The sequence below is a fragment of the Rhipicephalus microplus genome, chromosome 5 (assembly GCF_043290135.1).
Source record: "Rhipicephalus microplus isolate Deutch F79 chromosome 5, USDA_Rmic, whole genome shotgun sequence".
NCBI classification, from domain to species: domain Eukaryota; kingdom Metazoa; phylum Arthropoda; class Arachnida; order Ixodida; family Ixodidae; genus Rhipicephalus; species Rhipicephalus microplus.
Window position 1 is genome coordinate 149,171,467 of NC_134704.1, and position 576,716 is coordinate 149,748,182.

General features: G+C 46.3%; 3 protein-coding genes across 14 annotated transcripts; 2 read left to right on the forward strand and 1 right to left on the reverse strand.

Annotated features, from left to right (window-relative positions):
- The first annotated feature begins 29,064 nt into the window (after positions 1 to 29,064).
- LOC119174185 (uncharacterized) lies at positions 29,065 to 56,861 on the forward strand. Of its 6 annotated transcripts, none has more exons than XM_075896038.1 (5): positions 29,065 to 29,750; positions 30,713 to 30,910; positions 46,719 to 46,773; positions 50,968 to 51,105; positions 55,980 to 56,861. In XM_075896038.1, exons 1-4 carry the CDS (start codon positions 29,262 to 29,264, stop codon positions 51,078 to 51,080), a joined length of 855 nt encoding a protein of 284 aa, XP_075752153.1. In that variant the 5' UTR covers positions 29,065 to 29,261; the 3' UTR covers positions 51,081 to 51,105; positions 55,980 to 56,861. The 6 variants fall into 6 exon arrangements, with proteins under 6 accessions (XP_075752153.1, XP_075752151.1, XP_037280906.2 ...); XM_075896036.1 differs by having other exon boundaries at positions 46,719 to 46,862; positions 55,980 to 56,858; XM_037425009.2 differs by lacking the exon at positions 55,980 to 56,861 and adding an exon at positions 53,337 to 53,612 and having other exon boundaries at positions 46,719 to 46,862.
- A 52,727-nt stretch (positions 56,862 to 109,588) lies between these two features.
- LOC119174183 (protein MMS22-like) lies at positions 109,589 to 281,893 on the reverse strand. Its single transcript, XM_037425006.2, has 34 exons — positions 281,867 to 281,893; positions 280,984 to 281,243; positions 280,592 to 280,686; positions 267,318 to 267,489; positions 253,961 to 254,013; positions 234,972 to 235,044; positions 233,093 to 233,252; positions 231,530 to 231,632; positions 231,342 to 231,454; positions 227,261 to 227,377; positions 225,288 to 225,363; positions 217,479 to 217,597; positions 212,724 to 212,780; positions 212,222 to 212,332; positions 209,869 to 209,921; positions 203,719 to 203,784; positions 203,106 to 203,210; positions 195,957 to 196,068; positions 191,604 to 191,773; positions 188,631 to 188,764; positions 182,246 to 182,336; positions 175,284 to 175,360; positions 173,279 to 173,411; positions 165,113 to 165,196; positions 158,578 to 158,736; positions 157,931 to 158,261; positions 136,525 to 136,644; positions 134,341 to 134,439; positions 133,445 to 133,489; positions 130,314 to 130,448; positions 123,278 to 123,339; positions 115,691 to 115,809; positions 112,979 to 113,069; positions 109,589 to 110,069 (listed from the first exon to the last, which is right to left on the reverse strand). The coding sequence occupies exons 1-33, from the start codon at positions 281,891 to 281,893 to the stop codon at positions 113,050 to 113,052; spliced, it is 3,651 nt and encodes a 1,216-aa protein (XP_037280903.2). The 3' UTR covers positions 109,589 to 110,069; positions 112,979 to 113,049.
- Positions 281,159 to 458,258, forward strand: LOC119174182 (uncharacterized). Of its 7 annotated transcripts, XM_037425003.2 has the most exons (22): positions 281,159 to 281,540; positions 311,545 to 311,641; positions 313,718 to 313,889; positions 314,648 to 314,714; positions 320,570 to 320,596; positions 320,684 to 320,712; positions 326,631 to 326,941; positions 340,083 to 340,234; positions 353,669 to 353,912; positions 364,173 to 364,349; positions 376,922 to 377,076; positions 389,221 to 389,262; positions 393,169 to 393,375; positions 396,501 to 396,541; positions 397,237 to 397,353; positions 405,085 to 405,207; positions 409,538 to 409,770; positions 410,659 to 410,770; positions 414,418 to 414,495; positions 418,264 to 418,414; positions 432,109 to 432,264; positions 454,969 to 458,258. In XM_037425003.2, exons 3-22 carry the CDS (start codon positions 313,789 to 313,791, stop codon positions 455,095 to 455,097), a joined length of 2,652 nt encoding a protein of 883 aa, XP_037280900.2. In that variant the 5' UTR covers positions 281,159 to 281,540; positions 311,545 to 311,641; positions 313,718 to 313,788; the 3' UTR covers positions 455,098 to 458,258. The 7 variants fall into 7 exon arrangements, with proteins under 7 accessions (XP_037280900.2, XP_037280898.2, XP_075752157.1 ...); XM_037425001.2 differs by having other exon boundaries at positions 320,570 to 320,712; XM_075896042.1 differs by having other exon boundaries at positions 320,570 to 320,712; positions 414,421 to 414,495.
- The last annotated feature ends 118,458 nt before the right edge of the window (positions 458,259 to 576,716 follow it).

A 576,716-nucleotide genomic window follows, 5' to 3' on the forward strand; every position in this document is an offset into this window, starting at 1 on the left:
ACCGCGATATTTCTGTAATTTTATTTGCATCATTCTCGATTTTTCGGTCACGCGTAAGATGATTTTTTCGCTCACAACCAATTACACCGACACCTGAATTTCTGCGAAACGGGCTCTTTAACGCCATCGCGTTAAAAGTTGGGTGGTACAACGTGGCAGCAGAAAGCACAAGACCGGGTTGATTGGCGGATCATGGGAGAAGCCTTAGTGGGCGTAGTCAGGATGATGATGATGATGGTGATGATTCTAGTTGGAGATAGCCAGACACTAAGCAACAAGTTACAAAACAATCACTGTATATTCACACTGCAGAATGAGTGGTGATGAGTGGGGCGAAGCATCCATCCATCCGTCCACGCCACGCGTCTATACGTGCGTACGTCCGTCCCTGCGTTTGTCTGTCCATCTATGCACCCATCCGGCTGTGCGTCTGTCCGTCTGCTTGTATGTATGTCCATCTGTCCATTCGCCTAGTGTGCACTCCAAGTGCCACCATCTCGCATCATTTCATCATATATTCATCCTGTAGAAGTACGGCCATCCAGAGGACATTTCAAGGACTAAACGAGAGGTGGCTACCTACTAGTACTACGACTACTACTACTACTACAACAACTAGTTCTACTACTACTACTACTACTACTACTACTACTACTACTACTACTACTACTACTACTACTATACATACGTCGCGGACGCACGACCAATAGCTTAAAAGGACACTAAAGGCCACTATTAAGTCGACGTTGATTGTCTAAATAGCGGTCCACAACCTCGTAGTGTTACTTTTGTGCCAAGGAAGGGCCTATCATGAAATAAAATCGCATTTTAGTGGTCCGCATCAGGTAAGCGCACTGCAAATTGCCCGCCTCAAGAAGCGCACCTACCAGACGAACTCACTTCACTGTTGCCGTGCACAACGTTGCCCGGCTTTACAGCGCAAGTAGCAGCAGACCGAAAGCAGAGGGAGCCGCAGCAGCAACAACGGCCATTGATCAATTTCCCGCCATTGGCTCCGAAATTAGATGTTTTTTTGGTTCAACTGGGCCCCGCTAGATAGCACTACCCGTCTAATGTAACCAACGTCTAGTAACGTTGAATGTAACTACGCCAAAAAATGAATTTTTGAGGAACTTGCGCCATTCCCCATAGTAACGTCCGGTGGTTCTTTTTACATAAATCAAACAGAAACGAACAAGCAGGATTTTATTGCGTTTCTTGATACCCGAAAGCTTCTTTATTTAGTGCAGCTAGATTGAATACTAGTGATTATTTGTAGGTGGTCCGTCTGATGTCATCGAGGTTATTTTGAGAATGTCCTACTGCGGCACATATGTTCTAGTGCATTGACCATAATTTCTCGGTAAGTAAGGCGATGTTGTTGATAATATTGCCATTTTAGATGTTGTCATATTTGAGCTTTCACTCTGACGCAAATTGTTATTTGACTTCAGTGTCCATTTAAGGAGCTTTACCCCAAAAAGTCGTAAACACTTCTTGACAGGGGTCATTTAAGCCAGCTGCTTAATTAGGGCGCTGAAAATAAAAACTCCTCTTACGGTGCATGGTTGTTAGTGTTGCCCGTCTATTTTACTACCAAGAAGATCAAATGCAACGCGAATTTTTAAAGCAATATTGGACAGGCACCGTAAACATAGACATTGCGCTTCATTTCTCCATATGCGCTGGGCAGTGTTGGCTGAGATGACAACCCATACTAGACCACAGAACAATATTTATTTTAAAAAAATAAACTGTTTATAACATTATGGTTGACATTGTAATTCTAAAATCACATCCAATTTACTGCGCACGGTAACCGTTATCGGACGTGTGTACAGGAACAAACATTATTGAAGTGTATTCAGTATATGAGGGGCAGCGAATCTCACTTTCCATATGTATCTTCCGCTGGACGTCCGGGCCGTAGAGCGGCGCGAGCCACGAAGGATGACATTCCTGTGGCTTTTCAGATGCTCGGGTATCGCCTCCTCGTGGTCGCCCTCTTCATCGTACTCATCCACCCAGCGAGTGGGCTCGTCGGTCGTCCGTTCGCGCTTCGCATCATTTCTGCGACGCTTATCGAATGCTATGTGCGGCACTTCCGTGAGTGATGTGCCATACGACAACGCGTCGCCTTTTTCTAAAAAACCAAAGCCCACGTGGCTTGAAGTCTCGTTTTCTGCACCCCTTTCGGTGAAGATCGAGTCATTCAGACTCAGTACACCTTTTTTATAACCTCTTTGCTCCGTTTCTAACGCATCGGTTGACAAGTGAACAGCTGTGTGAGTGCTGTTATCGCCGGCTTTGTTGAAATCACTCGTGGGCGCGTGACTTAATCTGCCAGATTCGACAGCCGACGCGCTTCTTGTGGTCTCATGGAAGATGTGTTCTGTCCAGTCAGTCGACTCGGCGTTTTCTGTAAAGTGCCGGCCAGTACGAAAGCTAGTCACGTTCCATCCGAGAAACGTCTGCCAGGTCCAAGGACTGAAACCAACGTTAGCGGAAGCTGAACTCTCGGTAAGCGGAGTCTCTTCACTGTAGCGCCCCGATGCGCACGATGTACTGGCACGGGTCACGGAGAACTGCGTAGCTGCCCTATCAGGGCTGGACCTTTCTGTTGTCGAGTCCTGCAGTTTGTTAGTTGGCGACAACCTAAGTGTCGTGCTGGCCATATTGCCATTGGTATTTTCTGGCTTAAGAATAGTTTGCATTGACGATGCGTCGGCAACCAGCGTCGTGAAGACGCCAGTAGACGCTTTTGTCCCGACGCTGTTTCTAGGATACGCAGAATGCGTGGTAGAACTGCTAGCGTAGTCGAAGTCCCAGTACGACGTTGCACGTGGCCTAAAGTACTTGGGGGATGTTATGGTGAATCGCCGAGCGACACGGCCGAAGTCACGGCGCGAATTTATTCGTGTTCTAATCGACGTTTGAGACGTTGTTGCGAGTCGTCGGGCTATGCCACCCAAATCCCAGTGGGGAGTCGCTTGCGACTGAAGCTTCTTGCCGACATCATCTGTCGTCGCAACGGTAGCAGTGCTCGCCAACCGAAGGTCTGCGCGTTCCCGTCGAGCCAGCAGCGGCGGCACGCTGGGGTTCATCACTCTGGTGAAGAGGGCCAGGTCGACGACGTCACCGTCGACCGTCTCCGAGTTCAGGGCCCCGTTGCTAACATCTCGAACGTAGGAGAAGTACCAGAAGGTGTAACCGGGAACCATGACGACACCCAGCCAGAACACGGCGACGCACAGGCACATGCTCAGCGACTGCGAATAACACAGCAAGAACAAAATGAAGTACGTACGCCGCAGGATCGGTGGGAATGCGAGAGAAACGCTCGCCCAAATTAAACTGTACTTTTTGCAAGCTGAATACCTTCGTATTGTTTATGGAGCATGTGCTAGCCTGCCACAGCAACTTGTCCCGAATACTAGTAGATTTCATTAACACCGCGTCAGTGATTCAGGTTCGGTTGCGCCGGCATGATTTTGCTCAGCCATGAAGTCACATAGAGTAGTGGCTCTGATATTAACATCAGCAATTCGCAAGTAACGCTATGATGCCGGTACATCAGAAATGAAGTGCGATCAAAATAGCCTACGACATATTTCAGCAGAAACGCAGGGCCGTGTCATTCGGTTAGCCCCTAATTCACTTGCAATAGAAGTTCTGATTTTAGTACCATCGAAACACTACAGATGCTATGAAGACTGACTACACTATACTCAGTTTCCTTTAAGACAAACTTCTAAAAATTAAACAAAATAAACAAACACAGCAATACTTCTGCTGCTTTAATGCCCATTCGAAGGTGCGATGAAAATTATTGAAGCTAACTGGGAGCGGGAGTATAGGAGCCAGGCCCATTCAAACTATTAAAGCTACCAAATTTTTCGGTGCCCTCTAGAAAGCAGTGAAAGAACAAATACATTGAAGTTGGTTGTTTTTCCACTATTCCCTATGAAGCACTAGATGTTTTCGCAAACGGACAGCCAACGAAGAAACCAAGCAGGGGTGCCATAGAGATCATTGTCGTAAACAATCTATCCTGAAAACATTGACCCACAGTATATGGTGAAACAATGCTGCGTGGCCGCGTAATCAAGACATTGTATTAAACTTGGTGCATATTAATTTTCCCAGGTCTTGTAGTGCTTGAAGGAAAATTGTAAAAAGAACAAAGTTCTTAACGAGAGGTGGGACGCTGGTAATAGTGTGCTAAAACTGTTCCCTCGCCTCTATTTGGCTTGCTTTTTATTATTATATATATTTTATTGAAGCACTGGTAATGCAGGAAATGTCAAAGTTTAAGAGAGCGCAGCTTTATGCATGTATGAAAAGGCTGCGAGTTGTGCATCATCACACCTGTGCAGTCGCAATGTCGCCGGGTCGTTCGATGATCTTCTTGCACTGGGCGGAGATGTCCCCTTGTGCTGATTGTGACCTGCGACTGTCGTATCGACGACAGTGGCCCGGACTCGAGGAATCAGCGAAGCTTTCTTCTACATCCAGGTTGCGCCCTCTCTGCTGGTCCTCCTCATCTCGACCCAAACGAGGACGCCAAAGCGGGCGCGCAGAGTTCGGCGACACAACAGGCTTCTCATACAAGAAGTATATCATTGCAGACATATATTACTATGGCGCTACTACCTAGACCGATATTATGTAATTTTAATGAGCACACCAGAATTTGACCACCAGCCTACTTCAAGTTTAGCGCTGGCTCAAATGTTATGAAACCGCCATAAAAAATGAAATCAAAAATTTTCTTTTGGGCCACCCAATAAACTGACACATACCCACAACAGAACAATCTTTCACAACAGTGTACCCAGGTGTACCATGAACACACAGAACAGAACTCTATAGCACCGCTAAAGGGGCATTAAAGTGAAACATTCACTTGGTTTAGATTCATAAACTGTACGATATTCTACTCTCATAACCCTAATGTTTTAAGTTAAATCTTCATAATTTCAGTATCGCAAGAAACAAATCAAGGTTTAAGTTTCATCTGTCAATTTCAAGCCGAAATACCTCCACATGACGTCCCTGATTTCAATATGTATTTAGAGGTGAAACACTTTAGGATCTCGGCGTGCATAGCCAAGTGCTTCTGTAGTGACATTTTTTTTTTTTTGCTTGCGCACAAGAGAGGGCGCAACCATCTCAGCGCCCACCATATGACGAGAGAGAGCTAATGGCGCGCGTTGACAATGGAAACGCTTTCTACGATGACTGCTGACTGACCTTGTGACGGGCGCTCTGTAGGATCGCCTGAGCTTATCAAAAATCGGGTGAGCTCTGGCAACACCCCATACTGAAGACCCAACAGTGCGAAAACGTCAAATCCACCCCTTAGGGCGCGGTATTTGATTGGTTACGAGGGAAACCGGCATCGCGTCAACGACGGTCGACAAAGTTGGGTGGTGTTTTCAAAGTAGAGGCATCTGCTTTCATTTGTTTGTCGCTCGACCAAGCGCAGAAGCGCACTGATGCAATAAATCTGTCAGAAACTTTTCGTGCAGATATCTTTAGAGGCTGCGGCGGCTGCATTTCCGATGGAGGCGGAAATGTTGTAGGCCCGTGTGCTCAGATTTGGGTGCACGTTAAAGAACCCCAGGTGGTCAAAATTTCCGGAGCCCTCCACTGCGGCGTCTCTCATAATCATATGATGGTTTTGGGACGTTAAACCCCACATATCAATCAATATCTTCAGAGGCACGGGGTGTTTGAATTTATTTAGAAGCTTCTATTGCCTGTACTAAGTCTGTTTTATAATAATATGCACGGTGGCCTCTGAGATTAGTCCATGGCGAGCGTCTTACAACATCGCGACGGCAGCCGAACTCGAGGCCACGTGTTAATCATCATGCTTGGCCTGCACAATATAGCGTGATGATGATGATGATGATGATGATGATGATGATGATGATGATGATGATGATGATGATGATGATGATGATGATGATGATGATGATTGGATTATTGGATTATTGGCACCTACCCCTCTAGGGGATCGGCCATGAGTCGGGCGGATCATACATACTGGATGTATGACTAATATTTAGTAAAAGCTAAAACAAATTTGAGATGATTTTTAATGTAACGTAATTATGACTTGTAATTTTAAGTTGCTCAATTTTGTGTAATCTCCCAGAGACTGCAGATCTTTTGACTAGGAAGGCTGAATAAAGAATCGTTAGTAGTTGATACTCCTACCAAATCTATTCGAGAAGCATGTGAACTTTTTGACTGCTTTGAAAATATTCCTGTCCGAGTGTCCCAACGTAGAGGCCCCAAATGATAACAGAATGGCCGACGTAACCGGTAATCACATTGCCGCAATATAATTTCGATACTAAGTTTTCTGTGTAAGGAAAAACGTCGGCAGCTCAACAAGAAGGGTTTGATAGTTTCGATTTTGTTGCAATATGAGCAAAAAGGGGAGATCGCCAAACCCGCTCTGTGCATCTAAAAACTTAGATTTGGAATTCTACAACGCATTCCGGTTATTACAACTTCAGCCCGTCTTTCCGCACACTATTTCCTGCTCCAAGGGAACTGCAGGTGCAGAAAGTCCGGTGATGAGTCGAGACTTGAAGTAAACACAGATAATGCATACTTTCTGAAACTTGCCGCAGCAACAAGCGCCGTAATAGGAAGAGAGAGAACTGGACCTGTTAGAGAAGCTTTCGCCAGAGAGTCCGCAACTTCATTGAGTACAATTCCTTTGTGCCCCGTCACCCATATTAATCGCATGTTTCGCAGATGATGAGGAACAAGTAATCGCAATAATCTTGGAATATTTGAATCTGTTGAAGCAGTTAATGCCAAACACAACAATAAATCTCTTCGTCGTCTTCATCTTTTACTAGCATCTGAGCCAGTGCACCTGGATAATTGGCTAGTAAGGCCAGGACATGCCATGGCCAAGATAATTACCCCAAGTTGTAGTAAGACCGAGGTAATTACACCACATTATATTACGACGATGCTAATGAAGCCATGTAATGCTTTATTAGCATCAGACCGGGCTAACTAAAGCCTGCTAATGGTTGATTTGTGGGTTTTAACGTCCCAAAACCATCATATGATTATGAGAGACGCCGCAGTGGAGGGCTCCGGAAATTTTGACCACCTGGGGTTCTTTAACGTGCACCCAAATCTGAGCACACGGGCCTACAACATTTCCGCCTCCATCGGAAATGCAGCCGCCGAAACCGGGATTTGAGCCCGTGACCTGCGGGTCAGCAGCCGAGTACCTTAGCCACTAGACCACCGCAGCGGGGCAATCAATCATGCAGCTTTATCGCGCAGACTATGCACACACGCACGCAGGAGTCGAAGTTATCTCATCACGTGGCTGACATGTATCGCGTTCAGCTTCACCGCGCTCACGACGTATTCCTTCACAGCCGCATTGTCGCCATCATGCGAGCGACCCTGGTGACAACTTCTCGTTGCATTCATCTGCAATATTTGATAGAATAGAAACGAGCAGCATAGGAGTGCTGCCTGTGCACCCTTGCTGCCTTTGAGAGGGAAGAGGTTGATGCTGCAAGCGGAACGAAAGAACTTGCCCAAAAGAGGACAAACGCCCACGAACACGCCTGTGGGTGGTGCATGTTGAAATGGGAAAAAAATAACGCGACAATCGCGCTGACTTCGCTTCACTGTTAAAACGTTTAAGTTCCCTGAAAAAAAAACTAGTTTTTTTTCAAGGACTTTAAAAATGTTGACTGAGTGGCGGTGCTGACGCGTTCGCCCACGGGGTTTCTTTGATAACAACAGCAAATGTCCCACATCGTTCCCAGCGTCATGCACGTTCTTGTAGCCATTTCTATCAACACTGTTATCACGCGCACCGCACTGTCTTCATGCCATGGCCACCGTGGAGAGAGCTCGGGGCGAACTCGTCTGCCCGAGAAGCTCGGGTCATCCTGCGTAGCACCCCAGCTCGCATGGACGAGAACGCGCCCTCGACTGCGATAGACAACGCTGACGCGGGCAGCGTATGCTTACGCTGCTATCAAGCAGCGTATGCTTGATTGAAAAGGCTGACTGCTCGCGCTGTGTAACCGTTATTATTATTTTTATTATTTCATCATACTGCGGGCCGAGTGCCGGCCCAAAGCAGGAGGGGCATACATATCACCGACATCAACGTGAACAAGCGTATCCAGAATTTACACACTCAAAAAAAGGTTGAATAGACAGACGAACAATTGCATGAGCAAGCGGCACTACAATAACGCATTCATAGGTAAGGTTACAAAGTGGACGCAAATGAAAAGGCGCATAAAACAACCAACACATCAGACAATAAAAAAAAAACACTGGAATCATATATTCACTAACAAATATTCCTCTAGACATTGATGAAAATCGTGTGCTTGAACGACGAACTCTGGTAGACTATTCCATTCCGATATAGTTCTCGGAAAAAAACTATTATATAAAGCAACAGTACGAGCAAATATAGGCTTCAATGCATGGGTCGACGTGTGACGCGTTCTTCTTGATGTCAACTGCCCTAGAAATGACGGTGGCGTTATATTCATCCTTTTGCACAGAATGCTCTGCAGGAAAAATAAACGGGCTATCTTCCTACGTGTTTCCAGGGGCGTAATCTGATTATTCTGCATTAGCTCTGAGATAGCCTCGTGTCTCCTATACTTTCCAAAAATAAAGCGAACTGCTTTCCTTTGAATTCTCTCGAGCTGGTGAATGTCTTTTTTTGAATATGGGTCCCAAAGCGCACATGCGTATTCCAGTTTTGGCCTTACTAACGCTAAATACGCCAAAAGCTTGATATTAGAAGGCGTGTCCTTAATTTTGCGTCTAAGAACGCATAGTTTACGAAACGCCGAGGAGCTAATATCTGTTATATGAGCCGTCCACGTTAAATCGTTGGTCAGTGTGACGCCTAAATACCGGTATTGCGTAACCTGCGGAATCACTGACTGATTTAGGCGGTATTCGAATACGCTTGGTTGCTGTTTTCTTGAGATGCGGAGTAGCACTGACTTTGAAGCATTTAATGGCATTTTAGAGTCCCCACACCACTGATCTATTTTCAACAGTGATTCCTGGAGAACTTCGTGATCGTTAATTGAATTTATTTCTTTGAATATAATGCAGTCATCTGCAAATAACCTTATGCTAACTGATTCCGGTAATATTTCTGTTATATCGTTTATGAAAATAATAAATAGCAACGGACCGAGCACACTGCCCTGTGGTACTCCAGACAGAACTGCCAAAGTAGGTGATAAACAGCCATTTATGTCTACAAATTGTGATCTTTTTCGCAGATATGCAGTAATCCAATTAACAAGGTATTGAGGAAGCCCAAGAACACTTAGTTTGTGAAGCAACTTCGCATGTGAAACTTTATCGAATGCCTTACAGAAATCTAGTAGGAGCACATCTACCTGTCCAGATCTGTCTAGTATTGCTGCGAATTCGTGGATTGTAGTTACGAGCTGAGTAACAGTCGACATTCCTCGCCTAAAACCGTGCTGATGCTGAGACAGAATGTTATTCATTGTTAAAAAATCAAGAATTTCACCGGCTACAATGTGCTCAAGAAACTTGCATGATGTACATGTGACAGACACTGGTCGATAGTTTCCTACAATGCATTTGTCACCTTTTTTGTGGATAGGCACTACTCTGGCATTGTGCCAATCCTCTGGTACATCCCCAGACTGTAATGACACTTGGAATATTCTCGTCATGTATTCTGCTATTTGATCAGCATAACGGTTTAGAAATACATTAGAAAGACCATCTGGTCCAGCACTTTTTCTAATTTTTAGATTACGTAGCATTTTCAGAACACCCTCCACCGATACCACGGGAACATCTCCGATAGAAGAATTGGACACAGATGTCGCTGTAGTGTCGCTATCGTTAATAAATACGCTCTGAAAATATTCGTTAAAGCACTTGGCTATTACCGCCTCATCCGTCACTAGTTCTCCATCAAGTTTAACTTTTTTTATGCAATCTTTACGGTTGGAAAGAAAACGACAGAACTTCTGTGGATCGTTCTTAATGTACTCTGGGAGTGTGGTCTTGAAATACTTTCCCTTTGCTAGGGCAATCTTAGCGGTTAAGGAATGTTTAAGCTCTCGAAATGTTTGTGTTCCGGTCTTATGCTGCTTACAGAGTCTTTTTAATTTTCGTTTGATCTGAATGATCTCGCGGCTGATCCAAGGGTTGCGACGCCCTTTTCTGACTCTTTTCATGGGTACAAAGTGTTCCGTACAATGATTTACAACTTCCTTAAACCTCTTCCACAAAAAATGAACATCTTCAAAATCATGGTATACTAATTTTCTTTCCATATAATCAATAATACTTTCATCATCAGCACGTACATAGTCACGTATGTACGCTAATGAGGCAATTCTAGCACTAGCAGCATGTGGAGCACTCCAGGAAAATAACAGTAACCTATGGTCTGAAATGCCGGGCTCTATGGTAAGTGTTCCGTTTGAAAACTTTTGACTAATAAAGAAAAGATCTAGTACTGCGTTTTCTCGAGTTGGTTCCTGTACAACTTGGTCGAGGTTCATTGCTAAAAGTATATCTAATACAACATTGCAGGTTGCATATTTTTCCGATCTAAATTGCTTCCAATCTATGTCGGGCAGATTAAAATCACCAGTAATAATAACATTACGATTTCGATGCGGCAACAGGAAATCATACAATTTTTCAAGATACGAATCAGCGGCATCAGGTGGCCGATAAACTGCGCAAAGCAGGAATGTGAAACCCAATATTTTTACATTTAAAAATAAACTTTCATGGTTTGGAATCTGGTCCATGAAAGTAACAGCTATATTTTCTTTCGCTACAACCGCAACACCACCACCTCTTGAAACTCGATCTCGTCTGTACAACTTGTAACCTGGTGGTACAATTTCGTCACTACTTATTTTGTCTGAAAGCCACGTTTCAGAGATTACAACAAGTTGTGCATTGTAACTAAGCAGCAGCAATTCTAGTTCATCTATTTTATTTACAATACTTCTTGCATTCAGAGAGAGGATGCGCAGTTGCTGTGGCACCTGGCATAGCTATCTGTCATCCTGTACATCAGCCATTTGCTTTAACAAAACACGTCCGTTTGAGGCATCGCTCCAGACATAGATTGAATTATCAATACGCAGCCTGTCGTTCACTAAGGAAACCTTCTTTCCGTTCTCTTTATCTGTTTTAGCACTTTGCCACAAGTTCTTTCGTTTCCTTCGCGTTTCAACAGAGAAGTCGTTTTGAAGGAATATACGACTTCCTTTCAACTTCCCTGATTTACGTAAGACTTCTTGTTTTTCCAAGTAATTTTGAAAGTACAAGATGACTGGACGGTTTGATGACGCCTTTCCTAGTCTATGTATTCGCGCGACAGACGAACAGCAAACCCCAAGCTTGTCTTCAATTATTTCCTTAATAACTTTCTGCCTGAGCGTCTCGGGTGTTTCGTCTTTGGTTTCTTTAATTCAAAACACTACAAGATTAGATCTTCTACTCCGGTCTTCCAGTTCCACCAACTTTTTTTGGTGCGCTCTCATAGTTTCTTGAATTTCCCCTAGGTTTACATTTGAGCTGGCCATAGCATTAGTCTTCTTTGTTACTTCCTTAATTTCTTTTTCCACTTGCGACATTCTGTCCGTCAGGGACTCTATGTTTTTATCAGTTTCATCTAGTCTTTTTATGACGTCAGCCAAGTCGTTTCGTATAGCCTTCTGTCCGTCTATAAGCGTTTGAAGCATCTTAGCGACATCAGGACCAGGGTTTTCTTCAACGTCCCCGCAGAGCAAAAGTTTACAGACATGAAAACACTGCAATAAAATTCTCAGAAGTCTATGTGGGCACGGCACAATCAAAATGCATCGATCGTCACTCTTGTATGAACAGTAATAACTAACCTGAAAGCACAATAAAGAACGCATGTTCAGAGCTCTGCCGACTGCGGTTTCGCCGGGCCCACTGAAGTTTTCGGTCATCAGCGTCGGGTATATAAGCTAAGTATATAAGAAGTTAAACAGCCACTGGATCATAACCTGCAATGCAGTGCCAGTGTGAGATTTCTTCTACGCGTAGTTGAACAACAATGTTTCGCAGCGTTCGCATTAACTAAAAGCGGACTTAGGGTCCCTGTGTTCAATCGGACTCTTCTGTCTCACATTGCCCATTAGCAGTGATTGAAATGTTCCAGTGGTAAACATCGCTCCGTCATTGCGTGCGTTGGGCCTCCCCAGGTTTCAGATTCGTGAAGATGATGTTTTGTTTTGTTTTCACCGAAAGCTGTTATGAGATCGCAACAAGGGCAGATTCTGGTGTGATATATGTTCGCTGCCACTGTTGCTGTCCGTAACTACAATGGCGCAAAATAAAAAAAACTGAATAAAAATGCCCAGACAGCACAGGAATTGAGCCTTTGCCCTCTGGGGGCCAGCCCAGTACTCTGCCACTGAGCCGCCGCCACCGCCGCTGCCGCTGTTGTCCGTATATCCACTATCGTACGAAATCAGACAGAAAATGAGTACATGAAGAGATCAAGGAGACAGGGAGATTCGAACCTGGGTCCCCTGTGTGCCAGCCTAGTATTCTACCACTGATCTGCGCCGGTGCTTGCAACTCCGTTGCAAACTGACCCCGTGCAGGCTTCATGTGGGTAAGGAATTGCGTTAACTGTGTAAGATAGCATTTAAGAACAGTGTAGTAACAACCAGGCTTCAAACAATGCGAATTGCGCAATGAGTTGGTCGTTGAATGTTCCAGTCCATTACAAAATCCTCGCGGGTATTTTTTCATCGTAGTCAGGAGCATCATCAACAAAGTGCACATACAGTTTTACAAGCACGTAGCGGGTACCACGATTTTTCCAACGAATCACAAATAATGGCATAGTTAACGCTTCCTCACTACACAATAAACATGACTATTTGTGGCGTATACTGGGTACCATTGAAGCCTTTCCTCAAGAGTGTTGCAAGAAAGGCAATTCTTCCAGCTTTTTCTCTGTGCCACCCCCCCCCTACCCGTGGTGGTCTACTGCCTAAGGTACTCGGCTGTTGACCCGCAGGTCACGGGTTTGAATCCCGGCTGCGGCACCTGCTTTTTCGATGGAGGTGAAAATGCTGTAGGACCATGTAATAAGATTTTGGGTTCACGTTAAAAAGCCCAGGTGGTCGAAATTTCCGGAGCCCTCCACTACGGTTTTGGGACGTTAAAGCCCACAGATATATCAAGCTTTCTCTGTGGCTGTACTGCGTATCCCGCGTATAGGCCATGGCCGTCTTTTTATATTTTTGAGGCATTGGCTCGATGAAACATTTTGAAACTTCGTATGATAGGTCCATGCCCTCCAGAGATAAACTGCATTTCATTTTAACCGATTAGTAACTACATAGGACCTAGCAGACACTGTAAAAATCTACGATAACATGGTGTTTGGTGCGGGAATCTCAAAATGGCGTCTCCACCCGCATTTTCTTTTCGCAAATTTGTGCGCTTACCAAGCGCTGTCTTGCGGTAAGGGTGACCTTTTCGGGAATGTAGAATTGTATTTTACTAGTATGCGAAAAATTCGTTTTTTTTTCTTTAGTGTCCCTTCAAAGACATGTGGAACATCTGAGTGACTGATTTACTCATTTCATGGCGAGAGAAGCACTGGTCTCGATGTTGGAGTGGCGACCTCTCGCGTTTGACGTCAATTTGAGGATTCCACTTTAAACCACACTGCAGTCGCCACAGCTTCTGTACGCAGATCGTCTGCTCCAGACGGAAACGTTGCCGAACCAACAGCCTTGCGAGGGTCAAGGAACGCCTTCAACGACTGTTTTCGAGTGCGATTATAAATTTGTTTTAGTTGTGGTCCAATTGACAGGGCCAGAAAATGCCCCGGATGGACGACGAGTGCGCCGAAGCCACCGACCGCATTGCGGATAAGAAAGGGAAACCATGTGTGTATGTGTTCCCGCTCAATATCACACTTTCTGCCGTACGATGTAATTTGTTCAGGTGTTGTTGTTTTTCGATGTTTCAGTAATAGTGCCTTTCTTCAGCATCCACTGGTATGTAGATAAAGCTGGTGAAACATCGCGGTGTCTCACCGAAGGCGAGATGGTGTACGACGCAGGCCACGTTGTTGAATGTGTGGTCGAGACTGTCGATGGAGACCACATCACCATCGTGGCTCTTGTCCTGCAAACTAGTCCTGCAAACAAATTGACTTGCGAACCCGCCACGCAACGTCTTCATCGTGGTCGAGTGCGGCGAAGTGGCGAATGCTCTCTGCTCGTGCAAATCAGGATGAGGCAATGTCTACGTGTATAATGTAACATGTGTGAAGCAGGGTGAGGCAATGTCTTTGTGTATACCCTAACATCGAAATATGTTCACTACTGGTCTGCAGTTGCTGTCGAGCTCATACCACGTTTTGCAATGTGTTAATGCTTCTAAATTAGGAACGTAGTTACAATTCCTGACCAGTATGAATATTTAATATTGCTACCATTCTTAATTTAATAATGAAATATTTAAATGCAGTGCCAGAAATTTCTAATATTACTGTTAATATAAAAATACCATATATATTTTATAGCTTTAATATGTCTATTGTCATTACAACATAAAACTGCAGGTTGGAGAGGTAGAGTACAAATTTATATTTTATGCATGAGCCTGGGAAGGCAAATAAAATTTCAATATAATGTAGTTTTCATAATCTATATGTGCCTTTTAACATTTAACATTACGCAGCAGTCCCCGCGGAGACAAGCGATAGATAGATATCTGGGGTTTAACGTCCCAAAACCACCATACAATTATGAGAGACGCCATAGTGAAGGGCTCCGGAAATTTCGACCAACTGGGGTTCTTTAACGTGCACCCCAATCTGAGTACACGGGCCTACAACATTTCCGCCTCCATCGGAAATGCAGCCGCCGATGCCGGGATTCGATCCCGCGACCTGCGGGTCAGCAGCCGAGTACCTTAGCCAATAGACCACCGCGGCGGGGCATCCGCGGAGACAAGTGGTCCAACGCCATTCTATGAAGCGCTGTGCTTTCAAAATGAGTTAAAAGTGGAGACCCACGATTGTTCGAACGGTGTCGGTAGCCACCGCACACCATATGACCGATTAAACTGCTCCTTTGTCGAACTTTATCACGCCCGGTGGTTTCTACGGCGCCAGGCCTCCAAACGAAAGCGCGCGAATTCTCAAATTTACGTCATACAGATGGATGGCCGGATGGATGGATGGATGGATGGATGGATGGATGGATGGATGGATGGATGGATGGATGGATGGATGGATGGATGGATGGATGGATGGATGGATGGATGGATGGATGGATGGACGGACGGACGGACGGACGGACGGGCGGATGAATGGATGGATGGATGGATGGATGGATGGATGGATGGATGGATGGATGGATGGATGGATGGATGGATGGATGGATGGATGGATGGATGGATGGATGGATGCTATGGGCGTCCCCTTTATAACGGGGCGTTGACATATGTGCCACCAGTCTCGCAAGAAAAAAAACTGAAAAGAAAACTTTCTTTTTATGTTGGCCTATGCCTTATCTACTTCGATTAAGTCTATCTTATGATAACAAAGAAATACAAGCGCTGTTCGTCGCGCCGCCATCAGTCGCCCACCAGGTCAATTTGCCTCACGAGACAAAATGCTGCGAAATCCGAAGAGAACTGGCGACAGTTCATGAGACCTGTCAATATCGAGACATCAACACAATGGTAAAAGTATCATGTGACGTCGTGATGACGTCATCCGTGATCTGGTTTCAAATAAACATGAAGCTAATCGAGCGTATCAGAGATCAACGTATACACTGAAACGAATCGAATGAATCTCGCAAAGTTTATATCAACAAAGAGTGAATTACTAAGACTTGAGTGCATACAAACAACGAGTCAATTACGTCTTAGCTGTATTAATCTTCAAGTGGACCAAGAATCCTTCAATTATATATAAAGTTTTTCGCAGATGGTAAGGTTTCGCAAGATCCGTGAACAAGGGTTGTGTGCTCCAGCCTACGTTCTGACAAACGGACTTGTCTTCTTCTGTGCTAGGAGGAGGGAGTAAGTCTCCTTGATTTTCCTTGTGTATGTACCACATGTAGTGGATTCAAGAGCCCCCTTAGAAAAAATTTTAGATCGCAGAACATCCGCTTTCGTCTGTGATCTAATAACCGTTCGCGAACGGACAGTGGAAACTCTCTCTCTCTGGATTGTAGCTCGACAATAGCGTCCTCTAAACGAAGCCAGTGACCGACACCCGCGTAATGCGCCATTTTGCTAAAGCTCCCCAGAAGCATCAACGTTTGTACTGCCTCCGTCCAACCTTCGTCAGGTCCATGCACGAGTCGGACTGGCATCGCCTACATGTAAATCGAGCACTGTTTCATATGCACGGTGGACTGAGACAGATTTGTACTCCTGATAAAAGCGCAATAACATAACCGTCAGATACTGATACACATTTTAGAAAAGAAGTGAGCTCCTTCACTTACGTCCGATTTCGTGAGACGCATGTCTTTTCCTTTTCTTCTTCGCAGAGATGGTGCTTGAGCGTGATCAATGTTTGTTTGTTTGTGGCCCGTCGGCTCTGGCACATACTCAGTCTGGGGAATTTACCGAAGAAGCTTTTAGCCTATGGATGTTAACTTCACTATTTTTTATCAATTGATTACCATGAAATGAACAAAGAAAAAGGAAAAAATACAAATATAAGAAGAAAGTGAGATAAAATATTATTAAAATGGAATAAGTGCTAGTACGTACCATAACGAAAGTCTGCAATTCTCAGCTAACCAGACAGCCGAGCTTACCTGACCAGATCAAATTTGAATGTATCCCTTATTTTATACACATTAACAATTACATTTCTAGTATTTGCGAGTATATATTAAAATATACATAGTGTTGAAATACATTTAGCTGTGACAATGTCCCAAAAACGGAGGCACCATAACTTTCTGCGTTTAAACTTAAAGCTACCGGGAAAAATGTAATAACTAGAATATTTTCCTAGTTATTGAATACTTGTGACATGACATAAAATGATGTTCAATAGGTTCTGTTTAATGGAAGAATGGGCACAGGGGTGTTATCGCCAGACCAGATCAGCTCTGTATATAAATAAGGAGTTTTCAAATAGGGTCCCCAAAAGTTTGGGGCCCCAAAGCTTTTTTATGTGGTTCTTAAAGAGAAAAGAAAAGAAATGTGAGCCCCGTAGCTGTCTGCATCAGGTGCGGCACCTCAACAGTAGCTTAAATACAAGGAATGGGGGTGAGGAGGGATTAGAAGGATAGGAATAAAAGATATATAGAGAGAGAGCAAGGAGAGAGTGAGGCGCAGGGACAGCGAGCGAGGGTAGTAAATAGGAGATAGTAAAGATAGAAATGGTCGCAGGAGTCCGAGGACGGGGCACCATTCGACGAGAGCTCTTGCGGGCGTCAGGAGATGGTGTAGGGCGAGTCCAGTTGGTCAGCTAGAGCTGCGCTGACGTCGGAGATCGCGAGGGCACAACCGGTCGGCACGAAAGCCAGAGAGCGAGTGGCCCCAAAGCCCTTTGCGTATGCACAAGCAGGATCGCGAAGAGTTTTCGAGGGTCTGTGGCGCTTTGCATACTCACACCATTCTTGGTCATGTCACTTCAGTGGATGCCATAACGTTTGTCTGACGCAAAGCTTTTGGGGCAGGCTTTCGGGCTACAGCTAAATTCGAGAAATAGCGTCCCCATCCAAATCCGAACGCGTATGGGTATTGCGCATGCGCAATGGCCTTGACGTTATTTCTTTGGGGCCCCAAACTTTTGCGGCCCCTATTCGAAAACTTACTACTGGCGGCCGATAATGACAGGCGAGGAGAAAATGGTGCTGAGAGGAGGAGTTCGCACAACCTTTGAAAAAACAATAATAGTTATCCCTTAAGTACTAATCGACGGCCAATTTCAAGAAACTCCTTGGGCAACGCGGAAGGTATCAAGCGGTGAGGCACGGTCACACCACTGAACAGTTCCAGTACACTCTAGCCGATCTGGGGGCGCGCGCCTCTAGACCAGCCGTGGCAAGCCCTGACGCATTGGTAAGACCACGACACTCCTCAATTATTCGAAAAGTGAGAACATTTTTTTTTGCTCTTATCGAATCATACCTATATATAGGCACCTCTAGGAAAACGTTTCCAAGGACACTTGACAGGTTTGTTGGCTGTGTCCCTTAAGATAACACAACTTCCAGTAAATTCATTATATATATATATATATATATATATTGCTGCGACAGGTTCGCCACATTCAAGTAGCCCACCACAATCATCGTCACCAGCACCAGCAAGACCCGGCTCGGCTGGCATGCGCCACGCGTTCGGACGTTCAACAACGAGGAAGAGGAAGTTAGTCAGATCTGTGCCACTCGGCTACTCGAACTTGACGACCATAGTTTTTAGAATCGTGGGCACAAGTTCGCCCTAATAAAGTCGCTTGTTTTTTTAACCTGTCGGCGTCAGCATCGCTACATTTCTGGTGGAGGTGCTGGGTATGAATCGAAGCCCCACGAGCTCAAGACAGCGTAGCCCCGACGACCAGCGTATCAACCCCGTGGAAGTGACTCCTGTACACCAGAGGGCAAGTCGCCGTCTTCGAGGTGACTCACCTGAGTTCGGTCCTCTTCACTTCATACCAAGGGGAATTCAAACGATGGATGCCACCACTATGACTAGCCAGGTAACACCGGCACAAGTGTTCATTAGCCAACCGCACCAGCCGCCAGTTTTCCACGGCGACTCGTACGAGGATGTTGAAGATTGGTTGGACCTGTTCGAGAGAGTAGCGAGCTTGAATGGATGGGACGAAAGAGAGAAGCTCCGTCGCGTATACTTCGCCCTGGAAGACTTCGCGAAGACATGGTTTGAGAACCATGAAACCTCGTTGTCTACCTGGGAGGTATTTCGACGACAAGCGGTGGCTACGTTCGCGAACATAGACAGGAAAGAAAAGGCGGAGGCAGCTCTTCAATCGAGAAACCAGCTAACAAACGAGAGTGCTGCTATGTACATTGATGACATGGTCCGCCTGTTCAAGCGTGCGGATTACAACATGGCTGAGGATAAGAAGGTGCGCCATCTAATGCGCGGAGTGAAGCAAGAGCTGTTCGCCGTTCTCGTCCGCAACCCTCCGAGCACGGTTGCTGAGTTTTACTCGGAAGCGACGGCCATCGAAAAAACACTGGAACAGCGGGCTCGGCAGTACAACCGGAATCTTAACTGCGCATCTGCACAGGTATTTCCCGGAGGCGTGCGAAACGACGTTGAAGCCCTGCGAGAGCTAATTAGATCAGTTATCAGAGAAGAACTGAGCAGACTGCATATGCCCCAGACTTCAACTGCACTATCTGTTACGGACGTTGTTCGTGACGAACTGAGGCAGGTGATACGAGAGCCAGAGCGTGAGCTGCAGCCGGTTCGACCTATCCGAACATACTCTGAGGTTGTCAGACAACCCACGGTACACAGCAATGCAGCAGTTGCGATGGCAACGACTCCTCTCCCACCTGCGGCACGCAGCGCACCTCGTCCACGGGAACCGACAGCTACCTATCTGCCCCCAGGAGCACGTAGCACACATCACTATGTGGAGCGTAGGCCCAGGAAAAGTGACGTCTGGCGTGATCACGAGCGCAGGCCTCTGTGTTTTCATTGTGGGGAAGCGGGTCATCTGTACAGATTCTGTCCTTACCGACAGGCTGGATTAAGAGGCTTCCCGTCATATGCACCGTGCCCGCGAAACGGCGAACGACCAGCGGAGATTGAGGAGTACTTGTCGACGCGCCAGAACTCGCCAACTCTACGCCAACACCGGTCACGGTCACCATCGCCTATGCGCTACCGGTCATCCAGCCCACGTACACCTTCAAGGCTGCCTGGTCATCGCTCTCCAAGTCCACACCCGGAAAACTGAAGCAAGCGACCTGTGGAGGTGAGGCCGCTGATAACGTCAGTTACAAAGATCCTCCAATTTGGTTTGAGGGTGATGACGGTGTATTTCCGGTAGATGGGTGCAGCAACGAAAACGTTACTTCAGATTTGCGGTTGAGAATGGAAGGATGGGAGCTGAATGCCTTAGTCGACACCGGTGCTGATTATTCAGTGATAAGTCACAAGATGGTGAAAAAGCTAAACAAAGTTGTGACACAGTGGAGTGGATCGCAGATACGCACGGCAGGCGGTCACATTATTACGCCCCTTGGCAGATGCACTGCAAGACTTGAAATACGGGGCTTTATTTACGTGGCCGATTTCATTGTGCTGCCAGAATGTTCAAGAGAACTTATTATAGGAATGGATTTTTTGCGAGCTAATGGCGCCGTAATTAACCTGCGTAGGTCCAGCGTGTCGTTTTCGACTGAACGAGCTATACCTGTGGAGGAATCTGAGGAACGACGCCTAACTGCTCTACGCGTTGTTCATGATGACGTAACTGTGCCGCCACGCTGCAGTATAATGGTGCTCGTAGAAAATGATGCATTGTACAACCGCGAAGGCATAGCGGATACAAATGTAGGACTGTTTTTGAACAAAGGTGTCTGCGTAGCTAGGGGTCTTGTTCACTTGACGAATGGCCGTGCAGATGTCTTACTCACAAATTTCTCCAATGAGCTTCAACACATCGCTCAAGGCACGGCTATCGCCTATTTACACGACTTCTGTATGGCGACCGAACTATGCAGCTTAACGACATCAACCACTCGACCAGTGGCCTGCAACATCGACACATCCGTGACCGTCAATCAGAGCCTTCCGGACAGTCAGAAGAAACAGATTTACGCCTTGGTAAAAGAATTCTCTGATTGCTTTTCAAGTACCTCGAAGGTCCAGCGCACGTCAATCACGAAACACAGAATTATAACGCAAGACGACACGAGGCCTATATGCCAGCATCCATATCGGGTGTCACAGAAAGAACGGGAAATTATCAAGAAGCAAGTGGAGGAGATGCTTTCTGATGATGTCATCCAGCCTTCGAATAGTCCATGGGCGTCTCCCGTAGTGCTCGTTAAGAAGAAAGACAACACACTTAGATTCTGCGTCGACTACAGAAAACTGAACAGTGTAACTAAACGAGATGTCTACCCCTTGCCACGTATCGACGATACACTAGATCGGTTGCGATCCGCAAAGTTTTTCTCCTCCTTAGATCTGAAAAGCGGATATTGGCAAATAGAGGTCGACGAGCGGGACCGTGAAAAAACGGCATTCGTAACACCAGATGGCCTCTACGAATTCAAAGCGCTTCCATTCGGCCTCTGTTCCGCACCAGCGACGTTCCAGCGAATGATGGACACTGTCCTCGCCGGACTGAAATGGCAGTCATGCCTAGTGTATTTGGATGACGTGGTGGTATTCTCTGCAACGTTCGACAAACATCTAGAGCGACTACGCACAGTATTGGAAGCCATCCGGTCAGCGAAATTGACGATCAAACCCGAAAAATGCCACTTCGGCTTCGAAGAGCTGCGATTCCTTGGACATGTCATTAGTTCCGAGGGTGTTCGTCCCGATCCCGAAAAGACAGCCGCTGTTCAGAGGTTCCCTACACCCAGAGACAAAAAGTCAGTGCGTCGATTTTGGGGTTTATGTGCCTATTATAGACGATTTGTGGAAAACTTCTCAAAGATTGCGGAACCTCTTACAAAACTGACAAAAGACGACGTGCCCTTCACGTGGGAAAGCGAACAACAGAAAGCTTTTGACGAATTAAGGAAACGACTACAGGGTTCACCAATACTTGCCCATTTTGATGAGACAGCCGACACAGAAGTCCATACCGATGCCAGCAATGTCGGCCTCGGCGCCATCCTTGTCCAGTGGCAAAATGGTCAAGAGAAAGTGTTAGCCTATGCCAGCCGCAAACTATCAAAAGCTGAGGCAAACTACTCTGCAACTGAAAAAGAGTGCCTCGCAGTCATCTGGGCCATAAACAAGTTTCGACCCTACCTTTATGGTAGACCGTTCAGAGCTGTCAGTGACCACCATGCTCTATGCTGGCTGGCAAATCTCAAGGACCCGTCAGGTCGACTAGCAAGATGGAGCCTTAGGCTGCAGGAGTATGATATTACGGTCGTGTACAAATCGGGAAGGAAACACAGCGATGCCGACTGCCTGTCACGCTCTCCTGTCGATCCAAGTGTACCTGAAGAGGAAGACTTCCCGTTTCTAGGCGTTGTCGACACATCCAAAATCGCTCAACTACAACGAGATGACCCGGATTTGCTGGCACTTATACAACACCTGCAGGGTCTCGACGTTCAAGTCCCTCGCATATTCTCCAGAGGGCTCTCCGCGTTCTGCCTTCGAGGAAGTGTCCTTTACAGGAGGAACTTCGAACCTAATGGTGAAACGTTTTTACTAGTCGTGCCCACAGCCATGCGAGAGGAAATTCTGCACGCATGCCACGACGAGCCAACATCTGGACACATGGGTGTGAGCCGAACATTCGCCAGGATTCGCCTGAAATACTATTGGCCTAAGTTGCTCGCATCAGTGCAGCGCTACGTGAAAACTTGTCGTCAATGTCAACGGCGCAAAACTCCACCCGTAAAACCAGCCAGCCTTCTCCAGCCAATAGACCCTCCAGATGCCCCATTCCAACAAGTCGGCATGGACTTCCTAGGACCTTTGCCGACATCGCGTGCAGGCAAGAAATGGATAGTCGTAGCCACAGACTATCTCACCCGTTATGCTGAAACTGACTCTCTATACAGTGCGACAGCTGCCGAAGTCGCCAAGTTCTTTGTGAACAACATAGTGCTCAGACATGGTGCGCCAATCGTCGTTATTACGGATCGGGGCACCGCATTTACTGCAGACCTAATGCAATGCCTGATGCGCATGACAAATACCGATCACAGAAGAACAACGGCGTATCACCCTCAGTCAAATGGCTTAACCGAACGCCTCAACAGAACTCTGACCGACATGCTATCAATGTATGTTGATGTTGAACATAAACAGTGGGACGAAATATTACCCTACGTAACATTCGCATATAATACAGCCGTTCAAGAAACAACCCACGTTGCCCCTTTCGAACTAGTATTCGGCCGAAGAGTGACCACCCCGCTGGATGCCATGTTACCACTACAGGACGAAAGCAGCTATCCACCTGACTTAGATGACTTCTTGCAAAGAGCCGAAGAAGCACGGCAAATGGCAAGATACCGAATACGCCACCAACAGCACGTCGATTCTAGTCGCTACAACAAGCGACGCAGTGACACACTTTATCATCCCGGTGACAAAGTGTGGATATGGATACCAGTGCGCCGCCGCGGACTCTCTGAAAAGCTTCTTTGCCGATACTTAGGCCCTTATGAAGTACTCAACCGTATCAGCAACGTCACTTATGAAGTTAGATCCGCTGGACACGTGAGTTCAAGACGCCGCAATCCCACGGAAGTGGTCCACGTAGTCCGCATGAAGCCCTATCATGACAGATCGTCGAAAAACGAGTGAGAGTGCGCGTGTATCTTTTCACTGTCTTAAGCATCGGGACGATGCGTCTGAGGAGGGGGGCAATGCTGCGACAGGTTCGCCACATTCAAGTAGCCCGCCACAATCATCGTCACCAGCACCAGCAAGACCCGGCTCGGCTGGCATGCGCCACGCGTTCGGACGTTCAACAACGAGGAAGAGGAAGTTAGTCAGATCTGTGCCACTCGGCTACTCGAACTTGACGACCATAGTTTTTAGAATCGTGGGCACAAGTTCGCCCTAATAAAGTCGCTTGTTTTTTGAACCTGTCGGCGTCAGCATCGCTACAATATATATATATATATATATATATATATATATGAAAAAAAAAAGAAGACACACGTCGAAAAACGGAAAGGTTTCTTTACGTTTCGGCCGTGGGACCGGCCTTCGTCAGAATAACCAATTATAATAATTTCTCTGCAATTATATATATATATATTAATATATATATATATATATATATATATATATATATATATATATATATGTGTATATGTATATATATAATATCAATCAAGTGAGTTCAAGTTCACGTGGTTCGGCGGCTGGCCCGTGGCATCGGACCGTACACACAAATAGAGATAAATACGACCCGCTCCAGCTTTAGAAAAACTTTAGCCACGATAGAAAGCTAAATGTGCCCCCTCCCCCACAACTCTCTTGCAGGAAATTGTATGACCAGTCACACTCAAAATAAATGAATGAATATTCTTCAAGAAATGAACAACAAAGGATAAACAAGAGAGTAAAAAGTAATTAAAATAAAAACTAATAATACTAACACGTGCCGGTTGACGCGCGTAGCACCAAATTTGTTTATTTTCACGCGCTAGATTGACCACCCTATGTGTGCGAATTTACGTATGTATAAATAAATTTATTGATTAGTTCACTTTCTGTGTTCTACGAGACTTCGCGGAGGCACGTCAGTCGCCCACGGCTCTCGTTGATTCCGCGGGTAAGTGATCTGAATTTTTTATGAAGTACTACTTACGCTGTTTGTGCCCCCGTGTGGTCTGGAAGCCGAAATTTAGGAGTATGACACTCACGCGTTCGAAAGAGTGGCCAAGGAGGTTGATATGTTTGGAGAGTGGCAAGTTAGGGAGGTTCTTTACGTGTGCCCTGTGGTTATTGAAGCGCAAACAGAACGTGGTTTCCGTCTGTCCAATATGTTCCTGTTTGCACACCTTAAGGCGAATTTCGTATACCACATTGGCTGAGTCACAATTAGGGTCATCTTTAATTTTGTACACAAAGTGTTCTTATATATTGCTACGTGCCAGGGCATGGAGATAAACAAACAAAGCATCTAGACTAGCGCCAGCCACAGAGATTAGCTCGCGCCATTCTATATGCCTTGTCGTCTTCATCTCCATGCCCTGGCACGTAGCAATATATATATATATATATATATATATATATATATATATATATATATATATATGTGTGTGTGTGTGTGTGTGTGTGTGTGTGTGTGTGTGTGTGTGTGTGTGTGTCACAAAATGAGCGCTCAAAAGGGGCGCGCCGCCAAATTCTTGCGATAACGCGCGGGAGAAACGCCGCGAGGTCAACGGAAAAAAAAGAGAAAACAAGCATCCAAGGACTCCCCGGGCACGCGACCCTCCCCTCTCGGAAGCGTAGGTTCGCCGACGAACCTCCTCACCCCACAACGGCGGCCGAGCAAGCACTCGAATGTTCTAGATGGAAAGGGGCGGGGTGATGCCGGGTTAAGTCATCCGTCGCGGACAGCATTCGAACCGTCTCGCCCTCTCCCCAGCCTTCGCTGCGTATCGCGCCGATGAAATGACGAGAACTTTCTGGAATCTCGCGCGGAAGGTATTTAATCGAGCAGCCGAGATGGGAAAGCAGGAGAAGACGGAAGTTAGCGCCAGAGCGCGTAGGGATTCCGCCGTGTAGTCGGCGAAGGTTTTGTTCATCGAGACAAAGCAGGAGAAGAAGATGATTTCCACCTGAGGGGTGACGACTCGAGCTACAGGCAAGAGTGTGTGTTTACCGCTATCGAGCGAAGACGCGTGGCAACAGCTGCGTGTGTGAAGCCGACGTGGTTGCGGCGAAGAAGTTTGAAGCTTGGAGAGTGGCCAATTGAAGACGCGAGGTTTTCTGGAAGAGAAACTTCGGGGGCCAATTGAAGACGCGAGGTTTCCTGGAAGAGAAACTTCGGGGTCAGCGGAACGACAACAACGCTGGACTTTGAGTGAGTGATCCTCGGAAGAGTATCATCCAGACTTTTGTTCCAAGAACTTTGGACTGAACAGGTTTTCTATTTCTTTAGTCTTTAAGTGTCTTGGTTGTTCAATGCATGCGACTGCATTGTAGTGCGTATTGTTGTCTGTGTTCGTTGTTTCGAGTGTGGCTGATTGTACTGTATAGTACGTTGTTTGATTGGTGACATATTGTATTCAACTATTGTGGAGTGTGCATACTTGTGTATTGTTTTTATCTGCCATTATTGAGAATATAATTTTGTTTGTTTATCAACTCTCGGCTCTGACTTGTTCTTTGGACCGCAGCCGGCGTCCGCTGGCGCGCCAAATAGGACCACTTCTAAATTGTCCACGCTTTCGTGGTGTGGTTCGGGGGGCCGATACTTCGGCCCTTGGAATTAGCCCGGCGATCGCCTCCCTAATTAACGGGACCTTGTGACAATATATATATATATATATATATATAGGCAGGCATGGTGGTTGAGTGGCCGTAGCGTTGCATATAGTCCAGTAGATCCTCCGTGAGCGGTCACAACGTGGTTTATTTCGACGTTTCGGCCTAGAGTCTGGCCTTCGTCAGGATTAAAGGTACAGTTTGTTGGTGCTCAGCTTTATACAATCGCAAATCAGAGGGAAAGGAAAGAGGAAAAAGACAGAAAAAAAGAAAAAAAGAATATAAGGTGGACTCCCCTCGGACGCCCCCTTCCACTCTTCCTTCCACTTCCCCCTTCATCTCTCTCCCCTTCCTCCCCATCACCTTTCTGATGTCAGTGGTCTGCGTATGCTTCCTTTCACTAACGCATTCTTCCCGACCAGACGGCGCCTCCTGGCACTGGCGGTTCGGTGTGGGGCAAAAAAGAGCTTTTTTAGGAAGTTCTAAGCCTTTAACTACTCGGAGCCCCGTCTACATTTCGTCGTAGAAATAGGGGTACCGCGTATTGGGGCAGAGACTGGTAAGCGGGCATTTTAGGAAGTTTTAAGCCTTTAACTACTCGGAGTCCCGCCAACATTTCGTCGTAGAAAGAGGGATGCCGCGTATTGCGGCAGAGGCTGGTAAGCGGGCGCAATGCGAATTCCTTGCCCGCTTCTGAATTACGCGTGAAGTGGGGGCCTCCCGGCTGTGCACAGGGTTGCTGTTGGGCATGTCATGCATGACACAATTGATTGGGTAGCAAAATAAAACAGAAAACAGACGACAGCTGCACTTAGGAAGAGTAGTTACACTTGGAATTGTTTTGAGTTGTCCAGTGCCCTTCGTAGCTGCAGTGCCGTGAACTCAGTTACTATTTTCATTATTGCCATTATTTTTTTCTAATGCTTTAATTGCTGCAAGTGTTCCAGGATTCTCATTTATTCCTCTATCGAGGGTGTTAAATCGGTGGATAAGGTATGACTCTCGTTGTTCACGTTCTCGATTTGATTTAAATCCCGTCTCTAAGAGCGTTACTGATAGTTTGCCGAATGCATGGTCGGGAAGATTAAGATGTTTTGATAGAGGTAGACTTGGGGCTGATTTCGCATGGGCTCTGTGATTATTGAAGCGAATCCTAAATGGTGTTTCTGTTTGTCCGATGTACTGCATACCACACACGTTCCATTCGAGTAGGTATACCACATTAGAGGAATCGCATGTTAGGTTTCCTCGTATGTTAATCGAAAACTTGGATTGTGTGCTGGTTGCTTTGTGTGTTTCTCGCATCATTTTACATACAAGACATCGTGGCTTTAAACAAGGTCGGCATGAATTATTGGGGGGTGATGTGTTAATTTGAGAGTGGACAAGTGTGTCTTTGAGGTTACGTTGTCGTCGGTAAACGACGCCTGGAGCGGATGGAAATGCGCGTTTCAGACGTTCACTTTGTTTCAGAATGTTGTAATGTCGTTTAAGGATTTTTTTTTTTACATTGGGGAAGTTTGTGCTGTAAGTCAAGCAGAGGTTTGTTCGTTGTGGGTCTTCTTGCCGTGGTCGCTTCATAAGTAAGTCTTCACGCTTTAGTTTTCTCGCTTTTTGAACAGCGTCATTAATTACATGTGGGGGGTATTTTTGTTTCTCGAGCATAAGTTTTAGCCTCTGTGAGCTCGTGCCAAAGTTAGCGTCTCTAGAGCAGATTCGCTTAAACCAGTGAGCCTGGCTGTATGGAATACTGTTTTTACAGTGGCGTGGGTGATCGCTTTGGTAATGGAGGTATTGTTGTCGATCCGTTGGTTTGCGATATAGGGTTGTAGAGAGCTTCTCTTCTTCTATCGTTATGGTAACATCAAGAAAATTTACGGTTACTTGCGAGTATGTGTGTGTGAAGTCTATGTTCGGATGTACAGCATTGTAAGTGTCGATAAAGCTGAGAAGTTTGTCCTCGCCGTGGGTCCAAATAAGAAAGATGTCGTCTATGTATCTTCTGTATAACATTTGTTTCAAGGAACTTTGTGCAAGAAATTCAGATTATAGCTTTCCCATAAATATGTTGGCATAATTAGGTGCCATTTTGGTGCCCATAGCGGTCCCGCTAATTTGTCGAAAATACTCTTGGTTAAACTCGAATGAATTTAATTCGAGGAGCATCCTCGTCAAAGTTGCGATGGCAGAGAAATCTGGGGTGTTAGATTGTCTATGGTTTGTGTACATGTTTTGTAATGCAGCTATGCCGTCATCGTGAGGACTATTTGTATACAATGAAGAGACATCAAGAGTAACCAAGTACGAGTTTTTCGGCACACACAGACCTGCAATGTCTCGAAGAAAATGTGTGGTGTCTTTTATGTACGGCGCGAGGGTGCATGGATTGTGGCTTATTAGTTTGTCCACGTTTGGCCCTCTAGCCACCATACCACTGATATCAGAAAGGTGAAGGGGAGAAAGGGGAGAGAGATGAAGATATATATATATATATATATATATATATATATATATATATATATATATATATATATATATATATATATATATATATATATATATATATATATATATATATATATATATATATCCCCTCCCGAAACTGTTGGGAAATAAATATATTTATCCTTGTTGACAACGCTCCCGTTGTGCCATATCCCATATATATATATATATATATATATATATATATATATATATATATATATATATATATATATATATATATATATATATATATATATATATATATATATATATATATATATATATATATATATATATATATATATATATATATATATATACTACTTTTGTCGTCAAAGTATTTTTGCTTTCTTAGATGCGGCAACACTGCTTTCCACAGAAGTGAGCTTTGCAGAGAAGTCGGCTTGCGCCGACCGGCGTTGTCAGGCGCATAATCTGACAAAAAGTGTGCTGGTCGTTGATAGCGCTGTATTTTCATATTCATAGGATTCATAGCGTAACACAATAACGATCGTGGCCCAAGCGTCTAGAGCAAGTTAAATTGACTCCGCTTCAGTGTTGTCATGGCGCCCCCTCGCAAGGTAAGAACCGCTGCGGAAGAAGCGGATCGTAAAGCTGCGCGAGCGGCTGCGGCCAGGCAACGTCGGGCACAGCAGAGCGACGAGCAGAGAGCAGCACAAACCGCAGCTCGCCGTCGACGCCGGGAGGACTGTTGGGTTCGCTTGCGGGAAAACTACGCCAAAAGACGTCGCCGCGAAGATCCTGAGGTGCGTGCTGCCGAAAACGAGGCGCGGCATCTTCGCCGCGTAGATCCTCTTGTGCGTGCTGCCGAAAACGAGGCTCGACGACTCCGCCGTGCGGATCCTTGGGTCCGCGCAGCTGAGAACGAGGCCCGAGAACTTCGCCGCGAAGACCCTCGAGTGCGCGCAGCCGAGAATGAGGCCCGTCAACTCCGCCGTGTGGATCCTTGGGTGCGTGCAGCCGAAAACGAGGCTCGACGCCTTCGTCGCATGGAACGTGAGGCCAGGGCGTTCCGACAAGTGGACCCTCAGGTGCGTGCACCTCTGTCGCAACAAGAGCTTCGTCGCGCAGACTATTGTCGAACAGGCTGGTCAATTTCGCCGCGTAGAACCAAAGTATGGTCATCCTGACGACTTCGCTGGTGAAATTGTATATGTGCGAGAAATTAAAATTTTGGCAGTGAGACTCAGCCGAGAAAACCCACAGGTGCGCGCTGCTGAGATTATTTTCCGACAATCCTGAATTACGAGCACGTCAGGCATACTTTCGGGCAGCTCTGCCAATTCATGCAGGAATGACCAGCTTCCATATATGCTGGTGCTAATGCAAAGTTTCTACAAATGTTCCTAGACTATGGGTTTGGTGCTGTGTTCGACCTCGTGTGTTTTTATATTGATCTGAAAGCTTGTGTGAAAGGTGCGCGGGCCTCTCGAAAGAACGCAAGAACAATCAGTTGCACATGCTGCACTCTTGTTTTGCTGCCAAAGCAGCGGCATTTCAAAGGTGTCTGGTGTTTTCTATGCCAAGATGTCGATAGTGTTCAACACCCAATATGCAACAGAAGGCATGTGCAATGTGTGAACCATTCTTGCCGAGGACACTGTTCCTGGCTGCTGAACTTTCTAAAAGGGCGGCAAAATGATCGGGAAGATAGCAAAAGTGACGCTGCCCAAAATAGGCAGCTCAACAGTACAAGTTGTGTGCATTTCAAAGCCCTACATGATCATCCTCAACGTAGATATGGTAGAGGGGCTGACCTTTGACTAATAAAATGGTTGGAAAGCTCGCCCACTTCTGTGATTTGCACGTAAATTTAAATACATGAGTGTTCTTGTGTTTCACCCTATTGAAATGCAGCTGTCGTGACAGAATCAGACCTGTACTTTGAGCTTAACAGTTTCAAGCTTAACGTGATCTGCTGAGTTACCATCATGGCAGGTGCATTGTTTGAAGTCTACTAAATACTTTTTCATTACTATCTCTTCCTGTGCAGACATCATCAGCGAATCTGGCCGACATAATCAGCTTGCAGTTGTTCAATTTGATATCCTCGGCCAGGCTTGTTCACCGTGCAGCGGCTGGATCATCAATGTCTGGCGGCGACGTGACCCAGCAGCTTGAGCCTGGAGTCTTCACTGAGCATGAGGGCGATCCCATGGTCTCTATTTCAGCTCCCTCCACCAGCCACAAGGTTAGTGATTGATTGCCATCAGCTAAGTGATTTTATTAATTACCTGTGCACAAATTCTGAGTGGCTGTTTCTCTGCAGCTTTCTTAAAATAATGGCAAAAAAAAAACAAAATGAACTTATAATGCTAATAGGATGCATTTAAAACATTAATTTATTAATATCACTGAAACATCTTAATTCTCAGAAGGGAAAACGTAAGTCAAATATCATGCATTCTGCACTTCCCCCAAACTGTGCCTTCAATATTTCATTGTGGCGCATATTTCGAATTAACTCCTACTACCACTACTGGGTATTCTTGTCTTCGGGACACTTGTGGACAGCAAGAGTTATCAGAAGTCACAGTAGTATTGTTCACTTTACTACATAGCAGCTACAGTACTTAAATCGCTGTGCTGAACCTAACGCAGTAACTATGCCATATTTTTATCACGTGAAACACGAAATGCTAACTTTCAGCCATGTGGAGGGTATTTAAAGAATGCAAAGTAAGGTGTATCGATTGAATTGTTGTTTTATGTGTTGTTTTTTAGCGCTTCCTAAGTGCTTGCAAGTATACTCATCACCAGAATTTGTAGCCGTGTCGTGAAATATTTCCCAGGGGTCGTGACACATTTTCCAAAAATTTTCAACTATGTGTGTATTTGGAATCCTGGTCGTTCATCATATACTAAACCTCCGCTTGTTTCATTGTTGAGTTCATTCATTACTATAAAGGCACAATATCAGTTTTCCTGCCCACGTTCGCATGAGCTGTATAGCTCAAGTCTTATAAGTTAGCCAATTGAAAGTCTCTGTTGTCGACAAAACATGGGTGACATTGCGATGCCTGCTGTGTCATAGTAGGCTAAGGTTCACAGCATCGTAGCATTTCGACTGCGGTTCCATGAAGATGTCACGCACACTGACCGTGTCGACCATCTGACGCTGATGCACACACATGTGATGTGATTGCTATACAAAAAACAAAATGACCCTTCACTGCATGTGCCCATGTGTATCACCCTGAACTAAAAGAGCACAGATGTGCGCTTTTATCAGTGCGAGATCAGTCAGAAAATGCTAGAAACTGGTGCAGACACCCTCAGTTTAGATACCTATCATATTCCTTCATTGGGGTTAGAAGAAGTCAGCTTTTGGACTTCAAGCACCATTGAATAGCTTGAACAGTACATATAGCATATTACAAACAAAAGCCATCATTTTTCTCATTGCCCAACCATCTTACACAATATTTTTATGAATTTTTACTAGGCATAGGCGAATATCATACTTTTGATTCCAAGGGAAGGGGAAGCAACTTAGAAACCATCTGGTGTCAAGAGCATTTCTCTGACCTCTTCTGTCAAGGTAATAATGCTCTCGTAAGCAGGCGGTTTATGAATAGACGGTGCTGACAAGACATGCACTTCCTTTGTGGGTATACTTTTGCTAACGGGTGTACATTTAACCTTGAAGTGTGGTTTCATTTCAGTCCAAATTTCCCCCAATAAGTGGTTTTACAGCCAGCAGCCCCACTCTATAGTGAAACCGCCTTTTGGGGAGGGGACGGGAGTTGTATACTGTTATGGCAGGTCACCACCTCCGAAAACGCAGTTTTTGAAAAAAAAATGGGTGGAGGGGATTTGACATTTTTGAGTTCCCTGTTCATTCAAGAATACTTAGAGAGAAAGATATGTAGTTATCTTGAGTCGCTCAAAAATTATCACCATTTTTTTAACCCTTGATGGATGCATCTGAAACAGAAACTGAATGTTTCCGCTTCCACAACACCTATCATCTCGTCATAAATATTTTTCACATGCATATTATGTAGTGCTAGGTTATCTAAATACGTTTTTGAGTTGCGGAACATTACATTCTCATTTTATTTTAAATTTCCACTACTTGGCACAAGGCAACTTGCGTGTATTTTCATTCAGCAGTCAGTGTTGTTTTCTATGCCATTTCGAGTTCTTGGGTTTAGTTCTGGCTTTTTAAGAAGATTATTATAGTTCATGAAACATGGCAAAGTATATGTCAAAAAACAAGCAGAAACGCAAGTTGCCAATTCAATATGCCAAGCGTGGACCCACTGTAAAACATGGGGATAAGAGTGGCCTATAGACAGAAAATGAGCTAAGCAAAAAATACTTCTTTTGCCTCACTTAAGAAAATCTCGTATCACTCCAAAAGAGGCCCCAAGATATAAGCCTGGTGAAGTTCAGGCGTGTTGGATGTTTTTTTTCTTACATGGACATTTGGTTCAAATCTTTTAAGCCATTGTTCTCAAAACATGATTTTTCGCATCCTAGTGTTGCGCGAACGATAGCTCTGCTTCTAACTAATATTTTCACATAAAGTTTTGTGCGTTATTTATTTATATGAGGAGCTGTGCATTCAAGCAGCATTATTGATAAGAAGCGGTAACTTTTTGTGATATCGCCAACTGCGTGCAAAACAAGCTTGCCAAATATCAGCTTTTTCACTCCTGTGATAACAGACCTAGGCTTGAAGGTATGATAGTCATGGATTTTAGATGCACAGATGCATGTGGTCTTCACTACAGAGCTGCCATGTCACATTTGAGTCGCACCAAAAGTTTTCAGTTATCACTGTTGGCTCAGCATGCATATTTTGGCGCTTCTTGATTTTTATAAATTTCATTTTTTTACGTTTTTAGCAATTTCATCATCTCAATTTTAACATTTTCCTAAGCCCCACTAGCAAAAAGCATAATTAAAACTTTTGAACTAAAACTAAAATTTTTTTCTCGAGGGTGTTGACCTACCTTAAAGTTATGCCTGTTCACTCATTTCGAAATATTTAAATGTGTCTCAAAGCAAATTCAAATACTGCAATATTTATTCGGTTGGCCTAAATACTCTAATATTCACTCATGCCTAGCTGAAAGCATCACTGTTCTGTGAAAAAATAGCTGGTAAGCCTAAAACTATGCTAAAACTATGCAAAGATTTAAATAAGTCACTGTAATTTTGCTCTGCAATACTGCAAATGAAACTAAATGCAAGTATTGCATCAAAGCCAACTCATTGTTATGCTGAACTGAAGCTTTTTTCTCTGTTCTCTGCGAGAAAAAAATTACGGTGGATACTTAGAATTTGCTTATCGTTTGAACCTGAAGGCCAAGTTGAACCTTTTAACGCAAGAGCGTTAAAGAGCTCGTTTTGTATAAATTCCAGCCTCGGTGCCAGTGTTGGCATTGCCGTCATTTCTTTCTGAGCGAAAAATCATTATTTTGTGCGTGATCGATAAATCGAGAAAGATGCAAATAAAATAAATAATAAAAATTTCCTGGTTTGAGTGAGGACGAACCCAGGCCGTTTGTGTGGCCTGGGTTCGGTCTTCTGCTACACAGCCATTAGTCTGCTTTATTTCTATGGTATTTATTTAGATGTGCGTTAGAACAAACATAAAATGACACTAATACTATGCAACATGAGTACAATCACACAGCGACAAAAAGCGCTCTAGTGTTACTGAGAAAACACTCTGCGATTAACGAAGTTCAGTGGAGCAGTGAGAGTTCTTCAAATCACATTATACAAAAAACGTGGTGAGGCCAAGCACTTCACCAAGATGGGGTAGCAGTCCAGTGTAAATTCCATTTCATCATAAATGTCTTTTATGCGAACAGCCATTCTAATAATATGTGTGCTAGAAGGAATGGTGGGTCTGCTTGGAAATGCAGTTAAAATAACTTCCTCTGCATGAAAGTGCTTGAAAATAACGTTCATGCTTTACACATGCATCCTGTATACAGGCTTTGCAAAACAACATGTAATATTACAGTAATAATGTGTAGTACAAGCGTCCATTTCCATCGGGCATCAGGACATGTGATTATTACAGGGACTTCGTCGTTTAAAGCTCGCCACTTATTACAGAAGGCACCCATGTTACTGTGCATGTTCTCTTAAGATCACAGTGGGTGCATAGCACGTTTGAAAAGATTTCACGGGAATAATTGCTTGTGGTTTAAAGCATGCTACCCATTACACAGAATGTAGCCATATGCACAAGCTTCACTGACACAAGCCACTTTCAACTTTATTGACTACATTTTAGTAATCCACAATTGAAACTTCTCAAGTTACATTCCATTGAAAAGTAGGCACTGAGTGTGTAAAGTATGCAACAAGGTATCGATATCGTGTTCAACTTTTAAAGGCGGACCTGGAGGGTCCCCCAATTTTCGTTGTCATTGGACTCTGTTGAACTTTCTGCTAATCTGCTGTTGCAACAGTGGCCGATTATGTCTGTCCTCTAATTGAGAGATAGTTGGGAGGTTTGGGACAAACGGAGAAGTGGGACAGCACATCCACCTCACCTACTTCAAAAAGTTAACTAACAAATCATAAGCTGGTGCTTTTATATCAATTGCATGGCTGTAATGGTGGGTGTCTTCAATGAATAAAACTTTCTGTGACTGCAAATTGCCATTCTTACATGTCAAAAGTAAGTCTCTGTTATCTCCATGCTTACTATCTTTCATTTAAACCACGGGTCCACGACTTTTCGAGTCTCAGGGCTACATCGCATGGAGCCGACACAGTGGCAGGCCATACATCACATTTCGTAGAGGTGTGGGGGGCTCTGCTGATGAACAGAAAAAGTTCCACAAATTAAAAGTAATGTACGAACCTGGCTTACAATTTGTTTGTTTTCAGTACGCAATATTTCAAAGTTCCAATCAAACCAATGTCACAAACGTGTAGATCATTTTAAGTTAAAACTGCGATCTCTGCCTTCAGATACGAAGTCATACGAGAAGAAAAGGTGGCATAATACTGCCTCATGGGCTGCTGGTTGCCAGCTCCTGATTTAAACCACTTTAGAGAGGCTAATCACCACTTGTTCGCCAAGAATACACAACAGCGTCATACTTTTTCAAATAAAAAGTTTTGGTCGAATGACTAAATACTAGATATTGAACATTTACTTTGGGCAATATATATCTTGGAAGGAACAGAACAGGGGAGCGAAGGGTGTAGCGGTACACTGTCCTATTCCTCCTCAAAATAAGACTGGTGCAGTGACTGGCAAATCAGCATCACTGTTGATCTACCTTTAACCAGAAAGCTGATAATTTTCATTATTCAGCATTTCAAAGTGGCACTAAAGTCAAATAACAATTTACGACAGAATGAAATCTCAATGTATGACAACATGTAAAACGACAGCATTATCAACAATAGTGCCCTGCTTACCTAGAAATTATGGTAAATTCAAAAGAACACATTCGCCGCAGTAGGACATTCTCAAAGTGATCCCGGTGACATCAGACGGACCGCCTACAATTAATCACTAGTGATTGATATATCGGCACTAAATAAGAACTTTCTGTGCATCAAGAGATGCACTAAAATTCTGCTTATTCCTTTCTGTTTTATTGATGGAAAAAAGAACTGCCGGACGTTACTGTGGGGTATGGCGCGAGTGGTTCAAAAATGCAATTTTCGCGTAGTTACACTGGACAGGTGGTGTCATCTAGCAGGGCGGAGTTGAACCAAAAAGCGTCTGCAATCTCGGAGCCAATGGCAGGAAATTGATCAATGGCCATTGTTGCTGCTGTGGCTTCCGCTGCTTTCGGTCTGCTGCTACTAGCGCAGCAAAGCCAGGCAACGTTGTGCACGGCAACAGTGGCGGTACGGGAAGGTACGAGAAGCCGTCCAAGAGACCGAAAGTGCCAGCTGGCGGAGGATGGCAGCAGGAAAGCCCGCTTCGAGTTTCTACAGTAAGGCAAAACAAGCGATCGAGAAAGAACCATAGTACCAAAACTCAAAGGGAAGCGATCTGCTATGCGAAGCTGGGTGCGACATGTTCCGAACCCGGCTGCTGCGGCGACATACACACCCAACCTCGCCATAACATGCCCCCTTTGCACCCTGGAGGAAAAAAGCATCGAGCACATCGTGCTCTGCTGCCCAGCATTGAAAGAACAGGTCTCCGCCACTTCATCATCTGCGGCTGCTACGCCACCGGAACAACATCAGAAATTGCTGCAATGGCACTGGGTTTCAGGGAGTCACAAGAGCAACCGCAGTGGGAAGCAGTGGAGGCAATGAAGCGCCGATTAAAACACTGGTGGTGTGCGAACTATCTGTAGGATAGAACAGGTCCAGCAGCAAATACATCAAATCAATAATTAGAGACTTCTTGTGCCAAATCCAGATTTCCCGTTTGGTCGCCCGTTACAAAGAGCAGGGCAACAAATATCATCATCATAGACGTGAATTGGTCCGGTCGGTCCGCTTATTAAGGAGGGTAACAATCAACGTGGACTTAATAGTTGCCTTTAGTGTCCCTTTAAGCATACAAACATTCAGTGCCGTGAAGATTGCATAACTGACAGGCTAGCTAGACTATAGTTCATTTCAAGAAAGGTAAACGAAGGGTGTTTAATACACAATGTTTCTGTTTAAAACTCGTCCATTACACATTTGTGAGCTCTGCAGGATAAGCTCTGCAGTATGTAGGCTACAACAGGAGTGCTGCTGAGTTATTAGATGAGGCTGAACTAGCCTTATAACTATGTAGAGAAAAAAACATAAGTGCACTTGTGTATGTGTGAACACTTTGATTTGGGGGTTGTGACTTCATTTTAGTTTTCAAAAAGATACCTAACGTTTACGAGAAAGATCATCTTGACAAGCCTCACACATAAAAGAGCAGTGGCGTAGCCAGGTGTAAAGATTGAAACGGAGAGGGCTAAACACCCCCCTCTCAGAAATCTTCGCTTTGCAGGTGTTATGTATACGTAAACACATACATACAAATGCATGCTCAAATAAGGTGCCTTGATATTGTTGTGCGACCAAAAGAAAGGCATGAAGGACATAGTGGAAGCTCTTAGCACTATAAGAGTTCTAATTTGGCCGAGCAGTGATGAAGTCCAAGGATTTCGGGACAAAGACAGCACCTTATTCCAGTCTAATTTAGTCCTCGGTGTGGCCATCACAGTAGATGATGAAATTCTCTTGAATGAGTATTTGGTGATGGTAAGCAAGATGCATTACAGTCTTACGAGAATTCAGGTGCAATTGCGAGCAGACCAAATTGCGACAGCCTGAAACTGAAAGTACCCAGCATTACGTAAAGTCAGGAAGTTAGCAGAAAAAACTGCTTTATGGGCTTTATAGGTCACTGTTCTGAGCTGTCGCTTCGATCAACTAAAGTTTTGAAAGCCAAAACGAACGTTAATAGACCTTGAAATGTCTCCACAGATATCTCAACATTTTCTGTCAATAAAGCAGCTTCAGCATCAACTGCTTCTTCAGGTGGAATTGTTTCAAGTGACATTGGAATCCCATCTGCCTCATCACTTTACACAGTGTAAAAAGGAAGAAAGAAATACAGGACAAAAGTCTACATATTCTTTGGGGAAGCATATGATTAAACAAAAACTTTCACAGGTTAGCCAAACATGATCTTAAGGAACAATTAATGAAAACAAAGTAACACACTTTAGAGTATCGCTGCTACCCCTCCAGAAATGAAACAGCATTTGCTAATACACCCAAGCACTTCGGGGAGGAAGGCAAACTCTCTTTTATTGATTGTTGCAATGAAATGACAGGTTTCGAAAATGACAGGCATGACATTTAATAAATCGATTGGCCTAATGAATCTTTAAGGAATCTATTCAAGTAACAAAAAGCGATGTTATTGTCAATTCTATCAAAAAAATGTGGCTGATACCTGTTTCTAGAAATGGGCAAAATGCGAAAGTGAAACTTGTCTTCACAGAAGTAATTGAGCGTTTATTGTGCATTGTTTCACCACAATGCCGAAGGAATGAATGCTACACCAACAAATTGCAAAGTCATACGAAGAACGGCAGGCAGCAGTTCAAAACTTGTAGTGTGCACCTCAAACAGAAAGAGTGCACGAAACAAGCATACTCAGGATGAGCGCGGACTGTCAAAGCTCGACACTTGAAGCGCGCTGTTCAAACAAAAAAAAAAACGCACGGAACAAACTCACCAGTGTACACACACAGCACAAGTGCCAACAACTGTCACAATTCTTATTTGTTCGTGTGTGAACAGCGTGCTCCTTTCGAAAGTGCGGCCGCGGGAGCGAGCAAAGTGACCTTTGTGCTCTCCTGAAAGACGAGTTTGGTGAGCGCACGCGCAGGGGACACTACGCTTCGTGTAGACAGCACTTTCCGAAACCCGGGAGCGGATGACCTTCAGAGCAGGTCCAAAGCGCACACCTCGTGCCATCTCGCTACTGATGATGAAAACGCGCTTAAGCCACGAAGGTCTGACGACTGCCAAAGGGTATATGGTGTCTATAATTGATTGCCGTTACCGCTCTTGACTGCATGGGCAACGTGGCGCAGTGGTTAGCGCTGTGCGCTGGGTTCAGGAGGCCGCTGGTTTGAGGACCCGTGTCATGCCTTTTTTTTTTCATGCAATCTGTTAGTAGATATTTTACAATGTCATATCCGTGACAGAAATACGCCAGTAGAGCTGTGTTGGACCTTGGCATAAAACACTTTAGTGCTAGAAAATTTCACGCTCATTACGTAAGTAGAGTCAGTAACAGTCGTAACATTGTGAGTTTGTAGTTCTTGTGGAATAAAGACTCTTTACTTTCCTGCTAAAAAAATATGGGACTTGAACATTGATGGACACGTTGTCAAGTATTTGGCGGAGGAACAGAGTTTTTGCAATCCTCTGAAATACTGTTTGAAGTTTGATACTGAATAATCAGCCTATAATGGCCGCTGAAGAGGTTTTTATCATTGTGTTACATACGTCCCACTCCTGCCAAGTGATGTCCCAGTTCACTCCCAGAGGCGGGTGGAATGGGACAGATTTTACGTATCACAAGTTGTTCTTTTACAGCTGAAGCAAGAGTGGTAGGAACCAGTGCACCTGAGAAGTTTCGCCACTTGTTTAGACTTGTTTTATAATCCATGAAAAACGTTCTACATTCAAATTATATAGAACGAAAAATATAATTCCGAAAAATGGCCCTATCTTTCCACCCTCTCCTGTGCCTTCTCAGATTGCCTGTGTCATATTAAGGCCACAGGTTGCTCTCATTAGACTGCTTCCACTGTAGAGTATCGCGACTCTGGGTCCTGCGGGTCTCAGTTTTGGTAGCAGGTCCCCGTCGTAGGAACCATCATCGAACAAGTCAGATGAGGCACTTGTACTAACGACAGCAATTTATTTACATGGCTGAGGAGCTCAGAAATGAGCTCGGGGAGCTCAAGCTTGAGGGCTCCGGCTGAAGGTCTTGCTGCGGATGATGCTCGCTGAAGGAATGCTGAAAACACACACGTTCCCCACTTTTAAAAGCAGCATAGTCAACCCTGGTTGCATCGTCCACTCTATCAGCTAACGCAATGCTCAATGACTGGTCCGGCGACTCATGAAGGCGGAATCATCTTTCCGCATGCAGAGGGAGATAAGGAAAGTCCACAAAAAGGGCTCACACCACCACAACCACCACCACGCGTTTCACACCACCACTACACTTCGATGCCCGCCTTCTTGATCATGTGCACGTCTGAGGAATTTGGCTTTTCCTTGAAAATTCCTGCCCAGCCCGATGACGTGGCGCTTCTGCCCCCAGCCAAACTGCCGGCGCTGAGCAGCAGGCGATGAGGAGAATTGGGACAATAGAGTGGCAAGCAAAGGCATCCCGGTCTGTGGGCCACGGCGAGCCGGCGCGTTCCGGCCGATGTGCGAACAAAGGCAGAGCCCAAGCTTTGACTGGCGGTGAAGCCTGCCTTCTGTTGCACTGTGGATGAATGTCTCATGGGTTGGTCTTTGCTCAAGATGGAGGGGCCGTCAGTCACAAAACGAGCACTAAAAAGAGCGCGCCGCCAAATTCTTGTGACAACGGGCGGCAGAAACGCCGCGAGGTAAAAAGAAAAAAAAAAAAAGAAAGCAAACGTCCAAGGCTCCCCGGGCGCGCGCTCTCCCCGCAGAAGCACGGCTTCGCAGACGATCCTCCTCACCCCACATCGGCGGCCCAGCAAGGCCGCGATTTTTCTAGAACGAAGGAGGCGGGGTCAGACCGAGTGAATCATCCTCCGGAGAGGGCAGTCGAACCGTCTCGTGCCTCTCCCCAGCCTTCGCTGCGTATCGCGCCGACGAAATGACGAGAAACATCTGGAAAGTCGCGCGCAAGGTATTTAACCGAGCAGCCCGTAGTGACAGAACAGGAGAAGACGGAAGGTTAGCGCCGGAGCGCGTAGGAATTCCGCCGTGTAGTCGGCGAAGGTTCTGCCCGTGGTGACAGAACAGGAGGAGACGGAAGTGAGCGCCAGAGTGCGTAGAGAGTCCGCCGTGTAGTCGGCGAAGTTTTTGGTCCGTAGGGACGGCTCGAGCTACAGGCAAGAGCGTGGGTTTACCGCTATCGAGCGAAGACGCGGGCAACAGCTGCGTGTGTGAAGCCGACGGATTTCCGGCGAAGAAGTTTGAAGCTTGGAGAGTGGCCTTTGAGGACGCGAGGTTTCCTGGAAGAGAAGCTTCGAGAACCACGGAACGACAACAACGCGGGACTTTGAGTGAGTGATTCTCGGAAGAGTATCATTCAGACTTTTGTTCCAAGGACTTTGGACTGAATAGGTTTTATATCTCTTTAGTCTTTAAGTGTCTTGGTTGTTCAGTGCATGCGACTGCATTGTAGTGCGTATTGTTGTCTGTGTCCGTTGTTTCAAGTGTGGTTGATTGTACTGTGTAGTACATTGTCTGTTTGGTGACGTATTGTATGTAACTATTGCGGAGTGTGCATACGTGAGTATTGTTTTTGATCTGCCGTTAATAAGAATATAATTTTGTTTGTTTATCAACTCTCGGCTCTGTCTTGTTCTTTGGACCACAGCCGGCGTCCGCTGGCGCACCAATAAGGACCACTTCTAGATTGTCCACGCTTTCGTGGTGCGGTTCGGGGGGGCCGATACTTCGGCTCTTGGAATTAGCCCGGCGATCGCCTCCCTAATAAACGGGACAGGTGTGACAATTAATCTGGCGTCCGCGACAGGACAATTAATCTGGCGTCCGCGATACAGGACCTTTTGGTGCACAGTGTGTCCAAAGTAGTGGGAAAGAGCCTCGAGTTGTTGATAGTGCTATCGGAACGATTTTGTGTGTTGTTCAGTGTTCTCGTTAACGAGTGCAGGGGAGTGTTCCGATAGACTGATTTAGGCAGATACTTTTTGCACGCGGCAAGGTTTTAGTTGCGAGTTGCGAGACACAATGGATCTCGAAAAGTTAGTTGCTCTTGGTGAAAAGATGGGTCTTTCTGGCGTCGAACTACGGAAGTGGGTCACCCAGAAGGAAAAAGAAGAAAAAGAGAGGGCCAAGGAAGAAAAGGCAGCTGAGTTGGAGAGAGAAAGGCTGGCCGCTGAAAGGGCGAGAGAAGAAAGAGAGGCAAAGGAGCGACAGCTGAAAGAAGAAAGAGAGCAACAATTGAAGTTGGAATTGGAGAGAGAAAAGTTGGCAGCTGAAAGGGCGAGAGAAGAAAGAGAGGCAAGGGAGCGACAGCTGAAAGAAGAAAGAGAGCTGCAATTGAAGCTGGAGCTGGAGAAAGAAAGACTGGCAGCTGAGAGGGCGAAAGAAGAAAGAGAGGAAAGGGAACGGCAGCGTCAGCACGAGATGGAACTCGAGCGGCTCCGTTTGCAACAGCGAAGCGAAACTCCCGTCCAAGCTAGAGTTGAAAGCAGCGAACGGGAAGATCATGGTTTCCGCTTGAACCCAAGCAAGCTACTCGTAGCGTTTGATGAAAGGAAGGACGACCTAGACGCGTACCTCCACCGATTTGAGACGATTGCGAAGAGCCAGAATTGGCCGGAACATCAATGGGCAACTGCTTTGAGTACTTGCTTGAGTGGTGAAGCGCTCAGTGTGTACGGTAGGCTGACGCCGACCGATGCAGCCAACTATGCAAAGGTGAAAGCTGCTTTGTTGAAGCGATTTAGATTCACTGTGGAAGGATTCCGGGACAGATTTCGGACAGGAAAGCCAGCTGATGGTGAGACAGCTACGCAGTATGCTGCCCGACTTTGCCACTATTTCGACAGATGGATTGAACTTTCAGGGACAGCACAGGAGTACGATGAGCTTAGAGAGCTGCTAATTAAAGAACAATTTCTGACTAGTTGCCACCCAAGCCTGTCGCTGTATTTGAAAGAGAGGAAGGCGGAGTCATTTGAAGGAATGCTTGAATTGGCTGATCAATTCTTAGAAGCACAAGGAGGAACTAATTTGGCCAAGGTCAAGAAGGATTGTCCCGATGATTCGAGGAAATTGGCTCCTGAAGAAAAGAAGCGTGCACCAGAGAGCATGCAGCGATGTTTTCTGTGTAACCGAGTGGGTCATCGCGCGAAAAACTGTCGAACGATCTTTACGAGCCCTACGGTTGTAAAATGTTTCAAGTGTGGTCAGACTGGGCACAAAGCAGACGCTTGTCGAAACGGAGCGAGTCAAACTCACCAGGTATCCTGTGTGCAAGCGGCACCGAAATCTGATAATAATGCTGTCACTGATGGATTCGTAGAGTTGAAGAATGGGGAGAAAATTCCTATTGTGGGTGCTGTAATGTCAAAACAGCCAACCGGTGTTACGAAAGGAATGCCAACGCTGCCTGGAAAAGTTGCGGGCAAAAAGATTACGGTGTTAAGATATACCGGCAGTTCCACTGTTATCGTGCGGAGAAATTTGGTACGGGAAAGTGAGTTGACAGGCAGAACGAAACCGGTTTGCCTAATTGACCGTACAGTTCGGCTGCTTCCCGAAGCAGAAATTGAGGTTGAAACCCCGTACTTCAGCGGGAAGGTTACTGCTTTATGCATGACGACCCCCCTGTATGACCTTGTCATCGGAAACATCGACGGGGCGCGAGGGCCAAGTGATCCAGAATGTTTGGGAGAAGACCCGAAGATAGAGCCCTCGCCAACACAGCGGCCGCAAGATACAATGGAGGAGCATCCCGTGACGGATCTCACTAGAGCCCAAGGGGAAGCTGCGGCGCAAGAGACAGCGAATGAGAAGACGATCGTGTCGAATAAGTTCACGGGCCGAGCAACCGGACTTACGTCGGCACGACCTCAACCGACTGACAGTGTAAAGGAGACGGAGTTGGCCAGCCGGGCAAAATGTAGAGGCATGATCAAGCGGGTAAATAAACAGACAGGACCCGTCGAATGTAATGACGCGTTAACGGTGTCGGAAGAGACAGCGATGGCTGAGACGACGCCTCAGATATCGTCGTTGGAAAGGGCTCGCCGAAAAAGAACGTGGAAGCACAAGAAGAGATCGAGCGAACACCGCAAAAAGGGGCGCAAGCGCTGCTCGAAGTACGTAGGATAAGTGCTGAGGTCAAAGCAGAATGTGTTTGGCAGTGTTGAGTGCCATATGTTGTGTTAATGTTGTGGTATCCTGTGTCACAAGTGTCGAAGTGTTGTGCTGTGATGTGATGTATAGTATTGTACCATTGTTGTAATGAGAGAACTTTGTACATTTGTATTGTTGGGAATGTGTGGTGGAGTGTTGTACTCATGTGCTTGTGGTTGTGTTTTCACGTGTTGTGTAATTGAATTACTATGTACAATTGTATTAAGTGATCTATTGTGAATGTGACGTGTCATGAGCGACGGACTAGGTTACAGTCTGTGAGAGTGCGTGGTGACTTTTCGCGCTCGTTTGTGTGGTTTTGAATATTATGAGATAATATTCTTAAAGTGGGGGGCAGTGTCACAAAACGAGCGCTAAAAAGAGCGCGCCGCCAAATTCTTGCGACAACGGGCGGGACAAACGCCGCGAGGACAAAAAAAAAAAAAGAAAGCAAACGTCCAAGGCTCCCCGGGCGCGCGCTCTCCCCGCAGAAGCACGGCTTCGCAGACGATCCTCCTCACCCCACATCGGCGGCCCAGCAAGGCCGCGATTTTTCTAGAACGAAGGAGGCGGGGTCAGACCGAGTGAATCATCCTCCGGAGAGGGCAGTCGAACCGTCTCGTGCCTCTCCCCAGCCTTCGCTGCGTATCGCGCCGACGAAATGACGAGAAACATCTGGAAAGTCGCGCGCAAGGTATTTAACCGAGCAGCCCGTAGTGACAGAACAGGAGAAGACGGAAGGTTAGCGCCGGAGCGCGTAGGAATTCCGCCGTGTAGTCGGCGAAGGTTCTGCCCGTGGTGACAGAACAGGAGGAGACGGAAGTGAGCGCCAGAGTGCGTAGAGAGTCCGCCGTGTAGTCGGCGAAGTTTTTGGTCCGTAGGGACGGCTCGAGCTACAGGCAAGAGCGTGGGTTTACCGCTATCGAGCGAAGACGCGGGCAACAGCTGCGTGTGTGAAGCCGACGGATTTCCGGCGAAGAAGTTTGAAGCTTGGAGAGTGGCCATTTGAGGACGCGAGGTTTCCTGGAAGAGAAACTTCGAGAACCACGGAACGACAACAACGCGGGACTTTGAGTGAGTGATTCTCGGAAGAGTATCATTCAGACTTTTGTTCCAAGGACTTTGGACTGAATAGGTTTTATATCTCTTTAGTCTTTAAGTGTCTTGGTTGTTCAGTGCATGCGACTGCATTGTAGTGCGTATTGTTGTCTGTGTCCGTTGTTTCAAGTGTGGTTGATTGTACTGTGTAGTACATTGTCTGTTTGGTGACGTATTGTATGTAACTATTGCGGAGTGTGCATACGTGAGTATTGTTTTTGATCTGCCGTTAATAAGAATATAATTTTGTTTGTTTATCAACTCTCGGCTCTGTCTTGTTCTTTGGACCACAGCCGGCGTCCGCTGGCGCACCAATAAGGACCACTTCTAGATTGTCCACGCTTTCGTGGTGCGGTTCGGGGGGGCCGATACTTCGGCTCTTGGAATTAGCCCGGCGATCGCCTCCCTAATAAACGGGACAGGTGTGACACCGTCGCATTTTTCTTCCAAAAATGCAGCTGTGCGTGCTTCTCCCCACGCAACTTTCTTCCCCAGACACGAGCACGAGGTCATTCATAACAAGAGGTTCCTTCATACAAACTATAGGGGGCTCTGGCACTAGTGTTTATGGGAGCTGCAACACATGGCACTTCAGCCAACATGGGAATGGTGGGTCGTACATGGATCTGTCTAATCTTCAATCTTGAGGCTCTGTTTGTCTTCTTCGGGCCTGAACTCGTTTTGCCGCAAGACAAAGCTCAGCATAAGTTAAGCAGTTACGCTTCACCACTGTGACCTGCTTAGGCTTATCAATTCTAATCGGCTCATAAAGTCTACAACAGTCTATACTTTTACTCGAAACAAAACCATAACTCAACACTGAACAAAGCCACAAGTGGGTTCGAAGATTAGGCAATTCTGTGTACTACCCTTAATTCCCATGCAGGATGAGCGATCACAGTGCCCGTATTCCCTCTAGGTAATTGTAGGGAACTCTATGGCTGCTGCATCTCTCGACGGTCATGTGGAAAGGTAGAACTTTGAACTTTTATAGCATTTTCTATTGTCGCATACGTCCTCGGTCTTCCCCTTCTGCGACCAGAGCCTGGCAGCATGGTATTCACTTGTTCTGAATTTTTTTTCCACTCTCATGCACACACAAATACAAAGTGGGTGGGCGCAGGTTGCTCACCCACGTGATATATGTTGTGCCTCACATTAGCTTAAAATAGTGATGTGAGGCTTATATTCTAAAATGCTTTTCTTGTGTTTTTGTGTGACAATCTCAAAGAATGCGATCAGATTTTCTGAAGTTTTTCTTGTATTGCTTAAACATAATTCAGGAACTAAAGGAAGGCAAGCTAGTGAATGAAAGTATTGCCAAAGCTAAAGGCTGCCTTAATTTTCTTCAGGAAGAGCCATGCGAGCCAAGGGACCCCTGTGCCGGCTGCCATACAAAGACTGGACGTGAGTACCACAGAAAACTGATGTGGAATATCAGCGCACAAGATGCTGTAATTGCCCGCAACATCATCACCGTGCAGACAAAACCAAAGGTTAGTTTTTTCAGTGTGCGGGGCTGCCTCATGGCATAAATACTAATGAGAGAAATTAATTCCGTTGTTTTTTATACCCATTCAAGGGGAAAAGGTTTATGATAGCTATAAGTGGGCCCCATTATGTAGAATCTCTTCATGCCACATCGAAACAAGTATTTCTTTGCACTGCATTATAAACAAAAGCAGCAGTGCATCGACATTTTTTTTTTCACATTTTCTCATCATAGCTGAACTTACTAAATGTGCAGGATCTAAGAATGAAGAAAATGAATTACATGCACGGTGATGGACATGTAATGCACCTTATCTACACTCCAGAACTATATCCACGCACTGGCGAGGAAGGCTTGTCGCATATTGGAAGTAGTTGCCCTTCTATGCGTATTTCGTTGCGAAGGAGGGTTGGCTTCCTACTTCATGTCATTCCGAAACATTGCTAATAGCTCGTGCGCCAATTATTACGGGTGCCAAAGGACTATATTTCAATGGAGTGCTATACATATACACTCAAGCCTCATTATAAAAAAGTCACGTCTGCCATGAAAATGCCTCGTTATATTCTAAAAAATTTGTTATAAACAATTATTTATAATGCTTGAACTACGGCAAAGCTATTGGTCGATTACTTCGTTGTAACAGATAATTCGTTATATTCTAATTTGTTAAGCAAGATTCGAGTGTATAATAGGTGTCTAATTCAAGCTTTAAAAGTTTATTTTTAATTCAGCACTGGAAGGTAGGCAAAATATATCTTTGGAGATAACTTATGTATCCAGGTATAAACAAAGTGAGATAGTAATTATAGATGTCAGCATCCCAATAAACTTAAATTGAATAATGAACTTTTTTAGTTAGTGCTGCAAGCTCTGTCGGCTGTACTGAAAAGTTGGAGACAGTCTTGTTTCTACACAGTCCCACTTGGAAGAATGCTTCTAGCTTGTCGGTGCTCTGAGATATTCTGCTGTAACGATTATTTGTGGTTTTTATGATTAACATGCTTAATGCTAAACATATTTAATCAGCAATGAGTTGAAGACAAAAGCAAAGATGATATTGCCTTTGTTTTTGCTACCGGCTGGCAATAGCAAGCAAATACTGCTCGTGACATCAGAAAAGAACACTGCGCCAATCCGCGCTGCCTTGCATGCGTGATCATGCAAACCAGAATTAAGCATTGCAAATCAGTTCTGTGGAAACTAGCAAGGTGGCGGAAGGGTGAAAAAAAAACAAAAGGAAAGAGGACAGCCACTCGTCTATGAATTCGCCTTCGCACTGTCAGCTGCTAACTTCCTGGTTAACACAATTGACAGAGCGACTGCCCCAAAAAGGCGTTGATCACGGGTTCTAACCCCAGACCAGGCCGAATTTTTCGGCAACTAAGAGGCTCTTTCTGAAAAATTCATACGGATTTCCTTGTGGCTTCGTGCTACAAATGGGTGGTTCTCTTTTTTGCCTTTCTAAACCAGAACTAAACTTTACACCGGGATATCTCGAAGCACTGACATGCAGAAGAATTATTATTCCAAATAGAACTGCGTAGACGCATGCCTCTTTCCAACTTTTCAATACAAACATGCACACTTGCTGTAGTCGCTGAGAATTTCATGACTAAATATTTGGTTATTAGATGGTTGACAGTGATAACTGGTCTCACTTTGCCATTTGCCCATTGGACTTGATTAGCTTTTTCCATTAGTTTAACACTTAATTGTTTTGATTTCCATAATTGCTGCCATAATAACTGTTAGTGTGCATCTAAGATACCTTCTTCAAGAGTAAACAGAACGCCACAGGTAGCATGCAAATGCCTCTCTTCTGTAACTTTTTCAGTAATATTGAAAAGATTTCTTGGAACACCGTATATATTCAGGGAAGCAGTGACACCACGCTCTCTGGTAAAATCACGCACTTCTGTGTATGTGCATGCGCATTCTAGGTTTTGCTACTCGCGGCGAAATGAGAGGAACTGTTGGGAACGTTACGTAGCTAACTCCGTCTCTGGCACTAATTGCGCTTGCACCGCAATCTTTTGTGCGGTGCCCATCGTGGCACACAGTGTAGTGCAGCCACCTTATCCGTATTACTCGTAGGCATGCGCAGGGTGAGCCTTCTTCATGGGGGCGCGAAGGTTCATCACATTGCCCCCCGTCTTATTATTTCAATGTATGGGGCTGACTTTGCACCCCCTCCCCTTTTAGGTTACTTTGTGAGTGCCCGCCCCTGTCCCCACCCCACCCCCTTGCCTATGGTGTTAACTCTTAGAGAGCCGAAATGGGCCGAAATCTCGCCGCCTGCCCCGGCTCATGCCCAATGCTTGCCGGAGGCGGGCCAGCCCAGCTCAATGATGTATAGAAGACAGTCCGCCCAGGCCTGGCCTGATGCAATGAAGCATGCGACAACAGAAAAATTATAATGTATTTATTAAGAAAACAAAGCGTGCCGTCCTTCCCTTTAGCTTCTTTCTTTTTGAATTGTTGATAAAAGTCAAGACTGCCTGAGTGCAATACCATTCGCAAATTATTGTGCAGAAACAAAAGCTTGTTCATAGATTCGAGCTTCAATTCTGTTAGTCGTTCCTGCATGAGGTATTAAATTAGTTCCTGCATTATGTATGTAAACAAAGTAACTAAGTATGTGCCTCATGTTCACGATATGAACATAAGGCACGTGCCTCATGTTCATATTGTGGTCATGGTATTTCACACCCCTAATATTATTAACACATTGTACATGACTCAGAATAAGTGTCCTCCTCTCCCCATTTTTTCTTTTGTTTTGAATGTGTATACACTGAAAGACAAGATATTTATGAAACGTTCGCCAGTTGTTTGAGTTCTAGTGTATATATGTGCTGTTACCTCGGCACTTAGTGTTAAAAGCTGTGAATTTCAGCTAATTAATTAATTCATATAAGCCCAAACTGAAAAAAAATGACAAAACAAATATTTTTTTCACGAAAAAGCATACTTCTACTCTATCAAAAAAAGCATACAAATGAACAAGGACAATTTATTTATTTACAGTACCTTACAGAGCCCTCGAGGGGCATTGTGTAAGGGGGGCGGTACAGATAATATGCTAGCAAAATATATATACATAATATCTACACATACATAGGCAAATAATGAATATAATGGAAAATGCAGTTCAACTTATGAACATGTAAGCAAAATACATACTAGAAAAGTGAGTTACAGTATGTGAAGGTGAAATACAAAAAAAACTATTATGACAGTAACTACAACCTAGCAATAGTGCAAAAGCATCGGCAACAGTCCTGTAAACACTCATGGTTACGAAGATGCGATAGAGCAGTTTTTGGTGCATAAGTATTTTTTAAGAGTATGATAGAACTTTGTGTGGTCTTGTTCTGACGCAAGATCATCTGGCAAATCATTCCACAAACGAATAGCTCGTGGAAGAGCTGACTGGTTGAAAGCGTTAGTATTGTCGTACATGCGTGATAATTCTGGCACATCTATATTTTTGTCTTGATTCGGGCTTTTCACCAGGCTTGAGCTCGGCCTGATAAAAACAAAAAAGCCCAGGCCCGGCCCAGGCTCTAGCTGAAAAAATATCGAGCTGCCCAGTCTGCAGGCCGGGCTTGGGCTTTTGGGCTATCTGGAGCTTGTGCACACCTCTACTACCTCCAACAGTGGCCATGGGTGTGCTTCGTTTTTACTGATTAGAAATGGCATACGCCCTAGTAGACGCTGTTGCCACAGCGGTTTGTGTGAGAGTTTTAACGTGGCATTGCCCCCACCGTTTTTTTTTTTGCACACCCTCTTTCTTTTTACAGAGCATATTCTTGTGGAAAGTGCGGTCGTTTTCATGACATTAAAGAATAATTTAATACAACAAAAATCGTTTCTCTCTTTAGTGCCTCTCGAAAGAGACAGGTCGTGTTCATATCTAGAAAAGTATGCTTCATTTTGTCAATGTAATACACAGCCTTTCAACTTCCAGCAATGTCTTGTGGGCCATGGCACATTCTGGCTGGTTGCTTAAAGTGTCCTACACGCCCAGGCACAACTCCTCACAGCCGCTTAGTCAGCAAACGAGTATTGTGAAGAGGTGCTCGTCTTTCTTGTGGGCTATGCAGTGCGAGAGGAGCGTCTTCAGGATACCTCTGATGAGACGTCCACTCGGGACGGACAATCAACATGCGAGGATAGCCACGAAGGGCACCCAAACGGCCATGAACATGACGCATAGCGTTTTAACACAGACAAAGCCAAAGGTCGGTACACGGGACTCCCATATTTTACGAAGTATGCCTCTGTGTTTTTTCTTATTTGTTCTTTTTTGCTTTATATCCCCTTCGGGTGCTAATTGAAATTCATGTTCTGGGAATGTGCAAAATTAGCATGGCATGTTTCTAAGGCACTCCGTATTACATTCCAAGAAAAGAAATGAAATGTATTGTTTTGTGCAAGTTTCAGTAATTGATGGTAATTAACATATAATTAAGTTGATAATTATTATTTAATCAGTCAGCATAAACATTTGCGCAAAAAGAATTAAGTAATAGACCCAAGTTGGAATACATTTTGTTGCTTCATTGCTTTCATTTCAAGCAAAGAACAAAAATGCTCTTGACGTGGTTCTTGGAACACTGCACGTCAACTGTTCGTAGAACTTTGTAGTGTTGCCAGCAAAGTGATCCTCTGCAGCGTTTCGCAGAATAAAGAAGCTAAACGACCAGTATTGGTTCACTTCGAAAGATCGCACGAATGCTCACACTGCATTTCAAGTCAATTTAATAAACACATGGTACGTGGTGCGCCTCTAAATTTGATGTGTGCAATTGTATACGCTGCCGCTGAAGGGGATATATTCAAAAAGATCATGCGAGATTGCACGGTTTTAACTGTTGTAGTGAAATTCCAGTCATTGAGTAGAATGCTCCGAGGCATACATTATGTGTGATAATAAATTTAAATGATTTATCTGGAAATTAATAAAATTCCACAAATCAATTATTTCATAGCAGTTCATGAATTTCAGTCAGATTGCAAGGCACGTTAACTTGGACCAAACTCTTATGATGGCACCGATTTCGAGTATACCCACGATAACATTATGCTAGTATTTCAATTAGTACCATTTAAATGTAATGCTAGCGCATTTTATTGCTTCCTTTTGAATTATTAAATTTCAATACTAGTGTAGGGAGTCGGTACGCCTTGTGTACTCCTATGTTGCAACTTGTGAATTGCAATGTGCGTAAAAAAATTAATTTAAACATATAACCTAATAAAAATCAAACAGGTGTTAACTATGCATTCCTACTTTGGCAAGTAAGGTTCATCTAAGCTGAAGAACTGCAGTTTTGCTATCTTCCATAGGCATTTTATGCAAAATCTTTGTAGGCTTATAAAAACAAATACCGTTATAATGCGAATAATAGATTTCATTTCATGTTAAGCTGACTTTTTCTCTGCCATTTATATAGTGCTCAATTTTTTTTTTATCTTGGATTCTGCAGTGAACTCTGGCATGTTTCCTGTGTGCGTTTTTCCCAAAGGTTTTCTCTGTACATCATAATTTCTATTTTCAAAATTGTATCAAGGAAAACAAGGTTTATAACTGCTATTGCAAGAAAATACTTGATTGCAAGTATGTTTCTCATCAGAATGAATTAAATTTTATTTTTGGTTTGATCTGAGCTTCTGTTTAAAAGTGCTACTTTAGTCGAGACTTGATGAACACATTTGGCAAGCATTCTCAAATCATGAATAGTAGTCGACCACTGACCCTCAAGAGGAAAGTATATAACAGCTGCATCTTCCCGGTACTTACATACAGAGCAGAAACCTGGAGGCTTAGAATGAGAGTTACGCTTAAATTGAGGACGACATAGTGAGCGATGGCAAGGAAAATGATAGGCGTAACCTTAACAGACAAGAGCGCAGTGGACCTGGGATTAAGGATATCATAGTTGAAATCAAGAAGAAATGGACATGGACCTGGCATGTAGGCAGAATAACCACTGGTCATTGAGGGTAACTGACTGGACTCCCAGAGAAGGCAAACGCACGAAGGGTAGACAGAACGTTGAGTTGGGATTAAAATGAGATTAAAAAGTTTGCAGGTGTAACGTGGCAGCAGTAGGCACCAGACCGGCTTTTTTGGCAGATCATGGGAGAGGCCTTTGCCCTGAAGTGGGCATAATTAAGCTGATGATGAATGGGGGAGCATAAAGAGAGGGTTAGTAGGTGTAAAGCACTGCTTGCAACGACTCAACTACAGCTTTAATTTTATGCATGTCTTAACTACAACACTCAGTTTAAGCATGGTAAAATCATTTTTGTATCAATTATTGCAGCAGATATTGTTTTTATTAATGATGCTACAACTTGCAATTTAAAACACAGGCTCTGCACTGCCATTTGTACAAGAGGAGCCACATCACGCCATTTCTGTATTGATGCACTCAGTTGTGTTTTCTGTGCAACTCTCTTGCTTTAGAAGTTACGAAGCCGAGGCACAAATATGAGTTCTAGGAAGCTGTCTTGAGAAGGCGAGCCAAGAAAGAGCAGAAAGGAATTGTCTACCCGATTCTGAGGTGATGAGACCTCGTATCAACCAGTTTGAATCAAGCCACCATCAAGCAGGGGCCTGCCGATGTCGTACACAATGTACTATCTACATGGTGTGAGCTATCATCTGGTGATGCACAACACTGCCATCAATAAGTTCGTGCACCGAGAGTGCATCGAAAGCAGTAAAGGAATACTGAACTGATTTTGTCTCTTTAATTAAATACATCTTCAAAGCCTCTAAGCCTTACAATAATTGCTGGCAAGTGTCAAGAGCATACTTACTTGATCTACTACATGTACTAATAGCGCAATGAGAGCGGTCAACATGAGTGAATGGCTGTTCACTTTAAGCCAAAGCAGCCACCTACTTTTTTCTCGACCTCTACTAATGCCACCAGAGCGTGGCAATAGTATGTTTTTTCATGAATGTGGAAGTTGATGCACCACAACCAGTAATGTTATGAGCATGCAATTTGAGGGAGAGGAGAATCTTTAAATTTTATTGTGACATCAATAAAGAGCACGTGTTGCATGAAATGTAGTGTTGGTGTTGGCAGCTTTGGTTGTGAGTGAAAAATCATGATGGGTGCAAAAAATGCCAGACCTGCACAGATCATGCAGTATAGTCACTGTGAAAGATAAAGCAACCATTCTAGAGCACATTCTAGACTCTCTTGGAGCAACTAATACAACTCTTGCAAGGTACCCTCTACCCCATAAATCATCGTAAATTTCATGAAGTTGGGAAGGGTCCACTATACTATCATTCTTTAATCTGCAGGGAAGTAGCCATTACATATCTGTAAGTCATGTGCCCATTGATACTGTTGCTGACGACAAAAAGTTATGACTGAGCACTTTTTAGTGGGATTGAGCACTTTTTACACAACACCCTCATTGCAGAATGTGCATTATGTGATGCCTGGTTGTTATTTTATTGTACGCTATATTAGTATATATATGTTAAGGCGATTCCTTGCCCAACATGACACATGTACAGGCTCTTTCTGCAAAAGATTTTTGAGCACCGGCGTGGCTTTGTGGTAGAATACGCACCTGCCACACACAGGACGTGGGTGCAAATCCTATTCAATCCTGGATATACCTTTCTCATTTTGGTCATTTTGTGCAATAGCATTTATGAGCGCTGGTGGCGCACAACTATACACAACTATGGCACCAAAAACGCCTGTTGTTATCTTGCAATAACTTCAACTGTGATAACAAAAACTGGGGCCTCATCCTAGCTATCCTGAGAGGCAGTCAGGTATTCTACCATAGAGGACAGGGAGTGAGTGCCTCAACTCTATATATCAAGGGTCATGCCTTAATTTTTGTGGGCCTATTTATGCCTGCAAATGTCACAATGACTGACTCAGTGAGAACTTTTAGGTTTTCAGAGACTCATGAGCAGCAGTACACTGATATGTGTACTGCTCTGCTCTGAAACCCTCTGAAGCGCACACACTCGAGTCAATTCCGCGTACTAAGCCTTTAACGCACGCGAGATGGGCAGGAATAAATGGGCTCTACCTTTGCCTCACCGGATGTGAGGCAAAGGCAGAGCAATTTAACAGGTCGGGTACACGGGCCTGGTTTGGAGAGCAACATAGAATTTCGCCTTTGCCGAACGGTCGGACATTAGTCTCGGACGCTGGCAGTGAGAGGTTGCTTTCCGCAGTTCCTCCTGAATTACCTTTGGGTTATTCACGCGGATTGATCCCCATTGGTCAGCACTAGCGCAACTGAAACACTGGGGAGACCGCTGCGCAAAGGGGCCTCTATAGGCATGCAATTAGTTGGAAGAGAGGCCGTCCAGAGGGAAGACCTCTGGCAGAAGAAAGAGACCTGGTGTACTCAAAGTACGAGCAGATCAAGAAGTTGTGAAAAATCAAACAAAATCACGAAGGCACTGCCGCCCGCCCTGAGACTGAAACCCCGCAAAGAGATTGCGTTAAGCCACCAGTGCGAGACCCGTGGGATCTTCGCCTATGACGATCTTCTTGCTTGCAGGAGATCGAGCTTAGCGATCTCTATTGCCTTTCTCTACCGTCGTCCACCTTCGTCGTGCTTCACGCACACTTTATTAAGGTACCAAGAGTTATCCTCCAAAAAGAAATGGTCATTAGTAAAATTACAATGCAGAGGAGTTCGTTCACGAAGGCACCAATCTGCATTTTCAGGTAAGTTGTATCTCGCTACTGAGCCAAGGAATTGTATAATTTATCTTGAATATGATGTCTCTATTCATTTACAAAAGCAATTATTAAGCTTGAAAATAATGGGCTGTAGGTAATTCATATTCATTCAAAAAGCTTAGTCTCCTTCGCAGGACTCTTACTTGGCTTCATTGAATAAAAACAGCAAGGTGCTGTGTCGCTCTCAATAGAGAAGTTTAGCATTTTCGGCTGATTTCTGGTGTGGGAGCATACCATATCTGGTTGCTTATTTTGATTGGGGTCATTTTCGACACCACGCTGGCACAAAATATATGCTCTCCTTGGCTTTTTAAACTAGCGAGGTTTTTTTTTGCTTTTTGTGCCTAACTGACTATTTTATTAACTCTCAGGCCCGCCATGGTGGATCAGTGGTTACAGCTCTCGGCTGCTCATCCGAAGTTCTCGAAGTTCTAACCCGGGCGCGGTGGTCGCATCTTTGAGAAGGTGAAATGCTACAAGTCTGTGTACTGTGCGATATCAGTGCACGTTAAAGCTCACCAAAGTGGCAAAATATCCAAAGCCTTTCGGCGTCCCTCATAACCATTTCGAGGTTTTGGGACATCAAATCCCACATATATTGTTAAACTGTCGGGACATATTTTTTTCTTGTTCAAGTAGTTGCACATGCTAATATGCATTGGTTATTGCTTGAGTGGTTCCTACCACCATTACAGTTTATTACTTAGGAAATAAAATAAAATAAACACATGCTACACTGCTCTGAAGAAAACTAGTATGATTTAGCATGATTTAACGACAATTAGTCTATAACTGTAGACTCAGAAGCCCTCTTGATATAAGCACGCGTAAATGATAAAGCCAGCACGTGCAACTAGGACCGCAAAGTAAGGGCGCTCGGGGGAACGTCAACCCCCCTCCTTTCCGCGGGGCAAAGTACGCATAGGAAATGAGAGCGCGCGCCACCGCGTCATGACGATCTGGCGACGTGCGCTCAATGCGCCATCTCGCTGGTAGTGCTGAAAACACTATAGTTCCCCCGAGATGATCATCGGCAGAGGTTGGTGGTAGATATAAATAGCTTGCCATTTGAAGGCTTAACGAGGTGCTCCTTCGTGGCTCAGTGGCTAACACCTTGCACGCACAATTCGGAGATCTAACGGTTGATTCCGCACGCCGGAGTCTTTTCAGGGATTATTTTTCTTGCGTTTATACACACACATATGTAATATCTATGTGTATACACGCACACACACACATTATATATATATATATATATATATATATATATATATATATATATATACCAAAAACAAAAGTGATGCTGGGTCCGGGAAAGATTATTCGTATACGAGAGAAGACGCACGTACGAAGTTATTTTATTGACGTTTCAGCCGTGGGTGCGGCCTTCATCAGAATACAGTTTATGGCACGAGTGCTGTTTATATACATGTGCATATAGTAAGATACAAATATGAAAACTGGCATGAAAGGCGATATATGGGCATATATATATATGCAAGTCACACAATATGAAGGGCACCTAATCTACGAGTAAAAAGATATTGCTTCCATGCGCGAGCACGTTGTTTACAAATAAAAGATAAAACGCATAAAAGATAAAGCACATAACATGAAGAGTAGTCCGACCGGTAAAAGCAAGAGAAAAAAGAAAAAAACTATAAAATACTAATAAAAATGACAAAGACGTTACAAAACTGCTACGTAATCAACGGATACAGACAATGTAGTGCGACTTGCTGAGCAAGGTTGAAAAAAGATGGACAGGGTGATACAGGTTACGCAGATAGGCAACTAAGTTTTCCTACGTTTTCATTCAGACCACATGCGACGGTGTTGAACTTATAGATGAGGAATGATTCACGGGCTTCTCTATCATAATTTGTGCGGAAACCAGATTCTAGTAATGTGACCTGTAGGTTTTCAAAAGAGTGGCCAGGGAGGTGCACGTGTCTTGAAATGGGCAAGTGGGGCAAGGTGTTAGCATGAGATTTATGGTTGTTAAAACGCAGTCTAAAAGGCCCTTCTGTTTGGCCAATGTATTGTATTTCACATAGTGCACATTCTATCATGTATATCACGTTCTTAGAATCGCAGTCAAGCTTGCCTTTGATTTTTAAAGAAAAGTTGAAACCAGTACTGGTGACCTGTTGGCATGTGCGCATGTAAGGGAATACTTTGCATCGCGGTTTTTGGCAAGGATGGCACCCGATCGTGTCAGGACTGTCTGCTTTCGACGATGATGACGATGAGAGTATGTCTCGAATAGTTTTAGCTTTGCGATACACTGCTTTAGGTGGTTCGGTGAAAATGTTTCTTAAGCATTCACTTTGCATTAGAATATTGTGGTGCTTTCTCAGCACATTCGAAACACGCGGAACTGACACAGAATGGGTAAGGACTAAGTTTGTCTGCGGTGAGGGAGTCGAGTTTTTAGCAGCGCACAACAGTGTTCTACGATTATGCATGTCGGCACGTTTTATTACGTCGTCAATTAATTGCGGCGGATATTTTTGTTTGACTAGAGCATCCTTTAGTGTTCTGCAATTTTTTTGAAACTCTGATTGCTCTGAGCAGATTCTTTTAAAGCGTAAGGCCTGACTGTAAGGGATGCTAGTTTTGCAATGTTTCATGTGGCTACTGTCAAAGTGCAAATACTGTTGCCGGTCTGTAGGCTTCCTGTATAGAGCAGTGGATAGCTTATTATTTACAATCGAAATGCTTACATCAAGAAAACTAAGCGTTGATGTGGAATAGGTATCAGAAAATGATATTGATGGATGGGCATCATTAAAGTCAGATATGAAGGAAAGCAACTCCTGTTCACCATGCGGCCAAATAATGAAAATGTCATCAATGTAACGTTTATAATAAAAAGGTTTCAGCGCGCGGGTTTGCAAAAATTCACTTTCAAGCTGGCCCATGAATATATTGGAGTAGTTGGGTCCAATACGTGTACCCATTGACGTGCCGCTAACTTGGACATAGTGTTGCCCTTCAAATTGAAAGTTATTTAGCTCTAAAATGAGCCTGAGCAATACTGCTAATGTGTTGCTGTCGATAAATCTACCCGGTGATGCTGCTTCATAGGACCTGGCGATTGCCGCTATTCCGTCAACATGCGGAATGTTGGTGTATAAAGACGCTACGTCTAGCGTGACCAAAAAGGAACCTTGAGGAACAATCAGATCAATTATACCAGAAACAAAGTCGGTAGTGTCCCTTACGTAAGACGGAAGCGATGCTGGGATACTACTGATCAGAGAATCGACATAGCTGAACAATTTTTCTGTGACAGTACCTATACCTGAAATAATGGGACGGCCGGGGTTGTTTATTTATATATATCTACAAATATCTGAAGGAATTGACTGGTCAGTAATGTTTATGATTGGGCACTGGTGTATATCGTTGTGCGAGGCTTGCTGATGCGCTTTTTACTTTGCTCTATACAAGTTGGCGTTTGCTCTATAACATGTCACAATGAGCTCGACAAGTATTGAAGTAATTGAAGTTTCAGCCTAGAAGAAAATGTTTAGCATGTGTGATATATTCATTAAAGCTGGAATTAAATGTATGGGCATATCAAGTAGTCATGCATTATATGAGAGGCGCTATAGCTTGTTTTTTAAAGAATCCAAATATGAAGCGTAATGTGTGTTTACATTTTATTCAAGACACCTTGTTGCTGTCGAAAACACATGCCTGCATTTTTTGTTGGTGTACGTAAAAAATGACACCACAAACATCGCTTTTATTTTAACTCATCTGAAGGTTTCACAATTTATTTGCTACAACCCATTCACTTCTACATTCCTGTTGCTCACCTCACGATCTTTTCCCATTGGCAATATGGTTCATTACATACCCCGACAGCGGCTCAGTGTTACATGGACTAACGTGATGTCATAACCAGGTTTTCATTTCAGAATATTAGGTTTCTCCACCCACTTGAATGTTCTGTGGATGATGTGTGACAAATTTTTGGTGCTTCAGCTTTCTTCTCCCTTGTTTAAGTAATTGTTAGCAGGAAATCTTCTGTTTGGCTATGTTCACAGTAGTCCAGTGAAAGGCATGTATGAATGAAATGCATTTTTCTTTTTGGACGCCAATGAAACCATGAATCTCGTTCACTGACGCATATTTGTGCTTACTCTAAGGTAAACCTTCTTTCTCATCACTCAATATCTCAGTCTCTTCTGGTCAGCCTGAATTCCTCCATTTCATATTCTGCTAGCTGACGCAGAGTGCCAAATGCAGTAAAGCATGGGCAGCATCTAAGGCATTCCCTCTATGATCAGTTGAGCTGTGCACAACGTCTCCTTCTGAGACACATTTGCAACTATCAGTCACTTTGGGGCATAATTATATCAGTAAATTCAAATCATTTGTCACTTCTGCAATTCATGAATTTTAAGGTTCTTGCAAAAAAACCTTGCTGAAAATGCAAATGTGTTGAAGTGTGTAAGGCTTCAGAAGAGACAAGAACACTTCTGTTCGCTTTAACTCTGGCTACATAAACAGAAACAGCCACAACGTAATGTAATACGCTGTGCAAGACCATTCTATTGGCACAAGGCATGGCCTTGGCTTTAACTAGCTGTCCTCGAGACAACTTGTGATACAATTTGTGATGTCTTCTTTTTTGGCTGCCAAGTTAACCAGTATAGACAATTTTGCAAAATCTGCCACATTATCCTGAATTCTGACTGATGTGAAAGTGCTTGAGCTTCAGCACTTTATTTTTTTGTACGCATGTCCTTCTATTCTAAATTTGCATGTAATGTGTGCCTTCACATTATGCGTACACATGGTCATGGCAACGATTGACAACACTGAAGTGAGCTCCAGAATTTGCGTGGGCTGCCACAGGGGTGTAGGCAGATTTTTTTTTTTTTTTTTTTTTGGCGTAGAATTGGAGGAGGGACACCACTATGATCTTAAGTGGGGCCCGGTTCGTGGATGTAATCGAACGTCATTTAGCACTCTGTATACTACGGGGGGAAAATATTCGAAAAAGGGAGGAGGGTGTGAGCCCGGTTTGCCAACCCCTGGCTTTGCCACTGGGCTGCATCAACGTTGTATGCCTTGCCCTACTAAGCATAAGATGTGTATACAAAGCCTCTTTCCACTGACTACAGGGTGAACATGATGTGATGTGTGGAGTTCAGATGGGGCATTTTGTTGTATCATCCTAAAATAAAATATCAGTCATGCTGTACTAGCCCATCGAGCCGTTTCATTCTGTCACCTGTGGTATTAATGTAAATGTAGTGGGTAGATCACTAATTATTTTCTGCTGATAACATGAGTCTCTTTCATATTGCTCTTGTAATACTGAATCATCATCAGCAAATTGCAAGCCATTCTTGAGTTAGTATGAAGAGACATTTTGTCTGTCTGTGACAGTCTGTTGCCATAGAGCAGAACAGGAATGGCTCAACATACTCATGAACACCCCAAGAAGATGATTACTTACAGTGTTATTACTTTTGTAATATGTGAAATACTCTATCTGTAGCTGTTGTTTCACTAGAAAATTTTGCTTCAGAAAAACCATGTTACTGAAAAAAAAGTCTGTTGTAATTTGCAGTAAATTTATACCTTGCTCTCTTCCCTTGTCTTGAACCAGACTATCACAGCACCCTTATACAAATTCAATTTTGATTTTAATTATTGCTTTTGAATGTCACCACTGTGAGAACAAATAACATTAGATAAAAATCCACTTGTGGTATTTCTTCTTCTCACAGTGGTGATGCATAGTGCCAAATTTCATTCATGCATTTATTGAGTATAAAGCATTACAAGTGCAGAGGGGACACCAAAACCTACAAAACAAGGTCCTGGTGGCTGACCATCTGCCACTACATTTTATTTTAAAAATGTATAGCATAGTGATAAAGTGTCAAAAGGTCAGCACTTGCTAAAAAAATATAAAATGAAATGACATGCGCTGCTTACCAGTATCTGTCTTTTATTCTAAGCTAAACCAAGATAACACACTGATTAAATTTTAAAATGGGTTCAGTGGTGTCATAGAAAAAAAGGTCTACCTTCTAGCACACGTGCATTTCTTCTAGCAAGCTGCTTAAATGGACAATGAGATGAAAGCTTGCAACAAATGACATAAGATAGAACATTGAGCCACATGTGCTATCGTACTAATTGTAAACTACTGCAAGGTATGAGCAATCAATTCATTAATTTTGTCTGAATAACTTTTGCATCCTCTTAAAGACGATAACGGTTGCATTACACAAGGTAGTTTATTAGCAGCTTGCACAGGATATAGCATAGGGTACACAGGAAAACATGTCACGTTGTTCTTGGGTTGTAGTACAGGCTCACAGTTCTTGGGCACCCCTTTATAACAGTGCAGAATAAGTTGCATGCAAATGTGATACCGTGAGCATGTTTCACAGTAAGCTATTCATATAAACAAGTATAATGGAAGCAGCCCCATCTGCACTTTAAAAACAATTTAAGACTCTGGGTTGTTATAAAGCCACAGCAGCCAAGCCATTGTGCTAAAGGTCAATTGATCGTGCATTCACATACTCAATGCAAATCCACACATCACAAGTAATGCTTCATTCCTTCCCATATTGCCTATGCTACAGACCACAAACAAGGTAAAGGATATGTTTGAAACACCTAAAAAATGATTCAGTTTGAATGTGTGAGATCATGTATGCTCACATTTGTATGTACATAGTGATTATATTGCCCCCCTCCCCTCTCCTGATTTCCTCAAAATAAAATCTGAGCTAAGTCCAAACACGAGCTTTTAAGCACTAAGCCTGACAAATCATGGGAATTGTAACTTATTGCACTGAAAGCAACCTTAAGTGGGCCGTCGAGGATGGCACTGTGCACGTCATGCTTATACTAGTCGGCATACATGTTGTAAGATGCCGTATTCGCAACATATTTGCTCGTTCATTATTTGTAGTAACACCATGGTGTCACATCAAACCCCCAATAAAAAAAACTGTACCCAAAGAATAATATTTAGTAAGAATCAATCCAAATCAGTTTTCTCAAAACCCACCTGAACCCAAGCCAAAAAATATATGTTGCCAATTTAGAGCAAAACTTTCAAATGTAGGACATCATACCGAACCAGCGATACTACAACTGAACAAATAACTGAAATTATGTTTTTGGAAGCGTGTCTGTAACCACATTGCCAATTACTATACGAGTTATTGGTTTGAAACAATAAAGTGGTTCAATGCAAGTGTAAATGGCATATGTTGCCACTTACATGGTGAGTTCAACTTTAACGATTCTCGAGCAGTGACATTTTCGTATGGAAAACTGGCTTCCAGGAAATTGCTGACGGGATCACTAATGGCAAACAGTTGCCTACCATTCAGTAAGTACACCTCTAGGGGCAGTGCCAGCAGTGGGGGGGAGGTTGTGGGGGGCTGAAGCCCCCTGAAAATTTCCACCTGCTCCCCCCCCCCCCTGCCACCACAAAAGCAAACATAGTGAAACACAGCACAAAAGTTCTCAGCGTCCCTGCCCCTTGAAGGAACTCGCGTATCACGGGTGACCCCCTATAGTGAAGAAATCCTTGCACCACCCCTGTATGCCTTTATTTTCTGCTACCTGTCATTTTGTTGTCGCATTGGTAGAGCAACCGCCCCAGAAAGGCGTTGGTCTCTAGTTCGATCCCCGGACCGGGATAAATTTTTCGGCAACTAGCTTTTCCTTGTGAGAAATCCGTACAGATTTCCTTGTGGCCTCGTGCCACAAACGGGTGGTTGTCTAGTTTCCCATTCTGAACCATTCTGCACCCTTGCAGGTTTCCACAGAACTTACTTGCATTACTTTGTTGTCTCATGTTACACAAAGCAATTTATTATTTCACAAACATTAACAAGCTTGTGTTCCTTCAGAATCATGCATTATATCGTACCCTCTAAAGGGACCATGTGTTTCAAATGATGCATGCTTCTTTTCTTTCTTGTTTTTCAGTAATGTGACAAAATCAAAGCATTTCAATCTAAATAATTTCTGGCAACACACGTGACATATTCAAGTGCGAGTATTCATTGGCCCAAAATAAAGAATCTCTTTTGCATGCTTGCGGTGTGGATATTATTATGATGATAAGAATAGAAGCGTCTTTCATGCTTCCTGAGGAGCAAAAAAAGATGTGCATTCATGCGAAACGGTTTGCTTTTGTGTGCGACCAACACAAGTAGTGTTGACCAACAACTTACGCAAAGTGAAATCTCACATTGCATTTCTACATTAGGACAAAACTATTTACTTTTTTATGGGTGCTCGTATGCTAGTCATAATATCTGCTGAAGTCACTGTAGTGCTCAGATTCTAGTGTTAAGGCCCATGTGCTTACTGAAACTCATAATGATTCCTTCAAAAAACTGTGCTGGTGGCTACATATGCTTTGGTATCACATTATGTAGGCTGCATTTTCACTGGAAGGAGAAAACCACCGTGCTATGCAAATGAAATATAAGGTATGCCAGTAATTGTCATCTGCTTTCGTTTTTAATTTTTATGTTTGCCAGCACTTGTTTGCTAGTGCCAACCTTGCTAATTCTTTTTGCATATACCTCCGGATTATGCAAGGAAGATGATGCCACGTGAAACTCGGCTTGTAAAATATTTTTGCAGGACATCTCCAACTCAGTGTGCACTCAAGGAACAGTGCATCATGGATGCGCACACTTGTTTGAAACAGACTGAGTGTGAACTTTGTTTCGTACAAGCACATGCATCGATGATGCACTGTACTTTTTCTTTTTATCAACTTCAGTGCGACTGACTTAATGCTGCCGCCATGTCACATCTGGTGTACGCTGCTGTTGCCAGCAGAAAATAGACTTTCTTGTATTGCTTTCCAATCAAATTCTGCGGTCAAGATTTTTAACACTCCTAATCATCGCTTCCAAAGAATTTCACTCAGTGAACGCCTGAAACAGTTGTAATGAAATTCGGTAGAGTTTCATTTCTGGAATGTGCCTTTCTAAACTGAGCATTTGTTTAGACTGGCACAATATAATGACGTGAGCATGTCTTCACCAGTAAGACAATGAGGATGGTATGTGCCCATAGAGTATCCCTTCCGAGGCATTTGTATGTAAATGCAAATGCCCCTAGAGAAAGAAGATGCATCCTGACAATGTAAGGGGACAAGAGGACAGTTAGGTTGTCATGAAGTTAGAGGCTTTGGACATGCAGTGTCACATTTACGACATCTTCCATCAACTGACGGTTTCCAAGACCTGGTTGACTGGAGACGTCTCTCGTTGATGTGGTAGGGAATGCAGTATCTGGTGAGGAGTTTAAAAAGCAGGCCAGTGGTTCATCAGCCAGACTAAAAGTCTGTCCAGTGTGTGTAGGGCACTTTGCTGTCACGACGAAGGATCATTTGTAGTTGTTAATGAGCAGGCCAACTGACAGCCTTCCTTAGTGTAATAAGAGGCTACAGACAGCACTGTGCACTCTCAGTCAAGGCTGTTAGCCAGGAATGTTTAAAGTGCACAGTCAATCACTATTTGAAGGTTATTACGCGAGCCACAACCAAGATATACAGTATTTCGATGTCCCAGAATACACTTTCGAGAAGAAGGTGGTATCACGCAAGCTTAACACACTCTTTCTGCTGTTCCTTAAGCAGCGATCACTCCCACCTGGAGAAGCTGTTTAAATGAAGCAGTGCCTAGCACCAGCTGTAACATATTTCCCTAAGTAATTCTGTAATCAGCTGCGGAGATAGAAGCCCACGAAGAATCACGCAACACCCTTCCCATCCGCTCATATCCAACATCTTGACCGTGCTGGATCGCAAATACACCATGTGTACCAACAGTACATTTCCCGGCTTCCTGTGTCGACACATTGGCCACTGAACCAAAACTACCCACCATGGCTGCTTGAGCTACTAACTATTCAAACGTCAATAGAAGGACTACGCAGCAAACATGAAGTGCCAATCGTTGCAGCACAGCAGTCGGCATCACATCATCTGTTTGACAGGTGCCAATGATACACTCACGTGTACACTGATGGCTTCGTCACCGAAGAGACAGCGACATCAGCATTCATAATTCCGGAATTGCGCGAAGAATATGCATGTCGGTTGGGCCACCTCTCCTATTCAACAATGTCGGAGCTCATAGCGATTTTGCTAGCCGTAAGCTTTATTAAACTGTCAACGACACCAAGAAAATGGGTGGTAACTACAGACTCTCTGGCAACACTGGCATGTGTGGAAAATGCCACTTCAAAACACATTGATGTGCGTATAGTATACGCTATTCTAAAGGAGCTCTCAGAAGCTACGAAGTCGAATCATCGAGTGGCATTTCAGTGGGTTCCCAGTCACTGCGCAATTAAAGGAAATGGAATGGTGGATGAGTTGGCGAAAACCGCTCATAATTCTACGCAAACGTGCCTCATTCCGGTATCTCAATATGATGTAAATAGAATTTTGAGAACAACAAAACATGAAGTATGCCTGTCTACCTGGTTCACAGACAAAACAAAGCAATCGATCATATATTCTGTTGATCCTAATCTTGAATACCAATTAGACCGTGACCTCCCAAGACGTATCAACACACTCATTCATCGCCTACGACTCGGAACTGCTTACACAAAGCACTTCCTACTTCGTATTCAGCGTGCAACATCGTCAGCATGTTCATGCGGCCACGACAACGAGGATATTTGTCACCTCTTGCTCGACTGTCCGAAACACAACACACCAAAGGCGACTAGAACAGGAACTGCATAAGTTAGATCCCAAGTGGCCATTTGCGCTGAATAAAATACAAGGTCCATGGCCATCCAAAACAAATGGCAAAGCAATGAAGGTGCTGCAACAGTTCTTCGAAGAAACGAAGATTTGTGACGACCACTGAGCGGACAAAAGTTAAATGTGATCGTGGCGTCTACGTGTTTGTTCTGCCCATAGGAAAACTTTTGCTCTCACCCATGTAGGACTGTATATATGTATATATGCTATTGGTTTTTTATATTTTTATTTGTACCAATCAAGTGGAAAGGGGTAGCCGTTGTTAAGTAACGGTGACAAAAACTCCTCCGTTTATTTTCTATTTCAATAAAAGAAAAGAATACATTTGGATTGCGACGAAAGAGGGGCTCAAAACTGAGAGAAATTAAGTGTGTACATTTCGCCGTACGGGTGATTGTTGTAGCATGCAACAGGCAACGAAGGAGGAAAGAATGCACAATTTTGATTTGCATTGTTTATGCCACTAGGCCCCTGGGATGTTAGGCAAGTCAACAGTCGCATGGCAACTTTCATATCTCGTGCAACTGTACAAGTATGTTGATAGGCAAACGTGAAGAATACAGAAAATCCTGTTTAGTGGGAAAAAAAAAGTAGATCCCTGCAGTTGGTCTGGGCCAGATGTCGACCCAGTGTGAACTCATTCCGGTACAGCCAAGTCACAATTTTGCCCTATCGTGCGCAAGGCAGATACCCAGACCCAGTGCCCCAAGCTCGACAAGTGCTGCCTCAACCTCAATCTATGTGTATTATTGTTGCTGAAGCTTGGGTTCGACAAGCATTAACAAATCAGACCCACAAATGACATTTGTTTATTAACAAAACACATCACTTCAAGAAAAGAAGGGTACTCCAGCACAAGTGTCAATGAGTTGCTACACTAAAATGAGTGTACCACTAGCTTCACAGTTACTGCAATCAGAAACAGTTGATGTGAGTGAAATAAGAATGTAGAAGAGGCTGAAAAGCATGAGCTACCATCACAGACAAGTGAAGGATTCAGCAAGCATTAGAAAGGGTCAGTGAATGTCCCCGTTCAACCAAAGAAAACAGTAGCATGGGTCGAAGACAATAATTAGGAGAATTTATGACAGCTCGTATGAAGTTCAGTTGGAAGACAGCATCCTGAGAAGGAACCGAGTACTCAACAGGGCAAGCCCTTCCTCAGACAAAGACATTGTAAAGTCAGTGAGCCAGACACAGATCAACCAAGCAGACTGGAATTTCTGCCAGACCTTGAAGAACGATACAGCCTCCAAAGAGGCTCCAGGATTTCACAGTTGTTAGAAGGATTGACTTCAGAAAGGAATGAATTTAACAAAAAAGATCCACAAACGCAGGGGCGTATCGACTCTTTCGCGAGTGGGGGGAGCGGGCAGACCCAACCACACACACGCATGCGCACACACACACTCATGGTGTAGGGACCACTTATAAACGGCCATGAAAAAAGTAAGAGAATAAACTATTTTCACTACGGCAGCATATTGTTTGCCTTTGCTTCTTTGGCATTTAAAATTGTCTGTGTGCCATAAAATCGCCTGCCTCTTACATCAGGAATCTGTGAAATTTTGCGGTGTTCATTACAGCGCATGCACATTAAACAGGGCATTCACACACTGAACAATACTTAAAAATCTTTGGGGTAGTCGGAGAGCATATTCTTTTAAATAATATTCAAGTAAAGTAGCCGCCGGTCACATTATCAACGGTTACTTATAGCAGCTTCCAAGATGAAATAACATGAGCTTAATAAAATATTTTCACTTGCAGCATCAAGGCATTTAGTAGTTTGTGCGCGTACACATCTCTGTGAGCTTGTCCTTGCTGAGAGAGAGAGAAGAAGAGAGAGAAATAAACAGTGCTGCACGTGTGTGCTTCTTTGCTATCCAAGTTGTATTTTGAGCTGCAAAATACGATTCGAGTTGAATGAAAACCTACTAGCCTGACTCTCAATTAAGCCTCCATAGTGCTAAAAGCCATTTTCTTTCACCTTCTCCTTGGTCCGGTGGCTCAAGTTAAAGGACAAGCTTAAAAGCTGAGATTCCCATTGTGCTCGAGTCCACTACTTTGTTCGTCGCCACTTCGCAAGCTGCCATCATTGCTCCAAGTTACCATAAGCAAGGCTGATCAGGTTTATCGGAGACTAAAGCGGAGACCCCGTTTTGGCCTTCCAGATGACACTAGAACATTAAAAAAGATTTGTAACATAAATCAGCTCACAGTAGCTTCGACAAAGCAGCATTGATATCTATTTTCGATCAAAGAAAATAATTTACTGAAGCAGTAGATCGTTTGACCAGTCCATAAAAAGTTTGCTCGTTCACATCCGTAACTGTTCAGCGCTGGCCTGCTCTGCAATGCTACAGCACAAGGCACCAAAGCGCCGCTTAGGCGGCTCGCACCGCAAGAGCCTACAAGGAAAATCGTCACAACTACAATGTTGGAGAAATTTCACTATATTGTAATATTCCCTCGTATTAACATAATTCAGTGAATACTGTGGTGAAGGAAAACTTCACCTCAATTGTTGCTTTCTCCGGCGTGCAGCCAACAGTCACCATTGTCGAAAGTGGGGGGGCTCGCACCCCCCTTGCCCTCCACGGCTGGTACGCGAATGCACAGATGACACAAAACATTGTTTGCAGCATCCTACACAAGCCACATGCTTCTTTGGAACTCTCCACTTCCTCCTTCTCTGAGAAGGCACTGTGTTCAGGGTAGTTGGTATTGATCCATAACGTTTGTAAGCACTAAATGCACGTATGTAAGACGAGCCAACCGCTTGTCCTGTGTCCTTCACTTGTCACGTACGTGCATTTAGCGCTTACAAAAGTTACAGACCCCTCTTCTTTGTTCATTTACACCTCGTCCTCCTTTTCGAGCTCATGAAGTATCAAGTGTCTGCCCCTCCAACTATACACAGGCCGCTCCCCCATCTGAATCTCCATTATGCATTTCTGCCTCTATGTAGCCCTACCTATTATTGTACTCCAACGCTTATTCAACTTGGCGAACTTTCATTGAAAAGACCCTGAAACGGCTTTTTGAAGTTTTGTCAGCGTTTAGGTTAGAGCATCATAAAACCATTCGCACCATAAATTGAGTGACACGCAGTGTACCAAGGCCGCTACAGACAATTATATCATGCTCTCCTTCTCACCTATGTCTTACTGCCGCAACTCACGAGGCACGCTGGCGATCGCAGAGCTCTCATGAGTGCGCTCGCCTTTTTGAGCTTTTACCAGTCTAGACGTTCGAGATGGCACACCGACAGGTTGCATGCAGTCTCGGAGGCCATCACGCAGTGCGCCTGGCAGCACGCACGCCATCTGGCAACAGAAACAAAGACCACAAAGTAAGTGGTTGATATCTGCTCTGACAGGTGCTGCCACCCTACCAGTTGATCTTACTTCTGCACATTCTACAGCCCATGACAGCCAGTCAGATAAGCAGCCATGTTGACGTGGCTGCTGACGTGCTCTGGGAGGAGCATGTTCCTCTATGAATGGGCAGTTTAAAAGGCATTCGACCGAGTTGCAACGATCTGCACCGATTTCCAGCGATTGGTAGCTTTCAAGCGTAGTGATAAATTACACAGTTTACGCAGAGTGTTCAAATCGGTCTCTAAATAACCCTTGAGACTTAATCTACCAGCCCAATGTGTTTGTGCAAAATCACCGAAACCGTTCCAGGTTCCTATTAACAAAAGCCCAGTGTTTTATCAGCCACTAATATGTCATAGCAAGACAAACCATTACAAAGTGCCCAGCTCTAATTCATCGTGATCAACTACCACAGCAATTAAAAAATTCACAGCTACACAGGAGCATGTTTTGCTTAACAGACACATAGTAGGTACTTTGTGGTCGCAATCGCTATTGGCACCCTGGGAAAGTTTTCAACGGCCAATATTCTACAATGTGCACAAATTTTCCATCCTTCACAGCATGGTTCACGTGTTCATAAAGAAATGAAGAATGGCAAGCAAATGTGAATACAGTGAAATGGGTGCTGCTAATCCTATCACACTGCACTAGAGTATTCTCATTGTTCTTGATAGCAAGGCTATGAATGGCTTGCACTGCTGGCCCTAAAACAGCCATGTTGCAGTACCGACACAGTGGGATGCGAACTCTGCTGTTACGTCAGTGCTATCAGTACATTACGTCCTGGTTACTTTGTTATTCATGCACACAGACACAACAACATTCCAGCGACGTCGTCTCGCCAAAACAGGTTAGTCTCTACGTGAAACAGGTTAATCTCTACGTGAACAGGTTAATCTCTACGTGAAGTTACCTAAGCCGCAATGTTGGAATCATGTCTCACATCTTTTAATCATGTCTTACATTCATAATGCATGCTACCAATATACAATAAAACGTTCATACATTTCTGAAAAAAAATGTGCACAATAAATGCAGGATCTGAGAATACTTATGATCTAAATTGGTTTAATTTATTTTCACGGTTGCAAGCGTAGCAGCCAGGAAATCATTGTCCTGTCGCAGTGGTCTAGTGGCTAAGGTACTCGGCTGCTGACCCGTAGGTCGGGGGATCGAATCCGGGCTTCGGCAGCTGGAGGTGAAAATGCTGTGGAGGTAAAAATGCTGCAGGCCCGTGTGCTCAAATTTGCGTGCACGTTAAAGAACCACAGGTGGTCAAAATTTCCAGAACCCTCCACTACGGCGTATTTCATAATCATATCGTGGTTTTGGGATGTTAAACCACACATATCAATCAGCTGGGAAATCGTATTAAGCAGGAATGTATCAGTGAGGTTCTACTGTATAGGTCCACACAACTCCACGAGCTTACATATTGAACGGAAAATTATGGTTGTGAACTGTCTCTAGATTCAAATTTTGAATTAAGGGACTGTATGCGTCCAGACTGAGTTTAATTGGCAGCTGATACACTAGGTAAACTGACTGACGTCAATGCAACCATGAGAGTAATAAGTATGGCTGTACTGCGATTCTGCAAACACATACCTAATTTACAGAAAGCTCCTAGTGGGTATGCACCACAGAAATGGGGCAAACATTACAGCTCACTACTGGTGCATAAAAAATTTGATGGAAAAAAGGTGAATGAAAAAATTAAAGAGCAAAAGAATAAATGCATACATAATTACATAACCGACATGTTGCACTTCTAGGCCACATAAACTGAGGTGGAAGTGCTTTAAAAAGCATATGCTAAAATTTTAAACATACTAATAGATGTATAAATATAAAAAGTAAGCATATAAAATCCTTGTGTGACACAGCTTGGCTGGTCACCCACCTTCACAGAGTGGAATAGCTCCAGCTTTTTCCAGAAATCTCTCAACACCTGCCCCACAAAAACATGCACATATAGCTGGGTTTAATTAATATAGCCTGCTTGGAAGATTATGCTGATTTCATTCACCCAAAAAGCCTCAACAACTGCCAATGACAGGTGATCAGTGTACAGGATTGCCAAAAAGTTCCTTCAGCTAATTTGTACTAATTGAGAAATATCTAATACCGACAAGAATGATGAGTTATCATCGTATCTATGTAATTCATTGATAAAATATTTTAGCTGATTGAGAGAGACGGCATCCTTCTTTGGAGACAAAGCGTACGTTTTTCAGTTTCTGCGCACTATTGGGAAGGAACAGACATCCAACACTGAGCTAACGATAATAAGCATTTTTTTTATTTGAAGTTTTCTTGACCTGATATGTGCTTGAAATATTTTGCTACACACTTGATGATAACAGAGGCATGTTTCAAGACAGATGTGGACATTTCGGCAGAATATTGAAGATATTGTTTAACTATTCTTGAAATGCTTGATGCAAGCAGATAACCATCGCATAATATATCAGTTTTCATGGTGTTCAAGTAATGTAGCATGACTGCCTGCAATCTTGACAAAGCTTACGTTGGTCACAATGATAAAATCAGCTGTTCATTTTCTTTTTCCATCTCGCTGCAGCGCCTTTCTTACGGCTTGCGCTTCGGGTCTACTTCCCACCTTTAACCACCTCGAGTTCATGGTATATACTAGTTCACTGTATACATGGCACTGCGGCCCAACGCTCGCTAAACATTTCTAAAACCAAGGAGGTTACGCTCAGCGAGTAAAACGTAGCAACCTTTTCCTGTCAGATAGTGCTCAATGTACATGCCAATGGCTGCTAATGGGGATCGCAACGTGCGCGTTAACTAAAAGCCGAATGCTGCTGTCTCTCATTCCCTCTTAGCAGCAATTGGAATGTACATTGAGCACTATTTTTTATTGTTCAACAGCGCACAGAAGAAATCTCTCACCGGCACCACCTTGGAGGTCAAAATGTTATACTTGTTACATACTACAACAGCTACGAGGGACGAACGGGTGCCGCTATAAGAAGCTTCACGTCGGCTGCTGACTCCGGTTTGCAAGTGCTAAGGACGTCCCTGATCGTTCTACGTCAGGGGCGTTCGTCAGTACGAGTCATGGTGCCCGTCGCGTCTTGGACGCCTTCGAAGGCGCTTGTCTTCGACGTTGTTGTTCCTGAAAAATTGAATTGCTGCACAAACTTGAAGGAAAACAAGGGAGACAGGAAAGAGCGCAGACTACCAACTGTTTATTGTCGTTTCTTGAAGCCAATGTATACGCATGCTACGCTGCGCTTCCACGATGCGCACAAAACCAAAGATGCCGCAAACAAAGCCGACCCAAAACAAATCAAATCAAAATTGACTGCCACCACAATGACAAAAGTGATAAAATGGCAAAATACAAAAGTGATACCCACCACAATTTAAACTGCACATTCCCAAGGTGTGCGCTCATATTTTTTTAAAATTTATCTTTTATTATTTATTGCACCAAGCATCAACAAAGGCGTGAAAAAATGAAAACGTACTCTAGAGACTTTTGTTTAGAAAACACTAAATATAGCGCTTAGCACCAAATACAACAATAAAATAACAATTTTATATTCACTCCAAACATTCCAATTGAGCAACGCAAAGAAGCAGTACGTCGAGAGAGTCAAAAACTATAATAACATAAAAATTTACTAAACATTACGTAGCGTCACATGGGAAATAAAACAAGAACACTAATGAACAAAACAAAAGAAGAGAAATGGAAGAGAACGCAATGCAAGGCGTTAGCCACAACATTACACATGACCATGTAGGAAGACCATTTCCCTGTCTGAAAGTGAAATTGAAGGCATGCTTATGCACTTGTCATTATATTGACTGATAAAGTACGCTTCGATAATCTCCCTTTCGGTCTTTTCACATGCCTTAGCCATGACTGACGCATTCTCAAACGGGGGGGGGGGGTGCAACCGCATGTTCTACAATGGAAATCTACATGACCACCATTTTTTTTCCTTTTACGGCCAGACTGTGCTCACCCAAGCGTTCGTTGAGGCAACGCCCAGTCTGCCCTATTTACACCCTCCCACATGACAAAGGGATCAGATATACAACAGCAAATACACACCTAATGAACACGTTCGCATGCTTTTTTGTGCATTTTGCCTTCTTCTGTTTAGTCATTAACGAACAGATCTGACCTAACTTTGTAGGCGCTGAAAACAGTACATCAACACCGCACCTATTAGCCACCTTTTTTACATTGTGGGAAACACTATGTAAGTAAGGCATAACATAAATAGGCCTCCTCTCCCTTCCTTCGACGCTTGAACCCCCGCCCTTGTATTTTTTAGAAGGCTTTCGCAAGCGCTAGCTAAAAACTGTGCCGGGTATCCAGCCGCGCCCAGACGAGTTACCTGATTCTCGAAGCTTTCAAACATCAGATGAGGGCAAGACTTGTCGAGGGCTGCCGCACAAGCTGACATCACAATGCCCCTCTTAATCAACTTCGAGTGCGCGCTATCAAAAGGCAACAATTAAGCCTTTTTTCGATCACGGATTGTATTTGAAGCAGATGTGCTCCTTGGCAAACCTCAGCCATAGGTCCAGAAACTGGACTCAAACGAATCTCTCGTCCAAGCGTTATCGCCATATGGCAAGGTGCTCACTGTCACCAGTGGTCAGATGAGCGGGCGACGCGGTGTACTCACTGGAACGCGGTATGTTCGAATGGAGATGAACGCCACTAATCCTGTGCCGAACTACCTGCGCATCTCCGGTCACCGTGCTACGTTTGACTACCGTGGTCTCCAGCGTGTATGTCGACGATGCGGCTCAGGGGACCATCTACGAGCCCAGTGCACAACACCGTATTGTGGTCGCTGCGGTGTGCACGGTCACGTTAGTGATGGATGTGACCGCCCGTGTCGACGCTGCGGGGACGGCCACCCAACTGTGGTTTGCCCTGTCCGCCGCTCTTACTCAGACGCTGCCGCTGGTGCCTTTCCACCACTGACACCGGCGGAACCAACTACCGACTCGGGGGGCGCAGAGGAGGTCACCGACGCTGTGCTGGCCTCACCCCTACAAGTTTCTTCAAAGGAAGCGCACAACGAAAGCGCGATTGTCGATGCGACGCTTGGCGCGTCGGCCTCCCCACTGTTTCAGGAACCGTGCGCTTCGAAAGACGCAACGCACTACCCTGCAAAGGGGTCGGCTTCTCTTCTCTGATGCCACTTGATGTTCAGTTCGCAAATGACCCCAGTTCTCAGGCTGCTGCTGTTGGAGTTGACCATACGACCCCTGTTACTTCGGAAAACAGTGGCGAAAATACCACAGCCTCTTCTGTTGCGGCCGCTCCGACCATTTCGGCATCGCGTCGTACACGTAAAAACTCGCCCACACAAAGGGTGCCTACACCGGCCTGCCGAGACGTGGACAGTGCTGCCAGCATCAAGGATGTCGATCCAAGCTTGCCAGCGGCTCAGTCCCTACCTCCACAGGAAACGTCTTCGGAAGCGGCTTCAGCCTGGGACTGGATAGTAGCATCGGACTGTCCAGCCTTGCCGATTTTAACGTCGACATGGGAGCTCCACGTGAAACAAAGCGAGGGCACATTTCCAGCTGTTGCTCCGATGAACGCAGTGATGGCCATGGTAAATCCCAACGGCCCAAAAAACCTCCGGCAAGACTATACTCAAGCTCGCCGCCAAGACGGATAACGCGGTTCGGCTGGTTCGGCGGGTGGCCAACCGCTACCATGGCCTCAACGAAGACAACCTAATCCGCCTGGTCAATGCCTTTGTGCTCTGCCACTTTTCATATGTCGCGGCCATGCACAATTGGCAGCTTGCCGAGCGTGACAAGATCAACGTCTTGTTCAGAAAGATTACCAAGCGGGCCATCGGTATCCCGATCAGGACGTGCACCGAGCGCCTGCTCCAGCTCGGAGTACACAACACGTTGGAGGAGATTGCCGAAGCGCAAGAGCGGGCCCAGCTCGCGCGCCTTTTGAACTCCCAGACCGGCAGACATATACTCCGAGAGCTCGGTCACTCTCCGGCTGAAGTGGACGAGAAGATGAGACAGGTGCCCCGTGAGATTCGCGACCTCATCATTGTGGCACCGATACCGAGGAATGTCCATCCCGAGCACAATCGTGGTAGGCGACGGGCTAGAGCTGCCACTCTTCTCAAGCAGATTCACAGTGAGGAGCATGGCGTCAGCTTTGTCGACGCGGCAGTGTACCGTGGGAGCCGCGCCTTCTCCGCAGTCGTCGTCGACTCCAAACAGCAAATCACCAACTGTGCATCGGTTCACACTGACGATCCGACGATTGCCGAGCTAGTGGCCATCGCTCTGGCCATCCTGGAAGGGGAAAGGGAGGTCATCTATAGTGACTCTAGGTCAGCTATACGCGCTTTCGAGCGCGGTGTAATCTCCAAGAAAGCCCTGCGCGTGCTCCAGAGTGATGGCCACGACGGCATCAAGCACCACGTACTGATCTGGTTTCCTGCACACGTTGGACAGGTCCAAGGCGCTCCCCACAACCTCAACGAGTCTGCCCACGAGGCCGCGCGCGCGCTAACCGACCGCGCCGGTTCCGGGCAACGATTCGGGGCCAACGTGGTTGCGGAAAACAGGGACGCGCCTGCCACGCACAACGAAATAACAAAACATTTTTACCTCGCATGGAGACTATATCCACTCCCTCATCCAAATCTTAATAGGCCACAGGCCCCTTACGCTCAGACTACTGCAGACCGACACGTATCCTAATTTGAGATACCTTCACGCTATTTATCCTGACGTGTTCCCCAATGACGCTTGCCCCGCATGTGGGGATGTATCCACGCTGGCGCACATGCTCTGGGAGTGCAAGGCAATGTACACTAACCCCAACACTACATCAGTCAGGTGGGAGGCGGCCCTACGCAGCTCCCTCCTGGCCGACCAACTTTGGGCCGTCCAGCAGGCCCGCGGAGCGGCCGATAGGCTTGGCCTAACGGTCCCGACGTGGGAGTCGCCCGCTGCGCGCTAACGCGCGCCTTGAAGGACCTTAATAAAGTTTCGCAACCAACCAAAAAACCTCGACCCTCTTCTGGAGGGTCGAACACTGCGTTGTAATTTGATTGAGCAAGTGTCCCCTGGACACTTTCCGGGACACCGTCTAGAACTATGCGTCCAGGTTAGTCTTTACTTTTTATTATGGCTACTACACTGCATATTATTTCATTGAACGTTCAGGGTTTTCGCAGTCCGGCAAAGCAGGCTGAAGTGATTAGTGTCGCCCGCGCTGCAAAGTGTGATGTTTTGTGCCTCCAGGAAACAAATTTCTTCTCGCTATCCGACGTGCTTGCTTTTAACCATTCGGCCCTGGCGGTGTCAATTGACACCACCGCACAAATTTTCCCCTAGTATCTCGGAACGTAACCAATACTGCTCATTCTTGGGGGCATAGTTCTTCAATGATCCCCACTACAATTGACACCAATATTGCGGCATGTTTGTGGAGGTAGCAGCCACAAAGAAGAAGAAGCATGACCGAGGTCTTCCGTGAAGCCGAGGCGCGTAAGTTGAGGCGGGTAAGCGCCATTTTCGGGACGACGTACCGAAGCTGTTTCAGTGAGTATTAGGCTGAAAAGTAAGTCGTTGGTTTTCATTTTGTGTGCACCATTGATTGGCAGAAAAAAATAAGTCACTTTTTACAATTTCCAATCACAGAGTCCTAATTACCTAATTTGATGCCACCTTAATTAATCCAAAAATACTTGTACCAGTGGCTCAATTTTTTGTTTGTGGTCTTCTGAGGTCCTAACTACTAGAAAAACGCGCACAGAAAGTGTATCTGACCAAAATAAAAAATCCAGGGCTGAAAGGGTTTTAAACGAAAGTTCAACCTAGATTGTTATTTCTCTTTCGCTACATCTCGTTTTACGGGAGTTGGAATTATTATTTTTAATCGATCTCTATTACGGGATCATCATGCTTTTTACGACGGCGTGGGCAGGGTTTTGGCTTTAGACTGTAGCTACCTTTATTTCAAATTAAGGATACTGTGGGTGTATGGGCCAGCGCAAGCTGGACAGTCTAATGACTTTTTTAGAGACCTGGATGTTGTTGTTTTTTCGAAGGTCGTGATGTCATTCTGATTGACGACTTCAACTGCGTTCTAAATACGCGAACCAATGTACAAGGTCCTGGCTGGGGCCGGTCTGCTTGCAATTCACGCGAGCTGCGACGCCTTGTCCAACACTTTTCATTACAGGACGCGCACAATGTAGTGCACAGAAATATCTTTGTTTGGACATGGCGACGCGGACGATCCTCCAGCAGGCTCGACCGGGCTTATATTTCACGAGCGTTAATTAGAGGCGTTTGTCTCCGATTTATGCGTTCCGTCCTTCCCACCTTCTCCTGTGTACGTATCTGATCATCGGCCTATTGTCTTGAAGCTCGAAGTTCCATTTTCTTCTTCGGAAAAGCCATGGCGTCTTGATGTTTGCGTCCTGCTGGACGCGCGCTGAAGATCAGATATATCACGCGCAATACGTGTGTCGCTCACGGCGCCTGGTCCCGAAGATTGGGATGCGCTTAAAACAGTGGCGCCTGCGCTGCGCACTAGAGGGGCGTTCGCTTCGTCGACGTGTTTCTGGAGAGCTTGCTGATACTGCGATAAAGTTACGCATTGCTTTGCGCGCCGAGACGCCTTCTCCTCTGATGCGAGCGTGGCAGCATGAACTGCGTCAACGCTTTCAGTGCTTGACTGCTGCTTCGTCCCTGGCGGCAGCAGCATGGCACTGTAGACACAACCCATGTGCACATCCCGAGGTGCTGCGCTACGCGAGACATTCATTTTTTGGGCAATCAGAGCCATCTCTCTCTATGACAGCACAAATACCACCTGCGCAGCCGCTTCCTAAGCGTGATCGATCTGTTTTCTTGGCGCAATTTGAAGCAATATCGAGTTCGGCCATGCGGACTAACTGTGATGAAACACCGCCGATGCTTAGAAGTTTGCCCCGTATTCCTCAAGAAGCTGCGGGTTGCCTGCACATCCCTCCGTCGGCTGAAGAGGTAAAGGCGGCACTGAAATCTATGAAACGTGGAACGGCCCCAGGGCCAGACGGTTTTCCTGTTGAGTTTTACTTGAATTTTGGGATGAGATTGGTGCTACCTTTACCGCGGTTATCCGGCGATGCTACGAGGACGGTGTCTTTCCATCAAGTTTTCGAGATGAACGCATTGTGCTTATTGCAAAGGGTGATGCTTCCTCTGTTAATCCTGAAGATTGGAGACTTATCACGCTCCTCAACGATGACTATAAGATATTCGCGGCGGTAGCAGTTCAACGTTTGAGGAGTCTGTTGAACACCCTGGTAGGTCATCACCAGACTTCATCAGTGCTTGGACGAGAAATACACAGCTTGTCATTTACCACACGGGATATCATAGCCTATACTCTGTGTTGTGTCGTGGTACCACCTGTGGATGGATGGATGGATGGATATGGCTCTGCCCTTCAGATCGGGCGGTGGCTAGCGCCACCAAGCCGTAATGCTTAATGAACCAAAAACTAGATTTATTTTTTTTTCTTTAAAAAGTGAGTTTGAGGATTCGTACCTTGCAGTGAAGGGTTTAATTTTCACTCGTGCCTTGACTTTAGCCACCAATCAGATAACCTCCTTCAAGTTAAGTCTACCCGCTTAAAGTCTATTTTGCCCTCTCGGTCCCTAAACCCCAGTGCTTTGAAAAACTCAGCGCCATCATCCTGAACTATAGGGTGAAGCCCTTTACAGAACATTATGAAGTGTTAGGCAGTTTCTTCTTCCTCTCCACACGCACTGCATACTGTGTCTACCCCTTCGTATATGGCCCGATATTTCTTGGTCCGCAGTACTCCCGTCCTGGCCTCAAACAGTAGAGAACTACCCCGAGTATTATCATAGATCCTTTCCTTGGCAATTTCCTGCTTAAAGGTTCCATAAATCTCTAGTGCGGACTTCTTAATCATGCCCATTCTCCGCAAGTCAGTCTCCGTTTCCTTCACTTTTTCTTAACCGATAGTTCTTTTTGGTTTGGCCACCTGCTGTTTTCTAAGTATTTACCAGTCAATTTCCTGGTTCGCTTCCTCCAATTTGTAACGACATTCTTCATGTACAAGTAGCTGAATACCTTCCTAGCCCAACGCTCCTCCCCCATTTCTCTCAATCGCTTCTCAAATTTTATCTTGCTGCTAGCTTCCCTGCCTTCAAATGATGTCCATCCCATATCACCTTGTACTCCCTGATTTGGTGTATTCCTGTGAGCTCCTAAAGCAAGCCTACCTATTCCACGTTGCTTAATTTCTAATCTTGCTTGAACTTCTGATCTCATGCACAAGAACGCATTGCCGAACGTCAGCCCAGGAACCATGACCCCTTTCCATATTCCTCTCACAACATCATACCTATTGTAATTCCACAGTGCCCTATTTTTCATCACTGCTGCATTCCTGTTACCGTTAGTCGTCACGTATATTTCGTGTTCCCTCAGGTACTCGGTCCCATTGCTTATCCATACGCCCAGATATTTGTATTTATCTGTTATCTCTAGCGTGACCTCCTGTATTCTCAGCTCACTACCTTTGTTATCATTGAAAATTATGACTGCTGATTTTTCCTTACTGAATCTGAAATCTAACCTATCTCCCTCATTACCGCAGATGTCCATCAATCTCTGCAAATCTTCCTTAATGTTGGCCATTAGCACTATATCATCTGCGTACATTAATGCTGGTAGTGCCTGATAAATGAGTTTTCCTTGTTTGACTAAAGAGAGGTTGAAGCCCAGTCCACTTCCCTCTAATTTGGACTCTAATCCTTGTAGGTACATCATGAATAATAAGGGTGACAGGGGACACCCCTGCCTAAGCCCCCGTTTTACCTCTGCAGGCTTGGATACCTGTTTTTTTTTCACTTTATAACTACCTTGTTACCTTTATAGATATCCTTTAAAAGATTAGTGACTACATGTTCCACGCCTAGTGCGTCCAGTATTCCCCACAATTCCTCTTGAACCACGCTATCGTAAGCTCCCTTGATATCCAAAAATGCTAGCCACAGGGGCATGTGTTCCTTTTCTGCTATTTCTATGCACTGCGTCAGTGAGAACAGATTGTCTTCCAGCCCCCTGTGTTTCCGAAGCCCATTCTGCAGTTCCCCCAGCACCCCCTCATCCTCTATCCATGCCTGCAGTCTTTCCTTTATAATCTGCATCGCCAGCCTGTAGACCACTGATGTAACTGTTATGGGACAGTAGTTGTTTATGTCAGCTTTGTCCCCCTTTCCTTTATAGATCATGCTCATCCTGCTAAGTTTCCATCTATCGGGAACTTCACCATCGATTATTAGTTTGCTCACTGCCTCTCTCAAAGCATGCTTAGACTTCGGACCTAATGTCTTTATCAGCATAATTGGAATGCCATCTGGACCTGTTGATGTACTACTCGGAACCCTTTTCTCAGCCCTTTCCCACTCACGTTGTGAAAATGGAGCCATTGCACCACTTGGTTCGTCCTTGTCTATTGTGGTGCATAAAGCACTTCTTTGTTGAAATTTTTCTGTCACCCTTGTTCTTATATATTCAATAGCTTCATCCCCCTCTAGCCGAGCACCTTGGGCTGTAGTTATAAACCTCTGCTCTAGGCTCGTCTCATTTCTTAGGGAGTTTAGATGATTCCAAAATTTCGCAGCTGCCTTTATATCTTTTTTATGTACTTCTACCAGCCACTGAGCTCCTGTTCTTCTAATCTTTTCATTGATCAGAAGGGATGCATCCCTTCTACAGCTTAGAAAGGTTTCCCATTTTCTTTCAACATCATCTGTCGGTTAACCCCGCTGCTTAGCATGTCTGTGTTCCCTAGAGGCTTCCTGACGTTTTGCTATGGCTCTCTTAACTTCCTCATCCCACCAACTTTTGGGTTTGTGTCTTCTTCTCCGGGGTGACTTGTCACGCGTCTTAGCAAGCTCTAGCTCAAACAGTCTAATTAGATTCGTGTATGTCCACACTGTCTTAATATCCTCCGTGATTACTTTCTCAATTTGTTTAGTGGCTATTTCAATTTGCCTTTCTGAATAAACATTTTGCTGTAGTTGCTCATCTTGTATCCTTCCCACTTTCACTGCTCTTCCAAAACTTAGCTCGATACGTTGTGATCACTACCCAGACTTCTGGAGCCACCTTCATCTATGTGCATTCCCCTGAGCTTATCATACATCCTATGTGACATCAGTGCATAATCTATCGTCGACTGCAGCCTTCCTACCTCTCATGTTAATTGCCCTTCACACTTCTCGGTACTGTTGCAAATGATCAAATCAAGCCTTTCACACATATCCATGATCATTTTGCCTGTCGGGTCGGTATACCCATCTATATCTTCTATGTGTGCATTCATGTTTCCTAGTATAATTATCTCGCACTCTCTTTTTAACTCCTGAATGTCCTTTGATATACACTCTACCATTGCCTGGTTTTCCTCTCTGGCCTTTGCTCCCGTCCACAAGTACACGAAACCAAGGAGTGTCATTTGACCTGCCACTTTTTCCTTTTAGCCATAAATGTTCCATGCACTCCTGCTTGACCCTTTGCCAGTCTGTACTTTTATGAATGAATGCACCAATACCACCCCCCTTTCTGCTGCCTTCTGTTCTATTACAATATTCCCACGCGTAGTCCAGATTGTTCGGAGGTTGTTCCATGTCCCTGAGATGTGTGTGTTTCTACAAAACCGTATACCATCGGCCTCTCTTCCTTTCTTCCCTCAGCTGTTCTTCTATCTCTTCCCACTTCAGCCTGTTCCTACCACCCTGCATGTTAATATACCCTATGTCTGAATTGGCTCGGCGCTCGTGGCTACGTCTATTTATGCCCCGGACTCTACCTATCTTAGATACTGGTGCCACTTTGGAATTGTATCTGTCCATACCACCTGTCGAAGAGTCTCCCTGGCTGTTTTCCTCGTTACTAGCTATCCTGCACCCCGAAGGGCTCGCTTGCCCCCCAAAAAAGCTACTGCGCGTCCTGCAAGCCGCCAGCCCACCTCATGACCTAGCCGTCCATCGAAGTGAATTTTGTCTCGTTAAAAACCACCCCACCTATGCACCTCTCTGTTCATTTCCACCACCTCAAAGCCTTTCTCTCGACTCATCCGCCATATCTCTTGGTTTGCGTTGACAACCGCTCTTTTCAGGTGGCTATCACGCACCGGTACCTCCGGTATCGTGCATATCACTACCTGTACCTGAGGAGAAGTGGCGCGCATGTCATCGACGCCTTTCGCCAGTGTGGTTGCTAGTCCTGCTGTATCTTCATTTAAGACATCGTTTAAACCGCCTGAAATTATCACGAGGTTTTGTCTATCAGCTGTAGTTTTGAGTTTTGCGCTCGCTTGCCTCATGACTGCTTCAAGCTTGCGTACTGGGAACACCCCTACTGCAACCCTCTTGTCACCTCTTACCCTCTCTTTGATGGCGTCTGTGCATCGATTTGAATTCGAGTCCCCGGCGATTATCACATGCTGTGACTTTTCAGCTGGAGCGTTCTGCACCTGGGGGCTACTTGAACCTGTGACGCCGGCTGCTTTGTCACCTCCCAGCCCCACCACTACCTCGCTGAAGCTGGGCCTTGCGACAATTGAACCGGCTAAACCTGTTTTTTCCAAGCTTGCTTGCTCTTCCTTCTCCACCTTTCTGGTTGCCGGTTCCCTGCTGTTCTCTCCGTAGGCCGCTTCTTTGTTCAGCTTCGCTAGTGCTTCCTCGGCGGACTTCAGACTTTCTCCCATTGCCCTCGTTTTCTCGTGCTCTGTCGCCAACGCAGTCTCGAGCTCGGCGATTCTCATCAGCAGTTCACTCTGGGCAACCATCATTTTCTCCATTTTTTCCTCGACCTGACATTGCCTACACTTCGCGTCAGCCTCTTCTCCATCCTCTTCTACACTTGGGTCCACTTTCAAAACCACTCCACATCCTGAACACTTTACAGTCTTTTTAACCTTTTCTTTTTGACACCAATTGTCCCTATACTCGATAATTACTAAACTCGAGCCCTGCACTACGAAAAAAAAAGTCTAAGCTCTACTACAAAAATTTGGGTGTTCAATGTACGCGCACCTCCCCCACGGTGTGGCAAAAGGGAAAAAAACAACAACAAATTTCAAACACACACACCCGCTCTAACTAATAAATACTTGGTGACTGGCCCCCGAAAAAGCCGTACCATAAAATAAGTGCTACGAAGATTTCAACTGCTGCCTTATAATTATAAAGACAAGCTCAAAACATGCAAAAACACTTATCTGCGCAGTCGATCCGGAGCGCTCAAAAAACAGTGGCGCGCGCACTGAGTGCGCCCTAGTGTGTATTCTGTTCAACAGATGTCGTTTGTAACGGCACATACGTGATTGCATGCAGCCAATCGCGTGTGTCCGCGTGTCCGTTGTATGTCGTTCAATAAACGGCCGCTGGCCGGCTCAGTCTTTGCAATCCTGCGAGCGAATTTCGCAGGATTTCAAGCTGGACGGTTGTGCCCTCGCGATCTCCGACGCCAGCGTAGCTCCCACCGACGGGTTCGCCCTCCGCGGTCTCCTGACGCCGTGCAGCTCTCGCATTGTGGCGCCCCGCCCTTGGACTGCTTCGACCGTATCCCCACTTTCCTATCTCCTTCTTTTTCCGTCGCTTGCCTTTCTACTTCTTCGTCTATTTTCCTTCTATTCTTTTTATCCCTCCTTCCCCCCGCCCCTATAAGGGACTGCGCCATGTCGCCTGAAGGCAGACAGAAATTAGGTGCCTTTTTCCTTTTCCTTCTAACCACTACCCCCCCCCCCGCCCACCAGTCTTTGTTGGGTTCCCGCGGGCTCCGTCAACTGAGTTCTACTGCGCGTGTCGGGGGCGCGTGCCGGCGCACGTTGCGTCTCGCGTTCAGTCATCGGGCCCTCACCGACACAACGAAATGGCGACGAAGATTGGATGTTCTTCGCCTCAGTTCCTACCACGACAGAAAGAACCCGTGTCTGACGCGTCTGGCGTCCGCGAGGCCTAGCGCTCTTTGTGTGCAGACTCTGGCAAGCTCAGTCAACCTGCAGAACATGTTGACTCCAGTCAACATGTTGACTCCAGACTCCAGTCAACCTGCAGAACATGTTGAAGCCATTGGGTAAGGCGCCCAATATGGCGGCGCGAAGAGAAAGAATGGCCGCACCAGTTGGTGTCACAGAACGAGCGCTAAGAAATGGGCGCGCCGCCAAATTCTTGCGATAACGCGCGGGAGACACGCCGGGAGGTCAAAAGAAAAAAAAAGAAGAAAACAAACATCTAAAGGCTCCCCGGGCGCGCGACGCTCTCCCCTCGGAAGCGTGGCTTCGCCGATGAACCTCCTCACCCCACAGCGGCGGCCGGGCAAGCACTGGAAAGTTCTAGATGGAAAGGGGCGTGTTCTGCCGGGTTGAGTCATCGGTCGGGGACGGCCCTCGTACAGTCTCGCGCCTCTCCCCAGCCTTCGCTGCGTATCGCGCCGACGAAATGACGAGAACCTTCTGGAATCTCGCGCGGAAGGTATTTAATCGAGCAGCCGAGACGAGAGAGCAGGAGAAGACGGAAGTTAGCGCCAGAGCGCGTAGGAATTCCGCCGTGTAGTCGGCGAAGGTTTTGTCTGTAGTGACAAAGCAGGAGAAGAAGAGGATTTCCACCGGAGGGGTGAAGGCTCGAGCTACAGGCAAGAGCGTGAGTTTACGGCTATCGAGCGAAGACGCGTGGCATCAGCTGCGTGTGTGAAGCCGACGTGTTTCCGGCGAAGAAGTTTGAAGCTTGGAGAGTGGCCAATTGAAGACGCGAGGTTTCCTGGAAGAGAAACTTCGGGGCAGCGGAACGGCAACAACGCTGGACTTTGAGTGAGTGATTCTCGGAAGAGTATCATTCAGACTTTTGTTCCAAGGACTTTGGACTGAATAGGTTTTCTATCTCTTTAGTCTTTAAGTGTCTTGGTTGTTCAATGCATGCGACTGCATTGTAGTGTGTACTGTTGTCTGTGTCTGTTGTTCGAGTGTGGCTAATTGTACTGTGTAGTACGTTGTTTGATCGGTGACATATTGTACTCAGCTATTGTGGAGTGAGCATATTTGTGTGTTGTTTTTCTGATCTGCCATTATTGAGAATATAATTTTGTTGGTTTATCAACTCTCGGCTCTGACTTATTCTTTGGGCCACAGCCGGCGTCTGCTGGCGCGCCAAAAAGGACCACTTCTAAATTGTCCACGCTTTCGTGGTGCGGTTCGGGGGGCCGATACTTCGGCCCTTGGAATTAGCCCGGCGATCGCCTCCCTAATTAACGGGACCTGTGTGACAATTAATCTGGCGTCCGCGACAGGACCTTTTGGTGCACAGTGTGTCCAAAGTAGTGAGAAAGAGCCTCGAGTCGTTGATAGTGCTATCGGAACGATTTTGTGTGTTGCTCAGTGTTCTCGTTAACGAGTGCAGGAGAGTGTTCCGATAGACTGATTTAGGCAGATACTTTTTGCACGTGGCAAAGTTTTATTTGCGAGACACCATGGATCTCGAAAAGTTAGTTGCTCTTGGTGAGAAGATGGGACTTTCTGGCGCCGAACTACGGAAATGGGTAAGCCAGAAGGAGAAAGAGGCGGTGGAGAGAGAGAGGTTGGCAGCTGAGAGGGCCAAGGAAGAAAAGGCAGCTGAGTTGGAGAGAGAAAAGCTGGCAGCTGAAAGGGCAAAAGAAGAAAGAGAGGCAAGGGAGCGACAGCTGAAAGAAGAAAGAGAGCAGCATTTGAAGTTGGAGCTGGAGAGAGAAAAGCTGGCCGCTGAGAGGGCAAGAGAAGAAATAGAGGCAAAGGAGCGACAGCTGAAAGAAGAAAGAGAGCAGCAGTTGAAGTTGGAGCTGGAGAGAGAAAAGCTGGCCGCTGAGAGGGCGAGAGAAGAAAGAGAGGCAAAGGAGCGGCAGCTGAAAGAAGAAAGAGAGGAAAGGGAACGGCAGCGGCAGCACGAGATGGAACTCGAGCGGCTCCGTTTGCAACAGCGAAGTGAAACTCCCGTCCAAGCTAGAGTTGAAAGCAGCGAACGGGAAGATCATGGCTTCCGCTTGAACCCAAGCAAGCTGCTCGTAGCGTTTGATGAAAGGAAGGACGACCTTGACGCGTACCTTCACCAATTTGAGACGATTGCGAGGAGCCAGAATTGGCCGGAACACCAATGGGCAACTGCTTTGAGTGCTTGCTTGAGTGGTGAAGCGCTCAGTGTGTACGGTAGGCTGACGCCGACCGATGCAGCCAACTATGGTGAAAGCTGCTTTGCTGAAGCGATTTAGATTTACTGTAGAAGGATTCCGGGACAGATTTCGGACAGGAAAGCCAGCTGATGGTGAGACGGCTACGCAGTATGCCGCCCGACTTTGCCATTATTTCGACAGATGGATTGAACTTTCAGGGACAGCGCAGGAGTACGATGAACTTAGAGAGCTCCTAATTAGAGAGCAGTTTCTTACTAGTTGCCACCCAAGCCTGTCGCTGTACTTGAAAGAGAGGAAAGCTGAGTCACTTGAAGGAATGCTTGAATTGGCTGATCAATTCTTGGAAGCGCAAGGTGGAACTAATTTGGCCAAGGTCAAGAAGGAGTGTCCCGATGATTCGAAGAAATTGGCTCCCGAAGAAAAGAAGCGTGCACCAGAGAGCATTCCGCGATGTTTTCTGTGTAACCGAGTGGGTCATCGCGCGAAAAACTGTCGAACGATCTTTACGAGTCCTACGGCAGTAAAATGTTTTAAGTGTGGTCAGACTGGGCACAAAGCAGACGCATGTCGAAACGGAGCGAGTCAAACTCACCAGGTATCCTGTGTGCTAGCAGCACCGAAATCCGAGGATAATGCCGTCACCGACGGATTTGTAGAGTTGAAAAATGGGGAGAAAATTCCTATTGTGGGTGCTGTAATGTCAAAACAGCCAACCGGTGTTGCGAAAGGAATGCCAACGCTGCCTGGAAAAGTTGCGGGCAAAAAGATTACGGTGTTGAGAGATACCGGCAGCTCCACTGTTATCGTGCGGAGAAACTTGGTACGGGAAAGTGAGTTAACGGGCAAAACGAAACCGGTTTGCCTAATTGACCGTACGGTTCGGATGCTTCCCGAAGCAGAGATTGAGGTTGAAACCCCATACTTCAGCGGGAAGGTTACCGCTCTATGTATGACGACCCCCCTTTACGACCTTGTCATCGGAAACATCGACGGGGCGCGAGGACCGAATGATCCGGAATGTCTGGGAGAAGACCCTAAGATAGAGCCCTCGCCAACCCAGCGACCGCGAGATACAATGGAGGAGCAGCCCGTGACGGATCTCACTAGAGCCCAAGGGGGGAAGCCGCGGTGCAAGGGACCATGAATGATAAGATGATCGTGTTGAATGAGTTCACGTGCTGGGCAGCTGGACGTACGTCGGCACGACCCCAACCGACCGACAGTGTAATGGTGACGGAGTTGGCCAGCCAAGCCCAATGCCGTGACATGAACGAGCTGGTAAATAAACAGACAGGACCCGTTGAACGTTATGACCCGTTAACGGTGTCGGAAGTGACAATGATGGCTGAGACGCCACCTCAGATATCGTCGTTGGAAAGGGCTCGCCGAAAGGGAACGTGGAAACACAAGAAGAGATCGAGCGAGCACCGCAAGAAAGGGCGCAAGCGCCGCTCAAAATACACAGGATAGGTGCTCAGGTCGAATCAGAATGTGTTTGGCAGTGCTGAGTGCCATATGTTGTGTTAATGTTGTGTTATCCTGTGTCACAAGTGTCGAAGTGTCTGTGCTGTGATGTGATGTATAGTGTTGTATAATTGTTGTAAAGACAGACTTTGTACGTTGTATTGTTTGGAATGTGTGATGAAGTGTTGTAGTCATGTACCTGTGGCCATATTTCATGTGTTGTGGAATTGAACTACAATGTACGGTTGTATTGAGCGATCTATTGTGAATGTGAAGTGTCGTGAGCGACGGTTTGTGTTACAGTCTTTCAGAGTGTGTGGTGACTGTTCGCGCTCGTTTGTGTGGTTTTGAATATTATGAGATAATGTTCTGAAAGTGGGGGGCAGTGTCACAGAACGAGCGCTAAGAAATGGGCGCGCCGCCAAATTCTTGCGATAACGCGCGGAAGAGACGCCGGGAGGTCAAAAGAAAAAAAAAGAAGAAAACAAACATCTAAAGGCTCCCCGGGCGCGCGACGCTCTCCCCTCGGAAGCGTGGCTTCGCCGATGAACCTCCTCACCCCACAGCGGCGGCCGGGCAAGCACTGGAAAGTTCTAGAAGGAAAGGGGCGTGTTCTGCTGGGTTGAGTCATCGGTCGGGGACGGCCCTCGTACAGTCTCGCGCCTCTCCCCAGCCTTCGCTGCGTATCGCGCCGGCGAAATGACGAGAACCTTCTGGAATCTCGCGCGGAAGGTATTTAATCGAGCAGCCGAGACGAGAGAGCAGGAGAAGATGGAAGTTAGCGCCAGAGCGCGTAGGGATTCCGCCGTGTAGTCGGCGAAGGTTTTGTCCGTAGCGACAAAGCAGGAGAAGAAGAGGATTTCCACCGGAGGGGTGAAGGCTCGAGCTACAGGCAAGAGCGTGAGTTTACCGCTATCGAGCGAAGACGCGTGGCATCAGCTGCGTGTGTGAAGCCGACGTGTTTCTGGCGAAGAAGTTTGAAGCTTGGAGAGTGGCCAATTGTAGACGCGAGGTTTCCTAGAAGAGAAACTTCGGGGCAGCGGAACGGCAACAACGCTGGACTTTGAGTGAGTGATTCTCGGAAGAGTATCATTCAGACTTTTGTTCCAAGGACTTTGGACTGAATAGGTTTTCTATCTCTTTAGTCTTTAAGTGTCTTGGTTGTTCAATGCATGCGACTGCATTGTAGTGTGTACTGTTGTCTGTGTCCGTTGTTCGAGTGTGGCTAATTGTACTGTGTAGTACGTTGTTTGATCGGTGACATATTGTACTCAGCTATTGTGGAGTGAGCATATTTGTGTGTTGTTTTTCTGATCTGCCATTATTGAGAATATAATTTTGTTGGTTTATCAACTCTCGGCTCTGACTTATTCTTTGGGCCACAGCCGGCGTCCGCTGGCGCGCCAAAAAGGACCACTTCTAAATTGTCCACGCTTTCGTGGTGCGGTTCGGGGGGCCGATACTTCGGCCCTTGGAATTAGCCCGGCGATCGCCTCCCTAATTAACGGGACCTGTGTGACAGTTGGGGAGGCCGTGTCCGGGAGGGCAAGATGGCGACTTTCAGCCGCAGTCGTCGTCGGGGTACCGTGCTCCAGTCCCAAATGAGAAGTCTCAAGGCGACTTTCAACCTCAATTGTGCGACCACTGCGGAAGCAGACGGCACCACTCAATTTTTCGAAATTGTCCAGCCCGGAGTCCACGTTGCGATACGTGCAACGCTTGGGGACATTTCGCGTCGATGTGCCGCAAGACTGCCCCTGTACAGCGCGTCTCTTCGAGGGGAGCTGTCGACGTCGTACCGGAGCAGCAGGCCTCCACTCAGTTGAACTCAACTTCAACCTCATCAGTGCTATCTTCGGATCGTCCTTTGTTTTCCGTGCTCACAGTTAGCACCTCACCCAGAAAAGACTTAGTCGTCCACGCTGTAGTCGATGGTGTTACCCTGCGGCTACTGGTGGATACAGGAGCATCTGTATCGTTGATGACTGCAGAAGACTTCCAGCGTCATTTCAGCAAACAGTACAGCCTGTCCAAAGCTGTAGTCGACTTAAGAAACTTCTCCAAGCAGCGCGTCGGGATCCTTGGCTCCTTCCAAGCTCCAGTCAGTGTTGCAGCGGTCTTGCTCCGTGGTCTTATACGTCACCGATAAGGGCACATCGCTTTTGGGCCTTGACGCCATTCAGCGACTGGGCATCCAGATTGATGGCGTGTCGTTGACGTGTCGACTCGCATCATGTGAAGTGCGGTGTCCCTCCAACGTGCCTTCGGGCTTCGAGCAGCTCTTCAGCGACGAGTTGGGTCTCGTCAAGGGTTTCATTCATCGCATTCAACGGCGGCCAGTTGTGACTCCGGTTGCATCCAAGCTGAGACATCTCCCTCTGGCATTTCGCGATCAGGTGGCGACCGAGTTGCGACGACTCGAGGACTTGGATGTCATCGAACGCGTCGACGCTTCCGAGTGGGTCTCGCCGCTCGTCGTCGTCCGCAAGAAAAATGGAAGCACCCGGCTGTATGTAGATCTCAGGGAACCGAATAAGGCAATTATCATCGATGGGTATCCTTTGCCGCACGCTGAAGAGTTGTTGCAGATGTTTCATGGAGCCACTTGTTTTTCTAAGCTAGACTTAGCGTCAGCTTATCACGAGCTGTTATTAGAGGAGAGCAGTAGGGACTTAACGACGTTCATCACGCATGATGGCTTGTTCAGGTTTCAGCGTGTCTGTTTCGGTCTGGCGTCCGCGCCTGCAGTTTTTCAAAAAATGATGCCCCAGATTTTAAAAGATTGCAAGAATGTAATTTGCTATCTGGATTATGTCCTTGTGTGGGTTAAGACTCAGTCTGAGCATGACGCGAGCCTAATTGAAGTCTTGACTTGCATAGCATACAGTGGCATGAAGTTGAATGATAAATGTCTTTTTTCCGTGAAAGAACTTAGCTTCTTGGGACACCGGATTTCAGCTGATGGCATTTCGCCGTCAGAAAGTAAAGTAAACGCTATAGTAAATGCCCCAGCTCCTACAGACATTAAGTCTTTACAGTCATTTTTAGGTCTGGCAGGATACTATGCCAAGGCCATTGATCACTATGCAGACCTAGTTGAACCGCTTCGTCTCATGCTCAGGCAGGGCCAAAAGTTATGCTGGTCGGAGGATGCCCAACGCAGTTTTAACCAGTTGAAAACGCGCCTGACTAGTTCGCTTGTCATTAAGGTGTTTAATCCTGAGCTACCTGTTGTGGTTACAACCGATGCATCTGACGTGGGCATCGGGGCTGTGTTACATCAGCTGTATGGTCCTAAGCTTGAAACAGTAGCCTTTGCGTCGAGAACCTTGTCAGATACTGAAAGAAAGTACTCTGTGGGTGAACGCGAAGCGCTAGCCTGTCTATTCGCGCGTGAAAGGTGGCATATTTACCTCTGGGGTAGACGTTTCACTTTTAGAACCGACCATCAGGCTGTAGTTGCTTTGTTAGCCGCAGGTGATGCAGGCCGACGGCCTTTAAGGATTTCGCGGTGGTGAGCTAGACTTTTGTATTACAACTTTGACACAGAATATTGCAAGGACTCAGAAAATGTGGTCGCTGATGACCTGTCTAGGCTGCCAATTCAGACCTGTCCAGAACTTAGCAAAGATGAAGAAATAGTGTCTCTATAGTGACATCTGTAGTTGACAAAGAAACCGTCCAACTTGCAACGAATGCGGATGTGACGTTGCAAAGAGTCTGTGAATGTGTATCCAAGGGCTGGCCTTTTAAGAAGCACATAAACAATGAGTTAATGGCTTCCTTTCACGTTAGGAATGAACTCTCTTGTGTTGACGGATTACTCATGCGTGGTGACCGTGTAGTCATTCCTAGTGTTCTGGTACCTACTTTCCTCCAATTAGCACATGAAAATCAAGGGAGAGTACGTACTAAGCAACTTCTGCGTGAAAGGTATTGGTGGCCCAAATTGATCGTTCTGTAGAAGAACATGTCAAGCATTGTCACATCTGTCAGCTGACAGACAAGACGGCCAAGCCGCGTGTAGCACCGTTGCAGACCGTTGAATGGCCTGAAGGGCCGTGGCAAAAGTTGGGTATGGGCATTGTCGGCCCGTTAAATGTATCTTTTCCCAGGTATCTTGTTACCTTAGTCGACTACTATTTAAAATGGCCTGAGGTTCTTGGCACGAATTCTATCTCCACAGAGGATGTCATTAAGCTGTTGGAATCGTCGTTTAGCCGGGAGGGGCTACCAGAGTTCTTAGTAAATGACAATGGTCCACAATTTGTCTCTACAATTTCAGGAATATCTAAACGAACAGGGCATCCGTCATATATCTTCGTCCAACTATTACCTCCAGGCCAACGGTCAAATAGAACGCCTTAACAGGGTTCTTAAGGAACATTTGCAGGTAGCCAGACTTGAAGGTAAAGATGCCTCGAGGAGCATCACACAATTTTTGAGTTCGTATAAGGTCACACCACATGCGGTGACTGGCCTGTCTCCAGCTTTTTTGCTGCATGGTCGACAACCTCGTTCCAAAGTAGACATTAGCAACTTTAGGATTCGTCCTAAAGTATCGTAGTCGCCCAATGAGTTGCCTCATGTCCGGAATCAAGTTGCAGCGAAACAGAATAAGAGCAAAGGGTATTTTGACAAAAGGAAAGGTGAACAGCAAACCCGCATAAAGGTCGGCGATTTGGTTAAAGTAAGACTCCATGGGAAAGGCTTTTTCAAGTAGAGTAGGCCTCTCACAGTGAAGGCTCAGGTTGCACCGTCCACTTCTCTCCTCAGTGATGGAAAAGTGTGGAATGCATCCAAGTTAACAGTAATTCCTAGGGATTCTTTCCAGAATACCGCCCTTTCTACTACACCCAAAGAACTTATTTACTCTTATTCCAGTTTAGATCTTTGTGGCAGTCAGTCCCCTGGTGCGCCTACGTTGCAGGGCTCCACCCCCAGTTTTCAGCCAGACTCTGTTTCGTCAGAGATCTCTTATAGTGAAGGGTCTGAATCAGTTATTCTCCAAGGAACGTTGGGAAGTCAGCAGGACCCGGTGCGGGTACCTTTTTTAAGTAATCCACTAAATCTCAACCCTGGGGAGGGGGAAAGTGAAGGGACTACAAGGTTTCCAAAAACGACCGAACCTGGTCGCACTTCAATAAGTTCTACTGAGACTTCTATGCGTCCGCGCCGTCAGACAAAACGACCTGACTGGCTCAAAGATTTTGTCACTTAAGGTCAAAAGAGTTCTTCCTATAATGCCGTGGCTGGTGGGCCCAGCCACGACATCGCAGACTTTCAGTTGTGTTTTTTTTTTGCAGTGTATTTCGTTTCACAAGATGTGTGACGTATCTGTTGTATTAGGCCACTTGTGCCTGTGCGCGAACTGTTCTTCTCCCCGCCGCTCGTGTGGCGTGAACATTCCTTAGTGGAGATCCTGGGACTTTCTCTAGTGTTACCCTGTGATAATGCTCATTTTGTCGACGAGGGGGGGGGGGGGGATGATGTGTCGTGGCACCACCTGTGAGTGGCGCGCGCTTTGAGTGCACCCTAGTGTGTATTCTGTTCAACAGATGTCGTTTGTAACAGCACACACGTGATTGCATGCAGTCAATCGCGTGTGTCCGCGTGTCCGTTGTATGTCGTTCAATAAACGGCCGCTGGCCGGCTCAGTCTTTGTTGGGTTCCCGCGGGCTCCGGTCAACTGACTTCTACTGCGTGTGTCGGGGGCGCGTGCCGGCGCACGTTGCGTCTCTCGTTCAGTCGTCGGGCCCTCGCTGTCGGACGCCACAACATTCTGTCGCGCGCGTGGTATCCTTGTGTCTTTGGACCAGGAAAAAGCGTTTGACCGACTAGAGCACGCGTATATCCTTAATGTGCTCACAGCCTTCAGCTTTTCTCACTCGTTTGTGGAAATGATTAAAAATACATACACTCGTCTGAAAAGCACACTAGTTCTGGATGGCTGGGAAAGTGCCGCTTTTTTTCATAACACGTGGGGTCCGTCAGGGATGTCAATTGTCTCCTGTGCTATTTGTCCTCAGCCTTGAGGCATACTTGCGTGCTCTTGACCCGGATTCACGTGTCCGGGGTCTTGCGCTTCCTGGTAGCGGTGTCGTGAAAGTCGCAGCTTTCGCTGATGATATAACCTTGCACCTTTCAGATGAAGATAGCCTTTCACGCAGCCTGCGTGTATTTTCTTAGTATGCCGACATTTCAGGGGCAGCGTTGAACATCTCCTAATCCCGGTATTTCTTCATTGGCTCTCCAAACTCCAGGCTTAGCGCCGGCTTTCCCATTCAGGCGGCCGCGTCTCTTCGTATTTTAGGCATTTTATACAACCACTACGGCATTTGCGAATCCGCTTGGTTAAACGCCCTCGAAGAAGTACAACTGAAAATTCGGGATGCACGGGATTTTGACTTCCCGCTTCTTGAGCGGAGGTACCTTGCGCAGACTGTATTTTGCGGTCGCATTTGGTACCTTTCTCACGTCGTGCAACCATCTTTACGTATCGTACGATCACTGCAGTCTGCTTTGTGTTCCTTTTTTTTGGTCAGGCGGCACTGAGTTGGTCTCTCGTGCGGCACTGGGACAGCAGCGTTCTCAGGGAGGCTTTGCTTTCCCTTCAGTGTCCATACGCTGTCGGCTGCTGGCACTGCGCTTCCTTTTGCGCCTAGTGCTAGGGGAGGAATCTCCCGCACGAACGCTTGCATATTACTTTCTGGGTACTCACCTTCGGCATTTGATGCCTAATGTGCAACTTAACAGGGGGCCGCAGTCAATAACACTTCCTGCGTTTTATGCAACAATTGTTGCATTTTTTCGCCATGTCAAGTCTAGCCGTCCTGGCATAGATGTTTTGAACAACCACATAGTTGAGACAACTGCTGCTTTGTTGCTTCCGTTGGTCCCGCCAGCCTGCCGTGCTCGCTCTAGACGGGTGTCTTGGAGCACGTTAACGGCTTCTTTTCTGCCTGGACGCCTCCGGGACTTAATGTGGCACCTGAGATGGGGTGTGCTTCCCACTATCTACCGCCTCGAAAAGTGGAGAATTGTCCAGTCAGCAACATGTCCGAACTGCTCCCTTCGGGAAACAAATCAGCATTTTCTGAGGCATTGTGTCATTGCTGGCGTTTTTTGGAGAGCCGTACATGCCGGATTTCGCTGCCTCAGAGTAAATCGCTTCGTTTCTTCTGGGCGTTGTTCGCGAGGCCGCTTCGCTTGTCTTCTCATTGTTGCCGGCTGTTTCTGCCTTTGGCGCAACCACTGCGAGGCGGTTGCAGCGGGCCGCCGCTGCCGCGTGCTCTACCCGATCCTAGAGCGATTGTACTCGGAGCTGCTGTCCGTTTTGTCGGAGGAGCTCTTCTTCCTCGGTGAAGAGGAATTTCTTCGGCACTGGTCTTGCCCTTTTGTGTCGCTCTGTGACGGACGAGTGAAACTTGTCTTTCGGCCGGCCTGGTGTTGGTAGGCTGATGTGTCGATGCGGCGGCAGAAATGGCATGCCAACATGTAAATATGCAAAATGTACATATTCATGTTTTATTTGTGTCTCTTGTTTACCTTGAAGTATTTTTTGTTGTTGTGTTTGTGTGAACTATCGAATGTACATGTTCTTTCAACGTCATCTCATATCCATGTTCATGTAAATAACGTCTGTTTTGTCATCATCGTTAGAGTATGTCTAAGAAGGAAATGTTCTGTTTACTGTTATTGACGTCTGTGGCAATAAATCTTTTCTAAACAAAATTGGCAGATCCCACGCACAGTGGGAATCGATTATATGGGAAGCACGAATGAGAAATGTTTATATGTCCTTTTTAAATTAGCACAATGTTACGAGGTGAAAGTAAATTATGCCGTACATAACTTTCGTGTCATGATTATCATGTTTGGATGCATTGTTTACCTTCGTCATCTATTCATGTCACGCGATACCAAATTTAGTATATGTGGAGCTAGTGAACCGGCCGCGAGCACGCTATGAGCGTGGTATGTTGTCATGTTCTTACATTACACGCGTGTCAGAATTATCATGTTTCACCAGTCATATATTTCGTCGTCCATTGACGCCACGTAAAACCAAGTTTGGTATATGTGGAGTTAGCAAAACGGCCGCGAGCGCATCATGAAGAGCCCAACATACTCCAATGTAGCGTTGACGCGTGCGCACACTGGGCACAGCGACGCAACGTTATCGAAACACGAGCACTCTATAGTCTGACGCCAGGCGCGACCAGCGTCCATCGGCGCGGCCCGACGACAACTGGCGCAAAATGCGACATGCTGCATTTCGCGTCGATGCGCCAGCTCCTTCTTTTCGTGACGGAGGGACGCTAGACGCGCTGAAACGTGCATGCGTCAGAGCAACACGGCGCCCGCCTGCGAGTATATGGCAGGACCAGTGCCTGGTGTGGCGACGACGTGACGCGACGAAAGGAACGCCAGCGAGCACGCGCACCGCGTTACATCGAAATGTATTGGCGCCTTGACTGTGGCATGCGGTCATGTTCTCACATGGCACGGATCTCATGATTATCTTGTTTGCATCAGTCACATACCTTCGTCGGCCATTGCCGTCATGTAATACCAAATTTGGCATATGTGAAGCTATACCGAAACGGCCTTGTTGTTACATGACACGCATGTCTTGAATATCATGCTTGGAGGTGTCATTTACCAATGTCGTCCATTCGCGTCGCGTAATACCGAGTTTGGTACATGTGAAGCTAGCGAAACGGCCACGAGCGCATCATGAGCATAGAATGTAGTCATGCTTTAACATGACACGCATCTCATGTTTATCATGTTAGCACTCGTATCATACCTTCGTCATCCATTCACGTCCCGTAATACCAAATTCGGTATAAGTGAAGCAAGCGAAATGGCCGCCAGCGCATCATGAGCGTGGCATGTAGTCATGTTGTTACATGAGACACATCTCGTGGTAATCATGTTTGCACCAGTCACATACCTTCGTCATCCATTCACGTACCGTAATACCAAATTTTGTATATGTGACGCTAGCGAAACGGCCGCGAGCGCATCATGAGCGTGGCATGTAGTCATGCTGTTACATGACACGCATGTCATGATTTTCATGTTAGGGCCTGTCGCTTGTGTTCGCCATGCAATCATGCCATGACATAAAAGTTTTTCACAATGCAATGTGAACGAAACCACTGCAAAGCTCCGGGACCATAAAATGCAAATCATAACATTCATGACATGCATGTCATGATTGACATGTTATGGCTAGTCACATATGTTCTTCATACAGTCATGTTATGCCATACCAAGTTTGGTATCGATACCATTATCTAAACATCCAGCAGAGCTAAAAGTCGTAGGCGGCTAGATAGATAGATAGATAGATACGCTCAAAGTCACCGAAGTTCGCTAAGAAATGCTTCGCATTTCTAAATCCCAGTTTTGCCAAAAGAGCGAAGCAATGAATGCGACAGCAACATGTTCGAATGTTTTCCAAAGCAAGGCTAACATCTTTAAATGCGAAGCATTTCTTAGCGAACTTCGGTGACTTTGAGCGTATCTATCTATCTATCTATCTATCTATCTATCTATCTATCTATCTATCTATCTATCTATCTATCTATCTGTCTGTCTGTCTGTCTGTCTGTCTGTCTGTCTGTCTGTCTATCTATCTATCTATCTATCTATCTATCTATCTATCTATCTATCTATCTATCTATCTATCTATCTAGCCGCCTTGGACTTGTAGCTTTCCTGGCCTTTAGATAATGATATCGATATCAAACGTGGTATGGCATAACATGACTTTATGAAGAACATATTTGACTAGTCATAACATAAAAATCATGACATGTGTCATGAATGTCACGATATGCATTTCACGGTCCTGAAGCTCTCGCGGTGGTTTCGTTAACATGACATGTTGCAAAACTGGTAAGGTATGACATGATTGCATCGCGAAAACAAGCGACGGACCCTAACATGAAAATCATGATATGCATGTCATGTAACAACATGACTACATGCCACGCTCATGATGCGCACGTGGCCGTTTCCCTAGCGTCACATATACCAATTTTGACATTACAGTACCTGAATGAATGACGAAGGTATGTGACTGGTGCAAACAAGATAATCATGAGATGCGTGTCATGTAACAACATGACTTCATGCCATGCTCATGATGCGCTGGCGGCCTTTTCACTAGTTTCATTTATACCAAATTTGGTATTACGGGACGTGAAGAGATGACGAAGGTATGATACTGGTGCAAACATAATAAACATGAGATGCTTGTCATGTAACAACATAACATGCTACGCTCATGATGCGCTCGCGGTCATTTCGCTAGCTTCACATATGTCAAATTTAGTATTACGTGGCGCGAATGGATGACGAAGGTATGTGGCTAGTGCAAATATGATAATCACGAGAGGTGTGTCATGTGAGAACATGACCACATGCCACAGTCAAGGCGCCAGTACATTTCGACGTGACGCGGTGCGCGTGCTCGACGGCGTTCATTTCGTCGTGTCACACCGGCGCGTTGCCACGCCAGGCGCCGGTCCTGCCATATAGTCGCAGGCGCGTGCCGCGGTGCGTTAACGCATTCGCGTTTCAGCGCGTCCGGCGTCCCTCCGTCACGAAGAGGGAGACACAGTGTTGTCGGGGTAACGCATCGGCGCGAAATGCATCATGTAGCATTTCGCGCCGGTTGCTGTCGGGCCGCGCCGACGGACGCTGGTCGCGCCTGGCGTCAGACATTTCTCATTCGTGCATGGCATATCATCGGTTCCCACTGTACGTAGGATCTGCCAATTTTTAGGAACAATATTAATTGTACTAAACATGCACTTGCTAAGTAACCAAGTTCCCTACGGCGCGGCCACAGTATACCACAACAAGGCTCGTGCGTACTGACGGCGTTGATACACGAAGTGGGGCTGGCAGTCAACTAATTTAGATCCGATCTCACGTAATTCTACAAAACGCTGGTGTAAGAGAACACGGCCGCTCCAGGTACACTTTTGGCGCCGCTTTTTCGTGTTGAGAGCGTAGCTCGGAGAAGCTCCCGCCTGCTGTGAGGGTAAAATCTGCGCGCCGATCGCTGCGCGATAGCGCGTCCACCATGAGCCCCCCCCCCCCCCCCCCCTTGTTCGCTCACGAGACAAGCTCGAGCGCGCAGACGACCCTGGCCGGAAAGGCGATGTTCCCTCCGCAGAAAGAGAAGGCTAGTGCATCCGCCTCCGTGTGTGTGTACACACACACACACACACACACACACATATATATATATATATATATATATATATACATACGTGATTGACGGCGGTTGCGACCGACGACGACGGCAAAAACCAGCCGAGAGTGTCCATATATTTGCTATCACAATAAGATGCTTAAATACGTAATTCTAAAGACCGATTTCATTATTATGCTGCGCTGACAATGCGACGCTATGATGGAAAAAAGCGAGTGTTTCCTATGCTTCCTTAAAAAAAGTTGGCCCCGTATCTACATGTTTCACTGCAAATTTTGTTGAAAGACGATAGTCTTGCGTGTAGAGAGAGTGAACAAAACGTTAATTTGATGTTCTGTACGAGAAAATCGGTGAATTGTATTCTGAAAGCGCTGTGTTAGTCTCACTCCGTGCAGCGAAGGTAAACGAACGCATCGAGACCCGAGTGCTACCTGGCAGTTATTTTCGAAAACAAAGGAAGGCGTGTGCGCCCACAGAGAAAGATGCGCGCCTGTCACAATGGTTTATTTCGACATTTGAGCCAGAGTATGGCCTTCACGGAGAAAGATGCGCGCTTGTCACAATGGTTTATTTCAACGTTTCAGCCAGTCTGGCTTTCATCAGGAGAAGGCCAGACTCTGGCTGAAATGTCACAATAAACCTCGCTGTGACTGCTCACGGAGGATCTACTTACTACTTGCAATGCTGCGCGGCAACTCCAGCCCCATGCCTGCATATACATACATACATATATATATATATATATATATATTGTCTCTGTACAACGCGAACAAAGCACAAGTACGCCTTGAGGCAGCGAAAGCAGCGTGTTCTCAACAGCTGAGCCGCAAGATTGCCTTCTTTGTTTTCGAGTCAAGCCAGAGGCCCACTACCTGGTGTCCGCTAAATCCCCACATCATCGTTTTCGTTCACACGCAGACACAGGTCATTTGCTTCCCTCTCAAAGAGCATCGACCCGATGCGAAGTCAATAATGCAGTTTTTTTTTTTCAAGAAAAGTCTCACGCAATCACTCGCTGACGTAAGGCTTCATGCGCACTACGTGAACGAGTTCAGGATGGTGCTGGCGACGCTTGGTACTACACGAACTGTCAGGAACAACTTTGTAAGTGACCTCACTCAGTTGTCGCAGTACTCGGTATGGCCCAAAGTATCTTCTTAAAAGCTTTTCGGAAAGTCCTCGTTTCTGTACAGGTGTCCAAACCCATACTTTGTCGCCAGTTTGATAGACGACTGTTCTGCGGTGAGCATTGTAGCGGCCTGCATTGTACTCTTGCTGCTGGTGGATCCATAAATGTGCAAGTTGCCTAGCTTCTTTCGTGCGTTCCGTAAACGTGTTGGCGTATGGGTCGATGTTGTCACCTTCGTGCGGTAGCATCGCATCTAACATAGTTCGTACTTCTCGTCCATGAACGGGGTCAGGCGGGTCGTTTCTTGCTTGGCCATGTTGTACGCAAACGTTATGTATGACAAGATTTCATCCCAATTTTTCTGTTCAACGTCTACGTACATCGAAAGCATGTCTTCAATGGTTTTGTTTAGACGCTCTGTCAGCCCGTTCGTTTGTGGGTGGTAGGCGGTGGTCTTACGATGCGCTGTTCCACTCAGCATGAGGACGTGATCCTAAAGAGCTGCCATAAATGCGGCTCCTCTGTCTGTGATCACGACGGTTGGTGCACCATGCCTCAGTAGAATATTCTCGATGAAAAATCTTGCCACCACGCTGCTGTACCTTTCTGGATAGCCTTTGTCTCAGCATAACGGGTCAGATAATCCGTCGCGACGATAACCCAGCGGTTCCCTGCAGTAGAGGTAGGTAGTGGGCCCAAAATGTCCATGCCGATCTGGCAGAATGGAGCTGTTGGGACCTGCACGGGTTGCAGGAGGCATCTGGTTTAGTCGGTGGTGACTTGCGTCGCTGGCAGTCGAGACAGGTACAGACGTGGTGCTTCACGGCTGTGGTTAGTCTCGGCCAGTAATACCTTTGCTGTATTCTGGCCAACGTTCTTGTGTAACCCAAATGGACAGAGCTCACCTCGTTGTGGCATGCTTTGAGTACTTCGGTACGAAGGGCTGCTGGGATGACGAGCAAATAGGTAGATCCCGTCGGTGAAAAGTTTCTTTTGTAAAGTACTCCGTCCTGTAAACAAAATAATGACAACACTCTTGCGAAAACTCTTGGCGCCTTCTGAGATCTGCCACCCAAGTAGTTAATTAGGCCAAGCAACTCAGCGTCGTCACGTTGTTGCTGCACAATGGCGGTCGTGTTGAGGATACCGAGAAATGCCGTTTCCTCCTCTTCAGGTAGGGTTGCCGAGTGAATGGGTGAACTGGACAGACAGTCAGCGTCCATATGTCGCTTGCCTGACTTATGTACGACTACCATATCGAATTCTTGCAGCCTGAGACTCTAACGCGCTAATCGCCCGGTAGAGTCTTTTAGACTTGTTAACCAGCACAGTGAGTGAGGGTTTGAAGGGGCGGCCATATAAATACGGGCGAAAGTTTAAAACAGCCCATATTCAGGCGAGACATTCCTTCTCAGTTGTGGAGTAATTAGCCTCAGCGCGTGTTAACGTTCTGCTTGGGTAAGCGATTACCCTTTCTGTGCCCTCTTGCTGCTGCACAAGCACAGCTCCCAGACCAACATTGTTAGCGTCTTTGTGAGGCATCGTCGGGGCTTCTTTGTCAAAGTGGGCAAGCACCGAGGGCGTTGGAAGACGTTGACGCAGGTCATTAAAGGCAGCCTCCTGTTCTTCGTTCCACTCAAAGGCAACGTCGTCTCTTGTGAGACAAGTTAGTGGCGACGCGATGCGGGCGAAGTCTGCGATAAACCGGCGATAATAGGCACAAAGGCCCAGGAAGTGTCTGACAGCCTTGTTATTGGAGGGTACTTGGAACTGTGTGACGGTGGCAATTTTTCCAGGATTGGGCCGGACGCCTGCATTGCTGACGACGTGACCGAGAAACTGAAGTCCGTGAAAACAGAAATGACACTTTTCTTGTTTCAATGTTAGGCCCGCGGACTGTATGGCACATAAAACAACTTTCAGCTTTTTGAGATGCTCGTCAAAAGTGGTCGAAAACACTATAACGCCGTCCAGATAGACTAGGCACGTCTTCCACTTCACTCCCGAAAGTACCGTGTCCATAAGCCTTTGAAAAGTCGCGGGCGAGGAGCACAAACCGAAAGGCAAGACTTAAAATTCGTATAAACCATATGGCGTCACTAAAGCGGTTGTCTCTCGGTCTCTTGGGTCTACCTCGGTCTGCCAGTATCTACTCCTCAAGTCCATAGAAGAAAAGTAGCGAGCGTGCCGAAGTCTGTCAAGGGAGTCATCAATACGTGGGAGCGGGTACACATCTTTTTTGGTCACCTGATTCAGCTTCCTGTAGTCCACACAAAAACGCAGCGTGCCATCCTTTTTCTTTACTAGCACTACAGGCGATGCCCAGGGGCTCTGTGACGGTTGAATGACATCATCTTCAAGCATTTTCGCGACTTGTTATATGGCTTCACGTTCCTTTAAAGCTACACGATGAGGGTTCTGGTGAATAGGTCTCGCCGTGTCCTCAGTGATTATTCGATGCTTTGTCAAAGGTGTTCGACCAACTCGTGAGGTCGATGAAAAGCAGACAGACGCGGAATTCGGCTAGCAGCTGAAGAACTCTCTAACGGTCGTCCTTTGACAGAGTGGGGCCAACGTTGAGAACGGGTTCTGGTTCTTGATTAGGCGCTTCGTCTAATACCGATAAACATAAACTGGCTGGCATTTCTACGATACTGTCGTACGAAGCGATAGCTGTGCCTTTCAGAAGGTGCCGGTGCTCAGTACTGAAGTTGGTCAGAAGTAAATTCGTGCGCCCACCAGTGAGACGGACGATACCTCGTGCGACCGAAATGCCATGGCTAAATAGCAGCGAGCCAATTTGGTCGGCAATGCCTTCACCATCAAACGCTTCGTGCCCTTCAACCGAAACAAGAGTGCATGACCGTGGCGGGACGACCACATCATCATCAATTATACATAAAGTGTTACGTATTGCGTCTGAACAGTCAACTAAACCAGGGCTGTTGCGGAACGTAATTGAACAGTCCGGGATGTTGATGACGGCACCATATTCTCTTAAGAAGTCCATCCCTATGATCAGGTCCTTGCAACATGAGGTGAGGATGACGAACGTCGCCAGGAAAGAAGAGCCGCCGATGCCGAGTCTTGCTGTACACCTTCCGACAGGCATCAACAGCTGGCCGCCTGCTGTCCTCAGGTGAGGTCTCGTCCACGTAGTCTTCACTTTTTTGAGGCGCACGGCAAGGTTTTCACTTATGATAGAAAAGCACAGGTGTCAATTAAGGCTGTTACTTGCTGTCTGTCTACAAAAACGGTAAGATCTGTGGTCACAGTTTCGTCGGCATTACAACTAGTTGGCTTTAAGGCGCCCTGTGGTAAGAGTAACGGGGGCCTTTTTTCGTCGCCTTGGCGGCCGGCAACCTCACCCTTGGAGGCCGCCGCCTTCAGTTTTTCCGGTGTGGACTTGGTGACCTCCTTCCGCTGGCGTCGGCTGTAGTGCAGTGGTGCGACGAAGGCAAATATGCCGGAGACGGAGAGCGTGGTCGACGTCCCAAACCTGGCTGGTAATCAGGCTCACTGTCTTCATTGTTGGTACGGCAGTTGTCAAAATGGAACAGAGACAAGGAAGGTCGTTGAGAATTAGCGTCCCGGCGTGGTGGGTAGTCGTCGTTGGCGCGTCGATCGTCAGACCATTGCCGAAGAGGTCGAAACGTATCGACGCGGTGCCAGAAATGACGGGAAAGGTGGCCCACACCTCCGCAGGTAAAACAAAGTGGACGTCTATCTACGGTGCGGCAGACGCCTGTTTTACGAAGCTGTGGACGCCGAAACGGCTCGTAATGTTGCAAATGCCGAGTCTCGTTGGAAGACGGCTCTTTGTACGGCGGCACGACGGCAGGGCGCGGCGGTGTCTGTTTTTGCGGTGGCGACCAAGGAACGGCTGCCGATGGCTGGCAGTACGACGGCGCAATGGACGGCGGGCGGCGAAGCGCGCTGTGTAGCTTATAGGTCGCTGATCGTGAGTAAGATCAGCTGCTGAAAACGCTTGCCGTAATTCTTCTTGGACGACTTCAGCGACAGACGCCGTGGGTGGTTCCGTGACCAGAGTCCGCAGCTGCAGCAGCTCTTCGCGAACAATCTCTCGTATTAAATTGCGCAACGAGCTTTGATTTTCAGATGTCGTAGCGGCGACTTGAATGTGGGTGCTGCTGGACAAGCGATCGTATTGTCGGCATCGTAGGTGAAGCGCCCGCTCGATAGCCGTAGCTTCTTTGATGAAGTCTGTCACGGTGCTTGGCGGGTTCCGCAAAGGTCCGGCGAACAATTGCTCTTTAACGCCACGCATGAGGTAGGGTAACTTTTTGTCGTCGGTCATGCGCGGGTCAGCTTTATGGAAGAGAGGGGCCATGTCCTCAGCGAACATTGCGACCGTTTCATTGGGTTTCGGAACCCGTAGCTCGAGTAAATTTTGCGCACGTTCGCGCCGGTCGACATTGGCAAATGTGTCAATCATCCCTCTTTTAAAGTCACTTCATGTTGACAAACTGCCTTCTCTGTTCTCGTACCAAGTACGAGCACTGTCGTCGAGATAGAAATAGGCACGGGAAAGCCTTTGTTCAAGAGACAACTGGTTGGTGTTGGCGACACGTTCATAGTGATCAAGCCAGTCTTCGACGTCTTCATGTGCTCCACCACCAAAGCGATCAGACACCAGCGGTGAAAAAAAGGTTACCTGAGATGGGGTTGGCAGACTACTATCTCGTAGTAACTGCTGTGGACTGGCGGTGGCCATTAGTAGATGTGAGCGGTGCCTTGTAGTGTTCGTGTTCCTGCAAGGGGGTGAACTCTGGAGGGAGGCTTCGCAAGGGACGACTGAAGCGATGCACGGGAGTGTTGACAAGTGCTTCTGGGCTGGATGAACGGTTCCCCGTGGGAGTGTGGAGCATCAGGCGGGGTCGCGGGCCAGCACCTCCACCAGTGTCGCAGTACAACGCGAACAAAGCACAAGTACGCCTTGAGGCAGCGAAAGCAGCGTGTTCTCAACAGCTGAGCCGCAAGATTGCCTTCTTTGTTCTCGAGTCAAGCCGGAGGCCCACTACCTGGTGTCCGCTAAATCCCCACATTATCGTTGTCGTTCACACGCAGACACGGGTCAATATATATATATATATATGAGAGGTGTGTGCGGAGGAGAGAGAGGATTGTGGAAGAGCAAGTCAGGTAACCAACCCTGCCCCCTCCGGGTATTTCAAAAGTCTCTGCCTATATGCACTCTGGTAAATTCAGTGTCTCACTACAAACTGCACGGCTGCTCAGAGTGTTTAATCTTTTACTATGAGGCCCCATGTGTTCCTAAAGTGCGGTTTTCAATTTTCCTAGAAATCCAAACACTTTTGCATAGTGCGACACTGCAATATTTTAAAGTGTTCCAGTGGGTATTCGCTGCATACAGCCGGGAGTCCATTTTGGCAACAAGCTTTTTCGTCAATTGTGATTTTTTTGCTTTGATTTTATTCAGCTATGGCAGCATGCCACTGCTCCTGCCGAGAGAGGACGTCATGTACAGATGTACCTTAAATGTAGCCAAATCGATGGAATGACCTGGAAAAAGTATAATTTCAATATTGGACTGTACACAAAGCGTCGGAAAAGGGGTGCAAAAGGAGCCCTGCCCCCCTGAAGCTTCACCAATGCTCGGCCTCACCTAAGCTCTACACTAATGCTCTCCGCCTCTTCAAGCCGCAATGCAACAGTGGTTTGCACCCCCAATGAAAGTGCTGTCAACAACCATTGTTGTATAGCAGTGGCAATAAAAGCTTTTTAGATATCTGTTAGGTAGAAGTTTTACATCAGAAGGAAATATATAATCAAATTCAGTTTTGGTTTTTGCCAATGAGTCACTTGAAACAATGCTCCATATGTTAACGTTTAAAGGTTCTAGCTGCTGTTTAACAAACAAAATTTGAGGCCTATGTACTCTAGACCATGGCTCATTCAAAAATGTTCTCGGTTCAGAAATGAATAAAAACTGTGAACGTCTAATTGAAGTAGCATAAATTATTAAATATGCTTTAATGGTAAGCATGCAGAATCTATAAGTTAGGGTGGGGATCGTTTGTACAGATTATTTGCTAGTGATGCCCTGTATGAAGGCAAAAGAGTGGGGGGGTGTTCAAGATGTATGGTGCCTGATAAAGCGAGAACCTGTGAAAAAGGATTGCTGAATCAATGCAATGCCAGGATGACAGCCGAATCGTGCTTTCAGTGGTGATATGCTTGCGTGATAACAGCACAATGAGTGAATGAATCTCGCCGCACAATTTTGGACTGATTTCTAGTGTATTGAGGAGGTATGCTTCATGTGGGGACCATTGAGTTTCATACATGAAACTCTATGGTGGGGACCTTTTCGGGAATGTGTATTAAAAATTCGGACGTACAAGTGTTTTGAATGCTGGTAGTTTAACAGAGGAGGTGCATAATGTAAATGACGTTTTAATGATTGATATGTGGGGTTTAACTTCCAAAACCACTATTTCATTTTGAGAGACGCCGTAGTAGAGGGCTCTGGAAATTTCGACCACCTGGAGTTCTTTAACGTGCACCCGAATCTGAGCGCACAGGCCTACAGCACTTCCACCTCCATCGAAAATGCAGCCGCCGCAGCCGAGATTCAATTCTGCGGCCTGTGGATCAGCAGCAGAGTACTTTTGCCACTAGACCACCATGGCGGTGCGAATGACGTTTTAAAAATCCCTAAGTTCGGTTAGCTTAAGCAATAATGCGCGACACATGAATAGACTAATCTAAATCATATGAAAGGGTGATACCAAGGTTCCTAAATCAGTCTTATTTTTTCAAGAGAGTAATACGGATATTATAAGGCATAAGGAAGGAGTGATGGCGGCTGGTGAAAGATATTACTTTAGCCCCACTGAGGTGGTTTAGTGGCTAAGGGACTCGGCTGCAGACCCGCAGGTCGCGGGATCAAACCTTGGCTGCGGTGGCTGCATTTTCGATGCAGGCGAAAATATTGTAGGCGAAATATTGTAGATTTGGGTGCATGTTAAAGAACCCCATGTGATTGAAATATCTGGAGCCCTCCACTATGGTGTCTCTCATAATCATATGGTGGTTTTGAGACGTTAAATCCCACATATCAATCATTCAAATCATCAAAATATTACTTTACATTTATTGGGGTTAAGGATCGTCAGCCAGTCGTTACACAAGTCCTGCACTTTGTTAAGCAGGGCTTTATGGTACGAGTCGTTATTTGCGTGATATACGACACAGTTATCGGCAAAAGATGAAAATATAAGAGAAAAAAAATGAAGGGAAAGTTTGTTAATGTAAACAAAAAAAAAAGAAGGGGACCTCAGACACTTCCTTGGGGTATGTCAGTTACAGGCAGTGCAGTTTATGTGCGATTATTTACATGCACCGATTGATAAATTATTAGAGATATTCGGCAGCTTTAGTATGTTCGGGGAGGGAAGCTTCGAGGGGATAGCTTAAGTGCCATTTAGAAAGTAACTTTTCAAATAATTTTGCATAATTAAGAAAGATGGCGTGGGTGTTACTGTGTAAGTTAGGGAGCAAGTTATGGACAGATGGCAAGTTGTGTCTCGCATGACGAGCCTTCGTAAAAGCCATGTTGGGCTGGGTGAAAGAAGCTACTGGTGTCTAGGAAGCATGTAATTTAGGTGCAGATTACGTGCTCCATCATCTTGCCGGGTACTTTTGTAAGAGAGATTGGCCAGTAGTTAAGAGATGAATATTTGTTTTCCGATATGTACACTGGAACACATGCTTACTTTTTATCAGGTAATTTGGACTTTGCACTATCTAGCCAGGATGCTGATGATAACTTTATTCTAGCTTTTCACTCATTAGCATTATGCTGTTTGGTGAATTCGATGAGTGGCATTGAGTGGCAGTGTAAATTTGCAGGTGGTAACGAACCAGGAGCGACTATTTCAGTAGCAAATACTGATGAAAACACGAGGTTAAATTAGGCTTGTGCAAATAGTGAATTATCAGTTCGAAGTGAAGCTGAAGCAAATTGTGATTTTGGTCAAATAATTTCTAATCGAATTCGAATAGTATGCATCACATATGAAAAAAAAAAAGGTCATACTTGGCATGACCCAACTAACTCGCGCAATATATTTTCTTTAAATATTGAAACAAGGCCGGTGCAAACGCCATCTTTTTTTACTCCAAAGAAAGTGGAAACAACTTGGAATAGTATCTGGATCTGACTTTTGGTACAGTGCAAGTGATAACTGGTATAACAAGCTCTTAAATTAAAAAAAAAAAGGATGAATCGATGTGAGGGTAACATGTTCCTTTATCCTTAAAGTGAAGCTCTACAGCAGTGCTATTTTTTGTTTTTGGATGGGTGTTTTCATGGGTTAGCCCTCCTTCACTGCAGTAAAAACACCTTTAGAGGGGGTTACATGAGGATTAATATACATCAATACACATACACAGAAGAAATCCGCACTGCAGCAAAGCCCCACTTCAAGATTAAATGAAGAAATTCCCCTCACCACTACGTCGTCTCTCATCATCATACGGTGGTTTAGGGACATTGAACCCCAAGAATTATTAATTAGGCGAGACAGTAGTTTCATTCTCGCCTTCACTACTCATTTTAGAAGCACTATCTTCTGGCCACTTCTTCAGAAGACATGTGGAATATGCTTCTCAGTGTTTCGTTCTTTCTGACTATGCCTATCGCTGCTTATGGAGTCGCAAGCGCAAGGGGAAAGACCAAATTTTGAGAAAAAGTTTATTTATGTACATTTGCAAACTTGACACCATGCACTACTGAATGCCTGTAGGGTAGCTCCTAGAATGAAGCTTGGCAGCAAAGCTTCTACATATGTAACAATAAATATTTTTAATTGTAATAGGTAACCATGTCATTGACTATGAATATGACTGCTGCTAGAGGCTTGACATAAGTGCGAGAGCTTATATTATGGCAGCATGACATGAACTGCACGTGGGTACTTACATATTTGCATAAGCTTGCTCAATATTTTGCACCAAATTTCATGAGCACTGAACGTATACATAACCAAGAGCCTGGATGTGTACAGTGCTGGCACTCCTAGCATTCAGGATGATGGAAGCACAGCAACACGATCACAATATAAAACAAAAACAAGCGACAGTCTAAACAATCTTCAAAATCAAGTTCCTTGTAGCAACATGCCTCTGTGGGTCGATGAGATGGTCCACTACAGAGCAGCACTGGAAAAAAACAAAGAAGGGCATTTTTATGTTTTGAAGTTATACCACAGTAATTGTGAGTAGCTCGGAATAGGATGCAAACTCATGCGCACACATGTAGGTGCATTGTGTTTGGAGAACCATTTTGCATGTGCATCATTATAAACATTTTTAAAGGGGCCCTGCAACACTTTTTGAGTGTGGTCAGAAAGCACTGCCGATTGGTACTACGGACTTCCGAGAAGACGCAAGCCGAATACAGTGTAGAACGACCTAGAATTCACAATAAACTCTCAAAATCGGCTAAACATTGCCTTCTCTTCTCTGAAAAAATGACGGGAATAGATAAAAAGTCACTCGTCCTAGCAGTTCGATCAGCCATTGGCCGATTTGAGCATGGCGCGCTCAGTCATTACAGGAACTGTTCCGTGAGGCCACTACTAGTCCAAGCGTGTGATCGCACCAAAAAGCCATGTATTTGAAGAAAAAAAGAAAGATAAAAAGTGTTCAAGGTCATAACATGCGTGACCTATTTGCTTTCTCTGTGCGATCGCTCCTTGTGTAGCTTCCAACGCTTTCATCGGGACGAGAAGAAAAAGAGTGCAATTGCAGCATGCGACAAATCTTTGCAACTTCTCTCCTACAGGATGGATTTGAAAAATTTTTGCAGTGGTGAATTCATGAGGAAATAAGCGGCTTTAGTGAATTCACTCCAAGGCTACTTAAAAAAGGTGTTGCAAGGCCCCTTTAAGTTATTTGTACAAGGTGATTTATCATAAGATGCTTTTCTGTGTCTCTATTTACACTCTTATGAACTAAATGGACGTTCACACAGAGCTGGGAAAATTAATATGAAAGGTCAAGCTGTTGGTTGTGTAGACATTCTTGACTTCCAAGTGCAAAGAACTTCAAGGAGCTGGGCTGTTCTGTGCTGTCATTGCTGCTTGGCACAATGCGGGCAAAACCACGTACTACAGCGTAGCCATCTGCAGCACATTGAGCACGTATTTGTGCCAAGGATAAACTTTCTGCTTCTTGTTCTTCGAGCGCATCGATGGTCGTACAAAGCTCTGAGCACTTTAGGGGCCCTAGCTTTCGCATGCTGTTGTCACTAAGTGCAACACAGTCAAAACCGTGTCTAAAGATAGGAAAAAAGAAGAAGCAAACGAGAAACAGAAAGAGAAAGAAAGACAAGAAATAGGAACAGAAATAGAGAAAAAATGAAGAAAAAACTGCAAATAGAGAACAAGCAAAGAGAGGAGGGAAAGAAGAGAAAATTAAAAAGAAAGACCAAGGTTTCACACTTCCTCTAGGCTTGGCACCCACTCTGCTGAGAAGCACCTTAATTTTTTTTTCTTTCTTGCTCTTCTCTCACTTTCTCTTTTTTTCCGCGCTAAGTTTTTTTTCCCCTCCTCATTTCTACCGTCCTCTCAGTCAAGAGCCTTTCCAGCCACCCCACTAGACCGTACCATACATGGCTTTGCTTCGCTCTCCAGTGTACCTGGATAGCGGTTGGGGCGCTTGCCTTCAGATTGTGGGTACGTCAGTTCGAATACCGTATCGCCAAGAAATCTCGCTAAATTAGCTTGTGTGTTTCGGGAGCGATGCACAAGATGAAGAGAGTACAGGCCCATTTATGAAAGTGGCAGTCTGTTCTCAGTATTCAACTCCACGAAACGGCTCAAAGGGGTACTGACATGGAATCTCATGGCCAAAATAAAGATAGCCTGCGGGATGCATAAATCATCTGCGGGATGCTACATCCTGTGAACATGCGTATATCAGCTGAAAAATAACAGCGAACACAGCTTGGGCAGTATTGCACTACATTAATTTTTATGTTTGTGTGTGCGATCAAGCGAAGTGATTCACGGTGACCCACCCAATTCCCTCGCGTCACTAAGCTGCTGTCAATACCACAAGTTCTGATGGCGCCATAGCTGCCATTTTTCTTTTTGCCATGTTTGCTCAAGCAGACTACCCGCAGTGAACTGTTCCCACAGAAGCTTTTGATTTCGCGACATTGCTGCCCCATTTTTTTGTTCAAAAAAAACTTCTCAATGCGTACTCAGTGATGGGAATGCCTTCCAGAATTTCGGGGCAGCCATTGGAGGAGGAAAATCTGCTTTTGGAGCGGCTACCTCTATGTTTTGAGCACGCACGTCCTTTTTGTGATACACACAGGGAAAGGAAATTTAGCTTTAATTTAGTTTAATGTTCTCTCAGTTCACATATACATTTATACAGATGCAACAAGCCCACAAAATCAGCGCTTCCCCTCCCCCCCAAAAACACACCAAAAGCAGGATCCTACACAGAAGAGGAGAGATAAAAAAGAGAAGAATATTGCACCAACTAACCGCCTATGTACTCCACCCAACACACACAAACAATTTCGAGGCTTGTTACACTAAAGGCTCGTTATATGAACACACCCCCGAACACGCGGCTAACTGCGCACTAAATGCAGTATGCATTAATCACCAAGTACCAATTCCTTCGAATCTACTGCGGAGTCTGGGATATGCAGTCGATGCAGCGACTAGCATGGTCCCAATACGGACATAAGCGGCTGTCCACGATAAATGTGTACCACGATCAGCGACTCAGCGAACACAGACACAGCTTTTTGGAGATGCGGTACGGTCGCAGGGAGCCGATCGTCTACTTCTATGAATGTAGTTCTATTGAGTTCTATGAATGTAGTTCTATTACTTGTGACAGGCAATTTAAGAAACTGTATTCTTCAAAATCAACAACAGGTATATTGAGCACTTGAAAAATAAACAATGTGCTTCCGTGGGGCTACAGAAATCTAATTCAGACGAACTAGTACTGCCTCAAATAAACATAATTCAAGGGCCATTACAAACATCACAATCAGTTGAGGCACCACTAAGGTATCTTCAAAACTTTCATATACTACTCACACTATCAACAGCCTGCAACAATCCTGAGGCGTAAAACTGGCCAAGTTGCTTTGCAGGTTTGACCAAGTGCTTCACTTTGGTGCGGCCATTGCTGTGACATGCGAAAGAGAAAGCACAAGATTCAGACTATGTAGTAAGAAGCTCTTCTTATGTGCCACTTTACCATAACATTGCAAACTATAAGAGCTTACCTGCGTGATTATGCTGACAGGCATACATACCATGCTGTTCAGTCAACAATGTGACCCCGTAAATCAGTAGTGTGACTCAACAGCATATTGCATACATTTATCACTGATAGCAATAAACTTTGCTATAAGTCTTCTTTAACTCTTTCGTTCATCGATTTCGGCCTGTTAAATTTCTTTCTTCTGCACCCAGAACTTTCTAGTAGTTAGTTCAGCCACTCAACTTTCGGAATTTTCTTCAATTTGCCGACTTGGCCCACATAGCGATTTTTTACAGACTTTTGCGTGAATCAATGTGCGTGTGTAGTTGGGAAAATGCTATAGACTGGCGAACTTGACAGAAGTGCTTTCCCCTCGTGATTATGCTACAGTAACATCGAAGTTCTGTAATGAAAAGAAACTTTGCAAGCCAAATATCGAATGGATGTGTTAGCTTCGCAATTTGACCAAGTTGACCAGTAATAATTGTCAGAAATTCATGCCAACTAATCAATAGAGAACTGTTGCTACAAGTCAGGGAAGATGAATTCTACAAAAAAATATTTCTCAAGGTCCGCCGCATGTGCAAAGTGTGCAGGTGGTGTTCACAGTCAGTTTCCAGCCGCTTTGGTTTTGCTTGTATCATTATATCAGACACAGGGTTACATCGAGTGTCACTAGTCACTCCTATTACGCGAGCGTCACGCACGCTTGGGTGCGCATCAGCGCTGCAAAACACATGCGCTGCTTGAAACTGTCTTCCAACCCCACCTAAATTGAGTGAGAATGAGCTGAGATTTCATGGATGGCAGCACCTCAGCTTCAAGTTTTATGGGGACGATGTTTTGCATCAGCCTGGGACATCCATAGCCATTCATTGGTTTGTTTTGTTTACATCTTCAAGTTATCTCCTCCGCCCCAAGTGTATGTAGCTTCTGACCTTGGTGCAGAATCTTATAGTTTGTGGGGATGCTGACACCCCCTGTAAAGTTGTTTGTGCCGCGTGGCGCACATGTCTCGCACAAAAGCCATATTTCAGGAGTGACAACTGCCGATCGATCGATACACAGCGCTGTGTTCGCGTTGAGTACCGCTGTTAGTAGAGTTTAGCGCCGATGGTGACCCCTGGCGGAAGGCAGGCCTTGGTGGCAGGCGAGTCTCTTCTACGCGTGGCAGCTGCCGCAAACAGTTGTCTCTATATTGGGTCCTCGACGCGTGGCACCACGGGCCTACGCGCCGGGGGGCCCACGTGGTAAGTCAATTGTTGGCGACGCCGCCTTGGGTGTGTTAGTGTGTTTGTCATGTTATTGTGTAACGATGTCCTAGCGTATTACATAACCAGTTATGTATCAATTTGGCGGATGATATCGTTGTTATAAATTAGTTAAATAAATGTGTGTATGCTATTTGGTTTGTACCGACCGCGTCTTCTGTGTCCGTTCACTCCAAGAGCATGGCGTGGTGCTCGCACGCCTCGTCGAGACCCCGCAAGTTACTCAGGTTACGTGGTGGTCCACACTTCGCTAGAGCGCGGTGCGGTGGCACTGACTGTAGAGCTTCTCCTAACGACAAGAAGGCCCCCGGAGCATATCTTGGCCCAGACTACAGAGCAGTGCAAAACACTTTAGAGCTGCATGTGATATTGTCCTTTTTTTGTTACGATAGGTGCAAAAATGCAAAGGAATATGATTGGATGCATATATTGAAACGCCAACCTATGCGGAGTGAGGTGGCTCATGGAAAGAGGTGACGCTAGATAAAATAGCAAAATTCATTGGACATCTTATTTATAGACGGATTATTCACACCAAAGGTATCCATCTATATTGTAATACCTAAAGACTCTTATTGCAAGGCAACGAAAATTTACTGAGAAGAGTGCACGAGTACACTTGTGCCTCCAGAAAAACCATGCAATGCTTCACTCCATGGCATGAGCAATGAAGCAGCTTCTTGGTTCCGATTTTCTTTGCCTATGTGAAACGAAATATTTTCCACAACATTAATTATTTTTATACTCTTCCTGGGTCATTTATCTACAACGTGTATATCCTGAATTTTCTTTGTTTTGAATATTTTTGATATATAGTGTTTTTTTATTCCACTGTCTACCAGCTGGTGACAAAAAAATTTCGCACTTTTTACATTTTTATTTATTGTAAAATGTCTTTGCTACTCTACAACCTATATTTTTTGGAAAGAGCATTTCATTCTGCAAAGTTTGGTATGCTGCAATGCGTGCTGGAGTACTTTTCAAACTGGCAAAAACGATCTTCCCGAGACATATGAAAAACAACCATTCTTGCGGTAACGAAATAGTTAAAAGGAAGGGAGAGAGACAAGGAAGGTTGGGAGGTTAACCAGATATTGGCATACGAGCACTTCTTTAAATTTTATATCCAGGTTATGTGCTGGCATTAGGTGAGCTATGCACTACTTATGCAGGCAAGGTGCTTTTAATTGATGCACATAAAGACGGCCTCTCTGTAAAGAGAAGGCTCTTCTTTATTAATTTCTTTTTTTTTTACATTTACAAGCAACTCACCCGAAGAAAATGTCATCACGGCACGTGTCACTTGCAGCACCAGCTCGCGGTTCGTTCGGGCGTTGACACTCAGCATACTGAGGCTGTTCAGGAGGTTCGGCAATCCTGACTGCAGAACACTGTAACAGAGGTGCCAACAGACACTCGGCCATTTGTCCATTATAGAAAAGAACTTGTGTGCAGGCATATGCAAATAGTGAATTTTCATTTTGAATCGAATTCAAAGTGACGAGTATTTGGTTAAACAGTTTGAGTCGAATTTGAATGTGCATGTAACATAATATGAAGAAAAATGAGCCCATCATGACCCAGCTAGCCACAACAATATTTTTGGCAAAAAAAAAAAAAAAGTGGAAGCAGCAGCGACTTTGAGTATTAGCAGGATTTTAATTTTGGTAGAATGCAAGTTATAACTTGTAAAACCTGTTACATCTTAAAAATTACTGTATGTACTCAGAACATATAGGCCGCTATAAAAAAAAAGGAAGAATCGACGTGAAGGCAACATGTTAATTCAGCCTCGAGGTGGGGGTTCGCAGCAGTGTGAATTTTCCCTGAAAAGGTGCTCTATACTAAAGCAAAACCACCTTTACAGGGGGTTATATACGAACTATTCATACAAGTATTCATTATTTCCAATACTTCGAAATTTTCAGTAATTTAAAATTGAGTTGAATCAAATTCGAATATGTCAATATTCGCTTGAATATTTGAAGTGCTCGAATATTTGTATAAGGGTAGACTTCAGAAATTTTTGCTGTTCATATTGGCTAAGTAGCCTTGCAGCCTCCTCAATGCTGCAATCAACTTGTGAGATGGAGTGCACCTTTGTGCAAAAAAACATCTTTATGAAAATAATTAACATTTTGTGAAATTCCCACGAAGTTTCCAAAACTAGTCAAATTATGTAAGCATACCTTACAACTCAAGCGAGTTGAAAGGTGTGCTTGTTGAACTACTATGAAAATAAGAGTACAGTACAGCTCTATCTTGATTTACTTAATTTAAGATGCACGCAATGTTATTTTTACCATGAAAAACATTCAGCAATATGGCATTCATTTAAGACTTCACTGTGACAGCTGTTTACTACATGTTCACCTTGTCGACAATAGCGTTTTTGGCAATTTTTGATATGTACCTGTTAAATATTGTTGAATATTTAATGGAAGAAAGAAGAGAACGAAGTGTGAGAACCAGTGAAGAGCTCGTGATTCGGCGCCGCCAAACGAACATTTGCCGGAGACTGGACGCGTTTCTAGCTCGTCTGAGCCATTAAACCTTTGTTTTTCGCTCACTCCACTGGCAAAGACACCTTTTCTACTACATTTTATGGTGCCGGGAAACCCGAGACTGTGCCATATAAGCGACCCGACTGAACGACTTCGCCCACAACGAAGATGGAGCGCATCAAAGGCAAACGAACAGCTCAGCAAGCCCTGCACACGCACTTATGAAATGAAGCGCGGTAACTAATCGACTCCAACCGGTTCGCCTCATCGGTCCTCCGTGTGGTGCATGACCGGCTGAAGGCATGCAACTAAGGCCTGCTGGCGCTCAACTTAGAACTCGAAGCCCACTTCACCGACAAACAAGCCGCAGAAGATTATGCCTCCGTAGCAGAATATGAAGACAACGCTGCTGCTACACTGGCTTTGCTCAGTCCCCACATGGAGGAGCTGAAGGCGTCGACGTCCAGGATCCCCGACAGAGCGGCAACCAACATCGCGATTGAAGGTATCATCACTGCAGGTAGCCGTGTCTTTGGCAATCAGATGACACACGAGTTCATCGGCTCTCATTTACCTAAACTTGAGCTGCTTCACTTCAACCGAAGCTCAACGCAGTTGCAACATTTCTGGGACATGTTCAGGCACGCGGTTCACGAAAACCCCAGTCTATCGAACATTGAACAGTTCTACTATTTGAAAAACCTGTTGACTGGACAGGCATCGTAGGTCATCAACAGCATTCAAGCGATGGAGCAGTCATACGAAGACGCCATTGCCCGACTGAAAGACCGCTTTGGAAAAAAGAAAATCATAGAGCAACAATAGCAGTCCAACCTACAAACACTCAAGGCAGTAAAGTCCTCCAACAATGTGGCTTCGTTGCGAAACCTATTTAACACCGTCCACATCAATATTAGAGGACTTGGATGCCCGGAGCTCTCCTATGCTGCCATGCTCGTCGAGGTCCTCACCAAAGGAATCCCCGGAGATATGTTGGTAGGATACTTCAAACAACAGAGCTGACAGACGAGCGTCCATGCGGTTGCAACGTCAGAAACGGAACTTCGGGAGCTACTCGAGTACGTGCTCATGGAGGTGGAAGCTCGTGAGAAAATTGCCTTGGTGGACGCCGGCGGTCATGAAGTTCAAGATCACTGACAAGGCACGTTTCACAACGCATCACTTACGGCATCTGCCGTAGCCACGCAACGAATCAGAAAGGTATTTGTTTTTTTTTTTGCCTGTCTTCGGTGCACGTGACAGAGAGATGCCCTTCCGACATTATTATTGACGAGAAAAAGAGTCACTTAGCCAAGGCTGGCCGATGTTTCAACAGTACCAACAAGGGGTATCGCGCTAAAGAATTCCGTCACAATCTGAGCTGCTATAAGTGTAACGGAAGATACGCAACAGTTCTTTGCGACCCCGAATACGCTCTAAAGCAGCGCTCAACAGATCAAGGACCCCTAGCTTGCATGTCAAATCACACATGCCGTCATCGCAAAATACTGAGAACATAGTGCTGCTACAAACGTTCAGAGCGTGGTTGATTAGCTAAGATTACCAAAAGTGCGCAGCATCGAAATGGATGTCATGGCATTTGAAGGAGCTAGCGCTACACCAGAAAGACGACTCAACATTGTCAAAGTGGCAGTCACGAGTCAATTTGATCATTCAAAACGTGACATGGAAGCCATACAAGTACCGTACATCTGTGAACAACTGATTCAAATGCCAATGAAAAACAGGTTCTTACACCACATGTTACAAGAAAAGAAGCACATCGCAGATACAGTACACATCCCTGGATTAAAAATGGAGGACGGCATATGCTGGTTGGAGCGGATCGATGGAAGTTTTTGGTCAACGAAATTTTCCTAGACGAGAAACAACAAGAACTGGTGGCCATCAACACTAAGCTTGGGTGGACCTTTCAAGGACTGATCCAATGTGAAGAGCATCATTTTAAACGTGCTGCTACTGCGTAGATGCAGAGGTGTCGTGCACTCTGCAACAATTCTGGAATCTTGACAGCATTGTTATCTTGGACCCACTTACGAAAGACGACTATGACAACGCTGTAATACATGATTCACCAACTCTATCCAGTACAGAAATGAACGATATGATGTGTCGCTGCCTTGGAAGCCGCTAAATTCGACTTTCGCAAACAATCGAGCGGTTGCCATGCGTAGACTTCGCAGTTGGTTACGAGCCTATACGCAGACCACGAGCTAATGCTGACAAAGCGATCAGACAGTATGAAGCTGACGGACATGCAGAAAAAATTAAATTATAAATCGAAGAACCACTCAAATGTTACTACATGCCGCATCATGCAGTAATTCGGGGATCTTCAATGACAACACATTTGGGGTGGTGTTTGACGCCTCGTCTCACGCGCAAGGCGTAGCATCGCTGAATGACCACCTGGAGAAAGGACCAAAAATAAACGACATGGCAAAGATGCCGATCAATTTTAGGCTGCATAAGATTGGAGTTATTGTGGATGTCCAGAAAGCGTTACTACAGATAGGTATTGACAAAGAAGACAGAGATGCCCTACGATTCATGTGGTTTGAACGCACACTAGAAGCAGGTGAACCCCTGCCTAAAATCGAAAGCTACAGAATGATTTGAGTTCTATTTGGTACGACCGCAAGCCCATTTCTACTAATTGCGACATTGCCGTATCATTTCAAGCACGTGGAACCAACCCTACAAGATACAGCAAAACAATTATCGGACAACTTCTACTCGATGACTTTGTCACAGGGGTATCTTCCTCCCGTGAAGCTTTACGAATATTCTACGACGCAAATGCTATTTTGAACAAAGCGAGAATGAAACTACAGAAATGGTCGACGAATGATCTGATATTGAAGTCAAGGCTCTGAGATGTCATCTGAAGCCGCCACAACAAAAGTTCTTGGCCTCTTGTGGGACACAAATGGCGATCGACTCCGACTTAACATAAGCCCATGTTTCTGCAAAATAATGAAGATACCAAAAGATTTGTGCTTCAGACAACTGCCAGAATTTTTATTCTTTGGGGTGACTATCTCCCTTTCTTATCAGGATAAAGGTCCTGTTCCAACGTCTCTGGTAGCATGGGACCAAAGTGAGAAGAAGCCATGCCTGCACCATTACACGAAGAATGCAAGAATTGGTGTGTAGAACTTCAAGACCTTCTCAAGTTTCCACATCCGCAGTGTGATCTGAAGCTTTGTTTAAATCAGTCCTTAACTTACCAGTTTCACCTATTTGCAGATGCCAGCACGAGTGCTTGCGGAGTAGTGGCATACTTCAAGGTTCTAGATGAAGATGGAATCACTAACATACAGTTATAATGTCTAAATGTAGAGTTGCCTCAATGAAACAAATATCTTTGCCATGCTTGGAGCTGGTAGCCACAGTTTTAGCTGCAAGAGTGCTCAAATTTAGAAACTGGAAAATGGATGAGTACTGTTGGACAGATTCAACAGTTATACTCTGCTGGATTCGAAGCTCGGCCGTCAAGTGAAAGCAATTTGTCTCAAATAGAGTAATCAAAATACAAAAAACAACTGATCCAGACCAGTGGAATCATTGCCCTGGTGTTCAAAACCCAGCTGATCTGTTGACTCGGGGAATTCCACTAAAAGGTGCTTTAAATAACCAATTGTGGTGGAAGGGCCTAGACTGGTTGCCCAAATCATCAGACTGCTGGCCAACGATGGACAACCTCAATCCTTTGATGGCGTCAGATGAACGTCTCAATAGTGAGTTAAAGACAGTTGTTCCAGACCTGATCATTGTGACAACGGAAGTGTTATTCAGCCCTGAGAAATACAGCCCCTGAATGACAATGGTGAGGGTCACTGCATGGATCACGTGCTTTGTGAACAACGGCTGCACAGCTAATCACCGCCGGGATGGAGTGTTATTGACTCAAGATGTTCAAGAGCGGAATACATTTGGTTTCTACAAGCACAAATAGATACCTACGGGAGAGAAATAGTTCAACTCAAAGCGGGACACAATTTGGAGAAGAGTTCATCGATACGCAAACTACACTCATTTATCGACGACAAGATTGTTATGAGGACACGAACACACCTTGACAACGCGGATCTCACGTGCTGCGAGAAGACACCGGTGCTACTCCAGAACCATCATCATGTGACTCAGCTCATCGTTATGCAGGCTCACAAAACAGTGCTCCACGGTGGTGTTGCTGCAAGGCTAGCCGAGATTCGTGCTAGGTTTTGGGTGGTGAGAGCCAGACAAGCCGTGAAGCGCGTGATTTCAAAGTGTTTGACATGAGCACGGTTTTGCGCGAAGGCGACAAGTGTACCAGTGGCCCCTCTTCCGAGTGACCGAGTGCGTAACTCTAGGCCTTTTGAATTAACAGGAGTAGATTTTGCAGGACCCATGTTCGTGAAGGACTATGGTGGTGTTGCTAAGGAAGTGTATATCGTGCTTTTTTCTTGCGCAGTAGTGAGAGCTATTCATATAGAGCCTGTACTGGATCTTACTACAAACTTTTTTCTTATGGTGTTCAAGAGGTTCTGCGCACGACGAGGGACACTACGCATTGTTTACTCCTACAATGGCACAACTTTTAAGAAGGCTGCTAGAGAATTACGTTTGATGCACCATTTGGTAGGAAAAGACGGGGTGGTAAACTGTTGTGCCAACAATAAGGTGACGTGGAAGTTCTCAGCAGAAAAGGCTTCTTGGTGGGGTGGTAGTGGTAAAGACTGTCTTCGCAGATCAATTGGTAGACCCACGTTAAACCTACAGGAACTAATAACGTCGCTAGCAGAAACGGAAGCAGAGGTAAACTCCAGGCCTATAACTTTCACTTATTTAAGCCCCAATGAGCCCAATGTTGCAACTCCATCTCATTTTTTGTTAGGATGCAGATTGCTGTCTACACCTGGAAGTCTGAGAGAGCTCAGGGTAGATACAACATTTCTGAATTTATTGATTCACCGACAGCGTGTGCTGCAATACTCATGGAAGTGGTGGCTGCGCGAATATTTGCTTCTACTTCACAGTGCATATTTAAGAAAGGTACACAGTAATCACGGTGTTAAAGAAGGTGATTACTGTGATTGTTGTGATTACTGTGATATAGCGATTGTTCATGAGGACAAAGTACTCAGGATGTTTTAAAAAACGGCTCTAATCAGTGAATGTATGAAGGATAAAGATGGACTGGCCGTGCATGTAAAATAAGACTGCCACAGGGATCTGACGTTGTGCGACCAGTGCAGAGATCGTATCCCCTCGGATTGTTCTCAAGCCCCGGAGTGTAATAAATATTGTTGAATATTTAATGGAAGAAAAAAAAAAGAACGAAGTGTGAGCACGAGCGGAGAGCTCATGAATGGGCGCCGCCAAATGAACGTTTGCCGGTGACTGGACGTCTTCCTTGCTCATCTAAGCCATTAAACCTTTGTTTTTCGCTCACTCCACTGGCGAAGACACCTTTTCTTCTACAGTACCACACACTCAAACCTTCACATAACGAACAAAGATATAGCGAAATATCGGTTATAACAAAGTAAATTAAGATAGTCTTGTGATAGATACAGTGTTAGGAATATACCTTTATAACAAATTCTCGCATATAGCAAACTTAATTTTGTGCAAGACGCAACTTTGTTGTCATGAACTTTGAGTGTATTGACACAATTACAGGTCGACCTATTTTATATAAATTTGAAATCTGAAGTTCAGGGGTCTAATTACAACCAAAACAGAGTACTAGCGCGAGTTATGGCAGACCAAATGAGAAAGCTGGGGCATTGTAACATGGTTATGACATTAGGTTTGCATTCTGTATTTATCTTTAAGGTATACTGTATTTTCTTGCATATGACCCACAGTTTCAGCAATGATTCGTGGAAAACATTCAAAGAATGATCCTGCATATCGCTGCAGAGCTTGCTTTCCTGCAACCTTTCGCATTGGAATCTGCATTTCTTGTCTTGACTTCACAATACACCTGAAAAGCTAGCTGTTGATGCATTACTGCTTACAGTATTTGAGCACTACTTTATATTAAAAAAAAATTTTTTTTTGTGCTAACTGGGGTTGAGATAGGAGAAGAGGGGGTTGAATAACGTTTGTGCAAAGTTAGAATCGTGTGAATGTAGTATAATGTCACGCTTTTAAGTTCTTACTATTTGAGATGTTTCACATTTGCACATCTTTATCTAGACTATACTCATAGATGATGGCCGACATCGATTAATAAAGTCAATATGGCTAACCTGCTAAGAAACACAGATACATAATGTTTAGTGACGCACAGGCAATTTGATGGTCAAAGTGCGCCAGTGGCTAAGAAACACGAAGGACGTACCTTGAGCATTCTTTCTTCAGAGGTGCCAGGTGCTTCAGCAGTTCTAGAAGGAACCGCAGAGCCTGCACAAAGAGTTTTTTAAATGTAGCAATCAAACACAGAGGGGCACCCACCGCACAGCACTAGTTCCTTTGCATGCTGCATTGCACAAAGGCGATGCACATAAACAGGGTGAGAATGAAACCTCAAGCAAAATGCAAAAACATTATTACTGTCAGTGCAGTGCCATTCAGGCAGTAGTGGTAGTTTTTAAATTCATTTGTGTTGCAAGATAATGCAATGCTTGTACATAATGCCACTTGGCCGCTAGTTATGGCGAGCGCAAGCCATGGCTGCCCGCGAGATTGGAAGACGATGTTCTGGGGCAGCACGTGCTCTGGCTAGTTGTTTATTATTAAAGCAGCCATCTTGCCAGTTTTCGGTGCGTCTACCCGCCGGCTCAGTTCTTCCTAGTTGAAGACCTTCTTGTAGCACGTGACAACTGGTGGAGCTGCTGGGTAACCCCCAGCCGATGTTCCAAACGCCTCCAGGTAGCCCTGTACCTGCAGTGACAACACCTGTCCACCGCTCAAGCCGAAGACTCCGAGGACTACCTCCTGAGCGTGGACCTCTTCCCGAGATGACGTCTGTCACACCCCCGAACGCTACGGAAGGCGCTTCAGCCTCCAACGCACAGGAAAGCGCTGCAGCCACACATCATACGCAGTGGAAGCCACGTGTGCCGAAGGTGTTCCACGGTTCCGTCTTGGAGAATGTCGAAGACTGGCTGGCCTAGTTCGAACGGGTTTCGGATTACAATGGTTGGACCAACTTCGACAAAATGAGGAACGTGTACTTCAGCTTGAAGGACGGCGCTCGTACTTGGTACGTAAAACCGTGAGCCTTTTCCCTCGTGGAGCGTTGTTCATCGATACCTGCTGGCAAGTTGGGCCAATCCCGATCGCCGCGAACGAGCCGAGCAAACAATTCAGTCGCGCCTCCAAATGCCGAATGAAAGCGTCATGATGTACGTCGAGGACATGACGAGCCTTTTTTGTCGAGCTGACCCCGGCATGGCAGAAGAAAAGAAGGTCCGTCATTTAATGCGAGGAGTGAAGGAGCAGATTTTTGCAGGCCTCGTTCGCTGTCCCCCAAAGACCGTGGCAGAATTTTTGACCGAAGCCACGACCATGGAGCAAGTGCTGCAGCAGCGCTCTACTGTTTACGACCGGCAAGTGAATGCCGCTTCGTCGATAGGTCAGATCGGAGGTGCGGCAGGCAACATCAACATCGAGTCTCTTTGCGATCTCATTCGAATGGTGGTGCGTGACGAACTACAAAAGATTCAGTGCCAGTCCCAACCTACTGCAGGGTCTATTTGCAGGCTTGTCAGAAACGAAGTACGACAGGCTCTCCAAGTTCCGCCTTCCAGCTATGTCTTGCCTGTCCCGGCAGGGCCACATCGTGCATCATACGCAGAAGCTGTAAGCCGATATATTCCTGCTTCACCGTGCTTCGTTAATCCTATGCATCAGGATGCACTTCCTTCGCTGCAGCCAATTCAGCACTTAGAAAATGGACAGCCGCCTCCCAGAAAATCCGACGTATGGCGCACACCGGACAGACGGCCACTGTGTTACCACTTTGGTGAAGCTCGACATGTGTACCGGGAATGTCCCTATCGTCGCCTCGGACTACAGGGTTTTGCCGTCGACGCACCACGGCCGAGATTTGGCGAAAGACTGCGAGCTATTGAAGATTACCTTTCACAGCAGCGCGTGCCACTGCGGCGGCAGTCGCGGTCCCCATCCCCAAGGCGATCTTCTTCAAATTTTCGGAGTCTCCCAGGAGCGACACAGGCGCGCTTGCCAAGCCCTAGGCGGGAAAACTAACGACAGCGACCTTCGGGAGCGAGGTCGCTGACACTCGACGCAAGCAAGGCCTCTCACCGACGCAAGCACGAACACGGAGCGATTCCCCGACGACAGCGACGAAAGGCAGAAGCAGATTTTCTCTGGATATACATGTGGTAGTCGACGGTCACCACGACGTTAGTGCATTATTGGACACAGGTGCGGACTACTCGATCATAAGCGGGAAACTAGCAGCGCACATAAAGAAAGTTGTAATGCCTTGGTACGAAGCACAAATTCGTACTGCCGGTGGGCACGTAGTCACCCCAATGGGCATGTGCACTATCAGAGTGAGCATTCGGGGACGTACGTTTCTCGCCAGCTGCCTCGTACTTCGTGACTGTTCTCGATACCTAATCCTGGGAGTCGACTTTTTGCGGGAGCAGGGCGCTATTATCGATCTTCGAGAGCGTACCGTGACGTTTTCGACAGCTGGATCCCTCGACAAATCTGACGACATCTGTAACAGCAAGTTTCGCATTTCTGCCGACACATCGCGTTGCCTCCGCGTTCAAGCTTCCTAGTTGATATGGTTTCCGATAAGTTGCGGAATGGTGAGGTTGTCGCCGAAGGCAACTTGGCCCTTTTGTTTGCGCTAGGTATCTGCGCTGCACGCAGCCTCGTCACGCTTTATGGCGGACACTCTGCCCTACTTGTGACTAATTTCAGTAACGAGTACCAGCACCTGTTTCGTGACACCGCCATCGCTTTCGCCTACTCTATCGCAGACGTTTCTGAATGCTTCGCATCTGTATCAGCCAACAACGGGCTTCAACCGACACCAAGCGACGTGACTTTACTACTTGGAAAAGTCGATGTCAACTCGACCCTCTCGGAACAACAACAGACCGAGCTACGTGAACTGCTATATCAATTTAAAGAGTGCTTCGCGTCCACCTCGAAGGTTTGTCAGACACCGATCACCAAACACCGAATAATTACGTATACCGACGCCTCGCTCATAAAACAACACCCTTACCGCGTTTCGGCAAAGGAACGTGACGTTATAAATGCTCAAGTCAAAGAGATGTTGCAAGATGACATTATCCAACTTTCGAAAAGTGCCTGGTCATCTCCGGTCGTGCTCGTGAAGAAAAAAGATGAATCACTGGGCTTCTGCGTGGACTACAGGAAACTTAACAGCGTGACTAAAAAAGACGTCTATCCGCTGCCTCGCGTCGAGGATTCCCTCGACAGACTGCGGCGGGCCAAGTATTTTTCATCGATAGACTTGAAAAGTGGCTACTGGCAGATCGAGGTTGATGAACGAGATCGTGAAAAAACCGCCTTCGTTACACCGGATGGCCTATATGAATTCGAAGTGCTTCCCTTCGGCCTCTGTTCTGCACCTGCGACAGTCCAGAGAATGAAGGACACTGTTTTTACCGGTCTAAAGTAACACACGTGCTTAGTTTACCTCGATGATGTTGTCGTGTTTTCTGTCACCTTTGACGAGCACCTGAAGCGTCTGCAGAATGTGCTCGAAGCGCTCCGCTCCGCTCTGCTAACCTGACACTGAAGCCAGAAAAATGCCATTTCGGTTACAAGGAACTTAAGTTTCTCGGCCATGTTGTCAGTGTGGATGGTATTCGACCAGACCCAGACAAAAGTACCGCCGTGGCCTTGTTTCCTGTTCCACGTGATAAGAAGGCAGTGCGTCGCTTTCGAGGGCTCTGCGCGTACTACCACCGCTTTATAGCCAATTTTTCTAGGATTGCTGAACCGCTCACTCGACTCACTCGTGATGATGTTCTATTCGTCTGGGAGGAAGAACAGGACGCAGCTTTCTCTGAACTTCGGGAGCGTTTGCAGACACCACCAGTCCTCGCTCACTTTGACCAAGACACTGATACTGAAATTCATACTGACGCCAGCAACGTGGGTCTTGGTGCTGTCCTCGTACAACAAGAGGGCACAGAGCGAGTGATAGCGTACGCTAGCCCCACTCTTTCCCGCGCCGAGGTCAACTACTCCACGTCAGAGAAAGAGTGCCTCGCTGTTGTATGGGCCACTATGAAATTCAGGCCTTACCTTTACGGACGCCACTTCAAGGTAGTGACCGACCATCATTCGTTGTGCTGGTTAGTCAACCTACGGGACTTGTGTGGGCGACTGGCACGATGGAGTCTTCGTATGCAGGAATACGATTTCACGATCGCTTACAAATCGGCCGCAAGCACGAAGATGCTGATTCATTATCCCGTGCACTTGTCGAAGTTTGTGGCCACGACATCGAGGATGACGATGGTTTCCTTGGGGCCCTTACTACAACAGATCTGATTACGCGAGAGCGTGCGGACGATGAAATTCGCGCAGTTATCGAAAACCTTGAAGGACGCAATTCGTCCATACCTCGATGTATTTCTCGAAGTCTGTCGTCGTTCCGTCTGCGAGATGGGGTCCTGTATAAGAAAAACTCCAACGGCAATGAGAGAACCTATCTTCTAGTCGTGCCAACTGACATGCGTGACGACATTCTTCTTGCCTGCCACGATGAGCCCACATCTGGTCACTTAGGTTCCTCTCGAACTCTCGCTCGAGTTCGACAAGCATACTACTGGCCTAAGCTTTCTGCATCAGTTAAGCGATACGTGAGAAGCTGCCGGAAATGTCAACGCCGCAAATCCCCGCCACTAAAGCCCGCGGGGCTTCTTCAACCAATAGAACCACCCAGAGCGCCATTTGATCAAATAGGAATGGATTTACTGGGGCCCTTTCCACTATCATCTGCCGGCAACAAGTGGATCGTAGTAGCCACCGACTATTGACGAAGTACGCCGAAACAAAGGCCCTACAACGCGCTACTGCTTCCGACGTCGCCCAATTCTTTATGGACCAGATCGTTCTTCGACATGGCGCCCCGTCGTGCGTAATCACAGACAGAGGAACAGCGATCACGGCCCAGCTCATTCATGAGGTATTCAAGCTCAGCTACACAAGCCATCGCAAGACCACGGCATATCATCCGCAGAGCAACGGCTTGACAGAGCGACTCAACAAGACCATCGCTGACATGTTATCTATGTACGTAGATGTCCAGCATACCTAAGACCTGGGACCAGGTCCCACCGTACTTCACATTCGTGTACAATACTGCCGTCCAGGAAACTACTCGATTCACGCCTTTCCGTCTTGTCTATGGACGTGAAGTCCAGACCATGCTGGATGCGATGCTTCCACACAATTGCGATGCCTTGATCACTCCTGATGCTGTGCAGCTTACCCAGTACGCCGAAGAAGCGCACCAGTTAGCACGCCTACACATCACGCACCAGCAGAGTACAGACGCATGCCGCTACAACGCTCGCCATCGACAAGTTGAATACCATCCAGGCGATCAAGTTTGGGTGTGGACTCCAGTCCGATGCCAGGGATTGTCAGAAAAACTGCTAAGTCGCTGCTTCGGACCATACAAAGTCTAGCGACACGTGAGCGATGTGAACTACGAGGTAGTCCCTGACGGCGGCTTCTCGCCACGACGGCGAAAGCACTCCTCAGAGATTGTCCACGTGGTGCGCCTGAAGCCGTACTTCACCAGTAGTGCGACTGCGCATGAACCATATTGCTGTTTTTGTGTATGCACGTATTTTCTGTTGGTTCGCCCCGACTTTGCCTTTGTACTTTCCGAGCATCAGAGTGATGCCCTTTTTTTTTTTCTCAGAGGGGGAATAATGCCACTTGGCCGCTAGTTAAGGCGAGCGCAAGCCATGGCTGCCCGCGAGAATGGAAGACGATGTTCTGGGACAGCGCGTGCTCTGACTAGTTGTTTATTATTAAAGCAGCCATCTTGCCAGTTTTCGGTGCGTCTACCCGCCGGCTCAGTTCTTCCTAGTTGAAGACCTTTTTGTAGCATGTGACAATATATAGCTCTGTACAATGTTTACACTGCAGAATTCAATAAAGCTATGCAATACCACTGTCACCGAATATATTAAACTTGAAGAGAATTGGGAAAAGAGAATAGTTTGACATATCAACATTATAAAATACAAGACATGCTTACCTGAATCATTCCTAAAACCTCTAAATATTTTCGTAAATCACTCGACGTCATGAAACAGAGTAATTCAACTGGTTTGTTGCTTTAAAGGCCATAATAAAAGCATAACCAATACTAGTTCCTCAATTTCCATCCACTTCTTTTTCCTTTTTTTTTTGAATCTGCATACTAAATTGGGAAGCCTCACATGTTCTTCAAGCAGTTCCTCTAGTACTTGATAATGTATAGCTGCTGTTTCCCTGAACAATGGCTTGTTCTTACCACTACTGTAATTTTTGCTGCATTACATGCCCATGCTGGAGTAAAAGTTACTAATATAAATCTATTGCAAAACACAATTAAATTTAGAGCATAGGAAGCCATCTATACTTTGTGACAAGCAACTCTCAAATGTTTTTCTCCGTGCACAGCCCTTTGCACACAACGTGATGTTAGACAGAATCTTCCAAAACAATGCCATTACGATATCATAAATAAGAATCTGCTATTATTCGAAACACACAAGTTGAAAGCCCCCTCCCCCCGCCCCCATGCAAAAAGTTGTCCTAGACTTCGGGGCCTATAGAGAGCAACAGGCAGTGGAATTCAAATAACCCTAACAACAGTGAATGAATACAAGCTTTATGAAAAAAAAATCTATGCATCTCCACAAAGTGAATGATGACGAGTGGTCAAAGCTATGTCCAAGGGTCCATAATGTATATATACTCTAAAGTCCCCAACTAGCATAAGGGACGAACTGATAGATGCACACATGAACTGACGGGCAGATGGACAGACAGATGAACGGAATTTGAAGGTGCAAGATAGCCAATTTTGAAGTTGCAAGACTTGTGCCTTGGTGTCTGCTGTGGTACTGACTGTACTGTCACACATTGCAACTCACATCTGTGCTACGTACACATGCAACACACACGTTAGACCCGTCTGTTGCACATGTCCATGGCACTACAGCTGGTGTATCCGATCCCTCTCATAAGCCCACATGAGGTCAACACAAGACCTACGGCAACGATCTCGGCTACTACAACACCGCGTGAGCATGTGTCTGAGTTCCACTGATCTGTGTGCTTTGTACATTAACATGCTTGAGCCCACTAAGAGAAGCGACACCGAAAACTGGCCTTCAGAACGCCACCTTCACCTGAGTGAGGTGAGTGCCAGACACGGCCTTCTTGGCCACGAAGTGCTTCTGAATGAAGTCTAGAAGGAAACCGACGTATGCTGCCCTCCTTTCCGCAGCAGCGCGGCAGGCTCCTCCGCAGTTCTGCAGCGTTGCCTGTGTAAAACACCAAGTGCTGACGAAAGAGTGGACGACCACAGGGCAATGCAGTAGCGTTACAACTCAACAGGCCAAAGAGATTGCATTAGTGTACAGCACCAGACTCGTGACATTTCAAATTTTCATCAGCGTAAATAAGAGACACTACGCGTCACACACACAGAAGTGCATAACCATTTCCCGCAATCAGTTATTTAGCTATTGTCTTTTATCAATTTAATTGAAAAAAAAAGTACACTTGCTCCATTTCTTTCTTGCCATGGCAAGAGCCAACAGCAGTCGTCGTGTAAGCGTAGAAAGATATACAACCGAGTCATTCAAAACAAGTCTTTATTCATGCTGCAGAAGCTGTAACTGCCCTTGTCTCGAAATTATGCCTACACCATCTCTTTCACGCTACTACATAATATTCTCACAACTTAACAATGTTCGAAGATTGAAGGAAACAAATCTTTTAATCATGCTGAAGTATTCACAATCCCAACAGGTATGATACTATCACAACACTACAACCGAATGCTGCCTGACCACATTCAGTTTCAGTCTGGAACATAACCTGCATGAGGCTGGTAAGTGCCATGCCAAGTGATTTCTCTAATTATACATCAGAACAAGTTCAACTGTTTTCTGGCAGCGCTGAGGTTCAAATGCTGTACCACACTCACATAGGCCAAATACCGGGTATTAGCCATAGGCTAAACAAACACTATATTTGGTAGCGCATTGAACACGCTCCCGCGCGAATGCACCCACAACAAGGCTCTCCAACATTTTAAATGTTTTCTTCCTCCCAATATCAGCAGCCAAACTTCGGTTTCATGTAGTAAGGCAGATGAAAGCCTGTGCTGTAGTTTTTCACTTCATTTATTTACTACCGCTGCTCACAACAGTGCACATCTTAAAGAGGAATTATATAGCAGAAAAACGAGAGCTTTTTCTCATCATGCCAATTGAGAAAATGCACCCAGAAGCACAAGTAAACCAACACACTATATGTTAGTACAGTCGAACCACTTTATAAGAGGCACTGATATAAGAGACAAGTGGGTATAAAAGACCGCAGCATACCCACAATAAAATACGGATTGATAAGAAAATGCATACGAGATACCCTGCTTATAAGAGACATCTTGTATAAAGACAAGAATTGCTGCCCGGAGTATGCCTGTTATAAAGGGGTTTAACTCTACCAGTTTGTGAAGCTTCCTTCATCAACGAGTTCCTGGTGAATTGTTGTTTTCTCATTTGCACTAGCTAAGTAGAACCTATTGCAACCGAGGTGTGGATAGTTTAACTCTCACAAGATTTGACACCAGTAAACTTTATAAGCACCCAAATAATGCAACGTTTTACAGCTAAAGCTGTTATGAAATCAAAACTCTGGTCACGTGTGGCGCCTTAAGTTACCGCCACCACCAGAGTCCATAACTGCTATCATGAGATAATAATAATAATAAAAAACTAGTACCAAGGACACAATGGGGCTTGAACCCAAGTTCTCTGGGTGCCAGCCCAGTATACTACCACTGAGCCACCCTGGTGCTTGGGGCTTGTTCGCAAACTTGCCTTAAGCAGGCTTGATGTCAAGAAAGGAATCACATTAATATGAGTAATAAAGCGTTTTAGAACAGCAAAAGAACAACCAGGTGTCACACAATGAGAATAGCGTAACGAGTGGGTCGTCCACTGCTCCAACCCATCACAAAAGCTTGTTTTCGATCACTTATTTACTGTGGCGCATACCCACTTCAGGCATAATTTCTCATCACCGTCGCTCACTGCATGAGCAATTGGCACAAAATTCCTTGCAAGTGTTAAAACGACACAATGCTTCTCAGAAGAATGACGACAAATAGCATAGTGAATGCTGGCCTACTACCCAGAAATTATTATTAATGCCGTAGTGGGTACCCAGCAAGTGTGCTTGCAGCAGTTACCCAATGAGTGTTTAGAAAAGGCCCTGAAAGGCTACTCTTCTAGCTTTTGCTGTGACATTGCTGCGCCTTCCGAGCAGGCCTGGTGTTTTTTTTTTTTTTTAATAAAGCGTGGTAGACAGCGTCCTTCACTTCAATCAGAGATATTCTAAAAAAAAATTTAAAATGGCCTTTTAAAAAAACTATTCTTGAACTTCATCCTTTTGGCAAACTACTTTATACATACCAGAAAAATTATGGGGTATAATGGTGAGAGTGAAAAGCATGAGAATAGTGAAAGGAAAGCTAAAATATGAAAGTCAATACGTACTGACTTCAGTTTAACTTGTTTGCAGCAATATATTTCTGAAATGAAGGTATTTTGTACCATTTAACATGTTAGTGATTTCTTTTCTCAAAGGTTCTTCCACAGCTAAGAGAAATAAAATAACCATAACATTGCATTTCACAGGTTCTTTGTTGGTACCAAATATTGTGAAAAAGTGGGCTCGAAGTCAAGAAACTGCAAATTTGGTGGTAAAGTGTTTTGCTTTTCAGCCAAAGTTAGTGCCCTTTTTTTCTTTTTGGTGAAAAAAAGATTGATTTTTCACGAAAGTACAATAAGTTTGAAATAATTGTTTTTGGTCTCAAACGTATCCTTTGAATAAATATAATTGAAATCGGGAAGAGTGAAGAGACCATTTTTATCTGGACATGCTCAGCTGAAAACACAAATGAGCAAATAAGCTCATCTGCCAAACTCAAGACCTGAAAGCAAAGCCACACCTAGGGAATGATGGTAGATAATGACAGCCAGTAATTGCGGAACAAATTTTATCTGTTGCATCTCGCTCCTAAAACATGCCAGCATGTGCTCCCGAGCAGTCAGAAGTGGTTATGTCAGTTTAACAATATACTACTTAACATACAATGAGTATAAAATGTGAGGAGTCAATCTACTTTGACTTAACTTCAAATTCAAAGCACATACCCTATTAGGTCAAGTAAGTGCACTGTGGGAAGGCAACTGTGAAAGCAATCAAAACAGTAAAGCACTCAGCACTACAAATGCTCACTCACCAAAAGAGGATGCTCTCCAGTGTGGTGGATGGAGCTCTGAGTTTGCTGTGGAAACAAAAATTTCACAGAGTATTACGACACTGCCTAATGAGAATTCTGAGCACAGCTATTTAAGCGTTTGGATTTTGCAATAAGCTGAGCAAATCAAGGTGACGGGACACGGCACGCGTGGGAATACTATATAATGGCCAATTTTCGCATCATTGTAATGTCGTGAACCTGGCATTGCCAGTTTGCACCACCGCCAGCTCACGCCAGTGCTGCGCCGGACTATAATGAGCCCTTCAGAGTCCGCTAGAGTGTTTTCACAGAAAAGTGCTTTTAAATTACACAGAAAGATGGTAACAAAAGAAAGCCAGTAAGCACACGATGCCGTGCTACTAACAAGTGGAATATCTTATTCATAGCCATATTTTACAATGGTTGAAATTAATTTAAAAGCAATGAATTCAAACCAACTCACCTATGTTTCAATCGTTCTAAGTGTCCCTTCTACCAACACACGTCTCCTTCTCTCAAGCCTAGCAGGTCAACCCAATCACTCATGCCTTAGTGAGAAAGGTACAAGTTGCACTGTCACGAGAAGAATGAGCAGGCGCAAGAAATGGCAGACTCTTCACACAGCGGCTTGCTGGCTGTCATAATGGAATACTCTGCTACAGTCTCCCTTTTGCTCTTACGTAACATTCGCTCTATCCATTAGGTTGACAATGATGATGCCACTCAACGTCGAAACAAGGCGCCAAGAGCTGCCCCCTAAAATGAGCAAATGTAACAGCATTCGGTTTTCCCTTCTCAATAACGAAAATAGCGTGCAGTTAGAAAGCATTGCAGGTCGCAGGACAACAACCGATGGAACAGTGGTAATGGCATTTGAAGCTTCGCACAGGACGTACCGTAGGGAACAGTGGCAAGTAGTGAACTACGATGTCCTTTAACTTCCTCTCGATGTAGGCATCCGTCTGTGGGTTCAGCGACAGCAGTCCGCAGATGAACTGCAGCGCAGGAAGGTTACAATGATGAGACCACCATACACAAAACTCCCTTACAAAGTTCTGTTGAATGAGTAGAATATACATGCAAATATCGAGCCCACATCTGCACATAGTAAAACCTATGAAAAAGCAAAACATGACGTGTGCATATCACAATCAAGATACCAACACTGACGCACTATAAAGTTGGCTGTTGCATTTTTTTTAGTGTCACTAGAAACCCTGCCAATTCATGAACACAAACTCACATACAGAAGGCAAACTTCAACTTAATAAACTGTGTGCGACAAACGCTAGTTTTGCCATCCAACCAAAAAAATAAAAGCTAGAAAATGTATCTTTTAATGAAAAGTAAAGTGCAGCCTTTCTATGTGTGCTTTCAAGCAAAAGCATGACTACAAAAACATAAAGCATTTAGAGTGCTTCACTTGCAGCCAGCATAGTTTCTCATCACATGCTTGTGCAAGATGTCGAGCTATATCCACGGCCACTTAGAATGTTTTGGGGAAGCACAAGCAGCCATTTTGAAGGTTTTGGTTCCTGACTTAACTAGCCATGCCACTGCGTGAAGTCACCAGAATTAGTACTGCAGCATGGCATGAAGCTAGTGTCGATGTTGGTAGGTGCGCCATAGGAAAACTGACTTCAGTATCAAAATAAAATGACCACTTTTGCTGAGCTTCACACTTCCCCACAGCATACAGGAGATTTTTACAACCAATGTAAACTCGTCTTCGAAGAATGGCATCAGTACTCCTCTGATACGAGTGGCATAGATGACTTTCAAACATTTCTAGAAAGAAAAAAAGAGAAGTGTTTCAACAAAGCACAAGGATACGAAGGAGTACACACATGATGCACGGTTTAATCTTTCTGCTTCGTTAAAGCACTGGCTTCTCAAAAATTTGACCTATGTTTCAACCATCTATGATGACAAACAATCTATCATCAACCAACCCACTAGCTTACTGGTATGTAAAAGTATACAAGAACCTGATGCTCTCTTAATGCTTTTCGCCACTGAGTGCCCTCCTACTAACACTGCATTCGATATTAGTACTGCAGATCCCACCCCTCTTCCATGACAGCGCATCATTACATTCAGTGTTTCTTGCGGCATGAATGACATGAGCTCCCTCTCCAAAGCAGTTCACCCTCAAGAAGGGCTGAGCATCAGGCCCGGGTATGGATGTGCGCATCATTACACTCAGTGTTTCTTGTGGCATGAATGACAAGAGCTCCATCTCCAAAGCAGTTCACCCTCAAAAAGGGCTGAGCATCAGGCCCGGGTATGGATGTGTGCCCGTTTCGATACGGTACTGTTTATTCAGGTCAGCCCACCAGGACTTAGAATAGCAGTGAGCCAGTTGCTGTTCATGTTGAAGGACAGGGCGTGCAAACAAGGACATGGGAGAGAAGTCCAGACAACTCAAAACACCAGTGCTTGTGTTGTCTCACTTGTGTCTTTGTTTGCACGGCTCCTCTTTTTAGCTTGTGACCTAGCGCATCTTGGAGAAAAGCAAAAAAGTGTTATACGCCAGAGGTGTGTGAACAGAAATTTCTGAGACCAAATCGAATATGAATCGAACAGTGACAGAATCAATAGTGTGAATTTCATTCTGACTAATTTTTGAATGTTGGGCAGCTTGTTCTTGCCGTTAACGTAAAATGTTCACAATGTAGAGTTTAAAATTTTAGCATCAAATGTGGAAATCGAGCATCAGAAACAAATGAGCAGGCTCTTCACATTCATAGAGCTGTTCAAAAAGAGTAAAGGATCATTGCATAAGCGGTTAAGTGACACTCCGCTTCTGAAAGCCTCCCACACTATGCGAGATATTATGGTTCATACATATGACAGACCCACACAGATGACGTCTGTCATACTTTTGCACCAGCTTTTGTATGTTTAGGTACAGGCGAGAATTTGAAATGTTTGTATTCAATTCAAAGATAAAATCGAATCAGTGCCTATTTAGATCAAAATTCAAAATGTTGAAACATTCGCACACCCTTTTTACATGGTCATTCCCTGAATTTCTTTACAAACTCGGCCTAGAATAACACAAAGAAGGCCTCACTCACCAGAGGCAAGTGCTGTTTGATGGCAGCCAGCTGTGCCTGGGGGATGGGCTTCCCGGCATACAAGGCACCAGGCAGGATCAATGAGTCCAGCAGCCTAGGAAGCACACAGTCGGCCATGCCCTGCAGATGCAGGATGGCAAAGATGGAGGCGGAAAGGGTAGCTATTCTTGATAGTACTTACAAATGAAGTCAGGATAGTTGTGACAGACACAGAAAAGGAAACTGATATTAGGCTGTTGTGCCCACCCTCCAACCTCGAAACTGGCACTCTGCAAGCCCATGCATGCATGTGGTGTTCAATAATTCTAAGAAACTATGTTCCCAATGAAAGCGAGAAAGCAAGAGCAAGATTAATGGTGTGTGGCGAAACGGTTCTGCGCCGCTTCTGCGCCTGCGCGTCGCGGCGATGCCTCCAAACACGGGCGCCGGTGATAAATACACTCTCGCCCGAAAGAAGCAAGAAAACTGTGCGTGTGCCCCGATTCAAGAGGCAGTTGTTATAGAACCTTCGGTGTGGAAAAATTAAAGCTATGTTATCCCACATCTGGTGACCCGGAAAACGAACGTACTGCATCGCCATGGCCAACGAAGAAACCCTTGCTGCCCTTCAACAACATGTACAACTGCAACAACAACTGCAGGCCCAGCAGCAAGTGATCCAGAACCAAGAGCAGCAGCTCCGGGAGCAGCAGCAGCGCAATGAAAATGAAGCGCTCTCATCCAACGACTGTGCACCGCCCCACTTGGGCCACGCCCCCCAAAACTTCGCTCCAGCGGTCCCTGCCATCTCGGGCACCTCCATTTCTACAGCCGCCACCGACACGGACGTCTGTCGCGTCGCCGTTAAACTTCCACCGTTTTGGGCAGAGGTGCCTGATGTGTGGTTCACTCAAGTCAAGGCGCAGTTTTCCACGGCGCTCAGTGACCGCAAGCCATCACAGCTCCTGCGTTACACGCGTGACCTCTTGGGCAGCACCTCGGTCGACAACTCCCTCCTCCGTATCATCTGGCTTCAGCGTCTACCCTCACATGCGCAGGCCATCCTCTAGGTGCAGCCGAGTCTGCCCCTGGACCAGCTCTCTCACATCGCCGATCAAGTCGCCGAGATTTCGTTGCCAACATTGCCTCTCACCGTCAACGCCGTTGACACCCGACAGTCCAGCAGCGACCTCGCGCGCCGTGTCGACGAAATCACCCGTCAGCTGGACTCAATTCAAAGGCGCCTGGATCAAAGCCCGAAGCTGCGTCCACAAAAACACTCCCAAAGCCAAGACAACAACGCCGCTTCATGGCACGGAAATGATAACGGCCCCTGCTACTACCATCACCGCTTCGGGGACAAAGCCCGTAAATGTCAACCACCTTGCTCAGCTGGACGTCAGGGAAACTTCAACGGCAGCCCGTAGACGGCCGCGAGCTGCCAACTTAGAGGTCGCCGCATATTTGTCACCGACCAAGTCACAAAGCGGCGGTTCCTCGTCGACTGTGGCTCCGACATCTGTTGCTTTCCCTGAACCTTTCTGCGTGACAAGCGTCCTTGCATGTCCTTTGAGCTCAGTGCGGCGAACCATTTGATCATCAAGACCTTTGGCTTGCTCCGCCTTAACATCAACTTCAAAAATCTGTGTCGAGATTTTCCATGGAATTTCGTCCTCGCCGACGCCGCAGAGCCGATCATCGGGTCTGACTTCTTGGCTTACTACAATCTTCTACCTGACTGCCGATATGACCGACTTAACGACGCTGCAACAGGCCTCTCCACGCCGGGCCAACGTGCGACCACCTAACAGCCTAACGTCAAGGCACTCACAATTGGGAACCAGTCGCCATACCATGACATCCTCGCGGAATTTCCCGACCTGACTCGACTTAGCGGGCGTCCGTGAGAGGTGCGCCACTCAACCATGCTCTACATTCGTACTACTCCCGGCCCCCCGGTCTCATGCCGCGCCCGTTGGCTAGCCCTGGACCGCCTACGAATGGCACAGGCCGAATTCGAAGCCATGCTCCGCGAAGGTACTGCCCGCTGCTCGGAGGGACCTTACGCCTCACCGCTTCATCTGGTACCAAAGAAGACCAGTGGCTGGCGCCTCTGCGGAGATTATCGCGCCCTCAACGCCCGCACCGTCCCCGACAGGTACCCCGTCCGTCATATACAGGACTTTGCTCACCGCTTAGACGGCAGCACTATCTTCTCAGTGGTGGACCTCGTAAAGGCCTACACACAAATTCCTGTAAACCCAGATGACGTTCCGAAGACCACAATTATCACGCCTTTCGGCCTATTCGAATTCCCTTTCATAGGTTTTGGTCTCCGCAACGCGGGGCAAACCTTTCAACGCTTCATCGATGACGTCGTCAGCTGCCTGGACTTCTGTTTCGTCTACCTATACGACATCTTGATCTTCTCCCGCAACGAAACAGAACATCGCCAACACCTTCGTCAACTGTTCCAGCGTCTCGACGAACATGGCTTACTCAAACGTTCAGAAGAGCACGCTCGGCGCCCCCGTCGTCACATTTCTTGGCCATGAAATCTCTTCAGAAGGAACTAGACCCTTGCCTGACCGCATCCTGGCCCTTCAAAATTACGCGCTGCCTGCCACAGCGAAAGAACTCCGCCGTTTCTTGGGCATGTTCAACTTTTACAGGCGCTTCGTGCCTAAAGCGGCCACATATCAGGCCCCTCTCCATGATGCGTTGGCCGGCCTACGCGGCAACCATCCTGTCACTTGGACCTCAGCCTTAACGCAAGCGTTCGAAGACTGCAAAACTGTCCTCTGCAACGCTACGCTGCTCACCCATCCCAAGCCAGAGGCGCCCCTGGGTCTTTTCAAAGATGCCTCTAGCAGCGCCGTCGGAGCCTCTCTCATGCAGCGTGTGGGAAACAACTGGCGCCCCTTGGCGTTCTTTTCGAAGAAACTCTCTTCCCCGAGGCCGCCCCCGCCTTCCGGCAGCATCGCCGAAGCAACCTCGCCCCCTGCGGAGACGACCTGGCCAGCCTACTACAGAGAGCTCCTTGCCATCTACGAGGCAGTCCAACACTTTCGCCACATTCTCGAGGCACAGCACTGCACCATATACACTGACCATAAACTTATCACTTACGCCTTCTCCCAATGCCGTGAAAAACTTCCACCGGTCCAGCAGAACCAGCTGTCCTTCATCGCTCAATTCACCACAGATATCCACCACATCATCGGAAAGGAAAACGTGGTCGCCAATGCACCCTCTCGCGTCTCGGCTGTCGAGCTACCAACCGTTACAACCGATGCCCTCGCTGAAGCTCAGAAAACGGACACCGAACTCCAGCAGCTCCTCGAGAATGGCTTTTCCTTTCAACTTCAAAAAGTTACCATCCCTGGGTCAACAGACGCTCTCTACTGTGACATATCAACAGGACGAGTGAGACCATACGTCCCTTCTTTGCATCGCCAAAGCCTCTTCAATCAGTTACACAACCTCAGTCATCCCGGCATCCGAGCTTCTACACGCCTCGTGACTGACCGGTACGCGTGGCCCTCAATGCAAAGGGACTGCTGCACCTGGGCACGCACATGCATTCAATGTCAGCGTGCCAAAATCACCTGGCACAACACGTCGCCACTCGGAGAATTCCCCCTCCCGAAGGAACGGTTCCAGCACGTCCACATCAACATCATTGGCCCCCTCCCACCAGCCGGCCCTTACCGCTATAGGCTCACCGCCATTGATCTTTACACTCGTTGGCCCGAGGTGTGGCCGCTCGAAAGGATCACCACAGAAGACGTCGCATCAGCCTTCTTCTCCGGCTGGGTTTCACGCTTTGACACTCCTCGTCGAGTCACAACCGATCAAGGAAGGCAATTCAAATCTCAACTCTTCAGGATTCTTGGCCTTTCCACCGGGTGCGAGCGTTCATGGACAACTAGCTACCACCCTTGCGCCAGCGGGATGATTGAACGGTTTCACTGGCAGTTCAAGGCAGCCATCATGTGCCATCCTCACTCAACCTAGCTCGAAGCTCTGCCCGCCGTCGCTCTTGGTCTGCGCGCAACTTTCAAGCCAGACATCCAAGCCACGCCCGCGGAACTCATCTACGGGGAGCCGCCTCGCCTACCTGGAGAACTCCTCTCCACTCCGACCTCTGATGTAACCAGCTCGAACCCTGCAGACTTCGTCGCTCGACTCTCTTGCACAATGGGCGTGCTGCGCCCCTCACCAGCGGCTCACCACACCAAGCCGACCTCGTTCGTGTTTAAAGACCTGGCAACGATGACACCGTACGCGCACTTTTCCAGCCGCCTTGCCTTACTCCGGATTTTACAAAGTCATCTGCCGCGATGACAAAACATTCACCCTGCGAATCAATGGAAAGGATGTACGCGTTTCCATCGACCGCCTAAAGCCATCATACATCCTTTCCCAGGAGCCTACCAACCTCCGCACGCCACCCGTAATTCACCGAAAACAGCCCACAATGCCTAGGCTCGCACCTTACACCACCCGCTTTGGACGCCAGGTGCGGGTCCCCAAACCTCTTCAACCCTGACGGCTCTTATCTGCGTGGGGGTGGTGGTGCGGCAAAACGGTTCTGCGCCTGCGCGTCGCAGCAATGCCTCCAAACACGGGCGCCGGCGATAAGAACACTCTCGCCCGAAAGAAGCAAGAAAACTGTGTGTGCCCCGATTCAAGAGGCAGTTGTTGTAGAACCTTCGGTGCAGAAACATTAAAGCTATGTTATCCCACATGTGCAAACTTCCTTCACAGTGACCATTAAAGCTGAAAATCTAGGTAGATACCACTTGACAATTAAGGGGGGACGTGGCAATGGGAATTGTAAATTAGGTCAAAATGTTGTGTTTTTCAATTATTAAATGTGAAGCATTTCTTAGCGAACTTCGGCGACTGAGTCTGTCTGTCTGTCTGGCTGTATAGCCGCCTATGACTTTTAGCTCTCCTGGCCATTTTGATAATGGTATCAATACCAAACTTGGTATGACATAACATGACTGTATGTAGAACATATTTGACTTGTGATAACATGAAAATCATGACATGTATGTCATGAATGTCATAATTTACATTTCATGGTCCTGCAGTTATTGCGGTGGTTTCATTCACATAGCATGTAGCAAAGCTGGTATGGTATGACATGATTGCATGGTGAACACAAGTGACAGACCCTAACATGAAAAGCATGACATGCATGTCATATAACAACATGACTACATGCCATGCTCATAATGCGCTCGCGGCCGTTTCGCAAGCACCACATATACCAAATTTGGTATTACGGGACGTGAATGGACAACGAAGGTATGATTCTGGTGCAAATATGATAAACATGAGATGCGTGTCATGTAGCAACATGACTACATGATACGCTAATGGTGCGCTAGCAGCCGTTTCGCTAGCTTCACATGTACCAAACTCGGTATTACGCGATGCGAATGGACGACATAGGTAAATGACACATCCAAACGTGACAATCACAACATGCGCGTCATGTAACAACATGACTACATGCCACACTCATGATGCACTCGCGGCCATTTTGCTCGCTTCACATATGCCAAATTCGGTATTACGCGACACCAATGGATGACAAAGGTATGTGACTGGTGCAAACATAATAATCATGACATGCGTCTCATGTGAGAACATGACTACATGCCACAGTCAAAGCGCCAATGAATTTCGACAAGACACGGTGCACATGCTTGCCGGCGTTGTCATGCCGACGCCAGTACTGCCATATACTCGCAGGCGCGCGTCGATTGATTAATTGATATGTGGGGTTTAACGTCCCAAAACCACTATATGATTATGGGAGACGCCGTAGTGGAGGGCTCCGGAAATTTAGACCACCTGGGGTTCTTTAACGTGCACCCAAATCTGAGCACACGGGCCTACGACATTTCCGCCTCCATCGGAAATGCAGCCGCCGCAGCCGGGATTTGAACCCGCGCCCTGCGGGTCAGCAGCCGAGTACCTTAGCCACTAGACCACCGCGGCGGGGTAGGCGCGCGTCGCGCTGCGTTGCTTTGACACATGCGCGTTTCAGCGCGTCCGGCATCCCTCCATCACGAAAAAATGGAGACGCAATTTTGTCTGGGTAACGCATCGGCATGGAGTAATGTTACTCTATGGCATCGGAGCGAAATGCTACATGTTGCATTTCGCGCCGGTCACCGTCGGGTCGCGCTGACGAACGCTGGTCGCGCCTGGCGTCAGACTATAGAGTGCTCGCCTTTTGCTAACGTAGCGTCGCTGTGCCCACCACGCGCGCGCGTCAACGCTACATTGGAGCATATTGGACCCTTAATGATGCGCTCGCCGCAGTTTTGCTAGCTCCACATATACCAAATTTGGTGTTACGTGACGTCAATGGATGATGAAATATATGACTGGTGCAAACATGATAATCTTGACATACGTTTCATGTAAAAACATGACAACATACCACACTCATAGCGTGCTTGCAGCCATTTCGCTAGCTCCATCATCATCATCATCATCAGCCTGACTACGTCCACTGCAGGACAAAGGCCTCTCCCATGTTCCGCCAGTTAACCCGGTCCTGTGCTTGCTGCTTCCAATTTACACCCGCAAACTTCTTAATCTCATCTGCCCACCTAACCTTCTGTCTACCCCTAACCCGCTTCCCTTCTCTGGGAATCCAGTCAGTTACCCTTAATGACCAGCGGTTATCCTGTCTACGCGCTACATGCCCTGCCCATGTCCATTTCTTCTTCTTGATTTCAGCTATGATATCCTTAACCCCCGTTTGTTCCCTAATCCACTCTGCTCTCTTCTTGTCTCTTAAGGTTAGACCTACCACTTTTCTTTCCATTGCTCGCTGCGTCGTCCTCAATTTAAGCTGAACCCTCTTTGTAAGTCTCCAGGTTTCTGCTCCGTAGCTAAGTACCGGCAAGATACAGCTGTTATATACCTTCCTTTTGAGGGATTGTGGCAATCTACCTGTCATAATTTGAGAGTGCTTGCCGAATGTGCTCCACCCCATTCTTATTCTTCTAGTTACTTCAATCTCGTGGTTCGGCTCTGCGGTTATTACCTGCCCTAAGTAGACATAGTCTTTTACAACTTCAAGTGCACTATTACCTATCTCGAAGAGCTGCTCTTTGCCGAGGTTGTTGTACATTACTTTCGTTTTCTGCAGATTAATTTTAAGACCCACTTTTCTGCTCTCCTTGTCTAACTCCGTAATCATGAGTTGCAATTCGTCCCCCGAGTTACTCAGCAATGCATTGTCATCGGCGAAGCGCAGGTTACTAAGGTATTCTCCATTGACTCTTATCCCTAACTGTTCCCATTCTAGGCTTCTGAAAACCTCCTGTAAGCACGCGGTAAATAGCATTGGGGAAATTGTGTCTCCCTGCCTTACACCCTTCTTGATTGGTATTCTGTTGCTTTCTCTATGAAGCACTATGGTAGCAGTTGATCCCCTGTAGATTTCTTCCAGAATGTTTATATATACTTCATCTACGCCCTGATTCCGCAGTGTTTGCATGACGGCTGATATTTCTACTGAATCAAACGCCTTCTCGTAATCTATGAAGGCTATGTATAGTGGTTGGTTATACTCTGAGCATTTCTCTATTACCTGATTGATAGTATGAATGTGGTCAATTGTTGAGTAGCCTGTTCGAAATCCTGCTTGTTCCTTTGGTTGATTGAATTCTAATGTTTTCTTTACTCTGTTAGCAATTACCTTTGTAAATAGCTTGTATACTACAGAGAGCAAGCTGATCGGCCTGTAATTCTTCAAGTCCTTGTCATCTCCTTTCTTATGTATTAAGATGTTGTTAGCGTTCTTACAAGACTCTGGTACTCTTCCCGTCAGGAGACACCTCGTAAACAGGGTGGCTAGTTTTTCTAACACAATCTGTCCTCCATCTTTCAGCAGATCTGATGTTACCTGATCCTCACCAGCAGCTTTGCCCCTTTGCATGCTCTCCAAAGCTTTTCTGACTTCTTCTATCATTACTGGTGGGGTGTAATCTGGGTTACTGCTAGTTCTTATAGTATTAAGGTCGTGGTTGTCTCGGCTACCGTACAGATCTCTGTAAAACTCCTCCGCTATTTTAACTATCCTATCCATATTGGTAGTTATTGTGCCTTCTTTGTCCCTTAGTGCATACATCCGACTTTTGCCTATCCCAAGTTTCCTCTTCACTGCTTTGACGCTTCCTCCGTTTTTCAGATCGTGTTCAATTCTCTCCATGTTATACCTTCTTACATCGCATACCTTACGCCTATTAATCAACTTCGAAAGCTCTGCCAGTTCTATTTTGTCTGTTGTACTTGACACTTTCATGATTTGACGCTTCTTAATTAGGTTCTTCGTTTCCTGGGAAAGCTTGCCAGTGTCCTGTCTAACTACCCTGCCTCCAACTTCCACTGCACACTCCGTAATGATACTCGTCAGATTATCATTCATTGTGTCTACGCTAAGGTTGGTTTCCTCACTAAGAGCCGAGTACCTGTTCTGCAGTGACACTCTGAATTCCTGTACTTTCTCTCTCAGTGCTAGCTGATTGATTGGCTTCTTGCGTATCAGTTTCTGTCGTTCCTTCTTCAAGTCTAGGCGAATTCGAGACCGTACCATTCTATGGTCACTGCATCGTACCTTGCCAATCACTTCCACATCCTGCACGATTCCAGGGTGTGCACTCATTATAAAGTCTATTTCGTTGTTATTTTCGCCATTAGGGCTCCTCCATGTCCACTTGCGGTTTTCTCGTTTTCGGTAGAAGGTATTCAAAATCCGTAAATTATTGCGTTCTGCGAATTCTACTAGTAGCTCTCCTCTGGCGTTTCTAGTACCGATGCCATAATCTCCTACTGTTTGGTCTCCAGCCTGCTTCTTCCCTACCTTTGCATTAAAGTCGCCCATCACTATAGTATACTGTGTTTTTACCTTACTCATTGCCGATTCCACGTCTTCATAGAAGCTTTCAACTGAAGCGTCATCATGGCTGGATGTAGGCGCGTAAGCCTGTACTATCTTCATCTTGTATCTTTTATTCAGTTTAATTACGATACCTACCACCCTTTCATTATTGCTATAGTATTCCTCTATGTTGCCAGCTATGTTTCTGTGAATTAGGAACCCCACTCCCAGTTCTCTTCTGTCTGCCAAGCCCCTGTAGCAAAGGACGTGCCCATTCTGTAGCACCGTATAGGCCTCATCTGTCCTCCTAACCTCACTGAGCTCTATTATATCCCATTTAACACCCTCTAGCTCCTCGAATAGTACAGCTAGACTTCCCTCACTAGATAAGGTTCTAGCGTTAAACGTTGCCAAGTTCAGGTTCCAATGGCGGCCTGTCCGGATCCAGAGATTCTTAGCACCCTCTGCTGCGTTGCAGATCTGACCGCCGCCGTGGTCAGTTGCTTCGCAGCTGCTGGGGACTGAGGGCCGTGAGTTATTTGACGTAAGCATGTGGGAGGTAGTGGCCAGATACTGCACCAGGGTGGCCAATCCTTCTCTGGTGAGGGAGTGCGTTCTCGGCGGTGTTTGCCGGTGAGGCCGCACCCCAGGCCTCTTAATGCAGTTCCATCAACACGCGGATTTTTTTTTTTTTTTTAATCCGGTTGGGAACTGCGCGGTACCGGGATTTGAACCACGGACCTCTTGCATGCGAGGCGGATGCTCTAACCACTACGCCATCGCCGCAGATAGCTCCACATATACTAAATTCGCTAGCTCCACATATACTAAATTTGGTATCACGTGATGTGAATAGATGACGAAGGTATACGACACACCCAAACATAATAATCATGACACAAAAGTCATGGACAGCATCATTTACTTCCACCTTGTAACACTGTGCTGATTTGAAAGTGACATATCAACATTTCTCATTCACTCATTCATGCTTTGCATATCATCGATTCCCACTGTACGTGGGATCTGCCAATTTTTTTTTTTTTCTGCAATTCTGAGACCATGTTTTACATCATAGCGTGATTTTAGACTAAAGTATGTTGTAGAAGTTGAGAAACAGGTATTTTACTGGTGGGCTGTTGTCAAAAGCTATGTGAAAATTGGGCATAGCAAAATGCAAATTTGAAGCTTTCCCTTAGCACATTGCCACCATATTGGCACCATCATAAAGAGGACATATTGGAGCTCAGGACAGCCACAAACATGCATTTTTCCAATGAAAAATAAAGCCAGCTTCCTTCTGAGTTTCATTTCATCAGCTTCCAGCTCCAATTTCTTTGAGCTGCATTTTCTCAGCTTTCATTTTTGGAGCAATTGCCAACAGTCATCCGTGTGCCATTTCACAGCAAATTAAGCTATAGCTATTACGTTTTGTGCACTTACATTCTAAGACATTGGTGAGTGCCGTAAAGTTGCCCATATTTGAGGGCACATCATCCAAATTTTTGTAATTAGCTTTTTGTAAAAGTTGTTGGTAAGACATACGTCCAGGAGATTTATAAAAACTTTTTGTGTGCTTACTTAAATATTAAAAATAAACCAATATCGTTATGGCACAAAATAGACCCTTGTGAATATCTTTATGCAAAAATGTGGACGAACTTGTGTCTAATTGGCTAATTAATCTTGGGATGACAATGAGAGTCTATCAATTGTTGTAACTCAAAAGTTATATTAGATAGCTCAAAAGCAATTTCAGTTATGATATCAGCATAGCAAATGACATCTACATGCTGAATTTCATCCCTTTGGCTTCATAAAGAAATAAAAAAAAAATTTCATTGCCACGTACCCCCTTAAAAATATTGTCATCAATATACATTCATTTAGCAGAGAATATAGTGGTGCCTACGGATTTTCACATTATTGACAAAGTCTGGAAAATTGATAAGTTACTGCAAACAAAATCTTAATAGGCTTTTCTTGAGCTATGTTGATAGCAATACGATTAGGAACTGACACTGTTATTTATGACTGTTTTAACAATTGTGTTTGTTTGTTTCCAATACACTGAAAATTTTAAGTACTAAAATAAAAACAACAGTGAATATGGAATAGCAAAATGGGTGCAACTAGTGAGCACAGATAGGCATACAAAAGGTACACGTCGGGATATAACAGGCCATTTTTCTCGCCTAGTTCAATTTGACTACATTATTCATGCAACAATTTTGGTTCTAGCCGACTCAGTTATAGTGGACTATCAGTTATAACTTGGGCTCCGTGTATTCTGAACTTATTTTTCTTGAAATTCGGAGTTATTTTTTAAAATTTACTTTTTGGTGATAATTCAGCATTTATCAGAGTTTATTTTATATATATCCCCACTTCTCCTAAATTTGGAGTTCTATTTCACATTATTCTTGATACTCCAATGCCTTGGATAAAATGATATCTGAACACTAATATTAAAACGGATGAAGCATATTTCAGTTGACTGATAGGTCTGAGCACACAAACACATACATTCAGACGCCTTTGTAAAAGACAGTGATGTAAGAAACAATTGGTTAAAAGGCACACCGATGTGTCTACAATGAAATATAGCTGTTGATGAGAAAATGTGACACGATTCCCAGCTCACAGACATTTCATATACAAGGCGAAAATCGCTCTTCTGTGTCTGTATTACACACAAGTGAAAATACTTGAATACAAAACACCTATGTTTATGTGCAGTTAAACCTTAAAGCTTGTTCTAGTAGATGCAAGCACTAATTACAAGGTCTGTATTTTCAATGTCGTCGGGCACACGTAATTGCTGCCAGAGAACCATATGTTAATTAAGATGTCTTGCACTCCCGGGGGTCCCCCATGCAGGGTTTGTCATGAAAGTAGTAATACATGATTTTATTGTGACACATCTATCCATGTCAGCGAGGTAAAACAGGACGGGCAACGTCAGGGAGGTCTGCCCTTTCAACAAAGTCGGTTGCTAGTTAACTTCGAAGAGCATGACAGAAAAGATGTTCCTCTCCATGAAACGTTGTTTTCGAATTTGTAACAAGGCACGATAGAGCGGTCGCTTTAACTGCGAAAAGCTTTCAAGTTTTGCTTGAAGCTTAGAAAGAATGACTGAAACAATGCAGGTGCTTCAAGGGGTCTTCAAAGATTAGAGCTAAACTTGTTACTATTGAATTCGAAAGTGCCAAAATATGGTAGTTATAACACTGCTAGTTCCTTGTATATGGACTAGCTCTAAAAGAGACACTAAAGAACCAAATAGTTTTTGCAAGTAAGTAAAGTACAATTTTACAATCCTGAAAACACCAATCTCCAAAACGCCACGTAATCTTATTTCTCAGCTGGTGTCTTTTAAAAAAAATACAAGCCCTTAAATTTACACGTTTTGCTGCATTGTCATTTCAGCCTCAGGGATATTGAACGTCTTACCAATGGTTTCACTATTTGAAATTGTTACAAAAAACTAAGGAGATGGAAATACCGAAACAGGGTCCTAAGGTGACTCGAACGCAAAAGCCATTTGGTGTGGCTATTTTATCATCCTAATCATTACTGGTGGGCGTGTGCGAATATTCAAATGCTTTGAATGTTTGAACAAATAATGCAATAATTGAATCTGATTTGAACCAAAATTGAACTTAAATTATTGCAAATTTTAAAGTATTTGAAACGAATAAATAGATGGACATTAATGTGAACGCAAATGTATTCTCTGTAAAGGTTGTTTCACTGCAGTAGAGAGGTACTAAGCCGAGATAACACCTATCCAAGTGCCCACATGTACCCCTTTGTAAAGGTGGTTTCACTGTAGTAAAGCATTGCTAAACCCTAAAAACATGTATCCAGGAAAAATCGGCATTGCCGCGAAGCCCTACTTCAAGTTTAAATGAAGATATTACCCTTACATCGATTCATTTTTAAAGACGATAGTCTTTCTTGGGGACCTTCAACGTAAAAATTTTGACCTGTCTGTCTGCCTATCTGTACATTTGTCTGTTTGTCCGCCCTTAACGGTGCCCTAAATGACACCAGGCGATACCCCAAACGGCCAACTCCATCCACAGCGCCCACCAATATTGCTCAAAATTCAGCGTTCATACTTTTGTGATTTTCAATTAAACAGTATTTAATGCGCATATCTGAGGCATCATAACAACACGATGTGTGTCTGTTACTAGAAAAGGCATACACAAGTAATTCTAAAGACCGTAGCATTTATCATGTTGCGCTGACCATGCAACGCTTGCACGAAAAGGCAATGTTTCCAACACTTTGCTAAGACACCACGGTGGTGGCACCTACTTGACACGCTGCGTTCTACACCTTATCACCTCCAAGACGGGCGCGCAGGGCGCGCGCGCTTCGTTTTCCAAGATAACTGCCAGATAGTGCTCATGTCTCATAAGTGACGTGACTTGATGCGCTCGTTCGCCTCCGCTGCACCCCCGAGGCACTCTAACACAGCGCCTCCAGAATACCGTTCACAAATTTTTTTGCGCAGAACATCAAATAAACGTTTTGTTCACTCTCTCTAGACGCAAGACTATCGTCTTTCGACGACATTTGCAGTGTAACATGCAGGTACGGGGCCAATTTTTTAAGTTTAAAAGCGTGTTATACTTATATTCTCTAAGTATAGAAAATTTTAAAGCATAAAATAATTTATGGGTCATCACTGGCATTCTATTAATTAGTTAGGCCACGACAAATATGCCCATTTTTTATTTTAATATACAATATATATATTGTTAAGCCGTTTATTAGCCGGTAACCAGCGAGCATACACAATGGCAACAGTTACGGCCAAGCACGGACTCTCAGTGCGAGCGGCATCCTTGTTGGGTAGCCCCACTAGAAGGTACTCAAGAGTTCGACCCATTTCAGAGTTCGGAGGCTTCGCTACATTTACCACGGGGTCGAAGAGGGAGCCACCTGGAGAACTAACAACTTGTTACTATGAGCGGGTCATAATAAGCCTTCAGGTGCTCCACGTTGACGATGTCGCGCGCACGGCGGCGCATGTCCGAAGATTGTTTGACGGGTTCGATCAGATAGTTGACCGTAGATGTGCGCTCGATAACACAGTAGGGGCCTTCGTATTTGGGAAGTAGTTTGGAAGAGAGGCCAGCTACAGAGGTCGGGATCGAGAGATATACAAACACACCAGGAAGGAACGTGGGCTCGGAAGTGGTGGAGCCATCACGAATACTCTGCTGCCGCTCTTGCTCATGCGTCGTAAAAGTCTTGGCAAGCTCGCGACACTCTTCAGCAAGCCTGGCTGTCTCAAAAATAGGTGCACACTCAGACGGATCCGGCGTGTACGGGAGTATCGTGTTCATGGTGTGCGACGGGTGTCTTCCGTACAGCAAGTAGAAAGGTGAAAAACCGTGCTCTGAGGGGCGGTGTTGTAGGTGTAGGTGATGAAGGACAGTATATTATCCTAATTCCTGTGGTTGGCGGCGACGCACATCGAAGCATGTTGACGAAGGTGCCGTTAAAGCGTTCGGTGAGGCCATTCCTCTGCGGGTGGTAAGCAGTAGTTTTGCGGTGGACAGAATGACACTCCATCAGAATGGCTTCGACGAATTCCGACAAGTAGACACGGCCTCGATCCCTGAGAAGCTCTTGGGGTGGTCCGTGGCGCAGTACGAATTGATGTAGCAGAAAGGATGGAACATCGCGCGAAGTAGGGGCCGGGAAATCAGCGGTTTCTGCATATCCCATTAAATGGTCGGGCAACGATGGCCCAGCGGTTACCAGCCGACGTCAGAGAAAGTGGTCCATACAAATTGATACCTACGCGCCCAATTGGACGGTCAGTGCAAGGTAACGGTTGCAGACCGGCGTGCGACATGTGTGCTGAATGTTTGCAACGTTGGTAAGCGAAGCAAGAGCGAACAAACTGCTGCACGTAGCGGTACATCCCGCGCCAGAAGTAGCGCTGTCGAATGTGGTGGTAAGTTTTGGATACCCCAGAGTGCGCACATTGTGGATCAGAATGGAAAGATTCACACATCTCCAACCGCAGACTGCGGGGCATCATGAGTAAACTGCCGGCCATTGGAGTCGTAGTTGCATCGGTGTAGGAGGCCGTCACGGATGGCGAAATGGTGAGCTTGACGACGCAAGGCACACGTGGATGGTGTTGCGGACGAATCAGAGAGCAAGTCGATCAGTGGGGCGATCCAATTATCCTTTCGCTGATCGGTAGCGAAGATGTCAACATCGATGGCAGAAACAGCAATTGAGGTTACTGAGCAGGGCACGTCGTCTTGAGGTAGAGGGGAGCGCAAGAGGGCATCGACGTCAGCATGCTTGCGTCCGTTGCGGTACAGCACGCGGATGTCGTAGTCTTGTAAGCGAAGAGCCTAATAGGCGAGACGGCCTGAGGGAACCTTCAATGATGAAAGCCAGCATAGTGCATGATGGTCGGTGATGACATCGAATGGGCGACCATACAAATAAATTCGAAACTTAGTAAGGGGCCAGACGATCGCCAGGCACTCTTTCTTCGTGACGGTGTAGTTTGTCTAGGCTCTAGTGAGCGTATGGCTTGCATATGCTACGACATATTCAGGGAATCCGGGTTTGCACTGCACCAGGACAGCGCCGAGGCCTACACCGCAGGCGTCCGTGTGCACCTACGTTGGGGCTGTAGGGTCGTAGTGGCGTAGAATGGGAGGAGACGGCAACAAATGGTGAAGCTTCGCGAACGCATTGTCGCACTCGGATGAACACGAATTGAGAGGCCCGTTACTTCCAAGGAGCTTCGTCAGCGGTGATATGATCGTGGCAAAGTTTCGTATGAAGTGTAAGAAGTATGAGGACAGGCCCACGAAACTACGCAGTTATTTGACAGATGCAGGTTTGGTAAATTCGGACACGGCCCGAAGCTTGGCCGGATCAGTAGAAAAATGTCGTCCTTGGACACGACGTACCCTAGGATGGTGAGTTGCCGTGCTGCATAGCGGCACTTCTTCAAATTTAGTTGCAAGCCGGCATTGCTCACACGTGCGAAAACTTCTTTCAGACGTTGGAGATGCGTGGAGAAATCTGGAGCGAAGACAATGACATTGTCGAGGCAACACAAGCACGTGTACCATTTCACGTTGCGCAGAACGGTGTCCATGATGCGCTCAAAGGTCACAGGTGCATTACATAGACCAAACGGCATGACGTTGAACTTGTACAAGCCGCCTGGTGTGACGAAGACGGTCTTCGGTCGAGCGTTGTCAGCCATGGGTACTTGCCAGTACCCCGAGTGCAGATCGAGAGAAGAAAAAGAAATCTGCTCCGCAAAGCCTGTCGATCACGTCATCGATGCATGGCAGTGGATAAACATCCCTGCAAGTGATCTTATTGAGCCGTCTGTAGTCCACACAGAACCGCACAGAAGTCTCTTCGCAACAAGAACAACAGGAGACGCCCGTGGACTGTCCGAGGGCCGAATAACATCGCGTCGGAGCATATCGTCGACCTGCCTATTAATTACCCGACGTTCAGCAGGCGACACGCGATATGGTTGTTGCCGTAAAAGTAAATGGGCACCAGTGTCAATGCGATGCGTAACAGCGGATGTGCGACCACGAGAACTTCGCCCGACATTGAAAGAAGAACGATATTCTTGCAACAGGTCCAGAAGTTGGGAACGCTGTACGCCGTAAGGTTGTCAGCGATGGAGGGGCCAAACACATCAGCATATAACGTATCAGAAGTGGAAACAGCATTGATGGTACGCAACCTGGGACAACGCGTGTCATCGGGTGCATCCAGGACTTGTGCGTTGTCGACTGGTTGCACTCAGCCGAGACATTCCCCTCGAAGCAAGTTAACAGTATACGGGGATGGGTTGGTTACAAAAATAGCGGCGTTGCCCAGGTTGACCTGCACGGTCGCATAAAGTACTAGCAACTCTTTCCTGCTACAAGCGCGGTTAGATGGCGAAACGAGCGCGATTGTGTCAAAGAGACCGGCGCAGTAGACCGAAACGGCCATCGTTGAGTTTGGAGGCACTGTTGTATCGTCTTTCATTAGAATCTTGCTCAGTGTCGAAAGACTGCCTTTTGGCGTCAAATGCGAGAAGAGTGAGAGTTCAATTTCGGCAGCGGCACAATGAATGACGGCGTCATGATGGGAGAGAAAGTCCTATCCCAGGATGACGTCATGAGAGCATGCCGGAATGATGATGAACTGAGCGACATACAGAACGTCCTGAATGACAAAGCGAGCTGTACACCCTGCTGTAGGGTGAATACGATGCGAACTAGCAGTACGGAGGGACAAACCAAAAAGTGGCGTTGTCACTTTTCGAAGTAAGCGGCAGAGTTTTTCGTCCAGAACTGATACGGCAGTTCCAGTGTCAATAAGTGCCAATGCATAAACACCGTCCACAAGCACGTCAATGACATTCGAGGGGCTGCTCTGAGGGCTTTCACATTGCGGTAGCGTCGCAGTGCTTGCCTCGGGGACTGCGACGACTAGTTTTCCCGCTCATGAGCAGCAGAACTTGGCCGCATGGGGGACAGGGAACGGCGTCGTGGAGACGGCGACCTTCGAAGAGATGGACCTGGGCGAGACAGCGGTGGCATAGACGGCAGTTCTTCGTGATAGGGATGGCTGAGCTGGCCAGCAACAGGCGAAGAAATGAGAGCCGGCTGTACACGAGGGGAATAACGGGCTATGTGACCGGCGTAACCGCAGGCAAAGCAGATGGGCCGGTTGTCGGGTGTGCGCCATCGGTTCGCCGGGGTAGGTCTCACCCATGTCGCAAGAGCCGATGGACGGAACAGTGGCTGCAAAGGCTGCATGGTGGGCAGAAGCTGAGGCTGAGGGGTTACGTCAACGTACGTAGCGGGCATACCCGCTGCAAAGGACGGAGGTCGAGCGGCAGCTTCGGCGTAAGTCAGAGGGGCGGGTGCTGGAACGACTTGTGCGGCCTGGCGACCACATGGGCGTAACTCGCCCCGCAGGAGCCGGAGGCTGTTGGGGGTGGTACGCAGGCATTACCTCCGCTATTTTCTGCTCAATCGCTCGACAAATGGGAGGGAGAAAGGTAGGAGCCGATTGTTGAACAGCTGGTTGGTGGGCAAAAGGCACGATAGACAACTGACGCGCGATTTCCTCACGGATGAAGGATTTTAGGTCTGCCATCAACGCAACTTGGTCACAACTGGCCTCCAAGCCAGCAAGCGTTGCAGGTCGTGATGGGGAGCGACAGGTCATCGAACGCTGCTGGCGGAGCTCCTCGTAGCTCTGGCACAGTGTAATGACCTCAGCCACTGTGCCGGGGTTTTTGGCGAGCAGCATCTTGGAGGCATCATTGTCAATGCCTTTCATGATGTTTCAGATCTTGTCAGACTCGGCCACGGTGTGATTGGAATTGTTGCAAAGTCCAGGACATCTTCAATATAGCTGGTGAATGACTCACCAGCCTCCTGAGTGCGTTCATGTAAGCGCTACTTGGCTTGCAGCTTGCGAACAGCAGGGCGGGCGAAAATGTTGATGATAGCGGTCTTAAAATCAGACCACGTTGCAAAATCGGACGCGTGGTTATTGTACCCCAAACTGGCAATGCCCGCAAGGTAGAACACCAAGTTGGTCAGCTTGCCGCCCTCGTCCTATTTGTTGGGGACGCTCACGCGCTCGTAAAAGGCGAGCCATCAGCGCCTGTGAAAATGGGTGGATCTCGCGTCCTGGGGACACCGGGACAAGGGGGTGGCACGGGAGGAGGCATTTCCTGGGAGGCGTCGTGGGACATGGTAGATGGCAGGGTACGTGATCGTAGCTCCAAGGGCATCGAAGGGGATTGCAGCAGTCTTCACCAATTTTTTAAGGCGTTTATTAGCCGGCAACCAGCGAGCATACACAATGGCAACAGTCACGGCGAAGCACGGACTCCCAGCACGAGCGGCGTCCTTGTTGGGTAGCCCCACTAGAAGGTACTCAAGAGTTCGACCCATTTCAGAGTTCGGAGGCTTCGCTACAATATATTGTACAGTCGAGCCCACATATAACGGCCCCACTTAACACGAACTTTCGCTGAAAACGAACAATATCCGCGTGACCGTGAAAATATACATTGGTTCAATGGCACCAAATCGCAGTTACAACGAACGTCTCCGAGCGCCGCTGATCGGTTACAGCGAAAGGAGTTAGCGGTCTGCCGACTTCCCAGGAAACCAATTTCGAACACCGATCAGGCATCGGCGAGGTGCCCATACATTCTAATTGCTAAACGCCGACGCCGCCTTCGTGCCCCTCTAGTTAACGCTCTCCCCGACCACGTTTGATATGCACCCCTCCATCCTTTGTCCCCCCCGCTACTCATCCGCATCGCCAGACGAGACCCGTGTTTTCACACTGCCACCAATCTTTCGAAAACCGGTCGGCCATCTACCCCGTTTTTGATCACTGGTACTGTCGTTGACGCCGCCGGCCTGGAGTGATCAGACCATTTGCCAACATCGCCGGCCATCGAGTGTAGCCGATAGCTTAATTCTAGTGTACGCACATACGCTACCCCACCGACTCTGATAATAATTTGTGATTCGCTTCGTGTTTAGGGCTTGTTCTCACTCACTTCGCACTCGGCTCAGCATGCCTTTCGTGTTAGTGCGGAAGCGCGAAAACAGCTGTTAATTTGCATGGAACGAATCGCGAAATATCGTAGTACGTGAGGCCACGCAAACCCGCCGGCACAACAAACCGATTTTTTCACCATGACCGCCGGTTCTTCGAACACCGCCGCGCGAACCGATTCAGGCAGCCATGCACTTTTTCCAAGTTTTTCTACGTGTGAGCTTCGCAAACCTTTCAAGCCAGCTACCCAACCTGCCTCTTTCCCGTGTGTTTTGGTTTCCAAGTCGCCCTCCCACTGCATCCTCACCTCTCTTTATCACAACTTCTTGCCCTTCTCTCGCAAGTCTGCCCTCCTCTCTTGATCACAGCCCTTTCGCCCGTTTCCACCGTTCCGCGACGCCTGGCATGCTGGCTCGAATTAGTTTCGTTTTCTGACTGGAAACGGGCCCAGAGCTGTTCCACGCGTTCTGGCATGTGTGTCGCGTGTGCACGTATTGATCGCTCTTGGTGTGCGTGTGTGGTCATAATGGCCGACGAGAGGACTAGCACGCTTTTTCATGCCGCTCAACAAAACGTCGAAAGTGTGACCGCTTGGCTTGAGCGTAATCCGCGTGTTAGGTGCGGCGTTGCGGAGGGCTTGCCCATAGCTGTTGACCACCTGCAGCCAACTTGCCGCTTTGGGCGTCCCGGTATTCAGCTGTGGAGATGGTGAATATTTCGTGGGTGGCGGTGACGGCTACAAGCGCGCGAAACTGTTTTCGCGAGGCCGACTTTGCCGACGTTGGGCCCGATGCCGAGCCTGACGCTTCCGAACAGAACCACTGTGGCAACGATTTGTGGCAGTGCGTCGTCGACTCCGACTTGGGAGAGCGAGCGGGACATCTGTTGCGATGGTTTAATTACGGCCGATGATGATGCCGACACTGCGAAACCGTGCACGGATTAGGGCATTGTGAATGAAGTATGTGGCGAGAGCGATTTTGAGGAATCGAACTGCTGGAACGACGAAACTTTGGAGTCAGTGCCTCATGCAGCTTATGCCACATGCCTCGGCGAACGAGCACCCTCCCATTTTAAATGAACTTGAGACCGCCCTTATCGCTTCTGCTATTCGAAACACGTGCATCACGGACTTTTTGGGGAATAAAAAGTTTGTGTTTTCACTCGCAATTTTTTTTAAAGCTGTGTTTCATTTACTACGAACTTCGGGATACAGCGAACGAATGCCGCGCCACGCTCAGGTTCATTATAAGCGGGCTCGACTGTATATAATTCAACTTTATTTCGAAACTATTAGGCCGAAATCACTATTCGCTTCAAACTTTGAATTCACTATTCGCACAAGCCTAATCATTAGAGCTTGGGAGGTCACATGACAGCTGCACACTTAATTGTTGCTATGACATGATGATAAATTATAGCTCAGTCCTCTGTAATAAGTTTGCAGCTTTCAACTGCCCAGTTATTACGCAACTCAGCGTGTGATCTGCTAATGTGATTCTTTGCCTGCCATGACTGTGTAGGGTCAATTTTCAAAGGAGTTTCAAGCAATAGCATGGCTCTTTGGTGGAACTCTTGAATGAATGCAGAATATCTTGATGTGATTGCTATAAAAATTTTCAGGCTTTATCTGATATTTTTATGTTAAGGTGACGAGGGTCTTTGTACTGCACGCTAGGTTTTTCTTCTGACAATGCACTCAAGGCTTCTTTGTCTCAAGAGTACGGATGGCACGGAGGACAACAAACTTTTGGTGCGTGCTGTAGAGGCAAGTTTGCCAAACGAGGGAAGTGAGAACGATAACAGAACAGAAGCAATCATAGCTGGCCTCCAGTGGTTAAATTAAAAGACAACGAATTACAATGCTTTTGCTTTTATGCAAATGCTAATACCAAAACTCTGTCTCACTCTGGTATAAATGAGGCCTGCACACAGACGAAACAGCTGGCCACACAGGAGGTACACATTTCCCAGGCTGTCACGCGTTGCCGCTGCGGCAGCAGCGTTCCGCGACTGAGCCGTTGCCACGGCAACAAAGTCTTTGAGGTAGTAGGCTACGCTTTGCTTCAGCTGAGCCAGTGACGAGATGCCATCCATCGCACAAACGATGTCGGCGTACTGTGCCAGGCAGTCGAAGAAGTGGACGGCAAGGTCGTCGTGCGCCGTCACCTCGTCCGAAGGCACGATGGTGCCCGCCAGACTGTTGTAATTGGCAAACTCTCTGCGGCCTAGCACAATCCTAGAACAATGTAAACATAAAATTAGCATGCTGCGCTCAAAACCTGAGAAATACAAGTGTCGCTCAGTGTATTTTTTATCCTCTACTCGCAAAGACTGCGCTCTTTTTCAAACGCTTTATTTTAATCCTACATCCCCGAGGCGAGAAGAATATTACTAAACTTGAATCTTGTATGAGCCACTGCGGCAGTGACGTCATCTACAAATTTTTGCTTGGAGTGTTTCTATATTTGCCATCATAATTAGCAACATTTGATTTCAATATTTGCTGTTTGCATCCCCATTCAGCCATTTATATGCAAAAAAAAAATCATTACCTTGAGAGTCGAGTCATTTCCGAATTTGGCGGCTCTACGCCTACACAGCAGCGGAGCCAGGCCTGGACAAGTCTTGCATCGCTGTTTGTGACACGCGACTCTAGCTCAGAGCACGCCTGGTCATCTTCCAGCACCAGGCACAGGAAGCGGCCGGATGCGCTGCAATGTCAAAGCAAGGGTTGAAGAAGTCACACTGTCCAGCCCATGCGTGTTTGAGCATAGTATTTTAAAGCAGAAGCAAAAAAATGTTGTCAAATGAGATGACAGTTGAAACAAGCATCTTCTGACACAGAAATACCTCGAGAATATCCAATGTATACTACAAACACGCACACTTACATTATGCCCGAAGCTCACAGGATCAAATCCCAAATGCAATAGCTACATTTAAATGGAGGCAGAACTGTAGAGGCCCACGTACTTAGATTTGGATGCATGGTAAAGAGCAACGGATGGTCAGAATTTGTGAAGTTCTCCATTATGTATACCGTCCTTTGTAATCTTATTACATGATCACTTGCATTACGAATAAATTAATAGTGCACCACTTAAGAGGAGTGTAATGATGATTGTAGTGGGTCATGCAAATCTCGGCACACACATTGTCAGTGCTAAGCACGAGACGCTCGGCCCGGACTGTCGCTGATTTTGATAGCTAGGCCTACGCTCCTACCTGGTCTCGGATAACAGTTTTGACTGTCTCCGTTCTATATTATAATTGGTGGAGTTTGCTGGGTCTCCTTGCAATCCTGGAGTTGCGAAGCCGGACTCTACCTGCTGTCATGACCACTGCATCTGCCACAAGCCCTCCTCCTATGGCTTCCCAGGCCATCGTGTGCTCCGGCGCGGTCCGTCAACGGGATCCTCCCATAATCAGCGGCACTGACGACCACGACGTCGACGACTGGCTGGCTACTTATGAACTCGTGAGTGTCTTGAACAAATGGGACGAAGCCACGAGACGGGCCACTGTCGGCATTTACCTCAGTGGCATTGCCCACTTATGGCTTCGGAACCATGAGACCGACGTTCCCACCTGGACAGCATTCAAAGCAAAGTTCAGCGAAGTCTTTGGTCGTCCTTCTGTCCGCAAACTTCGTGCGGAGCAGCGCCTTCAGTCGAGATCTCAACTGCCTGGTGAGAACTTTACAAGTTATATAGAAGACGTCATTGACTTGTGCAAGCGCGTCGATGTGAACATGACAGAGGTGGACCGCATCAAGCATATTTTTAAGGGTATTGACGAGGACGCTTTCCAGATGCTCATTTCAAAAAGCCCTGCTACTGTCGCCCAAGTTACTGAGCTCTGCCAAAGCTATGATGAGCTCCGCCGGCAACGTCTCGTCACCCGCCGTGCTGTCCCACATCAGGAATCGATGTCCGGCTTAACTCCCTCGCAAGACCCCGTCCTCCTCTCGCAGATCAAAGATTTCGTGCGCGAAGAAGTTGCCCGCCAACTCTCGCTCATCTCTGGCCTACCGGAGCGCAGTGCACCGCTTAGCCCTACTCTACGGACTATTATACGAGATCAAGTGTCTGAGGTCCTTCCTCCACAGCTGGTGCCACCAGTCAATGCACCATTGACGTACGCCGAAGCAGCAGCACGACCACGACCACAGACGTTCCAAGCGCCGCCTCCACAGCCTGCTCCTGTTTATGCCGCCCTGCCGCCACGACCTCCACTTCACCGAGTCCCTAATCCATGGCGCACTGCCGACAACCGACCGATCTGCTTTTCGTGTGGTCTACCTGGGCACGTCGCACGTCTGTGCCGCCGCCGTCCACTCCACTCACGTGAAAACCTACGTCCATACGAAAACGATTACACGTACACTCAATACACCCCAGACCCCGAATTGTACGCTCCTCGTCCAAGCCACCGACCAGCTCCTGATCGCCGATCTCCTTCTCCACGTCGACGCTCGCCCTCCCCGATGCGCCGACGCCCCCCTACAATCGACGCGGAAAACTAAATGACGCAGTTCCCGAGGCAAGAACTGCGTCCTCGTCGCAAAGCACAAGCCCTCTTCGTTCGCCGCCGAATGTAATTAATGCCGTTCTTGAAGGTGTACCCGTACTTGCCCTTATTGATACTGGTGCCGCAATTTCTGTCATCGCCGAAAAAGTTTGCCGTTCAATTCGAAAAGTGACAACGCCTTACTTGGGTTCATGTCTTCATACTGCCACTGCACAGCCTGTGCAGCCTGTGGCCGCGTGTACTGCCAGACTTGTAATTCAAGGAGTGCCCTACACAGTCCAGTTCGTAGTACTCCCGCACTGTTCTCATGACATCATTTTAGGTTGGGATTTTCTCTCCCATCACCAAGCCGTCATTGATTGCGCCCGTGCCGAAGTCGCCTTTTGTCCCCTTGGTGATGCGCTACCAGTGCACGATCGCCCTTCCGACGCGAAGTTGGTCATTAGTGACGACACCCAAATCCCTCCACGCGCTACTGTCTTCGCACCTGTGTCGTGTTCCACCGTCGTCGACGCTACCGCATTCTTCACGCCTTCCGCTGCTTTCGTTCATCGCCACCTATCACCGCTCCCAACCGCTCTCGTTACTCTTCAAGGTGGTGCGACCAACATGCCTGTGAAGAATCCGTTCCCATTCACGATTACGCTACTTCGAGGCGAATGTATTGGTTCGATAGAATCATTCGAAACCATCGCTACACTTGACGTTCCTGATGAATCATCGGAAGTCAGTGCCCTCTCCTGCAGTTCCGTGAATGACCCTCCCACTACCGACATTTTCAACCGTGTCATCGACGAAGGCCTAAACCCACAACAGAGGTGTGAGCTTTTGAGCCTCCTTGACGAGTTTCGACAATCTTTTGACAGTCACAGCGCTACTTTAGGTCGCACATCTACCGTATGCCACCAGATCGACACAGGTAATCACCCACCACTACGGCAGCGACCATACCGTGTTTCGCCAACTGAACGCCGTATCATCGATGAACAAGTAGGTGACATGCTAAAGCGAGGCGTCGTTCAACTGTCAAACAGTCCTTGGGCGTCGCCGGTTGTTTTAGTTAAAAAGAAGGATGGCAAGATAAGCTTTTGCGTAGATTATCGTCGCCTAAACAAAATAACACGAAAGGATGTTTATCCTTTGCCTCGAATTGATGACGCCCTCGACTCTTTACAAGGCGCAGAGTTCTTTTCCTCCCTTGATCTACGCTCTGGGTACTGGCAAGTGCCCATGAATCCGAATGATAGGCCAAAAACTGCATTTGTTACACCAGACGGCTTATACGAATTTAACGTGATGCCATTCGGGCTATGCAATGCGCCGGCAACATTTGAGCGCATGATGGACACTATCCTACGAGGCCTCAAATGGAACACGTGTTTGTGCTACTTAGACGATGTAGTGGTATTCTCACCCGATTTTCCCACGCACCTTCGTCGCTTGGAACAGGTTCTACGCTGCCTCTCTGCAGCCGGCCTCCAACTCAACTTGAAGAAGTGTCACTTTGGAGCGCGCAAGCTGACCATTCTCGGACACGTCGTGTCGAAGGATGGCGTTCTTCCTGACCCCGCTAAGCTACGTGCTGTTCGCGAGTTCCCGAGGCCCGCGTCTCTCAAGCAGCTGCGTAGTTTCATTGGCCTTTGCTCATACTTCCGCCGCTTCGTCCGAGATTTCGCCTCGATCATGGCACCTCTGACAGACCTACTTCAGGGAGACCGCAATTTATCTGCGTGGTCTCCAGCTTGCGACAGTGCCTTTGCGAAGCTCCGTGAACTGCTTACAACACCACCCATACTGCGTCATTTTGATTCAAGCGCTCCCACAGAAATCCACACAGATGCTAGCGGTGTCGGTCTTGGCGCTGTACTCGCCCAACGAAAGCCTGGTTACCAAGAGTATGTTGTTGCGTACGCGAGCCGCACTCTTACAAGAACAGAAGCAAATTATTCGGTAACTGAGAAAGAATGCCTAGCGATTATCTGGGCCATTACAAAATTTCGGCCTTATCTGTACGGCCGCCCTTTCGATGTTGTTACCGACCACCACGCGCTCTGCTGGTTATCCTCCCTCAAAGATCCCTCAGGACGCTTGGCACGATGGGCTTTACGGCTCCAAGAGTACGACATCCGCGTCATTTATCGCTCAGGCCAGAAGCACGCCGATGCCGACGCTCTTTCGCGTTCGCCTGTTTCTACTGATATTGCGAGTGTCTCCATCCAAGACAACTTCCTTCCACTATCAGGACCCATCAACATGGCTGCGGAGCAGCGCAAAGATTCGTGGATTGCGTCTCTGATGGATTACCTATCTGAAACACTCGCCCACCCGCCATCTCGAGCGCTACACCGACAAGCCTCTCACTTCGCCATCCGTGATGGAATACTTTATCGCCGCAACTACCACCCTGACGGTCGCAAATGGCTACTCGTCATACCCAGGCATCTCCGCGCCAGCATATGTGCTGCTTTCCATGCCGATCCGCACTGTGCGCACGCCGGTTTGTTTAAAACCTACGCCAGGCTACGTTTTCGGTTTTATTGGCGCGGCATGTACACATTCGTTCAAAAGTACATTCGATCTTGCACAGAGTGCCAACGCCGCAAGCACGATCCTAGCCGTCCTACTGCACCAATGCAGCCGTTACCGTGCCCAGTGCGACCATTCGACCGGGTTGGAATAGACCTTTATGGTCCTCTACCATATACATCAGCTGGGAATCGCTGGATTATTGTAGCGATCGACCATCTCACGAGATATGCAGAAACGGCCGCTCTACCAGCCGCGACGGCACGTGACGTTGCGTCTTTCCTGCTGCAACGTTTTGTTCTGCGTCATGGCGCTCCACGTGAACTTTTGAGCGACCGAGGCCGCGTCTTTCTCGCGGATGTTATTCAAGAACTTCTTGCAGAATGCCATGTAATTCACCCCTGTACATACTACCGCATATCGCCCACAAACAAATGGCTTGACCGAGCGTTTCAACCGTACTCTTGGCGACATGCTTTCTATGTATGTCGCCTCCGACCACACCAACTGGGATCTCATCCTTCCTTACGTAACGTACGCTTACAACACGGCACCTCAAGCGACGACAGGCTTTTCTCCATTCTTTTTACTTTATGGTCGAGAACCATCGTCTCCAATTGACACCATTCTCCCCTACCGACCCGACTCATCCGAAGGCACACCACTTTCCGAAGCCGCGCGGTATGCGGAAGAATGTCGGCAATTAGCTCGCACCCTTACAACCCAAGAACAAGGGCTACAGAAATTTCGTCACGACGATGGACGGTCCAACTACCAATTTTCGCCCAACTCTCTTGTTTTGCTGTGGGTGCCCCCCAGTGCTGCTCCTGGTACCTCTACAAAGTTTGTCAGCAGGTACCATGGACCTTATCGCGTCATAGAACAAACTTCCGCTGTTAACTACCTCATCGAACCCCTCACGGCCACTGTGGACATGCGTCGCCGAGGCCGCGAAATCGTACATGTGAATCGCCTCAAACCATATCACGAACCACTTGTCCTCACGACACCTTAGAACACTTACTTGGCATTATCTTCAGCGAGGGGGAAATATGTAATGATGATTGTAGTGGGTCATGCAAATCTCGGCACACACATTGTCAGTGCTAAGCACGAGACGCTCGGCCCGGACTGTCGCTGATTTTGATAGCTAGGCCTACGCTCCTACCTGGTCTCGGATAACAGTTTTGACTGTCTCCGTTCTATATTATAGGAGGATGGCAAGGAATTGAGATTCACTGTGTAGCTGACTAACAAGCTTCTACGAGTGATCAAGTGAAGCACTGAGCTAGAAGAACAATAAGCGATGAGTAGCGTAATATGTTTTGAAAATAACAGTCCGTTCCCCTTGTGCTTTCCTTGGCTGCATTGTCTGTTTTCTTTGTATGGTTTGCAACAAATCAAATACTATAAGCCATCGTTATGGCACACTGTTACACACTGCCTATACACTTCTTAAAGAGTGCTAGAGATGAAAAAAATAGCATAAAATAGATGGAACCACACGAAAGTATGTTTTGATTGCTTTGCATGAATGGATTTTATAATGCTACTCTCTTTTTATGGTGATAACAGCAATGCTTCTTTACGTTTCTCACCTGCATATGGGCAATGCAACAGTAAAAAAACCCTCACACTCTTATCCAACCAGTGTACTTGGACCCTAAAGGCTAAAGCATGCGCAAATATTTTTAAATAATACTGAAGAGCAGCCATGCATGTTTATTGTAGTACTTGAAACTCGTAATAACAAAATTGCATCTTACTTGAAAATAGGTTTGTTATATTCGAAGATTCGTTATAAAGGTATATTCCTAACACTATATTTAGGGCAAGACCAGTCTTCGTTATTTTGTTATAACCAATGTTTTGTTATATATGGGTTCATTATACCAAGGTTTGAGTGTACTTGTCCACAGTTGCATGCCGATTACAATGTAGGGTGCTGGCAACACTGCACATAGCATGACATCACGCAGGAGTAGAGGGCATGCTGCAAGTGAAATGAGAACAAGCATGGGCTTAACTTACCTGGGATGCGTGTGGGGCGAACACCCAAAATGCTCAAAGAGACTCCCAAAGTTGGCCTTTACTGGAACTGCTTGCGATGACGGCCTGAAATAAGCAGAAGAAATTGCCGCAATTTCACATTGCACAGCACTTCCCTCACATAGCCGTCTCTACCGCTTTTTTTACCTGGCTGCAAACAAATGTTTAAAAAAATTGGGGGACCCTTAAGCTTTGCTTCTAAAAGTTGAACGCGATAGTGAAATCCGGCCCCAAGTGTACCGTTCAACCGCTAAGTGGTTACTTATTATTACACACACGCACAAACACAAACGCGTGCGTGCACAAGCGCGACGTATCTATAGTAATGGTGCAGATTTTCGATCTATTTAAGAGCACTTTTATAACAACTTCATGAAAATATTGCCACGTTCTTGTTCTCAAGTTTTGTTATCGCCCCAATGCACTACATAATTCTCAGTGAAAACCGCACCTACAGTCATCGAGAAGCTTCAGGACTGTAGTAGATCATTTTGATAAGATCACGTCCTCTCCACAAACTGTACAGATTATTCTGGAGCCTACGTCAACGCTAGTGATAACGCTAGAACATTCGACGGCAAGTGTACAAATGTTGGCGCGCTTCACCGCTTGTCAGTTGATCGACGGCTGACGATCCATTCGGCGCTATCAGTGCAGGTCTGCTACTATAATCAGACTTTCCATTCACCGGGCACACGTTCGCCCAAATAAACAGTTGAATCCCAAGATAAAGTCCCCCGTCTTCGGCTACGTCACGACCCCGTAACATCTGGTGGAGGTGCTGCTTCGTTTATGTTCCGGACGCCCCCTTCAAGCCGCGAGTCCAGCCCAAGCAGCAAAGAAGACACGGACGCCAACCCTGAACAGTGCACAAGCCGCAGGCAGAAGGGACTACAACCAGAGTACGGGCCCCTTCCTGAAGCAGCCAGGCAGACCAGGATTCCGACATCAACTACAGCAACCATGATCACCCCCATGCAGCCTGCCCCAGTCATTCTCCAGCAGCCAAAGGAACCCCCAACGTTCCATGGATCGTCAGGCGAGGACCCAGAACGCTGCATCGAAATATACGACCGAGTCGCCGCCTTGAACAGCTGGGACCCCGAGGAAAAATTACGCCGCGTCTATTTCTACTTAGAAGATGCCGCGAAGACGTGGTATGAAAACCACGAATCCACACTACGAACCTGGGAACTCTTTCAGACGACGTTCCTGCGCACGTTCACGAGCGTCGTCCGCAAGGAAAGGGCTGCCACATTGCTGGAGACAAGGGTGCAACTTCCTAATGAACGGAAGTTGCACCCTCTTCGTCAAAGAGATGACCCGGCTCTTTTGACACGCCGACTCCAACATGGCTGAGGAAAAGAAGCTCCGGTTCCTCATGCGCGAAGTCAAGCAGGATCTGTTTGCGGGACTTGTCCGGAATCCGCCGAAGACTGTCAGCAAATTTCTTGCCGAGGCCACAACTATAGAAAAGGTGTTTGAGATGCGCACAACGCAATACAACCGCCGCGCCTCATTGAACTGTGCTGATGCCTTCAGTACCCACGACCTGCGCGAGATGATTCGAGCAATCGTACGGGAGGAGCTGCGGAAGTTGTTGCCTTCAACGCAGCCTCAAGCCAATTCGATCGCTGAAATTGTCTGCGAAAAAGTTTGGCAGTCGCTTGGAATCGCAGAAGCACCACAGCCTGAACTGGAAGCAATGAGCTACGCCACTGCAGTGCGCCGCAACGCTCCTCCACGCCCTCGTCAGGACACAGCCCCGCCACAGTTCTTGCGCCAGGCGCCGCCGCCACCCCCGCCGACGCCATACCGCCCGCCGGCCGGCCAGCACTTCAAAAAAGACTGACGTCTGGCACACCCCCTGACCACCGCCCACTGTGCTACCACTGCGGCGAGGCCGGGCGCACTTACCGCCGTTGCCAGTACCGACAGATGAGACTGTGTGGCTTCGCCGACAATGCACCACGCCCGCAGCCAAGGGAACGGCCACATGACATCGCCGACTACCTTACAGGAACTCAGTGGACACCACGAAGTCCTTCCCGTTCGCCGTCGCCCAGCCGTCGCATGTCACCGCACCACCGGCAGTACTCTGGCCTAACGCAGGGTCGGTCTCCTAGCCCGTATCCGGGAAACTAAGGGCAGCAACCGATGGAGGTGCGGTTGCTGTGCGTCGAACTACCGAAGATCCTCCGATGACGCTGACGACGCGAAGGAGCTTTCCGAACAAGACGCCAACCAGGTAAAGTCCTGACGGCCAAACCTCATTTACCGAAGGTGACCTGACGACGCAACATGGAAGCAGCGGACAAGCCGACGTAGCCGTGACCCGACGCCACGCCGTAACTGTAACGCGAGACTGCGAACTAGTGACCTCGGCCTTCTTATCGACGGCCACAGGGTGACCGCTCTCGTCGATACTGGAGCCGACTATTCCGTCATCAGTGGGTCGTTCGCCACGAAGTTAAAGTTAGGACAGCTTGGGAAGGCCCCGAAATCCGCACAGCCGGAGGTCATCTCGTAACGCCTGCAGGAATCTGCACAGCGAGAGTCACCATTAACGGCCGTATTTTTCCTGCAGACTTCATAGTCCTAAAGCTTTGCTCGAGAGATGTCATCCTTGGCATGGACTTCTATGCCCCTATGGTGCTGTCATCAACCTAAGAAAAAAGTTGATAACGTTATCCACAGAAGAAGCACTACCCCCGCGCACGCCGTCAGGAAACCATACCTTGAATGTGCTGCAAGAACAAGTCACCATTCCGCCTCGCTCCAGCATCATTATTTCAGCCGGCGCTCCTAAATCACCTGACTTGGAAGGCGTCGTTGAAGGCAGTCAGCATCTCTTGGTCACCCGCAATATTTGCGTCGCAAGAGGAATTGCAGAGCTGCGAGGAGGCAAAGCAACGGTTATGCTCACCGATTTCAGCAATGAATACAAACACGTGAACAAGGGGACGATGGTCGCATACATCGAAGAAATCGTGGAAGCCACCAGTGCTTTCGCCCTCGCCGATTCTGCGGAACCTGCTCAGAGAAACCAAGCCCCTCTCTCAGCTTTCGACGTCAATCCCAGCCTTCCGAACCATAAGCAAGAACACCTCAAGACCCTGCTCCTGCAATACAAAGACTGCTTTTTGTCGTCATAAAAAATTCGGCAGACACCAATCACGAAACATCGCATCATAACCGAGGAAAATGCCAGACCACTCTGTCAGGGTCCGTACAGGGTTTCGACGCGAGAACACGAGGCCGTGAAGACACAAGTTGATGAAATGCTACGGGACGACATCATCCAGCCGTCCAAGAGTCCATGGGCATTCCCCGTGGTGTTAGTGAAGAAAAAGGATGGAACCCTACGTTTCTGCGTCGATTATCGCCGCCTGAACAAAATCACAAAAAAGGACGTGTATCCTCTCCCACGAATAGACGACGCACTGGATCGGCTCCATAACGCCAAGTACTTTTCGTCAATGGATCGCAAGACTGGCTATTGGTAAATCGAAGTCGACAAAAGAGATCGAGAGAAGACGGCGTTTATAACACAGGACGGCCTTCTCGAGTTTAGGGATGCCCTTCGGTCTTTGCTCAACACCTGCAACTTTTCAACGCGTTATGGATACAGCACTGGCAGGATTGAAGCGGCAGACTTGCCTTGTGTACTTGGACGACGTCGTCGTGTTTTCCTCAAGTTTCGATGAGCATCTTCGGCGCCTTGAAGCTGTACTTCAAGCCATCAAGACATCCGGACTCACACTGAAGCCAGAAAAGTGCAGATTTGCGTACGAGGAGCTCTTGTTCCTGGGGCACGCGATTAGCAAGTCTGTTATTCGTCCCGATCCACAGAAAACAGCCGCCATCGCCGACTTCCCGCCCCCCACTGACAAGAAGGCGGTGCGCCGATTTCTAGGCCTGTGCGCCTATTATAGGCGGTTTGTGAAAAACTTCGCCCGCATCGCCGATCCACTCAATAACCTTACCAAGGCCGACGTGGAGTTCAAGTGGGAAACGCCGCAGGAACACGCTTTCCATGAGCTTAAACATTGCCTTCAGACACCTCCGTCACTTGCCCATTTCAACGAATTCGCCGAGACTGAAATACACACTGACGCAAGCAGCGTAGGTGTCGGCGCCATTCTTGTGCAGAGGGCTGACGAACTTGAAAAGGTTATTAGTTACGCCAGCCGATCGCTATCCAAAGCATATGCCAATAATTCCACAACCGAAAAGGAGTGCATCGCCATCATCTCGGCTACGTCGAAATTTCACCCCTACTTCTACAGCAGGCCCTTCAAAGTTGTGAGCGACCACCACGCCTTGTGTTGGCTAGCTACCATGAAGGGATCCTTTGGGTCGCCTCGCACGATGGAGCCTGAGACTTCAAGAATATGACTTCACCGTCGTTTACAAGTCCGACAAGAAACACTCCGACACGGACTGTCTCTTTCGTGCGCCTGTCGACCAACCGCCACCCAAAGACCTAGATGACGACTACTTCTTGGGAACGATAACTGCCGACGACTTCGCTGAACGACAGCGGGCCGACCCAGAACTTAAGGCCCTAATAGAATACCTCAAAGGCAGGACCCGCCGAAGTCCCAAAGGTATTAAAGCGCGCACTTGCGTCGTTCTTCCTACGAAATGGTCTTCTCCAAAAAAAAAAAAACTTTTCACCGCTTCGAGCCAAGTACCTCCTCGTGGTGCCTTCAGCTCTGCGACAAGAACTCCTGCAGCTCCTGCACGGCAGGGCACCTCAGTGTTTCCCGCACGCTCGCGAGGGTACAAGAAAGGTACTACTGGCCACGTCTTACCACCGACGTCACTCGTTATGTGAGGACATGCTGGGACTGTCAGCGATGCAAGACACTGCCGACAAGGCCAGCGGGACTTTTGCAGCCAATTGAACCACCTCGCCGACCATTCCAGCAGATTGGTATGGACCTACTGGGGCCGTTCCCGACGTCGGCTTTTGGAAACAAGTGGATCGTGGTAGCTACCGACTACCTCAGCCGCTGTGCTGAAACAAAAGCCCTGCCCAAAGGCAGTGCATCTGTGGTAGCTAAGTCATTCGTCGAAAATATCGTCCTACGTCACGGCGCCCCAGAGGTCCTCATCACCGACAGAGGAACGGCATTTACTGCTGACGTAACTCAAGCGATCTTGACATACAGCCAGACAAACCACCGCCGGACGACAGCGTATCACCCACAGACCAACAACCTCACCGAGTGGCTAAACAAGACGATCGCCGACATGCTGGCAATGTACGTCAATGTCGAACACAAGACGTGGGACGCCATTCTTCCATACGTGACCTTCGCATACAACACGGCGGTGCAGGAGACAACGCAGATATCTCAATACAAATTGTTCTATGGAAGGAGCCCAGCAACGACGCTCGATGACATGTTACCCAACGTCACCGATGAAGAAAACCTCGATGTGAGTACCTTGAGCGCGCCGAAGAAGCCCGACAACTCGCGCGTCTCCGTATCAAGAATCAACAGACCACCGAACCGCTGTTACAATCTTCGACGACGCTTCGTGGAATATCAGCCCGGTGAACGTGTTTGGGTGTGGACGCTGATACGCTGACGTGGACTCAGTGAAAAGCTTCTGCGGCGGTACTTCGGACCGTACAGGGGGGTTCGACGTCTCGGCCCACTTGATTACGAGGTTGTCCCCGACGGCATCACGAACTCTCAACGACCCCGATCGTGACCTGAAGTCGTCCATGTCGTGCGCCTCAAGCCATTTCATGCGCGTTGACAAACTGAAACAGTGTTTTTTAGTATTATTGCTGTATCGTAACTTATTCATTGTATTTTCTTGCATTATTGTTGTACTTTCATCTTCCGTTAAAGCATCGGGACGATGCCTTTTTCAGAGAACAAGAACGTGGAAATGCCACTTTCTTGTTCTCAAGTTTTGTTATCGCCCCAATACACAACGTAACTCTCAGCGCAAACCGCGCCTACAGTCTTCGAGAAGCTTCAGGACTGTAGTAGATCATTTCGATAAGATCACGCCTACTCCGTGAACTGTACAGATTATTCTGGAGCCTACGTCAATGCTAGCGATAACGCTAGAACAATCGACGGCAAGTGTACAAATGCCGACGCGCTTCGCCGCTTGTCAGTTGATCGACGGCCGACGCTCCGTTCACTGCTATCTGTGCAAGAAAGCTACTGTAATCAGACTTTCCGTTCAACGGGCACAGGTTGGTCCAAATAAACAGTTGAATCTCAAGATAAAGTCTCCTGTCTTCGGCCACGTCACGACCCCGTGACAATATTGTACAGTGATATAGTCACATGGCCCTGTATTATTAACTGCGCGTAGGCGTGACACTTGTATCCGTGAATGGTCACATTCTGTTGTCCGTCTTGCGTTATTTATCTGGCAATTGTTCGACTTGTTTTACTCGAGACCTCTTCCAGCCAACCACAACAAGCATCGCCTTATGGTCGGTGAAATGGCAACTGCAGTACTTCACTTTTTTAATGATGTCGTGAGAATGAAAAGCTGAATCAATGCAAGTGTTGTGGTTTATTGAAATGGCATTTCCTTGAAGGGGCATAAAGAGTCTCATAATGTCTCACAGATGGCAGCATATTATTTAGCGTTTGCTGTTTGCTTGGTCAACGCCTCTGGAAAGGCATGATATGTTTTCTACTAGATGAACATAGTTGTCAATTTTTAGAGCTGTTTAAAAGTTTTCATGTGTTTTTAGCGGGGGCGGCTGCACTATCCCGGCCTTTTTCGACGTAGTTTTATGGCCTCCCAAATGCGCCTACAAATCAACGATTGGGCTCGTTTTCGTCGTGTCACACGTCGAACGAAATGCCTTAAGGAAACTCCTTCTACTACATGGCATTTATGTAGTGTTTTTTCCCAAAGCAGCAGGAAGTAACATTGTGGCTTTGTGGTAAGACCCCTGCTCGCCATGCGAACAGCTTGGATTCGATCCTCAATAGAACCGAGAATTTTATTCTTTATTTTATTCACTTCTTTTTCAGTTTTTCGCTCACGGACAGTTCTTTGCTCACAACCAACGGTGCTAACGCCGACGGCAGAATTTCTGCAACACGAGCTCTATAACGCTATCACGTTAAAAATTTCGGGCTATTCCTGCTTTTGCGTAATAACTGTGAGCCAATGAAACTTATGGGATTGTAAAATTTTCAAACTTTAGAACATTTTTTTAATTGTGTTTGCTATTAATAAGATTCAATTCACATTGAAATTTTACTATTCTAACTGTTTGAACTTCTGGAAAATGAACTTACCGGTTTATAACAGAAAAGCCATTATACATATCATTCTGAATGCACCGATTGTGATCCGATAATAATGAAAAACAAATCAGATGATAAATCGACGTGAAGCATGCGTGATCTTGCATTTTGGGACACTGACTCGAGAAACTGCCAGTCACTTTCGCCTGTGCTCCAAGCGGTCGCTGTACAATGAGCTTGACACAGAGTTCTGCGGCTGATGCGTCAAATGCCCATCTATGGCACTGAGAAGCCAGCAGGTGATGAGTTTCATTACTTGCAACGAAAAATTTTGCGGCTTCTTCGCTTTTGCGTGTCCACTAGCGCAATGCTCTTGGCCATAAATTTCAGATTCGTCCCGTACATTGGCGATTTGAGTAGAGTTGACTAAGCCACAATTCCATTCACACTCGCCCGGCCGAGGATGAGTGGATACTCTGTCCAATCTCACTGTGACGAAGCTTCTGTGCCTGATGTTTCAAAGTACGTCATGCTTGATCGCGAGTACAAAGAGTCATTCCGCGATGGCCGTCGTAATGTGGTCTAAAGTGCTGATACGCAGAACAGTCAGACCAAGACACACATGAAACAGAACAAGTGCAGGCACGTGTAAGAATATGCTTATGGATCCTTTGCGACAGTCTTTCTGTAACTTAGCTATGAAGAATTCCAAAATTATTCAATTTAATTTGCATGAAGAATTTTATTATTCAAATTCACAAAAGTTTATTGCATTTGAGATATTCATCACCAAATTTTATTGGTGATATTGCAATCGACAGCTCCCAGCGTTAGAAAACGTGGCTACCCCTTCAAGTCAAACAGAACTGTGACCAGGAGATGTCAAAATATGAGTGAAACTCACAGGTCCAGTGCCAGAAGCGTGATGTTGACAGCGAGGTCTGTGAAACAGGTGGCCGGGGTTGCAGCGTGGACAGGCAGTGCCAGTGCCTTGTGCAGGAACTGCAGCGTGCTCTTGAAGATGGCGTCGCTGAAGGCTGCACAGGGATTGTAGTGCTGGGAGAGCGGCACGTGTCGACAGAGGCGAGCAGCAATTTCATGTCAAGTTAGGATCAGTGACCATAAGTGCACCAATCATAATGGTCATTGCAATGGCAGCTACAGTTGTGCCCATCATTGCCGACACCAATGAGCGTTCATTGACATTTATCGCCAACTTCAATTGAACATTACACACACACATTCCTGCACTCGCACATACAAACCAAGCACTGTAATGAGTATCAGGAGGGAAGTGCTGTCAGCCTCAAAGTTTTGTGCAATACGGTAGGTGACGCAGGGATGCAGTTTTTCATTGCTCGGCCACGCGCTGAAGATCCCGCAAATTTTTGCGACTAACTGTATATGTAGTGCCTCTCAAAATAACATGCATGAAAGTTCTGCCAATCACTCACCACACAGAATCTCAAAAACTAATGCTTCAGAAAGTTGATTCACGCATAAGAAACTTACAACAGCGCAAAAAAGACATAACACACAAAAACTTGCACAGATACAACCCTGGAAATTCTGCCTACTTAGCTGTGAGAAAGTTCTGATGATGCGCGTATGTCGAAGGGCAAATGTAGTGAAACTGACAAAGATGAAATAATAAGTGCTTGGATTGGCCACCAGCTGTTCCTTTATTATCCATAGTGTGGGCGCATTTTCAGGCTTCTGTGAGTATGGCAACAAGCCTGTTTTGTGGGAGGTTAGGGGCAGCTAAGAAAACAAATAAAGCAAGTAAGTTATTTCACCATAACGAAGAACAGAAAGTAACCTATTTGTGGCAGTGGTGTTTTCCCCATACTATGGGCCACAACTGAGAATAAAGTATCAACACATTTATTTTAATATAACAACTTGAGTTGTGTTACAACCTGCAACTGCTGCCTGACTAACTGTATAAGCGATTGGAAAGCAACTGATTGCTAACTTGCAACTGTCGCAACCAATTTCCTTTTATTGCCTATAACCAATGATTGAGAAGAACGGAATTCTGGGTGAGTTGGTGTGCCAATGGGAACGGAATTTGCGCAGAAAAGCATAATCAATGAGCAGCTAAGCAACAACACATCGGCCTGTCCTAACAGTAAAACACAATCAAAGCAAGAATCATTATTAAGTGGAGAAAAAGCCCCAGCAAGAACATATATCTTTTAGGCTTGCGCAAATAGTGAACTCTAGGTTTGAAGTGTAGGTTATGAAGTGCAAATAGTGAGTTTGGTCGAATAATTAAAAAAATAGTGTGTGTATATATATACATATATATATATATATATATATATATATATAAAACAATGGGAATATTTTTCATGACATTATTAACCTGCACAATATTTAAAGAAAATTGAATAGTAGCAAGATTTCGCTTTCGATAGAATGCAAGTGATAGCTTGTAAAGTATCTTATTTTTTTTTAAAGCTTGCTATATGGGTATGGGTGCATATCACTCGGTATAACAAGCTTTTAAACTTCAAAAATGAATTGATGTGAAGGTAATACCTTCATTTAACCTTCAAGTCAGCTTTCGTGGCAGAGTGAATTTAACCTGAGTAGATGTTTTGATGGTGTAGCACCACTTCACTAAAGTGGCTGAAACCACTTTTACAGGGTGTCACATGTGGACTAACATGCATTTACGTATTCGTTTTGAATAATTTGAAATTTTCAATAACTTAAGTTCAATTCAAAGTAAATTCGTATACTACGCTATGCATTCGAATATATGAATCATTTACAAATTCGCACAAGCCTAGTATTTTGTGTACCACACTGATTGTGAACCAGGTCACTATTCACAGGCATGGCAGACAAGTTCACATTACAATGACTGATTTTAATAAGGAGCTGCTGTTCAGACTGCTCACCCTTGTGCTGTGCAAGCATTTTTCTGTCATCATCCGTTCTTTCAAGGTTCCGAGAAAGAGCCCGCTTGTGGACCACCCTGAAGACAACAAAAAATAGTCAACAACATTTTCTGAAAAGCAGTAAAGAAAAAGGAGAGAAAAAAGGACAGGAAAAGAGCTGTTTATTGGTATTTTGAACTTTTAGAAATACTAATGTGATTTTATAACTTGTTTTTATGACTTGCTTCGATGAACAAGCGTTGTTTCCATGGAAATTTTTGTACTGTATTTCAAAGAAAAGTCAGGAAACACAGTAGACTCCTAGACCAGGAAAATATGTTAACATTTAATGCAAGTTCCATTTACTGAGAGACTAACAGAGGTGAACTCAGAGCCGATCGTATCACAGGCAGCTTTTTCATTCAAGCAGTAATTTTGTTAACGAGGTCATGACACCTAATTTTAGCTCATAATCGGTGTTATGTGGGTTATTCCTTGGATGTTCACAAGCAGGCTGGTGAAATTCCAGCCCATTTAGTCGAGCACTTAATTTATAATGAATAACTTTATAAACATGCTAGCGACCCAAGGCCAACACTGGTCCACATGCGAGCCGTGACATCAACAGCTACTTGCTTTATGAGCATCTGTCACTTGAATGACTGAAACAACTTTATTTAGAGATCCGGCTAGCTGCTTGAATGGGCCAGACCACTCAGATGGTGGATGGAAGACCTTGTCTCCCAGTCGCCTCCCTGGCCTGCTGGAGAGCCCATGTTTCATCATGTAAATTAGAGCTGCACAGCGTTGTATGCCATCGCTCCCGGAGAGGTTTTGGGCAGTCTGTTTGTTGCTAGGGCACCCCCAATAGCATGGGGCTGAGGGAGGCCACTCTTATTTTACAGGCTTTACATATCGAGCCAGGGTAAATCTCTGGAAATATTCTGTGTAGCTGAGCAGGGCTGGGAAAAGAATTGATTGGTATTTTGCGCAGATCTGTCACCTGATTTCTATCTAATTTTGGGTGAGGTGGAACGAAAACCCACCTCAAGTCATGATGATACTTGGTATGTTCTGCATAGCTGGCGATTCTGTCTTTCATTAAACGTACGGCTTCGGCAGCAGCACTTCCCGACGAGGGAACCCTTGGGCAGCGCGGCGGGTTAGTTTTCGCGACAGCATATGAACTGTCTCGTTCGAGTTGTAGGTGGCTGCGTTTGTGTGTGCCGGAAACTAGAATAAATATTTATGATCCTCCGAAACCATCAGTTTCTGGCTCTTCGCAAGAATTTTCAGGGCACTTTGTGAAATACGTCCGCACGCTAAATTCCTAATCACGACCTGTAAGTTGTTAAGAATGAAGCTATGTTTTGTGGAAGTGGAGGCCGTGGCGATGTACACCGCTTCAATTTCCTCAATTTGTGTCGCTGACACAATTTACTTTACGCAGTGCAGGCGTTAACGCAGTTTCCAGTCACGTCTTCAGCCGCTGCAACATGTGCTCTCTCCTTCGAGTACTGGCTCATACCTACAAATAGAGACGTTTTACTAGTCCCGTGTGTCTTGACCAGCGCTTTTGCTTTATGGCATCTTCGTTCTGCATTTGTGCTGGGGTTCATATTTCTAGGAAGTGGGATCATCACGATTCTGGAGTGGCTGTGGGTGGAAATGTCACATTTCTCTCCGTGGTGAACGTGTTCCCGCCCATTTTTGTTGCTGACAGCCTTCTCTATTGTGAGACATGCTGGGCTTGAGCAATCTCTGCTAACGTGCTGTGAGTGCCTAGTTTCAGGAGTAGTTCCGCGCTTGCATATTCTGGAATGCCTAAGGCACGTATGTTTGTATACTCTCCTGATGCTTCGACCAACAAATTTTTTGGGGGGGAAGTCAGCTGTGCATACAGTGGAGCTATTCTAGTTTTTTTCATCTTGGCATTAAAAATTGCACAATAAGCAGTGGCTGAACCTTATTTTAGAAGACGACGGCTCCACTCCTTGAAAAGCATAAAATCACACTCCCCACGGCAAAGTGGCGGTTGCTGGCAGTGGGTAGGGTTTATAGCCACAACTTCTAAGGCTCGTTTTAGAATCAAATATTTTTTACAGTTCATTTTTTATATATGTACCGGGACAATAGACTTTCTACTTTTATTTTTTGTGTCATGGCCTCTTTAAAGAAACTTCCTTTAACTGAGAGTTTAGCGTAATATACGCTGTTAACAGCATTCACCACCAGCTGGTAAAATGCAGCACACGAATCCAAAGGGACAAGACGTGGTCTGTCAGAGACATTCAGTATAATGAGGGTCACTGTGGTCCTATTGAGACCTTGAATAAAGAGCATTAAGTCCAATGGAATAGACACTGATTCAGCTACACGGGTTTCAACAAGGATCAAGAGAAAGTACCCTGTATAATACTACTCTGGCCAAGTATTTCTTCCAAATCTTCCATCTTCAGCACCTCCAACCAAAACCATCAAGTCGCACCTGGTCTACTCGTGCCGTATTCACTGTAAATTCCTAATTTCTGATAGTCGTGCACACTTCCCCAGCACTCAACAAACCCAGTTACACCTCATTTGTAGGATTGTGTGAATAGTGAATTGTAGGCTCTAAGCAAAATGGTGATCTTGATCGAATTATTTCAAATTGAATTTGAATAGTATATATTTCACATATTATAAAAAAGGGAGGTATTTGTCATGACCTAACTAGCCTGCCCAATATTAAAAAAAAATTTAAACAAGGCCTGTGCAAATGCCATTTTTCTGCATCAAAGAAAGCGGACATAACTTCGAATAGTAACATGATTTGACTTTCAGTAGAATGCAAATGATATCTCGTAAAATGGCTTTTTAAAATTTGCCAAACTTAGAGCATATAAACTATATGCAAGGCCTTAAACCCTGAGGTGGAGCTTTGTGACAGTGCAAATTTCACCTAAATATATGTTTTCACTGCTCTGCACTACTTTACTGCAGCAAAACCATCTTTAAAAAAATCATACGCGAATTAATAAACACTTGAAAAGAAGCATTTATGGCTTAGCACTACTATACTGCAGTAAAACCACCTTTACAGCATGACACATGCAGGCGCAGGTGCTGCCTCACCGGTGACCACCGCCGGTAACGCGCTCCCTCACTAGAGGATTGGCCACCCTGGTGCAGTACCTGGCCACTACCTCCCACATGCATACGTCAAATAACTCACGGCCCTCAGTCCCCAGCGGCTGCGAAGCAACTGACCACGGCGGTAGTTAGATCTGCAACGCAGCAGAGGGTGCTAAGAATTTCTGGATCCGGACAGGCCGCCACTGGAACCTGAACTTGGCAACGTTTAACGCTAAAACCTTATCTAGTAAGGAAAGTCTAGCTGTACTATTCGAGGAGTTAGGGGGTGTTAAATGGGATGTGAAAACTGGGGGACCGTTAAGCTTTGCCTTCAAGAGTTCAACGTGATAGCGAAACCTGATGCGCCCTTCAACCGCTAAGTGCATACTTATAATGTGTTTTGTTACACACACACGCACACGGTAGATTATACCAGCGTGCATACATGAAAAGTACATACAGGTTTTTAATCTAAAGCAAGAGTTGCATGACCTCCAAAACACACTGCGAGCGCTCGCCAATTAGGAGGCCATAAAGAGTCTCACAATGCCTCACAGGTGGCAGCACATTATCTAGCGTTTGCTTGATGAACGTCTCTGGAAAGGCATGATATGTTTTGCACTAGACGGACATAGTTGTCCATTTTTAGAGTTGTTTGAAAGTTCCTATGTGTTTTTAGCGGAGATGGCTGCACTATCCCAGCCTTTTTACGGCGTAGTTTGATGGCCTCCCGAATGCGCCTACAAATCGCCATATGGGCTCGTTTTCGTCGTGACACCTGTTGAACAATATGCAGGCGTTAAGGAGGCTCCTTCCACCACATGGCATTTATGTAGTGTTTTTTTTTCTGAAGCAGCTGCAAGTAATATTGTAGCTTTGTGGTAAGACACTTGCTTGCAACACGAACGACCCGCGTTCGATCCTCAATGGGGCCGAAAATTTTATTCTTTATTTTATTTGCTTCTTTCTCGATTTTTCACTCACAACCGTCAGTGCCGACACTGAGGGTGGAATTTCTGCGACCCGAGCTCTCTAACGCTATCGCGTTAATAGGGCTCAGAGAAGTTAGGAGGACACGTGATGCTTATACAGTGCTACAGAATGGGAGCGTCCTTTGCTATTGGAACTTGGCTGACAGAAGAAAACTGGGAGTGGGTTTTTTTTATCCACAGAAACATAGCTGGCAACATAGAGGAATACTATAGCATTAATGAAAGGGTGGTAGGCATCGTAATTAAACTCAATAAGAGATACAAGATGAAGGTGGTACAGGCTTACGTGCCTACATCTAGCGCTGATCATGCGTCAGTTGAAAGCTTCTATGAAGACGTGGAATCGGCAATGAGTAAGGGAAAAACACGGTATACTATACCACGCCCTTAGAATCAGTTCACCGCTGCGGCTGGAGCAACCCGTCCCCCCCCCCCCTCTCCCTCCACCACGTATTTTTCATGCATGTTCAAAACAAGCGATGCGTTTTCTCTCTGCTTGAGCATTCGATGGCAGGTCTAACATGCGGTCGGATAGTATCGCGTGCGCCCTCTAAGCGATGCGACGGAGATTGGCCGCCTCGTTTAATCTCTGCTTGCGCAGCGCTTACCACCCCAGCTTGCGCAATTTTAGGCGCAGGTAGAACATATGCGCGGGAAATGTTACCAACTTCTAGTTTACGTGGAACATGGCGGCGACGGTGAAAACCCGTCTAGTGCCCATGTAGTTCCTATTCAAAAAACAAAAAAATCACTCAGTTTCCCAACCAGACGCGCTTGGTAGACCGAATACTTCACTCAGAAAGGAAGGTTAAATCGGACACAGAAATAACGGAGTGTCTGGCACAGAGACACCTCCCTTTAGACACAACCCGGCCTCCTTCTGGCTACGCGCGATACACAGGATCACCAGCCTTCGAATTGGACAAGCCCTTCAAGGAAGCAGAGGTCTGGACCACCTTGAACAATCTTAATGGGAACACCAGCCCAGGCCCGGATGGCATTACAAACAAGACACTACACAATTTAGACGATGACTCTGTTGCCTACCTCACCAAAGAAATCAATCGTATTTGGGAGATGGGGACTTTCCCTGAGCATTGGAAAATGGCATCAGTTATTCTCATACCTAAACCTGGCCGAAGTCTCAGTTTTAGCAACTCACGACATATTTCACTGACATCCTGTATAGGCAAGGTCGCCGAGCTTGTCATCAACGAACGGATATCAAAGCACATAGAGAAGACTAACCTGTTCACGTACAACATGGTAGGTTTTAAACCACACCTATCTACTCAGGACGTCATGAAAATGTTGAAACATCACATCATAGATCAGGAGACGAAAGACGTTAGAGCTATTCTCGGTCTCGATCTTGAAAAGGTCTTTGACAATGTCTCGCACTGCCACATACTTGCCTCCATCTCTTCTCTCAACTTAGGAGCCAACTTTCATAAGCTCACCAGCTAGTTCCTCAGGAATAGAAAAGCCACTATACAGCTTGCGGATCTCAAGTCTAAGGCCTGCGATCTCGGTTCCTTCGGCACCCCGCAGGGCTCAGTCGTCTCCCCACTGCTGTTTAACATTGCTATGTCTGGCCTTGCTGCCAAGCTCTCAAACCAAGAAGGCATCAAGTTCGCCACCTACGTGAACCACATCACCATATGGAGTGTTGGTGACTCCGAGGGCTTTGTGGAGAGCTCTCTTGAAGAGGCCGTCGACTGTGTTGAAGTCTACATAAAGAAAATGGGCCTCAAGTTCTTGTCAGCAAAGTCCGAACTTCTCTTATATCGACCTACGAGACGGGGACCCAAACCCAAAAACTGGCAACCACTGGACGACATCGACATTAGGCTGCACACGGCATCGGGGCAGCGTATTCTAAGGGTGGACTTCATACGCGTTCTGGGCATGATTATCGAGGCCAATGGACAGAACGGCCGCACGATCGACCGTATGACTTCCAAGGCGGAAGGGGTCATCCGACTAATGTCACGCATTTTCAACAGTCGGGGTGGTCTTCGAGAGCACAACCTCATTATGAGGATGGCACAATAAATCTGATTTAGCACACTGTGGCGTAGTTGGCACAGGAGTGGAATCACTCCAAATGCGAATTACTAAGCATTATTAATTCGTTTTGAATATTTCAAAATTTTCAATAATTTAAATTCAATTCGAAGCACATTCGAATATTCGCACAAGCCTACTCATTTGCCAGAAACACAGTTTTATATCACCCTTTAAAGACGACATGACACCTCATTTTTAGCTGTGGATAGGAGGATGATGTTAACGCAGCGATTGAAAGTCATGAAGTGGAATCTCATACTACATGAAGCTCAGACCGGATGCCTGAGGACTTCGAACCTGACCCTATAGTGGTGGCAAATGCTTCATTCTAACTAGGCCTGTCCTCTTACATAGGTTTATTCAATATAAGTGGGAGGCACAACTTACCAGACTGGATCCAGGGGTGCAGCTCCTGGATTTATCGCCCTACCCATAGACAAAATCACCTCCCTTTTTATTTTACTAAGTGATGTTATTACATACATTCCTTTTCCAAATCACTTCATTCCTTGTTTTCTTCTTCAGTCTTACTGTTTCAGCACTACGACAGAGCTTAATGTTCGGCTGAGCAAACACCGCCATTCTGTTCTCCAGGCTTGATCCAAGGCTTTTTTTTCTGCCCTCATTAGTTTTTAACCATTTTTTTTTCAAATGCACTCATGTTACAACTGCACATCTTTGTCATTTTCTGCTTTGTATGGCAAACACCCTTTCAATGTGTTTTACCTGTCCAGAAATATTACTGAACAAAGAAAGTAGCAGGCCAGTTACATCAATTCATTTCGGATGCAACTGGAAACTGGTCACCTCAGCTTTTCTGCCGCCTCGTGGATAGTTCCCAGCACATCCTCTTGCTGCGATGTGGAGCACTGTTCCAGCAGCAAAACCATCTCAGGCACTGGTCATAAGGCAGGAAGAAATAGTGTGAATTAAAAAAAAAGAAAGTGGCAGTGATGAGGTTAAACGTAAGAAAATTTAGAACAGTTGGGAGCATAGTGTCATTTTCACTGTGCATTTGTGGTGTCTTGACTTCTCTCATTTACATGTTACTGCCCCCTGTCTTTTGAACATGGTACAATATGTTTAAAATTTTTGAACAATGCAAGAACACCAATGGGAATAGAAGTGTTACGTTCTTTCTTCTGTACCCTCCTGCGTTTGTGTGCTGTTAGTGAATCTTGAACAAAGAAACGACACAACATAGAAGAGTTTATTATTGGAAGCTGCACAGCATGTGAACAGGGACGCTCTGGTAGTAAAAGGCTTCCCCATAATCTTGCCCACCAAGAGTTCATAAATGCAGGCAGACTATGGGTACACAGCTGCGTAACAGCTGTATCTATCAACCAATAACAACGCATGCTTGTTAAAGGTGCCCTGCGACACTTTTGCGACAGCTTTTTTAAGCGCCGGAACGCGTGTAATAATGATTGCTGAGACAAATGCAACAAAAAAGATTCGAATTGGTGCACGAAATCTGAAGTTATGAGTCCTCAAAGTTCGAAACTCGAGCAGACAATAATAATTTCACTCGCCTGCTCATGTCAAGACTGCTTCCAATCACAGCTCATAAAGACATATCATAAAGACGAATCTCATAAAGACAGACTGAATATGTCACCTCATAGTGACTTCCACACAGTACCTCACTAGCCCTCTTTTTGATGGCGTCATTAAGATCATTACGATGAACCATGTGCATAAGGTAGCAGCCACTCCCACGATCCCGTTGTGTAAGGTATACACATATTCGTTACCCGGGGACACTTCTGGGCTTGCATGCAAGACGTGTTCTATGACAATGCCAGCGTTCGCCGCATGTCACCCTTTTGGTTCACTAAAAACACAGCAAGTGTTTTTACTTTTTATTTTTCGCACACCATAGCCGATATCGCAAACGAAGTGTTCTGTTCGTTCTTTTGAAAATACATCATTCAGAAACAAAAATTATTTATTTCTGAGTAAGTATAAAAAGGGTTTTTACTGTTTTTAGCATTCACTCCTATGGCCTGGCTACCACTACATCAATAATGCATGATACTTGTTGCGTCAAGCCAATCAAAAACAAACGGCCTTTGCCGTCACGTCTTATGACGTGACCGTCACTTCCCATAACAAAAGTACCCGATGTGTGTACCGCAGTCCAAAATGAAGGTAGTTTTTTCTGTGAATTAAAATTATAACTGCTTTGATTTCAGCCTTGCTGCTTGCGCAACAATATTGCTGCATTCCACAACACCAAAAGAACCGATGAAGAAGACATGCTGAAATTGTGTCGTCGGGCCCCTTTAAGGGGGCAGACTGGTCTTTGGGACCAAAAAGTGACAAAAAAATTCATTTTTTAAAATTGACACATTCGGTATCTGCAAGTATTTTTCTATCTCTCTGCAAATTTTCACACACAAGGAAGTAGTAACATTTTTGTAATGTCAATATAACTGTCCAGATTATTTGTGCTGTTTACAAGCAGAACCTGCAAAATAATGGGGAACCGACCTTGAGGCTTCCTTGTAATTGGCGGGCACCTTTGCTAGAAGCTCTGCTACGAATTTATGAGCACCTTTATGAGGATTGCAAAACATGCATCCCATGACTGTTGCTTTTTGAAGAAGCTGTGTGTTTTAGTTTTTTTCTATTTTTCTCAAAAAAGTAAATTTACAACTGTTCAATTTTGAGGCCTCAATATCTCTGCAGCTAGGGCAGGTACAACAATATTTTTTTTGCAATAGAAACCTGTATGTGTGTAGAATGCAAGTATGGGAGCAGAATTTAGAGCTCAAGTCCTTTAATTAATTACTCATCAGAATTGTAACACAATTCCAACTGCTTTTAAAAATGGATAGTTCATTTTGCGGTAAAATAATCAAGAAAGGCCTTAAAACAGAAAACTCTTCCATAGTTCCAATCTATAGTTATTAGTCTATGTTGGGTGTCTGAAATATCACTTCTAATTAAGCACTTTTTTTCTATGGCAGCCTTAAACAATAGGGTGTGAACCTAAGTTATCTCAGGAACAAGAATAGTTACAGAAAAACTAATAAATATTTGAAATCAGCAGAAAAAACTGCATAATCCTGTGCAGCTTGATCAAGATCACTGAAGAAATAAACAAAAATATGTCTAAGACCAGTCTGCCCCCTTAAGTAAAGTGCTAACTGCACTTGTGACAAGATGAAAAGTGAAATGACATGGATGCCTGAATACGAGAGGTGAGATTAGTTTGCAAAAGTTCCTTAATTCAAGCAATAACGAAGAGGAAATATTTGGCAAGTGCTACAAAAATGTTTACTTGTGTTGCATGAGGAAGAGGCCACACTGCATGAAAGAACTTGCTTTAACTCCACCATAACCTTACCACTATCATAATGTCAAGAAAATTTGTAGGTCTTGACAAAGCTGTGTTGATCCTGCTCGGCTAGCTTGCACTGAACTAAAACAGCTCAATATATCCACAACATAAAATATGCAACCACGAAATATCACTTAGCTGAAAAAGGAAACTCAGAATTTCGCTTCTGTTTCGATGAGGCAAGCCATGTTTTAGGAATCGTGAAGTAATTTCTTTCTGTTGCACACTGCATGCATATTAATATATTTAAAACTCATAACAATGAATTCTGGCTGCCTTGTGTCTGTGCTGAAAGGTAATGAAATGTCAAATTCCTGAAAAGAAAAAAAAACGAGAAATCCAAGCCGCTGGACCCCCATTTCCAACCCTAACGTCTACCTCGTACTCATATAATACGACCTGTTTTGTAGCCTTCCTAGTATTGTCAAACGTTTACGCCCCTTCGAAAACACAATATACTTCACCGCATAGCCATACAGCATGACGGCATAGCTGACTTTTGAGATCCACTATGGTGCGGGGGTGGCTTCTGATAATGCAGTTTCAGACATGCAATTCGAGTACAAAGATAGGACATCAAAGAGTTTTAGCATCCGAAATTTTATATTTGCTCATACATTAAATCTATGTAGCTGGTCGCGGTGCTGTGAAAGCGCCAGAATATTCAATTGTGTCCAAAAAATAAGCAGCTTGGTTGTCACTCACATAGAAAGGGCAGCGCGAAAACTCGGGAAAAAAAGGAGGACAGTAGAGACAGAGCACTTACTAGCAACTGAAATTTTATTGCCATCACCTGTGCATATATATGTGCCTAAAATGTGATTGAGAGGAGGTATACATTATGCGCGAGATTGTTGAGGCTTTCTTCATTCATGAAGCAGGTGACAAGTGCGTGAGCAGGCCTTCCTTTTTTTTTTTCTTACGCTGAAATTAGTTATCTTAGAGGCTTTCTTTGATTTTCTGTGTCATTTGCTTTTCATGACCTGATCCATTTCACTCATCACGCTTGCGCGAGTTCCTTTGAAGATTTTATCGTTTGCAGTTTTTATTGTTGGTCAAAACCAGCCTACTTTTCTTGCTTCTATACCTCCTCTCAATCACATTTTAGGCACGTATATATGCACAGGTGATGGCAATAAAATTTCAGTTGTTAGTCAGCGCTCTGTCTCTACTGTCTTTTTTTTCCCTAGTTTTTGCGCTGCCCTTTCTATGTGAGCACTATGAACCAACTAGCCCAAATTAAAGTACTTCTTGGTTGTCACTATCATTGATGTCCGTTGGCATATCCCACCTGATCTCATGATTTTCTCACAACAGCCTGCCATCCCCCATTCTGCTTTTTTTCCATACAAACCCTTGGTAGTTATAACATTAGAATTGTTGTGACAGTCCAGTATTATTATAAGTGTGTTTGGCTCTACTGCTGTCTGAGTGTAGCCAATGGTTAAAGGAGCACTGACACAAAATTTCAATATCGAGATGTGCCCGTCATTCGATCACTTGGTATGCATAAGTCTTCTTGTCCAAACTTCGATGGCGCTCGTCACGTCAAAGTTATTTTATTTCAACGTCAAACAGCGTAGAAAAGTGAAGGAGAAAAAACGAAAAATAGACTGCCCTGCGGCATCGACACTAGTGCTACGTGTTTGGTGTGATACATTCCACAAATACCATCCTGAGTGACGATACGCTAGTAACGATGACGTCGACGATCTCCGAGTGTGTTTGGAGCCAACTCCCAGCCATGTTCTCACTAGTGGCTCTCGTTGCTAGGTTGAAGGGTGCGTGCGATTTATCGTGTTGCATCTACTGATTTGCATTGTGCTCCACTGTGTGGGAGTAGGGTCATTAGAAGCGACAATACGTGCCAGAATTTCGGGGAACCGCTGCATAGTGAGAACTTGCACGTCGCGGCGCAGAAAAAGCGGAAAGTGCGTGGCGTTTTATGCCTTTCCAAGCCACAAACCTCAACATAGCCAGTGGGTTGACTTCGTAAGCGCCGTTGGACAGAGGGAATGGACACCTGTGAAGAACAGCCACATTTGCTCCCTTCAGTTTGCGGCGAGCTGCTACAGGGTAAATCCTGTGTTGGCGAACCAGTTGGGTTTCACTGGTAGTACGAGGCCTCTTCTCGAGGCCGGAGCTATTCCTACCGTGTGCCCTGCTGCAGCTGAAAGCAGCGATTCACTCGCCAAATGTCTGTGACATGAGGTGTGTAGTTGGTGTCCCTGAGCTCCGACAGTACAACCGGGACTGATAAATACATTGCATTTAATGCAGAGATTTTAAGCAAGGATCGCCGTAAATCGCAGGGATACCCAATTCCAGATCACTGTCATCGTCACTTGCCGATGTTGACCACGACGACGGCGAGGACGATGATGTTGGCGACCTGTAGGCATGTCTACGCCTTCAGAGACACAGCTGGACTGACTGTAGGTGCGCTCCTAGAAGACGAAACGCCAGTGTGGCGTCACCATTTTTTGTGGAAGCGGCATCAGTTGTGCAGCGGCCTGGACGTGGCCGCGAGGTAGCGCTGCCAGTACTACAATTTGTCGGGCTTTCCACCCAATTTGAATCGCGTTCGATAGCGAATATATTAATCAGTATTACAGATACTCATTCATCACTAAGATGCGTTTTAGGTCATGTGTCGCTACTAGGGGCTTGATAGCTACTCGATGACGCGAAAATCGTGACATGAGTAAATTTGATATCAGTGCTCCTTCAAAGGAAACTTTGCTTGTTTTAGGTTAAAGAAGACGCGGACATGATTATCTTGGCAGCGACTGCATCAAAAACAAAGTAAGTTAACATAGTCATAGAAGTGGGGTCAGAATTACTAGCAAGCAAGCTACAAAACATCTAAAATTCAGTCATTGTTATACGGCATATAAGTCCAGCACTGATTGTGCAAAAAGCTTTTTACACTAAACCAAACTACCGATTGATGACTTCAGTGAAGCTAAGTGAACAAGAGATCTGACGCTGTAAGGTTAACCTGGTAATCAAGTTCACCGACTATGCATAAGCTTGTGAACTAAAAAGATTTCAATATGCTTGTGTGCTGGAATGACCTTTACTGCTTAGCGTTCATTCATCAACTGCACTACACAGAGCGAAATATTGCTGCGTTTTGTTCCCCATGTATATATATGACACATTTTTTGTCATTAACATGATTGCTAACATTACTTGCATTTTTTACACACACACACACACACACTGTAATCATGTGAATCTTTTGTTAATTGCAATAAGTCAGCCTTAACCTAACAGTGATTTCAAGCTTGAAATGCTAACCATCTTATAGGTCTTTCGTTAGTTACTTTATTACACTACATCCCACTGTATTCATACAACAACATAGACCCTTTCCAAAATTATAAAGTTAGCTTTTCTGCCATGCAGTCTGAACAAGTCATTGCAGCTTGTAATTTAGTGCAAATAGCCTGTTAAAGTGCAGTTTGCTTACGCAATGACGTAGAAAATGTTCAGTCGCCTCTCTTGATATAAACTCTCATAATAGACAAACCCCAGCACGTTCAACTAAGACCACGTCTTCGCTTGAGACACGACAGGTGCCGCCCTTTCTTGTTCAAATATGCAGTGCAGAGAAGTGCACTTGCGAATTATGAAAAGGGTTCTGCAAGTTAAATAGTCAGCTGAAGTTTAATGTTGAAACTAGAAATCAGCAACTTTTTTGCTACCATATGCTGTAATAAGTTTAAACCAGACAACTTGTTTTCATGCTCCCTCCAAAAAAAGAAAACTGAACTAAACTTGCTGCATAATAATCGCAGAAAAATAAAAGTGATGATTCACGGCTGAAGCAGCGCTTACCCAGCAGTGCGTGCTCTGAGCAGTCAAGCTGCGAACTGGTGTCCATAACCTCTCGGATTCCTTCCGTGTACACTGGCAGCAGCAGAGACCGCAACGACTGAATGGCAGCATTCCCACTCTGTGGCCCTAAGCCCCTGGTGACAACGAGACGAGATACAGCAGCCATCAGTGTTCTTCAAACAACAGGACAGTTTACTGGGCTTGTGAAAATATTCAAGCACTTCGAATATTCGAATTCATATTCACATATTCGAGGTGAACAAATAGGTGTATGTTAGTCTGCATGTAACCCCCTGAAAGAGTGTTTTCACTGCAGTGGAGGGGTGCCACATTGTGAATACACCTTTCCAGAAAAAATCTCCGCTGTCTTGCGCAAAGCAAAGCCACACTTCAAGGTTAAACAAACATATTATCCTCACATTGATTTGTCATTTTTTAAGTTTAAAATCTTGCTATACCGACTTATATGCTCAAAGTACATTGATTGATTGACTGATACGTGGAGTTTAGCGTCCCAAAACCACGATGCTCTAAGTTCAGTAAATTTTAAAATGTAACATATTTTACAGGTTACCGGTTGCATATCTACAATAACTCGAATCTTGCTAATATTCAAAGCTGCTTCCACTTCTTTTAAGTAATGAAGCCTGAAAATTCAGGCAAGTTGGTAGGACATATAGCTGAATATACAAACAGCGCAACCTAGAAGTAGTTACAACGCAACTACGGAAGGTTTCCTAGTTGCATTGTAAATACTTCTGGGTTGTGATGTTCGTATATTCAGTTATGTTCTTTAATTAAACTAAATAGAGCGACATTTTCACATGCTTCATTTCAATTTTGAAAATATACTGAGCAGGTTAGTTTGGTCATTAAAAAAATGCTCGCTCCCATATATATTTGATATATATTACTTAAATTAAATTTTAAACAATTCGATCAAATTCCTATTTTCCTTGAATAAGCTTTAAACCTAAAATTTACTATTTGCACAAATCTAGATCCCATGATAAGCTAAGGAACAGAATAGGCGTGATACAATCGACTGAAGAAGTCAGAGTAATTGATTTGAGTTTGATCAATATGTAATGTTTAACGTGCCAAAACCACCATATCATCATGAGAGACGCCGTAGTAGAGGGCTCCGGAAATTTCGACCATCTGGGGTTCTTTAATGTGGACCCGAATGTGAGCACATGGCCCTACAGCATTTTTGCCTCCATCAAAAATGCAGCCGCCGCAGCCGGGGTTTGATCCCGCGACCTGCGGGTCAAAAGTCAGAGTAATTGAATGAGTGTCTTGTGAGAACACGAGTACTCTGCTTGGCATTGCAGAAAGGGGCTTTTTTTTTTACTGTGCTACATGCTCATGATTAAATAAAGTAATAAAAATGCAAAAGTGAGAAATTGGAGTGTCATACAATGGACAACAGGCAGTTCAATACTTGCAGCACAACACCGATGCACAAAAAAGGATGCTCAGAAGGAACACTCGGGACAAGCTTAAACCAAGAGCTGCTATAGTTGCTATGTCTTGATGTTTGAGCAACGCGCTGAAAATGGCGAACCTGACGCTTGTGGGGATCTGAGGCGCGCCCGCGACCATTTTGCGGGCATTCCGCCGCACGGCCACACCCTTTTGCTTTTTCTGCTCTGGTAACGGAGCGTGGTGATAGATGGCGCCACGTGCGGGTGCAGCACGTGTTACGTGCGTGCGGACGGAGCTCTCTCCTCCATGGTTGGCGCCAGGTAAGCATGTGTTTCCTTCGTCCGCGTCCCCTTTGGGAATCGCCAGACTGTAGCCTCCCCGGTGTGGCCTTCGGTACCTCGGCAAGCGTGTTTACTTGAGTGCTAGCTTCGGTACCGTAGGCTAAGCCCAAAACAGTGCCTAGTGCTTGAAGTGGTCGTACCACACCGAGCCGCACTTGCCGTAGGCCCACGCGTACGAGGTTTGCCCTAACACTCGCGACCAGGCCCAGTGGCCATTGTGAGAGTGCGCAGCATAGCCGCGAGGGACCTTTTCCTGACCGGCGTGTCAAAGCTCGCCATTGCCAGCTGCGACGTGCTCGTGGTTTCCCCTTATCGTGAACGTCCGCGTGCCGGTGCTTTTGCTTTCCGCGTCTCGGGAGCGGACGTTGTACTGTTGTTCGGGGTGCCGCCAAAGGCAATAAAGTGTTGTGTATTTTTGTGTTGGAACACTGTCTGTTTTGCTGCGCCGCGCTAAACGCCTTATTGGTTGAGCGCGCGCGGAGCGGTGCGCTACACGCGAGTAGGTGACGGAGTCGCGGCCCTGTGACTCGCTAAGCGTGAACCCGCGGTGATCATACGCTACGGTGAGTAGCGGGGTCACCATACGCTCTTATATGTTTCCTTTGCTTTTGAACTGTGGCACGTGCAGGGACCCCTTTGTGTCTCCTGCAACACAAGATGCCACGCATCCGATGCAAGATGTGTGCAGTGTTTTCTTTTTGCTTCTTGTTTCCGTTCTACATGACAAGTGGGTACAGAAAGAGGCCGCTTTTTCATGTGTGTCTAAAGGGCAGTTTTCAAATTCAAAGGAAATGTAGGAAGTGTTGCGCGAAAGAAAACATGCTCAAGGTCCTCCGAGATGTCTGTGCCGCCAGTGGTAAAAGGTGTATATAAACGGCACGCCGTTATTACGCTGGCACAAGCATAGCGCGTGGTTGAGGTGTCTGTCTTGTCTAATGGGCACACTGCAGAGCCGCTGCTCCTAATCCCCGGCCTGGTGCTTTGGAATATTTTTCTTCAATTTGCTTTTCTTTGTGCCTTTTTTATGCGCGCACGCACGCACACACACACACACACACACACACACACACACACACACACACACACACACACACACACACACACACACACACACACACATTCATATCTGGAATATGACGGCGACAGCGACGGCAAAAATCTGTTGAGAGTGTCCATATTGCAATAAAAAGCCAAAGCAGCTCACACGCAGCGCTCAAAGAACCATCCGGCTGTCTTCTGTGCCACCTTGGACAGATCGGCCGAGCTTGCCTGCAGCAGAAGCAGAACTGCAAACAAGCTCCTCAGGGCCACTCGTAGCTTTTTCACTGGACTCTCAGAGGACACCAGCACAAGCACCGATAGCAGGCGATCCACCTAGATGGGCACCAAAGACCAGTGACGTTAGGTGCCTTGTACTAGCAGAAGTTAGCACAGGGTGCCGCGTTCAGGGGGAACACCGTGGCCCAACCTTTGCTCTGCCATTACCTAAGGTGCCCATCAAGCATATATGAGCAGATAGATAAAAAATCTAAAAAAAAATTAAAAGCAATAATATATAGCTCACCTTCAAAACTACATGATTTGTTTTTCGAGAAACATGAAAATTAACTCGCATATTTTACTGCACTCGAAAGGATGCATCCAAAAATTAGTCAGGTACTACTTTCTTAACCAGGCATATAGTGAAGTTGTACACTCAGTTAAACGATTTTAAAATACAAAACCAACATTGTAGGTTTCATTAGTAGAACTATATTTGGGCCCTCTTATACAAACATATAAGTGGCTCCTTGGGTGTGAGGGTGACCAGGTGAGTGCAGTCCACATTGTAGAATGTTTCAGCAGCCGACAAGAGCAGCACGGTACCGAAAGCAAATGTGGGCAAAGAGCTTCAATAATGTGTTCTACCTTTCAAAAGCCGTCGAACCTAGTGTCATCCGCAGCAAATAAAGCACCAGTGCATAAGCACAATGTTTTCAGGCCTCCGTACCCACCATTTTAAACAGATATACGTCACCTTCCATGTGCTGCTTACAAAATAATAACTGCTACAAACCAGAACTTGAGAGAGGAAAGCCAGAAGTTGGAACAGCGCCTCCTCTATTTTTCAGTAACCGGGCGAGTACTCTCTTTGGGCCGTCGAGCTGCGCTTCGCCTTCGCTTGCCGCTGCCGCATGATGACGCTGCGCGAGTAGAGTACGGGATGCTGACGCTGAACGGCCGCACATATTAGGAAGCTCGCGAATTCGTGTTTTCATGCGATTTAATATGTAGTCGTGCTTCTTGATGGCTTTCTTGGATGCAGGGAGGATGAAAAATAACACGAACATAGCGGCGCGCTGTTTTCACCTGGCTCTGTCAGGCCCCTGCTACCGGTTCAATATATGTGTTTGAGTTTTACAGCAATCGTGTTTTTTCTTTTCTCTTTCAAGTTATTGCAACCCCATTATTTGCATGCTTCAGTACTATATAACACTGCTGTGTACGACTCTGCATATCTGACCGGAAAAAATCAAGATTTTCTTTTTTCCTTTCTCATTAGTTACAAAAAATTAAACTTACCAATTTCTTTGTGATTCACCTGAGACGACCAAAAGGCAAAAACTATCTTGGCCTTCTTCAGATTCAATGAACTAAATGTTTCCTACTTTCCTCCGGGATATTTCTGCACCCAACATGGTTCTGTTACTGCCTCAATGACTGTAGACAAAGCTAGCTTTCTGCCCCTCAGCTGGTTATGCACTGCCCTCATGATAGGCCTATTTTAACCAAGCCAAGATGTTATGTGATGTTGTCAAGTTATGTAACCTTCCGATACGTCACAAACGTCATATAATATGTGATGTCATATGATGAAGTTTTCAGGTAATCATGATTTCTCACGTTACTCACGTTCGCGCCGCCGACGCGAAAAGACGCCGGACGCCACCGGCGATCAATCTTCGCTTTTGATGAGGCACTTAAAGCTATAGCCCTAATGCATTGTACAGCTGTAACTCCATGAAATTGCAGCTTCCGCTGGTGTTCAGGAATAGGGTGCTTGCAGTACTCAGGCAGAACAATTGGTCTTCTAATAAATCTTCATACTACACTCTAATATGCAGCGGTCATTTACAACCTGAGTATATTATGGATTATAAGTAGTGGTGGCTGAAGACTACCAGTCACATTTGGCAACATGGCAATTGGTATCACTAAATGGGAGTGCGCTGCATCCGAACAGTCAACAAATGAGTCTTTCAGTAACAACCCTACCTCGCGATCACTGCCATGTGCAATGCTAACATTACGTCCCGAAGCTGAATGGGATCCCATGGGCACCACACAGGCATTTGGCTCTACTCTGCTCGCTACCGAATTAAGAGGCCAGAGGGAATAAGAAAGAAACAGGGCTGAGCAGCTGGATATTAAGGCTACAACAGACTGCCAATGAATACACAGACAAGCTCAAGCAACTGACCACAGGCCGCATTTTTCATGCCTGCCACTAGGCTAAAGTTGAGAGTCGGCATTGAACTTCAGACTTTAACAGCACCTGTTCAAAACATAGGCAATGATAGGAGATATGGAGCTCTTATTGTTTATTTTACAATGATTTCATTGTTTAGGCTCTTAAGTGGTGAAATCACCTGCCATAGTTCCTCATTTTCTGACACTTGCTTTTTCTCAATGGCAACACATGTAATGCTTTGCGGAAGGAACTGATGATGAGGCATTTCGTGCTATTTAGTGCATGAACTACAGGCTTGCGCATAGTGTGCTATGCCACTAGAGAGTAGAAAGCAGCGGGGAACATTAGGCACCCAAGCTTTTAATAGTAGCTCCTTGAATGATATGTGGGGTTTAACGTCCCAAAACCACCATATGATTATGAGAGACGCCAGAGTGGACGGCTCCGGAAATTTCGATCACCTGGGGTTCTTTAACGTGCACCCAAATCTGAGCACACGGGCCTACAACATTTCCGCCTCCATCGGAAATGCAGCCGCCGCAGCCGGGATTCGAACCCGCGACCTGCGGGTCAGCAGCCGAGTACCTCAGCCACTAGGCCACCGCGGCGGGGCAATATTAGCTCCTGGCAAAAGCTTCTCTCAAAAATTGACTTTCAGTTAGCCAAAAAAGCAACTCTCAGTCAAACGAACGCCATGGTGACAAAACGATCTTGCGTGGGTGACTGGCATCAACTATTTGGTATCAGCCTAGCAGACGACGGGCGAGTGTCTCGATCAAGTAGTCACGAACGACATATGCCTTTGAAATGAGCTTGGTGTCCAGAACAACAAATGCTTCACGATTCTCGTTTAAAATTCTTCATTACATCGTAAACAATGCAAATACAGCCGAAAACTGAGTCGTAAAGCCGCTTCGAATGCAGCCGCGGCATTCGTTTGCGCGAGAGAAGACGCGGTGGCATCATTACTCCAGTTGCGACGCCTGGCGGCTAAACGCCACACTAGCACCGACGGCCGCTTCCCATTGAAATCTGCTCCTTCGCCAGGGCACTGAAAAAATAGAGGAGGCGCTGGTTGCAACTATCTCCCATTGACATATTGCCCCATGAGCTAGTTTTTTCTATTTTCATGTGAACAACACATCACACAAGCAACTGGTGCCTCATGTGCACTGCGCCGATATGCTCAACATTCTCCATTATTTTAGATTGTTCTAATAAGTTTGACCATGTGATGCGAATAACACGGCCACCAACGATAAGGCTGGAATCTACGATCCAGCATGTGTAAATGCCAATACATCTTACTGCAGATAAGGTTACCAGTTTGTCAACAAATGTTCTCGCCGCTATCAATGCAAATTGCTTGCACTTCAACATTTCATTTGCCGGGCAACGTTTTCAAATAAAGAGTTCTGCATTTCCCAGTCCAGTGTTAGCCTTTTTTATCATCACGATTGCATGTCAATATTGTTACAGGTAGCTTACTTATTTATTAGAGCTGGGTGAACAAGATGGCATTAGTCCAGCAGCAACGAAAAATCGTCGTCGTCATTCTCGGACATTCGCTTAGCATTCACAGCTTTTTGCCCACTCTGTAGCTGTGTCTTCAAAGGTGTGTTTTGAAGACGCTTATGGCAGCAAATGTGCTGCACCATACCAAGAAAATTAATTTTTTTGCTTTTCCGCAGCTCAGATGACAACCAAACTTGTTGAGCATGAGTTTTTATAAACCAGCAATCTAGAACAAATCATATGGAAATGCATATTTTTGCCAAAATCAGTGTTTCAGTCCCCCATCCACTCTTATTAGAGCATAATGTCACGTCGAAAATTTAGAAAGTAAACTTCTGACACCACCTATTGTTTTTCGGGACTGATCTGTGCATTGAAGCCAGAGAAGTATGTTTTACTTGGTTTCTCGACCAAGGTGAGACGGAAACAAACCTACTGCAATGCACCTGGCATAAAGTAAAAAAATTCCTTGCACTTAAAGCAGCACGAATGCTGACATCCTCATTTATTGCACCATGGAACTTGAGGGTGACAATGAAGCAGAACACATAAGAACAACAAACTTGCTGGGTGGACTTTAGTTTCACTCACCGGTTCGTCCAGGTCGACGGAGAGGGAGAGCACCAGGAAGAGCAGTGAGCAGTTTTGCAGGCCCAGCTCAGACAGCTCTTCCACTCGCTTGGCGTGAAACCGGCTGCAGATGCTGCGACAGGAAATTGTAGGAAGCATTCTGCAAGACATGTCTAGGACAACAATCTTCCCAGTGAAGACATTCAACACACCAACAAATATGCTCAGGTTGAGCGATGTGAACCCATGGCCAAGAAGAGGACGCTAGGTGGTGGAGTGGCTTGCGGACGCATCTGCATCGGCTCCACCAACTGACGGTGTTCAAGTGAGTCCGATGTGCTTTCCCTTCGAGATTTCTACTGGAGCAACTCCGGGAAGTTTCAAGGAACACCTGGATACCCCATTAATCACGGTAGGTCCACTGGAACCCCTTTTGTGGGTCCTTTCTCCGACACCAAGGGTTAGGCCTATTTGTGCTTATACACGGCATCGGGCGCCGCAGCGCGGAAAGGCGGAACGCGCGACCGCTTGTTCTGCCGACCCCCGAGGAGGCCATGCCTCATGAGGCTATGGTAGAAGGAGAGCAAATCATCGAGGAAGCCGAGTCCAACGGCTGGATTACCGCCCACAGAAAGCGGAATGCGGATAAAACCCGCTTCAAGCACGAGACGCACTCGGCTAGGCAAACTGGAGCCCACGTTGGCCCCGCTAAAGCCAGCCAGCTGAGAAAGATTGCGGCAGCCTCCAGGCTACTGCGCCTGCCCACATCGCACCATCGCACTTTCGAGTGGTCGTCCGCCCGGGGGGAGGACTGGACGTGCGAACATGCAGTCAGTTAAAGGTCACGCAAGCCATTTTAATGGCTGCCAGGCTGCCCCAAGCGGCAGCCGAGGAAGATATCGTGTGTGCGAACGCCATGCAGAATATCTTTGTTATAAGCACACCCTCCGAATCGAATGCCAATGCATACTGCAAAGTGCAGGAAATATTCTTGGCAGATAAAAAGCACTCTATCTCGGATTACATTACACCTCCGGGAAATACCTGTAGAGGTGTGGTCAGAGGCATCGACACCGATCTGGCCGAACCTGCGCTGCAAAGCCTTTTTGTCACACCCAGAAACCCAATGATGCTCGGAGTCAGGCGCATAAAGGAGACCCCTACGGTGATTGTACTGTTCAACGGCATGAAAGTGCCCAACTATGTTCACTGAGGCCCCAACATGCTACGCTGTACACTGTACAAGAGGCAAATCGACACTTGCCGTAACTGCGGCCGAATCGGCCACAGGCACGATGTCTGCCCTAGTCCGACTGAAAAAGTGTGTGAAAAGTGCGGGACTTCGATTATCGCAAACGGACACGAATGTGTGCAACCGAAGTGTGCGCTATGCGGAGACGCTCATCTCACCGGTGACCGTACCTGCAAAAACAGATACCAAGTTCCGTACGTTGTAAGAAGGCGACGTAGAAAAAGAAGGAAAGGGGGTCACAAGACGAACAACGCTACGAGCAACGCCGGAGACCGGGAAATCGCCGCTCCTACCAAGACACCAGCTGCGGCTGCTCCAAGGAACACCGCCACGGAACGCTCTCGGAGTTCCCGGGGTGGCTTCAACTCGCAACCTACCTGGGAGGACAAGGTAGCCGGAACAGGCGAGGCCCATGCTCCCGCGCAACCAGGGCAACTGTCACAGCAAACGCGAGACAAAACACAATCACTAGAGCGCGAGAATGCGTCTCTTCGACAAGGATTAGCTGATATTAAGCCAATCTTGCAAGAAATGCAGCAGCGAGAGCGCGCGTCTAGCGATCAAGCTACCCCCGCCACAGCGTCCGTCAACAGAGGCGCGAAACGCAGGGCAGGCCCTGAGCCCATGGACGAGGAGGCGCTTAACGTCTCAAGTATCCAAACACTGCTTGAAAAGCTAAATGACGTTACTGCTGAAATTACTCCTATCAGGCTCCAACTGACCGAGCACACCGCGAGGCTTCAAATTTTAGAATCATACAGGCAGCACGCACTGCTTGGTACACCTCCTTCGAGTCAGTAAATGGATAATGCAAGCAATCTAGTAATCTGGCAATGGAATTGCGTCAGCTTCTGCAAAAGAAAGGCAGTACTGCAACACTTTCTTAGTTTTGCTACCGAAAGGCCATCAATATTTCTCCTCCAGGAAACGCTCACCGATGTCATTGCTCTTCGTCACTATCGTGCAGAAACGTATTTCAAGGAGGGCAAGAGGGGTGTAGCGACACTCCTCTCAAAGGATCTCGCCTATTTACGTCATGACGTTAGGCCGGACTTAAAAATTGAACACATCATGATCGAGCTCATCCCGAGCGCTAAACTTAAGCAACCCATTTTTATTTTAAACGTTTACAGCTCACCAGTCGACAGAAAAGAGACGTTTCATGCTCTTTTCCACAAAGCGTGTAAAATTGCTGGTCATCGAACGCTCATCATAGCAGGCGACTTTAACGCACATCATCAAGATTGGGGCTATATCAAGGATACCGCAAAAGGCAAAGACCTCGCAGCACAGATCATAGCTTGTGGTCTCACATTGGTCACTGATCCACGATACCCCACCAGAATAGGCAATTCGGTCAGCAGGGATACCACACCAGATTTGACCATGGTTAGGAAAGCAAAGGAACCCATATGGACTAACTTACAAGAGAATCTTAGTAGTAATCACTACATTACCAGCCTCGCGATAAGAATCTCGTCACCACCGCTCAGAAAATTTCACGTCACAGATTGGGACCTTTTTAGAGCTATCAGAAAGCAAGACGAGAATAAATACAACTCGTTAAACGAATTAATCACTCGCCTCAAAGAAGACGTTGCTGCTTCCACAAAGGAAGTGAAGACAGAAAGAGAGATAGAGCGCATGGACAGTTGATTTGCCCACCTTCTGGAGGCTAAAAACGAGCTGCAGGCTCAATGGAAAACGCAAAAACTAAACCAACGCCTACGCAAAAAAATTGCTGAACTTAATAGGCAGATAGATGAGCATAGTGAAACGCTAGCTCGACAGCAATGGGACGAAGTATGCAATGCCGTCGACGGACAAATGAGGAGTGGTGCGAAGTGGAACCTCCTCAAACATCTACTGGGAGATAAACAATCCAAAACCAATCAGCAGCTTACAATTGACAGACTTATCCGCAACCTAAAGAACTCTGGTCTGACAGAGACACAAATTATCGATGAGCTCGCCTCGAGATATCTTTGCAAAGAACCCGCCTCACACAATTACTACCCTCCTGCTTTGCCAGAGAACGGAACAGACCCTCTTAGTTCCCCCTTCACGTGCGCAGAGGTACGAGAAGTTCTATATGAGCTCAACGGCAGATCAGCTCCGGGTCCCGATGGGATCAGTAACAAACTCTTAAAGAATTTACCTGACGAGGATATAGAGCTTCTAACGAATAAAATCAATGAGGTGTGGGAGACCGGCGAGGTTCCAATAGAGTAGCGCGACGCGACCGTCATCCTCGTTCTGAAGCCGGGGAAACCCCTGGAGCTTGGCTTGCTCTGGCCGATATCTCTCACTTCATGCGTAGGGAAAGTCGCCGAGCATGTTATTCTCAAGCGGGCCACTAAATTTGCTGAAGAAAGGAATCTCTTCCCATTTAATCTAATTGTATTCAGGCCGTCCATGTCAACGCAGGATGTAATGTTGCTTTTAAAACACAAGATCATTGGCAGGGTCTCCAGAGACGCCACAGCTGTTCTGGCACTTGACCTGGAAAAGGCCTTCGACAAGGTCAAACACTGTCACATACTTCATTCTATTAAAGAAGCGGGTCTAGGAGAACATTTTTACAACTACATCAGCTCATTTTTTAAGAACAGAAAAGCTACCATTCGCCTAGGATCTCTCGGCTCGAAGACGTTTGACCTTGGACCCAGAGGCACTCCACAAGGGGCAGTGCTATCCCCATTTCTATTTAACTTATCGCTGAGAGAACTTTCCCACAGTCTGGCCGAGATTGAAAGCCTGGGTCACGCCTTCTACGCTGACGACATCACCGTCTGGTGCGAGGGAGGTAGTGATGGGCAAATTGAAGAGCGATTACAAACAGCGATCAGGGTTGTCGAAGATTTTCTTCACAAGGCAGGACTCTGCTAGTCGGCTAATAAATCGAAACTGCTCCTTTACCGGCCAACAATCGGTGCAATGAAAGGAAGTTTCCCCGATATCTTGATCACCACAACAAACGGCTCTATTATTCCGATCGTAAATAAAGTTAGAATCCTCGGTAGGTTCCTGGAGGAGGATGGCAGTAACGCCTACATGTTAGAACGCATCGCAGCCAAAGCCAATTCCATGACAAAATTAATCATGAGGGTGGCCAACAAACGAGGGGGGTTATTTGAGGAGAACCTTCGTAGACTCTTTCACGCCTTCCTAATGAGCCACATCAACTACATCGCCCTGGCCCACAAGTGGAGCAGGAGGGATGAAGCCCGATTAGAATAAATAACTCGCAAGAACATACAAAAAGTACTGGGTCTCCCACAGAGCACCAGTACAGAACATCTATTGGCGCTGGGTGTCCACAACACCTTCAGCGAAATAGTAGAGGCACAACAGGTCACCCAAGTTGCAAGATTGGCTTCCACAGAGGCTGGCAGACAGTTACTAGCGCATATTGGTATACGGTCTCCCATTGCCAGACAGAGGGAGTGCGCGCTCCCTATCAAAGTCAGGGAAATGCATACAGTATCTCAGGTACCTAGAAACATGCACCCCCAATACAACTGCGGCAGACGCATAGCAAGGGCCAGAGCCCTTCTTCAAAGAGCGGCTACGATTGAGGACAATGTCGCCTTCGTTGACGCAGCGCAATACGCAGCTTCCAATCACTTTGTTTCAGCAGCTACGTCGTTACGGGGAGAGCTGCTGACATCACTTACGCTCAAAAATTCGGATGCCGACAAAGCCGAACAGGTGGAAGTGGCCATCGCCATGGCCACAACGAACTGTTCTACTATTTACATGGACTCGCGAGCCGCCACTAGAGCATTTATAAAAGGCTTGGTGTGCAAAGAAGCCGTGCGCGTTCTCTCTGCTGCATCTTGGACAGGCAAAAAGCATATAATTTGGTTCCCTGGTCATGTGGGCAGTGATGCTCACGAAACCATCCCAAACGCCAAAGAACTTGCACACTCCTAGGCGCGAGGTCTCACACACCGCGCCGGAAGTGGGCACTCGGAGGCTGAGGGAGGGCAGTGGCAAAGGGACCCTCTTCTCACTTTCAACGAGGTCTGTAAGCACTATCAGCTAGGGCGTAGGAAGTTTCCGCTTCCACACCCACATCTAAACAGACCACAGGCAATCACCCTGCGAATGTTACAAACAAACACGTATCCATGTCCGTTTATTTGGTCAAAATTCGTAGACGGAATAGACCCATGCTGCCCGCGTTGTGGTCATCCGAGGTGCACCCTCCAGCACATGCTGTGGCAGTGTCACGACTTGCACGGGGGCTCAGGGTTTCCCTGCACTGAGGAAGACTGGCTCCAGCTTATCACCACCGCCCGCGAAGTCGCCGAGAGCTTTAACCTCCCGGTGCCATCGTGGGCGGAGTCCGCAGACGGTACCCCCTGACGGGGGCATTTTGTCTTCTCAGGACCAAATAAAGTTCTTTGACTGACTGACTGATGGCCAAGAAATAAATCAATCACACAGGCACCAACGGTTGTGTACCTTATCACAAAGGTGATCAACAAGATAAGTGACAGATACTTTAGTTAAGTACTCAGAGTACAACATGCAAGTACTTTGTGATTTTCCACCGGTTGCAAGCCCCACACAAGGTAGGCTTATGGCTGCCTACTGAACTCTCAAATCCTGCTCATGCTTCTATATATAGTGTGGACACCACTGACAGCTGACCATAAGCTTAGTAACGTCGCAGGTACTACGACCACCGCTACATGACTTATGACCTACTCTTGTCCCTTTTTCAAAACAGAACTTGATGGGGGGAGACCTTTAATAAGCATTAGCTGTTAAAAAAATTCATACCATGACACCTCACAGCTCTTCACATTGCATATGAGCAAGCTGCCCAGACATGTGCCTCAACACATGCAGATACCATGTTTCACACATATGCTATATGCATTTTTACAGAGGTTTGATATCATTCCTATCTCGGCTGCAGTAAGAACTGTAGAGCATTCCTAAACCAATGCACTTAACCCAACTCTCTGACCACTACAGCCTTTAATAAAGTCTTCACTTTGCTCCATTCCCTTCTTTCATGGTACGTAGCAACCAAGTTCTGCTAAGTTTAATTCACAGCAGATTTTCTAATATTCAGTGTACATGCAATGAATTTTGTAGAAAGCGAATTATGTAAGGACATTCAGTGTGCTGACATTTTCTTCAAAGTTTAACTTCATCACCTATCTTTTGCTAGTTTGGGATGAAGTCAAGTGCTGGCTTCCAAAAGGCCTTCAGTGGTAGACCCTCACTAATCGAGAAATCTGGACAGCGTTTTTCTAATTTTGTATCGACATGCCTATTTTGTCTACCATGCCTGTTTCCTTTGCAACCCAGAGTGGCCATGTAGGTCATATAACCCGTGTCACACCGAACAGTCACCCTCTTTCTCCCTCTTTATAAACACTGTAAATGAACTTGGGAGAGAGCAGTCTCTCACCAGTCTCGCCAAAGCTTGGTTTCTGTGTCACCTCACTGCGCGCCTCTCGTCGCTAGGCCTCTCCACTGGCCCGCCGCAGGATCATGCAGCCCCCTCAGACGTTTTCGAGTGTTCTACTCAAAAGGTGTGTACAACGCGAAAAGTTGAGTGCACTCTAGTACTAAAGCAACCATCAACAATAACACTGGAACGTACTATAGTGCACCTATAGGAGCCAACGAATTTCAATGCAGAAGGCCAGAATATTAACGACCGGCGACTGTGATTTTTTGGGCACAAGCTTGCCCAACGAGGAAGGAGTCCCACCTTTTCCAGCTTGATTGCTACATTCTTTCTTGTTGCAACTATGTGACAGTATTACATGCCTTGATCAACGAGACTTGAATTACTTTAGTCCCCCCCCCCCCCCGCCAAAAAAAAAACAAAAGCCACTTTCTTTGTGCCAATGCTCTTTCAGAAACCCATGAAATTGGAAGACGCTGCTTACCGACCACGCAGCGACCTCCATGTGCTGGTGACGCCCTCTGGTGACTGCCTATGCAGGCTCTGGGCCAGCAGCATGAGGAAAAGCTCGTAGCTGTTTTCCGCTCCTCTACATACAAAACACAAGGTATTAGGTATCTTCAAAAAGGAAAAATTAACAGTTGCCCCAGTGTCACATGAAACAGTTAAGCAAGCTTTGCTAGCTTTCCAAGGCTTCAGACATATTTTTAAACTAGGAGACAGAATGCTGGGAGGTACACAAGACAGATGACGGGTTTTGTTGTGTAAGGAAAACATGCCCACAAAAGTGCAACCATTTTTATACTGAAGAGACAAAGGCTGTGACTTTTTAAGTACAGGCTGAGGAACCCAAGGCTGAACCAGCGATGATGCACACAACATTGACTTTAAGCAGCTTCTTTGTGAAGTGCAGCACTGCGTTCTCTGACTGCTGCACATGTTTTCTTCCATGCGCTGTGCTAGCAGTCATGGATTACCAGTGAGTCTAGCCTTCCACTAACTCAGAAAAAACCAACAGTGAACAACCGAATTCAATAATGGCAAGTGTACTGTTTCTCCATTATGCACTGGTCTGAGCAAAAGTGTGTTCCTTTTACCTTGCTCCCAGGCCACTCGTTTCAACCAGGGTTCTGGCACGAATGTGTATCTGCTGGCTTGTTTGGCTGCAAACAGAGAAAAAAAAAGAATGTTTTTGTTGAGTGCTGATCTGCTTGCAGGGAATCTTCAATTGCTCACTGTAAAAAAAAAGTGCCCTCATGCTCCCGCTTTCCACAGCTACTGATATCATAAGCAGTTGTGTCCATGACTTCTTTTTACAGAATACTCACATCATGAAACAATGAAGGGTAGATTACACTTAAACGCTTCCAGCTCCCTGAATTGCATCTTTTGAACCCAGAATTTGTGCACCAGCAATACTCAGCTGGGCAGAATTAGAATGATTTACACCATAACTGCGGCTACGTCATGTGTTGCTATAGCAAACCCTATAAATATGCAGATGGCCACAGACATGTATGTATACTCCTGCACTGCAAGTCCTTCTTGCTGTGAATGCTGGGACATTTTAACGACGTGGCCCAGCAGACCAGCAAGAAATAGGAGCAAAGAGATTCTTAGATCAGTGACATCAAAACATGCCCAATGGTGCCAGTTATGGCTTCAATTCAAATTTAAGGTATTGAAAATTTTAAAGTACAATCAAACCCACTTATAACAAACTATCGGTTATAACGACCATATTTCGGTGCACTTACGATTTGCCTATGCTATCCTTTGAAACTGAGTCCACATACAGAAACATTTTTCAAAGCCTCCTACTCTACGACGAACACTTCCTACAAGGTCGTGGTAAAAATATAGCACATACGAAGCAGGAAAAAAAGTTAAAACAGGCATTTTAAAGCATGTGATAGGCGCACACTCGCATGTGCCCCGCTGCAGTTTACTTGTGACAAAGATATCATAAACAGCGGCGAGCACCGCACGCAGATTTCCGGCGTTGCGAGCAAAGTTATTCACTTTTCAGACGTTTTTTCACTGGTAGAACGAACGTGACGTGAGGTAAAAAAAGAAATAGGAGGCAGCATGAGGACTTGCGGTCAGCTTTCGCCCAGAAAACTTCTTATGCCTTTCTCGGCACCTACGACTGCCGATGATTCACCAAAAAAGCCTTCGATCGCAAGAAGCCATAAATTTGAGAAGCGATAACTTTTTGTGCTATGAAGGTTCACTGCCACACTCAACTTTCCGACAATACAATGTGTCGTTAAAGGTTTTCCATCTTTCAGTAAGAGCAGATATCGGTCGATTAGTGATAACGACTTCTATGCAGTTCCGATGGTGCCCTAATGGATAAGCATCAAAATGACGATGTGGCCGGTGGCGATGAACGTGCCATTTTAACTCATTGCCGGCAACCTTATCACAGTCGTTTGCAGATAGCTGTTTGATGGAGTGATGGCGGTACAAGCGCGTCATGGTGCGATTCGCAAGTTCGCAGCCGCCACGTCAAGCGAGGCTGCTTGCGCGCATTGCTTGCGAAACTTTTCATTGTGTTAAGCGAACAGGCTACTTGCTGCAGCCGAGCACAATCCCAAGTGAAGCACGCTTGAGGAACGCACAAACGTACGCATACATTGGACAGCAAGTGAACTGTCATGCGATTGTAAGAGCTGAGTAAGCAACATGCTGCACCAAAGTAGCTAGGAATGGCTGGTTAAGAGTGGCAATACCACACTTCAGTGGAACGGCATAAGTTCATTGCGAACGTGGTTGAATTCACTCGTGAGCATACGGGCGTCGTCTAACACGCGAAAGGCCTAACTTATCAGTGGAAAGGTGGTTCACACTTTTTAATAAAAATATATATATACACAGGAAGAAAAAAAAAACTGTTCGACCACTAAATGGAAGTTTTGATGGGCTGGTCCCTATACAGTTGACTCTTGATAATTCAAAATCGAAGGAACCTCTGAATTGCATTTGAATTATCAAGAAGTTTGAATTATTAGAAGTTCTCAGATAGATGACTCTGGGTGAGGTGATACCACACATTATGATTAGGCACTGATTTTATCACATTTAAAAAATTTTCAAGTGTTTTTAAGCCCTAACTGCATGCAGTGAACAGAAAGCAGAGGTGTAAAGCCCACAAGGTTATTGGCCATTTAGTGCTGATGAGACCTTTAAAAGAAATCATGAATTGCCAACTGCTTTATTGATACAGGTATGTGCTTTCAGCACAAAGCTCTCTATACCAGTTGAGAAGCATCACGGCTTACCATGCATGTGCTTGGTTTCAAACATTTAGTCACTTGCAAAGCCTTTTTCATGTAAGCCTCAGGTGCTTATTTTTCATTTTTAGACTGTTGGGTTTATATGAGCACACAAATCTTTTAAAAGTAATGGGAAAGCAGCTGATATTTTCTGGTATGTACCTAAAAAAATATGAAGAAACCGAATGATGGAGATTGAACTAAGAGGCTTTAAAATACATCAAAAGAACAGAGGGCCAACCTAAGAATTGAATTTTGTTTGAATTAACCAAAAGCATGAATTATTGTAAGTCTAGAGTGCAACGATATACTAATATAATGACCATTTATCGCGGCACTTTCGAGTTCGTTATAAACAGGTTCTGCTGTATTCGAAATTAACAAACAGATGTAAATTAATACGCATGTAACTCCCTGTAAAGGTAGTTTCACTGTAATGGAAGGATACTAAACCATGAAAATGCAAATTCAGGTGGAAGTCGATTATTGGCGAAGCCCCACTTCAAAGTTGAATGAACTTATTACCCTCACATTGACTCTCACGTAACATTTTTTAAAGGCTATCACTTGCATTCTACTGAAAGGCAAATCCTGCTACTATTCAAAGTTGTTTCCACTTCCTTTGATCCAAAAACAATGTCATTTGCACAGGCCCTGTTTCAATTTTTTTAATATTGAGCAGGTTATTAGGGTTTTGACAAATATCCCCTTTTGTCTTCATAAGTGATATATACTATTCAAAATTGATAAAGATATTTCAAACCAAATCACCGTTTGCTTTGAACTTGCTTCAAACCTAAAATTCACTATTCTCACAAGCCTAGATTGGCTGAATTTAAAGTTCCTGGCACACAGTCTCGGTAAAGAATCTACAGACACATGCAGGATCTGTCTGAAAAGTTCCCAGAATTTGACTTTAGAGATTATATATTCAATATCAATTTCACAATCTTTTCAGAACGTTTCAAAGTGCTCTCCCCCTGGTTTAACGCATCGTTGCCAGCACTTCTACCCAATCACGGAATGCGCCCTAAAACCGCCAACAACAATCTTCTTCGGAGAAATCGTCGAATACGCCTTTACTGTCTCCAGCATCCCATGCAGGGTTCCTTTAATCATTGGGTACAAAAAAAGGGTCTAGTGGTGCCATATCGAGGTTGTACAGTAGCTGGAGCAAAACAGCCAAACCCATTTTGGCCTACAGCTCGGAGACCATCTGTGCAGTGTCACTGCTCCTTCATTCCACTTGTCGGGACTTTTGGCATCGTTTTTGTGCCAACTTTCCCCACTAGAAGATAATTCGTCGAAACGTGATGAATCATTTTTTGAGCCAAACAATCCTCCACAATCATCTGAACACTTAATCAATCTCTTTATCCAATACTTGACCCACTTCCAGCCCCAAGTCGTCCATTTGTGATTAAACGTGTGTCTAGACTGGTTGTCCTCGTTGACATAGACAGCAGATTTTCCCAGAACTGATTTATCAGCGCAAAAAAGACGGAACTTTTAGAAAAGACACACACACACAGCGCTGTGTTTGTGTGTCTTTTCTAAAAGTTCCGTCTTTTTTGCGCTGATAAATCAGTCTAAATAATCATGAACCAACTCGTCCAAGCAACAGTTTTAGCCAAGTGTATTCCTAAAACCTCTAGTTTTTTAAGATGTGAAACCCCAGATGTTATTCTTAAAACCATTTGTTCCACATAAATGTAAGGCTTTGTTTCAACGCGATGTCACTATAGGGTTTCTGAGTTCTGTCTTGTTTTTATTCCAGTTTCACGCAATACTTGATCGCATGACCCTGCTTCAAGACCTTCTCCTTTTTTTTTTTATATGAAGGTGCAGTAGACATCTCTGCCCAATGGCTTAACCTGCCTCAACAGCTACCTGCAGGCGACCGAAACTGTACCTGTTTTGAAGTTCATATTACCAACTGGCTTTTACACCTGAAGTGCCACCATGCCAGGCAGTGCTGCTGACTTTCGAGAGCCTTAGGGAAAGATTCGGTATGAATTAGAATCACCTTTCCTTGTGTCTTTCCCGCAGCATTCCTGCCTGATACATCGTGAGCTGTCACTGCACATGATGCACTAAAGAGGTACGGCAATCATTGGTGATGTAGATTGACTCAAGGACATCCAAGCGCTCAAGAGAGATCTGGGTCTAGTAAATACATAAAACAAACAGCAGACCCCCATCAATTCTTTCATGGTCAATGATCTACATGCACGTCATTCCGAACAGACACGAGAGGGTCAAAGACGTACGTGTACGTCATTGCCTGTATGTTTAAAAGATGATGTGCACCTTTCTCAGCCATTTTTCTTTCATGGCATGTGCTGCCATTTTGCGGGAATACAACTTTTTTTTCTAGCTCCAATGCCTCTCTGTTTCTTTTTTTATGCTCTACTACAGCAGTGTACCGGCTAGTTTTCGTTTCCTCCATCAGTGGATTCCCGCTCATTGAGCCAGCAGGACTGTTGGCTTTCTGCTTTAGAATCAATCAAAAGGTGACAAATTTGTTACTATACCTCATTTATTGCTACCCGGTATACAATAATGCCTTTTTCTGCGCAGGCGCTTACTGACGCAAATGATGTCGTGGTGGCTGCTTTTCCTGTTTCGGGGACTCGCAAAAACAACTATCCTTTTGTTGGCGATAAGATGAAAGATTATCAATAGGTTTCAGACCTGCTTTCGCTTTGCAGATACGCTCGAAACTACGCAATTTCCTTCAGTGCACTCACCCGTGCACTTTGCTTGTGCTGCAAATTTGTGCACCAGTTTCTCGTTGCATCTACCAGCGATTTTTCTGAATCAGTATCTGAGCTCGAATCACAAATCAGTATTCGATTAAGTAAACATCAGCCCATCGTACGACGCATTACTTGTGAGTTAAGATTAAGTTGTTGACGAGCAAGCAAAAAACACGTACCGCGAGATGATTCTGAATGAATGAAAAGCGGCTTTCTCCCTCAATGTCTTTGTTTGATACCGCTTCGCACTCTTAGTTTTCTAAGTTTGTGAAATACACAAACATTTATTGCAGTGCGTAAATTTTAGGTCGTATAAGTTTTGTTAGAATTTATCGTGCTGTTATCATGAAATAAACCATGTGCATGTAACAACACAAAAGATTTTTTTTGTCACTTTACGGTCACTAAGAAAACTTTTTCACAATCTTTTTCTTAAATAGATTCACCGGAAGAATTGATTTTAGCAATAAAAAAATACACATTTTTGGTGCGCATTTCGCGAAAAAAATCTACATCAAAGACCCTAACTTCATTGAAGAATAAGCTCTTCTAAAATGTACTTGTCTGACATTCCTGTTTCATTTAGCAGCACTTCTTCCCGATTTTAACCGCACGCTGACGTGATAGGGAGCTTCTTGTTTTGTTCAGTTTTTCCCGGTTTCATGTGAAACATATTAGAAGGGGTCCACTGTATAGAAGTCAGTTCCATACCAGCACAATTTTAACCAGTCTGACATGCACACATATGCGTTATGCCAGAGTACAACTTGCTCTTAACAATTGTTCATTTAATTGATACTGCACTCCTCTGCTCTCAACCTTGTTCAAATTTGCCTGCCGGTCTCTACACATTTGCAACAGAAGCTGACTTCACTAGAGCAGCTGACCATAATAAGTAATACGTCTTCACTCAAGCTATAAAGACTGCCATGAATGTCAAAACACACATGGTCGTTATAAAGGGGTATGCCCCAGCCAACTGCAACCCACTCCTCCTTAGTTTGTAAATAAACAATACATTTTAACCATGACATAATTAAGGTTGTAGCAATCACCTTGGAGTGACAGACCATTACGTTTTGGTTTAATGCAGTTACGCACTAATACTATGGTAAAATATACTGCCTTAGATGAGGCAGCCCCACATTATGGCTGACGGCAAGCTGCTAAACATGTGCCTGAACGCAAAAAACTTCAACCACATTCTCACCAGATCACTTGAAATGCCTGAACTCCAGATGAGCCGATGAGAAAATTTTCATTCTGCAAAAAGGAAATTAATAGAACTATATATGTGCCAATCAGCAAACAACTATACAGGCTAGCTCCTTTGTGTCTACCTAATAGCATTCCGATAATATATTGTCGCCCAAGGTATATAACCTGTACTTGCTAACACATTGTTTAAAAAATGAATACACATTGCTCAAAAGACAAGCTCAGCTTTTGACTTTAGGTGAAGTGAAACTTGTTGGATTTTGAATATATAGGAACAAATGACACGCTTTCAAAATAGTGATCTAGGATGGAAAAAGCTTCAGTGGTCTTGATCTCAAGTCTTTTCTTCTACCACACACTCATTCCACAGGAAGCCACACACAAGTGACAAATAAAATTCTTGCTAATTGGTACCCACTCATGTATCACAAAAAACAGTGCTGACAAATGCCAGAACAGATTCAAAGGAATATAAACACTCATGTTTGGCACAAGTATTGAAGTTCATTTGATAGAACTACAGTCAAACCCACTTATCAGGATACTCAAGTGCCGTGAAAATAACATTATTATAGAAAATAATTGCTATGAAGGGGCAGCACGAAAAAATTAAAAATAGGGGACGATTGGCTCTTGTAAAAAAAACTGTAACACCAGATGGAATGTTCCGACAGACACCAGTGATAAGGATGAGATAGTTTGCTATTTTTCGGATATGCTTGGATATGCTTTCGGGCGCTTTCACAGGTCTACCACAAGCCCCGTAAAACCAATGCATGGCAATGCCTGAAGTTTCGGGGTGCTGAAACTCTTCAAAGTCTGAACTTTGCACTCCACTTGTATGTCCAGAAGTGCATTAACAGGAAGCTACTACTGTTCTCCGCTGTAACGAGTTTCAAAAGTCAGCTTTACTGCAGTGCCACGACATATGTTAAGGTGAAGCATACCGCGAGTTTGAAGGGGCGCTGGGGAATGTTGCAGAGTTGTGGGTGGCAACTCAGCCGCTTGAATTCTCATTTTATTCTTTCCTTTCAAGGATTTCGCATTCGATTACCTTTTGTCGTGGATGCCCAACAGCCACAATTCATTGTCATAACTGATAATGCAGTGTGTGGGCGTTGCTGTAAGTAGGTGATACAGTCGAATTTTGATAATTCGAACTCGAAAGGGCCCGCAAATTTGTTCGAATTATAAAAAGTTCGAATTAATGAAGGCTAAATGAATGGAGGGCTCACCATGCAGTGGCGAATGTGCATTGAGCTAACACATGAGGGGGAAGTTTCAGAAGGCTTACATTTATTCACAAATCACAGGACATACGTCATTAATTGAAATATTCGGTGATGCACGTCTGCACACTTTGCCTTGCAGCGAGTCAATCAATTTCGCACGCAGTTTGCAAAGCATTTCTACTTTGGCTTCAACATTCTCCTGAGAAGAGAAGTTGCGCGCGGCAATGTCGAGCTCCAACACTCTCTAAAAACGACGGCAACGACTGCCTCTCCGCTGCTACCCTGTGCGCCGGAGCCGGAGCGGGGCCAGCACATGGCGAGAAAGGAGGACCGTCTCCATGCAGAGAAGGAGATTAGCATTTGAGAGAGAACCAACACTCCGCAGCAGCTTTTTTTTTTTTTTGCTCTCTTCACGCACGGCATTGAAATTACAAGGGTCTCTACGTGGCAGGGACGAGAAAGGGGAAAGCGTGGCACCGGTACGTTGCAGATCAGCATTACAAAGAGTGCCAACACACCGCGACAGCTTTCTTTTTTTTTTCCTATCCCTTTTCCCGAGCCGCATTGAAAGGAGAAGGGTCTCTACGTGGCAGGGACGAAAAAGGGTGAAGCATGGCACAGGCGCATCGCAGATCAGCATTTGAGAAAGAGCAAACATTGCGGCACAGCCTAATTTTCTTTTTATTCTTATCCTCCTTCGCACGCAGCGTTGACGTGTTGGAGGTGCCGCCGCGGGATTGGGCGTGGGGCTGAGAGCATTTTCAAAGTGCAGTATGTTCAAATTATCTGTTACAAGTGCTTGCGCTTTCAAATTACAGGGCGTTTTCACCCATTGGAATACACATAGCTTTGACAGGACCATAGAGTGAGTTGGAATTAACCGGAAGTTCGAATTAATCATGTTCAAATTAATTAGATTCGACTGTACCACTATAGAAAACATAGAAAAACTTGACAGTGCAGCAGCTTCTGATTGTTATAACTAATACATAGTTAAAAACGGTATTGTTATAAGTGGATTATACTGCATTAGCGAATTCTTAAGCTGAGCGACTTCACCGGCTGAAAGCGCTCAAGATGAACATCGAGATAAACCTCTCATCCCACACATACCAAGTTCTTCAGGAAAAAGTCCAGCAGTGACTGCAGGAGATCAATGCTCGGCTCCCAGACCCTGTGCAGACTCATGCAGGAACGCACGGCCACTCGCATCAGCGACTCCTTCTGCAAATGGTGCACAGCGAGACGCATGGCCATATGCAGCCGCAGTATTTTTCGACACTCTCAAACATTCGTACGCTTATCAATCGGTACAGGACCTGCCCAACATATAGCACATGCAATGTAGCAATACTGATAACTAGGCCATTGTAACTGGAGTTGCCTTGATTCTGGTTATCACTCTAGTTTCGTGAGTTTTAGACCACAGCTCCTCCATCTCTGTGGCATGCAATGTTTTTCGACATCACGCAATAACCGTAACGAGTGGGGAGCAAATGATGATATGGGGAGAAGGGGAGGGATAGAGGGAAAGCAAAGTAGTGCATTGATGACAACAAAAAGATTATGAAGATGCAGGGACCTCAAGTGCGCAGAAGAAAAACTCCAAGCTTACCGCATCAGCTGTCACGGCCATCACAAATTTCTGGGCTGTGGCATAGTTGCTCCTTCCCTGTGGACAAACGCAAGCACATCAAGATATAGACACGGCAGCAAGATGTCGAGATCTTGTAAACATGTTCTCATGGTTGGTACTGCAAAATTATTCAGCTCAGCATGATGGTGAGAACTTTCTTGGTCAACAAGTGCTGCCAATTAAACGTGAACATTCTGGAACACATGCCCGGCTGGGTGAAAAAAATTCTAGAAGAGGAAATGTCTCCCGCTGCAGTTTTCGAACTGAACCAAAAGTTCCGAGACCAATTTTGTCCCTTCCCATAGTAACCCATTAAGGGAGGGACTGAACGGGTCCTAAAACATGGGGTCCGATGTAGAAAAGAAACTGTGGCTCAAGCCATGTCCCCTTCTAGAAGCATTAACACATATGAGCACAGCGCTCGTGAAATGAAATATGACAAAACATTAAGTACTAAACAGTGAGTGTACTTGCTTGCAATGATCGTGTTGGCTTGCTATAAATCCAGTCACTAAATTCTGGGGCTCTATCAATTTATGAGCCGATAATGCGGCAATGTGACAAAATATAATTACAATGCAAATGAAAAAAAAAAGGCATTACTCAGTCTTACAGACACACGTTCCATTCTGTGAGAGCTGTACACAACAGTCGGCAGAGTCTCTAAGAAAATTCCCGGTTTATCAAGAAAAATATCAAGGCACTCAAACACAAACACAAGGGAAAAGAATGGGACAACACTATTGTCTCGTCGCATTTTTTTCTTCTAATCTCTTGTGTCCACGTTAACACGCCTTACCTTCTTTCATGATAAATCACAATCAATTAACTTGACTTTCTATGATTCCAGATTAGTCACTCAGTGGGCCGGAACTGAGGAATGCAGACTCTCTTGAGATTGTTATAAGAAATTATCAGGAGTGAAGAGATTAAGTACCAGCATTTGCTGTTTACTAGGCCTGTGAGAATAGTAAAGTTTAGGTTCGAAGCATATTTGAAGCAAATGGTGATTTGGTCGAATAATTTGCAAACGAATTTGAATAGTATACACTTGATCCCAGATATATCGAACTCGAGGGGGTTTCGTGAAATAGTTCAATATATAGATAATTTGATATAAGAAATATGCATATTTGATTGATATGAGGAGTTTACCACCCGAAAACCCCCATATGAAACTATGCATATTTAAGGCTTATATTAACGCACTGCAAATCTTGAATTGGCTTTCGGGAATCGTAATAAGTGTTAACATGATGATTCATTCCCTCACAGCATGCTTGAGAAAAAGTGAAAACTTCTTTTGCAAGTTACTGCACTTTATTTTACGTAAATATAGTCTGTAGACTTGTCTTGCTTTTTGGGTGTTATCATGTTCATCAAGTCATCCTCATTAATCGAACATTCAAGCCTTCAAAATAAGCAAATTCAGCCCCTTCAGCCACGCCGATGCAAGCTCTGTAGTGCGGTAATGTTCTTTAGCGGCGGTGTAGCATGTTAATAACTGCACGGGTCGACCACCGCGGCACCGCCAACGTCAGCCATCATATTTTTATCAATGCAGTCAGAAACAGCAACATCGTCATCTGCACCAATGAAGTCGCTTTCTGCACTCCCGTCCGAGGTGGCATCTGGAAACATTAATAAGTAGCGAAATTCACTGAGGCACCGTACGCCGTTGTCAGCTAAGATGACACATGCTAAGTCGTCACCTGTCACTAAAGCCCATGAGCAAACTGTGCAAGACGGTGCTTTGCTAGACGTCCTTTCAAGCACCAGTCACCATTTTTATCGCTATGATTGATGCAATGTTTACTTCGACTCTCGATGAAATATTGAACCGTAATGAAGCGAGAACTACTGAAGTGCAGAAGCCGAAAGTGACAACACTGCCCACAAACAACAGAGGCCAAAGACGAAACGACCAAGTACCGCACCACTGATATCTTGCAATGGCGATGACACTATAAGCTTTGCAGCAGCAAGCGTAAAGCAAAAAGAAGAAGCCTAGCCTCCGACATGTGTATTTTATAACCAAAAATGCCAAAAATGAGTCACTAGGTTGCAGATCTCGAAGGGCATGCTTTTCGGGCCTGCATGCTATCATGTGCGTGCAAACAAGCAAGGAAATGCGCACACTGCGCCGAGGCCGCCGAGTTACTTTGCATTCATGTGACTGTGGTGTTCTTGGCAATTACTCCTTTTCCAAACACTGTGTCCACGTGCTACAACCTACAACATATCACGCATCACTTGCCGGTGCACTCACAAACTCTGCGCAGCCAACGAATTACATCTTCTTTTCATCACCTACACACGAGGAGGAAAAGAGACTTATTAGGACGCAGCCAAAAAATCAGCAGAATAATGTACTTTCTGGGCTTTGGCCCAGCGAAGGCTTCAATATATCGGATGTTACGCTCTGCAAGAGTTCGATATGCGTGTGCAACAGCCCCATATTTTTGCGTGGGAAATTCAAGGGGATTGATTGATCAACTGTTCAATATAGCAAATGATTCTATGTACCCGAGTTCGATATATCCAGGATCAACTTGTATAGTAAAAGCTTGTTAATTCAATGCCTGTTTTTCAGAACAACACATATTTTGCATGCGTTGCATTCTCTGGTCCCATCAAGTTTATGTAATGTTCGATGGCACCAAACTCTTGTTAGTTTGGTCATATTTAATCGTAACCAGTATTCGAACGATTATCATAGCACGTTGAGCATAAAGCAGCGCAAAAGTAGGACACAAAAATCAAAACGGCGTTTGCAAATCATGAAAACTAGGTGGCGCAGTCTGTATCGCCAGCATAATAGGATAAGCCATGTGGGAGCTAACGACTCTAGAACAGCGGTAACGACATTTCCGGTAGTTTTGTATTAGTGCATTTTGGGTTATTTAAGCCAGGGTGTTCTTGAGCCGCAGTTCCATAGTGAACAAAATCGAAATGTGGCGAAAATCGCAGCTTCTACACTGCTTTTATAGTATAGTAAGCACAGATTTTACAAGTTCATCAAGAAAATGAAAGTGTATTGATGCAGCAGATATGTCTCTACAGTTTTCGTGCTACTTTCAGCAATTGATATAAAGTTAATTTGGACATTTTTTCTAGCCTCGTGCAATCCGAGTTCATAACCTTTACCGTATCACATGATAGAAAGAAAAATAAGCGTAATAGTCATGACCTAAACAACCTGCACAATATATAGTATACCGTATTTACTTGCGTAATGAATGCACTCACATAATAAAGACACCTCCAACTTCAGTCGCAAGAATTTGAATTTTTTTTTACGCTTTGTAGTAAACAACCCCTACATTCATCTGCTGCAGTACCGCTAACTGAAACCTGGCGCCTGCTTGCCCGCTGAATCTCTTCTGTTTTTATTATCATGCCGACCTCCCTCGGCCACCTCGGCCCGATCTGAGAAGATCATGACTATTTGAGCAACATGGTAGCACTCCCGATTCCTGCTTGGGTTGCAATTTGCTCTTCATGCTCATTATCTGCGCTTACCTCAAAGAAAGCAAGATATAGGCTACCTTTTTTTGGCAGTAACTTATGTGGACAGCGAGGTGGCGGCCATATTTTCTTGTTAATCTTGTTATCATAAATCTTGTTTGTTTTGACACTTCGGTGGCAGCTTGCTGCAATGCTGGTTACTTGCTAAAATGTCACCGGCTTCATGGCGGACATCATGCGAGATTGCTGCGAAGTTCGCCAAGTGTGCTGTAGCATAGTAGCACACGCTTCTGGGCGCCACTCAAAATCACAGCAGACACCACTATTGTGGTTAAGCTATTGCGAGAAAAGATAGACACGAAATGCCTTTATGGCACCCGTGGGCGGTGCAGGGACAGCTTGCAGAAAATAGTGTTTTCAACCAACAATGATAAGTGAAGTGCAACAAAGAAGCTGTTTTCAAACAGAGCACAGATATGTATATTGCGAAAGACTAAGGGACCTAACTTTTTCTTTCGCATAAGCACATTTTTTTGCTCAACCCGAAAAAGTTTTCATAAAAAATTTGCCCCTCAAAACAAACGCACCCTTAACTTTGAACGTAAACATTCGACAGAAGTCTGTCTGGTTGGGTATGAAACTGGGAGATGATTTAGACTCCAACCAAAAGTTTTGAAGAAACCCAACGTTTCGGAACCGACTTGGTTTCGGAACCAAGGAACCCTTAACTTTGCTCCAATTTTTCGAGAAAAAGTGTGTTCATTATGTGGGTAAATAAGGCATTTTATTCTGTTGAAAAAAAGCATGTGGTAACAGCATTCTTTTTGGTTCAAAATAAGTCAAAGCAACTTTGTATAGTAGAAGAATTTGACTTTCCGGTGAATGCACAAGATAATCTATAAAATATGTGATGTTCTAAAATTTTCTGCACTTACAGCATATAAGAAAGTATACCAAGCTTTTAAACCTAAAAAATGATGAATCAGTGTGGGCGTAATATGTTCACTTAACCTTTTGGTGCGGCTTTGCACTTGTGTAGATTTCTTTCGTATAATAATACTCACGGTAATAGCAACCCTGCACCACAGTGAAGCCACCTTGGGAGTTACATGTAGATTTATATGCACTTACTATTCGTTTGTTTTTCAAATACTTCGGAATTTCACGCAATTTAAATTCGCATGAAAGCAAATTCAAATACTGTAGTATTTGTTCGGATTTTTGCACAATGCTACTGTATACTAATGCGGTTTGTCGCTGTTATACCTTGGCGCTCCAGAGTGTGTCTTTGCTGGCCTCTGCAATGGCACTGAGCATCCACAGACAGAAGGCAGCTCGCTCGCTTTCTTCCACGTTCACAGAAAATGAAGACAAGCAGAAACCGTCTGAAAGTACAAGGACAGGCTGTTCGACATTTCTGTCAACTTAGAGGAGAATGCGTGCACTCAGACTGAACTTCAGTTTTGTACAGCTGTCGCAGTTTTCAAAACAAAGCTGGGGTCTAAATGAGCTAGAGATAAGACGGCATAAATCATGGCGAGCAGCATGGATCTTGAGAGGTATTAACAAGCAATCTAAGGACGCAATCACATTGTGACACTATCAGATTTTTAATCTGTGTAATAAGTTACTGGTGATGTTTTATGTGCTGCAACCCCAATATACTAATTAGGCGGTATGCTGTGGTGAAAGGCTTCAAATGATTTTAACCACCTGGGGTTCTTTGATTTCGACTCCATTGCGATGCAAGTACCATGGCCATAGTCACTTGAGGTTTTTAGAATCGGCCCTAAACATCTAGAGCTTTTAAAATCAGCCCCACACATTAACATACTAATCGGGAGGAGTGGCAGGGCGATGAAGCTGCGTCCCCCCTGAAGGGGAAGCCTGTGCATGCTTGCGCTCACTACAGATCTGATCTGGCGTTACAACTTTCATTGCCCTTCCTACAGAGCTACGACAGTGCTGGATGTGCTTGCGATGGCTTTGGTCGGGAGAATGAGCATTTCATTTTGGAAGTGAATCAAAATACATTCTAAACGTTTGCTGTGTCTGATCATTAGTGTGGAGGGTCCTTGCATACAGAAGACACCCACGAGAGGCTTGTTATAGCCTCGAAGTTTGATGGCACCACCCCTTCAAGCTTAAGGCAATACTTTGAGCAAAGCTCTTCAGTGCAGGTGATGACCTACTTGCAGGTTTGTGCATTAACAGAGTAGATCGGAAAGGAATGAGAGATAAAAATTACCTGTAATGCCTCAGCATTTCTCTCCAATTTTAATTTTTGTGCTTAGGCTTTGACTATTATAATTAAACAATGTTTTCGGTGGCTTCTATAAAGATAAAGCATTATGCTCTCTGCTTTCTCTGTGAAAACATTTCAACATAAAGAGCCACATCGCATGAACTTCTATCTTTTGATAGAAAACAGTATAAGCCATTTCCATCATGTAGCAGTCACACAACTGCGAACACCAGCTGAATAATCAAATTTGCATTTGGGCAGTGATAAGGATGAAAAACAAACTGAAAAAAAAATACAAACAACAATTTAGGTCTTGGAAAGCCAGCTGCAGTGCCACTGACAGTGCTCAAAGCCAATATGAGCCAAACACAAGTAATTTGTTCACAGTTGCCAACAGGTATTTTAACAAGTGGCTCCATATTTGTGACACTGCACCTAAGCTTCCTCGCGGCTTCAACTATCACAAAGTTTCATGCACATCGAACCTAACCAACAAGTAAAAGCCTGTTAACAAACTTTGCCTTTGCTGGCTAGTGCTAATTGTAAGGAATGCTGCGTTGCTTGTGTTCTTGCACGAAATTTCAATATAGTGCCACTTCACAAATTGTTTCTTGAGATGAAACACTTCTCTCTCTCTTTTTTTTGCAAGTGAACAACGTTACGTTCTTTACATTGATTGGCACCTGGCTGTTCAGCATGCAAGAGCTTGAACCGAACCCTACAGCAAGTCACTTTCACCACACTTCAAACCAAAAGGTTCACATTCGCACAAGCTTGCCATATAAGAAGACTTTTAAAGCTAACACTTATCTCATAGATATAAAAAAAATAGATCAACTGCTTGTTCTATTCTTTTTCAGCTGCAAGCTTCATGCAAAAGAAGTTTTCACTTACATCAACATTGTGGTGATCGGGATATGACTTAATAGGCACATATGTTGATCAGAGAGTGCTGCAAACTTCAACTGCTCCACTGTGTTCCATTGAGTGCAAAAGCTTACTGAAATGTGTCACTGGGCTAGTTCTATTTTCTTCTACGTGAGTTACATCCCCTTTTATTTTCCTCTACATGGGTCGCATTCACAAACTGTCCTTAAAAAACACTGAAGTCAAATAACAATTTATGTCAGAGTGAAAGCTCAATGCATGACAACATCTAAAATGACAATATTGATGCGCGTAGAGTTGCATTTGAAGTTGCAGGCACCCTAAGGCAAGTGCTACACAATTGGTTCTGAGCCCCGAAACACTCCAACCTCTTCTATGGCTAGAAGCGTCCTTTAGTTCACACTGGCACCATCACCTACGATACATTCACTCCCGACTGCAAAAGCACTGTCTCGGTGCATCAGATCAGTGAACGTGACGTGGGGCTTGAGTCGGAAAATATGCACAGTCTCAGTAGCTGGTGAGGTGGATGAAGGCTTTGGGGTTAGCGGCGAGATCTCGTATGTGACTTCGGTAACTCGGCGAAGAACTCGGTAAGGCCCGACGTGGCGCGGCAGGTGTTTCACTCCAGCAAACGTGATGCAAAGGCAGCCAGAGCAAGACCAGGGAGCTGGGGTTGAAACTCATGTCGCGGTGGTGACTGTCGTAATGGCGTTTTTGGTTGGCCTGAGATGCCAAGAGTCGACCACGGGCAACACGACGAGCTATAGCCGCGTGAACGATGGCGTCGTGAGCATAGTATGTGGTTGAATTTGCCTCGGAAGGAAGTAGTGAGTCGGGAGGCAAGAGCGGGTCACAGCCATAAAAAAAATTAAACGGAGAATAACCAGTAATGTCGTGACGCGACGAATTGTAGACACACGTCAGGAATAGTAACGTGCAGTCCCAATCCAGGTGGTCCTCAGACACGTACATGGACAACATGTCCGTGAGTGTACGGTTCAAGCGCTCAGTAAGTCAGTTTGTTTGCAGATGTTAAGTGGTGCTGAACTTGTGAGACGTTGCACAAGAGCAGAGAAGGTCATCGACAATTTTCGAAAGGAAACATCGACCTTGATCAGTCAGTAGCTGACGCAGGGCACCATTGTGTAAGATGGCTTGATGGAGAAGAAAGTCAGCGACATCGGTTGCACAGCTGGTAGGAAGGGCTCCCGTAATGGCATAACATGTCGTATAATCAGTCGCTATGGCCACCCACTTGTTTCCCGCAGACGACGCCGGGAAAGGACCAAGGGAGTCCAGGCCAACATGAAAGAAGGGTTCAGTGGGGATAGGTATGGGCTCAAGGTACTCAGCAGGAGAAAGAGAAGGTTTTTTGTGACATTGGCAGAGCCGCAGGAAGCGACGATGCTCCCAGCGGTGGGAGCATCGTGTAATTGCAAGAGGATAGTCAGTCATAAATGATGAGGAACAACGAGAAGCAGTTCAGCGCCAAGTGGTGTTCTATTGCATCGATATAAAGTACCATCATGCAGAACTAATATATAGAGGAAGCCGTCCCGTAGTGTTGAAGTGAGGCGTTGTATAAGGGATCGCAAACATGGGTCGTGGCACTGCTTGTCGGTATGTGTACGAAATCTCTGAGCAAAAAAACACAGGTATCTGAATAAGTTTCGGCGGTGTCAGATGGTGTTGACGGGATAGCGGGAGAGGCAATCGACATCCTTGTGTAGCCGTCCAAACTTGTAGGACACAAAAAATGTGTATTCTTGGAGGCGTAAAGCCCAGCGACCGAGGCGTCCCGTAGAATCTTTAAGTGAGTAGAGCCAACATAAGGCGTCATGGTCTGTTACCATGGTGAAATGTCGTCCAAACAAATATGGGCGAAACTTGGTTATTGCACATGGGCTAGAAATTCACGTTCTGTGATCGAGTAATTGCGCTCTGAGGCTGAAAGAAGGATGCTAGCACAAGCGATTACACAATTGAGCTCTTCTTATCTCTAGGACAAAATAGCACCAATACCATGGCCACTTGCATCCGTAGGAACTTCCGCGCACACAGATGGGTCAAAATGACCCAGAACTGGCGGATTCACAAGGCGACTTGTAAGCGTGGAAAATGCCTGAGCTTACTCAGGTCCCCAGCAGAAAGGGTCGTCTTTTTTGAGAATATCAGTGAGAGGACTAGAGATTTCGGCGAAGTTCTCAATAAATTGTCTGAAATAGGAATACAGCTCCAGGAAACTTCGGACATGAGAAGCGGTAGGAGGAGTTAGAAACTCGCGGACTGCACGCACTTTTTCGGGATCAGGCTGTAAGCCAGTAGCATCCACCAGGCGACCGAGGACGCAAAGCTGACAACGGCCGAAATGACATTTCGCAGAATTCAGCTGTAGGCCTGCTTATCGGAAGACGTCAAAGATGGCCAAGAGCTGGTAGAGGTGGCTGTCAAAGGTCAGTGAAAAAACAATAATGTCCTCGAGATAACACAAGCATGTGGACCATTTAAAACCACGTAGAAGAGAGTCCATCATGCTTTCGAAGGTCGCCGGAGCATTACATAGTCCGAAAGGCATCACTTTGAATTGGTAGAGACAGTCTGGAGTGACAAACGCTGTTTTCTCGGGGTCTCTGTAATAGACTGCGATTTCCCAGTAGCCAGAACGTAAATCGATCGAACAGAAATAACTGGCACTGTGTAAGCAGTGTAGTGCATTATCAATACGCGGAAGCGGGTAAACGTCCTTTTTCGTGATCTTGTTCAGATGACAATAATCAATGCAGAACCTCCAAGTATTGTCCTTCTTTTTTACTAAAACAACAGGGGATGCCCATGGACTGAAAGAGAGCTGGATAAGATCCTTAGACAGCATTTTCTTGACCTCAGTTTGTATAACGTGACGTTCTGCTGCCGACACATGATAAAGACACCTATGGATGGTTGGAGTATCGCCAGTGTGGATCAGATGAGTAATGATGTGGGTTCGACCTAACGGGCGGTTGTCGAAATCAAATACGTATTCGTAAGTGATCAAAACGCGACGGAGGGCGTCAGCGTAAGAAGGTCGTAGGTCAAGAGCTATCATTTTGTTGAACTTCTCATTAGATGGCGTCGTCGGAGCTGAAGGTTGAGCAAACACTCATGGTTGTTCATGGCTAAGTTCACATACTCCAGAGTCGTCCAAAGGGAACAACACAGCAGGAGATACGCCCTCAGGAAGAGCTTTTGGTGGCGAGCCAAAGTTCAGGAGAGGAAGCCAAGCGCGGTTGTTGGTGAGCGTAATGATGGAGCTAAAGAGAAACTATTTGACGTTCTCGCGTGATGGCATAAAGTGGAGATACGGCGTATAACCATTCTGAAGTGGTGGGCAAGGCGACATGGGGACATAAGTCGCAGCGCCAGGTTACAGCCGAACAAAATCAGTGGAGCGAAGTCAGGGCTGGACATCTGCGCAGGCGTCGGCACAGCACTGGGGTAGCTCAAGCCTAAGAATCCCGGTTGAACAGTCGATAAGCGCGAAATGAACAGTCAAAAAGTATATTCTGAGAATCCCATCGTGACGCCACTCCGCAAGTACAGTGAACAGATCTAACGTTGAGTGGTCGGCGATGGTAACACGGGCGGTGCACATTCCTATGACGGCAGTTGTGCTGCCGTTGGCTACTCGTAGGACAGGCGATTCGGCGGGCGTTAGCACTTTGCGAAGACGGCTACGAAGGTCAGAGTGCATGAACGACACCTGAGCTCCAGTATCAATAAGGGCTTTAACGGGCACATGATCAACAAAAACTTCGATCAAGTTTAGTTCATCGGCGAGGGTCAATAGAGATTTTGCAGTGAGTGTCGTCAACCCAGCCTCACCTCCCGGGGCTGCATTGGTTAGTTTCTCGAGGAACGCCCTGGGTAGGATGAGGACGGGGATCGCTGAGATATAGGCGAACAGGACTGACGGCGCTGCGGAGAGGATGAACGGCTAGTGACGAACCGGGGAGGAGCAGCAGGGTCAGCGTAGGATGATTCGGCGTGTGGCGACAGAGGACGAGCTGAGTGTTCATAACGACGGTCAGTATATGGTCGAGGCGATGAATTTCAGCGGCTACGTCAGTGGCAGGAGATATGGCCGATCCGGGAGCACACGAAACAGATTGGTCTGTCATCCGGCGTTCGCCACTCAGATGGGTTTCGGGACCGGTTTGTGGAATACTGTCGGGGCATAGCAGAGGCAATAATCGGGGCGGTTGAGGTGGGACATGGGCTACCGGCGGATGGTATGTCCATATTCGTGATTTCTTGGCGAACAACAGCTTGAATGAGCAATATTGCCAGATTGTCATGCATGTGGGGACCACGAGAGTTCAGAGCCATAGCCCCAAGTTAGCGACCTATGGCTTGCGTCAAACTTGGTGATGCTGGTTCATGCAGCGACGCTGGTTCGTTACAGGACAAGGCTGGAGCCGTATTAGGAAGCCGGTCGAAGCGTTGCACGATGCGCTTGCCTTTTGCTTGCTCAAAGATGTGGCACTCTTTGATGACGTAGTCAACTGTTGTACAGCTCTTACATAACAAGAAGTTGAACGCTTCTTCGGCGATGCCCTTCATGATGTGTCCGACCCTATCTGCATCCAACATGTACTCATTGGCTTTTCGGCAAAGTGCCAGGACATCCTGAACGTAGCGAATGTACGATTCGGTGGACGTCTGGGCATGGGACGCGAGCTCCTTCCGGGCTTCACTTGGCATCCGATAAGTTTCCCAAAAAGATCTCGTAACTTTTCTTTACAGATGTCCCAACTTGCGAGTTCGGCTTCGTGCGTCTCAAACAACGCCTTAGCCGTGTCGCCGAGGTAAAATATTACGTTCGCCAGCATAAGCGTTGGGTCCCACCTGTAACAGTTGGCGATGCGCTGGTACATCGACAGCCACTCATCGACGTCGACCTTGCCGTGCCTGTGAAGACTCCCGGGTCACGTAGCGGAGGCATCAGGTATTGCACTAGTGCCTGAGCGGCTGGTACACTGCCGTTAGCCATAGCAGCAGAACTGATGTGACGTCCGCTGCGGAGATCCAGCTACGACTTCCGTAGAGACATACCCAGCAGCACTTCCACCAAAATGATACGCATAGAGTTGCAATTTAAGTTGCAGACCCCCTAAGGCAAGTGCAACACAATCGTCAATCGTTTCTGAGCCCGAGACACTCCAACCTCTTCTATGGCTAGAAGCGTCCTTTAGTTGATACTGGCACCAACACCTACGTAGCAATATTATCAACAGCAGTGCCCTACTTACCGAGAAATTAAGGTAAATGCACAAGAATACATGCGCCTCATTAGGACATTTTTAAAATGATCTCGATGACGTCAAACGAACCGCCAACAATTAATCACTAATCGATCTAGCTGCACCAAATAAAGAACCTTGTATGCATCAAGAGACAATAAAATGCTGCTTGTTCATTTCTGTTTGATTCATGAAAAAAATAATCGCGGGACTGTGGGGAATGGCACGAGTAGTTAGAAAATTCAATTTTCGCATGGTTACATGGGACAGGTCGTGCTATCTAGCGGGGCACAGTTGAACCAAAAACACGTCTGCCACCTCGGAGCTAAAGCAGGAAATTGATCGATGGCCATGTTTCTGCTGTGGTTCCTGCTGCTTTCGTTCTGTCTTCTAGTGTCGGTGACCGCGCAGTAAAGCCGGGCAACGTTGTGCATGGCAACAGTGACGTGGGCCGGCCCGCTTCTTGAGGCAAGTAACTTGAAGTGCGCTAATCCGATGCGGACCACTAAAACATGATTTTATTTCAAAATAAGCCCTTCCTTGGCACAAAAGTAACACTATAATGTTTCTGGATGGCTATGTCAATAAGCAACGTCGACATAATAGTTGCCTTTAGTGTCCCTTTAAGCTGTTTTGAAAGTTTCAGAATGCTTCACTTACTGAGGTCTAGTTCAAGGTCCCTGCTGGACTGTGGACAGACTACTTCAAGCACAAAGCTCACATAAGTCCAAAATGCCTGAAAAAGGAAAAAGCATGTTAAAAGCAAGTACAGTTAAACCCCTTTATAAGAGGCATGCTCCGGGCAGTGATTCTTTTTTTTTTTTTGCTTATACGAGATGTCTCTTATAAGCAGGGGACCTCGTACGCATTTTCCTATCCCCCATACTTTAACGAAGGCATACTAGTGTCTCTTATATCCATTTGTCTCTTACATCAGCGTCTCTTATAAAGGTGTTTGATTATAAAAGTAAATAATTGAGCAGGAAAATGGTAGAAGAAATTGAGAATGCTAAACTGACAGAACACTGAATACCTGTAGACTAAAACTAGGGCTTCGTGTTCCTGCAGACTATACTCATTTACACCAGAAAGATTACAACTACAACGAAGTGCACACAACTTACAGAATGCCTCAAGAAAACTAATACAGAGCCTATCACATGTCTTCTGTGTGATGAGTGGTGAAGAGCAACACTTTCGACTTGGTTGTTGAAAAATATTTTTTTCAGTAAGGATGGATAAAGTTGCAAGCTGCTACACCGAATAAGGTGCATAATCAGGCTAATAGAAATGCTTGTGGTCTTCTGTAGAACATGCTGAGCGCACTTCTGGACATGCGTGTGAAGGCTGTAATCAAGAGCTGTGGGGGTTAATCCACATATCAGTTTCAATGTAAAAGCTGCTTCCCATTGGCTACTTCACTTTGACTTACTGACATATCTACTAATTAACAAAGTACTGTTAATTAAACTTTTTGCAGTGCCAACTTTACAACACCTACTGCAATATAGCCAGTGACTCTATAACTGTGGTCTGCATAAGTGAACCTGGAGGGTGAAGACAGTTGGAGATACACATTCTCAAACTTTTTGGCAATATGTACTAGTGCTTCAGAAAATGCATCATAAAAAGGCGTTCCATTACAGAGGCCCAGCAACACTTTTCCTAGTTATAAAAGAATACTATCGGCGCATGACATTTTGTGATTTTCACCGTGAAAATATTTTTATAAATCATCAAGTACGAGCCGAATCACAGAGATTTATTGCACGCTTCAAGAGCTTTTTTCTCTCGTTTTCTCCCAGCGAGCGTGCTGAGAGCTACGCAATGAGGGGGACGACAATGGGTTAAAAAATGGGTCCCTCTGTCAGCGTGCATCATGAACTTGAGAGCACTTCTGCATTCTCTTTCTTTGAACATGCAGCTTACTTTCAGTATGACCGCAAGCCTGTGCGTGAACATGAGGTGGGATCTTGTGGCAGCTCTATTAACTATGCCGCTCATGATGCTAAAATCAGCTAATGGCTGTGGACTTGGGTACATGGCGCAGTAGTGTGGGCATATGACATTGTTTGTAGAGAGAAGAGGGAGTGATGTCTAGGTGACATTGAGACATAAATGTGAATTTCAAGCTGCGTGCTAAGCTATGATGTTTGGCTCACGTTTCCTTAGAAACCTCAACCACCAATTGTTTGAGTCTTCTCACCATGTTCAAAAAGTGCCCCCTTTATACATCTAACCAGAGCAACGCTGTACACTTACGGCTAATTTTACAGCATTCACCTAAAAGCCACCTTTATTGTTTGAAGTGGACGTACTCTGTGAAATCATTGGCCTCGTGTTGTGTGTTGCAATATGCGTACTAGAGTAAGTCACTTGAAAACTGATCGGTGAAATTTCGTCAATGTGATTATATTTTGGTTTGCATTGTAGGCAGCACCCACCTCTTCAAAAAGTTTGTGCTATATGCCACAGGGCATTTTAAAAGTATATATTAGATAGAATACCCAGTTTTATTGAATGATACTGGAACTATCCGTCAGACGTATCAGATGGTTCATCGACTGCGATTACACACATTCTTGTCATCACAACCTAGTCAAAGGTGAGAAAGAGTGATGGGGAGGGCGCACCTCTTCGACAAAGTGTTCGTGCCTCCGACCAATGAGATCAGCTGCCATGGCCCAGGCATCATGCACGCACGTGCAAGGAAACGCTCTTTCACTCTCCTGCGGCACAACACCTCGGCTCTGCACAAAGAGCATGTTCATGGGAGGGAGCTTGCGCTCAGATTAGCATGACAGACAGAACCTGCTAAGTAGCAACAAATGAGCATGACAAAAAATAAGCTTACTTCCTTAACGTTAAATCCCTAGCAACCATCCACCCCCCTTTCTACGGTGAAGGATAATCCAATGATTAAGCGGAGGGGAGGAGGGGGCTTGCTCGCTCGACCATCAATATTCAAGACGGCAGCAGAATAGCTGCTAAGAATTAAGGAATAAAAACCCGCGTTTCAACTGAAACGATTTCTTGAATACGCTTACATTCACAGCTTTTGTTTGCCTTCGTTAGACAAACAAACACACTGAATAGAAACAGTGAAAATGACAGGAGCGGACAGGGAGCGCTTGCTCACTGTCCAGTGTGTGCAGATATTCCATTGGCGCATATCTCAAATCTCCTGAAAAATGGAGGGGGTCCCATGCTCGGGACTTCACAGTATAGAAAATGAAATAGAGAAGAAGCCTAATCAGTATTGCCTAGATGTTGGTGCAGCCCTTTAAATTACCGCTGTGTATTTTGTGAATTATCGTCAGTTTCACAAGTACATGTACTATATATGCCTTTCAACCCCATTGAAATATAACGACAATGAAGCGTACAGGGGTCGTGCAGGTTTCCAAAGTGAAAATTCAAGGATATTCAAGGATTTTCCAGGACCTGTTGCAAGTTTTTCAGGGACCAAAAGCGGCATGCTAAGTTAACATTTTTCATTCTAAAATTTTCAAGAATGACCAATTTTATCGCACTTACAATAAATATATGAATATCACGATTGTAACAAAATAAAATCTAGTCTTAATAACTTCTCGCAACCTCTCCATCACTCTCCAGAGGGAGAGAGTACGATGCCATGTCAGAAAGTTACGTGCTGACAGGCTTTCGCATATGTGAAGCCAGGCCTTAAAGGGGTGGTGCCACAATGTTTGTGGCTAGCGCACTTTTTGCTGCAAGCGTTTCTTATAGCTCCAAGCCTGATACATGCACCAAGATTCTTTCATTCTTGCTATATAATTTATCACCTTATTGATATGGATAATTTTCAGTTTCTGTTTGTGAACACCGAGTAGGGCAGGTACATAGCAGTGTAGCTGACTTAGTCACGTGATCACAAAGCTTTGCACACGTCGTGCTGAGTATCGTCTGCTCTCGCACACATGTGAGACACAAGCACCTGAAACAAGTGCGCCGCTAGCTGCAGCAGCCGCGATGCTTTGCTGGTAAGTCCGGAGGTCACTAACCTCACTACAAATCTGATATGACGTCACTACAACTTTCATTGCCCTTGCTATAGAGCTACATCAATGTGGGACGCGCTCACAATGTGCCTCGAATGAGAGAATGAGCATTTATGTACACTTAAGAAGTGACTTGAAATATATTCTAAATGTTTTCTAAGTCCGACCATTCATGTGGAGTGTCTTTGCATACAGAGGAAACCCACACGCCGCTTGCTATAGCCTCTAAATTGGATGGCATCGCTCCATTAGGAACGGTGGCTTGTGCAGTTGACACTTGCAGCACACTGCTGAAACACTAAGAAGTAACAACTGTGACAGTGGTTAATTTGCCTCCTTCCTGTGTATACATGTATATTTCTTTCTAGCATCCTCCTTGGTGTTTAAGTAGCACGCTTCCAATGTCGAGCTGTGACAGTTGTTCATCAGCACTCATCCTGAGCGCTTTCTTTTCGTGTGTCCTTTGTGCTTGAGCGGCGCGTAGCATGTATGCAGTTGCTTGCCCTTCTTTGTATGACATTCTAATTTTTTGCTATCACATTCACTGCTTCACCTTAGTCGTGAAGCAAACTTTTCCTTTATCACATGCACTTTTGCAAAATGGGACCAGTATGTGCGCCCATGCCGCATTACTGCTTCGGAAATGGGGAGTTTGATCGGTTGACACACCGACTTACCACATTAAGGGTTTGCGATGTCGATATGAGAGTGTACTGCTCACGAAATTCAAGGATTTTCAAGGATGAAAAAAAATTCCAAGACTTTCAAGAACCTTAAAATTGCATTTTTCAAATTCAAGGGTTTTCAAGAATTTCAAGTACCTGTACAAACCCTGAGCATAGGCTTAGGTGAAGTTAAGGTTATTCATAGCGCCCACTTCTCATCCATTTAGCTCAGATTTGACAGAAAAACAATGTAGGGGTTCGCACTCAATCAAATGTAAGCCTGCAATATATAAAAAATTTGAAGAGTAATAGCACATGTCAGATTTCATAAGTATCTGAAGAAAATTTTCAGAAAGCGACTGAAGGCCACAATCGCTGATTACTAGAGGTGAAAGAAGAGCAGTAAAAGAAGGCTTATAATGAAAATAAAATCAAACAAGCAAAGCAACCTACATTTTTACTGTTAAAAAAACTTCTGCTTCTGTATTCTGACGTGCTTTGTAAAAAAAAGAACAACTACTACTAGAAATGACCATCAGTGCCACAGTGCTTACATGTTTTTGCAGCTCAGTATGAAAGGCAAGACATTTGTCTAGCAATTTCACAATTCCAAGCTCTTTAAAGGTTAACTGATGTTGTCTGACCCCATGGCTCATGAATTTATGAGTTGTGTGCCATGCAGTGCTGCTGCATTATTGATAATAATAATAATAATATTAATAATAATAATAATAATAATAATATTATTATTATTATTATCATGCAGAGTTTCAAATGCCAAAACTGCAACATGATTATGAGGTCCTAACGATGGAGGAGCGCCATAGTAGAGGGCTTTGGGAATTTTGACCATCCGGTGTTATTTCATGTGCACTTACATCGCACAGTTCGCTGGCCTCTAGCATTTCACCTCCATAGAAATGCAAGCGCTGTGGCTGGGATCGAGGCCGCGACCTTAGGGTCAGCAGCCGAGCACCATAATAGCTCCACCACCACAATGGACAGCCCCACTAATGAAGCAAGCTGTGAATAACTTACACTGGACCACAAAAGTTAGCAATAAGATCTGAGAATGCGCATTTTCGAACTGTTTGTGACCATAGCTAGTGAAACGGCACAGTATCACTTTTGTGTATTAGCATGTTCTACCAGTATATACTTGTAATCAAAATGACAGGCTGCAATCCATGTCCTCAGAGACATTCAGATTTTTTTCAGATCTAGCAGTTCGTAAACTTCAGCAGAAAAGCTAGCAATCCTTTCATTAGAGCTGGAGTCACAAGTAAGTACTAATGCAGTTGCATGCATCTTTCAGTTCATCATCACAATCATCATCATGTCTATCTTAGGTCTAGCACAGGATGAAAGCATCTTTCAATAATCTCTAACCCACGCTGTCCGTCAGAAGTCGATCATAAGTACTAATAGCACGTTTTATGTGCGGATTTCACAGTTGTATGCTGCGAAAACAGTCCCGAGCCTTAATTTAAACTTGGATGTTTTAGAGTATTAATGAGAACTAGCAGACAGTGATGTGAAGGAAAGTATAAGGGACGTTATTAGTGGTAATCATGACGTAAATGTGAAGAACGCAAAACGGACGAAAAGAAAACTTGCTCCTGCCAGGGACCAAACCTGATTGTGGCAAGTTATCTTTCTGCCAACTTAACTTATTTCATATTTATCTAGTAATTACTATAAATAATGTCCCTTATATACTTTCCTTGGCATTGTCAATTGCTAGTTGTCATCAATATTGTGTCCAACAAAGAAAACCAAGCCTCTAAAATTCCTCCTGTTTAATAGTACTTTTAAGTGCTAATCACTATGTTTATGACTATGTCAAAGCATTACTCTCATTCTAACTAATAAAATCTATGACTTCAAATGAAAATAATAACAACAATGGTCTGCAGCAAAAGGAAAAAGTAGAGAACTTCAGTCACTGAACTATTCTTGTCAGGTGGAAATTAGCTAGTGTGCAAGGCTTACAAATTTTTGTCAATGGGAGCTTTGACAGCACCAACCTGGAAAAAACGAGATGACAGACAGCAGAGGTCCGCCAAGAAGAGCACAGCCACTTGAGCGAAGACGGCGTTCTGTCCAAAGCCACCCAGATCGCAGAATGAGATCTCAGCGCCTACAGTGATAGAGCCTACACTTTAATTGAGAAACTGTCGACGAGCACAAGGGTGCCAAAAATTGTTAGGCTTACCTCTGAGCAAGTGGGAGGACATGACGATGTCTGTCACACGAAGCGCAGTCCACCACAACTCGAGCGCAATGTGAAAACGGCGGTTGTCGCTGGAGCGGCAGTGCTGTTTCCAAACAAATGAGAAATAAAAGGAATCCTGTATGAGACACACATCTGATTGGGCCCAGAGAGTACAGCTCCGTGCATACAGCTTTCAAAGACAAGGATTTATGAATACTCAAGAAATTTAAAAGGGCCATGAAACACTTTTTTGAGTAACAATGAAATTAATTCACTGGAAAAACGTATTGCCGCACTAATACTATGTTGCAAAAATTTTAAGAATCTGTCCAGTATGAGCAGAGTTACAAATATTTTTCAAACGCTGCAATCACATTCTCTCTGCTTTCGTTCCGACGAAAGCGCTGGAAGCTAAGCACGGAGGGATGGGACGGGCAAACAAAAACATCACGTTCGTCTCATGACCTTGAGCACTTTTTCTTTTTTCACTTAATGCACGGATTTTTCGTGCAATCGCACACGCATGGACAAGTGACGACCTCTTGCGGCAATTTCTGTAACAACCGAGTGCGCCATCTTCAAATCAGCCAATGGCTGATAGATGGGTAGTCTACATTTGATTTTTGGGCATACTCCGTGATTTGTCAGGAAAGAGCAATTTTTAGCTGAACTTGATAATTTATTGAGAATTCCAGGCCACATGCCGTGCTATAGCATTTGGCTCGCGTGTTGTAGGGAGTCTCTACTACCGATCAGCAGCGTTTTCTGACCATGCTCAAAAAGTGTTGCAGGGCCCCTTTAAGGATCCCACTGAAGCTTTTCCGGCATCTGATCACACATTTTTTCATTGTAGCATCGTTTCCAAAACATTACAGAGAGCTTTGCTGCACTAAAGACGCCATGTTTAACTGGAATATATCTTGTTTTGCTGGGACATTCTTGCAGGGGGCGATGTTTATGAGTTTTGCTTTAATGTGCTGAAATACTCTATGTATAAACATTGTCGTCAAATGAACCTTACCCTTGTGAGCTGCTTTGTTGGCCAAAAGAAAGAGATAAAAAAAAAAAAAAAAAGCTGCAGCTGTGCTAGAGGTACAGGGGTGAAATACACTCAAACCTCCTTAAACAAAGTTGCATGTTACACAAAAAAAGGTTCGTTATATTCGAAAATTTACTATAAAGGTATATTTTTCTAATACTGTGTCTATTGCAAGACCATTTTTCATATGCTTCTTAATAACCAATAATTCGTTATATCTGTGCTTGTTATATCAAGATTTGAGTGTACTCAAGATAAACAATGATATAAAAAGTTTGACAGAAGGCAAATCGGTGGGTAGGGAAGTGAAATGAATGCCAGCATGATAGCTGAGAGAGGGGTCACAAACAGTGGAGCAAAACTAGCAGTGAGAATTGGCGTCCCTTCTTTTCAGTTTGACTTTTTTAAATTCTGCACATGAAATCGCGGAGGGCTTGAGTCAGACTTGCATGTATTCCACACAAGTGTGTGCAGCAATCGTCCAAACACGACTGCAAAAATAATAGAAGTGAAGTTGCACTCACGTTTTTGTCCACTGGAATGTCCGAGAAGCGACCAGTGAGGCGCAACGTCAGCCTCAGCTCATCCAGGAGGCAGAAACACAGTTCGCGCGAATCAAGCCACTCCGTATCCCGATTGTGGTATGGCCTATCAACCATCTTTGTAGATGCACTGTCTGCAACCCTGAAACCGTTGCACAACAGAGCTTGACAGGTTAAATAAAGTATTGCACTTGTCTAGGTCGAAAGATTTTCCCCCAAAATGTAAATCACTATCAACCATCTGTATTATCAACCATCCGAAAATATGAACAGTGCACAAAAGAAGAGGAAGCCTTCTTCAGCACCTCTTTATTATGCCCATGTTCTTGTGATGTCCAACTGTCCCAATGTCAGAAAGAGACTGGTTACTGTTGACAACCAACAACTGATTGTGTTGTAATTGTAGACGGATGACTATTATGTCATATCTTGCAACTATCCTCCTCATTTATTTCCATACTTTACTAATCACCAATTGTACCAAAAGGCCAATACCGTGAAAAGTTATTGTGCAAATCGCACAAATCAACGACAGGCTGCTACAACCTATACAGCTGTGCAACGAAATCAGAGATCTGGGAATTTCTGCAGATTCTGCATGAAATTATATTTAAACTTTCATGATAAGAACTCTAAAAATAAACAATTCATAAAATTAGGCAGTTCCAGTATTCTTTCAGATAAATCAATTAGTACTGTTGATTAATGAGGAATAACAGGATAGCCAAAGTTCAAAATTTCAACTTTCATGCTGAAACATCAGTATAATGTCACAGTAGTAGTTCCCTGTATTTGAAAAATTGTGGAGCCTTCAAACTACAACACGACACTTGGTGACTTCCGTCCTTGAGTTTTTCAAATTCAATTTAGTCAATTTATAGCAGTAAACAATTGACCCAAGCAGGCACCCAAATTTGTAAATTCATGGTGGTTTTACACAGGAAATTTGGGTGGTATCTCCACCTGCCTTCACTTTTGCGTTATTTTCTCGACCTACCAAACATTTTTTTCACAGTAAAAATTACATTTTCTAGCTTTGTAGTAAGTGCAATCAGCTAATTCAGCCCAATATAATTGCAGGTGATGGCTTTTCTTAGTCTGCTCATCAGTTCCATGCCATCAGCCATCTGCAAACTCATTCACAATGCGGGACTTGAGTGCACCATAAGGTACTTGAGTTGATAGAAACTGTTTTGGCACAGTGAGCTTTCATCAGAGAAAGAAAAAAGAAGCACGCCACAGAGCGATTCCATGTGTGGAAAGCGCTCTAAATACAGCAAGCAGTTGCAGCAATCAAATATGACACTAGGCTCAGTTCTCTCTAACACAGTGCACAGTGTTGCTTGTTGAGCCTTGTGGCCATTGCACCCACAGTATCGTGAAGCTTTAGAGGAAGCGCAATTGTGTTTCGTCCATTGCGAACCGATGGCAGTGCATACATTTGTCTCTGCGTTGCATTAAACCTAGGGTGTTTACGAAAGCATTCGTAATAGCTAACTTGACATGTCAGTATGTGTCCACCTGTTTCAGAACCATCAACTTGCTTAGTTACGAATCTCAGTATCGGAACTTATTTACAGATCCATGGACATAGGAGGCTAGCGAGCACTCAAGCACATAAAAAAGTGAGGTCGGAATCAGGAGCATAAATCAGTGAAGCATAAATTACATGGCAAAGTGATGGAGGGAACAGGCCCTTCAAACCTACAAGTGATTCGGCAAGCTTGAATATGATACTTATTTGCATTGTAATACTGTGATCACACTGCAAGCAGTAATTGCTCTTAGCATGACTTTCACAACAACAAGCTTTTCTTAAAGTCTGCAACATTCTGCAGCCAATATTACGACAAAGTCATACCTTTCAACTTCATGCCTGATGAAGCTGAGGAATGAGGACACTTCATAGTGAAGCTGTGAGGCCCCACCAGAACCTGCATGCAAAGCAGGGTCAGTCACATAGAAAGAAACTGTTTTCAGAAAATTAAAATCACCATGAGACTTGTTTTAGTGACCCTCGAAATCTAGACTGTAACTTGTGCTACAAAACCCCTATTTTAAATGCAACATACAGCCTACTTGCGTTGTAGAAGAACAAGATTGCACATTTCACCTCAAAATCCATATTACGGGCAACACTTCGATCATTGCACAAAAGAAAAAGATGCATAAAACTGACCCTAAGAATTCAGAGGTGCCAATCACAGCCACAACAGCGAGTGTGAAACACTTTTTTCGGTCAAGCGCCATGATGTAGCACGTGACCTTCACGAGCTGGCAGCTGATAGATAAATAAACCCTCACATGTAACCAGGAAGAGAGAATACAAATGCAAGCGCTGCTGTCTCCTCTGTTCTTTAGTTTGTGTCTCAAAAAAAAAAAAAAAAAAGCTCTGCCCCATTTGCCTCTCTTTGTTCTTTCATAGCAAAGGCCTCGTCCAGACAGACCTGTCTTCTTTTGTTCTTGCATTGCTTGTGCTGTTTTAGGACTTAATGCCCAGCTCGTAAATGCTCACTCGCTATGTAACTCCAGCTGGCAAGAAAGAAGTATTTCATTGTCGCTGAATTGCCTACGACAGGTGCAGGCTAAATCGCCAGATTACAAGCACAGAAATACCCAACAAAGTGGTCGCAGAATTACCGCTATTGTAACTAAATAAGTAGAGCATCGGACGTGTAATTTGAAGGAAGTGGCTTCAGTAGACACTAGTGACAAAACTGTTTTCTCTTTCCATTTATGTCATAATTAGAACACTAGAGCTAAAAACTAAATAATGTCTTTCTATACTCTACCTAGCATCATTGTTGTCTTAATTACTTTATAGACAGACTAGAAATTCTTCTAAGTAGTACGCTAACTTGAACGGGCTGGTACAGTGCTCAGACATTGAAAAGTGATACGCAAAATACGTATCTGCTGGTGCTGATTGTGTTACAGGTGAACGCCTGTTCAAGCAAGCTGATGCATTATTATATTATCATGAGCAAAACAAGACCTACAGCCAGGAGTTCACCTGAACCAGAGCTCATGCTGATGACCTCTGATGGATGGCGCTCACCCACAGAGGGGCATGGGCCAAGAACCGGGCGGCAGGATACTTACATGAAACTAAAATTAAAATGAAGCCAATCTGAAAAAGTAGTTTAGAAATAATACTACCAATAAACAAAAATGTTTGCTGAGCAAGCGGTCAAGCCATCTCTTGCTTTTGACAGACATAGCTATGAATTATAAACTAAAGATCTGAAAAGGTTAGGGTTCACTAGCACGGTAATCTTTTAGTTGTGTTGATGTAATCAAACACAGGGGAGCATATATCCCTGTGGAAGTAACCAAATGAAGTTCCGCCAAGTGATAAAATTACTGGTAGATTTACTTGTATTCCTAGCTTTTGTAATGGGGCTACTAAAAATCTTTTTCTCTGATAAGAATAATGATGACAGCATAAAAATAAATGTTCAATTGTTTCAATTTCGTTGCACCAAATGCATAGCGGTGACGCCTCGAGTCGAGCTTTGTTAAGGTAATAATTTAGTTGTGGAACTATGGAACTCAGAGCAACAAAAATGTTCTCTTCTTCTTCTCCGCCCAAAACGAGTATGAGCCACAGCCCTCCCAAGAAGCATTGTCTCGATGCTGTATATGAAGGCAAAAAAAAAAAAAAAAAAGAAAAAAAAAATGAGACGAAAATTACTATGCAAGCAAAATGAATGGTGTAAGGCGGAATAACGTAGTCGGTTGTGGAGTCAAGAGTCAAATGAGAAATAAGAAAAATAGGAAAGCATGTAAGAAAAAGATTAAACAAAAAGAAAGACACAAAGTTACCAATAAAGTCAGTCAATCCACTGGTGATTCACAGCGCGAAAAGTATGGTTTGAGCCGTGAAACGTTTAATGACTTCAGTTTGCGGGGGGCAACGGGAACGTCTTGAAGTGTCTTCTGGGAGAACCTCCTAAGTAACGTCGCTGAGACGTCGTATGACGTTGTAAGGGCCGAAGTAGCGGCGAAGAAGCTTTTCAGAACGGTCACGCTGTCAGATAGGGGTCCACACCTATACCTTATCACATGGCCTGAAAATAACTTCACGATGACGAAGATTGTAGTGGTGCGCGTCTTCGGTTTGGTGATATTGAATACGATGACGAGCAAGTTGACGGGCCTCTTCTGTGCACTGGGCGAATTTAGTGGCAACCGTGTGGTATATTCCTAAATTGTCGAGCAGGACCGTCGAGCATCGTTGTGACCTCACGACCGTGGACTAAGCGAAAAGGCATGAAGCCGGTACTTTCTTGAACAGCAGTGTTATACGCAAAAGTTATGTAAAGAACGATGGCGTCCCAGTTCTTGTGATCGGTCCACAGACATCGACAGCATGTCTGCAATTGTTTTATTGAGTCGTTCAGTCAGCCCGTTTCCTTGCGGGTAGTGAGCCGCTGTTTTACAATGTTCCGTGCCACTTAATCGCAAGATTTCTTGCAGCATTTCTGCGGTGAAAGCTGTCCCACGATCAGTTATGACGACAGCTGGCCCACCGTGACGTAAGACGATTCTGTTAACGAAAAATTGTGCGATGTCTGCTATGGTGGCTTTTGGGAGCGCCTTTTTTTCACAGTAGCGTGTTAAGTGGTGGGCCGTTTACAGACCGCCAAACTCACCTCTCTCCTTCTTAGAGTCGATACAGAGTTACATAGAATCAAACAAAAAACGCAACTGCCGGCTGCTCCTAACCGGCGACTTGAATTTACCTGCAATTAACTGGGACACGTTCACAGCAGAGTGTAGGGAACAGGCACACTGCGATTTACTCCTAGACACTGCATTCACCTATGACCTTTCACAAGTTGTTCGCCAAAGTACGCAGAAATCGGGGGAAAGTTCGTCTATTTTGGACCTGGTATTCCTTGACGGGCGCTTCGAGCAGTTCCAAGTGTCAGTTGATAAGGGTATCTCAGACCATGAAGCTGTCTTTGTCGAAATAACACATAATGAAAGAATGTCAAAACATAAAGAAGCCATTACTAATGTTCCCAACTTTTTTGAGGCTGATGACACAAGTATCATTGACTACTTGTCATTTGCACTGGACAGTTTTGATTCTCAAGGTGACGTAAATGCCATGTGGGAATCTTTCAAGAATATTACCTTCCATTGTATCAAAAATTTCGTACCGTTTCGGAAAAGAAGGAAAGCTAAGCAGAACCCTTAAAGATTATATTTGACACACCACTCGCAGATTGCCGAATCCCTCATGATTGGCTTACGGCAAAGGTTATACCTGTGCACAAATCTGGTGATAAGCAATTCATTGAAAACTATCGTCTAACATCGCTGACCTGCGTTTGCTGCAAGCTCCTAGAACACACTGTAGCCAAGTCAATTTACAAGTATATTGAAAATGACAACAAATTTTTTCCCAGCTAACATGGATTCCAACAGCGCCTTTCCACAGCTACACAGCTTCTTGAAACAATTAATGACTTTGCCATGATGTTAAACAAAAAGAAACAGATGCCATCTATCTTGATCTGTCGATAGCATTCGACAGAGTGTTACATGCATAACTGCTTCTGAAACTGGCAGTTATGGGAATAAACGAACAAATAGTAAAATGGATAACCGCGTACCTTCGGGGCAGAACGCAGTACGTAGAAGTAAAACACATTAAATCAAAACCGTTGAACGTGACGTCAGGTGTTCCCCAGGGGTCTGTGTTAGGCCCAGTGCTATTCCTAGTCTATATTAATGATATCGCCTCTGAAATTGACAAAAGGATCACTGACCGGCTTTTCGCTGATGATTGTCTATTGTACAAAGAAATTGATAGCCCGGTTGATCAGGAGTTACTCAGTGACGCTCTTAGGACAGTAGAAGAGTGGTGCGACAAATGGAAAATGAAAATAAATGAGAATAAAACTGTTTTATTGCAGTAACAAATAAAGTAAATAACATCTTCTACTTTAATTACACAGTGAATTCCTTGGTACTTTCTACGGTTGACGTGCTGAAATACTTAGGCATAAATATATCCACGAATTTAAGCTGGTCTTACCATGTTGGCAAAATATGCGAAACTGCGGAAAAGAACCTCTGGTTCTTGCGACGGAAACTGCAATTAGCCTCACAGTCAGTAAAGCTAACTGCTTATTTGACCTACGTTCGGCCCACGCTAGAGTATGCCAGTATAATCTGGGCCCTCATCCGTCAAGGTTAATTCATAGACTGGAAAGAGTTCAACGACGAGCAGCAAGGTTTATTCTAGCACGATACTCTCGTACAGATTACGTCGCCGAAATGCTCGGTTTCCTAAACTTGCCCACGCTTACTGAACGCAGGCACATAGCAAGACTAAAGTTTTTTACCTTCTGTCTAAAAACAAATTCAACATCAATAGCAGTCAGCACTTGATAGCACGACAAGGTAGAGCATTGCAAAGAATCAAAGATGGTACTTTTGAAATACCTCAGATGCACATTAACAGTTACGCGTTTTTTTTCTTCCCAAGAACCATTAAAGAATGGAATCAATTGCCATTACAAATGCGAGAATGTAATAGTGTAGAACAGTTTGAAAATAACCTAGTAGGTCATTAAAGACGCACGCCTTTACGCATGCTGTCTATTTAGTGGTTGTCCGAGTTCAGTTGTTGCATTGTGTTGTTAGCTTTGTATTGTTTGATCAGTGTATGTACAGATTATTTTGCATGTGCTGCTGTGTGTTTTTGTCGGTAATGGTCGGTTATATTTTCTAACATCGCTTGTTAACTGTGCATTTATGATGTCGTATAATTTGATCATGTATACAGGAACTATTTCGCTTATGTACGCTTATGTTTTCTTGTGTGTGGTATCTTATGTACGGTTTCTTATGTAGTATGGTTTCTTTCTTTTTTATGTACGCTTGAGTTTTTTTTTCTTATGTAATATCAATTCTTATTTTTTCTCTTCTCAAGTCGCACGATGTTGACCATGCAAATGTCCCGCTTTGACCCGCCCTGTAACGGCCGACAGGCCAACAGTATGAGTAAATAAAAAAATTTAAAAAAGTAGCCAGTAGCGACCACAATCCACCGGCTTCTAAATGAAGACGTGGGAAATGACCCCAGCAAGTCCATGCCAATCTGCCGAAAGGAAGCTTTTGGTGGGCCTATGGATTGCAGTAGTCCCGCTGGTCGTAAAGGTGGAATCTTTCGTCGCTGACAGATGCGACATGTGCGAACGTAGTGCTTCAGTCTTTGTGAGATGTGGCCAGTAGCAGGAGCGTTGAGTCCGTTGCAGCCTGTGTGTATAGCCGAGGTGTCCAGACGATGGCTCATCTTGACACACACGTAAAATGTCACCACGAAACGTAGTTGGCACAACAAGCAGATACATAGCTTGTGTAGAATGAAAGTTCTTTTTATAAACACTCCATCGCGGAAACAAAAGGAAGATAGCGAGCGTGCAAAGCTTCAAGGAGGGTGGGAATTGCGCCCTTCCAGGTAGTCAATGAGCGGAATGAGCTCCGAGTCATGACGCTGTTGCTCAGCCAAGCTGGTTGCTGATACGGCAGAAAGAAAAGTGTCGTCGTCTTCAAGGTCAGTGTTGGCATTTTCAACCGGTGCACGTGAAAGACAGTCAGCGTCCGTGTGTTTCCGCACAGATTTGTGGACGATGGTGACATCCAAATCTTGTAGACAAAGGCTCCATCGTACTAGAGAACCTGAGGGATCTTTGAGATTCGTGAGCCAACAAAGGGAATGGTGGTCGCTAACTACCCTGAATGGGCAACCATACAAGTATGGGCGGAACTTCGCTTTGGCCCAGACAACAGCGAGGCATTCCTTTTCGGTTTCAGAATAGTTTTTCTCCACTGGGGATAACGTTCTGCTCGCATAAGCGATCACGCGCTCTACGCCATTATGCCACTGAACTAATACCCCTCCTGGTCCAACGTTGCTGGCGTCAGTGTGTAATTCTGTGTCGGCGCTTTCGTCAAAATGACCCAGTACAGGCGGAGCCTGGAGAGGGTTTCGGAGGGTGTCGAACGCATGACACTGATCGGGACCCCAAACAAACGAGACACCATCTTTTGTAAGCTTGTTGAGGGGTTCAGCAATCTTCAAAAAGTTTTTGACAAAGCGCTTGTAATATGCACAGAGCCCCAGAAATCGGCGTAGGTCGCGCTTATTTGTGGGCACAGGAAAGGCGGCAATGGCACGGGCTTTCTCTGGATCTGGGCGAATGCCGGCATGGCTCACAACGTGACCAAAGAACTTCAGTTCTTCGCATCCAAAATGACATTTCTCGGGTTTGAGAGACGGCCCCGCTGTTCTGATAGCTTGAAGAACTGCCTGAAGGCATTGGACAAGTTGTTCAAACCTGTCTGCAAAGACCACGACGTCATCAAGGTAAACGAGACATGATTGCCGTTTGAGCCCCGTGAGAACCATATCCATCATTCTTTGGAAAGTAGCTGGCGCTGAGCATAGACTGAAAGGGAACACTTTAAACTCGTACAGGCCGTCTGGAGTAATAAAAGCCGTATTTTCGCGATCGCGCTCATCCACTGCGATTTGCCAGTAGCCGCTATACAAATCCATGGAGGAAAAATATTTAGCGTTGCAAATACGGTCCAACGAGGCATCTGTCCAGGGTAGAGGATAAACATCCTTTTTGGTGACCTTGTTCAGTTTACGGTAATCAACGCAAAAGCGCAACGTACCATCCTTCTTCTTTACTATCAATACTGGCGAAGCCCAGGCACTGGTCGATGGCCGGATGACGTCGTCCTGAAGCATCTGCTGGACTTGGTTACATATAGCGTCTTGCTTTTTTTGCGACACCCTATAGACATGTTGTCGGATGGGTCTCTCGGTTGGTTGCATGATAATTCAATGCTGAGCAAGTGGTGTCTGTTTAACCTTTGACGTAGTGACAAAGCAGTCTTGAAATGAGCTGAGTATACACAAAAGGCTTTCTCGTTGAGCCGAAGGTAGTTTTTCATTTACGTCGAGAGTGGTCGCGAAGGCCTCGTCAGGATGGTCACTCGATGAAAATGAAGCTAACGTGGACGAACCTTCAGCATCGGCAAGTTGTTCAAAATATGCAATGGCAGTGTGTCTCGTTAGGGGCGATATTCGTCGCTGAAGTTCGTGACCAGCAGGTGAACATGCCTGTTGCTAGGCTGAATGATTCTTCGGGCAACAGAGATTTGTCGTGAAATAAGGACAGACAAATTGGCTTTTGCAATTACCACATCAGACATGTCCTGTCCCAATTCTACTTTGACAAAAATGCTGCTTCGAGGTGGGAGAGTCAGAGAATCGCCGGTAACACGGAGCGCTCTTTTCCGGAATTGTGTACTGTCAATTGCTGCGCAAAAAGGATCCTTGAACGACACAAGCAATTCACAGAGGTTGATGATGGCGCCGTATTCACGAAGGAAGTCCATTCCTAGAATGATTGGCTGAGAGCACTCGCACAATACGAGGAAAGAGCCCGCAAATGTCGACGTACGTATACGAATGCGTGCCGTGCACATACCAGTAGGCATCACCAGGTGGCCACCTGCTGTGCGCAACTGGGGTCCTTGTTGCCATGGTGTGGTAACCTTCCTTAGTTCAGATGCCAGTGTGGCGCTCATTACAGAATAGTCGGCGCCGGTGTCGATGAGGGTGTTGACAGCATAATTGTCGACGAAGACGGCGATTTCGGCAGAAAGGATCTTTCTGTTGTTGGAGAACACTGCAAAACCAGAACGGTCCTCGTCGGGTTGTCGCGTCAAAGGAGAGTCTTTTACAGTTCGCCGTACCGCGACTTCACCCGTAGAAGTCGCCGTTCTTAGTTTCCCCTGCGGGGACATGGTGACCGTCTCCTGAAAGAAGCGGAAGACGATGAGGGCAAACTGGGTGACGTAGACCAGTGAGGTGACGGTGATTTCGACTGGTGGTGCTAAATAGTCGAAGGAGTTCGCTGGCCCGTGAGATAGGTTTCGATTTCGCGGGGGCGCTCACCGTAGTGTGGGCATCGAGCATCAGGGTGGAAGCCGCGGAGACCTAGTTGCCAGTATTGACAGTTCCAGTATACGTGACCCGCTTCGCCGCAGTGATAGCAGAGCGGACGGTCATCCGAGGTGCGCTATGTGCTTGCTTTGCTACCACTTTGTTTTGAGGCAGACGGCACATAGGAGGGTATGCTCGGAAACCTTGAGCCGAGAGGCGGGCTCGAAGTAGTGTCCTGGAATGGATGCATAGCCTGGTACCTTGGCAGCATAGCAGGATCTGTAGCCAGTGGCGCAGGGGATTGCAATGCCACTGCATATGTCAAGACTTCAAACTTGAAGTGACCTCTGAATTTCGTTTGAATAATCAGAAGTTCGCATGTATATGACTGTGGGTGAGGTGACATCACACATTATGATTAGGCATTAATTTTTTCAGATTTAAAAAATTTTTAAACAATTGTAAAGCCTAACTGCATGCAATGAACAGAAAGCAGAGGTGTAAGGTCCACAACTTTATTGGCATTTACTGTTATTCAGACCTCTTAAAGAAATCATTAATTGCCAACTGCTTCTTTGCTATATGTGCCTTCAGCACAAAGCTCTCTATACCAGCTGAGAAGCATCTCAATTTATCATGTGTGCGCTTAGTTTCAAACATTTGTTTTCTAGCAAGGTCTTTTTCCTCGAAGGCCTAAGGGGCTTATTTTTCATTTTTAGACTGTCAGGATTACATAAGCATGCAAATTTTTAAATAGTAGACCGAAAGCAGCAGATACTTTGTGGTATGATACCGCAAAAAGTATGAATCAACTGAATGATGGTGTTTGAAATAAGAGGCTTTTAAATACATCAAAAAAATAGAGGGTCAGCCAAAGAATTGTATTTTGCTTGAATTAACCTAAAGTACAAATTACCAGACTGAATTATCACAATTCTGCTATAAACAGGCAGCATGGTCTCCTTTACTGCACTATAAATTTTTTAAATTCCTAAGTTTAGCAATTCAAACAGTCACTTTCATGTTCTGACAGTGAGGTGGGCAACCCCACTTCACATAAACTTTCTTGACCCCCCCACCCCACCCGTAAGCATGTGGGGAGAGATGCTGTGCTAGGAGCATAAAAAAATAACTTTGAGATTTGTAGACCAGAGGTGCTATGAATGGCAAAGATGTCTGCTGCAGTGCTGAAGTGCAACATTCACTTTGCCATAATGGTTGTGAAGCTTGAGGTGCAGTTGTTGTGTGCACACAAAATAGTGCACAAAGCTATAACATGAACACTGCATGCAATGAAACCCAGTGTTTAAAAAATCATACCTCGCATGTAAATAGCTTTTATATCAATTAACCAGAGTGAATGTATATCTTTTGTACAGTTATAGCAGTGGGAGAATTTTATAATGTGTATAGCACTTCTATAGGCAACCTTGTGCTCTTATTTTTTTACTGTATGAATGGGTATCACACACACAAACTCACGCAAGAGTGTTGTGACATAGGCACGCGTGGGTGACATGAATACAGCACCTTACGTATATGTACTGGAAAAACAAATCAAAATGTTAAATATGTTCCAACAGTCGGATTTAAATTCTCAGCATCTATTACTGAAGCTTTAAGAGGTCTGTTAGAAAACTATCTGACCTTATTATTATAACTATTTATTATTATTTTTTTAGCGAACAGCTGATGGATTTGAAACAAGCACGCTTGAATCAGCCGACCTTGAACTTTCGTGCACATGTGTGAATTTTTTCTCGCCTTCCGATAGTGTAAGTCGCTGGGATGCAGCATTTTAGTGAGACAGTGCGTAGGGCTCTCGTCGGTTTTTCACGGCAAAAAAAATTACGGGGCAACTGGAGCAGCGCTACTGCATCAAATTTTGCCAGAAACTGGGTGACAGCCAAGTGAAAACAATTGAGAAGATCAAGGCGGCCTTTGGTGATGGTGAGTAGCCAGGCCACCTGATGAGCAGCCAAGCCACCTGAGACTACTCAGAACATTTCTACACAACCTTCTATGCCAGAGTACTGAGACAAGAATATGAGTAGAAGAAAAAGGGAAATAAGGAAAATGTCCACAACACTGAGGATATTGTTCGTGTTCTGTTTGCCGCTTTACGTTTTCACCTCGCGAAAATGCCGCCAGGTAACGCGAAGACCATCCCGCAGACCATGCTGGCTCTGGGATCAGTGCTGCTTAGTTGTTTCGGGCACAACCAGAAGTAGAATGCCAAAGGTGAAACATCAGTGCACGTTACATCACTGAAAAATGCTTTTCATAATGCTGTGAAGTTGTGTTGGTATCACTCTTTGCATGGCTGAACGAAACCTGTTTTTGAGAGAATATGACATTTCGTTCTTGGCTCTGTCAAAGGCCGGGTTACCGAGACAAAGATTAATTACTGATTACGTCACCCACAAGAACCTCACCGTAACTTCTTTTCCAAATGGGAGCGCCACCATGTATATTCAGAGATACCACACGTAACCCTCAATGTGACCGACTTGAGCACAGATGTTATAGAAGTTTGAGCGACCAGAGTTCAGATAAGAAACCACAAAGTAAGCATTGCATCTGTGTATGCGTCTCCTCACAAGAAAACTTCCATAGAAAAGTTTTCAGAAGATCTGTGTCATCGTTGCCAGCTCCGCGAATCATTTGCGGTGATTTCATTGCGCATCAAATGTCATGGAGGGACAAGAATTCGGATGCACGTGGGCATTCTCTGGAAAGTGCTACAGACAAGCTTAGACTTATGCATTGCGTATCATGGCAATGTAACATTCTTTAGGCCCCCAACTTGTACAAGTTAACGACGCTTAGATCTTGAAGACAGAGAGGTTCGGAACGAACACCACAAAGAGCGTTTTGGCAAAATGGAGGAGGAGAAAAGAGAAGAGAGTTGGGCACCAGCGTTTACGCTCACATCACAGGCGTCTATTCTAGGAGGCATTGCATAAAGCCGTGAGAAGCAGCACTCTCAATTTTGTCGTTGAAGGTGGCTGCCAACAGCTCCGTGTGACGAGGTGTCTGTGGGGTGACTCCATGGATTGTCCGCATGAACTGCCTCCCATGGCAAGTCATTCATTGCATTGTGGAAGTTATATTGGCATTCTATTGTATTGTTTGTATGATTCAGCTACTGGACTCACTATGTCAATATACCAGCATGTTATGATTTGTATGATTAAGCTGGCGGACTTGCATTGTAAAAGGTGCAGATAAATGCCCATTTGTTTGTTTTTACTACGTTCGGTGTGCCCGTTTCATATGCAAGAGACCACACAAGCAATACGACACTATTTTTAGGCAAAAATAACTGAATATCAGTGGAGTAACATTCAAATACACACCTAGACTCTAAGATAGTGTTTGGACATGCATTCTCTGACAATGTTGGTGCTTTAAAATTTCCTATTGCCTCAAAGGCATAGGTAACGATACATTTAAAGCCACTTAACATCTGGAGTTGCACAGGAAAGTGTTCTAGGGCCTTCGTTGTTCATTATTTTAACAACCTACCAGAAGAAATCATGTCAAACATCAAATTATTTGCAGATGACAGTGCAGTTTATAGCAAAATATGCTCAAATAGTAATCCCATGAACTTCAGTTTCACTTTATTTTTACTTTCGTACAAAACATAAATGACTACATAAACATACAGAAGGAGGTCCCAGAGCACTTGGCTGAAGGGGGACCTCCTGCCAGAAAATGTGATAAATATGCACAAGTAAAATGCAGCTCTGACAGCAACGTGGAATAAGTTATACAAAAAAATGGAATACAGACTAAAAAAACAAATTTTAACAATCATAAGCACAACAAAACGCTGCTTAGAACGTATAAAAAATAAAGAAAAAACCCAAATATATTGACGAAACGAACAGAGGAACGAAAAAAGCAAGAAAAAGATGAGTCGCTGTGGCACCATTAAGAGTGCATGAATATGAACAGGTGCAGATAATATTACACATCTTAGAATTCTAAGGTATCCAGCAGGAAAGTGAATATAGCGTTTTTAAAAATAGCTAATGATGAAGACTGCTTAACATTGAGGGGAAGACTGTTCCAGGTTGATAACGACGTGAAATAACCGGAGTGTTTTTCATAATTAGTATGGACTAATGGTAATAATAAATTGTTGTTAGCTGCAAATTTTGTTCTGTTGGTGTTTCCCAGAACAGCGTCTGGAAATATGTTTACTGGAGGAGGGTTCTTCATTATTTTAAATAACACTATGGATAAATTCTATTTAACAAGGTTGTCTAATGATAGGATTCTGTTATTATGAAGAATGTCCGACACACAGCAGCTGAATGAGCTGAACGTTATGAGCTGAACTTGCAACAGAATCTTGAAAGTCTCACTACCTGGTGGCCATCGTGGCAGGCAGATGACGCCTAACACTGATAAATTTAGTTAAACTATTCATCTTTAGATCTAAATACCAATTCCACATTTAACTATTTGCTTTACAACAATTCTATAAACTAAACATATTTTTTTGGATACCTGGGTATTTTGTCTGATCCCCAGCTTATCTTGGGTCAACCATAATGAAAAAGTAACTGCAAGACCACTTCGAACTTTGTTATTTAGGATGTGAAGAAGAAGATGTGCCTGCAGCAAGCAGCATCGCCAACGCCCGGCTCTCTCGGCTCGTGCTTCGGTTCGTTGCTGTGCCGATCGCTGGTCGGTTCTTCAAGCTGTCTCGTCGCTGTCTTTAACGGCTAATAAACCTCTTCACACTTGGTCGAATGTGCTGTTAATCCCCGTTGCTACACCCTGGAGCTGCGAAGCCGCACGCTACCGCCTGTCATGACTGACAACGCCACAACATCGGCGCCTTCGCCCCAGTTCAACTGCCCTGGCCATCCTAGGCTACAGGACCCGAAGGTCTTCAGCGGTGCAAATGGGACCGACGTCGAAGACTGGCTCGAGCACTACGAACTGGTGAGCGCCGACAATAAGTGGGATCAAGCCGACAAGCTGGGCCACGTCATATTTTATCTCACTGGCATCGCTGAATTGTGGTTTAACAACCACAAACACAACATCCCCACATGCAGCACGTCATGTGCTGAAGTGTTCGGTCGGCCGGCTGTCCGCAAGCAGCGCACAGAACAGCGCTTGTGCATCTGCTCTCAGCAGACTGACGAGACCTTTACCAGCTATATTGAGGAAGTCATAGACCTTTGTCGACGTGCGAATGACACCATGCCCGAATTTGACAAGGTCAAACACATCCTAAGGGCATCGACAGCGCATTTCAAATGCTCTTGGCAAGAAATTTGAGCACAGTTTCTGAAGTCGTCAGCTTGTGTCAGAGCTACGACGAGTTGAATAAGCAACGCACTTTGACTCGGCAGCCTCAGCGTGGTGGTGAGTCACTGTCCAGTTTCGACACCCTGCCTGACAATTCACTGTTGCTTCAGCAAGCCCAAGCCTTCGTCCGTGAGGAAGTCGCCCGCCAACTTTCTCTAGTGCCTTTTACACACGAGACCACCACCCGTCTACCCGCCCCGCTTCGCACTGCTATATCGGAAGAGGTTGCACAAGCTGTTCCCGTTAAGCACTACGAGCCGCCTCTCTATTTAGCCGTGTCCACTGCCCGCGTGTCGCACAGCCAGTAGGTGCCCCTGTCGCCTATCTGCCAGCGATTCAGCCTGTGGCCACGCCCCTAACATATGCAGCGCAGCCTGTGGCTCCTCCTGTCGCCTGTTTGCAAGAGATGCAGCCCATAGCCGCCCCGCTCACATATGCAGACGCTGTGCGTAGGCTTCCGCAGCCACCCTACATCTCGCGCTCACAGCCCGCACATCCGGCTGCTTATAGTGCACCTTGGGCGGCACCACCAGTCGTCAATCCTTGGAGGACACCGGATAAATGACCGATATGCTACGCCTGCTTCACTCCCGGACACGTTGCCCGCTACTGCCGTCGACGACCTCAGACGTTCGGCAACTAGGTCCAGTTCTTGCAACCCGGCAGCCAACCCTTCACGCAATACGGGCCGATCTCGTCACCTCGCTACGCCCCTCCCAACGACCCCGACTTCGTGACGCCGCGCGCACCCTCTCCTCGTCGGTGATCTCCCTCTCCGATATGTCGCCGGCCCAGACCTTCTGACCAGGAAAACTAAGCACCGCAGTTCAAGAGGCAAGAACTGCGCCATTTTCGAACTGTCTAAGCCCTCGGCCCTCTCCTGCTAACGTGGTTGCAGTAACTGTTGAAGGTTATTCTACTTTCGCCCTTGTGGACACCGGCGCCGCTGTTTCTGTTATTGCCGCTAATGTCTGCCGTGTATTACATAAAGTCACGACGCCGCTTTCGGGACTGTCACTCCACACCGCAAGTGCACAGCAAGTAACGCCCCTCGCAGCCTGCACTGCAAGAGTGTCCATCGAAGGCATTGTTTACATTGAGGAGTTTATTGTCCTCGCTGTCTGTTCGCATGACGTCATCCTCGGATGGGACTTCCCGCCATAATGCCGTCATCGACTGCGCACGCGCTGAAGTTGAGTTTTCACCCTTTTGTGATGTCCCATTATTTGACGCTCTTCATCCGCTGCCGAAGTTGTTCGTGCATGAAGATACCGATATTCCACCTAAGAATTTTGCACTTGTTCTAGTTTCATGCAATGCCTACACTGACGCTACAGTCTTTTTTATGCCTTCCGATATCTTCACGAGTCGTCGAGCTCTGCCGCTGCCTTTCGCAACGATTGACCTTGCCACCGGAAGAAGCAATATGCTCATACTCAACCCGCTTTCCACACCTGTCACTTTGCTTGCGGGGGAATGTCTCGGCGGTGTGCAGGAGCTCGACCCTTCGTCTTTGGTTGATGTCCCGGATGACTACTGCGACCACCCAATATCACTGTCAGCCCTCGAGAAGTCGTCCAAGGATACGTTTTGCAGCGCCATCGCCGACACCCTCACTCCCACTGAACATGCTTACCTGCTTGATCTTCTGCATAAGTTCTGGAATTCTTTCATGTGTCGCAAGCTCAACTAGGTCGCACGTCGCAAGTCAAGCACCATGTTGACACCGGCCTACACCAGCCACTGCGTCAAAGACCGTACTGTGTCTCCACTCAAGAGCGCCGCGTCATCAACGATCAAGTCGAAGATATGCTTCGTAGAGACGTCATTCGACCATCTCACAGTCCCTGGGCGTCTCCTGTCCTGGTGCGTAAGAAAGACGGATCTATCCGATTTTGCGTGAACTATCGTCGTTTGAATAAGATAACCCGCAAGGACGTATATTCTTTGCCGCGCATTGATGACGCCATTGACACCCTTCACGGAGCGGAATTCTTCTCGTCGCTAGATTTGCGGTCTGACTACTGGCAAGTTCCAATGGCTGAAGCCGATCGCCAAAAAACTGCATTTATTACACCTGACGGACTATATGAATTTAACGTTATACCCTTTGGGCTTTGTAACGCGCCCGCCACGTTTGAACGACTTATGAATTATACGCAACGTAGCCTCAAGTGGGATATGTGCCTCTGCTACCTCAACGATGTCGTGGTTTTCTCGCACGACTTTCCTACGCACCTCCTTCGCCTCAGGCAAGTTTTGACTTGTCTGACCAACGCTGGCCTGCAGCTTAACCTGAAAAAATGCCGCTTCGCTGCACGCGAGCTCGTCATCCTAGGCCACATCGTATCGAAGCACAGCGTATTACCTGACCCAGCAAAATTTCGAGCAGTCGCAGAATTTCCCAAGCCAACGACCATGAAGGAACTTCGCAGTTTTGTAGGCCTATGCTCTTATTTCCGGCGCTTTGTTCGCAATTTTGCATCCATCATGTCACCATGAACCCAGCTTCTTCGCGGTGACGTGAACCTTTCCTCCTGGTCCCCTGCATGTGACGTTGCCTTCACTACTCTGCGGCATCTGCTCACCTCCCCACCTATTCTTCACCACTTCGACCCGACGGCTCCTACCGCAGTGCACACTGACGCCAGCGGCGTCGGGCTAGGCGCCGTCCTCGCTCAACGAAAGCCCGGCTATTTAGAATACGTTGTAGCCTACGCTAGCCGCACTCTGACAAAATCCGAAACTAATTACAGCGTGACAGAAAAAGAGTGTTTGGCACTGGTGTGGGCGCTTGGCAAGTTCTGGTTGTACTTATACAGCCGCCCGTTCGATCTAGTAACTGATCACCACGCGCTTTGCTGGCTCTCCACGCTGAAAGACCCTTCTGGCCGCCTTTGCGCGATAGGCACTCCGCATCCAGGAGTACGACATTCACGTTGTATACCGCTGCGGACGCAAACACTCTGACGCTGACGCCCTGTCCCGCTCACCTTTGCCACCAGATCCGACGTGCGGAAACACGTGCCTCCAGACCTTGTCATCGTTAAATCTTGACTCAATTGCCACCGAACAACGTTGTGACCCGTGGATCGCATCTCTTCTCGAATATCTATCCGGTACGCCCAACCTTCTGGTATCTTGATCCCTCCGACGTCAAGCTTTCCATTTTGCCATCCGCGATCAACTTCTTCATCGACGCAACTACGCTCCTGATGGCCGCCGGTGGCTACTGGTCATTCCACGCACTTTACGATCGCAGGTATGCGCCTCTCCACGACGATCCACAATGTGGCCACGCCGGGGTGTTCAAAATATATGAACGCCTTCACCATCGCTATTACTGGTGCGGCATGTACAATTTTGTACGCAAATTTGTGCAGTGCTGTCCTGACTGCCAGCGACGCAAATCAACACCGCTACGTGCGATTGGCGAATTGCAGCCACTCCCGTGCCCTGCCAAGCCATTTGATCGCGTTGGCGTTGACCTCTACGGCCCCCTTCCATTGACACCAGATGGCAATCGGTGGATTATAGTGGCGGTCGACCATCTAACACGCTACGCCGAAACAGCCGCTTTACCGAGCGCTACCCCTCAGGATGTCGCCTCTTTCATTTTACGTCGCTTTATCCTTCGACATGGCGCACCTCGAGAGCTCCTTAGTGACAGAGGCCGCGCTTTCCTTTCCGAGGTCGTCGAAGCTCTGCTTTCGGAATGCCACGTCATTCATCGGAAAACGAGAGCATACCACCCGCAGACTAATGAGCTAACGGAACGGTTTAACCGCACGCTGAGTGATATGCTCTCAATGTACGTGGCATCTAATTATAGCAACTGGGACCGTCTTCTCCCATACGTCACATTCGCATATAATACCGCAATACAAACAACCACAAGATTTTCACCTTTCTTTCTTCTTTATGGACGTGACCCTTCCCATACAATTGATACTCTATTTCCCTACCGTCCTGATGCTTCCAAATGTCCACCTATATCCGATGCTGCTCGACAAGCCGAAGAGTGCCGCCAGCTCTCCCATGCGTTCACCTCGGACGAGCAGCAACGCCAGAAAGAAAACCGTTGCACCTCTCTTTAGGATCCCAGCTATGCCCCAGGGTCTCTCGTGTGGCTTGCCATCCCATACCAAGCTCCGGGACTCTCATCAAAACTTGTCCCCCGGTACGAGGGGCCTTACACCGTTTTAGAGAAAACCTCTCTCTCCGGTTAATTACCTAATTGAGCCAGTTTCCCGATCGGATGACATGCATTGGCGTGCACGTGACATCGTTCATGTTTCCCGCCTAAAACCGTATCATGAGCCTCTCGCTGAGATTTATTAGGTCGCCAGGATGGCTCCTTTTTAAGCGGGGGGCGATTGTGAATAAGAAGATGTGCCTGCAGCAAGCAGCATCGCCAACACCCGGCTCTCTCGGCTCGTGCTTCGGTTCGTTGCTGTGCCGATCGCTGGACGGTTCTTCACGCTGTCTAGTCGCTGTCTTTAACGGCTAATAAACCTCTTCACAAAAACAACATCCCCGGAGAATGCTGTTAACTACTTGGTTATTTCCTTGGAACTTGCTTAGTTCATTAGGTTATAGTTTTGTAACTATTCAATTTTATTGCAGTTTGTGGCAAAACATTCAGGAAAGACGAAAATTTAATGGCCCATCCTGTTTTTGATATGCAATGCTAAAAGGAAAAAAATAAACAAGAAATAATGAAAGACGTGACAGTCTAAAAATATTAAATGTACAAGGAAAACTGAATACTGTTGAAGTCGGGCCAGTTTCAAGAACAGATGTAACCCACGTATCTATCGCAATAAACTACACATTATACAAAACGAAGACCAACATTTCAAGAAAAATTTTGGACGCTTTTAACACATAAGGGTGTGCTGTGGACAACTTTGAGCAGCAAGTTCAGTTGTGCATATGCTGGGAGTGGGGTCATTTTTAACGCCTGCTGTAAAGTAAGCCCTATAACGAATCCGGATCGCTGTCTAGAAGCTAAGGTTCTTTGAAATGCACCCATATATAGGTACACAAATGCTCGTGCATTTAACCCCCATTGAAATGCAGACACCGTGGCAGTGAATTGAAATACACATGCTTGAGCTCAGCAGTGATATATCCCAGCCACTTATCTACCACGGCAGATGTTTTCGTTTCTTGGGGGTCTTCACACTGTGAGCATAATGTAATATGCTTCACAATGCCCAGATCACGCTTGATATGAGATGTGGGGTTTAACGTCTTAAAATCACCATATGATTATGAGAGACGATGTAGTGGAGGGCTCCAGAAATTTCGACCACCTGGGGTTCTTTAACGTGCACCCAAACTTAGCACACGGGCCTACAACATCTCGCCTCCATCAAAATGCAGCCGCCGCAGCCTGGATTCAATCCCGTGACCTGCGGGTCAGCAGCCGAGTACCTTAGCCACTAGACCACCATGGCGGGACGCCCTGATCACGCTTACAGAGTTTAAACTGAGAAACAAGCGCGGAGAACAAAAAAAAAAGACAGACTTACCAAGTGAGTTTCGGTGGATACCCGTGTCATTTTGCAGAGCAATAATCTTGGACCTGAGAAAGAAATACACATACATGCTCACATAACCTGTGAAATACCACACCTGTGTTTAGACAATGTAGTCGAAAACAGAAATATGTTACTAAAAAATCCTGCCATCTACATGAAGTGAATGATGATGAGTGGGGGGAAGCTGCAATGCTTATCGGTAAAACCGCGAAACATTCTTCCACACATCATATAAGGACTCGACATGTTATGAGGTGATTATATATATATATACTATATATGCGATGTTTATTATTTACATATCGATGAAGTTATTTAGACTTATATACACAGAATATGTAATTGTAGTGCCATCATCATCGATATGCATCACCATTATCACTTTTAGTGACAGCGCTGTACCCCTCGTGACACTTAACCTGACAACTCGAGGCACACGCTAGAGAAAAGGAGTTCTCGCACCTGGCGGTTCGGGTGCAGGCAGCCACCACTCCTCTGCTTTGGCCCTTTAAAATAAAAGGGGGAGATCGGCATGGCCACGTCGGCTGCTGTCACGTCGGCTGCTGTCACGTCGTCTCCCTGCCTCTTGCTACAGTGGTGACCCGAAGAGCACGCTTTTCGCCGAGTTGCCCGCTACCATGCTTCCGCAATTATGCCCACCAGTGAAGTCTTTCCGCCTGGCCTACCCGTAAAGATGGTTCATGTAGCTTGACGCCACGTTTTCACTGAATGGCATCACGGCACAGTCATTGCTGCATGCCATCTGGCTCAATGCACGGCCGATAGAGCTAAGCTATCCCGCTGCCGCATCTACATCCAGCCTGCAGCCATACGATGCTCTCTGTGCTCCGGTGCTCGCCTGCTACCGCCACACATACCACCCGTTTCGGAGACATGTGACATTCAAGTTTCCCCTGTGTCACAGCAACTAATACCACCCGGCCTGCAAACTTAACTTGACCAAGACTTCGCTTCCCCGACGTATGCTTCGAAATTTCGTCCGGTCACTAGCACAATGATTCTCGTACCCAACCACACACCGGAAGAGGTTCAATATGTTCCTGCTGCCTACGACCAGTCCGTCACTAGCTGTGTTTGATCAACATCCTCGGCCGATGGTCCTTCAGGCACGCTCACCACCCACAGGTTTTTTTAAGCGCCATGGCCAGCGACACCTCGGACATGTTGGGCTCCACCACAACAACTACATCGCTGCCCGCCCTGAAGTCTGCCAAAACCCCGGACATTGTCACCCGATCATTAAGGGTTCGCCATCAAACGATGTTCAAAGGCGACTCTCTACCGACCTCAACGCTCAGAGCGATTTACCAGCAGTGCCCTCACAGCCGAAGTTCAACCCCTAGTCATCTACGACCAAACGTCTGAGACACTGCGACTACGACCGACGCTCCCGAGGACGATGTGCCTCGTCCGCCTATGGGACAGCAGACCGCACATGCCTCACCTGCCATGGCAGCAGCCATAGAACATATCGACCTGCGCACGAGCACCCATGCGCCGACTACCAAAGGTGCTTCCCCAAGTCAAGGTGCACCCACTAGGCCTCCAGGTGTGCAGAGTCCACGTGCCTCCTACTGAGTTGCTGACGGACACCACAAACCAGCAGGTATGTAACTGGAATGCCAGCATGCCCTTCTACACGCCACAGGCATCATTCACCTCTATCTGACGTCTACATCACTAGGTACCTACTACCAACGTAGGCGGTCAAGTCGAACCATCTTTGCACATCGCTCAAGTCACGATACCTACATACCGACATTAGCATCAGTTCTGTGCACGCATGCGAAAGCCCTATTGCAGCAGCTGCTTGACGATGGTTGGTTTTCATGACATTATTTCACGCACAGCGCCTGCACCGGCGCTTGTGCACCTGCCCTCACCTTCACCTGCAAGCACCTCTACCAGCAATGCTCACTCACAAGTCGCGACACCTAAAGCCCCTGAAGCTCTGCAAAGTAGCGACACTCTCCTCCTTTGCTCTTGTTTCTCCTCAACCTCCTCTCCTTTGCACTCTCTTTTCGAACATGGCGCCACCTGCCTTGGTCCTGCACAGCAAACGCCCTTCTGTGAAGACGCCCTTCCAATTGCTTGCCAGACAACATGCTGAGAGCATTCGTGCCAGCTATGTAACTCATCCTAAACCTGTCCTAAGTAGACTATGTCTACTTAGGAGTGGATTAGGGAACAAACCGGGGTTAAGGATAGCATAGTTTAAATCAAGAAGAGAAAATGGACATGGGCAGGCCATGCAGCACGTAGACAGGATAGCTGCTGGTCATTAAGGGTAACTAACTGCATTCCTAGAGAAGGCAAGCGGGTTAGAGGGAGACAGAAGGTTAGGTGGGCAGGTGAAATTAAGAAGTTTGCAGGTATAAATTGGCAGCAGCAAGCACAGGACCTAGTTGACTGGCAGAACATCGGAGAGGCCTTTGTCCTACAGTGGACATAGTCAGGCTGATGATGATGAAAATTATCTAAATGAGTGTAATGTTGATCCATGACAATTTTGTGTAGTGCCATATATGTATACAATATATGCCGAGAGCACACACAATGACTGTTGTAGTGTATACATATCCCGAAGGAGTACGGCCACTAGCGTGGGTCTGGTCTTAGCGAGCTGCAGGACACGCGTTAACCATCGCCGTGCGAGAACACGATACTGCTAAAGGTCGCAATACATTATTGTCAGTGGCAACACCAAAACGCAGTACAGCTTATTGCAAAGGCGCAGCGGGAAAGCAAATGGGCTTATCCACGCCACGGGCGAGGAGTACTAACTGCACAGGGGGTGCCGCGAGCACGTCACCATGGTAAAAGTGATTCACGGTGACACTGGGACAAAGGTCCGGTTGCTCGAGCGAGGGCAAAGGCGCTCGCGTTGGCTTCAGAGAGATACAGGTGGGTGTAGCTTGGCCATGCACTAAGACACCGTACCGCTCTTCGGTCCGCAAGAGCTCCTGTCGCGGATATAAACCTTCACACGAAATAGCAGGTAAACCATCGCATGAAATGGCATGAATGCGTAAGGTTGCTAAATGCTGCAAGCGCCCAACGACTCTGAGGCATTAACGCTTTGCATAGCTACCCTCGCATCGCAAGTCTCCCTGCTGACCGGTCAATGTAAAACAGCCAGAGAAAGCAATTTGCTCTGAAATATGCAAGCACACAGCAAAACTACGAAGAGTACCAATCTTTATGCGATTTTCTGCACTTCACTTTTGTTTATTCAAAACAGCTGCGCAGTAACATTTTCAATCATCCTTCGACGTGCATGCTAAGTGCACGGACCAACACCAAGAACTCAAACCAGCCGGTGCTGAAGGTCAAGCACAAAATGTAACCATGTATTGTGAACCAAAAACTAGACCCCGCAGAAGCATTAATGAAACCTGAGTGAGAGATGATAGCGTACTGCACAATTAACCACGACAAGTCTTCGGGGTTAGAGCAACGCATTGAATTAAGCAAAGCTCGACGCATACTTGAAGTGAGAGACTTGCAACTTACTTCGTGAAGTTGAAAAGTAGAGTCTGAAATGTTGGCCGGATTCTAAGCAACCAGGTCTTTTGTCTCAACTTGTTGAGATTAACAGGCGCTATCATGAAGAGCTTTGCACTCACTAGACTTGTTATGGCATAACAAGGCGCAACAGCCACCCACGGCAACCAACAGCTACGTCAATCTTCAGTGAAAGGTATTTCACGGCACAACGCGCTTGGACGCACAAATTCATACTCGTCAAAACAGATGCTCTGTACCCTGGCAAGCCCATGCTTCGAGAGCAAAGATGGTAGTTGCAAACGACTATAAACAAACAAATGTGGCGAGTGGTCCCGAGTGACGGCATCTGGCGAATACCGCCACGGCGCCAGCCTCGGACCAGATAAATCACTACTTTGTGAAGTTTCAGGGGCATTAGCGACACCAGGTGCGCTCCTGGCAGCCCCCATCTGGTCACTGTGACACGTGCCTGGGTACAACTACAGTGTACTTTCACAAAGGCAGTCCACACTTTAATTCTCCGAATGTCGCCCGCCAGAAAAAATATAAATAACCCATGCCTCTTTACATTGACGACTTAGACTGCCTACGGACTGCTCTCTTTCGCGCCATGAACACTCTTGTACACACGCCTTCATACTTTTTATTCTGGGTTCATTACTGCGAGGGGGAGTAATCTGCATCACCATCATCACTTTTAGTCAGAGCTCTGCGCCTCTTGCTGCACTCGTGCTGACAGCTCGAAGTGCTTGCCAGAGAAAACAAGTTTTTACGCCTGGCGGCCATTGCCGCTTTGCTTCAGCCCTGTAAAATGAAGTGGCGAGATCGCTGTCGTGTCATCTTTCTGCCTTTTGTTACGTAATCATTTACGTGGGAATGAAATTATATAGAAGGATTACATTATTGATTACAAAGTTGCGGCATGTGTTCTCCTTTGAAAATTACAATTCTGTGGTTGGTGAAGTACATGGAGAGAGGATATTGGATGAGAGGTTGTCGTTGAAAGTTGGAGAGGGCAATGTCGATACAGGTCCTTCTGATGGTGGTGGGATGTTTGTGGTCATATGAGCTGCACGGATGACTCTAATCGGACATAATGCACGATACTAGCCAGCAGTCATTGACCAACATGATGTCCACGTGAGTAGATGTGGAGCTATCAGGCCTTCTTTGACTGGATTGAGCATGGGCAGGTGGTCTGGCCTGGGAGGGTAGTGGTACTCGAGTGTTACATTCATGGTCAGAACCTTTCCTGCCACCAAAGAGTAATTGCATATGAACCAAACGTGGTAGTCAATATAGTTGGCTGGCGGTACCGATGACACTCTTATTGGAGTAGGGCTGTAGCTTTGGCATGGTACTGGTCGTTGCGGATAGAAATAATGCCGGTGAGGTTGTCAACCCAGAAGCAGTCGCAAACGTTACAGCTGTGGCTGAACGAGCACTCGAAGAAGTAGCGCTTTAAGGGTCCACTGGTGCCACCAACCTCAGGTAGCAACCACTTTCAGCGCTTGATCACTGCTTTTCACACCTGCTCTGATTCAAGGTTCTCTTGCCGCCTTTGCTTTGCTGGCTCTGACTTGGGGATCTCCTTGTCGACGAGCCCACTTTGCTTCTGCTGCACGAGCCTTCGTAGCTGCCGCCCCATCTGAATAGATGCTGGTGCTAGCTTGTGATTGCTGCCAACACTGGCGTCTTTCCTCAGTCTCATGAGCTCTCACCACAGGATTTTGGCCGAGGGCCTGCATTGCGGGTTCTTTGCGCCGCTGCCTTTGCTTCCAGGGTGTTCATGATGAGTAGCTGCATGGACACTGAGCTCCTGGCGATGAGAAAAGATGCGCGAAGAGTGCTCGTGCTAACCTCAAGAACTAGCGGCCACGGTGCGCTAAGGAACTTGCCCCGTTGCGCCGAGCAAGAGGAGGGTAACGCTCCTCTTGCTCGGGGCAACAAAACAAGTTGCTCGGGGCTCGGGGCAACGGGTTAGCACATTGCCACGTCAATGACATCAGACAGAAGTGTAACAATTCACTGACTGTGCGGAGGTAGCTCAGTGTGTTCTGCAGCATAAAAACGAAGTGGTGCATCATCTGCGTGAAGCGAATAGTCAATATCGTTCGTGGGGAGAACGCGTTGCCAGCAGCAGGTGGATACGGACGCCATTGAAAGTCCCATCCTAATATTATCTGTTGAGTACACAAACTAAGCACTGCAAATTGTACATAATGCAGAAGTCCATCAATGTAGACACGAACAGTGCACATGGCGGAAGGTTGGATGGCGTCCCCTGTGGGGGAGCATGTGCGCCCAGCCACTCTCGCTCTTTGCAGCAGCGCGAATGCCTAGTTGCGGGAACACCACCACAGCTGGTGCACGCGATCCCCCTTTTCCAGCGCGCGAAACGGGTCTCCCCTCCCTCAGCGAGAAAACTTATTATTCTCGTCAGGGAGAGGGAAACCTGGTCAGTGAACAAAACCAGCGTGCGGACGGCCGCACGCTGTCTCTGACACCGGCCAGGAACGAAGGAGGTCGAACCCGCAACCCCCTGCGAGCCGAGGACGTCAACGACCAAGGAGTAGGGGACTACCCTTGTTTCATGTACTATCTCCTCGCGACATTTATGCACTATTGCTAACGCCTAGCAATAAAGTGTAGTTGAACTAGCCTGTTGCCTTATTCGCCCGAACCGTGTAGCTGCAATGAGACAAGCTATGGATAGGGGACGTTAATGATGCACGGTACGACTGTGTGCAACTGGAACATTAGCTGGGCTTCTGCGTCAGTCGTACATAGGCCGGACCCCCTACACCCCTTGAGTAGCGAGCAACGTAGGTCTATCGTAGGGCGTAGTAACTTCGCGGAGTCGCACACACAAATCTCTGTGAGTGACTGACAAACTAGCACCAGTGTCTATTAATGTCTCCACTTCAACGCCTTCCAGCAAAACAGATATCATATTATGAGGATGTTCGGGAGAAATTTTCCTGACTTCGTTAAATGCAAATTTAGTACAGTCAAATCTCATTAATTCAAACACGCTTAATTCAAACTTACAGTTAATTTGAACTCATGATGAGGTCCCATCAAAGCTGTGTGTATTTGAATGGGCGAAAACGCCCAGTAATTCAAACGCGCAAGCACTTTTGACGGTTAATTTGAACACACCGCGCTCCGAAAATGCTCTCAGCAGCCTGCCCAATCCCGTGGCGGCACCTCCGACACCTCAACGCTGAGAGCGAAGGAAAGGAGAAAAGAAAAGAGAAGGCTGCGGTCGAATGTTTGCTTTCTCTCAATTGCCGATTTGCAACGCGCCTGCGCATGCTCCTCTCTTTTCCGAGGCACTGCGCCGTGCTCCCGACCGGGCTGCAGAAATTAGGTGCCTTTTCTCCTCTTCTAACCACTACCACCACCACCTCTTCCGCCCCTGCCATGTAAAGAACCTTCTCTTTCCAACGCCACGCGCAAAGAGAGAGAGAAAAAAGCTGTCGCGGAGTGTGGTTCTCTCTCATGCGCCGGTGCCACGCTTCCCACTTTTCCGTCCCTGCTATGTAAACCTTCTTTCAAAGATGCACGCAAAAAAAAAAAAAACTGCCGTGAAGTGTTGGTTTATCTCAAATGCCGATCTGCTTCTCTCCGCACGGAGACGCTACTGCTTTTTTGTCACGCGCTGGCCACGCTGCGGCTTTGGCGCAGAGGGTAGTAGAGGCCATGCAGTTGTCGTTGTCATCCTCGCGTGTTGGCGCTGGACATTGCCGCGCACAACTTTTCTTGCCAGGAGAATGCCGAAGCCGAAGTAGACATGCTTTGGAAGCTGCGTGCGAAATTGATTGACTCGCTGCAGGCAAACGTGTGCAGACACGCATCACCAATTAGTTCAATTAATGATGGATGTCCTACGATTTGTGAATCTTCTGAAACTTCCCCCTCGTGTCTTAGCTCAATGCACATGCGCCACTGCATGGGGGAGCCCTCAGTTTGCTTAGCTTTCATCAATTCGAACAAACTTTCGGGCTCCTTCGAGTTCGAATTATCAAGATTCGACTGTAATTTAGTTTTCGGGCGATGTTCAACGAACCGGGAGGCTGGTCGAAGTGGCGACGTAGAGCTATGAAGAGGAGACAGTGAGCGATAGCCTGGCACTACGGCAGCGAGGAGCCATTTCAGCAGTTACTGATGACGAGGAGGAGCGATCGTGAAGCGTAGCGTAAGAATGGTGCTGGAAAGTGGTTGCAGTGGCAAAGTCATCCCGGTCGTAAGTGTCAAACCCACGACGCTTGTTTCGCTGACGCTTGCAATAGACACATGCGATGTGTCCACGGTATCTGAAATAGTAGCAGGTAGGTCTCGTTGGGCGCCATGGTTGATAGTAGGGTTGGGTGTTTGGGCTGGGGATTATGGAAACTAGGTGTGCTGATGCCAGTGGTGCATAGTAAGGCTGGTTTTGCGTGCTGGGCGCCAGAGATGCCAGGTGGGCTGGCATCGTCATCGTTGGCATCGATGGAACGAAGGCTTGAGTAAGTGGGGTGACTTGCGCGTAAGTTAGTGGGGCTTTAGAGACGTGAGGGTCTGTGTACGCATTACCAGTCATGGCCGCCAACTCCTCCTTATCGACGTCCGGTAAATTTGTATTGGGGGTGTCAGAAGGAAACTGACATGCTGGAAAACCGAGGGACTTCAGTTCCTGTCGTATCAATGCGTGGATCATGGCTCGTAACGAGGAGTCAGCAGTAAGGTTGTCAGGGATGGCTGCAGGAGAGTTGTCCAGCTGCAGTCGTCCGAATTGGAGCTTGTCCAGGTGCTGGCACATAGCTACAATGTCAGCAACGGTGGTTCGGTCCTTTACGACCAAAGCATTGAAGGCAACAGGCCCTATGCCTTTGACAAGATGGTGTACTTTGCCTCGGTCATGGTGGCGTTGACTCGTTGACAGAGAGAGAGAGAACATCTTCGATATACGAGGTATAAGACTCGCCTAGTTGTTGTTTGCAACCATCAAGGGTTCTCTTCAACAGGCTGGCTCGAACTGCCGGAGTAGCGAAGACTTGTCGCCGATGTCCTTTGGAGACGTTCCAGTTGGGAAAGTTGATCTGGTGATTAAAAAACCAAGTCTTCGCCACGCCAGTAAGATAGAAGGAGACGTGGCAGAGCTTGTGATCCTCCAAACGGTTCTCTGCACTCACTATGTCATATTGGTGTAGCCAGTCGTCCTCGTCCTCATTTCTGAGTCCAGCAAACAGAGGGGGCTCGCGAGGGGGTTCACTGACGATCCAAGAGTGAGTATCTGCGGTAGTCATAGCTGGAGGGGTAAAGGGAGAAGCGCCTGAGGGTTCGTCTAGCGGCACGCTGGTGTATACGTAGCCCAAACGGCGACCTGAGGGAAGCTCCAGGAGGTAGAGTGGGCGAGCAGGGACGGGGAATCAAGCAGCCATTTCCACCGCTTTCGGCGTAGTCCTTTACACGCCTTTATTATGCCTGGAAGGTGTGGCCAAAAACAGTCACTTCCAAAGCACGTAACAGACTTAAGGGCTATACCCACTAACGAACATGAGAAACACTATGTGCTGATGGTTATGTACAGGTAATGAAGAAGCACGTTGTAAATGCCCGCAATATGTATAGAATAGTGTCTAGCAGTTGGGACAATCAAGATATTATTTATTTGTTTCAGTGAGGCTGTGCTAAAGGTATGAAAGTCTGACGATGATCTGTTATCCAATGACACCTTCTGGTGAAGCATGCATCTCACACTAGGCAGCTCTTCGCGTTCTTCAAGAAAGCAAAAGTTTTCACTTTCCGGAAACTTGCAGGGTCCGCAACCCCTTTGCTTTTAAGATGACTTGAAGGTGAAAGCCATCTTTTTCTTTTCAGTTGATGTATATCGGGCTTCCCATGCCTGCTTCCAAAAGCTGCCTACAAGAAGCTCGCAAAGAAGGAAGCTGCCTGCTGGCACTTAATCCAGACCAGAAGTTATCCAAACTTGCAATTTCTCAATAACGTGCACCCAACAGAATACTCTTTGCACTGCTCATGGTGCTCTGAAAAACCTGCACTAATACACACATGGACCTGCCGGGCCATTCCCAGCCTGCCTGTCATTGACCAAGCGAGTGTGGAATGGTGGTAGGAGTTGCTGGCCAGCGATAGTCTTAACAATCACTTTAATCCACACGGTATGCAAGGTGGCAACTACCTGTGGCGTCCTGAACTGAGGACAGCCAGCACTGCTACATGGGCTTGCGAAGCCAGCTGGCCCATACTACAAACCCCTTTCTGTCAATGATTGGTTTCCTACCATCCAGTTTTGTACTGGTTCCAGTATCAGCAGCACTGCTAGCTTTCCGCCCCACACCTGTTTTGCACCGTCACCATCAGCTATGTGACCTCATGATGACGTCGAAAATTCTAGCCACCTGTGATGTTACGATGACGTCATATTTTGCTGTCATCACTTGACTTTATCGTTGACAACACTGATGCAGGACAGCAATGCCACTGACGGTCTATTTTCGCATTTGATGAGGCACAAGATGCATTCGTAAGAAATGGCCATGGTTTGTAAGCTTCAGTTCACATAGTTTCGTCTTCTGTGCTCTTAGTATTGTTCCCTTTAGACGGCTGTATAGAGATGACCATGTTACGAATTAAAGACAATTCATCATAGTGAGGTGCAAATAAAGTCCTAGATGCATAACCCGCCTCCTTTATTTTTTTCAGGCACAGTAGCAGTACTAGTCACTACACTGCAAGAAATGACTGAGGCAAAAATATACATATTTGCAGCAAATTCTGTTAGTACTGAGAACTACACTAACTTAAAAAAAGTGCCGGTCTGCTTGGTGGGCAATTAATGCTACAAATCTGGAGCAGCAGATCAGAGCCATCTTTGTTCATGTCCTAGTCAACTTTTTCTGTTCCCCAATTCTCATATGACAGCGTTATTTTTTTTTTATGGCTCGATTTGAAGCCACTTACATTTACAAAATGTGTTATTGACCTGTTCGTAGCTGAAAAAAATTTAGGCAAAGCAAAGCAAAAATACTTCTCGCTTTCTTTATTTGATAGTCATCCCTATTTTTTGGGTGATTATGGAAAGGATAACATTTCAGGAATACATGATAAACAATATTTCTACATAAAGCATAACACTCCACATACCACAAATTCACAGGCACAATTGGTAAGTAAGAATAGATAAACATTGATATGTGGGGTTTAACATCCCAAATCCACAATATCATTACGAGAGATGCCGTAGTGGAGGGCTTCGGAAATTTCGACCACTTGGGGTTCTTTAACGTGCACTCAAATCTGAGCACACGGGCCTACAGCTTTTACGCCTCCATCGAAAATGCAGCCACCGCAGCCAGGATTCGATCCCGCGACCTGCGAATCAGCAGCCGAATACCTTAGCTACTAGACCACCGCGGTAGAGCACAGAAAAAAAAAGAACAGGTAAGAGCCATTACAAAATTAAAAGTAAACAGAATACCCGCGCCATATCAGTAAGAACATGCGAACATCCAAGGTTTGACTTCAAGATGAATTCTAATAATGAAAACATGTGAAATGAATATTTTTTTAAATATTTTCAAATAAAAGTACCGTCGAATCTCATTATTTCGAACACACCTAATTCGAACTTCCGGTTATTTCGAACTCACAATGAGGTCCCGTCGAAGCTATGTGTATTCTAATGGGGTAAAATGCCCGGTAATTTGAATGCCCAAGCACTTCCGACGGTTAATACGAACATACCGCGCTCCGAAAATGCTCTCAGCCTCCCGTCCAATCCTACGGCGGCACCTGCGACACATCAACACTGCGCGCGAAGGAGATGAAAAAGAAAGAAAAGGCTTTGGTGGAATGTCTGCTCTCTCTCAAATGCCGATATGCAACGTGCCCATGTCACGCTTCCCGCTTTTTTGTCCCTGCCACGTAACCCTTCTCCTTTCAATGACGCGCACAAAAAAAGCAAAAAAAGAAAAGCTGCTGTAGAGAGTTGGTTTTTCTCTCAAATGCCAATCAGCTTCTCTCCGCGTGAAGACGCTTCTCCTTTCTTGTCACGTGCTGGCCATGCTGCGGCTGCGTAGCGGGGAGGCTCCGCTGCGCAGTTGTTGTTGTCGTCGTCTTTAGAAAGTGTCGACGCTGGACATATCCGCACACAACTTCTTTTGCCAGGAGAATGCTGAAGCCAAAGTAGAAATGCTTTGCAAGCTGCGTGCGAAATTGATTGACTCGCTGCAAGGCAAACATGTGCAGACGCGCATCACCGATTACTTCAATTATTAATGGATGTCCTGTGATTTGTGAATAAATGTAAGTCTTCTGAAACTTCCCTTTCATGGGTTGGCTCAATGCACATGCACCACTGCATGGAGAGCCCTTCATTTATTTAGCTTTCATTAATTCGAACTTCTTTTATTTCGAACAAATTTTCGGGCCTCTTCAACTTCGAATTATCGAGATTCGACTGTATTACCGCTGTTCAGTTTTGCGAGAAATTTATTTTTTCACCAATGAGGCATCAAGCAGTAAACTTGTTGCACAGCAAATACTCTACTGGTAATTTATACATCGTGCATGATTACTTTACAGTCCCACATGTGCAGTTATTTACTGTTGTCGCTCAGGATGGATAGCTGCTCAGTATGTTCAAGGAGCAGTGACATCATTGTGCCTGTTGCAATACATTCAATTAATACGACGAACTTGGATATAACGAAGTATCGGCTATAACAAAGTAAATGAAAAATAGTGTTGCAATATAGTGTTAGAAATATGCCTTTAAAATGAACTTTCAGATATAACAAACTTATTATCGTGTAAGATGCAACTTTGTTATAATAAGGTTTGAGTGTAATTCTAGAAAACAAAATCAGCCACTAACTAGACACACTACTGTTTATCTAGCCATAGTTGAGTCCTTTTTCAACTGAAAAAAATGGCAAAAACTGATCAGCGCAATGCTCAGAACAGATGCTTTTTAGGATAACCTAGAATAATGCTGGGCTTTCATATTTTTAGACGTCCTTTCCTAATTTAGCAGCGGCTTCCCATTTATTTCAGAGGACTTGATTAGTATAAAAATTTCACTCTGTCAAAAGAACATTCTCGGCCTAATTCACAATGGCATGCTATTATACTACACTTCGATAGCGGCACCTCAGCAAAAGCACTTTGGAATGCAAGGGTAGGGGTGGGGGGGCATGTGGTAGCTAAGACTAAATAATGTATTTTTCATCGAATTTACACATATGTACTTCACTGAGCTGATTTCAATGCTTGTTGCAAACTTTTGTGATGCTCGAATATATATTGAATAGTAAAAGTGTTTTGCAACTTGAATATTAAACCATTTCAATCGAACGTTCAGTCCTAAAGATTCACATATCCTTAATATATAGACAAAAAGATGACTTTCTCTATAAAAAAAAAAGTGCTTCAATCTCTAACTGGCCATTTGCGAAAGTTGGTGTCGATTCCGGGGTTTCGCATATCCCACCCCACAGAAAACATAAAAAAATATAATACAGGATTTGCTTATTAGGCAAGGAACTTGCAATTAACCTGCACCACCTCTGATTTTTTTAATATGCTTGCTTTTCAGCCCTGTCAGAATGTGGAAACAACTGCTGAAATCTGATCCTGCAACCTCACCTTTGGCATAAGCACAAAACCATAGCTACATAGCCAGCCCGGTGGTTCCAACCAATTCCGAGAAAGTGTGATCACTGAACCAGTGGTTTTAGAAGAGACTGTGGGAAAGTATTTCAGCCTAACTCCCCTTCAGATCAGAGGAGTTTGTCCACACTGTCCTGCATACCTTACGGTCCAAAACAGCCGGGTGAGCTGGGTGCGGGAAAACTGGGTACGACACACTGGCTGTCCACACAGCTGGATGTAAGGCACATCAGCCGGTATGTGGCATCCCACTGCTTGCGGACGCACACCGGCAGCGCAGTCGAAAAGGATGCCTACATCTGCATCGGTCAGCTCTGCAGGACACAAAGACTGTCGTCACAGTAGGAAACATACAAATGAGTCAAATTCAAAGAAGTTTAAAGGAGTCGAAGCTGCTGATTCACTACCCTAAACTAGACGAAGGGGAAAGAAAGAAAAGCAGAGACTAAAGTAAGCAAAAAAGAAAGAGGAACGCAAGTATCATAGCATCTGCAACAGGACTGCCACATAAAAGAACACAGGAAACTTGCACAAGGTCTCACAGTGCTTGGCACAGCAATGCACGGGCCCGTTGCCACTCACTGTGCAACTCATTTCTATACAGGGTGTTTTTTTTTTTAAGCAATACATATTTTTCCTTAAAAAACTATAATAGGTAGGCACTTGTCGTCTTTGCAGCCCATTTCCAGGCCGAGGCAGAAAAATTTTGCCAATAATTAGATCACTTCGGAATCATTAATGGATAAAAATAATCAAACTAACTTTTAAAATATTATTTTAGGGTGGTTGTTTATATGGCAATGTTGTATTACATCACAAAGTATGGCAAGCCTAGTTTTTAAAATTGAAAATATCACGCGTGGTTTCAGAGATCTTACGTCGCATTTCCAGACCGCCATGTTGAAGAAACTGATACTATTGCGTTGAGTGTGGCAAAACCAGCCAAGTGCGTCAAAACTAACACACTCGGTGCGTTAGCTTTGGTTTCTTCGGCACTGCGGTCTGGAAATTTGACAATGAATCTCTGAAACCACGCGTGATATTTTCAATTTTAAAAACTAGGCTCGCCATACTTTGTGATATAGAACAACTTTGCTATATAAACAACCACCCTAAAATTAACAATTTAAAGTTAGTTCGATTATTTTTGTCTTTTGATGATTCCTAAGTGATCCAATTAGTGGCAAAATGTTTCTGCCTCCGCCTAGAAATTGACTGCGGAGACGACAAGTGCCCACTTTTTATAGTTTTAAATGCGAAGCATTTCTTAGAGAACTTTGGCGACTTTGAGTGCATCTATCTATCTATCAACCTATCAAGCCGCCCACGACTTTTAGCTCTCCTGGCAGTTTTGATAATGGTATCGATACCAAACTTGGTATGGCACAACATGACTGCATAAAGATTATATTTGACTAGTATGAAGAAGAGCTTTATTCGAGACGAGCTCGAGCTGACACACACTGATGATGATATCTACAGATGGGGAAATTATACAAATGACGATGACACGTCCAATTGATAAAGAAGAGTCGGTGACTGCGCTCACACTAATTCCTCGTCACGCTGGAAGCGGCCTCCTGGCCGCGCGAGAGACAATATTAGGAATTGCGTCGGGTATACAGTTTCAGTCGAGAAACGTGCACAATTTCTGTCCCACGGCAGCGGTGGTCGGAGGGAGCGTTAAGTGGTGAGATACGGTAATTAACGGAGGACGTTTGTTCAATCAGCGTATAAGGTCCTATAAAACGAGTGAGGAATTTTTCACATAAGCCGGGCACACGCACGGGAGTCCACAGAACAACTTCGTCTCCTTGTGAAAAGGTGACAGCACGGTGAGTCGAGTCGTCGCGAGACATGCAAGCTTCCTGAGAGATGCCGTTGCCGATTCGGGCCCGGTGACGGCAGTGCTAGAGGCGAGACAAAAATTGTGCGGATAAAGGGCCTGCTGAGGTAGCAAGAGCCGAAAGGAAGGAAACCTCCAGAGTTACACATGGAGAGCGGCCATGCACCAGAAAACAGGAAGAAAAGCCGGTGTTGCGTTGTGTAGCCGTATTGTAGACGAACGTTACGAATGGCAAAATGGCGTCCCAGTTCATGTGGTCAGGGTTAACATACATGGCAATCATGTCCGAGAGGGTACGATGAAAGCGTTCCGTCAAGCCATTTGTTCGTGGATGATAAGTAGAAGTTGTCTTGTGGATGGTGTTGGCAGCGCTTAGAACCTCAGCACTCAGCAACAATAGAGGAAAGAAAGACCTTGCCGCGGTCGCTGAGCAGAACACATGGAGCTCCATGGCGTAAAAATATGTTACGCAGAAAAAAATCGGCTACTTCAGTGGCTGTACCAGCGTGCAGTGAGGCTGTTTCCGCGTAACGAGTGAGGTGGTCAACAGCCCTTACAATCCAACGATTTCCATTGGAGGTCACGGGAAGGGGGCCGTACAAGTCTATCCCGACGACTTCGAATGGAAAAGCGGGACAAGGAAGAGGTTCAAGAAAGCCAGAAGGAGCAGTAGTGGGTCGTTTCCGCCGTTGACATAAGGCACATGAAGAAACATATCTGGCAATGGCGGATGAGAGGCCAGGCCAGGTGAACCGACTGCGTATATTGTCGTACGTTTTATGATAGCCGAGATGCCCAGCAGCAGGATCATCGTGGAATGTCTCAAGAACCTGACATTGTAGACAACTTGGTATAACGGGAACCCATTTGTTTCCTTCAACGTGGTAAATATAGCAATGTAAAACACCATCGTGAAGCTTGAATTGTTTCAGTTTTCGGCGAAGTCGGGCATTCGGAGGAGTGGATGTGCCTTCTAAGCGTGCTATTATGGAGCGACAGTAAGGGTCAACGCGTCGATGCAACACACGGATAGAAGGGCATCCGGATCTTAGCCAACTGAGACCTGAGATGGGTAATGCTGCGGTGGAAATTGGTCACGGTGGGCTATTACGGTTGGGTAGAGGGTAGCGAGAGAGAGCATCAGTATCTTGGTGCTTCTTACCAAACCCGTAGACGACATCAAAGTTGTGCTCTTGTAAATGAAGCACCCAGTGGCCAAGACGGCCCGATAAGTTCTTTAGCGATGAAAGCCAGCACAATGCGTTGTGGTCGGTGACGACTGTGAAGTGGCAGTCGTGGAGGTTTGGACGAAATTTTGTACCGCCCATACAACAGCAAGGCACTCTTGTTTGGTTATTGTGCAATTTTTCTCGGCAGCAGTCAAAGCACGACTGGCGTAAGCGATGACACAATCGCGTGCGGTGTTGTCATGCTGCAGTAGAACGGCACTGAGACCATGACCACTGGCGTTGTGAAGAATGGTGGGTGCACCTGGATCGAAGTGACATAGTACCAGGTCGGATGTCAGGGCTTGCTTCAACGCCAGGAAAGCCTTTTCACAGCCTTTGGACCAGACGAATGCCGTGTTACTTGCGAGCAGTTGATGGAGCGGAGAGGGAAGCTTTGCGAAATTGCGTATGAAGCGCCGAAAGTAGGATGCCAAGCTGACAAAACTGCGCAGGTCTTTTTGACGCAGTGGACGGGGAAACTCGAGGATGGCGGCAAGCTTTTCAGGATCCGGTCGAATACCGTCTTTGTTGACTAAGTGCCCTAGAACATTGATCGTCTTGCTTGCGAAGGTGCATTTTTTCGTATTCAGCTGTAAACCAGCTTTTGCAAGGCAACCTAAGACTTCTTCGAGACGTTGCAGATGCTGCGAAAAGGTAGACGAAAACACGATGATGTTGTCGAGGTAGCATAAGCAGGTTTTCCACTTCAGGCCACGCAGTACGCTATCGATCATACGTTCGAAAGTAGCAGGCGCGTTGCAAAGTCCGAAAGACATTACGTTAAATTCATATAGCCCATCTGGGGTGCTGAAAACCGTCTTATCTTTGTCAGATTTGGACACTATTATTTGCCAGTAGCCCAATCGCAGGTCAAGGCAGGAAAAATACTTTGCGACATGCGACGAACCTAGTGCGTCATCGATTCGTGGGAGAGGGTAAACATCTTTGCTCAGTGCCCAAAAATCAGCGCAAAAACGTACTGTTCCGTCTTTTGCACCAAAACAACTGGCGAAGACCATGGACTCGAGGAAGGACGTATGATATTCCGTCGAAGCATGTCTGGGACGTTTTTCTCGATTATCTTCCTTTCTGCAAGAGACACGCGGTATGGGCGCCGGTGAATTATTCGGGAGCCGTCAGTCTGAATTCGGTGAGTTGCAGAAGTTGTCATACCAAGGACAGCAGAATGAACGACAAACAAAGAGAGATGTTTGTTCAATAAATTCAGCAACTTTTGACTCTGGGCTGCTGTCAGATCAAGGCTTATCGTGATCGATAGAGGAGTGGGAGAGTTGAGTGGCGGCGTGCTTGGCTCTGGTAGATCTTCTTGACTTGGAAGGGCAACAATTGCAATGGTATGCGGGTCAATAGCGCATGTGACTGTTGATCCACAGGGCAACAATAAGGGTTCGGGGGTCTGATTTAACGCAGCAATAAAAGCAGACCCTTCAAAAAAACGAACAAGGCCTGGAATGATCAGAATGCCTCAATGTACCGTGTGGCCATAAGGTAGTAGAAGCACATTGCCATCCACAATGTTGATGCAATCAACGCTAATTACTTCTTCTCGGGATGGCCAAAAAGCATAATCTGAAGTGGTGACGAGACGAATGCACTCTTCAGGTTCTGATACAGAAGAGTCAGTGGGATTGAGGCGGATGAGGCGCTGACGACAAGATATGCAAGCGCGTGCAGACGACAGAAAATCCCACCTCAAAATGAGTTCGTGGGTGCACTCACGGAGATCTGTAACCGCAACATAATGACGAATACCGTCTATGGAAACACAAACTGTACACTGGGCGAGTGGGCGACAAATGGCGTTCGTCGCAGCACGGAGAGACGGGCCCAGGTAAGATGAGGTTACTTTGCGGAGACGAGAGCAAAGGTCAGAGCGAATAATGAAAATAGCAGCGCCAGTATCCACTACAGCTTCGACGTGTATACCTTCTCCTAACACTGTTAACAAGTTCGATGGTCTGTCTGGAGGAATTGCTGGCTATCCAATGGATGCAGTTTCCCCTCCTAAAACTGCATTGGGGAGTTTTCCGAGTGAACATTCAGAACATTGGAGGCGGGTCGCACAGGCGACACGGATTGGTGATTGGGAGATCGTGAGCGGCGGCGAGACTCACGGGAGTTCACAGGCAGACCAATACCGTAATGTGGAGAGGGCGAACGCTGAAAAAAAAGACCTGTAAGGCGTGCGCTGGTAGTTCGTGAGTGGACTGAAGCGTCCGCGTTCCTCTGGAGCGTAGCCACGTTGCTCGTCCTGTTGGCGCCTTCGGCAAAAGCGAGATATATGACCCCTATAGCCGCAATAATAACAGATTGGGGGTGGAGGACGCGGCATGGCGTAACACGGCTGTGGGCGCATTGGTGGTGACACTGACGCCACAGGTACATGGCCACCTGGTGTAGCCGCTGGGATAGTGGTGGGTGCTTAGAGCACCGCGACTTCTGCTTTCATTGGTACCTGACGAGGTCTGCATTCGGCGGAACAAGGTGGATGTGACGCAGATCTCTTGCCTAATGATGTCCCGCTAGTTGGTTGGAGCTGAGGCTAAAGTAGATGGCGGGGCGCAGGAAGAGCAGCGCCCATGAAGCTCCTCACGAAGGATGTCGCGGACCAGGGCACAGATGTCGAGGGCCGCAGGAAGACGAATGTCCAAGGCATCATGGCAAAGACGAAGCGATTGAAGTTCTTCTAGTCTTACGGAAATGGTGATGACATCTTGAGTCGTGGTAGGGTTTTGCGACGCAAGGGCGTTGAATGCGACGGTATTTATGCCTTTAATAATATGGCATATTTAGTCGCTTTGAGGCATAGCTGAATTTACACGCTTGCACAAGGCAAGAACATCCTCAATATATGAGGTGTATGATTCACCCATCAGCTGAATGCGTTCAGCAAGCTGCTTCGTTGCTGCTTTAGCGCGAACACTGGGGGAACCAAAAATTTGACGGAGCTGCCGTGCGAACGTGTCCCAGTAGGGAAGATCTTGGAGGTGGTTTCGAAAACCACGTTTCGGGAACATCAGTTGGGTAGAAAGGGACCGTACACAACTTGTGTAGAGCATCCCACTTGTTCAACTCGCTGACGAGGTCATAGGTGTGTAGCCATTCTTCAACGTCATCCCATTTGAGACCCGAGAATACTGGCGGATCACGCTGGTGGCTGTGGATGGCCAGGGTCGACGGCGGAGGCTGCACTAGGCCGGTAGTGTTGGATGAACCAGGATTGTCTTGCACTGCCATGGCACGTGGCAGTAGACGACGACCCGAGCGGAGCTCCAGTGGTAACGTGCGAGAGGACTTGGGGATCGAGAAGCACCTCCACCACTTATGAGGAAGAGCTTTATTCGAGACGAGCTCGAGCTGGCACACACTGACGATGATATCTACAGATGAGGAAATTATACAAATGATGATGACACGTCCAATTTATAAAGAAGAGTCAGTGACTGCGCTCACACTAGTTATAACATGAAAATCATAACATATAAGTCATTATTTACATTTCATGGTCCTGCAGCTCTTTCGGTGGTTTCGTTCACATGGCAAGTTGTAAAACTGGTATGGCATGACATGATTGCATGGCGAACACAAGCGACAGAGCCTAACATGAAAATCATGACATGCGTGTCATGTAACATGACTACATGCCACGCTTATGATGCACTCGCGGCCGTTTCGCTAGCGTCACATATACCGAATTCGGTATTACAGTACGTGAATGGATGATGAAGTCCTGAGATGCATGTGATGTAACAACATCACTACGTGCCACGCTCATGATGTGCTGGCGGCCGTATCGCTAGCTTCATTTTTACAAAATTTGGTATTACGAGACGTGATTGGATGATTCAGGTATGATAGTGGTGCAAACATGATAAACATGAGATGCGTGTCATGTAACAACATGACTACATGCTACGCTCGAGATGCGCTCGCAACCCTTTCGCGAGCTTCACATGTACCAAAATCGGTATTATCCAACGCAAATGAACGACATAGGTAAATGACACATCCGAACATGATAATCACGACATACGTGTCACGTAACAGCCTGACTACGTGCCCCGCAGATAATGCGCTTGCGGTCGTTTCGCTAGCTTCACATATGCCAAATTTGGTATTACGAGATTGCAATGGATGACGAAGGTATGTGACTGGTGCAAACATGATAATCGTGAGATGCGTGTCATGTGAGAACATGACTACATGCCACAGTCAAGACGCCAACACATTTCGTTAAGACACACATTAAGACACACAGCAGTCAACAGCAGCCAAATCAGGAAAGCCTCTTCTGAGAGCTGACATTCTGACAAAAGCATCGGCCTTTATCAGAGAAAGAAGCGAGGCATCTTTTTTTAAAAGACACAAGTTCAGTTTAAGTGAAAATGATGTAAACACACATACCCAATATGCATAACATGCGTGCACAATATGTTCGGGCTTGCTCCAACAATTTTTGCCATAGCTGCGATCACCAAAATACATGAAACTTATATCACAGCTAAAATTTTTACAGTATGATTGATTGATTGATATGTGGGCTTTAACGTCCCGAAACCATCACATTATCGAGAGACGCCGCAATGAAGGGCTCCAGAAATTTTGACCACCTAGGGTTCTTTAAAAATTTTTACAGTTCACCTCAGTTGGAATTCAGGAGTAAAATTCGGATTAGGCTCTTATAGATTGGTACATTTCATTTGCGCTTGGGTTGGCTGTGTAAAAGTAGTCGCAATAACAGTGAATGAATGAAACAGCAATATTTTGCCACAAAATTAATACCATCTAGTGCTTTCGCAGGTGCTATCACTTGTGTCGTTGCGTAGTGCCGACGACTAGACTTAATAGAGTGAGTGGTTTTTTCTGGTAACAGGTGCTCTATTCTGGACTATAGACAGCCCTTTCATGTTCATGGCATGTATTGAAGGCCTCTGAAAAATGCCTCTGCTCAAATCCCTCTTAGCTGGTTTTGAGGCCGATCCATCACGTCACTGTTCATCATCACGTTCAAGAAATAGGTTGGTGCCGATTATGTTCTCTTTTGTTGTCTTACATTTTAAATATGTCTTCAGTGATGATGGAGGAAAATTGAAATAAAAATGTGATTTTTCAATTTTCATAGCACAGTATTCAAGCATTACTGACAAGTGCTTTCACGAAGTGACACGTTTTTAAGAGCAGTGAAAAACATTAAAAAAGGCCCCAAACGCACCTGATCCTGCGTCTGCATTGCAGCAACTCTAATTTGAAATGGCGTTTCCTCCAAACGCTACTTTTCGTCAGAAACAGAACATTTTCTCTGTAACCACTTTAGCTATTAAGTGCGAACATTTATCACTTCTTTCTGAATAGCGAGCTCCCATTCTGAAGCAAAATAATAACATTGTCAGAAGAATTGTGTTTTCACAAATGTTCTTTAAAGCCCTAAAATTTTAGTAATCAAACATCTAAGTTTTTAACTAAGAAATGGTCATGTCTATAATTATTATCTTGGTTCAGAAGGACACCCAAGGAACACATAATAACCAGATTTCACTATTTTGCATGAAGAATCTTCTTCAGAAATGTTCCTTTAGAAAAAGAGAATAGTAAAATGATATATTTTTCATTATTTTTAGAATGGGTATGTATTTTCTTGCTAAATTCACAAGACATATAGTAAGATATCCATTCAAGCTACTTGCAAAATTTTGTGGTGTGCTTTAGAAATAACCGAGTGATAAGCAGTGGGTGTTGCACACCTGTCTTTGCTGTCCATCCCGCCTTGAAGTGAAGGAAAAACACAATACTGCAAAGCACAAAACTCGAAATGAAACGCTACGAGACAGGCAGGAGAAGAAACGTTGGCCTCTAGCTCTCTCCATTAAAGCTTTGCCCTATATTAATGTGTGCCACAGTCCGTATCGACTCACCTCCAAAAACATAATCACGGAGCGAAAGGGAGATAGCCAAGAAACTAAACCACAAATGAAACAATTGGATGTGGTCACGTAGAATGCTGTTTCAGTCATGATTCAAGTAAAGCATGCTGGGAGGCCAGTAAGTACGACATTGAAACTGAAACAAAACTGCGCGTGGGATGGAGCACAAGTAGAAATAGAAGTGAAATAAACCTGCACGCATCCTGTCAACTAGTACCACTTACGTTCTATCACCTGTGCACTTTTATTTCAGTTTCCACCATGATTGTTGGCGTAACGCTGGTTTAGTGAACCCAGCACAGTTTGATTCAAACAGGTGCAGGATTCGGCTCTTTCTTTATTCAAAATTGATTTTTTTAGTCCACATTAGAATTGGAAATTGCTCCATTTCGATTACATCCGTTTTAGAAGTCAAAGACACTTAGGCGTGCAGCGCGCTTTTACGAACTTGGCTTTCAAAAGAAAAAAAACTCCTCCAGTGTTTTCTTTGGCACCATTAAGCAACACACTGGTACAACTCCAGCACCCACATAAAAAAAAAGAGTGATTCTGAAGAGAGGCTACAGACATATGGCCCTCTGGGAAGCACACTTCAATCCTCTGCAGAAGGAGACTCAAAGATAAGACAGAAGACCATAACAAGTGAAGGACCCAAAGCATTACACATCAGAAAAGGTACAAAGCAATTGAGGACATTTTAAAGCAGCCAAATATTTGTCTCCATATGCTTCTTAAGAATGACACTTTAATGTAGTCCAGCTGTGGCAGCCTGTATTTGGCATGAGATAAATTGGCGCAAAATAACAACCTATAAACACAAGAAAGAAGATAAAAACATTCGCTTCGTCTTCTATCTTGTGTTCACCGGTTTTTAATTTGTGCTAATTTGTCTCAGCCCGTTAATGCATGACCAACTAGCCCAACAATTAATTATTTTACACCATCTCCGGTGAACTTGCAAAGGTGACATTAATACAAGATCTCTCACATTTTACAATAATAGAGGACAAAAATCTCAATATGTTCGTGCATAAGCTGAGCGTATTGGTTCACGCAGCCTATCGATGCAAAGCAAAAAGCACAGAACTTCGAGCACAGAGCCAGAGCCCCGCCGCACAGAGCCAGAGCCCTGCCACACAGAGCCTTGCCGCGGTGGTCTAGTGGCTAAGGTACTCGGCTACTGACCCGCAGGTCGCGGGTTCGAATCCCGGCTGCGGCGGCTGCATTTCCGATGGAGGCGGAAATGTTGTAGGCCCGTGTGCTCAGATTTGGGTGCACGTTAAAGAACCCCAGGTGGTCGAAATTTCCGGAGCCCTCCACTACGGCGTCTCTCATAATCATATGATGGTTTTGGGACGTTAAACCCCACATATCAATCAATCAGCAGAACTTTGAGGTCTAATTACCTGCAATGTGCTGCATACACCAATTGTCATTTACCACTGTGTGGCTGCAGAAATAGCAGCTACACACAAGCAGTGGAGTGTCGACGAACAGAGAGACGAACATGTACGCATGCTGCACCATCTATATCCACCCATCTTCCATTATTTGTCCATGCTTCTTTCATACTTACGTTTGCAAGAGTAGGCAATAGTCTTCAAATAAACAGTATGCAAGAGAATCTATAGCCATTGTGCTTAAAGGAACACAAAGAAGAAAAATAGTTTAAGCTGCATTAGTAGATTACCATTATAAAATACCCAATCATAATAAACATCCAAAATGCAATTATTACAGTTTCTTCAAGTACTACTGCATCAATACTTGGACCAAAAGGCAGTAAACCCACTTTTTGATGAATAAAATGCTTAGAGGCGTGCATAATTTGGTATGAACATATTAGAGAACTTCAGTTTGTACTTATACTGGCTTTTACAATATGGATAACCTTGCACGTGATGTCGCAATTTCAGCCTCATGAAGCTGGTTCTTCAAAATGATGGCCTTGATGACGTAGAGGCAGCATAAAATCACATCAAGTTTAACCTGCTTCAACATGATAACAATGCGAGCAGAATTTTATTGGCCATCGTGCGTCACTAACAAGATAACTTGCAAGTGATGTAATAATAATATCGGTGTCACACGAGCACGTTTAATCGCGATCAGGGTGATCCGGATCGGATTTATTGATCATGATCAACTTTATGACTGCTGCTACACGGCCCAAGCCGATTCGAGCTTTGGTCAAATTAAATGTGCCAGGTGGCGATTGCGTGCCGTAAAGCATGTCATTGAAAAACGTAAGGGTAAGAGATTTCCACAGAGCCCTTTATCAGCAATGTTACTTGTGCAAGAACCGCTCGAATGTTAAAAACTTTGCGTGTTGAAAGCAAAAGAAATTTAATAAGTCCATCATTCCATGGAGTTTCTCTTGTACTTGCCTGTATTGCTTTGAGAGATTATTATTCTTCTCTTTTATTTCTGATGGCCCCGTTCATAGCCATCCAGTCGCAGCGAAGCGTCAATCTCATAGGCGCCAGAGCTTCACTTCTGGTGCCTGAGGTCTTTGAGTCGCCCCTGTCAAGTACTGGAAAGGTCTCTTCACTTGACCAAGAAATGAGTGAACGTTGCGACGTTGTCAAAAGGCTTGCGACACTCATAATCAGTTTGCTTCGAGGTGCTCCAACTGCTACGACGGTGCTAGAGTTGAACTAAGCACGGAAGACAACAGTCGTCTGCTTTTTCCCATAACTACATGCAGTCAATACGAATCTCAACATATGCGATATTTCAGTTATAGTCCCAGTTTAAACAGTTTATAATTTACTTTTTCATAAACTTCTAGCTGTTTTAATGTGCTTTTATTAAACTATGCTCGATTTTCTTGTTTCTTTTGCTTTCAACAAGCTCTGCCAGAGGCTGTAGACGACACGAAATTGCAATTCTTCAGCCAGATCACGATGTGCGTATCACGATAGTCTTGATCTCGATCACGCTTGATCCTGATTAAAAGTGACGGTATAGCAGCACCTAATCCGGATCGACACTGATCGATATTAAAAGTGTCCATGTGACACCGGTATAACATTAGCACGTGACGCCACAAACCTTGCGTGTGTCTAGTGGCTAAGGTACTCGGCTGCTAACCCGCAAGTCGGGGTATCGAATCCCGGCTGTGGCGGCTGCATTTCCGATGGAGGCGGAAATGTTGTAGGCCCGTGTACTCAGATTTGGGTGCACGTTAAAGAACCCCAGGTGGTCAAAATTTCCGGAGCCCTCCACTACGGCGTCTCTCATAATCAAATGGTGGTTTCGGGACGTTAAACCCCACAAATCAGAACCTTGCGTGTGCCACGTTGTGCCCGAACATGTTCGTTTCAGGGACGTCAGAGCAGGTCATCTATACAGGATTGCTAGAGTAAATACCACATTTCCACATTTGCCAAATGCAAGTCACAATGGAGTTGCAAGTGGTGCTCTCAATCGTGTCAAGCTCTGCTGTCTTTGAATCTCAGTTTACACGGGCTAAGCAAAGGAGTGAATTTTCAAGTGATTAATTCAACCCAGGTCATACCCAATTGCAATTCCAAGTGCACAACATGATACTGGCAGTAGTCCCAAGCAGCCAGAGGCGTAGACGGCAGCAGCAATTCTTGTAAGGGCCCAGCGTATTCGAAATGATTTGCTGGTCAGAGTATGATGGATAAATAAAAGTCTCGTAAAATCTCTTAAATGCCAATTTTCAACAAATCGTGCTGACGTGCTAAGGCACTGCGATGTTTGGACGAAACGGCATACCGGAGTGCATTGGTGTGATTTGCTCAAGATGTTTACAAAAGAAAGCTGTACACAGAACATCGACAACTGTTGTGCGAAATGGCTGCACAATTTCCAACTGAGTGAATATTGTAGCTTTGTATACAGGTTTTACACAAAGTTTAATATCATATTTAATATTGTTGCCCACTGCAATAATGACTGTGTCACCAGTGATTAAACTCCGTGACACCAGATGGCCCCACGAACGCAAGAGCCTCACGTCTAGGTATTAAAAAGCTTTAATTAGGAGTGTGGCAGCTTGGGCTACTTGGTTTGACATGACGATAGTTATAGCGCGAGAACAGAACGACGACACAGAGACAAGGACAAGACAAGAAGTCCTTCGTACCTTGTTTATGTGTCGTCATTCTGTTCTCGCGCTATAACTATCGTTAATTAGGAGGCCGTGAATAGCTCATCGCTTATTCCGATACGACTTCTTCAGAAAGCTGTCTCTCAGCTCCGCACACACCCAATACGTGTGCTGCGACAGTTTCTGGAATGCGCGTGCCATTTCGAACATAAACGGAGCCAAACCAGTTCTCAGTGAAGATGAAACCAAAACGCGCGATGCGTGGATGGGCAATGTGATACCCCCATCAGCAGTATAGACGGAGAAAATCCAACGACGTACCAAAAACCACTTCGGAGATACGTGTCGCCGTCTGGCACGGGAATGCTGCCGCGACTGCCATCCTGCGGAGACGACGACCGGCGCGTTTTGGGGATCTGCAAGGAATCCATTTATACCTCATGAAGTAGCGTGTCGAGGATATTCTGCAGCTAAAGCAACGGCGTTTCGCTGTAACTGCGAATGAGAAGCACTGGATCAGCTCAAGAAAAGCATTGTTATTGGCGGAAAACACAGTAAAAAAAAAAAAGGCACGACAGTGATGCCATGTGAACATTAGGAGCTACGAATGCGGATTTACATCCGTCGCGTGCGGAAAATGTGCGTACCATATCAAGGAGTTATCGCAAAAGTTGAACCACGTTTCGAGTGACGATAACGCTTTCAGTACTCACCTTTTAAAACTCACGCACTCGCGCCCGTAGGGTCGTAGGGTCCATGGTCGCAAGAAAGCCCGCGCTTTCCTCCCTTTTGAAACTTTTCCGTGAGGGCGCGCTTCTGTGGACCCAATGAAAAGCAACATAGATGGCGACACCTTTGAAACAAGACCGTCACGACTCTGGAGCGCCTCGGAGCTACGCTCCGTTTGTGGCGTTCGGTGCTTCTTTTCTTCGTATTCTGCGAGGCTCGTAAGCGGGAGGAAGGCGCCTTCGAGCTTTGAAAAAAAGAAAAAAAGACGACGTCGCCCGCTTAGCTGCTGGTATTTGCATAAACCACCTGATCGTTAGACACAACCCCGGTGTCTTGTTTGTGTTCTATTTTGGCATCAGTGGGTTATCATGACTGTTCCGTAGTGGTGAGCGATCGTGGTTGGAAGTGGCACGAGAGTCGGCCGTGTGGATATTTTGTGCGTGTGGACCCGGCAACAGCTTTTAGCTGGGGGCGCCGATTCGGGCCGCACAAGCCGCTGGAAACGTCGTCGCAAGAACCTCTGTGCAGTCCGGCCCAAGCCGTAAGTGGCACTTCTTTATTTTCCCCTCGCGGAAGTGGATTTGTCAGTAGTGGGAAGCGCCGCTCTGTACAGCCACCACCGACCGCATTTCTGGAGGGGGCCCATCTTGAAGCCGTGGCTGTAGCTGCGTGTTCTCTTGCCCAACGGTCGGTGGGAGTGTGTGGGCATGTAGGAGGCCTGCTCGATGCATCCCGTGTGTCTACGGCACGCTAAACAACGCGGCTGTTGTTAGGCTTAATTCCTCGACTAGGCTCGCGCTCGCCTCCCCCCCCCCCCCCTCAAGCACACGCACACCGCCGACGTACGACATCGAAAAAGAGCCGTACCATCTGCATCGGGAAGCCCGATCCCATAGCGTGTTCACGGTATGTTGCGCGCTTTCTTGTTCTCGGTGCCCTGCTGGCGAAATTCGATGACTGCACGCAAGCTATATTTGTGCACTACGGGACGTCGGCTAAGTTCAACCATCCCGTTGGTTACACCACTAGCGTACCGGCTTGTTTGGTAGTTCTGGGGAAGTTCCCACTTTTTTCGAAAGGACCACACCGGACAAAGTCGCGAATAGTGTGTGTGAACCAGAAACAAACAAGTGCTGCGGTATTCGTGCACGCTCTCTGCACACGCATGGCAGTACCACCCCCCCCCCCCCTCTTCTCCTAGTAACAATCACACAACGAGGCATTAAATTACGCCTTCGCCTTTCTGATATACTGTCTAGACTCCGCTCTTTTAGCCAAATGCCCATGGAGTACGGAGTAAAGTAAATTCGAGCTGAATTTATTATTGCTTTGCTCTTACAGATCGTAATCACGTGCTCGCGTGCAGTGCGAGGTTTTCTCTACGCTTTTTTTTTTTTTTCGGAGTCAATATTGAAAGCTGTTTCAATATCTCAAAAATTGAGGGAGCAACTTGAATATGACGAGACACGCTGCCCCCTGTCATTGTCTGCGACTGTTGCGAAGGGCAATCTGTTGAATGAACGACGAAGCTCGGTCCAATCACATTGAATTGCATGATGTCAAAAGACTCATAGCAGCAGTTTCACTGTCGCAGCACGAACACCAGAATACACCATACGATTAGTAGCAATACTGTGAATAGCATTGAAACAGATATGGTTGAAGTTATCTAGTCTAACCTGGTGGCTATGCATTGTCTGGTGCACTGGTTTGCATTTCTTCTGCCATGAGGTACTGCAACTTCAATCTTCAGTGATGTATTATACACACGCTTACAGTCGCTGTGATTCATCACGCTATCGATGTTTGAAGCTGGGTACAAGTCTGTAGAACAGTCTCTCAGTTGCCGCCCCACGAGTAAATAGAAATCTAAGAGAACATGCCACGGTCCTTTGTTCCTTGGCATCAGTGATGTTTAGCTCCCGAAATCTACTTCACCTGAAATTACTACGTAAAACAGTAGAAAAAAATATTTGAGCTGAACGAGACTTTTTGATGGCCACCATCTTTATCAGGGAGCGCGAACTTCTTTGATCTCTAATTTTAATGGTTGAACATCTAACAATGCTCACTTCTGAGCAGACGTTTCCCTCAAACTCAACTTTGACACTGCGATCACATTCCACACTGTTTAACAGCGTCTATTCATGTCTTAGGTAGCATAACCGTAGTAATTTTCCCCATAAGCACTTCTGCAGTCCATTTGTTTTTACTTTAAATACAACTTTCTCGGAGATTGAGGTTCATTTGCTCTGTTTCTTTTAAGCACAGTGTAGTTACATGTTGAGAGCAGGTGATCCTGGTAATAACATCAATTCATTGTGGCCACCATTGCTCAGTGGAAACTTCAACCATGCGCTGGTTTACCTGAGAAGCTTGATTCTACCGAATGTGGGAAAACAGACATCACAATTACAGTTGGCATCTACGCACTGATCTTGAAATTTTCTTCGTTTTGATGAATAGACTGCGCACGAGCGTTGCACATGTTGCATGGTCTGGTTGACGTTTTGTGCAGCAGCTGCATTGCAGTCGAGAGATGCATGTCAGGTATGTGATAGGTTATGAAACAGCATCTGGCAGTTTGCGACAGCAGCAGCACACGTGCTTCAGGCACTGGTGCCTAAAGTTGCACGTTTAAAAGGCACCTGTGTTGAGTTGGGGCCTGAGGTTTCTGTATGTAGTGGGCCTTCTGACTTCTAGTCCACTCTAGCTGATATCTGTGGCCATTTATCAGAGGGCTGACTCGTTGGTGTTACGAAGTGAAATACTAAGTGTTTAATTGAAACGAGTGGAAGACCTTACTGACTGTGTACAGTTGGCATACAAACTTGCTGAAGAACATAGCAGAGTAGGGCAAGTTGGTGGATGTTCATTGCAGAATGTTTTACATTGCAACGGGTAAGAAACAGACAGAGAACAAACACAGCGCTGATTTGTTTTCCTCAAGTGGGGCACACATCTGCGTGATCTGCATCTGTTCTCGTCTATAACTCGTTGCGCTGTAAAATATTTTACGATGGGCATACAAACCTGGTTGGGCATAGTTTCTGCAGATTCAAATGTTTCGCGATCCTAAGTGGAGTGCATGGCTGTTATGCTATTTTTCTGAATGTTGAAACTGGACTGACAATTGGCTGCCCTTTGATACAACTAGTGCATCCTGCCATTTTACGACTGAGAATACTTGATGCGTTGTCAATAAACTGGGGGGGGGGGGGATTCACAATTCAGGTGAATGAGCAGTGTTGCAATTTAACTTGTTTCACAAGAGTGAAAGGTTCGGAGAAAATTGCTCCCAAGTACAATCATGACCTTCACTTGAAGGTGAACAATTGAAATAGATTAAGGTTTATCCCTATGCTACAGCTTTCTCAGGATGTGGTCGTTGCAAGAACTATGTGTGGGGCTGCTTGTGTCATTGCATTTCAAAAATATAACTGAGAAGCAAAGGTATTGTCATTTGTTAGCATCCAAACAAAGCTTCAAAAAAGATGGGTGTGGTATACACATTGCTGATCAACTGGAGCTCTAAAAGATGTGCGCGGAACACTTACATCAGCTGCAGAAGCCACAGCACTATACTGGCTCTGGCAGTGTCCATTCAGCGAAGCATGACGGTGCATTTTCTTGGCTTCGTGTCTTTTGCTTTTGCAGCCCATCACTGCATGCATTTCTAAAGGCCTTAAGTCGTGCTTAACATAACCCACTAAGAAGGGGGGGGGGGGATTGGTCAATGGCTCTGGTTGTTACACTGCTATACAAAGCTAAAGTAAAGCTTTATTTATAGCTTTTGATAGAAGTTTAGGAATCACATAATAAAGGGGAGATGAAATAAAGAGAAATAATGTTTTTAATATAGGGATACAAATTGGCAATGTCTTCATTTTTGTTGTGTGGTGTGCAGCTGATTGAGCTACTGTGGTACCCGTTCCATCGGCCAGTGCACCTGCAGCTATGGGAGCTAATGTGGAACTCTCTTCTTGCATATTGCATAGTGGTGTCACAAAACACACTGAGGACGTGCTTGCCATGGTGTAGCTATGTCCATCAAGTTGAGCTTCGCAGAATGTGGGAAATGAACTGGAGGAAGATGTTTGCATAGAAGAGAAATTGCCACAATTTTAATTTTTTATTGTCGTTATACTAACCTTGTTGGAGAAGGATAAATACTTTGTTCGTGGCTATTGCATGGCGAGGCGTTTATGTATACACTTTTATACTGTGCCAGCACAACAGCAACGAGGCCAGTGTTACCAGAACCTCATTTTCTATTGCCCTAAAGCTGCTTACTCAACCAACAGGACTGCTATATTTACATTAGTGTTAATGAAATACCAAATCGATTTTTCATTAGAGCTTCATTTCTTGCTATCCATCTCATCTTTGACAGCATTGTAAAACAAGTTTGCAAAAAAAATTACAAACTGAAAAGCAGTTTTAGTACATGCATAGATTCACTGACAAAAAATTTTCTATCACTTTATTGTCACCACGGAAGCAGTCTTCATAGAGCAAGGTCACAGAGTGCAAGCCGACTCACTGCATTGCTGTGTATGCATCATTGTGTGTGTGGCATTGCGTGCCCATGGTGCACAGAAAGTATAAGTCAGTATCTTCGGAAAATTTACAGATTCAACATCTACTGTAATTATTTGCATAAGAAACAGGAAGCTTGGCAGTGAATGGAATAATGCAAATTTGAAGCATTTAAAGTGGGGAGTTTCAGAAATGAAAGTTAACTATGCAAATCTTGGCGTCCTCCAATTTGGTGATGATGTGTAGGTCATTGTTTTGTGTGGCTTGCAACAAATTGTTTGTCTTGGCTAAAAAAGGTAAAAAATAGGTTGGCAGTTTCACATAACCCGGCTAAAGGACAACAGGTTTTCTGCAGTATGAATGAAAACCTACTACTCTCTAGGCCAGTCGTCATTTGGTACCAGCACGAAATGAAAAAGTTCACAGAAGGGTAAAACAAAAGCTGAACGTGTGCTAAACGCCCTCATTTCCCGAATGTGACTGGAGCCTATTGGAAGAGAAAAAGTAATCACTCTAGTGAACTAATACAAGTGTTACCGGATTGTAAGTTTCATGTTTTCCATATTTTGTGGCTAAATATTTCTTTGTTCTACATTAAAACTTTATGATGTATGACAGGCATGGCCTAATGCATTAAAATCATATACTGAATTAATTTATTTTAAAGTGTCTACATGTAGTCAACACCTTCAAAGCTGACCGCTAAGGAAATTAAGATTAATATTTCTAGCAACACTCAATGGACAGGAATAAATTGTTTGTGTCAGTAGCACTCTCGGAAAACGATTTGTTCACTTTTTTCACTGTTTTTTTTTTTTGGCCCCTTTTGCTTGGTCTACAGACTGCATTATGTACTAAATAAAAAAAGCAAACAAGACAGTTTCCTGGCTAAATTTTTTTATGCCTTATAAACCTTGGCACAATATTTGTGAGGCATACCCATTTTCAAAGCTCCGATATCCTAAGCCCCAAGAAATTTGTAAATTTGCAGTAATACTTTGTACTTTATATGTAGCATGTGAAAAATATTCTTGGGGCAGGAAGTCAAAAAAAGAAATAAATGACCCTAGATGTTTACTTTTTGATACATGGAGCGTTCTGTTGCAAAGTACGTTCCGATTACTAAAAAAATGCTTCAACTTCTTCTTGTCACCAACTTTCATTGAACCAACGAGCTCTGGAACAAAGGAAAGCCCTCTAGTTTTAGATTTAGAATTGCCAGCACTGTCATTACAGTGAAGTTCAGCGTAAGGTTGTCTATGTGGAGATCTCCTAGCACTTGATTTTTGAAGCTAGCCGCCACAAGCACCATGTGCAGGATGCTGTGGTTCACAAAAATATACAACACACTGACTGCGTGAAGGTATAGGCACTCAAATTAGCCACTCATAAAAGCTGTTACGGACACTGACAGGCATTCGAAACTTGGCCATTTAGTAGAAGGCACACAAAACAATATCGACCTCGGAAAGCGTTTCTTGCCTTTGTGCTGCTGAGAAATAAATTGATATTGCACCCTTGGTATTTTCTGCATTTTTTGGGGGGGAGGGGGATACTGCCCACGATTTTGCAATACTTGTGAGTACTAGATTGCATAGTTTTTGATAAAATGACATGAAGCCAGAGGAAATAAACACAAATAGGAAACCCAGGCTGTTTTGTTTGAGCTTTTTACGATGTCATGTTTTTTATCAGCAATTACGTTGCACAGTTAAAACCAACATCTGGAAGAATAAGCTCTCTGGTTCAGCAGTGCTAATGTATGAGACCAAAATTCAATATGAACAAGAAAAGGGTTTTGAATTTGAGGTTGTCATAATAAGAATAAGAAAGGATCTATCAGTTATAGGCCTATTTTCATCAGACAGTTCAATAATAATATAGATTGCACATAAGCCGCCAGTATTCTAGTTGATGTTGAGAGGGACATTTTTGGTGCAGGTGAAGTATGTTTCAGACAGAGGACCAAATTCAGATTCGTTGCCGAAGTACATGTACAGCGCTTTCAAACAGAACGGCATTGGATAATGCGACGCGATTAGAACGCTTGTAGGCATCGGGTAGTAGTTTCACGAAGCTTAAGAGAAAGCATTCTCTTCTTTTATAAATAATATTTTTTAAGGTAAAAGTTGTAGGGTTATTCTTGATTGATAATCATCATCATCTTTACTACATCCACTGCAGAACAAAGGCCTCTCCCATGTTCTGCCAGTTAACTCGGTCCTGTGCTTGCTGCTGCCAATTTATACCCGCAAACTTTTTAATTTCATCTGCCCACCTAACCTTCTGTCTCCCCCTAGCCCTCTCGATTCTTGATTGGCACTGTTTTAATATCTGTGCAGTGGATTTGACATCCAGCCAACTTCTGGCAGTCTAAAGCTGTGTCTAATTTTTCATTCTTTGCAAATATAAAGCTAATGTAGCTTGCGATTAAGGTAAAGAAAGTGCGGAATGGCTTGTTATAGTATTAATGAGAACTAAGGCTTCATAGAGCCTCGACAGGTAAGCGTGGGTCAAGGAAAGTGTAGTCTATTGTATATAGTCTGTTAGACTATGATGCTAAGGAAAGTATATGGGATGTTGTTAGTAATCATAATGTAAATGGGAAGAAAGAAAAGTGGACAAAAAGACAAGACTGCCAGTGGCGAGTTATCTTTTTGTCCACTTTTCTTCACATTTCCATAATAACACCCACTGTACTCTCCTTGGTATCATTGTTAGTTCTCAGTCTCATTAATATTGAATCTAACAAGGAAAGCTAGCCCAAAATTTACACTTCTTTCCTTCATTCATAGGGAGTCTCGTTCTGGCAGGCCTGATGCTTTCGTTAGTAAGGGATTACTGGTCAGCTGCTCGCTGATAATAAGACCACATGACAGCAACAGACAGAAAAAGAGTGTTCCAACTTCCACGCTCGCTGTCATGGCTGTCATAAAGACGCTGACAATAACACTTTTGCGTTTATGCACCCCATAAAGTAGACTAGGGGACGACCGCCACGGTAGCTCAATGGTAGTGCATCGGAGACATTAATTGAAGGTTGCAGGTTTGGATGCTGCCAGTGACGAGTTATCTTTCTGTCCACTTTTTTTTCTTTGCATTTACATTATCATTGCTACTAATAACATCCCCAATACTTTCTTAGGCATTACTTAATGTTCTCGTTAATATTGTTAGGTGAAAAGGCATTTTACGTGAGAGCCCATAGCAATATCGTGTCTAACAACAACAAAAAAACTTTCACGTCTTTTCTTGTTATAGTATTGTTATTTAAATAATTACTTAGTAACAGTATTGTATGCTTACTATTACTCAAAGGATGTACTAAGTCTGTAGACACTTTTCAATTTAAGTTTTTACATAACTTCCACTAAAGCTCTATTGTGGTATAGTTATAACAGTAATATAGTCCTGCAGTTGTATTGCAGTCTTGCAGTTCTATTTATTTCCAGTTGATGGAAGTTGGCTATGTTAAATATTGCAAAAAAGCAGCAGCATTGGACAAGTATATGTCCATAAAGAAAAAAAGAACAAAAGATTGCCTGGTGTTTAAGATACATAAGATAAATGAAAGGCAGCGCTTTGAGTGCTTCCAGCAAGGTCTCTAGTTAACTAATCTGGTTTTACTCCACGCTAAGTTTCCGTAAGTGGATTTGCGATGTCCAGGCACTCCGTGTGAAAGATTCTAGTCACTTAATGTAACATTCATGCTCAAAGATGTAATCTGGTTTGTAAAAAAGCATATAGAAAATCATGGTTTCCATTGAATTTGGAAAAATCAGTTCAGGCATTTTCTCATTTTATCCCCGCAAAAGCTCCTCGGTTGCACTACACCACACCTCTGTTATTGGAATAATGTGGAGTCTGATTGCATAGTTCCTTTTTTTTCCCATTTTGTCAACACTTAAAACTGCCTGCGTTCTTATCCAAGGGTTTGCATTACATAATACAAATAAATAGTCAAGTAAATAGTGAGGTGTAGCAAATCAAAGCAAGAAAACGAAAGCTGTGAAATGTAATAGGGTATAGCAATGCACTCTATGTCATGCACTCAGCTAATTTATTCAATTGAGAAGTGTTAATGTTGTTCATTACCGTTTAATTTATGGCTTGCTCTAAACAAAATTTGGGGTCTGATCATTTTTTGTCAAAATGTAATAGGGCGTAACAATGCACTCGATGTCATGCACTTAGCTGATTTCTTCAATTGAGCCATGGTAATATTGTTTATTAGCTTTTAATCAGCTGCTTGCTGTAAATGGAGTTTGGTGTCTGATCATGTTTTGTCAGATCCCTGAAAGGAACTACTCGTAGTCCAGGGAGGAGTTAAGACTGTGCTTTAGTCGGAAGCTTCATACAAACTGGGTGCTCTAAGCTGGCAGTGTTCAAGCTGTGCAGTTCGACAAGGGCAGTGATGTCAGGACCCTATTGTTACGGAAAAGAAGAGACGCCGTATCGACGAGGCTGTTTATTAGATGTATTTGAAACCAGCGGTAATAACATGACCAATTCACCCGCGATCGAGTGGAGACCACACTTCGTCTTCCTCGTCAAGCACACGCGCGCGTCACCTCCAAGAATCTCAGTATGCATGCACGTAGCATAATCCCCGGCGGCACAAGCGCAGTCTCGGCGCATCTAAATGTCAACGTCACTAGGAGAGTGGTAGGGCTTCAAGCGCGCAACATGTACAATATCGGTAGCCTGTTGGGCACATGAAGGCGATGGGGCGACAGGACCTATTTCATGTTTCAAAGGAGTAACCATACGAATGACTCGGTATGGACCTGTGTAGCGAGTAAGTGGTTGTTTTGCAAGCCAGCTTGATGGGTTGGAGACCAGAGCCGGACCAAAAAACTGGGCGGAAAGTGTACGTCGCGGTGTTGTTGGTCATACAAACGCCGTTGCTTCTCTTGAGGTCAGAAGGCGAGTACAGGTGATTTTGCGTGCGTGAGCGACCTGAGTAATAGCGTCTATGGCATATTCACTGTTCGGTACTGCAGGGGACGTTATGACGGTGTCTAGAGGCAATGTTGGTTCTCAGCCAAACAGCAGAAAAAATGGAGAGTAACCGGCAGTGTCACGGCGCGAAGAATTATAGGCAAATGTGACATACGGCAACGCAAGATCCCAGTCGGTGTGGTTGGTAGAAACATACTTAGCGAGCATGTCTGTAAGAGTTCGATTTAGACGCTCCGCGAGTCCGTTAGTTTGCGGATGGTATGACGTGGTGAGCTTGTTTCTCGTGTGACAGGACTGCAAGATGTCGGCTATGACCTTCGACAAAAAGGTGCGGCCACGATCTGTAAGCAGCTGCCGTGCGGCTCTGTGTTGCAAAATCACGTTGTGGAGGAAGTCGGTGACGTCTGTGGCGCAGCTTGTTGGAAGAGCTCGTGTGATGGCATAACGTGTGGCATAGTGGTGGCCACAGCTATCCACTTGTTACCCGAGGAAGACAAGGGGAAAGGGCCAAGTAGGTACAAGCCAACGCGGAGGAGCGGTTCTGACGGAATGTCAAGTAGTTGAAGGCGTCTGGCGGGAAGTGTCGATGGCGTTTTGCGGTGCCGACATTTCTCACAAGCTGCAACGTATCTTCTGACTGAGCGTGCAAGCCCTGGCCAAAAGAAGCGTCGGCGTATTCGATCGTAAGTGCGTGAAACACCGAGGTGACCGGCAGTCGGAAGGTTATGAAGTTCATTTATAACTTCCGAGCGAAGGTGTTTCTGAATGACAAGCAGCAGGGTCGGTCCATCTGGCTCAAAACTTTGACGGTATAATACACCATCATGGAGCACGAATGAGCCATGGGACTGATTTGAAGATGGTGATTCGATGCGCTCAATGATAGCACGCAAGGACGCATCATGGCGCTGCTCGTCACCGATGGATGTCATTTGCCAAAGGGAAAAGACGCAAGGCTTGGTGTCGGTGTCAGGCATAATGCTTGACTCGGCAACCTGGTAGCGGGACAGGCAGCCTGCGTCCTAATGTAGGCGTCCGGATTTGTATGTTACCGTGTAGGTATACTCTTGCAGTCGCAGAGCCCAGCGCCCGAGCCGGCCTGTAGGATCCTTCAGTGACGTAAGCCAGCATAGCGCATGATGGTAGAAATTTGTGCCATATAAAAATGGGCGGAACTTTGACACTTCCCAAACAAGAGCAAGACACGCTCTGTAATGGAATAGTTGCGCTCAACAGCTGTGAGGAGGCGGCTAGCGTAGGCGACAACTCGGTCGTGTCCCCATTGGCGTTGGGCTAGGACGGCTTCGATCCCGTGACCACTAGCATCGGTTCGGACTTCTGTTGGAGCGGATGGGTCAAAGTAAGCCAATATAGGTGGAGTGGTCAGAAGCGTGATTAGATGAGGAAAAGCAGCAGCTTGGTGGGTACCCCATGTAAACATGACGTCTTTCTTCAGAAGTTCAGTGAGGGGTCGAGCGATGGTTGCGAAACCTTTCACAAACCTTATAAAGTAGGAACAAAGTCCTACAAAACTCCGGACGTCTTTGACTGACCGGGGTACAGGAAAAACTGGTGACTGCACAATTTTCTCCGTGTCCGGCTGTACACCATATGCGTCGACAAGGTGTCCCAACACCGTAATTCGCCGTCGTCCGAAGTGGCACTTCGACGAGTTTGATTAAGGGCCTGCAGTGCAGAATATGTAGAGACTAGCTGACAAACGCTGAAGGTGGTCTCAAATGTCAGGGAATATACAACGACGTCGTCAAGATAACAAAGACATGTTGACCATTTGAACCCTTGTAGCAGAGAGTCCATCATGCGCTCGAACTTGGCTGGGGCATTGCATAGCCCAAACGGCATAACCTTGAACTGATATAGGCCGTCTGGAGTTACAAACGCAGTATTCTCTTGGTATTTTTCGTCGACAGAAATCTGCCACTAGCCGGAACGTAGATCTATTGAAGAAAAGTATCGGGTGCCGTGGAGACAATAGAGAGCGTCATCGATGCGGGGTAAAGGGTAAACATTCTTTTTCGTGATTCTATTCTGGTGGCGGTAATCCACGCAGAAGCGCCACGTGCCACTTTTCTTTTTAACGAGCACAACGAGGGACGCCCAAGGGCTCGAAGAGGGTTCTACAATTCCTTTGGCTGTCGTCTTGCTGACTTCTTGTTGAATTACTTTACGCTCAGTGGCAGACACCTGGTATGGTCGCCGATGAATGAGATGAGAATCACCTGTGTTGATGCGGTGCTTGAGGAGTGAAGCCTGGCCGAGTGGACGGCTGTCTATGTCGAATATGTCACGGTTTGAAGCCAGAAGGCGGCTGACTTCTCAGGTTCGAGGTCTGGGATCGTAAGGTTGCATCGAGGCACGTGGCATCCAGTGAGTGACGTGGGTGATCGGGACAATCATCCGCCGCAAAACGGGTGACGTGGTCGTCGATTGAGGGTCCTAGCATGGCGACCGATATTCCTTGAGGTATCGTGTTTTATGAAACCGAAATCGATAACATGTAAATATGTTCGGTTAGAGACCATGGTTACGACAGAGTGCGGGACAGTAATATCACGCGCCAGGAGAACATCAGGAATCGGCGTCACAATATAATTACCGTCAAGCACGGGAGAGGGTGTTGCCAATTCAACGAATGTGAGGGATTAGGTGGTATCCGGAAGAAGTCCGTGGTGCACAAGCTGTTCGGAAGTTCAGAATGAGAATTTGGGAGAAGAGGAAGTTCTAGACAGAGAGTACTGATGGCACAATCGATAAGGGCAGAATGCGTCAATAGGAAGTCCATGCCGAAGATTAAGTCGTGAGGGCAATCTTCAAGCACCGTAAATAAAACGGCGACATGGCTGCTGGCTATACTAACGCGAGCGGTACACATTCCAGTGTAGCGGCCGGGAATGTCGGCTGCCGGAGGCAGCGAGAAAGGAGACGTGAAGCTGGTTTGGAGTTGCAGGGCAAGACTGTTTATTTCCACTCCGTGCGAGCGACGAGAGTTCCCCTCGACGAGGGAGAGAAGGAGGCACCCCCGCGTTCTTCTACAAGAAAGAGGAAAAGGGGGCCCCCGAGCGAGCAGACGTAGCATGCCGCCGGTGCTAATCCCCGGAGCCGGCCCCGACAACACGTTGTTCCCCGAACACGGAGGAGGAGGCGCTGGCGCCGCGAGTAGGCGCGCTGTCGACGGCCGGCTGCAGACGGGATAGAAAAGAATGCGGTGGTGCTGAGCAGCTTCCGCTACAAAGGCTCCCCCCCTAGATTGCGGAGCTTTTAAAGAAGGACAGCAGTTGCGGGCTGAATAGTGAAAGGTCACAGTCCAATGGTTAGCACTGAAATCGTACGTGAGAGGCTGCTTGAATGGCAACCTCAATATGAGCAGGCTTGGTGCGGTCAACGGCGACGACTTCTCGTTTTCCCCGCACGTCGATTGCGATGGTTTTGTTCGTACGTCCCAAAACTTTGAATGGGCCATCGTACGGCGGAGTAAGGGGCGGCTTCGTTGCGTCGTGTCGTACGAACACATGGGTAGCAGAGTCCATGTCCGGAAAAGTGAAAACTTTCCTGTTGCGGGCGATGCGAGGTGCTGTTGGCCTGAGTTGCGCGAGCCATGCGCGCAGCTTCTCGATGTGATCGGAGGCTGTTGGGGCGGAAGGTGTCTGGTCGGAGAAGAATTCTCTCGGGAGGCGCACTGTTGAGCCGTAGACCATTTCCGCTGCGCTGAAGCCGAGGTCTTCCTTCACCGTTGAGCGTACCCAAGAAGAACGAGCGGGAGCTTCTCCACCCAGTGCTGGCGGTCGAGTTTCGCTGCCAGTGTGGCTTTGAGTTGCCGGTGGAAGCGCTCAACCATTCCGTTGCTGGCGGGGTGGTAGGCGGTTGTATGCTGCAGCTTCGTGCCGAGGAGCGTTGAAAGTGCGGAAAAGAGGTTGCTCTGGAATTGCCGTCCCTGGTCAGTTGTTATGCGGGCGGGGCAGCCAAAGTGGGATACCCATGTTTGAATGAAGGCCTGCGCGACGGTCTCAGCTGATATGTCCGCAATTGGTATAGCTTCGGGCCACCGGCTGTACCTGTCGATGCATGTGAGCAGGTACCTAAATCCTTGGCAGGGCGGTAGTGGTCCCACGAGGTCGAGGTGAACGTGGTCAAACCGCGACTCAGGAGTCCGAAATTCCTGTAGTGCAGCCCGATTGTGGCGAGTCACTTTCACTTGCTGACACGTTTCACATGTCCGAGCCCATCGTCGCACGTCCGCGTTGACTCCGGGCCAAACGAAGCGTTGCGTTATCAGCCGCTGGGTGGCACGGACACCTGGGTGGCTGATGGAGTGGAAAGTGTTGAATACCACTCGGCGAAAGTTCAGTGGGACGAAAGGTCGTGGTGCTGCCTGGGAGTTATCGCAGGTTATCGTGCTCTGGACGTAGGGAAGTGCAACCTCCGAGAGCACGAGTGAAGATCCCCCTCCCTTCAGTCTTGTCAACTCGGGGTCGTCCCGCTGAGCTGCGGCCATAGCTTCGAAGTCCAGGACTTCTGTGCCAGAAGCGTTGACGCGAGACAAGGCGTCAGCTGCTTCGTTTTCGACCCCGGGAACGTGGCGGATGTCTGTAGAAAACTCGGAGATGAATGAGAGCTGACGGATCTCTCGTTCTGAGTAGGAGGAACTGTTGTTGTTGAATACGTAGGCGAGGGGCTTGTGGTCTGTCAAGATGTAGAACTCACGGCCTTCGAGGAAGTAGCGGAAATGCCTAATGGAACAATAGATTGCGAGCATCTCCCTTCCAAAAGTGCTGTACCGTGCTTCTGCAGGCTGCAGACGTTTCGAAAAGAAGCCCAGTGGCTTCCACTGGGCGCCCTCCTGTTGCTGCAGCACTGCTCCGACCGATGTGGAGGAAGCGTCCACCATGAGGCGTGTAGGAGCTTCAGGCCGTGGATGAATGAGGAGGGTAGCCGCGGCTAGCTCGTCCTTAGCTTTCTGGAAAGCGTTCTGGTGTTCGTCAGACCAACAAAATTCTGGTGCCTTTTGGTCGTCTCGGCGCAGCAGGTTGGTCAATGGCTGGAGCACTCGAGCACAAGACGGAATGAACCGCCGGTGGAAGTTTAAGAGCCCGAGGAACTCCCTCAGCTTGCGAAAAGATGTTGGAGCTGGAAACTTCTTGATGGATTCCACCCTCGATTCCAATGGCATAATGCCTTCAGCAGTGATGTGGTGGCCGAGGAAGTTGAGCGCTTCTACTCCAAACACGCACTTTTGAGGTTTCAACACCAGACCGTGCTCATCCAGACGCTGAAAGAGCTGGCGGAGGTGCTCTTCGTGCTCCGCAGGCGTTCTGCTGGCCACCAAAATGTCATCCAGGTAGACAAAGATGAAAGGAAGGCCCCGGGTGACCTCATCCATGAACCTTTGAAAGGTCTGTGCGGCATTTTTCAAGCCGTAGGGCATGCGGACAAACTCAAACAGGCCGAACGGAGTTGTTATGGCTGTTTTTGGTATGTCCTGCGGTTCGACGGGGATTTGGTGGTATGCCGCTACGAGGTCGATCTTGCTGTATATTTTCGTACCTGCCAGCCGCGCGCTGAAATCGTGACTGTGTGGCAGAGGATACTGGTCCGGCGCTGTCGATGCGTTCAAGGCTCTGTAATCACCACACGGGCGCCAATCGTCGTCCTTAGGCACCATGTGTAGCGGCGATGAATGGTTGCTAGACGAAGGGCGAACAATTCCCAGTTGCAGCATATGCTCGAACTCCCTGCGTGCAGCTTGAAGCCTTTTGCTGGACAGCCGTCGTGGCCGGGCGGTGACTGGCGGCCCGGTGGTGACGATGTGGTGAGTCACGTTATGTTTCACCGGCTGTTCCGTGTTGCGGGGCTTGGTGAGCGAGGGGAATTCGGCCAGGACGTGGTGGTAGGCTGATACTGGCTGGAAGGCGCAGATGCCAGATGAGCAGATGTTTGACTCCAAACCACATACTTTGAGGGATGTGTTGTTATCCTTGAGGCAACGGTCACGTACGCTCACATCCAGGTTGAAGTGGCTGAGAAAATCTGCTCCGAGTATGGCGAAATTAACATCCGCCACCACGAAGACCCAGCGAAACAGGCGCCTGAGTCCGACGTCTATTGTCAGCGAGCGGAAGCCGTACGTAGCGATGGCAGTGTTGTTCACTGCCTGCAGCGACGATGTGTTCTTGCTACGTCGGCGATCCTCGGGGGTTGCCGGACAATAGAGATTTCGGCTCCCGTGTCGACTAGCAGGCGCGAGTTGCTTACGCGGTCGACTACGAAAAACAGGCGGCTGGGTGGAGGGCCGATGTCGTAAGCCGCCGTTAACGACTGGCCGGAGCGTTTCCCGGAAACGAGCAAGGTTGAGTGCAGCGGCTAGCACCCGTGCCGAAACGACGGTGATACCAGCAAACTCCGTCCTGTGTATCTCGTGCATGGCTTCTCTGGGAAGAGCTTGGGTGTCTTGAAGGGGATCGGTTGCGTCGTTGCTCGTCCTGTTGGGGAGCGCCAGATAGCACAAGTTTCTGCATGGTCTTGGTAAGGTGTTGCAGTTTCTCCTCAAGGCGCGACAGTCGATCTGGTTGCTCATGTGTTCTTGCAGCAGCTATGGGGGCAAAGGTTGGAGTTGAGTATTCCGTGATGCGATCGGCAAGTTGCGCTAGTCGATCAAGGGACGTCTCATTTGAACCCGCGAGAACCACGCGCACCGACTGGGGGAGCCGTTGCAGGAAAAGTTCACGAAGAAGTGGGAGCTGGCCGTCCTGACGCGCGTGCACACCGAGTAGTTGCCGCATACGGTGCAGCAGTTGGGAAGGTCGTTGGTCGTCCAGCTCTTCGCGACACAAGAGCTGCTGCAGTCTGCTTTCTTCAGGCGCCTCGAGGCGGTGCAGCACCGTCTTTTTGAGGGTGTCATATTCTTCTTGCGCGGGGGGTGAAACCAAAATGTCGTCGATAGCGTCGGCGATTTCGGGGGGCAGGGCTGCAACGACGTGAAGGTATTTTGTCAACTGCGAGGTGATGTGCCGGAGCTGAAAACGGGCCCCCACTTGGCTGAACCAAACTCTTAGATTTTTCGGCCAAAAATTTGGTAGCGTCAGTTCTGTGGCGATGACCGCAAGCGTGGAGGCAGCAGCGTTGTCGTCGGAGCTCATCGCGGCGTGTTCGTTGAAGCGTTCGGGTCACCAATTTTGTAGCGGCCGGGAATGTCGGCTGCCGGAGGCAGCGAGAAAGAAGACGTGAAGCTGGTTTGGAGTTGCAGGGCAAGACTGTTTATTTCCACTCCGTGCGAGCGACGAGAGTTCCCCTCGACGAGGGAGAGAAGGAGGCACCCCCGCGTTCTTCTACAAGAAAGAGGAAAAGGGGGCCCCCGAGCGAGCAGACGTAGCATGCCGCCGGTGCTAATCCCCGGAGCCGGCCCCGACAACACGTTGTTCCCCGAACACGGAGGAGGATGCGCTGGCGCCGCGAGTAGGCGCGCTGTCGACGGCCGGCTGCAGACGGGATAGAAAAGAATGCGGTGGTGCTGAGCAGCTTCCGCTACACCAGCGATGGCCACAGTTCCACCATCATCAACACGGAGGGCTTTAGTTGCTGCAGGTGGGAGGGCTTTTTTGAGCAGGCGACACAAATGAGCACTCATTATGGACACTTGAGCTCTGGTATCAACTAACGCCGTCAAAGAAATACCGTCCTCATACACCTCAATCAAGTTCATATACGTTCCACTTCCACCAAATATGTTATGGAAAATTGATTGATTTGTGGGGTTTAACGTCCCAAAACCACGCTATGATTTTATGTTATGGAAAAGAAGAGACGCCATATTGACGAGGCTGTGGATTAGATGTATTTGAAACCAGCTGCAATAGCGTGACCAGTTCACCAGTGATGGAGCAGAGACCATACTTCGTCTTCCTCGTCAGGCACACACACGCGTCGCCCTCTAGAATCTCGGTAAGCATGCATGTAGCAATATAATCATCAGCCCTGCTCGCATCTGGGGAAACGGCTCTCTCTGCAGGATGTATCAGAATAAATTCCTTAAAAGGCTTTTTCTTCGTTTATTTGGACATTGCCATGCCGGACAGGTTAGGCTGCAGACAACACAATGGGACAGTCTTCATGTGGATATGCCAGCAGAGTACTTGTTCCACTCGTCTTGTACATTTTAATCGGCACAAAAAGCAGATGAAGGTTATGTAAGACACGGGACAACACTAAGAGTCAAGCCTTTAACCTCCATGGTTTTTGTCTTTCATTCTTCGTTTGTGCTCTCTAAGTTATTGAACTGTTACCTTTATGTCCATCATCGCTTCATTTGTTTAGGTCTAGAAGTAGGCATACGTTTCAAGTTGGCTCCACTTGCATGCATCTGTAGAGCTGTAGGTTTTACGGCCGACATGCTATTCAGGAGTACAGGCTGGTGGGAATAGCACGACATAAGCTTCATAGCAAAAAAAAAAAAATAAAAAATACAGGTTTGTCTCTACTGGCAAATGCACAAGCTTCTTTTGTCACTTGAGTTGTTGCTTAAATCTTTCGAAAAAAAAAAACAAAAAGAAACACAATACAACCAGGCGATTTTTTTTTTTTTTTTGAAGAGTGAAAGCTCTTATGAGATTACTGCAAGGACCGTTTTTTTTTATGCCCTAGCTGTCTGCTGTAACCCCTGTCGTGCAAAATAGTAAAAAGGAATGAAATAAGAAAAGAATGTCGGAGCTGAAATCGGGTTCAAACCTGGGTCTTTTAGCTCGGTATTCAAGCACAAAGCCGCACCAGTTCTAGAAATTGCTTTGTAAAATGACCTCACACAGGCTTCATGTTAGGAAGGAGAACGATGTTAACGTATGAACCATAGTGTAATGAAAAAATAAATTAACAACCAGGCATCACACAATGTGAATTGCGTAAAGAGGGGGTCATTGAATGCATTCAACTCATTACATAGGGCTCACCCATAATTTCTTATGATCAGACCCCACATCAACAAAGTGCTCATAATGCCCGACCAACGCATAGGAGTTATCTGGCTTCTCCGCACAATGAGGAATGATGACGTAGTGGGCATTTAGTAGTGGGATGACGTAGTGGGCATTTCCCAACTTGCCAAAACTATGATTTATGATGTAGTGAGTACCTTGCAAGCATACTTACATTAGCATCCCCAAGAGAGTTTCTGAGTGCTACCTAAGGTTTTTTATTGTTTTTCTTCATAAATGGATTAATAAGCAGTATTATAGTGTTCACTTAAAGGTCACGTTATGCTTTTTTGGCCAATCCCTCGGAATAGGTATGTGCCGTAATATAGAGAAACAAACAAGGAAGGGCCTCTCTTTCACCTTTGCTGTGACTGTGTTTCGCTTGCCGCACAGGCCTGGCATTTTTTTTCCTCAAAAACTCGATCAATCTAGAATCCAGAAAGATATGATAATAGAGGACAACTTTTACTCGCAAAATTATCCTTTTGCCAAAAAAAAATATTTGTGGCATCTTCCTGCCACGCCACAATCATGATCTACACTGCGTGCCTCCTTTACATTATCTCCGCTTTCCTGGTACTTTCTGGTCACTAGCGGTGTGCGGTTATTATCAGCGTGACATAGCACTCTTAATAAACGAAAACGTTGCAAACGTACGGTTTTCAAGGAAAGGAACACAAATACTGAAAGTGATGTGTGGTATAAAGATCCCCGAAAGGCTTTTGTTTTTAGTGTACGTTTGATGACCAACAACTGTGCTCACTGCAGTTTTTGAGTGTTTCTAGACATTGCAGACACAGGTTCTCACACCTAATAGTTTAAATTTATAACTCTGATGATCTTTTTGGTAGTGTTTATCTGATTTCTTAGTGTAGCAACAATGTACTACTGTTATTGGTCAAAACAGATTATTTTGCTGCACTGATTGGAATAAAGTGTATAGTTGATATTATGGGACCTCTGCAGACCTCTTGTCCACAATAATGTGGTGTGTGAAAGGGCCACATTTAGACAAAATGCCATAGTGTTCGCTTGTACATTTTCGGAAATATTATTCATATTGTGCTGTCTACTGAGAACAGTTTTAGAGAATCGTTATTATACCATCATTACATTATGTTCCTAAATCTTGCTTGGTCAAAACAGGGCTAGGTAAATCTCTCAGGTTATGCCATGTGAAGGTTTTTCCCTTGGTAATACCCGTGACACACGGGCAAAAGTAAAGTACTTTGAAGTAAACCCCTTTTGTCGCCTAAGGGGACCATTTGCAGAAAGGAGTGGCGCTGATGACACACGGCACCGGACTACTGCTTTAGGCGGTGCCTCAGAAGAACGCTGCAGAAAAAATGGCGCTGTTTGTGGAAGCAGCAAGATTGGAAATATTAAAAAGAATCTGCGCATGTACATCACATTCAGCGACGCCGGAGCATAAAACCGTTTTTTTTATTGTCTGGTGGCCTATATTGCGCATACCTGTAATTTTCTTTCGCTTTTTTGCGTTTTTAGCAGCAACTTAAGTTCGTCTGGCAACTATAAACAGTCGGTGCTTTGCTGTTTTTGTTCCTCGATATGCGAGGTGCCCATGCATGTCGGGTTTTACAGGCCCGATCTTCACACTAAACAAGCAAGCAGGACGCGCGCGACAACGCGTAGCGTGAGTGACCGTCTTATCTGAATGTCTGTGTCAAGTTGTCAATTTTGCTGTGAACTTGCGCCCGTGTACGCGGAATACCGGCGTCGGTGAGGCTTTCAGCAATCGCCTGGTACACTTCACCGTTGTGCTTTTGCTCTCGCAAGGCGTCCAAATGGACCTTCCATAGCTTTATCAGCGCCCAGGTCTCATTTTCAGTCCACTGGACGTGCGGTTTATTCTTCACCGACTGAGCCGACTCTATTGTTACAAAATACTACGTCGCCGACACAGCAACTGCCGCTGCCAACCCTAACATGATCGCGCTAGTGACGTAATGCAGGCGTTTGAGAGTATGGACAGACTATAGGCCTTCACTTTTCAACAAATCGCACTGCTGCTGAAAATGAAAACATTTTCTCAGCGCAAAAAAATACTGACAGGGCACCGCAGTGTTGCGACACGTTTTCTTCTATTGATAAATTATGCACACTGTATGCGAGAGTACTCCCTTCCTGCGAGAAAAGTAGATGCGGGATCTGCTTTTGCGAAAAGGATCTTTGCCGGAAAGGAGTTACTCCTTTGTCGTGTGTCACTGTGCCCGAACGCCTTTCCGAAAGATGTCCCCTTGTCTAAAGGACTTCAGGGTGCCCGTGTGTCAGGGGCATAACTCTTTAAAAAGAAAAGGGGACATTTTTTAAAAGTTTATAAGTCTTAATTGATTCAACCTACCAAATACTGATTTATAAAACAAAGCACACAGTTCTGTACGAGCATCATTAGAGAATGCAGAGGATTCTATAAAGACATAGTAAAATGGCATGTAAACAGCTGTACTTTTGTTAATGATACTGCCCATAAAGAGCCGATGTGTAGTTTGTAAAGCACCTATGGAAACAGAACTCTTCATAGTGGAATGAAATTTCTGACAATATGCGACTCAGCGATCGCTTGCGAAGTGTTTCTTAAGTTAGCCACATGAATAGAAGAGCATTTAGTATTGACTCGTTTTCATCTTAAACGTGCAGGCAAAAAATATTTTGCCAGTGCTGGTTTGTTTTTGTCTAGCACGTAGTATCGGGTTAAAATGATTTCACAAAAGACACAAAAATGTGTAAAATTTCTTTTTTTTTAGTTTTTGCTGGATGGGGTATAATATGAACATTATATTGTTTGGTCAGAGTGCAAAATTAGGGACAGTTAGATTAAGGCTGAATTTTTCTTAAATTGAGGAATTCAAATTTTGTAAGTCAATGTGCAACGTCTTCATTGCACTGAGTATGTGTTTGGTGTTGCTGCCGTGTTGTATGCATAAAAATTATTGTTTACACTTCTCATTCTACAATTTGGAAATTGAAAGCATGCTAAGCCACACAAGAATGTGAAAGATTTGTTTAGCTAGAGGTTGCTAAACTTAGCACCATTTTCTTTGCATTGTCGTGGCACTGTATTGGCACATTTAGTGCTTCAAAAATCTGTATTTTAAGTGTCTGATGTCATAGTTTAGCCATACATTAGTTTGGGAGCCATTAGCAGTAATGGAATGCATTCACGTACCCCAGAAATGATTCTCTATTTTAAACAGAAGCTGAAATATCGTAAAGATATGTATGGTTGCCATGGAGCAATTTGTTTTTTTCTTATAGGTATCAGTTTGCTGCAGCTGGTGTAATCTATTGCAATATGTTTCTGTGCGAGCGAAGGAATTGGGGGTTAGAACTGTTGACACCGTGGCTAGTGGATGCCAAAGCATGCATAGCAGTATGTCCAGGCTGCTGTATAGCAGTTTGGAAGCAGTCAACACAGCAGCAGCTCTCGATTTTTCGATATCTCACGGTCTGTGTTAAAAGGGCAGTTGGACAGGTGGAGTTTTGGGGCGGCACTTTCAAATCGACATTTCAGGTTAGATTTCAGGTTAGAAAACAACTCAAATAATAGTTGAGTTGTTTTCCTTTGTTGTGGCTAACCATATTGGGGCTGTCAGCTTTATTTGCTGATAAACTGAGATTGGTATTTGTGTTGCTGAGGGTCTGCATTTAATTTCCAGCCACATTTTAATAGGCCAAAATGCAGTAACACTCGCAACCTTTTATGGTGTGCTTCAAAAAACCCCAGGGGGGAGCCAAAATATGTTCGAAATTGCCCACAATCGTGACTCATCATTGTATCGTAATTATGGCTCGTAACTTCCTATTAATTAATGCACCTAAACTAACATCAAGAGAACAACACTGCCTTTGGTCATTTAACAGTCTTGGCTTGGCTTCTGTGCTACCCACTGTAGTGTTATAACAGTACAGTAAGCATGCGAAAAAGGATCAATGGAATGACAAAGATTATATCTTGCTTTATTGGCTCTTAACTTCATTGCTCTGTATGTCTTTTTGTCTGTTGGATGCTCTATTGCAACGACACTAATCGCTAGCTATCAAATAACTTGAGGTGGTTGCATCTGTTCTAACCTAGCTTAGCAAGCAGGAAATTGATAAATTCGAGTTTAGAAGGTCCATTTAGCAATGCAAGTTGAAGCAAGGTTTCTTCAGGGAAAAATTGACATACACCTTACACAATGGAAGCAAGGCCTCTGCATTGAGTTTGTGATTCATTCAGCCTCACTCTGCAGCCTTGTAGCCTACTGGCTAGCTTAGGCATTAAAGTGATTGCCCCAGAAAAAGAGTTGGCTTCAGATAGGATTGCTAGGAAACAATGGCATTTCTTCTTTTACTGCCGAGGCTGCTCTTTGAAAGATATCTGTGGAATTTCAGTGGTAACTTTCCCTACCTCGCCGAGAGTCTGCTGTAGTTGATTTCTGACCAGAAGGTTACGGGTTCGATCCTGGCCGGGACAGCAGCATTTCGATGGAGGTGAAATATTACAGGCCTGTGTATTGTGTGATCCAGGGCATGTTAAAGAACACCAGATGGTTAAAATTTCTGGAACCCTTCACAATGGCATCTGTCATAATCATGTCGTGGTTTGAGGACGTAAGAACCCAGGTATTACTATTATGGCCTTGCTTGAGTGGAGTTGCGCGTTCAGGCTGCCCATAATATTGAAACATTGTACTGCTGGAGTGCCAACATATATTTTCCTGTCCTTAGCTCCTTGCACTTTGTCTTGCCGTTGATCAAGTTGCTGTGGTTGCTTAGTTGTGACATAGGCACTGCGCTGTTAAGCAGTGCTGTGGGCTCGATTCAAGGTCACTACTGCCTCACTCTTGTGAGGTTAGAGGCTAAAAACTTGTGCCTGTCAATTTTAGTGCAAACCCCTGGTGGTCACTGTCAATATGCCATCATCCCCTTGCATTGACATGCCTCATAATACTGTTGTGGTTTTGTTGCGTAAAACTACAGCATTCAATTAATTGTTTATTTCTCTCCTCAGCAGCTGCAGTTCAGTACTGCCGAGTCCCCAAATGCTTTAGGCTCACGTTAACCTTTTTGTCCTTAGAAAGGCATAATGAGAAGACAATATTAGAGCTGTTCTCAAAGCGACTGTTTTGTGCCCCTGGTAACCATAATTTCGACTGCAGTTTGTTGGTAGAAAGGCCGTAAATTGTTTGTCATTGGAACAGCTTCTGGAGTGGTTGCATTCGAAATTGGACTGCCTGTGGGAAACCTATGCATTGAACATCACTCATCTGGCATTCAAATTAAGACCTCTCCAGCAGGGCTTCTGTTAGCTGCAGTACTTCTATAAAGTAGTAAATTCAATCAATCAGTCAATGGGAGTTGTTGTTTTCTCCTTATATATTGGCAAGGAACCTCTGCTCTTTCAATTTAAAAGATGAGGCTGTCTCGAAAGCACTGTTAAAAGTTATCCATCCGAGGAGTGTGTGTGTTTTCAGGCATTCATTGCATTATCCTAGTAGTGCTTTCTATTTGGATGTCAAGCTAGAATAAGCTTGGCACTATAACTGATTTTTTGTCGTGGAAGCAGATTGAAAAAAAAAAAAAAAACTGCCTTCTGCTTATGAACCATCATTTCGGGTTTATGGTTGACAGCTCTCATCAGAAACTGAATACTTCCTTCTATGATGTAACATCTGTGCGAGTCAAGTACGAGCTTCCATCATGATTAGTGGCTACACAGTGCTCTAGAGTCGATTAACACTGTTTTTGAAAAAAAGAAACAAAAAGGACTGTAGGGTACAGCAGGCTGCTTGATGATGTGTTTTTTTTTTTTTTTTTTTTTTGTTCAGAGCCAGCTGCTAAAGTTGAAGAACGTGCTTACGTTGCTCAAATGTTAATAGAAGTGTGTCTGGCTATTTTGTTGGGATTAATTCATGCTGAGATGTAAGTCAGAACTATGTAGGTAGGCTTATTTGTTTTTTAACTTTCCATTCACCAAATAGAAAAAATGTAAATCCTAGCTTGCTGCTGGTGTAATTGTTATGTGTTTGTAAATGGCTGCATTTTCCATCTGGCCTGCCAGACATCCAACAACATTTTGAAATGGGCATAATAGCATTTATGTCCGATCTTGACTGTTCGGTGTTGCTTGCTATGTCAGAAAGCACTCTAGAGTTGCCCTTATGCACTTTTCGGGCCCAGTTCAACTGCATAGCTCTATCTTTGGCACTGTGAAATTTATTTTCTGCCCGTGTACTCATGTTTTGTACACCCAGAGCTTTGCGTTCTGTATGCATTTTTTTCATTTGTTTGTGAAACTTATGGTTTTTTCTTGCTTTTTGAGGGCATAAAAGTGATAACGTCCTATTTGCTTTTTCTTTAAGGAAATTAGTCAAGATGTGCTCTTGTTTTTGTTGGTTTTTTTTATGGTTGGCATAAAAAGTTTGATCAAGAGTAGTTTTATCAAGAACACAATAACACAGTTTATATAACATGGTTAAGTTAAGAACAACACATTTGAGTAGAAAATATGCCTGCTAATGTTGCACACAAAAGGGGGCACATTCTTTAGAGAAGCTAAAAAAATTGGTGGAAACGATTTATTATTTAGAGAGGACGTTAGTGAGAATCCTAAATTGATGCGTAGACAGTTTCTTTAATTTTATGCAATCCTAGGCCTCTGTACCATGCGCTTAATCCAACTCTTAAAAGGCCACTCACTAGGCCACATACCGAATTTTAGTTAGACATTGGAAGTTGTTGGGTGTCCGATGAAGAACGTTTTGCCACAAATATTTTTCGAATCGGTTCATTACGAGTGCAGAAAACAGGTCTTTTCAAGAGGCGCGAAACGAGGATGAGAGGAGGTGAGCTCAAAAGCCTTGCCGCTCCTCCGCGTAGCCTTCGAAAGGCAAATCTCTTCCACACTCTCTCCAGCAACCGACCAAGAGATGACGTGTGCATGACGTGCCCGAACAAGCCCAGCCTCCGTGCACGCGAGCGGCGTTGCTTTGTTGACCAGCGTTATTTTGTGGTCTTCTGCCTGTTTCTGCGGGATCGTTTGGAAATGCTGGTTTAGACGCGGTAGAGTAGATGTGCACAATGAGAGCGCGAGCGTGAAGGAGCGTTTCACGGGGGTCGTCTGCTCAATGCACTGACCGCGGGGACCCGAACGCACGCGAAACGCTGGTACATTAGCCCCGCATCTCTTAGCATTTCACGGGGAAAGAATGTAAGAAAAACGCACACAATTTTCTATTGCGTCTTATTATTTATTTCAAGTTTTATTCATCTTTTAAAGCAACAAATACATAAACTACGCATGTTGTGTTAAATAATTTTTGCCGTGTCACGTGGTATACTGTTCACGTCAGAGCAGAGTCGTCTATGTAGAGGACCAACGTCAGTGCATTGCCGTGTAAGTAGGGCCATTCCTACGCCTATGTCATGCCCTCATTCTCTTTGCCTGCGTCGGCAGAGGGGAGGGGGAGCAGCTTTCATCTTGAAATTTGACCCATTTCCGCAGCGCGTAGCGTTGCAAATTTTGGCAGACGTGATCATGAACACCTCGTCTACGCATTGCGCTTGTCAGCTCAATATTGTCAAACCTTGTGAGTGGCCCTTTGAGAGAAGCTGACATGTAAATACAATTGCAGAAGGGTTTCTCGAAGGGCCAATTGATACGTGATTTTGAGGTTAACAGAAAAAATGGCTGCATTTCTGTGTGTTTAATCTTTCTACGTCCTGTTTTTTGCGCTGTTCCCCACAGAAAACATGATTCAAAAATTGCTGTTAATTTAAGTTTATTTGAATGTAGCTGGCGGTATGCCCACATTTTTGTCATTAGATAGCTTTCTGTGCATTGGTGGCGAGCATGAATAGCAAATTATACATTGTGCAAAGCGTGTTGTGTGGAATCGGCAAACTGGAACAATATGATAATAGGAGAACTGAACATATGTATTTTTTTACCCACTGCACAAATATTAATTTTCTTATTGGATTTGCACTGTGACATCCACTAATGCGGTTCGATGTTGTTTTTGGTATCTATCGGAGATTCGTGTTATTTTCTTACTTGTGCGAAGCTGTCTGCACATATACACTGCGCATATACACTGCGCGGTGCGAATGTTATAAATATAAGGGTTTAGCTAACAGTAAGCACATTCATGCGAGTTGCAAAGAAATATACAATAGGAAACAGCAACACTGACTTGTGCTTAAACTAACAAAATATCAAAACTGGGGACAAGTTTGTAGACCCTCTCATCCCAGAGAATTTGAATTTGAGCGATCATAACATGATCTTTGTTGGTATGTGTTACACAACAGATTTTTTGTCATGCATGAATGTTACTAAGTGCAGAATCTGTGAGAACACTTTTTAAAAAAATTTTTCTCTGCTGAGTAGTGCACTGTTAAGATGACTACCACTTATCAATGTCCTTCGCACTCAAGGGTGCTGTAGAAGTATATATATTGTCTATGGTAGGTAACAATAGTAGACGATTTGCTTCGTGTTGAAAAAGAGACTTTGTTCGGTGGCATTCATTACAAGGCGCATTCCCCCCCCCCTTCCCCCCCCCCATATGACCTTTGGGCCACATACACAGACTGAACCTTCCACAAACTTCCTAATATTAATCATAGCAATGCCATAGTTTCTCTGTGTTGGTTACTGTCAACGCTCAGTCAGATTGAAATTATGGAAACCTTTGAATATGTTGAGTGGTATGCAGCTCCTTTTAGTGTATGCTGTTTAGGAAAAGAAACCAAAACTCATGGCTCAAGTTGTTCATTCCTTCAGTTGAATTCAAATAATGCCGTCGCTAGCTTTGTATGCCATGCGTATGAGGAGATATCGTAGTATAACTATTCAGTTGCACAGAGGGGGCGGTAATAGATGCCTGAAAGCAGCTTTTTTAACTGCTGTTCAAACAATATGCAAGTATTCAAGATTATTTTAATAAGAAGAATGTTATCCTCCTTGATTCGTTCTTTAGGTTCATTGTTGCTATTTAATAAGTGCAAATAAATTCTTATCAAAAAGCGAACTATGCTCATTTGGACATAAAAATGGAACAAAAGTATTATAAATTCCATTCTTTTAGCCACTGACGGCATATTGCGAGCGAGGCAAGGTTTGAGAAGCTGAGAAAACTTGAAATTTTGACACCAAAGGCACAGAAAGTAACGTCAGAGTCCGCAGGCAGTATTCTGATGGAGATCTGCAATGGTCTTTCTAACATAAGGTTCTTTCTGTTAAAGATTACCATTGGTGTTTTCTAACTATGCATTTTTTCACCAACACCACGTAATGTCATATTTGCAGGATGATCAGTTATGTTTCCAAGTTTTCCTGCTTATTGACCTTATATGCTTCCTTGTTATTGCATTTTTCACACTTTTGCTTTGTATCTTGTGCAGTACTTGCTAATCTTGGGCAAATTTTAGATATACGCTTCAAGTTACCGCAATTTCACTTAGCTTGTCTTGGGGGGGGGGGGCAGCACTGGTTTGCTTCCATAGCATACATTTTTAGGGGCGAAGCTCTTTAAAGCGGCACCCATTCGTCCCTCGTCGTACTGTGTAACCAGTCTTACGCTTTGACCTGCAAGGTGGTGCCAGTGGGAGATTTCTTCTGTGCGTTGAACAATAAAGAATTCGGTGCGTACGCATTAAACCAAAAGCCGAATTCTCCTGTCTCTCATTCCCAATTAGCAGTCATTGGCATGTACATTGAGCACTATCTGACAAGAGAGGGTTGTTTTGTTATACTCGCTGGGCGTAACCTCCTTGGTTTTAGAAAGGTTTAGCGAGCGTTGGGCCGCAGTGCCATGAATACAGTGAACTAGTATATACCATGAACTCGAGGTGGTTAAAGGTGGGAAGTAAACAAGAAGCGCAAGGCATAAGAAAGTGTGTGTAAGCCACTTCTCGTTTAGTCCTTGGAATGTCTGCTAGATGGCGATGCTTCTATATTCGCAATATATGATGAAAAGATGAGAGATGGTGGCACTTAGTGTTGACTAGATGGACGAACGGACTCACAGACAAATGCATGGATAGACGCACAGATGGCTGCACGGACGATTGGACGCATGGACAAACGCAGGGACGAACACACGGATGGACGTGCGGACGCACGAACAGACGCACACACGGACGGGCAGATGGACGCATGGACGGTCACACAGATGGACGCATAGACGGACGGAAGCAAGAACGAACGGATGGATGAATGCTTCGCCCCACTCTCCATCATTCACTCCGTGGATATGGTGCCACTTTTTTTGCATCCTTTATTTTTTTCTTGTACGCTCAATTATTGCTGTTGAATATCTTCCTTCATTCCTTTTTATAATTATTCAGTTTCTTAAGTTAGTGGACTTTTCACTGCTGTTTGGGACGCGTTGAAGTGGGTTTGATTACAATTAAGGTGGTTTCGTTTTGGTGTAGACGAAATCCTGGAGGCTTGTGTTGCGTCAGTGTGTGTCAAAGAACACGTAATAGTCTAAATATCGAAAGCACTTCACTACGACATGCCTCGCCATGCCATTGCTTTGGCATGTAAGACCCCAGATATCATTTTTAACATCTTGAGCAGTTCTAAGCAACATAATCTGTCACAGCTTTAAGTTAGTACTTGAGAAACGTATCCTTGTTGTGAAGGTCTCTTGAGTGTGGTAATATTCTGCCTGTTGCCTAGTGTAAGACTGTAAGTTCATTTCCAAGCCATCAGAAATTCATTTTCGTATGCATGGAGTGTAAGAAATGCGGTTAACTTTTATGCACAGTTAAGAAGTCCACTTGACGAAGTAATTCAGAGATGTCGACTTTGATGCCTGTGGTGGTCTACATCGCTCTCGTAACTGTGGCGACGCTATGGCTGTCATCTTTGTGCAGTCTTTTTTTCTGACAATCAAGGACTGACTGCCTACTGCTTTAAGCTGACTGTAGGACAGAAGATTCTCAGGCAAGAAGAAAAAAAAAAGTGTATTGGGACCATAGACTCAATTTTCATACGCACAGAAATCCACCCCCTGCTGTACCTTTTATAATATGAATGGGCTTACCGGCTGCCTTTGAATGGGTAGGAGATGCTGTTATGAATGCATGCACATCGCTTGATAGCCTCCCCCCCCTTTTTTTTGTCTCTTTCATGCGCATTTGTAAATCCACCTGGAGTGCTTTGTGTTTTCCCTGCTGATGCATCTTTGTTTTTGCTCCATTGCTCTTACAGCCATGACCCTGCATTCCTCTTTTTTTTTTTCTGCTACTTGTAAATCAATTTCGCTCACTCCGCACATGCGCGCCACTGAGACTAAATTGGCCTGAGTCATTTTCTGCCATACCTACCTAGGGCATGATTCACTGCGGGTATGCTACCTTGTCCTTTCTATAAACAAGATCGTTTGAATCACAAAGCACTTGGGCTTTGTCTAGGTTTTTCACACTGCACGAGTCTCAGTGTGCATACGTACAGTGCCTTAAATTTGTGAAAACTGTCACGTTCGCCATAACCTAACTGTAGTTGAGTGCACCAGTGCAGCTCACAGGTGAACCGCCTTGTAAGTTTTACTTTCCTTTGGAAGCAAGTTTTTTTTTTTTTCTTAACAAGGACGGGAAGTCAAATGAGGATTGACATAGAAAAGACGTTTCTTAAGCTGTCAGTGATATTTTATTGGGCTGTCATGCACAGTACTCGTAGATTTTAATAGTACAATTTAAAGCAATGTAACATACTTTCGTTCCCACAGTCTTTAGTTTTGGTGATATTGGTGTAATTTTGACTCTTTGAAAGCATTGATTAAAGCCAACTTTACGATTAGACAAGATTAATTGCAACGTGACATGGTTATCTCGGGCAACTGTGCATACCGGTCGTTACATTTAAAAATAATTGATGCCGCAATTAGATTCATCAGAATTGTACTATCCAGTGTGTTGTTACTGTGTCCAGTAAATAGGGGTTACTGGGCTCTGATGTTTCAGGGAAATTCGGATCAGTAAAGTAAAGGAATTTAGGTTGGTTCCTTTTGCCAACACTCTACTGACATGCTCTCTTTCTCTTTGCAGTTAGAGTAGCAGCATGGTGCTTCGGAACAAGTTTGAGTCCCTAGAGAGGCAATCTGTGTTGGGCTTTCTGCATCGTCATCGTGTGCGAAATCTTTGGGTGAGTTGTTCTTGCCGAGCATGCTAAGCGAAATAGAAACTCGGGCCGTGAGTTTCACGCGCTTCTTTAACTTAAGTGAAAAACACTTGTACACGGGTTAAAAGACTAGTAAGAGTAACCTTGAAGCGATCACTTTTAGGTAGCCATTTCTTTTTGCATGTTTTGGTTGTCATAATGATTCACTCTAGTCATCAAAGGGATTGGCTGGTCGCGAATGTAGGTTGGTAAGTGTGACAGGGCTATGGTGCTCAGGCTGATGACCCGAAGGTCTTGGTTTCGATCCCTGCTGTGGCTGTTGCATTTTGGTCGAACAGTGACTATTAAAAAACACCACTTGGTCAAAATTTCCCAAGCCCTCTGCTGTGGTGTCCTTCGTAATGATACCACGATATTGGAATACAAAGGACATAATATCAGGACATTATGGTAGAACATGATGCAAAGGACACGATGAAGAGTGACAAGAAATCAAGCAGGAGGTGCCAGTACAAAATTTTGGCCTTGGATCCCTGCTGTGGCTGTTGCATTTTGGTCGAACAGTGAACATTAAAAAAATCACTTGGTCGAAATTTCCCGAGCCCTCTGCTATGGTGTCCTTCGTAATGATACCACGATATTGGAATGCAAAGGACATAATATGAGGACATTGTGATAGAACATGATGCAAAGGACACAATGAAGAGTGACAAGAAATCAAGCAGGAGGTGCCATTACAAAATTTTGGCCTTGGATACTGGAAACTCTTTACAACAAAGGGACTGTTCGAAACATGGCCGGAACGAAGTATTCCTGTCACCAGGCAATACATTTCTAGAATTCTTGTACAGGTGGCAGTGAACTACAATTTTTATGTTCTACACTGCGTAAATGCAGTAAATAAAATGCCTAATGAGGTTATTTGCCCAGGTCTTCTGCAGCCTTTCACACGTTATTTATTGTCACTGAAACTGGTTTTTGTGATTTCATTGGTAATTCTTCCTCATTTCATTTTCAAAAAGGTCAGCAGTCACACTGAAAGCTTCTCAGATGTGCACACTGTAAGAAAGGGTGGCATTATAAGGCATACGTAAAGACCTTATACACAAGAAATTAGGTATTTTGTGTTAGCTTGTGTCATGGGGGGGGGGGGGGGTCTGTGAACTCGTGGCAGGTTTCGTTGCCATAAGGGCATAAATGCACTGATTAAATTAGTTGGGGGTAATATCTGGTGGATTGTTAACATAAAATGAAATTTATTATGAAATTCTAGTGCTCTAATTTGTGCACTTTTTTTAACAAAGTGACTGAGAACTTGAAGTTTGTCATTCAAAAAGTAAGTTAATTACAGAAAGCATTGCTTAAAATAAATAAGGCAACCAATTGCATGCAATTAACCATAAAAGTGACATAATATAGCAATTGTTAGCGGCCTAATGATTTACTAATTGCAAAACTGCCAAAAAGTGTTTTTGATTACACCTGAATCATTCCAAAAATATGCGATTGACTACATATATAATTTTTAGCCTACAAGTCTGATTTTTATGCGTGTTCAAATAATGTTATGTCAAGCTTCAGTGAACAGCTTTTCGAGAATTTTCGAAACTTATTAGAGTTGGTGTTGCCTTCTCTTCTTTTAATTTTTCCAGCTTCTAACGAGCATAAAACAGGACAAATTTCAATATACAAGCCTCATTATAAAGAAGTTACATCTTCTACGAAAATAAGTTTAATATATCCAAAAAATTTTTATATACTTTTTAAACTCTGTCTATTGCAAGACTATCCTTCATTTACTTCGTTATTACAAATATTTCATTATATCTGGGTTCGTTACATTGAAGTTTGAGTGTATTTCTAATTCATCTTTGATACACTGGAGAATAAAATTTTCCCATGAACATAGCGTGAGTCACTTTTTTTTACAACAAAGCATTGTGCACTTATCATAAGCAACCGAGATCTAACCTTTCAGTGAGTTTATACGGCTGTGTTTTCTGGTTCGTCAAGCAACTTCTCATGGCAAGAGGCGTGTTTTGTTAGGCATTGTGCAAAGGTGAGAAAAGTGAGTGAGTCAGTGGGTCATGTGCGTTTCAGTGAGGGACGTCGGCTGACTGGCGTCGGCAGCTGCGGCGCCCCATGGTGCCTGGTCCACCCAGCCAGGGGAGATGGACACGAGCTGCTCCTCCCCGAGGCAGCAGCAACAGCACCACCACCCCCCGCCCCACCACCACCGCCCCACCGCATCTGCGGTTGTCATCATCGACAGGTATCGCGCACTGGTGTTGCCCACAGTACACGTCGGACCCTCTCGTCACTCTGGAGGGGGTTCAAGTTCGGTCGTCTTTCTATTATATGGCAGCTAGTGCATAGAAGCCCACACATCTCGGATGAAATGACTAGAGCCCTGAGAAGGCTTCACTTCGGTGATGCATTGGACAATAGTCAGATGCAACTTAAAAAGTCAGGAGAGAGGTGCTGCTGGCAGGCTGAAGCACTTTAAGCTATTGCCTCTGCCACTAGAGAAATAGTCCCACTCAAGCACTTGTCAAAGTTCTTCAAACGCGAGGTCACTGACTGTCCGGCTCATGCTGTTGGTCTGGGGTGTGCACTCATTGGCACCAGCATTGTGTGTATCCACCCTTGGAGGAGAGAATGGCATGGAGTTCTAAGATTGTATCCAACTATAACAACCAGATCAGGCAGCGTAGGAAGTGTTCAGTCTAGAGTATGACTTCGGATATAAAGGATCTTTGTTGATAATTTGGGGATGTGAAGCTCCTGCTTGTGTTGAAGCACCGAACCTGATAACTTAACCACTTTGCATTAGTGCCTTCATTTTGGGAGAAGGTGTAGCAGTTTATCGAAGCTATGAAACAAAAGAGTAAGGCTCTGACACTTTCTGTAGAACTGCTGTCCTACTTATAGCTCTCTCGGCTTCAGGGAATGAAATATATTGATGTCATTAATTCTGGATGTACGTTTTGGTTATGGCAGCCAAGTAAAAGGGACTTTCATGCAATGCAGATCACCTGCCCGCAGTACGACTCCCAGTGCAGTGTGCAGACTGACGCCTTCTCAGCAACAACAAAGGGTGAGTGGCATATCCAAGCACCCAGCTTCTTCCCAGAAATTGTTTAAAAGTTCCGTTCCATCTAATAGGGGAAATGAGAGTAAGGACAGTAGAGCTTCAATAGATCAGCATCTCTTGAATGCAACACCAATTTTAAAGACGATAGTCTTTCTTGGGGACCTTCGACGCAAAAATTTTGGTCTGTCTGTACACTTGTCTGTCTGTCCACTCTTAACCGCATCGGATATCTGAAACGGCGAAACGGCCGACCCCATCCCCAGCGCCCACCTATGTTGCTCAAGGTTGAGCGTTCATGCTTGTGCAATTGTCAATTAAAAGGCAATTATTGCGCATTCGTTTCCGCCCTAGAGAAAAAAATCGCCTTTTTTTTTATTTCACAGGAACCGAATGCTGACGTGGTATTTACTCGTGCAAAATATGAACTTCCGTTCCCCTAGGTCAAATATGGGAAAAGAGTGAGACACTATACCTTTTTTAGAATGGCAAATTAATTCTCCTGGTACTTCAGGCACTTCTGCAGTCCAGTTTTCCTGGCTTTCAGATAACGTCTGGATCCACCTCTGTCACGTGCATATCCCGGGTCGTTATGTAGAAAAGCTCTACCCTCACAGAGTAGCTTCAGCTTGCCGGAAAGCTTATCTTTGAGATCTGGATATTTTGATGTCCATGGAAGCTTTTCCTGGTCAACATAAAGCTGAGTGTCTGCCCTTGCGACACTCGCAGTACCAGGCCTTGAACACGCAAAAGGACGCGATGCAGCTTTCTCTTCATGTGAAATAACATTCACTTGACGCCAGCATTCATAATAACAGTGGCACATCACCAGATGCTCTTCTCAAGGGAACAATTACCGCATGCACAGCTCAGTTGTACTCGCAGTACCAGGCCTTGAACACGCAAAAGGACGCGATGCAGCTTTCTCTTCATGTGAAATAACATTCACTTGACGCCAGCATTCATAATAACAGTGGCACATCACCAGATGCTCTTCTCAAGGGAACAATTACCGCATGCACAGCTCAGTTGTGTAGAAAAGCATCCTACACAAGTTCGTGCTCTGTCGGCATTATGATGGCGATGACTCTGTGTCTGACTCTTTTTACTGGAGGCTGTTGCCAATGTGGCTTGGGTTTCATTTGCAAGCGTAGACAGTTTTTGGACTCGATTTATCGAGAGAAAGAAGCACGTTGAATTTGAATCTTCGAAGTTGGGAGCAAATATTCACTCGTACCTTGAACTAAGTAATGCTGCCATGAGCTGCCATTAATCAAAAATAATTTAATCCACCATTTTTGGAGAAGCACGTGGCCATGCCTTAAGCTTATTCATGTGGGTCCTTGAAATTCTTGAAGACCCTTGAATTCGAAAAGTTTGTTTTCAAGGCCTTGAAAGTGCTCGAATTTTGTAAATCCTTGAAAATGCTTGAATTTACTTTTCTTCCTAATGAATATTGTTGCACAGTTCACAGTGTGTTATTTGTGATGCCATAAATGTAGCAGGGGACACATGTAATGTGCCCATCACAAAAAATTTGAACATCAGTAACTTTTGCGAACAGCCATCACCGTGCATTTCTGGAAACTCAGAAAAGGCAGGAGCTGGAGGATGGAAAACAGAAAAACGAAAAGTTGCATTGAGGATGTCGAAATGCTTACAGAAAAAAGAAACTAGAAGCCACTGTTAAGGAATTAACAGCTACAGCAGACTCGTATAGTGGATAGGAGATAGGAGAGGAGATAGGAGAGGAGATAGTGGATATTGCTATGAAAATTCAGAAAAAGCAATAAGGCATTGCCTGATAACTGTACCCTAGTTTTTCCTATCTGAATAAAAGCTTGCAACTTCTGTCATTCTGAAAGGGATTACCTTTGTAACATTAAAAAACTGTGATTGGCAGTTGTGTAGAAATAAAATGTCATTGAAGCCATGTTTTTGATGTCGGCTGCTTTTACGATGAATTGTACATAGTTGAAGCATTTGTTCTCCCCTGAATATGTGTTCATTTGGTAACTAATGGACAATGTAGTCGTTGAAAATTCGCACTCACAGCCTTGAAAGTCTTTGAAAACCCTTGAATTTTCGGGGTGTAAACGAGCGTCAGCCCTGCTCACGTGGTCTGTATTTGTTTTTGCAGCAAGGCTGTGTGTCGCTGTCTATATTCTTACTTTTTTGATTATACGGTGGTTTTGCGTGGCCCCTCAAAGTCGTATATTTGGAGTTATACTATTCATTTATTAATTTGCAAGCTTGTCATTGTCACGTTTCTCATTGGCGAGCATTAGAACACCTCAGAGAAAGTTTGCAGCCCGGGAGTAGTGCCTTGCACTTGAGACAAGAAAGGTCGCCATTTGTAGGCATCTAGTGTATGAGCCAGCATTTGTATTATGCGTATCATTTCGTGGCTGACCGAACAAAAGCAGGCGAACTTGTTCAACCCCTGGCTACTCCACTGTTCAATAACGAGCAAATCAATACTGCCTCATGAGCTTTTTCTTCTTTCATGTAATCAAGTTGTTACTTTGCAATCACTGCCTTGGGCATACTGCGCCAGAATGTCGAACGTTCCTAATCAGTGTGGTAGCACCATCAAGTTTTTTCACAGCAAAAGCTGTGTATGACTAGGTGAAACAAAAATCCATTTTTTCTCGCAACATTAAACTTCACAGTCGTGCCACCGAGCTCGCATGCAGCAGTTTCAAATGATAACTATCATGCGAGTAGGCAACGGATTATACTAGCTCCGAAACAGCAGACAGCTTTCAAAGAACAGCACCAGCAACAGAACCATAACAGAATTCGTGTTCGCTAGGCTGGTGCTGAAGTCTGGGCTTGGGTGGCCAAGTGCAAGCAGGAACTGCCCACTGCTGCTCTTGTTCATGCACTGGGCAGCTGTTCGTCTTGATCTTTTTCTGCTTGGACATCACAGTGTTCACAGTAGACGCTGGCAGTCAAAGTTCGTTCGCTATGTCAATTTGCTTCCTTTTCAGGTTCCTGTCGGCAACCGCAAGGATATTCAGCTTTTTCTGAATTAGCAAGGGCTTGCGCTTCTTCGACGCCACGCTACACGCAACTGTCTCAAATCGCGAACTATGTACACTGAGCAACATGCAGCCTGGCACAGGGCCCGGCCAGAGAAAGCATGGCGCGGCCTGCATATTCCTTGTGGGAATTCAGGCTAGCCCGCTGCCTTTGCGCGGGCTTTGCCGCCTTTTCTGCCGTTCTCATGTCCCGACATGTCTCCCCTCCTCCGCTGTCTGCCGCGCTGGGGGAGCGGAGTGACGTTTAGCCCCCTCACCCGGTTGGGATGTTGACTGTGGCGCTGCGCGCGGAGTCTCTCGAGAGGTTTTGCGCGCGTGCGTCGAGAGCGGGCCAGAGACCTCTCTGGGGACGACATTGGGGTAAGCACGCTTTTCTTTTCCGTCCGTCAGCCCCCTGCAGGGCTTGTTCGGACTTCCCCGACGGCGCCTTGCGCCCGCGGCGAACGCTTACCTTATGTCGCCCCCCCCCCCCCCCCTCCCGAACGCTAGGCCGAAATGGTGGTATGGTGTCCTAGTGCGTGGCCTAGCTACGCCGACCCGTCTCCCTTCTAAGCCAACGCGAGCGCCTTTGCAACGGGGTGTACTGCGTTTGGTGTTGCCGCAGACAATAAAGTGGTGCGACTTTGAGCAGTATCGTGTTTTCGCCACGGCGGCGGTTAACGCGTGCCCTGCGGCTCGCTAAGACCGGACCCACGCTAGTGGCCGTACTCCTTCGGGACACATGTCACTACATCCTAAAGTCTCGACATTGGTGTCAAAGTAGAGATTGGTCTCCATTGGCTATGATATCAGTTCAGTCATTCTCAGCATCTGAACCACGTGCGCTGTTGGCTGCGTTAAGGGTGGCACGGTCCATCTCGTCGTCGCTGTGGCGCAGAGCGCGGACGCCCCATGCACAGCCTCCACATGGGTGGGCCACGGGCAACCATAGCAGAGTGTGGACAGTGAAAACGTGAGGAAGCTCACATTTTCCGGGCCGGTGGTGCAGTACGGGCATGAAAATTGGCTCGGTAGATTGAGTGCTGGCAACAACTGCGTACCGATGATCCGGCAGCATTACAAGCCACACTAAATCGTGAAAACCACTGTGCTACAGAAAATAACAGGCATTTTTGGAAAACCGTTTCAAGACTTCTGACTGCTCAGAGTGTGCGGGAGAGGGTGTCAATTGGACGCAGCAAAGATACGGCTGTCGTTTCGCGGCGGCAGTCTGCCACTTGGCGGTTCACAAGCACGCGAGAGCAGGTTTTTGTGTGTGTTTGTACACCTGATTGAGAATTTGTGCCTGCGGAATGTATCATACAACCGCTGTTCGCCACTGTGCCGAATGTTGCTGCCAAGTAATTGTATTTTCCGGGAATGTATTAAGCGGATTGTATTAACATATTAACACATACAGTGGAACTTCGATTATACGTCCCCCGATTTCGCGACGACCCGCATTTTCCGACAAATTGGTTAGGTCCCGGCAAAATCCCCATAGGAATAATGTGTTAAAAACCTTGGTTATACAACGCTGTTTTACGTCGACCCCGCATCTTATGACCGCGCTCAGATTTCGTCAAAAAAAGAAATGAACACCTTTACTCGAATCAAGCGTGGACCAAATATTCACTAGTGGAAAATATAAACTTCTGTTCCCCTAGGTTGACGATTAGAAAAGTAGAGAGCGAAACAAATGTTTTCCTAAAATGGAACATTTATTCTCCTGGAAGTTGATGCGCTTCTACACACGCCGCAATCGAGTGAGCACATATTTAGGGGGTCGTTACCTAGTCAAGCTCTATCCACACAAAGTATCTCCAGCCGCCCGAAAAGTGGATAATTTAATGTTTTTGGTCCATGGAAACATTTTCTGGTCGACATACAGCTGATCTCCTGCCTTTGTCGCTCTCGCAGTCACAGGCTTGCGGACGCATAAGGGCGCGATGCAGCAGTTTTCACTGTGAAAGATTACTTTCACTTGACGCCGACGTTCATACTAGCACTGGGACATCGCTAGTTGCACTTCACAAGGCCACAAATTACGACGTGCATAGATCAATCGCACACGAAGGCATTCTACGCACGCTTGTGGTCAGTCGTCATTATGTGATTGCGATGACATTGTGACTCTTCTGACGGGAGACTATTGGCAACACGGTTTCGTTTTCATGCGGAGGCCATTTTCGGACTCTATTTATTGGTAGAAAGATGCACATTGTATTCAATTCTTTTTCAACTTGAGAATAAAGATTCGCTCGCACCTCTTTCAACTAAGTTAGGCTGCCATTAGCTATCGCTGGCAAGAATAATTTAATCTACCTTTCTAGTAGAGGCACAAGGTCGTGCCAGGAGCTTATTCAGGCTGTCTATGCCCATTTTTTGGGGCAAGGCTGCGTGTCGTGGCTGTACTCTTAGTTTTTGGATTATACGACACCCGGGTTATACGACTGTCTGGCGTGGTCTCCTGCAAGTCGTATAATCGGGGTTCCACTGTAGCTCTATGGGGTTATGTTTTCGCGATTTCGAGCATAAGAGCTGGGAAATCGTTTTAAGTGGGAACATATCAACGAGGTTCTTATTTGCACAGCCCTAGTATTGACCTTTCACTGCAGCGATAATTGTGGTCGGCCCTTGGTGGTCCTGTTAAGGGTATCGTTTTCATGCAATGGTATCTTGCGCCAAGGTTGGCTTACCAGTCTTTGTTTGATTTCGCATAGTGTGTGGGCCGGTACAACATTGAACAGCTAATCTTTTTTCCTGCTGTGGCAGTGACATTTTATCATTGAGAATTGTCTGGCGTGAGACTCTCTTGTCCTTTGTTGTTTCATTCAGGTCACAGTGGTGGGCACGCAAGGCCAGGTGAGTGATGCCAGCCTGTACGTTGTGTGCAGCCGCTGTGGCCAGATCAGCCATGACCTCAACAACTGTGATTTCTGCTCTCGCCAGATCTCTGTCGCCGACAGGAGCAAGCCAAGGTGAGTCCTCTGTGATGGTGCACAAAAGTCATGTGTGCCGATAACGTTGCCCTGCAGCACTTACAAGTAATCATCGAATGTCTACATTGAAGAAGTTCTTTGCTTCGCGAATCTCTGTAGAAAAGAGTTTTAGAATCTGTTAACTATGAGCTGGGTTACAGGGATGTGTCACATGTTTCACGGGCCTTCTCTCTAATTTCAAACCAGCGGGTAGACTGAAAGCTTAAGGGGAGACGCGGGTCGAAAAGTCGCGGTTTTCCGGAAAATTTTCGCTTTTTTTTTTCCGGCTGTATTGGCATCCTTGGACTATAATCTATTACTTCTGAAAATATCAAGCTGAAATTCGCACGAGAAATTATCAAAAAATGCTTCCAAGTGGGCAGCGGTGACGCGAGAAATGCGCGAAAGTCGCGAAAAACGGCGAAGTTCGCGTCGTCCTGTCGCGAAAACGACGCGTTGGCCGCCATTTGCAATCGTGCACGCATGCTGCGAAGGCCGTATCCTTCATAATCCACTAGTAGCCAGTCTCGTGCCTTCGCGCAGGATAAACAAAAAACGAGAAAAACAACGCGTACGTCACGCGTTTTGAATATCGCGGCACACAGCGCGAGGCCGCCATTGGACGGCGGTGCGCTCCACGCTCCTCCCCCTCCTATCTCTCCGGCAAAAGAGCGAAGCCTCGGACGTCGCGATCGAGTTTTTCTGCGTTTCTCTGCATTTTTGCGTCATGGCAAGCTTGAAGAAGTGCAGTTCAGATAATCGAAAGTTCAGAACTCGCCACAAGTATCGAGGGAAACGGCGTCGGACGCTTCGCAAAGCGACAGCGAACGACGATGTCGCCCCCGACCAACGCCCCGACGCTCCGACTTCGGATAGGCCTAACACCGTCACCGAACCCTGTGACAGTGGTTGTGAAATAGCCGCTGCCGTGGAATTCGTCAGTGCATCCCAAAGGAAGATTGGATTCTTCGAGAGTGAACGTAGACCGGTAGATGCTGCTACTGCGAACATGCTGCTTTGCGAAATCGATGCACTGACGGCACTTGTGGCGGGTGCGCAATGCCCAACCTGCCGCGAACGGAAGCTCGGCGTGCGAGAGGCAGCTGGAAAGCGCAAAGGACTTTCGGCATTCCTCGAACTGTGCTGTCAAAATTCTGATTGCCCTGAATCTGCACTTTCGTTCACGCACACGTCGAGACGTACTGCTTCGGCCGGGGACCAAGGAACGAGCGCTCGTTTTGACAGTGGCAGCTCGCGTGACAGCTTTGCTGTAAACATGAAGGCAGTTCTGGCAGCACGCGCTATAGGCGCAGGCCACGACCAACTTTCACGATTTTGTGCGATTCTCGGTCTTCCGAGCCCGATGCATCACAAGACATTCAACGGCATTTGCAAGAAGCTCCATGGTGCGGCGATGACGGCAGTGAGCAAAAACTTGCACCAGGCACGAAACATCACGAAGGACGCAGTCGGCGGCAGAGATGTGCCAGTCATGTTTGATGGCACCTGGCAGAAAAGAGGTCATAAAAGCCACAATGGAGTGGGCACAGTCGTGTCCCTGGACACGGGGCTCTGCCTCGATTTTGAAGTTCTTTCGAACTACTGCCATGCTTGCAGTATACACAGGGACCTTGGGGAGGATGAAGAGATATGGCGAGCTTTTCATCTTCCAGTTTGCCAAAAAAACACTGACTGCTCATCCCATGCAATGGAACCTGCGGCAGCTGTCAATATATGGCAGAGGACCTTGTCTTATGAAACTCCACTGCGATTCACCAGCTTCCTAAGTGATGGTGACAGCAAGGCCTACACTGCAGTCTGCGAGGCAAATGTATACTGTGACACCCCCATTGACAAAGAAGAGTGCACGAACCACGTTGCAAAGCGCTTGGGAACTGCCCTACGGAAATTGGCAACGCCACTGCCACGAGGCGAAAAACTGAAAGATGCGACAATAATAAAACTACAAACATATTACAAGATCGCCATCACGAGCAACAAGGACAGTGTCCGAAATATGTACACTGCCATATGGGCATCGTATTTTCATTGCTGCTCCAGTGATGGTGCCAGTAGCCACAACTTTTGCCCCGCGGGACCAAATTCGTGGTGCAAGCACAAGCGTGCGGAAGCACTGGGGGAGCCTGCACCACGCCACACCCCACTGTTGACGAAGGCTCAAGGATTGGCAATTATGCCTATCTACAAGCGCCTTACAGAAGAGAAGCTCCTTATTCGGTGCCTTCATGGCAAGACACAGAATGCAGCCGAATCGCTGAACAGCAAGATATGGCTGCTATGTCCAAAAACAAAGTTCGCCTCCAGAACAACTGTGGAGACAGCCACCGCTCTTGCTGTACTCTGGTACAACAAAGGCCACAGGGGCTTTGAAGAAGTGTTCGAAGGCATTGGAATTCTCCCCTCACAAGATCTGGCCACACATGGTGACCACTGTGACGTCATGCGCATCAGGAAGATGAACCTGAAGCAAACTGCAGAAGCGAGGGCACACCGTCGCAACACAGCGAAGAGAGCTCGTGTTGAGGACACTGACCGCAAGAGCCGTGAAGGACCAAGCTATGGTGCAGGGGACTTCTAGACACTTGCAGTGCATTCAAGGCAAGGTACTTTTCATTGTGCCCCAATTTGATGCAAAAAGAATGATTTCCTAATAAATGCCAACTTTGCGAACTTTCAAACTTGTTTTTCTCATTTTCATTTTTTCTGACAGTTTCACGTTTTCCGGGCAGCCTTTTAGAAACTTATATTCATTGTATAGTAACGAAACTTGGCACACATATTCTTCAACACATGCAGAATGCAAATATCTACTCTAAATTGCAATGCCTACCAGCATTAGGTGTGAAAATATTAGCTTATTGTTTCAAGGGAGATTGAAAATAATAAGTCATTCAATACAATTTTTTTTTTCTTGGTTCCCATATTTCTGTGACATATCTATATAGATATTTGCACTTTTCAATCTACCAAGAGTCAAATAACATCAGACACAGTGCTTTTACTGAAAGTTTAGTACATAAAAGAGTGCCCGCAAAAAATGTAACTTTTTGCTATTATTTATGGCATAACTCAATAATTATAGCAGCTACACAAAAAATGATTGCATATTTGAAATCTGCATAAAAAACTATACTAATAACAAACTTTTCAAGTCTATATTACTAGAAATAAAAAAAAAACCTTTTTCGAGGAGCGTCTCCCCTTAAAAGCCCTTTTGTCAGCGTGCTTCACGACCTTGAACACTTTTTCTTTTCTTTGTTTCTTCAAATGCACTACTCACTTCCAGTGTGAATTCAAGCACACACAGGGTCATGTGGCAGCCACGGTATCTATGCCGGACCTTACGATACTCAAACCAATCAATGGCGGTGGACTTTGGGTTTATAGCTCTGTCATTTGAGTTTGTATTGTTTGTCAAGAGAAAGGGGAGTGTTTTCTAGTAGACTTCATTATTAGTTCTCAATTTTAGGCCACGAGCTGCCTTATAATGCTTGGTCAGGGGTGCAACAGCTACGCCGAAACCATGACATTTTCTGAAATTGCGCCGCGCTGCGCCAATATGCCCCACCAGCCTCGAAATTATCTCAGGTGTGCTGATTTCCTCGAGGAATGGCAGCCACATTGGCCACCTGTGTTTTGTGTCATCAATCAAACCAAGCGCACAGACCCTAATCTAAGCCGCGGTGTAAAGCCCAGCCGTGGTAGTCTAGTGGCTAAGGCACTTCGCTGCTGACCCGCAAGTCGCGGGATCCAATCTCGGCTGCGGCGGCTGCATTTTCGATGGAGGCGGAATGCTGTAGGCCCGTTTTCTGAGATGTGGGCGCACGTTAAAGAACCCCAGGTGGTGGAAATTTTCAGAGCCCTTCACTGCGGCGTCTCTCAATCATATGGTAGTTTTGGAACGTTAAACCCCACATATCAATTATTTAATCCACGGTGTAAGTTATACACTCGTTAGGTGAGGACACTCCTGAGATGCGATCGACCATATAAGGTATGATAAAGTGGCTAAACTTCATGCCAAAAATAAAAAATAGCATTGCTGTAGCCATCGATGCTTCATGGGAAGTATGAATTTGCTAGTCGGCAAAAGCAGTTATGGCGTACTAAGAACGTATGCCAGGTTTTCCGCGCACGAACAAGGTCGACGTACTGCAAACGCTGTCTTTGCCAGCCACCACGTTAGTTCCCACAGCAACTGCACGCAAGATATTTTTCAAGCTTGAATTTGAATTGTCTCGGCGATAGATATCCGGTGCCGTCACCGGGCCAACGGGCCCGGATTGTTGTTACTTTATCAGGTCGAACACACCTTGTAAGTGAGCCTAAAAGTTATGCCCTAAACAGTGCATGACGGCTGGTATTTCTACTGAATCAAACACCTTCTCGTAATCTATGAAGGCTATGTATAGTGGTTGGTTATATTCTGAGCATTTCTCTATTACCTGATTGATAGTATGAATGTGGTCGATTGTTGAGAAAGAGGAGGGAAAGAGTGCGGGCAGGTTTGGCGGGTGGGGGGGGGGGGGCGGTGGTTCGAAAATTGGTTGACCTTTTTCAAAACCGTGCAGAACGCTGCTAAGCCACATTCACCTCTGTACACCGATGTTTTGCGGAAAAGAGTATTATGATTTGGAAAGGGCTATTAGCGCCAGTCACAGGACACAGCACATTTTGTTCAATTATTCATATGTGTATACGCCACATATTTTAGTGCTAGTATGATCACTGACGTCTATAAAAGTTACTGGCAATCATTTGTAGCGGCAAAGCGAATGACATTTCAGCTGCCCTAAAAAATAAAAAACAGACACCTGTGTGCTAGTTTTTTTTTTTTTTTTTGTCACCACCATTACTTCTTAATTTGACGAATATCTCTAATGTCAAGGTTGCCAGCATGAGCCACATTTGAATTTGTAGAGTCGGTAAAAAATTCGACAGACACAAAAATGCTAATGTGGACTTCATTGTTTGCTATCAGAATGCTAGTTCAGAAATCTACCTTTATTGAAATAGCAGTGCTCATGTTCATTCTGCATGATTTGGTTAGTTGAATGTTTTGTACATGTGTTTATTTTTTTCTAATGGCTAGCCTTATTTGTTATACTGCTCTAAATTGGGTCTTTTATGAATAAACATTTATTATTTTTGCCATAACCTGCTAAAAATCCGAATTTTAGTGCTCCAAAAGTAACATTTCGCTGCTCCGAAAATTGCTCTAAATTCTATTTTGGCTGTTGCACCCCTGCTTGGTTCACATGTTCTGAGGAGTTTCAGCGACCTATCAGCGGCACGATAGAGACTGAGAAAGCAGTCTTTAAGCTGCATTAGTGTTTCGTTAAATGAAACATTGAAATAAAAGAAGCGCCGAAGTTCATGATATTGGTATTCTGTCAAATGTTTTCAATGCCCTACTAAACTGATTGGTTACGTAAAGCTCGAGAAGTTTCTGTTCTTCTTTTATGACAGTAATCATATAACCAATACATGAGCTTGAAATCATGGATTGCAGGCATTAGTCTTGCATGTGTGCTATTTTGGCTCAGTGAAGGTTCTCAGAATTTTCCAAGTTAATTCATTGACTCTTGTACAACACAGTATAGTTGATGAAGAATTAAAAACTTGTGAGTCTTGTTACTGAATGCATATGATGTCTCTAGCATTATAGTTCACATGTAGAAACTAGTTCTTAAGATGCGCCTTTCAAATGAGTCTTCAGCACATTAACTGAACGTTTGCACAAGCTTGATCAAGGCTTGTGTAAATGTCGGGAGCAGGGGATGTGAGCAGAAGCATTGACCAATCGTGTACATCGAGAACAAACATTCTGTCATACAATGCATACCCATTTGCACCCCTGGCTAAGTGTCTACAACTTTGCACTACCCTGCATGCAGAGTTTGTGGTCCGAAACGACGCCTCAACTTAGATGGAGGAACGACGGCAAGCGGCGGCAGCGGATCTGGTGCCGGCAGCCAGCAACTGCAGCCGACCGAAGCGAAGATCACCAAGCGCACCTTCTATGGCAACGACGTCATAACGAGGCCACTACTGCAGACCGCCAGCAGCAACAACGTGCTCACTGTGCGACAAGCGGTCATGACGACCAACGGCCAGGCGCGGCCGCTCCTTTCTGCAGTGGCCGCCATGCCGCCGGCCAAGCCCATGCGAAGCGTGCCTGTTGTCCGTAGAACAAAAAGAGAGCCTGGTATGTTCATGGAGTTTCATGAGGACTTACTCTGTAGGCTCATGTAAGGGCAGGGCTGTTCCCCACCCCTCTTGTCTTGATTACTTGGGCCCTTACGCCGTTTTCAGCCATGTGCCTGCTAACCTCCTCAGTTAGCTCGAGGTTCTCCTAATTTTTGATTGTATGTCTGAGCTGTGTGGGCGTGGCATTAATCTTTCATAAACCTGCCTCATAAAATATATACAGTAATACATACCTCGTTAACTCGAACTCGCATGTCTCGAAAAATCGGCTAAGTCGGCACCAAACATTTTTCTATATGCATACCTGCCAAGTCTCCTGCATTGTCGGGGAGACTCCCAGGTTTCAACTGTTTCTTACGTTAGTACGATTTCCATGAAAATCTCCCAGAAATCGAAAATCGTGTGCGAGATCTGGCCACATTGACAAAAATGCAGGTCAGTCTATTCCAGGTTTTTTGCGAGCCAACCACATTTTATTACAAACGAATTTAAGAGGCATTCATGTAAACGTACAGAAGAGTCTCGGTGATGCAAAACTGCAGCAGATACGAATTCACGAAAATCCCCAGCCAAATTTGTGTACATTGGGCCAAAATTTGAATGTTCTGAACAGTTTTCCTAATTGCAGCGGGTGATATGAACTGTTGTACAGGAACCGTCTAACGAAGGCCAATGGAGAGCAGCCTGCTTAAAGCTTCGAACAGTGGGTGCGACCAGCGCGCGCACTGTCTTCTACAGTCTGTGTGGTTGTCATTGCCACAACTGCTGTTGACGAAGCCGCAGTCGTTCGACATGATCATGAATGGCGACGACATTACTGACAAAACTCCGAAAGTGTGGGGGTGGCTATTGCTCTGCTTTCCGCAAACTCTGTGGACAAAACCACGGCAGTTGTGATCATAGATAGCATAAAACAGCTTAGTTTTGAACCCATGTACATTGAAAATAAAACTACCGTTTGCCGCAAACCACCACGCAAAAAACCGCGGTCACAGCGATGTGATAGCGATCTACGAGCTCCCAGAGCACGTGGCTGACGCAGCGACAGGATGAAAGGCGGTAAAGACGCAAAAAAAGGCTAAAAGGGTTTTTGCATTCCTGTTCATAGAATCTAGTAGCAAGCAAAGTCGAAGCTTTCACCCGCGCTTTTGCGGCAGCCAGCTGTGCCGTCCCGTCCGTTCACGTGTGAAGACTACACGCGTTGTTTTGACGAAAATCGATTATTGTTGTGATTATGCGAAATTTCGGGAACATTTGCACTCCCCTTTTGAGACTCTCACCTTAGTGGGAAACCCTACCTTCGTGTGTTCGGCCACTCCAAGTCATTATGAGACCGCAACACTACATTTGTGCTTGCGTTTGGGACCCCCCCCCCCCCCTACTTGATTTATGTGATGTGTTTTTGCTTAGTTTTTTTTTTGTGCCGAAAATAGGGGGGGGGGGGGGATTAACTCAGCGCGTCGATTTGACTTATGGCGGCGATACATGATTGCGCTTGTCGCTAAAGGGTAATCATTTGTGTAATCCATCACAGCTACAAATCTTTAAAAAGTCGGTGAGAAAGGAAGCCGAATTAAGGGAGTAGAGAAAGGAGGCCGAACGAAATTGAGCATCACGCAGAAATTCGGCTTTGTCTACGCTTTTGAAAGTGCTGAAAAACAAGCAAGAGGCGCTAGATGGATTTCAGCAGAGCTTTTCCAGCTAGCGAAAGCAGGTTCAAGGGTCAAAGTTCCGACACGTTGAAGCGGCGTTGATGGTGTAAGGCTGTAATGCCAGAGTGGCCAACCTTCCAGTCACCTCAGCAATAATTATGGAGAAGGCAGACACTCTTGCAAATGGGGCACACAGTCTTCAGTTGCAGCAGCGGCTGGTGCGGCAAAACCCAGCCGGTTAAAGTCCCTTGTATATTATTCTTTTTCTTTTTTAAACCTGCAAGAGAATAAAGATTAGAAACTGCCGCTGAAGAGCCAGTAAATAGTAGTGATTTTTCTGAAAAGCTCTCATTTTAATGGTGATCAGCGTAACTTTGCTTATGTCGTTTGTCTAAAAATTTTCCTTTGTCTTTACGACTTCGAATTAACAAGGTATTACTGTATATATACACACACACAGTCGATCCTGGATATATCGAACTCGAAGGGGATCGTGAAATAGTTCGATACATCGATAAGGGTGTAAGGCAGGGGGTTTTCAGAGGCCTAAAATGGGAACAGATAGGCATAAGAGTTAATAGAGAGCTTTAGTGATGGGTACGCAAGCTCTTGGGGCATTGTGGGCTTGGGGGCGTGCGGCGTTGCGTACCCAACCCATACCCAATTAGAATGCCTTATAGCAGTGCGCACGCAAACGCGGGCCGCAAGAAGGTAACATGCGCTCGCAGCGCCATATCGTCTTGTCGCCTAAGTATTGTTCAATTATTTTTACGATTTAAAATGTTGAATTAAACATACATAGTGACATCAAGAAAACTACTTTCAGTAAATCATTTTTAATTAATATGACAGTTATCAACTCGAAACAAAAGAAAATTTTTTTTCCTTATGTGCCGCGGTTGCTACTGAAGCCGGCACCGTCGATGCCAAGCAATCCAGACAGCCGGTCGTAGTCCGACAAACGCGACAATGGCAGGCTCGCGACAACAGAACAACGGTGTAACTGTGTAACTTTTAGCTTGTACGTATAGGGAGCTTGCATGATAGGCGGCGACGCTATGCACTCTGGGTAGGCAGCCATTTTTTTGTCATAGGCGGCCGGGAAGTGCCGCAGCGCAGTCGTGTTTGCGAGCATTGGGGTAGCTTGCAAGCGTGATCGAGTGCAAGCGCGACGCAAATTTAACTCCAGGAAGTGTCGAGCACGATATCAGCTTCACCGGAAGACTACACCGCAGCGCTGTGCCAGAAACACTTCGGGCTCCGAGTGGACTCATTCACGTTTCGTGCGGGCGACTGTGTTAGTGACGTGGACTTGTGGCCACGCGCGTCGACAGCTCCCATATTCATGAATTTCTCGCTCCGAGGACGAGTTTGAAAACCCGGGAGCAGACAAAGTCCAGAAAGGCCCTCGAGGGTCACAACTTTTTGAAGAGTGGCTGGTTGTGGAAGCCGTGGGTGAATAAATTCGCCGCCGACACCGCGATCGTCATCACTCAAGTAAGAGGTGTTAAATTACAGTGAACTCCCTTTAAGATGAACTCGAAGGGACCATGAAGAATTGTTCGTCTTATCAGATGTTCGTCTTATCAGAAGCACCCTCGAAAAAAGAATAGGCTACATACCTAGGTGCATGCAAATATCTTAGTTCAAAACAAAGTATCAAGTACACTTACAGTGAAGGAAAAAGACACAAAAATAATTTATTTGAGGGAGTAACCTGATAGGCAACTGCGTTCAAGTGCTCTTGCTCGACTTGATCCAGTCCATAATGGACGTCTGTCGCTGTTGTGCACATCGGCGAGCAGCCACAAATGACGCCACAATGAGCAGCCACAAATGATCTCCTAGCGATCTCAAAAACACTTCAGTTCCTTCATGCTGCTCAAAATAGTTCCTTAACGAACTAATGTAGAGATCAGCAGCATCATTTGCTACTGGCGCAGGCTCCATGCTGGCATCTTCGTCATCCTCCGACGTCACCTCCGAAAGAACCTCTAGAACCTCATCAATCAATGTGTCCAATGTGTCCTCCCTGCAGGTTGGCACATCTTCATCGACAGGGACATAACTGCCTATGTCCACGACGAGTCCTTTATTGCCTAGCGAGGCAAAGAGGCTCACCTCTTCCTCATCGTCTTCGCAACTGTCCTGCGCCGAGCACTCGGGCACCACAAAACCAGCATGACGAGATGAATTTATTATAGTCATGTTAGTCACCTGGCTCCAGGCATTTATGAGGAGGTGAAGTGCTGTCAGTAGGTCCACTGTGTACTGTTTGTCGCTCTCCATGCACAGTAACATTCTCTGCAGAAGAGATCGGCGATAGTGCCTCTTCAGGCTGCTGATCACCCCCTGGTCCATTGGCTGGAGCTTGGCTGTGGTGTTAGCGGGCAAAAACTCCAAGCGAATGGCCTGAAAGTCGGCGACGTGCCCATGCCCAGCGCAGTTGTCCAACAGGAATATGACGCGTCTCTCTTCTTTCTGGAAACGACGATCCATGTCTCGCAGCCGCTCCTCGAAAATCGACTGAGTCATCCAGGATTTCGAGTTGGCCGTGTAGGTCACCGGCGGGGTTTTAGCGTGCTTGAAGCAGTGCGGGGTTCTTGATTTGCCGATGACCAACAGTTTCAGCTTGTCGCTTCCTGACATGTTTGCGCCAACGAGTACGGTAACCCTCACCTTGCTGTGCTTTCCCCCTGTGCAGTCGTCGCCAGCGAAAGCGAGCGTCTTCTGTGAAGCAGCTGGTAAAAGAGGGCTGTCTCATCGACGTTGAAGACGTCGCTGGGGTCATAATCCTGAAGGATCTCCTTCAGCTTAGTCAGCCTTCAATCGTTGCAGGTCACTTAGTCAACGGCGACGGCCTCACCGGCAATAGATCGGAACACAAGTCCGTGTCTTTTTCTGAAGCAATCGAGCCATCCGTCGCTGCAGGCAAACTCGATGTTCATTCGTAGGGCAATTTCCTCCGCTTTTGTCTTCAGAACTACGCCGTTCACAGGCAGATTCACGCTACGAGCACATTGGATCCATGCGAGCAGAACATCCTCCGAGCCCTCCTTTCTTTCTTCTTTCGCTTCGGCGCGAAGTCTCCATCGCTCAATGCAGCGGTTACCCGCGCACTATCCTTCACGATGCCCGTTAGCGTGCTCTTTGCAATCCTGAACTTGCGTGCAATCTCGGTCTTCGTGAGCTTGCCAGCTCTCACTTCGGACAAAATTTCTGCTTTCCTTGAAAGCTCGATTGGCTTTCGTTGTACAGTTGGCTTGCTGGCCATTTTCAACGAGACAAGTGAAGCAAACAAAGCGCATGGAATAGAAAACGTGCGATCGCAGGCTCGGTGCAGAGAAAGAACTCGTTTCCTTGGCGATGGCGGCGGCAGCGACGGCGAAGTCGGTGATGGAGAACATCCACGTGGAGAGAGCTGTGGCTGTACGACGCGAGCTCACATGTTCTCGCTGAGAAACGGCATTGGTCATGAGAGCTGCTCTCTTTGCGAATAGGGAGTCTCGGTCGTCATTTTGTTTTTTTACTTTTTCCCCTGCTTGCTTCTTCGCAGCCGATAGCCGATCTCAAAACTCTCGCTCTCTCATTTTCTTCTTGTTTGCTTTGCCGCTTGCTCTGCGGGTCGAAGTGCAGGTGATGCCACGGGCCATTCTTTTGTCGCTGCCTCCCTCCCTCCGCCGTGGCGCGAATTCGCTTCGTGCCGTTGCTGCTTTTGTATTTTCTTTCCCTCCGGCCGCGGGAATGCCCTCCCAGGATTGCCATAATTCCTCTGTAGAATCGCCTCGGTCTCCCGGTCTCCGCGAAAGTGTTCGTCTTAACAGAAGAGCAGGTGCAAGGCTGTTCGTCTTAAGCCAATTTTTTTTTCATTGGGTCTATGGAAAACCAAACAAACATTCTGACGTTGTTCAGCATAAAGGAGAATTCATCTTAAATGAGTTCGTCTTAACGGGAGTTCACTGTACTTGATTTTGCCGTAGATGCTAATGTTTGTTTCTTTTCCGACTAAATTCTCAGTGTGTTACAAGGCTCCTGTCGACGTCTTGCTCATGGGCAAGAGTGATGGCCAGATCCTTGCCACGCACTGCACATGCATGGCCGGGAACAGCGAAGCCTGCTCGCATCCCACTGCGTTGTTATTCTACGAGGAGTACGACACACGTGCACGAGAAGAGCGTTCAGTTTTTTTAACACGTCTTACTTGAGTGACGATGACCACGGTGTCGGCGGCGACTTTCTTCACTCATGGCTCCCGCACTTGGCCACTCTTCGAAAATTTGTGGCCCTTTAGGGCCTTTCTGGACTTCATCTGCTCCAAGGTTTTCAAACTCGTTCTCTGAACGAGAAATTCATGAATATCGGAGCTGTGGTTGCGGGGCCACAACTCCACGTCACTTACACAGTTGCTCGCACAAAGCGTGAATGGGTCCACTCGGAGCAAATTCTTGTGTCTTCTTCGTACCACTCGAGATCTATCTGGCGTTGCACTGCGGTGTAGTCTTCCGGTGAGGCTGACATCGTGCTCGACCCTTCTTGGAGTTAAATTTGCGTCGCGCTCGCACTCGATCATGCTTGCAAGCTACCCCAATGCTCGCAAACACGACTGCGCTGCGGCACTTTCCGGCCGCCCCTGACAAAAAATGGCTGCCTACCCAGAGTGCATAGCATCGCCTCAGTTCATGCAAGCTCCCTATACTTCTTTACTTTAACGTGTTACCGGATACCGGCTTGCATTTACCGTCTTACCAAAACGCATGTCTTGCAACGTTTTGAGCTCCTCCCACATAAGCGTTTACGTACGTACGTAAACGTGTATACCTTTACGTTTTTGCGAACCATAAATGGTGGTGCTAATTGCATTTAACTTACATATTTTTGTATCGCTGTTGCGGCATAATCATGAAACTTTTTTTTAATGTGTACAGTATCCTGGTATAGGCAAAAAAGTGAAAAATACAAGGTTACTGTAACGATGGTGTCGACATCTTGTGACACTTCGTCCAACCACAGTCATGAACACGTTGGCTCACGCGTAATGTTTTCGAGGTTAAAATGATTCAAAAGGTAACTCAAATGTAGTAACGTTGCTGCGCAGTTTTTGCACGAGACGTACAATGCACAATGTTTCGGATATAACAGCTTTGTGATTGCCTGGTTCACTATGGCCTCGCTAGATGGCGCCACCTATTCAGCTCGTCGGGGGCTTGCATGTTTTTGGTTTCTATGTTCTAGGCCATTCTAGCCTTGGTAATCTGGATGAAACATTTTAATCACTATTGATCCACCGCCAGTACCTCGCGTAACAGAAAATGTCCACTTCGGGCGTGAAGTAAAACCTTGCTCGGCGCTGCTTCGCCGGATGCGCCATCTTAGAAGGCGGCCGGTCCATGCTGTCCGAGATTTGGCTTCCTTGTGCTATAATAATTGGGCCTGCCTAATAATTATGTTAAGCTGGTGGCTCTGCCCAGTCTCGGCTTGGCTCGCCGTGAAGGTAGTGACATCACGGGTAACATAATGCGCCAGCATGTGCGCCAGGGCAGCTTATCTCCGCTAGGAGGCCAGTGGTGGCAGCGCGGTTTATGGCCGCGCGGACGCGTGGCCCTAGTGCCTCAGCGATCTTGCGATGCATCTGCTTTGGGTTTCGTGCATGCGCAATACCGCCGCCCCAACGTCCTGGGTACACAAGCCGCTTAGGTACCCAGCACTAAAACTTTCTAATGGAGAGTACCTTAGTAACCTGTGCTTCGCCGATGACATTGCATAGCTGAGTAACTCAGGGGACAAATCTCAACTCATGATTATGGAGTTGGACAAGGAGAGCAGAAAAGTAGGTCTTAAAATTAATCTGCAGAAAACGAAAGTAAGGTACAACCTCGGAAGAGAACAGCACTTCGAGATAGGTAATAGTGCACTTGAAGTTGTAAAAGACTATGTCAATTTAGGACAGGTAATAACCACAGAGCGGAACCACAGGATTGAAGTAACTAGAACAATAAGAATGGGTTGGAGCACATTTGGCAAGCACTCTCAAGTCGTGACAGGTAGATTGCCAGTATCCCTCAAGAGGAAAGTATATAACAGCTGCATCTTGTCGATACTTAGCTACAGAGCAGGAACCATGAGACTTACAAAGAGGGTTCCGCTTAAATTGAGGACGACGCATCGAGCGATGGAATGGAAAATGGAAGGTGTAGCCTTAAGAGACAAGAAGAAAGCAGAGTGGATTAGGGAACAAACCGGGGCTAAGGATATCATAGTTGAAATCAAAAAGAGGAAATGGACATGGGCTGAGCATGTAGCACGTAGACAGGATAACCGCTGGTCATTAAGAGTGACTAACTGGATTCCTAGAGAAGGCAATCGGGTTAGGGGGAGACGGAAGGTTAGGTAGGCAGATGAGAATAAAAAATTTGCTGGTATAACGTGGCAACTGAATGCACAGGACCGAGTTGACTGGCAGAATGTGGGAGAGGCCTTTGTCCTGCGGTGGACGTAGCCAGGCTGATGATTGATGATGATCGATAATTTTAAATGCAAAATATGCATATTTAAGGCTCAAAGCATTTCGGGCCTCGGAAATTGTTACAAGCGTCAACATCATGATTTGCACACAGTGTAATGAAGAACAATGTTGCCGCACTTTATTTTGCATGAAAATACAGTAAAAGCTCGTTAATTAAATAATAAAAAATAATAAAAAATAATAAGTGCTTCCAAAATCAGTGCTTCCAAAATTTCCACTTTAGTCGCCAAGTTCTTCGCGTCGTAGTTCTGCCGCTTTTTCGGCGTTGCCATCACTGCAGCGCACGATGGTGGTGGCATGCAAATACGGTCACAATGGAAGAAAAAGAGAACTCCGCAAGAAGGGATGGTTCCGACACGATAACACAAGGGAAAATAGCGTTGGAGGCGCTGAGTGGAGAAGAAAGAAGATGCCGACGTTCGGTGACGCTGCGATCGCCCCCACTAGTTGATGATGATGGTGATGCCACTCAGGTTTCGGTTTCACTCCAGTGGTGCCAGCGCTGCTTTATCACACTTTTGTGTAGCAGCAGCCGTCAGCATTTGTTCGAATTAAGCGGTGCGGAGCCGAATTTAGACGAAATAACGAAGGTTTGGTCCCATAGATTAACATGCACTGTGGCTGGGACCAATAGAGCCATCCGAATTTCCGAATTAACGGGTGTCGAATTAACGAGCTTTTACTGTAGTTCATAAACTTTTCTTGCTTCTTGCATGCCGTCAAGTTTCGGTCATCCTCAGCATCATTGAAGCTTTTCAAATAAGCGATTTCAGCAGCGTTGATTGATGCAGAACACCAACGCAAGCTTTGTATCGCGGCAAAAGTTTAGTTAGCGGAGGCAGTGAAGGCATTGGCATATTCATAACCGCACAGGTATACCTCCATGGCACTGACAGTGGCCATGATCTCAGCATTGATGCAGTCAGAAGCATCTACGTCGTCACCTGCACCAATGAATTTTCTCGCTGTCCGAGATGGTGCCCAGAAACGCTGATAAGTCCCGGAATTCGCTGAGGCACGGTACGATGTTGTCAGCGGTCGTGACGCTCCCGAAATCGTCACGTGGCCCGCAATGAAAGTTTACGACGGTGCTTTACTTGACATTGTTCCAAGCGGCAGTCACAATTTTTATTGCTATATGTGGCTGAATGTTCTGTTCAACTCTGGAATGATGATTTATCAGGAACGGAGGCGAGAAGTACACAAGTTCACAAGGGCAAAAGACAATGCCGAGCTAGCCAAGCCATGACGTCGTGTTCCTACTGTCAGCATGTTAGTGTCATCGATGTCACTTGTGGCTTTGTAGCAGGCAGCTGCTGCTTTTATGCAAAAAGCTAGACAAAGCGTAGCTTCTGAGACATGTGTTTTAAAACCGAAAACACTAAAAATACATCACGAGATTGCACATCGCAAGCCATTGGGCACTAACTAACAAGGGAGAGAATGCGAACATTGCAATGAGATTGCTGAGCCACTTCTCATCCTCATTTTGGTGTCCTAAACAATCAGTCTTGTGAAAAACACTATTCCCGCGTGTGAAGACCTGCAGATCGCAAATCAAACATACCGGTGCACTCTCAAGTGGTACGCAACGACACAGATCAGCGAGATGGAATAACGCCGCCTTTTCATCGCCTTCACGGGAAAAGAAACCGGGATTAGTTGAAACACGGCCAAAAATTAATATTTGCTAGCAAATATGCACCTTCTGGGTTTCAGCATACAGTATAGCGGATGTCCCGCCCGCGTGGGACTTTGATATATGGGTGCACAAGTCCCATAAGTTGCATGGGATATTGAAGGGGGTTTTTCAACTGTTTGATATCGCCAATAATTCAATATATATAAGTTTGATATATCGAGGATCATATACAGTGGACTCGCTTAAACGAAAATGTCTTATTAACGGAACTAAATGGGCTCATATGACTGGATTTTCTATGTGTTGCCCAGTAAAATTTATCGATTAATCGAAACAGTGCTTATTGGTCACGTATGGTTAAACGCACAGCATAGACTTGCTCATGCCAAAGGTAGTCTCACAACCATGGCACCACCTCGAGATCGAGACAAGCCAATCCAGTAGCCATTCTCGCTTGTGGCTGAGGGAGCCATTGTGGGAGCAGAGTCGGTGAGTCAATTGTGCGTTAGGCCGATTTGTGCGGCTAAGTGCGGTGGATCACGGTGTTATTTTAGCCCGATGGAAATGAAGCGGCTTCACCATGCACTCTCGCTTAAAAAAAGCTGCAAATTCTTCAGGAGCTTGATTGAAGTGGCCTGCCCAAATGGAGGTGGTGAAAAAAATACATCCCGAAATCGACGCTGTCGCGGATCTGGAAAGACAGTGAAATGATTGAAGGCATTGTCAAGAACGGGACCTTTACATCTAAACGGATGCGGATGCTGACGGTGCCTTATGAACAGCTAGAAAAAGTTCTTTTTCTGTGGTTCAAGTGTGCACGGGGTTCTAATTTGCCCATAAGCGGACTAATTATCGAGCAGAAAGCTCGAGAGATCGCCATGCAAATGTGGGTTAAGAACTTTGTCCTAAGCGGCGGATGGCTCGGCCGCTTCAAAACATGCCATGGCCTAGTCTTCAAAGCAATCTCTGGTGAGAGTGGTGCAGCCAACAAAGACATTTGCAGCGACAAGCAACAAAGGCGGCATAAGGAAATTTTGATGAGCTTTGAGCCACGAGACGTCTTCACCGTCGACGAGATGGGTCTTTTTTATAAGGCGCTTCTATCAAATACTCTCACCTTTAATGGCGAAGCCTGTAGGAACACGCAGTAAAGATCACATCACTATGCTGGTGGGTGCAAACATGGCAGGAGATGAGCAATTGAAGTTGTTGGTAATAGGAAAATCAAGGCACCCACAATGTTTCAATTGCGTTCGACACTTTCCCGTTGCGTACCATGGGAACGGAAGAGCGTGGATGACCATGTCCATTTTCGAAAACTGGCTTCGGGAGAAAGACGCAAGATTTACGAGACAAGGCTGGAAGGTTGTCTTAATCGTGGATAGTTGCCGAGCCCAAGGTCAGGTTCAAGGACTCAAAGGCATCACCCTGGAGTTCTTGCCTGCTAATGCAACGGCAGCGATCCAGCCGATGGATCAAGTGGTTATTCAGAACAATAAAGTTCATTACCTCAGACAATTGCTCCTGCGAGAAATTCTACAGCATAGATTTATTGGCAGCCATGCACATTTTGGCTTTGGCTGGGAACAAGTGAAGGCAACAACAATACACAGTTGCTTTCACCATGTTTGATTTCAAGTGCCAGAAAGCAGTAGCTGATGAAGAAGAAAGCCCTGCTAATGCCGACATTGAGACAGTATTCAGTCAGGTCGTGCCCTTTGCCCCTTTCGCGCTGCAGGACTACGAATCAATTGATTAAACTGTTCGTACCTGTCATCAAGAGACTGTAGAGGAAATGATTGCCGAAGTGCAAGATGAGGATCAACCTTTCAGTGATGAATGTGATGATACTGCCAGTGCAGTGGTGCCACCAGACCGATCAGCTAAAGAGGCTGTGGAACTTTTGCATCGCTATTTCGAGCATGAGGCTTGTCCAGAATGTCTAGCTGGTTTGTCAGGCATGGGTGCATACCTTGTGAAAACACAATTCAAGCTTGCCAAACAAACCACTCCCCACTTCTTTTTTTTTCCCTACTCATCCTCATGAGTAAGCTGAGGTTTGTGCAATTTGAATAAAGGTCTTGGTTCACTAAATAAGTGTACTTTGCTTAAATGAAACATCTGAAAACATCTGATAAATGGAACAGTTTTATGGATTCCCTTCGTGTTCTGTTTGAGAGGAGTCGACTGTATGTATACACTCATATATATATATATATATATATATATATATATATATATATATATATATATACAGTAGATTCTCAGTAAACGGAACCTGAAGCGACCAGGAAAATAAGTTTCATTTAACAGGAGTTCCATTTACTGAGAGGTGAACATGGGTGTAAAATGCAAGCCCGAAACCAAGCATTGCAGAGGCAATAGTTCCATTTAAGCAGTAGTTCTGTTTAGTGAGAGTCTACTTTATATCTAAAAAAACCACTAGGTGAACTTGGAGAGTTAGTTTTTCTTTACTGGTTAGCCTCTTGGCATGTGTAGTCATCAATCAATGATTCAGCCATGCTCAATCCTTGCACTGTCACTGACGTACTGTTATATTCTCATGTCTCCCCTCCTCCCATTGTTTTGTCACTAATGCGCTGGTATGTTCTCCCTCATGTGTTGAAAAATTCATGCCGAAATGCGAAAAATGGCATATCGTGCATTAATCTATTGCTTTTGCCATCTCTCAAATTTATCTAGAAGCATGTATTTTTGCTCTTCGCTGTGTTTGTACGTCTTTTGAAAAGTAGAGAGTAACCACGTCTACCACTCTTTGCTGGGGGTCGTGATCGCTGTGCGCGCTATTTTGAAGGGACCGTGAGGTGCGTGTAAGATTATGGGTGCACCGGTTGTTCTGCCACCTCCCACAGCCTTGCGTTTTTTTCTTTCTCTCTCTCCTGTGGCGTGTCTCTTGCGGTGCCTCAATGTTATGGGCGCTCGCTGTTGCCTCTGCGGTAGACTGAAACCTGATTCAATCACTGTTCTCGCTCATTTGCTGCTATCAGTAGCAATCAAAGTGGTTGTACCTACCCTATCTGTCATCTTAACTTCACAACGCTTCATTTCTCTGATTCAAGCATGCCTGATAGTGCCAAAACAAAACAAAACCAGCACTAGAGGTGTGTCAGGGCCAGAAGCACTCGACAGGGAAAGGGGTAATTATTCAGAAGAACTTCTGATAGTTATGCATTAACAACTGGCAAAGGCATTTAGTTTAATGTGATTCTGCCGGTAGCTTCGGCGCTATGCTAAACGCTGTCCTATCTCATTTCTGTCGCCTGTGTGTGTCGGGCTGATAGGCTTGCTGTTTTCCGTACAGAGTGCCTGACCATCTCCATATCGTCTGACGAGGAGGCCGATGCGGACACAGCCAGCGAGGAGTGCTACCAGAAGGTGTCCTCCTCTGAAACGCCCACTAAGGAGAACCACTCTGCCCCCCAGCCGGCCGCGGCTGACGTACAGTGCCTAGAGGTGAGCTTGACCCCTAAAGCTCAGTGTCTTGCCAAAGGCCAGTTGCTACATTCATTATATATTTTTTTTACTGTTACGCATGTCACTGAATCAACCTTGGCAGGAAAGCAAGACTCGTAAAAAAGTGTTTTCCCTGTTAGCTGCATATAAGCAATGTCTGAGCAGATGTGTGCACTGGTTGTATGTTACTGTGATATACCTTAAAGTTCAGAATGTAGGTTCACTCCTCTGCCCCACTCTATTGTTTTTGGAGACAATAGAAAAGAAAATGCTTATCTCAAAGTGAATATTATTGTATAGCTAGACAGTCCAATTAGCAATAAGTGCAATGCTGCAAGCAGATTGCAAATTAAAGAAAAACTTGTGATTCTGCAGATGATGAAAGTTGAGGAGTCATGTCATGGCTATCACATACAAAAAAATTTAATCCTTCTTAAATTTATATGGGCAGCAAATGGAAATTCTACTCTCAGCACTTTGTAATACAGATTGGGCTTTACATTAACGAAAACATTTATTGCTCTAGCTATTCTAGATTGCAACATTACAAGACCCGACAAACTAGTAAAGTCACCAAAAAGCATGTTTTCAGAAAACTGAGAAAAACAAGCAAAACTCATTCATTTACATAACTGCACTTGAAAATGCTCAGTATGCACCGGGCATGTAGTCCTTTTAAGGGGGACATGGGTTTTAGGGCTCTCTCATTTACTTTTGAACCAAATGTGACAAAAGTTGGCATGCTTACTTAGTTTGTTCTCCTGATTCTAAAAATGTAATTATTTTTTCTTTTTCTATAGCTTCATTAGTTTAATTAAATAATCAAGATAACAATTTTTATCGTTCTTACCACAATAGAAAAATAACCGCCTGTCAAAAATTTACAAATCACATAGGGATTGACAGTAGAAAGCATAAGACATACCGTATTTACACGATTATAAGACGACTCGAATGTAAGACGACCCCCCCAAAATCGCATCTCAAAAAAAAAAAAAAAAAACTCACGTAGGCCGCAAGCTTCGCCTCTAGTTCCGGAAAGCGGCCAGACTTCGGCCCGCGAAAGCCACGGCGCTTGGAGTCGCACGAGAAAATTTCCTCGCGCTGAAGCCGCCACTTCCGCACCACACATTCACCGATTCCGAACTTTCGTACTCATGTCACGGCACTCATGTCAGACAGAAGTGACTCGAGAGAGCCGGTCGTGGACACAAGCGACAGGAGCACGCGGCGACGCGCCCGCTTAGAAAATTGTATCACAAAGAAGAGCTCTTCCGTCAACTACCAATACCCCCCTACGGCGGCTCTTCCACCGATTACCGGTGCTCCCTCAAGAGCCGTGCGCTCGTCATAAAGGCACTCGTAATGCGCGCTGTAGATGCTAAAAAAAGAAAAGCTTTTGTATAAGCACGCGGAAAACTATGCGCTTTGGGTTGAGCGGGAAACTATTCGAGATGACAATACATGAGTTTCGATTCTAAGACGACCCCCCAACATTGGATTGTCAAATTTGAAAAAAAGGGTCGTCTTACAATCGTGTAAATACGGTACATTATAGGAAGCACTTTTTTGATTGGGTCATTATTTCTCACTTTCATCATCATCATCATCAGCCTGACTACGTCCACTGCAGAACAAAGGCCTCTCCCACGTTCTGCCAGTCAACTCGGTCCTGTGCGTTCAATTGCCACGTTATACCAGCAAATCTTTATTCTCATCTGCCTACCTAATCATCCGTCTCCCCCTAACCCGATTGCATTCTCTAGGAATCCAGTTAGTCACTCTTAAGGGGGGAGGCTACCATCGGATACCAACTTTTTTGTTTATTGAGATATCTTAATGAAATTTTCAGGATAGACTTATAGCAAAAGCATTAGAAGAACTAAAAAATTTCGTCAAGTTATGTTCACTGGTTTTCAAGTTACAGAAGAATATCGGGGTAGTGCACATGGTTCTCTTATTCCAGGCCTGGAGAACTTTCAAAAGGTGCTGGAACTGTGAAATTAACTATGATGATTCCCAGATTGATACTCCAGGGGTTAACAGAGCCCTTTTTTTGAATTTCTTTGCTGAAAAGTTTTAGCAGACCATCAAACTTTGTGTTCGTGATTAGGATATTATCAATCAAATTTTGATTAAATATAATAAATAACACACACAATATATTGAAAAAATGGGCTTGTCACCCCCTCAGAAATTTATTCATGTACATAATAAAAAAAGACTTATGGAAATCCAATGAGTGGTTCCAGAGATATGGCTGGAATAAGCAGCCTCACTAGCCAAAAAAGTCATTTCGAGAAAACGACGTTTGAAAGTTTTGAGCACATAGGCAGTTCTAAAATGAACCTGCAGCGTAACTGGAGGTGTCATTTGGCACTCTCTTTCTTTGCCGCCTTTCCATCTTCTCTAGGGATCGCTTCTTAGCCTTTTTCAAGCGCAGAGAATCTTTCTCGGCTGCCTGTTGAATGGCCAGGTGGCCAGGTGTTAGCCCCACTGATGAAGCTAGCTCTTGGGTGGCCCTGTAGCAGCCAGCATTGTATCTTAGCACTGCATCATGCAGTGCTGTCTCCACAGCAATCAGTGACGCATGCTGCTCTTTGGGCATGAGGGACCACAGCACAGAGTGAAAGGTCTCTGATGCATTCTGCGTCTTTGCTCCCAGGCAGCGTTGCAGAAGAGAAGCCTGTGAGAGCCTCTCATAAATGAGTAGAAGTGCATCTGCAACATAGCGTGGCAGCTTGTACGAATGCTTCGGAGGTGGAACACCGGTAATCTTGCTGGCATTGTGACGACACCAGGAGTCTGCACCCTCTGGGCACAAGTCGTGGTGCGGCTCCTCATCCGTCGACGTCACATGGTGGTACGATGCCATTACTGCCCGCCGCATTGCAGCCACATTATCGGAATTGTTCCGTAGGGCCCAGCCATAATAATCTGTCAACTTGTCGATGAGGGCCTTTGTCAGCCTGCGCTTCCCTCCCAAAGCCTTGTCACTTTTCTGCACAAGGTTGCGAAGTGCAGTCCCCATCCTCTTCTGAACGTGGTTCAGGCATTCCTCTTTTGAAATGGGGACCAGTCCATAAACATTTTCTTGTACAAGGGCAGAGAAGGTGGCACTATCTCCATCAGACACGAGCGTTGTGTAACGGAGGTTGTGCTTCGACAGTGAGCGTGAAAAGAGGGTGATAGCTGCCTCAACCTCCATTCTTCCTGATTTAGAGTCGGTGTTTTTCTGGCACACATGATTCTCCAGCCAGCATGCATAGTCTGCGTCTCCAGGCTTTGGCCCTACTTGGCAACCAAGGCACTGATTAGACAGAACAACGGCGTCCAAGATAAGGCCCGTATGGTATTCGATAACTGCCCCGACTCCAATATGGGATGTGTGCCCACGCTTGTGCCATGTTCCATCATAACAAACTGTTATATCCCTGGTGAAATATTGATCCATTTCTTTGTAAGTGGCTTTTACAGCAGAAGCAGATTCTGCATAGAAATTTTCTATGCATTGTGTCTGCGGTTCCCTGAATTTCTTCAGGTGCTTCTGAAAGGTCTTGTGATGGAGGCCACGATGGGACACGTTCATCTCTGCCCAAAAGTCGTTGAGAGCTGTTTGTCCCTTGCCTATTTGTTTTGTTGCCATAATGGCTCTTACATTCACATCAAAGGCCTTTGTGTCATCCTGACGAGATGAACTCCATGAGCTTGAAACTACTCCACAATGCAAGCATACTAGCTCAAGCTTTGCAGCAAGTCCAAGTTGGGTGCCTCCTCGTACCTTCATCCCAATCGCGGTGCACCGGTGGCACGGGGTCCGAGATAGCAGGTCGTCTAGGGCATCCATTTGCACAAGGAAAAATTTTTCGCCTTCACTTGTAGCGGTGGCAGCTTCATGATCGCGCTCCATTGCCTGAAATTTCCGCTCCGTCGCTGGCATAGCCCCCAAGTTCTCTTTGCACAGCAGCGCGTTGTTGATCCGCCGCCTCTTTCTCCTCGCACGTCAGGAAACTTGTTCGCAAATGCACAGTTGACGACGCGATCGCTCTCGAGGCCGATGAAAGAGAAGATGCGGAAGCCACTGTCGATGAGCACGAGACACCAGGCGCACTTGTAACGACAAATTCTTGCACCGGCGGAGCAGGAGTCCCGTTGCTAGGCGCGTCGATGCGACCACTCTCTTGCGTAGATGAAGCAGAAGCTGCCCCACAGGTACCGTCGGCGCGATCACCGTCGGCGCACGTGCGAGCGGAGAGCCTCGCCGCGCGGACAAGCTTCATAGCTCGCTTCCTTGCACCGAACGATTGTAGCATCTTCTTTTTCGTTGGCCGCATCGTGAGCGAACACAACAACGGTCTCGTATAGACGGTTGAAAATCGTTTCGTAAAGACGGTTGAAAATCGTTTCGAAGACTGTTGAAACGTGGAAAGTATGCGAACGGCTGCAACGATACACGGAAGCGAGCGGAACACAAAGACGCCGGACGGAGGAGCAGCAGACGAGCGGCCGCATCGGCCGCATTATGCGCAAGAGCGCTACGTCATCGCGCGCAGCAGCCAATGGCAGTCGCGGGCTCCCCCGCGTCCTTGGGGAGCGCGCGCTTCGCCCAATCCCAGCTGCGCGCCTCAGCCGTGGGAAACTTGAAAGCTCTCGCGAGCCCTCCAATCATGAGCGGCTTGCTCCTCTCCTGCGCTGCCGCCGGCGACGCAGGTGGCGGGGAAAGAAAGAGCAAGAATTCACAAACAAAACAACACCAAAATGGCGGCGCTCCGTCGAGCGGTCGAGAAACTGCGATCACGCCAAGTTGGGGTATTTTGAGCGCTCGCGCGCCGCTCGAGGGCCGCCGCGGCATGTTCTAAACTTTATTTCAAATGGTTTCGCGACGAATTAGGCGTTGATATTTACAGAAAAGGTAGTTTATGACACATACTGCCCGAATATGTGGTTTGCCGAAAATCGACTTTTTCGCGATTTTTCGGTTTTCAAAGGCCGCGTCCCCCCTTAATGACCAGCGGTTATCTGTCTACGTGCTACATGCCCGGCCCATGTCCATTTCCTCTTCTTGATTTCAACTATGATATCCTTAGCCCCGGTTTGTTCCCTAATCCACTCTGCTCTCTTCTTGTCTCTTAAGGTTACACCTACCATTTTTCTTTCCATTGCTCGCTGCGTCGTCCTCATTTAAGCTGAACCCTCTTTGTAAGTCTCCAGGTTTCTGCTCCGTAGCTAAGTACCGGCAAGATACAGCTGTTATATACCTTCCTCTTGAGGGATAGTGGCAATCTACCTGTCATAATTTGAAAGTGCTTGCCGAAAGTGCTCCACCCCATTCTTATACTTCTAGTTACTTCAATCTCGTGGTTCGGCTCTGCGGTTATTACCTGCCCTAAGTAGACATAGTCTTTTACAACTTCAAGTGCACTATTACCTATCTCGAAGCGCTGCTCCTTTCCGAGGTTGTTGTACATTACTATCATTTTCTGCAGATAAATTTTAAGACCCACCTTTCTGCTCTCCTTGTCTAACTCCGTAATCACGAGTTGCAATTTGTCTCCTGAGTTACTCAGCAATGCAGGTCTGCGTTGCATGCCTTGCACTTTGCAAATGCCAACAAATCGCTGTTCGCTGTGTCCAATTCTATAATTGTGATGGGGTTCCATCAGGCGGCCGAGCTGCTTCGTTGGCACCGTCACCCACGAATGCGCGTTTCCGCTCCGTCGCTGCAGCCGACGACGACTCCGATAACTTATCTTCGGCTTTCACTCGCTCCTCTTCCAAGTCAGATTGCTGCCGATAGATAGTATCTAGGCGCACGCGACCGCTGCTCAAAGAGTCCGCGACTGACACTTTGCACAGGCTCCGTGACAACTGATGCGGTAGCTGGGCCTTCCGTGGTGGCATCGACGGCTTCGCCATGGGACGTGGAGAGTGTAGCGTCTCTGAGGTTTTGCGGTATCACGGAGAGCTTCTTGAAATTCGTGATTAGCGTCCATCGCACCTTTTTCTCACCAAACTTGTGCCGCGTGTCGAATTTGCGCTCAGTATTTGACATCGTGAAACTTCTCCGCTAACACTGAGGCAAAATGGCGCGCGCTCGATACCCGGAGCAGACGAAGCCAGGAGCCCCCACCAATAGGGAGGCAAGCTCAAGTCACGTGCGCGAAGTAGCAAATAGGAAGGCGCTGTGATACTTCTTTTGGCCGCACATTTTCTAAGCTGCCAATGGTTGAGTTGGACCCGTTCTGGAAGGAATTTGAAGGCGAAAGATGGCTCTCTCAAATGAGACCAAGCGGGCCGCACTGGCACACATGAAAGGGCAGGGGCGCGTCATGAAAAATGTGTGATTTCAACGTCAATTTCGGCTCAGGTTTAGCTATAAAGCGCCGTATAAAGGGTCTTGGCAGCTAAAATTATGATGATATAGGCATCGAATTCACGGTATAAGTGCACTAGCAGCTGTAGATGTCAAAAACGCAATAAAAAGAACGAGTTTTTTCGCGATTTTTCGGTCTCCACAATCTGTGTCCTCCTTTAACCGAGGGTACGAATTATGGCAAGTACCAACAAAACACTTCCAAAATCTTCCCTACATCATCAGACTTTTATTTATTAAAAAAAGTTTGTGATTGCGGTTTGCTTCATAGACGCAATGTGCGACAAAGTCACAATTTTGCAAAGTTCCTGCAAATGGCTTAGTCGGCGCATGCTGTCCGAGGAAAGCATGCGTATGTCCTCTAAAACGGCCAACGCTTGCGCAGCCTTCGTCATAGTGTGGCGTCGACGCTTGTCAGCATCACTTACATCTTCGTCAGCCGATTCCCTGTCGCCGTTCAAGACTTCGGCGACGATATCGTTGTCAATCACTGTGCTGGCCACAGCAACATCGCTGTCAATTGTGAAGTAATCGCCCAGGGGCACATGAGCTGTCATGATGCTTACATAGCGGCCATCTTGCTTTTCGTTGGTTTCCTCATTGGCCACCCCCCTAGGATCAGCAACGTCGTGCACAAAGCCACTATGCCTAAAGCAGTTTGCGACAATTCAGGCAGTGTGTTGTTCCACACGTGTGTCAGCATGTGGATTGCGCTTACTTCGTACAGTGAAACCCCATTAATAGTATCTGCCGGGGATGGCAGCATAACTACGCACTAAACGTACTATGCATTAACCACCAGCTACAAATTTGCATCCCCTGGCATGCGCCATCGCCGCCAACAAAAGTAGAAACGCGGTGCCGCGGGAAATATTGCTGAAGTGCCCACCGCAAAGCCATTTCTTTCTTTTTGCCAAGGTACAGAAAAGTTTCTGATTCTCGAATAACCGCTCAATAGCACGCGATTGAAACGTCGGTGAGCATTTCGAAACCACCGCGGGATTCGGGATATGCAGCGTGGTACAGCAACAGAACCATGGAGGAAGAAAACAACTTTCCTTTCTGCGTGGTCAGGACGGACACAATCTGCTTTCCTAGATACAGTTGTTCCACAGTCTGCTTTTATGCAAAAACTGTTGCAGTTTTCTTTTTCAAAACACTGTACAGTAGCAGAGAGCCAAATCGTTTACTGCATTGCTAGTTGCGTGCAGCGCTTTGCTTACTCTGCTCACACTGTGACTGCCGATCCGCTTGCTGCATTGATTTGGCGAGTAGCCTGCTGGGTTAACACGGGCGCTGAAGAGCTTTCCGCAAGCCATGTGTTCTCCGCGATGCTCTAGCAGTCCTGGCAGCGGACGAAGGCGCATTTCGGCTGTCACTAAATAAAAGTGTGCAGCATAGTAACAGAAGCGCTACGCCCGCTGTACAGTGCGCGTGTTGGCATAATACAGCGGAGTTTCTCGGTGCCCGCGATCCGCAACGCTAAACTTCGTGGCGGCGAGCTGCTTGCATTTCTATAAAGTGGCGCGTGCTTGAACACAGTCCCGCAAAACGAAGCGGTAGCGATCGGCGGCCCAGCACGTTCAAGTAGCCGCCCACTAAAAGCCTGCAGTAGGCCTAAAGTGGCGCTACGCCACACGCGTGCCTGAGGCATGGCCTGAGGAGATAACCGTGGATGCTTACTGTGATAAGGCTTTTTGCTGGCGATAAGTCATACGGGCGCGTTTGTCCGTGGTCACCACTTCACCATCATTTTTTCCCCGATGGTTACTTGCGGCATCACCGCTGCAATCGCACGGAACTCGTAATAACCTATTGGCTGATCTTCGCACTTATCAACATGATGGAAAACAGTTCACGGCACATTGTGGCGTCTGCAAGTTCAGCGGAGCAGTAAAATTTTGTCGCACAAAATGTTATCGCGGTGCGCAGTGTACGCACTAACCGAAAGGCATAGGCCGAACACTACAGCTTAAGCGGCCCGCAAATGCATTATCCTCTATGAGACTCGGTTGGGGATTCGTCGCTACTACGTTTTAACCGTTAGTACACTTAAAGTTGGTACGCACTAATGAGGCTTGACTGTACTGCTTGCCTCACTCCATGTAGAGCAACATCCGTTCTAGTACCTGCCGTCGATAGCGGCTTTTCACGAACTGTATCATTCCCTGGTTCATCGGCTGCAGGGAAGCCATTGTGTTCGAAGGCAGGTATAGCAGTTCAATGTTCTCGAGCCTGGACACCTTCGTGTGCGCACTACAGTTGCCTAGCACGAACACCACCTTCCGAGCTTTGGCCGCGAAGCGGCAGTCGAGCTGGCGCAGCCAGGCTTGAAAGAGTTCGGCAGTCATCCAAGCCTTTATGTTGAACCGGTAGTCGACAGGCAGCTGCTTAATATTCTTAAAACATATTGACTTCGCAGCCTTCCCGATCACAAGCAGCGGCAGCCGCGCTGGGCCGGTCATGTTAGCAGCCAGAAAAACTGTCACGCGCTCTTTACTTCGTTTTCCACTGATGCACGGGTCCCCCTTAAACGCGATTATCTTGTCAGGCAGAGCCTTATAGAACAGCGCTGTCTCATCAGCGTTGAAAATGTCGCATGGCTCGTACATAGAAAGGCGCGCAGATAGTCTAGACCGCCAGTCCTGCACAACACTTTCGTCAACCGTACCTCTTTCATCACACACCTTGCGGAACACCAGCCTGTGTCGCTTCTTGAAGAGGTCGCACCGGCCTTTCGGCGCATTGACGGAGTCGATGGTCATGGTTACCGCTGACACCCTCTGTAAATTTGTTCGCGCCGTGTGGCGCACATGTGTCGCCCCAAGGCCGCATTTCGGGTGACGCCCACCGGGTGATAGGTGGCGTTGTGTTCGCGTTGAGTACCACTGTTGGTAGAGTGGTAGCGCCGGCGGTGACCCCTGGCGGAAGGCAGGCCTTGGTGGCAGTTGAGAGTTGAGGGAGCTCTTCTGCGCGTGGCGGCTGCTGCGAACGGTTGTCTCTCGAGGTGGGTCTGCCGTGGACGGCACAGCGGGCCGCGTGCGGTAGGCCCACGTGATAGGTCAAACGTTGGCGACGCCACCTTGGGTGTGTTACTGTGTTTGTCATGTTATCGTATGTTTTGTCGTGTTATTGTGTAAGGATGTCCTAGTGGGTTGATCACAATTGATGTATCATTCGGCGGACGATATCGTCGTTGTAAATTAGTTAAATAAGTGTATGTTGTTTGGTTTGTACCGTCCGCGGCTGCTGTGTCCGTTCACTCCAAGAGTGTGGCGAGTCAAGAGAGTGTGGCGAGTGTGTCGAGACCCCACAAATGGCACAGAGAAATGGCCACTGCTCGTTATTGACAGAAGCAAGAATCCCCGCTGTTTCAAGGGGAATCCCAGGCTGCCAGTAAGCTACATCGTGAACTTGAAGTCGTGGATGACGCGGGCTATATTTAGCAGCTGGCTCCAGTCCTTCGATGCCGACATGCGGAAGACAAACAGGTCAGTCTGCCTTCTTCTCGACAACTGTAGCGCCCATCACGTCGACGTGCAGCTCGGAAACGTGCGCCTCGTGTTTTTCCCACCAAACTGCACTTCGGTGCTGCAGCCTCTCAATCAGGGAGTTATTCGCAGCATGAAGTTGCCTTACAGAGAGAGGCCGATTGAGCGTTTGCTGCTGAATATACATATGAAACGCCCATTGACCTGGACTTGTTCATGGCGCTAGAGATGATCGCTGCCACATGGATTGCGACGAGTCTAGCCGTGATAATGAATCGCTTCACCCACGCCGGCCTTGTCACTCCGCAGGCATCATGCACTGATCCGGCAGAACCGGAAGAAGGTCCGCCTGTAGGCGCACTTGATGACGGTACTGGTAATAGCGCAGTGCCACTGTCACTGATCAGTGCATGGGGCGAACTTTGTGCCGTGGCAAAACAGATTCCCAATGGCCCCAGCGTCCATGATTTCGGTTGCGCGGACGAAGGCGTCGTCATGCACGACGAAGTGACTGATGAAGCCATCGTCAGTAGCGTGTGCGAGGTGGCCGATCCCTATGAGCAACGACCGGAGCATCCAGAGAAAACAACAAGTCCGCAGGATGTGCTGAATGCCTTCAACACAATTCGCATGTTTTTGGTGAGCACGACGACGACAGCAGCCGTCGAGAGGCATGAAATTGCTGCATGGTAAGACCCGCCAAAGTAAACTTACTGCCTTGTGGAAATAAAATGTTCTTTTTTTGTAAATTTCATGTTTTTTCCTGCCGCATTTTCACGCCAACGAAATTCCCGCAAGAGCAAAATTATGTGCTTTCCCCGCCGATTTCGTTATTGCGGGTTTCAACTGTACTCTCATAATCCTCGCACTTCTTTTGGCGGAAAAGCGATGCAAAGTTGAGGGGTGCGAGAATTACGCGGGGAAAACTTTCCACGAAAACGTACAGAGTGAAAAAGAAAACCGAAGTGGCCGCAAGCCGGGATTCTCACCCCAGCAACTAAGAGCAAGCTTTGAGAAGTACTAATTAAGACTTACCTCAACAATAAAAGCACAGGTTCAACACAAGGCACGATTTATTTTAGACACAAAAGGCGCAATCAAATAGTCGAGAATTAGAATACAGTGTGCGAACCTTGTGGGCGTAGCGGTAGTGTTCGTTGCTCAACAGGAGTCTGCAAAAGGTAAGCGAAGGACGTCAGTATTAGGCTGATGGCCATTTAACAGAACCGTCCGCAGTTGCCTTCTGAATAAATAAAGTTCACCATCAATCCTAGTCGTAAGAACACGGAACGCCCAACACGTCTTGGTGGCTTTCAGCTGCCGTCACCAGTAGCGAACACAAAATTCGTCCACTCCGAAAGGCCTACCGGCTGCCCTGTTGTTGTTGATCATTGCACGATCAATCACTTTCAACTTCAATGCAGCCGTGTAGCTTTTGCATCGCTTAATAACGTAACAAGATTACAGACACAACATACAAATCACGCCGCAACGCGCACTTGTCACTTTGGATTGGATTGGATTGAATTTGGGTGCAATGATAGTACACTCTATGCTTAGGAGATGGCGCCAGGCAGCGCACGCTATCATCAGTGGCTGGAATGAGCAGACGACATTATTGTGGCAATTTTCATGGGTGCGATAATTACTCGAGGAAAAAAAGAAATCGTATTTTTGTCGGGCATGTCGGGGTTGTGAGAATTATGCGAGTGTGAGGATGACGCGAGTAAATACGGTAGATATTTTTAAAACAGGAATTTTTAGATCGGCGTTTGTCTCCTTCCATCGGTGGGATGCATGCCCACAACTCTGGTCATTGGAGGCGATGACAATTGTACTGCCGGTGAAAGTCAAAAACTAAAACCACATGTGGTTTTTGCAGGCATGATAAGGTTTTGTCAAATATTAAAACAAATACTTTATTAGTCGCTGAAGGCTCACAAACATCTTTTGTTGTTCTTATGAGGAGCAGTAGACGCAGTGCTCGCGTTTCTGTCCTGTTGCAGGTATGCGAATGCAGCGCTAACGAGCGCCTGAGAAAAGATGCTAAAATTACTCTCTGGCGCAACCTAAAGCCGCCTCAAGTGCGTAAAATACAATTTCAAGTTGTACATGTTTGTTTGTATGCAAAATAAGTCAAGTTGCAGGGATTTCTTGTTCTACCAGTAGATTGACCACATCGTTGTTTGGATGACGCTAGTGATCATTTTTTGTCGACTTTCAGTATAAAAGTAAAATTATAATTACTTTTTATGGGACAAAAGCATGCTCGTTGCAGCCAATGTAATGAACGATTTTCTCATTTGCGCCACAATCTGAAATTTTTTTCCAAGCAGTAGACAGTTCTTTTAAATCTGCTGCTTTCATTTCCAGCTCTGGATATGCTGCAGTCTAGTCCCAAATTTTTCCCCCGATTGCTGCTTGTTGTAGTGTGATCCCTCCACATCTTCCAGTAGTGAATGCCTTTCTCAGACGCTACAAACTCTCAGTGTGCTGTCAAATCTTCATGTGTCCTGGTGAACTGCACTCTTTTGCTATTTTCTTGAGTGCTGTGGTCAACTGTGATCAGATTCTATTTATTTTCTCATAAGAGTAGAAACGAGGCTGCTCAGAGTCGTATTGATTCAGAAGAAGACCAATGAAAGCACTAAATGGGGCTGCTGCCCCTTGTGGCATCAGGCTGGTAAATAAACGCTCAGTAATTTGATCCTCTTTATTGTGAAAAATCGGATAATTCAGACTTGTTGTCTGGTTCTGGCAAATGTATGCACTGTTTAACAGCATTAACTCAGTTACGTTTCTCCACTACCGCCCCATTATTTTGGATGCTCTTCAGATCCCCCAATAGCCACCAATGCATGACGCCCGAATGTGGGCCAACTGTATTTGGCTGTCTAACAAGTGTTATTACAGTGCAACTTCGATTAGACGTCCCCCAGTTTCACGACGAATCGGTTCGGGCCCGGCAAAATCCCCACAGAAATAATGTATTAAAAACCTTGGTTACACAATGCAGCTTTACGACGACATTAAGATTCCAGTCGAAAGGAAAAAAAAAAACACCTTGAATGAAATGTTGACCTAATATTCGCGAGGGCAAAGTATGAACTTGCGTTCTAGCTTGACGATTAGAAAAGTAGAGTCTTCTTGGAATCGAAAGTTCATTCTACTAGAAGTTCATGAACTTCTACATATGCCTGGATCATGTGCATATTTATGCAGGTCGTTAAGTTTAAAATAAAGATTTGCTCGCACTTCCTTCAACTAAGTAACGCGGTCATTAGCTGCCGCTGGCTAGAAGAAATTAATCTACCATTCTAGCAGAGGCACAAGGTCATGTCGTGAGCTTATTCAGCCATTCTGTACCCATATTTTGGGTAAGGCTCGGTGTGACTGCCTCTCTTGTTTTTCGATTATACGACGCTTAGATTATGCGGCGGTTTTGGATGGTCCTCTGAAAGTCGTATAATCAGAGTACCACTGTAGTTCTAAAACCTTTTTCCTGGCGTTTTGCCACTCTCGCAATGGCGGATTCTATGCACCACGTCTTAACTGGTGCGTTGGTGTTAGCGGGTGCAGGAGACGCCACCAGAAAGCCCACGCGGCGATGGCCGAGGTGCAGTGGTGGTGGTCACGTCGACGCACTCGGATGTTCCTCGAAGCTTTGGCGGGAGCAACTCCGCTGCACCAACGAATTCGGAGATGCGCTTCAGCTGTCGCAGCATCCGCATTGGTTCCTACAAGGCCGCACCGGGTGAACACTGGGTCACAGTCTCGAATCGAGGCATCAGTTTCACGATCCAGACACCGAGAGGTATGTCAGACAAGTTTCTTCGTTGCTCACATTTTCTTTCTAAGGTCTGTGACTTGTAGCTTTTCTGGCATGAATACAACAACAAAAAAAATGTCACCTGTAGTCAGATAAAGCTTGAAAAATTTGGAGAGGCCCCATGCGGTCCACCGAAGCATGGTAGATGATCACCGCCATGCATTAAAAAATGGTTGCTCTGTTTTGAGCTCCGCAATGCTCACGGAAAGCAAGGTCATTGGTCGTAGTGAGCTGCGATGCTTGCGATCCCATTAAAGTTGCCGTTCTTCAATGGGGCAAACGCCGCGGCGCCGTCCCTCTTTTTTTTTTTTTTTTTTTTTGTGTGTGTGTGTGTGTGTCCTCAGTCTTTCAGCACAGTTGCCATGGAGTGGCGAGATGCCAGTAAAGCGGCATGAGCACAAATACAGTACCCTGCTGCAGTAAATACCGCAGATGTCGTCATGCTAAAGTGGACAAAGCGCACATTAAGGCACTAGCCGTCCAGTTTGTGACATAAGTCAGGAATGTGAGGACTTGGTGCACACATAGGTGCATCTTTGAGAAGAAAATTTCATAGTGTTCCAACGTTCTATCCAACTACACAAATCAGGGGAGCTAACCTCTTCTTTTTTTTATTTATTTACTTCTTGTTAGAGAAGCCATATGGGAGGTCTAAGAAAATTCTTTTGACATTCCCGATCTTGCATTAAGTATTGCTAGTGCTAAGGTGCTGATTTCGCTAGCAAAGAGGGGATGCTAAGTGTGTCTATCAACCTGGAATTGTTGGGGAAAGTCTACATGTCTGGTAATAGTGTTGAAAATTTTTTTAAACCTAGCATGGTTGTGGGAGCTGGTGGCAGTCTGGGCAACTTTCTTGGAAACAATCTTGACCTTTTATTAAAGCTTATGAAGCCACTTTGACTGCAGCCACAAGAAACGGGTAAGCAGAAGCACACACACACACAAAGGAGGGGGGGGGGGGGAACAGTGCATCACTGTTGCTTGTACTGATGACAATTCACTGTCGAAGCATTTTGTTGCTCAGGGCAATAAATTTATGCTTATTTGCCTTGGTCAGGATCTCTGCTTGGCTTGAAGGCATTCTGGTTAGGCCTGAAGCACTATAATAAGCAGGGGCTCACCCTGTCAAGTAACACTTTTTTTACTGGCCTTAAAAAGGCATGCATATGTCCTCAGCTCAGCACTCGCTTTACGCAAGTGCTGGGCCTTTTCATCTTTTTTTTTTTTTTAAGCACTATACAGGGCAAGTTTTCAGTACACAGACTGGCAGTTTTCCAAACAGGCATACCGTCATAAAGCACACTAAGAGCCACCTATACTCGACGAAAACTTTCTGTGGCAGCACAGCCAAGGCTTCAAAGCCCTTGCAGCCCTTTTTTACTATGCTTCTGCATGTAGTCCGCGAGTGCTAACTTTTGCATACTGCCTACAATAATGGAAAATATAAAAAGTAAAGATGTAAATGGTATGTTTCATATTGTTTGCATTATTATCAGAAAGGATATCACATGCAGGTTTTTTGTTCTTTGCTGTTTTAGTTTTCTGGTTTTCTGGTGCCATTTCACCTTTTTCCTGCCCTGGTAAGCAGCGATGGCCTCACTCGGCTGCAGCAAGTTCACATCAAACTTTGTGAGCGAGCATGAGTGCGTGTTCATTAGGTGATCTGTATTCATCGAGCAGGGGGAAACGAAGACAGTGGTGCGTCGTGAAATATTTTGTTTACCGCATATGCAATTGCCGAGAATTTGTGCACGAGTGATATCAAGGAAAGCAGAACTCTAATCGCTATAGCCACCTCGAAAGTGACACCGGCGACTTGCCAGTCTTCAGCAACACCAGCGCTGCTTGGAAGAATAAGTGAGATTTGAAACCGTACGTAAAACAAATGACCCTTTTCCTAAATAGCGTTGCATACGTGGTTGGTTTTTCGGCTGCCTGATGTTGTTGATACAATAACGTTGAAGATCACGCACCGTAACACCGCTCCCGTCGGCCTATATGGAGGGAGTGGTTCTTTGTGCTTTGCCTGGGTAACAGACGCATTCATGTGTATTACCCTGTTGACTGTGCAAAAGCAGCGTTCTTGGTTGTTGACTGTGCAAAAGCAGCGTTCTTGGTCGAGTAAAGAATGCGTTTCACCCACTTAGATTTATGAGGGAAAGTCAAACGCTCGCTCGTGAACGATCAGTGCCATGATTTTTGTGCTTCATCATTCCCTGTGCGTCCACTAAAAAAAAGTAACGTGAGCATCTCCAGAGAGTTCTTGCGTCTCTAAAAGGAGGAAAACAATGATGCCAACCAAGTAGGCACTGAAATTCAGGAAATGGTGTCTTGACTTTGCGTTGTTCCAATCGCCCAGTACCTGCTCGGCCAGACTTTTTTTTTTCTGAAATAGATCTTCAAAGAAGCTTCGTGTTCTTTCTCATTAAAAAAGAACATTTTATTTATTTCCTCCCAGATAAATGTAAGATTCAATGCGTGGTGGTCGTGCGAAAACGTACACGTTGGATGCACTTGCGGAACCCAAACCCAGATCGCACCAAAACGGATTACTTGGCGTAGTAACACCTGTGCAGAAGCTCCGCCCCCGTAGCTTTGGCTGTGCTGCTACAGAAAGTTGTTGCCGAGTATAGAAAAACTTGAAGAAGTAATTTGGTACAATTAAGTTGGTTGGTACTGTGGGAAAGGAAGAAAACTTGAGGCGTATTGCTCTTCCAACTGCTTAACTACTGTGGTGTATCGTATTTACTGACATAATCCCCGCACTTTCTTTCGTGGAAAACCAAAGAAAAGTGGCTGCCGTTGGCCTGCTCTCAGCGTCGAAAACTTAGCTAAGTAAGCCACTTCACTGGTTTGTAGGTTAATAGATGGCTGGCTGACGCACGTGGAAGCATTTTTCCAGATATGGAAGGCTTCTATTATTCCAATATTTCTGGAAAAGCACGCAAGTATTGCTGAGCTCTGGAATGCACCCACAATCTTGACAGTGCCGCGCAAGGTGTGAATATGGGGCGCTCATTCAACCTACAGTAAAATCTCTGTAGAAGGAACACCAATTTAACGAACTTTTAAAAAAATCCCGCACCGACAGCTAGTAGTTTTAATGTGAAATCATTTCACTACTATGTATTTCAGAATACCAAACTTTTCAGAATAACGAGCGCTAATATTAGTTCCAAGTTATATTAACAACAACACCTCAGGCTGATGTTCTGAAATCCATCACGACCGATCACCGGAGGGATACCCAAGCAGACAACGCAGTGAACGAAGTTCTTGCTTCTCGGAAAACGCGCGACAGTGTGGAAGGGGGGGAAAAACGAAAGGGCGAGTTTTTTTCTTTTTTTTTTTACTGAAATTGCGATGCTGCAGGTTTACAAGCGCAGAGGCGAGGGGCGAAGTCAACCTGGGAGGGCAAGGTCAGCGAGGCAGAGGGCAGTGGGAGTTGGGGAGCAAGAAGCACAGGCACGGAAAACCTGAGACAGCGAGGGAGCAGAAAACGAAACGCGAGGAATTTTCTTTTTTAGCTCTTTTTCTTCCGAAGAAGTGATGATAGCCGCGACGCTTCGGGTATGTCTTCTCTTTGTCACTTCTACATGCGATCTAGACGGCCAATGGGGTATAGGGGTTCTCTGAGGAGGCCTTGTCAGTCATGTTGATATTTTCGGTCCTTACTTATCGCGCCTGCAAAGCAAGTCAGCGTTCGCGCTGTGGTGCTACTACAATGAGTTATCTCTGCTTGCGACGAAGAAGCAATTTACTAAGGAGAATGTGGATGAGCGGGAGGCCTTCGTGCTGCAAAGTTTGTGCTGCATGCGTTAAAGAAAAAATCAGACTTTTTCAATGAAACGTGCATTTGTCAGTGTTTACTTGCGCATTTGTTTTTTATCGTAAAAACAAGTTCAAGGAACCACCTTTGTAAAGGTAAGTCGTTTTGGTCGTTGGAAAGTAAGTATTTAGGTTAATTTTTGGGCTTTGACTATAAAGACCTTTTAAAATAACAAACTGTAAAGAAGAAGATGTGCCTGCAGCGAGCAGCATCGCCAACGCCCGGCTCTCTCAGCTCTTGCTTCAGCTCGCTGCTGTGCTGATCTCTGCTGGACGGTTCTTCGCGCTGTCTTGCCGTTGTCGTTATCGACTAATAAACCTCGTCACATTTGGTGGAGGGTGCTGTTTATCCCCGTCGCTACACCCTGGAGCCGCGAAGCCGCACGCTATCGCCCGTCATGACTGACAACGCCAACCCATCGGCATCGTCGCCCCAGTTCAACTGCCCTGGTCATCCTAGGCTACGGGACCCGAAGGTCTTCAGCGGTGCGGATGGGACCGACGTGGAAGACTGGCTTGAGCACTACGAGCTGGTGAGCGCCAATAATAAGTGGGATGAAGCCGACAAGCTCGGCCACGTCATATTTTATCTCACCGGTGTCGCAGAATTGTGGTTTAACAACCACAAACACAACATCCCCACATGGAGCGTCTTCAAGACGTCATGTGCTGAAGTGTTTGGTCGGCCGGCTGTCCGCTCTCAGCAGACTGGCGAAAATTTCACCAGCTATATTGAGAATGTCATCGACCTATGTTGACGCGCGAATGACATCATGCCCGAGTCGGACAAGGTCAAACACATCCTGAAGTGCATCGACAATGGCGCATTTCAAATGCTCTTGGCTAGAAATCCGAGCACAATTTCTGAAATCATCAGCTTGTGTGAGAGCTACGACGAGTTGAACAAGCAACGCTCTCTGACTCGACAACCTCAGCGTGGTGGTGAGTCGTTGTCCAGTTTGGACTCCATGCCTGACAATTCACCATTGCTTCAGCAAGTCTGAGCCTTCGTCTGTGAGGAAGTCGCCCACCAACTTTCTCTAGTGCCTTTTGCTCACGAGACCAACACCCGTCTACCCGCCCCGCTTCGCACTGCTATATCGGAAGAGGTTGCGCAAGCTGTTCCCGTTAAGCACTGCGAGCCGCCTCTCTATCTAGCCGTGTCCACTGCCCGCGTGTCGCACAGCCAGTAGGTGCCCCTGTCGCCTATCTGCCAGCGATTCAGCCTGTGGCCACGCCCCTAACATATGCAGCGCAGCCTGTGGCTCCTCCTGTCGCCTGTTTGCAAGAGATGCAGCCCATAGCCGCCCCGCTCACATATGCAGACGCTGTGCGTAGGCTTCCGCAACTGCCCTACATCACGCGCTCACAGCCTGCACACCCGGCTGCTTATACTACACCTTGGGCGGCACCACCACCAGTCGCCAATCCATGGAGGACGCCCGATAACCGACCAATTTGCTACGCCTGCTTCACTCCCGGACACGTTGCCCGCTACTGCCGCCGTCGACCTCAGACGTTCGGCAACTATGCCCGGTCGTCGAAACCTGGCAGCCAACCCTTCGACCAATACGGGCCGGTCTCGTCACCTCGCTATGCCCCTACTGACCACCTTGACTTCCAGCCGCAGTGCGCACCGTCTCCTCGTCGGCGATCGCCCTCCCCCATGCGTCGCCGGCCCGGACCCTCCGAACATGAAAACTAAGCACCGCAGTTCAAGAGGAAAGAACTGCGCCGTTTTCGAACTATCTGAGCCCTAGCCCCTCTCCTGCTAACGTAGTCGCAGTAACTGTTCAAGGTTATTGTGCTTTCGCCCTTGTGGACACCGGCGCAGCAGTTTCTGTTATTGCCGCTAATCTCTGCCGTTTATTGTGCAAAGTCGCGACGCCGCTTTCGGGACTGTCCCTTCACACCGCAAGCGCACAGCAAGTAACGCTTCTCGCAGCCTGCACTGCAAGAGTGTCCATCGAAAGCATTCTTTACATCGTGGAATTTATTGTTCTCGCTGTCTGTTCGCATGACGTCATCCTCGGGTGGGACTTCCTATCCCGCCATAATGCCGTCATCGACTGCGCTCGCACTGAAGTTGAGTTTTCACCCTTGTGTGTGTGTGATGTCCCATTACTTGACGCTCTTCATCAGCCGCCGAAGTTGCTCGTTCATGAAGATACCAATATCCCACCTGGAAATTTCGCCCTTGTTCCCGTTTCTTGCAAGGCCTACACTGACACTACATGCCTTTTTATGCCTTCCGATATCTTCAAGGGTCGTCGAGCTCTGCCGCTGCCTTTCGCAACAATTGACCTTGCCACCGGAAGAAGCAATATGTTCGTAAGCAATCCGCTTTTCACACCTGTCACATCGCTGGCGGGGGAATGTCTCGGCCGCGTGCAGGATCTCGATCCTTCGGCTTTGGTTAATGTCTCGGATGACTACTGCGAGCACCCAAAAGTACTGTCGGAACTCGGGGAGTCGTCCAATGATACGTTTTCCAGCGCCATCGCCGACACTCTCACTCCCACCGAAAATGCCGACCTGCTGGATCTTCTGCAAGAGTTCAGGAGTTCTTTCGATGTGTCGCAGCCGAAACTGGGCCGCACGTCACAAGTCAAACATCATGTTGACACCGGCCTACACCAGCCACTGCGTCAAAGACCATACCGTGTCTCCGCTGAAGAGCGCCGTGTCATCAACGATCAAGTCGAAGATATGCTTCGTAAAGACGTCATTCGACCATCTCACAGTCCCTGGGCCTCTCCTGTCGTCCTCGTGCGTAAGAAAGACGGATCTATCCGATTTTGCGTGGACTATCGTAGTTTGAATAAGATAACCCGCAAGGACGTCTATCCTTTGCCGCGCATTGATGACGCCATCGACACCCTTTAGGGAGCAGAATTTTTCTCGTCGCTAGATTTGCAGTTTGGCTACTGGCAAGTCCCAATGGCAGAAGCCGGTCGCCAAAAAACTGCATTTATTACACCTGACGGACTATGCGAGTTTAACGTCATGCCCTTTGGGCTTTGTAACGGGCCTGCCACGTTTGAACGTCTTATGGATAATACGCTACGTGGCCTCAAGTGGAATATGTGCCTGGTTTACCTCGACGATGTCATGGTTTTCTCCCATGATTTTCCTACGCACCTCCTTCGCCTCAGGCACGTTTTCACTGCTCAGACCAACGCTGGCCTACAGCTTAACCGGAAAAAATGCCACTTCGCTGCACGCGAGCTCGTCATACTAGGCCACATCGTCTCCAAGCACGGCATATTACCTGACCCAGCGAAACTTCGAGCAGTCGCAGAATTTCCCAAGCCGACGGCCATGAAAGAACTTCGCAGTTTTGTAGGCCTATGCTCGTATTTCCGGTGCTTTGTTCGCAATTTTGCATCTATCATGTCACCATTAACCCATCTTCTTCGTGGTGACGTGAACTCTCTTCCTGGTCCCCTGCATGAGACGTTGCCTTCACTACTCTACGCCGTCTGCTCACCTCCCCACCTATTCTTCGCCACTTCGACCCGACGGCTCCTACCCAAGTGCACACGCGCGCGCGCGCTGTCCACGCTCAACGAAAGCCCGGCTATTGAGAATACGTTGTAGCCTACGCTAGCCGCACTCTTACGAAAGCCAAAACTAATTACAGCGTGACAGAAAAAGAGTGTTTGGCTCTGGTGCGGGCGCTTGGAAAATTCCGGCCATACTTATACGGCCGCCCGTTCGATCTAGTAACTGATCACCACGCGGTTTGCTGGCTCTTCACTTTAGAAGACCCTTCTGGCCGCCTTGCGCGATGGGCACTCCGCATCCAGGAGTACGACATTCGCGTCGTATACTGCTGCGGACGCAAACACTCTGACGCTGATGCCCTGTCCCGCTCACCTTTACCACCAGATCCGACGTGCGGAAACACTGGCATCGAGGCCTTGTCATCGCTAAATCTCGACTCGATTGCCACCGAACAACGTCATGACCCGTGGATCGCATGTCTTATCGAATATCTATCTGGCACGCCCAACCTTCCAGTATCTCGATCCCTCCGACATCAACTTCTTCATCGACGCAACTACGCTCCCGACGGCCGCCGGTGGCTACTGGTCATTCCACGCACTTTACTATCACAAGTATGTGCCTCTCTTCACGACGATCCGCAATGTGGCCATGCCGGGGTGTTCAAAACATATGAACGTCTTCGCCATCGCTATTACTGGCGCGGCATGTACAATTTTGTACGCAAATTCGTGCAGTGCTGTTCTGACTGTCAGTGACGCAAATCAACAGCACCACGTGCGACTGGGGCATTTCAGCCACTTCCATGCCCTGCCAAGCCATTTGATCGCGTGGGCGTTGACCTCTACGGCCCCCTTCTATTGACATCAGATGGTAATCGGTGAATTATAGTGGCAGTTGACCACCTGACACGCTACGCCGAAACAGCCGCTTTGCCGAGCGCTACAGCTCAGGATGTCGCCTCATTCATTTTACGTCGTTTTATCCTTCGACATGGTGCACCTCGAGAGCTCCTTAGTGAAGGAGGCCGCGCTTTCCTCTCCGAGGTCGTCAGCACTGTGCTTTAGGAATGCCACATCATTCATCGGAAAACGGCAGCATACCACCCGCACACTAACGGGCTAACGGAACGGTTTAACCGAACGCTGGGTGATATGCTCTCAATGTAGGTGGCATCTGATCATAGCAACTTGGGACCGTGTTCTCCCATACGTCACATTCGCATATAACACCACAGTACAAACCACCACGGGATTCTCACCTTTCTTTCTTCTTTATGAACGCAAGCCTTCCCATACAATCGACACCCTACTACCCTACCGTCCTGATGCTTCCGGGTGCCCACCTGTCTCCGATGCTGCTCGACAAGCCGAAGAGTACCGCCAGCTCGCCCGTGCGTTCACCTCGAAAGAGCAGCAGCGCCAGAAAGAACACCGTAGCACCGCCCTTTCAGATCCCAGCTATGCCCCAGGGTCTCTTGTGTGGCTCGCCATTCCACACCAAACACCGGGACTCTCCTCGAAACTTGTCCCCCGGTACGAGGGGCCTTACACCGTTTTGATGAAAACCTCTCCGGTTAATTTCCTAATTGAGCCAGTTTCCCAATCGGACGACATGCGCCGGCGCGCACGTGACATTGTTCATGTTTTCCGACTGAAACCATACCATGAACCTCTGCCCGAAACTTCTTAAGTCGCCAGGATGGCTCCTTTTTCAGCGGGGGCGATTGTGAAGAAGAAGATGTGCCTGCGGCGAGCAGCATCGCCAACGCCCGGCTCTCTCGGCTCGTGCTTCGGCTTGCTGCTGTGCTGATCTCTGTTGGATGGTTCTTCACGCTGTCTTGCCGTTGTCCTTATCGACTAATAAACCTCGTCACAATACAAAGTGCCGTGGTCCCCTGAAGTTCGTTATATTGAGATTATAGTGTACTAACCAGTGAAGTGGCTTACCTAGATAAGTTTTCGACGCTGAGAGCAGGCAAGCGGCAGGTATTCGTTCACTTGCCATGATTTATGGCTTCTGCTTGCTCAACAAAAAAGACGAGAAGAGACAAACACCATAGGCGCAGACTCGCAACTGATCTATTGAAAACAACCAAATGCTCTTTTATTTTCGAGACTAACAAACGTCTCCAATGGTGGTCCTGAACACCTGGGAAATAGAACCAAAGATATCTGTTCACACTACATCATGAAAATAAGACACTAACATCAAATTTTGAGACTGGTGTCTCACAACTGTAGAAGGATAGATACCTGCACGTGCCTTTAAAGAATTCGAATTGTTTATCAGACATTGTGATTGATGCGTGGCTGACGCACTTCTTTCCCATATTTTTAATATGGAACGCTTCACTTAACTCCCGGTTTATTTTCTGGCTGCATGTTGATAAAAATCTTTGTGTCTATAAAAAATGGTGTGCACCCACATGATGTGCAATGATCCCCCAGATGTGTTCGTGCTGAGCTACGTAATGCGGAGTCGACACGTAATCAGAGTCCTCACTTAATGTGTAGTCTTGCTTCCTCTACGTAGTTCAAGGTAATTAAGGTAGCACAACTCCACCTTACATAGTTCAGCACGAATACGTCTGGTGAATCGTTCCAGGTCATGTGGGTGCACACCATTTTTTTCAGGCACAAAGATTTTATCAACACACTGGCCACAAGATTTTATCAACACACAGGCCGAAAATAAACTGGGAACCAATCGAGCGCACCCGCAGGGGGCTCTTATATTGCTTGAAAAAGGTTGTTTTGGTTATAAAGCGGATATTCCCGACTCCCGCGACTTACATTATAAGCAGTCTATATAGTAAGTACGGTACTTTGCTTAGTGTGTCCCATGTGACAAACCAGTTAGCTTTGGTCCTTGACTCCCCCATTTGGGTATTTGCTGTCATCTGTGCAGAAGGCCAGGAATTGACGCTGCGGCTGCTGGAGAGTGATGTGATACAAGTGCTAGGCAACCTGTCGCGCAACATGGCCGTGCTCTTTGTGACCACGAGTCGTGACTACGCAGCTGCCGTGCGCACCAAGCTAGGCATGAATCGCAAGCAGGGCGCATACTACGACCCCACGAGTACAGGTAAGTTGAGTTGCTCGGGGCACTTCGGGAAGTGGTTCTTTAAAAGGGCATTGCAACACTTTTTTGAGTAACCATTGAATGGCTTCATTAAAGGGACACTGAAGGCAAATATTAAGTCGACTTTGATTGTTAAAATAGCGCTCCAGAAACCTCGTAGTGCTAGTTTTGTGCCTAGGAAGGTGCTTACTCTGAAATCAAATAAATTTTAATGGTACGCATCGTGTTACTGGACTTCAAATCACCGGCACCTTGGAGTGGTCTTTTAAACGTCACCTTTACAGTGCCCACCGTTGCCTTTACTACACGGCTGCCAACACCAGTAGCAGCAGAACGAAAGTAGTGAGAGCCATAGTAGCAACAGCCATTGAACAATTTTCTGCAATTTTAGAGGCCACGATTCTACTTTCTTGGTTGAGACGCGGCTTTCGTATCGCGAAATATGGCCAAAAAATCGATTTTTTTAAAATCACAGTTTCAATTTCTGCAGCCTTTCTTTTATCCGGTTTGAGTTCATTCAACCACGTGACAAGTACACGAAAATACACTGTATACGTGGTTTGGTGCGAAGGGAAAAAAGCTGCATTTCACAGCTTGACTGGCCCCTTCACCCAGAAAAAAATCTAAACTTCAAATTTACAAAAATTACAGGCAGCGGAAAGCGACATTACAAAAAGAAACACACATGTGGCCCAATACAGCAAATAATAGAATGACAACTCTGAAATACGTACAAAAATATTCATTACAAAGCAGTGCATGAAAGAATAAAAACTGAATAACCATCGCTGAAATCACCCAACATTCATTTACAACACAATTAGCACATCCGATTTAACATTTCAGTTTTAGACAATATATGCAGATTATCAGTTGTTAGTATTCATTTGTTCATCACACTTGGAAGGCGGTAACGTAGTGTTTGAAATGCATAGTTTGTGCGAGGACAAGGTACGTGCCAAGTCTCCGTACACCGAGTAACGTGACTGGCAGGATTTGGTTGCAAGGTAGCAAAGGTGCGTAAAAAGATACTTCCTCTGCGTATTTCTGATTTAAAAGCTGGCAAAAGCTGGTATTCGTAATGACAGATAATTCTTAAAATTCTATATTTTGCAAATATTGAAGCAGTGTGTGCGTTATAGGATACACCTTCAATGCACCGCAAGGCATTTCTTTGTAACACGACCAGGTTCTTTAGAGATGCTTTAGAGCCTGTAGACCAGACCAGATGACAATAGTGTAAATGTGAAGAAAAAAGAGCATTGTACACTAATATTTTTTGTTTCACAGGTAGTATGTTCTGGCATCGATGCAACACACCTAAAACTTTAACAGTTTGTGAATAATGTGTTCGGCATGGTAATTCCATGCCATGTGTTCGTGAAAATGGACACCGAGAGTTTTAACTGTGTGACAAAGTTTAATTTCAACGTTATTAAGTATTAGTTTGTGAGACGTTTCAAATGACCTGGCTTTCGCACAGAACAGTACAGCCTTGCTCTTAGAGCAATTAATGTGCAGAGAATTTGCCACAGTCCAGGCATACATTTTATTTAGTATTTCATTAGCAGAAACAATGAGGTCATCAGCCATTTCCTCAGAAAAAAATTTACTAGTATCGTCCGCGTAGATTACATATTCTACAGAGCTGTCAATACGTACAATATCGTGGCTAAAAATATTAAATAATAGGGGTCCCAAAATGCTACCTTGAGGTACACCATTCTTAACGTTCATGGATGATGATAGCTCTCAATTGATTGATACACATTGTTTCCTATTAGATAAATAGCTTCTTATTAAAGCTAAAACGGTACCGCGAAGTCCATAACAGTCAATTTTTTCTAGCATAGTATTATGGTTTATTCTATCGAAAGCTTTCGAGAAATCTAGAAATATTCCTAGGGTAAGTTTTTTTGCTTCTATATTTCTTAGAATCAATTCCTTTTGGTATAGTAAGGCACTTTCGGTTGAGAGGCCTGACTGAAAACCAAACTGGGACGGCGTAATAATGTTGTGTTTATTAAAGAAATTAGATAACCGAATGAAAATAAGTTTTTCACACCCCTTAAAGAAAACTGGTAAAATCGAAATTGGTCTGTAGTTTCCTAAATTGCTTTTGTCCCCACCCTTATATATAACCGTTACTTTAGCGTTTTTCATTCTCTGAGGAAACAGCCCAGCGGTGAACACAAGATTATAAATATGTACTAAGCAGACGCATATGAGATCAAAAATGTATATTATAGGTTCTAATTTTAAGCCATCTATGTCCTCGCTTTTACTCAATTTGAAATGCTGATGACCTCTTGCACGTCTGTAGGATTAGCAAACACAGAATTATTTAAAGCAGGAGGCAAATAACCTGATGAATCGCAATTATGACTACTGTCAACTAGTGAGATAAAGTACTCGTTAAATTTGTTTGCCAGTACTGCGCCCTTCATATTTTATTTTTGATCACCAGCTCACTAATAGCATTAGACACTTGTTTGGTAGATATAATAGCATTAGGTTTGTTCCATAATTGCTTAAAATCGGTGACACCGTCAAACATCTTGAAGTGATAATCGCGTTTAGCTTGTTTTTGTAGTTTAGTGAGTTTATTTCTGTATACTTTAAAAGCTTTAAATTTATCCGGGTCTCGCTTTACCAGAAACTCTTGATACAACCAATTTTTTTCTTTTATCATATTGAGTATTGTGGAAGGAATCCAAAGTTTGCGCACCCGTTTTGGTCTCTTTAAAGCTTTGTAAGTAAAATCTTTTTTTATACACAGAATATAGAGTATCAATAAAACAATCATAAGCAAGATCAGCAGAGGAACTAGATACAACGTTGTCCCAATTTAGAGTTCTAATTTCCTCTCTAAAAGAAGATAGCGTTCGCGGATTAATTTGTTGAAAGTGAACGGCAGGAAGGATTTGACTCCTTACACTGGTGATGTTTTCTATGACTAGATATATGGGCAAATGACCACTTATAGGGGCACGCAGGACGCCTGCCTGTAACGTACTGTTTGTACTACTTGTGATAAACAAGTCTAATAGAGTAGAAGGGGTACAGTAAAAGCTCGTTAATTCGACACCCGTTAATTCGGAAATTCGGCTAATTCGGACGGCTCTATTGGTCCCGGCCAAAGTGCATGTTAATCTATGGGACCAAACCTTCGTTGTTTCGTCGGAATTCGGCTCCGCACCGCTTAATTCGGACAAATGCGTACGGCTGCTGCTACACAAAAGTGTGATAAAGCAGCGCTGGCACCACTGGAGTGAAACCGAAACCTGAGTGGCATCGCCATCATCATCAACTAGTGGGGGCGATCGCAGCGTCACCAAACGTCGGCGTCTTCTTTCTTCTCCACTCAGCGCCTCCGACGCCATTTTCCCTTGTGTTGTCGTGTCGGAACCATCTCTTCATGCGGAGTTCTCTTTTTCTTTCATTGTGACCGTATTTGCATGCCACCACCATCGTGCGCTACTGTGATGGCAACGCCGAAAAAGCGGCAGAGTCCACCGACGATGACTGCCCTACTTTCGATGCTGTCCTTCCCACAGATGTGACCTTTCAGGACTACATCGCGATTGATCATGGTGTCGCCACGAGTGGTCTCCTGACCAATCAAGAGATTATTAATGATGTCACGGTCGCCCATGAAGACCACGATTCCGACGAAGAGTCATGCGAGGAGATATAGCCGCGACCTCATCGCACTTCACGGGAAGTCTCGGAGGTGCTGTTAATATTAGAGGACGCTTGCCTGAACACTCCCGACAGCTTGCGTGCTGTTGGCCATTTGGAACAGTTAAGAAAAATTGTGATGTCAGTCGGAATCTGCGCGAAAATGCAGACAACAATTACAAAATACTTCAACAAATAAAGGTATGCTTCTGCAGCTTGATTTTAAATGTTGTTTTCCCTGTTCATTCGTTAATTCGGCATTCAGTTAATTCGGGCAGTTTTTCTGGTCCCGTGAAAACCGAATTAACGAGCTTTTACTGTATCAGTAATACGTGTTGGAATGGTAATTAGGTTTGTTAAGAAAAAAAGAAGCAAGAAGGTCTGAAAGTCTCATCTGTTTATGTGTGTCGCTCAACATATCTATGTTAAGATCACCTCCCAGCACTAGTTTGTAATTAAATTGGTTTACAATGGAAAATAGGTTTTCTAAATATTGAATAAATGAATCGAAATTGCCACTTGGTGGCCTGTAAATTGCAACAAAAAATGTAGTTGTGATACTGTAAAGTTAACGCCTCAAGGTCACCGGTGCACAGAGACAGATCTTCACGATACTCGTACATTATTTCAGCTTTGACATACAATCATACACCACCACCAATTCTCAATTTTCTATTTTGGTACACAACATTATATCCGTCAATACAAAACACGTCTGTTTCACTATGGTACCAAGTCTCAGTCATCATAATAACGGAAAACAAGAAATTGAACTCATCAAGAAACAAAAGAAAGTTTTCTTCCTTCGAACGAGCTGACTGCATAATAATGTGAAGGAATGTCATGGGCTGCCTATGACGGCCACTTACATACGAGTTCAATTCAGAAACGCTGGAATACATTGCCATTGTTCACAGCAGAAATATAATTCTACTATTAAGCTAGACTACTCTAGCCAGATCCGCCTCAGAAATTACATTTAAAACAGGTGTCCTGTCTGCTGTCTGCATGAAGATCCTGCCCTGTGATACCCATACATATTTCCATTCTCTTTCACGCCTTGCTTGCCGCGCCTTACTGAGCAGAACCTTCATTTCCATGCACAGGTGTTCATTTATATATACAGGGTTACTGTTGTCAAAACCAAGACGAGTGCTATCTAGTTTAATCTTTTTCGCTGCGGACAACATCTTGTCTAGCGCCGTTCTGGTGAGGAATCTGACGACCACATTTGATTTCTTTTTATCTTTCAATAGTACACGGTGCGCGACGTCAATGTCGTTATCTGTGACATCAGTTCCTAAGCACTTGGCGATGTCTGCGACAGTTTTCTCCAAGTTTTCTTTTTCGATTTGCGGAAGACCTTGGATTTCAATATTCATATTTCGGCTGTATTGCTTCAGCTCGACAATTTCCCGTCTAGCTTCTTTCAGGTCCCTCCACAGTTTTTCGTTTTCTTTACGACACTGCGCACTCTCCGCCTTTACCACGTCAATCTCCTTGCGAAAAGCCTCCACGTCAGTCCTAAAGAGCTCAAAGCTCTCATTCATGAAGCCAATAGCATCTGGAACACTTCCAAGTTCAGTGACTATTTCAGTGTTCGAGGAAGCGACCTTAGCTATTTCATATTTAACCTCAGTCGAGAACACGTCAAGTCCTCCCACCAGATCACCTAGAAATTTTACGACCTCTTTAATGCTATTAGGCTGCCTCTTAGCGAGGGTCGCCGCAATATTGCCCATGTTACCCGAATTTTTATCCCCCATGGTTTCAAGCCCTTCAAGTAAAAATTGCACGAAAATGCTCTTGTGCACACAAAGCAAGAGGCAATGTTTGAAGATTAGAAAGAAAAACACTGTTGTGACTACAATGCCCAATAAAACCAGCAGCAGCAGCAGCGATGAAACTAGGTGCATATAATGTTCAATATGAAAGTTAACCAACCTGCAAAGAGTGCAGACAGTAGGTTAGCGTGCGTCCTTTCGCCGTCGCCGCTGCTGCCTGAGTGAAGCCATTTGCAAAGAGAGAACGCCCCCAGCACAAACTTGATAACATCGTGAAACTGCAGCAGGCTGATGTAGATGGCGGTTTCGGTAGCGCTGTCCAGGTCCTGGTAATGGTAAAGCCACAGCAACACAATTGTATAAATGGTGTGGCACTCAGCTCTGGTGGCAGAAGACGACTCTGGAGGGGATGGCTTACACTTTTCTTGATGATATGCCGGTATCTGCAAAGAGTGCAGACAGTAGGTTAGCGTGCGTCCTTTCGCCGTCGCCGCTGCTGCCTGATTGAAGCCAGTTGCAAAGAGACAACGCCCCCAGCACAAACTTGATAACAGCTTGAAACTGCAGCAGGCTGAGGTAGATGGCGGTTTCGGTAGCGCTGTCCAGGTCACTTTTCTTGATGATATGCCGGTATCTGCGAAGAGTGCAGACAGTAGGTTAGCGTGCGTCCTTTCGCCGTCGCCGCTGCTGCCTGATTGAAGCCAGTTGAAAAGAGACAACGCCCCCAGCACAAACTTGATAACAGCTTGAAACTGCAGCAGGCTCAGGTAGATGGCGGTTTCGGTAGCGCTGTCCAGGTCACTTTTCTTGATGATATGCCGGTATCTGCGAAGAGTGCAGACAGTAGGTTAGCGTGCGTCCTTTCGCCGCTGCTGCCTGAGTCGAAATATCGAAGTATTCTCCCTAAAAACCCCCTAGATACACTTTTAAAAATTTGTTGCACTTGCCAAGGTGACAAGAATTATCGGGGAAATTGTGAGAAAACTCATATTTTCAAAAAATCATTGCTCCGGAACAGAGGGACTGGGAATCGTTGCTTTGGGCTCGTTGCAAAGAGTGTTTCTCTGTGTTCAAATTCCCCGCCTCAGCTGGCTCCTACGTTAGAAAACAAGGGCACAAAAAGCATGCAGATGTCCAAAGGTTGTCTTGAGGCCTTCAATTGGACGCGACCACCATGGTGCTCCAGCACATCTCGCCATTGGCTGAACCATGAGAGCGCATCTGCTGCTTGCACCTCCGTGCTTCGAGAGGTCGCGGCGGTCGAAAATCACGCCATCTAGTGATGCGTGCACACTCGTTCTGTGTACACTGATAGGCACTCATTTAATATTATGTAGTAGTTTGATCTGATAGCCACAAGAATGTGGTAACGCCGCCTTCATCATGAACATTGCAGACGGGCGTCTCGGACTGACTTGTCACTTCCGAGGTTCTCCTTATCAGCATTTGGGGCATCCTGGCGAAGACCATTGCGGAACCGCTCTTTGTACTCAAACTTCAGGCACTGTGGCCGAGCTTACTGCTCAGAGTTGTGGCTAGGCCTAGCTAGCTCCGCTCACTGTGCCAATACAGAGACAAATGCTAACTTTGCGGGCAAAGACATCGCGTTTGTGGACCAGCCGCAGTGTGATTTGTCGCAACCAACTAATCGAATCGTCCAATGCCGCCTTGAAACCACGGTTAGGCATATTGCACACCGGCCGCAGACCGCCCGGCCGAGCTCATCGGGTAGCGGCTGTGCATTGGCCCCGGAAGTGCAAGACCGAACTTCTTGCTCGTCGATTTGTCATTGCTGAGCCTGAGCGTCGCGCATTGTTATCGAATGACGCCACCTAGCATATTGCGTGCCAGCTTCCCGCACTCTGTGGCTGAGCATGTCAAGGTGAAATAAAGCACTGATAATGCAATATTGGGCATGCTTGGAGCCGTGCTTGGTTCTGCCACGAGCCCTCGTGAATATTGTGAGATAATAAAAGCCTTGCAGACTAGACTCTCTGCGACCGGGTGAAGGATGAACTATATCACAAGCGAGGTTTACAAATTACCTTGAGTGAAGCAGGGAGATTAGTATATATCTGCCAACTTCACGTCTTGAATAAGCTGCTCAAATTCCTATTCCAATTTCTTGTCCTAACAGCCTGTTATTTTGGAGGAAGGGATAAACTGGCATGATGAGGGCCACTCTTAGTATCCAATAGGTATGATTCAATGATCAAATGCAATAAAGAGTGCTAATTATGTTAGTGATAGCATCAATACAAGAAAGCTTGAAAATTGTCACAATATATGGCCTAATCAGATTATAATATCTTACTTCCTGGCATGTTTTGTACTGCAACTTGTACAAAAAACTTCGTTTTAAGTTTATGCAACATGTTTTTTCTAGTCAGAAACTGATTTTAGGAAAACAGAAGGGGAACACAAGCACAACAGAAGACCACATGTGGAAGAGCTTTGACATCATAAAACAAGCCGAAGCTCATACAGTAAAAACTCGTTATTTCGAACCGCAAGGGGAAGTCACCTCAGTTTGAATTAACGAAAGTTCGAACTAACGAAAGTGAAGAACAACAATAGTACATACGAGTAGGGCATAACAATTTTTTTTTTTTATTTGTGATCGCGGTCTGCCTTTTTTCCTTGAAGCAACAGCCAGCACTTTTTGCTCTAACGAGCGAATTTGGTGGAAGGCCTCTTCTTCGCCTTCTTTAAAACTTAAAACGGGCGACATTCAATCCGGCCATGACTTCCGCAGCAGAGGGCGCACTGGTGCTTCGTCCTCCTCCTCATCATCGTCACTGGCAGCGACAGGTCCTGCACTTCTCACCTGACATATTATGTCGCCATCGGTGAGTGCACCCCACACCACTGCACTTGAGTCCACATCAACGTAGTCCGCAAAGCAGACGTCTTCCAAAACGTCCCCCATGGGGGCGGTGACACCGTGTTCGAGCACTGGTGGCTCGTCAGCTTGCAGAGCTTCGGTGCTGAAGCCACAGTGGCGAAAGCAATTTGCTATCGTAAGCACTGTTACTTGCTCCCAAGTGCGCACAAGCATGTGTGGTGCACTTAGGAGCGTTACTTGGTAGTTATTGCACAAAATAATTCGTTCCAACACATGGCGCCGATAAAATGATTTTAAATTTCTAATTATACCCTGGTCCATGAGCTGCAGTACCGTTGTCGTGTTTGCTGAAAGGAAGGCCAGCTCAATGGCCTTCGTCTCAACGTTGACTTTATGAGCCGAACAGTTGTCCACAAGAAGCAGGACTTTGCAGCCACAGTGTTCGAAGTTCTTGTCAAGCTTCCCCAGCCACTGTGCGAACAATGCCCTGTCATCCAGGCCTTTTTGTTAGCCGCCTGGTCTGATGGGAGGAACCGGATGTTCTTGAAGCAAAGAGGACTTTTCGATTTGCCTATCACAAACAGAGGCAAATTTTCGGTCCTGGTCATGTTCGCAGCAACCATCACAATTATCCGTTCTTTACAATTCTTCCCTCCCATACACTTGTCGCCTTTATACGTGATAGTTTTGGCGGGCAGCAATTTGAAAAATAAGGCAGTGTCATCCGCATTAAGTATGTCTTGCGGAGAATACTTTTCTATGTAGCCTTGAAGCACTTCGGAGCGCCAACCTTCACACGTTTTCATGTTGACGGCGTTCATTTCATCCGACACAGCTCGGAAAACGAGGTCGTAGCGCTCGCGAAAACGGTGCAACCACCCATATGAAGCAGCGAAGTCATCGTAGTCTAGCTGCAGGGGGCGAAGTTCGCTGCCTTTGCCAGTATGACTGGGCCACTCAGTGGTATGTCTTGTGAACGCATTTTCTTTATCCAAATGAGAAGCGCTTTCTCGAGGTCAGGATGCTTTGCAGGCCGCAACCTCCTCCTTTTGCTCGCAAGTTCTGCCTCTAAGGCGTCTTCAATAGTCCTTCTATTTTTTATATAAGTAGATAGCATTGTTTTCGGTATCCCATGCTTTTTCGCGATATCTTGCTTAGGCAAGAGTCCGGCGTCCCATTCCCGCAGGATATCAGCTTTCTCCTGAAGTGTTTTGGCATCGTATTTGCTGCGGGCACACGCCATCAAGTTGGAGCAGCAGAATTGCGACAGACGGGAAGCTACTACCGGCGCTACCGCAACAAATGTTAGCCGAGGCCTAACATTAACACAAAGAATTGTGACAGTCGGAAGCTACTCTCAGCACCAACAATCGAGGTGTACGATGCACGTCCGAGACAGACTGCAGAGAAGGCTGTGAGAAGCTACGACGCCCCCGATTTGCTGTATGCTGGTCATGCCATCTGTAGTCTATCAGCGATAACTACGCAGGATTTTCAAAGCTCAGAGATTGGCCCTTAAAAAAAAAAAAACAACCTTGGAGGTTACGTAGGACGGAGAGCAGGCAGCCGCAGAGAGAGAGAGATTGTGGAGGGAGGTGGGGGAAGAGTAAGTGGCGCTATTTTCTGCACTCTGGCCTCCGTGCCAGTTTCTCCGTTTTTCTCTCCACTCCCTGTCAACGCCGCCTCGTAACTCGGCAGCCACCCTGTCGAGTGACTAGCCAAGCTGCCGGCGCAGTGGCGCGTAGTTCTAATTATCCGCGGCGGAACCTACTCGCGTTCGAATTACTGGGCTTTTTTATTCAATAGTCTTGTATGGAGCTTGGCCAGACCACAACTTACAGTTTGTATTATCCATAAGTTCGAATTATTGAAGTTCAAATTAACGAGCTTTCACTGTATTCCACATGTGTTTTAGGGAATCCAGGCACCTCACACTGAAGGCAGTGCATTCAAGAAACTGTACATTTCAAAGTACTTGAGAGATTATGACTTCTGTGCCTTTTGATGATAGAATATCGTTGGTAGAACTTCAAATGTAGTTTTCTCAAAACGATTTTTGTTGCTCTGCTTTGCTTCTTCCGCTTATTTCTTAGCATCGACTGCGTCCAGTTCAGTTTCGTCTTTTCTTCTATATTCTTTGATCTACAGTCCAGGGCGAGACAATATTGCTTTTTCATTGTGGCTGTTTGATAATTAGCCATTTGAAATGTTGCGCACAGGCTGATGGCTTGTTGCATAGTAACCTCATGAAAAATGAAAAGTAAAATAAATTGTGTAGCAAATAAAAAAATGCTATGGTTGTCATGCCCTCAATTCGACATCTTAGATTGCATAGCGCTTTGAAAGAGTTTTTTATTCTGTGTTTTAAGCGAGTCAGATTCAGAACAAAACCAGAAAGAGAAATATACTGTACATCAAAAAATTCGTAGAGATATGCTCATGAAATTTCAAGAGTAGCACTAAAAAGACATTGTGCCAATTTTTTTTAAAATCTATTTAAGAAATAAGATGTTTGCTAACACCACATCTCTTTCTAAAAGAAAGGGCATAAAAGGTTAATGAGGCTCCCGACTGACTGTGGCCGTCATGATGACCCAACATGCCATGCCGTGTGTACAGAATTAGCAGCTTTCGTGCTGCAAGATCAAGGATGTCAAAAATCACTCTGCTTAGTGATGTGTTCGCACTCGCTTGCATTCAAAGTGTTTGAATATTCACACAATCATATGCAAGATTATTCTGTTATAGTTGTGTGCTGGACACAAATATTCAAGTTTATTTTACAGCTTATGCGGGCACCAAGCATGAACGTTCCGTGCCACATGCATAAATGCTTACGCACCTCACCATAGATCAGATAACCTGACAGCTGACACATGTTCTCACCGCTATCAGTCTACAGTGTCAATCACTTGTAAATTTTATTGTCATTTTCCTGGCACTGGTTCCCCCAAACAAAAAGTTTAGTTTTGAACATGCCGACCACTGCCTTCAACGTTGTGACCACGTGACAGTATTTTGTTTTTAGGACGTTAAAGGGCCAGTAAACAACCCCAAGCTCCAAAAATTGTATTGAAGAGAAATATGTGCACCTTTGCTATGTGAACAAGCTGCTGCAGGAATTTTGCGATTACATGCTGTAATAAAGAAAGTTACACAAATATCTGTTTCGGATGGCTCCGAATTCTTGCGCGGCTTCGCCACCCTTCTCCAACCATAGGGAGGGAAAGGTGTGGCCCGTCGTTGGGACTTCTGCAACGTGACATGACGTCGGCAATAAGTCATCGGCTCACAGTCAACGGCCTAGCAGGGCTTCCACATGAGCACGTGTCATATCAGTGTGGGCTGGTAACGTGGTGCAAGGAGCACCCTTCCCCTAGCGCTAAAGTAGTGAGAAACCACTTTATCTCGAAGGCTTTTGTTCTGGCAATAGGTACCCCTTTTCCCATTAGTCTCGGGCCCTACAAAGTAAAAGAGAGCAGCTCAGGATAATGAAAATGCGGACTGCATGGCTGAAACAGCGACACTGCATAGCCAAGATGCCATTTCGTAGGGCGAATGACCAATCCACGAGCTTAGTGGCATGCTAAGTTGCCCATGGGCAAACCCGCGTCACTGCACGTATGAGGAGGTTTGGTCATGTGAAAGAAAGAAAGAAGTGCAGTAATTGTTTTTCGAAATGGAGGGGCGTGCAGATCCTCTAATGTGATTGCCGCAGTTCACTGTGTGAAATAGTAATTAGGGTTTTACGTCCCAAAACAACGATACGATTTTGTGAGACGCTGTAGTAGAGGGCTCCGGAAATTTCAACCGTCTGGTGTTCTTTAATTTGCATCGACATCGCACAGTACACGGGCCTCTACTATTTCGCCTCCATGAAATGTGATCCCCGTGGCCGGGATCGAATCTGCAGCATTTGGGTCAACAGATGAGCACCGTAGCACATGTTTCACTGAGGGGGATATACTGTACGAATTGACGAGCTTGTTTCGAAAAATAAAACGGTATGTTGGAGCCTGTTTAAGAAAAAGTCCTAGCCTCTTAACTGGCCCTTTATAAGCACCAACAATTATTATGAAGCTAGCAAAAGTTGGACGCATACATAGTATGGGGGTATGTTTTTTCACGGGACCTCTTGGGGGTGTCACGACTGTTTGATACGACTGACGATTAGACATATCGAGCAGAGCCGATGCCAAATTGACATGGAAATCTTCCATGTTCTGCGCAATTTTTGTACGAGCATGTTTTCGTACCTTTCGCAGAAGAGAGACAGAAGTGGATCACCTTCCTGCCTGAGCCATCGTTCACAGAGGACCAGAAATCCTTCCTGCGGCAGGTATTTCCGGGCCCCCTCTTGCACGAAATCAAACAGTTCCAGGCCAACGATATCCTAATCAGGTCCTCACCGGGACCTGGGGTAAGTCCTGTTTTGTGTTCTTCTCTCTTGTGTGGCATTGTAAGCCCAGTAGCATCCAAAGATGTAAAATTTGTGAAAGCACTGGATTCCCACTTGTTATATGTTCGCAGCTTGTTAAAGCTGTTTCAATTTGTGTTGTTATCCAGGTGAAAATGTCAGAAAAATTTGTATTCAAGACTCCCCCCTTCCACTGCCTTTTTTTTTTCCTTTCCTTGAACGATCCACGAGTGGAACCGATTTTCATCAAATATGGCCTCATTTAGCTCTAATGCTCGTTAGCTTTTTATCTTTAAATGTGTGCACATTTGTTTTCTCGTTGATATATTTATGTGAATGATTGTGATGCATCAAAGTCAACATATGATATTTTTTTTGGTCCCAATGAGTTATGCAATTATCCGGAAAAAAAAATGCATAGTTCAGAAATTTAATTTATTCCTTTTTTATTTGACTCAAGCAAATAATTGCCACAGCCACGTTTCAGACAGCTTCAATGCCGCCAGCCACTTACTTTACAGGCATTTCGGTGGGCATTGAGGCTCTTCTGAACACTCGTTAGCTGCCGTTAACCCCGCTCAACTGCATGCCAGTCGCTAATTGCAAATATGCATCTCGTGATCAGTGATTCCGATGCCAGCAACACGTAAAGAGAATTGTAGCTTTCTTCATGGAGCATTTGAAACTATGATGTGGAGCATGCAGCAAATGCACCAGTAACGATTTGGGCAGAAAGCCTGTGTGTGACAAATGACCAGATGACTCATCCAGCGTTTTTTGATGCACTACTGTACGCAAATCTCTCCTGACCCACTGCATCTGCTGCCGCGTAAAGTCGATCATTCCTAATTGTGCGCAGCGCATTGCCTGCTAATGTCATGCTATCACTGCCAGGGTACTTGCTGTGTTTCACGCGCGCAATTGACGGGAAAGCGTTCGTAATGGCACGCCCACTTTTTTCCTGACCGCACAAGGGTGCTGAATTGGCAAGCTCTTTTTGTTCACGAAAGTGTACTGCGCTGCGCACTTTATGATATTGCTCAAAGAGGCAGTATGAATGGCAGCACGTCGCGTTAGAGTTATGCGCATGCCACTGTGCTAGGCCACGTGCACTGCTAGGCAGTTAGCTGTAGGTGCTTATCAGGAGGGTTGTCAGCTATGAAGCTGTACTGGTGAATTCGCTGCATGACATTATCACGCCTTTGTGCTTTTCTGATGATCCACGAAGAGATCACCGCACTGTGCGATGACAGTGGCCCCCTTTAGATCTTCTATATGTTTCTCCCCATCACACTCTAGCATTGTAGCTAAGCTGCCTTTTATTTATTTATTTATTTATATATTTATTTATAACTACTGCGATCCTTCAGTTGAAAGATCATGGCAGGGTGGGAAAAATGTTCGAGAATCGGAACATACACAGAAATAATGCAAGCACAAAAAATCTTACGATGTGAGTATACAAGGCGAAAGTGCAAAAACGCTCATTTCAACAAATTTTTCGAGTAACAACACATAATAATGTAACACATAGAATACGGGTTACGGACTAACACAATAATTACAATAAAACAAATGCTACAATGCAATATGTAGTGATGGTTTAGGCGATGCTGTTTTCAAACAATGACAGTTTTTTGTGTAAAACGACATCATTTGTCAGCTTATTCCAGTCATTAATAGTTCTAGGGAAGAACGAATACTTGTAGCAGTTAATCCGTGAAGGTAAAGGAGTTATCGTTTTACTATATCGCTTGCGAGTTGCGTAACCAGAAAAATACCGAAGGATGCCTGCAGTGTCAACATTTAAGTGACCATTTCTTAATTGATGGAAAACCTTAAGCCGGCATGTGCAGTTTCTGTCCACAACGGGTTGCAGACCACTTTTTAGCAACAATTCAGATACGGATGTTCTACCATAGCAGTTACAAACAAAACGTAAGCCTTTGTTCTGCACTTTTTCTAATTGATTAATATTACGTTTAGTGAATGGATCCCATAATATTACAGCATATTCCAACATTGGACGAATGACTGTTTTATATGCCAACATGGGTACAGACGGGGTAGAATATTTTAAGGATCGCTTTAGAAAAAAGTTTACGTAGACATTTACCTGTAGTTATGTCGGCGTGTTTGTTCCAGTTTGGATCATTAGTTATCCATAATCCAAGGTACTTGTATTCTGTAACTTCTGTAAGATTGACGCTATTCGTGCCATACTGATAACATAAAGGATTTTCTTTTAGTGTTATTTTCATATAAACAGTTTTGTTGCACTATTGACATTTGCCATTCCTGGCACCAAGAGACGACCTTGTTAAATTGATTATTGAGCCTTATCTGATCCCCAGAAGTTGTTACATTTTTGTATAACACACAATCATCAGCATAAAGCTTTACATTTACAGAAAGGCCATTCGTTATATCATTTATATATAATATAAATAAAAGAGGTCCGAGTACCGAACCCTGAGGTACGCCGGAATCCACAGAAAGTTTGCTGGAACGGCTGTCATTAAGTGAAACAAATTGTTGCCTGTTTTCAAGATACGCTCGGTATCTATACTACAGTCGAGCCTGCTTATGACGAACCTGAGCGTGACGCAGAATCCGTTTGCTGTATCCCGAAGTTCGTAGTAAATTAACCACATATTTTAAAAAAAGTTGCGAGTGAAAACACAAACTTTTTTGCCCCGAAAATCTGTGATTCACGTGTTTCGAGAGCAGAAGCGATAAGGGCGGTCTCGAGTTCATTTAAAACGGCAGAGTGCTCGCTCGCCGAGGCCTGTGGCGTAAGCTGCTTGAGGCACTGGCTCCAAAGTTTCGTCGTTCTCGCAATTCAATTCCTTCAAATCGCTCTCGCCACGTACTTCATTCACAATGCCCCAACTCATGCACGAATCCGCAGTGTCGGCATCATCATCGGCCGTAATTAAACCATCGCAACAGATGTCCCACCCGCTCTCCCAGGTCGGAATCGACGACGCGCTGCCACAAATTGCCGTCGCAGTTCGGAAACTTCTGGCTCAGCATCGGGCCCGACGTCGACGAAGTCGGCCTCGCAAAAACAGTTTCGCACGCATGTAGCCGTCACCGCCGCCCACGAAATATTCACCATCTCCACGCTCAGCTGAATACCGGGACGCCCGAAGCGGCAAGTTTGGTGCCAGGTGGTCAACAGCTATGAGCAAGCGCTCCGCAACGCGGCACCTAACGCGTGGATTACACTCAAGCCAAGCGGTCACACCTCCGACGTTTTGTTGAGCGGCAGGAAAAAGCGTGCTAGTCCTCCCGTCGGCCACTATAACCACACACGCACACCAAGAGCAAGCACACGCGACACACATGCCAGAACACGTGGAACAGCTCTGGGCCTGTTTCCAGTCAGAAAACGAAAACTAATTCGAGCCAGCATGGCAGGCGTTGGGAACGGTGGAGGCGGGCGAAAGGGCTGTGATCAAGAGAGGAGGGCAGACTTGCGTGAGAAGGGCAAGGAGTTGCGATAAAGAGAAGGCAGGATGTGGCGGGAGGGCGACTTCGAAGACCAAAACACGTGGGAAGGAGGCAGGTTGAGTAGCTTGCTTGAAAGGTCCGCGAAACTCGCACGTAGAAAAACTTGGAAAGAGTGCCCGCGCGTGCAGAAGTCGAAGCATGGCCGCCTGGATCGATGCGTGCGGCGGTGTTCGAAGAATCGGCGGCCGTGGTCACAAAATCGTTTTGTTGCGCCGGCGGGTTTCGTGGCCTCACCAACTTTGAGAGTTAGCGATTTGTTCCGCGCAAATTAACCATTTTCACGCTTCCGCACGCACGCGGGAAGGCATGCTGAGGCGAGTGCGAAGTGAGCAAGAACAAGTCCTAAACACGAAATGAATGGCAAATTATCAGAGCTGGTGGGGCAGCGTATGCTCGTGCACTATATGCAGACTATTGGATACAGTCGGTGGCCGACGATGTTGGCAAATGGTCTGGTCACTCCAGGCCGGCGACGCCAACGACAGTACTAGCGATCAAAAACTGGGTAGATGGCCGACCGGTCTTCAAAAGATCGGTGGCAGTGTGAAAACACGGGCCTTGTCTGGTGATGCGGGGTGCTTAGAGTAGCGGGGGACGGGGGGACGGAGGCGTGCGTAACAAAAAGCAGTCGGGGCATGAAGGAAGGAAACAAAATTTTCCTTCCTCCATGGGTTGGGGAGAACGGCATCTAGAGGGTTGGGGAGGCAGCGTCGGCGTTTAACAATAGAATGTATGGGCACCTCGCCGATGCCTGATCGGTGGTCGAAATCGGTTTACCCAGGAAGTCGGCAGACCGCTGACTCCGTTTGCTGTAACCGATCAGCGGCGCTTGGAGACGTTCGTTGTAAGTGCGATTTCGTGTCATTGAAACAATGTATATTTTCACGGTCACGCGGATATTGTTCGTTTTAAGTGGGGCCGTTATATGTGGGCTCGACTGTATAAGTTTCGGATTTTTCAAGATATATTGCAGTTTATGAAGTGATTTTTTATCCAAAACTTTATCAAAGGCCTTTGGAAGTCTATAAAAATGGCATCTAGCTGTTCACCTTCATTTAGTGCGGTAGCAAAATTGTGGATGGTTTCAACCAATTGTGTAGTGGTAGAATATATACGTCTAAATCCATGCTGCGCTTTTGTTAGTACTTTGTGCTCATCAAGAAATGTAACAATGTGTTTGTGAATTATTTGCTCGAGAATTTTACAAGCTGTAGAGGTTAATGAAACTGGTTGATAATTCTTTATTTGAGTTTTATCACCTGCTTTGTGTAGAGGCTTAAGGGGGACGCGGCTTTGGGATCGCGAAAAATGGCAAAAAAGTTGATTTTTTGAAACTCAAGTTTTCCGTTTTTGGAACCCTTTTTCTATCTGGTTCAAAAATATCTACACTGAAAACTGCGCAGAAGTGCTTCGGAAAATTCGTTTCACCCACTTAGGTAGCAAAACTTTTTTTGGAAATAGCGAGAAAACGGTGATTTTCAAAAAATTATAGCTTCGCGATGCTTCGGCCGGGAGCCGGCTTCTTGGGCTCATCGGAAAGAGCATTCCTCCGTGTTGAACTTTCCCGCCTCAGCTGGCTCCTCCCTTTAACAGCAAGCGAACAAAAAGCAAATGCTTGAAGGTCGTTTTGAGGCCCTTGATTGGCCGTGGCCGCCATGTTGTCTCAGCTCGCCTCGCCATTGGCCCGATGCTCGCTCCAGGAGATCGTCGTCTGCTGCTTGTGCGTCGCGAAGACATGGCTCTCGAAAATCGCCACTTCGCGACGTGTTCGTGGCTTGATAATCACTTAAGATATAATTACGCTTTAGTTACGAGTAGTAAGCAGATGCGCGATCAGGTTACTACGAGCGGGCGCGCGGTCTACGAGTGCGGCGCGTCATCGGAGTCGGCTTTAGCCCTAACTTCCCTGACAGGGAGACTGCGGGCAGGAACGGCGCACAAGCGCACTCTTGGCGACGTGTTTCTTCGCAAGGAATGTACCACATCACTCGCTAGCTCCTCCGAATCACGTACAGGCATTTTGCGCGTCGGCAGCAGACAACACAGTTAAGCTTGTCACCCCCCCCCCCCCCTCACTGCCAAGGATTGCTCGGAACAGTGGCTAGCAGTTTCGCGTGCCGCCATTCGAAAACGCGATGCCGAGTGCAGTGCGCGCCGTTTTTTTGTCATCGTAGCCACACATTTGGCGCATCGTCTTCGAACGCCGCCGGCAAGTGCATTACTCGCTGGCTGCGCACCCCACGGTCATATGGAGTGCTGTCAATAAGCTTTTGTGATGCGATTCAGACGTGCTTAGAGCCGTGCTTGATATCGCCACGAGCGTTTATGAATGTTCCGAAGTTAATGAATCGCTGTATGTTAGTTTCCACGACCGGCTGTATGGTGATGCGTTTCACGGCTAGAGGGGCGAAAGAGCATGTATGAATCAGGGGCACGAATTTTTATATGCCCGTTTCGTGTCATTAATTATACTGCTAGAAATTCCTGTGCCACTAGTCTACTGCCCATAACTTTGTTATTTGGAAAGAAGGCATAGGCCGTCATGGTGTGATCCATTTTTCTGATGCAATAAACCTCTCTCCAAATAAAGAAAAGTTCAGTGAATATTTGTAATCAATTACTTAATTACGCTAATTACAACTTCAGCACAAAGAAAGTATGTGTAATAATTTCAGTATATGGTTGTATTCAATTACAATCTTTTCTGTCATACCTATCACACCACTCCTTCATACAAAGAATTTGGTTTGAAATCCATACTTGTTCATTGTAAATCATGAAAAGGAGTACATCATAAAAAGAAGTCAAATATCGCAAAACAAACCTGAGATCACAGTTTTTAGGTGTCTTAGAGACGTAAAGAAAAGTTGAAAGTTTAAACACAGCTTTCTCAATACTGTTTTTTTGACATTATACTCAGCCCCTCCGCATGGTTCAATGAAGCAATAATTTGTTTCTTGTAAAGTATTTGTGGTATCGCTTCAAAACTTTTATGGAAGCACTGTTAGGTCATTCTTAGTGTCTGTGCCAATTTTCATCAATATCCAACGAGAAACAAAAAGGTTCATTAAAAAAAGCCTGTCGAAAACTTTGTCAGGCTTCTTCTGACAAGTGTGTTTTGGACATTGTGCATTGCTCGTGGAAAGAGTAGCACGGGAATGACTAGACCGATTTTGATTCTGTTTTTTTTTTTTTTCCTGAATCTCTGAACACTGCTTGTGGGTACAGCAATCTTCAATTTCTGTTTTATGGCCCTGTTTTTTTTTTTTTTCTAGACGATGATTTGTCCGTTCCTCTGTTTCTGACAATGTGTGTCGGCAGCCATGATGATCTCTAAAAAAAAAAAAAAGAGAGAACTTATTACAAATTCTGAGAGTGCCATACCCTGTAGCTTTCTTTTGAGTACAGATCAACACCATTCGCAGCTTCCTGGCATGTTTTGTTACAGCGCTAGGCTTTCCACGAGCAGACCATGTAATTGGACCATGTAGCATTATGTACCTTGAGAACTACTGAAGCTATCATGATGAAACTGCATATTTCCCTATTTGAGACACTTATGAGTATGACTGCCAAATTTCATTGTTGTAGGTCTACAGATAATTTTTTTTTTTTTTTTTTTAATGCCACCTCCCCCCTTAATTCGGGCAATCTTCCAGTCCTCAGGCAGTACCCTTTCGTTCAAAGACCTAGTATACAACACACACAAATATTTCGCGCACCACTCCACGTACCGTTTCAAGAAGGCATTCGATATGTCATCTGGTCCAACAGATTCTCGGCCTCTGCCGATGACATTTGCATTTGGACCATGTGTCTAACACGAGTCTAACATGCGCAGGCTCGCTGAAGGTAATGGATATACCTTTGCACTGGCGCCGACGCGGCTACAGTGTACACGTTGCAAGCGTCACTCCGGCCACGCACGGCTCAATAATACACGTGAAATCCTGTCCTTATCAACTGCGCTTAACAGTTTCCTGTCGTGAAAAAGCATCATCGGTATCAAGCTTGCTACAGATATCGCGTTTGCTACCTCGTCCGTAAATTCAGAACCTTTTACGGTTTTATGACGCGAGCTTTCGCCTTTGCTGCCAGTTTGGGCCTTACTAAAGCTTGGCTGGTTTTCGACGTTATTGATCTCCCAGACAGAAACACGAACTTTGTATCATGCATGCTATTCTTGGTTCAGTGCTTGAGTGTGATCTTTTCGATGCCAGATCTTTATGTCTTGGACAGACTTCCTGCGACAACATGCCAAATGGCAGGCTAGGCCTAATTGTCATTAGTTGTGTTTCGGTAGCGGTTATGTGCTATTTATAAGCTGTGGCTTTGTATGAAATCAATAAAACTCTTTGCGGTGACTGCACTCGACAGGAAGGAATACATATTGTTAATGAAAACGAGGGTGGCACGTCTAGCGCTCACATGGTGATCCGTGATTCAATTGTGCTGTCTTGAAATTGGGTGCGCACCTGTGAAATCGAACGATTCACGTTTTTCAATGCGTTAAATTCTGGATGTGACTCGACATGCTTTTGGTATAATGTGCATAATCGAGATGGTCTGAGAAGTAGTCGACGAATTTTTTCGATGATGCTTTCTTTTGTTATGGCCCCTCCCCCTTTTTCGCGTTCATTTCGTTGGCAACGCGTGTCTTGGACGTTGAAATTTTTTTACAATTTCGGTAACCACCACACATTTCATGCTTCGATTCTCGTGCATGCGAGGCTGCATGCTCAACATGTTTTGCGCAGGTGCGGCCCTTGAAAAAGGTTGTTTTGGTTATTATGTGGTACCACTTATTGTGTGCATATTCGCGACTTGCGTTATTAGTGGTCTATACTGTATAAAAAACCTATTTTCATGCAAGATGCAACGTGTGGAATATCGAATTCGTGAGCGTCACCACCACGCTCTTGGAGTGAACTGACACAGCAGACGTGATCGGAACAGACCAAACAACACACATTTATTTCAGCTACTTTTGATTGACGATATCGTCAGCCGAATTATTATAATGTCAATCGTGATCAACCCGCTAAGACATCCTTACACAATATTACTCAGCATGTAGCAACATAAGACAAGAGCACAAAAAAGGCGGCGTCGCCAATGCTTGACTCACCGCACGAGCCCCCGGCAGATGGCCCGCGGTTCCGTGAACAGGGTACACGCCGTGAGAGCAACCGAGAGCAACCACCAGCCGAAGAGACTCGCTCAACTTTTTCGCTCGCCACCAAGGCTTGCCTTCCGCCAGGATTCACCGCCGGCGCTACCGCTCTATCAACCATGATGATGATAGTGGTGATCATTGCTCACGAACACACCACCACCTATCGCTCAATAGTTGTCACCCCCAAAATATGGCTTTTGTGCGAGATACGTGCGCCACGTGGTGCAAACAACTTTACAAGGGGTGTCGGCACCCCTACAAACTTTGCTATAATGAGGTTGTACATTGACATATGTGGGGCTTGTGACGATTCTTTCTGTGTCCTGCAAGTGTGGGCCGAACCTGCACCAACGACTTCCAGAAACAAAACTACTTAAGGTTCTTCTTAAGTAGTTAAATGACATCACGGTACACCTTCGTAAGACGCAACCCGAGCCCGTTCAAGCCAGACTGGGCCATATGTCACTGTTGGGGCCATGGATGGCTTGGATGCAGCGAATGCCAGATTTTTCGCACTTTCTAGGGACCGGGAAATTGTCCGGGAAAAAATGTATGACGTTTTATTCCACTCAAGTAATCAAATCACCACAGCCCCGTCTGCAATATCTGGAATGCCTCCTAGAGTACAATTATCAGGCATATCGGGGCACGCTTAGGCTGTCGTAAATACATTGAGGGCCTGCCGACGTCCATTTGCAAATATGCATCACATGATGACTGCCGCCGATAGTACCAGCAAAGCGCGAAATAAGTTGTTGATTTGTCGCATGGAGCATGTATAAACTATGACGCAGAACATGAAGGGTGTTGCAGAATAGAGCAATTGTTGTCCAGACCTCTGCGATGCATGTGTGCACTTAATGGGACACTAAAGAAAAATATTAAGTCAACGTTTATTGTGGAAATAGCATCCCAGAAACCTCATAGTGTTGCTTTTGTGCCAAGGCCTATTTTGAAATAAAATCACGTTTTAGTGGTCTGCATCGGGTTAGTGCACTTCAAATTACCCGCCTTGAGAAGCGGATTGACCGAACTGATTCACGTCACTGTTGCTGTGCACAACGTTACTCTACTTTACTGCGCTAGTAGCAGCAGACCAAAAGCAGCGGGAGCCACAGAAGCAACAACGGCCATTGATCGATTTCCTTCCATTGGTTCCGAAATGGCAGATGTGTTTTGGTTCAACCGAACCCCTCTAGATGGCACCACATGTCCTGTGTAATCACGCAAAAATTGAATTTTTGAACCACTTGCGCCATTCCCCATAGTAACGTCCGGCGGTTCTTTTCTCCATGAATCAAGCAGAAACGAACAAGCATCATTTTATTGCGCTTCTTGATGTACGGAAGGTGCTTTATTTAGTGCAGTTAGATCGATTACTAGTGATTAATTGTGGGCGGGACCACTAATTATCGTAGGTATCATTTTGAAAATGTCCTACTGTGGCGCATGTGTTCTTGTGCATTTACCTAAATTTCTCGGTCAGTAAGGCACTGTCGTCGATAATATTGTCGTTTTAGATGTCGTCATACATTGAGCTTTCACTCTGACGTAAATTGTTATTTGGCTTTAGTGTCCCTTTAAAAGATGCACCACTGTACGAAAATCTCTGGCATAGCATTTGCTTTCATACAAGACCGATAGTTCCTAGTGGTGTGCAGCACATCGCCTACACAGCTGATGCCGCTCCTACTGCTGCGCTTTCATGCGTACGTGTTTGTTGTTAAAATGTGTTCTTGATGCCCACTCCGTTCTTGATCTCACACTCACACGCCGGCTCACACAGAAAGTCAGGGTGGACAGCGGCGCGAGTGAGTGATTAAAAGGGTGCAATATGCCGACAACTGCGCATATTGTAACAGTTGTCGGTAACAAACAGTCACAATCAGGTAGCTGAAGATGGTTATCATAAAGCGAGTAAGTCTTACTGGCGTGTTGGCTGCATTGCCGTCATCACGCCTTCGAGCATTTCCGGTGCATCTCGTGTGTATTCCGGTGCTTATCCGTTAGACATCACCTCATTGCGCAATAATACCAACCCTTTAAAAAAAATTTTTTTTATCTGCTTCACCCCATAGCACATGTACATTGCAGCAAAGCTGACTTTTGGAAATTGCTGTGACGCTAAACGACTCTTGAAAGTGTTCTTTTAAAAAAGCCTAAGAGGTCATAGACATAACAAAGGGCTTTAAGTAATGTTGTGTCTTACCCGAAATATCGACTTAAAGCCCAAAAAATCAAATTAAGCATCGAAAATTTCAGGCATTTTTATACATAGACGCCCATAAAGCTAGTGATGCTGTCTCAAAATCGTCTGAATTTGCTAGCATGTCTGAAAAAGCTGGTGTTCGAAAAATCGGCAGTCAACTGATCTTCAGCCACGTTGTAAGGAAGTTTTAAATTTTATCTTTGGCTTTGTCTACTAAATATGGTCAGGTTATCTGTCGGTGTTGTAATTTCTTTTTTACTCTGTTATGCTTGAATAGCGTGCAGCACATTGTAATTATATGATTTGTGTGTCATGAACACAGTATTAAAAAAAACAGCAGGAAGGGGTGGATGGAACCATGCGATAAAAAAAAAAGTTCGTAAACAGGGGTTATGTCGGGCTGAGATTTCGACGAGCGAACTTATCTTTCTCAAGGCTATAACCGAGCAGTTCTCTTCTTACGAAGACAAGACCGCTTGTCGGAATGTCGGCTTGACACAACCCTTGTTTATGGATTTTTTCGTGAACACAATAGGTGTCTCGAAACTGATCTAGCATTATCTGCTCCAAAAGCCAGTTTTGCTGCTCCAAAGCAGCCTAAGCCAGTAGCATCACTGAGTGTATATTTTTGGGGGGAGGGAGGGGAGGTATACCCTTTCTCACTACAACACCTGCTGGTGCTTTGGACAATAAAATGAATGAATAAGTTAACAAAGTGTAAGTTCACATTTTCCATGATGCCCTTATTCAGTGAACTTCTATAGCCGGGTGTGCATGTGACGGATTTCCACGCATAGGGGTGGAACAGCCGCGCAAATTGCACCGTCCTGTGCTGTCAAAGTGCCATTTTGGCGGGGAGTTGCAACATGTCCTCATCAAAGCGCATCCAAGCATGAAAGCCAACTTCTGTTGATGCGTTGCAGCTAGTAAAAGTGAAATTGAAGATCTACAGTACACTTGAGATTAAACGAAGAGCCGCATAGTGCTGCTGCTTACACTTGCTGTGTCTTTTGGCATTTTCGCATTGTTTCACCTTCAGGTTGTAAATTTAACAGTCAAAACTCCTTAATGAGATTGTTTGCCGTCCTCCAGAATGTAATGGTAATGTTCTTAACCTGTTTCAATTTTGGCGTTTCATTGCTCAGAAGAACAAATGTATGGTAAGCATTTTGTCGCAGGTTTCTGTTGCAATGCGTCCTCAGAGTTTGGCAACCACTGATTTCATTCACATTTCGTTCCATTGCAGCTGATGCCTCATGCAACAGCATACGGTTCTTGTGCTGCGCAGGTATGCGGATTTTTTCATCAATGCGATTCACATTGAAAGAGAGGTGTGGTCTCCAAATAGCGTAAAATCGATAGAAATGGAAACCACAGTGCAGGTCCAAAATGTGCTCTGGCAAAATGTTACCACTCAATTCTTTCAAAAAGTGCTTTAAGAAACGATAATTCAGAAGCGTGGGCAGACAAAAATTAATTACCGAATTTGGTAATTTGGCCCAATATTAAGCTGCTGTCATGGGTGATACAGGTGTGCACATTGCACATTTTTGTGCGATTCCGTTTTCCTGTGCCAAGCTGCTCCAAAAGCTTAAAAATCGTGAAAATCATGAAAAGTCGTTTCTAAATAGCTTCTAAAGCAGCAAGAATTCATGTCAGCTTCAGTGCGGAAGAAAGACCAAGCTGACATGATTATCCGAGCAGCGCCAGGAATACAGTCAAGCCCGCTTATAACGAACTTGAGCCTGATGCGGCATCCTTTCACTGTATCCGGAAGTTCGTAGTAAATGAAACATGGCTTTTAAAAAAGTTGCGAGTGAAAATACAAATTTTTTTGCCTTAAGAAGTCCGTGATGCACGTGTTTCCAAGAACAGAAGCGATAAGGGCGGTCTCGAGTTTATTTCAAACGGCAGCGTGCTCTTCGCCGAAGCCCATGGCATAAGCTGCATGAGGCACTGGCTCTAAAGTTTCGCCGTGTTCACAATCGGATTTCTCTAAATCGCTCTTGCCGCGTACTTCATTATGCCCTAATCTGTGCACGGTTCCGTAGTGTCTGCATCATCATCGGCCGTAATAAAACCATCTCAACAGATGTTCCACCCACTCTTCATGTCAGAGTCGAACACGCACTGCCACAAATCGCTGCTGCAGTGGTCCTGTTCGAAAGCTTCAGGCGCGGCACCGGGCCCGACATCGACGAAGTCGGCCTCGTGAGAACAGTTTCACATGCATGTAGCCGTCGCCGCCGCCTACTAAATATTCTCCATCTCGACAGCTGAATACCGGGACGCCCGAAGCGGCAAGTTGGCTGCCAGGGGGTCAAGCGCTCTGCAACACGGCACCTAAGCCAAGCGGTCCCACTTTTGACGTTTTGTTAAGCGGCAGGAAAAAGCGTGCAGGGCCTCCTGTCCGCCATCCTGACCACACACATGCACACCGAGAGCGAACAAGACGCGCACACGCAACACACACGCCAGAACGCGTGGTACAGCCACAGAACGGCACAGCTCTAGGCCCGTTTCTAGTCGGGAAACAAAACTTCTGAATTCGAGTCAGCGTGACTTGCGTCACGAAGCAGTGGAGACGGGCGAAGGAGTTTTGTCAAGAGAGGAGAGTCGATTTGCAAAAGAAGGGCAAGGAGTTGCGATAGAGTGAAGAGAGGGGAGGATGCGGCGGGAAGGCGACCTTGAAAACCAAAAAAACGCAAGAAGGAGGCAGGTCGGGCAGCTTGCTTGAAAGGTCCGCCAAACTCTCAACTCTAGCGCAGAAAAAATTCAGAGGGCCTGCGCGCAGAGGTCTCAGCACGGCTGCCTGGATCGGAGCGTGCGGCAGTTTTCAAAGAACTGGCGGCCGTGGTCAAAGAATGGTTTTGTTGCACCAGCAGGTTTGCATGGCCTCACCGACTTCAATATCTCACGATTCATTCTGCGCAAATTAACAGCCGTTTTTCCGCTTCCACGCGCGTGTGGAGGACATGCTGAGTCGAGAGCGAAGTGAACGAGAACAGGTCCTAAACACAAAAATAATCGCGAATTAGAGTGGGTGGCGTAGCGTACACGCATGCACTAGAACGATACGATTAAACAAGACGCAGGTGATCGCATCAGACGATGTTGGCCAATGGTCTGGCGACTCCAGTCTGGCAGCGTCAATGACAGTACCGGCAATCACAAACAGGGGAGATGGCGGACGGGGACCAGTCTTCAGAAAATCGGTGGCAGTGTGAAAACACAGGCCTCGTCTGGTGATACAAGGTGCTCTGAGTAGCAGGGGGGGGGGGGGGGGGGGGACAAAGGACGGAGGGGTGCGTAACAAAAAGTGGTCGGGGAGAGCGGCGACTAAAGGGGCGCGGAGGCAGGGTCAACGTTTAGCAGAAAGAATGTATGGGCACTTCGCCGATGCCTGATCGGTGGTCGGAAGTGATTTCCCGGGAAATCAGCAGAGCACCGACTCCGTTCGCTGTAACTGATCGGCGGCACTCAGAGACGTTTGTTGTGAGTGCAATTTCGTTTCATTGAAACAATGTATATTTTCACGGTCACGCGGATATTTTTTTTTTTAAGCGAAAGTTTGTTTTAAGTGGGGCCGTTATATGTGGGGTCGACTGTACCAGAAACATAAGATGTGCAGCACACATAGATGCTTTCAAGCACGTTTCTTCAATGCGCTTTTCTAATGAAGGTCCCCGTGGTATCGCCATTTTTTCCTTCAGACTGTTTAAACAAGATGCATGACCTTACACACTACTGTTGCTTAGCATTACTAGCGCCAGAACACGGTAGTGTCATTTTTTGTTGCATTGCACATCCTTTTGATTTCAGATTATTGTGATATGTTTATTTGAATACAATTGAACCCCGCTACAATGAACGCCGCTTTAGCAAAGTTCCCGCTACAACGAAAAATTCTCAGTTTCCCGTCAGCAGTCCGTAGGAGTTAATGCATATAATATTGTCGCCACAACAAACACTTTTTCTTCTGCCATCCCGCTTCAATGAAATTTCACAATGCGATTACAGGCTCAGATATTTATTGCTATTCAGTAAACCCAATATTTAACGTTTTGGTGCATTTTCAGAACCCGAAAATACGTCGACGAAGTCCAAAACACGCATTGGCATCACCAGACACCACCGCTGTTCAGTAAGCATGAGCGCCGCCATTGCTCGACAGCGATAGCAACGAGACTGCCCAGCTTTGCCAAAAGGGGGGCAGTCTCATTGGCATCGCTATCGAGCAATGCCGGCGCCCATGCTTGCTGAACAGTGATGGTTTTTGGTAATGTTAACCCGTGTTTTAGACTTCGCTTGGGTTTACTGTATAGTTGCAGACGATCCGAAGCTGAAGCTCAGTTGCTTAGTTCATGGTTTCCTTCGCGCAGCTGCTGGGTGCATCTGCGGAACGATGCTTTTTTCAGTTCCAATGCTTATCTTTTTGTTCGCGCTTGGCCAGTTTGGTGGCTTATCAGAGCGGCTATCCGTCCGCATTATCAACAAAATCGGCTAGCCACGAGTGATGAATGAAAAGAATGGCATAAAATAAGGCAAAAGTCATCGCTTCACGATACCCTGCTGCCATTTCTGCGTTTTGATGGCGGACAGCTGCTGGTGTTAACGTGTTAATGCAACTGTTTGGTTCATTCACAAAAGCGATTGTAGTCGCTGTTTCAGCGTGCTTTTCACCATGGCCTCGCTATGCATAGGTGAGAATCTCGTCGCGACGCTGCTGGGATAGCATAAAAAGCAGAGGACACTTTTTGATCTTTGAGAGTAAACGTTCCTTCGTTTTGCTGGTTCAGATCGGCTATATTTTTTCTATTTTACTACAACGAAATTTTTGCTTCAACGGAATTTTTTCCGCGGCCCTTCAGTTTCATCGTGGCGGAGTTCGACTGTAGTGAATTTCTCAGTTTAGGAAAAAATTTTATTCCCAAAAGGACACGTGGAAAAAAATGTATAGTGTATTTCAAAAATATACATTGTGCTAGAAAAGTCATCTCATACTTGAGATCAGCATGCAAATATACACCAACTTTCACTTTGTTCATGTGCTTTCCTAAGCACACAACTGGGGAATTCTTGCACCAGCAACTGCCGCACGCACTCCTGGTGCACTCTTGGTGCACTGTTGGTCGCTATATGGCTTGCCGCATTGATTGGCCCTGTCTCCGACACCCAACACGTGTGTCTGCAGAGAACGGGTGAAGTAGTGGCGACGTCGGCTGCTCCGTCGGCGGCCCAGCCACAGACCAGCTCGACACCCACCGTCACGCACGTGGTGATTCACAGCGTGCCCAACTCCACCGCCATCGTGACGCGGACCACTCGTTCCTCTTCCGCGAGCTCCTCGGCAGTCGCTGCCGTGTCGAGCAGCAGTTCGGTGATGGCCACTTGTGAACAGGTCAGGCTTGCCTCTTGTGGTGCCTTGCTGGTGGTAGGCATGACAAACAACAGATGCGCGCACAGACTCCTTCACGCTGGGCATGGCTGATAGTTGTAGACGGTGGTGGTGTGCCGGATGGTTCCTCTCCCTGCGCTTGCGTATGCGATACCTTGCACTGGCTTGCTTCCATGCTGCACCCATGTCTTGAAGCTTGTTGAATGAAGTGCTGCAAAATGGCTGTGGTTGTGGTTGTTGGAACAGCTGTCGCTCGAATTTTAATTTTTACATAGTGTACTGTCATAGGCCCTGAGAACCGTGATGAAGACTCATTGGTAGGTCCATGTTGTTTCTTCAGGTCTTATTGCACATACTGGTGTGGACGTAGCTAGTGCATGGTACAGCGAGAACTTGTTGAACATGTGCAGTGTGTTTTTGTGTGCCTCCATTACCAGCCGGAGATATTTAGTTTCTTTCGAAAGACTCTCCTTGGCTCAAAACTTCTTGATAGAGCTTCCTATGAAGCTATACAAGCTTCTTTGGTCTCCATAATAGGCAGCTCCTGCATGTTCACGGATATTGCTGGCTTTATTTCTTCCGTCCTCGAGAGCCCTTGTTTGTATGCTCGGTCTGAAAGGCTCTTTCTGTGCTCCTCTATGTCGTCGTCTGGCAGCCACAGTACCTTCGACACTTGTACCATGTTGATTCCTCTGCCCAGTGGAAAGCAGCTGCAAACAAGGCAGTCGCTAAGAAAGAAATAAACTTTTCATAACGAGTTTTTGGATATAATGAACATACGTTTATGAAAGATGAAACTTCGTTTTAATGAGGTTTGAGTGCGTGCATTTTTTTATCTGTCCGTACTTTACTGCAGGCACACTGGTGTCTTATTTTTCTATTACATTAGTGTCTCTTATAAGGAGGTTCGACTGTACATCCTTTAGTCCAACACAACGATCTAGCGGTTACGGTGTTCGGCTGCTGACCTAATGGTCGGAGCTTCGATCCCGGCTGCAGCCTTCTCATTTCGATGGAGGCAAAATGGTGGAGTCCCATTGATATACACGCTGAAGACCACCTGGTGGTTGAAATTTCTGTAGCCTTCTGACACGGTGTCCCTCACAATCCTATGGTAGTTTTGGTATGTAAAACCCAAATGAGTGTTAGTTTTTCAACCTTAGTTTAGCTTTTATGGCCATTCTCATCGCTCTTGTCTCACTGTTGAAGCTTAAATGCACAGTGCACTATTGCACCCATGACTTCACATCGTTTTTATTCCTTCGTGATGGCAGATCTCATCATAATTGAGTCGTTCATTTTTCTCAACCAGTCAATCTCTCACTGCCATGCACTTGGTTGGCATTAAGATCCTTATTTCCTTGCTGTCTCCTTCTCTCCGTGTTTCCCAGTTTAGCTAAGCTTGAGTATTGATTGCATAAAGCATTTGGTTTTGTTGTAACACTATGCCATGTCTTGATACCTTATGCACACACGCATCACGTCTAAGGAGCATGTCAGTACTGTATGATAATTTTCAAGATCACTTGCACTGACAGGATCGCACTACTCGAAGTATGCTCGTAGATTAAACTCTCGTGTGGAAATTGACATTTATTCCATATCGATTGCTCTCGCCTTCAACATTGCTGTGATCAATTGCAGGCTTTGCCCCCGTAGGGAATGCTGGAAATTTTTTTATCAATCTTTATTTAGCGGCCAGCCGCGTAGTTGTGCTGTAGCTTCCCGTCCATGAGAAACCGATGGGCAGCGGCTGGGTGCACTGTATCTGGTACCCCTGACAAGCTTTCAAGGAATTGTACTACCCTCGCATACCCCCTTCATATTTAATTCGTTGCAGCTGCTACCCAAGAATGAATGCACCTTTGTTTGATCAGCAGCTACGAGTTCATTCCGAGCCCCATGGGTTTGGAATTCGTTACATGTTGTCTTTTTTGTTCTTGGCCACTAATAGTCCATCCAGCCCTTTTTAAGTGAAGAAGGTCATGGATATGACGTGTGTTTATTGTGTGGGGGTCTAGTATGTGCGGGAACACATCTGAAGGAACACCTTGTCAAGTGTGTTGTTCCGAGCGTTCTTGCCTGCTTCCTCGTCTTGATGCCCTTTCTGTTGCATGCACTGGAAAGTGTCTGCAGTGAACGAAGTCGGTTACCCAACGTGTAGTCGGTTAATCCTCATCCACTGTGGTTGCACGTACATTGCACTTCATTATGTCTCATTGCCAGTACGCTATCTGTGCTATATTTAATTTGACGATTTTACAGCAAGGTAGTGCCTTGTGTCTTCCACTCGGGGCCTAGAGGCTCGATTGCTGAAGTCGTTAAGTGGCATCATAAAGGTGTGCATGTGTGTACGCTTGTTTGCTTGTTTTGCTTGTTTTGCCTCCTAATTTCCAACTTCTGCAAAGATTTACCAGTTCTGTGAATGTGTGTGCACTCCCAGCTTTTATCAAGCTTTATGAGGCTAGAGACATCATGTTAGTACAGTTGAACCCCTTTATAAGAGACACTGATGAAAGAGACAAGCGGGTATAAGAGTATGCCTGCATTGAAATAGGGTTTGATAAGAAAATGCATAGTATGTGGTACCCTGCTTATAACACACACCTCATATAAAAGGTAAGAATTGCTGCCCTGTGCATGCCTCTTTTAAAGGGGTTCAACCATTCGTGAATGCAAAGTAGTGCATTGTAAAACAATGCAATACAGCACTCATTTTTTATGTGGGTAGGTCCGAAGTGTGTATCTAGGGTGCAGTGTCGCATTTTTCATCATGAATAGGGAACTCGATTGTAATATTGTGCCATGTGGCTAGTCACTGAGACTAAAGATTCTTAATTGAGTCCCGACAAGACAATTTTGTATCCTCTTTCTGTCTGTTGCAGTAAGTTAAAATCACTGCTGGAAAGCTCATTTGCTTGAGTACATGGCTTTCACTTATTTTTGGATGTTTGGTAGTACCCTGCCGCAGTTCCAGTTCCAAAGATTGGGGCAGAACAGCAGCACAACTGCCTTGTGGGCTCCCCTTTTCTGTACCTGAAATTGTGGTGGACAGGTGGATGTTTATCCACTGTCCTACTTTTGTTGAGTTCACAGAAAATGATGTTTCCTTTTACATGCTTACCCAGGGGTCATCGCAAGAAGAGAGTTCGTCGGGACCGAACATAAAGTGAGTAGCAATACTCTCGTCCTGACCTTTTCCTCGCGTGCTTTTTTTTTTTTTTAGTGGTGATTATTTGAGTGTTTTAAAGGTATGTACATGTTAAGGCATTGCAATCGTGCAAGTACTGAAAAACAAGCTTTACAGCACAGTGCCAACTAAACTATCCTTGGAGCCACTTGATTTGAAAAGACTAGCGGACGGGTGCTTTTGCAACACAATTTTTTTTTTGCCATTATTGTAGCTGTGAAAGGGCAGTGGGGGAGGTGGGGGGGGGGGCACTTTTTGCTTGCCTATAGCCTCTCTTTGCAATGAAAGTATATTCGAAGAGTGTAAACGGCACTGATTTTTTCTATATAGTGGATTCAAAATCACCATTTTGATTTTCAAATGCCATATTCGCTCACTGCTTCACTCTGTAAAAGTTGCAAGCATCTACAAAAGCTGCAGGTGTTCTACTAAAAAATGCTACAATCTGCAGCTACCAGTACTCAGGTAGCCCTGAAAGGTGTGTGCAGAGAAAGAAAGAATGGCACAAACAAGCAGCTGCATGATGGGGAATGGCCGAACACGTGGCCACAGAAAATACCGCAAATCTAGATTGAGATTTGACCTGTCTTAAAGTCAGTGTACTGGGTACTTGTGTTTCTGCAGGGTTCAAAGGCCTTGTTATGTTATAAATTATGGATTTCTGTTTGTGCCAGGCTGCTGGTGTACCCCGCGCCACCCAAGACAGGTGGCATCCCAGTCCACAGTGCTGACCTGCGTTGCCTGCGAGAAGGCCAGTTCCTCAATGATGTTATAATCGACTTCTACCTCAAGTGAGCCATTCTCATTACTTGACATTGATGGGCTTAAACTAAAAATTGAGCCTCTTTGGGCATTTCAGCTATGGATTGTGACATCAACATAACATACAGCCAGGCTAGTTGGTTTTGATTCAAAATGTAATGGGTTTGTATGGGGCAAAGTACTTGTGTGAAGAGCAAATTTTAGGTTCCAAGCGAATACGGTAGACACTTAGTAAACGGAAATCTGTTAAACGGAACTACTGCTTAATGGGGCAGACTGGTCTTTAAAACTAAAAAGTGACAAAAAAATTCATTTTGTAAAATTGACATATTAGGTTTCTGCAACTATTTTTCTATCTCTGCAAATTTTCACACACCAGGAAGTGGTAATTTTTTTTGTAATGTTATTCTAACTGTCCAGATTCTTGGTGCTGTTAACATGCAGAACCTTAAAAAAAAAAAAAAAAAAAATGGGGAACCGACTTTAAGAGGAGACATGGGTTCTAAATTTTTTTTTTAATTTTTTGCTCAATCTTAACCAAACTTCACTACCTAAGCTAGTTTTTCATGCTGATTTCTAATCTCTAATTTGTTTTTTAATATTTCGAGTGGTTTAGAAAATATTAAGGTCTGAATCTTAATTAATTGCGCACTTCTTACGGGACTTCTTGGCAATTTATTCTTGCTAAATTCACAAATTGAGTTCATAATCCCAATGCTGGAGACTTGTTGTAGGGGGTGATGCTATTTTTATCCATTTGAAGGCATTTTATAAGCAAGAAAACGGACGAACACTTATGGTCACTATATTACAATAAATTTCTCTCACTAAAAATCTTCAATGGTAATTTTTGAAGTGATGCTAGAGAAATAGAAATAGCATCACCCTCTAGATCATGTCAAGACGAATAAAATGATACCAACTTTGTCTCATTCACTCAAGTTTAACATAGGAAAAACCCTCGCAAGGCCGAGTGCAATGTGCAAAAACATCGAACTGAGAAAAACGCATTTGAAGTTTCTAGCAACTTTAACTTTTGCTAAAGTGAAGCTACAGGGATATTAATGACATCATTCTGTAGCTCTATATTATAGGATAAATGGCCATGCTAAATTTCACTGTACCCACCCAGAATATTGCTCACAGCTTGTTCTAGAACTATAAAATAGTCATTGACTCAGCATGAGAATTATTTTTTTTTCTTGCTTTGTGGTCGTTCCAGTGCCTTGCAAGCGAAAGGAACACAAAAAAAATCATGTATTAATGTTGTCCTTGGATAGACAATAGATTTACACAATGTTTAGGTCTATAACCAAGAATATTTATTTTTGCAAAAATTCTCACTATTTGCCATCATGACTGTTTACAGCAGACCAGGGCTGTAAGCAGAATCCCCTGCTGGCTTGTGACGCTTTGAAAATATTTCCTTTATTGAACTGCTGTCGAGATGCTCTCTTCGCGATTTTCCCAGCCTGCCCTTGTCCTTCTCAAGGCTGCGAGGCACCAAGTTATTGCCAGCGCTGTAGCCCAGCTTCTCGGCAATTTCCACGTTGCTCTTGGTTGTGCCTTGGTTGAAGCGGCTGATGGCTTCGGCAACTGCCATTTCAGTGCTCCGCAAGGATGCATGCTGAGTTTTGGGGGCCTGCTGCCAAATCATAGCGGGCAGGCTCTCACTTGGGTTCTGGGTGATCCCATCGCTGCACCTTTCCAAGAGGGCATGGTCGCTCAGCCGCCTAAACACAGGCTCCAATGCCTCGGTTACGAAATCAAGCAGGTTGTCCTTGTGCGGTGGCGGCTTCTCATTTTTCGCAAGAGCTTTCTGAAATTTGCACCAGGATTCAGGGCCTTCAGGGCAAAGGTCATGCTTTGGTGCCTCGTCAGTTGAAGACATGTAATTCAAAGTTGCTAGAACAGCCTTCTGCATACCTGGAACATCGTTCCTGTGGCTTCTCAATGCGTAGCCATAGTATGAGGTGTTCTTCTTTATCTTTTGTTGCTCAAGTCTGCCCTTTCCACCAAGTGAGCCACCTCGAGCTTTTTTTTTTTTCTCTACAAGGGTACGTAAGGCAGCTCCCATACGCTTGTGTGCATCATTTATGCAGTCCTTTTTGGCCACCTTTATGAAGCCGTACACGTCTTTTTCTGTGAGTGCATGGAATGTCCTGCTGTCGCCGTCCGACAGCATTGTCGTATAAGGAAGCTTGTGCTTTTCAAGTGACCGCTCAAACAAGCGTAGTGCTGCCTCCATTTCCATCTGGCCAGCATTACAATCAACATTCTTCTGGCACAGAGGGGCATGCTGAATGAGCCAGGCAGAATGTCCTGCTTCTCCTTCCTTGGGTCCTGTGGTGCAAACCAGGCAAAAGTTCGATAGCACGATATGGTCTATCACGAGGCCATTATACATCTCAACAATGCAGCCAACACATATATGCGAGCTATGTCCACGTGCAAGCCAGGTGCCGTCATAAATGACGTCAACGTTTCCGGGCGCGTTGCCGAACTCCGCATAGAGCTCCTTGACGCGAGCAAAGCTCGCCTCTTCGCATTCCGCAGCAGTCGCACAGCAGGCTTCTTTCATTATATTCATCTGGCTTTGGTAACTCTTGTGGTGAAGCCCTCGATGCGAAATATTTATCCCGGTGAAGAAGTCCGACAGAGCTGTTGCCCCCTTGCCGATACTGTTGATGGCCTTCATGGCACGCATATTAACTTCAAACGGCCTTATTTTGGCGTCGGTCTCGTCTGCTATACGTGGGGACGAAAAACGCTCTTCGTTAAAGTCACAACTGCCGCACGGGACTATGAGCTTCGAACACAGCCCATACTCTTTCTTGGCCTTTGAAATAGTGACGCTTCTTTCACCGCATTCTGAGCACGCAACAAGTCCATATAACGAGCGTATCGCCGCCAGATCAACAATAACAAATTCTGTCCCGTTTTTTTTGCCACCATCCTCCAGATCAATATGTAGTAACTCGAACTTACGTTCCGTCGCGCACTGCGATGCGAGTGATGCCTTCAAGCCCGCTGCATTTCTAGCGCACTCAGCAAACTCGTCCGCCGAATAAAACGCCGTGTCAATGAGGTCTAGGATGCTGCTAGAAGTGCAAGATGACGATCCGACGACGACACAATCCGATGAGGTGCTGCTGCAAGGCACAAGAGAGTGCACCGCTTCGGGCACAAGCGGCCGCGGCTGCGCGCCGTCGTCGGAATGCGCGGCTTCAGCGGCATCAGGCGAAACCGACTGCACGTTGTCGGCTGCTTTCTTCTGGCGGGCATTCCACGGGCGCCTCCGTTTCTTGTCGTTGCTTGGCGCGTCTTCTTCTTTAGACGAGCGTCTCCAATCATGCCGGCAAGACGGAAAGTTGGTGCGTCAGTCGCGTAGCACAAGCAGGGACGTGCGGAAAGCAGACGAACAATGTGCGCGAATGGGAACCGGCGGCTGACGAACAATATACAAAAAAAGCGTGGGCAACTTTGGCCGCATCAGCCAATGGGAAGCGAGGAACAGGGGGCTCGCCTGGTGCACGCGCACTCCGGCCAATCAGTGGCCCGGAAGGGGGCTCAGGAAAAGGGGCGAGGGCAGCCGTTCTGTTTAAGCGACGCCATTTTGAAGGGTGGCAAAATGCACACAAAGGAATCAGCTTCAAAACAAGCCCAAAATGGCGGCAATCGACCGACTGCATCGCCGGCGGCGCGCGCGGGAAGTTTGAACGAATTTGACCTGCCATGGGTTGTTTTGCAGCTCCCGTGGCGACTTCATAATCAATTTTAATCCATTTACTGATCGAATTCAGCGTTCACAATTTGAGGACACGTGCTTATAGGTCTAAAAATTTCAAATATCGCATTTTCTCAAAATCGACTTTTTGGCCATTTTTCACCATTCTAAGACCCGCGTCCCCCCTTAAGTAAGGCTTATTTATAATTTGTCAGGACCTATGTTAGAAGCTGCGCTATGAATTTATGAGTGCCTTTATGAGCAGTGCAAAACATGCACACATGAGTGTTGCTTTTTGAAAAAGCTCTGTGTTTTCAGTTTTTTCCACTTTTCTCAAAAAAAAAAGGAAATGTACGACTGTTAAATTTTGAGGCCTCAATATCACTACAGCTAGGGCAGGTACAACAATACAGTCGAGCCCGCTTATAACGAACCTGAGTGTGACGCGGCATCCGTTCGCTGTATCCCGAAGTTCGTAGTAAATGAAACACAGCTTTTAAAAAAGTTGCGAGTGAAAACGCGAACTTTTTTTGCCCCAAAAAGTTCGTGATGCACGTGTTTCGAAGAGCAGAAGCGATAAGGGTGGTCTCGAGTTCATTTAAAACAGCAGGGTGCTCGTTCGCCGAGGCCCGTGGCATAAGCTGCATAAGGCACTGGCTTCAAAGTTTCGTCGTTCTCGCAATCCGATTCTTTCAAATCGCTTTTGCCACGTACTTCATTCACAATGCCCCCATCCGTGCACGGTTTCGCAGTGTCGGCCTCATCGTCGGCTGTAATTAAACAACCGCAACAGATGTCCCACTCGCTCTCCCAGGTCGGAATCGACGACGCGCTGCCACAAATCGCCGTCGCAGTTCGGAAACTTCTGGCTCGGCATCGGGCCCGACGTCGACAAAGTCGGCCGCGCAAAAACAGTTTCGCACGCATGTAGTCGTCACCGCTGCCCACGAAATATTCACCATCTCCACGCTCAGCTGAATACCGGGACGGCCGAAGCGGCAAGTTGGCTGCCAGGTGGTCAATAGCTATGAGCAAGCGCTCCGCAACGCGGCACCTAACGCGCGGATTACGCTCAAGCCAAGCGGTCACACCTCCGACGTTTTGTTGAGCGGCAGGAAAAAGCGTGCTAGTCCTCCCGTCGGCCACCATGACCACACACGCACACCAAGAGTGAGCACACGCGACACACATGCCAGAACGCATGGAACAGCTCTGGGCCTGTTTCCAGTCGGAAAACGAAACTAATTCGAGCCAGCATGGCGGGCGTCACGGAGCAATACCGACTCGCGGAGAGATAGAGACGGGCGAAGGGGTTCTGATCGAGAGGGGAGAGCAGACTTGCGAGAGAAGGGCAAGGAGTTGCGATAAGGAGGGGGGAGGATGCGGCGGGAGGGCGACCTTGAAAACCAAAACACACGGAAAGGAGCACAAATGGTCGCTGGCAACGGCCCTTTGGGTATTTACAGTTCTATTACAGATGGGGGTCAATGGGAAGTGCTATTTACAGATAAGGGCCCAGAGTCTTACTTCTTGACTGATGGCACGTTGGGTAGCTTGCTTGAAAGGTCCGCGAAACTTGCACATAGAAAAACTTGGAAAGAGTGCCTGCGCGTGCAGAAGTCAAAGCATGCGCGCGGCGGTGTTCGAAGAATCGGCGGCCGTGGTCAAAAATCGTTTTGTTGCGCCGGCGGGTTTGCGCGGCCTCACGAACTTCGATATTTTGCGATTCGTTCCGCGCAAATTAACAGCCGATTTCGTGCTTCCGCACGCGCATTGAAGGCATGCTGAGCCGAAGGCGAAGTAAGCAAGAACAAGTCCTAAACACGAAACGAATCGCAAATTATTAAAGTTGGTAGGGTAGCACACGCGCGTGCACTAGACGCAGAATATCGGATACAGTCGGGGGCCGACGATGTTCGTAAATGGTCTGGTCACTCCAGGCCGGCGACGCCAACGAGAGTGCCAGCTATCAGAAACAGGGTAGACGGCCGACCGGTCTTGGAAAGATCGGTGGCAATGTGAAAACCCGGGCCTCGTCTGGGGATGCGGGGTGCTCAGAGTAGCGGGGGGAAAAAGGACGAAGGGGTGCGTAACAAAAAGCAGTCGGCGCATGGAGGAAGAAAACAGCTTTCCTTCCTCCATGGGTTGGGGAGAGCGGCAACTTGAGGGTCGCGGAGGCAGGATCGGCGTTTAACCATAAGAATGTATGGGCACTTCGCCGATGCCTGATCTGTGGTCGAAATTGGTTTCCCGGGAAGTCGGCAGACCACTGAATCCATTCGCTGTAACCGATCAGCGGCGCTTGTAAACGTTCGTTGTACGTGCGATTTTGTGTCATTGAACTAATGTATATTTTGACGGTCACGCTGATATTGTTCGTTTTAAGCGAAAGTTCGTTTTAGGTGGGGCCATTTTAAGTGGGCTCGACTGTAATTCTTTTTGCAAGGAAACCTGTATGTGTGTAGCCTACAGAATACAAGACTAAATGCGAACAAGCACACACAGACAGCGCGATCCATGTGTTTTTGTATTCTGTGCTGTACAAATCAATTCAGTACGGATTGTGACATTGTCAATTCTTTTTTTTTATTACAACAGTTATTTATTTATATTTATTTTTTTAGTGTTCCACAGTACTGCTCTATCATTTTGCTGCTGCGCATTTCACCTTACCAAGTTCGAATCGCAGGCTGCCTATGCTTGCAAGAGTGCAGTTTGATGTTGCGCATTCGTGAGTATTTGAGCGTATTGCTTTGTGCTCTTCATGCCAATTTTTGGGGTTGCAACAATGTTCCCATTAATGCTGGATGCATCTTGTCACACCTGTTTGGGAAGGGTATTTCCTGAAAAGAAATTACTTCTCAAGAGTTTCATTTAGTGCGGCCAGCGCAGTTACCGTATTTACTCGATTCTATCGCGCCCTCAATTGCGACGCGCACCCGGGTTCCACGACGAAAAAAAAAAAAGTAAGACATCGATTGCAACGCGCACCCATTTTTCTCGTTGGGCCGCACGATCACACAACTCGGGAAAATGACTCCTTCCGAGAGCGTCTTCCGTTGAAATATGAGGTACGGGGGAAGCTTGTGCCTATCTGACATGCAACGGAGCATTGCTGTCACTCTAGTTTTACAGTGGCCCGATGTCAGCACGCGAACTTGGTTCGCCCCCTTCTTCTCGACGGTTGTGGTGCCAAGCATGTCGAAGTAAAGAGGCGTCTGATCGGCATTCCCGATTTGTCCAAGCAGGTAGCCGTTGTTGTGCCGCAAGTTTAGGACGAACCTCTGAAAACTGCGAAGCTTTTCATCGTACTCCTTCGCAAACTTTTCGCTTATGCCCGTTCGCGTTGCGAGGGAAAAGCCTTTCCTCTTCATAAAGTTAGTTAGCCTGCACATGCTCGCTTTAAACTGGCTCTGCATTAGCCCTTTTTTTTTTAAGGCTAACTGCATAGCCTGCACTTAGAGCAGTTCTGTCGTCACGGGCCGCTGTGCCGCTCACTGCTCAATCACATACTCGCCGAGCAGCTCTTCAGTTTGCAGAAACCGACCCTGCTGTGGTCAAGTGAAGCCTTTGCGTGAATCTTTGTTGTCGACAATCTTCTGCTTTTGTTTCCGCTAGTCCCGCACGCACGTTTCGGGAATTCCGGACGACCGCGATGCGGCCCGATTTCCGTCCGTTTCGGCACATGCGATGACTTTTCTTTTAAAAGCGGCATCGTGGTGCACTCGTCGAGTTTTTCGAGTCGGCCCTTCCGTGCCGTCGATGCTATTGCACTACAAGATGACGAACTCCTCAGCACACGTACGAAGTGCCGCACATGGGAGACACATAGGCAGAAATGGCCGACGCGCCATGCCGACGCACGTAGGGGGCGGCCATTTCGAAAATGCCGATGGCAATATAATGACCGTATTCATTTTTTTTTTTTCGTACTCGATTCTAACGCACATGCAATTTATAAACTCGCTTAACGGAAAAAATGTGCGCATTAGATTCGAGTAATTACGGTATGCAACTTGCCTCGTTTACGCAGGTACCTGCTGCTGGAGCGGTCGAGCGAGGAAGTGCGGCAGCGGACGCACATCTTCAGCTCATTCTTCTACCCACGCCTGACGCAGCGGCTAAATCCTCGTGCACCGGGTCAGCAGGGCCTTACGTGAGTCCCTTTGCGACAAGTTGCAGAAGTGCGTCACGGCACCGGGAAAGTCTGTTTTGTTGGAAATGGGTGCCATAACCAAAAAATAACCTGAGTTCTTCAACCATACGAGTTGCGAACTCCCCCTAGAGCCCACGTTTCGAAATTCAGGCATTGTGACAGCGTTTGCACTTTTCTTTATTATATTTATGTACAGCCGTCTGCATGCATAACTTCAACTCGTTGAAGTCTGGTAGTCTGGAACAGGTTGACTTACACCAGCCTTGAAGTGTGAGGTGCTGTTCTTGAGGTAATATTTCGGCAACAGTGGTCAACACTAGGCAGTGCTGCCATCAGTCAAACCCGTCCAGGACTTTAAGTGGAGCATCTGTGTTAGAAGGGTCACGAGCCACTTTCGCAAGTGATCATTGAACGACCTGGACTTCATTGCCTCACGAATCGATTGCCACTAACTATTTCTCGAATCCCTCAAGAACAAGCAGAATTACAGCGACTTGCGGCATGCGTTAAGAGCTTTATCTTTTCTCTCGTCCTGACAAGCGTGCTGGGAGCTACACATGGAAGGATGGCTCGAGTTAAAGAAGTTGTCAGCTCGTGTCTTGACTATGAGAGCACGAAATGATTGCTTTCTCCCATTGTGAATCCTGTTGACGAGCATGGATTACTGCGTAGTGTTAGCAAACTATAGAGCTCGGAGCGGACACGTGGCAGCATTCCGTGGCAAGAAGCACAGTCCGTAGGAGTATCGCTCGTTAGCTGTTGCCTAATGGCATGTGCAGCGGCCAGCACCTCTGAAGAGATTGAACCCAGACGTCTGTGGATACGTCGGCAAACTCACTCATGATTCGACTCACTTGGACTCTGATCGAGCCACGAGTCTGAGTGATATTTTGGTGAGGTTGAGTTCCAAATGAGTCCGGCGAAAGAAAATTTTCGTCTGTGCTCATGCGTCTGAGTTCGGCTCCGGCAAATTTTAGTGGCTCCGAGTCAGAGTGAGTCCAAAGTGCATATTCATTGAGTGATTTTGAGTGAATTCCAAGCAAAGCATCTTATGGTCGAGCTCATTCCAGCGTGCGGCGTGACCACCCTTACGTGCATGTGCATCGGCTCCCCCCCTCTCTCCTCCCCTACGCTCCTCCCATCTCTCTTCTCGCAACGCCAACACAGGCAGCATCTGCTAGCGAGTTCCTTGATTGAAAAAGCCGACGACTTGTGCTGCTCACTCGTTCACTGGCCATCCCGTATACTGTATCTATTCGTTTGATGAACCCACCCCGCACTGTGGTCCTTGAAAAAAAAAAAAAATATGTTTTTTGATATAGCTGTGCTTTTTATTTTGGTGTTAATAGTAGGTGTTGGTAGTTTTGAAATTTGTAGTAGTGAAATATTTTTACATTAAACTAGTGGCCATTTGGAGGGAGTTTTCGGAACTGTTGTTAATCTGAAAAAAATCGTTAATCTGAGGTTCGCTATAAAGATATTTGACTATGGTTGGTTGGAACATGAGGGTCAACTTCAGGTAGCCAAAATCTGGAAAAGGAGTTCTTGCTACAATCGAGTGAGTGCAGTAGTAGTTAGTGCGTTGTAAACTAGTGCTAATTCACATGCGCATTTAGACACTTCCAAGGTGGTAAAGTTTGTCAACTCATCATCAATAGCTCTGAGAGCCCGAGCATACTGGAAGTGCAAGAAACCAGTCTCTTAATGGGACCTGCAAGGCTCATTCAGAAACATTGCAATGAGAAACACTCAACTGCGTTCAGGGCCTTGAAAACACTGCTGAAAATTCAGGAACGGTAACTAAAATTAAACCCCAAATAAGTATGTTTAGTCTGATAAACTATTTTTGGATAAACATGATTTCAATAAACTGATGAGGCCACTGTTGTGAGTTTTGTCCTCGTCAGCTCACAAATAAAAAGGAAAAATTAAGGTCATATTTTAACCTTTTCAGGCACAAATCACGATGCACTGTCCGCAAATGTGTCAAATTTGTGTAGCATATTTCTAAAGCACTCAATATTACGTTTCAACAAGGAAGATGAAGAAATTGTTTGTTTTGTAAGTTTCAGTTAATTGTTATTACAGTAAAAGCTCTTTAATTTGAACCGCAAGGGGAAGCCACCTCAGTTCGAATTAACGAAAGTTCGAACTAACAAAAGCGAAGAACGACCATAGTACATGCGAGTAGGGCATAACAATTTTTTTGAATAAGTTGGTGATCGCAGTCTTCCTTCTTTCCTTGAAGGCGACAGCCAGCATTTTTTACTCTAACGAGCAAATTTGGCGAAAGGCCTTTTCTCCGCCTTCTTCAAAACTTAAGACGGGCGGCATTCAATCCGACCATGACTTTCGCAGCAGAGGGCCGCCCTGGTGCTTCGTCCTCCTCCTCATCATCGTCACTGGCAGCGACAGGTTCTGCACTTCTAACCTGACATATTATGTCGCTATCCGTGAGTGCACCACACACCGCTGCACTTCAGTCCACATCGGCGTAGTCTGCAAAGCAGACATCTTCCAAAACATCCACCATGGAGGCGGTGACGCCGTGTTCGAGCACTGGTGGCTTGTCAGCTTGCAGAGCTTCAGTGCTGAAGCCACAGTGGCGAAAGGAATTTGCTATCGTAAGCGTTGTCACTTGCTCCCAAGCACGCACAAGCATGTGTAGTGCACTTGGAAGCTTCACTTGGTAGTTATTGCACAAAATAATTTCTTCCAACATATGGCGCCGATAAAATGATTTTAAATTTCTAATTATACCCTGGTCCATGAGCTGCAGTACCGTTGTCGTGTTTGCTGAAAGGAAGGCCAGCTCAATGGCCTTCGTCTCAACGTTGACTTTATGAGCCGAACAGTTGTCCACAAGAAGCAGGACTTTGCAGCCACAGCGTTCGAACTTCTTGTCAAGCTTCCCCAGCCACTGCGTCATCCCCGTCATCCAGGCCTTTTTGTTGGCCGCGTAGTCTGATGGGAGAGACCGGATGTTCTTGGAACAACAAGGACTTCTCGATTTACCTATCACAAACAGAGGCAACTTCTCGGTACCGGTCATGTTCGCAGCAACCATCACAGTTATCCGTTCTTTACTTTTCTTCCCTCCCGTGCACTTGTCGCCGTTATACATGATAGTTTTGGCGGGCAGCAATTTGAATAATAAGGCAGTTTCATCCGCATTGAATATGTCCTACGGATAATACTTTTCCATGTAGCCTTGAAGCACTTCGGAGCGCCAACCTTCATACGTTTCCATGTTGACGGCGTTCATTTCACGTGACACAGCACGGAAAACGGTGCAACCACCCATATGAAGCAGCGAAGTCGTCGTAGTCTAGCTGCAGGGCGAAGTTCGCTGCCTTTGCCAATATGACTGGGCTACTCAGTGGTATGCCTTGTGAACGCATTTCCTTTATCCAAATGAGAAGCGCTTTCTCGAGGTCAGGATGCTTTGCAGGCCGCAACCTTCTCCTTTTGCTCGCAAGTTCTGCCTCTAAGGCGTCTTCAATAGTCCTCCTATTTTTTATATAAGTAGATAGCATTGTTTTCGGTATCCCATGCTTTTTCGCGATATCTTGCTTAGACAAGAGTCCAGCATCCACTTCCCGCAGGATATCAGCTTTCTCCTGAAGTGTTTTGGCACGGTATTTGCCGCGGGCACACGCCATCAAGTTGGAGTAGCAGAATCGCGACAGATGGGAAGCTACTACCGGCCCTACTGCAACAAAAGTTAGCCGAGGCCTAACACCAACACAAAGAATCGCGACAGTCAGAAGCTACTCTCAGCACCAACAACCGAGGTGTACAACGCACGCCTGAGACAGAGACTGCTGAGAAGGCTGGGCAAAGCTACGACGCACCCGATTTGCTGTGTGCTGGTCATGCCATCTGTCGTTTAACAGCAACAACTACGCAGTATTTTCAAAGGCTCCGAGATCGGCGCGTAAAAAAAACAAATCTTGGAGGTTACGTAGGACGGAGAGCAGGCAGCCGCAGAGAGAGAGAGAGATTGTGGGGGGAGGGGGGTGAAGAGTAAGCCTTGCCGCGGTGATCTAGTGGCTAAGGTACTCGGCTGCTGACCCGCACGTCGCGGGTTCAAATCCCGGCTGCGGCGGCTGCATTTCCGATGGAGGCGGAAATGTAGTACGCCCGTGTTTTCAGATTTGGGTGCACGTTAAAGAACCCCAGGTGGTCGAAATTTCCGGAGTCCTCCACTACGGCGTCTCTCATAATCAAATGGTGGTTTTGGGACGTTAAACCCCACATATCAAATAAATCAATCAGGAAGTCCTACTGTCGGCCTCTGTGTGAGCCTCTCGTCACGTACGCCTCGCAGGCCCGCAGCACGACGGCATCGCAATGTGCGGACGTGGACGCGGCACGTCGACATCTTTGCCAAGGACTTCATAGTGGTGCCCATCAACCAGAATGCCCACTGGTTTTTGGCGGTGCTGTGCTTTCCAGGGCTGGTGGCAAACGTTTGCCCGCCACAAGAAGTGGCGGCCAGCTACGATGATCACACGCCCCTGGCGGACAACCAGAGTCCTGCAGCGAGCCCAAAAGCGCCCGGTGAGTGTTGCCGCGTCGTTTACGGCGGTTATGCCCGGCAGGTTTTGTGCCCAGTTACACGTGTCTGCAAGTGTTGAAAATGGGGCAAGTCAGGTTGTTGTACTTGAGGCACAGTACAGCGTCATACGAAAGGACAGAGGGCTAACTTCCAGCTAGGTTTTTTTTTTTTTTTTTTTTTGACAAAGCTTATCAAATAAAGCACACATAAGCACCTGAACGTCTCACCAAAAAACTTTGTTCTCTGTTGACGTGATGGGGCTTGGTGGGGCACTCGGATGTGCCTGTGTACTTGCACAAGACTACTTATTTGATGTGCTTTGGCAATAAAAACCAGTTAGAAGTTGCTGCACCTTCCTTTCATTTGGCTGGCTCGGCCGTTCTTTCTTTTCACCTGATGTGCTGTTGTACCAGTTCAATACGAGTCTGGCTACTTAAGAGCCAACAAAACCTCTTAATTGGTTTATGTCATTTTCGATATGGTGGAATGCCACTGTAATGTTAGATACTGTTGTTGACTTTTTTTTTCGCCACTCTTTCAATAGTCTCGAGATAAAGGGGTACTCTGCCATCTGGCCCAAGCACTGTGAAAAAAATAACAGGTGTCACAGCTGTATCGGTAGCACCGAAATCTCACATCTTAAGGCGGTAGCGCTAAGCAAAGCTCGTGTTAGCAACAGTGGTGTTGTCTGTGAGCAAGAAGTTCTGATGGATGTCAAATAATAAAAGTCGAAATGTGAGCCTTCGAGCTTATATGCGGTGCCTTCTAATAATATCTGACAATGTCAGTGTTTTGTATGTGGCAATGGTGTAATGTTTTGTGCGATAGGCCTGCCTTTGTTGAGTGCTACCATTGGTTATGCATTGTCCTTGCATGGCTTTCGTACTCAGATGGTGCCATCGACGAAGGAGAAAGTGTGCTGGAGTCTGACCCGGATGACGGCACTGAGCTGGAGGAGACGGGGAGTCCACTGGCAAAAGGCGCAGCTGAAGCACCAACGGAGTGAGTGGTGTAGTGGTTACATGCGCGTCAGAGAGCATAAGAACCAATTTTTACACAGAAAGGCAAGCGATGTGTATTACACTTGGGCTACAGTGCACTTCCTAAAGGGCACTAGCTTGTATCAAAGCCTCTTTCTTGTGTCGTGTCAAGCCAACATTTAGACAGTTGTGTAAATATCCACGACAGCAAAGAAGCCTAAGAGGATGAGTGAAAAGTTGATGCTCTAGGTGAAGTTTTCTAGATGTTCTGGCTTTATGGATGGACGGATGAATAGTAAATTTGAGGTTTGAAGCTTACTCGAAATGAATAGTGGTTCTGTCAAAAAAAAAAAAAAAAATGCTTGAGCAAGCCAAATTAGCACTAAACAAGCGTACCCATCAATCAGCATCCACTCCCAGTCTACTGGGCACGTCTGTCACGGAAGGGACAAGAGTGCTGCTCTGAGTGGTTTCCTCGGAAAGTGCCACAAGAAATCACTGACCCATTTCTCTGGCAGTACAAAAATCCTGCCACACAACAGCTTTGGAAGCACTCCTTCTGCCACTGTCACACGCGTGTCTCCGCTAGTGTGTCCAGCTTTGTAGAGCTCAGTTCGCGAATGTTACTTTCTTGCGTCTTCGTCTTTTACTGCGTTTTAGCCCTAGTACGTCTAGCCTGTCTTGCTATTCTTAGTGAGTAGGATTGCTTACCAGTTAAAAAAATTGGCAGCGAGGGATCTATGTCCTCCTATATTGTGATGGCATACAGTGTAGTTTTCACATACAGAGACGCTCGGAAAACTGCAAGCTACAAATGTTTACTTCAAGTGAAGTTAAATGCAGAAAGCGCTTTTGTAAAAGTAAAAAGAACGAGAAAAAGAATAATTTCACATATGACAGACAATATGCCGTACCAGTAACACAACACTTTTGCTGCTGTTCTAAGTCGAACCCGAGTATATCAAGCTCGCCAAAAAACGTTTATTAGTTCGATATATGGCATAATTCGATATAGACCTGGTATAGGTTTTGACACAAATGCACATAACAGACTAGAAGAAAAGTACTTTATTAATATGGTGGCTTACTTGCGTGCCCTACTGTGGAACAAAATAGTCCCGGATTTTTTTCTGTGTCAACGACTTCGCTGCCTGCGACAGCACACAGGCCTCCACGTTGTCCAACGAGTCGGAGCAGCTGAGGCCGCAACCTTCCACATTCAAGCAATAGCGCCGGACCAACGCAAGTGCACTAATCACTTCGGAGGATGTAGGCAATGGGCCGTCGTCGATTTCCATATTGCTGTCGCTTTGGCTTGTGGTCGGCATGAGGTCTGCAATGTAATCCTCATCCTGTAATTGTCCCATGATGGAGACATCATGGTCCGCACTGACGAACTCGTCGAATGTCGATCCGTCGATAGCACCCGGGAACACTGCCAGCTCATTCCAAACTTCGGCGGAAACACCTGCGTTGTCTTCAGTGCTGTCAGAATTTGGGGTGTCATCACAAGGCATGTGGAAGCCGGCATGCCTAAAGCAGTTCTGGATCTTCTTCTTGACATATGCCCACGATCTAGTCAACATAGAAATAGCTCTTAGCAAGTCGATCTTAAGCTCCCTGCCGACACGAAGGTTCTGCAGCAGCCTCTCCACCAGGCCCTTCCGAGAGCCGGCTTTCATTGCGCGTATAACGCCTTGACCCAGTGGTTGCAGTACAGACGTAGTGTTCAGGGACAAAAAACGCAGCTCTATGTTGCTGAATGTCGTACTGCAGTGGTGCGATGAACAATTGTCCAAGAGCAGGCACACCTTGCGATTTTCGCCTACCAGATCATCATTCCACGACGATAGCCATCTGCTGAAAAGCTCCCCGGTCATCCCCGCTTTTGAGTTTGCTCGGTAGGTAACTGGAAGCGACAGCGCATTTCGAAAACACCGCGGTGCCGTGCTTTTCCCGATAACCAGAGGTCGAAGCTTTTTTGATCCGTCTAATTTAGCTGCCCACAGCACGGACACACGAGTTTTGTTTGTTTGCCTTGCCACCGCTTGTCTTGTCGCCACGACACGCAATTGTCTTGTTTGGTAACATTTGCCAAAATAGAGCGGTTTCATCTGCATTGAAGATATCTTGGGCTTTATATCTTGCTGTGGTAGCTCGCCAGTTTTCCTCTAGCCATTTTTCTACACTGTCCAGGTCAACTGCTTTCAACTGTAACAGCTTTGCCAACGATGTCGTGCCGTTCTTTGAACCGCTGAAACCAGCCTGAACTGCCTTGGAAATCATTCCTGCCAAGCAGAAAAGCAAGGTCCTTGGCTTTCTGCTCGATCATAGGGCCGGACACCGGGATGTTTCGAGACCAAACATCCACAAACCACTTGTAAATGGCCGCTTCAACATCTTCGTACACAGCAGCGCGCACACGTCGGTGTCTTGGTGACTTGGCCCTGATGTCTGCCTTGTTCTTCAGGGTAGTACTCGAAGTGCTCCTTGGAATTTTGTACGCGGCGGCGACGTCGGACTTCTCTTCACCGCGCTTAACCCGATTGATGATTTCGAATTTGGCGGCGAACGGCAAATTTTGCCTTTTTGCGCAAGCCATGATGACAGCGCGCCAATACAGTTCACTGAGCACGAACAGGCAACACCACAGACCACGCTGAATCGGCAGCAGGAGGCATACAAGCATAAAGAAAGAAAAAATGGCGCTCACTTCTACCGCCTCTGCGCCTCGGAGAAAGCACGACGGCTTCTGATTGGCTGTAAGCGCTGCGAGCGGGCCAGGATCATTTCTTGGAGGGGGGTGTTCGCACGCGTACAACCGGGCCTAACCAACTTTTTCTAGGGTGGCGCCGGCAGTTTTCCCCGCCACCGCGAGGGAAGACCAACTTGCTGGGGCACTTTTGAGGCGCATGGAGTTTGGTATATCAGTTGTCGTTGCTATTTTTGTTCGATAAAACAGTATCTTTTGCTATATATTCTCAATGTAAACTTACCGTGTTTAGGAATTGTTCGATACACTGGATAATTTGATAGAAGCGGGTTCGATATAGTCGGACTCGGCTGTACATACTCTTTGAATAGTTTGTTTATTGTAAGTAAAATAGACAGTGCACTAATTGAGGTAGAATCGTTATTCTTCACAGTACTCTGGACAAACTTTAGGTGTTTATTGTAAGTAAAATAGACAGTGCACTAATTGAGGTAGAATCGTTATTCTTCACAGTACTCTGCACAAACTGTTATAAAAATAGGTAGTGATAGATTTAACATTTTAATGTAAAGCATGCAAAGCCCGAGATTCTACATGTGTTCTATTTCAGTTGAATTTCACTGGCCAGGACTCTCCTGTGGTCAGACTTTTATGCTTCTGCAACATGGTTAACACCAAGTTTTGCATAATACTTTGACCCTAAATCGGAAGCTTGGCAATATCATGTGCACATCCCATTAATATGGTATTCATGTTACAGGCGCATCATTTGAAGTTTCTCATCTGTATCGAGGGATATTTCCGCATATTTGGGAGGCTGAAACCCAAAAATGCTCAAGTTTTATCTTACGATTTGGTTTCTGGTGCCCAGTGTTACACATTTTTTCATAAATATATCATTAAGTCATCAATAGCGTTCTCATGCTCATATAAGGGCCTCTAATGCTGTCTTTCAGAAGGCCGTACATCCTAATCCTGGACTCTCTTCGCGGAGGCCTGTCTGGTAGGGCCCGCATCATAACAACACTTCGAGAGTGAGTTTTGCTCTTTTGTTGCTCCTCTGCTGAAGTCATTGGCAGAGCTTCAGATGGGATTTAGAGTGTTTGAACCTTTGTTTTGTATGTAGTGCACACATGCAATCACAGATGCACAAACAACATGCCTTCCCTCTTTTTGCGAAATGATATTTTGGTTACACACATGACTTAAGTGCCATTTTGTGGTGTCTTAACCAGAGTAGCAGCAACAAGTGATTGAATCAACCACCGTGGAGTTTTTGCCACTGAACACGGCTGGTGCTTTGCAGCCCATAGAGCTGGGCATCATTACAAACTTTAAAGTTAATTACCGCTTGCGCTTCCTGAATTGTGTGCTCTTGTGTGTCGACAGTGGCAAGACCTACAAGTGTTCAAGATTGGGCAAGTTGGTTCGTCGTACTGGAACTGGTGTAGGTCATTGCAGTTAAAAACAAATGATCAAGCAGACAGACACGAGAAGACTGCGCTCTGTCCTTTCGTGTCGGTCTGCTTGGCCGTTTCTTATTGACCGCAATGCGCTATATCAGTTCAGGCAAGACCCTTGTTTTGAACGTGTTGTCCGCCATCAGCATCTTGTCCAAGGCCTGGAAGGCAGTGACTCAGGATACGATGCGCAGCTGCCTTTGCGGCACAGGATTTGTCAACGGCGAGAGGTGGGGATAAGCACAGTGCCACGACCCTGGACTCCGATGCTGAGAGCCTGCATGCCGTAGCAGCAGACATTTTGGATGACTTCCGTTCTAGTGGGATTGATGGGGGGCAATCGCATTTGAGGCATGTCTTCTATGCTGAGTTGGATGAGAAGGAGATTGTCAGGTCCTCGAGGTGTTGTGGTAGACAGTGACTGCGACGACAGCGTGCCACCCTCACCACAGCCATCAAATATGGATTTGGCGCGGGCTCTAATAGTGCTATTGTCCATACACAGCAATGACTGCACACTGGCCGAGATACAGGCCGACTTGGTCACGCACAGGTGTGCATGCGTGTGTGCACACACAGACAAGTTTTCGGGCCATTGAGCTAATAAAGTGTGTGTGCGTGCCCCTCCTGGGTAAATTTTTTTCTTTCATTTTCTTTTTCTTTCTAGGCTTTTTATCATTCAGAATGAGCGGTTGGTGACTGATACTGAGGCACACATATTTATTCGAATACAGTAATGCCTCGTTATCGCGAACTCGCATATCTTGAAAAATCGGCTAAGTCGAAATTGTTCGTGCCGCGGAACCTTCTCTGTTATGTCCCACCTATTTTTCCCCCTTTACCTCGAAGTATTTCTGGATCGCATTGCGGATATACTAAATCTTGAGTGGGAGTGGAACGAAAATTCCGTCACCAGGTCATTACACAAGATTCGCGCGGTGCTGCTACGCCTGAAATCCGTCAATTTTTTACTTTTTATTTCTTATTAGCCGCACCTGCCGCTATGTCGATACTTTCCGCCAACGTGAAATTTGAGCCTAGCAGCATATCAACTTTGTCGAGCAACCCTGTGGCACGTTGTGCGACTCCCACGCAGTAGGCCTTTGTGTTTGCCCCACACTTGGCTTGGTTGGCGTAGTCGCGTCGTTTTTCTTGTTTGTTTGGCAGTACTTGATGTTTTTCTAAGCTGTGACTTTCGTTCAGGCTAGTCTGCGCAATGCACGCGGCACGGACTTAACGCTGACTTTGAGGAGTGGCAATTTAGCGTGAGTGCGGCAAGCATGGCGTCACAAAAGCAGTGCAAGTCGCTAATGCTAGAAAGGAAGGTTGCCCTAATTAAGAAAGTGGAGAAAGGAGGCCGAACGAAATCAACGATTGCGCAGAAGTTTGGCATCCCGTTGTCTACGTTTTCGACAGTGCTGAAGAACAAGCAGAAGATGCTTGATGGATATCAGCAGAACTTCTCCAGCCAGCAGAAGCGGAGTCGAGGCTTGAAGTTCCCGGACGTTGAAGTGGCATTGATGGTGTTGCTGCGAAATTCCAGAGCAGCCAACCTTCCCATCACCACAGCATTGATGATGGAGAAGGCAGACGCTCTGGTCTTGCAAATAGGGCACACAGAATGTGGCAGTGACTGGCGAAGTGACGGACGCCGACATCGCTCAAACGCCGGGAGACAAAGCCGATCACGAACCACCTCGAGAGGGGCCGACATCTGCAGAAACAAGAAATTTGCTGGATTTGCTTCGAAATAAGGTGGAGTGCAGCGGCGGGGAATATCGTCTGATGCGATGCGGGAAGCAGCTGGAGGACGCCTTCCTAGGCTTGAGCACGCCCACAAAGCAAACAAGCATTAGGGAGTTTTTCTCCGCTAAATAAAGTGGCAGCGCTGCAAAGTCCAGCTGGTTCACGTCTCTTGTGTGATTTTTTTTTCTCTTTTAAACTTTCACGAGCAGAAACATTGGAAACTGCTGCTGAAGAGCCAGTAAATAGTAGTGATTTTGCTAAAAAGTGCTCGATTTTTTCCCGGTGATTCGCGCTACTTCGCTTATCTCAAAAATCCGCTTATCTCGAAATTTTTTTTTGTTTTTACAACTTCGAGTTAACAAAGTATTACTGTAGCTGCGTAAGATAGTGTAAGGGCCGCATGAGCCAACTTGGCATTTAAAACATATATCCAACCTAAACTAAGCGTGAGGAATTAAGAAACCGGTGCAGTGCTAACTGTACTACTAAGAGCTCTCTGTCACATTAGGCAACGAGCAGGGACGCATATACAGTTGAACTCCGCTACAACAAACGGCACTTATGCGAATTTTCACTACAACGAAAAATTCACGATTCCCCATCACCAGTCCATAGGAGTCAATGCATAAATATTGTCGCCACAACGAACACTTTTTCTTCGATCGTCCCGCTTCAATAAAATTTTACGATGCAATTCCATAAAAATTCACGATTCGCCATCAGCAGTCCATAGGTGTCAATGCATAAATATTGTCGCCACAACGAACACTTTTTCTTCAATCGTCCTGCTTCAATAAAGTTTTACGATGAAAAAAAGTTTCCAGGCTCAGATACTTATTACTGTGCAGTAAACCCAATCTTTAACATTTCGACGCATTTTCAGAGCCTGGAAATGCGACAACAAAGTCTAAAACACGTGTTGGCACCACCAGAAACCGCTGCTGTTCAGTAAGCATGAGTGCCGCCATTGCTCGATAACGATGGCAATGAGACTGTCCTGCTTTTGTTTTGCCACTGGCTTGCTTTTGAACCGCAGACGATCCGAAGCTGAAGTTCAGTCGCTCAGCTCATGGCTTCCTTCTTTTCGGATTCTGATGCTTATCATTAGTGTGGTAGCTAATCAGATCGGCTGTTCATCCCCATTATCAAAAAAGTCAGCTAGCTCCGAGTGATCGATGATAAGAATGGCATATAATAATGCAAAAGTTGCCGCTCCACAATACCCTGCCTCCATCTCGGCGTTGTCGGATACTTTTGGCAGCAGACAGCTGCTGGTGTTAACGTGTTGATGCTACTGTTTGGTTTGTTAATGCTACTGTTTGGTTCGTTCACGAAAGCGGTTTTAGGCGGTGTTTCAGCGTGCTTTTCACCATGGCCTCACTATGCGTGAGTGAGAATCGCGTCGTGACCCTGCTGGGAAAGAATAAGAAGTAGCAGACTTTTGAGAATAAACATTCCTTTGTTTTGCTAGCGCACATCAGCTATATTTTTGTCGATTTCACAATTAAATTTTCGCTTCAACATAATTTTGTCCGCGCCCGGTCAGTTTCGTTGTAGCAAGGTTCGACTGTACAAAAGAGGCCATGTCTGCCCCAGGTACCTGACCGAGGAGTGGAAGGCCAAGAAGCGTAGCCAGCTGAACTTCTCCCACAACAACATGTGCGGCTACGCCCCGCGCACACCACAACAGGGCAACTACAGCGACTGCGGCATCTACCTGCTGCAGTACGTCGAGAGCTTCCTTGAGGTGAGTCTTCTGGCAGGACATTTTGCTTTGCTGCTTAGGGAATGTTGGGCTTGATGCTATACCACGATTTAACTTCTTAGCACATGAGCATTGACAATCTCCTGTGGAACATCATTGCTGCAGTGGCGTAGCGATTGCAATGCTCAGCTGCCGACCCAAAGGCAGAGAGAGGGTTTGGTCCAAGCTGTGGTGGTCGCATTTGATGAAGACACGCTAGAGGCGCATGTTCTGCGGAATGTCGGTGCACATTTAAAAAAATTAAAAAAACACCAGATGGTTGAAATTCTCATAGCCCTCTACTATGACATCTTTCATAATCATATTAATAAGAACTGACAATGATGCCGCCGCAGTGGCAGTAGGCAGCGCTGATGGACGCTGCCACATTTAAGAGATAGGGAGAGAAGAAATGGAGCGGGGATTTAAATGCACGTTTAAATCCACCCCATAAAGTTTACAGGGATATGACCTCCTCCGTAGCTCAGTGGTGGATTATCGGACATTTCATTCGAAGGTCACTGGTTCGGATTCTGCTGGGGGCAAGCTATTTTTGTGTTTGCTTTTCTTTCATCTCATTTGGATTACCATTACTTCTAATAACATCCTCTGTACTTTTCTTGGCATCATTGTGTGTTCTCATTAATATTGCGCCTAACAAAGAAAATCGAGCCTTTAAAGGGCTAGTGAACAACCCCAGCATCCAAAAATTGTCGTAAAGTGAAATATGTGCCGTTTTACTTCGTGAACATACTGCTGCTAAAATTTTGCGAATATATGTTTTATTAAGGAAGTTACAGGGTCTAGAACATCGCGTTCAGCTGGTTTCAAATTTTCGCGCGGCCTTGCCACCCTTCTTCTTCAAAGGGAAGGGAAGGTGCGCCCCGTCGTAGTCACTCTGCCCACTTCGGCAATGTGACAAGATGTCAGCGATTGACGTCATCGGCGAACTCGATCAGTCGCAACGCACTTCTGCTTGCTGCGATGCCTGGTTGTCTGTTTACCGGGTGCCAATGCTTGTCCGCAGCCCAGTCGCTTGATTTGCAGCCGACAACGATTTGCAGCAAAACTGTGTACCAAATCCCAGACATGAAGTTGGCCTGATTTCAAGTTTGATTTTTTGGGAACAGACTGTCACGCCATCTGTGAGCAGCTACAGAAAACAGAAATAATGCGTTTAATAGTGGGTGTGCTGATCAACAGGTGGCGCGACAATTTGCTCACTCCGCAATACTGGGTCAGTGAAGTGTCCTGATTTCGTATGATTGAATAGCTCTGTCGTAGCTGTGGGTGGGAACAGGAACTGACGTTGACTTCACTACTATTTGTTGAGACCTGGTTTAGACCAATTGACGAGCTGCGTGCTGCGTCTCGTCGCCGATCGTCGAGCTGTCGTCGCTGCACGTGCAAGGAGCATTGGTCAGGCGTAGGGAAGGAGCGCGGGAATTGTTTTTCGAAATAATGGCTCTGCGTGGCGTGCAGCTCTATGATACAGTTAAACCCCTTTATAAGAGGCATGCTCTGGGCAGCAGTTTTATATGAGATGCCTCTTATAAGCTGGGTGCTATGTATGCATTTTCCTATCAGGCCATGTCACTGTAGGCACGCTAGTGTCTCTTATACCCACTTGTCTTTTATATCAATGTCTCTTATAAAGGGGTTCGACTGTATTGATAAAACGTCATTGCTGCAGTCTACTCTACGAGTTGCCAAGCTTGTTTGGGGGGTGTAAAAAAAAGTCTGAGGCTGTTGACTGGTTCTTTAAGACACTTCTCTCTTTCATTAATAATCCTATTGTATTTTCGGGACACCAAACCTCAGATATTACTACCGTATATACTCGCATAATGATCACACTTTTTTTTTTTTTCAAGAAAATTGACTCCAACTTCAGGATGCAATCATTATTCAGGGTAAATTTTCGTGAAAAAAAATTCTGAGCACCAAAAACGTAAAAAAAGTCGCTAATCAGAATTCTTACGGTAGCTATCAAGAGCATAACCAAAAATAAAAGTAAATTAAGGCTTACCTCTGTAATAAAATGCACGCATTACACAGGAGCTTCATGGATGGCACACTACCCTTTTATTTTTTACTTCTCTGACCCCTTAACGTTCATTCAGACTCCGAAGCATCACTTGCGTCAATGTCGTCGCCGCACGATTCCCTGTCGGAACCGGCATTGTCTTCACTGTCCCACAGAGGGTCATCTTCCGTTCCGTCGAGCTCCTTGGAAATGCCGGCGATAGTTCATTCCGCCGCTTGAAGCGTATCGTCTAGCCGGAACTGGCGCGGAAGTCCTTTGTGGCTACTCCCAGCCTCCGGGAAACTGCGCACGCCTGCGTCCGTATCATGTCTAATGACACTGCATGACCGTCCTTGCGCATGTCCATCACGTATTCGAGGACTGCCTTTTTAATGTCAGGGAACTTGCCAGATTTGGGTCTGCGGAAAGCCCATCGCGTTCTGTTAGTAGTGATGAGCATGTCGCGCTGTTTTTCCAATATCGGATCCGGATTTCGTCAACGCTGAAATGTCTGCCGGCAGCGCGGTTGCCGTGTTCTAGAGCGTAGTCAAGCGCCTTCAGCTTGAACACGGCAGTAAAGCTCGCATACCGCCCCATGGTGAAATGGCGCTTCAACAGACGATCACAAAGCACACAAAAAAAAAGTGGTCTCAGGAAAAAAAAAAACATTGCTGCGGGATGAACACGGATCGATCAACAGGCGGCCGCCGCTGTAACAGTGCGGGATGTCAAAACAAACACGGCAGCTGCCGGAGCGAAGCACTCCGTGAAACGAAGCCACCACATTTTTTTTCTTCTTTGCATCAGTTATGGAGGTTGTGAGTACGTCACGCGCGTCAACAGTTTCTTCCATCTAAATAAAGAATGCTTTCATTTAAATCAGTAAATTTACGGCATTAGCATAGTGATGCCCGCTTTCAGATCACAAAAACAATTATAGGCGCGTTCAGCTAGACTTGGCACGTGACATGTCGATGCGGCAAGTTCAGGGTGTGATCATTACACGGGGGGGGGGGGGGGGGGAGACGAATTTAGACGACAAAATTTATTGGTGCGATCATTATGCGAGTGCGATCATTACGCGAGTACATACGGTATATGAGCTTGAGTGCGCAATCTATTGCTTTGTGAAAAAAGGATGTAGTGAGACTTTTATAATACGAACTCGTTTATTTTGCTATTCCAATTATTTGAAAGAATTCTCGCTGTCTTCGTATTTTCTAATGCGAATTCGACTGGGTACTGGCCTGTGCCAGCCTCGTTGATGAGAAGGTTTTGGATTCTACCGTGTAGACTGCTGATAATGGGAGCAACAACAAGTCATGAAAATCCACACTATAAGTGGCAGCACTTTAAAACCAAAACAAACTTTTCCAGGTGCTGCACAAATACAAAGCACGTTGAACAAGCAGCCACACCCGTCCAGCAATTGTATGCATTCAACTGTGTTGTTCACATTGCAAAATCTTGAAACTTCCTAGAAGCTGCACTGCTGGCAGTACAAATGCAGAGCAAAGAGAGCTAATATAAGGCAGTGCCTTTGCGTAAAGTTGCCGAACAACTTCTAAGACCTCCTCAATTTCAAAGACTTCACCACATAGAATCGAGCTGCACAGAAACGACATATGGGTACCGAAATTCCACGCAACATGCATTACAGTAGATTCTCAGTAAACGGAAATCTATTATTGGAACTACTGCTTAAGGGGAGACGCTGTACTTGAGACGAAATGTCAGATATTTTCATGCGTTTATAAAGAAACTTCACAGTGTGATTGAGTTTTCGATGCTGATTTCAAGAATGCAATTACTGTTCCTCTAAGCCAATTAGTTTTCGAGATATCTTAAAATTATTTACTTATTGTTTGCTGGTATAATGAGGCAGGAAATTTGTATTGCAGAGCTACTATTGCCACATGCCTGTATACTAATGAACATACCGTATAAACGCGTGTAAGGGCCGCACTTTTTTTTCAGGAAGTGAGGGCTAATTTTCAGGGTGCGGCCCATACCCGGAACTTCTTTTTTTGGTGAACTAAAAACAACGTACCAGTTAGTGAACGAAGAGCGTTTATTGCAGTATGCTGTGTGTGCGCTTAATCGTCGTCACTCGATGAGTCCTCTAACTCGGAGTCCGAGATGGTGTTGCGGAGCACCATCATTCCACAAACAGTCATCTTCGGTGCCATCCAGGCTGTTGGATATCCCAGTGACCTTTAAACTTCGGGACACAATGTCCGTCGACACCGAGCTCCACGCCGACAATACCCAGCCGAGAACAGTAGCAAGCGGTGCCCTCTTCAGCCGTCCGGTCGGCGTCTACTCATGGTTGCTGGTTGTCATCCATTCCGTGTAGAGTCTTCGGAATTCAACTTTGAGTGGTCGAATGGTTGCAACATTCCTGTGAGGCTGCCTGGAATCACGGCCATGTCTGTGCCGACACGGCGCAGCTGCTCCTTCACCTTATCGGTAAGGTGGTCGCGGAAACTATCCAATACTAAAAGTGAATGTTTGGCCAAAAAAGCTCCCGGTCTGTTCTGCCAAACACTTTTCACCTAGTCTAGCACCAAATCATCGTTCATCCATCCCTTCTCTTGGGCTCTAACTATGATGCCCTTGGGGAAAACTTCCTTGGGAATTCTTTTCTTTTTCAAAACAACGTACGGGGGTAGCTTCCACCCGTCCGCGGTCACACAAAGCATCACGGTACAGCGTTGGCGCTCAGCGCCGGTGGTCCGCACGGCGACACTCTTCTTGCCTTTTACCTCGACTGTGTAGTTCTCGGGAGAGTCAAACCACACAGGAGTTTGATCAGCGTTCGCTATTTGCGACAACAAATAACTGTGCTGATGGCGCAGGCCGATGACATGCTTGTGAAAACTAAGCACCTTGTCGGTATAGTCTTCTGGCAGCCGCTGACACAGCGTGGTCCTTCGCCGAAAGGAGCGTCCCTTCCTTTTCAGAAACCTTCACACCCAGCCAGCACTAGCCTTGAAATCCCCGGCCGGTATATTTTTCGCACGTGCCAAGGCTAGTGCCTTCATGCGCAGCATGTCTGTAGTGAGCGCAAAACCATCGTTCCGCACCTCAGTCACATAGCGGAGCAACTCCTCTTCAAAATCAGGATACTTGCACTGTTTTCCTCGGAAAGCGCGCTTTTTGATGTTGGTGTTCTGCAAGGCTTTCTTCTGGGTGCACCAATGTCAAACACACTTCTCGTCAACGTCGAATTTTCTGCCGGCGGCCCGTTTCCCGTGCTCGAGAGCAAACTCGATCACCTTCAACTTATAGCCAGCTGTATAGCTATTCAGCTGCTTGCCCATCGTGCCAAAACGTAAACGTCCAGCAGAAAACTAGCTAGAGTCCCAGAGTCATTCAACGGTGCGCAAAATTCGAGCACGTGGCAGGCTGAACAGCACAATGATCGAACAACGCACAAATACCAAAGTTGGTGATGCTAATGCCGTTATAGATAGTGCGTTTGTATAGAAGTGTCAGAAGTTGAAGATAAAATCCCGCTTTAACCTTTAGTTGGCGGGTGTATGAACACTACTGAAAAAACTTAAAATTTTTAGCCAACTTCATGAACATATTAGCATGAAGAAAACCAACAAATCATTCTAATGATGTATTATGGTGATGATGAGAATTGCGTTCTCTAACGCCATCTACTGACAACGCCTAGTAGCTCACACACGCGCGCGCATTTTGAATACGCATGGGTCAAGGAAAGTGCGGATGCATCCCATACACACAACTTTTTTTTTTATATGCGCTTCTTAAAAACGGGAAGCGGCCCTTACACGCGTGTATACGGTAAGCATCACAACGGTAGGAGTGCTTTTTTTATTTGATAATTTTAGCAAGGTTTGTCGCACCTTGCACTTCAGTGCTGCAGACAACGCCCACTTATGCTCCGATTTCTGGCAAAAATGAAATTTTTTGAAGATCTTAATCAAAAATTCACACCTACCATTGTGTAAACTAAAGATACAGCTACATGTCACAACAAAAACGACAGCCCTAGCTGCTCTGGAGGCAGAGGTATCTTTTCGACAAGTTTGCAACTGCAGCAAAATTTGAATCCTGAGAAATCATGCAAAAACACAAGCCCATTTTGGGCAGACAGTAGCATGGGAAAGCTGTTTATTTACAATGATTTGCAAATTCAGCTTTCTCAGTAGGCACCAGGCATGTAGTCCTTCTGTTTTGCGTCACCTAAATGGCGTTTTTTCAATGCCCGCTGCATGTTTTCCCCAGATGCACAGTTGCGAACTGATGCGGTCACCGTGGGCTTGTCGGCCGACTAGGCCGCTTACCAGTTCGGTGATGCCTATGTGCGACGAATGTGCGTGCATAATCCGCAATCTGTCCTATAATAAAGCAGTTTTCCGGCTTATCCAGATCGAGTTGTTGATGTCGCAGACCGAACTCGAGCACTCGCTCATCAATTTCAAGGCTCTAAAAGAAGCGAGGTGTTAGTTTCCTTTTCACAAAAGATTGTCGCATTTTCGAGCGGAGGCCATGGAGGAATATGTTCATCATTGCGGACGCGTCGTTACATGCACTCAACCTGTTGCCAGTAGCCTTCATTGCGCGGGCGGCGAGCACGTTCACCATAAATAGTGTGAGGAATAAGAGGGAGTGCCGGTAGGCTGGGTGTGAATCTCTGAGGCTGTGCGTGGTTGACGGTGGAGGAACAAGGTGGCGTGCGCGAGCGTCACGTGAACAGTGAAGGGGTCTCTGAGGCTGTGCGTGGTTGACAGTGGAGGAACGAGGTGGCGTGCGCGATTGTCACGTGAACAGTGAGGGGGCGCACGGAAAGAGGCAGAGGGGGACGGGGCGGTCGAAGTCGGGACGGGTGCGGTCGGAGTATGGCACGAGAAATAAATGGTTGTGTGAGCGTGGTTGCCTGTCGTGAAGTGTATCGTCGTGCGTGATACGTGGGGGCTCGTCCGGGATCGACATGGCAACCGGAATGGACAGCGTGAATGTGCCGGAAGAGCTGCTGCAGCACTTGCTGGGACAAACAAACGGATCCGCCATACAGCGCGAGCAAATCGCGGCTGCCGTCAGACAAAGGCTTATGACGGCCGAGCCCATGCCTGCAGGCGCCATGACAGCAGCGGCGGCGGCGGCGATCCAGCCGGCGATTGACTGCGCTCCCCGGGCCTCGGGAAGTCAGCCCCCGCGGTTCGCTGGATTCGGCGATGCGCAGTCACCCGAAGAATTCCTGGACCGCCTCGAGACCTTTTGCTTGGTGACTGGTGTCGCCGCCGACAAGAGGCTCACGCATATCGTGCCCGCTGCGCTGGAGGGGAGCGCGAAGTTGTGGCTGCGCTTCGTCAAATCATTTGCATCCTGGGATGACTTCAAGGCGGCGTTCGTTGCGGAATTTTCGTCTATTGATGCGAAGCGGCGCCTGAGGCAGGAGTTGGAGCTCCGCACTCAGCACCCCGAAGAAAATTTAAAAGAATTTATCTACACGATCGCGGAATTCTATGACAGGATCGGCGGCGAAGTGTCGGACACAGAAAAAGTCGACCGTGTGTTGCGGCAGATGCACCCGCAGCTCCAGGATTTGGTGGAGGGCAAGCAGTTTGCAACTCTCGCGGAGCTGGCAAGGGCCGCTGACGGCCTCATGGAGCGGTATTGGAGGCGATTCCAGTACAAACCACCGCCACCCCCAACCGATCAAGTTGCGAGGGACCTTGCCTTCCGGCCTGCTGGGAATACGGCTGGCCTCAGTGGCCTGTCAGGAGCGCAGCCCGGAGTAATGGCGGCGGCTGCGGCGCCGTTCCAGCCTCCGTCGGCAGCATCATACTGGCCGTTGCACCCCGCTGCGATACAGCCGTCCTACTACCGGGACCAGCTGCACAGATCACCTGCTCCACATGTTCCCACGCCACCACAGCCGCAGCGATACCAACTGCTCGACGGCGGGGCAATTACGTGCCACCGCTGCGGAGGCATAGGCCACATGGGTCGCGAGTGCCCTTCGGGTCGGCGTAACGGTCCGCCCCGCTGCTATCAGTGCAACAGAATCGGGCATATCCGCTCCCAGTGCCCGGGAAACGGGAGACGGTAGGTGCTACTCCGGCGAGCACCTACGAGACAGCGCTGCGGATAGCGGCTGTGGCCGGCAACAGGGAGCCTCTCCTGGAGGTGCGGATTGGGCGGACCACATTCCTGGCCCTGCTAGATACAGGGTCCAGTGTGAGTTTGCTTGGTACGCCAGCGGCAAGGGTAGCGGAGGCGACGGGCGCCAAACACCGGGTACAAGAAAGAGCTCTTCGACTGGCCACAGGTTGGTCACAGTCAAGCACATCCTTAAAGTGCAAGATACATTGGGCCTCAAGCAACCGCATCCAACGCTTCCTGTGTGTGCCAGATTTGTGTCGGGACATTGTGCTTGGCAGAGACTTTTTGACTGCAACAGGCATGTCCCTACATGTGGCGTTGTCGGGGTGGACTATTGGAACTGATCCGCAGTGCATTGTGCCATTTGCTAAGCGCGACAAGGATATAACCGCCGCGCTCGCGATAGAAAATAGTGAATCTTATTGCTTGCAGGGCCTATTTGAGGAAGTGCTTCTGGTCCCGGGCATTGGGCACACTATTCCAGCTGAAGGCATACCAACCATGAATAAGGTGCTCGATGACTTCTCTCATTTGTTCACTACCATTCCTGGATGTACCGCCCTCGCTCAGCACTGCATTGACACTGGAGATAGTGCACCTGTGAGATGCAAGCTGCGCCCAGTAAATGCAAAAAAGCAGAAGATCATTGAAGACTGCGTAAATGACCTTTTGGAGCAGCGCCTTATAAGACATAGCACCAGCCCTTGGACTAGTGCCCCAGTGCTTGTTGCCAAGAAATCTGGTGGCTACCGGCTTGCTGTGGACTATCGGCCGTTAAATGCACGCACCCGCATACCTGCCTACCCAATGCCACGAACGGACTGGCTGCTAGCACAATTGGGTCGTGCAAGGTGGTTTTCGAGCTTCGACCTTTCCCAGGGTTTCTTTCAGATCCCTGTGTCTGAGGCCGACATAGAAAAAACAGCCTTCATCTGCCACCAGGGCACATATGAGTTCACGAGAATGCCCTTCGGGGTGGCAGGTGGCCCGGCAACTTTTCAAACCCTGATGGACCGGTTGTTGCACGGCATCAATCACAGCTTCGCCATGGCTTTTCTGGATGATGTTCTCGTCTACTCTGAAGATCTGGAGAGTCATGTTGAGCATGTTAGGGAAGTGTTGCAGCGCATTGGCAATGCTGGCCTTACGATTAACCCTGATAAAATGCAAGTCTGCCGTCAGTCCCTTAAGTTCTTGGGCCACGTCATCTCCCCTGGGCAGTGCAGACCAGATGAAGAGAAAGTGCGGGCGGTGCTGGATTATCCGCGACCTAGCACGATTAAACAGTTGCAGGCTTTCCTGGGACTTGCTGGTTATTACCGCAGCTTCATACCGCATTTCTCACTGACGGCACATCCACTCACTGTCCTTCTGAAGAAAAGCGAGCCATGGCGGTGGGATGAGCGTCAAGAGGAAGCCTTCACTGCGCTCAAGCAGTCCTTGGCTCATGATGCAGTTATGAGCCTTCCAGATCTCAATCGACCCTTCGTGGTTGAAACGGATGCAAGCGGCATTGGCATTGCAGCTGTCCTACTGCAGGCTGGCCCCGACGGACTGCAGCCCATTTCCTTCATCAGCAGGGTTCTCACAGAAGCCGAAGGCCACTATACTGTCCAGGAGTGGGAATGCCTTGCAGTGGTGTGGGCTGTGGACAAATTCAGGGCGTATCTCGAGTTTACAAACTTTGAGATACACTGCGACCACTCTTCCCTGTCGTGGATGTTCAGCACCGACCAAGCTTCGCCCAGGGTCAAACGCTGGGTCCTCCGGTTGCAGGGTTTCAACTGCCGAATCAGGCACAGACGGGGGCTGGCAAATATACCTGCAGATGCCCTGAGTAGAGCCCCCCTTCAATGTGAGGACCGTCCCAGCGACAGCTTGCACGAGAAACTGCTTCCTATTGCTGCACAAGAACCTGAAGGGAAAATTACATTTGAGCAAGTGGCAGTTGCCTTGGAAGATGATATGACTGCCTTAAGTGACACCGCGCAACTCGTACAAGAGCAGGCTCGTGACAGTCGTCTGTCAAAACTGAAAACTGTGGTCCAGGGGGTTATGCTTCCAAATTCAGACCCTGATCATCGCCTTCTCCATGATCTGGCGGAAACAACAGAACTAGAGCCAAGTGGCCTGCTTGTTCAGCAAAGAGGCAACAAGAAGGTACCATGGCTGCCCTCTCACCTCCGGCACCTGGCATTGAAAATGGCGCATGACCATCCCACTGCGGCCCACGCTGGATTTTTCAAAACCTTGAGACGTGTAGCAGCACGATTCGTCTGGCTGGGCATGCGGGCGGACATATCAAGGTATGTGCAGGGCTGTGCTATATGTCAGCGCACAAAACCCAGGCGCAAAAAGCCTGAAGGCCTGATGAGCAGTCAGTGGGCAACAGCACCGATGGAGGAGCTTAGCGTTGACATTATTGGACCCTTGCCGCCTACACCTCGTGGCCACAAATACTTGCTCGTAGTCATTGACAAGTTTACTAAATTCCCAGAGCTATTCCCTCTACGAGCAGCCACCAGTGCAAAAGTACTTGAGTGCATGCTTCAGGTCTTCGGCCGCCATGGGACACCAGTGGCAATCACCAGTGACAATGGGAAGCCCTTTGTCAGCACATTATGGCGCAACCTCCTGAAACACTGGGGAATCAGAGATCGGCATACTGTGCCTTACCGGCCGGCTGGACAGATGGTGGAGCGTCATAATGGCACAATTAAGCAATGTCTACGAGCCTACTGCACTAACCACAAAGACTGGGACCGTCATATACCCGAGATCAGCCTTGCCATGCGTACTGCAGAGAGCGTAGTCACCGGATATACTCCGGCATTGCTTTGCTATGGTCGAGAGTTGCGCACTCCGTGGGAACCTGCAGGGGACAAGGAGGACACGGAACCTCCAGAGGCAGCGCACCATGCCCTTGTTGCAGAACTCCAGCAGTGCCTTGGAGAAGCCCTGAAGTACACCAAGAAGCATCAAGCAGCTGCCTGGCAGACCCAGAGGTCAACTTATGACCGTCATCGGCAGTCAACAACCATCAGAGAGGGTGACCTCGTGCTCTTGGACACTCATACCTTGAGTAATGCAGCCAAAGGTGTTTCGGCCAAGTTGGCACCACGGCGAGGTGGACCTTATCGTGTGGTCAGGCAGGTTGGTGAAAATGACTTCATCCTGGGTGACCCAGTTACGAGGCGTCGTCGAACCATTGCCCATGCTGATCAGTTGGTACTGTACCATGAACCACTGCTTCTCCCTTCCGCCCCGAATTCACGATTCGAGGGGGGGGAGAGTTGTGAGGAATAAGAGGGAGTGCCGGTAGGCTGGGTGTGAATCTCTGAGGCTGTGCGTGGTTGACGGTGGAGGAACAAGGTGGCGTGCGCGAGCGTCACGTGAACAGTGAAGGGGTCTCTGAGGCTGTGCGTGGTTGACAGTGGAGGAACGAGGTGGCGTGCGCGATTGTCACGTGAACAGTGAGGGGGCGCACGGAAAGAGGCAGAGGGGGACGGGGCGGTCGAAGTCGGGACGGGTGCGGTCGGAGTATGGCACGAGAAATAAATGGTTGTGTGAGCGTGGTTGCCTGTCGTGAAGTGTATCGTCGTGCGTGATAATAGATTAATTTTCTGCTGTTTGCCGACGCGTGGCGAACTCCACTTTGGCGACCCGTCACGCAGTTCACGTCAGATGGGGGCAACCCGCAGCATCGGCGCGTTTAGCGCTGCGCTTCCGTTCCATCGTCGCAAAGATTGCAATCTCTCGTAGCTTCACTTCTGCTTTTTTACTTGCCGTCCTGTAACTGTTGAAGCTCCAAAACACAGCCGCTTTCCGCGACGTCAACAACCGACGGGCTCGTACGTGAGTTAGGCCTACACCGGTAACTCTGCGACCGCCGTTGAACTCTGCGAGTTTGCTATCCTCTCTGTTCTGAGTGATAGCGGGGGTCTTTCTGAAGTTCACAGCGAACGAACGATCGCCACACCCGCTTCACAAATTAGTGCGGCGAGGAACTTCTTTACTGCGGCAGGCAGTCAACAGCACCATGACAAAATGAGCATCATCAATTTACATGTCCCGAACGGCTCCGGACAGCTTGGACAGCGGCGCTGCATTCGTTTTTCTCCGGGGCCAACTGGAAGCTCCACCAACTGGTCCTGGATCACTCGGACCCATGTTCGTTTTTTGCCTGCCTGGTAACCTGCGGGCGGCCCGGGACCACTCGAACAATTTCTTTCGGGCAGCTGGCAGACGACAGCGCAGGTGTCATGCTGTGCGGCCATCTTAAGTGAGACACGGGAAATTTTCGATGCGCTACTCTCTCTGCTTTTCTGTCTGCTTCTTGCATGTTTCTGGATTTCGCATTGTTAGCGCACTCAGCTCTTGTCTTCGGTATTCTGAGCCACTTCGAGCATGTGCGTATTGCCGAAGGTCGGGCAAACACGCGTTATGCTCGCTAGGAGAAACAGCAATGGAACAACCACGCTGGTCTACTATGCGCACGCGCTCGAGTAGTTCACTTACAGTAAGTTGCATCACAACAGAAATAGGTATAGTTCACTACTTAACTGCTGTTCAGGTTGCAAATGAGTCAGCGTTGTGGCCTGTGTTTCAGCTATGGAGGGAGCAGACGGCATAGGCAGGCATAGCAGACGCCACAGCGGATGCAGTCAGCATCAAGCGCGCAGATGGCCCGAGGCCGCTCAGGCTAACTCGGGACTTTTCAATCACGTGCATGTGACAAAGCCACCTGTGAACCAAGGCGTCCGTGGGCCGTCCACAAGTGATCCGGGACTTAGTAAATCGATGAAGCTCAATGGCACACATCCGTGCACGTTACGATAAAAAAGTAGACGCCGAAAGCGCCACTTGGCCAATCGTGTGCCTAGGTTTTTGTCAGGTGCCCCAAGCAGCCAATGGAATCGCGTGGTGGTGCTTTTTGATAACGCGTTTTTGCTGAAAAACCAATGAGAAAGGCGAGCCACTGGTGGCGGGAAATTGAAGATGAAGAATGACCCTTCCAAACGAGACCAAGATGACCAGATAGCTCGTGTGTAACGACAATGGTTCAGCAATGAAAAAGCGCGACTTTAGCGTCTATTTGTGCTCAGATTGATCTCACAGGGGTGTTATAAATTGATTTTGTGCCAGAAATAATGATGCGAGAAGCTTGAAACTTCTCAGATAAGTGCAAAAATAGTTGCAGATTCCAAAAACGTCAACATTAAAAAGTCGTTTTTTTTTTTTTCGCGATTTTCGGCCTTTTAAGACGCGTGTCCCCCCTTAAACAGTACTATTGGCTTGGCAATGCTTAGTTTCGGGCTTGTATTCTGCACCCATGTTCACTTTTCAGTAAACATAACTCCTGTTAAATGAAACATATTTTCCCGGTCCCTTCAAGTTTCGTTTACTGAGGGTTTACTGTATGTTCAAGTCCTGTGTATTCACTTCTTACGAAGCCATAGGGAACGTAAAGTAGGTGTGTTGGAATGAGAGATGGTATTGAAGTGACCCGGGCATGTTCTGACTTGTGCAGAAACCGCCTGGTGCTGGTGACCGGGTGTGGCTAGAGCTGGAGAACTGGTTTCCGGAGGATCGGGTTGCTCAGAAGCGTGCGGCCATCCGCGACCTCATCCTTGACCTGCACTTGCAGCAGAACCCAGGAAGTGACTTCCCCAAACGCTGGCGAGAGGTACTTGGCGTCTTCTTTGCTATCTAAAGCCCTGCAAAGCACTGCTTTCTCTGCAAAGCAGTGCCACCCTTCAGCGTGTACTGCTTTCATCACTCCTTCCATTTCTAAATGAGCTTCTGTTTGTAAGCTTGCTTGATGTCGGTACTACTTGGTGGCAGTAGGGCTGAGTTGGAGAACAGCACAAAGGAGGAGAGTGGGTCGATTCTACTCTAGGGGGGACGCGGGTCTTGGAAGATGAAAAATGGCAAAGAAATGTACCCACATTACTAACGCCAAATTCGGTGCGATAAAATACTGTATTTACTCACGTAATAGGCGCTTTTTTTTTTTTTTTTTTTCCAGAAAATCCGCTTTGAAATTAGGGGTGCGCCAATTACACGGGGTAAAATTTTAAAACATTTTTTCAACTCTGTTTTCGCGCTTTAAATCTGCGGCACATTTGTCAAGTAAAAGGCGACTTTATGGTTTACCAATTAATACAGCATAAAATAAACATAGCTACGCACTTTTAATGAACAAGCGGGAGCTGTCAACTGCACACACACACATAAAACTTATTTCCACAAAAGTCGTTGGTGTTCCTTCTTTTCCCTATTCGGAGTCCGAGTCGGAGAGCACACATTCATCCTCATCGAGCGGGGATTCGTTTTCGGTGTCCGAATCATCCACACCCCACAACATGTTATGCTGTTCGAGATACCAGTCTTCTTGAAGCCTTTTCTGACGACTTGGTCCGGCATCGCCTGCCACGCTTCCATGATCCAAGCGCACAGCATTTTCACAGGTGGCCTCTTAAGGGGGGACATGGGTCTTAGGGCTCTCTCATTTAATTTTGAACCAAATGCGACAAAAGTTGGCATGCTTACTTAGTTTGTTCTTCGGATTCTAAAAATGTAGTTATTTCTTCTGTAGCTTCATTAGTTAATTAAATAATCAAGATAAATTCTATTCTTACCATAATAGAAAAAAAACCGCCTGTCAAAAATTTTTAAATAACATAGGGATTGACAGTAGAAATCATAAGACATGCAACATAAGAAGCCCATTTTTGAATGGGTCAATATTTCTTACTTTACAGTACACTAAACTTCACAGCCCTGAATGGGGCCATTGTGTGGTCACACAAAAGACTAGTTTGAAAAACTTGCATCAAGAGAAATCAAAATCTGCTTCCTATGTTGTGTGCTCCAAACATATAGCTTCATGCTGCGAAATAAAATATTCTGCTATCTGTAATAGTTTCAGATATATTGCAGTAATTTTCATGCAGGGTGTACAAAGTTGCCATTTTGAGAAAATGAAGAAAAGAAAGAATTCTAACAGTTTAACTGCAAAAATGTATGCACTTATAATTACACAGCCATTGACATATAAATGACCGCTAGAAAGCCTAAGGAGTGCAATGCTGCAAGCTGATCGAAAATTGAACGAGTACTTCTCGAATTACAGCACAGTAAAGTTTATTGCATGTAACCAAATACAGAAATTTTTATACTAAAAAAAAATTAAGCTGCCCATTAAAAATAGGCTCCCAGCATTGTTTTTTTGTGCACATTTAGCTACATTTTGCAAAAACAATTACAGCTCTAGTGTCCTAGGCCCATTTTTACCGAACAAGCAAAAGAAATTGGTCAAAATCTGTGCTTCGAGAACAATGCTTTTAAAACTTAATTTCGCTGTTCTGAGGAGAAATATCATGGCACACATACTTTTAGTCAGTTAATATGCACCGGGAAGGTAATAGGACTGATTGTTTGTACGAGCGTGTCGTTTCTTCTAGTCCTGTAGCAAGTTGTCGCCGTGTGCTCGTCTGCCGTGAGGCCACTTATCAGTTTGGTGACTGTACTGACGGCGATGTGCGGCAAAAGTGCGTGCATCATCCATGATCCGTCGAATAACGTGGCGATGTTTTCCGGCTTGTCCAGAATAAGTTACCCGTAAGTGTCCCGAACCAAAGTTGCTCCCTCGCTCATCAATTTCGGGGCTACACGAGTGCCGAGGTGTTAGTTTCCTTTTCACGTAAGACTGCCGCATTTTCGAGCGGAGATCGCGACAACGTTGCGACCACGTCGTTAAAAGCAGTCTACCTGTTGCCAGTAGCCTTCATTGCGGGGGCCGCGAGCATGTTCACTGCGAACAGATTGACTTTCTGTTGTTGGTCGACGCGCGGCGTACTTCACTCTGACGACCCGTCGCGCAGTTGAAGGTCCTTTCGTCAGGCGGGGGGAACCACGACATCGGCGGGTTTAGCGATAAGACTGCGCTTCCGTTCCGTCACTACAAAGATTGATATCTCTGGTAGCTTCACTTCTGCTTTTTACTTGCCGTCCTCTAACTGATGAGGCTGCAAAACACAGCCGTTCTCAGTAACGTTGTCGGCAATAAACGGGCTCGTTCGTGAGTTAAGCCTACACCGGTGACTCGGCGACCGCCGTTGATCGCGTCGAGTTCGTTATCATCGTTGCCCTGAGCCGTAGCGGGGCTCTTTCTGAATTTCACAGCGAACGAACGACCGCCACACCTGCTTCACAAATTACTGTAGCACGGAACTTCTTTACTGCCGCAAGCAGTCAGTAGCACCATGACAAAATGGCACATGCCCGTGCGCGTCACGATGGGCGCCCCTTGGCCAATCGCATGCCTAAGTTTGGTCATGTGCCTCAAGCAGCCAATTGAATCGCGCGCTAGTGCTTCTCGGTGACGCGTTTTTGCTAAAAAACCAATGAGCAAGGTGAGCCAGCGGTGGCGGGAAATTGAAGATGAACTTGATAGCTCGTGTGTGGCAACAGTTTGGCGCAGAAAAAGCGCGATTTTAGCGTCAATTTGCTCTCACATTCATCTCACAGAGATGTTATAACTTAATTTTGTGCCAGAAATAATGACGCGAGAAGCTAGAAACTTCTCAGATAAGTGCAAAAATAGGCGCAGATTCTGAAAATGTCAGCTTCAAAAAGTCTATTTTTTTGCGATTCTTGGCCTTCTAAGACCCTTGTCCCCCCTTAAGGGGGGGCGCGGCAAGTAAAGTGCCGATTTTGGTCAAAATATGCGATTTTCTGATTTATTTTTTTTCGTAATCTTCAGACCTTCAACTTCGTTGTTCTAAAATATTACAGCGAAACGTACGCTACAAATCTCGCAAATAGTGTTTTTGCCGAGGCTAGTCGCCGAAAAGTGCGAAAAAAAAGCCCCTGAAACGGTGTTGTTCACGCCGCACAAACGCGCCAAGTTGTTGACCGTGGGCCGCCATTTTGGTAGCTTTGGAAAGAGGAGAAAGCCGGCTTCCCGATGGTCGCGGTCTCGTATTTCGCCGAGTGAAAATAAAAGCGCGAGGAGCAAGTAAAAAAACGAAAACGAAGAACGGCAATTGGCTGCGCGGGTCACGTGGTAGCAGGCGCGACCTCTTACTGGTCAAAGCTGCGCCGCGCACCTTGGCAACCTTGGAAGCGCGAGCGCATCTGCGGCCGCCGTGTCGAGAATCATCCGGCGTGCGCTTCGTTTTTTGCCAGTTTGCTGTTTTTGTGATAGTTCGCGTGCTTTTTTTACCAAGCTTTGTTTACATCGGTGGTCTCTTCTGAGTGCTTGCTCATACTGCGGTGCTATGTTGTCGCAAAAAAAGTTCCGGAGCGTCCACAAGTACGGCAAGCGTCGGAAAGCTTGGAACAAAGGGCAGACGACTGCGGCTGCCGTCCCAGTCGCAGTTCCGGACGGAGCATGCTCTTCAAGCGTCACGGAGCCTCTACTCAGACCCTTCGCTGATTGTTGTGAGGCCGAAAGTGTGGAAGGTGCCACATCGTCGTATGTCAGACCGCCGGATGCCGTCGACCGTGATGGACGCTCTCGCGAACCCGATTGCGGTGGCACCGCGTCGGCAGCCGTTGCAACTCCGGGCGTGCGCGCGTCGAACATTCTATCGCGAGTTTCGGCCCAGATTCCGAGCAGTGAAGAAATCGCGCAGCGGGCGCAGACAAGGCGGGATGTTTTGGATGCCGTAGCATCGAAGTCCGCTTCAAAGCGGAAGCTCGAGCTTCTGAACGAAGGCTGCGACGAAAATGACGGCGGTAAGGACTCCACATTCTTCATTGTAAATAAGAAGATGCTGAACGGTCTGCTTTCGTCAGTAAAGTGCAACAAGTGCGGCGAAGGGTCGATACGCCTCGAGACTACTCACTGCGTTGGACTCGCGGCGAGGATGGAACTTTTTTGTGACAATTGTGGCATAGTGAACAGTGCGCGGTCGTCCCCGAGGTGCTCCGGGCAACAAAAAACGAACCCCTTTGAGGTAAACGTGCGTGCTTTGAGGGCTGTGCAGTCAGTTGGCAGAAAACAATCTGCCATAAATGACATTTTTTCTGCGATGGACATTTCGCATCGAGCACTGCACCACAAGTCCTACCAGAGACTGCAAAGGAAGTACAGCCACCCTGCCACCACATCAGCTGCCACCCGCATTGAAGCAGAAGTGCACAGAAGGTGCATGACATTTACAAGGACCTAGGAGGAGTGCCAGGCAACATTGACGTCATTTACGACGGCACGTGGATGACGAGGGGGCACAGAAGTCATATTGGCGTGGGCTGTGTAATCGAGCTGTACACAGGCTTGGTCTTGGACCGCTGTGTCCTGCCCAACTACTGCCAAGGCTGTGCTGTTGGCCCCAAGCCTGGTGACGACAACTATGAGGAGTGGCTTGAGAAACACAAGCCACAGTGCCAAAAGAACACCGATGCTAATGCAGGCCAAATGGAAGTAGAAGCAGCGAGGATCATGTTTGAAAGATCGTTTACCAAGTACAAGCTTCGATACATCAATGTGCTCTGCGACGGTGACAGCCGTACGTACCTTGCCCTCACGCAAGACAAGGTGTATGGCTACATGTTGATTAAGAAACAGGAGTGTGTGAACCATGTGAAAAAAAGAATGGGCACTTCCTTGCGCAACCTTCTTGATGAGCACAAATCCAAAGGCCGAGGACTGAGCATGGGTGGCAAAGGCCGGCTGACGCAGGGCCTTATAAAGAAGTTGACGAATTATTATGGCTGGGCCATTAAGAGCCACCCCAACGATGTTCCTGGCATGGAGAGGGCCATCATGGCCACTTATTACCATGTAACATCCACAGACCAGGATCCACACCACGACCTGTGCCCAAGTGGGACTGACTCCTGGTGCCCGCACAATCAGGCATTGGCCAAGAGAGAGCCGCTGCCGCCTCACAAACATAAACTGCCCCCTCACGTGCGAGTGGCACTGCTGCCAATCTACAAGCGCCTCTCGAACAAAGAGCTCCTTGAAAGGTGTGCGCAGGGAAAAACCCAGAACGCTGTGGAGAGTATGAACAGCCTCATTTGGTCACTCCAGTCCAAGAGCCAGTTCGCCTCCCTTCGAAGTGTGGAAAGTGCAGTTGCAGATGCAGTCTGCCGTTTCAATGGTGGCTGCAAGAGTGCGCTGCAAGAGATCACTGCTCAACTGGGCTTCAATCCAGGAGACTGCTCTTTGCGGCGAGCAGCCGAAAAGGATGCCAAAAGGGTAAAGAGGGCTCAAAAGGCGCATTGTTCCACGACAAAGAAGCACAAAACTGGGTTGCGCTCTACAGAGGCCAAGGCCACAGCATCTCAGGATTACTGCCCAGGAGGATTCTGAGTGTTTTAGGCATGTTGTGAACTTCCAAACATGAGTGAACTTTCAAAGTCAGTTTTCTCAACTCTTGATTTTCGCCTATGTGCCTTCGCTAGAACATCTGTCATTTTCTAACAAAGACTGATAGAGTCGTTCCGTTTTTTGCACTAGGCTCAGGAGGCCTTTAGCAGTGCAATAAAGCTTTATCTCTCTTCTTACTCATCATTTAAAATTCTTAGAACACATTTTATAATTACTGCGATGTGTGCGCAAAACAACATCCATGTTTTGGAAATTTTATTTATGGTTACAAGAACTAGAAAAATCAACTAATAGCTTCTTTGCACAAGTTGATGCTTTGGGAACATAATAATATGAAAAAATAATCTCATTTAGCAATAATTATATCTTTAAGTGTGAAGAGCAATAATTAGTATAATTATGCTTGTAACTCAAAAAGTACAAGAGGTATTTGAAAACGGTTTTCATATTTGGAATCCTCACAATCATCCACATACACACACCAAATTGCATCACAAACAGTACATTAATAAAAAAATTAGTTTTACTTGCCACGTCCCCCCTTAAGGGGGGACATGGGCCTTGGGCAAAACATTTATTGCTACTGCTACTAGAGTAATGAAACTTGCAGGTAATATGTAATTTAATGTGCTGATTTCAAATATGCAACCAGTTTTTCTGTATCTCACGAAGAAATAATTTTATACAACTTTTTCTGTTTTACACTTCTGGGATGACTGGCAAAAAATATTTTACAATAACCAAGCTAAAAATTATATTTATATATTCCTGAATGCTCAATGAGTGCAAGAAGCATAATTTCGTGTTTCTACATTTATTTTATCCCAAGTTATAAAAGTTCAAAAATTTTTATTGAGACATGAATTCTTTGTCTGTTGTTTGCCCAAAATTTCAAAATGTTTCAGGGTGAAGAAACATTGTATTATAGGCATATTGCACTCTTTGGAAGTCTAGCTATAAGACAAAAAAAACCCATTAAAATTGGATGATTAGAAGGGTAACAACAGCCACCCAGAAAATTGGAGACGGCCAATAAAAGTGTTTTGAGAAAAGTGGGAAAAACTAATAGACATGTGAAAAAAGCCTTTTATTCTCCTGGATGGGCGAAATTACAACAGCCAGTGGCTCAGAAGGCTCCTGGAGAATAATCTGGGTGGGGCTTTCCTCTTTGCCTCCGCTTTGCAGCTGCCTGAAAGGCTGCTGATGACCCCCTCTTCCTTTCTGCATTGATAGTGCGTTGGGAGTCCTTTTCATTAGCCCTTCGGCTACCCTTGGCGGTTTGCTCTACTTGGAGCTCTCGCAATATGCTTGAGCTGGCATTGTGGGTGCCAAGGTTGAACCTCATCACAGCCTCTCCAACTGCTGCCTCGACTGCATATAGTGAGGCATTTTTGTCTTTGGGCGCGAGGCTCCAAATGACTGAATGCAGTGCCTCATTAGCGTTCTGAGTTTGTCCTCTCAGGCACCGCTGCAGCAACTTCTTGTCAGCCAGACGCTCAAAAATGGGCCGCAGTGCACTGCTGACCGCTTCTGGCAAGTTGTACCTGCTTTTTGGTGGTGGTTCGTTTTTTGCCATGGCCGAGTTATATTTACACCATGAGTCAGGACCATCCGGACAGAAGTTATGATTGGGCTTCTCATCTGTCGACGTAATGTGATAGAATGTGGCCCACACTGTGTTGTGCATTTTATCTAAGTCTCCAGCAAAAGACTTGATAGCCCATCCATAATAGCTGGAGATCTTGGTGATCAGGTCTGCGGTCAGCCGTCCTTTACCACTAATGCGCTGCGCATCACCTGACTTGTGCTTTTGCACAAGGGTGCGAAGCGCTGTGCCCATTCGCTTCTGAATGTGGTTGGTGCACTCTTCTTTTACCACAGGAATAAAGCCATAAACTTTGGCTTCATCAATGGCAATGAATGAGCGGCTATCACCATCACAGAGCATGGTTGTATACCTGAGGCCATGCAGAGAGAGTGAACGTTGAAACAGAATCTTTGCTGCCTCAACTTCCATTTGGCCTGCCTTGCAGCTTGTGTTTTTTTGGCATAAGTGCTGTGCCTTCCATGCAGCATAATCTGGGCTATCTGGCTGCGGCCCACACTCACAGCCGAGGCAGAAATTGGAGAGAACCACGTAATCTAGCACATATCCTGTAAATAGCTCAATCACGGTGGCCAAACCAATGTGAGAAGAGTGTCCACGTGTGTGCCATGAGCCATCAAAACAAACAGCAATGTTACCCGGATTTCCAAAATTCAGGTCACTGTACAGCTGTTTCACTTCGGCAGCACACTTTGCCAAGTTCTCAGAGCATGCTTTTGCCGTAGCTGGGTTCAGCTTGGTCTTCAAATAATGCTGGTAGGTCTTATTGTGAAGACCTCTGTGAGAAACTCCAATGGCAGAAAAAATGTCATTTAGGGCAGTCTGCCCATTCCCCGTGCTCTGCACCGCCCGTGCAGCGAGAATATTTATTTCGAAGGGATTGCACGTCGCCGAGCCAGCAACTCGCCGCGAGCTCCACTGCGATCGCAGTTCACCGCAATTGCTGCACGACACTGTCAGTTTCACGGCGATGCCGTACTCACGTGTGTCCCTCTCAATAGTTAGATCACCACGGCACACACGGCAACTACCAACCTCGAACAGGTTATTTACAAGGTCCAGGTCAACAACCGTATACGCCGTGGTTGAACTCGGGGCACTGTCACTCGCGACGCACTTCATTTTCCTTTCCGTCGCCGATACTGACGCTAGCTGGGAAAGTCTCTGCTGCGTTTGTTGCTCGCGCAAAGCACAATCTGCACTTGTTAAAAAAGTCGAGTCCAATCTTGTGCGCTCAGGCCGCGCAGCTCCGGTGTCCTGCACGGCCGCTGCCGCAACCGTCGGGGCGAAGTCCAGGGCGTGCGCGTCAGTCGCCGGCTCGCGTTCCTCCGTTGTCGTGTTATCTGATGCCGGTCCAAGGTGCACAGCGGGCTCCGTCGAAGGCAGCGATGCATTTCTTCGCTTCGCAACACGCTTCCGTCGCGATTTGCCGAACTTGTGCACGGTGCGAAATTTCCGATAACCGTTAGGCATGGCGCACGACGACAGACGACAATGGTCTCTTTCAAAATGACGGCAGTTCGTTTTCGCTGCAAGCAGCCGGAAACAACCACGGACCAATGAGGAGGCGCACTTTTGTCACGTGGCGGCTGTGGGCCAATGAGATAGCTAGGTTTCGTTTTCTTTTTTGTTTGATTATTCAGTTACAGCGTATCACTGAAAACTCGCGTTTGGCGGAAAAAAAAGGGCGAAGGATGCAGTTTCAAAGGAGGCCAAGATGGCTGCGCTCCGTGGCACGGTTGCAAATCGGCGGCGGCGCGAAACTGATCGTTTTATGGCGTTTACCGCGAGCGAAACTAGAAAGTTCGCGTAGTAAATATGATCGTCCGGGAAAACTATACTGTTTACAGGCCTAGAGTTTTGCGAGAACGTGCAGGAAGATGTCCTGAATGCAACAACAACAAAATTGAAAAATCGTTTTTTTCGCTATTTTTTCGCTTTCAAGACCCGTGTCCCCCCTTAAGGGGGGAGATGGCGTCGAAAGAAAACTTTTTTGTTTGTTGACCTAGAACAATGAAATTTGGCATGCATTCTCGTGTCTTGCATTGGGAAATATGCAGTTTCATCATGATAGCTTCACTAGTTCTCAAGTTACATCATGCTATGTGTTTCGACTTTTTATATGGTCTGCTCGGGGAAAGCCTAGCACTGTAACAAAACATGCCAGGAAGCTGCAAATGGTGTTGATCTTTACTCAAAAAAAAAGGCTATTGGGTTGACAATCTCAGAATCCTTTTATCACTTCTCTCTTTTTTTTTTCTTTTTTTTTTTACATAGATCATCATGGCTGCCTATACACATTGTTAGAAACAGTTTCATGTACAAGTCATCTTCTAGGAAAAAAACTGAGTCATAAACAAAAATTCTAAGATCGTCAGACCCTCAAGAAATGTTTTGGGTTTCAGAAAAAAAAAACTGCATCAAAATGCGTCCAGTCATTACTGTGCTACACTTTCCACGAGCACTGCACAATGTCCAAAACACACTTGTGAGGAAAAGCCTGTCAAAGAGCTTTTTTCGATGAACTTTCTTGTTTCTCGTTGGATATTGATGAAAATTGGCACAGACACTAAGAATGACCTCACAGTGCTTCATAAAAAGTTTAAGGTGATATCACAAATACTTTACGAGAGACAAATTATTTCTTCATCGAACCTCATGGAGGGGTTGAGCATAATGTCAAAAAAACAGTATTGAGAAAACTGCGCTTGAAGTTTCAACTTTTCTTTACATCTCTAAAACACCTAAAAATTGTGATATTAGACTTCTGAGGCATGTGGTCTCTACCCAGTGTGTCTTTTATTAACGTAATTAAGTACTTGATTACAAATAATCACTGAACATTTTTTTCTTTACAGAGAGGCTTATTGCATAAAAAAGTGGCTCACACCGTGACAGCCTATGCCTTCTTTTCTAATAACAGTTATAGGCAGCAGGCGGGCATATAAAAATTCGTGCCCCTGCCTCATACATCTTCTGCCATTCTAGCCGTGAAACGCATCATCGTACTGCCAGTCGCGGAAATGCTAATCTACGAGGCTTTCATTGTCTCAGAACATTCATAGACGCTCGTGGGCGATACGAAGCACAGCTCCAAGCACATCTAAATCGCATCACAAAAGCCTATTGACAGCACTTCATATGACCGTGGAGTGCGTGGCCGCATGGACAGTGCAGCCGGCACGTGACGCACTTGGTGGCGGTGTTCGGTGACGATGTGCGAAATGTATAGCTACAGTGACAAAAAATCGCCGCGCACTGCGCTTGGTATCGCATTTTCGAGTTATGACGCGCGAAACTGCTAGTCGCTGTTCAGAGCAGTCCTTGGCAGTGGAGGAGGGAAGGGGTGACGAGCTTGACTTTGTGGTCCGCTGCCGATATGTAAAATGCCCCTGCGCGGTTCCGAGGAGCTAGCGAGGGATGTGCTTCACTGCTTGCGAAGAAGCCCGTTGCCACAAGTGCGCTAGTGCCTCGTTTCTGCCTGCAGTCTCGATGTCAGCGGAGTTGGAACTAAGGACGACTTCGATGACGCGACGCGCTTGTAGACCACATGCCCGCTCGTACTAGCCTGATCGCACATCTGCTTACGGCTCCTAACTAGTGTAATTATATCCTAAATGATCATCGAGCCGTGAACACGTCACGAAGTAGCAATTTTCGAGAGCCATGTCCTCGCCACGCGCAAGAAGCAAACAACCATCTCCCAGAGCAAGCTTCGGGCCAATGGCAAGGCGAGCTGAGGCGACATGGCGGCCACAGCCAATCAGGGACCTCGAAACGACCTTCAAACATTTGCTTTTTGTGCGCTTGTTTTCAAAGGAAGGAGCCAGCTCAGGCGGGAAGTTTAAACATGGATAAATGCTTTTATCAATGAGCCCAAGAATCTGGCTCCCAGCCGCGCCATCGCAAAGCTATAATTTTTTGAAAATCGCTGTTTTCTTGAGATTTCCAGAAAAAAGTTGCGCTAACTAGGAGGGTGAAATAAATTTTCCAAAGCACTCATTTGTGGTTTTCAGTGTAGGTGTTTTGGAATCAGGTAGAAAAAAGGTTCCAAAAACTGAGAACTTGATTTTCGAAAAAAATTGATTTTTTTGCCATTTTTCGTGATACCAAAGCTGCGTCCCCGCTTAATCTTACCACCTGGAGTCAGCTGAACTCCAGCCATTCAGGTGGTGTACAGCCTTTGAACGTTCTCCTTGAAAAGCTTATTCAAGAACACGTCCAAAGGCTGCAGTATCGATGTGAGGCCGCCCGGAATCGCTGCCAGGTCTGTGCGCAGCTCCTTTAGTTCATCTCGTACACGGCCTACTAGGTGCCCATGAAAACTGTCCAGGACAAGCTTGGACGGGAACAATAGACCACCCGGCCGCCGACCCCAGACTGTTTTCACCCAATCCATTATGAGTACCTTGCTCATCTAGTCTTTTTCGTGGACTTTGGCGTAGATGCCTTGAGGGAAATTTGCCTTTGGGAGCGTCTTAAGTTTAAAAATAATGCAAGGCGGTAGCTTGCACCCATACGCTGTCACCTCCAACATTACAGTGCATCGTTGTCTATCAGCACCAGACATTCTGACGATGACACTCCGTGCACCTTTCTCCTCCACTGTCGTGTTCTGTGGCATATCAAAGCAAAAGGGAGTCTGATTAGCGTTGCCAGTCTGGAACAAAATGAAGTCTTTCTACTGTTGGAGCTTTATAACGAAATGGTGCAAGTCCACCACTTTGTTCTCATATGCTGCGGCAAGTGCTGGCACAAGGTGGTCCGCTTTCGCAGTACGAGGCCATGACACAACATGAAACGAGTTGTTCATATGAAGCCAGCTTTGAACTCTTTTGCTTCGATGTGCTGCGCTGGGGCTATTATGTGCGCCTCAGTCTGCACAATTCGAAAGACACAGCAACAGCACAGCCGTCTTGTTGTAGCTTCCGTATATGCCGAACTAGTTGCTGTTCGACGTTCGGATACCTGTTGGTCTTGGAACCGCGGAAAGCCCGTCGTGTGTTTTTCGTCGCCTTAATTTTTTTTTTTTTTTTGATTGCTTTAATACCGAATACTGGTTTCTCAAACACCGAATTGCCTGCTTGCAGCCCGGTTGTCGTGCGTCCGTCGTGTGTTTTTCGTCGCCTTAATTTTTTTTTTTTTTTTTGATCCCTCCAATACCGAATACTGGTTTCTCAAACACCGAATTGCCTGCTTGCAGCCCGGTTGTCGTGCTCCAGTGCGTAATGCACTGCCTTAAGTTCAAATCCAGCTGTGTAGCTTGCGTACTTCCCCATGGTGAAACTAAAGTTGAATACACGACCACAGCATACGCTTACCGCTTGCAAAATGGCGTTTCTTTCTCTTTCTCTGATGGTGGTGATGGGGATCGAGCCCCCGGCTTTGTACACGTCACCTCCAAGGAGCGTGGCAATTGGGGGGGTATCAGTCAGTAGTTGATAGAAAATTTTTTTTTCTCACTTATGAACGCCTTTTTTTTTTTAGTTTTATTTTGACAAACACGTTGCCTAGGTCATTGCACTTAAATTTTTTTCTATTTGCTGGTGGATTTGCCTTGTTTGTTTGTTTTTTCACGGTATGCAAACCGCGTTTTAACTGTACCGCTGTACTTCAACTATACAGACAGACGGGCAGGTGGACCATCCCCTTTTCAACGGGGTGGTGACACGTGTGCCACCAGTCTCGCAAGAAAAACAAAAATGAAAAGAAGGCTTTCTTTTTGTGTTGACCTATTGCCTTATCTACTTCGAATAAATCTCGTCAACTGACACTTATGAAGTTAGGGGTATCTAACACACTCGATGAGCTAATTGAGGCTACTGTGACAGCACAACATCAAAGACTACTCGGATCTAAAACGGGGAGAGCAATATTAAAGAGATTGGGCTATGAGCCCACGCGTGAGCAGGCGCGTTCAAAAGACATACCGATACAGATCAGGGACAGGATAAAGATACCTCCGCTACGCAGAAATATGAACCCTACCTTTCACGAAGGCAGGCGTAAAGCCAGGGCAGAGGCATTACAATCCAGGTACACCGGTCGACAGGACGTCGCGTATACAGACGCTGCGGAATATGAAAGCAAAGCGGCACACACGGCAGTGGCGGTCAGGGAAGATGGTGGCCTGATTGCGTGCTGCGCAGTCCTTGGTGTCAAGACTGTAGAGGCCGAGGAAGTGGCCATAGCTTTGGCCATCAGCCAAAAGGGGATCAGGGTGGTCATCAGCGACTCCAAAAACGCTGTGAGAAATTATGAATCGGGAAGGGTGACGGAGACTGCCGTCCGTATATTAAACATGGTAGGAGTACCCAAAGAGCAGGTTATGCTTGTCTGGGCTCCAGCTCACCAAGGACTTAGAGGGAACGAGGAAGCTCATTCTGTCGCCCGAGGTCTCACCTACCGGTCGACCCCTGGAACCTCCCAAGTTACCGAACAAAGAAGCGAGTATATGCGCACATATCATGAAATCGTCGCACACTACAGGCTGAATCGACAAGTATACCTGAGAGCGGACAACTAACTAAGTAAGAAAAACGAGGTTTTGTGGCGAAAGTTACAGACCGGGGTTTTTCCAAACTTCGCACTTTACAGCAAGTGGCACCCCGCAGTTTTCCAGTCCCAGTGTAAATTTTGTGATGAGGTAGCGAATTTGGTCCACATGGTGTGGACATGTCCAAGTCAGAACGATGGTTCTCACACTGTAGAATCCTGGGAGGCCCTGCTCTACAGCCCAGATCCCAACATCCAGCGCGACATTATCAGTCAAGCCCTTGCTGCTGCCGCGTCCCAAGGGATTCCGGCCGACAGCTAGGGGCGACGGGCCATGCCTGAACAATTGACTGACTTTTTAATAAAGTTTTCTCTCTCTCTCACTTATGGGCGCCTTTTTTTTTAGTTTTATTTTGACAAACACGTTGGCTAGGTCATTGCACTTAAATTTTTTTTCTATTTGCTGGTGGATTTGCCTTGTTTGTTTGTTTTTTCACGGTATGCAAACCGCGTTTTAACTGTACCGCTGTACTTTAACTGTACAGACAGACGGGTGGGCGGACCATCCCCTTTTCAACGGGGTGGTGACACGTGTGCCACCAGTCTCGCAAGAAAAACAAAAATGAAAAGAAGGCTTTCTTTTTGTGTTGACCTATTGCCTTATCTACTTCGAATAAATCTTAATATAACAGAGAAAATGTAAAATTATTGTTCATCTCTTTCTCTTCAGGCAGAATGGCATCGTTTTCCCACTATTTGTGTTTTTTATCTCTACTTTTCTGTCACCAACACTCTAACCTTCTCTTACAAGCACCTATCGCAGACGTGTTCCGCTTTCCGGGTTTGTCCCTTAAACCGTAAGCCCCATGTAGGCTTGTACCCACATGTATACCCGGGTGGATATGCTCGTAATGCGTAGTGTATGTTGGTATATGCAGTGATAATGACAGTGAAAAAGCTTGAAATCGCATATTTCAATTGTAATTGGGGCTCTAATTGTCAGCAGAGACGACACAGAGCCTCGCAGTGTGCCCGGGCGAATGGGACACAAACGGAAATAACATCAATTGCAGCTCACCTCCCCCTTCCCCTTCCTTGTGAGCGAAACTCCCTGCAGGCGCATGCATCCGTTCCTTTTCTGTGCAACGCCCCTCTACAAGCAAACAATTCAGAGGACTCAACTCTTTCGGAGTACGAAATGCGGCACCATAGGCTGCTGGAACGTATATTATGGCTGGGGCTAGCTTTCACACTTTTCCAAAAAGCGGGAAGCTTCAAAAGCTGTGGGTTATCAGAGTTTGGGTGAAAGGAGCGGGGAAGTATTGTCAAGGGCATGGTGCATTGCGTGGCGCACTTCAGAGATGACTAATGTAAACATGAGCGATGTCTCCCTGTCGAAATATTGTAGAAAGTGAAAAGAACATTGAATTCTGTCGCAGTGCCTTCAATGTGCAACCACGGTAAACACAATAGCGGGAAGCTCCGACAGGCATCATAAACTCAATGGCGAACTTAGCTTGGAGAAGCGCCGGCAACATGTATTTGTATTTAACAGCTTCACCGTGTTTACTCGCATAATCCTCGCACCTTTTTTGCCGGAAAACTGATGAAAAGTTGGGGGGTGTGAGAATTACGCGGGGAAAACTTTCTATGAAAACGTAGAGAGCGAAAAAGAAAACGAAGTGGCCGCAAATCGGGATTCTCACACCAGCAACTAACAGCAAGCTTTAAGAAGTACTAATTAAAATTTACCTCTACAATAAAAGCAGAGATTTAGCACGACAAAATTTATTGGAGACACAAAAAGTGGAAGCAAATAGTCGAGAATTAGAATATCATGCGCAAAGCTTTTGGACGTTGCGGGCGTAGCGGTAGCGTTCGTCGCTCAACAGGAGCCCTCAAAAGGTAAGCGTGGGATGTCAGTATTGCGCTGATGGCTATTTAACAGAACCGTCCGTAGTTTTCGTCTGAAGAAATAAAGTTTACTATCAATTTTAGTTTTAGGCACACGGCAGTCCCAACGCGCCTTGGTGGCTTTAAGGGGAGACGCGGGTCTTAAAACGGCAAAAAATAGCAAAAAAGTCGATTTTTGGAAAAGTGCATTTTCGCGATGTTTAAACATTCAAGAATCCCTCCGCGAAGTCTAAAAGTTCAATTTTATTGGGAAATAATAAAAAAGTGCGCTTATGTGACCCAAGGTGGACGTGAAATTGGAAAAAATCGGCCCAAAATGTTAGAAATTCGCGCCGTCGCCACGTGCGAACGCGGTGGCCGGGAGCCGCCATCTTAGATTTGTTTGAAAGCTGTTTTCTTTGTGCGCATTTTGCGCCCTTTCAAAATGGCGTCGGTGGGCTGGAACTGACGCTATCGCGTCATTCCTGGAGGACGCGTTCGCGCCGCTGATTGGCCAAAGCGCGCACACCCCCCGCGCGCTTCGCTCCTATTGGTCTAGCAGCGAGCGGGTTGTTTTTCGCGCGCTCTGCCTCGGAGCCGTCGCCGGTTGCCTCTCTCGCGTTTCGCTGTGTTTGTATATCTCTGTGGTTTTATCGCGCCGCTGTTTACGCTTGTTCGGCCGCTCGCTCGACAGCGTGTGGTGAGGTGTCACCTTCCCTGCCCGAATGGCTAAAGGAGATCGTCGTCTGAAGGTTACGACGCGTGAGGCGTTCGGCAAGACTCGAAAGCGGCCCTGGAATGCGCGACGGAAGGCGGCGAGGCCTGTCATGCTGCCCGAGTTGCCGGTTGCTGCTCTGCCTGGAGGCTCTGCCGGATCGAGTTCCGAGCTGCAACCCAACACATCAGGCGTCGACGCTTCGTCTGCCTCAACTTCGCGTGTTGCCGCAGATCGTATAAACACCACTTTCTTCACACCTGAAGAAAGCAGGGAGCGCACAGCGACCGCCGGTAACATAAAAACGCGCCTGGCATCGAAGTCTGCAACAGAGCGAAAGTTCGAGCTTCTGGGTGTCGAAATGAAAGAGGACGTCAACGACAGCGGAACTGAATTTGCAGTAATGGCTTTGACCGTGGTGCAAGAGATTCTTGGACTTATGCTGTGTCCCGGGTGCGGCAAGAAAACTGTGGCACTTTCGAAGGACCCCACCAAAGATTATGGGCTTTGTGTCAAGCTTGTGGTGGAGTGCTCCACTTGTGAGATGCGCTTAGAGCGATTTTCTTCCCCGAGAGTCGCCGGTGACGCCAGGATAACGCCGTTCGAAGTGAACGTCAGAGCGATGAAGGCCATTCAGAGCATCGGCAAGGGAGCAACAGCCCTCTCCGATTTCTTTGCTGTAATGAACATTTCTCATCGCGGCTTACACCACAAAACTTTCCAGGGCCACATGAACATGATGGTTCAGGCATGCACCAGTGCTGCAACAGACTGTGAGGCCGCAAGTGTGGTTCAAATCAAGGAACTCTACAGGGACTTTGGCAACCCACCAGGCAACATCGACGTGATCTTCGATGGAACTTGGCTGACGCGTGGCCACAGTTCACACATTGCGGTCGGGTGCATCATTGAAATGTACACCGGGCTTGTTGTGGACCACATTGTCTTGTCCAACTTTTGCTTGGGCTGCTCACTAGGTCCAAAACCCAGTGAGCAAGGCTACACAGCTTGGCACACAACACATGTGCCAGACTGCCAGAAAAACATTGATTGTAAAGCCGGGCAAATGGAGGTGCAAGCTGCACTCATTATGTTCCAGAGATCTCTAGAAAAGTACAAGCTGCGTTACACCACGATGCTTTCTGACGGTGACAGCAGGACTTTCCATGCCTTGACCGAGCAGGCTGTGTACGGCTTCATCAAGGTAGAAAAGAAAGATTGTGTGAATCACGTACACAAGCGTATGGGAGCAGCCTTGCGTGCGCTGGTTGACAAGAAGAAGGCCCAAGGTGAGCCACTTGGAGGAAAGGGACGGCTCACCCAGGAGAGAATCAAGAAAATTATGAATTACTACGGCTGGGCTTTGAGGAGTCATAAGAATGACGTGCCAGGAATGAAGAGGGCAGTTGAGGCAACCCTGCTCCACATGTCGTCGACTGACGACGCCCCGAAGCACGATCTTTGCCCCGAAGGGCTAGAATCTTGGTGCTTTTATAATCGTGCTGTGGCAAAGAACGAGGAACTCCCACCACACAAAAACAGCTTGCCCAGCTTCGTGTGTGAAGCTTTGGAGCCAATCTTCAAGCGGCTGAGTGAAGAAACCCTCTTGGAGCGGTGCAACGATGGCATGACTCAGAATGCTAGCGAGTGCCTGCATTCTGTTATTTGGGAGCAAGCACCAAAGACTAAGCATGCCTCGCTTCACAGTGTCCAGAGGGCAGTGGCCGAAGCCATCAGCCGATTCAATCAAGGTGTGACGAAAAGTAACACTGTCATAGCAGAGAAACTGGGCTACAGTGCTGGTAGCCATGCAGTGCGCCGAAGCCTCGAAAAGGATCGTCGACGAATTCGCATGTCCAACAAGGACCACACAAGCAGGAATGCTGCCACAAGCAGGCTTGCAAAAAGGCACAAGCCAGCAGCAGACTCTGCCTACAGCCCTGGGCTACTATAGGTCTAGGTGTGACCAGTGCTGTGCAGGGGCGTAGGCAGAAATTTTTTTCGGGCGGGGGGGAGGGCGGGGAAGGGGGGGCAGGCAGATGTGGTCGAGTGTCATTTTGTGCTGTGTATGCCATGGCAAAAAAAAAATTCCGGGGGGGGGGGGACGGGCCCGGTGTGCCCCCCCCCCCTGGCTACGCCACTGGTGCTGTGTGCAAAGAATTTTTTTTTGTTATTTTGAATTCTGGAATTTTGTGTGCCAAAACCATGATGATTCTACTCTTTTTGACCAGCTGGGATGCACTGTAGCACAAGTACAACACAACTTTTTTGCTTTTCTCCCCATCTAAATGTGGATGCCACCACTGGGATTTGATCTAGATTTGTTTCCTTGCTGCCATAACTGTGCAAAAGGCATATTTTGTTGTCACCATGAACATTGAACTGCTTTATTTGCACAGGGAGATCTTTTGTGTGCCTTCTGTTCAACTAGGAACCACAAGTGAAGTGGGTGGTGCTGGCTTTCTTGCATCACTTTCAATGACTGTGCCTGATGTTACATAAAATATCTCAGTGTTATTTCTGCACAGTGACCACATATTTACCATGAACTTGATGCTAAAGAACAGGGCTACATGGTGATGCAATTTATATTGCCAGATTTCTAAGCTAATAAAAGTTATGGTGAACCGAAATTTCAGATCCATTTTTCTCAGCTTTGTTTTTTTGACCATCGCACACGTCCTTACGGAACATTTTCGCATGTTTTTCCTGAGTACAAGCAAAAAGTTTGATATCGAAATGTTCATGCTGAATGGATCTAGCCGGTGATGCTATTCATTTATTTCTAAAGTTGTGTGTTAAATTCTAGTTGCCACCGATTATAAATGAAAATTAGCGCAAATTTAGCAATCAACTATACATATGTTTTTCTTGCATTATAATTGGGCTGAGAACAATAAAATTAGCATCACCGGTTAGAGGAACTCTCTGGCATTCTCGTCATATACTTAGTTTTTGATTTTCACCAAGCGAAGTTTTTGAAAAGCCTCGTAAGAAATCGACCTAATTTCTGTATTAAAATCTTTGTATCTTTTGTTCTAATGCAGCTATACAAAATATAGTTACATATTTGAAATCAGCAGAAAAAACTGAACAACACTGTTAAATATCATTTAATTCCCTCCAAAATTAACAAACTTCATTTGAGGACCCACGTCTCCCCTTAAGCTGCCGTCACCAGAAGCGAACACAAAACTCGTAGACTCCGAAGGGCCTACCGGCGGCCCTGTTGCCGTTATTTAGTACATGATCTATCACTTGCAACTTGAAAGCAGCCGTACAGCTTCAGTATCGCCTCATAATGTGACAAGATTACCGACACAACATACAAAACACGCCGCAACGCGCACTGGCCACTTCGGCTTGGCTTGAATTGGATTGAATCTCTGTTCAATAGTACACTTGATGGTTAAGAGATGGCGTGCGCTATCATCATCAGTTTCTGGAAAGAGCAGACGACATTATTGCGGCAGTTTTAGGGGTGCGATAATTACTCGAGGAAAAAAAGAAATCGTATTTTTGTTGGGCGATGGGGAAGGTGCGAGAATTATGCGAGTGCGAGGATTACGCGAGTAAATACTGTATTATAGCGTGAACTCCTTGCGTTAGCATGTATCGCTCACTAAAATATAGTTTGACGCCATTCAAAAAACGAAACCAGCAAAGTGCTATACAAGCTGCGCCATCTGTGGTCGCATGATCAAAGCTCCAAATGGGCACAGAGTCAGACGTGGCAACGCGACAGCCTGTAAAAAAAACCAGTTTCGATGCCAACCAGTTTCGACTCCATCTTGGATAGATGTGGGCTGGGGTTAGAGTTGGCTCTGACGCATATTGTAGTAAGTATTGGTTTGAGTTCGTAGCAGACTGGTGTGTATGGTATTAGTTAATTTTGAGGGCACTAACGTGAATTTCGTGTTTGCTTCATCCGTTCTTTCCGTTCTTTCTATAAAGTGTGTTTGTTTTGCCACACCTGTCTCTCTCAATGCAATCTCTTGCAAGTGCTTCCGTGATTAATCATGACACAATTGGGAGAGGCTACGCAACCTACATTTTTTTTTTTTTCATTTTTTTTCATTACCGCATTTTTGCTCATCCCAAAAAAGTTTTTCATGAAATTGGCTTCGCATGATGAACACACCCCCAACGTTGCTCCGATTTTTGAAGAAAAAAAATTGGCCCCGTATTTTCATGTTAATCTGCAAATGTCGTCGAAAGACGATAGTCTTGCGTATGGAGAGAGTGAACAAAACATTTATTTATTGTTCTGCGCAAGGAAATCTGTGAATGATATTCTGGAGGCGCTGCGTTAGAGTGCCTCGAGTGTGCAGCGGAGGCGAAGGAGCGCATGAAGTCACGTCACACGTGAGACATGATCGCCATCTGGCACTTTTTTTTTCTTTTTTTTTTTGAAAATGAAGCGCATGGCTCTGAGACGGGTGTGCGCGCCTGTCTCAGAGGTGATAAGGTGTAGAACACAAGGCGACGGGTAGGCACCACCACCGTCTCGTCTTAGCAAAGCATCGGAAACACTTGCTGTTTTGTTGATAGGGTTGCATGACCAGCGCAGCGTTATAAATGCTACGATCCTTAAAATTACTTATGTATGCCTTTTCTAGGAAAAAACGCACATGCAGAATATATACGTGTCGTTATGGTGCCCCAGACATGCACAATAATTGCTTTTTAATTGACAATTGCACAAGTATGAACGCCGAGTCTTGAGCAACATTGATGGGTGCTGTGGATGGGGTCAGCCATATCAAGTACCCGATGCTGTTAGGAGTGGACGAACAGACAAATAGACAGATAGACCAAAATTTTTGCGTCGAAGGTCTACAAGAAAGACTGTCATCTTTAAAGAAGTGCATTCATCGCACGAGCAAATGTGGTGCTGGTGCATTTATGCACGCTGTGCAACTGAGGCATTGTCTTTGTTTTTGATGCTGCTGCTGCCCTCACTCTTTCACCGATTTTTGTGTCCCAATGGGAATTGGTTGTTACATTGGAGCTCCTAAAGTTTACCTCAAAGCAGTTTGTTGGAGTATTTGCATTACGTATAGTTAGATGCAACTTCAAGAGATCCTGCAAAATTTTTCCAGGTAGCCTTGGAATGGACACAGTAAAAAAGCACTTATTTCGTAAGAATAGACCGCCGCAGAAATCTTTAGAATTCGTCTGGCACGTGCGGAGTTGCAAAGATTTGTCGCACTCTGTGACTGCTTTCTCTTCTCTCATCTCGAAGCGATATATATAGCCCCGCCGCGGTGGTCTAGTGGCTAAGGTACTCGGCTGCTGACCCACAGGTCGCGGGTTCGATTCCCGGCTGCGGCGGCTGCATTTCCGATGGAGGCGGAAATGTTGTAGGCCCGTGTACTCAGATTTGAGTGCAGGTTAAAGAACCCCAGGTGGTCAAAATTTCCGGAGCCCTTCACTACGGCGTCTCTCATAATCAAATGGTGGTTTTGGGATGTTAAACCCCAGAAATCAATCAATCAAATCGAAGCGATATATCCGGAGCCCTTCATTGTGGCGTCTTTCATAATCATGTGGTGGTTTTGGGACGTTAAACCCCGCATATCTATCTATTTCATCCCGAAGCGCTGGAAGCTAGGCAGAGAGTGAAGGTACGTTGCGCATGCTTGTGGCCTTGAGCACTTTTCTCTTTTTTTTATTTCTTCATCCAGTGCCTAGCTTTTCAGTGCCATCTCGCGTAAACTCGTCGTACTCTCACACCGTGGCCCCAGTAACTCCCAAGCATGCTATGCTCAAAGCAGCCATTGGCATGATATTAAAAACCATTGGCATGATATTACACAATCATTTTTAAGTATGTAGTATGATTTGTAAAGGGAAAGCAATTTTCGGCTGACTTATAAGAATTCATTGCAAATTCCAGGCCACATACTGTGCTGTAATATAATTAATTATAATTAATAATTTATATAATATAATTTGGCTCGCATGTTCTTGTGAACCTCGACATTTAATCAACAGTGCTTTCTGATCTTGCTCAAAACGTGTTGAAGGGCCTCTCTAAGAAGTCTGAAGAGGCAACTTGCTTGAGTGACTAGGTGCTGTTGAGGCACGGCATCCAATTACCTCCGCAACTGAAACAAAGTCTCGCACATGCCCTCGGTTACGTTTTTGTCGGGTCCGAGCCATCTGGAGAGCGTGCTTGATGCCGCCGTTTTCTAAACATGTGTTCACTATAAAATATGTTCGCTGCTGTTTCTCTGTCCTAGTGTCTGTTCATGGTCGTTTTTTGTTTGTTCGATTTTTCTTTCTTTGCGATTTTCTGGCCCGTATAACTGTTCGTATTCTACTGCTGCTGCAGGAGGAAGAGGAGGAAGAAGCAGCAGCTCTCCGGGTGGAAGAGCCAGTGTCCACCACTGTTCTTGTGACGCCCGCCACGAGTACGCTCATTCTCGTTTGCCCCGGGAACAGCAGCAGCCAACCCAGCTGAGGTTGCACGGGACGGTGCTAGAGTTGGCTAGGGAAGACGACACTGTTGCCAAGGCCAGATGCAGCACTTCCTCAAGGCATTGGTTCTTTTTTCGAACAGTGTCAGCCAGGTCGTTTTGTTGCGGCAGGCCTTCAGCCAACTTCCTCGAGCGTGCCGCCACTGAAGACACGAGTGTTGCTGGGGCACTGTGGAACCTATCAAGCTGCAGAGTGGCTGCTGCCTCACTGTTGAGTGGTTGTTCTGTGAGGACGAGCATGGAAAAAAGCCTCGCCCATGGCTAGTCGCTGTGATCAAATGCGGCAGGTTACCGGCAGAGAGGTCATTTGTCGATGCAGCATTAATGTAGGCGTTGCATTCCTGGCAGTTGCAGTGGCAAATCACCTGGATGAGTACTGTGCTTGCAAAAAATCGCCAGAACTCTGAAACTGTTGTGTTATATAAGCCTTGGTGGCGGTGTAGTGGGAGATTTCGGGTGGTTTGTCTCACACGCCAACACGTGTTATGCACAAATAAACAGCACGCCGAGAGTGGGAGGTGTCCTTAGATGTTACAAAAGTATGTTTATTTGTTGTAAAAGATGAGCTTGCAGACTTGTTTCCACACTGGCATTACGGAAAGCATTTTGTATTGGGGAGTGTCTCTTGGCAGCTGATGACACAATGGTCTTGGTTCTGTTGGAAACTCTGTCCTGTCATCACCTCGTGATGCACTCACAATGTCTGTGCTTGGGGAGCTTTAGTGGACTGCTCCATTCGATTCTCCTGCAATGGCAAACAAGTGGTCTGGAGTCTCCCACCTTTCTTAAGGCTCAGTGAGGCTGCCTTCCTTAAAGGTGGAGCAAAGTGCCTCAGCATGGTCTTGCACGTGTCGTCTGCTACCAACATCTGGCGAGCAGCACTGTCTGCAGCGAATTATCTTTTGTCTCGTGTCACACCCTGTTATGGTGCAGGAGCACTGTAGAGTGAAGCTGTGCGTTGAGGGGTGACCGCTGTGCCTTGCTGGCCACCACGCCTTGATCAACGGTGTGTGAGTCTTGGCTGTTCAGAGAACACAGGTAAACAGCTGGCAGCAACTTTGAGTTGCTGCAACGTAATAGTCAAGTGGGCCTTCCGTGCCATGTATACATGTGGTTCGCGGGAGGCCTTGCTCTGCTATATACTCTGTAAATGCATTTCTGGCTTTCGTATGTTTCTTGACTTGCTTTTTTTTGTGTGTGTGATACCCTCTTTTTATGCTGTCCCTACTTTTTAGAGGCTTTTTTTTTTTTGTTGCACTTCTCATGGTCAGGGTCAAGTATTCTTCATCTGCATTATTGCTTTTGTACTTTTAAGGAAACAACGAAGGATCAATAGCTTGTTTCAGGGAAAGGTGAACCATTGCTTTACCTAAGGTCATCGCGTGTAGGAAGGAATGACCAGCGATTCGGCACTAAGACTGTTTCTGAATAATCTACTGTGTGTGTAATCAAAAGGCATTTCATGGGAGATGTCTGGCTGCGCAGTTTGCACCATCTGCTGAAGTGTCTAGTGCACCTGCTTTCATTTTTTTTTTCTTGACCTTTCATCACATTGACAGTCTAGGGACATGTGTGAAAAAAAATTACCGAGCCTGCATGGCGCGACTATTTCACAAGAGTGAGTACGTCTCAACCTATGCAAATAAGGTTCTCTCTACTATAGTTACTCTAGGCACAGCATTTTTGTGCTGGCCATAACCTGTTCCTTCTGGTCAGCGCCCTGCAGGCTGACATAAACAAAAAAGCTACTGATGTCACAGTCTACTTGCATTATTTTGTTTGCCCAGTATCAAAGTAATGTGACTCTATAGTTGCGGGGTTAATGTGTTTTTCGTGTTAAATTGTTTCGTTTTGTTCATTCTTGCGTTGTACATAGGCTGCTAAACTCTATTTTGTGTGTTCCCCACTGGAGGCCATGCCAGGTTAGTGCAAGTTCCTTTACAGTGCCGTGTTATGGATTAGGTGTGGCAGTGTCCACGGGCCACTCGCGGGCACGCAGTGCTTTTTTTTTGTGCGTGTATATCTTTTAGGACTACCTGAGACGGTAGTGCATCCACCGTTGAGCCTTGTGCATTTGGTGTGCTGTTTATCTTGTTGTGACCATCCATTGTTGTTTTTTTTTCTTTGTTTTTTCAAAGCCTAGTTAAGCCAAAGTTGTTTTGCTCCTTTGAACAATGAGCAGTGCACCTTAACTGCACTGACGATTTCCACCACGATACATGCCACAATATTTCACGTTTGCAGGGGATGCTGTGAGACCATCGCACATACACGCTTACAGTGACATCTTTCGAATGAATGTTCATTAATTGTCCTGGAAGCTCTAATTAGCCTTAAGTAGCCAACATGAGCGAGCCTAGGTTGGAATTGACTCGGTGTTCAGTCCCTGCGAAGAGGACTCTGTTCAGCCACCCCACACGTACGACATTCCGTTCACTGCTAGGTCGTTCTGCTAGCTATTTTTGCACTGCACCTACTGTTTTACCTTAGGCATACAAGGCTTTGGGCAGAAATATGTGCTTTCCGTGCTTGTGTCTGTCAACACTGTGTGCAACATGCTGCCAGTGCAGCCAGCACTCGCAGAGCCCAGTGTTGCGAGTCCTCTGGCTGGATGCCACAATCTCTGCCAACACTGCCACTAAGTCAGCACTGCATGCCTGGTTTCCTTGTGGTGCATTTGTATGCGTGCGTGTGTGTGCATTCGTGAGAAGGATTTCTTCTGCCGGTTCGTCCGCCTTTCTTTTGCCGTCATCAGTGGAACTGCGTCGCAGGATGCTCACAGCAATGTGAACTGTGTGGCTAGTGTGTGCCAGACGTTTCGTCGTGCCGTTGTGAGCGTGCCCTGCGATCCAACCCTTGTGCCCTCACTACACCCGTTTCATATACCCCTTACAACCCTTTCTCACCCCAGCCCTGCCTTGAACTTGTATTTAATGATTTGTACATAAAACCTTGCAGTGACGTCTGGACGGACGGGGCCAGGTGCAGGAGTCAGAAACTGTTTTTACCGAACCCCTGTTTATACGTCGCTGATAAAGCAGCTTTGTTGCTTGAAGTCGTGGGAGGAGGTCGTTTGTTGTGTTCGCCATTCGAGTTAAAAGACTTACTCGATGACGTGAATAAACGCTTATATATCGCAACAGCATTTCGACTCTTCTCCTTATAGGCTGCCATGCACCTACACTATACATGCCTATGTCGGGAAATTAAAAAGAGATTGAATGTGGCCTCCGGCGATTTTAGAACATTTTGTTTAACCTCTTATTACCAGATGTTATTCTCGTAAATATTGAGCACGCTACTGTCGGCTTGCAGTGGGGGGAATCTCGGTTTTGTTTTCATTACAATGGCCTTCTTGTTTAATGTGTATTTCCCTGTGCTTTAACCGTAGCTCGGCATACTCACTCATCAGTACACTCACTTAAACTCTTTTGAAGAGGGCGAGTGTGGTAGAGTGTGCACTCATGCGAGTACTCGCGAGTATGATGTGAGTCTGTACTCATGAGTGTAAACGTGAGTGAGCACTCATAGGGTGAGTAGGCGTGATTATGAATACGAGTGACCACTTGTGAGTGTGAGTATGAACGTGAACGAGTACTTGTGAGTATGATCGTAGGTGTGAACGTGAGTGAGCATTCATAGTGTGAGTAGGCGTGATTATCAATTTGAGCACTCATGAGTGTGAGTAGAAGTGAGTATGAACGTGAGCGAGTACTCATGAGTGTGTGAACGTGAGTGAGCACTCATCAGCATGAGTACGAACGTGAGCGAGTACTCGTGAGTGAGAGTATGAACGTCTATGAGTGCGAGTAGACATGAGTGTGAACGTGAGTAGGCACTCATGGGTGTGAGTAAACATGAGTATTAATTAGAGTGAGCACTCATGAGTGTGAGTAGAAGGCATTATAAATGTGAGTGATTACTCAGTGCGAGTGGAAGTGAGTACGAGTGTGAGTGAGAACCCATCAGTGTGCATTGGTGACAGTATGAACTTGAGTACTCATGAGTGGGAGTAGTCGCGAGTATGAATGCGACTGAGCACTCATGAGTATGAATTGTCAGAGAGTCAAAATAAAGCCCGGAAGTGCCTTAATTTTTGTTCATTTAACCTGTTGCGGTGTGTTTTGTGGACAGTTGCCTCTGCATGTTCGGCCAGCACGTTCGAAGAAACCTTCTTTCTTATGTCATACATGTGCCGCTACAGTCTGCTAAGCTACTTCTCTCGCCAAGGTAACTTCTTGCACACTATGAACCACCCCCACTCTCCTCCCAGGTGTCTGTGCCTATGCGTGTGCTTGACCATACGGGTTTCCGTCCACCAGTGGTGTAGCCAGAGAGTGGCACACGAAGCTCGTGTCAACCCCGCCTCCGGAATTTTTTTCATGGCATATAGTGCACTGCTAGGAGGGCGTGAGCTACTTGGCACTGCTCCAACACCTGCGGTAAGGGGAGTGGTGTGGACAGAGGGGCAGCATTACGCAGGCTAGTCAAAGAGCTGCTTCACATCTAATGTGATCCAAAGATGCGAGATGGCGATATTTTAAGTGTTTGCTAGCTGGACGGACGGACAGACAAGCAGATGTACTGTCAGACGCACGAACGGTAGCTCGGACAGACGGATGCAAAAATGAACCGGAAGGCAAAAGCATGGACGCTTTGCCCCACTCATCATTATTCACTCCTTGGATATGCTGGGATTTCTTGTGTCATTATTTCGCACTCAAATCTATTTCAGGACGCACTTTAAGCACAGTGAGCTGAACAGGAGAGGTGCTGCAACAGTCCCATGCCGTATTAATGCAATATAATTAAAGAGCTCGTTGGGCAGAAATTCTGGCATCGGTGTCGACTTGGGCGTCGTTGGTTGCGAGCAAAAAATCATCTAGTGCGTGACCGAAAAAGTTGAAAAAGACGCAAAATGAATATAAAAATTCCCAGTTCCGAGTGAGGGGTGACCTACGGCTCACGTGGCAAGCAGGTGTTATACCATGCAGCCGTGCTTCTGCTTTTTTTTTTCTTTAATGAATGAATGTATCACCAGTAAAGTACACAGAACATACTTCATCAGAAGTCAGGCAAACACACACAAGCGTCAAGAACGGGAAGCCACTCCGGAACGGGGTCAAAAGACTCGACAACACTGCGTACCTGAGCAGCTGCTTCCGGAAGACAGATCTCGTCGACCGTGGTGGCTCGGCGTGTCTATCGATCATGCGACTTTTCCATAATGAATAAAGTCCCAACAACATAAACAAGTCGTAAGGAGTACTATCAGTCAGACTCTCTTTGAACGGAAGGAACCTAATACCATGGGCTGTGATTGGAAGTTCTTTTCTTAACGTTTTTTTTAGAATGTCCCAAAAATAAAAAGCATCACGACAATGAATAAAACAATGCTCTATAGTCTCAGGTTGGTTGCAGTCTACAATTCACTGCCCAGGGTACGTTTATTGATTTTTCATTCAGCCACGTTTTCACTGGCAGCGTGGAAGTGTGCAGTTTAAAGACAAATGTTTTTGCTGAAGGAGATATACACATTCTACGTACACAAAATAATACATCGTGACCAGGCAGAAGCGAATATGGCTTTCGATAAACAGGTTCGGGCAAAAGGTTATTGACAAGAGCAGCGGTTAAATTTGTTCTGTCAATAGTATACAAATACTCTAAGGTAAACGTGGCTTTCAAAAAACTGACAGTATCAACAATTTCTTTTAGGAATCCCCGCAACGGCAATTCCTTAGCAACGCTTGTTGTGACATGAATAAAAGGAAGGTGGTAACATAGAAGGTTACGAAGAACCGCTAATAGAAATGGGTGGCACACATCCTTGAGGTAGAAAAATCGCAACACCAACTGTCGCATGAACAAATACACAAGGCCGAGGCCCCCCTTTTCAAGTGGAAGAACTAAAAATTGTCTCTTCTCATGGGTTCCCAGGAAGAGCTCCAAATTAAGCAGGCAAATATCCTATAAAAGGCTTGAATGTGTACCCGAGAGCAATGCAACACCTGCAGAATATAAATAAGCTTCGATACAAGGAATATATTGCAAGCTTTCGCTCTTGCAAAAATGGAAAGCTTCCGTCCGTGCCATGTTGCCACCTTTCGGCGGATCGTAGTTAGAGGTGTGCGCCGACTGGTCGGCGCGCCGCCGCCGATAGTTTTCGCCGCATCGCCGCCGCCGACGCGAACTGATCGGCGCGCCGCCGCCGCCGACGTTTTTCATCGGCGCAATCGGCGCGCCATTATGCGCCAGTACTGACTTTTCACAGATTTGTCTTCTTTTTCATCGTGATTTATAGCTTCGTTTCACATTTTATGTAGCCAGTAAAAACCAGGCTTCTTAGTTATCTTCATCCAGCTTCAGAGACCGAGAGTACCACTATGAACAGCGGAACGAGTTCGGCGGCCGCTGCATCAAATGACATATTGAACAAATTGACAAAAAATAAATGTAACAGTTACAGTAAAGCATAGACACTGCCATCTTAGGCTTAGAAGCAATTTATCTGTTTTTTGTGTCGTAATTAGCTATGATTATGGTGATACGACGTTGAATGTAATGGCCCAGCGTTTTGATGCGTGCGAGTTCGCCATAGCACAATTCGAATATTCATACGGATGAAAAACGGCATCATTATCAGTCCAAGATGGCAGCCTATAATTGTGCCCGAAACAGGGCGTACATAAAGAAGAAATGAAGTGGTAGCAGTGAAGCACGAATGCAGCGCGTTAGATGAAGGGAGGAGGAGGAATAAATGAGGAAGGATATGGAGGTTAGGCGTTAGATGAAGAACTACACAAAACCCCGAAGGATGAAATCAAAAGGGAGAAGTTTAATGAAGATTAAAAGCGTCGAGGCATAATACATGCTCGAACCTACTCAGGGTATATCAGCACCTGTCCGCGGTGTTAAAGTTGATAATTTTCGAGGATGACCACTTATACGCAGCGTCTGAACATGCTGCAGAAAATATTCACCATCTGCTTTATTTTTTAACTTGTCTGTTTGTACCAGCCTTTTAAGACATTGGATACCCGGGATGAAGATGCCAAGGCAGTAAGATGGCAAGAGAGAGAAAGGAAGGCTGGGGGATTAACCATATCTTGGCATCCGGTTTGCTGCCTAGCACCGAGAGTTGAGAAATAGGGGCAAGAAAGGGCGTGTAGAGAGACAGAAAATAAAACGCATGTGCACTCAGGAGTAAGATGGCAAACTTAACAGAGTATTTATTACATTCTGTACAGACAGGGCGAGAGGTCTCTTGCGAATGAGCTGGGTGGCTCACTATAAAGTGTACGTTTTCACTTAATCAGGGAATGGGTCCAGAATGCGCTGTTGAATCACGAGACACACACACCGTTTCTGACGGTGCCGCTTACACTCGCTCAAGTCAAGGTCTTTGATTGGGGCGTGGCCACCACACTGCACCTGTGACACCAAGAAACCATTGTGGTCGTCTCGTCGAACGTCTTATGGTGTCGGAATGCCACCTCACTTCCCGGCTAAGATGGACAGTACATGGCGGACAGCAGGCTGGCAGCCCTTCGGTGACTTGTTTGATGAACAAAGAACGCGGCCCTCCCCCGTCGGCCCAGGCGCCACGCGTAACAACGGCTATCCAGTGGTGAGAAGAGGCGTAATAAGCTTGTCTGAGACCACCAGTTTTAAAAAGAACAAAACAAAATTTTAAAAAACTTGCCAGTAGACAATTTACAAAAGACGGCTGGATTCATCAAAAATGCAGAGACCGACATTTGAGCGACATGTCATATATGACATAGTTCAGCAAACTGGTTTTCATCACGTAACTTGAACGGACCTACTGGCACTGGGAAAGGTTAAGAATGATTGTCGCTGACAGATGTACTTCTGTTGCGAAGGTAATGCTCAGAGTCAACCAAATAAAACTTAACATTATATTCAAGTCTTGATAAAAAAATAAGTCAAGTTAGAAAGCTCCTCAGGTGGCCAAATAATAAATTACTTCACCATACTTTATGAAGAAGTAATTTGCAAACAAATAATGCAACCGCTGTTTAAATGACATTCAATGACGTGACCGCAATCAACGGTGTGTCGTCGCTATAAAACGGGAAAGTTATATGTGGACACGATCGGGCGAATGCGGCGGAGAACGAATATGTCACGTAATAAAAGTGATGTGATGTTGCACATTTTCATCTTTACAACTCCGTGCCCTTTTGCTTGCTCGTGATGTGTTCGAAGGAGCTAGCCAAGTCTTAGGTAGAAGTCAAGCAGAGTAGCGGGGGCTGATAAGAGCAACGTTTATGTTCACTATTTACACACTAAAGGTAGCGTCATGGAAGCTTGATGAGAGCTTCCGAGAGCTGGTTCAGAGCGTCTCGGTGCTCGCGTTTTAAGCTGTGATCTTCCTAAAATTCTCTGCAGGAGAAAACAATAGACAGTTTGCAATAATCTGCAAGGCAGCTTTTCTGTAAGGTTAGTTTTCCAACCATAAACTCTCGTTCACAGACGGCTTTTCTCGCTCATTTTGTTTTTGCCATTCACCTTTTTGAGATCTTGTGCTCGCGTGCCTTTGCTGGAATTCGGAGAGGTGACATTTTGTTGTACTCGCGTGCTCGCGTGCACTCGCTGGAATTCGAAAAGGTAAAGGCACAATGAGGGAGAAAAGCAGTCTGTGAACGAGAGTTTTTGGTTAAAAAATAAACCTTTAGGAAAGCCGCCTTCCATATCACTGTAAACGGACAGACTGCATGTCCATTCAGTCAAGGGCAGTCCAAAGAAATTGCCGTCTTCATCTCCGTCCCCCAAATGGTGGGGGTAGTGGTTAGAAGAAGGCGCCTAATTTCTGCATCCCAGCAGGGAGCACGGCGCAGCGAATAAAGATAAAAAAAAACGAGAAGGAGAAAGAGAGAGAAAGTCAAACACTGCCTTCTTTTCTACCCAGGAAATAGAAAGGATGCACGTTCAGTTCGTCACACGGCGAGAGAGAAACACAACGTAGGTCATAATGCAATAATACGCACAACACAGCACAGTGCAATAACGTTGCATCGCACGTGCAGAATAGGGCCTGCAGCGCTAGGCAGGCTAGGGCCTGGGGGAGTGGAAGACTTGAAAGCACCACAGAGTGTGGGAAACATACCTGACGACGAATCCTAACCTCTCGGCTAATTATTCAGCGCGTCTCGTGGCACGTCGAACAAATCAAGCTGCCTCGATTTCCCACAGCTCTTCCTAGGCCGTCTGTCAGCCAGGCGTGTCCAAAGAGTTTTTGACGAGGGGAGCCAACAGCCCTAAAGAATTCGAAGTATGAATTTCGTGTTGTCGCCTCTTTTGGCGCACCTCGAGAGCGTAGACCCGGAACAAATCAGGGTAGGTGAGGTGACTTTCCGCGAACCTTACCTGCTTTCCAAACCAGTTACTGCATGCAAGCTTCCCCTGAATGGATGAATGTGTGGTTGAAGAAAAAGAAAAAGACACTATCTTTCCTTGCTAGACCACGGCTCAGTCCCTTGAAGGGAAAAGGGAGAGTGGAGAAAATAGTTTAGAAGTAGGTAGGAGGAGAAGGTTTGGAAGAACGTGACGGTCATGGCTGCTAGAGCAGAAAGAGAATAGAGGCCGTCGGCAGGGCACTCCGAGTCTTACAACTTGGAAATGTGGAGTTGCAACCATGTACGCAGATACCTATGGTCATTCCCACGAGAGAAAAAAATCTGGATCACCTTTCTTGGGCTAGAATACAGAAAACTAGCTAAACGAGAAAACTAAAATAAGTAAAGAAATAACCGATAATCTAACCACCAATTGTCACCACAGCTGCGGAAGGAAAGAAGCAAAAACGTAATCCGCGACCTCGGCACCAGCGGCTACACAGAGGCATTTCTTCGTAGAACACTGTGTATAAGAAAAGACACGGGAAACACGACACCAATGGCGCGGCAACGACGCCACGTGTCGACCAAACTTGAGCTCACGGAACAGGGAACGAAGCACAATGGCAGAACACTGCGAGACCACTCGCAACATATTTGCGTCATGCATACCAGTCCCTACGGCACGGTGTACAGCTGGTTGGGTTGTATTGTAGTCTTTCTGAATTCCTTGAAGTGCACAAAGAGCGCGAAAGGTTGGGTACAAGGAACATGAACATAGAAAACGACTTTGCCATCAAGCCTTTTGCAGTGTGTACTGGACGAACATAGCGACGGGTGACGAACGACAGGAATTCAGTTCTTATGCGCTTCAGAAATGACTATGAATGGAAAAGTTTTTGAATGGGAATGAAAAAAAAATCATCAAAAACATGGGTGTTGCTATGTCCGTGCAACAGAACTGCAAGCCTGTTGGAAAAAGATGGCAGCAATATCTCATAAAGAGACTGGAGAATTAAAAGCCTCTCTGATTGCCGAGAAGTAACAGAATTCTTCAATCACGTTACAGCTTGAATAAATTGATTTCCACGAGTGATGAAGGATCACGTATGGCATGAACGGTGCGTTTCTGCCTCCTTCCTTCTTGAAATATGGCCGCGACAATTTTCATGGTAACCTAAATTACGCAGCCACTGTTTAATTGGTAGCAAATGACATGACAAAACCCATGATCTGTGTCATCGCTACATTTTAACAAAACTTGAAATCCTGCCAGATGGCGCATTGCTATCGGGAAATTTCGAGCGCTAACTAATGCCTCCACGCGACATTCACAAGCACCCGTCCTGTCTCTCTCATTCTTGTTAGCGCCTTGTTTGGCGCTCACAACTTTCCAGATCGCCACATTTATTCAAAAAGAAATTGAAGTGGCATCTCAGGGCACAAGCAGTTCAACGAAATAGAGAGAGAGAACGGGCGCTCGATTGCTCGCGAATCGTGCTGCTTTCTCGTCTTTGAAGCCACATTAATAATGAATCCGGAGCTTAGCTCTTATTCTCCGTTGATTAGGTACATAATCATAGATCAAGCTCAGTGTGGATTCCGATGTCATGTATTAAAGGTGACCTGGAGTGGCACATGTGTCACAACATGCTGCAAAACCCAATTCCATGCCTTCGTACCGTCATGCTCGTTTAATACGAACGTTTGTAGATTGGACTACAGAAACAACATGAAAAGGCCGAGAAATATTTAATTCTTCCGTTCGTTAGTAATGTACTTCGTTATGCGTTTTTCTGTTCTCTGGGAGCATATCACGAGAGTTGTGTGGCATGAATGAACATAAATTGCTGTTTCTATTTCACCACAGTCATTGAACGGTGTACTCTATAAACGCATCATCTACAATAAACTTCGCGCCAGCACAATGCATAAAATGCTCAATTACATCGCCCCCCCCCCAAAAAAAACGCGGATTTCACCGAAAGAAACTTGTAAACCTCATTAGATATTCAAACGTCAAATTTAGAAATAGCACTGCCATGAACGAGATAAACTCCATGGCCAAATTTCACTGCAAAAAGCGCTTGAATAACTGCACCTTGCAGGTATGCAATATACATTGCATGAGGTTTTAGAAGTGTGGTGACATTATTAGTTAAGGTTACATTGTTTTAGCGTTGAATTAGCTTTTTAGGCACGTTTACTGTGCTTTTAGAGTTAATATTTCACCTCATCGGTAATTTAGTGACGTCATTTCATTTCCACATATTTAAAGGAGAGTTATGAATAGTTGATATGCAAGCATTTTTTTAAAGATATGTGACTGGTGTTTATGAAAGGACCAACCCTAGAACGAGTGCCGGGGAGGAGAGGGGGGGGGGAGATATGAACAGTTTATAATTTGAAAAATAAAATTTTCGGCTTTACAAGCCAGAACGTCAATACGACACCAAGGCACGCCATAGTGGGAGGTTTTAAATATTCGAAACCATAGGTCGGCAAAATAAATAGAGCCTATACATAGACTCTCTCAGTAAATAGGCTTTTATCTTAGGACTCAATATAGGGCCCAGCCTATAGCTGAAATTTCAGTGACATATAGGCCACCAAAAATATTTTTCTCTCGAAAGAATTTTCGTGATAGACTGATTTCATTGGAGTAAATCAGCCCAACTTTTTTTTTTTCGAATACACCTGAGATAGTCGACAAAACGTTTAGGACGTTTGGCGGGGAACGACCGATCAAACTTTACGTGGATACCTATCACTTTTCGTCTCCACTGTCTCTTTCTAAGTTCATGTTCTTCCTTTCTTGACATTCAACTTCACAGTATTTTAACAAATCCGCATCATATTGGTTCTATAGAAGAAAATAGCTTGTGGTATACGCATCTTAAACAAAACTTGGCCGTGCACTTACGCCCCATCTCACTGTTTTGTATCAATCATTTCACCGTTCTCATTTCACTTACGGTATTGCCGCGTGGTTGCGACGTCAAAGAAGATGGTACGTGGGTTGCTCAAGACGACACTTTTTATTGAGTGAACATGTGCATAGGAAAGTGCAAAGTGCTCGAAATTCGCGCTTTACACAGATAGCGGTAATCAGAGCATTGGTCGTTGGTAATATGATCTGCGCGAAGGTACGTCGCCATTTATACACGTAGCATCCATATCGTAGGTGTCTCAAGCTTATCAGAAAATTCTAAAATAATCTAGAGTGTTCGCAGACAGCCAAGCGTCCTTTGCGCAAGGCAACTGATTAATATGTGGTGTTCAACGTTTCAAAACCACCACATGATTATGAGAGATGCCATAGTGGAGGACTCCAGAAATTTTGACAACCTGGGTTTCTTTAACATGCACCCAAATCGCAGCACATAAGCCTACAGCATTTTCGCCTCTATCGAAAATAAAGCAGCCGCAGGTGGGACTTGATCCCGCGACCTGCGGGTCAGCAGCCGAGTACCTTAGCTACTGAACCACTACGGCAGTGCCTTTGCGCAAGACTGTGACATAAAAATACAAGCGAGCGTGGCAGTATAATAATGTTGCGATAAAATTCCAGCAGATGCAACATGTTTCACTGTGGATGCCATTTTCATACAGAACCGTCAGCGGCTAGCCACGCGTTGCACGGTGGATCGACGTCTTTGGGTATTTTGAGTAGGCTAAATTTCTACCTAAAACATACGGCGTGACGACAGCACTCACGTTGACTGTAAATATTAACGAAACGAAGTGCACGCTTCGGTGGGATGATATGCATATCACTAAGAAGCTGTTGTGTATTTCTCAAAGGTCGAGATCATCAATGGTCGAGCAACCCTTCTGGATGAAAGGAATATATTCATTTAATGTTTACAGCCAGCCTGTAGACCGCAACAACTAAAGGTGTGGGCCGACATCACTCCTGTAAGTCTATTTAGTGATGTATCCGTTACAATAAAAAGTAACTAAATACCTCACTAGTTACTCAAATAAGAAAAAGGGGAACGTTTCACGGCTCCACGTTATATAGATACATAAAAAGGTAACGCATTACCGTTACCGTAACCGAAAAAAACAGAACGAATGTTACCTCTGCCGTAGCTCCGGAGTCATCAGTTTTAATTAAAATGTCTTTGCTGCAGAAACACACAATGATAATTTTAAATCTCAAATTTATGTTTCACACATACTAACCCAAGCAGGGATTATACTCAAAATGTTCAATTAACGAGAATTATTTGTACAAATGTACTGAACCTTAGCAATGTCATATAGAAGCTTAATGATGCCTGCACATGTGATGGCTTCTGACTCTGCAGTGACACAGGATGAAACCATTTTTTTTTCATTGGAGCATTAAACACAAAGTGAGGTCCAATAATCCACGGTATTCATGAAGAAACTATCACTGAACTCTCAAGAAATTTACAAATATCGGCCTTTTCTTGATCCTTCAGCACCTCCAATAAAGCAAGTCGAAATCGCCACTGTTGGATCTAGCCACCGGATTGGCCCGCCGCGCGCCAGTAGGCAGTCACGGAGGCCTACATTGGTGCCTTTTTATTAGAGGGGGGGGATCGGGAGATGTCGTGGGGAAAAGGGGGGGACACTTACAAGTTTGTGACACCAGATGTGTCTTGCAGAGACTTAAGTCTAGAAAAATCACGTCTTGCAACACACATCTTGCAATAGCAGCCTTTTTTTAATATGTTGTAGGTTTTATTTTTGTTTATATAAGAATTCAAATCATGCCTAGAAATCAAATATACAAAAGAACAAAGGTTCCCAGCACTCGTAATTCCATTGTTCAATTGTGTCTTTTCCGGAACAAGTCGAGAGTGGCAGTTGCTATTTCGATTTCTCACACATCTGATGGGTATAGAGCACATGAACACGCTACAAAAAAGCATTGAAAAGTTGAATGTTTTATACATACTTATCAAGCATTCTTATTTGTGACGTTTTTAAGAGAAATTTTAATGGGGCCCACTTGCAAGGGGTGTTCCCCTCCCCTGACCAAACACCAAGGGGTCGGGGAGTCAACGTTCTCTGCAGGCGTGGTCAACGGACGCCCAGCTCGTGACCAGTATGGGCTGTCTATCTGAGCAAATATTGCATTTGCTCTCATCTGCACATATGACCATCGACAGGTTTTTGTCTTGGGGGGATGCAAACCCTTCTTTCAACTTGCATCATGACTGAGGGAGTAGGTCGTGTTGGTGTCGCTAGAGTGGGTAGCAAGTGCTGGTGGAGCTTGAAGGGTTCAAGTGTCCTTTTTGCACCACCCGCCTCACCCACGCCCATGTCTACACTTCATTCATTGAACACCGCGCTGAGAACTAGTTGAATAAATGCGCAGATTTGTTTCCTTCCGCACCCTATACCGCTGCATAAAAGATTCTCACATTGCGAAAAGTAGGTATTTTGATTCGTTTGAAGGAAAGTTACATTCAAAGCATAACAGATACTCAAAAAAGCGGTTTCATGCAATCGTAATAAGAAAACTCGAAGCAGAGGTGCTTCTTCTTTTGTGCAGCGTAAAATGTAAAAGTAAGATCAGATCCGGAAAAAGCGAAATGAGTGACGTGCGTCACTGCTTGCTCATTGTTCAATGAAGAAAGGTTTCATGAAGTATGACGTTGCCAACAACAACATAAAACAACATCTTAAATTAAAAAAAGCAAAGTGCTGCACATTTACCGTAGAACATGGACATAGATTGAAATACGCGTTATTTTTTCATGAAAGCGAAATAAAAACTATTTCACAAAACGCTTTGCATTCATCGGGATGTCGACACATCTGTGTAGTGTCATTTATGCTATTTGGATTGAAATTCCCGAATTTCAACTAATTCAGTAACCTGTGGCGGAAGAGCCTTTTGAATTTTCAGTTTCGGTTTCTGCGCCGCCGACGCCGCCGCCGCCGACGAAAATTGGCCGCACGCCGCCGCCGATGAAAAAACCGGCGTGCGCCGACAACGCCGCCGCCGCCGACTCTGTACGACCCCCACGCCGCCGCCGGTCAAAATCGCCTCGGCGCACACCTCTAATCGTAGTTATCGCAGCGGTCCAGTGTGGGCCGCTGTTACGATAGTTATCGAGAGGCCCACCAATGTATTTCATAGGAGTCGCATTCCAATGAGTATTTGCGAAGACCGATGGAGTTGTAGCCCACATGCCTAGCCAGAATCCACTACTTTCATCAAAGTTTATGCTGGCGCCAGCGACTTCACAGAAACGTAAAGTAGTGTTGACTGCTTCTTGAATGCTGGGTTTATCAGCGCAAAAGAAGGCAATGTTATCTGCATAAGCTAGAACTTCAACTTCCTCAGCATCATATCGGTAGCCCCTTATGCTGGCCTTTAAAAGCACACTTAAACATAATGGTTCCAGATAAATTGCAAAAAGCAAAGGTGACAGCGGACATCCCTGACGTACAGATGAATTTAACTCTATTATATTGACAAGTGTGCGATTTACAATTAACCTAGTTGTGCACTTCTTATAACATAGTGAGATACCATTGTATAGTACATCACCCAACTGCAGGCGTCTTAGGAGCCGGAACAAAAAAAGCATGCTGTACCTTATCAAATGCTTTTGCAAAGTCTATTTGAAGGAGGGCTACTTGGTCCATGCTACCATCTACACACTCAAGAACTGAACGTGCAATGTGAATGTTTGTATAGAGCGACCACGAATTTCACATGTTTGGTGGTCACCTACACATTTAGTAATCACTGTCTGTAGCCGATTTGTCTAGAATTTAGCAAATATTTTGTAGTCAACGTTACATAACGTTATAGGCCTGTATTCGTTAACTCCCTTTAATGCGTCAGGATCAGCACTTTTTGGGATTAATGTTGTATGGCTCTTATAGAAAGGAGGAAGTTCACCACGGTCATAAGCCTCTTTAAAAAGTTGCTCAAGGTAAGGTATCAGAAGTTCCTGAAAAGCTATGTAAAATTCGCCACTAAGGCCATCTGGGCCAGGAGTTTTGTTTTTCTGCAACGTTGTTGTTGCAAATCTAATTTCCTCTCTGGTTATTGGCCCCTCTACAGTGAGTCTATCATCATCTTGTAACTGAGGCACAAGGGCAATGAAGTGGTTAGCTTCTTCCTCAAAATTCTCCTGAAGCTCAGCCGCGGTGAACAAACATTTGTAATAATCTTCAAATGCGGCTCTTATTTCACATGTCTCTGTGCAAAGGGAACCCCGCGACTCAATTAGCAGTATCTGTTTAGAAAGTCATATCTCTTTTCATCCCCGAGAGTTTTTTTTTAGTGGGTTCCTCTTCAGTGAAATGGGTAACACGGGAACGAATCTTAGCTCCTCTGTATAAATCTCCTCTGTATAATCCTCTGCTTCTGCTTAGAAATACGGGTAAAATAACTTCGTTTGCTTGGAAATGCAGTGAAGGTACCTTTCACGCTTTACAAACACATGCGTCTTGTATACAGGCTTCACAATACAACATGTAATATCGAAGTCGTATTGCATAGTACAAGCGTACATTGCCCTCGCGTCGGAACATCTCATTGTTATAAAGACTTCATAGTTTAAAGCCGGCCACCCATTATAAGAGGCACGCACGTTACCCCGCTTGTTCCCGTAAGACTACGTAGTGGGTGCATAGCATGTTCGAAAAGATTTCGCGCGCATATTTGCTCGTCGTTTAAAGCATGCTAACCATTATGCACAATGCGAAAGCTTCACTGACGCAAGCCACTTTTAACTTTATTGATTGCATTGTAGTAATCTACAGTTTCATCCTCTCAACTAACATAGTACAATGAAAATATGCACTAAAAAGTGGTTCAAGCACGCACTAAGGACAGGACATCGCCATGGCATTTACCGGGTGAGACTGTTTTCACAACAAATCTGTGCCGGTTGGAGCACGGGAGCGGGGCCTCGCCTCGATGGGTGTGGTAGTGGTTAGAAGATGAGAAAAGGCACCTAATTTCTGCAACCCGGTCGGGAGCACGGCACAGTGCCTATGCCTCGATGGCGTAGGCACCAAGGTCAGGTTCGCGGTGCCGGCATGTTGGTCATTATTTTTTCTTCTTTTTTCCCTCTCTCTCTCTTTTTCAAGTGCAGACTGCGTCGTTCATTTGGAGGTCCGTTCGATTCACCTGCACTAGTCGGAACCAGTTCACGGCTGTGCACGTGAAGTTAAGAAATGCTGCAACAAGTCCGTTCGATTCACCTGAACCGGTCGGAACCGGTTCACGGCTGTGCACGCGAAGTTCAGAAATTGTGCAGCGTGAGTTCAGCGGTGCAGGCACAGCACGACACCCGAAACAAATGACGATGTGCCGACAAGGTGTTGGCCTTATTTCTTTTCGGTTAATTTACACCATTCAGCAAACACCAACCTATGGCGAAACGCACATGCGTTTATGAGGCGCAAACATCTTGGTAAAACACACCGCATTTGTAGAGGCGGGTACGGCGCCTAAGCCACCAGGTCCGTTCGATTCACCTGAACCGGTCGGAACCGGTTCACGGCTGTGCACGCGAAGTTCAGAAATTGTGCAGCGTGAGTTCAGCGTTGTAGGCACAGCACGACACCCGAAACAAATGACGATGTGCCGACCAGGTGTTGGCCTTATTTCTTTTCGGTTAATTTACACCGTTCAGCAAACACTGACCTATGGCGAAACGCACATGCGGACAGTTTATGAGGCGCGAACATCTTGGCAAAACACACCGCATTTGTAGAGGCGGGTACGGCGCCTAAGCCACCTACGTCTAAGTGTTGCGTCGTCTGCTCAGCTGCACGCGCGCCTACACCAAGCCGGCACCGTCAGCGAAGGAGGTGCAGGAAAATCGTGAACCGGTGCTGCACCTCTTCTGCACATTTCGAAACGAATGGCAGGATTCAGCGGTCGTCAATGCTGCACCGCTGAAACGAATGGCAAGGTGCAGCACCTCGTGAACTGGTTCACGTGGTGCAGGTGAATCGAACGGACCTACCTACGTCTAAGTGCTGCGTCGTCTGCTCAGCTGCACGCGCGCCTGCACCAAGCCGGCACCAGGTCCGTTAGATTCGCCTGCACCACGTGAACCAGTTCACGAGGTGCTGCAATTTACCATTCGTTTCAGCGGTGCAGCATTGACGACCGCTGAATCCTGCCATTCGTTTCGAAATGTGCAGAAGAGGTGCAGCACCGGTTCACAATTTTCCTGCACCTCCTCCGCTGACGGTGCCGGCTTGGTGCAGGCGCGCGTGCAGCTGAGCAGACGACGCAGCACTTAGACGTAGGTGGCCTAGGCGCCGTACCCGCCTCTACAAATGCGGTGTGTTTTGCCAAGATGTTCGCGCCTCATAAACTGTCCGCACGTGCATTTCGCCATAACTCGGTGTTTGCTGAATGGTGTAAATTAACCGAAAAGAAATAAGGCCAACACCTTGTCGGCACATCGTCATTTGTTTCGGGTGTCGTGCTGTGCCTGCACCGCTGAACTCACGCTGCACAATTTCTGAACTTCGCGTGCACAGCCGTGAACCGGTTCCGACCGGTGCAGGTGAATCGAACGGACCTACCATCAGCGAAGAAGGTGCAGGAAAATTGTGAACCGGTGCTGCACCTCTTCTGCACCTTTCAAAACGAATGGCGGGGTTCATTGGTCGTCAATGCTGCACTGCTGAAACGAATGGTAAGGTGCAGCGCCTCGTGAACTGGTTCACGTGGTGCAGGCGAATCGAACGGACCTAGCGTGAGTTCAGTGGTGCAGGCATAGCACGACACCCGAAATGAATGGGGATGTGCCGACAAGGTGCAGGCCTTATTTCTGTTCGCCTAATTTACACCGTTCAGCTAACACTGACTGATGGCGAATCGCACATGCGGAGAGTTATAGGATGCATACATCTTAGCAAAACACACCGCGTTAGTAGAGGCAGGTACACCTAAGTGCTGCGTCGCCTGCTGAGCTGCACGCGCGGCTGCACCAAGACGGCACCGTCAGCGTAGGAGGTGCAGAAAATTCGTGAACCAGCGCTGCACATCTTCTGCACATTTTGAAACGAATGACATGGTTCAGGGGTCGTCAATGCTGCACCGCTCACACGAATGGCAACGTGCAACATCTTAGGGAGTTTTAGTGCTGGGTACCCAAGCGGCTTGCGTACGCAGGACGTTGGGGCGGCGGTATTGCGCATGCGCGAAACCCCGAACAGATGCGTTGCAAGATCGCTGGGGCGATTCCGCGCGGTCCACCTTCGCAAGAACTCACGGTATCCGCACTGTGGATACTCTAGCCGTCGAGTTAAAATAAGCCAAAGTGCGAGCACCTATAGCGATTACACGGTTTCAGCCAGATTTCCAAAGCTAGAATGGCCTGGAAAATAGAAACTAAAAAGCATATACCAACTAGAGGTGTGCGCCGACTGGTCGGCGCGCTGCCGCCGAGAGTTTTCGCCACGTCGCCGCCGCCGACGCGAACTGATCGGCGCGCCGGCGCCGCCGCCGCCGATGATTTTCATCGGCGCAATCGGCACGCCATTTATGCGCCAGCACTGACTTTTCACAGATTTGTCTTCTTTTTAATCTTGATTCATAGCTTCGTTTCACATTTTATGTAGCCAATAAAAATCAGGCTTCTTAGTTATCTTCATCCAGCTTCAGAGACCGAGAGTACCACTATGAACAGCGGCACAAGTTCGGCGGCGGCTGCATGAAATTACCTACTGGACAAATTGACAAAAAATAAATGTAACAGTTTCAGTAACGCATAAAGGCTGCCATCTTAGGCTTAAAAGCAATTTTTGCTGGTTTTGTATGTCGTCATTAGCAATGAATATGGTCATACGACGTTGAATGTACTGGCCCAGCGTGTTGTTGCGTGCGAGTTCACCATAGCACCATTCGAATATTCATATGGATGCAAAACGGCATCATTATCAGTCCAAGATATCAGCCTGTAATTGTGCCCGAAACAGTTCGTATATACAGAAGAAATGAAGTGGTAGCAGTGCAGCACGAATGCAGCGCGTTAGATGAAGAACTACATAAAACCCCGAAGGATGAAATCGAAAGGGAGAAGTTTAATGAAGATTAAAAGCGTCGAGTCTAAATACATGCTCGAAGCTACTCAGGGTACATCAGCACCTGCCCGCTGTGTTAAAGTTGATAATTTTCGAGGATGACCACTTATATGCAGCGTCTGAACATGCAGAAAATATTCACCATCTGTTTTATTGTTTAACTTATCTATTTGTACCGGCCTTTTAAGACATTGGATATCCGGGATGAAGATGCCAAGGCAGTAAGATAGCAAGAGAGAGAAAGGAAGGCTGGGGGATTAACCATATCTTGGCATTCGGTTTGCTGCCCAACACTGGGGGTGGAGAAATAGGGGCAAGAAAGGGCGTGTAGGGAGACAGAAAAGAAAACGCATGTGCACTCAGGAGTAAGACGGCAAACTTAACAGAGGATTTATTACATTCTGTATAGACAGGGCGAGAGATCTCTTGCGAATGAGCTGGGTGGCTCACTATAAAGTGTGCATTTTGACTAAATTAGGGAATGGGTCCAGAATGCGCTGTTGAATCACGAGACACACACACCATTTCTGACGGTGCCGCTCACGCTCGCTCAAGTCAAGATCTTTGATTGGGGCGTGGCCACCACACTGCACCTGTGACACCAATAAACCATTGTGATCGTCTCGTCAAACGTATTAGGTTGTCGGAATGCCACCTCACTTCCCGGCTAAGATGGACGATACACGGCGGACAGCAGGCTGGCAGCCCTGACTTGTTTTATGAACAAAGAACGCGGCCCTCCCCCGTCGGCCCAGGCGCCGCGCGTAACAACGGCTATCCAGTGGTGAGAAGCGGCGTAATAAGCTTGTCTGAGGCCACCAGTTTTAAAAATAACAAAAAACTAAAAAAAACTTGCCAGTAGAGACTTTACAAAAGACGGCTGGATTCATCAAAAATGCAGAGACCGAAATTTGAGCGACATGTCATATATGACATAGTCCAGCAAACTGGTTTTCATCATGTAACTTGAATGGACCTACTGGCACAGGGAGAGGTTAAGAATGATTGTCGCTGACAGATGTACTTCTGTTGCGAAAGTAATGCTCAAAATCAACCAAATAAAACTTAACATTATATTCAAGTCTTGATAAAAAAAGTAAGTCAAGTTAGAAAGCTCCTTAGGTGGCCAAATAATAAATTACTTCACCATACTTTATAAAGAAGTAATTTGCAAAATAATAATGCAACCGCTGTTTAATTGACATTCAATGACGTGACCGCAATCAACGGTGTGTCGTCGCTATAAAAACTGGAAAGTTATATGTGGATACGATCGGGCGAATGCGGCGGAGAACGAATAGGTCACGTAATAAAAGCGATGTGATGTTGCACATTTTCATCTTAACAACTCCGTGCCCTTTTGCTTGCTGGTGATGTATTCGAAGGAGCTAGCCAAGTGTCAGGTAGAAGTCAAGCAGAGTAGCCGGTGCTGATAAGAGCAACGTTTATATACACTATTACACACTAAAGGTAGCGTATATGTTGGTGGTAGCATCATGGAAGCTTGATGAGAGCTTCCAAGAGCTGGTTCAGAGCGTCTCGGTGCTCGCGTTTTAAGCCGTGGTCTTCCTAAAATTCTCTACAGGAGAAAACAATGGACAGTTTGCAATAATCTGCAAGGCAGCTTTTCTGTAAGGTTAGTTTTCCAACCAAAAACTCTCGTTCACAGACTGCTTTTCTCGCTCATTTTGTTTTTGCCATTCACCTTTTTGAGATCTTGTTGTGCTCGCGTGCATTCGCTGGAATTCGAAAAGGTAAAGGCACAATGAGGGAGAAAAGCAGTTTGTGAACGAGAGTTTTTGGTTGGAAAATAAACCTTCTAGGAAAGCCGCCTTGCATATCACTGTAAACGGACAGACTGCATGTCCATTCAGTCCAGGGCAGTCCAAAGAAATTGCCGTCTTCATCTCCGTCCCCCACATGGTGGGGGTAGTGGTTAGAAGAAGGCGCCTAATTTCTGCAGCCCAGCAGGGAGCATGGCGCAGCGAATAAGGATAAAAAACGAGAGGGAGAAAGAGAGAGAAAGTCAAAGACTGCCTTCTTTTCAACCCAGGAAAGGGAGAGTGTGCACGTTCAGTTCGTCACATGGCGAGGGAGAAGCACAACGTAGGTCACAGCAGAGTGCAATAACGTTGCATCGCACGTGCAGAAAATAGGGTGCCTTATGCCCGCGCGCTCCGCTGAGGGTGAGGACAGCCGCGTCGTCTGCTACGACCGCCGCCATTGCGCCTCCCCACCACAACTCGACCGTATGCGAAGCCCGCTACGCAACGCTCGTGTGGTGCCCTGATACGCCCGGAAACATGTGCAAGCTAGCGAGCTTTTCTTCTTATTGAAGCTTGGACATCTTTTAGAGTTAATTTTGCCTGAATGCATGCAGGGAGCGCATATTTCATGTAAGCTGACGGCTTGCGCATGATTTATGCGCTAGAGGCAGACGCTCACTCTTTCATGTTGAAAACAAATCCCTACGCCGGTTACCAAAGAGGGGATTCTAAATCTATATCGGTGGTGTCGTTTATATGCTTTCTTTGTTAGTGTTAATTATTATCTGAGGCTTTTACGTTCTAAAATGACGCCTGATTGCAGGACTGCAGCAATTTTGACAATCAGTTTTTTTTTGCCTGCACTGACACAGTACATGGGTGTCCTCTGGTGTTTTACGTTATTCAAAATGAGACCGCCGTGGCCTAGATCGAAAGCGTGAGCCTCGCGTCAGCAACCGAGCACCGTGCCCACGGTACCACTGAGGCGGACGCCTTTCTTATTGCATTAACTATTTCTCCACGATCTTCTCATCGCACAACTTGACTTGTTTTTTTTGTTTTTTTGCGACATAGCGTGTTCATTCTACACAGCGGTGCCCCGTCTTGTCTTTATGCATCTTCTTTGTATGGACGCTTCGGAGTACAGTTTGCATAAGCACTTGCGTATGATCCCTGATAGCGCACTGTATTAATAAATAAATTATTTACTTGAATAATAACGCGTGCTGAAAGAGTTTAAATACTGACGGTGTGTGTGTGTGCGTGTGTACACGCCTGCCGTTTCCCCTATTATCATCCAGTGTAGAAATAATTTATTTTTGTGCATTAATGCAGCGCTGCCAGAAGCAATTCACATTATACGCTCCATGGCAGAATTCACTGAGTACTGTCACTAGTTGCTTCGCAGTGGTCGTAAATGATTAAAAAAACAACATCAATTGCATAATGATTCGAGACAGGACGAAAAAAAACTTGAAGTACAAGAACAATGAAAAAAAAATTGAACTGCACACATTCTTACAAGGGTCATCACACCAGCATAGAAGGCGTACCTAAACCGAGGAAAAGATCGTAGAAAGAAAGAACCTGTGTGGCTTTGTAATGGTTTGGGCGCTCGAACGGTCGGTAATCGAATTCCGGCCGCAGTGGCCCCACTTCGATGGAGATGAAATGCCGGAGTTCTTAAACTTAGGTGCAAGTTACATAAAAACACCTGTTCAAAATTTCCGAAGTCCTCCAATGTATACTGCGTCTCTCGTGATCATATGGTGATTCCGTAACGTACACACACTCTTCAAACTTCATTGGGTACGACACTACCGCTGCGCAAAGCTTTATTCCCACAAATGAATATTACGAAAAAAAAACAAGGATATCATCTGCAAAGAAACACGTGTAATATATATTTAATGATAAAGTTCTCATCGCACATAGTGAAACCAAGAATGAAGGGCAGATACAGTACCAACCAAGAGCAGCAAGCAATGTTTACGAAGTGAAATACGCGATTCATGCACACGAGAATCAAGCATACAGCCGTCAGCGTGTCTGTTGCTTACACGAAATTGGTGCCGGTACAAATTATGCATGCGGAATACCGGCTGGAAACTTACGCTGTGAATGGATGATCTGTTTGTCGGATGCCACTTGTCATGTTTGATTTTCACTGTTGAAAAGGCCTTCATTTCGGGTCTCTTAGAAAAGGATATAGCTTCCAGAGTTTTTGCAATGATTAGTGCCCTGCGGCACGCAATACCCGCTACGGTGACGGTAGCGAGCGCATTAAACCGGAGAAAAGCGAGCGCCAGCACAATTATTCGGGCGCAGCGAACACGCAGAAGTGACTGAGTGGAGTCAAAATGGCGGCCATGCCGCCGCTAAGGCCGAAGAGGTGGCACCTGCCCTTACAAAGGCTGACACCACTCTAAGCGGGGGCGCGCGCATCGAGGCACTCTAGCAGAAAAGGGTCTGCAGCGCTAGGCAGGCTACGGGCTCTGGGAATGGAAGACTTGAAAGCAACACAGAGTGTGGGAAACATACCTGATGACGGAACTCAAGCTCTCGGCTAATTGTTCAGCGCGTCTCTTGGCACGTCAAACAAATCAAGCAGCCTCGATTTCAAACAGCTCTTCCTAGGCCGTCAGTCAGTCAGGCGTGTCCAAAGAGTTTTTGACGAGGAGAGCCAACAGCCCTAAAGAATTCGAAGTATGACTGTCGTTTTGTGTTGAAGAATTTGAAGTATGACCGTCTTGGCGCACCTCGAGAGCGTTGACCTGGAACAAATTAGGGTAGGCTTAGCTGCAATCGTCCCCCGCGTCCAAGCGGCGCCGAGCCAAAGAGGCCGATCTTAACATCTTCTACAGACACACGCACACAAGCACGCACAGTTTCACTCCGATAGGGAATTGGTAGTGGTCACAATGACGTACGTAACGTGCATCTGCTATAAAAAGGCGTGCAGTGTATGCCATAGCTTCTTTTCTTAGTCTTGGAATTCTAGTATATTTTCATTATATAGCTGAAGTCTGAGGCGGTTGTTAGTCGCATATATTTGGGTTAAAGTACTACAAATATTAATTCGCCGCGCATGATTTCTGGAAATGATACTCCTGAATGATGCGCCAAGAAAAAGGAAATCGCTCCAACATTTTTTTTTATACTAAGCTCGCACGTGGGAGTACTTGTTCTCTGTCGGTGCTTTTCCATGGTTCATGAATGTTAAGCCCCACTGCCGCTTCTATAGAATGGTGTACAATAAGCCGTATCAACGCTGTGACAGGACTTCCTACAGACTACCAAGCATTCGATCACCAGACATTTTCCCTCCGGCATATCTTGATTAAAAGAAGCGACATATTTTTGCTGAAAACCCGGTTTATGCACTGGGGCCCGGTGCACAGATGTTGCACACTACAACTCTTGACCATCGCGAACACGAAGATGACAAGTAAAAGCCTTTATGCTATTGTCTGTACGGCCGGTGTATAACGAAACCCTCTATTCTTTAGGTTGGTGGGTTAAACCATGCACTTTGCTCAGTGCTATTTTTCATCATGGCGTTTGTCTATTCACTGAGTGGTGCTATGTGGAGCACGCGGCAGTAGTGCCGATGTGCTTTTTGGTGCTGGTACAAAAAGAAAACTAGCTAGCTTGTATCTCTTCTTCAATGAGTCCTTCAATTAAACCTATTCTAGGGGGCTGCATAGAAGACTATACGCATGACGCAGTTGGAAAAATAAAGCGCGTTGTAAGAGACCACTTCTGCTAATTGAAGGACTTGTAGACCATCAGCATCTAGACTGTGGTGTTCTGCAGAAAGATGTTGAGCCAATCACGCGCCGCATTAGGTTCTAAATTTAACATTGATGTGTCCAGAGCGCATTTGCTAGCAGCCTGCCCTGTGTACCGACTGTAAGTTTTTTTTTCAAAAAAGCTTTTTTTTGTTTTTAGTCAGCTAGACAATTTTAAATTGGTGTTCTACTGATCTCAGTCCTCGCATGTGTTTATGTTAAGGTGGTTGGTTGTGGTGGTTCCTAGCATTAAGTGCAATCCTAGCATTAAGTACAAGCTGAGTGGACGCGAGAAACATCTAGACAGTATGTAGAGCTCTCTAAGTACTTATTCAAATTATTTCCGCGCAAGTATTAGCTTTGGTCATCGAGGAATTCGAATACTTTTAGAGTGCACCACGTGGATCTCTTGTGAAACTGTGAAGGAATACTGGCGTGTAAAGCACCTGGTTAATTACATCCGAAGAATAATAAATTGATAGAGAACAACGAGCGAAGAATCCGCAAAAATAAAAAAAGGTATGTTTCGCGGCGGATGAGTTGCAATTATAAACCAATGCATGATTACTGGTTAATTAAACATGGTCCCTCAAATACTATTCAGTTAGTTTATAACTGTGACTTTGCTATGCAATATTTTTTTTCATGGATTATTTGCTTTTGTCGCACGGGTTGGTATCACTTCCCGGTAAGCGGAGCGCTGCACGTGGTTTAAATGCACCTGGGTAGAGTTCGCATTTTTTGTTGACTAAAGCTATAATAATGTGGCACTCGAAACGCCGAAAATCGAAATGACGAACTATTGGAATGCCGAAAGTTAGTACACCGAAAAATCAAAAAGCCGATTAAACAAGATACCGAAAGTGTAAAATGTCAATGGCGCTGTTCTTTCTTCTCTTCTGCTCTTCCTGCTTCACGATATCTTTTTTGCGCCTCAGTTTTCTGCACCAAGTAAAAAAATCAAAACACCTAACTACCGAAACGCGGAAATATCAAAATGTCTGCGCCACCTAGCTATACTGGAAGATGAGGTACCTACCTAAATTAGAGGTTACGCCAGCACACTTTTTCACCCTCATTTCCAGTTGTCCCTTTACATTTATCTCAAGCCTTCATACAAATAGCAAACTATATATTTTCCACCTCCAATCGCACATCAGAGTGATTTCTTGCTTATCACAAACAGCTTGTGTGCAATTCGTTGTCGAAAAATTGAAACGTCGTCATTGTCCGGGTTGCCCAGAGCAGCATCAAGCAATTTTGCAAAAAGAACGCAAACAGAGCATTTCGGCAAGATTTCTGGATGCTTGTATGACAGAAAAATAGCAGCAATATTGTTCAGCTTTTAACAACTGGAGCAAACAATTTTGCTTAACATGAAAACCAAATTCGCCATTCAAACGAGCAAGGTTATAGTAAATTTCGCAAACAACCCTCAGACTACACCCTGCGGAATACGGAAAGATCCCATGTACGGCATAGGTTGGCAAAATAAATTGAACTCACTCAGACTAACTCAATAACCATATATAAAAATATTTTGCTTTGGACTCATTCGGACTAAAAATGAGCGATATTCGACGTGGTCCGGCTCATACGATAAACGTCGAAGGAGCACCATTAAAAAAAATTGCCCGCAGCTTCCCTCGGGGGAACACTGAGGAGGATGCGGACCATATAATTGGTTAACGGGGTGTTAAAGTGCGACTTACTTGGGTCGATGGCTAAATTGGTTAACGTGGTTGTGAAATGGGGTGTTAAATTGCGACTTACTTGGGTCGATGGCTAAATTGGTTAACGTGGTTGTAGGAGGGGGTGTTAAATGAGTGAACACGTACACACGTATGCGAAAGGGCGGCGCTGGTCGAAGGGACGTCGATCATTGTGTTTGTGGATTCGTTGGAATTCATTTCACCGCGACCTTGGACGTCGACGCGCCGTACAAACCAACCGACGAGCGGCAACTGAGCGAGCGAGCGCCGACCTTGAGTATATATACAGCTCGACGGTGCATGCACTGTCAGCTGTTGAATGTTCTCGAAGCGCGACGCCACATGCGCGTCCACTGGAGAATCAGGAGAATTGTAGATGTCGAACGCGGTGTGTAGAGGAGGAAGGGTGCACAGATGGTGGAGGAGTGAAGCGCGCGCGGTGTGTAGAGGAGGAAGGGATGCACAGATGGTGGAAGAGTGGGCGACGGCGCGACGGCGCATGCGCGCGCGTCAGCTGTCGAATGTTCGAGAAGCGGTGCGGACGGCGCGGACGGCGCACTACAAGGCGCGAGTATAAGATGCTCCGCATCTAAAACACATGTGAAAGAATTGCAATTGCCAAGCAACCTATATATATATATATATATATATATATATATATATATATATATATATAATCTTTCAACATACAAAAACAAGTTATTTCCCGTGCCTCTGCATATTAATATTAAAGAGAAACCTAACATAACATGCAATTTCCGCGACAGGCACATGCGCGCTAATAACACTATATACAATGAGTACCACATGAATTGGCTGCTGTAAATACCTGTGCTATTTTGAAATTTGGGTACACTATGCTGGTCAATACATTTGTGTACGCTTGTAATTTGGTCATTGTGCGGAATGGTGTAATATAAAATTTTTGCAGCATAAAATCTGAGAACCATGACTTGACAGGGTCGCGTTTTTTAAAAAGTCTGTTACCTGTCCCGAGTTTCAAATCAGGTAAGGTGCATTCATGGTTCATCATTCATCAAGTCTTCCTGCAAAACACTGCACGAAAAACTTGTCTTCATTGTATGCTCTGGTGTTAGTGCACATGTACGTGTTATCCTACATAAGCTGAGTATTTTGACAATACCTCATCAGCTGCAATACAACGCCTGTGTTCGCGTCTTTTTGGTGGGCATGATTGTGTTGTATTGTATGCTGCTTCCTCAAAAATAAAATAATGACTAGGTCGTTAGCTACCTGGTGCAGAAAAAAAAAACTAACCAAGATGCAACATTTTTTTCGTCAGTACTCCTCTCTCTATCCCCCCCCCCCCCGCACACACACGCACACGAGAGCTATAAGCGTCCAAGAAGGAAGAGGGGCTGCTTACGGTTGCGCACCTGTCACTCCTTCTCTAAATGTCTCGGTGTGAGGGGGTTTGTCGGAGCAGCGAGGATATAATGTACACTGGAATCAAAGGTGAACATTCGATATAAGTCTGCCTGTTTTGGATAGAAACTGAAGGAATGACAACTCGAACCAATATATATTTAAGGGAAAAAAACCCGATGTTTCGAAGCTGGTCCGGCTTCTTCCTCAGGGTTGAGAGATTGGCTTAAAAACGTCGCTTCTTTTAAATATGTTTTGGTTTGAGTTTTCTCGTTACTTCAATGTACGACTAGAAGTGGGGATGGTTTTAAAGAAAAGGATTTCCCCACTGGCTTTCGCAATAATCCATTAGGCAAAGTATCTTCTCTTTTCATCTTGGTGTGTAATCTCCTTGCCTTCTGATGACTCTCGGCTAAGCTTTGTTTTGTGCTCGGCAGCTCAGGGTGAGGTGACTTTCCACGAACCTTACCTTCTTTCCAAACCAGTTACTGCATGCAAGCTTCCCCTGAATGGATGAATGTGTGGTTGAAGAAAAGGAAAAAAAGACACTATTTTTCCTTGAGAGACCACGGCTCAGTCGCTTGAAGGGAAAGGGGAGAGTGGAGAAAAGAGTTTAGAAGTAGGTAGGAGGAGAAGGTTTGGAAGAACGTGACGGCCATGGCTGCTAGAGCAGAAAGACAATAGGAGCCGTCGGCAGGGCAGTCCGAGTCGTACGACTTGGAAATGTGGAGCTGCAACCACATACGCACATACATATGGTCATTCCCACAAGAAAAAATGTTCTGAATCACCTCTCTTGGGCAAGAATACAGAAAACTAGCTAAACGAGAAAACTAAAATAAATAAAGAAATAACCGATAATCTAACCACCAATTGTCACCACAGCTGCGGAAGGAAAGAAGGAAAAACGTAATCCGTGACCATGGCACCAGCGGCTAAAGAGAGGCATTTATTCGCAGAACACTGTGTATAAGAAAAGACACGGGAAACACGACACCAATTAGGGTGCCTTGATGCCCGCGCGCTCCGCTGAGGGTGAGGACAGCCGCGTCGTCTGCTACGACGGCCGCCATTACGGCTCCCGCCGTAGTGGGGCAGCATGCGAAGCGCACTACCGCTTGCGGTGCTCGCGTATGGTAGGAAAGAAGTACTCGTTGGCGAGCTTTTTTTTTGTGCAACTTGGACGCCTCTTAGTGCTGTTGTTGCCTAATTGTTAAATGGAACAACGCACGTCATACAAACTGGTGGCCTGTGCTTGTACAATGTGCCAGGGGCTGACATAGACTGAATGAAATGAGCCACGAACTCCCACACCAGAAAGATTCGCGTTAAACCATTGTCGTCGTTAAGACGGAGGGGCGCATGAACTTTTATTACTACGCTAGCTGAAAGGAATGCAATATTTGGGTCTTTGTGAATCAGCCGAATAGCAAAGGCAGGAATCGCTGTACTTTATATACTCGTGTGTGTGTGTGTGTGTGTATATATATATAACACACACACACACACGCACACACACACACACACACACACACACACACACACACACTAATTATCTGACATTCGGTACCACCTTCCCCTGCCTCACCATTTCATGCACTGTGCAGGCAGCATACCCGAGAGTAACATGCTTTACCAGTCTACCTTTATGAAACGACACCCACGATTTCAGTGAACAGGCCATTTATTTGTGCGCCTTAATGCTGCGCTGTCCCACTAGTGAAAATCAAAGTCAGATACAAGACAAACCAAATGCAGTACGAAATGAAATGTTTCAAAATAAAAAATGCAAGAGTCAAAAGCGTGCCCACGTGAGCCGAAACCTTTTAAGCATACAGCTTATCTTGGCGTGTCCATTTCTCATGAGAGGTTGACGCCGGCACATGTTTTGCTTGCATGTCCATTGCAACTCCCGACTGGAACCTGCCGAAGGTGAATGCGCAGCCTTATTCTTGCGTACCTCTCTGTGAGCAGTCGGTATATACTGTCCTCGTGCTCCGCGCATACACACAAGCTGCGGCGGTGCACCTTGTTTAGATATGCGGTGAGTGAACGAAGCGGCGACTTCATCGTGACTACTTTGTCTGTGCACCAAGAGTTTATGGCCGCAAAATGCTCCCCATAGTCTATCAAGGCTTTCAAAACTCCCTTGCTGGGGTAGATGAGGTTGCCTCCATCTTAAACGTACTCTTTCAGCGCTGTCAGCGAAGCATGCTCGTCGTTGGCAGTTCCAAGGAGAGCATCTTTGCATTTTGCGCACTTCACAGATGTCAAAATTCCCTTCAAAATAAATCCTCCTAGGTAAAAGAGAATACTGCATTCTGTGGACGACAATCTTTCGATGAACAAAATCTCTGAATCATCGATTTCTTGAGCTTCCTTCTCGACGCAGGCTTCCTTCCCCTGGGATAGCAGGTCCACCAGGTACTCCCTGTCATCAAGCTCGTAGCTGGTCGTCCTCGGTGTATGCAAAAATTGGCTTACGCTCACAAGTCTCAGAGCGCACTTGAGATCGTAGGCATTGGGAACCAGCTTCATAAGCCGCACCACAGAAAAGAGGTTCTCTAAGCAGTCCTGCAGGAGCCTGCTCGTAAGAAAAAACTCATAGCCTTCGTCTCCTAAAAGAACATCTTGGAGGCGAAGTACAACTGTAGTTGATATGAGTACGCCTGCTTGCGACGGTTTCCAATGGGATGTGGCACCCATTTTCATGGTTCTGACGGTTTCTATTGCTGTGTGTAATGTATCTAGGGCTTCGGAGTACTTAGCCCTACTTCTTCGACTCAGGGCCAGTGTTGGATGCCGCGAAGACATCAGTGCATACCATTTTGAAATCAGCTCCATGAACTAAGCTGTTGTTTCTGCTTCCTGTTTAAGAACTCCTTCCTTTATAAGGAATCTGATAGCTGAGGGAGCTTCCCGAAAAAGTTGTACAGCGACACCAACCTTCATTTTGGTGAAGTGGCCTGCGCTGGTGTGCATTTCGGATAAGTCTGGGGCTACCTTCAGTTCTCTTTTAGAATCTTCTTCGAGCACAGCCTGAACATATTCCAAGTTGACTTGTGAAGAAGGCAGGCCATGTTTGGCAACTGTGGCCGCACTCAACGTGAAAACTTCTGAGCTCAAGAGCTGGCCTCTGAGGTTTTTCAAGACGTGAGCCGGATCAGCAATGAAAAAAAGTTCCTTCCCGTCCATGCACGGATGAGGTATGAAGCACACCGTGGAAGAATCTCTGTGACTAGAAAAGGCAAATTCCCTCCACATTGCGCGGTTTGCCGAGCCCATGTCACATGTCATTGCGTGAACTCTCAGAGATATTTGACTGCACAGCTGTACTAGCTCCAACACAAAGTTTTTCAGCAAGCCGCCATCGATGTTTCTTCCGGTAAATTCATATGCAATCACCTGCTTCCATCGCTGGTTAAGTCCGCCCAACATAAATACCAGAGCATGAACCGCAGGCTCTTCAGGCTTCGGAGGAAGAGTTATTCCTCCGAGAAGTGCGTCTTCAGCCCGATCTAGCTCAAACCCCGGCACTATCTCCATTTCATCCAAAAAAAGGACGCAGTCCTTTTCTACATCCTCCATGGTCTCGGCTTTGCATTTCATAACGTCTATCACTTCGTGAAGAACGCCTGGGAGAAACTTCAAATTTTGAATCCTCCGTGCGAGCGTTCTTTTGGATGGGAGAGGATATCCCATTTTTCTCAAAGTTTTATATCCGGTTGTTCCACAAGCAAACTTAATTTGAAGGCCTTGCTTGACAGTGTGCGGAGACCAAGAGTTCCCCAAGCTGCTGCTCCTTGAGAGAGCGCGTACTTGATCGTCGTTGAGAAATTTCATATTTTGCGAAATATTTGTTGCCTCAGTCTCGAGTTTTTGAACTTTTTTCTTGAGACCACTAATGGTGTTCTTGGCTGTGTCATAATGTTGCTGAAGTTCAGAGTACTTTCTTGTAAGGTCAGCAAGCTTCTTCTTCAGTTCTGCTGATTCTGCAGTAGAATTTGATGTTTCACCAGCCACTGCATTAACTTCTCTTGAATCTGCATCACTAGTGTTCGCTGACAGTTCAACAACGGCGTCGTCAACTTCCATGGTGTCGTGTCCATAACACGATGTTCCTTGCCGTGTAGATTCAGGAACGGCGGGGTTTTGTGGGGTCTTTAGGGTAGTTTTAACTGCAGCTGGAGATTGACGCAGACCAGGAGGAGATTTGTTTGTCTCGTTGCTGGAGGGTGCAGGCACACTTCTTTCTTTTGGTGGCTTTCGTTCCTTAGGCAGTGCTGCAAGCAGAAATGTATGTATTCATGAACATATTCAAACAATGCCAGTTCATGTCTAGCTTGTTAATTTTACAAATGTAACACATGCAGCAGATACCGGCTTAGTTATTGACGTGAGGAAGACAGTTGTCCTTCCCCCGCCCTTTCCACAAGGGATAGGGGAAGGTCTTAAAATACCATAATTAAATTGTGCTAAAAATTTCTCCCCACAATAAATGGCTCTAATTCAAATTGGAGCTTCATATGCCAGAGCTACACGTGTGCGCCGTTGTGGAGGGCTCAACTGACATTCGCTCCCTATGCAGTTTATGATTATTTGATTGTAGGGCTTAACACGCCAACGCAACACAGGTAATGAGGCGCACTGTAGTGGGGGCTCGTGCATCGTGGATCTCATATACATAATGGTTTCCATTTTCCCCCTTTGTAAATAACATAGCCACTGCACCTGACATCCTAGCAGTACGCGACCGTGTGCTAAGTAGCGGAAAACTGTTCTGCAGTGGGTCATGCCTGTAAACACTGAAATCCAGACGTATATACAGTCATGACCAAAAAATGCAAACAAGAAATATAAACCACAACACTCAAGTATCGCAATTTTTTTACATGCAAGTCAAAGTGATGCAACGTAATCACAAAAACAAAGTTGGGAAATGTAGCTTTCCAAATGCACTAATAGCGTGCCATTATCTGACCGTCTAATATTAGCAGTATTTTTCAATTTTGCGTGGTCTGGTTCACATTTTTGTGTTCGCATTTCCTAGCTTTGTCCGTGACTGCATTTCCAGAATTTATGCACTAATGTGGACGCAGCATATGAGGACCTATTTGGTGTTAGCTTCATAGAAATCCCAGGTACATAGAGTACTTGCAACTGGTGCTGCTTTATGTAATGCAAGAAAAAAGTTCAATCTGAAGTTCAATCTGCAAGAAAAAAGTTCAATCGGGGGCACGACACCGTTGAAGGGATGGGACGCTTACCGCTGCTGTATTTTCAGGTTTCGTTCCTCAGCGCTTGGTCGACGTGGCTTCTCGTACGGTGGCCGTGCAGTCTTGGCCATGAAGTTCCGCTCCCGCTTCTAAGCGTGCAGCGATGGTCCGAGCTGGTTCCTTCGGCTACCAGCGGCCCGCGACACGGTTCTCTCGTGAACGCCATCGCAGAATATGACTCCGGATACAGCGGCCTGGCAGACAACACCTCGGTTACGTTCCTCGGTGACCTGCCTTCGAGGGTTCTCGAACATTGGCCGCGCTGCCTTGATCAGGCAGTTTCGTTTCCGAAAGTGCAAAGTTGGCCACGTTTGGTTCCCTCGGTTACTGGCAGCTGGCAACATGGTTCATTCCCAGATGCCCTCGCAAGCCATGACGTAGGATATATAAGCCAGCCATGCTCCAGTTCGGTTGGGCACGACACCGTTGAAGGGATGGGACGCTTACCACTGCTGTATTTTCAGGTTGGTTACTTCAAAGATACTTCCTGTTTAAAAAGTAGCAATTACTGCCTTGTTGCGGTGTCGTGCCCTCCTAACTTGCATGATAAGATGTTCCGTACATTGCTGTTTCTTTCATGTCTGCGCCGGAAGTTTGCATCGTTGTTGTTGTTGCTTTCAGGTGACATTGAATCTAATCCCGGCCCTGTCGTCGAGGAAACACTCGCAATTGTTCTTGATACAGTGCGTAGGCTGGAAGCGGGTCAGAATACAATAATTGGTGAAATTAAGGGGCTAAAAGAAAAACAGGATGCTACTGATAAAGAAATCAAAAGCTTGACCATGAGAGTGGTCACTCTGGAAGCAAAGCTGGTTTCTAATGCCCCTCCGTCATCCAACTTTGCTGATGGTGCTATTGGTTCTATTTCTGATCAGCTTCAAGCAGTAGTATCAAGGTGTGAGGAAGCAGAAAATAGAATGCGACGGTGCAACTTGTTGTTTTTTGGAATTCCCGATGAGCACAAAGAGAGCTGGGAAACTTCTGAAAAGAAAATTATCGCCGTATGCTCAGATAAGTTAGCGATCACCACTACCAGTTCTCAATATGAACGTGTGCACCGGCTGGGTAAATTTGCTTCAAACAAATGTAGGCCGATAATTGCTAAGCTTACGTTTTTTTAAGGACAAACAAGCAATCCTCGCCGGTGCACATCGGCTGAAAAATACTGGCTTCTCTATTAGAGAAGATTTTTCGCAAGCAACACGGCAAGCGCGCAGGAAACTGCTTCAGTTTGCTAGGGAACGGAATTGTCCTTTCAAACTAAATGTCGACAAACTTCGTATCGATAATACTACATATATCTATGACACTTGTTCTGATACCGTAGTAACCGCTAGATAGCTAGTTGCCGATGTACGCAGTGGTAATGCTCAGCAGCCGTCTACTTCATGTTCTCCTTCACTTTCAGTATCATTTACTAATATTCGCAGTTTGTTACCGAAACGTGTCTTGCTTGATTCATATCTCGAGGACAGTAAATCAGATATTCTATTGCTAACCGAGACTTGGCTTCACGCTGACGTATGCGACACTGAGCTATTTCATGCTTCAAATCAGTACTCCATTTATCGCCATGACCGGGCACATAGAAGGGGTGGTGGCGTGCTGTTAGCCATCAAACGAACTATATCTTCCTTCCTTGTCGATACTGACACTCCCCTCGATATAGTCTGGGTCGCCTGTCCTACCTTAGCTGGAAAATTATTGATGGGCGTATGCTATCGCCCTCCGTTCTCTGACTGCCTTTTCGTGTCTGAGCTTCACAGAAGTATTTCCAGGGCTCTTGACCTGTTTCCCACCAGAAAAATTTACTTATTCGATGATTTTAATTTTCCTGATATTGATTGGTCTCGCACGTCTTCTTCAAACAGTACGTCAAGTGAATTCATCGAACTATGCCTTGACTTTAATTTCACCCAGCTTGTCTCAGAGCCCACTCGCGATACTAATATTTTAGATCTTATTCTGACAACAGAGCCACATACCATAGGTAGAATTGTGCAATTAGAGGGTTTTAGCAATCACAACCTTCTACAGTTTTCAATTAATATTCCACTAAAATTTCCGGGTGTTCAGCGCAAGGTAATCAGGGATTATAGCAAGGCAAATTACGATCTAATGAACTCTGAACTTGATGTCTTCCTACACAATACATTTCTTCCCTCATTCGCCAACAGGTCTGTTCAGGATAACTGGAATTCCTTTAGAAACATTATAGCGCTCCTCATAGATAAATATGTTCCACTAATAACAATCTCTAACGACAAATCCAACCCTTGGTTTAATATCTCGCTTAGATCGCTCAGAAATAAAAAGAAAAGGTTATATGCTTCAGCTAAAAGGTTATCATCTTCTAAGTCATGGTCTATGTATAAAAACTGTTTAAAATCTTATTGTCTTGCGATTAGCGAAGCGAAAAAGAAATATTTTTCCGCCGACCTGTCTTCACTTTTACTGACTAACCCTAAAAAGTTTTGGCGTGCCATTTCGCCTGACCGTGGCAGTGACATTGTTACATTACATAACGCCGATAATGTTCGTGTCTCTGCATATGAGTGTGCTTCAACCTTCAATTCGTTTTTTTGCTCGGTTTTTACTAATGAAGACTTTTCTTCGGTTCCCTGTGTCCCCGATCGTGAATACTGCTTCATGTCTCCTATCATTGTTACTGTTGAAGGCATATCCAAGCTTATACACGGTCTAAAGCTGTCTACATCGTGTGGTGTTGACAATATTAATTCCAAGGTACTTAAAAACACATCCGCTTCCTCCAGTCAAATTTTATGCCACATTTTTCAACAGTCTTTATCTTCTGGTCAACTTCCCACTGACTGGAAGATAGCAAAGGTTATTCCGATATTCAAGGATGGTAACAAACACACACCCGGTAACTACCGCCCCATTTCGCTAACATGCATCTGTTGCAAGCTGCTTGAACACATCATCACCTCTCATATATACAGCCATCTTGAGTCAAATAACTTCTTCTTTCTAAATCAGCATGGTTTTCGGAAAGCGTTATCTTGTGATACTCAGCTATTAGAAGTTACGTCTGATTTATATAACGGCATGAATAGTAATAAAACTGTTGACTGCATCTTTTTAGACTATGCGAAAGCATTTGACAGAGTTGCCCATTGTCGCCTAATAGCTAAGCTGTCTGCACTTAAACTCGACTCATCAACATTATCTTGGCTTAGAAATTTTTTGTCAAATCGACAGCAGTTTACATTTGTCAATAACTTCAGCTCGTCTACTTCATTTGTTTCATCAGGTGTGCCCCAGGGCAGTGTATTAGGCCCTCTTCTTTTTCTGATTTATATTAATGATTTGCCTTGTAACATTTCTTCCTCAATTCGTCTTTTCGCGGATGACTGCGTAGTGTACAGAACTATTAACTCTGAAGAAGACCACGTACATTTACAAAAGGACCTCGACTTAATAAATCAGTGGTGTGACCGTTGGCAAATGACGCTTAACACATCTAAGTGCTGCGTACTTTCTTTCACCCGTAAGAAATCGGTTTTTAACTTTTCTTACTCTATCTGTTCAGCTGTAATTCCCCGTTCATCTACATACAAATACCTTGGTGTTCATCTTTGTACTAATCTTGCCTGGTGTACTCACATCAACAAGATATGCGCGAAAGCAAACAGAACTCTGGGATTCTTGCGCCGGAATCTGCATCATTCCCCATCTACCATTCGGCAGCAGGCCTACCAAACGTTTGTACGTCCTCAGCTGGAATACGCTTCATCGATCTGGTCTCCGCATCAACAATACCTAATAGATAAAGTGGAATCCATCCAAAATCGTGCAGCCCGCTTCATCACTTCAATGTATAACCGCCACTCCAGCATCACCCAAATCAAACGCGATATTGCCCTTACTAACTTGGATTCCCGCCGCTCTGTCTCCCGTCTATGCCTCCTCCATAAGTACTACTACAACTCGTGGACCAGTCGTCTATCGCTTGACATTCCTTCGCGTACATCTAGTCGACTTCATAATCATCTCAGTTTCAGACGCATCTTCGGCAACACTCAGTCATTCAATAATTCTGCATTGCCAAGCGCCATCGCAGTTTGGAATAGCCTTCCGGATGAAATTGTTTCTGTGAGAGATCCGGTCAAATTTCGTGAGCTACTGCAAATTTATATGTTCTCTTGATTTTGTATAACGATGCTTTATTTTATTTTTCATTTTGTTTTTTTTTGCTGCATTTGCTTATAGTGTTTGTTCTTCTCCCTTCCATTGTGCAATTTTCTTTGTTTTCTTCGATATAATTTCTTTTTATGCTTTATGTTATTGTGATTTTTCTGTAACCCCCCCCTACTCAATGCTCTCCTGGGGCCTGTAGGGTAACATGAATAAAAAAAAATAAAAAAAGAAAAAAGTTCAATCTTACCTTCGAATGTGAACAAAGTTGGGACGGCATTTGGTTGCAACTTCTTCCAGCCATCCGCACGATGTTGCTCATAGTTGTTCTCTTCAAAGTGAGCCTGCAAATAAAATCAGAATCGGAGATTAACACACTGCCAGAAGAACAACGAATGTCTGTCACTGTCAATAAACAATATTTCATGTATGCATGCAGTATGATTCGCAGCAGGAACTAGCAGCAACTTTGAAGCACAAAAAGAAGGAAACTAATTGAGCTCACGCGCGCTTTCACGTAAGCGACTTCAGTGAGCGCGATCATAGACCCAGCCTGCTGTTATAATAACCCTTCAATTTTCGCACTGAAAATCTGTAAGGATTCCTGAATTCATGTGAATAAAATATTAGTCTATTGTCCCGACAAAGGACCAGGTCTGATTTTATAGCGAGCGTTACAGATTTCGTTCTATCGAAAGCTTTGTACCCAAGCCTCCAAGTTCCCAATGCAATCGAATTTATTTGTCAGGTAAAAATGACAACACTCCATAACAGCGCTTGTTTTGTTTGTCACTGAAGTGTTCCTGATTCCCAAGTATACATACGACGATACACACAAGGCGGGCAGAAGTCCGGCCTCGTAATATTACGAGTTTTTCGCAGGAACAGCACGTTTATGTTCAAACGGCTTGATTTCACAAGAGGCGTTTAAATTTCGACCGATCAGTGCGAACGCGTGCACGAATAAACATGGTCAGGCCTCGTAAGCGTTGTGAAATCCCCCTACCACGCACCCGAGCCTATGTTAATTCCCTGCGAGGCCATATGCGCGCATTTCGCGTCCAATTTCCTCTTATGTGAATTACGTGAACTCTACGTGCCGTACTCTTGAAGCTCGGCAGCAGTCAGGCGCCGTCAGATTTCCGTACTCGCTCGCCGGCACGCGGCCTGAACTCACTCCCCGTTTTCTGCCCTTGCATATAATTTTCTCCCTCCTCCACTTTCCAAATTCTTATCTGTTTAACTACACCTCCTGCGTCCCCATCTCTTGCCTACTTTTCGTTCAGCTCAACTCCGCCAGCACCCGGTCGACGCGTACGCTGTCGGGGCGAGTTGGCGAGCGAGTACGGCAATTTCACGAAGTCTGTCTTCGGGCTGCAAGGCGGACGGTCACGACAGCGGCAGCCGGTCTCGCGAGCACAATAGCTGCGAAGCGCAGTGCACGAAATTAACAGCCTCGGGTAGGGGGTGGGAAGGATTTCACAACGCTGCTGCCAAGGCAACACTTTCCCGTGCAAGGGCACTGAAACTAGTCGCAATTCCTATAAATGTAGTAGCACACTCGAGGCCCTTGAACCAGCATGAAATGTTATCAACACGGGGGCTTCCGAAGCCCCCGTACTTGACGCATTTTCTTAAAGCGTGGTCTTTTAGCACGAGCACGCCACACAGTACCCTGCACGACGTTTGGCTGTCCTGCGTTTACATTGCGCACCTAAATAAAAAACAACGGCGCCCTAAATAATGCTGACCAGTCAGAATACGACACACTAAAAAAAATGTTTACTTACGCTGCATACGTGCGACGTATTAGTCGGTTGCCACTTGTCTCGTTTGATTTTAACGGTCCAAAGAAGCCTTCTTTTTGGGTCTCTTGGAAACCGGTACAACTTCCATCCGTTTCTCGAGTGATTCGAGCACTGCGGCACGCAGCAGCCGGGCATGGTGATGTGGAGATGGGTGCATAAAACTGGAAGGGAATGAACACTGCCCAACAACACCTCACACGCCAAGCACGAACTACCGGCCGGAGGCGCCAAAATGGCGGTCGCGCTGGCGCCGAAGCCGAGGCGGCGGCATCTGCCCTTGCAAAAGCTGACACCACTCTAAGCGGGGGCGCGCGCATCGAGGCACTCTAACACCAATGGCACCGCAACGACGCCGCGTGTCGACCCAACTTGAGCTCTGGGAACAGCAAACGGAGTGCAATGGCAGAACACTGCGAGACCACTCGCAACATGTTTGCGCCATGCATACCAGTCCCGACGGCACGGTGTAGAGCTCGTTGCGTCGTTTTGTAATCTTTCTGGATTCCTTGAAGTGCACAAAGAGCGCGAAAGGATGGGTACGAGGAACTTGAACATGGAAAACGACTTTGCCATCAAGCCTTTTGCAGTGTGTACTGGACGAACGCAACGACGGGTGACGAACGCACAGGAAGTTCTTATCCGCTTCAAAAATGACTATGAATGGAATCGTTTTTTAATGGGAATGAAAAAAAAAAATCTTCAAAAACTTGGGCGTTGCTATGTCGGTACAACAAAACTGCAGGCCTGTTGGGAAAAGATGGCAGCAATATCTCATAAAGAGACTCGAGAATTAAAAGCCTCTCTGATTGCCGAGAAGTAAAAGAATTCTTCATCCATGTTACAGCTTGAATAACTTTATTTCCGCGTGTGATGAAGGATCACGTATGGCATGAACGGTGCGTTTCTGCCTCCTTCCTTCTTGAAATATGACCGCGACAATTTTCATGGTACCCTGAATTACGCCACCGCTGTTTAAATGGTAGTAATTGACATGACAAAAGCCCATGGTCTGTGCCATCGCCACATTTTAACAAAACTTGAAATCCAGCCAGATTGCGCATTGCTATCGGGAAATTTTGAGCGCAAACTAATGGTTCCACACGACGTTCACAAGCATCCGTCCTGTCTCTCTCGTTCTTGTTAACGTCTTGTTTGGCGCTCACAACTTTCCCGATCGCCACAATTATTCAAGAAAAAACTGAAGTGGCATCTGAGGGCACAAGCAGTTCAACGCAATAGAAAAACAGAACGGGTGCTCGATTGCTTGCGAATCATGCTGCTTTCTCGTCTTTGAAGCCACATTAATAATGAAACCGGAGCTTAGCACTCATTCTCCGTTGATTAGGTACATAATCATAGATCAAGCTCAGTGTGGATTCCAATGTCACGTCATAAAGGTGACCTGAAGTGGCACTATGCTTCACAACATGCTGCAGAACCCAATTCCATGCCTTCGTACCGTCATGCTCGTTTAATACGAATGTTTGTAGATTGGACTACAGAAACAACATCAAAGACCGAGAATTATTTAATTCTTACCTTCGTTAGTAACGCCCTTCGTTATGCATTCTTCTGTTCTCTGGGAGCAGGTCACCTGAGTTTTGTAGCATGAATTAACATAAATTGCTGTTTCTATTTTACCACAGTCACCGAACGGTGTGCTCTATAAACATATCACCTGCATTAAACCTCGTGCCAGCACAATGTATACAATCCTCAATTACGTCGAAAAAAATACGGGTTTCACGCAAAGAATTTCCTAATGCTTCGTTAGATATTCAACCGTTAAATTTAAAAATAGCACCACCGTGAATGGGATTAACTCCATGACCAAATTTCACTGCAAAAAGCGCTCGAATAACTGCACCTTGCAGGTATGCAATATACATTGCATAAGGTCTTAGATGTGTGGTGACATCATTAGTTCAGGTTACATTGTTTTTGTAGAATTAGCTTTTTAGTCACGTTTACTATGCTTTTAATGTTAATATTTCACCTCATCAGTCATTTAGTGATGGCCATTTCATTTCCGCATCTTTAATGAGAGTTATGAATAGTTGATATCCAAGCATTTTTTAAAGATATAAGACTGGTTTTTATCAAAGGACCAACCCTAGAACGAGTTCCGGGGAGGGGGGAGATATGAACAGTCTTATAATTTGAAAAATAAAATTTTCGGCTTTACAAGCCGGGACGTCAATACGACAACGAGGCACGCCATCGTGGGAGGTTTTAAATATTCGGAACCATAGGTCGGCAAAATAAATGGAGCCCGCATAGACTCACTCAGTAAATGTTATTTTATCTTAGGGCTCGTTATAGGGCCTAGCCTATTGCCGGAATTTCGGTCACATATAGGTGACCAAAAACATTTTCCTCTGCAAAACATTTTCGCAATAGACTGCTTTCAATAAAGTAAATCAGCCCGACATTTTTCGAATACACCTGAGATAGTCACCAAAACGCCTTGGACGTTTGGCGTGGAATGACCGATCAAACTTTACGTCAATACCTATCAGTTTTCGTCTCCGCTGTCTCTTTCCAAGTTCGCGTTCTTCCTTTCTTGACAATCAACTTCACAGTAATTTAACAAATCTGAATCATATAGAAGAAAATAGCTTGTGGTATACGCATCTCAAATCAAACTTGGGCGTGCACTTACGCCCCATCTCACTGTTTTGTATCGAACATTTCAGTGTTCTCATTTCACTTACGGTATTGCCACGTGGTTGCGACGTCAAAGAAGATGGTACGTGGGTTGCTCAAGACGACACTTTTTATTGAGTGAACATGTGCATAGGAAAGTGCAAAGTACTAGAAATTCGTGCTTTACACAGATGGCGGTAATCAGAGCATTGGCCGTTGGTAATATGAACTGCGCGAAGGTACGTCGCCATTTCTACACGTAGCATCCATATCATAGGTGTCTCAAGCTTATCGGAAGATTCTAAAATAATCTAGAGTTTTCGGAGACAGCCAAGCGTCCTTTGCACAAGGCAATTGATTAATATGTGGTGTTTAACGTTTCAAAACCACCACATGATTATGAGAGATGCCGTATAGTGAAGGACTCCAGAAATTTTGGCAACCTGGGGTTCTTTAACATGCACCCAAATCGCAGCACATGGACCTACAGCATTTTTGCCTCTATCGAAAATAAAGCAGCTGCAGGTGGGACTTGATCCCGCGACCTGCGGGTCAGCAGCCGAGTACCTTAGCTACTGAACCACTACGGCAGTGCCTTTGCGCAAGACAGTGACAGAGAAATACAAGCCAGCGTGGCAGTGTAATAATGTTGCGATAAAGTTTCAGCAGATGCAACATGTTTTACTGTGGATGCCATTTTCATACAGAACCGTCAGCGGGTGGCCACGCGTTGCAAGGTGGATCGACGTCTTTGGGTATTTTGAGTAGGCTAAATTTCTACCTAAAACATACGGCGTGACGACAGCACTCACGTTGACTGTAAACTTTAACGAAACGAAGTGCACGCTTCGGTGGGATGATATGCATGTCATTAAGGAGCTGTTGTGTATTTCTCAAAGGTCGAGATCCTCAATGGTCAAGCAACCCTTCCCTATCACGTGCTGGGTGAAAGGAATATATTCATGTAATGTTTACAGCCAGCCTATGGACCGCAACAACAACTAACGGTGTGGGCCGACATCACTACTGTAAGTCTATTTAGTGATGTATCCGTTACAGTAAAAAGTAACTACCCAGACAACACTCGATGTTCTGAGGTCGTCCTCATATGGTACAATCGTCCTCGCATAGTTCTCATTGACCTTAGTACTTACTGAGGATGGCACAAGCTGGTTTGCCCCGGAAACGTCTTTTCGAGTGCTTTCTGAGGACAACAATTGGTCTGGAAAAGGTCCTGTTAAGGATCTTTTAGGGATGACAAAAGCATCGCACTGAGCACTTAGATATAATTCCTGAAGACTTCTGAGCACCACATTATACGTCGCTGTAGCGCGTAGTAACAAACTAGCAGCTGGCAACCATTGACTATGCAGCACCGTTCTAGATATCAAGTAGCCAAGCCATTCCAAGCCAACTGTCAAAATGGCAGCGGCGATCTTGTCAAAGGAAGTGCAGTGAACTAGTGAAGGTTCATGTCCTTTGTTGTTTGTGTGCATGGTTAAAAGTGAGATATGTGTGAGAGTGTAAGTCGTAGGTGATGGCGGTAGGTAAATTGCCGTGTTGATGGGTGCATTGGCCTGCTCAACGTTCCGACTGATCATGGATGCATTGTCACCAGCCGACCGCGGCGAGGTGTGGTTCGAAGCAGCGTGGAACAACAGTCAATCGCGATCAATTGGGCTTCGAAACAGCCTGGTCCCAACGTGAAAGGATCGACTTCTGCATCTGATACATGGCCCGACCTCGGGCAAGTCAAGTCAACGCCCGTGTAGAGTGTACTGATAGGCTGTCATGCGGAGCCTCTTAACACCAATGAGTGCATTAGGCACGATACGAGTGGTGATGAGGACACTGTGTCAAACTTTCGAAGATTACAAACATAGTTGATTGAGCTGTGTTGACTGCCTTGATACTGCTTTTCTTTTTTCATACTATACGCGGACTCGAATGCCTGACAAAGCTGTCTATTGTGATTAATTACTGTTAAATAAATTTCAGTCAGCAAGCTTTTTGTTTGTTTTACTCTAATAGTCCAGCACTGTCACCTCTCTGTTGATAGATACAGTATATATACTCGAGACCTAGCAAGTGTTTTTCTTTTGATGTATAAAAATGTCATGAAAAGAAGTAAATCCTAAGTAGTATCACTGCCCGCAGTACCGAACCGGCCACGCTATCGTTGTTCTGAAAAGATACTGAAAAAGTCCTGAATTGTTGTTTTGAGAATGTGCTGAGGTTGTTATGTGTATGGACAAGGGGACGGGATTAGTGCCTTTCTAGTACCGTAAGAGGACATTCTGAGGGCGTCATATTGTCCTCACGGAGGCATACTGAGGATGTCCCGAGGTTGTGTTCGTGTTGTCTGGGTAAATACCCTACTCGTTACTCTAATAAGAAAAAGGGGAACGTTTCACGGCTCCACGTTATATAAATACATAAAAAAGTAACGCATTACCGTTACCGTAACCGAAAAAAAAAACATAACGAATGTTACCTCTGCCATAGCTCCGAAGTCATCAGTTTAATCAATGTGTCTTTGCTGCAGAAACCCACAAGGAGAATTTTTAAAACTCAACTTTATGTTTCACACATACTAGCCCAAGCAAGGAATATACTCAATGTTCAATTAACGAGAATTATTTGTACAAACGTGCCGAACCTTAGCAATGGTATATAGAGGCTTAATGATGCCTGCACATGTGATGGCTTCCGACTCTGCAGTGACACAGGATGAAACCATTTTTTTTCATTGGAGGATTACACTCAAAGTAAGGTTCAATAATCCACGGTATTCAAAAAGAAACTATCACTGAACTCTCAAGAAATTTACAAATATCAGCCTTTTCTTGATCCTTCAGCACCTGCAATAAAGCAAGTCGAAATCGGCACTGTTGGTCCTAGCCACCGGAATGGCCCGCCACGCACCAGTACGCAATCACGGAGGCCTACATTGGTGCCTTTTTATTAGAGAGGTGGGGGGGGGGGCACGGAGGAAGGAAAAGGTAAGGAGAGGCCCTGACGTCACTCGCTGTGAAGCCGCGATGAAGCCGGAAGTCGGCCATATTGAGTAGGCAAATTCTCCTCTCTTGTTTACATATGAATGCGAAGCAGAAGGCGCGACTCCCTCTCCGGCTCGGAAAGCACGTGGGCTGCGCAGCGCGTGTGTCGTGACGATCCGAAACTAATGAAACTGGGCTCATCACTCAGAGCCAGCGGGACACCTTCAGCGAAATCGCTTCGTCCGAGTAATAACAAAGAGTAACAGCTCGCCGACAACGAAGCAACTACGAAAGAACGTGCGCTAGATGCACTGACAACGGCGAGTGCTTTCACCTCATTAATTCAGCAACTGTACAGACAACACGATCGGTCGTGCGCCTTCTACGGTTGCATTCCGCCACGCGACTGACGCAGCGTCCTGCCACTGTGTCCGTGTTCCGCGTGAAACTCACCTGCGTCGGCATTCTGCGACCGTGGTGACTTTGAGCACGGTGCTAGTGACAGTTGAACGTGGTTGCTGTTACGTTGAGATTACATGCAATGCTGGTGGAGAGTGTACCAAGCGGAACAGAAAAGGTGTTTTAATACGCACATGCAAGTTGTTACTGTACACACACAACACGAAACTACGTATGTGCACATGGTCCTCACGGCGTCTCGCTGGGCTCAACAGCGTCGTCCGTTGTCACAAGCAGGAGCACTGCTCAACCGTCACTGACCTGCAAGGCGTTCGTCGTCATTCAGCTTCGTCATGGTGCCCAACGCCATTTCGCTGAACACTAACTGCTTCATCCGCGTCATCCGCCGCACGACACATGGATATGCACTTGTTCTACGCACTGTTGAAACCCCGTGATGGACAAAGAGATTTGTAAACGTTGCTAAGAGTAATGTAACAGCCAGACGAACACTGCGTAAGCAATAACGCGGCGCAGAGCACAGATATTGTCCGCCACGGCTCAGCACGAGACCTGGGATGGCACACATTCCGCCGCCAGCCGCGGCCGCTCACTGCTAGACCAGCTTCACTGCGCAACACGTAACCATAACAACGCCGCCATTGTGCCTACTGAATATGGCCGCCATGATGTCATTTCCGCCACATTTTTTACGCCCTGCGCCGGCTGGGCATGCCCTCTCCTTACCTTTTTCCTTCCTCCGTGGGGGGGGGGGGGATCGGGAAATGTCGTGGGGAAAAGGGGGGACACTTGCAAGTTTGTGGCACCAGATGTGCCTTGCAAAGATGTAAGTCTAGAAAAATCACGTCTTGCAACACACACCTTTTTTAATATGTTGCAGGTTTTATTTTTGTTTCTATAAGAATTTAAATAATGCCTAGAAATCAAATATGCAAACGAACATAGGTTCCCAGCACTCGTAATTGCATTCTTCTATTGAGTCTTTTCCGGAACAAGTCGAGAGTGGCAGTTGCAATTCGATTGTATCACTCATCTGATGGGTATTGAGCACGTGTACACGCTATAAAAAAAGCATTGGAAAGTTGAATGTTTTATACATACTTATCAAGCATTCTTATTTGTGACGTTCTTAAGAGAAATTTTAATGGGGCCCACTTGCAAGGGGTGTTCCCCTCCCCTGACCAAACACCAAGGGGTCGGGGAGTCAACGTTCTCTGCAGGCGTGGTCAACGGACGCCCAGCTCGTGACCAGTATGGGCTGTGTATCTGAGCAAATATTGCATTTGCTCTCATCTGCACATATGACCATCGACAGGTTTTTGTCTTGGGGGATGCAAACCCTTCTTTCAACTTGCATCACGACTGAGGGAGCGGGTCGTGTTGGCGTCGCTAGAGTGGGTAGCAAGTGCTGGTGGAGCTCGAAGGGTTCAAGTGTCCGTGTTGCACCACCCGCCTCGCCCACGCCCATGTCTACACTTCATTCATTGAACACCGTGCTGAGAACTAGTTGAATAAATGCGCAGATTTGTTTCCTTCCGAATCCTATACCACTGCATAAAAGATTCTCACATTGTGAAAAGAAGGTATTTTAATTCGTTTGGAGGAAAGTTACATTCAAAGCATGACAGATACTCAGAAAAGCGGTTTCATGCAATCGCAACAAGAAAACTCGAAGCAGAAGTGCTTCTTTTTTGTGCAGCGTACAGTGTAAAAGTAAGATCGGATTCGGAAAAAGCGAAATGAGTGACGTGCGTCACTGCTTGCTCATTGTTCAATGAAAGAAGGTTTCATAAAGTATGACGTAGCCAACAACAGCAACAAACTGCTGCATCTTAAATTAAAAAAAAAGCAAAGTGCTGCACATTTACGGTAGAACATGGACATAGATTGAAATGCGCGTTATTTTTTTATGAAGACAAAATAAAAACTACTTTACAAAACGCTTTCCATTCATCGGGATGTCGACACATCTGTGTAGTGTCATTTATGCTATTTGGATGAAAATCCCTGAATTTCAACTCATTGAGTAACCTGTGGCAGAAGAGCCTTTTGAATTTTCAGTTTCGGTTTCTGCGCCGCCGACGCCGCCGCCGCCGACGAAAATTGGCCGCACGCCGCCGCCGATGAAAAAACCGGCGTGCGCCGACAACGCCGCCGCCGCCGACTCTGGACGACCCCCACGCCGCCGCCGGTCGAAATCGCCTCAGCGCACACCTCTAATACCAACCCCCGACCAGCTGAATGGGTGGCGCCGTCTAGCGCAGCCATAGTGAAACAGACAACCACAACTTTGTTATTGCAGAAACATTGTGCATTGTACATCTGGTGCAAAAACTGCGCAGCGACAATATTACAACTGAGTAACCTTTTTATTCATTTTCACCTCAAAAACATTACGCGTAAGCTAACATGTTCATGACTGCGGTTGCACGAAGTGTCACAAGATGTCGACACTGTCGTTACAATAACCTTGTGTTTTTCATTTTTTTGCGTATACCAGATTACTGTATACAATAAAAAAGTGTACTGATCACTATGTATGTTTAATTTAACATTTTAAATCATAAAAAGACTTAAATATTACTTACGCGACAAGACGCTATGGCTCTGCGAGCGCGTGTGAACTTCGTGCGGCTTGCGTTTGCGTGCGTGCCACCGTGGCGCCAACTAAAAGGCATTCCGGTTGGGGATGGGTTGGGCACGCAACGCCGCGCGCTCCCAAGCCCGCAGCGCCCCAAGAGAATGCGTACCCAGCACTAAAACTCCCTCTTGTGAACTGGTTTACGTGATGCAGGCGTATCGAACGGACCTTGGTTCATTCGCTGCTCGCGCTATGGACTTTTTCTGCTCGGTTCGCGGTGAGCATGGAGCAAGAAAAAACTAGTCCATGGCGGCGAGCGTGGGTTATCTGTTTCACTTGTGGTCTTGTGGTCCAAGGTGCGATACGACGATGCACGAGCATTTGACTGACAGAATGTGATCGAAAAGTACCTCCAAGGATTACATCAGCATGAAGACTGCTACTCCTACGGCTAGATGTCAGGCTCTGCCCAGACCAGAGTCAGAGTCTGTCAGACTCTGACTCTGGCGCTGCGAAAAACGCTGCCACCAGCGCCCCCATCGCCGCGCCGGCCATAACTGGGTAGGGCACAGAGAGCCGTCCGCAAGCGAACGTGCATAAGGCCCTCTTCTTTCGTTGGTCTTAAGGCGTGGTTTTCTGAAAATCAAAAACCTGGCAAGCTTCTTTCAATCCAAGCTCTCTTCATAAAAGTAGGAAGCTCATCAAAACGAATACGGGCAAAATGCAAAATATGTTTAATTTATTTCCACGTGTTGCACCTGGCACTTTAAGTGCAAAAGTGCATTGCACGACATCGAGTTCGAGGCAAGCACTAAACTTGGGCATACACGTGCCAAAATGGTGCAGTGCATTAACAAACGATCTATGCGATCAGTGGTACGAAGCTCGCTTTATGCGGCACGAATGGCCTTGGTGATTTTCCCTTCACAGTTGCATTCTCCATAAATTTCTCGCTTGTTGTGCATAAGTGTTCTATTATGCATGGTCGAATGCTCTGTTGATGGTTGTCTTCCGTTTGTATATACTGCAAATGGGGATACATGCGTGTCCACTTTCTCAGTGTAGAACGAAAGGCCAAACCGATGCTTTTGAGATAGCTCCGGAAATCCTAAAGACCAACGGCAAAAAAAGAAAAGAAAACTGTTTGTGGTCGCGATCATTTTGCGATTTAGCTGTTGACACTTAGAGCCTTCAAAACCTAGTGTGCGTTATGCTGTGTGGTGGTGATAACTTCTGATTATCGGTAGTCGCAGCGTGCACGTGCAATGTTTGGCGGTCGGGCGTCACTTATCTACTGTTGCACGTCGCGCACCGCGGTCAGAGGGTCTTTTAAGCTTCATAATCAAAGTTAACGTGATTTTCCGTCAAGGCTACTCAAAACAATAACAGGAGACCTACATTATCACACGTACTCGAGCGAATGGTTGTGGAGAACGCGAGTATTCGCTTACCCAACACGTTCGCAACGGCCTGTTTTTAGCCCTCTCGCCAATCTGCATTGCGAAAGCTGTGGAAATCGGTAAAACTGAAGTCGTCTACGTCCGTGGGAGACGCTCTAGGTGCCGACCAGTGCGGATGCGCGAAGATCAGCTCCTGCTATCGAGAATGCTTTCCTGTGCTATTCACGAATTTGTCGCCGAGTTTTCAGTCCCATCGTGTGCCTAAGTTCTCAAAAAATCAGCAGACACCACTTTTGTACTGGTGAGTGGACCTTAAAACCATTTTTGGGACATTTTTACACGGCCACGCCACCGGGGGATTTAAGCCTAACCAAGGAGGCGATTGTCGCCGATGCGCTGACCCGGCGCCAACGTGACTCAACGCTCTGCGCGTTCCAGGACCTGTAACTCAGAATGGAATACCAAATAGATGGAGAGGATATCTCTCCAGAGGATTGCACGGAAGACATGGGTTGGAAGGAAGCCGAAACGAGACGCTCAAGGAATAAGCTAGCCGCGGTTAGCGTTCCTGCTGCCAAGGGTTCGACCAAGACTGGCGTTGCGGGAGATGCTCGAGCCAGTCGTAGTAGCTATGACACCAAGCGTACAATCGTGCGAGCTGCACGCATGCTGCCACTACCCAAGGACTTCAGCAAAATTGTACTACGACCACGTGGAGGTTTAAATATCTCGAGAATTGGCACTGGAGCCGAGGCAGACGCGATAGTACTGGCAGCCGGCGTCAAAGAGGAGGAGTCCATGCAGGACATCATCTGTTCCAACTTGCAGCAGAACATTATGGTGGCAAGCACTCCGGACCAAGACAGAGCTTCAAGATACCTCAAGGTCAAGCAAATTGACATTGGAGGCAAAGTTTTCGAGGTTAGCGCGTACGCCACGGCACACCACGATACTTGTAAAGGAGTGATTCGCGGGATCCCCGTAAGCGATACTCAGGACATTTTGACCAGAAAGATTGTGAACGCGAACAACCCGCTCGCGCTGCAGGCCAAGAGAATCAAGGACACCGGGACAATCATCATAGAGTTCGAAGGACACAAGGTGCCCATATTCGTGAGATATGGTCCTTTACTTTTGCAGTGCTTCTTTACCGCAAGAACATCGATATTTCTTACGTCTGTGGAAAGCTGGAACATCGGTCTGACGTCTGTCCGAACCCAGCTGAAACCATCTGCAGAGGCTGCGAGATCAAGAACCCAGATAGCCTGCACCAGTGCAATCTAAGATGCAGGCTGTTCGACGGTCGCCATCCCACGGCAGACAAGGAGTGCAAGAACAGGTTCTTAGTGACATACGTCGTCAGACGCAGACGTTGGGAAAGATCGCGAGCAGCCGCAGAAGCCCGGGACGCATCAATCACATCGAGTCCAGGCATCAACGACAAGCAGCTTATTCCAGCCTACGGGACCCAGAGCATCCAGACTACACAAGAACAGGAAAGGCGGCCCCACTCCAGGGGGAGGTCGCGTTCCAGAAGAGGTTCTAGACCCAATTGCCCGCTCCCAATCACGGGGACACTCGAGTTCTCAAGGTCACCATCAGGGTCAGGATCAGCCTGGGTGGCACCCGAATGGCCAGCTGCCTGGCGTTCAGATCGAGATCACGGCTTCCAACCCGGGGAGGACGCCTGCAGTTACATCGAAAGGCAGCTGGGCTGAGCGAGTGCGCAACAGCGCGGCAGAGGTGATGACAGGTAAGCTGCCAGAGCATGATAGAATTGCACAGCTAGAGCAAGAAAACGCGAGACACAAAATCGAATGAGAGGCTATCAGCTGAGTTGAAGGAAATAAAAATTATTCCCACTAAGCTAACCAGCGCTCAGTTTTCACAGCCAATGCCTCAGCCAGTTGATGTCTCTGTGGCTGAAAACGTGGGGGACTCGAGAACCACAAAAAAGAGGGCAGTCATGTCAGAACACGTGGAAGCCAACCAAACGACCATGCCAGATATGAAAGAGGTCTTTGACACGCTCAGCAAAGTAGTAGCCAATCTTAGCGAGCGGATGGGTAGGCTACAATCAAGCGTGGTGGCACTGGAAGAGCATATGAATTTGCGCATTACAAAGGTCTAAGCATATCTGCACAACACAGCAAGGCCTCCTCATGCACCAAACTCACCTCTTCAGCCACCAATACTAGTGGTACCAAACCTGTCGACAGGTGCAGCATCAGGCTCTGGCCGCCCATGTAATAACCATGATGGCAGCGCTACGTGAAGCATTTCGTATCTGGCAATGGAACTGTAGAGGTTACCTTAAAAAGAAGGCAACCCTACAGCAGTATATCAGGAGCAGCCAAGAAAAGCCTCATATTATATTATTACAAGAGACCCTTTCACCGCAAGCAACGTTGCCTGGATTCCGGCCTGTAATAGGGGATACTGAAGGGAGGGGAGTCTGCACCTTCGTATGCAACAAACTAACGCACGTTACCCACGACCTCAAGATAGAAGCAGGCCGGTTGGAACACGTCATGGTAGAGATCGTGCCAAGTACCAGCAACCGTCAGAGCATTTTCATTCTTAATATATACAGCAGTCCAAAGGAACAAAAGCAAGGGTTCAAGACGGTTCTAAAGAAAGCTTTTAATATCGCCGGGGCATGTCCACTCGTCATAGCAGGTGATTTCAACGCCCCTCATCATACATGGGGTTACAAGTACAACACTGGGAAAGGAAATCGACCTTGGCAAAGTGCCAGTGAACTTGATCTCACCCTAATCACAGACCCCAGCCTACCAACAAGGCTTGGTACACCTTGCTGCAGGGATTCCACCCCGGACCTTACATTTGTAAGAAACATCAAGAAGGCCCAGTGGATGAACCTCGCTGTAGACCTAGGAAGTGACCACTGCATTCTTGCCACTACCTTCTCTGTGGAGCGTAAAAAGCAGAGAGAATTCCACTTCACAGACTGGGATAAGTTCAGGAACGTAAGGATGGAAAGGGAACAAGATGGCCGCAGACAAGGCTTGAAGCAGTGGGTCAAACAGATTAAAGAGGATATCAAATTCGTCTCCTCCACCATTACCACAGATTTTCCAGTTGAAAGAATGGATAGCCGGCTCGCTCATCTTCTTGAGGCAAAGCAAGCACTACTGAACCGTTGGAAGGGTCAGCGCCTGAACCGAAGACTGAGGAAGAAGATAGCTGAGGTAAACAGATCAGTCGAGGAACATTGTCCCGCACTATCCAGGCAGCAATGGGACGAAATCTGCTACTCCATCGATGATCAGATGCGCATGGCAAGGCATGGAATATGTTAAAACATCTGCTCAACGAAAGCACCACCAAAACAAATCAAAAGCATATTATCGCTCGAATTTTGCATAAGGAGATAGGGCGCACCAGAGAACAGCAAGTTGTGCAGCAGATTGTGCATAAGTACCTCTCAATCAAAATAGGATTGGCACCACAGAGTAGACAGTACCAGGGCACGCCCAATCCAGGCCTTGAGGGCGACTTTAACATCGAGGAGATCAGAAGAGCCTTGCACGATCTCAACGGCAGGTCGGCCCCTGGCCCGGACGGTATATCAAAGAAGGCCCTTCGTAACCTTGATGACAATTCAATTAAAACCCTGAAGGATATGATCAATGCAGCATGGAAAGAAGGCAGGGTGCCAGAGCAGTGGAAGCTGGCCAGCACGATCCTTATTCCTAAGCCAGGAAAGCCCCCTAACTTGGACAACATGAGGCCAATATCCTTGACATCATGTATCGGCAAGGTTGCAGAACATGCCATACTGCACAGGATAAACAAGTACTTGGAAGATAACGACATCTATACACACAATATGATTGGATTCAGGGCAGGGTTATCCACACAAGATGCATTGAAGCTTATCAAACACCAGGTCATCGACAATGAAACCAGAGACGTGAGAGCCATTCTGTGCCTAGATCTAGAAAAAGCGTTTGACAACATCCACCACTCATTCATACTCGAAGCAATTTCCAAGCTTGGTTTGCGGAAAGCCTTCTATGACTACGTATGGTCCTTTCTTACAGATCGGAAAGCCGTGATGAAGATTGCAGATATCGAGACCGCAGTAATCGAACTAGAAGCAAGGGGCACGCCGCAAGGGGCAGTGATTTCACCAATGCTGTTCAACATTGCCATGATTGGACTGTCAAAGAAATTATCGAGCATTGAAGGATTGAAACACAACATCTACGCAGATGACATTACCATCTGGTGCACAGGTGGAGGCGAGGGGCAGGTTAAGAGCGCTCTGCAAGAGGCGATTGACACCGTAGAAGAGTACCTTCGTCTTTCCGGGCTCAAGTGCTCGTCGAGTAAGTCAGAACTTTTACTGTATTGGACTGCACGCCGGGGACCGAAGCCCAGGGGATGGAAGCCGCTAAACCAGATAAACATCCACCTCGGTACAAATCAAGCGGATGCCATCCAGAGGGTCGACTCCATCAAAGTCCTGGGCATGCTGATAAAGTCTACCGGCGACAACAGCAAATCTATAGCCAAGTTAACTTGGAAAACAGGAAGTGCGGTGCACCTCATACGCAGAGTGGCCAACAAAAGAAATGGGATCAAGGAAGACAACCTCATCAGGTTGATGCATGCGTTTGTTCTAAGCCACTTCAAGTACGAGGCAGCAATGCACAACTGGTCAAGAGCAGAGTCCGAGACACTGAATGGGCTCCTCAGGAAAGTTATCAAGAAGGTCCTGGGCCTACCCATACATACCAGCACCGAGCGTCTGCTTGAGCTTGGCATTCACAACACGCTCGAAGAAATAGCAGAAGCCCAAGAGAGAGCACAGTTTGCAAGGTTATCTACAATAAGGTCGGGGAGAATGATCCTGCAGGAGCTGGGCCAACACCCAATGGCAATCAAACGCTATTACAATGATATCCCCGACAACATCACGGTATCTCCTATACCAAGAAACATGCATCCAGAACACAACGTCAGAAGAAGAGTAGCGAGGGCCAGGACTATACTTCGTCAAGTCTCAAACGAGGAACAAGGGGTCGTATTTGTTGACGCGGCTTCCTACGCCAATGGGAAAGCGTTTGTGACAGTGGTGGTCGATGGGGCTGGCCATGTCGTCAACTCAGCGACGGTCATGACGAAAGACCCAATCATTGCGGAACAGGTGGCCATCGCCTTAGCACTCAAGATGGATAACATTGAAGTCGTCTACAGTGATTCCATGTCAGCACTACGGGCGTTCGCCAAGGGGGCGGTCTCTGAACAAACGCTGAGAATACTGCAAGGCAAGAACATAACGCATCATCTTCTGAATTGGTTCAAAGCTCACCTTGGACAAATCAACGATTCCCCTCTCAATCTCAATGAAGCATCACACGAGGCGGCGCGAGACCCCTCCAACCGCGCCTCCCCGGGTATGCGTTCTACCGGTGAAGGGGATAACCGGGAAATTCTTACAACATATAACGAGCTCACTAAACAGTTCTACCTGTCTAGAAAGATTTTCCCTCCACCTCACGAAAATCTAACTCGGCCCCAAGAACTTACATTAAGGCTTTCAAAAACACGGATGTACCCTACTTTGAAAATGTTACACATCTTGTACCCTGACCTATACCCAAGTAATCTTTGTCCACCTTGTGGGGAAATTGCTTCATTAGAACACATGCTCTGGCAGTGCACCGAATTCGCTCATTTATCGAACATAACCTCTGCCAGATGGGAGGCGGCAATCCTCAGCTCGTCCTTGGCAGATCAGCACTGAGCTGTCCACCAAGCCCGCGAGGCGGCTGAGGAGCTTGGCATCTCAGTCCCCACGTGGGAGCTGCCCGCAACACAGTGATCTGTGTTTCGGAGGACCAAATTAAAAGTTTATCCAATCCAATCTACGTCCGTGGAAATTCACGGACGTAGATTGGATTGGTCTTTTTTTTCCGTAGAGCGTGGAGCTGTTGCATCTGCTCTTGTTTTCGCCATAGTCCATGCGAGTGAACCAGCAAGCACTTCGCGGTGGTTCGGTGACGCGTCCAACTAGCGGAGAGAAATTCGTAGCTATTTTTCTGAGTGTTTAATGCGCAAATAGATTTAATATTTAGCTCAGTCGTTGTTTCGTACGGTGTAGTTGCACCTGATTGCGCAGCAAACTGTGCAAGGGAGTCGGGCTTTGCCCTACTAAAAACTGCATCAACAGGTGGCGCTGCGTGTCCGCAAAACTCCAGAGTCTGACGTCCAGTCAGACGATGGGCTTAGCCTGCCGTCAACGAAAGGTATGCTGTGCGGACCTCAAGAACCTAACCAAGTCGTCTAACTGTGAGGTATATCGATTGTGTTTTAATGTATCGCTATGCGCTTTGAATTAGCATTCAAAAGCGTGGAAGCAATTTCAACCCCGCAGAACAAGTTTCTAGTTAGTGTTTGTGCAAAATTAGAGAAATAGTTTGGCGTTTAGGAAGCTCGGGTTATCATTGTTCTGGTCACCGATTCAGAGTTTTCCTGGCACCTATTTTTTTCGGTTTGATTGGAGCGTTGTTCGGGTTACCGGGCCATGACCCGATGTTCAAAAATTATGATGGACGTAATTGAAACGTGAATGTTATTTTTCGGTTTCAGTCATCATTTAATCTGCGCCTAAAAAAACTAATGAGTCTACCGCCATGTTTAGATAAATGCTTTTAATTCCAGGAATTCGCGGCGAGATCGGGCTATAGGTGGCAGCACCATCCCCACGCGACGCAAGTGTGGATAGGCGGTCGGTGGCGCGTATACAAATACACGCAGCCGCGCTTCATTGCGTGCGGTTTGGGCCGATTGTCGGCGGATAAAATGCGTTGAGTACACTTTACTGTTAATATCTAGCTCTTCTCTACTGAATCGGTGTACGACGCATATACAACATTAAAATTACCCGCGAGTAAAGCGCATTCTGCCTTTCTTAGCTAGGATACTCGCCCTGGGTGACTCTCTTCGCGCTTTCGCACTAAATCACGCCTTTGCTGTGTTGTTTGTACGTGGTTAGCTTGTGTCCCGCCTGCTACGCACTGCTGTATCGTGACTGAACTACTTATTTACATCGTCTTCATCTGCATACTACAAAAAAAGAGAGAGAGAGAAAGAAAGATCGCAGAAAGCCCACATATCTGTGCGATTCTTTCTATATCACCGTTCGCACCTTATACGCATATAATTTTTTTCTCTTATCATTCTGTTCACCATTAAATATGGAACAGTCGATAAATCTAGTCAGGAAAGCTTAGTGGCGGACGGCGCTTTGCACTACACTGCATTTAGCACGTGTACGCACATGTCTTGCACCAGTAAAAATCTTATACATGAGTTCAGCAGAAAGCTTTAATCGATGGATTACGTGCATGCCTGTACTACAACAAAGGCATGGTCAATGGGACAAGAATGTTTTTTTTTTTCAGACGAAAAATTACCACTGCCTTCGGTATATCACTAACGATGCCACACAAACGCCTAAGAGAATATAAAAAAAGATAAAATGTTCAGTGAAATTGTACAACATTATGTATAAGGCATGCCGTCTGAATTAATTTTCAGCTTCTCGGCTTTTTAGAGCGTTCTTAAATCTAAACACGTGGTTGCGCACAATAACTCTGTTTACACAGTGTAGAGTACACAGTACAGTGTAAGTACCAAAGTCTCACAGTTTATGTGATAGTACTATTTCTATGTAGTGGTACAATGGCCAGATAAACACAACTAAGGCACCTCGCATGATCGTTAAACTACAGTGATGTAGTTGTACACCTACCAACAGCGCGCAAGTGCATGACCTAGAGCCTGTTTTTTTTGTTGTTTTTTTACAACCGAATCGCTATAAAACGCTGCATTCACCCGTCATTTATTAGTCCTCGTGTTGGAAGGATGCCAAGAGCATTTTGCGATGTGCTAGAAACAGAAAGTGGCACCCACTCTGAAATTATTCTGATGAACGGAGGGTACGATGACAATAAACAGCACTCTGGAAAGTGGCACTTGTCGATCTTATTAATAAGCATTAGCAGCAGAGAAAGACCAAATGCTTTCGTACGTCGTTTCAGGAATACGTAAAAACAGTTACACTCGCGCGGACATGACCGGAAAAACCGTACTTTGAGAAGGTGCACGACGTACGCACACATAGGAACACGATGTGGCTAGAAGAGGATGCAAGGAGCAATCCACACTTCACCGTTTCGGCCAGTTGTCGCCAGGCGGCGACTCTGCTTGGTCTCACGGCTATATGTGGTCGTTTGTTTTGCATGCACCTGTGCATTTTTTTCTTTGCACATTTAAAAAGCAATCGTGCGCAACACGAGACACTATGTGCAGTTGGGCTGAACTCCGTGTCTAGTCATAGCCGTGTGTGCAATCCGTCGTCCTGCTAAAAGTGTGAATTAGCCGTCGAGAGCGAGGCATAGGCCTGATGTTGAACTGTGTATATGAGATGCTGATGTACAGTGTCAATTTTTATGAAAGGGGACATGGCGACGCGTGGCCTGCGCGCTCCGGCGGCTGCTGACAGCGCGTTCAAGCGGGAGCGCTAGCAAGGGATGGATGGATGGATGGATGTATCCGGCTGTGTCCTTTAGATCGGACGGGTGCTCGCGCCACTTAGCCTTACAGTTAAGCACTATCACTATGTGTTTAAAAATTGCACCTCACTCGCGCCTTGATTGTAGCCACCAATCAGTTAGCCTCCTCCTGGTTATTTCTACCAGTATAAAGTCTATTTTCCTTCACTATCCCTAAAACCCAATGCTTTGAAAAATTCGGCCCCATTTTCTTGGACTATAGAATGGAGCCCTTTACAGAAAATTATCAAATGTTCAGCCGCTTCCTCCTCCTCTCCACACGCACTGCACAGGGCGTCTGTGTCTTCGTATTTTGCTTGGTACGTCCTGGTCCGCGATACTCCTGTTCTGGCTTCGAAAAGTGGAGAACTACCCCGAGAGTTATCGCAGATATTTTGCCTTGCAATTTCAGGCTTCAAAGTTCGGTAGGTCTCCAGTGATGATTTCGTAAGCATTCCCATCTTCCACATGTCCCTCTCTGTTTCCTTCACCTTCTTCTTAACCGATGTGTCCTTTTGGCTTGGTATTCTGCTGTTGCTTAAATACTTGCTTGACTATTGTCGAGTTTGCTTCCTCCATTTAGTATCAACATTCTTCATGTACAAGTAGCTGAAAACTTTTTTAGCCCAACGCTCCTCTCCCATTTCTCCTAATCACTCCTCAAATTCTATCTTGCTGCTAGCTTCCCTGCACTCAAACGATGTCCATCCTATGTCACCCTGTACCCCCTGATTTGGGGTACTCCCGTGTGCCCCCAAGTTGTTTAATTTAATTTCCTGTGCCTAAAACCTATGCCACGTTGTTTAGTTTCCAATCTTGCTTCAACGTCTGATTTCACGCACATGACTGCGATGCCGAACGTCGAACCCGGGACTATGACACCTTTCCAAATCCCTCTCACAACGTCATACCTATATTGTAGTTCCGCAGTGCCCCATTCTTCATTACAGCTGCATTCCTGGGGCCCTTAGTCATTACGTATCTTTCGTGTTCCCTTAGATACTCAGCCCTATTATTTATACATACGCCCAAATATTTGTATTTATGTACTATTTCTAGCGTGACTTCCTTTATGTTATTCTCACTGACTTTCTCATCATTAAAAATCATGATTGTTGATTTTTCCCTGCTTAACTTCAAATTTTACATATCCTTCATTACCACAGATGTCTATCAGTCCATACAGGTCTTCCTTGTTGTCGGCTGTCAATACTATGTCATTTCCATTCATCAATGCTGGTAATGACTGTCCAATGTATTTTCCTTGCTCGACAAAAGAGAGGCTGAAGATGAGTCGACTCCCCTCTAATTTGGCTTCTATAGTCTCTGCAAATACAGTATAAATAACAAAGGTGACAAAAGACACCCCTGTCGAAGCCCGCATTGTATCTCTATAAGTGCAGAAATCTGTTCTTCTCGTTTTATGACTACCTTGTTACTTGTATAGATATTGCCACAGTTCGATGTTCGCAGAAGACGTGTGCAACAATTTGCGTTCGTAAAAGCTGCCATACAAGTAGCAAGAAAGCCGCACCATGGAACGCCATCCTGCATGCGCCACGATACTACGCCACGGGACCGGCACGAGACTCGAGGTGAAGAGGGAGAGACCGACGAAGTTGGAGTCAGCGAGCAAGAGAAATTTTTGGCTGGCATTTAGTGTTGAGTTTACGGGCACAAGTCCGCCCTAAATAAATAGTTTGTATAGTACCAGGTGCTATATTTATTGGTAACATTATGTTGAAGGTGCTGGATATGATTTCAAGCCCACCACAGGCAAGGGAGAGAAGCCCAGATCCCAAAAGACTGAAACCAGCAGAATTAACACCTGTGCACCAACGCACGAGTCGCCGATTACGTGGTGAAAAACCGAGTTTGGCCCCCTAATTGATCCATCAAGACCTGTCGAGACCACAAGCACAAACGTCACTTCGATAGCTACCAAGTCGATGCCATCTCCATCTCACCTCATTTTGGATTCACCACGTACACCAGAGGTCTTCCACGGTGACATCTTTGAACATGCCGAGGACTGGCTCGAAGGCTTCGAGTGCGTTGCAAGTTTGAATGGTTGGGACGAAGCCAGGAAACTTCGTTACGTTTACGTCGCCCTGCAAGATTCGGCACGTACGTGGTTTGAGAACCACGAAGCGTCCTTGCTGTTGTGGGACGACTTCTGACGAGAGCTAATCGCAACCTATCCGAACATGGACCGCAAGAGAAGGCAGAGGCTGCTTTTTAGGCGAGGAACCAACGGAATAACGAGAGCGTGGCCATGCACATAGAAGACATGTCCCAGCTCTTCCGCCGAGCCGACAAAGCCATCACCGAGGAGAAGTTGCGGCCCTTATGCGCGGAGTAAAAGAAGAGATTTTCGCAGGCCTGGTGCGTAATCTATCGCGAACTGTGGCGGAGTTCCGGTCCGAGGCAACGACCATAGAAAGGACACTACAACAACGTGCGTGACTGTACAACAGAGACTTCAGCGTCTCTTCAGTCAGGGCGGAGTCAACAACCCTCTCCACCAACGTTGACGTCCTCCGGGAAATGGTGAGGGCTATCGTTAAGGAGGAGCTCCAGAAACTGCAACTCCCCCAAAGTCCTCCAGCGATGCCCTCAATCACGGACGTTGTACGTGAAGAAGTGCGGCAAGCAATTCCTCAACCACAGCCACAGGTGCACCATTTCACGCAACCGGAACCTCAGCCACAGCTGTCGTACGCGCAAGTTGTACGGCAAGACATCAGACGCTTGAACTTTACACAAGCTCCCGTTATGCCAACGACGTTTCCTTGCAGTACACCACCACCGATGCCAGAAGCGAGACCCCGTAAAAGTGATGTATGACGCACTGCAGACCGGCGGCTCCTTTGCTACCGCTGTGGGGAAGCCCGCGACGGAAAAACTACAGCCAGCGACCTGTGGAGGCAGGGCCGCTGACTTTCGGAAAACTCGGAAAAATGAAAACCCTCCATCGTTAGCCGGATAAGACGACGACACTGACACAATAATCGATAATACGGATAATTGCAGTCATGGCAACGTGACATCCAAGCTACAAGTAAGAATCGACAACGTCGAGACCATAGCCTTGATAGACACTGGTGCAGACTACTCAGTAATAAGTAGCATGCTCGCAAAGAAGCTGAAGAAAGTGCTCACTCATTTAACCGGACCACAGATACGCACCGCCGGAGGGTACTTAGTCAACCCCGTAGGATTGTGCACAGCGAGAGTGGGAATAAGAGGCCATGTGTACATCAGCAGTTTTATTGTTCTCCCTGAATGTTCCGTGAGGCGATTCCGAGCATGGACTTCCTGCAAGTAAACAGTGCTATCATCATCTTGCAGCGATCCCAAGTTTCTTTGTCTACAGAGAACGCTGTTGCCGTGTGTCATGCGGAGCAAGCAGTCGTTTTGTCTCTTCGTATTGTGGATGAAGGTGTGACAGTGCCGCCACGTAGCAGCGTGACAGTTGCTGTGAAAAGCGACGTGTTTTCGTGAATATGCCGGACTAGCTGATGGAAATTTGGAATTGCTACTCACAAAGGGGATACGCGTGGCGAGAGGTCTGGTGAACTTGCGGAATGGATATACTGATGTGCTATTGACTAACTTTACCGACGAGGTACAGTTGTGGCGAAGGGAGCAGCCATAGCATCACTTGATGACTACGTACAAGTCTCAGATGTTTTCACCCTAGAAAAAGCACCAACAACTTCCTCAAGAATGAACAGTGTCCCCCAGAAAATAGATATTGACCGAGAGTTTTCATCTCTGCAGAAAGACCAGAATGTGGAGTTGATCAAAAAATTCGCAGAGTGTTTTTCCTCTTCATCGAAAGTCGGACGTACGCCTGTAGCAAAACACAACATTGTTATCGAAGGACATGTTAGACAAGTATGTCAACATCCATACTGAGGAGCTCCGAAAGAAAGGGAGGCGATAAAAAAGCAAGTACAGGAGATGCTCGACGACGAAGTCATACAGCCCTCTAAAAGTCCATGGGCATTGCTCGTAGTACTTGTGAAGAAAAAGGACAACACCATGCGGTTTCTGTTGACTACAGAAAACTCAACCTCGTCACGAAGCGGGACGTGTACCCACTCCCACGAGTCGACGATACGTTAGATAAACTGCGCAATACTCACTTTTTTCATCGTTGGACCTAAAGAGCGGGTACTGGAAAATAGAAGTCGACGAACAAGATCGTGAGAAGACGGCGTTTGTGACATCCGACGGACTCTACGAGTTCAAAGTGCTCCTATTTGGTTTGTGTTCTGCTCCCGCTACCTTGCAGAGGATGAAAGACACTGTGCTCTCCGGCCTCAAATGTCAGTCATGGCTTGTCTATCTTGATGACGTAGCAATTTTTTCCACTACGTTCGAGCAGCACGTACAGAGATTGAGAACGGTACTTGACGCTATTCGCACGGCGGCACTTACAATCAAACCCGAAACGTGCCACTTTGGATTCCGTGAGCTTCGGTTCATCGGGCACATTTTCAGTTCTCACGTTGTCCGCCCAGACCCGGATAAGATCATTGCGGTTAAAAATTCCCTAAAGACAAGAGACAAAGAGGCTATGCGACGTTTTCTGGGGATTTGTGCTTACTATAGGCGCTTCGTTGAAAACTTCTTCGAGATTGCGGAACCACTGACACGGCTTAAGAAGAAAAGTGTTTCATACATCTGGCAGCAAGAGCAAGAAGATGCCTTCTTTGAGTTACGATGGCGTTTGCACTCACCTCCCATACTTGCTTATTTTGATGAAGATGCCAAAACAGACATTCATACGCACGTCAGCAACGTTGGCCTCGGTGATATTCTTGTTCAGTGGCAGAACGTGGAAGGAAAAGTTATTGCTTACGCAAGCCGCACTGTCGAAAGCTGAATATAACTATTCAGCTACAGAAAAGGAATGCCTCGCAGTTATATGCGCCTTCAGTAAGTTCCGTCCCTATTTATATGGTAGACCATTCCGAGCCATCAGTGACCATCATTCGTTCTGTTGGCTTGCGAACCTCAAGGATCATTCCGGAAGACTTGTTAGATGGAGCCTGCGTCTACAGGAATATCACATCACCGTAGTCTACAAGTCTGGCCACAAGCACAACGACGCACATTGCTTATCACGAGCACCATTCCAAACCTCGTCTCCTGAGCATGCACAAGATTCCGCATTTCTTGTAGGTGTGAATGTGTCGGAGATGGCTAATGATCAGCGAATGGGCCCAGGAATACTTCTGCTAATTCAATACTTAAAGGGGCAGCAAGTAGAAGTACCGCGAGTTTTCGTCCGTGTACTACGTTCCCACGTTCTCCGCAACAACGTTCTCTACAAAAGAAACTTCGAACACACCGGTGAAACGTTCCTGCTTCTGATACCATCGTCACTGCGAGTGGGAATTTTAGAAGCGTGTCATGATGACCCATCGGCAGGTCACTTGGGCATTAGTAAGACTTTGTCAAGAATCCGCCAAAATTGATAGCGGATGGCCAAAATTGATGGATTCAGTACAGCACCATGTCAGAGCATGCCGAGGATGCCAAATACGCAAAGTACCGCCCCTAAAGCCAGCAGTTCTTTTGAAACCGATAGAACCACCGAAAGTCCCATTTGAGCAGGTCGGAATGGATTTGCTAGGACCATTTCCTATGTCATCGTTCGGGAAGCGCTGGATAGTTGTAGCAACCGACTACATGACCCGGTATGCCGAGACGTCATTTCTCACAAAAGGAACGGCAAACGAAGTGGCTCAGTTTTTTGTGACCCAGATAGTGCTGCGACATGACGCACTTAAAGTCCTTATAACTGACAAAGGAACTGCGTTCACTGCCAGGCTAGTACAGTCTGTCATGAAACTAACGCACACCGACCACAGAAGAACTACAGCGTACCATCCGCGAACTAACAGTTTGACTGAAAGGCTGAACAGGACGCTAGCTGACAAGATCGCGATGTATGTGGACGTCGAGCATCGAACTTGGGACACCATATTACGGTATGCTACAATTGCATACAATACCGCAGTACAAGAGACAACCCACTTCACGCCATTTCAACGTGTTTGTGGTCGGACAGCAATGACGACATTAGACGCGATGCTGCCTGTCAACAGCACAAATGAAGAGGACCCTGACATAAGCGAATATGTAGAAAGGCAGACGAGGCGCGACAACTAGCATGGAACCGCATCATTCAACAGCAGGACGTCGACGCGCACCGTTACGATCTAAGACGAAGGGACGTTCGATACTCCCCTGGAGACCAAGTGTGGGTCTGGACGCCTGTACGTGCACGTGGCCTATCAGAAAAGCTTATGCGGCGATATTTTGTCCCTTACAGGGTTCTTCGTCAGCTAGGCCCATTAAACTACGATGTTATCCCTGAAGTTCAAGTATGCCCAACCCGACGCAGGAATCTCCCGGAAGTTGTACATGTAGTACGGATGAAACCGTACTACGACAGGAACTGAACAAGTGAACTGACTCACGTTGTCTAACACAAGGACAATCCCTATTGTTTAAAAGCTGTCAGCCGGCTGTACGCATCGGGGCGATGTGGGCCAAGAAGGGGACTAATGCCACAGTTTGACATTCGCAGAAGACGCATGCAACAGTTTGTGTTCGTAAAAGCCGCCACACAAGTAGCAAGGAAGCCGCGCCATGGAACGCCATCCTGCACGCGCCACGATACCACGCCACGGGACCGGCACGAGACTCGAGGTGAAGAGAAAGAGACCGACTAAGTTGGAGTCAGCGAGCAAGGGACATTTTGGCTGACCTTTACGGGCACAGGTACGCCCAAAATAAATAGTTTGTATAGTACCGGGTGCTAAATTTATTGGTAACAATATCCTATAGAAGATTAGTTATTCCATCGTCCACATCTATTGTGTGCATTATTCCTCACAAGCCTTCTGGAACCATACTATCGTAAGCTCCCTTAATATCTAGAAATGCCAGCCACAGGGGCCTGCGTTCTTTTCCCGCTATTTCAATACACTGCATCAATGAAAAAAAAATTGTCCTCCAACCTCCTTCATTTACGGAACGCATTTTGTAGTTCTCCCACCACCCCCTCTAGCTCCACCCATGTTTGTATACTTTACTATATGCATCACCAGCTTGTAAACTACTGATGTCACTGTTATAGGACGTACGGTACTTGTTTATATCGGTTTGTCCCCCTTTCCTTTGTAGATCGTGCTCATCCTGCTTATAGTTTCCACCCATTTGGGGTTTCACCAATCATTATTGCTTTGCTCGCCGCCTCTCTTATTGTTTGCTTAAAGCTTGGTCATAGTTTCTTTATTAGCACAATTGGGATGTCGTCAGGGCCTGTTGACGTGCTATTAGGAACCTTTTTCTCTGCCCTTTCCCACTCTCGTCCCAGTGGAGCCACTGCGCTAATTGGTCCATCCTCATCTGGTATGGTGCATGCAACGCTTCCTTGGTGTTTAACAATTTTTCTCATATATATTCCGTTGTCTCATCCCCTTCTAGTCTGACCCCTTGAACTGTATTTATAAACCTCTATGTCATGCTTGTCTTATTACTCAGAGAGTTGAGATTGATTCAAAACTTTGCAGCTGTCTTTCTATCCTTTTTGCTTACTTCCGCCATCCATTGGGCCTCCTTTCTTCTAATCTTCTCACTGATCAGATCGGATGCTTCCCTTCTGCAGCTCAAAAAGTTATCCCATTTTCTTTTGACATCATCTTATGGTCCACCCCTCTGTTTAGTATACCTGTGTTCCCTGGAGGCTTCCTGACGGCTCGCTTAACTTCCTCATCCCACCAGCTTTTGGGTTTGTCTTCTTCTCCCGGTTGATTTGACTCGTACCTTAGAAATCTCTAAATCAAACGACCGAATGATATTTGTGTACGTCTACTCTGTTTTAGTATCCTCGGTGATTGCTTTCTCAATCTCTTTAGTTGCGAGTTCTATTTGTCTTTCTGAATAAATATTGCCGTGTGGTTGCTCATATGTCTCTTTTTCATTTTATTTCTCTTCCAAAACTCACCTTGATACATTTATGATGATAACCCAAGCTTCTGGACCTATATTTATCTATGTTCATCACCTTTAGCCAGGCATACATCCTATGTGACATCATTGCGTAATATGTCGTCGACTGCAGCCTTCGCACCTTCCATGTTACCTACCCTTCGTATTTCTCGCTGCTGTTGCAAATGAATAAATTATGCCTTTCGCACACATCCATTAGCATTCTGCCCATAGGGTCAGTATATCTACATCTTCTATGTTCGCATTTATATCTCCCAATATAATTACCTCGAGCTCTTCACTCAGTCTGTACTTTTATGAATGAATGCCCCAATACCACCCGCCTTTCTGCTGCCTTCTCTTCTATTACACTATTCCCATGCACGGTCTGGATTGTTGGGTGGTTGTCCCATGTTCCTAAGGTGTGTCTATACAAACCCATATACCATCAGCTTCTCCTCATTCGGCTGTTCTTCTATCTCTCCCCACTTCAGCCTATTCCTGTCACCATGCATGTTAATATACACTACGTCTGAATTGGCTCGGCTCTCGTGGCTACCTCGATATCTACCCCGCACTCTATGTGCCTTACTTTGGACTCTTATCTGCCTATACTACCTGTCAAAGAGTCGCCTTGGTCAAAGGTCACCCTCGTTACTAGCTATACTGGACCCCGAAGGACCCGCGTGCCCCCCAAAAAGCTACTATGCGTCTTGAAAGTCACCAACCCACCTTATGATCTATCATCCCATCAAAGTGAATTCTGTCTCATTGAAAACCACCCTACCTATGCACCTCTCTGTTTATTTGCACTACCTCAAATCCTTTCTCTCGACTCATCTGCCATATCTCTGTTTTCGTTGACAACCGCTTTTTACAGGTTACCGTCTCGCACCGATATCTCCGGTATCGTGCATATCACTACCTGTACCTGAGGAGTAATGGTGCGCATGTCATCGACCCCTTTCGCCCTTGTGTAGTCCTGCCACATCTTCATTTAAGATATCGTTTGAACCGCCCGCCATTATTACGAGGTTTTGTCCATCAGTTTTAGTTTTGAGTTTTGCGCTCGCTTGCCTCATGACTGCTTCCAGCTTACGTCCTGGGAACGTCCCTACTAAACCCCTCTTGTCACTCTTACCCTCTCTTTGATTGCTTCTGTGCATCGATTCAAATTCGAGTCTTCGGCACTTCGGCAATTATCACGTGCTATGACTTTTCAGTTGGAGTGTCCTGCACCTGCAGGTTACTTGCACCTGTGACGCCGGCTGCTTTGTCCCCTCCTTACCCCACCACTACTCCGCTGAAGCTAGGTTTTGCGACCATTGAACCGGCTGAACCTGTTTTTTTTCGAACCCTTTTGCTCTTTCTTCTCCACCGTTCTGGGTGCCCGTGCCCCACTGTTCTTCCCTTCGGCCGCTTCTTTGTTCACCTTTGCTAGTGCTTCCTCGGTGGACCTGAGCCTTTCTGCCATAACCCTCGTTTTTTTCTTGCACTGTCGCCAACGCAGCCTTTAGCTCGGTGATTCTCATCAGCAGTTCGCTCAGGGCAACCATAATTTCCCCCATGTTTACTCGACCTCTCATTCCCTACACTTAACGTCAGCCTCTTCTGCATTCCCGTCTGCACTAGCCTCAATTTTCAAACCCACCCTACATCCCGAAAGAATTATTTTTTTTAACCAAGTCTTTTTGACACCAATTGTCTAATTGAATTGTCCCATTCGATAAATACAAAACACGGGTACGACGTACCCCGCCTTAAATAAAAAAAGTGTAAGCTCTACTACAAAAATATTCGTGTTCGGTGTACGTGCACTTCCTCCACGGGGCGGAAGGAGAAACAAAAAACCACGGTATTTTTTAGCGTCATCTCGCGGCGAGCAAAGCAACCATTCCTTGCTGATATAGGACCGCAAGCTTGCAACCCTTCTCCTTTAAAGCGATTACCAGCTCTCGCTTAATCGCCTTCAAGGGTGAGGGGTTGCAATTTCGCTTCTGGTTCCATATCAGCAAGGACTGGTTGTTTTGCTAACCGCAAAATGACGCGAAAAGAGACTGTAGTTGCTCTTGCTCCCGCTTGAATGGGCTGTCAGCAGCTGCCGGAGCGCCCAGACCACGTGCTCCCGTGTTCCCTTGCATAAAAATTGTCACTGCACGTGTCACCGGCAAGCTTTTTGTCGTATTATTATAAAGTTGCAAAGCTCAGCCAAACTGTTGCACGTTTGTGCTGCTTTCAAGATGTTCCGTCTTAAAATCACTCAAAAAATTCTGCATTAGTTGTAAACATAATTATAATTATTTTTGTTAAGGAGAGCCGTAATTCCTTGGCTGAGGCAGTGCTTCTTTAAGTTTCTTTGCTGTCATTAACCAAAAACAAGATTTGAAGTTGCCCTCTGCCATGCATAAAACTAGGTAAAGTCAATAAATCATATTTATAGTTTTTTTGAGCCATTGTTGTCTTCTCTATGATCCACTCAGGCATGCAGTATAGTCTCTCTGGACAATGTGCCACTTCAAATTGTCAAGCAAACCGTCAAAGTCTGCATATTTATAACGGAATACTATAACACTCCACAGAAAAAAAAAGGATCTGGTATGCCATAAGGTTATGCGGTGGCAAACGTTGCAGTCTCGTGCAGATATCTAGCACCTTTACAATTCAAAGATTACTTATGAAAGTATGCGACTTCTTTTACAGCGAAAGCTGTTATGAGATCGCAACTAGGGCCACGTGTAGTTGTCCGCCGCCGCCGTTGCTGCCCTCGCCGGTGTCCGTAACCACATCGCACGAAATTAGAAAAACAATCAGCAGATCCCACGTACTCCAACTCATTACAAAAGCTTGTTCTTGTTCCCCTATTAACTGTGGTACATATTCACTTCAGCCATAATTCCTCATCGTCGTCAGCCACTGCATGCAAAATTGGTACGAAATTCCTTCGTGTTTAGCGGATACCACACTTCTCAGAAGAATGAGGAAAAGTAGCATATAGAATGCCGGCTTACTACCGAAAAGTTTATTAATAATTCCCAAGATGGTATCAAGCAAGCGTGCTTGCAGCAGTTACCCAATGAGTGTTTTGAAAAGGCTGTGAAAGGCCGCTCTTCTAGCTTTCGCTGTGACTGTGCTGCGCCTTCGGCGCAAGCCTGGCGTTTTTGCTTTTTTGTACTTGCCAAAGCCACATTGTGTTGCAGATGACCTGTGTGTGTTCTTTAGAATGTATGTAAAAGAAGTAGAACTAAATGTTTTTTATTTCACTTACAGGAATCAAGCGCCACTGACTTGCCGAAAGAGACATACGAGAATTCAAGTGCCACTGACTGGCCGAAGGACGACTACATCAGGAAAGAAAAAAAGTGAATGCACCTACAAGGCATAATAAAGAAGAGGGTTTACAAGGCATTCGCTTTTACTCTGGAACGGCTATGTAGTGTGCAGCATAAAACTGATACCACCACACATTGGATTAGATGTTTCCTTAACACGACAGCCAAAAACTAAGCAGATCAGCATTGCTGTTGCACGGTACTGAAAGTACACGACATAAAGACCTTAATTGGAACATATTGTTACGGAAAAGAAGAGACGCCGTATCGACGAGGCTGGGGATTAGATGTATTTTAAAACCAGCGGTAATGGCGTGACCCGGTTCACCAGCGATCGAGCGGAGACAATTCCCTTCGTCGTCCTCGTCAGGCACACACGCGCGTCACCCCCTAGAATATCAATATATATGCGTGCAGCATAACCCCCAGCGGCACAAGTGCCGTCCCGGTGCATACGTCATTAGGAGAGTTGTAGGGCTTCAAGCGCGCCACATGTGCAATATCGGTAGCCTGTTGGACAGATGCATATGAAGGCGACGGGGTGGCAAGACCAATTTCATATGTTACAGGAGTAACCACACGACTGACTGGGTATGGACCTTTGTAGCAAGTAAGCAGTTGACAAACCAACTTGACGGGTCGGAGAACAGAGCAGGACCAAAGAACCGGGCGGAAAGTGTACGTCGTGGTGTCGTTGGTCATGCAAACGCCGTTGCTTCTCTTGAGAGGTCAGATGGCGAGTATACGGGTGATTTCGCGTGCGTGAGCAGCCCGAGTGATAGCGCGTCCGTGGCATATTCACTGGTCGGTACTGCAGGGGACGGTATGACAGTGTCTAGAGGCAATGTTGGTTTTCGGCCAAACAGCAGAAAAAATGGAGAGTAACCGGCAGTGTCATGGCGCGATGAATTGTTGGCAAATGTGACCTACGGCAACGTGAGATCCCAGTCGGTGTAGTTGGTAGAAACATACTTAGCGAGCTTGTATGTAAGAGTTTGATTTAGACGCTCCGTGAGTACATTGCTTTGCGGGTGGTATGACATAGCTTGTGTCTCGTTAGACAGGACTGCAAGATGTCGGCTATAACAAAGGTGCGGCCATGATCTGTAAGCAGCTGCCGTGCGGCTCTGTGTTGCGAAATCACGTCTTTGAGGAGGAAGTCGGTGACATCTGTGGCGCAGCTTGCTGTAAAAGCTCGTGTGATGGCATAACGCGTGGCGTAGTCGGTGGCCACAGCTATCCACTTGTTACCCGAGGAAGACAAGGGGAAAAAGCCAAGTAGGTCCAAGCCAACGCGGAAAAACGGTTCTGACGGAATATAAAGTGTTTTAAGGCGTCCGGCGGGAAGTGTCGATAGTGTTTTGTGACCCTGACATTGCTCACAAGCCACAACATATATTCTGACTGAGCGTGCAAGCCCTGGCCAAAAGAAGCGTGGGCGTATTCGGTCGTTAGTGCGTGACACACAAAGATGACCAGCAGTGGGAAGGTCATGAAATTCATGTAAAACTTCCGAGCAAAGGTGTTTTGGAATGACAAGCTGCAGGGCCGGTACATTCGGCTCAAAACTTTGGCAGTATAATACACCATCGTGGAGCACGAATGCGCGATGGGACTGATTGGAAGATGGTGATAGGAGGCGCTCAATAATAGCACGCAAGGGCGCATCATGGCGCTGCTCGTCACCTACGCATGTCATTTGCGAAAGGGAAAAGACGCAAGGCTCGGTGTCGGCATCAGGCATACTACTCGACTAAGCAACCGGGTAGCGGGACAGGCAGTCTGCGTCCTGATGTAGGCGTCCGGACTTGTACGTCACCGTGTTGGTATACTCTTGCAGTCGCAGAGCCCAGCGCCCGAACCAGCCAGTAGGATCCATCAGTCACGTAAGCCAACATAGCGCATGATGGTCAGTTATCACAGAGAAATTTGTGCCATATAAAAATGCGCGGAACTTTGACACTGGTCAAACAAGAGCAAGACCTTCACGCTCTGTAATGAAATAGTTGCGCTCAGCAGCTGTGACGAGGTGGCTAGCGTAGGCGACAACTCAGTCGTGTGCCCGTTGGCGTTGGGCTAGGACGGCTCCGATTCCATGACCACTAGCATCGGTTCGGACTTCTGTCGGAGCGGATGGGTCAAAGTGAGCCAAGAAAGGTGGAGTCGTCAGTAGCGTGATTAGGTGAGAAAAAACAGCAGCTTGGTCGGTTCGCCACGTAAATGTGACGTCTTTTTTCAGAAGCTCTGTGAGGGGGCGAGTGATGGTCGCGAAGTCTTTCACAAACCTTCTCCTACAAAATTCCGGACGTCCTTGACTGGCTGGGGTACAGGAAAACTGGTGACTGCAAGAATTTTGTCGGGGTTCGGCTGCACACCAGAGGCGTCGACAAGGTGGCCCAACACTGTAATTTGCTCGTGTCCGAATTGGCACTTCGACGAGTTTAATTGAAGGCCTGCAGTGCGAAATATATCGAGAATAGCTGACAATTGCTGAAGGTGGATCTCAAATGATGGCAACGACATCGTCAAGATAACAAAGATATGTTGACCATTTGAGCCCTTGTAGCAGAAAGTCCATCATGAGCTCGAACGTGGCTGGGGCGTTGCATAGCCCAAATGGCATAACCTTGAACTGATATAGGCCGTCTGGAATTACAAACGCAGTCTTCTCTTGGTCTTTTTCATCGACAGCAATCTGCCAGTAGCCGGAACGTAGGTCTATTGAAGAAAAGTATCGGGCGCCGTGGAGACAATAGAGAGCGTCATTGATGCGGGGTAAAGGGTAAACGTCCTTTTTTGTGATTCTATTCAGATGGCGGTAATCCACGCAGAAGCGCCACGTGCCATCTTTCTTTTTTTAACGAACACAACGCCCAAGGGCTCGAAGAGGGTTCAATAATTCATTTGGCTAGCATCTTGGTGACTTCTTGTTGAATTACTTTACGCTCGGTGGCAGACACTCGGTATGGTCGCCGATGAATGGGATGAGAATCACCTGTGTTAATGCGGTGCTTGACGAGCGAAGTCTGGCCGAGTGGACGGCTGCCGATGTCGAATATGTCGTGGTATAAAGCCAGAGGGCGGCATAGCCGGGCTGACTCCTGAGGTTTGAGGTCCGGGGTGATCATGGAGCGTAAGCTCGCATCGAGGCACGTAGCACCTGCGAGTGACGTGGGTGATCGGGACATCGTCTGCCGTAAAACAGGTGACGTGGTCGTCAATCAAGGGTCTTAGCGTGGCGACCGAAATTCCTTGGGGTAGCACTTGTTTTATGAAACCGAAATCGATAACAGGTAAATATGTTCGGTTAGAGACCATGGTTACGACAGAGTGTGGGACAGTAATGTCACGCGCTAGGAGAACATCAGGAATCGGCGTCACGATATAATCACCGTCGAGCACGGGAGAGGGTGTTGCCATTTCAACGAATGTGAGAGCTTTAGGTGGTATCCCGAAGAAGTCAGTGGTGCACAGGCTGTTCGGGAGTTCAGGGTGAGAATACGGGAGAAGAGGAAGTTCTAGGCAAAGAGTACCGGCGGCACAATCGATCAGGGCAGAATGCGTCGATAGGAAGTCCATGCCGAAGATTATAGTTTACGATGCTTGAAAATTTCCCATAGGTCATAAGGGCAATTTTCAAGCACCGTAAATAAAACGGGGACATGGCGGCCAGCAATGCTAACACGAGCGGTACACATTCCAGTGATGGCCACAGTTCTACCATCAGCTACACGAAGGGCTTTAGTCGCTGCAGGCGTGAGGGCTTTTTTGAGTAGGCGACACAGGTAAGCACTCATTATGGACACTTGAGCTCTGGTATCAACTAACGCCGTCAAAGAAATACTGTCCACATACACCTCAATCAAGTTCGTATTAGTGGGCAGCGTCAACGGAGGATTTGGAGCAGTCGCAATTGATGCAGCACCACCTCCCTGAGCTGTGTGGTCTAGTTTTACGTCCAAAAGGATCCATAGTGGACCGGCGACGGATAGCGGTGTGATTGGGGCGATGGGGAACGGCGGCGTTGAGGTGACGGCGAACGAGTAGTAGAGCGGATGTTAGAGACGTAGGAAGAAGGGTGCACACGACCGGGCAAATACCGACGGCAGTCCTCGTATGGGCGAGGAGAGAAAAATAGGCTCCAGTTTAAGGGCATTCAAGTGCTGTGGCAGTAGCGGGAGATATGGCCAACTTGGTGGCAGCGGAAGCAGATCGGTTTGTCGTCTGCAGTTCTCCATTCCGTCGGATTGCGGGATCGCGGAAGAAACTGTGAGTCATGGCATGGTGAATTTATTGGCATTGGTCTGGAGGTGGGTTTGGAGACAGAGCAGGCCACAGGACAAACCAGCTTTGCAATTTCCTGCCTCACGACGACTTGAATAACGGGGACCGCCGGAGGCGTTTGTGCGGCGCCATGGTCGAGCGTATGTGGAGGAAATGGTGCCTGACTTGACGCCCCAAGCTCCCGTCAAACTGTTCGTGGGACGCTGTCCTGCATGGGTGGTGCGGCACCGAGATCGGTGCAGTTGAATGTAACCGCCGTGTTTGGTAAACGCGTAAATTGAGGCAGAACACGGCGGCTTTTGGACACTTCGAAGCGGCAGCATTCCTTGATAAGCATATCTACGGTCGTGACGTTGGTGTACACGAGCAGGTTGAAGGCGTCGTCCGCGATGCCTTTGACTATGTGGCCCACCTTGTCACTCTCTGTCATTTACTCGTCCACTTTTCAGGACAACGCGAGCACGTCCTGTATGTACGAGACATACGACTCAGTGTAGAACTGCACACGAATGGTGAGTTCTTTTCGCGCTTCCATTTGGTGACCGGACGGGTCCCCAAAGATGTCGCGTAGTCTCTCCTTGAAGATATCTCAGCTGGTGAGCTCGGTCTCATGGGCGTCGAATCAGACACGTGGGGTGCCGTCCAAGTAAAATATTACGTTATCGTGCATCATGGTAGAGTCCCATAGGTGTGTTTGGCTAACACGCTTGTACATACGGAGCCAGTTGTCAACATCAAGCCCATGTTGTGCGGATAATGTACCGGAATCACGGGGGGTGGGCATCGTCAGGTATGTAGTGGCTGGAGCTACAGATGGAGACGCCGACGGGTTGTTGTCATTGGTAGCCATGGCCGGAGACTGAATGGTGCGGCCACTGCGAAACTTCGTGGTGAATACGGAAACGTTCCACCTCCACCGAATATGTTACGGAAAAGAAGAGACGCCTTATCGATGAGGCTGGGGATTAGATGTATTTTAAAACCAGCGGTAATGGCGTGACCGGTTCACCAGCGATCGAGCTTGTTTGTTTGTTTGTTTGTTTGTTTGTTTGTAGCCTAGAATTCGTGGCTCATACCCACTCTGGGGATTGGTCACGAGAACATATAGTCTCATATGGACGATAACTGCACTATTGCTTACAACAAAAAAGGGTGGGGGGAGTTGTAGAGTGAAGACAGTATATTAAAGAAAAGAAAGAAACCAAAGATTCAGATAGGGAGAAAAAAATCAACAAGAAAGTAGACACTAATAGCTATACCTTGATATTGGGAGCCAACCAGACAGCTGGTTTTGCCAAACCCGATTAATTTGGTATGTCACGGATTTATCCAGATTTGAAAATTACTTTTCAACCCGTTTTTGGTGTACCCGTTAACGTGGGCTTTATGTTGAAAAACGTTTAGAGTCTTGAATAAAATTACTCACCGCATCGAATGCATCTCTGTGGCGATTTCCCAAAACAGAGGCACCAATATTTAGAACATTTTCTGTGGTTAAATTTAAACCTAGCTTCGCGAATGCAATAGCTATAAGTCATTTCCTAATTAACGATCGAGCAGCGGCAACCCTTCGTCTTCCTCGTCAGGCACACACGCGCGTCGCTAGAATAGCTAGAAGTCGTTTCCTAATTAGCGATCGAGCGGAGACAACCCTTCGTCTTCCTCGTCAGGCACACACGCGCGTCGCCCCCTAGAATATCATTATACATGCGTGTAGCAATATTAGCTAATGAATGATATGTTGGCACAATTGCTTTTTTCTCCTGCATTCATATTGTTACACGACATCGGCAACGAAAGAGCATCATAGACGACGAAGACGATAAAAGCGACCGTGCTCGTGTTGTTGTTGCTGCTGTTCTTCCATCTTGGCTGCAGCTGCCTCTTACTCTCCCTGTATATTTTGTAAATATATTTATTTCATTCATTCTTTCATCCCCGTGACATTTGGTGGAAGTGCTGGGTACAACACGATATAACGGAGCTCCGCAGTGGCCTACGCTTGGATTTTTCTACCACGGCAAACCAGGGACCGGCTTCCGCCGAGGCGACTACAACAACTGTTGTCCTTCCGCAGCTAAAAGATCCTGGCACGTTCTGTGGCACGGATGATGTCGACATCGAAGAATGGTTGCCGTTGTACGAACGTACAAAAAAGAATTACCGCTGGGATGAAACTCTTATGTTAGCCAATATCCTGTTCTACTTGAAAGGAACAGCAAAAGTGTGGTTCGAGAACCACGAAGATGAAATTGGAAGCTGGGACGCGTGCAAAGAAAAGATGCGCGCCCTTTTCGGCAAGTGTGTGGGTAGAAAGGCAGCGGCCAAGAAGGAGTCCTACGTGACTTACATACAAGACGTGCTTGCCAAAAAAGTAGCTCACATATTGAAGGCATTGCAGATGATGCATTCAACCTTCTCATATGCAAAGACTGCAACACGGTCGATGCCATCATCAAGGAGTGCCAGCGTTTTGAGGCCGCAAAAAGTCGACGTATCGCCCATAATTTCACTCGACTACCAAACACAGCAGCAACCTGGTCGTGCGAAGACAGTCCTGTGCTACAGACGCCGTTAACTGCAGAGCACGTGACCAAGATCCTCAGACGTGAACTTGAAGCTCTGTCTCCTCCGTCCACGTGCTCCCATGCCTGTGACTCTAGCCCTCGGATGGTGCCACTGGTACATGCCATTGTGCGACAAAAGCTTTTCAATGCTGGACTGACCTCCGAGTGCACTACAGCTCCCTCGCAGCTGATCAACCGTCGTCGACCCCCTGTTTCATATGCCCAAAGCCAAAACCTTCCGGCATGCCCTCGCAATCCAGCCGAGTGGAGGACTGCTTACGATCGCCCGATTTGTTTCAACTGCCACCGTATCGGACACGTGGCCCGCCATTGTAACACTCGGTGGTATTGGCATCAGGCATCCTATGGGTACCCCCATCGGCCAGAAAGGGATCATGGACGTTTTCAAACTTACCGGGAGTCACCTCAGGCCACCAGTGAAGACGTTTCCTCTATGCTGCCATATCATCGTCACTCTCCATCTCCGCATGCTCACCAGTCCCGTTCACCGCTCTCCCGTCGCCCATGGTCTTGCTCGCCCCAATTTCACCGACCAACGTCGCCGACTGACCACCTGCCGCAGGAAAACTCGATGATGCAGCTCCCGGAGGTGATGCTGCATCGACCACTTGCCCGCCAAATCCTCTGACCAGGCTGCCGTCTCGACGCGACCTTATTGATGTTGCAGTAGATGATACACCCATTGTTGCACTTGTGGACAAAGGGGCTCACATATCAGTGGTGAATTCAGAACTTCGTTGCTACCTTAGGAAAGTTTTAACGCCACCCACAGTGCCACTCATCCATGTCGCCGACGGTGGCACGTTTCCCGTGCTTGGAATGTGCTCCGCGCGTATAAGTGTGGCTGATACGCGCGGCCGTGCTATTTGCTGTGCTCCACGACCGTGCTATTTGCTGTGCTCGAGAAATATTACCAATAACTTATCCTCGGCATGGACTTTTTATCCGCTCACTCTGCCCTTATTGATTGTAAAACCGGCATGCTTCAACTTGATATACCGTGTTACCATGACGACCCAACACCAGCTCAACCCCGTCTGTGTTCTGCAGATCACGTTCGCCTAGCACCTCAAGCCGTTACTTACGTGAACCTGAGATCTGTCCTTCCTGTTCCCGATGGTGACTACATGTTGACACCTATTGCTGACGTTCTGCTGGCCAAAAGTGTTGCCGTGCTTCACACACTTTTGACAGTCACGGGAAATACAGCATCTCTTCTGATCCTAAACTTCGGCTGGTGCGCTCAAGTTATCCCAGATGGTATGACTTTGGCAAAAGTTTTTTTCTATAGATGCTGCCATTTCGGCTTTCGTTGCCGAATCTTCTTCGTTCTCTGCTCCGTTTTCATCCTTGAAGAGCGCAGCGGATGCCACCATCGACAAGATGATCGCTCCGGACCTTCTTCCAGCACAGACAGCTGAAATGCGGCACCTGCTGAAATCCTACCGCGACATCTTTGATTTTGATGACCGCCCTTTGGGTCAGACATCCTTTGTCACTCATAGGATTAACACTGGAGACGCCAGCCCCATCCGACGACGTCCTTATCGCGTGTCTAATGCTGAGCGACAAGTTATCCAGCATGAAGTTGAAGAAATGCTCACAAAAGACGTCATCGAACCTTCCTGCAGTACATGGGCATCGCCGGTCGTGCTAGTCAAGAAGAAGGATGGCAGCTGGCGCTTCTGCGTAGACTACCGTCACTTAAACAAAGTAACACGTAATGACGTGTATCCACTGCCGAGGATTGACGATGCTCTCGACTGCCTACATGGGTCTGCCTACTTTTCATCTATCGACTTGCGATCAGGATACTGGCAGATTTCTGTCGATCATCGAGACCGTGAGAAAACCGCATTCATCACACCGGATGGACTTTTCTAGTTCAAGGTTACGCCATTGGGATTGTGCAATGCGCCAGCTACATTTGAAAGGATATTGGACTCTCTCCTGCATGGATACAAATGGACCAAGTGCCTGTGCTATCTCGATGACGTCATCGTATTTTCACCTACATTCGAAAGCCACCTTAGCCGCCTGACGGCTGTTCTTGAGTTTTTCCGGAAAGCAGGACTTCAGCTCAACTATTCCAAATCTCGCTTTGGCCGTCGGGAAATCACTGTGATGGGCCACCTTGTCAGTGCTCGAGGCGTGCAACCTGATCCTGACAAAATTCGAGTTGTTTAAGATTTTCCCATACCACGTTCCGCAAAAGATGTACGGAGTTTTATCGGCCTTTGTTCTTACTTTCGACGTTTCGTGAAGAATTTTGCTGACATTGCCCGACCACTTACGGAGCTACTGAAGAAGGACATGCCTTTTTATTGGGGCACTGACAAGCAACTGCCTTCAGCACTCTTACAACAATAATTACTTCCCCACCCATCTTGGCCCATTTCGACCCGTCAGCCCATACTGAAGTTCGTACCGATGCCAGCGGATATGGAATTGGTGCTGTTCTCGCCCAGCGGCAACGAGGACAGAATCGCGTCATTGCTTATGCCAGTCGCCTCCTTTCTCCTTCGGAGAGCAAGTTTTCCATTACAGAGCGTGAGTGCCTCGTACTAGTCTGGGCAGTCAGAAAATTTCAACCATACTTGTTTGGCCGCACCTTTTCGGTAATTACAGATCACCATGCCTGGCTGTCGTCCCTTAAAGATCCAACAGGACGACTTGGCCGTTGGGCCTTGAAACTAGAAGAATACAGCTTCGACGTGGCATACAAATCTGGCCTAATGCACCAGGATGCCGACTGTCTATCCCGTCACCCCGTGGACCCACCTGACCTTTCAGCACATGATTCTGACCCTTGTGTCTTCGCCATGTCGGCTTTCACCGACATACGCAAGGAACAGCTCAGCGATGTCCACTTGCGGTTTATCATGCAGAATCTACGCTTGCCCCACGTAGACCCGTCGCTACACTTGTTCGTTCTACGCGATGGCATTCTTTACCGACGCAATACCAGCGCCGAAGGACCAGAGCTACTACTCGTAGTTCCCGCGACACTCCGTTCCACTGTATTTGAACAGCTTCACGACGCCCCAACCGCGGGACATCTCGGGGTCACGCGCACGTACGATCGCGTGCGGCGTAGATTCTTCTGGCCAGGCCTTGACCGTTTTGTGCGCCGATACGTTGCTGCATGTGAGTCCTGCCAGCGCTCCAAACATTCCACCTTGCCACCAGCTGGTCCGCTCCAACCAATAGACATCCCCACTGTTCCCTTCTACCACGTCGGTCTTGATGTCGTTGGACCATTTCCTACTTATCTCACTGGAAACAAGTGGATAGCCGTAGCCACTGATTACGCCACAAGATACGCTATCACACGAGCGCTACCGACAAGCTGTGCCACTGACGTCACAGACTTCTTGCTTCATGACGTAATTCTTCACCATGGCGCTCCTCGACAGCTGCTGACTGATCGTGGTCGCTCATTTCTTTCAAAAGTATTAAGTGACATCCTTCGCTCGTGTTCGACGCGTCACAAGCTCACTACGGCCTATCACCCACAAACAAATGGTCTTACCGAGCGCCTAAATCAAACACTGACAACAATGCTCTCCATGTACGCTTGCAAAGATCACCTTGACTGGGATAGTACTTTGCCTTATGTGACATCCACGTACAATTCGTCATGCCACGACACCACTGGCTTCTTTCTCCCCCTTCTATTTATTGTTCGGCCGCCATCCAGCGTTACCCTTCGAGACTCTTCTCCCATCAACTACGCAAACGGTTACAGAGTACGCCCGGGATGCCACTGCTCGGGCTCAAGTGGCCCGCCAAATCGCACGGGAACGTCTTCTTGGCTCGCAGCTCTCTCAGAAGGCCCGCTACGATAGCCATCACAGAGTAGTTTCCTACTCTCCAGGTTCATTGGTCCTCCTCTGGACACCATGCCGCCACGTTGGCCTCTCTTCGAAGCTCCTGTCTCGCTACTCGGGTCCTTACAAGGTTTTACGCCGGCTTACCGATGTCACATACGAGACTGCTCCGTTGGACAGTCAGTCATCGTCGTCCGCAACCGCTACTGACGTCGTCCACGGGACCCACCTCAAAACGTACATATTTGCATATGATTCTACTCTCCTTTAGGCGCCGAGACGGCGCTGCCAGCAGTGGGGGGTTATATGTTACACGACATCGGCAACGAAAGAGCATCATAGACGACGAAGACGATGAAAGCAACCATGCTCGTGTTGTTGTTGCTGCTGTTCTTCCATCTTGGCTGCAGCTGCCTCTGACTCTCCCTGTATATTTTGTAAATATATTTATTTCATTCATTCTTTCACCCCCATGACAATATAATTATGCAACCTCATTTTATATACCAATTACCATATGGTGCCATTGAAAAAGAAGAGGCTTTCATACTGAATAATTAAACAGCTCCCCCAAGTCAGTGATATCGCTATGTATACCTGAAGCATTTAACTAAAAAGGGCTGTTCTCATCACTGACCCCGAAAAGGGCCACTTTGCTCAGGCCCCAATACCATTCACAGCTGTTGAAGTATTTTTGACGAAATTGCTGTACTGCATAGGTAACCAGAGTTCACGTATTCAAAGTACGCTCTTTGAAGTAGTCTTGACAAAATTGTTCTGCTATGTAGATACCATACTTCCCATAAGCCCTTAGTGCACACTACACATTCTCTCAAATGTGGTTTATTTATAGTCAATGCATATAACAGCAATGCTGAGCTGCCTAGCTTTTGCCCGTCTTGCTATGGAAACGCCTCATCTAACGTGTGGTGGTATGAGTCGCGAGTATGCTGCACACTATTCAGCCGTTCCACAGTAAAAGCGAAAGTCTTGTGAACCCTCTTCTTTATGCACTGTAGGTTCATTCACTTTTTTTCTTGTGGTTATCCTTCGACCAGTCAATGGTAGTTTGTATTCTTGTATGCCTCCTTAGGTCAGTCGGTGTGACTTGAGTCCTGTAAAAGTAAAAAAAAAGTTCCACACACACACACACACACGCACGCACGCACACACACACACACACGCGCACACGCACACACACACGCGCACACGCACACACACACACACACACACACACACACACACACACACACACACACACACACACACACACACACACACACACACACACACACACACACACACACACACACACACACACACACACACACACACACACACACACACACACACACACACACACACACACACACACACACTGGTCATCTGCAGCACAATGCGGATTTGGCAAGTACAAAAAACGAAGCCACATAACTTCCATACACAATCTTTGAATTGTAAGGGCGCTGGACTGCAGAAGACTACAGCGTTTGCAAGCGCATAACCATATGACATAGCGAATCTTTTTTGTTTCTGTGAAGTCTTCTTGTATTCCTTTCCAAATATGCAGATTTTTACGGTCTCCTTGACAACTCGAAACGGCACATGGTTCAGAGATTCTACAGCCTGAGTGGATCATGTAGAAGATGACAATGGCTGAAAAAAAAAACAATAAATACGATTTAATGACGGAGCCTAGTTTTATGCATGCCAGAGGGCAATGTGAAATCCAGCTTTTGAGTAATGGCAGCAAAGAAACCTCAAAATGTGCTGCCTCTATAAAAAAAAATCATGGCTCTCCTCAACGAAAAGGATTATGATTATATTTATGAATCATGCAAACTTTTTTGTGTGGTTTTAAGACGGAACATCTTGAAAACAGCACCAACGTGCTACAGTTTGGCTGAGCCTTGGAACTTTATATTAATACGACGTAAAGCTTGCCGGTGATACGTACATCACCATCTCATATACAGAGCTCAACATCAGGCCTATGCCTCACTCTCGACGCCAAATTCCCACTTCTAGCCGGAGGATGATTGGGCACACGTGGTCATGTCCCGACATGGACCCAACTTGCACATAGCCTCGATCCTGTTGCGCATGATTGCTTCTTCAATGTGCGAAAAAAATGCACAGGTACATACAAAACAAACAACCACGCGTGGCTGTCCCTAGAATTCAAAGCATTTAGTTAAACATCACATGGGTGCATGCGCGTTTCTAATGATGAGTGAAACCGAAAAATAGCAGTCAAGTTCATAACGTATATCATAATTTTTGAACTTCGGGTAATGGCCCGATAACCCGATCAACACTCCACTCAAACCGAAATAAATAGATGCCAAGAAAACTCTGAAGAGGTAACCAGAATAATAATAACACGACCTCCTACACGCCAAGTTTTTCTCTAATGTTGCACTAACCCTAACTAAAAACTTGTTCTGCTGGGTTGATATTACTACCGCGCTTCTGAATGGTAAATTCAAGAGCCCAGCGACACATTCAGATGCAACCGATATATCCTCGCATTTGGACGACATGGTCAGGTCTCTTAATGTCCGCACAGCATACCTCTCGTTGACGCCAGCTAATGACCTCTCAAAAAGCTTAAGCTCATCGTATGACTTGAGGTAGCCGTGGGAGTAGCAGTCTTCATGATGATGGAACCCTTCGAGGTACTTTTCGACCACATTCTGTCAGTCAGAAGGCTCGTGCATCGTCGTACCGCATCTCCAGCCATAAGGGAAACAGCACAACGCACGCCGCGAAAGAACGGCGCTCGCATAGCCAGAGAAAGAGTGAAAAAAAAAGTGACAAAGGTCACCTCCATGCTGCAACGATGAAAAAAATGATTCTACGTCACCAAGGCGAGGCCCCACCCTGCACGGATTTGTTGTGAAAATAGTCTCACCCGCGTTTAATTCATAAATGAACGCTAAAGTCGATTAACAATTCACGTCACAGTGAAATCTCAATGTATGACATCTAAAGCGACAATAACAACAGTCCTTACTTGCCGAGAAGTTAAGGTAAATGCACAAAAACAACAGCAGCGCAGTAGGAAATTTTCAATATGATCCTGGTGACATCAGACGGACCGCCTACAATTATTCGCTAGTACTCTATCAAACTGCACTAAATAAAGAGCCTTCCTTGCATGAAGAGACGTAATAAAATGCTGCTTGTTCGTTTCTGCTTGATTTATGAAAAACAAAAGAACCGCCAAACGTTACTATCGGCAATGACGAGACCGATGGTGCCATCTAGCGGAGAATAGTTGAAACAAAAAACCTGCAGTTTTGAAGCCAATGGCAGGAAATTGATCGGTGGCCGTTGTTGCTGCTGTGGCTCACTCTGCTTTCGGTCTGCTGCTACAAGCGCAGTAAAGCAGGGCAACGTTGTGCATGGCAACAGTGATACAGTGGTAGGGTGGCTCAACGTTTCTAGAACTACGTAAGTTCTAGAAACGTCAGACACAAATACCAGAGGCAAGTGTGGCGCTGCTGTCGCATCTAGATTCACTCACTGCATGGTCGCTCGTGTCACTCCCGTAACCAACGTTTCTAGAACTAGGTAAGTTGCAAAACTCCCCGCATCAGACTACCCGTCACACGGCGCAAGGACAGCTTCCGGTTTAGTAGCATTGGCGGCGCAACAAGCTTCCGCTAGCAGACGAAAACGCGTAGTCGTCGTGGCAAGACGCCGTGGCGGCCGTTCTGAAAGAGCTTTGCCAACAATAATAGCGAAGTTGGGCTAGTTGGTGGTTCATACTTAGGGAGTAAAAACAGCGCAAAAGTATAGACAAGGACAGAGGAAAAGACGACACCGCGCTGAACTCGCAACTAAACTTTATTGGAAGATACACGCACATATATCAAGCACTCTACCTGGTCACCTGGAAAACCAAAGGCGTCTGTGCATTGAAGCAAACAAGGTACGAAATAAGGCTAATCTTATTGAACATCAAAACGTCTGCAACAACCGTGATTGTTAAAGTGATTGTAAGCTTGTTAGGAACTGTTGCGCATGTTTTTCGCAAGTATAAAGGTGTGTTTTTTGTTTTTTCTCGGTTGTTACACTCGTGCTGATGTTCAATAAGATTAGGCTTGTTTCGTACCTTGTTTGCTTTGATGCGCAGACGCCTTTGGCTTTCCACGTGACCAGGTCGAATGCTTCATATATGTGCTTGTGTCTTCCAATAAAGTTTAGTTGTGAGTTCCGCGCGGTGTCGTCTCTTGCTCTGTCCTTGTCTATATTTTTGTGCTGTTTTTTCTTCCCAAGCTTTGCCAACAGTGAATTTGCTGTTGTGCTGCCGCAGAAACCTAATACTGCGTAATATTTAGCGGGGTAATTAAGTTAAACACGGTATAATTATGGTTTTCTGAACTGAATATGATAAATGATCCTTCACATATATATAGCATAACATACGAGTATTTCCGTTAGTTGCTAGTTGGTGTACGTTCGCAATTGATTTTGGTGCGCAAAAAACCCTATTACAATGTCCTGTATCCTCTCTTGTGGCTGTGTTTTTTGTGCCTTAAAATAAATTACAACAATTTGGCGCAATCCCGTAGCTGTTGTCTTGTTCTGTAGTAAGCTTTTTTTTCATGTCAGTCACATTCTTTGACAACTTAGACCGTCGAAAAGCTGCACGTGCGGCCCTTTTTTGAGCATGTCTTTCCTCTGCAACTTCTTGAGTTACTTTAATGAAACCTGTTGACATAGCTGAAGCCAAAGCTTCGAGCAGGGACCGCACTTTGGGTTATTGGTGAGCACTTCGTTGTCATTGCTCACGATGTTGCTTGCTGACGCACTAGGACAACTAGAACACACTTTCAGCTTTTCTATGTCCTCCAGAAGTTAGGCCAAGTGAGTGATGGTATCTGCATAGCCGGTTGACATGGATAAGCGATGGTGACGGCTGCTAATGGTGACTCTCACGTCTTTGGCGACGACTACGCATTTCTCCTCAAATAGCACTGTTTTTCTTCTTTGAACACTAGAAACACCACAAGACATCTTGTCTCGACATTCTCAACAATGTTCCGCCAGCATGCAGCAGACAAACAATAGTTTTCTACATCTTGAAGTGAACTGACACCACTCGTTGACGGCATATGTCGGAACTTATTTCACTGTATTCAAGCTCATCGATCAGAGGTAGTCTATTCTTTTTCACCGATAGTATTCTGGAAATTCCCCCTTTTCTATTGGGCAGTTTTCGCTGCTTTGTCGCGGGTTTTGAAAGGTAAGCGGGCAAAGTCGGGAATATCCGTATGTCACAGAACGAGCGCTAAAAACGGGCGCGCCGCCGAATTCTTGCGATAACGCGCCCAGAGAGACGCGGCAAGGTCAACGAAAAAAAAGAAAAGAGAAAACAAGCATCTAAGGCTCCCCGGGCGCGCGACGCCTCTCCTCTCGGAAGCGTGGCTTCGCCGATGAACCTCCTCACCCCACAGCGGCGGCCGGGCAAGCGCTAGAAATTTCCAGAAGGAAAGGGGCGGGTATGCCGGGATGAGTCATCTGTCGGGGACCGCCCCCGTACAGTCTCGCGCCTCTCCCCAGCCTCCGCTGCACATCGCGCCGACGAAATGAGGAGAACTTTCTGGAATGTCGCGCGGAAAGTATTTAACCGAGCAGCGGAGATGAGAGATCAGGAGAAGACGGAAGTTGCGCCAGAGTGCGAAGGAATCCCGCCGTGTAGTCGGCGAAGGTTTGTCCGTAGGGAAGAAGCAGGAGATGAAGAGGATTTCCACCTGAGGGGTGAAGGCCCGAGCTACAGGCAAGAGAGTGTGTTTACGGCTATCGAGCGAAGACGCGTGGCGACAGCTGCGTGTGTGAAGCCGACGTGTTCGGGCGATGAAGTTTGAAGCTTGGAGAGTGGCCAATTGGAGGCGCGAGGTTTCCTGGAAGAGAAACTTCGAGGGCGCGGAACGACAACAACGCTGGACTTTGAGTGAGTGATTCTCGGAAGAGTATCATCCAGACTTTTGTTCCAAGAACTTTGGACTGGATAGGTTTCTATCTCTTTAGTCTTTAAGTGTCTTGGTTGTTCAATGCATGCGACTGCATTGTAGAGCGTATCGTTCGTTGTCTGTGTCCGTTGTTTTGAGTGTGGCTGATTGTACTGTGTAGTACGTTGTTTGATTGGTTTGATTGGTGACATATCGTATGCAACTATTGTGGAGTGTGCATTTTAGTGTATTGTTTTCGATCTGCCATTAGTGAGAATATAATTTTGTTTGTTTATCAACTCTCGGCTCTGACTTGTTCTTTGGGCCACAGCCGGCGTCCGCTGGCGCGCCAAAAAGGACCACTTCTAAATTGTCCACGCTTTCGTGGTGTGGTTCGGGGGGGCCGATACTTCGACCCTTGGAATTAGCCCGGCGATCGCCTCCCTAATAAACGGGACATGTGTGACAATTAATCTGGCGTCCGCGACTCAGGACCTTTTGGTGCACAGTGTGTCCAAGGTAGTGAGAAAGAGCCTCGAGTGTTGATACTGCTATCGGACCGATTTTGTGTGTTGTTCAGTGTTCTCGTTAACGAGTGCAGGGGAGTGTTCCGATAGACTGATTTAGGGAGATACTTTTTGCACGCGGCAAGGTTTTATTTGCGAGTTACGAGACACAATGGATCTCGAAAAGTTAGTCGCTCTTGGTGAGAAGATGGGTCTTTCTGGCGCCGAACTACGGAAGTGGGTCACACAGAAGGAAAAAGAAGAAAAAGAGAGAGCCAAGGAAGAAAAAGCAGCTGAGTTGGAACGAGAGAGGTTGGCAGCTGAAAGGGCGAAGGAAGAAAGAGAGCAACAATTGAAGTTGGAATTGGAGAGAGAAAAGTTGGCAGCTGAAAGGGCGAGAGAAGAAAGAGAGGCAAGGGAGCGACAGCTGAAAGAAGAAAGAGAGCTGCAATTGAAGTTGGAGCTGGAGAGAGAAAGACTGGCAGCTGAGAGGGCGAAAGAAGAAAGAGAGGAAAGGGAACGGCAGCGACAGCACGAGATAGAACTCGAGCGGCTCCGTTTGCAACAGCGAAGTGAAACTCCTGTCCAAGCTAGAGTTGAAAGCAGCGAACGGGAAGATCATGGCTTCCGCTTGAACCCGAGCAAGCTGCTCGTGGCGTTTGATGAAAGGAAGGACGACCTTGACGCGTACCTTCACCGGTTTGAGACGATTTCGAAGAGCCAGAATTGGCCGGAACATCAATGGGCAACTGCTTTGAGTACTTGCTTGAGTGGAGAAGCGCTCAGTGTGTACGGTAGGCTGACGCCGACCGATGCAGCCAACTATGCCAAGGTGAAAGCTGCTTTGCTGAAGCGATTTAGATTTACTGTAGAAGGATTCCGGGACAGATTTCGGACAGGAAAGCCAGCTGATGGTGAGACGGCTACGCAGTATGCCGCCCGACTTAGCCATTATTTCGACAGGTGGATTGAACTTTCAGGGACAGCGCAGGAGTACGATGAACTTAGAGAGCTCCTAATTAGAGAACAATTTCTTACTAGTTGCCACCCAAGCCTGTCGCTGTACTTGAAAGAGAGGAAGGCTGAGTCACTTGAAGGAATGCTTGAATTGGCTGATCAATTCTTGGAAGCGCAAGGTGGAACTAATTTGGCCAAGGTCAAGAAGGATTGTCCCGATGATTCGAAGAAATTGGCTCCCGAAGAAAATAAGCGTGCACCAGAGAGCATTCCGCGATGTTTTCTGTGCAACCGAGTGGGTCATCGCGCGAAAAACTGTCGAACGATCTTTACGAGCCCTACGGCAGTAAAATGTTTCAAGTGTGGTCAGACTGAGCACAAAGCAGACGCTTGTCGGAACGGAGTGAGTCATACTCACCAGGTATCTTGTGTGCAAGCGGCACCGAAATCTGATAATAATGCCGTCACCGATGGATTCGTAGAGTTGAAGAATGGGGAGAAAATTCCTATTGTGGGTGCTGTAATGTCAAAACAGCCAACCGGTGTTACGAAAGGAATGCCAACGCTGCCTGGAAAAGTTGCGGGCAAAAAGATTACGGTGTTAAGAGATACCGGCAGTTCCACTGTTATCGTGCGGAGAAATTTGGTACGGGAAAGTGAGTTAACAGGCAAAACGAAACCGGTTTGCCTAATTGACCGTACAGTTCGGATGCTTCCCGAAGCAGAGATTGAGGTGGAAACCCCGTACTTCAGCGGGAAAGTTACCGCTCTATGTATGACGACCCCCCTTTACGACCTTGTCATCGGAAACATCGACGGGGCGCGAGGACCGAATGATCCGGAATGCTTGGGAAAAGACCCTAAGATAGAGCCCTCGCCAACCCAGCGACCGCGAGATACAGTGGAGGAACAGCCCGTGATGGATCTCACTAGAGCCCAAGGTGAAGCCGCGGCGCAAGAGACAGTGAAGGAGAAGATGATCGGGTTGAATGAGTTCACGGGCCGAGCATACGGACTTAAGTCGGCACGACCTCAACCGACCAACAGTGTAAAGGTGACGGAGTCGGCCAGCCGGGCCAAATGTCGAGACATGAACAAGCTGGTAAATAAACCGACAGGACCCGTTGAACGTTATGACCCGATAACTGTGTCAGAAGTGACAACGATGGCTGAGACGCCGCCTCAGATACCGTCGTTGGAAAAGGCTCGCCGGAAAAGAACAGGGAAAAACAAGAAGAGATCGAGCGAGCACCGCAAGAAAGGACGCAAGCGCAGCTCAAAATACACAGGATAGGTGCTGAGGTGGAATCGAATTGTGTTTGGCAGTGCTGAGTGCCATAGGTTGTGTTAATGTTGTGTTATCCTGCGTCACAAGTGTCGAAGTGTCTGTGCTGTGATGTGATGTATAGTGTTGTATAATGTTGTAAAGACAGAACCTTGTACGTTTGTATTGTTTGGAATGTGTGATGAAGCGTTGTACTCATGTACCTGCGGTTATATTTCATGTGTGTGAGATTTAATTGTAACGTCCAATTGTATTGAGTGAACTATTGCGAATGTGACGTGTCATGAGCGACGGACTATGTTACAGTCTTTGAGTGTGTGGGGACTGTTCGCGCTCGTTTGTGTGGTTCTGAATATTATGAGATAATATTCTTAAAGTGGGGGGCTATGTCATAGAACGAGCGCTAAAAACGGGCGCGCCGCCAAATTCTTGCGATAACGCGCCCAGAGAGACGCGGCAAGGTCAACGAAAAAAAAAGAAAAGAGAAAACAAGCATCTAAGGCTCCCCGGGCGCGCGACGCCTCTCCTCTCGGAAGCGTGGCTTCGCCGATGAACCTCCTCACCCCACAGCGGCGGCCGGGCAAGCGCTAGAAATTTCCAGAAGGAAAGGGGCGTATATGCCGAGTTGAGTCATCTGTCGGGGACCGCCCCCGTACAGTCTCGCGCCTCTCCCCAGCCTCCGCTGCACATCGCGCCGACGAAATGAGGAGAACTTTCTGGAATGTCGCGCGGAAGGTATTTAACCGAGCAGCGGAGATGAGAGATCAGGAGAAGACGGAAGTTGCGCCAGAGTGCGAAGGGATCCCGCCGTGTAGTCGGCGAAGGTTTGTCCGTAGGGAAGAAGCAGGAGATGAAGAGGATTTCCACCTGAGGGGTGAAGGCCCGAGCTACAGGCAAGAGAGTGTGTTTACGGCTATCGAGCGAAGACGCGTGGCGACAGCTGCGTGTGTGAAGCCGACGTGTTCGGGCGAAGAAGTTTGAAGCTTGGAGAGTGGCCAATTGAAGGCGCGAGGTTTCCTGGAAGAGAAACTTCGAGGGCGCGGAACGACAACAACGCTGGACTTTGAGTGAGTGATTCTCGGAAGAGTATCATCCAGACTTTTGTTCCAAGAACTTTGGACTGGATAGGTTTCTATCTCTTTAGTCTTTAAGTGTCTTGGTTGTTCAATGCATGCGACTGCATTGTAGAGCGTATCGTTCGTTGTCTGTGTCCGTTGTTTTGAGTGTGGCTGATTGTACTGTGTAGTACGTTGTTTGATTGGTTTGATTGGTGACATATCGTATGCAACTATTGTGGAGTGTGCATTTTAGTGTATTGTTTTCGGTCTGCCATTATTGAGAATATAATTTTGTTTGTTTATCAACTCTCGGCTCTGACTTGTTCTTTGGGCCACAGCCGGCATCCGCTGGTGCGCCAAAAAGGACCACTTCTAAATTGTCCACGCTTTCGTGGTGTGGTTCGGGGGGGCCGATACTTCGACCCTTGGAATTAGCCCGGCGATCGCCTCCCTAATAAACGGGACATGTGTGACAATTAATCTGGCGTCCGCGACTCAGGACCTTTTGGTGCACAGTGTGTCCAAGGTAGTGAGAAAGAGCCTCGAGTGTTGATACTGCTATCGGACCGATTTTGTGTGTTGTTCAGTGTTCTCGTTAACGAGTGCAGGGGAGTGTTCCGATAGACTGATTTAGGGAGATACTTTTTGCACGCGGCAAGGTTTTATTTGCGAGTTACGAGACACAATGGATCTCGAAAAGTTAGTCGCTCTTGGTGAGAAGATGGGTCTTTCTGGCGCCGAACTACGGAAGTGGGTCACACAGAAGGAAAAAGAAGAAAAAGAGAGAGCCAAGGAAGAAAAAGCAGCTGAGTTGGAACGAGAGAGGTTGGCAGCTGAAAGGGCGAAGGAAGAAAGAGAGCAACAATTGAAGTTGGAATTGGAGAGAGAAAAGTTGGCAGCTGAAAGGGCGAGAGAAGAAAGAGAGGCAAGGGAGCGACAGCTGAAAGAAGAAAGAGAGCTGCAATTGAAGTTGGAGCTGGAGAGAGAAAGACTGGCAGCTGAGAGGGCGAAAGAAGAAAGAGAGGAAAGGGAACGGCAGCGACAGCACGAGATAGAACTCGAGCGGCTCCGTTTGCAACAGCGAAGTGAAACTCCTGTCCAAGCTAGAGTTGAAAGCAGCGAACGGGAAGATCATGGCTTCCGCTTGAACCCGAGCAAGCTGCTCGTGGCGTTTGATGAAAGGAAGGACGACCTTGACGCGTACCTTCACCGGTTTGAGACGATTGCGAAGAGCCAGAATTGGCCGGAACATCAATGGGCAACTGCTTTGAGTACTTGCTTGAGTGGAGAAGCGCTCAGTGTGTACGGTAGGCTGACGCCGACCGATGCAGCCAACTATGCCAAGGTGAAAGCTGCTTTGCTGAAGCGATTTAGATTTACTGTAGAAGGATTCCGGGACAGATTTCGGACAGGAAAGCCAGCTGATGGTGAGACGGCTACGCAGTATGCCGCCCGACTTAGCCATTATTTCGACAGGTGGATTGAACTTTCAGGGACAGCGCAGGAGTACGATGAACTTAGAGAGCTCCTAATTAGAGAACAATTTCTTACTAGTTGCCACCCAAGCCTGTCGCTGTACTTGAAAGAGAGGAAGGCTGAGTCACTTGAAGGAATGCTTGAATTGGCTGATCAATTCTTGGAAGCGCAAGGTGGAACTAATTTGGCCAAGGTCAAGAAGGATTGTCCCGATGATTCGAAGAAATTGGCTCCCGAAGAAAATAAGCGTGCACCAGAGAGCATTCCGCGATGTTTTCTGTGCAACCGAGTGGGTCATCGCGCGAAAAACTGTCGAACGATCTTTACGAGCCCTACGGCAGTAAAATGTTTCAAGTGTGGTCAGACTGAGCACAAAGCAGACGCTTGTCGGAACGGAGTGAGTCATACTCACCAGGTATCTTGTGTGCAAGCGGCACCGAAATCTGATAATAATGCCGTCACCGATGGATTCGTAGAGTTGAAGAATGGGGAGAAAATTCCTATTGTGGGTGCTGTAATGTCAAAACAGCCAACCGGTGTTACGAAAGGAATGCCAACGCTGCCTGGAAAAGTTGCGGGCAAAAAGATTACGGTGTTAAGAGATACCGGCAGTTCCACTGTTATCGTGCGGAGAAATTTGGTACGGGAAAGTGAGTTAACAGGCAAAACGAAACCGGTTTGCCTAATTGACCGTACAGTTCGGATGCTTCCCGAAGCAGAGATTGAGGTGGAAACCCCGTACTTCAGCGGGAAAGTTACCGCTCTATGTATGACGACCCCCCTTTACGACCTTGTCATCGGAAACATCGACGGGGCGCGAGGACCGAATGATCCGGAATGCTTGGGAAAAGACCCTAAGATAGAGCCCTCGCCAACCCAGCGACCGCGAGATACAGTGGAGGAACAGCCCGTGATGGATCTCACTAGAGCCCAAGGTGAAGCCGCGGCGCAAGAGACAGTGAAGGAGAAGATGATCGGGTTGAATGAGTTCACGGGCCGAGCATCCGGACTTAAGTCGGCACGACCTCAACCGACCAACAGTGTAAAGGTGACGGAGTCGGCCAGCCGGGCCAAATGTCGAGACATGAACAAGCTGGTAAATAAACCGACAGGACCCGTTGAACGTTATGACCCGATAACTGTGTCAGAAGTGACAACGATGGCTGAGACGCCGCCTCAGATACCGTCGTTGGAAAAGGCTCGCCGGAAAAGAACAGGGAAAAACAAGAAGAGATCGAGCGAGCACCGCAAGAAAGGACGCAAGCGCAGCTCAAAATACACAGGATAGGTGCTGAGGTGGAATCGAATTGTGTTTGGCAGTGCTGAGTGCCATAGGTTGTGTTAATGTTGTGTTATCCTGCGTCACAAGTGTCGAAGTGTCTGTGCTGTGATGTGATGTATAGTGTTGTATAATGTTGTAAAGACAGAACCTTGTACGTTTGTATTGTTTGGAATGTGTGATGAAGCGTTGTACTCATGTACCTGCGGTTATATTTCATGTGTGTGAGATTTAATTGTAACGTCCAATTGTATTGAGTGAACTATTGCGAATGTGACGTGTCATGAGCGACGGACTATGTTACAGTCTTTGAGTGTGTGGGGACTGTTCGCGCTCGTTTGTGTGGTTCTGAATATTATGAGATAATATTCTTAAAGTGGGGGGCTGTGTCATAGAACGAGCGCTAAAAACGGGCGCGCCGCCAAATTCTTGCGATAACGCGCCCAGAGAGACGCGGCAAGGTCAACGAAAAAAAAAGAAAAGAGAAAACAAGCATCTAAGGCTCCCCGGGCGCGCGACGCCTCTCCTCTCGGAAGCGTGGCTTCGCCGATGAACCTCCTCACCCCACAGCGGCGGCCGGGCAAGCGCTAGAAATTTCCAGAAGGAAAGGGGCGTATATGCCGAGTTGAGTCATCTGTCGGGGACCGCCCCCGTACAGTCTCGCGCCTCTCCCCAGCCTCCGCTGCACATCGCGCCGACGAAATGAGGAGAACTTTCTGGAATGTCGCGCGGAAGGTATTTAACCGAGCAGCGGAGATGAGAGATCAGGAGAAGACGGAAGTTGCGCCAGAGTGCGAAGGGATCCCGCCGTGTAGTCGGCGAAGGTTTGTCCGTAGGGAAGAAGCAGGAGATGAAGAGGATTTCCACCTGAGGGGTGAAGGCCCGAGCTACAGGCAAGAGAGTGTGTTTACGGCTATCGAGCGAAGACGCGTGGCGACAGCTGCGTGTGTGAAGCCGACGTGTTCGGGCGAAGAAGTTTGAAGCTTGGAGAGTGGCCAATTGAAGGCGCGAGGTTTCCTGGAAGAGAAACTTCGAGGGCGCGGAACGACAACAACGCTGGACTTTGAGTGAGTGATTCTCGGAAGAGTATCATCCAGACTTTTGTTCCAAGAACTTTGGACTGGATAGGTTTCTATCTCTTTAGTCTTTAAGTGTCTTGGTTGTTCAATGCATGCGACTGCATTGTAGAGCGTATCGTTCGTTGTCTGTGTCCGTTGTTTTGAGTGTGGCTGATTGTACTGTGTAGTACGTTGTTTGATTGGTTTGATTGGTGACATATCGTATGCAACTATTGTGGAGTGTGCATTTTAGTGTATTGTTTTCGGTCTGCCATTATTGAGAATATAATTTTGTTTGTTTATCAACTCTCGGCTCTGACTTGTTCTTTGGGCCACAGCCGGCATCCGCTGGTGCGCCAAAAAGGACCACTTCTAAATTGTCCACGCTTTCGTGGTGCGGTTTGGGGGGGCCGATACTTCGACCCTTGGAATTAGCCCGCCGATCGCCTCCCTAATAAACGGGACATGTGTGACACCGTAGAACGCATCCTTCGACGAGGTCCAACTTTCCTCTGGCGATTTGTACCTTCTTACCTTTGATGAAGTGAGTGAAAGTCTTCAGGATGTCCTCCTCATAAAAGTATATATCACACACACGTGATGTGCTGGGCAGTTTCTTATCCGCACGAGGAATAGCGTGGCACCATGCCTTTCGCTGCTCATGTACACGCGGGGCACAAAATAAATGTTGTGGTACATGTCTCTAATTTCCTGTTGCCACTCGTACAGCCGGAAACGCAACGTGTGGGCATGATGAAAACACGCAACACTTACAAAGCAGGACAGGGCACGCTGAAGAACAAAAATATTCGTGTAGAAGGGATCACATTTCACGACGCTAAACACTCTTCGTAAGCACGCTGTAGAATGTGCTTGAAGTTTTGTTATATGCATGCGTGTCACTAACATCTTCTCCCGCCCCTCAGAGAAAGAAGAGCACAGCATAGCAAATAAAAAATGGCAGCATATCCACGGAGTGAATGATGGAGAGTGGGGCGAAGCATTCGTCCGTCCATGCGTCCGTCTGTGTGACCGTCCATGCGTCTGTTCGTGCGCCCGTCCCTCGTTCGTTCATGCATCCGCCCCTGCGTCCGTTCTTGCGTCCATCCATGCATCTGTCTGTGTGTCCGTTCGTCCATCTATTCAACACTCCAAGTCCTACCATCTGGCATCTTTTTATCATATTGTTACCACATGTGTAATTTAGGTATGTGCACCTGTGTAGCGGGGAACATGGTGGTAGCAGAAGAAGAGGTTGTTCGGTTGGTGCAAGAGCTCGCTGCTTCGCGTTCACTGCGGTATACCGTTGAGTCGACCATTACGTCTGCTTCGAATAAACCCCTCGTAGACGTAACAGAGTGATGGAGGTGCTGGGTACGACACGTCGACGTACCACGGAGCCACAGCTGTTCGGAGTTCGCCGGAGCCGTCGTCTTGCCGGTCTGCCGCCAACAACAGTCGTCATGGCACAGAGCGAAGGTCAGGAATCAACCGCCTCGACTTCGCGCCAATCCACACTGGCTACACCTAGGCATCACTACATGGAACCCCGCCCGTTCGCGGGAATGGCAGGAGAAGATGTGGACGCGTGGCTAACGCACTACAAAAGGGTGAGCCGGTACAACCACTGGAACTCTATCGATCAGCTAGAAAACGTCGCGCTGTTTCTCACAGACACTGCACTCATGTGGTATGAAAACCACGAAGAGTCCTTGACAACATGGGCTCTTTTTGCTCAAGAACTCAAGAAGTGTTTTGGTGACTCCGACTCAAAAAAGAAAAGCGCGGAGCGGACTCTTGCTGGAAGAGCCCAGACTCCTGGAGAAACCTGCACTGCTTATATAGAGGACGTCCTTAAGCTTTGCAAGATTATAAACCCGCAGATGTCTGAAGAAGACAGGGTGGGACACCTATTGAAAGGCATAGCGGAAGACGTTTACAATTTTCTGATAGGCAGGGATGACCTCACCTCTGCCTCCGACGTCCAACATCACTGCCGCACGTTTGAAAAATTGAAGACTCGTCGCATCGCCCCAAAATTTGGTAGGCTGGCAAATGTGACAACGGTTGCCAGCGTCGACGTGAGCCGGCCCAACGACCTTGCGGCTACTATTCGGGCTATTGTGCGTGAAGAGCTGCAGCGACAAGGTGGTACCCTATCGGAAAAAAAAACGAATGGTGGGCATGGTGGAAACCACCACCCACCATTATAGTGGATTAATGTAGTGGGTGAATGGTGGGAAACGCCCACCATGGCGCATGGTGGGTATGGTGGGTGCTGCAGTGCCGGCAACACTTGAGCGCGAAATGACGTCAGAATCACCGTGACGAGCTGCCACAAAAAATAAAAAGGAATTCTATAAAAACGGTATAAAAAACACCCGTCCCGTAAAAAAAAACAAGGCGCCACGGAGGATCGAACGTGCAACCTGCGGATTCCCATTCAAGACGCTAACCACTGCGCCACACCAACATGACGTGGATTGCGTGTTAAATACTTAGTTGCCATACAAACTTAAAGTTCAACTTAGTTATGTTTGTCGTGTACACACTATAGACAAGATCTACACCTGCTACTAAATATTGCACATTTATTAAACACAAGCAACTGTGGCCTGTAACGATTGCCACTATGTTAATGACACTAGTGCTATTTTTTGCAATTCACAACTTCAAGAAAAAAAAACAAGTGGACTGAGGAGCAGCGACAGTTTACCGGCGGGGTCTGCCAAGTTTAATATCTGTTTCGCGCTCGTTCTAAAGGGCGACATCTGCTCACGCTTTATGACGCTTCTAGGCTCATTCCATAGATACGCGCGCCTAATTTATTTGATTGAGTATTGGGATGCTTTTCGCGCAATGTAGAGGGCGGTCGCGCCAGTGCAATGCTGTAGCTCTTTCGCTAAAGCAACAACTACATAACGGCTTGGCCAAAACAAATGCAGTGTGCCGGAAACATTACGCTGTCATATTGGTTCACCAAGCACACGAATTGCCACGTCTGAGTTCTCGTACAAAAGCTAGAGAAGTGCCGGCGAGTGTGACCGGCGGCTGTCGGTGAGAAGACACTTAATTACGTTCTCTGGGAGCGCTTTAATTGCGTCGCATCGATATTTGTTGCTTCTTGAGCGGACACCATACACAATGAAAAATGCTTCATTTAGGTTAGTTGATGCCATATGGCTGCGCTGTATTGTCATACTTAATCGTCGTAATCATGTATTCTGAAACCCGGAAGCACGGATAACACAATTGTACGGGCTCCGTCAGTAGGCCTAACCTTTGGTGGAAATCATGGTGGTAGAACATGTAGTGTACAGATCCCAGCTTTGTACACTATATAAATTGCACGCCATTATAAGCCCACCCATCATCTGCTTACTGCTTCCCAGCATTATCGCGATGGTGGGCAGAGCTTCTCAGCTTGGTACACCATGTGGCCCACCATAACAAGCAGCACCCATCATCTGCTTAGTGCTTCCCAGCATTATCGCAATGGTGGGAAGAGTTTCTCAACTTGGTACACCATGTAGCCCACCATAATAAGCACCACCCACCATATGCTTAGGGCTTCCCAGCATTATCGCAATGGTGGGCAGAGTGTCCCATTATTGCCCACTATCTAGCCTCTGCTTTCCACCATCATTTCCACTTTACCCATCATCTGTACACCATACCACCCAGTATGTCCCAGCATAACCACCATATTTTCCACTACGTCCCACCATAGCCATCATAATTTCCACCATGCCCACTATTATTTCCACTACTCCCACCATGTTTTCCAGTATCCACCATGGCAATTTTTCCGATAGGGTAGGGTTGATGAAACCATTCCTCATCCACCTACCAATCCACCCTACTACAAGGCGGCACCATCAGCTCCATTGCCACCATCGGTATGTGTGGCAGACATCAGTGAAACTGGAAATCCGAGGCCACGTCGTGACTCATTCGCGGCCGACCAGCAATATGGCCAACGCCTTCGGCATGGCCCCGCCACACAGAGGTGGGCAGCCCCCGCTCAGCAAGCTCGTCACCGACCCTTCACAGCTGAGCGGTCTCAGCATTGGTTCAGCGAGCGTCCTCTACCAGTCTGCTACAATTGTGGCTTCGAAGGACACATTGCCAGGTATTGCAACTACCGGCAGCCACCAAGGTACGACCGATCACCGAGATTTAACCGTTCTGGCGTTACCCGAGCACCGACATTCCCGGGAAGCGTGTCTTACGAGATCCCAGGACCGCTACGAAACCAATCTCCGGCCTCTGACTGCAGTCTGACACCACCACCTGCCCCTCGCGCCAACCGATCACCGTCTCCTCGGCGCCGCCACTCCTCGCCTCCTACGGAAAACTAGCCGGCGCGGCCGTTGGAGGTGAGGTCGCCGGACAGTCTTCGATTTCAACAGATATACCTCCGTTAGCTTCCATGTTTAGAAATAAGGTTCGAGTGCTTATCGATGGTGTACCGACGATGGCGTTGGTGGACACAGGTGCAAGCGTGTCAGTGATGAGTTTAGTTTTCACCCGCCTTCTTGGACGAAAGGTTATGTTTCGTTGGGACCGTCCTGATACGTTTCGTGGAGTGAGCGGAGAGGTTTTACAACCTGTTGGTGTCTGCACTGTGACTGTTAGTTTGGCATGCCAGAACTTTGTCGCAGAGTTTGCTGTTCTTCCTCATACTACGCATGACGTCATTCTGGGACTCGATTTCTTGAAGCTATGTGGTGTTACTGTTGATTGCCGCACAGGACAAATTACAGTAGATTCTTATATACCAGTTTCGTATATGGAAAACTCGCCCTCTCAAGAAAGTGCTCTTTGCGTGTCTGTGGACACAACTGTGCCGCCGTTGTCTGCAAAATGTGTCCCTGTTGCCTGTTCACCTGCAAGCGAGAAAACATTTGACGCAACTGTGGAGCCCGTGCATCTCAGTTGCACAAAGAAGACAGTTTTAATACCCTACTGTACATTATCGGTTGTGCAAGGGCGTACTGGTTTATGGGCGATTAACTGCTCTAATGAACCTACAGTGCTGCCGAAGGGCCTGAAACTTGCAGAGATTCGTGAACACCAAGTCTTCTCGTTTGCCATTCTCGCAGAAAGCAATGATTCTCCGGATAAGACCCGTTGCGATAATCTGCACGCCAGGGACACCACCATTATGGCTATGATTGATAAGTCACTCAGCACCAAGGAACGTAATGAACTGGCGAGTATTCTGCGCAAACATGCCGGTATTTTTGATTTCACTCAGCATGATTCACCATCATTCCCTGCTTCTCGTATAAAGCACCGAATCGACACGACATCTCACAGACCTCTCCGACAGAAACCATATCGTGTATCGCCTTCGGAACGCGCAGTGATCAACGAACAGGTTTGCGAGATGCTCAAGCAAAATGTAATTCAAGAATCATGTAGTCCGTGGGCCGCTCCAGTAATTCTAGTGAAGAAGAAGGATGGGACATGGCGATTTTGTGTTGACTACCGCCGTCTCAACGCCATCACTAAAAAAGACGTATACCCACTCCCGCGGATTGATGATGCTATCGACTGTCTATCATCGGCCTCTTACTTTTCGTCTGTGGATCTGAGGTCAGGCTACTGGCAGATTCCAATGCACGAGGAAGACAAAGAGAAAACGGCATTTGTTACAACAGATGGACTATTTGAATTCAATGTGATGCCGTTCGGACTCTGCAACGCGCCCGCAACGTTTGAGCGATTTATGGACAACATTCTGCGTGGATTGAAGTGGGAAGTGTGTATGTGTTACTTGGACGACGTTGTAATTTTTGGGCGCACTTTTTGTGAGCACAACACACGCCTTGACCTCGTACTGGACTGCCTAAGCAAAGCACGCTTGGTGCTCAACTCAAAGAAATGTCGTTTTGGAGAGCGCCAAACACTTGTCCTTGGACACTTAGAAAACAAAGAAGGCATACGACCGGATCCCGCCAAGACGGCCGCAGTGGAGGCATTTAAGCAGCCAAGCTCGGTGAAAGAACTGCGCAGCTTTTTGGGGCTTTGTTCATACTTTCGCCGATTCATTTCTGGCTTTGCCAATATCGCATACCCGCTCACGTGTCTGCTTCAGAAAGGGGCGCAGTTTGACTGGACCCCGGAATGCGAGTCTGCTTTTTCGGAGTTGAAGTTTCTTTTGACGTCCCATCTGATTCTTCGACACTTCAATCCTCTCGCTCCCACTGAGATTCACACAGACGCCAGCGGTATTGGTGTAGGTGCTGTCCTGGTTCAACGCTTCGATAATCAAGAACACGTCGTAGCGTATGCAAGTCGCTCGCTCAGCAAATCCAAGCGTAACTACACTGTCACAGAGCAAGAATGCCTTGCAGTAGTCTTCGCAGTGCAGCGCTTCCGGTCCTACCTGTACGGACGCCCCTTTACCGTCGTGACAGACCATCATTCTCTCTGCTGGTTGGTCAACCTGCGTGACCCATCTGGTCGGCTGGCGCGCTGGGCACTTCGTCTACAAGAATATGACTTCACGGTTTCCTATAAAAGCGGCCGACGTCACGCTGACGCAGATTGTCTTTCGCGACTACCGCTTCCAACGATGGAATGTGACGCGGACACCTTCGATACCTACATTGCATCACTCAACCAACCTTTTCCCGATAACAAGACCTTTAAGGATGAGCAACAAAGGGACAGCACCATACAACAGCTTCTTGCTACTAAACCAAAATCATCGCCTACGCGCTTCTGCATCCGAGACGGGCTAGTTTACAAAAAGAACTACACCAACACTGGCTCACGATATCTTCTGGTTGTTCCGAAGAGTCTTCGCGTTTATGTTTTGCAGGCTATGCATGATGACCCAACATCCGGTCATCTAGGCACAGCGAAAACTCTGTGCCGTCTTCAAGAAAGATTCTACTGGCCCAAAATGCGCCAGACGACGGAACAGTACGTGTCTAGCTGTAACGAGTGCCAACGTCATAAGCGCCCAACAAGTGCTCCTTTAGGGCGATTACATCCGGTGCCGCCCCCTAGAACTCCATTCGAGCAAGTCGGTATTGACCTCCTTGGACCCTTTCCCCGGTCTTCTGATGGAAATCGCTGGATAGTCGTTTGCACCGACCATTTAACACGGTACTGCGAGACAGCTGCCATACCACCGGCAACTGCAGCCGATGTGTCCTCCTTCATGCTACGTTTTGTAATTCTTCGACATGCACCTCCCAAAATCGTAATCAGTGACCGTGGCCGACAATTCACAGCAGACGTGATGGAAGAGATGCTTCGTGTCTGTGCTTCAAGATTTCGGCACTCTACGCCATACCATCCTCAAACGAACGGTCTAACTGAACGAACGAACAGAACTCTCTCGAACATGCTGTCTATGTATGTTGCATCCGATCACAAGGACTGGGATAGTATTCTACCCTTTATCACATATACATTCAACACCGCTCAGCATGAAACTACCGGCTACAGTCCTTTCTTTCTTCTATATGCTCGACCACCTCGTCATACCCTGAATACCATCTTCCCGTGTTTGGACCACCATGATCCCTGCATATCCGAGATCATCTGTCGGGCAGAAGAAGCTAGACGCCTTGCTTATTTGCGCACTCTTGCTTCGCAAGATCGCTCGAAGGCACATTTTGACCGCCGACGCCGACACGTGACGTACAATCGCGGCGACCTAGTGTTGCTGTGGACACCAACTAGAAAACGCGGTTTGAGCGAGAAACTGCTAGTGCACTATGCGGGACCTTATCTTGTTGTAGACCGTATCAGTGATTTAGTTTACCGCATAGCGCGCCTCCATTCAAACGGCCGACGGTCTGCAAAAACTGAACTTGCCCATGTTGCACGTTTGAAGCGCTTTATTCCTCGAGAGACTGTTTGACTCGCCCAGCGGGCTTCGTCTGCGCGGAGGGAAGTGTTACCACATGTGTAATTTAGGTATGTGCACCTGTGTAGCGGGGAACATGGTGGTAGCAGAAGAAGAGGACGTTCGGTTGGTGGCAAGAGCTCGCTGCTTCGCGTTCACTGCGGTATACCGTTGAGTCGACCGTTACGTCTGCTTCGAATAAACCCCTCGTAGACGTAACAATATATTCCCCATATAGAAGCACCGCCATTCAGTGGACATTCCAAGGACTAAACGAGAGGTGGCACACGCACACTTTCTTACGGCTTGCGCTTCGGGTCTACTTCCCACCTTCAACCACCTTGAGTTCATGGTATATACTAGTTCACTGTATTCATGGCACTGCGGCCCAATGCTCGCTAAACCTTTCTAAAACCAAGGAGGTTACGCCCAGCGTGTATAACGTAGCAACCTTTTCCTGTCAGATAGTGCTCAATGTACATGCCAGTGGCTGCTAATGTGAAATGAGAGACAGGAGGATTCAACTTTTAATTTCTTACGGCTTGCGCTTCGTATCTGCTTCCACCCTTTTTAACCACCTCGAATTCATTCATGGTATATACTAGTTCATTGTATTCATGGCCCTGCAGCTCAACGCTCGCTAAACCTTTCTAAAACTAAAAAGGTTACACCCAGCGAGTATAATGTAGCAACCCTTTCTTGTCCGATAGTGCTCAATGTACATGCCAATGGCTGCTAATGGGGATGGCAACGTGCGCATTGACTAAAAGCCGAATGCTCCTGTCTCTCATTCCCCATTAGCAGCCATTGGCATGTACAGTGAGCACTATTTTTATTGTTAAACAACGCACAGAAGAAATCTCTCACCGGCACCACCTTGGAGGTCAAATGTTATATCTATTTCGGGTATGTGCCACTGGTGGTTACGTACTACGAGGGACGCACAAGCCACGCCATAAGGAGCTTCGCCCCTAAAACTGTTCACGCAGAAAGAACGCTCCACGGATAGCGACCCACTGCAACATGCACAGCCGACGGAGTTTACGGGCAACGTTTCTAGCACCTAGTTCTAGGAACGTTGGGGTGGCTAGAATGGGGAGGTGTGAAAAGCGAGCCGTGTTTCCCTTGCCGAGCGGTGCCGCGGTGCGCGATATCTCTGCTAGGTTGTGATTTAGCGCGGCGATTGGAGGCACGGCTGCTAGCGCGGCTACTAGCTCGGCGGAGACAGCTGCCAGTGCAGTGTACGCCGGGGAAGGCTGCTGATCACACGAGATACAGAACGTGCGCTAAAAAATTTTCCATTTTTTGTGCGCTCTGGCATGCAAAGACAGGTTAGCAAAATGGGAGCGCACCATCGCAGGCATGGACAAAGCACTTCAGGAAATTTCCGCCGTCTGGAAAAAACATTTCGACGCTTGGTAAATGTTTTGAACTGATTTAAGGGCAGAAAATGCTTGTGTTAATGTGTGGAAGGAATCGGCAAGAGGAGATATTGAACGCTTTGTGGCGCTCTCAAAACCTCGGCCATTGCTTTTCGATAAATACACCTATTTACCTCAAAATAATGTCTTCTCACTTCGTTTTTAGATTCAGCGTGCGAGAATTCGTGCATATTGTGGAAGGACAGGAAGAACTCAGCGTGACAAGACTAGTTTAGGAGATGATGCGTTACGCATCTTATTCCCAAACCTGTCCAAATATATATAGAAGAGATAGCCCTAGCACGTTGGAGGATTACCCAAATGATGCAGCGAGCTGCCAAGGCAGGCGACTGGAGATTGGGATCTAAGAGGACTTCTGTATCCGTCAGAGTCTCTGTAAAACCTGCAGGAGACTATAGAAACCATGGAGGAAGAGAAAAACTTGAGATAGGCCCTGACGTCACTCGTAAAGCCAGAAGTCGGCCATATTGACTGGGCAAATTCTCCTCTCTTGTTTAGATACAACTGTAAAGCAGGAAGCGGAATTCTCTCTCTGGCTCGGAAAGCACGTGGGCTACGCAGCACGTGGGCTTCGCAGCGCGCGTGCCATAACGATCCGAAACTAATGAAACGGGGCTCAACACTCTGGGCCAGCGTGACACCTTCGGCGAAATCATTTCGTCCGAGTAGTAACAGCGAGTAACGGCTCGCCGCCAACGAAGCAAGTACAAAAGAACGCGCGCTAGATGCACTAACAATGGCGAGTGAAAAAGGGTTTATTGGCGACTATTGCGACGGTGGTCCTACGATGAAACACGATCGGGCAAGAGCAACGGACAAGCAGATGCCGGCGATGATCAGCACGAGCCGAGCGAGAGAAGCCCAGCACCCAGTACCCAAGCGGTGGCGATGTTGCTTGCCAACGATGCGTTTTCTTCTTCACAATTTGCCCCCGCCGAAAAAGAGCCATACTGGCGACCTAAGAGTCTGGAGGCAGAGGGCTATATTATGGCTGAAGGCGGGCGACGTGGACGATGTCACGTCCACGCTGGCGCATGTCATCAGATGGGGAAAGTGGCTCAATGAGAAAATTCACCAGCGAGGTTTGCTCCAAAACGCGGTATGGGCCCTCGTACTTTGGAACGAGTTTTGAGGAAATGCCGGGGGTTTGGTAAAGAACAGCCAGCCATACAAGTGATCCCGGGGAATAGCTGGGGCTTTGTGAAGAGTCGGAGTTGTTTTCTTTCTGGCGCTGTTGTTCTTGTGACGTAAAGGTGCGTGCGAGTTGACGGCACTCTTCCGCATTTCGGGCAGCTTCGGACACAGATGGGCATTCGGATGCGTCAGGACGGTATGGAAGGAGAGAGTCGATGGTGTGGGATGGTTCGCGTCCATAAAGAAGAAAGAAAGGTGAAAATCCAGTGGTAGACTGTGCCGCGGTGTTATATGCGAACGTGATGAATGGAAGAATGCGATCCCAGTTAGTATGATCGGATGTCACATACATGGCGAGCATATCGCCAAGGGTGCGGTTAAATCTTTCCGTGAGCCCGGTAGTCTGCGGGTGGTATGCCATGGTCTTGCGATGAACAACATGGCATAAAGAAAGCAGAGACGTGACGACTTCTGATAGGAAGGCTCGACCTCGGCCGCTTAGTAGTTCTCGAGGTGCACCATGTCGCAGTATGAAGCGATGAAGGATGCTACGTCCCGCGCAGTGGCACTTGGAAGGGCGGCGGTCTCAGCGTAGCGTGTTAAATGGTCTACAGCAACTATGATCCACCGATTTTCATCTGATGTTGTCGGTAGAGGGCCATAGAGATCAATTCCGATCCGATCGAAAGGTTTGGCAGGGCACGGAAGTGGTTGAAGCGCACCGGACGAGTGGAAAGGCGCTGATTTGCGGCGTTGACAGTCAGGGCAGCCCATAACGAATTTTTGAACGAAATTATACATTCCGCGCCAGTAGAAGCGATGGCGAATGCGTTCGTAAGTTTTGTAAACTCCGGCATGACCACATTGGGGATCGTCGTGAATGGAGGCGCAGATTTGTGATCGCAAGCTGCGCGGGACAACCAAGAGCCGCTTACGACCTTCGGGGGCGTAGTTGCGTCGGTGTAGCAGCCGATCACGAATGGCGAAATGAGCAGCTTGACGTCGGAGAGATCGTGGTACCGCAGTGGTTGACGATCCAGAAAGACAGTTGAAAAGGGAAGCGATCCACGGGTCCTTGTGTTGTTCACTGGTAAAGGAGTCGAGGTCGAGAGATGCGACGGAGTTGGTACCAGTGGTTCTGCAGGCCGAGTCGGGAGGTAAAGGCGAACGCGACAGCCCGTCGGCGTCAGAATACTTGCGTCCACTGCAATAGATGACACGAATGTCGTACTCCTGGATTTGCAGTGCCCACCGAGCTAGGCAGCCAGAAGGATCTTTTAATGTGGCAAGCCAACAAAGTGCATGGTGGTCCGTTACCAGGTCGAATGGGCGACCGTACAAATAAGGGCGGAACTTGCGAAGCGCCTATACTAGCGCCAAGCACTCTTTTTCAGTGACGCTGTAATTGGCCTCAGCTTTAGTAAGTGTGCGATTCGCATAAGCGATGACGTATTCGGAGTAGCCCGGCTTGCGTTGGGCGAGGACGGCGCCTAGACCAACCCCACTAGCGTCTGTGTGAACTTCCGTTGCAGCTGTTGGGTCGAAATGCCGAAGAATTGGAGGAGATGTTAGCAGACTACGGAACGTGGCAAACGCGACGTCGCAGTCAGAAGACCAGGATGAAAAGTCTGCGTCACCGCGTAGGAGGTTGGTCAGTGGTGACGTGATCGACGCAAAATTTCGCACGAAGCGCCGGAAGTACGAGCATAGTCCGACAAAACTGTGTAATTCTTTCAGCGTAGTAGGTTTCGAGAACTCAGCGACTGCTCATAGTTTTGCAGGGTTGGGTCGAACACCATGCTTGGACACGATGTGCCCTAAGAAGGACAGCTCTCGCGCGGCGAAGCGGCACTTTTTAAGGTTCAGTTGGAGCCCAGCGTTGGTTAACCACGTCAGAACCAGTTGGAGCCAAAGCAGATGTGTAGAAAAATCAGGAGAGAAAACGACAATGTCGTCGAGGTAGCATAGACGCAGAGACCACTTCAGTCCACGCTGTGTGTTGTCCATGAGTCGTTCAAACGTGGCAGGAGCATTACAAAGCCCAAATGGCATTACGTTAAATTCGTACAGGCCATCTGGTGTAATGAACGCAGTTTTCTGGCGATCAGCTTCTGTTATAGGAACCTGCCAGTATCCAGATCGTAAGTCTAAAGAGGAGAAGAATTCGGCTCCTTGGAGGCTGTCAAGGGCGTCGTCGATGCGCGGTAATGGATAGACGTCTTTCCGCGTCACCTTGTTTAATCGCCGGTAGTCGACGCAAAATCCAATCGATCCATCCTTCTTTCGAACTAGAACGACAGGAGATGCCCAAGGACTGTGGGATGATTGAATAACGCGACGGCGTAGCATCTCTTCGACCTGGTCGTTGATGACGTGACGTTCTGCAGCAGAGACACTGTACGGTCTTTGACGCAATGGCTGGCGCGAACCGGTGTCAATGTAGTGGTGCACTGCGGAAGTCCGACCCAATTGCCGCTGAGAAACATCGAATGAATTCGGGAAGTGCTGGAGGAGATTAAGAAGCTCGGTGCGCTCATGGGCACTTAAGGTGTCGATGATGGAACTCGAGAAGGTGTCACTCGATGAGCATTCCAGTGGGGAAAGGGCATGAAGTTTGGTCGAGGCGCTACTGCCCGATTCGTCTGGCATGTTAAGGAATAAAGAGGAGTCGAGGTACTCCACTCGACCGAGACATTCGCCGGCAAGTAGCGTAAGCGGTGCAGAAAGGGGGTTGTGGACGAAAATATTGCTTCGGCCCGCAGTGACGTCGAGTAGCGAAAGGCAAGGAAACGGCTCTGCGGCTCATGAAAATGTCGGAAGGTGTAAACATTACTGTAGCATCGTTATGGTCATCGCAGCAAACAGGGACAACAGCAAGAGAGGCTGCAGAATTTCAGTGTCTTCACGTACGACGAGTTTTGGGGACCGCTCAAGAGTTTCGTGCAAAGGTTCGTCAGACAGGTGCGAAAATTGAACTTCAGCGCGTGCGCAGTCGATGACGGCATGATGATGTGACAGGAAGTCCCACCGGAGGATAACGTCATGCGAGCACACCGAAAGGACGATGAACTCGACAACGTACATAGAGCCTTGGATGAAAATGCAGGCTGTACAGGTGTCGAGAGGTCGAACTGGTTGTGCGCTAGCCGTACGAAGCGATAGTCCAGAGAGCGGCGTGGTCACTTTGCGTAGGGAGCGGCAGAGCTGGGCGGCTATAACAGAAACGGCAGCACCTGTGTCGATGACGGCAAAGATAGAAACACCATCAACAGATATGGCGACGACGTTAGCAGGTGAAGTGCGAGGACTTGGGCATTTCAATGACGGCGCAGTTCTTGCCTCTGGAACTGCGGCGTTCAGTTTTCCCGGTTAGAGGAAGCGGGTCGGGGACGCATTGGGGACAGAGATCGCCTGCGAGGAGACGGCGAGCGGGGAGAGTGAGTCGGAGCTGGGGGCTGGGGTGACTGAGACTCGGGAAGATTAGTGTAGCCGTACTGCGGTGAAGGATAGGGAGCAGGTAGGTGCGTGGGCTGCGGGTCATACGGTAATGGCCAAGTAGCGTTGTGTTGCGATTGGAAGCGACGACGACAATATCGTGCCACGTGTCCTGGAGTACCGCAGGCGTAGCAGATCGGTCGATTGTCAGCAGTGCGCCAGGAATTGCTGACTCGCAGTGCGGCCCAAGGTGTCGAAAGAGGGGTAGAGTGGGGAGCAACTGCAGGCATGGGTGGCAAAAGCTGCTGGCGGGGTCTGCTGCGTACCACCTGGGCATAAGTAAGAGGCGTGGCCACGGGCTGCATAGCCGGCGCATGGGGAACAGGCATGCCCACAGGCTGCTAGTGGGCAGCGACGGGAACAGCCTGAGCTACCTCTTCGCCAATAACGTCGCGGAGTGGTGAGGGCAGACGAGAGGACGGCGGCTGCTGCGTGAAGGGAATCAACGACAGCTGCCGAGCTACTTCTTCACGCACAAAGTCTTTGATCTCTTGCAGGGTTGTTGAGTAATCAGGAACAGAAGTAAGACTAGATAGTGAGTCAGCGTGGGAGGAAAATGGCCGAGTCAGGGCGCGCTGTTTCCTCAACTCGTCGAAACTTTGACATAAAGTCACAAGTTCCACAACGGTGGCAGGATTGCGCGCCAGGAGCATCTGAAATGCGCCGTCATTTATCCCTTTGAGGATGTGTTGAATCTTTTCCGACTCGGGCATGGCGTTGTTCACACGGTTGCAAAGACCAATAATGTCTTCGATGTAACTGGTGAACGATTCAGATGGCTTCTGTGCGCGAGTCCGCAAGCGTTGTTCGGCTCTGAACTTGCGGACAGCGGGTCGGCCGAAAACGTCAGCAAACGACGTTTTGAAGATGGACCACGTCGTAATGTCGTTTTTGTGGTTATTATAACACATTTTGGCCACGTCAGTGAGGTAAAAGATCACGTTAGTCAGTTTGTCCGCGTCATCCCACTTGTTGTTTGCGCTTACCAGTTCCTAGTTAGCGAACCAGTCTTCCACGTCGGTCTCATCAGCTCCGCTAAAGACTTTGGGCTCTCGCAAACGAAGAACGCCGGGGTTGCTGGGGGATGGAGTGGAAGAGCCAGGTTGCGCGTTGTTGGTAGCCATGATGGGAGGTAGCGTTCGATTGCGCAGCTCCAGGTTTAGGCGACGGGGAATGTCAGCACCCTCCACCAATTAAAAAGGGTTTATTGGCGACTGTTTCGACGGTGGTCCTACGATGAAACACGATCGGGCAAGAGCAACGGTCAAGCAGATGCCGGTGATGATCAGCACGAGCCGAGCGAGAGAAGCCCAGCACCCAGTACCCAAGCGGTGGCGATGTTGCTTGCCAACGATGCGTTTTCTTCTTCACATTTTTACGTCAGAAATTCAGTATACTGTACAGACATCACGATAAGTCGTGCGTCTTCTTCTAGGGTTAAATTCCGACACAAGGCCGACGCAGCGCCCGGCCACTGTGCCTGTGTTCCGCGTAAAACTCACCAGCGCCAGCATTGTGCGACCGTGGTGACTGAGCACGGTGCAAGTGACACTTGAACGTGGTTCCTCTAACGCTGAGTTTACAATTCTGGGGGCGGGTATAACAAGCGGGACAGAAAAGGTGTTCTATTACGCACATGCAAGTTGCTACTGTACACATACCCAACACGAAACTGCGTATGTGCATATAGTCCTCATTGCGTCTTACTGGGCACAACAGTTTCGTCCGTTGCCACAAGCAGGAGCATTGCGCAACCGCCACTGACCTGCATGATGTTCGTCGTCGTTCCGCTTCTTCATGGTGCCCAACGCGATTTCGCTGAACGCTTCAAATAATTGATCCGCGTCATCCGCCGCACGACACATGGTTATGCGCTCGTTCTACGCACTGTTCAGGCCCCGTGGTGGACGAAAGGTTTTGTAAAGATTGCTAAGAGTACAGTAACTGCCAGGATAACACTGCGTAACCAATAACGTGGCGCAGAGCAGGGATATTGTCCACCACGGCTCAGCACGAGACCTGCGGAGGCACACATGCCACCGCCAGCCACGGCGCTCACTGCTAGACCAGTTACACTGCGCAACACATAACCATAGCAACGCCGCCATTGTGCCCAGTGAATATGGCCGCCACGATTTCATTTCCTCCACACTTTTCACGTAGCGCGCCGGCTGTATAGTGCCTTGAATATACTTACTAGTGTGCCGACCACGGCCATCGCAGTGGCACGGAGAATGATGCCTTCAGACTGGCGGCCATCAGGCGGCGATAGCCGCAGGGACCATGTAGAGTCACTGGAAAAAATTTCAGAGTACCGCAAAGGTAGGCTGCATGCGGGCAACATTCAGCAACGGCGGGCCGTTCAACGCATTGCTAGTGTTATGCCTGCGAGTCCACACCGAACGTCCATGGCTCTGAAAAAGGCAATCTGTGTCAAGGCCAGCACGCGAGCCCGCTTGACGCGGACAACTCAACGGCGTCATCACGCGGTGGTGCCTTTCTGTCGCGTACGCACAGCGAGCCCGTCGAAGCAATCGGTGCCTTCCTGTCTGGTGAGTCTGACGCAATGCGTCGCGACGTCACTCGTCCTTGGGTTCAGCCACGTGCAGTGCAGCGGCTGCGGATTCGATGAGAATGACGCGGCCCAGCGGCGACCCCATTGGAGGATTCTGACCTCACGGCCAGTGGCGCTTCTGGTTGGACATTTGGTTACTCAAGGAATCCTACCGGTGCATATAAAAAAAGCCCTGTGGCGCGTCGCGAGAAGTCGATCTATGTGTCAGAGAAGAGAGCTCGGCTCTTCGAGTCGCTAAACTGTCGGCCCCAATGCCGAATTTGTAACGCCTCTGTATATATGCTGTACATAAACCTTGTTTATTTCACCATCGTCTCGTCCGCTCGTCTATCAGCTCTGCGCAGTAGCAGTCGCGAGCTGCGAAACCTATGCTACCAAACGGCTGGTGACCTTCCTGGCGGAGTTCGACGCCGTGGCGCCTTCAGAACCGTGTTGGCGTCGCCGTTTTTCGTAACAGTGGTTGCAGCGGTGAGATTTCATGGCACCCTTCGTAACGCCGTTGGAGGCGTGCTTCGTAACAGTGGTTGGTAGCTGCAGGATCGGCCGGCGTCAGCGACATGTTTTCCCCTCAATTCACCAGACTACTCTAGCTCAGGCTGTAGTAGTTTATAGAATGGCTGTGTGAAGCATTAGAGTGAGCGTTGATCGTTTCAAGGAAAGTCAGAGCGCTTTGAAACCAAAGTTAACGCGGAGGGTGTAAACACGGCAGTGTTAAAATTGCTTGTGCGTCTTGTTAGTAGACTTATAGTGGGTACGGCAAGTAGAATCTTAACAGGGGCAAACAGCAAGAGGCTAGTTTGAACGATGGAGAACCTTAAAGTTAAGGAACTCATCGAAATTTGTGAGGAACTCGGCATTACTTCGGGCCGTGCGAAACGAAAGCAAGCGATCCTTGAGATCATGAAGGATGAAGGAGTGTCGGCTGAGGAAGTCGATGACGCCTGGGCGGATATCAAAGCACGCCGCGACGAGGCTGAAAGGCGCGAACGCCGCGAGGAGGCCGAGAGACAGGAGCGCCTCGAGTTGAAACGAATAGGATTGGCAATCCTACAGTGTTCGCAGGCGCCTAGCGTAACTTCTCCGACAGTTCAGGTCAGCGGTTATAGAATTCGGGACCAACTGCCACCATTCGTAGTAGGCGAGGACATGGCGAAGTATCTCGTCAACTTTGAACACGTCTGGGAGCGAAATGCTCCAGAGTGGTCTCTTTGGGCGCGGAACCTGATAGCTCTTCTTCGCGGTGAAGTGTCCGACGTGATAACGTGCTTGTCGAGGGAAGCGTTTGAGAGCTATGTCGAGGTTAAGGAAGTGCTCTTGAGACGTTATAAGTTGTCACCCGAGGCTTTCAGGCAAAGGTTTCGGTATGCTAAAAAGGGGAACGAGTCACACGTTAACTTCGCGTTTCGTCTTAAAGCCGATTTAATTGAATGACTCAAAGACGAAGGATTTTATGACGATCGCGATAAAGTGGTAGAATGCATTGCATTGGAGCAGTTCTACCGCCGCATCGAGGAGGATGTCAAGCTTTGGCTGCAGGAAAAACTTGGTGACATACATACAGCTAAACAAGGCAGTAGAGTTAGCTGAGGAGTATTATACTCGCCGAAAGTTGCATAGCAGGGCAGTGCGCGTTGAAAAAGATGAAAGGAAAGAGGGCTTTTCAAAGAAATCTGATCAACGAATGCCGTGAATTAGCTACAACTGCAAAAAAGAAGGGCACATCGTGATAAACTGTAAGCAACAATTTGCAACTATCCGATAATCGGAAAACAAATGGAAGCCGCGAATTTGCTACAACTGCAAAAAGGAAGGGCACATCGCGATAAACTGTAAGCAAAAGTTTGCTTTTGCAACAATCCGAGAATCGGAAAAGAACATGCGGTTGTTAGAGCCATATCTCCAAGAAATTAGTGTGTATGGGAAAACGTGTCGAGAACTTCGAGACTCAGCGGCAACCATGGACGTTTTCCATCCTTCATTGGTGTCTCCGGATGATTTTACAGGCGAATGCGCGTGGATCAGGCAAGTCGCCGAGGAGCAGAGTGCTTGCTTACCAACGTGCTACGGTTGTCACTGAAAGCCCGTTCGGTAAGTTTCGCACCGAAGCGGCTGTGTCTGCCGCGCTTCCCGATTGTTTTCCTTATCTTTTCTCTAACAACTTAGAACAGCTTCTCACTGAGCAGGGTAAATCGCTCTTCCCCAACTTAGCGTACATGGCCCTCACGCGATCGCAAGCGGAAAATGTTTCGCAGGAGCTTGATCTTATTCAATGTAGTGAACCATCAAGTGACCTTGGCGGCGAATTGACAGAACCTCAGAGAATAAATTCTCCGTGTGAGTCATGTGAGCAGTCACTCGAGCGGCCCGTCGCCGGAGCGACCGGCGCGGTTTCTGTAGCAGGGGGAGACGACATGATGCCACTGAGTCAGAGCGAGAGGGGTGCAACATTCTCGCCTGTAGCGGAAAGTTGGAGCGAGCTGTCGAGGGTTGATCGAAAAACGCTCATTCGAGAGCAGCGTGAGGGCCTCTCGAATAAAGCGCTAGTGGAAAGCCACATGAAAGCTGCACAAATGTTGTCGAAGGAGTACTACGACAAATCGGCGAAGAAGCGCGCTTTTGAAGTAGTAAGTCAGGTAATGCTGCTGCGGCCATCCAAAAAGAACAAGCTTGAGGTTCATTGGGAAGGGCCCGCCAAAGTAATATCGAAGCTTTCTGATACCAACTATGAAGTGAAATTAGGAAGGCGGCCGAACAAAATTTACCACAGTAACTTCATGAAACCATACGTTCAACGTCAAGCGGTCGTAAATCTGCTATTGAATGCTCCAGTGAAAGAGGGAGCAGAAATTTTGACCACTAGTGATGTAATCGAAAGGGGATCGGAGGTGATCTTGGAGCAGTTGAACCTACAACCTAGGTTAAGTGAAGTCCAGAAGGAGGACCTGAGAAAGATTGTTTCCTAGTTTGGAGACGTGTTTTCAGACCGTCCCGGAAACACGACGGTGATCGAACACGATATCAAGCTAACTTGTGAGGAGCCAATCCCTAGCAAGCCGTATCGTTGTTCCCCTGTGCAACGTCACAAGTATGAGCAGCTGTTGGTAGCGCATAGGTATCGTCGCCTAAAAGTGGCCGGCTGGTGAGGTGCAGCTTGATACTCCAACAGCGCAACTTTGACGTTCGCTACAAAAAGGAAAGCTAAACGCTAATGCAGACGCATTGAGCCGTGCGTTTAGTTAGTACCTTCTCCACCTTTCGGTTTCTCGCTGGCGATTTGGGGCAAAACTTTGTCCTCATCACGGCCTTAGCAGGGCGCTCTCGTCCAGAATGAGCTCAAGGAGCCAACTTTATGTTCTATTCTATTTCGTTACGTTGTTGTACGTGTAAAAAAATTGAGTTTTCATTTTAAGAGTCTTGTGTCCCACATGTGCCTCTTGATGTAGAGGGAACGAAATTCCGATGGACACGTAACTAGGTATATGTTGTAATATACTTTGTCTGGTGTTCTTTCGGGTGACCAAGGGCACTTGCTTGTGTCGTGTGTTGTCTGTTGTCGAACCGTTCTTGACAAGTTGCAAAACCATCGACAGAACCATCGACAGAACCATCGACAAGTGCTGAGACCAAAGATCGTCAGAAGAGACGAGCTAAGCTGGTCGACAAGTTGCGGCGACAAGCCAGTGGAGCTGGGATCCGTCCTCAAGAATGGGATGTGTTCCCGGAAAAGAGTCTGGAGCTGCGTTCTCCCCATGGCCCTGGAGGCGAACCTGGGGGGACCTGGCAAACGAGCGCGCCTGACATCCGAGCCACGTGAAAGCAGCTCGTCTTTCCGGCACATTGTCTGGCGGGGGGGGGGCGCTGTTATGCCTGCGAGTCCACAGCGAACATCCATGCCTCTGAAGAAGGCAATCTGTGTCAAGGCCAGCCCGTGAGCCCGCCTGACGTGAACAACTCAACGGCGTCATCACGCGGCGGTGCCTTTCTGCCGCGCACGCACAGTGAGTCACTTCAGCCAGCGAGCCCGTCAAAGCAATCGGCGACTTCCTGTCTGGCGAGTCTGACGCAATGTGTGGCGACGTCACTCGTCCTTGGGTGCAGCCACGTGCAGCGCAGCGGCTCCAGATTCGATGAGAATGACGCGGCCCAGCGGCGACCCTATTGGAGGATTCTGACCTCACGACCAGCGGCACTTCTGGTTGGACATTTGGTTACTCAAAGAATCCACCCGGTGCATAGAAAAGAAGCCCTGCGGCGCGTCGCGAGCACTATACTTATGTGTTAGAGAGGAGAGCTCGACTCTTCGGGTCTCTAAGCTGTCAGCCCCTGTGCCGAATTCGTAACGCCTCTGTATATATGCTGTACATGAACCTTGTTTAACTCACCGTCGTCTCGTCCGCTCGTCTATCATCTCTGCGCAGAAGCAGTCGCGAGCTGAGAAACCTACGCTACCAAGTGGCTGGTGACCTTCCCGGCGGAGTTCGAAGCAGTGGCGCCTTCGGGACCGTGTTGGCGTCGCCTTCTTTCATAACAGTGGTTACAACGGCGAGATTCGTGGCACCCTTCGTAACGTCGTCGGAGGCGCGCTTCGTAACACTAGCGACTGTTGAGAAGACCCGAGTTATCCGCTTGAATATGGTGTTCCGTTCGACGCAACTGTAGTATTTTTCGCGTGTTTCTACAAGGGGATACCACAAGTGATTCAGGAGTATCAATTGTTATGAACGTAACGACTGTTATGAGCGGTAAGCGCCGTAGCTGTATATGACATCTGTGACGACGGTTGCGATGCTGTCGAACGCTCTTAGTGGCACATTACAAGGCTTATTTTGCGTCAACTGCTCTGTTCGCAAGGTCCCGGGCTGATAACAGTCGTACACTTACTCGATGCATTCGTATTAAATGCCATGTACTTGCGCGTTGGGTGGATCTTGAGGTCATGTTTGCGCGAGATTGTCGTGTTTGTGGTTTGTGCGGTCGGTGTTCGCGAACTCATTGGCATACTGAGATTGATTGTCTAAGTGTACAAGAAAGCAGATATATACAATGCTTGCTTGTCGGCTGGTTGATTTTGCTCATATCAAAGTATTATTACGACACGGCTTTTCGTATTTACGTATTAGGGATCTACGACAGCAGACGCTTATGTGGGCAGCTCGGAGTGTTGCGGTTACAGTCGTATTAGCTCTATGGGGCCGTAGTCGTGCGGCTGTAGGCGCTAAGCACTAGTGCCCTGGCAATTTGTCGTTCTCTTTAAAACGTGCCGCACGACCACATTCAATCCCGTTCAAGGTCAAATTTATTTACTGCGATCAGCTCTCCCCTGCGTCTCAGTGAGGATCAAGAAGCCTGATTCCGATCGGAATCTAAAGGGCACCGTGCAAGGCTCGTATTATTTGCGAACGCGCAGTTGCCATTATCTCAGTTCTGTCAAAGGAATAAGCTATTTGAAAAGTTCATTCACGAGAGATCTGTAATGTCTGTGGGCGCTCATGCGTAAACTCTGTGTGCAGCTGTGTGCCTTTATGACCAATTTATGCTGCTGATATTGTAAAAGTTGCAGTGTATTTGTAGCTATATAAATCTGTTACACATTATTGTTTTGTCTGCATTTCTGGTTTGTGAACAGGAGTGCAGGTATTTTCAAGTCACACAGTATTTTTGTAGATGACACACCTTCCCGCAAGAAGACAGGTTACCTGAATTACATGATTAACAATACAGCATTTAAGATAATGGCCTGTAAGTTGATTGGAATGAGAGATGTTAAAACTGTAACCAAAGAAATACACCAATTGGGAACACGTTTCTTGGAGTTCACTCTCCTTTTACTGTACCGTTGGTAGAAAACGACCGACGAGAAAAAGTAGAGACATAACGGCTATTGGGATCTTCAGGCTTTCAATATCTTACTGGACTAGGCGTGGAAGAACAGCTACTTGCTTCTAGTACTTTTTACAGCTTTCTTTTGGTGGGAGAACACCTTACTATTCTGTTCAATTGCTTGATGCAGCGGCCAAAATTAGCACCTTCAGAATGACAAGCGTATACAAACTGTGTGTGCAGCTGTGTGCCTTGGCTTCATTATCTGCTGTTTTTCTCTAAGGATGCAATCACAAAAAGACATACGCAAATGTAAGCAGTCAATATGTATTTATTGATACACCAAGTACTCACATGATTGCGAGAGCACCTGAGAAAAGCGGATATCTGGACTTTCTCTCATATCCGCAGGCAACAAGGGTGTAAAAGCGAAAGCAAGATTGTGGGGAATTCACATGCACAGCGCAGAGAAGCTACATTGCCACAAACAACAACAGCACTTTAGCACAATGTCGAGGCATTTGTTGACAGCTGCAGCTGAAGTGGTGGATCGAAGCTTCAGAAATTGTGGCCGAAGTTTATACATGGTAGCAAGCAACTGAAACGAACATTATCAGACGTGCTGGCAGCAGCGTTTAACTCCATAACATTACTACTGGAGAATTCTGGGCAAAACAAGGAAAGCATTGTCCTGGAGTTAGCATCTCAACAAGAGGACTACCTTGTTGAAATTTAGGGTCAAGGCTCTGGCTGCTCATACTCGCCAGTTGTTATCAAAGTAATTCTTCATAGGAGCACCGTGTTTTCTAAAGTGCAGAATCATGGTTAAAAAACACTTGCACAGTACGAGGATCTAACATCTCATTGGCCATATATATCCTACCTATATAGCTCACTGTTAAGACCTGTGCAATGAATAACTTCTCATGCTTCAGTGATCATGGACATGCTTAACAAACTCTTAAGATGGAATAAGTACCCTCGTATATTATGCCCAGTACTATGCAGTTGCGAGTACAGATAAAACAGTTCGCATTTGCTCATATTAATGATTTGTAAAGCACTGCCGGCTTGTGTGCTCTCTTGTTCCTTAGCTCAAGAGAGAGTTTGCAATCATTAAGCCCGACAAAAAAATTAAATATCTAGAACATCTGCCCCAAACTGTGCGCTTTTAAAGGTGCCGTGTTACTGTAGCCCTTCTATTCTCAGTCTAATATTGTAACAAAGTAGATAGTCCAGTTTGATTATGCACAAACAATTCTGGACTCTAAGCTTGCATTTTATGAAATTTCAAAATGCTGCTACAACTCTCTTCTCACAAGCAGCAACTTCCATTTTGGCATTAAGGATGTCATCCCTAAATTGTGTTGGCAATTCACTCAAATGCGTAGTAGAAGGCATAGCAAATCACTAAGAAAATACATTAAAAAACAATGACGCATCATAGACAAGCTGTTTACAGCTCTTGCAATCGCTTCCTTTATGTACAGTGTGTAAAAGCATGGACTTCAAGAAAGGCTTGTGGTACCTGAGTTGCTTTCAATGATTTCCCAGAGTATTCGCTTCGTCACCACGCAGTGGTACCACGTCGTTATATGGTTAAATTGAAAAAATCAACTATAAATTTGCTGTCCCAGCAAATTGGGCTAATATTTTTCTTCTTGCTCTCAGATGTGTTGTTTAATGTGCAATGCATGAATGGAGTTTGCGAATTTGGTGCCATGGCCTCCTTAAAGTAGGTTATGAATCTGGTTTTAAAGTAGCACACAAAGATGTAAGTTCACGCTATTAATACAATATGCAAGTGACCGTTCTAAACACTTCGGTTACGCAGAAGTAAATAGTATCAAAATGTCTTGTATGACGTACAAATAAATTAGGAAAAAATAAAATTGAAATAGAAATGAGCAATTCTCAATGAATTAATTACACAGACAATAAATGTGGAAGCTACAGCTTCCTGTAAGCCAGCTTATACACACAAACATGCACAGAACAATGTATACCAAGCAATTCGCACAACTCTAAATAATGCTGTCAGCAGCAAATAATACTGATAGCTCTCGTATGACCACTATGCAAACAGAATGAGTCACACGGACAAAAACCCACGGATAAAAACCTTACAAAACACTAGAAAAATTATCTTCCTTAATATTAATAACAGCTAAACGCATTCCCACACTTTTTGATGCACATTTTGCTCGCTGTGTTGCTTTCTTCTGCATTTATTCATTCTTTTTACGCAAACTAAACCTCAGTATACACAACAAGAACTGCTGCACAACCTTATCAGCAACGTTATGGCATGCGGGTAGGGATGAAAATGCAGGTTTCATTGCCGAAATCACGTCAGCAACGTGCTTGAGTGGAAGTTTTTCTTCTACTAGTGACTCTTCATTTTTTCTAAGGTAACTCTCCGTGCATTCCATGAGGGACATGACTGATGCTGATGGTATGGATAACAATTGCTTGTTTGGTACATACTTCTTTAAGCGCAAAAGCAAGCCAGCCCGAGCAGCGTCAGTTCCAGTCTACATGCCTTTGCAAAGGTCACAAAGCCCATAACCTCCTACCATCGCTTCGAGCAATGTACCCTGCCAGGTACTCTTGTGATTCCTGCTCTTCTGGCTGAAGATTTTCAAGCGAGGCAGAGATTTTCACATCATCTAGCTCAACCCTCAAGTCTGGTCTTGAGCTCACAAAATCTGTTAAATGAACAGAGTCATCTGTGTCATAGCTGCCATGCTTGCTTGGCTTAAAAAACTGTGCAAGCACAATTAGTCTCAGCGTGCACTTGAATTCCCTAGCTCTGGGGACAGGGGACGTGGGTCTTATGGCACTAAAAAGATTCTCTAGGGCGTCCTGCGAGAAGCGACTAAGGAGAAGGAACTTCAAGCCTTTGGACTTGACATACCACTGGCGAAGATTTAATGCTGTAGTAGCTGTTATTAGCATGCCAGTCTGCACTGACTCGACGATGCCTTAGGCTAGCTGTGGTAAAAAATGTTGAGTTTCCTGAACATCTCAATAAAATTGTGAAGAAATATTTCAACCTCCTTGCCTTTTTGTGGGCACAAATCACTCAAAGTCAAGGTCGATGTCCTTGACGTCATTAGCGGAAACCACCTAAACACCTGATCTAAAAACCAAGCCGTTGTTACAGCTTTCTCATCATTTTTTTTCTGCTCAACCAGAAGCCGCAGAGCAGCAGAGATACTGTGGTCAAGCAAGGCACAAGCTTGCCAACATTCATTTTGTCGAAGTGGCTTGGGTTTAGATGTTTCTGTTTTAAACATAGGGCAAGCTTGAGGCTGTGCTGTTTGTCGGTTTTGCACAGCTGCTCCACATGCTTTAAGCTGCGCTGAAAGGAAAACGGGTCATTATGGTCAAATTTGCTGTTTATGTAATCATAATCACACATGAATTTGTCGTATTATAAAACATTCAGGAAAACTGTACATGATTTGCCTGTCGGAATTAATTCTACCATTAGGCTTTTTGCTGATGATTGCGTACTGTATCGTGTCATTCATAATCAACATGACGTTTCTACATTGCAGTCCGACATCGACGCTGTTTCTAACTGGTGCGACAAGTGGCTCATGAAATTAAACATCAGTAAGTGTAAAGTTATGAGAGTAATGCACCACAATAAAGTCAATGACCATTTTTCCTATACCCTCAAAAACTCCTCTTTAAACCCCGTTACTAGTTACCGTTACCTTGGCGTGCATATAACCCACAACCTCTCTTGGAATATGCATGTTGAACATGTAATTAATAACGCTGATCGCATGCTTGGATTTCTCCGCCGTCATTTTTCATCCGTTCCTTCAGATTTAAAACTTAAATTGTACACAACACTCGTTAGATCGAAATTGGAATACGCTTGTTCTATTTGGGATCCATTTAGCTCCGTATTAACTACAGCCCTTGAATCCGTTCAGAACCGTGCAGCTCGTTTTGTGCTCTCTAACTACAACCGCTACGCCAGTGTTTCTTCAATGAAAGCTACCCTAGGATTACCAACACTTAAGTCACGCCGTAAGTACTTCCGTCTCAACCTATTTCACAAAATCTTCTACACGAATCCAACACTTAAAAATGATCTTTTCCTTCCCCCAGATTATGTATCACCACGGTTAGACCATCATCTTAAAGTTAAAGTTCCCATATGCCGCACTAACACTTGCCATGCTTCTTTTTTGCCTCAAACAAGCAGTGACTGGAACCACCTTCCTGCCTCCATTGCTGCAATCGAAGAATCTGCCGCCTTCAAAATTGCAGTTATTGATATATTGTTGTCAGACCACTCCTCTCTGTAATGCCCTCGGGCCCTGAGAGTATGAAAATAAATAAATAAAATAAATAAATAACAATTTCTAGCTCAATTGAAACATAGTAAAAAATTGCACAATGAAGCCATTTCTCGGCCAATCTTTACGGTGTGTTTTCAGGTTTTTGCTATTTCAGACTAACCAGCAAAGTTCACAAGTAAGTTTAGACATGCATATGACATGTAAACTCTTATATTGTAGGCTCTTCCGAGTTGTGGCTGGCAGTTTACTAGTATCCCTTAGGACTTAAAGTGCTGTATTCACCCTACTCGTATTTACCTATCGTGCATTTATTTCAAGCAAGGAAGCTCATGAGGAAGCTAAGGACTGCACTGAAGGACAGAAAAATGTATATGGATAAC

Excerpts from the sequence above, each read along its gene's own strand:
- LOC119174185 (XM_075896036.1), top strand. The coding sequence starts at position 29,262 with ATGGCGCCCCCTCGCAAGGTAAGAACCGCTGCGGAAGAAGCGGATCGT. Across the intron at positions 46,863-50,967 it reads CCGTGCAGACAAAACCAAAG|TGCGAGAGGAGCGTCTTCAG; the intron begins GTTAGTTTTTTC and ends TGGGCTATGCAG. Across the intron at positions 51,106-55,979 it reads TAACACAGACAAAGCCAAAG|GCCCGCCATGGTGGATCAGT; the intron begins GTCGGTACACGG and ends ATTAACTCTCAG.
- LOC119174183 (XM_037425006.2), bottom strand. The coding sequence starts at position 281,893 with ATGGGATCGGGCTTCCCGATGCAGATG. Across the intron at positions 175,361-182,245 it reads GAGGCGGCAGAAAAGCTGAG|GGTGGTCCACAAGCGGGCTC; the intron begins GTGACCAGTTTC and ends TGTTGTCTTCAG. Across the intron at positions 173,412-175,283 it reads AATGCTTGCACAGCACAAGG|CCTTCAGCGACGCCATCTTC; the intron begins GTGAGCAGTCTG and ends ATCCCTGTGCAG.
- LOC119174182 (XM_037425001.2), top strand. The coding sequence starts at position 313,789 with ATGGACACGAGCTGCTCCTCCCCGAGGCAGCAGCAACAGCACCACCAC. Across the intron at positions 340,235-353,668 it reads CTGACGTACAGTGCCTAGAG|CGGGTGCAGGAGACGCCACC; the intron begins GTGAGCTTGACC and ends CGTTGGTGTTAG. Across the intron at positions 396,542-397,236 it reads TCGTCGGGACCGAACATAAA|GCTGCTGGTGTACCCCGCGC; the intron begins GTGAGTAGCAAT and ends TGTTTGTGCCAG.